This window comes from Ochotona princeps, chromosome 5 (assembly GCF_030435755.1).
Source record: "Ochotona princeps isolate mOchPri1 chromosome 5, mOchPri1.hap1, whole genome shotgun sequence".
In the NCBI taxonomy this organism is placed as follows: Eukaryota; Metazoa; Chordata; class Mammalia; order Lagomorpha; family Ochotonidae; genus Ochotona; species Ochotona princeps.
The window spans coordinates 20,696,152-21,162,881 of record NC_080836.1 but is presented as its reverse complement, the minus strand read 5'-3'; the positions used below and the strand labels follow the sequence as shown (position 1 = coordinate 21,162,881).

The 466,730-nt window shown below is 43.0% G+C and overlaps 2 protein-coding genes, 1 long non-coding RNA gene and 1 other non-coding gene across 5 annotated transcripts; 3 read left to right on the top strand and 1 right to left on the bottom strand.

The window, feature by feature from the left end:
- Window positions 1-886: 886 nt before the first annotated feature.
- LOC131480361 (uncharacterized) lies at window positions 887-353,413 on the bottom strand. Of its 2 annotated transcripts, none has more exons than XR_009245433.1 (3): window positions 353,011-353,413; window positions 219,873-219,942; window positions 887-1,192 (listed from the first exon to the last, which is right to left on the bottom strand). It is a non-coding gene; the product is annotated as an uncharacterized LOC131480361 (long non-coding RNA). The 2 variants fall into 2 exon arrangements; XR_009245432.1 differs by lacking the exon at window positions 887-1,192 and adding an exon at window positions 198,050-198,390.
- Window positions 254,379-258,156, top strand: CXCR4 (C-X-C motif chemokine receptor 4). The gene is made up of 2 exons (XM_004589368.4): window positions 254,379-254,484; window positions 256,556-258,156. Exons 1-2 carry the CDS (start codon window positions 254,470-254,472, stop codon window positions 257,597-257,599), a joined length of 1,059 nt encoding a protein of 352 aa, XP_004589425.1. The 5' UTR covers window positions 254,379-254,469; the 3' UTR covers window positions 257,600-258,156.
- Window positions 353,414-399,783: 46,370 nt separating the features above from the next.
- On the top strand, window positions 399,784-464,369 carry DARS1 (aspartyl-tRNA synthetase 1). Its single transcript, XM_004589366.4, has 16 exons — window positions 399,784-399,973; window positions 402,392-402,449; window positions 406,470-406,562; window positions 421,805-421,907; window positions 439,690-439,792; window positions 440,817-440,897; window positions 441,760-441,819; window positions 447,813-447,924; window positions 448,663-448,797; window positions 453,152-453,299; window positions 454,385-454,531; window positions 455,643-455,685; window positions 456,886-456,966; window positions 459,342-459,453; window positions 459,590-459,661; window positions 463,727-464,369. The coding sequence occupies exons 1-16, from the start codon at window positions 399,908-399,910 to the stop codon at window positions 463,816-463,818; spliced, it is 1,506 nt and encodes a 501-aa protein (XP_004589423.2). The 5' UTR covers window positions 399,784-399,907; the 3' UTR covers window positions 463,819-464,369.
- On the top strand, window positions 403,975-404,108 carry LOC118757956 (small nucleolar RNA SNORA13). The gene has a single exon (XR_004995457.2). It is a non-coding gene; the product is annotated as a small nucleolar RNA SNORA13 (small nucleolar RNA).
- Window positions 464,370-466,730: the final 2,361 nt, after the last annotated feature.

Below are 466,730 nucleotides of genomic sequence, written 5' to 3'. Positions count from 1 at the left end.
GCATATAACCTAGGTGCATCTGTTCATCTCTGCAGTGCTTAAAATACCACAGCAATCTAAATGCTATGTAAATAGTTGTTAGACTGTATTGTTTAGGAAATCATCCCAAGAAAAAAGCCTGTTTATGATCAGTATAGATGCAATTTTTTTCCATTTGTCTCAAATATTTTCTGTCTGAGGTTAGTTGTCTCCACAGAGGCAGTCTGCATAGCAGCAGGGAGACACCTTAATTAATCAGGAGGAAATGGTGAGCTTCCCAAGGGATTACCACAGGGCACTCCGCTTCTCAGACCTCAAAACACTCTCTCCCATGGCCAGGAAGGTCAGTGGAGGAAAACGCAGCACACGTCTGCAGGACATTCCTTGCAGAGAGTGGACAGAAACAGGCTTGCCAGGGGAATCTGAGGAGCCAGGGCATTCAAGTTTGGGCCCATCCTGTGTTTAGCATGTTCTCGCTCTCTCTGGGCCTCATAAACTAATATGTCCCAGACACGGTATATTCCCTGGCATACAAAGGCCAGGAAACCGGTCTTCTCGATTGCTCCTCCAGCCAGCTTGACCCCAATGGAAGACTTGTAATCTATCCCAGAATCCTGGCAAAGCACCGTGGAAAGGAAATGAGTGAAAACAAAGACATATGAGCAAAGGGTCAAGTTGCCAGAAGTCTTTGAACAGGAAAATCAAAGACTCAGGGAGGAGTTAATCGCCTCTGGGAGGGTACCGGGGGCTCTTGAGCAGGGCCCCGGGGGCAGCTGGTGGGGGACTGCAAAGCCACCCTCCACCCACACGCACGCCCACATGGAACATCTGTTCACACCCAGGGAAGTGCAGGGAGCTTTTGTTTTCATTAACTGAAGAAAGAAGAAGGCATTTGGCTGGTGGGAAGGAGGGGGCAGCTAGGGAAATGAGTCGATTGCAAAGCTTGGATTGGCACCTTCCAGTCCAGATTTCCCACTTTGACAGTACAAGTGATGTTCAGACTTTGGTCTGTCAGCTTTCATGAAAGGCCTTTGTCAAGGAGAGTCGTTCCTGGGTCCAGGTGGCACAAAGTTGGGTGGAAGAGTCATTTTTGATAGGGTTCAGAGAAGGGGAGATGCTGTGACAGGAAATAAGAGATGCATTTCAGGAATCAGGACCAAGCAGGACCTGCACCTGTCTCTTCATCACCTCCGATCTCCATGTTCTGGCTGATCTGCAGGAGACACAGCCCCCTTTCAGCACATGTATTTGGCCATGAGTTGTAGAAGCAGATCTGATAGGAGGAACCCCAGTCAGAGATCAGTGAACACATCACAAGTTGCCATGGTGCCCACACTGACCAAAAGAGAGGGGACATGTGGTCCCACCTCCCAAGTATCTTGCAAGATGCATCTTGTTCATAATGCTAACCTGGCCCGAGAATGGGAATTCTGTGAAAGACAACCCGCTCTTACTAACCTGACACAGGCTTAAGACAGACCTACAACCAATTCAGCTTCCTGTTGGCAGCTCCTAAGGCTGATGGCATTGAGCACAGATGGCATTTCACTAGCCTAGGCACCTTGGCATCAATGCTGAACTTCTCCCACTGGAACCTTCAAACAGAAAAATTAAATGTGGCTTATTTGGGTAGCTTCCTGGAGTATATAACAGAAGTCATGAATTGGGAAGGAAACGATGAACTTGGCAGATTGCTTTGTGTGCCTATATACAAACCTCGTCTTGGGGGACTCCCTCAGGTAACTGGGGGGATACTTCGGGCAGGTAGAGAGTTACAGACTGATCCCACTGTAATGTGCATGTAAATGGAGTGGTGATCCCATCTTGTATTTGGAGATGGAGATGTCCGGACAAGCTGCTGATGCAAGTCAGTTAGCATCTAGTAAAAACTTCATGAACTCCCCGCCTCCCTCCTCTCCTGTTCACAAGCACCAGTCACGCCACGCCATTTGTCAGTGTCAGGACAGACTACACCAAGACACGCAGTGGAACCTATGAATTTGTTGGACAGCTCTCCACCTACCCCCAGTTCTCCTCACTCTCTTTCCTTGAATAACAGCAGAATCACATTTCAAGTCTCAGGTGAGCCATCCCTCTTTCTTGAACTCTAGTAGTTTGACTTAAGGGAGCATTCATGTATCCTGTCTATTGGCACCACCCTGTACTTAGCTCTTCCAAGGCCTCTGTATTTAACACCCCCTTCTTTAAGCAGCCTTATTGATCTACAGGAAGCTGCTTCTATTTAAACGGAACAATTTGACACATTCTGATATAGATGTACACCCGTGAAATCATCAACACAATCAAGACAGCAAGTGAATCCATCACACCCGAAAGCTCGTCTTCCCTAGTTATGTCTGTCAGCGGCCATGGATCCCCTTTGCATCATTCTCTACCAGCTTTCCTATTCTAAACTTAAATTAACGAACTAACATAACATTTACTCTTTTTTTGCCTGCTTTCTTTCATTCACAGCACAATTCTTTTGAGATTCACCCTTTTTTTAAATTACTGCTGCTGCTGCTATTTAATGTTTATTTCATAATTAGACCTTCACTCTACAATCTAGCAAAACTTGGAGGAAATGTAAAACCCAAAGGACTTCAGCAAGACAATTAAAGATGACACGATATTGTGAGCAGGTGGGGTGGAAGTAGTGCGCTTCCAGGACACAGAAGGAATAGTCTGGTGAATGAGATAAAGCATAAGCCACATTTCTTAGAGTTGGTCACACCCAGCTATGGTGATCTTGCTGTCTTGCCATCCCCTAACCCAAAGAACTTTAGGACTTCCAGAATTTTCATGCCTTCTTTTATCCTGCCAAAGACCAGGTGCTTGCCATCCAACCATTCAATATTGGCAGTGTGGATAAAATCTGGGTTGGGTACAGAATTTGTTGGGACCTGTAAGCTGTAGGACATTCTGCTTGTCAAGTTTTTCCCCATAGATGACCTTGCCACTAGTGCCATTACGTTGTGGGAATTGGTAACTCTGGTACACAAACCACAGAACAATTGGAATCTTTACAACCTAATCCTTTCTAGCCATTTCTCAATGAAAAAAAGTCCTTAAAATACATAGGTAGGCATATATATTATATATATTTATAAACATATGTTGTATATATTTACAAATATATATATATTTATATATATAAATATAGAATATATTATATATGAATATATGATATATAGTATATATAAATATATAACATATATTTATAAATATATATACAACATATATTTATAAATATGTATTTATAAATATATATATTATGTATATATAATGGGAGAGTAATGTAATGGTTCAATCGGCTAATCCTCTGCATACAAATACCAACATACCATATGGATGCAGGTTCATGTCCTGGCTGCCTCACTTCCCTTTCAGATGCTAACTTACAATGGGAAAGCAGCGGAGGATGTCCCAAAACCTTGGATCCTGCATTCACATGCGAGTTCTGGAAGAGCTCCTGGCTCCTGGTTTTAGATCAGCTGGGTTCCAGCTGTTGCAACCATGTGGGGAGTAAGCTGGAAGATAAAAGACTTTTCAGTTTTTGTCTCTTCTCTCTGTAAATCTTCCTTTCCAATAAAAATAAATAAATTTTAAAAATACATGTGTATATATATGGAACCACCCAGGTGCCAAAAAGGAGCATATAGTCAGAGTGGTACCTTAGGATCTTATAATTATGTGGTAACTAATAACAGTAGCTTTGTAGTTTTTTTTATGTACTCTTTTCATTTTTTTTAAATGTAACAGGTATTTTTGGACTCACACTAAGGTAGAGAGTTGTAATTAAGAACTTTCAAATTGTGGTCTGGTGCAATAGCCTAGCTGATAAAGTCTTCGTCTTGCATGCTCCAGGATCCCATATGGGCACTGGTTCTAATCCAGGCAGCCCAGTTTCCCATCCAGCTCCCTGCTTGTGGCCTGGGAAAGCAGTTGAGGATGGCCCATAGCCTTAGGACCCTGTGCCCACATGGGCAACCTGGAAGAGGCTCCAGGCTCCTGGCTTCAGATCGGCTCAGCTCCGGCCATTGTGGCCACTTGCAGAGTGAATCAATGGACAGAAGATCTTCCTCTGTGTCTCTCCTCCTCTCTGTATATCTGACTTTCCAATTGAAAAAAAAAAAGAGCTCTCAAATTGGACCTAAAAATATATATACTCTGAAGAGGCAGATTAGGACAAAATTAAACAAGTTGCCTAGTCTGTCTTTGAGTTCTAGAAGAGTAAGGACCTCTTCTGTAGAAGTTAGAAAGCTCACTAGATTTCAAGTTCACATTTACTCAATTCCTCAGTTAAGAATTTAGCATAAAAACTGATCCTGGGCCAGTAACCAATGAGGTTCTTAGAAAACGCAAAGTTATTAATGCCACAAGAAATTCATGATAAAAAAAATGTTAGCTAAACTCACAATTCAATTTTTTGAAATCCACAAGGAGACCTCTACTGTAAGACAACAGATAGAACACATTGTACATGCAAGATTAGACTTTGAAGTGCTTGAAGGAATAGAACGACAATTAGAAACAGAATCATAAGAAATGTTATGTACTATTTAAAATCATCCAATATCCGGTAAATAAAGAGAAGCCTATGGCAAGACGTGATAATGAGCAGTCTACAGAGGTTTGTAAGGGCAAGATTAGCAAGCTTGACGTCACAGAGATATGCAAATCTAGCATGTGGTATCTAGGAATGACAGAATCTGCGGGACATTAATAGGCCTTTAGTCACTGTAGCAAATGCCAGAACCCAACATCACATAACCATGCCCTCTGCAGCAACACCAAGGAAGTGGAAACCTATGAGAAAGAGATGATTCCCTCAAATTCTCACGCATTCAGAAGCAATTTGTGAGCCAAGAAAAGAGTCTGAATAAATATCAGACAATAATTTACAGCTATATATTATGAAGACCCCAAATATCAATCTATGGACATCGCAACTTAGGCAGTACTTAGAGAAAATTATTTAGAATGCATGTAGAAAGGGTATTAGTGATTTATGCATCCAACTAGAAAAGCGGCAGGAAACAAGAAAAGAACAAAGCAAATTCTCTCATATCAAAACACAATGACAATGTAATTATTGAGATCAGTAGAGAGATTAGAAAATATAAGAAACAAGATAAAAATGAATAAAACTAAAAGTCATTGTTTCAAAAATAATTGACAAATCTCTGACAGGTAGAGTGAAACAGTGATAGATTTTAAAATGCCAGGCATATGTATGATTACCAATGAGGAAATGTTAAAAAAAAAAAGAATCTATTCAGAAATGTGGTGGAGATTTTCAAAAATCATAATACTATGAATATTGGAACATTTAACGATGCAGTACTATGGAAAGATCAAATATCCTAGAAAAACATAAATTATTAAAGCCATCTGGGAAAATACATACCATTTGAACAGCTCTATCATTAATAAAGAAACTAATACATCAAAACGCATCAGGGGCAGGCTGTTAGCCTAGTGGTTCATTTACTCACTGATGTACTTGGGTTCAACAGCTGGCTCTGGATCCCAAGTCCAGTTTTCTGCTAATGGGGAATCTGGGAGGTGGGGGGATGCCTCAAGTGCTCGGGTTCCTGCTACCCTATGGGGCAGCATTCTCAGCTTTGCGATCCAGCCCCAACCCAACCCCAGCAGAGGTAGACAATTGAGGAGTGAACAAACAGATGGGAATTCACTCGCTGTCCATCTCCTCCCCCATTAAATGCATCTTAAAGTTTTTTTTTAAATGTATTCATGTACAATCACACAGGCACACAAGCACACACCTAAATATTAATCCTGCAAGAAAGTTCTACAAAATTATGGAAGAAGAGATATTCTAGCATTGTTTTGAAGAAGAGAGAGATGTCCCACATTCTCTTTTGAGGATAGTATAAAATCACAACAAATTAAATCAACAGTATAAAATAATTCAGTAAAAGGAAACTTACAGAAGCAGATATCACATAGGATAATAATAAATTTCCCCTCATGGGGAATTTTTTTTTTAAAGATTTATTTTTTATTATTGGAAAGCCAGATATACAGAGAGGAGGAGAGACAGAGAGGAAGATCTTCCGTCCGATGTTTCACTCCCCAAGTGAGCCGCAACGGGCTGGTGCTGCGCCGATCCGATGCCGGGAACCAGGAACCTCTTCCAGGTCTCCCACACAGGTGCAGGGTCCCAAAGCTTTGGGCTGTCCTCGACTGCTTTCCCAGGCCACAAGCAGGGAGCTGGATGGGAAGTGGAGCTGCCGGGATTAGAATCAGCGCCCATATGGGATCCCGGGGCGTTCAAGGCGAGGACTTTAGCCGCTAGGCCACGCCGCCGGGCCCCATGGGGAATTTTTTTCCTGGATTCATTGAAGTGTAATTGAGAACATTCTACATACTGAGGTGCACAAAATGATTCATGAAATAATCAAAACAAGTCAGTTAACGCTCTTATCATCATCATCATCTCCCTTAAATACCCTATTATTTGTGTATGGTGAGGACACTTAAGATCATATTCCAACCAAACTTCAAAGATCTGACCTGATGTGGTCATCCAAGCATACAATAGAGCCTCAGAACTTATCCACTGGATGATGAAAGTCTATACTCTCTGACAACCCCTCTTCCTTTCCCTACAGCCTCCAGCAGCCACCATTCTGTTTCCAGGGCTCACCCTTTTTAGATCTCACATAGAAATGTAAGAAAGTTGTACAGTATTTTTCTTCCTTCCGCTGACTTATTTCAGTTGCCATGATGCCCTCCAGTCCATCCATTCTGTCACAGGTGACAGCTAGGTGCCAAGGGATATAACTAGTTAAGCTGCTGATTCTGACAATGATTTCTCATGTCAGAACCCTGGATTGAGTTCTGGATTTGCATCTGCACCAGCTCCCTGCTATTGTACCTAGAAAAGCAGAAGATGGTATTTCAAATACTTGGGCCTCTACCACTCACATGTGAGGTCCGGATGGGGTTCCTGGCCTCTGGCATCAGCCTGGGCCAGTGCTGACCACCACTGTGGCCATTTGATAAGTGACCCAGCAGACAGAAGATTTCTGTGTGTGTGTATGTGTCTCCTTCCATTCTGTATTTCTGTATTTCTTCCACATCATACACACACACACACACACACACACACACACACACACACACACACATTAAATGGTAGGATGGCCATCTTTTTAAAGGCTCAATAATATTGCATTATACATACACTACATTTTCTTTATCAATTCAGCTGTTGATGGACATTTGGCTTGTTTTCATTTTTTGCCTATAGTGAATGATGAACATACCTGATTTGGGTATTATGGTCACAGAAGTTAAAGCTGCCACCTGCAATGCAAGCATTCCCACTGGGTGCCAATTTTTATCCCAGCTGCACAACTTCCGATCTAGTTCCCATTAATGGCCTGGGAAAAGCAGCAGAAAATGGTCCAAATGCTGGGGCCCCTGTAACCCAGATGGGAGACACAGATGATGTTCCTGGCCAAACACTGGGCACTGTGGTGATTTGGGGAGTGGTCCAGCAGATAGATAGATGATGGTGATGATGATGATGATGTGTGTATCCTTTCTCTTTAACTCTGCCTTTAAAATACACACATAAATATTTTCTAAAAATACCTGATTTTATATATTTGCCCAGATGTGGGATTGCTGAATGATATGGTTTTTCTACTTAACTCAATTTTTATTTATCTATTCAAGAAATAGACCAAAAGAGGGAGAAAGAGAACCAGGACAGGGCTGAATCAAAGTCAGGAATCAGGAATTCAACCAAGGTCTCCCACACGGGTGGCAGGAATCCAACCATCTGAGCCATCAGTGCTGCCTTTAGAGTCAGCAGTAACAGCGAGCTGGAGTTAGGGGTCAGAGCCAGGAATCAAAGCTAAGTACTGTAATTCACGGTATGGGCTTCTTAGCTAGCACCTTAACCAGTGAACCAACCACCTGTTCTACTGTTAATTACAAAGATCCTCCATACTGGTCTCCATTAAAACTGTACCAACTTCCCTTCTCACCATCAGTGCACAAGGCTTGCTTTTTTTCCACATCCTCACCTATATTTCTTAGCTGTCACCTTTTGGATAACAGCCTGCCTAACAAATCTAAGGTGGTATCTGTGGCTTCAATGTTTCAAAACATTGAGCATCTTCTCAAATTCCAACTGGCTAATGGAGTTATGTATGTCTTCTTTGAAAATATGTCTATTCAGCTCACAAACATTGTTTCTAATCTTTCTAAGTGGATTTAAAACCTCAATGTACAAAAACAAAACTGTAAAACTAATGAAATAAAATTAATTTGGGAAAAAAGAAGTGAATTTCAAGCTATGAAGAGACAAAAAAAAAAAAAGGCCACAGAGGGAAAGGAAACATAAAGTTAATTTGAAAACAAAGTCATAGTATTATCATTTATGGATACCTCCACTAGTAACAAAAACAGAGAAACATATGTGAGAATGACAGATCAAGTTCATGTGAGTATTTATCTTTGATGAAGGAGGGAGAAAGAAGGAAAACATGAGACAACAGATGGGCACATAACTTCTCATGCTTTAAGCAAATCTAAAAGAATATGGCAGAAAAATAGGCATTGTTTCAACTTTGTGACAGATACAATGTGTCTGTTACATTAATTCCTCTACTCACCTTTTTTTTTTTTTTTAAGATTTACTAATGTATTTGAAAAGCAGTGCTACAAAAGGAGAAAAAGGTAAAGAAGGAGAGGGAGAAAGAGAGTTTCCATCTGCTGGAAGGTTCACTGCCTAAATACCCACATAGCCAGTCTGGCTAGGATAAAGCCAGGAGCCTGGTGCCCAACCTGGTAACAGGGGTTTGATACTTTGGCCTTCTCCCTCTGCTTTCCCAGGCACGTTGGCAGGAAACCACATCAGAAGCAGAACTGCCAGGAATTGAATCGGCGTCGTGATATGAGAAAATGGCTAAACTTGCTGCATCACAATGCCAGCCTTACTCACCTATATTAAGGAATTAACATGTTTCTGACCTAGGACAGTGAGAAACCTCCTCTCAGATACCCCACCACCCTAGTCTCCCCATCTTCTCAACACAACGTAACTAACATGTGACAGAAACAGAACCAACACAGCTCCATTCCACATCCCTATCTGCTCTTTCTGGAAACTGCCTATGGCTGCCTTTCTGGGCAAGCATTCAAGTGATTTCCACTCTAAAGTGTTCTATGGATTTACTAAACCAACAAGAAGTCAGGGGAGAACCTTAAATCACTGTCTTTGCAAGCTACTATTTTTTGCTAGTACCGAGAGCTTATCCCCACATAAAATCAATGAGGGAAAGGGAAGCCCGGGAGTGAAAATCAAGCACTTCTATTCCTTGGAAGTACACAGCATTACTCCTGCAGGCTGGGGGTCAGCAGGAATAGGGGGAGTTTTTAGGCTGCCTGCTTACCTGGGAAAGCACACTCAGGCAAAGGTGTCCCACCTGCAGCTGCTAAGTCAGGAAGGGGGAAGGCAACAGCTCTGGGCAGAGACTCCAAGAGCAGAGAGATGGAAGAATGGTTCTAGAGGGTACCCCCAACATTCTCTAAGGCAGCAGTTTTCAACCACAATAACGGGGAGCAGTGGAGGATACGAGGAAGGCAATGTGGGATACAGTGGCCTTACCCCTAAGGTTCTAATGCAATTGGTCTGAAGCAGGTTACTGGAATCATTTACAAGCATACCAGGTAATTCTCATTTTCAGTTTCTGCACAAAGGACCAAGAGAAGTAACTTGGGAGGACTATTAAAAGAAGTCGTTTTCTCAAGAGCTAGCCCAAGTGGAATGAAATGAGATAATTCAGGCTCTCCACCCAACTCTGTAACCTTCTATGTGACCTGGAGTCAGTAACTTAATCTGACTCCACTTTTATGTCCTCACTTGGACCATGGGGACAATTCTACCCATTCTACAGCAATGGTAGCAATTGGAAAGATACGTGCAAAAGAATGCCCAGTGCTTGGCTATCATCGTCACCCAGGAATGGCTCATCTGTGGTCAAGTCCATCCTTGTGGTCACATTTTCAGAATCACACATAAGCCACTGCCGTAAGTGACTCATAAACTTCCACCCACACTCAAGAAGAAAAGTGTTCGCTCAGAGCACCTACCTGGTTCTCTGTGGATCAAACATTGGTCTTTGGCTGCAACAGCAAGTCCTAAAGAGCCAAGCCTCAGTTACTCATGGCAATGGAAAAGAATAATGAAAAAGTAACCCAAAGTCTCCCTGTTTGAGACTTGAAATGCACCCCAGGCTCTGGCTTCTCTCACAAACCAGCAGTTTGTGCAGTTGGTGACAGTACAGCAGGTGCTCATTTCAAATATAGACAAGGGAAGGAATGGATGGGAAGAAGCAAAGGAAGAAGGCGAAATGCCAAATTTCAAGTCTCCCTCACCTTTCGTGCTTAGTCCATATGCTCATTTCAGAATCTCTAAGACACAGATCCTCCCATTTTCCTTGGTTAGTGACTACGTCACTGTGGATTTTCTCTCAACCATCCACGAGGTCTGTCTGCAGCTGTCTAGGATCTGGCACAATGAGAAAGAGAAATGAGAATGTCAACACCCTCTCTAGAACTCTTCTACCAACTATGGACTTTACAAGAGACAGACAAGGTTCACGTGCTGTGTCTGTATTTAAACAGGTTAAAGATTAGACACTACTCGCAAACCAGAAGAAAGCCATAGTCACTTTGCTATTGGAAATAGAAGACATTCTTCCACAACTGCTCATAGCCTTTAAGCACCCACCCATCAACCCCAGTTTAAGAGGGGAACATCCAAGATATGGAAAGTTGCCATCTCATCTGTTTTTAGAAGTGTTACTAGACAGTTCTTGAGAAAAAAATGTCATCTCTTCATTAATTGGCAATACAAAAGAAATTAGTTTAAAAAGCTTCACACATATCTCTACTGTCCCATACTCTTACTGTTCAATATAATTACCTACATGCTCCTAGACACAAATTCTAGAGCTAGACAGAATTCTTAGCATGAATATTGGCTGAAATGTGCTTCAACGAATGCTTATTTTAATGAGTCATTGGTGCTTATCATGAAATCTCCTGCGTTTTTGTACAGAAACCCTCAAACCTAACTTGCCAGACCTCCCTACCAGCACAGAGCACTGAAAATATGAATCTTCAGAACAAAGAATACCAGAACAATGCTTTACAAGCAAAACACATTCAACATCACAGTAAGCAGCACCACTGTCTGATACAAACTGTGGGAAGTGGACTGACAGCAGCTTGTCATGGGCCTGAGGAACAAGACACACCTATTTTATAACTGTCGGGTCCCAAATGGGCAGAAACCACACAGCTGGAGGCTGCTGCAAAAAAAAAAAAAAAAGGCAATTTATGCAAACTAAGATGGAAAAGATGAATCAAAGTAGGCTGTTCTTTATTATATGGTTGTTTGGGGCTGTAATATTTTCCTCATAACTAAAAATCTGTAGTCATACTGTGTGTGGGGGAGGCATAATCACCAAAACCAGCCTGGTACGTACCACATTTTCCATTGGGTACAGAACATGGTTTGTGGCTCTGAACACTATTTTCTCACCAAGTCACTGGTTGCCTTTCTCATTTTGCCTGTTACCACTTGGCCACAGTCTCTGGGCTTGGATTATATCCATAGGATTTGCACATGAGTTCAGGTAGCCTGCCCCTGAGAATGGTCATCCAGCTATGCATGACCCTTCCCAAACAGGCTAAGATGGTGCAGCCAGAAGATGCTACTTGACTTTCAAGTTGTTTCTCTCCCACCCAGACAAGACAAGTGACCTGAACACCACCCCTACCCCACCAGCTCCGCCTCTGCAGAGCAGGCCTGACAAGCTGCTTACCATCACCGTAAGACCTTCAACACTTTACTTTTGCTCCCTTTTTTCAGAGTTCAGGGCCCCTTATCTACATTCCCTCTGACCCCTGCACCTGCCTCTGCCATTAAAAATCAAAGGGATGCTATGGAGATAATATGTTTGCATGTTGAGCTTGCATCATTTCTTAAATATCTCTGTATCGCCATGTGTAAAACTTTGAGTGGCAGCTACTAGGGGTGTTAAGCAGACTTATGTCCTTGATGAATCTTTCTGCCATCAAAGAAATGTCCAGAATATAAAATGAGATGTGAGAGGACTTGAGGAAATCCCATCCAGTCCACCATCTGGGAAGGAGACCTCACTCCCAAAGACCACCAGCACTGTTTTCTACCCAGAAGCAGCTCTCTGTTCTGAGTGAGGGAAAACTGGGTCCATTCTAGCACCACTTTGCTGATATGCCTTTGTTCTTCTAGTCACTTTGAAGACTAAGGATGCTTGGTCTGATACACACAACACCGTGATAGTAAAAATGATTTTGCAGCCAAACCTAACTGGGCAACACAGGATGCTGAACAGGTCCCTCTCCTCTCTAGTTGTCACTTCACAACCACCAAAATGGCTGCAACACAAAGGACAACAATAGGAGGCATCCCTGTAGCTCTCCTTTAATGCACCTGGGAAGGCAACAGAACACATCTTCAACTGCTTTGACCCTTGCACTCACTTGGGAAACTCTGATGAAACTCTTGGCTCCTAGCATTGGACTGATCCAGCCTCAGTCATTTCAGTCATTTTGAGAGAGAATCAGCAAATGGAAGATCTCTCTTTCTCTCTCACTCTTATTTTTACATATTTAAATAAATCTTTAAAGAAGGTAAGAGCCAATGTTGTGGCTTGGTGGCTAAGGACTCCACCTGTACACACCAGCATCCCATATGGCACAGGCTTGTGTCCCAGGGCTTTAGTTCTGACCCAGCTCCCTGCTAATGGTCTGGAAAAAGCAGCAGAAGATGATTCAAGTCATTGGGCCCCTGCATTACATGTGAGAGACCCAACAAAGCTCCTGGCTTTGTCCTAGTCCAGCTTTGGCTGCTGTGGCCATCTGGGAAGTGAACCAACAGATGAAAGAGCTCTCTCTCTCTAACTTTCAAATAAATACATCTTTTTTTATTATAATCAACTAAATAAATAAATAACAAGTATTAGCAAGGACGTAGACAAATGGAAAGTCATTGTATACATTGCCAGTGAGAATGTAAAATGATGTGATGGCTTTGGAAAATTGACAGCAGTTTCTCAAAAAAGTTAAATTTAAGTCAACCACATGACTCAGAAATTCCACTCCTAGGAATGTTACCAACTGGATAAAAATCTTTCTCACAGTTCTGGAGATTGACTAGGTAAAGTCAAGGAGCTTCATCCAGTGAGGGTCTTCTTGCTGCATCATAACATGGCAAAAGGCAAGTAACCATGCAGAAGACAGAGAGAAGACAGTCCTTCATAAAACCCCTACTCCTGAGATAACAGCCCTCTTGCATTTACAGGCAGTAACCTCAGAACCTAATCATTTATTAAAAGGCTCACTTCTCAACACTACTGTGATGGCAATGGAATTTCAACATGAGTTTTAGAGCAGCCATATCCATACCCAAGAAAACACACCTATTCAGACAAAATATTATGCACACATTTTCATAGCAGCATGCCTTCTTAAGAGCCAATCAATAAAAGCTACTCAATGTCCACTGAGGGATGAATGATACTGCAGCATACTATTGAGCCCCTAAATGGATCACGTGGGGATACACACTCTATCATGTATGATCCCTAACAATGTTGTGCTCAGGGAAAGAAAGAATGAGGCCTGTGTGTTTCTTGGTTATAAGGTCTCTTTAAGGAGTGATGAAATGTTTTGTAACCAGAAAGAGGTGACAGTTGCTCAAGACTACAAGATGGCATACTTCATAGTGGCTGGTATTAGGTCACAAAACTGAAGCTGAAGAAAAATGTTTCATATTTAATTTAATCCGGATTCTATTTGTCTTTGCACCAACATTCATAAAATATAATTTATATATTATACATTATGTATGTATATAATATACATAGAGACACAGATTATTAATGGAAAAGGAGTCCTTGAAAGTCCTCACAGAGAGTTGCAGGGTGGGTTATGTGTGTATGTATACACACACACACACACACACACACTATACATACAGACATAGATGTTTAATGGGAAAGAAGTCCTTGAACGCCCCTACAGAGAGTTGCAGGGTGGCTTTCCCACAGGGAGGGAGGTGGTCCTTTGCAGCAGTCTTTTGCAGCAGACCCATTTTGTCACCTGGCTCTGACATGGCATGGCAGAGAGAAAGCAGCAGCTGATCCACCTTGTTTGGAAACCATTTTGAGGGATTAGCAGAGTTCTGGGTCCTAAAATAGCAGGTCCAAGTGAGAGCAGTAGAAACATGATTGTGTTCATATGGCTTTATTTTAGCACCAGTCAGGAGTGGTCTTCAGGATTGTAATAGTGACTAAGTTTTTATTCTGCCACATGCTCTACCCATGGAGTTGGCCTCTGCAAGCTGTAAGATTCACAAAGCTGATGACACCATTGGCGAAGGTAAGAACCAAGGAATCACAAACCTCAGTTTATGTGTCTGACTTTTCCCACCAGACTTTGTGGCCTTCTGAGAAGGCAGTGTTCCTTTCTTTTTTTTTTTTTTAAAGATTTATTTATTTTATTACAAAGCCAGATATACAGAGAGGAGGATCTTCCGTCCGATGATTCACTCCCCAAGTGAGCCGCAACGATCCGAAGCCGGGAACCTGGAACCTCTTCCAGGTCTCCCACACGGGTGCAGGGTCCCAAAGCTTTGGGCCGTCCTCCACTGTTTTCCCAGGCCACAAGCAGGGAGCTGGATGGGAAGTGGAGCTGCCGGGATTAGAACCGGCGCCCACATGGGATCCCGGGGCGTTCAAGGCGAGGACTTTAGCCGCTAGGTCACGCCGCTGGGCCCCAGTGTTCCATTCTTAAAAGCATTTCAGCTCTAAGCAGACTCTAAATGTTGTGCCTGCCCCCCAGGCTCAGTCTCTGAAAACACTCTGGGATGCCTCAAGTGAACATGTGGGCAGCACCTGCTACGGAACTCTGTAGATTATCTTGTAGAAACGATGGGCCCTAAACACTTTTGCAGATGATAGAGAGGAACACAAATAAGATAAAAGAAAGCTGTGGGCTGTGGTTGGGGACACTCTCTTTCCTTAGCCTGCAACCATCCCTGATCGATTCTGCTTAAGAACTGAAAGCTAATCGTGGTCTGATCTCATTAGCTGCTGCAGGGTTTAAATGTATTAGCGTGTGTTAGAGAAAGCGGGCTTAGCTTCAAACAGCAAAGGCTGTTTGAATGACCCTCACACATTTGGCTCTTTCTGGAAAGCCTTATGTAGATCAGTGAGCTCAAGATTCACTTGAATCAAGGTTGGGAAGGGGGTGCTGTGAATCTGAGTGCAAGGGTACCCTGTTGGAAAGCAGATCAAGACGGGAGGGGAGCCTATAGACCTGATTATTTAGCCAAGAGCCTCCTTCCAGGCCAGCACCTGCAGCGACTTGGCTGCTGAGATTGACCTTTCACAGCCCATGCCCAATTACCCTGTTAAACAAACAGAGCCCCAGGCTTCTCTCTGGATACTGCATTTTATCATTTTCTGGCTGTCTACACTGTCGCCAAGAAAGCTGTCCTATTGAAAAATTGCTGGGCTGTGAGAGAAATCAGTGGAAGGTGCATATTTGCAAACAGTACCTCTAATATTCATTATTTTTCCCAGAAGGGATAAAGCCAGCTCCGCTGCCACAAGATAAAAATGGCTTCCACCGCCTTCGACTGCTGTGGCTGTCATTTCAATGACAAATGTATTTTTCTTTGCTGCCCCCAGCAAGTCTCTTGACGCACTCTGAAAAGTAAGAGGGCTCTTAATTGCTAAGTCCACCACCTCTCCCAGAAGAGCTAAATGCTAGCAATGCACATATTCAATTTTTTTTTTATTTACTCGCAAGCCAGAGCAAAGGGGGGGAGAGGGGGGAGGTGGGAAGACAGATGAAAGGAGAGACTGCTTGCTGATTCACTCCCCAAATGGCCACAATAGCCAGCATTGAGTGATGCCAAAGCCAGGAGCCCAGAACTCCATCCAGATCTCCCATATGGGTGACAGGGCCAAAGAGCTTGAATCATCATGTATCTTCTACCTTCCTAGACATATTAACAGGAAGATGGATCAGAAGTAGAGCATCTGGAAACAACTGATTGGGGCAGCAAGTTCTTAGGGGAGCTGGCTATTCCGAGAATGGACCAAGTGCAAGCCTTTGCAAGTAGAGGTCTAAGTGGGTTGTGCAAAGACCTTAGCCTCGATCCATCTATACTCTCCTTACACAGATTTCTGCAGTGTCCCCCGTCCACCGCCATTTCCTTCCTGCTGCACGAGAGAGTGTCTCAGATCAGGGAATTTGATTGCTGGGTGAGATCACCAAGCTTATTCAGGAAGAGAAGGCAGACACTGGCTGGCCATACCTCTTCCTGGCTGGGGCAAACATCACTAACCGATCGTGCTGTTTGCTCTTTTTGAGTCTAGATGCAGCTTCAGATGTCCCTCAGTTCAACGTTTCAGACAGCCATGGAAAGAATATATATATATATGTATATATATATATATATATATAAAGATTATATATATAAAGATTATATATATAAAGATTATATATATAAATACATATTATATACACACACACACACACACACACATACACACACACTGGGTCAGTTCCACTTTTTGTCTATCCTCATCTCACATTCAACTGTTGTTGTTTATTTCTTGCCTACATGCTTAAAATTGCATATTATATTGTTCTTTATTTTTATCTTTTTCCCTCTGCTTCTGACTCTTCATCATCAAAGAAAAAAATCAACTTCATTGAGAGATCCATATGCCCTAAAACCAACTCTTTTCTTAAAGAAAAAAAGAGAAATATTTGTTTTATTTATTTAAAAGGCAGAATTACAAAGTAGAGAGGAGAGCGAGCGAGCGAGCGAGAGAGAGAGGTCTTCCATCTAGGCTTCCTCCCCATAGGTCCACAATGACTGGGGATGGGCCAGGCCAAAGCCAGAAGCGTCCTCTGGGGCTCCCCTGTGGGTGCAAGGACCCAAGCACTTGCGCCATCTTCCACCAATTTCCCAGGTGCATAAGCAGGGAGTTGGATCAGAAATGGAGCACCCAAGACTCAAACGGGTACCCTTTTGGAATGCCAGCACTGCAGGCAGCAGCTTAATGTGCTATACCACAAGCACCAGCCCCAAAACTGACCTTTGTAAACATGTAGAATTCAGAGGATTTTAGTTTATTCCCAAGCTTGTGTAACCTTCACCACTAATTTCAGAACATTTTCATGATCCCTACAAGACACTCCAAATACCCTGGTTGTCACTCTGCCTTCCTCTCTTCTCCCCCTCACTCAGCAACCAGTCCTCAATTTTTCTGCCTCTTCGAATTTGCGCATTTTCAACATTTTGTATAAATAGACTCCTAGGAGAGCACTTCAAAGAGTGCGGAAAATGGGATTAAAAGATGTTTATTTTGGTGTAAAAAAACTGAAACCCATGCATAGTTTTCATATAATACATACTTCCCATGAACTTCTCAAAAACCCCTGGTACCACGAGTGGTCTTTTGTGTCTCTACATGGTCCAGGTTGTCTGCCCTCTGATGTGAAAGCAGAGCAAAGCATGACTGCCATGCTGACGCTGTCCTAAGCCCTACGTCTGCTGGCAGAACTTGAGGCTGCCTCCCAGCAACTCCTTGCACCCCACCCCAGCACTTCTGCCTCTGTAGGGGCCCATACCCTGCTACTCCTGCTACTGATATGCTCTCAGCACTGCAGGAGACCCAGAGCACCCAAAGGGCCAGACGGTGAGCGGGTGGTGCTGTCTTCCTTGCGTCATGCCAAGTCTGCACTGGGCCTTTGAGTTCTGGGCATGGCATTCGCCCAGTTGTTAGATCCACCAGCCTCAGTGCAGCCCACCCTCGTGGCTCTGTTGCTTTGATCCGAGGCCAGGCTTGTTGGCCTGGTTTCTGTCTCACTGAGAACTCTTTTCCCCAGAGGGTTTCTTACGCACAAAAGCCAAGCACCACCAGAGCCAATCCCCAGGGCGGGGGCTGCTAAGTGCTACCCAATAGCAAAGATCAACTTTGCTTCCACTATTTCCATGGCTTTAGAGGTAGCTCAGAGCCTAACTTGGGCAGAGAAACTAGACATGTGCCTTTGTCGCTTTGCCTGGCTCCTCCTCCCTGATCTGTTCCCAGAAAACTCCCGCCTGTTCCCTGAGCCTGTCCAGCTGGAGGGGTGAGAAAGACAGACCGTCTGTCACATCCTGCAAAGGGACTTCCAGCAAGCTGGTAGAGAGACAGCCTTTGAGAAAAGGACCACACAACGGGGCCTCAGGGAATTCACATCTTCTGCATGTGATTAAGTGGCCTATGCGGTGAAAGGGAGGGCTGAGAGCTGGAGAAGGCCCAGGATGGGAGGCTACAAGGTACAAGACTGTTCCAAGGCAAGTGAGTCACTAGGATGAGGAGATCCAGGGCTGTTGGGGCTGGATGCCCACCACTGCTTTGGTCTTGACTGACCATTCTCCTTTTTTGGAGACCCTCAGCCCTGACTTGAACTTCTACTATATACGTGAATGAATCTTCCCACATGCAGCTGTTGGACCCTTCTTAGAAACCTAAGACATCAAGCAGGAGCTTAAAGCATTCTGTTGTTCATTCATTCATTCACTCATTCATTCATTCATTCATTCACATATTTTGACCCAAGCCCAAGTTGCACTCAGCCCATCTAGATCCTCCTGCACCTGTAGAAATGAGCCAGGCATGACTCTCAAGGAACATAAGGCCCAGAAAGGACAACAGGAAGACAGTGCAATACATGGGACCTTGTAAGAGCACAAAGGAAGGGGGTGGGGAGTCAGTGCTACCTGGGGTGGTTCTAGGTGTTGGGAAGGCCTGAGAGAGAGAGAGAGAGAGAGAGAGAGAGAGAGAAAGTGTTTTTCTCAGGCTACCACAATAAAATGACAGGTTCAGTGGGTTATACAGCTGAAATGTATTTTCTCACATTTCTGAGAGTCAGAAGCCGAAGACCAACTCACTAACAGGTTGGCAGTTTCTGAGGTCTCTCTCCTTGATTTGCAGGTGGTGCATTTTTCCCTCAGTGTCAGAATCCCTCCAGTGTCTCCATGAGTGCCCAAATCCCCTCTTCTCATTACAAGGATAATGATGAGATGGGGTGCAACACAGCCAAAAGCCTCAGGAAGTTCTGGAAAGCTCTAGGTCAAGCTCTGGACAGCTCTGGCTGTCTGGTAAGACTCTGGTCTCCAGTGCCACAATGGCACCCTGAATGCTGTGCCTCCCAAGGCTGAGGGACATTACATCTGCACAAGGTAGCAGGGTGAAAGGAACAGGAGGACTCCATCAAGCCCCTGTACCAGAGCACCAAGTCACACTCATAAGAGAGAACAGAGCCCTATGATCTAGCCACTTCTTCAAGCCTCCATCTCTTCTAAATGCTATCATGTTGATCATCAGGTCTCAACATCTAAATCTGGGAGGCGACACTGTCACATCATGGCTGATCCTCCTAGTTCCAGATACAGTCATGGTTTGGAGTACTGGGGATTAGGGATTAAGGGGACCAATACATCTTACAGGGTGAGATTATTTTGGTGTTGTACCCTGGTATCAGAACCTGAATAACGAGATAAGTAAACAGGGAATTATTCTTATGTCCAACCTAGCACAGCAAAGACCCCAAGATATTGAATTCCTCTGTCCTTCAAGGAGTAGCAAGAGGTTCCAACAGGTAGAAGCACTGGAAAGAAGTCTAACAGAAACGCATCAAGAAAAGATAATGGTTAAGACCTTGGGTTCTGGAATTGCTCAAGAGGAGCTGACTGTTGGACAGATTAAGTAAAAGAAAAGCTTATTAAACACAAAGTGTTTGTAAGTATTTGTCATGATTACACATGACTACAAGCTCTTTTTGATTTCTCATCTTCCGCACACACCAAACCCTTCAGTGATTATCTACTAGTTCTTATTTTTTTTTAAAATGTATTCGTTTTCCTTATTTACTTGAAAGGCAGACAGAGGGAAAGAGATCTCCATCCACTGCTTTGCTCCCTAACTGGGCTCAGCCAATCAACAGCCTAGAACCCAATCCAATCTCCTATGTTGGTGGTAGAGTCATCACCTGTTGCCCTCCAGAGTGTACATTATCAGGAAGCTGGAATCAAAGCACAACAGCCAGGATTCAAGCCAAGCTTCCCAGTACGAGCATCTCAAGCAGCAACTTCACCTTAATACCACCCATCCCACTCCCACATTCCTTTTTTGTGTAAAATAAGTTTTAAGAAGTCATCATGGAGCAGCAACTTGTGGGCTAGTCAGAGGGTGAGAACCTTAAATCCATTGAGTCATCAAGTTTGAACTGGGTTAGTTCTCTGTTCAGTGTTTTGTGGAGAAAAGAACATTCCAAGCCAGGCTCCTGTTTAGAGCAGAGTTCACAACTCCTTTGGGAACATTCCTTCTTGAAGACAATGAGCCCATCTCACAGGATGCTGGAGGGTGGGTTGCAGTGCAATCGCAGCCCTCTCTGCTCCAAACCCCTGAAGGCACAACACCAACACTCAGAACTGGTAGCTAAATCAAAGCAAGAGGGACAGAAATGACTTAAAAGACCTCCCAGAAAGTAAGTGTCTGAAGGCCCTGGAGGATGTTTTTCACATGATTTCTCTTGAGAAAGGCTCTGCAGCTTGCCTTTAAGTTCCTTAAACCTGTAACCAAAGGCTTGACCATCTGGATGCTCTTCCAGTTTCTGGGAGGAGAGAGGATGGAGTTGTGAACTTCAGGCTAGAAGAATAAAGACTCGGGTCTGACTCTGTCTGCTCTAAGCTGTGCAACTTCAGCAGCATCTGCAGCCACCAAAGCAGTTAGAGCAGTCCTTTCCTTCACCTTGAAAATCAGGGGCAGGAGACTATAGGCCCAGTGGTCCTAGAAATGAGTTTCCATAAGACACAGGAAAGTCACTCAAGTGAATATACCTGGATGCCACAAAGTGCATATCCTGGACACTTCCCAGGAAGATGAGGTCACTGGCTTCCGGGGTGGATGTAAAAGATTGTTTCCATAATTCCCAAGCTGTGTGCAATAAAAACATCTGGCTTTTTGGTGGGCTATAGCCACCCCTAGACTCTCCAGGATGGACCCTGGGTGTATCAGTGATTCCCAGTGCTCCCCAGGTGGTTCCAATACTCATACAGGATTACCAAGCACAGTTTATAAACCCATCTGTCTAAATGGGTTGTTTCATTCCTTCAAGTAAAACACACTCTCCATAAAGCAGGGAGTCAAATCCTCTCACTTAATCAGTAAGAGCCCTAGGTGTCAAAATGATGTGTATACAGGCACATCTGGGTTGCTTATTAAAGAGATAGTGTGTGTGTGTGCACGTGCACACTGTTTTGAAGAGACAAAAAGAGAAACTTAAAAATTACTATTAATTCCCTCACTTGTCCCTATGTGGGTCTAAGACCTTTGAGTCAAAGAATGAGACTAATTATCAACTTACTTTTAGCCATTAATTTTAGCCATTTTTATTAAATGTCCCAATAGTCTTACCAGTAACCAGTAACTATAAGACACATGGCAGAGAACAGGGGCACAGAGAAGCCAAGGGTTAAAGACGGGGAGTTGTGGAAAGACATTCCACATAAATCAGAATAAGGACTGGGATTCACTACCACCTTGGCTACACTTCCACTTAATTTTATTAATTACTGACTGGCCTCTTCAATTCACAGATTCTATATTTTAATATTGAAATCACAAAATAGAAGCTATACTTGTGACTAAAAATGTGACGAGGTTATTACAGCAGTAAATCCTCCAGCTCTTGCTCCTATAATAACTTCCTTCTCCTTTCTAGCACACCCTTGAAATTATCAGGAAAAAAAAAAAACTTCATCTTTGATTCTGTAAGATAATTTTTGTTCTTCTTGTCCCTACAGTACAAAGCCAAGGCCAATCCAAACAATTAACTTAGCAGAACTTACTTTGGAATTTAGTGTTGCCTGAGTTTTGGCTGTCAAAGTGACCTCATCAGAATCCATTGCATCCTCACTGTGTAACCTATAACAAAGACCCCTAAATAATCAACACATAGCCAAGTCCCACACACACTGCTCCTCTTCAATCCTGTGCCAAAACCAAGCAGCATTTTCCTGGCAAACCAGACTCTACTTCAAGGAAGTCAGGCTAAACTAGAATCATCGGTGCACCCAAATACTTAGTCATAAGGCTGTGTGACTTATGTCATTGTTTATAATTGAACAAAATGGAAACAATATAAATTTCTAAAATAAATACATATTGCAAGTGGTCCCTAACCTCTGATTCTTTGCCTTGGGATTTTTCTACTTCACAATGGTGTGAAAGCAGACTCATACACTCTTCTACTTTTCACTTTCAGTGCACTATATAATAATCTCATGAGATATTCCACAGCTTATTATAAAATAACCTCCATTTTGGATGATTCTGTGCAAGTGTAGATCAGTGTTCTATGCATGTTAAAGGTAGACTGGGCCTGTTATACTCAGTAGTTTGGCTGCAGTAGATTAATTGTTTTATTATCAGCCTATGATAAGCTTCTTGGGCCATAACAGCATGAGTAGCACATGTAATTGAATATGTCATAGCACAACCATCTTAGAAATCTTGTCAGACAATAGCTAAATGCCTATGTGAAAAATATTTCTGGAAAATATTCATGAAATATTGGCAGAGTTTTCTTGTTTGCTTCTAAATTTTTTCTTTTTTATTTCTATAAAGGGAACAAATTTCAAGATATCATTAAAACTCATAGAACAGTATCCTGCTGTGATTCCATTTTGTAAGTATACAAGCAGTATATAAGTATAATGTTTACACATATGAGGAGCTTCGAAAAGAACATGCCAGGGCCTGAGGGTATGGTGTAGTAGGCTAACCCTTCACCTGCAGTGCATCCCATATGGGTGGTAGTTCCTGTCCCACTGCTCCACTTCTGATTCATCTTTCTGGTTATGGTCTGGGAAAAGAGCAGAGGATAGCCCAAGTGTTAGGACCCCTGTGCTCACGTGCAGATCCACAAGAAGATGCTGGCTTCAGATCAGCCTAGCTCCTGTCATTGCAGCCATCTGGGGAGTGATCTGTGAATGGAAGATTCTCTCTCCCTCTCTCTCCCCACACCCCACTTTCTCTCCATCCTTCTCTCTGTAACTCTGCCTTTCAAATAAAAGTAAAATACGTAAAACCTTTGTTTACAAAAAATTCCAGACCATCAGAGAATGAAAAGATAATGGGAATGTCCTATGAATTTTTTGAATCCTTCTCGCACATATCTTTTGGGGGAAATACTGATCACATAAGAGGGTATTTCAAAAAGCTGTCGGAAAACAGAATTACAAGTTTTATTTTGGTGCTGAAACTTTTTGAAGTCCATGTATTTTTCATAATAAATGTATTTCATGAATTTTTGAAGCATCTTTAAAATAATATTCTTTACACACACACATCCCAAATAAAAAGATTAGCATATTCACCAAAATGGAAAAGTTATCTTTGACAACCTCAATTATAAATAATTTTTGTTTTCTTACTGACCTGTCTTACTTAAATTTTAAGAACATGGAATTCTTTCAAAAGCAAACTACCACAGAATTGCTAGGTTTGCAAACCAATGGCTCCTTAACTGCACACTATCTGTACAGACCCTTAGAATAACTCCTGATATTGAGAGTGGTGTATAAAGCTGTCAGGGAAGAATTCCAAAAGATCATCCCAGGGGTCACCAAGTAGGAGGAAAGACAAAAATAAACAAATCACCACAGGTGAAAAAGATGTAACAGTCCAAATCCAACAGATGATTTAGGAAACTTTACCAACTTGCTTTTTAAAATAACAGGAGTCACACAGCAGCAGCAAATAAGAGGGCTTCATTGACGAGTCCAGCCTCAAGACAACCTGGAAGGTTACTACCACTTTTGGAGCCTCAAGCAGGCCTAACAGTAACAGGAAAATGCAAAAATTACTTGTTTTCCTCTGGACCCACACCTATTCTCAACTCCACTAACCGGGCAGCCTGCTGGCATTGATTTGAGTAACTTGGTTTGAAGTAGAACAAGTTCTTTGAACACCATCTTCCTTTTGACTCCAGCTCCTGAAGGATCCCATAAACACAGAACCCTGTATCCCTACCTCCCCTCCACTGAGACCTCAAGGATTAAGAGGAACTCCCCAGTCAGACATGGCATTACCCACTTCTGCTAATGCAATTGGCCAGTACTTAAAATCCCCCATGTCTGTTTACTGTAACAGCAGAAGTTTATATGTTAAACCCTTCTCAGGACAAGTATTTCATGCAAGAGCAAGTGAAATATCCACCCTTGGAAGCCACACTCATGATCCTGGGGTTTCAGTGTGCTCTTGGAGGAGGGGATGACACTAGTTCTACCTTCGTTTGTTGCCTCTTAGCAGCCAGACTTCCTCTTTTTCCCCTGCAAGCAAACACTACCTCACATATCAGACTACAAACACCACATGGCTGCTTTACCATCCTGCCCCACAATGGGCTACATAAATCCACTTTGACCAATGAAGCGAAAGGTCTGCTAAAAGACTCTTGGGAAATATTTTCTTTCCTCATAAACAGGATCACATAGGAAAAGTTTCATTTTGCCCCAATTTATTTATTTATTTATTTATTTATTTATTTGAAAAGCAGAGTTTACAAGGGAGAGAAAAAAAGAGATCTTCCTATCTCTGGTCCACTCCCCAAACTGTCACAACTGCTAGAGCTGGGCCACGATGGCCAAGAGCTTCTTCCAGGTCTCCAAAGGATGCACAAATGCAGGGTTCAAGCACGTGGGTCTTCTTTTAAAGCCGTAGTCCCAGTGGATAAGGATCTGTCCCCAACACCCCACACATGGCCTCATTTAGCTGTAATGACTTCCCAAAGATCTCACCTCCAAATACGACAGTTGAGTACAGTCCCTCTTTCTTACCATCACACAACAGATATTGCATATCTATGAGAGTTGTGATGGGATCTGTCCAATCACAGCTGAACACAATGAAGAACTCAGAACACAGCAGAGCCAATAGGCTCCAGTCTTCAGTCTATGGTGGTTTTGCCATCTGGCTACCTTACTCATTCATGTTGTCTGTGTTGGCATCAGAGCTTCCACTCCTGGTTTTGCTCAGTTCCAACTGCCATTTCATAAGATTCTAAGGCTCAGCATCTTGGGTGGTGTTGAGTTCTCTGTGCTGTACTTGGTGCCACACATGGTTTCATCTGACTTGTTTGTTTGTTTGTTTGTTTGTTTGGCAATTCTGTGAGGAAAGCTTGTCCAGTCAATTTCACAGATGTTGGAAATGAGTCTCAGACAGGTTGAGGAAACGGTCATGGGCACACAGAGCTGATAGAATGGAGCTGATACTCAGACCTCATCTGTAATGAATCGAAAACCAAGACTCTGCACTCCTCCATGGGAATCCTTACTGGCCATGATGACTGCTCTTTTGGGTCTCTTATCCTTTGTCACTTATATTTTCCCCAACATCCTTTCTACCTCTGTATTAGCACATGCCCACATGTCCTGCTCGCTCTCTCTCCCTTCCTCCCATATGTTGCAGCCCAGCTGCCTATTAGTCCCTTTGACCCACATTAACACATCACAGTTGTAAAATAACTTACTCTGCAGCAGGAAAGGGTCCAGTCACAGCTCATATAATTGGCAAAAGAGCATCATTCATCACAGTGATCCTGGGATTGGCGCTTGCCAGAGCAGTTACATTTGCTGGACATTTTCCTGTTTGTTTCAGCCCTAGTTCCATCATAGTCCTTAAGGATCCCAGTGGATTCACTAAGACATTTTACAAATCACCAAATACCTGCATTAAGGACGGTTAGTAGCAGTCAAGAAGCATAAACCACTGTGTGAGGCTAAAATAGGTTGCATAAAATGAAATTTTAGCATGACAGAGTAAAAAACAGATGATGTTTCTCCCCTCCAAGTCATCCAATGAGCCCTGTGTTGCATGGAGGAAACATACATCCTACAAACCTGAAAAAATCATTCGCCTAGAGTCTCATTGCCCTGCTCCTTACATCAATAAGGGCACACTGAGTGCCCATTTTCTCTGGCATTAAGGAGGCAGTTGATGGTTTTGAAGAAAAACATTTCCCCCTGTTGGGTTGGTGAGATAAACAAGAAGGGTCAGTTTTTACAACATAAGTTAAATAATTGGGTTTCTGATCGAATCTATATGCTTCCCACCACAGCAGTAAAGGTGGAAATAACTGAATGGTAGCATAGACTCTTGCACTAGATTAGAATGCAAGAGAATTTTAGAGGAAGGATATCTAGTTCCAGAATACATCCCGGTGCGCACCTGTCAGCTCTGATTCACAGATCTGCACAAAGTTTTGGTGACATAAGCTTTTATTATAACATTAAAAAGTAGGTGATTTTTACTTTAAAAATTTCTCATGTTCTAGCTTTTCTTTTGTAAAAAGACAATATTGAGCCAGTTTTACAGGATCAGGAGTTGGCTGGAGCTGAGATAGGCTGCCCCTGTCCCACCCCACATCTACTGCCTCCCTAGAGCTGAAGGGTGCCTACCCATGCCGCTCATGTCTGTTTTATTCACACAGAGCATTGACGGAGTAGGCCCAAAGCCATACATTCCACTCATTCAACAGATATGTATTAAGGCACAGACTCTGTGCCAGGTAAACCAAAATTCTGGCCCTGTGAGATTTACATAAAAGTGAGAGACAGTAAGCAAAAACAGGAAAACAAACCATGATAACTGGTAATTTAACACTATGGAGAAATCTTAAGCAGGCAAAGGGTAAGAAGGTTGGCAGAGTTACAATTTTTAAAAGGATGTGGAGGAAAGACTTCTAAAGAAGCTAAGTGGTAGTGAAGCACAAGCTGGGAAGGGAGAGGGAGAAGGAGAGAAGAGAATGAGAGCAAGCCACATGCTGGATGTAAGGGAGAGTATTCCAGGTGAAAAGACTGGGACACACTCATTCCTGTTAGCACCAGGAGTGCATCTCATATCCTGACCAGACCACCCCTCCTATCAGAGATGATACCACCAACCTTGAACCCCAGGCACAACTCCTGGGACAGGCTTTTCCAGAACACTTATCTGGTTTTGCATAGAAACCCAAATACCCTAAGTGAAAATGTGGATTTATGCCAAAGATTAAAAAGGAAAGGGATTATTATTCACTTTACTCGAGGTTTCACAATAGGAGTCTTTTATGCTGGAAACTCCCCTGGCACATGTAAAACGGTCTTTGATTTAGAATTGTGATTCTCACCATTTTTCAGAAATTCATTTACTGCACAAAGCAAGAATCCCCTCTAGGACTGATACACGGATTCTGGTTGGGTCACACTCCTTCACTGAGCCCCCAGTGCCCCAACTCTTCCTTGACAGCAGACATTTGCAAGCTGTCCAGCTAAAGTTAGAAGCAGAATTCTCTTTCAGGGGCCACCACCGGCCATTCATATGCCCTGTGAGATCCCCCTGCTCCATCCCACCTGACTCAACCTACAGAGTAGGAACTATTTCGTTTTATTAACACTTCTTTATTTCTTGCCTTCAAGAAAAATAGCTTCAATTGCAGGGTTTTAGAAAACACACAGGAGAACAAGGAGCTACTTTTTAAAATCTCCATGACCCTACCACCAGAGAGAAAGACCACTGCAGTCACCGAAGCTGCATCACTGAAGCTGCAAGGGTTTTGCTGGGGGGTCATCTTTTTGTCTCCACAGTATTTCTCCACCATGATGTCATCCCCTTCAAGACCACTAGAAGCCAAGGCTTGGGTGTGGGCAGGTGAAGAAGCTACAAGTGAGTTTAAATCAACAGTTTAATGCAAGTTGCAAATGTCCCCATCTAGGACCAGCTGGCTAGATAGTGAGGGAGTTAGCACAGATCTGTAGGTTCCTCTTTGGAGACCTGGCTTCAGGCAGAGGCCAAGGCCTCCCTCCCATGGGGAGGCTGCAGCAGAGGGTGGCTGCTGCATGGTGCAAGAACGAAGAAAGGCCCATTTCCTTCCCTTCCCAGGGCCTGGGCGTGCCCCTCAGGAGCCAAGCTCTAACTTAGCACCTAAGGCTCTACCTCCTGCTGTGCTGCTGGCAACTCCAGACAGTGAGGAAACAGCAACAGTGCAGATGGTGACTGGGAGAGGCAGAAGGTTTCAATCAGTCATTGCTGTTTCACTGTAGATCCTCACAGAGAGGGGCATGGCTTAAAGCAAACATTGGCTAGTCTTTGTCGTGTATGGGTGGATAGTTATCACCTGCTCATCTGTGTTGGTCTTAGCTGGGCCAGGTTGCAAATTACAGGTTGAGGCCATATCCTGTTTATGACTCTTTACTCCCCCTTGGAGTTATGAGTCAATTATATTATGTTCTTGTGGCAGAGCAGTTCAATTGTGGAAGCACATTTTTAGCTTTTGCTCACATCACATCTATTAATGCCCAAAATGTCAAAGCAAGTAATGTGTCCAAGCCCAATATCCATGGGATGAGGTGCCTCTCTGTCTTCAGGGAGGAGGAAGGGAAAGCGCACATGGAAATGGGTGTAGAAATGGAGAGGGGGGAAGGAGTGAAGAATGAAGGGCAATGATGCAACCCATCCCACAGATGATCCATCGGCAACTCAACCAAGACCACAAGTGAGTAGAGAGTCAGACTTACAGGACAATGGGGTAGCCACTGCAGACTCAGGGGCAGTCAGTGCTGCCAGCACTGCTACGGGTACTGCTATGGGCACCCAGTGCTGCCAGTCCTGATTCTTTGAATGCCTCAGAATCTGTCTGCCATCAGGAAAACCTCTTCTGTCCAAGTCTCTGGCAACTCTGAAAACACTTGGCAGATCTCTTGTCAATCCTTTATCTGTCTTTGGCTAACTTTGACATGCCTCTTCATGAACACTACCTCTCCAGCAAGGTGCTTCTCCAGAGCTTAAGAAACTGCAAGTGGCATCCAAAGAGTAGGGGCAAATGTATCTAGGTAGGTTGGATCTTCTTAGAGAGAGCAATCTAGCCCTAAGCCATGTGGTCCAACACTGAACAGAAACATGGCTGAGTCCCAGCCATCTACACTCCAGCAGTGTAATCATAGTATCTCTTGGCCTCAGTTTCCTTACTTATAAACTATATAGAATCATTTCTACCTTAGTGTGGCTGTGAGAATTACTATGATATAGGTAGATGACTGACAGAAATTCGTCAGCACAACCCTAGATGAGATAAATGTTGTTTCATTATTTTCACATAATTTTCTCCCATCCTGAATATGAACAGTAAAGCATTACTAGGGTTTTGTCCTAGCTTATACCATAATTTACTTTAAAATAGTCCGCTTTCAAATGGTATGAGACAAATCCATTGTAAATTCTATATAAATACCAAATTACACCAAGAAACATAAACGTGAATTCAAGTGTGAGTTTAAGCTGAGCCCCAGACTCTTATCAGTTTCTCTATCATGAAGTCACTTTTTGGGTTGGGGTTTGACCAGGATGTATTAAGAGGCCACTATCCAGAATTTCCCACATATCAGTGGCCCATGTTACCATCAGTTAAGGCACATAACCTAAATAACAGAAAGCAGTTTCATTGTGTAATGGGATTTAATGATGACCCTCAAAACATATGCCCTAATCTAAAACATTAGATTCTTTTTTATGCATGTGAATTTTATCATATTAGGAGAAAGGGCTCTTGGCAGATACAACTGAGACTCTTGCAGTAAGTAGGTTACTAGCAGAGGCAATGAATAGCCTGAAACTAACGGTGCCTGAAACTAACGGCCTTTGCTGGGAATGTGGCCGGGCAGATATTCACATCTGACATTTTTGGCCCTTACAGGTGTGAAGGGATAAATGTAATTGTTTGAAGCTTCTATGTTTATGGCAATTGCTTCCATCAGCTGCAGGAAGTTGATACATTGGGTAGGTAACACTGATGGCCTGTTAGTCTGCCTAAAGATACTAGAAGTGTGGTGTCACGGGGCAACTAGGAAAAACGACTGAATGAGTTGAGACATATTCCCCATTTTTGCATGAACTAAGTATAAGAACCAAGTAAGACCTTAAACCTGGACACACAGAGGTGGCACAGAGACTGATCGGCAATTCCCTACTGAGCTATTGGTCTGGATGCAAACTATAAGGAACTAGAATTCTGCCTCTGGTATAATAGCATGTGTGCACCAAGTGGGTAATGCATCCCAGGTAAGTATCAAAGCACCTAAAAGATGGAGAGCTGGAACTTCAGTGAATGTATAAGAAAGGGGAATCAGAAAATTATTTTTGGCTCACTGAGAGACTATTTCAGTGATTACTGTTGTGGTACCATTTCATCTGAGCTGAGTTCATATTGAACAGGGCACTGGTTCTAATCCTGATGGCCCCATTTCACATCTAGCTCCCTGCTGTGGCCCAGGAAAGCAGTCATGGATGGCGCAAAACCATGGGAACCTGCACCAACATGAGAGACCCAGAAGAGGCTCCTGGCTCCTGGCTTTGGATTGGCTCAGCTCCAGCCATTGAGGCCGCTTGGGGAGTGAATCTTCCTCTGTCTCTCCTCCTCTCTGTATATCTGACTTTCCAATAATAATAAAATAATTCTTTAGAAAAAACAAAGAAAATTGAAGACTAGTATGTGTCATGGTTTGAACTTGTACCCTCCGGAAGTCAGGTATCAATTTAACAAATATGGGAGACAATCCTCAGAGGGGTGCCTGAGTCAGGGGGTGCTGTGAAGCACGAATCGGATCAGATGCCCTAATATAGGAGCTTCATAGAAGCAGCTTGTCCCTTTTTGTTCTTCTGCCTAGTGCCAAATATGGGCACAGCATTCCTTTGCTCTGCAAGATGTAGCCTTTAAGATGCCCATCTGGAAAGCAGAGCCCAGATCCTCACTAGACAGCAAAACTGCCACCAATCAGATCTTGGTCTTCCCAGCCTCTGGAGCTATGAGACATTAATTTCTGTTCTTTGCAAATATTCCAGTTTGAGATAGAAGAACTGAGCATAAGAGCCCAGCATGACTTTTACTGGCCACACAGGGGATCTGCCATCCCCTGCTGAGTACAAAATGGACTAGGACAGTGTGTTATCCAGGTACCTCAGAGCAGCTCTCTAGACTCCCAAGAGTCACTATCACGAGTCATCCCTCCTCCATACCAGTTAGCAAGCAGATTCTCACGGTCAAGACCTCTATTTGCCTTGAGTCAGGTGACTTTGTTTTCTCCCCTAAAGTGGGAATTCACCAAGCTCTGCTGCTGTTGCAGCATGGGCACCTGGAGTCTCCCTCCTTGTCTGCCTCCAGCTTTTCTCTTCCTAGGGCTCCAGGGTGAAGAAGGCAGGCCCTCTCCCAACTGCTCTGAGCCAGATCCATCTGTTGCCTCTCGATTCTGCAGAAGCTGCTGGCTGTCTCACATTCCACCTGCCCCTCTCCCCTTCTCCTCTGGGATCTCAACCACAATCTCCCCCAAGAGACCACGCTGAGGCACTTCCACAAAAGCCACGTCAACATACATCTCTTCCCATTAGGGATATCCAATCAGCAAGGTCCCAACAGCGTGGGCTCACCTCTTCGGAACAGGGAGAAGGGAGAAATTGTGGAAGGATCCACATACATTATAGTAATCAAGCTTTCCTGACACGTACATAAAGTGCTAACTTGGCTACACAGTCAGTAAGTCATCACACCTGTCCACAGTCATCAGCTCACAATGGCTAGGGATGGTGCGGATGTGTAGGTAAGTTGCATCTGTTTGGCTCAGATGCATATCCTTAAAGCCTAGCAGAGTTGAAAGGCTATTACTAAACATGGTTAGTTACATAACATAGTTATGTCACAATTAGCCATTGCAGAATGTTCTAGCAGCTTGTGCAGTTTGATACATGGTTAGATAAAAGACGAGCACTGTTTCTTGTAAATTCCAAATGATCATTAAAGAAACACATAACCATTTCTGCACCGACAGCACAGTAAAATCTTTCCCATTGGTCTTCACAGACAAAATTTAATTCTTTATACTTTTCTGTATTTCCCAGAATGTCTATAATGATATATAGCAATTGCACATGAGGTATATAAATTAAACTCTTAGAAATATGTTTTCTTCTACATCTTTCTTTTGCTGGTTTTTCCTATTAATTTTCATGGCAGAAACGTGTTTATGTACCCCCCATACTATGAGTTCCCATTTAACCCTACTAGGTGAGGGGTTAGAAATCCCATTATAGAAAGTGAAAGTAAATCTAAGACACCGTTGTCAAGTGCGACATTGTGGTGTCGCAAGTTATGTTGCCACCTGCAGCAACTATCTTACATGGGCACTGGTTCATATCCAGGATGTTCCAGTTCTGATCCAGCTTCGTACTAAAGTGCCTTGGAAAAGCAGTGGGGAATGACCCAGGTCCCTGTGTCCCTGCACCTGCCTGGGAGCCCCAGCAGTTCTTGGTACCTGGTGTCCGTCTAGTTATTGTGACCATTCAGGAGTGAACCGTCAGATGGAAGATTGATCAATCTCTCTCATCCTGACTCTCCTTATCACTTTGCCTTTAAAATGGACAATGGCTAAACTCGGACAGTGGCTGAACTCTTCCTCCCAAAATCCATGAGCAGCAAGCAAGGGAAGCTTCAGGGAATACTTCAGCTCCTTTTCTTGTTTGCCCTAAGCTATTAGGTCGGTGGGAGAAATTTTCAGGCTATAAGTTCACGTACATTTCATAAAACAAGTAGAACAAGCACCTTCACTGGGAAGAAGTGGGCAACGTGGACTCCAAAAGAAAACAGGAAAACTGCAAAACATCTTGGGCAGAATCCCTTAAGACTTCCCCGGGGACTCAGTGCCTTGGACATAGGTTCACAAAGCTGCATCTCCAGAAAGACTTCTCTCTGGGAGCGGGGGATCTCAGAGTTGTCATCATTTAAATAGCATCACCTAGGAGAGTGGCAATGAGGATGTCAGGTGAATACTGTGACCCTCAGGAAGACTGCAGAAAGGTAGCCCAAATGGCCCTACCCACCTCAGCACCCACACATCACTGCCCAATATGCCCAGCAGCATTATTCATCTTCATCGCCCTTGAAAGAAAACAAGGAGCAGAAACTGAGTCATCAATTAGAAGCAACATTTAAGTCACTACAGGAGAAGCTTCCTGGTGCTACGAGCAGCTAAGATGCTGGAAGAGACTCAGAGGTATGTGGCATTCAACTCTACTTTCTTAGGAGGAAGAGGTGAGATGAGAGTTTTGATTTGCCCTGGTATGGCACAGCACAGAGGCTCAACTGATTAAATTCTCCCTTTTCAAGCACTGGAATCTCAAATGAGCATCAGTTCATCATCAGCTGCTCCACTTTCCAATCAGCTCCGTGCTTGTAGCCTAGTAAAGCAGTGGAGGATGGCCTAAGTCCTTGGGACCTTGAAACTGCATGGGAGAGCCAGAAGAGGATCCTGGCTTCAGATTGTCTCAGCTCCAGCTGCTGCAGCAACTTGAAGAGTGAATAAGCAGGTGGAAAATCTTTCTCTCTCTCTCTCTCTCTCTCTCTTTCTCTCTCTGCAAATCTGCATTTCCAATAAAAATAAACAAATCTTTTTTAAAAATTAATAACTTGCCTAGTGGTGAGCTACAAGGGGGGTTATGCAAGGTGAGGGACTTCACTGGAGGATATCCTTGCCCTTGAAGGTAATTGGAGACTCCTGAATTCAAAAAGGCAAAGCCGGGGGATGCAGCAAAGGCTAGGCAGAGGACACTGTCAAACACTGGGAGAGAAATCAGGATGCTTCCAACCTCAAAGCACGTTGACATCTAAGTCTGAGGACTGAGTGAATGCTTGGAGCCAGAACCAGAGGTAAGGTGCCGTGAGACAGTGAAGGAGCGCCTCAGGGGATAGGGAGACAGCACCATGTCTTCAGAGCCGTCTCTGGCCAAAGCAGGATGACAGGGTTTGTCCTTGCTTCAAGGTCAAGGACAGGACCAAGGCAGAAGTTGCTCAGGATTGCCTAAAAGAGTGGGTGGAGGGCCCAGTTCATTACTTCAAAATTCCAACTCTCAGGACCCTAGTCCATGAAGGGTCCTTGAAAACTAATTCCCCAAGAAATGAAGGTGACAAGAGCTTGAGTATTGCGACCCCCTCTGGGAACTTGCTCTATAACACCCTGGGTTTACTGAAAGCTCTGGAAAGAGCTGCACTAAAGAAACTGGCTGTATCAAATATTTCCCAATAGGGTGCCAGAAAACATCTCTGATCCATCTGAAAGCAGAATTCTTCCATAAAACACCAGGATCCCTGCTTAGAATACACTTAAGGGAGAGTGGTTTCCAGAAACAGCCCCTTCAGTCATTTAGTGTCAAAGATCAAAGGCAGCACCCAAAAGCATTGTGTTCTCTCCCTCCCTCTTCCCTTCCTTTTCTTCCTCTCTCTCTCTTGTCTTTACCTGAGTGATCCCTCACCCCCTTGAACTGATCTGCCCTGATAACAATCCACCATACTTCCCACCCATTTTCACCTTTCCTTTCCAAGAGCCATATGGAGAACCCAGACCTGAGAAAGAGAATGGCTTCTCATTAGCATCCCCAGCTAGAGCACCCCACCACTACCCACTCCTAGAGCAAACCCAGACGCCGTCTGCAACCTTTCTGCAGCCTCATATCCAACCACAAACTAGTCGAATGTAGTGCATTTTGTTATCCGGTGGCTCCCTATTGCTTTCACTGTTCGGTTTCTGGGTCTTTCAGGGACAAACTTCCTCCCAGTTTCTGAGAAGCTTTAGCTGATGGGTTTTTGTTTATTTTTGTTTTTTCCAAAGCACACTTAGTGTCTCTCCAAGACTTCTCAAATAATGACCACACCACCGGTTCCAGCACGCTGTTTCATCATTTTCAGACACTGCCCGCCGCCGTGGAAATCTATACACTCTCTCATCCTTAAGAGCACATATCCCTTGGGTAATGTCTGCCTGGTTATTCCAGGTGATGTTGATCCTCCTCCACTTCTCCTAGGCCCCTTGCAGAGTGTCAATAATTTGGTAATAGAAACCTTTTATTCATGGACTCCCACAGCTTAATTCTGTTTAGATAAGTTTTTTTTTTAAAAAAAAAAAAAAAAAAAAAAAAGGAGAAAGCAAGTAGCTGTTGACAAACTTCTATTTGCAAAAAAAAAAAAAGTCAGGCCTCCTGTGGAGTAGTTTATAGGAGTTAATAGTCTGTGTGGGCAGCACTGCTCTAAACAAAACGTGAAGCTGCTGCCCAGGAGCTCTGACTCAGCCAGGATGTGCCGCTAAGATAGATTGTTTGATGACACCTGGAGCTGGGTGGCTGAAAGCCCAGCAAGCCACACACCTCTTAGTTGCTGCCACAGTGCTGCTGGCAAGTCCCTACTGAGAAAGCCCAGGAGACAATCAGGAGTGGTTGCTGGGTTGATGCGATGTGGAGTACATTTTTCTCCCAAGATCAGCTCCTGCACCAACAGATGAAAGCGGTCTCCGACAGAGGAACTGATTTTCCCGTGCTGACCCACGTTTGTAAAAGGCTGCTGAAAGTGCTGCAGAATGAAGCCAATCAGAGTGAAAGTGATGACAAGACAGATCTCACCCACTCTCCCGGTGACCTGACCACACGAGAAGCCACCACTGAAACCCTGCAAGGAGGTCAGCAAATAGACTCAGCGCACAGATGTTTCACAGAGGCTACACATCTGCTCCAAAACTGCCCTCTGTACCAGGCTAAACAGCAGGGCCTCTGTGACCACAAAAGCAGGTTTATTTCACATTCTATGAACAGGCACCAGGTAGAAGTGACAATGGACTAAATGCAATCACTTTCAATTTCGTGTTTATCCTAAATATCACTAGTTAGCTCTCTCAGGTTTTTTGTTGTTGTTTTTTAACATTTCTTTGAGAGCCCGGTGCAATGGCCCTGTGGCTAAATACTCAACTTGCATATGTCGGGATCCCATATGGACACTGATTCGTGTCTCAGCTGCCCCACTTTCCATCCAGCTCCTTGTTTGTTGCCTGGGAAAGCAGTTGAGAATGGCCCAAAACCTTGGGACCCTGTATCTGTGTGGGAGACCTAAAGGAAACTCCTGGCTCCTAGCTTCAGCTCAGCTCAACTCTAGCTATTGTAGGCACTTGGGGAGTGAACCAGCAGATGGAAGATCTATCTCTCTGCGTCTCTTTCTCTCTATAAATCTGCCTTTCCAATAAAAATAAATAAACCTTTTTTTTTTTTTTTTTTTAGAAAACAACAGATTTATTTGAAAGGCAGTGTGACAGAGAGAGGGAGAGACAGATTTTCCATCCACTGGTTCACTCCACAAATGTCCACATCAGCCTGGGCTGGGTCAGGCAAAGACCAGGAGCCTGGAGTTCCATTCTAGTCTACCCCGTGGGTAGCAGAGGCTCCAGCACTTGGGCCAGCTTTCTTTGCTTTCCACGGCACATTAGCAGAGAGCTGGACTGTAAGCAGAACAGCTGGGACTTGAGCTGACTCTCATGTGGGCTGCTGGTATAAAAGGCATGGCTTAACTTACCGTGTCACAACACCCTAACTCCTAGCTAGCTCTACGATTATATCAAAGACACAAGATGGCTAAATCTACCAGGTGTTCTTCCCAAATATTTGCTCCTCTACAATGTTGTTAAGTTGGAAAAAGGTAACACTACTTAAACTTAAATTAGCCTGCCCAGAGCTGGGTATTATAGCATTGTGGATTCAGCCTCTGCTTGGGAAACCCATATCTCATATTGCATTGCCCAGTTCTAGTCCTGGCTCTCCACTTCTGATTCAACTTCCTGATAAAGCATCTAAGAGAACTGCAGAGGATGGATCAAATATTTATGTCCCTGTCATCCTCTTGGAGACCTCAGTGGAGTTTCGCGCTCCTGGCTTCAGCCTGGCCAAGGCTGGCTGATGTAGACATTTGGGAATAAACAAGTAAATCCACGGAAGATCTCTCTCTCTCTCTTATCAGTTCACTTCCCTTTGCCTCTTCTCATTCTCTCTCTCCCCAACTCCCTCCTTCCCTCTCTTCATGTCATCCTGCCTTTTAAATACATACATACATCTTTATTAAAAAACTAAAATAAATTAGGCTACCTAAATAGCTGGAATAACAAATGGGAGAATGGAAAGAAAGCAGGCCTGAACTTCAGGAAGTATAGAATAATCTAGTAGAACACATACCATTCACAGTGAGAAGAGAGGAACAGGGAATATGAGATGTTGCCAAAGAAGATAGGTTCTGGAGGAGCAAAGGCAGGGAGGACCATAAATTCAGCAGAGAATGACAACAAGAAGGAAATCCTAGGAGAACTGGGAGAAAAATACAAATATCTTCTTCACAGTTTTTGATCAGATGTCTTTTATAAGCCAGAACCTCAGACACACCTGCGGTCTCCCACCATCCTCTAGTGTCGTCTCATGCAGCCATGCACTCAACCACAACACTCATTCTTTCCCTTCTTCACTTTGTGCAATGTGAAGGATAAAGGCCATGGAGGGAATTTTCCTGCTCAAAGATGTTTGGGAATTGGGTTCCTAAGAGCCTTTTGAATACCTCACTTTCCTTAAGGGTTGCTGTGGGCAGGGTGAAAGCCTTTACTCTCAACAGCAGGGAGACCTATGATTTCAATATAGCCTTCAACTCCCCTGGCATGCGGAGTAGAACAGGAAAAGAAGACTCTTTTCAGAACCCCACCATTTTGCTATTTGCTTACAATGAAAAGTTCAGTCAAAGGGGTAAGGAGTTGAGGATCAAGGGAGAGTATAGTGACCCCTAACCTAGGCATGGAGACAGTCAAGAGAGCGAATACCACCATCAGCAGTCACCTCCTCCAGGAAAACTCTGCCTGTCGCCTGGTTTCCAAAATACGCAGAGGCTGGGCCACAAAATTCAGGGCTTAATTAGTCCCCAATTCTAGCTGTTCCCTGGATATTAAACTGTCTTCCACATCTTCTACGACAATATTCCCACAATGTCTGGAATTTTTATACAACCACAGGCTATTAATAAATGCTGCCAAACTGGCATGTTCATGCAATTTTGGTAGAGCCAAGCTTTGGCATACACACTAAAAAATAATTGGGCTTGAGTCTTCTAGCAGAACACAGCTGGTCTACCAATAATCATGCTCTCTTTGACCATGAGTCCTTGAATTTTAATTAGGTGCAGAGCCAAGCTCGTCTCATTGCAATTTAACACGTGGCCATGGGACTAAATCTTGCCACTGAGATGTGAACAGAAGGATGTTTGCCACTTCTGGATCATGTTCTTCTAAGCAAAGTATGAGTGTTCTCTCCTGCTTCATGTTGGCTACGATGGGATGAGAGCCAGAGCAGCCATCCAGAACAAAGCAAGGACAGTGTAGACAGTGACAGTTGCCTTGGGCCCTGCATCACTAACTTCTGCCCCGTTCTGTGAAAGACATTTTAAATTTCTTCTTTGTTAAGTCAACATGTTGGGGGGTGAAGCCAGGAAGGTGGTATTTCACGGCATTTGGGGGCTTAACTGGCAGAAAGATAATCAGTGCCCTAATCATTGCAAGCAGTAAAGAGTCTTTGGCTAAGTAAATCTACTTCAGGGAACAATGGTAAAAAGGTAAAATAATACCAGTTAACAACTGCAACGACAGTAATCACAAACGAAATTTCTGTTCATTTGAGCTCTGAATTTTCAGATAAAATTTGACCACATCCTGGAACAGGTGTTTGGTGCAATGGATAAGCCACCATGTGGAACATATATCAGAGTGCCTGAGTTCAAGTCTCTGTTCCACTACCAATTCCAGTCTCCTAGAATCTGGGAGGCAGCAATAATGGCTCAAGTACTTGGATCTTTGTCATCATTATGGTAGGCATGGGTAGAGTTCTTGGCTCCTGGCTCCTGGCTCCTGGCTCCTGGCTTTGGCCTGGCCCAGCACATGTCATTTACAGGCAGTAGACAGTGGGTCTCTGTGTCTAGCTATCTCTATGTTTCTAAAATAAAAGTGAATAAATCATTTTTAAGGACTAACTATGACCTAAAATCAAGATGTTAGACAAATTCTTGCAACCAATGCAACCGCTATGCTTTCAGTGCCTATACTTCAGAACCTGAACTTAGCTGCATTTTCTTTGTCCAAGCATTGCAGCTAGAAATATGGGGGAAATCAACACTTTCCTCCAGCCACTCTCAAATGATTCACAGGACTTGGTCTATGTGGAACACCTTGGGAAAGATCATTCCTGCCCCCTTCACTTTAGAGAATACAATACTGAGATGGTAAATGACTTATCCACGGCAAGAACTGAGCCTGAATCTCCAGTCTTCTGACCTTCATTTTTCTTTTGCCACTGCACTACACTGCAATATTGACAGAGGAGTATTGAAGTGATGCTGGAAAAACTCAACAGAGCCACAGAGGTAAGAGTGGGAGGAATAACAAATTAAACACAGAGGTGATCAAAGTAATTATTGATTTGGTCGCAGTTCCCACTAAATACATTTAATTAACAGGTTCAGATCCCAGCCCCACTGTAAGACTTCCCTTAGGTAGATGGACTTTGGATAAAATTCTTGTAGAAAGATATGCCAGTGAGCTTCAGTTTTGACACTCAGAAGTTCATTCTCTGGGGGACAAAGTCAAAGGGACAACGATCATAGCTGGTTTAACATCCTCCCAATAGGTCCCCAAAGGAGGAAAGGAAGGTACGCCTCCCAGACAAACTGCAGGACAGTTTGTCCTTAGACTGGTCTCTGGCATCCATGTGGCAAACACATTGTTTCTACCTTCAGCCCTAACTGTGTCCTTTCTGTTGAGGTTCCGCTTCTTTATCTCATCTCTATGGTAGCAATATGTGGCTAAGTAAGGAAATATGTCAGATGAAGAACAGATATCTTGCACTGCAGTCCAGGGTTCTACAGTTACAAATTCTTAGCCAGTATTTAATTGATGGTCTCAACTTTACGGAATCACATCTTTGGGTTTTTGCCTCCTCCTTCGTAAAGTTGCTTCTTCAGATGTCCCAGTAGACATCTGGGGACTTATAAGATGGCAAGGAGTAGATGGAATGGCTGAATAGCTAGAGACAATGTGCCATCAACATACAGTGAACTCTTAGTCATACAAAGAAAGTTTCGACACATGTGACAACTTGGGTGAACCTCAGAAACACACCAGAAACCAGACACAAAGGTCACTTAATATCTGACTATATTTTATGACACATCCAGAAGGGTTAACACCCACAGAGACAGAAAGCAGAGGCGCACAGTAGAGGGACCGTAGCAGAGAGGAAGAGAGAGCAACAGCAGGATGGGGATGGGATTTCCATTGGATGAGAATACAATGGACCAAGCTAGATATGACCCAATGCCGTGGATGCATCAAAGGTCACCGAATTGTACACTTCAGCTCTGGGTCATGTAAATTTCCCTCACTTTGAGAGGGAAAAACAATGCAAGTGACGTATCAGGCAGCCACTTCTCTCCTTCCGGACAAGCTGATCAGCCCAAGTGCTTTCAAAATAGTTCATGAGGGCTTGGCGGCCTGGCCTGGTGGCTAAGGTCCTCGCCTTGATCCCATATGGCTGCTGGTTCTAGTCCTGGCAGCTCCACTTCCTCTCTGTCTCTCCTCCTCTCAGTATATCTGACTTTGTAATAAATAAATAAATAAATAAATAAATAGTTCATGAAAATTTCCAAATTCGTAGAACACTGTAAGAAACGTGAGCCCTATACAAACTTCTGCAATGCTTGATGAGAAACCTCAGACAGGTTCAGAACAGCCTCGCTGGGAGGGAACTGAGGATCTTGGTCTGGGCTATGTCAACTCATGACCTAGAACTGAAAGTGCCCTGCATGGAGAGCATGGACTGCATGGCTTTCAATCACTCTTTCCTCCCAGGGTTTCTTTGTGAATCACATGCAGGACTGATGCCTGGGCTAACCCCAGTTTACAAGTTCAACTTACAAAAGCTTTTTTTTTTTTTTTTTAATCCTGGAAGGGAGCTTGACCTAAGCAGGAAAGCAGCAAGGAGTGAGAGAGGAAGGTTAGAGAGGAGAACAAGAGTGGAACCTGAAAATGGAGATCTTACTTCAATCGCTCTGATCCTTAGACTAATGTTTCAAGGAGTGCACCAGCACGTTCCTTCTTTCGGAATGTAGCTGGATGAGTTTTAAATGATTAGTTCATATTCCAACTACTCCCTTCCTTTTTCCAGTCTCTCATGGCAGCTCAATGACTCTCCCTGCATGCTGCTGTCTTCTTCCATGAGCTGAGAAGTGATGCTCAAGCCTCTCACTGAGGGCCTCTGACCTCCTCTGTGTCTTCATGTCTCATAGAACCATCATCTTCAAGATCACACAATGTGTTTGGCCAACTCAGGGGCACCCATCTAAAACCGCCCAAAGGTCCAGGCTAGAGATGAGCCTTTCTATCAGCCACCTTTCTAACTTGATCCCTGCATCTCTCCACCTCTTGTTGAGGCCAGAGTCTGGGTCTTGCAAAAGAATATCTCTTTCAGTGTGCCCAGCTCATAGAAGACATCACAGATCAGTGACTAAATGATTCAATTAGTGAAATTCAGGAATTGACTTCATGGGAAACATTGGAAAAAACAGCAAGGGCTACCAAACAGCAGAGCCAAAGAGCTGGTGTGTGATGACATGGCTAGAACAGCTTCAAGAGCACAGATGAGAGAAGCAGTGACCCTGTAGGAGGCCAGGACTTGCAGAGCAGGGAAAGGTGGGAGGAAATGAGTTAAAAGCACAGGAGAGACAAATAGGGGGACCAGAGGAGGAAGAGTTCAAAGAGGCTGGGGTCTCTTTTTGGGGATGCACCAGCCAGCATTCAAGGTTAGATTTTCTTCCCCTTGACAGTTGGCTTTTTTACTTTCTCAACTTTTTTTAAAAATTCACCTTTCCCCTTTTGGAATATACAAATAACTTTTTTCCTTTGAGTATTATAACTCTCTGCAGCTTAAATGGCTAGGAAAAAAGGAAAGGAAAGGGAAGAGAAGGGAAGGGAAGGGAAGGGAAGCGAAGGGAAGGGAAGGGAAGGGAAGGGAAGGGAAGGGTAGGGAAGGGAAGGGAAGGGAAGGGAAGGGGATATTCCCTCTATATGCACTTAAAAAACAGTAACACATGATCCCTAATAGAGGAATTAATGAGGTGCTTTTTATTCTCCTATTCTGGTATCAGCTTAATAGATGAATTCTTGGCGGATCCCCAGGGAAATCTCACATGCCATGCCTCATGTGCTCACGACCAGTTTTGTACTGGGGCCAATGTAGACGCAAAGCCATGTATAGGAATAACTTAACAACACCTTGATTCAGCAACTCCCTGCCCCACACCACCCAGGGATCTCTGGCATCTATCCCTGAGATACCTATACTATCACACCGGTTGTTACGTGTTTCTAAAATGTGCATAAGCTCAGGAGTGTGAGGAATTAATATTCCATGAAGCAATCTCTGACTAAGAGAGAAAGGCATAGTGAGTCTGTTGGATGAATACTCATGCATCTCCCAGAGGAACCCCATTAGGATCAAGCCCAAGGAAGAATCAAGATGGTGGAATAGGGTAAGGACACGTTTAAATGGACAGAAAAACATTTAATCAGGATGAAGCAGAGAGGACATATTCAAGGAAATAGGAGAGGACAGAACCACAGCAGAGGGGTACCTGGAGACTGACAGACACGGGAAAGCAGCGAAAACAATGGTGTGGTGTTGCAGTGAATGATACTCCAGTGGCATTCAGCTAACGGCAATCTCAACTCCACCAGCAGCTGGAACTCCACCAGCAACCAGGTGCGAAGGGACTTTCACCGCAAGCTTGGGAGGTAAAGCCAGCAAAGAACTGTCCGTCCCGCTGGTCTGTTTGATTTGACCAGGAGCAGAGACAGAGCAGCAGAGCCCAGACAGGCAGTGCGAGAACAGGGTGGATTTCACAGCCCAGTCAGCCCCCTAGAGCCGAATTGGCTGCCATTTTGCCTAAGGAGACAAAGGCAAGGGAAAGGACTGAGCATATGCTGAGCTGGGAGTGAACTCATTTCTGACTCAGTGAACTGCAGCAACATGGCATTCTACAGGTTTCACCCAAGACAGGTCTGGGTAGCCCTCAGACCTGATGGCCAACAGATCAAGAACTCTAGTAGTGGTACGTCAGGCGCCATTTTGTACACTGTGGCAACAGCTTTAGGACTGCAGGGGACAACAGTGAACTGCGCATGTGCTGAACTCATGAGAACTCACTGAGTTCAATGGATTGCACTGGTCCAATAGGAAAATAATACCGACTGTGGCATCGTACTGGTCAAAATAGGTCCATGTGGCAACCAGACCTAACATCCAACAGGGTCCGACAAGATCAACACCAACAACAACCTAACTAGATAGGATACCTGGAGTCTCTCTAATCTTGGGACTTGCTCCAACCGGAAGTGGGAGAAAGGTTGCAGAAACAATGACGCAGCCTCAGCACAGTATCACAGGAGGTACAGAATGGTGAGCCAAGAGCTGGGGCCGTGGAGACCACAGTGGAAACCTAACATATGAACCCAGACCAGGAACTTCCTGGAGATTGTAGCACAAGTGGCTGCAAGCAAACAGTTGCGTACCAACTGCAATAAGTAAAATCACATTGTAGACCTGTGGGTGACACAGCTTAGAAACCTGTCCTAAGGAGAAAACTCTGCTAACCAGAAGTGCAATGACCAAGAGCAAAAGAAGACACAAGGCACAATGAATATTACTGAAAATTCCCCTGCAAAGGAGCAAAACCCTATGCCAACCTCAGAGTTAACTGAAGAAGACATCAAGAAAATGGGGGACATAGAATTCAAAAAACTCATTTTAAAGATCCTGATCAAAAATGAGAAGCACATACAAGAATTCAAAGAAGTTAAGAAAATTGTTACACAAGAAATAGCAACAATAAAGCAAATCAAGGCTGATATATCAGAAATTAAGAACACAGTAGAGCAAATGAAAAGTACAATGGAGAGTTTCCAAAATAGAATGAAGCGAGCAGAAGAAAAAATCTCAGAATTGGAAGATATTTCCTGTCACCAGGGGGAAACAAACAAAAAGCTGGAAGCAGAGCTGGATCAGGTCAAAAAGTATTCAAGAATTGAAAGACACTACTAAGAGGCCAAATATAAGAGTTATGGAAGTCCTAGGATGTGCAGAAAGAGAAGCTGAGTTTGCAAATGTATTTAATGAAATAATAAGGGAAAATTTCCTTAATCTAGAGAAAGAATTGGGAAACAACTTCCAGAAGGGGCACAGAACTCCCAACAGGCCTGATCAAAAGCGATCTTCACTAAGACACATTGTCATCAAACTCTCCTAAACCAAAATAAGGAAAAGATCCTTAAATGTGCATGGGAAAAAAATCAATTGACATATAAAGGAATGCCAATTAAACTCACAGGAGATCTCTCACAGGAAACTCTACAGGCCAGAAGAGAATGGAGTGACATATTCCAGATTCTAAAAGAAAAAAATTATTGGCCTAGGATAACATATCCAGGAAAATTTTCTTTTGTCTTTGAAAATGAAATAAAATTCTTCCACAGTAAAGAAAAGTTACAAGGATTTGCCTCTTCCAAACCTACCCTACAAATGATACTTCAAGATGTTCTCTTGACAGAGAAGAGGAATACCACCCACCAAAACCAAAGGAAAATGGGAAGAACATCCCACTAAAATGACAACAGAAGACTAAAGCAGTGAACAACCCATTCCTAAAATGAGAGGGCCAAAGTACCACCCATACATGTTAAACTCTGAATGTAAATGGCTTAAGCTCAATCAAACATCATAGATTAGTAGACTGCATTAAAAAACAAAACAACATCTATTTGTTATCTAGAAGAGACACATATCACCAACAAAAATCAGCAGAAACTATATTGCATGGATTTTGTTGTTTTCTGTTAGTTTCATCTTTTCAAAACACTTCCTTCTGATTAAATCATTCAATGACTCATAGATCATACAGTAGCATCATTTTCTTCAAGAAGGTTCTTGATTTTCATTTCTTCAGCTACACGTTAGTCATTTAGTAGCATGTTATTTAACTTCTTGGCATTGTTAATTTCTTTTTTCTCCCTGATGTTGATTTTGTTTTGTGGCTTTTCATTTATGGGGATGTATAGTAGCTTGTGTAATAGAGACTGTCATATCTAGTAACATGTCATTTAACTTCATGGCATTGTAAATTTCTATTTTTCCTTTTATTGTTGATTTTGTATTATGACTTTTCATTTAAGGAGATGTACAGTAGCTGTGAAATGGAGACTAACATCCAGATGTGAGGATACAATGTAGTATGCATTTCTACTTCCAGACAAAGATGGACTTACAATGAAACTGTTCACTATATCTTGACAATAGGATGCTGGACTCTCTGCCATTGTCCATGCCTGCAATGATGGGCAAATATGACTGTGTATAAAGAACTATATTTTAGTAATGATATAGAGAAACTAGGTGGGAGGATGGAATTGGGGAGGGAATAAGGGAAATGCCAGGAGCCTATGGAACTATATCATAAAATGATAGCAGTAATAATGATAAAATGTTAAAAAAAAAAAAAAAAGGATCATTGCCCAGTCTCTCAAACTGATGATCAATGGATTGACTTAATGACTCCCATTGGACTAATTTTCTCTTGTACCTATTACACCCTTTCCAGATCTTGACACCTGTTCTTTTTTTTAAGATTTATGTATTTTTTATTGGAAAGTCAGATATACAGAGAGGAGGAGAGACCAAGAGGAAGATATTCCATCCATTCATAAACTCCCCATGCAGCCGCAATGGACAGAGCTGAGATGATCCTAAGCCAGGATCCAGCAGCCTCTTCTGCCACAGAATCCCTAGGTTTTAGGCCATCCTCGATTGCTTTCCCAGGCCACAAACAGGGAGCTGGATGTGAGGCAGGGCTTCCAGGATTAAAACCAGTACCTAGATGGGATCCCAGCACGTGCAAGGCAAGGACTTTAGCCGCTAGGCTACCATGCCAGGCCTGATACCTGTTCTTTAGACTCACTTCCCATGTGGCCAGCACCATGGCATAGCACCTGCGGGGCCAACATTCCATATGCATGCCTGTTCGAATCCCAATAGCTCCACTTCCAATCCAGCTCCCTGCTTATGGCCTGGGAAGGAAGCAGAGGATAATGGCCCAATTCTTTGGACTCTTGCTCCCACATGTAAGACCCAGAAGAAGATATTGGCTTCTCACTTCATACAGGCCCAGCACCAGCTTTTGTGGCCAGTTGGGAAATGAACTGGCAGATGGAAGATTCCTGCATCTCCTCTCTCTATATCTTTGCCTTTCAAATGAAAATAAATATATCTTTGAATTTTTTTGAATATATTCACTTCCTAAAAATCAACCAACTAGATGCAAGCCCTTTTCTTGGGCTCACACTTTTGGGGGAAAATCAGCGTTAAGATATCAACTATCAAAATGTGTGCTCTAAAAGCAAATCCTTAAAATAGGATTTCTGAATTGGACCATTAGCAGGTCAGAGAATTCTAAAAAAATCACCCTGCTGGGAGAAAGTAACATCACAACCACTGGGACGCTCACCAGTGCTCCACCTGGGTAGCACACAAGTAGATGGTGAAGCTTTGCTTACACATCAGCAGTGGGCCTTAGACGGCAGGGGCAATGGTAATATTGAGAATTGTGGAGCCTTCCAGATTTTATTCATGGCTTTGGACAACTTGAAAAGAAAAAAAAAGGAGAGGTTCAAGTTAGTCAAGTGTCAACTTCAGGACATCCTAAAGAGCAAAACTGGAATCTGATCAGTGGTTATGTTTCTTACCTACATTCAGAGGGCAGGCTGTGCCAAAAGCCAGACCCAGGATAAGAGTGAGCAATTACAGTAAAACCTAAAGGTTCTGCCTCAATATTTTCTATGACCAAGTCAGAATCCTGACAGAGAAAGGGTTGAATCTAGTGATCCGGGTTTGGTATATTGGAATTTTGAACCTGAGAACTAGAAAAACTCCAAATCCTGTTCACCTTTTAGACGAACAGATTTATTTTCCATTGCTAAGAAAAAGGTAATCTCCCTTTAACCCAAGACAGATACACTATTATATGGTGCATATCTTCCTCAAAGTCACCTTGCCTCCCTTTACTGACTCCAGTCCATAAACTTGAACCAGTTTAAGCACAACATAAGTGAGGCAATGCAGTCTGCTATGAGAGGAAATAACAATAGTCAACCAAAGTATTGTAAGACCTGATTGTAAGGAGCCCTGAGCAGTCACAGAAAAGGAACAGTAAACTTCCTTCGGGACTAGGGAGAGGCGCTTTCTCTGGTCCTTACTTAGTTCCAACACTGGATCCCCACCCTTTCTTAGAATGACCATCAGGGTCGCTCCAGAGGTCCCCCCCCAAAAAAAAAACCAAACAAACAAAAATTAGAATAGATAGACAGAGAACAACAAGGAAAGCTTAGAAAGAACCAGACAGGAAACGGTCAGCCTGGTCTCACATATGCCTTACTAGGTAGGACACAAAGATTAGTTACTCCTCACTAGGGTATTGAAGATTTCTCTGCACACCCCTCCTAAAACTGTTCTGCACCTCTACTGTTGACATATGCCTTTTTATAAGCCTGTTTAGACTATCCTAAAATCTGCCAAGTTCAGCAAAATCATGATTCAGCACTATAAACTGCTAAATACTAAAATGAAAATAGACACGAGACAGCTGAATAGTACCCTATAGCCATTTTAAGGTGTATAGAAGCTGGTTGTATATAAACTAAAATTGAAATGTCAATGAAGTAGTCACAAGATGTGTTAAGAACTTGCATTTTTTAACATATTGGTTATTCAATACCATGTCAATTAATTCCATAATGTTGTAAATTGTTGTTGATGTTATGTTGGGGCTTTTAATTGATCGGGATGATATTCTGCCAGCTCTGCCTTCAGACCAGAGAAGGTCTCCCCAAGAAACTGTTGAATTTATCTGGACAATAAGATGCTGGACTCTATGCTTGGTATATGTTCATAAAGAAAGGATCTTGACTGAATTTGAACTGTAATACTGCAACAAGGTGGAGGAATCCACCATAGGGGGAGAGCACGGGGAGGGGTTGGGGGAATCCCAGAGCCTATGACACTGTGTCACATAATGCAATGTAATTAATAATAATAACAAAAGACCTGGCTGTGCATGCCAGATGGAACTGAAGGAGCACATGACATTGATCTTGAAAGTCGAATATAAGGCTAGAAAAAACATTAATTCTACTGTCATCAGAGCATTGTTCCATCAACATGGCTTTAAAATCTGACATGGTCACCAAGAACCAACCCTAATCCATTGCCAGGATGGGTCTTTGAAGATTGGTCACCACAAGGAGACCCAGAGGGATGCCCTAGACAATCCAGGCACAGTTTTGAGGAGGCTTATGAAAGATACTAAGAAATGAAAGTGTTAATACAGATTTGTTATATACAAGCAGAGATCTCATCACTAGACTTAGGTTTTCTTTTTTTTTAATATTTATTTATTCTTATTGGAAAGGCAGATATACAGAGAGAAGGAGAGACAGAGAGGAAGATCTTCTGTCCGATGTTTCATTCCCCAAGCGGCCACAACGGCCAGAGCTGATCCAATCCGAAGTCAGGAGCCAGGAGCTCTTCCAGGTCTCCCACGTGGGTGCAGGGTCCAAAGGCTTTGGGCTGTCCTTGACTGCTTTCCCAGGCCACAGGCAGACAGCTGGATGGGAAGTGGAGCTATCGGGATTAGAACCGGCGCCCATATGGGATCCTGGCGCGTGCAAGGCGAGGACTTCAACCACTATGCTATCATGCTTCATGCTAGGCCCTAGACTTAGGTTTTCCCAAACAACTGGGGATGGAGAGGGAGCTGGGCAAACCCTCAAGAATTCACTAAGAAATCATTGGCAAAAGGAGAGGAATACCAGCCAAATTCATGGAACCTTAAAGTATGAGGTCTTGGGATAAGCAGTATTATTTGTAGGATGCTCTGGAAGTAGCTTTAAGGCAGAGTCAAGAGGGAATCATCTCATGGTGATTTGTAAGCTGACATTCCTAATGAGTGTCATGGAAATCACATATTAAAAGCTACTCTGAAAGATTTGAAGGAGTGGAGATATACTGTGACTGCTGCTTTCCCCCTGTGGTGTGGACTGACTGACTTTAGAAACAACTAGTGGGCTCTCCGATGAAAAAGAGAGGATAATCATTGTAAAAGGAAGGGGGAAAAATTGTCGGAAGCAACACCACATCAATTTGAAATATGGAGCTAGTCAGTAATTTTACAAAGAACTTAAATCAAGCTGAACCCAATCATTAGCCATCTCTCATAAATGAAGCAGATGTTATGAGATAGTGCATAGATGATCTCTGGAAAACCTCATGCACATCTGCCCCTCACTAGCTCTCTCTGCCTAAAGGAAGCTTGGGATCCCACACGTTCCTCTCTAGCCCAACAATATTTGTGAGCAGGTGGATTCTCCATACCAATCCTAAAATAGACTTGGAACAACCCAATCACGGGCACTAATGATACAGAATTAAATACAGAAACATTAAGAAATTGTGAGTTCTGGATCTAAACTCTGGAAACTATTTTGATAGAATAGGTTGGTGCAGAGCAAGTTCCCATGCCTAGCTATTTGCATGGTCAGGTTAGAATTGAGTTTCTATATTGTTGGAAAATCTCAAAGCTAACCACTATTTCTTAAAATTGTTACTCCCACACACATTAATTTATAAAGAAAAAAATCTAATGGCTTCAGAATCAAGAAGAAATTTGTGTCTCTCATTTTAACAAGCTTATTTTAAAAAAAACAACTTGAAATACAGAATGACCAAAAAATGATGAGGGAGTTAGAGACCTTCCACTTGCTGGTATACTTCTCCATACAGCCACAGTGGTCAGTTCTGGCCCAGGCTAAAGCGAGGAAGCCAAGAACTTCATCTGGGTTTTAACATGAATGGCAGGAGTCCAAGCACGTGGGCCATCTCTGCTGTCCTTCCAGGAGCATTTTTAGGGAGCTGGAATAGAATTAGAACAGCTAGAAATTCAAATCAATGCTTTATTTTGGGCTCTGTTGTCTTTAGTAGCTATACTGCAAACGCAGGCCATCACCAAATTTAGAGTTTGAGACAACAAAAGGTATACAGGTAGTTTTGTTTCAGAAGTGATTCTTGGAAATGTGAGTGAGGTACTAGTATGAATGAAACAGAGAAACAGGGAGAGCGTGGACAAGGATGTATCACTGTGAATACCTAAATACCCACCTCACCAGGGACTCTGGGGATTTGCATAAAATGTATCTTAGGGATGTGCAGTGGAAGGATGGACAATGCGAGCATTCATCACAAGCTTCTGCCACCCTTGATCAAGGTTGCCTGATAGGGCAGTAATACCCTCAAACTTCAGGTTTTTTACTGTATCCCTGAACATGTCTGCCTGTAACATGGAAGCCCCAGGGCAGAAAGAGAGAGGCACAGCTGACATAGGTGCTTCAGGAGACACATGTAGAAGCAGCAGCCAAGACAAACTTGACATCAGCAAGGTGGGCCAAGGTGATAGAAAGCAGGGCACATATGCTGCTTCATTCAGTGCACTCCTTACACTGCTCGGCTCTGTGCAAATGTTGCTTTAAATCAAAACCATCACAGAACCCTTCAGTGTGGTAGTCAGTCAGCTAAAATCTCCGTTCAAGCCTTCAACCACAAGTTTTGTGCTACAAAATCTGGTCCGTGCTGACCCTACAACCAGCCCTGGGGTTTTTCATCTTCCATCTGCATCACAGGTGTTAAGTTCCCCATAACCTCACTCAACACCACAATGGACCCAGATCATCATGCAAAGAATTTAGACCTCAGTTATTTTACTGTTCTTTAGCTAGGGTTCCTGCACTTATCCATTCACACTTAACACTGGCCTTTGGGACCTTCTAGAAATGCCCCAGGAAATCCTTTTGGTTTAAGACAGTCCTTTTCCCTGTTTTGTTGCAAAAACTCTAGTTCTTCAAAATAACTGGAGCCAGTATGGTTATCATTATAAAAGGCCTAAATAGACTGCGTGGTGGCATTAACTTCGGATTCACCAGTATCTTTACCAAGTGCCCTGCAACAAGTTCTTCACCTCTGCTCAAGAAAACGAGGATTTCTAATCTAGCAGAGCATACGTTTTTAAGCACAAGAAACATGAATTCCCAAAAGAGGTCACTAGCAGTGTTAAACCTGTGTAATCTAACAATTGGCAATGACAAACAGAAAGCAACAATAATATAATATTATCGGTTGCTCAAAGTCCTATTAATTTTAATTTGTATTTACTTGTTTAAATGAAAAGCAAAGGGGTGAGCAGACAAAAAATTCTCATCTGTTTGTTCATGCCTCAAATGCCCACACAAGCTAGAGTTGAGCAAAGCTGAAACTGAGAGCAAAGAATTCAATCAGGTTCTCCCACATGAGTAGCAGGGTTCAAATACCTCAGCCATCACCTGCTGGTTCCTAGTCTGTGAATTAGCAGGAAGTGGTAATTGGGAAAAGTCAGGATTCAATCCCAGACACTCTGACACGGAACACAGGCATTCCAAACAGCATCTTAGCCATTATTCCAGACACTCATCCCAAACGTTTAAAACATTTTATAGCTTTAAAGCACCCTATAAACAGGGTTATTAAAAACAGCAGACACTATGAACTCAATTATTTTCGAGAATCTATATAAATGTTAAAGGATCAGGAAATTTCATTGTTTCCACAATGCAAACAAACAAAATCACAAAATCAAAGTAAATGCTAATTCAGTGTCTACAAGTATATGATGATGTGATACTGTTAAATTTAGTATTTATAAAAAAATCACAAATTTAAAACAATCTGTAGAATAGTTTTTTTCTGTCAACAAAAGAATTTCCAATTTATATATGAATCATGGCCATGAAATTACAGCCAATTACAAATAAACATTATAAATAACAAAATAGTTTACAACTTAAAAATCAAGTATCTAAAAAATCCTTAAAATTGTGTGTGGATATAACATATAATGCAAGTGCCTTGTAACATGCTTGATTTAATACGGAGTTCCAAGAACTCCATACATAAAATTCATGAGTAAATCTTGTTTATAAATTTTGCCTTGATCTTACTATGACTTGTCAACATAAAAGCAGCAAATACTTGTGAATATGCATTATCAGAATTTAAAAATTTTAATAGTCTTATGTGAAATATTTGACTAACATACTTCAGTTAATCCTTATGAGTGGAAGAAACTTCTACCAATAACAGAACTGACCCAGAAAATTTTAACACTGGATAATATGGATTAGAAATTCAAGTCCCTGGACTTCAGTTCAACTCTCAACTGTTTAACCCAGGAGGAACAATTGGCCTTGTCTTATATTATCATAAATTATCATCTTTTTGCAGATCATTTCCTAGCTCTCTCAGGAGTCACAGCCAGTTGGGAGGCATATTCATTTACAAAAGGATTATGAAAATTCAATAGTTGAAAATGTAACAGGCCAACCTGTCAAAGATGAATGATGCTTTAAGAGCATAAAATTGTAAAAGACACTGGGTTGACAATGCTGTCGTGAAGATCTGTTTACTGAAGCTTGTGAAGGAGGGTAGTAACCTGTTCTTACAGACACCACTCCCCAGGAGACAAGAGAACAATACTTGGTTTTCTTTAGCTGTGGAAGTCACAATACAGACTGATTTTTCCTTCCTTTTTAAGGTGAACTCCAGTTCACACAGCAAAACTCCCCATTTTCTCCCGTTCTTCGCATTTCACCACAGAATCTCAGTGGCAAAGCTGAGGTGCTGCACTCACTTTACAAACAAACCATGACAAAAAGACACCCACGGATGACAGTGCACATCTTGTGAAGACAGTGTGAAGGGTGGTATTGTTTCAGTGCCCTCTCGGTGGCTTTGACGCCAATCTACTTCCTGTCTCCGAATCTTCTATGCAAAAGCTGACCTTAAATCGGGCTAACCAGCTACAGCTCAAAGCTTTGTGGTTTTTCTTGAGTAATGCACACCACTTTTGAAAGTTGGAAACAAAAGACCAGAGGATTTATGTAGATGAGGTTTATGGGAACTCAAAGCACGTGTCTCCTGAGGTTCCCTGTGGGGATGGAAAGCCTGGTACTCGTAGCTTCTACACTTAACCTTAAACACCAAATCAGATGCCTGGCTTCCCTGCTCTCCATTCATGTCTTCACGGGATGATCTAGCCCCATACCCTCCTGTCTTTATTGTGTGCCCTCACCTCTGCCCCTGCCACCGGGAGAATCCACTTATGAAGCCATCTGGCCCCTCTCCAGAAGTCACACGCCTAGCCTCCTTACCAGCAATTCATTCTGTGCACAAAGGAAAAATGGTTTGGAGGGCTTTTTTTTTCTTTTTCCAGTTAATAAAATCAGCAAGGTCCTTATAGAGTTGATAAATTAAAACGGAAGACAAGATTTCTTCTCCACACTTCTCCCTCATCCAGTTTTCACAGCTACAATCTGTCCTCTTTGATTTTAGCACCGATGGCAGAAATCACTCTGTAAAGGAACTGAGAAAGCACCAAGCTCTTATCTGGGTTTTAGGGACCAACAGAGCCTCCCATGCATCCCTTCCCCACACACATGATTCTATGGAAATTTAGAAACCAGAGCAATACACACGTTTAGAGGAAGCATCAGGTAAATCCTGATGAAGCATGTACATAAAGAAGCATGGTACACTGTCGGCGTCTGCATTTCAGAAAGGCAGGGTTGGGAGACGCTGGAGAAAGGAGGGGGAGCAGAGATGTGAGAGTCTCTTGGGCTCAGATTCGGGCCCTTTGAAAGTGCTGCTGCCAGAACTGTCTCCATGAACCCAGCCGCCTACACAGAAGCAGACCAGATTTGATGAGGGTTCACCACTCCAGCACCTTGGGAAACTTACGTGGCCTGCCAACTGTTGTCTGAAAAACAAAGTGTGCCTGCGGTTTCTCATACCAGGCCAGGGGAGCAGCACTCAGAAGTTTCTGGGAATGTGGAGCGGTGCCACAGACACCAGGGTCTGGGGGTTTCCACGGGTGAGTGATAGATAAATTATGGCGCCTGACAACAGTCGCTAAAGTGGATTGGGCCTCCCAGGAGTTCTGGGGACGGAGTAGCACTGCCTAGTAGCATCTTAGCAGATGCCAGTTCTGAGTTCCAGCACGCACTTCCATCTTTCTGGTGAAACAGTGAGGACAGTGAAACAGAAAGTAGCTCCAGGCAAGAAGGTGAATCTCAACTGCTTCTTGAAAATGGAGGCAGTAATTTCAGCATAACTGATGTTGAATACTAGAAATCAGTAAAAATGTAAAAATTCTTAAAGTAATTGAAAGAATCGCCAGGCTGCATTATGAGACCACCTGATTGTATAACCTAAATGATGAGGGAAATAATTGCCGGAGTCCCTTCTGAAAACTCAACCACCTTGTGAAAACTTGAGCAAAAAGTGAAAATCACCAAAGGCTTTCTGCCTGGCTAACAGAATGCCCACCTGCAGTTCCCTTGCTCCAATGTAAGTGGCGTTCTCCTGTTCCCTCCCCCTTTCCCACTCTGGTAGTCTCAGACACACTTTAGGTTTTTCCCTCAAAACATCCTGGCTGGGAGAGGAAATGCCACTCCTTGGCAGAGCTCCAGGCTGATCTGTCCCTATCCCTTGAGTTTTCATTCCATGACCCAGTGCATGCTGGGAAGTCCGGGGGTAACTGCACTGGGAGCTCAACCAACACAGTGCAGGACCAGCCAGAATCGGCTTCTTAATCAGCAGAGACGGGCACACCTAACCTCTCTGACAGTATTTCCATGGAAGTTGACCATCCCAGTTAAAATTGTGCCCCCAATGTTGACTCTGAAGAGCTGATGTAAGTAGCTTTGTGGGAAAGAGAGTTTCTGGTCTGTAGGAAAGCAAATTTTAAGTGAGCCAAATTCATGCATGCGTAAGCATGCGCATATATGCCTGCACACACACACACATACACACACACAAAAGGAATTATCTGTATGTGTTACCTTTTTTTTATTACTAAAACAAAATACCCGAAACAGTTGACTTATAAAGAGGAAAATGATGTGTTACCATATTACAGTATTGGAGGTTCAAACTGTAGACAGCTTGAAGGAGACTCTGGCAAAGGCCCCACGGCTGATGATTGAGTACTTGTGGAAGGAAGAACCACATGGCCCAGTAAGGAAGTAGGCAGGAGACTGGGCCCAGAATCTGGCTTTTAGAACAACCCTCTCACTAGAATCCTTTTTGAGATCACATCCTCAGTGATTTAAGAAGCCCCTACTAAGCCTCACTTCCTCAAGTTTCTACAAACTTCCAAAGGCACCCCCCCTGTGGAGCAAGACTTCAACAAAGGGACTTTGGGAGACATTCAAACACATGCCCAAACTGCAGGACAAGTGAACCCAAGTGTAGGGAAGGGGTCATGGCACTAGAGAAGGGAAAGGGAACTGAACAGCTCCAGGCCTTGAAGCTCCCAAGTGGACAAGCTTGGAACCATCCCAACACAAACCATCACTCCCAACCAGGCTGACTCTGTACTCTTGAACACTCAAGTGATGCCTATGTCCACACCTTTGCTCTTTTAGATTTCAGAGACACTAAGAGACTCGCATCTAACTGCTGGTTCATTCGCCAAATGCTTGCAACATCCAAGGGCTGAGCCAGGCCAAAGATGAGAGCTGGTGACTCAAGGCACATCTCTCAGATGGATGGCAGAACCCAGGTACTGGAGCCATTGCCTGCCACCTCCCAGGGTGCCCATTAGCAGGAAGCAGGAGCAGAGCCAATACTAGAACCAAGGCATCCTGATTGCGGATGCAAGTGTCTTAATGACTGGGCAAGCCCTGATGCCTATGCTGTGTTTGTAGGCTCCATTCTGTTACTGCCTTTGAGTTTATCTTGAAAGCATTGTATGGTATAGCCCTGTGCTAGGTGTTGTGGATCTAGAAAGATAAGCTTTATTTTAGCAAAGTGTTCAAGGATTTCATGCACTAATAAGTCAAATGGGACATGTCACCAAGGAATTTTGGTAGTTAAAAAAAAAAAAAACTAGTGACAACCTGATGGAATGGCAATCAGAGTATGAAGGAAGGAGAAATGGCAGAACTTCTTATGACTAGAGATTGAAGACTCCCTGGAGGTGGTGACAAAAATGGCAGCCTTGATATAGGATTTCAAACAGACTGGGACTGGCACAAAATGGTAGGGAGACAGATACTGTCTTGACAGGGCCTGCAGGTCTAGAAGGCCTGGTGAAGACTCTGAAGGACAGTGACAAGTAAGGAATCCTACATTCATTGGGCATCAGCTATGTAGCTACATATGCTTTCATAGAAATTTTTGAAAGATAATCTATTTATTTATTTGAAAGTCAGAGTTACAGAGAGAGAAAAGAGAGATATGCACAGATTTTTCATCCACTGGTTCACGCTCCAGATGGCCACAGTGCCCTGAGTTGGGCCAGGTCAAAGTCAAGAGGAGTCAGGAGCTTCTTCCAGTTTTCCCACATGGATAACAGAGGCCCAAGCACCTGAGACACTATGTGCTGCTTTGCTCAGGCCATTAGCAAGCAACTGGATTGGAAGTGGAAGCAGCCAGGACACAAACCAGCTCCCATGCGTGATACCAGCATCGTAAGTGGCACTATACATGTTATACCACAAGGCTAGCCCTTCATGTAATCCTTAGCAATACCCTCAATAGGTTTTCTTATTCTTAGTTTGTATGAAGAAAGACGGAGCTACAGAGAGAGTACATGCTTTGTTTCAGGTTCCAACAGCTGATATGGCAAATCTGGGCTCCAGCCAGCATCCAAGATGTCCACTTTCTCTACATGAAGCTGCCTTCCTACATCTGAAACTGAAAAGAGCATGTTATGGCTCTGGATTAGGATACTGAGGAGTTTGAGTTTTTCCTTACACTTTTCCTGGAGAGAGCTAACCTTCTGAATATTTTGGACTTGAATGGTCACAGATACTGTTACAAGACCTCATTACCGAGCAATATCCTTTGCTGATTCACATGTATCCATTGTGAATCATCAGTTAAAATACTAGTTCCTTAAAAAAAGGTAAGAGCCTTGCTTGCCCTTCTTCCTTATTCCTGAATTAATAGTTTTGGAATCAACAATCTCTTTTTGGAAAACATGAGAATAACAATGTCTGCCTTCCCCTCCAGCAAGCCATGCCTGCGTGAATATCTGCCTCCTCTGAAGGTTATACGTGGAATGACATCACAAGGAGATATGTACCTATTCTGCTAAGAGCCAAGACCTCAGCCAGCCACTGAAATGCAAGTAGCTATGTGTTGTTATGGGCAGTCCCAGAGAGCTGTACCTCCCTGCCTCAGAATGTAAGCAGACGTTCCCAGCCTAGAACTCCAGCTTTCATGAGGAAAGTCCCACAGATGGTACAACACACAGTCTGGGAATTTATCCAGCTACCTCAGAACTTAATGTCTTGATGGATGTGCCAAAGGGAGGAGGCAGCCCTACCTGCCCACTGGTGTGAATTTGATGGCTTTGATCATTTCCAAGACATTTAACACCTCCATTCTTGTAATGGATGATTTTCCAGGTCACAAATTTCATGAACATGCTCACCACTTACAGGGTAACTATTGATTATTTAATTGCAAGGTAAGTACCATAGAGAAGATGAGAAAAGCACACAGTAAGCAAGTATAACCTAAGTGCCTGGCTATTTTTGAGGCACTCTGGATAGCAATCACTTTTTTTCAAAGTTAAATTTAATTCTAACATAAGCCCCACTGATACGCACAGGGATGATCAGAAAGCTCTGGCATTTTACTATAATACTATATCAACAGTATACTAAGTCTATCCTTACTGGATTCTCCCTGGACTTTCACATGGCTGTTTTCTTTAAATGGTATATCCCTTTTTGTAGCCAGAAAGAACACAAAAACTGCTAAAGAATGTTAGTCCATTATTTTCAAGTAGGCAACTCTCTTATCGTTAATTCTTAATCTCCCAGATGCATAAATGTATCTATTCTGTGGGGACATTGTTAGAAATAAACAATAACTTCTATATAACAGGCTAACACACTGTAATAACCGTGAGTCCTCACGTGGTGCTAAATTCATGCCAGGTACTGACATTAGAATGCTAAGGTATGAACCAACTAGGTCTCCATGACTTCCAAGAGGAGCAACTGCCATCACCCTGAGTTTGTAGGTAGGAAATGGAGACAGAGCATTAAAATAACTTGCCCAAGGCCAACAGCCAGCCAGCGACAAAGCTGGGATTCAAACCCAAGAAAGTATACTGCAGAGTCCACGCTCTTAGCCTCTTCTCTAGACTGACCCACAGGGCATACACATATTATCTGCATTTGGAAGGTACTACATGATGATATGGATCCACAGCAAGAATGCTAGGTTGACAGGTGTGGTAGGCAGCCTTTGGTATGATACCCATTGATCCCTGCCTTCTGGCATTCATACCTTTATATAATTCTCATCCCTTGGGGGTTGGCTGGACCTAGTGTCTCTAGTCTAAAAATTAGAATACAGCAAAATTGATAGATGCCACGACCAGGATTAGATGGCCCTAAGATTGTGGTTTCCATCTCGTGAGGCTTTTCTCACTGTCACATGTTGCTCTGAAGGAAACCAGCTTCCACGTTGTGAGCTTCCCTGTGGAATGACCCATATGGCAAAGAACTGAGGTCTCTGGTGGCCGAGAGGGAGGCCAGCTAGAATCTGATGATTGCTGATAGCCATTCCCAGCAAGCTTGGAAGCAGATCTTCCTTAAGTTAAGCCTTGAGAACACAGCAGTCATCTTTACCAACAGTAGCGACCTTAGCTTACTGTTTCTAAACCCAGTAATTATACAAATAAAGGGTTCTTTCTACTCTTTCAGGTCTGTCACCGAAAGCATCACCAAAGATAAATTTAACAAAGCAAAAGAGAAAATGAAGATGTTAGCTTTGTTGTTTCGGTTTCTCATGAATGTCCCTCGCAGCGTAGTAAAGTAGGGAGAGATCTGTGCATTAGAAAGAATAAGGCCGGGCCCGGCGGCGTGGCCTAGCGGATAAAGTCCTCACCTTGAACGCCCCGGGATCCCATATGGGCGCTGGTTCTAATCCCGGCAGCTCCACTTCCCATCCAGCTCCCTGCTTGTGGCCTGGGAAAGCAGTTGAGGACGGCCCAATTCATTGGGACACTGCACCCGCGTGGGAGACCCGGAAGAGGTTCCAGGTTCCCGGCTTCGGATCGGCGCGTATCTGCCGATTGCGGCTCACTTGGGGAGTGAAACATCAGACGGAAGATCTTCCTCTCTGTCTCTCCTCCTCTGTGTATATCTGGCTGTAATAAAATGAATAAATTTTTTTTTTATTTTATTGTATTGTTGTTGACAATCTTTACATAGTTAATTGCGGTTAAAAAAAAAAAGGTTCAGGGGGTATAGGGAAGTGGGTAATACTATTACGTCCACATTGTTTCCATCATGTATCTGAGGTAAAGGGGGATATTGAGGGAGAAGCCCTACCCGGTTTCCCGCCCACCCCAAGCCCCGGATGTGGGGCATGCTCTGAGATAAAATGAATAAATCTTAAAAAAAAAAAAAAAGAAAAGAAAAGAAAGAAAGAATAAGGCCTAGGTTGCAGTCCTGTCTTACACTCATTTCTTGCCCTAAAACTGCATGTAACAGCTGTAGAGCACCGAGGAAATCTTGGAAAAGGGAAAAGGAGAGGAAAGGGGGAGGGAGAGAAAAATCTTTCATCCACTGGCTCACTCCTCAAATGGCTACAATAGCCTGGGATCAGCCAGGCTGGAGTCAGGAGCTATATCCAGGTCTTCCACATGTAGCAGGGACTCAAGTCATCTTCTGTTGCTTTCCCAGGAATAGTAACGTGGAGCTAGATCAAAAGCAGAGCAGCTGGGGCTGAAACCAGTGCTCCAATATAAGTTACTGGTACTGCAGGCAGCAATTTTACTGCCTAAGCCAAAATACCTGGGCCTCAGACTGGGTTTTCATAGTTGCATTACTGTGGTTCTCAAACTTTGTGGTTCTAGGGCCTCTACTGCAGATTTTGAGGAACCAAAACAGCCTTTATTTAAAGTGTATTTGATGTGTATGTGCATGCACGAATCTTTACTGAACTGGAAATTAACATGGAAAAATATAAAAATACCCATTTATACTAGGTTACCTAAAATATGAAGCATATTACATGTAAATATAAAAACATGATTTTATGAAAGGTCACTACATTTTCAAAAGGTGAGAAAATGGCATTGTTTTACACTTTGGCAGAGCTATTTCCTATCTGACCACCATCGATGGCTAATTTCTCATGTCTACTTCTATGTTTATTCTGCGGCAATATTTCAAGCCACATAGACTCCGGAAAGTCCTTACCACACTGGTGAGAGAATGAGAGGGAAAGGGAAACTAATGTCTTAGCATTCATTTTGAATTTTTTACATCCCCCAAAAGGATTTCTGGAATGTCAGCCTCAGCTCTACTAGTTTTTAGGGAAAGTGTAAAAATTTCTTCTGCCTACTCACACTTCACCCTAAAAGATAAAAAGAAACACCTACACACACATACACACAGTGACAATTTCCACACCTCAGCTTCCCAAAGCCACTCTCTAGGAAATCACAAATCAAAATATGAGCCCGGAGCAGCACCTCTACAGAAACATCACCCCTCAAAGTCCCCAGGTCAGCTTCTCATCCTCCCAAATGGTGCCTTCCTGTTTTATCTGCTCTGCACTCTCAGAAAGCAACAAATGGCTTTTGAAGGGTCTGGATCTAGCCTCTCTAACCAGATGACTAGCTGAGGAATTTCAAATGCTGCTTGCCTTTGAAGTTTTGGTTTCAAAAACAAATGCCCGGAGGAAATCAGCAATGAGCAGGACTGTTTCAAAAGCAACAGCTAGTAGCCCACCACCCCAATCTCCCAAAAAAACAACAGGAACCCACCAAAGCTTACCCTGGGGTCAGCCAATGGAGAAGCAGCTCAAACTGGAGGATGGGGAGAGAGGTAGTTGGAGCTGGAGGGGCGGGCCAGGAGGTAGAGTGGGGGAAGGGAAGTAGTGGACACACAAGACCAGACAAAGTCTTTAAGGAAGCAATTGCTAGATCTGGTCACACCGTGTAGGTATAACGGGTCGGTTGCGAAGGCCTTCAGTTAAGGAGTTTTGGTTCTCACGGCACCACCAGCTTGGGGTCATCCAAAACAAGGACTTGCTCTGAAGATAATCAAGGAGCTCTAAGTTTCCTTCCACTTTTTTTCCAAGCTGTATTTCTCATCATAAACCCACATAAATCAATGAAGAGGTTTCAGAACCAGAGATAGTGTGTCTCTTATGCCATAGAGGCTTGAAATACAAAATTCTTTCATTTACCCATTAGTTATCAGGATCACCACTTGGTGCAGACATTGCTTTACCTGTGGAGGACAAGCAATGAATAAAGCATTGGTAGAAACCCTTTGGAATTTCATTTTTAAGGGAGAGATAGACATATAAAAGAGAACATGTATCAGCAGTGGTGTTACAGAGAAGCCTAAAGCAGGGAAGGGAGATACCGGCTGCAAATTTGAGAGTTATTTCCACTTTTAAATAAGTAAATCAGCGGAGGTGAATGCGTAAGTCAGGGAACTGGAGTGAGACTGGAGGTTTATTTTCATCTCAATTGCCTAGTAGGAGCTGGGGAAGATTAGATCACACCACAAGTGATTTCAGTAGACATTGCTTGACTTTGGCCATCACGAAGTCAATCAGCTAAGCAGTCAGCAAACATTTACTTGTGACAGTATGATTTTACAACTTTGGGGGCTTGGGTGGCGATCAGCTTCTGTTCAAGAGAAGTTGTAGCGTAACAGCCCAGATCTGAGCCGAACTGTCTGAGTTAGCATCCTGCCTACTGACTAGAAGGTTCTATGCAAATACCTAAACTTCATTCCTCCATTTCCCCATCTTCAAAATGATGATAATGATGAAAAATCCTTACTTGTTGTATTCATGAGCTTTATTCACAGTCGACAATGGACACAAAGCCATGTATCAGATGGCAGTTAATCAGAAGATAGGACCAAGAGGGCATGGTTGGTGAGCACCTGGGAGACTCCCTGTGGGAAAGCCCAGTAGCAAATGGGATCCAGTGAGAGAGGAGGCTCATTTTCATCTCGTTTACCTAGTAGGAGCCACGGAAGACCAGAATGTGCTCCAGTTTTTCAGTAGATGCTGCTTCCTCTCCTGAAGCAGAGAGGAAAACAGGACCCTGTGGACCTCAGTTGTCCAATAGAACTACAAAGGGGTCCACTTTCAACAGGACAGTCTATTTTACCAGAAAAAAAAAAAAGTCATTTTCTGTGTGATGAAGGACTGGCATGTCTCTGCTTAACTGGAGCCTACCGTTGGCCATCCACACTGTCTCAGTGCTGGAGGTCAATCCCACGTAGGGCAATTGCATCCCCACTCCTGCCCCTCGAATGTTGCCACCAAATTATTTTAGCCTGTCCTCCTTCATTTGCATAAGAATCCTGCTCCATCTGTTAGAACGAGCAATATCTGTTCGTGCTAATCTGATTGCTCCTATCACTTGTATTAAAAAACATGGAGGTTACCACGAGCTTTGCGCTGACCTTTGCTATTCCAATATCGCATCTGGGGTAAGCACTTCCTTTTAATCTCTATGGACAATAGGCAAAATTTCACCAAGGGGACTGGGACAGAGGCAAAGATCATAGAGCATGTGTCCATCACCCCAGGTTAGATAATTACAATAACGCTTTTTTTAGGCTCTTCTAATAAAGAATATGCTGAACAGGCTCCAATGTGCACGTGCAAAAGTCTAATTGCTGTTAACATGTCACTCCCATCACAGGCCGGCAACAATGTACTGACGGCTTGTCAAATCCAGAATTGATTTTGAAATTGCTTTAATGAGGTTGTGAATAAGTTTGCAAGGGCCTCGCCATATGAGAGGCCTCTGCGGCATCAGCCAAGATCACCTGCAGCTGCTTTGTTGACTGTTCATGAATGCGGCCGAGGCACACAGAGGACTGCTGTTTGGTCACTGAAGATTTGCAAGGTTTGAGTTGGGATTTCAGTCACTGCCTCCAGCTCTGAAGTCCTTTGCCTTTTAGGCTTATTTTGGCACATCTGTGTGTGCCTTTCCTTCTAGCTGGGGCTCCATCGATGAACAAGGGCTGGGCTGGTTTTTCTCAAAAGCACAGGGCAAGATTTACAAGTTACTTCTTGTTCCTCACATAGTGTGAGTGAAAGCTGCTCAGAGAGGCATTGTGCCTCCCGGTTTGAAGCTTTGCCCTGCCAATCAAGATTGTTTCATGGATAGAGGAATAGAGGGAGACTTAGCTATGGGACAAAGTTGTTTTATCTGTAACTCCATCCAGAATGAGGGGTGTTGATCAACTGTCACTCCACCACCAAAATTACCGTGTCCCCTTTTTGTTTCCATTGAAGGAAAAGTTGATAAAGGTTCTCCAAATTGTCAAAGGCTGGACCTGTGACTCTTTTGAATAGCTAGCCAACTGGCATTGCATTTAGGGGACCACATCTTTTATCACTACACCCTAACAGGAACTGTCGTCAGATATTTCCACCTTGCAAGGCAAGCAGGGAAATGATCAAAGTAACCTTCCAAATTCCACCAGATCTGAAATTCCCATTCCATTCTAGTTCTCAATGTGGTTTGCGAATTACAGATGAAGAAGTGACATGTGCCCAGTCAGCAGCACTGGCTGAGCTTTCTGGTGTCCTCATCTTATAAGCAGCACCAGCACTTTTGATACTCAAGACAGATTTAAGCCCAGCTCACAGTAAACAAAATAATAATAATAATAATAATAATAAATAAAAATAATTTAAACTACCAGTAACACTCCACAACTGTCGTTTTTATTACTTGCCTCCTCCCATCAGAACGTTAATACATGCGGAGCCAAGGAAGAGAGCCAAATTGCCTGATTTCCAAAGAATATGAGGATATTTCAGAAAAGCATTTGTGTGCACCACAGTCCAAAGGGCACAGTCTCATTTCTGTTGCCCCTGCATTTCTGAGTGCCTGACCAGCATCCTTATCAGGTATAAATGACTTCAAGAAATTGAATGCTATGGGCTCCATACTTCACTGTTATGATGATGTATTTTTCACAAAACCTCTAAATAAGGTCAACACGATAGGAATATTTTGGGTGACAGAATCTTTAATAGGTTTTGAGAAATGGCTTGTGTCCCTATAAAAAGTCAATTTTCTGTTTGTTTTTTCATTTTTGCTCATTAAAAAGTCTGATCTGGATAACCTGGCACAGACAAAGCCCCCCAGCTTGTGGAGGGGAAGGGGTAGTGACTTTTCTATAAATCAGTAAGAAGGGATCTAAGTTGCTAGCATGAAAGGGATGGATAATTGGCACCTTTGGGGTTTTGGATGCTTTTTCTTCTCTTATCACCTGAAACATTATCACCAGCCTAAGGAACAGGCACTTGGTCTTCAAAGACCCTGACAAAAAAGGAAACAGAAAATGCTCAGGGCCGTGAATGAAGGATTTCAAGCACAATAACATCATTTTTACAACCACAGTAAAATTGCAAAGCAACTTCACCTTCTCCCAAGATCTCTGTCCATCCCAGGTATCCATGGCACTTCATGTCAGTTACCACAAGAAGTGTGTGATTGGCTCTTCCGGGCTGCAGTCGCCCAGGCACACAAGGCTGAGACAAGATACTCAACCCTCACTTGCTGTGCTAATGACCATGAGTAGGGCAGGGTCACCAGGAGGGAGAAACAGAAGGACAAAGGGACAGGAAGCAAGCACAGCTCAGAGAACCACAGCCAGCAGGTTAGTTCCCAGACCACATCTGGGCCTTGAGTATCTTCTTTTCACTTTTCTGCCCCCCCTCTTTCTGGAGCTGTGAAATAGGAGTAATGGGACCCCATGTCAAAGAAGGCAATGTTGAAGAAGGGAAATATTAGAGTTGCAAAGGCCTGGTTCTGTAGAAGCACTTAATACTGAACTCACGCTATAGATACCCTAATTTTTTCACTGTTGAGCGCATGTGTTTGTGTGTATGTATGTGTATAGAAATAAACACACACATAGAAGCTACTGTCCAAAAGCTCATAGAATATGAAATTAATGATAAGCATATCTTGGTGCAAAATTTTTTTATAAATCTATGCATAGGTGTTTCATGATGTGTATTTCCACGAAATTTTTGAAGACCCCATATACATATGCACATTTCTATATTATAATATAATATAAATAAATATGTTTCTAAAGGGATAACAACGTTTAAGCAACTAAAAGGAAAATAAAATACACTTCTACCTTAAATACATTGTTCTCTGATTAGCCTGATTATAAACAAAATGATGCAGACTGTCTCTTCCAGGCCAATGAGCACCCCTTCAGGCCTAACACAAGAGCAAGAGTGAATCCTGAGTGACAGGGCCTGGAGTTTCGCTTGCTCCCACCACCTGCTCTTGGAGGTCAACTGTACTTAATGTGTAATTACCAACCCCATGGCCGCCCTCCGCGTCCCCGCTCCCACCATCTAATTGACGGCCCTGACACCCGTGCTGGGTCAGCCCTCTGGAAACATTTGGGGCACAAACCGCTCTTCCACCTCACAGCTGCTGCTCATTCACAGGCACATCAGTGGCAGTGCCAGGAACTCTGGGGCAGCTTGTGCTTGCTCAGGCTCGGGGGAAGAACGATAAGCAATAAGATTACAAATCTAAATAGCAGGGAAGTTTACAATTAGCAGTGAAAAATGATAATTAAAATTAGCAGAACAACTGGAATTCAGTCTTCACTGCAGCATCCAGTCCATTCATCAATGCATCAATGGCCCTCCGCCAGGGGAGGTCTTTCAGGTCTTGTTTTCCTTTGAAATACCTGTCTGCTTCTCTCACTCTCTTGCTCTCTTCCCTCCCCACCACAACTGCTGCCTTGACAGATGCTGGCATCCTGTAAGGAGTCCACAACATAATGGAGTGGTCACGTCTACCACTGGTCACAAAGACAGCGCTAGAATGGATGTAACAATGTCATCTGTCTAAATTGGGAACTCTATATCCACATGCTGACCTCTCCAACTCGAGAATTCACCTTGCACTCAGGGGAATTTCGGGTTGTGGGTCTTTCTTCTTGTTCCTCTCTAGGCTGCCAGAGAAAAAGGTTCCTGCCGCGTGCAACCTTAGAACATGACCCTCTGTCCCCCACAACCCCCAAGCTCCACATGCATCAGGATGTGTCTAGTTTTCATTCCAGCGCCTTCTATATTTAAGATGGCAGTCCAGCTAACCTGAGAAGTTTCACTTTAAGAATGAGAGGATATCTCACCAAAAATTCCACCTACAAAAGCGAAAGAAAACAAACAGAACTGTATCAAACTGGAAAGCTTTTTCAGAGTAAATAACCAAATTGTAGTGGTAGATAACCTATTCTTAAAAATGACCAAAAGACATAAAAATGGTGCTCATTAATCACCAACAATATGTGTGTTGAAACTACCATGAGACATTATCTTCCTATCCCTGTGGATACTATCAGCTGGGCAAGAGATAGGTGTCAGCAAGGGTGTGGAAAAAAGGGAATCCTGTGTACAGTTGGAAGGATGTGAATTGCTGCAGCCATTATTGAAAATAGCATGGGAGTTCCCGAAGAAAGTAAAGAGAGAGCCACCACATGGCTCAGCGTTCCTCTTCGGGATAGATAGCCAAAGGAGATGAAATCACCACAGCTATTCGCATCTCCATATTCACTGAAGCACTGCTCCTAACAGCTGAGATATGCAAATAGCCTTACATGTCCACAGTCAGCCAAATAGATAAGGAAACCATGGTGTTCATGTACAATGGAGTCTTATTCAGCCTTTTTTTAAAGATTTTTTTTTTTAATTGGAAAGTCAGATTTACAGAGAGAAGGAAAAATAGAAAGATCTTCCATCTGCTGGTTCACTCCCCAAGTGACCTCAATGGCTGCAACTGAGCTGATCTGAAGCCAGGAACCTCCCCCAGGTCACCTACATGGGTGCAGGGTCCCAATGACTTGGGTCATCCTCAACTGTTTTCCTAGGCCACAAGTAGGGAGCTGGATGGGAAGTGGAGCAGCCAGGACACAAACTGGCACCCATATGCGATCCAAGACCATGAAAGGCAAGGATTTAGTCACTAGGCTAAGGCATGGGCCCTATTCGGCCTTTTAAAAAGGAGGTCTTGTAACTTGCCACAAGATGAAGAACCTAAAGAACATTACACTAAGTGATATCAGCCAAAGAAAAACACCACATGATCTCATGTGTGTGTGGAATCAGTGTAGGAGTGCGATTCCCAGGTTTTTTTCTTCTAGGCTCTTGTTTTTGCGAGATAAGAATGTAAAGCACAGGCATACCAAAAGTGCAGTCATGAGCACAAAAGAATAAATATATTCTCAGGCATACGTGCAGGCAAATATGCAGGCAAACCCACAAGGACAGATACTTACCACAAGAAGACCGAAATAGAGGGCTGCCTGTGAGGAGGGAGCCAAAGAGAGGCCCAAAAGAACCACTTCCATGATCAGTGATCAGTTTGATGGAAGGGGGGGCGTGAAGTGTGGTAACCAAATTGAACATACAAACAGGGTGAAGTTTTGCTGGGATTTAGCACATGTGAGGAACACTGAGAAAGTTTCGTGGCATCTTCATGTGGAGCTCTGTGTACACATTCTCATCATGGCACATCCTCCTTCACCACAAAGAAGACACAGGTGTATAGCACAAAGCAGGAGTGGTGGATTAGCATGTAAGGAGGTGGGGTTAAGATGCAAGGTTACGAGAAGAAATTGTGGTAGAAAATCTTCAGGTCACTTTGCTCCTACACCACTCCCCCCCTCCCCAAATAAAAACAAACCTCTGAGAAAAAGAATAATTCAGAGGTAACTAGGAGTAAACAGAGGAAATGGAAGATGTAGGTCAGAGGATGCAAAGTAGCAGACACATGGGATAACCAGGTCTGGATATCAGATGCACAACACACGGTCTAGGGTTGTTGGCACTGCCCTGCCTTTGGGAGTGCTGCTGAGTAGTTTTTTCTACTCTTCATACTGAAACCAGAAGAAAACAAAAATGGAAAATTATGCCAGATGATAGATATGCTAATGTGCTTCCCTGTAGTGACCCTTTGCCAATTGGATGAATTACACAATATTAGGTTATATTCCTTAAATAGCCACAAAATGTGTTTGGAGGGTGATGGCACTATGACACACTGCTTTAGAAGCTTGCATCCTATATCACAATGTCAGTTCAAGTCCCAGCTTCTTTGCTCCAATCCAGCTTCCTGTCAATGCTCCTTGGAAGCAGCAGAACATGACCCAATACTTGGATTCTTGTCACCCATGTGGGAGACCTGGATGAATTTCCTGACTCGTGGTTTTGGACTAGTCCAGCCCTTACTCTTCCAAGCATTTGGGAAGTAAATCAACAGGTAGAAAACCAATCTCTCAATTTCTCTATCCCCTCTCCTCACTTTCCCTTTCAAATCTTTAAAGTAGACATTTTTTAAAATATTGGGAAGAGGGGTCCAGCGGCGTGGCCTAGCAGCTAAAGTCTTCACCTTGAACGCACCAGGATCCCATACGGGCACCGGTTCTAATTTCAGCAGCCCCACTTCCCATCCAACTCCCTGCTTGTGGCCTGGGAAAACAGTCGAGGACGGCCCAAAGCCTTGGGACCCTGCACCCGCATGGGAGACCCAGAGGAAGTTCTTGGCTCCTGGCTTCGGATCAGCACAGCACCAGCCGTTGTGGTCACTTGGGGAGTGAATCATCGGATGGAAGATCTTCTCTGCCTCTCCTCCTCTCTGTACATCTGACTTTGCAATAAAAATAAAATAAATCTTTTCAAAAAAAGTATTGGGGAGAGGGTAGATAGATCTGTGGTGAAGCTACTAATTCATCATTTAGGATCCCCATATCAGAGTTCCTCTGCTTCAGAACAATTTTCTTGCTAAGTTATACCCTGGAAAACAGCACATAATGGCTCAAATATTTGGGTCCCTGCCACTGATATGGGAGAACATGGTAGAATCCTGGGTTCCTGGCTTTGCCATGACTCATTTGGGGAGTGAAACAGCAAGTGGAAGATCTCTCTTCTCTCTCTCTTCCTTTCAAATAAAGTGAAATTAAACAGTACTTTTTTTTTAAGTGAGAGGGTAAATGCCATTTAGGGCTTCTGATCATCAAGTATCTCTTACAAGCATTCTCACGCTACCCTCTCACTCACTCTACCTACAAGCTTAAGCTCACAAAATAGAACCAGACACAGATGCCCCATATACATTGAGACAGCTTTAAAATGAGGCTTTTAAATACATTAGGACCGCTAGATAATTTTCATAGCTAACCCATTTGCTTCTATCATCTGCTGTAATTGAGGAGTTCCAAATTAATGGTCCATAGGCTAAATCTGGACTGTTGACTGTTTTTATAAATAAAGCTTTATGGGAATCCAGCCACACTCATTCACTTATGTATTCTGTATAGCTGTGCTGTCAATGTGAAGGCAGAGTTAAGTAGTTATGACAAAGTCAATATGATCTATAAAGCCTAAAATAGTTGCTGTTCTGCTCCTGTACCAGCTTCCCTACTCTCCTAATTGTCTTCACATCACTCAATTATCGTATTAGTGATAGTAGTCATCAAAATCTGCCTATTACTAACTAGTCTGGTATATAATGGAAAAACACACATAATCTTATAAAAAAAAACATACGGGACACTCATGGGCCTAGATCCTGTTTATAAGTAGCTAAGCATTAACAATCACACTCAAGTTGAATGCTCCAGGAATCTATTAAGAGAATCACAAAACAAGAGCTGTAAACTTCAATGATGTTCAAAATGTGGTTTTTCAGCAAGTACCTCCAACACCAAAGAGGAAGTAAAGGCAAAAGAAGCCGGTCCCATGGAATTTAAATGAAAACATTTCATAGATGATTGTTGCCTATCAAACTTCACTACGCAAAGTACACAGCTACAAAAATGAAGGAAAACTCCACAGATATTTGCTCAAAAGAATATAGATTTGATTCATTTGCTCAAAGACCCAATTACTAAGCAATTCTTCACCAAGAAACTTTGTGATAAAGAGTACATTTTTAAAAATGAAAACAAAGAAATATGTGTTTATTTTTCCACGGAATGCATAACATCAAGTTTAGCATACTTCCCAGCTCTGTTCCAGGCTGCCGGCCATGTAGAAGTCACGTTATTACTTTCCCACAGGGTCAGACACAAAAGGATATGAGGATATTACAGTGCCTTCTCCTAGCAAATGTGAATGTCTGAGGCTGTCTTACACCCTGACCCTGTGGACAGAACTTGAACCAAGTTTTCTTGACTTGACCAAGAAGTTGAAAACTGACATGGATTTTGTGCTGCAATTGAGAGATAATTCTTGGACTGACTCAGACTTGTTTAGTTGCTGGCTCACTGAAACAGGAAGTCAAGAGTCCAATAATGCAAAGTTCACTTGTGTGTCTGCACTGTAGTCCAGATGGCCACACAGATACCCCAGCTATCTTGGCCAAGCCCCTCTGACTGATGGACAAATGGTTTTCAGTGTTCCTGCGCTGACGTCAGGCTAGAGTGAGGCAGGCACAAGTCAAACAGCATCACATGCCTCTGCATCCATACTTCTCTCCACCTCAACATACACAGGGAGGCAGAAAGAGACACAGAGAGAGAGAGAGAGAAATCTGTTGGTAGTAATCAAAATACTACACAAGTCACACCCGGAAATCAAGAACAGAAGGACTCTATGAGATGATAGAGATGAATGCTATACAAAGATTGTTCCCCAGTTATCTGAGACTCATTCTTCCGAGGTATGAAGCCCTGCTCTGAATTTTCCAAACATTTTACAATTAAACAACATTATCCATCTATGTACCTGCATTGCTTTGGCATAGTGTTTGGCAAGCACATACTCAATTGTTTTTCTTTTAGTCATTCATATACAATCAATAATTGTCTATTGAATATTTTTTCTTTTTTTTAAAAATATTTATTTACATTTTTATTGGAAAGGCGGATATACATAGAGGAGAAGAGACAGAGAGGAAGATCTTCCATCCGATGATTCACTCCCCAAGTGACCACAACGGCCAGTGCTGCGCCAATCCAAAGTCAGGAACCTGGAACCTCCTCCAGGTCTCCCACACGGGTACAGGAACCCAAGGCTTTGGGCCGTCCTCAACTGCTTTCCCAGGCCACAGCAGGGAGCTGGATGGGAAGTGGAGCTGCCGGGATTAGAACCGGCACCCATATGGAATCCTGGCATATTCAAGGCGAGGACTTTAGCCACTAGGCCACGCCGCCGGGCCCTAGTGAATATTTAATGAATAAAATGCCACTTATTGGGACTGCCATTATGATGTAGCAAGTAAAGGTGTTGCCTACAATGCCGGCATAACCTATCAGTAATTGCACCACATATTGGTCCATGTCCTCCATTACTCCACTTCAAAACTTCTTGCTAATGACCTGGGAAAGGCAGTAGAAGAGGATTCAAATGTTTTGGCCCCTGAGTCCATGTGGAAAACCTGAGTGAAGTTCCTTGTGCCTGGATTCAGCCTGGCTCAGCCCTTGTTGATGCAGCCAATTTAAGGGCATTTCTCTCCCTCTCTCTCTTTCTCTCTCTCTCTCTCTCTCGGCACCTAAACCTTCCCAGAGGTGAGTGGATGTATGCAGACTTTGGGCTGAGACCCCTTCCCTTCCTCTGGAATACAGATGAATATCACATTGATGAGATTGGTAACCTTGGTAAGGCACAGTGACAAAAGTTTACTTCTTGGCTGTTGAACTCATATTTCTTAGAATCATCACACACTGTGAATGTGAGCATGTTCCTCACAAGCAGAGAAACAGAATAAAAGACTGCTTGGATCTACAATCAATGCATAAGATTCCACGAGTCTTGCCTATCTTTGGACACATAGAGTTAAAAGCAATACCACCAGGAAAAACAATCAATTAGTCAATAAGGTAGAATCAGAGGATCACAGAACGTTAAAGTCCATAAAAGGGCATTTAAAATGTTACTGGAGTTTGTGTGAGGGCAGGTGACACGCAACCAGCTTCATTCTTCTGTCAATTGATAAAGTGACTGATAGGTCATTTGGGCTTTGCCGGAAGGGAGAGTTGCACAGACAGACTTGGCATAGGGAAGTCTTTTGATAAATGTGTTCTGAATGAATGAAAGCAACACCTCGGGGTGTGTAGAAAAAAGTAGGCCTCCAAATCCAGAAGCTCAAATAACAAAGCCACATTGACCTTCTCATCAATCATCAATCAATATCCAGTCGTGTTCCGGGAGCAGCAGAGAATACAGGGGAATTCTATATGGTGTTGTATTTTAAAGAGCATTCAAACAAGGATCTAAGCAAGCAGTGTGGGGGCAGAGCAAATCAACAGTATATGGAAAGATGCTCAAACCACTAGCAGAAAAAGTGAAAGTCAAAGTGTTAATGAAAGAATAGACCCTCCCACCTATCAGGAAAAAAACCTTTAATTCTGAATACTTATCGCAAGCTTTGGGGCCCAGATGTAGGATGTAAGAGTCTTTACATGGCTGATAGGAATGAAGATATTTGGTATTCCCTAGTCAAACTAACTATATCTATGACCTGTACATTATCAAGCCCAGTTCGGGGTATGCACGTTTATCTAAAGGCATTGTCACAGAGGTTCGTGTGTAAATGGGCCATTTACACACATGAGATCCATGACAACATTATCTCTCATGGATCTTGAGGAGGCAAACTTGGTCCTCCTCTCTGAGGGATCAGACAGATAAAACACAGGAGGATAGGACACGCTGCATGATGCAACACCCAATTCAAAGCAACAGACTGTCCTAACACCACATATTGATCCTGAAAGTGTAATGATGGTAGAAAAAACATCAGAAAGCAGAACACAAAACAATGCCATTGAGGAAACAGTATACTCTGTAAGAATTCTGCATAAACAAAATTATATTTCTTAAACACACTGTGCCTCTGTGGGTAAGATGATGAAAGATTCGAGTACCTGGAAGTGGATATTGCTGTGACAGATACCAAAACGTGGAACTTTGAAGCCGACAGGGAGCAGAGGCTGAGGGAAACTTTGAGAGCATAAGAGAGAAAGCTTAAATGTTTTTGAGCAGAGTCTCAGTAAAGCACCTGACTCAGGGGACCAGCCAGTGAGGGATTGTGTGGAAATGGGAGTATTCCACCCACTGGAAATTGGAAGAAGAGGGAGTTTTCAGCATGCTGGCAGAAACTTCAACAGCATTGGCACTTGCAGCTATGTGGAAAATAGAAATTATTCCAGGGAACTAGGTCAGGAGTTTTTCCAAAGCGGTAAGGGTGCTACACAGCCTCTATTTGCTACTCATTGTAAAATGAAGGCGGAAACAAAGAAATTAAGAGAAAGGACACAGAGACGAACGAGAAGACAGGGAGGGAAGAAGCGAGGAAAGAAGGAGAGACGAGGAAAGAAGAGGGGAGAGGAGAGGGGAAGAGGGGGAAGGTAGGAGAGGGGAGAGGAGGAGAGGGAAAGAGAGAGGGGAGGTGAAGGTAAGTTTAAAAACTACTATAGGAGAGGGAAAGAAATGCCCAGCTTTGCAAATGTTCAGGTTTTCTAGTGAGTCAGCAATGCTATAACTAATAAATGGTTTCTGGGCCCGGCGCAGTAGCCTAGTGGCTAAAATCCTCACCTTGCATGCACCAGGATCCCATATAGACAGAGGTTCGTGTCTTGGCAATCCAATTCCCATCCATCTCCTTGTCTGTGGCCTAGGAAAGCAGTCGAGGATCGCCCAAAGCCCTGGGCCCCTGCACCCGCATGGGAGACCCAGAAGAAGCTCCAGGCTCCTGGCTTCGGACTAGCTCAGCTCTAGTCGCTGCGGCCACTTGGGGAATGAATCAATGGACAGAAGATCTTTCTCTCTGCCCCTCCTCCTCTCTGTAAATCTGCCTTTCCAATAAAATAAATAAATCTTTTTTAGAAAAGAAAGAAATGATTTCTATTTAAATACCAAATGCAGAACCCTGCCAGGAACATACAACCTAAAGGTGAAGCTGAGAGTATGAACACAGACCTTCTGTGGCAACCTCAGAAAGGCCAGAATCTCTGCCTCAGGAGTCCCATAAAAGGCCACTTAACAAGAATTAGGGAGTGCCTCACAAATCCTCGCCAGCAAATCCTGGGGCCTCCTGGGAAGTTGAGGGGTTGAACCCCCAGCAGCCTGAGCAGCAGTCCAAGATGGAACTGTGCCAGGCATCTTAATGTCACTGCATGAAAGAACTCCAGCATGCATCAGGGTTAGAAGTGAATGGAGCGTACAAGCAGGGGGCACTGCAGGGGAAACAAACGTGGAGAGAGTGCGCAGGCTTCCAGAGGAAAGGGCTTCTGCCTCACGGCTCTAAGGCGGCTTTTCTTCTAGCTTATTAGGAAGTGGAATATTGATGATATTATGGGAGGGGGGAACCCTGGAAGTAAGGCAGGACTTTTCTGGAATAAGGGTGCCACCTATTTTCTTTCTCCAAAGGGACCCCCTCAGATTCATCATGGTGATTTTGCATGTGCATTGTGGTTGCAACTGCGTTGGGCATGTAGTTGGCAGTGCAAACCTTTTCTGGGACAGGTACCAGGACAGCAGGTTTGGAGTTCATATGTGGAAAGTCCTTGGCACCCTCTGGGACATCTGGCCTAGCCGTCTCTACCTGCACTAATGCCAGGAGACTGGGCTCATAGCAACCTGTGGATATGGGCTTTTCCTCCCAGAATAAACCCCAAGGACATTCACAGGAGACCCACAAGTTTTTTTAAAAGACTTGTATTGGCTTAAGCATTGCCACTATGGTCAACCGAGAGGGACAGAATACTACAAACTGTGGAATGGACTGTGGACCCCGTAAATTTTCCTGGCAAAAGGTATGCAGGAGGCCGCTTAGGCAAATACACCCTGACTTCCATGAAAAGAAACACAAGAGAGAAAGAGAAAAAAGAAGGAAGGAAGGAAGGAAGGAAGGAAGGAAGGAAGGAAGGAAGGAAGGAAGGAAGGAAATGACTAAGAGGGCAATGTCAGTCACCCTGAGTGGAGCCTAATACCAGAGAATCCAGGTATCTCCAAAATTTGCTTGACTGAATTTCCAGAATTTCTGTAGACCCAGCGATGGCCAGGTGCCTCTCCCTGCTGAACAGAAGCCTGACATTCTGATTCTGACAGTGTTCAGATTCTTGTTACATGAATCATGTGGCAGAACATACAAAAGTTTTTCTTGGGCCCGGTGGCGTGACCTAGAGGCTAAAGTCCTCGCCTTGAAAGCCCCAGGATCCCATATGGGCGCTGGTTCTAATCCCGGCAGCTCTACTTCCCATCCAGCTTCCTGCTTGTGGCCTGGGAAAGGCCGTCGAGGATGGCCCAAAGCCTTGGGACCCTGTACCTGCATGGGAGACCTGGAAGAATCTCCTGGCTTTGGACTGGCTCAGCTCCAGCCATTGCAGCCACTTGGGGAGTGAGCCAGTGGATGGAAGATCTTCCTCTCTGTCTCTCCTTCTCTCTGTAGATCTGCCTTTCCAACAAAAATAAATAGATCTAAAAAGAAAGAAAGAAAAACTTTTTTTAAAAAAGATTTTATTATTATTGGAAAGCCGGATATACAGAGAGGAGGAGAGACAGAGAGGAAGATCTTCCATCCGATGTTTCACTCCCCAAGTGACCACAACAGGCTGGTGTGCGCCGATCCGAAGCCGGGAACCAGGAACCTCTTCCGGGTCTCCCACGTGGGTGCAGGGTCCCAAGGCTTTGGGCCATACTCTACTGTTTTGCTAGGCCACAAGCAGGGAGCTGGAAAGGAAGTGGAGCAGCCGGGACAGGAACCAGCACCTATACAGGATCCTGACACATGCAAGGTGAGGACTTTAGCCACTAGGCTACTGTGCTAGGCCCCAGATACAAGGTTTTTGACCCCCTAATACCTGAGAAGTAAACATGAAATAATTGAATGATTATTCTTAAAATAGGAAGAAGACTTTATAACCTACTTGTAATAACCTCACTGAATGATTCATGTAATAAATAACCTATTTTAGGGTTTGTTTGGTTGTGTGTGTGTGTGTGTGTGTGTGTGTGTGTGTGTTAAGCTCCCAATGAACAGGATTTTTTATTTGATTCTGTGTGAAGAGATTGTTATGGTCTTAAACACTATTATTTCTCAAAATTCCTCCATTGGATTCTACAACCTCCTGGCAATATTAAAAAGTGGAGGAAGAAGGGACTTTGTAAAGTGATTTGGTCAGAGGTGGAGCACTCAGAAAAGGGCTTAGGATCCTTATAAGAAAGCCTGAATGTGTTTGTCATGATTCCCCACTTGAGGTTACAGTGAAGACATGGCTGTCCATCAGTAGTAAAGTGCACCCCCCATCCCACCATATTCTAAATATGTTGGAGCTTTCATCTTGGGTTTCCCAAACTTCAGAACTGTGAGAAACTGATTTCTGCTGTTGTGTACACTAGTCTATGATCCTGTGTTGGAACAGTCCAAAGGAGGTGCATTTCAAGGGTGGAGATACTCTGAATAGAGAGAAAGAAACAAGTCACATGCTCTGGTTTCCCAAAGAGCCAATGTTCCTTGGGGAGGGAGGTATGTGGAGCAATGGAGGTCCCAATGAAGGAACAGGAAGAGAAGTTCCTCGCACTCCCTGGGGGCATCCCCGAGGATGCACACAGAGAGAGAGAGAGAGAGAGAGAGAGAGAGAGAGAGACAGACAGACAGACAGACAGACAGAGACAGAGACAGAGACAGAGAGAGAGCTCAAGGCACAGGGCCAGGATAAAGCACATCCGGGGCAGCTTAAACTTCTCAACATAAAGGTGCAGGTGCCGCCCTGGTGTCCAGCACAGCAAGACTTAAGGAGTGACTATCGTTAGGGAGTCTCTGTCTACCCTTTGCCTTCAGCCCGGTCTTCTCTGGGTGGCTCCACTCCCAAGCACCCTGTAAGCTAAGACTTCAGGGAGCTGTCAAGTGCTGATGCAGAGGAGAAAACGTCAAGCCAAAAGTAACCATTAAACCATCACTTGCCCCAACAGTCTAAGCCAGCAAGAGGCTAAACGGGAGAAAGCCCAGGCTCCCCAGAGCTTGTTTACCCCTTGGTGCAGCATCTGGGAAGGTCAGATGAATTAATGCAAGTGGGGAAATCTCACCCTACCCCCTATTTTGTGGCTCTGTTGGGAAGGAGTCTGGGAGAAGGGTTCTTGAGACAGAGTGAGGAAAAGTGCCTTCAAGGTGCCACCTGCTTCCCATGAGCAGGTTTCTGCAGAGACACTTGGAGACAGCCTTAGCCACATGCCCTGGAATTAGGGAGATCTCTGAATGGAGGTGTCCAGGCTGGTCTTTCAGGTTACAGGTAGGAGCCTGGCTGGCCAAGGGCCTGAAACCTTGACCGCAACTAGCTCCAGGGACCTGATTGCACTGGCTGGGCCAAAAATGGCACGAGGAGGACATGGTCCCTTCAAGGCCCACCAGGGTAAGCCTTTGTGATCTTCTGTGGCCAGGTGCTAATCTCCGCGCTTCTCATGGTGGTGAGATGGCCGTGAGCAGCCAGCCACTCCAGGTTTTGTTTCTCCTCTCCCCTGACCCTACACCAGAAACACCAGGCAGGAAGCTTCCGTCTAAGTTTTTTTTTTTACAGAGCTCAGATTCCTATTACCTGACTTTGGTCTGCAACCATCCCTGAACCAGCCACCAAAATCAAGTGGATAGAATTCACTGATGCCTAGAGGTCGCTCCACCACTGGATCTGGGATTAAGGGGCAGGACCTTTCCCAATCAGTCACACTGAGAGAAGGAGAGAGGGGTGCTGTTTCTCCTGAAAGCGGTGGAGAGCCCAAGCAGGCAAAACTGAAATCTGCCTATTTTGGTATTTGAGCAAAAGGGTTTGTATATTTCTTTGCCCATTCAATAAATATTTACTGACTGTCAAACATAGGTCACACACTGTTTGAGGCCCTGGAAAGACAGCAGTGAAAACAAACATCAAGATTAAATTCTCCTGGAGTTGACAGTGAATATGATCAGTAGCTAAAACATACAGCTTACAGGAAGAAGAGATAAGAAGAAATATGACTGCATGCCTATGTGTAACTGCATACACCTGGGTACATATGAAACATACTTTAAGGGTAAGCTATAAAGGGAAAAATTAGAGCAAGAAAGGATGGGAAAAGTGAGTATAGAAGAAGAGGTGGGAAGAAAGGACTTGCTGAGGGTAACCAAGAAATGAACATCCAAGATCAAGAGTGGGGGAGCACTTTCTGCCTAAGGCCATTTGGATATTTATAACAGGCCATACAAAATTATTAACCTAAAAACCAGCCTGAAAAAAAATTAACTTAGGGGCCTATATTGTGGTGTTGTGGGCTAACTGCTGCCTGAAATGCCAGCATCCCATGTGGACATTAATTAGAGTCCCAGTTGCTCCATTTCCAATCCAATTCATTGCTAATATACCTGGCAAAACAGTAAAAACTGGCCCAAGCACTTGGGCTCCTGTACCCACTTGGGAGACCTGGAAGAAGCTTCTGGCTTCAGGCTGGCCCAGCCCTGACTTTTGTGGCAATTCAGGGAGTGAACCAATACATGCAAGACCTCTCTCTTCTTCTTTCTCCTCTCTATCTTTCAGTGCCCCATCTCCATCTTTCCTTCTCTCTCTCTATAACTCTTTCACATACATAAAATGAAACTTTTTAAAAATAGCTGACTACAGATTTATTTCATTTCAAGTACCACCTACAATTGTCCCTAGGCAGGGCTAGACCAAATGATTCCAAGGACCTTACACAGCCAACCGGCTAGATGGTCCTCACCCCTGACAGGGAAAGAGCATTTTAAACAGGTAACAAAAGGCCCTAAGGTCAGTGTATGAGTGGTGTGCTCAAGGAACAGCAGGACTAAATGTTGCCAAATAGGTTGCAGGCTTTCCAGTGAAATTTGAATTTCAAATAAACATCAGGCTTTTATACTGCAAATATGCCCCAAATATTGGATGGGAGATTTAAAAAATTGTTTCCATGCAACATCTGTGACATACTTGTTCTATTAAAAATATTCAACGTTTATTTTAAATTAAAATATATCAGGACTGGCATGATGGCTCAGAAGCTAAATCCTCGCCTTGCATGGGCCAAGATTCCATTTGGGTGCCAGTTCATGTCCCAATTGCTCTACTTCCCATCCAGCTCCTTGCTTGTGGCCTGGGAAAGCAGCTGAGGATGGCCCAAAGCCTTGGGAATCTGCACCTGCATGGGAGACCCAGAAGAGGCTCCTGGATCCTGTCTTTGGATTGACTCAGCTCCAGCCATTGCAGCCACTTAAGGAGTGAATCAGTAGATAGAGGGTCTTTTCTCTTTGTCTCTCCTTTTTTCTGTAAGTCTGTCTTTCCAATAAAAATAAATAATTTTTTAAAAAAATCATATATATCTCAGCTCCCTAAATTGTCACTTGCCAAGCCTGGGTCAGTGTGAATGAAGCACACTGAACTGAAATATAGACCTTTCCATCCCTCTACCCCACCTCAACCCGGAAGATATTCTGGTAACTGTATCCCACAGTGGGATGTTACTTGGAAGCAGGGTCACCAGAGATGTGATTCAAGAAAACGAGGTCATCAGGAAATGCCCCTATTCCAATACAGCTGACATCCCGGTAGGAAGATGCCTGTGTGAAGACTCAGAGGAAAGAGGCAAAGTGACAAGACAGGCAGAGGCTAGAATGATGCAATGGCACGCCATAGATAGCCAGCCCTGAATAGAAACTAGGGCAAGGCAAAGGAGATGCTTTCCCTTCAGGCTGTGCAGGAAGAACAGCCCTGATGGCCTCTCACTCCAGATCCCTGGCCCACAGAACTGGGAGGTAGTACGGTGCTTTGTTAGCAAGTCCAGGCAATCAAGGCAGGGAAGTGGCAGCAGAGGTGAGCAGAGGGCTCACAAGAATTATAGGCTGATCCCTGTGACACAGTTGGTGCCAAGTGAACTTGGCTTGGAAGCTGAGTGATGTGAAGAATGGCTGGAGAGTTTGGGGGTAGGGGTGATCTGTGTACACAGATATTATGACCCATTCAGAGGATTTCAGGGACAGGACAGCACAGGACACTCCAGCAGCTGCATGCATGCTAGCCCTGCTGGAGTGGGGGAAAGAAAGCTGGAACAGTGGACCTTGGCCAGATCATCAAATGTCTTTTGGCAACTTAAAAACCTTCCTTCCCCCTTTAGACCAGAGGAAACCAAAGGACAACTTGGAACAGAGACATGAGATCAAATATGCTCATTGCTCATGGTCTTTGTTACTCATCCCTAGAGGTGGGTGTCAGTTTAAGAACTACCAGTGATGAAATTCCATGCATCATGACTGGAATAGAAAGGGGATGACCTTTTCACAGATTGTGAGTCTTAGTCTAAGTCCCTCCACACACATCAATGAGATAATCCCATTCGCACACACCTAACAGTAATTTGGAAAATGCCTAGGGTCTCTTTGGAACATTTGTGATTCAACCCAAGACCTTGGTAGGTTGAGGTGGGGGGTGTGTGGATTCCCATCTCCAATAGGATCTGGCTGCAGCTCCAGGAATAACAGCAACAGATTTGATCCTGCACATTGTGAATCAAGAATCTTGACACTGGGGTAGGAGTTTGGCTTGGTAGTTATGATGCTGCTAAGGGTACCTAAGTCCCACACCCAAGGGTCTGGGTGTGGCTCCTGACTCCAGCTTCCTGCTGATGCAAATTGGAAGTCTGGAAGCTATAAGTGATGACTCAAGCCACCTGCTCAGGAGGCTCAGACCCTACCTACCACCTGCTTTAGCCTCAGCCCAGTCATTGTGGACATTTGAAGAGAAAATTTTTTTAAAATGGGACTTTCTCTCTCTCTCTCTCCTCTCCCTCTTTCCCTTCCTCCCTCCCTCTCTCTCTCTCTCTCTCTCTCTCTCTCTCTCTCTCTCTCCTCTGATGCTTTCTCTTTCAAACACAATCTTTTACATTAGCAAAGGAATCAAGGGACACAGGCCACTGTCTCTCAAGCTTCTGTGTTAAAAAGAAACCTGGGGTACTTCTAAGCATGCAAATTCCTGGATCGCATTCAGGGTATCTAAAGCCAAGATGGTCCTAGATCAGGCTTTGAAGAACTTTGCCGCCATGTGCAACTTAAGGATCCTCATACAGATGGTGATAAAGACTACAAAGAAAGCATAAGGAAGGAAAAGAGATAGGAAACCATGGTGTGGAAGGGTATGATGTTGCAACTTGGAATGGACAGCCAGAAGTTTCTCTTTAAAAAAGGATCATTCTTGGGCTGGTGCAGTGGCATAGCACGCTTACCCACCATTTGCAGTAGCAGCATCCGATATAGATGCTGGTTCTTGTCCAGCTCCCTGCTAATGCCGTGGAAAAGTAGAGGAGGTTGGCCCAAATCCTTGGGCCCCTAAAGTCATATGCAAAACCCAGAAAAAGCTCCTGGCTCCTGGCTCCTGGCTCCTGGCTTCAGACCAGCCCAGCTCTAGCCATTGAGGCCATTTGGGAAATGAATCAGCAGATAGAATATCTGTGTGTGTTTGTGTGCGTGTGTGTGCCCTTCTCTCCGTAACTCTGACCTTCAAGTTAAATAAATAAATCTTCTTTAAAGAAAATTAGAATTCTGTGCAGAAATCGCATGTAAACTTTTTTATGTCCCTTCTCAGAAAATGAAAACACAACTTGCAGGAGATTGGCAAAGAGTTTCTGAGTCAGTTTAGGATTAAACACCCAAGTGGATTAGTCTGCCACAACAGGATGGATGTTCAGAATGCCCTTGAACTCTGACTGCCCATAACCCTTTGATTTCAAACATGGTTCTCAACCTTGGATCACATGGAAACCACTTGGGAAGCTTTAGAAATTGCAGACATTTCATCAGCCAGAAAATCCAATGTAATTCATTCGGGAACTGAGATAGTAAAAACTGCCCAGGAAATCCCAACTGCAGACAAAGCTGAGAAGATTGGCTTTGAGCTTTGGATGAGTCTATGCTGTGGCCTCCTGCAGCAGGACCAGTGGTCCTCTATGAACCCCTCTGGGAGTTCAGCTAACAATACAGGAGGCAGTGAGATGGGCACACTGCCCACCTGGGTGCTCAGAAGGGAAGGCAACTCACAAGAAATCCAGGCAGGAGCTGACACGTGCCTGCCATCCAACAGGCCAGGATGCATTGTGGCCCCCACCAGGCAGATAGAGCACAAAAGAGCCATGACAAATTCTGGGAGATTAACGATAATAGCAGGTTTGTGGCCTCAGAGAACCCAATTGCTTCTTCATTCCTCAATAGCAGTCAACAAGTGCTGATGTGGAGGCGGTAGGTACAATACTGCAGGAAGAAGCTACTCTCCAACAAAAGTCATGCTTCCACCAGCTAGGTAAAAACCTGAAACTCCTTCAACTGGAACAAAACACTCATTGTCACAGTAGTAACTAATAATGACTTCAAAAGCAAATGCCCCTAGGAGACACAAGACCTTGGTTAAAAAGCTCAAGCCCTTGATTATCCATTTCTTTTTTGAATAGAATCTTTTGACAAGAATATCTTTATGTGTGTGTTTATATAGATGTCATATTATTCATCATCTGTTTTATATATATATATATGCGCTTATCTGTATATTGATGTTACATTGTATTATGTATTTGACATGGGGGATATGCACTGTAGTTAAGAGACACCCAATGCACTGGTATAAACCAAATGAAAGTAAACTTGCTCTGGACAAAGACTGGGTGGGGTCTGGAAATATCCTAAGGATGAACAGCAGTGGCAGAACGAACAGCAGGGCCATCTCTTTTTCCCCTGCCCACCTCTCCCTCCTTCTACCAACCTGGATAGCTTGAAACGCATGTAGGCAAACCCTGGGAGTATCCAAGAGCTACAGACAGGAAATCAGTAATTTACTGGACTACGGACTTGGCATCATGCTATATGTTAGGACCACACCTGGAGGTGTGACAATGTTTTTCTTCATGATCTCTCGAGACTCATTTTTGGGAAAGGGAAAATGAAACAAAGTGTGAACAGTACTGGATAGGGGAAGTTTCAATGTGTGATAGAATATGGAGTAGAGGAGGGCTAAAGAAGGTAATTCATTTTGAGAAAGGTGGCAGCCATCAAGGAAGGCTCTCAGCAGGAGGCAACCCCTGAAATGAAGGACAGCTTGGTTCCTGAGAGATTTTTCATAAGATAAATGGGGGGCAGGGAAGCAAATCTTGGACTACTGGGAGATGAGTGAGTGGGGCAGAGTCAGAGGTGAAGGCATCAAGATCAGAACTGGCCCATGTCACAAGCAAGCCCAGGCTTGGAGGCTGGGCTTCCCCAACAGGATATCAGAAAGAGACCCCCACACCATCGGGAAGACCTATAGTACAAAGGGACAAGCCACAGGTCTCTCATCCAACTGGGGCGTGGGTGTGGAAGTGAGAAGATCAAAACGCGAAGCCAGATCCCTGAGCTTGGTCTCAGCCCTGAGAGCTGGCTTTGCTGAAGTCAAGCACAAAAAAGCAGTAAACTTCTGAGAGACAAAAGTGAGCGGAAGGGGCTGGGACAGGCCCAGCAAGAACCTGGGGCAAATACCCTCCTGGCTAACCCCCAGAAGACTCTGGGTAAGGTACTCCCTGGTAAGCGCACAGGTGCTCCTGCGAGAAAGACAGCAACTGGTGCACCTGAGTGACACCTGTACCCCAGCACCCATCTCTTGCAGTGTTCCCTTTGTGACAGCAAGAAAAAAAGTAGGCCATTCACAGGGGGTTGTTTGCTTTTCATACCCTCCTGTGTACTCTCGCCTCGGCTCCTTGACCTTCCCCCTTTCTCCACTGAGAGCTACCCTTCCGTGACACCAGAACGAGGAAAAATGCTTGTGTGAAGCTTGTTTTTTCAATTCAATCAAGGCTCTCGAAGCTTCTGTCTTGTTCTTTTTTTTTCTTTTTTTAAGATTTATTATTATTGGAAAGCCGGATATACAGAGACGAGGAGAGACAGAGAGAAAGATCTTCCGTCCGATGTTTCACTCCCCAAGTGAGCAGCAACGGGCCGGTGCGCACCAATCCAATGCCAGGAACCAGGAACCTCTTCCAGGTCTCCCACGCGGGTGCAGGGTCCCAAAGCTTTGGGCCGTCCTCAACTGCTTTCCCAGGCCACGAGCAGGGAGCTGGATGGGAAGTGGAGCTGCCGTGATTAGAACCAGCGCCCTTATGGGATCCCGGGGCATTCAAGGCGAGGATTTTAGCCACTAGGTCACGCTGCCGGGGGCCCCCGTCTTGTTCTTAACAGCACTTCATAACAATAATGGTGTGTCCCTAGGATCCATGGGGCTCCTTGGTCCCATAGGCAGCAACATCCCAGCATGATTTTCTGGATGGATGAGCCATGGCCAGGGCTGCACATACAGCAAAGCCTGCATCTTTCTGAGGCTGGCTGCCTTGGCTGGCAACTCTGTACTGACTCGTCTCTCAGACACCCACCTCTGTTTTGCCACCACTGCAACTGTAAGGGGATTTTTTAATGAGGGTGCAGACTGGTGGGTCCCACCCAGTTCACAGGAAAGGAAATCGAGGCTAGGGGACTTCCCAGTGGCCCGGCACAATCCTGTGACAGCAGGTGAGAGTTAGCACAGGCTTTCCCTGATGGCTTTCTGGCCCACTCTGTCTTGGCAGGGGAGTTGGGAAGTGGGTTTACAGGAACTCTGAGCACAGGAAACAACATTTGTAAACAGCCTGGAGGAGCCAAAGGATGGGCTAAGGTCCCCAAAGCAGCCGCCAAGCACTGCCTTCCCCCAGCCCCATCCTCTGCAGCTGGCACTCAACAGGAAATCACAGCTTCAACAAAAGCTGGCGCCACGTTTGCCATTCACACTTGAGGGTGAGTATCCAGCACCTAGACATGCCTGTTGCCATCTGGAGTCACAAACCGTGATCTGTGACACTGAAGCGCCAATCTATGCAAGGGAGTGGGATGCCAAGCAACTGAAGGAGTTAGGAAGCTGTGCCTCTGATCATCTTTACTGATACAAAAAGTTCTTTCAAGGGTAATTCAAGTTGGTCACTGTGACTGCTAATTTTGACTGGGTTCTGTGCCTTGACAAGATCTCTTCCACGTAACCTAATGGCAGCCCACAAAGTAGGCACAGGGAGGGCAAGGATCTTGCCCATGGACACCCAGCCAATAGGTGGTTGACCTGGGATTTGAACACAGAGAATCTATCACCAAAGCTAGTTCTAATCCCCCTTTCCCTGGCAAGGTCATTCAGCATTGCTTTAGGCTCCCTGAGCTTCATGGCAGAAGACTAAGACAGAGCCTCATTTCCTTACCCAATCAACAATGTTTTCCAGCAGGGACAAGGGATGAACATCCACTTCTCAGAGAAGATGTTCCAGAAGGAACAGGCAGTGTGTTCCCAGATAATAGGTCCAGATTTGATTCTCCTTGGCATCGTTAGCACCTGCCTGGAGCAAAGCAGATGCTAAGCAAGTGCTTGCTGACTCCTGGCTCAGCCACAGACCAAGCACTGAACAATAGCTACTGGACATCTATGGGTTCCAGCTGTCTAATACATCCCTCCCAATGTATAACTGATTGGAAGCCATATGTATAGCCTGGCACCTAATAGGTGCTGAGAAAACAACTGCTATAGGAGGCAGCATTGTGGCACAGCTGTTTAGATTACCACCTATGACACAGGCATCCCATATTGGGGCACCCGTTGGAGTCCCTGCTGTTCTGCTTCCAATCCATCCCTGCAAATGCACCTGAGCACTTGGGAAGGCAGTGGAAGATGGCCCAAGCACTTGGCTCTATGCCACTCATGGGAAAGCCAGGTGGAGTTTCAGGTTCCTGGCTTCAGCCTGGTCCAGCTTTTGGCTGTTGCAGCCATTTAGGCAGTGAATCAGGGCATGGAATCTCTCTCTCTCTCTCTCTCTCTCTCTCTTTCTCTCTGTGTGTGTGTGTGTGTGTGTGTGTGTGTGTGTAATTCTGACTTTCAAAGCAATGAACTAAATATTTTTTTAAATGGCTGTCAAAACTGTTCATCAAAGCCAAGGATGGGATGAGAACAGGCAGACCCATACTCATAGTGGCTTCATTCTAAAAGCAAAATGGGACCAAAACAAAGTGCCTCCAAATATTGCCCTGGGGTTTCTTAAGGAGCAGCCTTCTGTTTTAGAGCAGTAGGGTACTGAGTCCCTCAATGTCTCAAAGAGAGGAGAATTGGGAATGTGTCATTTGCTTACACTTTGATGGGTGCTTCCCCTCACTTCCCCCATTGTGGCAAGGTGACCGCACTCTTCAGCCCGGCCCCAGTCCTAAAAGATGAAACACAACTGATCTAACCTGTCACGAGACTCATTTAGGCATAGGCATGGGCATGGGACATGACTGATTACAGCTAATGAAAAATGAAGGAATCTCAGTAAGAACTCTCTCAATAAATAAGTCTCTGGAAAGAATTTTCCTTTTGGATCAGAGGAATGCATAAAGACAAAGAGTCTGGTTTCTCTCCTTTGGTATTATCACAGTTGTGTGATACCTGGAACTATGGCAGCCATTTTGCACAAATGAAGACAACTGATGTAAAGATAAAACCCAATATACTGAGAACTGGAAAAGAGGAGACATAACTTGATTTTTAATAACAAGATAGTTAACCAACTCTGTAGCACAATGCTAGTTATTCAATACAGTTGACCCAATGATTTCCATAGCTAGCGTCTGGAAGAGCTCCTTAAGTCCCCTAGAAGAAAACAAAAGATCCTTAGTTTTTTTCATTTTTTTTTTAAAGATTTTATTGTTTATTGGAAAGCCAGATATACAGAGAGGAGGAGAGACAGAGAGGAAGATCTTCCGTCCGATGTTTCACTCCCCAAGTGAGCCACAACGGGCCGGTACGCGCCGATCCGAAGCCGGGACCAGGAATCTCTTCCAGGTCTCCCACACGGGTGCAGGGTCCCAATGCATTGGGCCGTCCTCAACTGCTTTCCCAGGCCACAAGCAGGGAGCTGGATGGGAAGCGGAGCTGCCGGGACCAGAACCGGCGCCCATATGGGATCCCGGGGAGTTCAAGGCGAGGACTTTAGCCGCTAGGCCACGCCGCCGGGCCCGATCCTTAGTTTTTATTTTATTTTATTTTATTTTTTTTTTAAATATTCATTTATTCATTAATTACATTGCATTACATGACACAATTTCATAGGTACTGGGATTCCCCCCCCTTCATCCCAAACCCTTCCCCCATCATGAATTCCTTCACCTTGATGCATAACCACAGCTCAAGTTCCGTTGAGATTCGCTAATTAAAAGTTTACATCATACAGAGTCCAGCATCCCACTTGTCCAGTTCAAGTTCAACCGCCTCTTAGGGAGGCCCTCTCAGGTTTGTAGGCAGAGCCAGCAGAGCGTCACCTCGATCAATTAGAAGCTCCAACATATCATCAGCAACAGTCCAGGTATGATGAGGCTGGTGCAGAGTCCACTGATTGACATAGACCGTCTTAGGGTTTCCCCTTGTCCAGTTTTCCGCTGCAAGCATAAAGCTGAGGTGGTTGATTCATCTACTCCATTTTCCATCTTTTTTTGATTAATGCTTTGATTCCTCCATTTTGTTCAGGGGAATCCCCCTAAAAAAAACTTTGAGGCATTCCCAGTCCAGGCTCCTACATGTACTCCTAGTAAGCACAGTGCCCGCCAACGTCCATCACTCCGATCAGCTGATGGTTTTAACCCCTGGGTTGGTTCTCTTCTGAGCCCCGACCTCTATTGGAACCAATGAGTATCGCATCTCTCCCCGGCTCTGCCCATCACACTCTTGTCCCTCACCTAAACCAGTGGGAGGAGTGCTGGTCGGGTGTTGCATTCCCTGCTAGCACAGGCCATTTCACCTTGGCTTTTTGTGTTTTGTACTGTTTTTTTTTTTTTTTTTTTTTTTTTTTTTTTTTTTTTTTTTCCGCAACCAAACACGGCCAGGCCCCCACACAGTTTCAGCACTTGGGCTTGCCAGTGGATGACGTGAACTGACTCAGCCTGGTCTGCCCCAACCCGAGCCAAGTGTATTCCAGTGGGTCACATTCCAAAGCCTCTTCTGGGTTATTTACCTCCATGCTTCTTGCGTTTATTTGTAGAGTCAGTGTCCTGTCAGAGGATCTGTTCAGGTTCCTCCCTCCGACTCCTTCATGGTGTCGGGTTCACGCATTCCAGCAGGTCCTTCAGCCAGCTCCGCTCTTCAATCCATTCTGGTTCCTGCTGTTGAGAGTTTCAGCCCAGCCACGGCTCATCCATACCCACGCATATCTCATACATGGCTCAGATGGGGTTGAGGCCTAGCCGAGCCCGTCCAACGTCTATCCTGGTCCTCCAGAGCACCAAACTGTGCTGTGGTCTAATCCGGCATGGTGCGTCAAAGCCGAATTGATATTTGTGCCAAGGGATTACAACTGTGACCCGACCAGAACTCAGCCTCCCTCCAGTTCCTGTGCCCCTTAGTGGTAGGCTCCACGCAGCCAAGGCCTCCACCACGCTCTCCAACCAGGCCTGTTGCCAGCCAGTGTTAACTATGCCAGAGGTTGCTCTGGTCAGCCCAGAGCGTCCTATAGACTGTCATGCCTCCTGCATAGACTCCACCGGCCCTTCTAAACCGTCCAATGGGGTCAGAGTGTCAGGGCATTGGTCCACGTATGCCTTACACATTCTAGCCCCGAGTATGGTTCTTGAATGCCAGTCAGTGTCACAGTAATGCCTTCTGTGACCCCTCTGCTGATCCCTCATCCTATCAGGTAATGGGGCATCCTGCTGGAAAAGCCCGGAATTTTGCCTTTTAAGTGAGCTGATGTTGGCGATCGGCACTATAAAGTGACTACAGGTTCTTCAGAGGAAGATTAAATGCCTTTGAAAAGCTTAAGGACTAATACATATTCTCAGAGTACTGTGGGTTCAGCACGGAGCGTCTCATGCAGCATATCAGAGAAACCAAATTCCAGAACTTCCTGGCCGGGCGGCCAGCAGGCGAAGCCTGGCGCCAAATGGCGCACTGGCCGCCCGAGAGCCTCGCACCCCATGTACCTGCGCAGGTGGTGGAAAGCTTGGCTGTGTTAGGCTGGAATCGTGGCAGGGACCCTCGCACCCGGGCCGCATGGCGGCCCGGGGCCAAGCTGGTTGGGCCCCCGCCTGGATCGTGCTAGCTAGCTCCTCCCCACTCCAGCTAGCTAGCACGATCCTTAGTTTTTAAAAACCGTGTGGCTTAGGCTCAAAACAAACACTTCTGCAAGCACAGGATGAAATTAATTACATACACCTGGATCCAAATAGGTGGCTTCGGTAAGGAGCAGTTCAGGCCTCTGATTCCAATACAAACCTTGACTTTTTTCATCAACAATCCCAGAAACCTGAGCAGCCACAGATCTGAGGATCCTGTGCCCAGGCTGGAGCCATAGCTAGCTCAGGGAGGTTCTGGTGTCCTCCCAGCCAAAAGCAACCACATTCCCTTTGCAAGCAAATCACAAAGCTTGTTACAGGGCTCAATCAGAGAAACAAGCAGATTCAAGAGAATGGTCTGAGCAAACTCATGTGGTCATGCTCTGCCGTGGGCTCCACAAAGTATACAATAGCTCATTTTTCTCTGCTGCTTGTTATTCTACAACAGAGAAAAGAAAAAGACAGAAACTCAGAGGGAGTATGAAGCATCCTCTCAATCCAGGCATTGCTTGCTTGCTGCATGTGTCACAGGCTATGTTCCAGCAGAAGATCAAGTGGCATCACTGTTCTCACTTTCAAGGCCCTCTTGGAGCAGGTGGATGGGTAGGTGATGGAGGAGACACAGGACAACAGCCCTGGTATTTATAAGAAGATTCTTACTGTAGTTAGGCAGCAAGGGCTAAGGGCCAAGACATTCTGCAGGCACTATGGGCATTAAGAGATCTAAGCGACAATGGCCATGGAATTGTTTAGAAGTTAGGAGGCATCCTGCAGCTTTCAGTAGCCGTACATTTGTTCAATGGGACTGCTAAGATCTGAGGTTCACTGTGGGTTCCCCACCATTAGAACTGCATAACTGCAGTAAGGAAAGCAAAGAAATCCCATGCCGTTATGGGCTGTGTTACACAGGGTCATGACTTTGGAGCCAAATCTAGCCAGTGACCTGGGGTTTGACTACCCATGAGCTTGGGTGGCTGTTACATCTGTTCAGAACTGCTCAACAACCAAGGCTTATTGACAAAGCTGGGGTCTACAAGGCATAAAAAATTTACTATTTGGTCCCATATAGGAGATGCTCATCCATACTTCAACTAAAGGGGTCCAGGGTGCCCAGAGACATGACCTTGACTTGTCAAGGTTTCCTTGAGGCCCTTCTGGGAAACCATGAATGCCCCCTGGCTGCTAAGAATCCATCAGGTAGCTCCTGTGTTGCTCAGCCCAGGTGTTCTGGGTGTGAGAATAGCCAGTTGGTGGACTGAGGGGTTCAGCTTCCCCTAATACTCCTGTGCCTTAGAACATACCAGTCTGCCCCTGCCTGCTCTGGCTCCATGTCATGGTAATTACCCAGCATGCTGCCTGTTTCCTCCATCCCGCAGGGCTGGGCCTTCAAGACAATGTGTGGATGTAGCACAGCACACAGCCTCTCCGGTGCATGTACCCTGCTCCAGATGGGAGAGGCAGGTGGGGAGAAGGCAGGGAACCAGGGGCCTAAAGGACTCAGGTGCTCTCCAGTTCCTGGGGCCCAGGAGACTGCTGGCTGGGAGCCTGCAGGTCTCCAGCCCTGCCCTGTCCCCAGTGTACCAGCCTTGCCCACACAGACAGGAAATCCTGCCAAATCTTCACATTGGGGCCAAAGTTCTAGTCTGGGAATCCTTATCACCCAGGTACAGAAGCTGCAGAGAGAGCCAGCCCTCTTCCATATTCTGCATGCAACTCATACAATGTGAGTTTTTGCAGTCTTCCAGCTGGCCCATATTCCAAGCAGCAACTGACAGAGGCAGTTATTATATCAGCTCAGAGAAGACATTTTCACAATCAATGAAACTCATTATGCTCGAGTACCAGTCCCTGCCAATGCACAATTTAAATCATAATTTCAAAGCCATTTGTTATATAATTATCACGTCCTACATGATTATGATGCTCCCTAAAGAAGCAGAAGGCATTCAGGCGCTGGGGAGGGGGAGAGGCAAAGGGACATTTGGTAGTCTTACACAGAAGGCCACAGGTGTCTTGTGATGAGAGGAGCAGGGTGATTCTGTTGGAAGAGTTACTTGTTCCTCTGCTGATTTGGCTTGACAGGGAAACTATTAAACTAAGTGCACGCTAAGCCACATAGTAATTTTTGGCAAAATGTTAGCCTTTCAGGAACAATCCTTCCGAATATTCAGTAATGACAATGCATTTCATGGTGGAAGAATAACATGCTTTCTAAAGAGAAATAGATGTGCTGTCCCAGGTATGGGTGGGGTCTGATGTGAGAATGGTTTTTGTTGGGAATGGTCAGTGACAGAGAGTGAAGCAAGCCTGGGCAGTGATGGTAGCCCTGAGTGCTTCATTGGACCTCAGATGGCCATGCAAAGATTCTCACAGCTTTAAACCAAGAAGAATCCAATTCCCAGCAACCCCATATAGAATCAATAAGATACTGAGTCTAAGGAAGAATCTTTCCATCTGTTGAAATTTGTCTTAAAAGTACATGTCTATTTTCATCTCTTTGAATGGCACAGTGACAGAGAATGAGAGATCTTTAATCTATGGGGTTGTTCCACAAATACCACAACAGCTAAAATTGTGCCAGGTTGAAGCTAGGAGCCGGGAACTTTATTTGAGTCTCCATGTGGCTGTTGGGGGCATCTGCTGCCTCCCAGGATGCATTAACAGGAAGCTAAATCAGAAGCTTAGCAGCCAGGACTCTGATAGGGGATGAGGGTATGGCATGTGGCTGCTGAATCCCCTGCCCACAACATCTGTCCCTGAACCATTTGTATTTGTTAGGTCATATGAGTGAGGGAGGTGGATAGGTCCAAGTTAGTAGAAGGTTCTGGCACCTGCAACAAGCTGGAAAGCACTCTCCTCCAAAGGAAAAAGCCACTGTTCAAACATAATCAAATGCCCCTTGTGCAAGAAGGTGTCCAGACCATCTGATTTTTTAAACCAACATTAGAAATGCAGATATTATGTGTGATAACCCATATTTGCACATGGATTCATTTTTTGGCATTGCAAAGACCAAACAAAGCACATCTGCAAAGACCAAACAAAGCACATCAGCCCACCATGTGTCCACAACCTCTCATCTCTGTAAACCCTGACAGTAGGTACAAGAGTTGGTCGTGCCTCAAGCTGGGTTCTCTGGAAGCAGATGCTGAGGCAGCATGCACCTGTGAGAAGTGGGTAGAAGCAGAGCTGGGAGAAGGATAATGAAAAGGTGATGGAGGCCACTCAAAGCTTCTGCCAAATTGGCAGAGAACTATAGATCAAGTAATGTCCATCAGGCTGTCCGAAGTGAGGCCAAAGCAGTTGGACTTTCATGAGCTGCCTTGAACAGTCATCTGATACAGGTTGTCCTGGAAGGGTCTGACCTTGGCAGAGGCAGCTCTTAGCAGCTAAACCTGGCCCTGAAGCCATCAAGTGCTAGAGGCTGTTACTGACCTTTCTAAAATGAAGATCTTGACTTCTGGACAGTGCATCTCACATCCAGCACCTTCACACACAATACACTGACCCAGTATTACAGGACTGGCCAAGCATATTGCAGAAGCATGGGGTCCCATATCTCCTTCTTAAGGCTGCAGAATAAAACTTGAACCGATGACCAGAAGGCCTGGGAATGAATCCCAGCATTCATTTTCTGTCTGACTGCTTTTATTTGGTTTGATTTTCCCTTAAAAGTACATACGGTAAATCTTTCTTTTCCACAGCTCTGTGATGAAGAAAACACTGTGGAAGTTCTTGGGGAAGTTACAAACACTTCACAAGAGTCTGTGAACTGTATTTTTGTTGGAATTTTAGGTTTTAAATCGCCTTTTTTAGGTAGGATTGACACATAAGAACAATGGATATTTAAGACAGACATCTCTGTGAGTTTAGGATGACAAGTGTGCACCTATGAAACCATCAAGGCTGTAAGCATCTCCCAAAGCCCCTTCTCCTTCTGCCAGTCTCTTCATTATGATGATTGGGTGTATGATTGGCATATTTGTTTTCTGGAAAGAACACTTAACACAAGATCTACTGTCATCAAATTCCAAGCAGATGACGCCGTGTCATTCACTGCAGGCACTCTGCTGTACAGCAGGCACCGCATGTGCAGACCATACTGACCTGGCAGAGCTGAAAGGTTGTAACCTTTAACTGTCCCCAGTCCCCAACAACCAACATTTTACTCTACTTCTGTGAGTTATTGCTCTAGATTCCACTTAAAAAGATATCATACAGTATTTGTTCCCCTGTGTCTGGCCTGTTTCTTTGAACGTAACGCCTTCCAAGTCCATCCATGTTATTACAAACAGAATGATTTCATTCGTTCCTAAAGCTGAATAATACTCTATCATTAGTTGGGGTGGATACCACCATTGATAGGGTCTTACCTGTTGGGAATAAGGCTGCAATGGACATGGAGCACAGATAATGCAGCTAGATCCCGCTTTCAATTCCTTTGAGCAAGTATAACTCCATTTATTTATATTTATTTTAGTAATAACCATCTTAAGATGTGCTAACCTATAGCAATCTACTAGAAATAAAGCCAAAATAACATAGCAAACAAACAAAAATCACATATTCTGGAAAAGCCTTTTACTATGAAAACTATTTATGCATCAGATGAACTACTTAGTTTTACTACTTTTAATAAATAAATTTATTTTATAAATAAATAAATACTAATGTAGAAGAATAGGAATGCCCTCAAAGAGATACTGAATTGCTTTAGTGACAGACTCCACAGGAGAAATGATGAGAGGTCTAATAAAGAATCAAGAGTGACTATAAGGGAGCTCAAAGCATCTAGCGAATACAAACAGGTGGATGAAATTGGACAATGTTTGATATGAATAAGAAATTCAGCAAAGACAGAGATATTATAAGAGAAATAAACAGAAATTATGAAAATTAAGATCTCAAGAAGTCAAATTTTAAAATACAGCTGAGGGGAGTATGCCATGGCCCAGCAGTTTAAATCACTGTATGGTTCACCTACAACCTATATCGGCCCAAACAATAAAATTTTTAAGAGGCAAAACAGAGAGGAACATTTCAAGACATTGACATGGGTAATGATTTTTTTCAAATAAGATTTCAACAGCACAAAAAGCAACAAAAGCAGAACTAGACAAATGGGACTACATCGAACTAAGAAGCTTCAGTGCTATGAAAGAAATCATCTACAGAATAAAGAGGCAATTGGTAGAATGAAAGAAAATATTTACAGACAATACATCCCAAAAAAGATTAACATCCAGACTATATATACATATATATGGAACTCAAAAATTCAATAATAATAAAATAAATAATCAGTTTTAAAATGAGCAAAGATACATGATAAACATAAAGGAAACACAAATGGCCAACAAATACATTTTTTAAAAGTACTCCATATCTCTAGCCACCAGGGAAATACAAATGAAAACCACAATGAGATATTTTACAACCTCAGTTAGAACAGCTATTAGCAAAAGACAAAAAACAATAGATATTAGAAAGAATGCAGGGAAAATAAAGCCCTTATATTCAGTTGATATGAATGCAACATTATAGATGTCAAGAAACCAAAAATAGATCTAGCGTATTACTCAACTATTCAGAATTAACCAGAATGGTGTCAAATAGGCCTACAGGGGATCCCTGCACTCCATTAAAGAATTATTTCCAATATTAAACAATGTAAACAACCTAAATACCCATCAATAAATAGATTAATCAAGAAAATGTGGCATATATCCACAATGGAATACCATTCAGCCACAAAAAGAGGGAAATTGTGACACTTGCAGCAAAACGGATGGGACTGGAAATCATTATACTAAGTGAAATTAGCCAAAAACAAAAAAGCACAGATTTTGTACATTCACTCCCATATGTAGAAATCAAAAAGAAAAGGAAAGAATGTCAATCTGAAGTTTGAACAATGACTTGTAGAGGATGGAAGGAGCAGGGATGGGGGTTGGAGAGAGGTTGGAAAACAAGTACCAACAGAGTCAAACAGAAATTACCATTTCCTGCATCTCATAGCACAGTAGGACAACTATAGTTCACAATCACGTATCACATATCGCATAAATAACTGGAAAAGAGAAACTTTCAGGCTCCAGGCACAAAGACAAGCAAATGGAGCTGGCATTATGGCACAACAGGTTAACACTGTGTGCAACACCGGCATCTCATGGGAGGTGCTGCTCAAGTCCCAGTTGTTCCACCTCTGATCCAGTTCCCTGTTAATGTGCCTGTAAAAATAGCTCAAGTATTTAAGCCTCAGCACCCATGTAGGAGACCTGGATGAGACTCTTGACTTCGGTTTGGCCCAACCCCAGTTGTTACCACCATCTGGAGACTGAATCAGCAAATGGAAAGATCTCTCCTTCTGTCTCTACTTTTCTCTTTCCCTACCTCTGCATTTCAAACAAATACATAAATCTTTAAAAACAAAAAAAGAAAAGGAAATCAAAAGGCTAGTTGCTGTATTCACTCGTTTACTCCACATACATGTGTTAAAATATTGCACAGTAAGATATGTTAAGTATTGCACGGTAATCAAAAATTTTTAAGGGGCAGTGCCATGGCAAAGTAAGCTAAGCCTCCACCTGTAGCACTGGTTTGTGTTCTGGTTGCTTCACTTCCAATCTAGTTCCCTCCTCTGGCATAAAAAGCAGTGGAGGATTGCTCAACTCCTTGGAACCCTACATCTATGTGGGAGACCCAAAAGAAGCTCCTGTCTTGGGACTGACACAGCTCCAGGCATTGTGGCCATTTGCTGAGTGGATCAGTGAATAGTAGACCTCTTTCTCTGTCTCCCTTCCTCTCAGTAACTCTGTCTTTTAAATAAAATAAAACAATCTTTGAAATAATGTTTTTAAATAAAACGTTATGAAAACTAAAATGGAGCTGAGTTCTCATCATTTAGTAACAGTACATGTTTAGATACACAAGATTTACTACAGTTTTACAATCCCGTTCATAAGAGAATCAAGATGGCAGAATAGGGTAAGAACACATTTAAACGCATAGAGAAACATTTAATCAGGATGAAGCAGAGAGGACACATTCCAGGAAATAGGAGAGGACAGAACAACAGCAGAAGGGTACCGGGAAAGCAGCAAAAACAATGGTGTGGTGTTACAATGACTGATACTCCAGCGGCATTCAGCTAACGGCAATCTCAACTCCACCAGCAGCCAGAATTCCACCAGCAACCAGGTGCGAAGGGACTTTCAATGCGAGCTTGGGAGGTGAAGCCAGACAAAGAACTGTCCGTCCCGCTGGTCTGTTTGATTTGACCAGGAGCAGAGACAGAGCAGCAGATCCCAGACAGGAAGTGCAAGAACAGCGTGGATTTCACAGCCCAGTCAGCCACCTAGAGCCGAATTGGGTGCCATTTTGCCTAAGCAGGTAAAGACAAGGGAAAGGACTGAGCATACACTGAGCTGGGAGTGAACTCATTTCTGACTCAGTGAACTGCAGCAACGTGGCATTCTACAGGTTCCATCCAAGACAGGTCTGGGTAGCCCTCAGACCTGAAGGCCAGCAGATCAAGAACTCTAGTAGTGGTACTTCAGGAGCCGTTTTGTACACCGTGGCAAAAGCTTTAGTGCTGCAGGGGACAACAGTGAACTGCGCATGTGCTGAACTCGTGAGAACTCACTGAGTTCCGTGGATTGCACTGGTCCCATAGGAAAATAATACCGACTATGGCATCGTATGGGTCAAAATAGGTCCATGTGGCAACCAGATCTAGCGTCCAACAGGTTCTGGCAAGATCAACACCAACAACAACTTAACTATATAGGGCACCAGGTGTCTCCCTAATCCTGGGACCTGCTCCAACCAGAAGTGGGAGAAAGGTTGTACAGATAACAGTGCAACCTTAGCACAATAGCACAGGAGGTGGAGCATGATGAGCCATGAGTTGGGGCTGTGGAGACCAAGATGGAAATCTAACATATGAACCCAGACCTGGAACTTGCTGGAGGAAGTGGCACAAGTGGCTGCAAGCAAAAAGTTGCGTGCCAATGGCAATAAGTAAAAACAAACTGTAGACCGGTGGGTGACACAGCTTAGAAAGCTGCCCCAAGGAGAAGAATCCGATAACTAGAAGTGCAATGATCAAGAGCAAAAGAAGACACAAAGGCACAATGAATATTACTGAAAACTCCCCTGCAAAGCAGCAAAACCCTATGCCAACCTCAGCGTTAACTGAGGAAGACATCAAGAAAATGGGGGACATAGAATTCAAAAAACTCATTTTAAAGCTTCTGATCAACAATGAGAAGCACATATAAGAATTCAAAAAACGTAAGAAAATTGTTACACAAGAAATAGCAACAATAAAGCAAATCAAGGCTGATATATCAGAAATTAAGAACACAGTAGAGCAAATTAAAAGTACAATGGAGAGTTTCCAAAATAGAATGAAGAAAGCAGAAGAAAGAATCTCAGAACTGGAAGATATTTCCTGTCACCAGGGGAAACAAACAAAAAGCTGGAAGCAGAGCTGGATCAGGTCAAAAAGTATTCAAGAATTGAAAGACACTACTAAGAGGCCAAATATAAGAGGTATGGGAGTCCCAGAAGGTGCAGAAAGAGAGACTGGTTTTACAATATATTTAATGAAATAATAAGGGAAAATTTCCTTAATCTAGAGAAAGAATTGGGAAACAATATCCAGGAGGGGCACAGAACTCCCAACAGGCCTGATCAAAAACGATCTTCATCAAGACACATGATCATCAAGCTCTCTTCAATTGAACATAAGGAAAAGATCCTTAAATGTGCATGTGGGGGTGGGGGGATTCCCAGAGCCTATGAAACTGTCACATAATGCAAAATAACTAATAAAAAAAATGTGCATGTGAAAAAAATTAACTGACACATAAAGGAATGCCAATTAAACTCACAGGAAGCCTCTCACAGGAAACTCTATAGGCCAGAAGAGAATGGAGTGACATATTCTAGATTCTAAAAGAAAAAAATTTTCGGCCTGGGATAACATATCCAGCAAAGCTTTCTTTTGTCTTTGAAAATGAAATAAAATTCTTCCACAGTCAAGAAAAGTTACAAGGATTTGCCTCTTCCAAACCTGCCCTACAAATGATACTTCAAGATGTTCTCTTGACGGAGAAGAGGAATACCACCCACCAAAACCAAAGGAAAATGGGAAGAACATCCCACTAAAATGACAACAGAAGACTAAACCAATGAACAACTCATTCCAAAATGACAGGACCAAAGTACCACCCATACATACTAACCCTGAATGTAATTGGCTTAAGCTCAATTGTCTTTGTTAGTAGCATCTCTTCAAAACATTTCCTTCTGATTAAATCATTCAATGACTCATAGATCATACAGTAGCATCATTTTCTTCAAGAAGGTTCTTGATTTTCATTTCTTCAGCTACGCGTTAGGCATTTAGTAGCATGTTACTTAACTTCATGGTGTTGTTAATTTCTTTTTTCTTCCTGATGTTGATTTTGTTTTGTGGCTGTTCATTTAAGGGGATGTATAATACCTGTGTAATGGAGACTGTCATACCTAGTAACATGTTCTTCAACTTCATGACATTGTAAATTTCTATTTTTCTTCCTATTGTTGATCTTATATTATGACTGCATTTAAGGGGATGTACAGTAGCTGTGAAATGGAGACTAACATCCAGATGTGAGGATACAATACAGTATGCATTTCTGCTTCCAGATAAAGATGAACTTACAATGAAACTGTTTACTATATCTTGACAATAGGATGCTGGACTCTCTGCCATTGTCCATGCCTGCAATGATGGACATATGACTGTGTTGCAGGGTGCGGGCAAGATCATACCAGACATGGCTAAGGCTTATTAAGGAGTCTTTATTAACCAAGCTTGGTGATAATAGAGCACAATAGCAAATCACAAGTCCATACGTCAACTCAACCAATCATAATTCCAAAAGAAACAAATGGTCATCATCCTTAAGTCCATCCATTAAGCTGAAGACCTATGTCCCAGCTTCCCCAGCAATATAAGTTATCCTAAGAGACATGCAACAAATAACTGGGACACACTTACAAAGAACCTGGACACACAAAGCTGCAGACATTCACCTTCCCCTGGCTTTTCTGCCCCCATTCTACTACTGCTTGACCTCACCCCTCTTGGAACTCCAGATAGTACACAAAGCAGAAACAACATTATTATAACCATTGCCTCATTTAAGCAGTACGCAGGGACCATGCTCGGGGGATTACCTGTCCTGGGTCAGCCAAGAGTCGAGGTGCTAGCGTAATAAAACACCTGGTCAGAAAGAGAGTGAGAGTCCCTGCTTTATAGGCCTTTTAAAGCGGCTTGTGAGGGGAGTGGTTACACAACAACACAATACCGTCCCCTCTCTGTTGATAGGTGAGTCACAGGTGGGCAGGAGCGAATACCTAGGTGTTGTGGGCTAAGGAATTGATTAGTGCTCGTTGGGATGGCAGGAACAGGAACTGGGCTTGTAGCTAAAACACCTAGACTAATTGGACTTTGAATATCCTGGCTAATTTAGGATGTGGGGAAAGTGGTTGAGGATGGAATTAACATTCCATTGCTGTTAGGACTCACCTTAAGGACACAGGGTACAGAACACAGCCAAATTTCATTTGCCCACTGTCAATGGGTGCTGGCTATCACTGGCTGCACCCCATAACAACTGTGTATGAAGAACTATACTTTAGTAATCATATAGAGAAACTAGGGGGGTGGGGAATTGGGGCTGGGATAAGGGAAATATCACGAGCCTATGGAACTGTATCATAAAATAAAGAAAGAAATCCTGGTTCATAAAAAGAAAAGGCACCTGGAAAGCTACCAATCAGCAGTCACTGTGGTCATTATTCAGACTTAGATTTCCTGATACTGTGCTGTCTCATAAGTATCTTATGTTGCATACAAGAATTGTCATACAGTGCTTTAGATCAATTTAGTCTTTTTGAGGCTATTGCACCTAATTTAGATTACATGATTCGAAAGAATGAGGACAAGGGAGGGCATCTCCCGGAAGAATGTAAACAGAATGTGGTTCAACTATGAGATTTCAGACTCCTGCAGTCCGCACGACTGGTCCGTGATGACCTGCACAACTAACGAACATGGAGGAGCATCAGGTGGTTGAGGCGACTACCCAGCCTGTTCTTCGTCTTCCACATTGCTGTGGGACTCCCCTCTTTTGATCCCCAGTGTTCTCATGCAGGCTATTTATAATCTTCTCAGAGGAGACTTTACCTCTTTCTGCTTCTGGGGGAGCCCAGCAAATATTGGGCCTACGTGCTTGATATCAAAATGCACCTGCCACCTTTTTAGAAGACTGACTAGATAAGGTGGCTTCATTCTTGTCAAATAATATTTGTATTTCAAATATTTATTTGAAATTATTTATTTGTTCAATGGAGTAAATAATGTATCTTTAAAGAAAAAAAACAATTACGGGCCTGGCAGCGTGTCCTAGTGGCTAAAGTCCTCACCTTGAATGCCCCAGGATCCCATATGGGCGCCGGTTCTAATCCCGGCAGCTCCACTTCCCATCCATTTCCTGCTTGTGACCTGGGAAAGCAGTTGAGGACGGACCAAAGCTTTGGGACTCTACACTGGCGTGGGAGACCCGGAAGAGGTTCCTGGCTCCTGGCTTCGGATCGGCACAGCACCAGCTGTTGTGCTCACTTGGAGAGTGAATCATTGGACGGAAGATCTTTCTCTCTGTCTCTCCTCCTCTCTGTATATCTGACTTTGTAATAAAATAAATAAATCTTAAAAAAAAAAATTGCGTTCACTAACGTTATAAGCTACACAGGTTTGCTGCCTATACACCAGGCAGCCTAACTGAAAACTAGGCTATACTATTTCATTTGTGTAAGTACAACCTATAATGTTAACACAATGACAAAAATCCATTTCTCAGAATTCATCCCAGCTGTTAAGCAGCATGGCATGATTTAAAATCTTACCACCCACAAACAGAAAATATTGAACTTCCTTTCCCATTTGAATATCTTTATTCATTCATTAATTCTTTTATCTGGCTGTGTATTAATTTATTTATGCTAAATAGGCTAGCATTCCCATGACTATGTTTTATGGGATGGCCAAGAGTATTCTTGACTTGTTCCTGATCATAGTGGGAAATCTTTCCGCTTTTCCACCTTTGTGTGCGATGTTAGCTCTGGGGTTGTCTTGCATGGCCTTTTAGTGTCAAAGTACAGTCCTTCTACAGCCAATTTATCGAGAGTTTTTACAGTGCAAGGATGGGGGAGTGGGTGTTGAGTTATGTCAAGTTCTTTGTCTGCATTTGTCAAGATAACCGTATGAATTTGCATCTGCTGAACCATTTTTGCATTCCAGGAATAGGTCCCACTTGAGAGTAATGTACAAACCTTTTACTAGGCTCATTGTTCATCCCTCTTTTGATCAGGGAAATTTTGGTGTCACTGTTTCTTTAAGCTTCCAGTGCCTTTCTTTTTCTCTGCACCTTCTGGGACAATCATGACTGTAAGTCTTACATTTTCTTCCCTCATTAACATATTGCTTTTTACTCCCCCTGACTATTTAATTTCAAATCATCCATCTTAAAGTTCACGGACTCTTTCTTCTGTTTGATTTGACTCTGTTTATGAAGCTCTCTACTGAATTTTTAGTTCTACTTCTAGTACTTTTAGTGTTCTACTTCAGATGTCAGATACTTAGGGAGTGAACCAGTAGATAGAAGATCTTTGTCTTTGTCTCTCTTTCTCTCTTTAAACTTGCCTTTTCAATAAAAATGAAAAAAAAAAAAAAAAAAGAATGCTGTATTAGGGACTAGTGTTGTGGTGCAGCATGTAAAGCCTGCCATGTCGCACCCCGTAGCTGCACTGATTCATGCCCCGGCAGCTCCACTTTCCATCCACCGCCCTGCTAACGGGCCTGAAAAAAATAAGCAGATGACCCAAGTATTTGTCCACTTCCACCCACATGGGAGACCCAGATGAAGCTTTTGGCTGCGACCTGAACCAGAATTGGTCATTACAGCCATTCAGAGAGTCAGAGAGTGAATCAACAGAAGATTCTCAATCTTTCTCTCTCCCTCTCCTTCTCTCTCTCTCTTTCTCTCTTTCTCTCACTCCCTCTCCCTCTCACTCTATTACTCTGCCTTTCAAATAAATAAATAGATCTTAAAAAAAATAAGATGGATTTGGCCCAGCGGCATGGCCTAGCGGCTAAAGTCCTCACCTTGAACTCCCCGGGATCCCATATGGGCGCTGGTTCTAATCCCGGCAGCTCCACTTCCCATCCAGCTCCCTGCTTGTGGCCTGGGAAAGCAGTCGAGGACGGCCCAAAGCTTTGGGGCCCTGTACCCGCGTGGGAGACCCGGAAGAGGTTCCAGTTTCCCGGCTTCAGATCGGCGCGCACCGGCCGTTGCGCTCACTTGTGGAGTGAATCATCGGACGGAAGATCTTCCTCTCTGTCTCTCCTCCTCTTTGTATATCTGACTGTAATAAAATGAATAAATCTTTAAAAAAAAAAAAAAGAAAGAAAAATAAGATGGATTAAAGAGAGGACAGCTGGTCTTCATAATTGTCAAATAATCTTAAATATATTTCAGGTCTCAAGGCCAAGTAATTTTCACAATGATTCTAGAACATATTAAGCAAGTCACCTGCATCCCTGTCTGATCACTGCCCATGTTCCTTAGGATTTTATCATTTCACAACCTTCCAAATATTTTCAGGCAGAAATCCAAGCAGTAAGACACTCAGATTTAGTTCAGTTGAAATTTACCACTTCCCCAAAATTTACTCAGGTATCACGTAGGCAACTTCTCTTTCTAGTGTTTGGAATTTATTCATTACATTATTTGAGGAACATTTCCTGTAGGGGTTAAAATGAAAAAAATAGATCTATTTTTAACCAAAGAAGTGAAGCCAGTGAGAGTACTTTCACACAGATTTTCTTTTTTTTTTTTTAAGATTTATTTATTTTTATTGCAAAGTCAGATATACAGAGGAGGAGAGACAGAGAAGAAGATCTTCTGTCTGATGATTTACTCCCCAAGTGACTGCAACTGCCGGTACTTGCCGATCTGAGGCTGGGAGCCAGGAGCTCTTCTGGATCTCCCATGCGGGTACAGAGTCGAAAGGCTTTGGTCCGTCCTCAACTGCTTTCCCAGGCCTCAAGCAGGGAGCTGGATGGGAAGTGGGGCCACTGGGATTAGAACTGGCACCCATATGGGATCCTGGGGCGTTCAAGCTGAGAACTTTAGTCGCTTGGCCACAGCGCCGGGCTCAGATTTTCTTATTAATATTCACAACACCCTGTTGATAAAGGAATTGCTGGCCCCATTGTAAAGATTGGGAAAACTGAGGCTTCAGTTAGTAAGAAATAGAGTCAAGATTCATATTCATGGAGTACAGAAGGAAGAAACAGAATTGGGAGGGAAGATAAAACTCTAGTAAGGCACTTTCCCAGCAGTGAGGGACTTTGTATATCTTGATCACTGGAACAAAGAAGAGGATGAAGCAGAAAGAACAGCTCAACTGCTTGTTAGAAAAACAGAACTAGAATCTGGAGAAGAACTGGAAGTTACCAAAAGAGAAAACGTGAACACAGCCCAAGAATAGGTCCTGCATGATCCTGGCAAAGATGGAAGGCGAAACACAGGTCAGTAGCAGAACATCTTGTACCAGGAGAACAAAGCACATCTGAGCATGCCCGGAGACAAAGGCAGCCAAAGGTGGTGCAGAAGGAGACTCAGCAAGCAAGCTAGTGGCTTTTGGAAAGGGAAAGACTCCTACAAGCCATCAGAAGCTGAGCGTGGATGAGAGACTCTGGAGTTGGGGCGAGCGTGGGTGGAAAGGAAGTGATGACAGCACTGCGGATTCTGCACTGAGAAAGTTTCCCAAGGAAGGAGTGAAACACAATCCAGTGATAGCCGAGGAGATAGTGTGATCAAAAGGAATGGGCTCTGAACCTGCAGGCGGGGGGCGTGAGCATGCAGAGACTGAGTGCCGTTCCCAGCATCACTGTGGGAATGGCTAGAGACTGCTGTCATCACTGCTGCACCCCAGTACAACCCACATCCCTATGTTCTCATTCAACCACGTTGCACAGACTCTTCCTGCCAAGGATATTTTGCGCTCATCATCCATTTTCTGTCCCTTCTCCTGGACCTTTGGGCCATCCTGTCAACTGATTTTCTAAGCCTTCCACCCTGTCCTTCGGCTTAAATCTGAGCCAGATGAACCTGCCACGAAGCAAAGTTTACAAACATAAAAAGCACCCTGTTGATCCGAGGCCCTACATTAAAAAAAGGTATCAGGAGTCTTCATTCTTTTTCTTTTACTTTTTTTTTTTGCATTTGAAAGGCAGAGTTATAGAAAGAGAGTGAGACAGAGGGAGGAGAGATCCTCCATTTGCTGGTTCACTCCCTGAATGGTCACAACCAGCAGGACTATATGAGGCTGAAGGCAGGAGTACAGAATTTCTTCTGTCTCCCATATGGATGCAGGGACCCAATACTTAAGCCGTATTCCACTGCTTTTCCCAGGCACATTAGCAGGCAGCTGGATCAGAAATGGAGCACCAGGGCCAGAACAGGTGCATATATGGATTACCAGAATTATAGGCAGCAACTTTATCCACTATGACACAATGCTGGCCACTAATTGCTTTCTTAAGATTTATTTATTTGAAATAAAGAAAGACACAGAGACAGAGGGAGACACAAAGAAATCTTTCATCCACCGATTTACTTCCTAAATGTCTATGACAGCCAGGGCAAAACCAAGCCAAACCCAGGAGCCAGAAACTCCATTCTGGTTAACTGCATAGGTAGCAGCGTTCCAAGCACTTGAACCATCTTCTACCGCTTTTCCAAGTGCTTTAGCAAAGAGCTGGATTGCAAAGCAAAGCAGCCAGGACTCAAACCCACAATTCTATTAGAGACGCTGGCATTGCAAAAGGTGGTTTAACCACACTGTTCCACAACACTGCCCCCTCTCCTTTCTTTAAAACTGGCCTTTCCTTACCCTTCCTGTATGACTCAACAGTCCCCAAACTGTCTGTCCTCAGGCCTGTCTTCACATGACACTCAACAGGGAGCTTTATGAACACCAAGGCCAGGCATGTCCCAGAAACTCCGATCTGCTATGCAGTGGGGTCCAGGCTCAGGTACATTTCAAAGCTCCCTTGTGACTTCTTTCCTGTGACTTTTCATGTCCTATGGAGTTTTCATAAACCCTGTCCTTAACCTGCCCAGTGTTGCTTCCCATGGCTGAAATGTCCTCTTCCTTCCTTTCTCTGAATTGAGATGCCCCATTTCCCAAAGACCTGACACACTGGACTTTTAAAGGAAAGGTTCCTACAGGTTAATCCAAGCCATGATTTACACTTACAGATGACACTGTGAAATCCAGCTCTTTAGTCCATAAACATGTGATCTTGGGGAGTGTATAATCATAGCAGGATACGGCTTGGGTGTGTTGGTGCTGCACACAGGGCAGGGAGAGCCCCACTTTGGAAGGGCAGACTTGGCATAAAGGCCCCAGCACAGTCTAGAACCATTGCAGGACTGTAGTCTGGGAAAATCAGGAAGGAGCATGTACAGCAGCAGCAGATTAGACTGTGGAGTTCTTAAACTCTTCATAGACATTTGGGTTGAAATTCTACAAAACAGAGGCGAGCCGAGGGCTGCGGGAGAGGACGTCTAGCTCGGATCCCGAACCCAGTCCGCCATGTGCCCATGGCTCATGGCGGGCTGGGCCCGGACATGCCTGGGTGCGGCCTGCTTCCTTCTGGGGTGAGTACGCCGAGGGGGGAGGCCTCCGTGACTGGGCATGTCCGGGACCCACCCAACACCCTCATTGGGTGGTGGGTGAACGGGATTGGGGAGGGGCGCAACCTCGGGCCTGCAGGATTTAACTTCCGGCTGCCAGAGGCGAGCCGAGGGCTGCGGGAGAGGACGTCTAGCTCGGATCCCGAACCCAGTCCGCCATGTGCCCATGGCTCATGGCGGGCTGGGCCCGGACATGCCTGGGTGCGGCCTGCTTCCTTCTGGGGTGAGTACGCCGAGGGGGGAGGCCTCCGTGACTGGGCATGTCCGGGACCCACCCAACACCCTCATTGGGTGGTGGGTGAACGGGATTGGGGAGGGGCGCAACCTCGGGCCTGCAGGATTTAACTTCCGGCTGCCAGAGGCGAGCCGAGGGCTGCGGGAGAGGACGTCTAGCTCGGATCCCGAACCCAGTCCGCCATGTGCCCATGGCTCATGGCGGGCTGGGCCCGGACATGCCTGGGTGCGGCCTGCTTCCTTCTGGGGTGAGTACGCCGAGGGGGGAGGCCTCCGTGACTGGGCATGTCCGGGACCCACCCAACACCCTCATTGGGTGGTGGGTGAACGGGATTGGGGAGGGGCGCAACCTTGTGCCTGCAGGATTTAACTTCCGGCTGCCAGAGGCGAGCCGAGGGCTGCGGGAGAGGACGTCTAGCTCGGATCCCGAACCCAGTCCGCCATGTGCCCATGGCTCATGGCGGGCTGGGCCAGGGTGGCCAGTGCGCCATTTGGCGCCAGGCTGTGCCTACTGGCCGCCCGGCCGGGGAGCTCTGGGGTATTGGACATCTGAATCGCTGCTGAGATAGCTCTAGAGTGACCCCACTGTTTCTGGGATCTGAGTCAATCCTAAAGATTCCCAATGCCAGTAACTCTTCCTTTGAAGAACTTCCAATCCCTTAACAATGCTGAGCTTTGAACACCTATCAAGTAAAAGATAAGCTCCGGCTTGTGTAGCAGGCTGGCACCTAATGGTCCTCGGAGCAACCACGTGCAGGTGTGTGATTTACAGCTAGGAACGGTCCCAATCTGGGAAGCCACAGCTGGGATGAGGTTCCCACCAAGGGGTGTATGTGCTGGAAAGGGGGCTGCGTTCTATCTAGGAAACAGTTGCAGTCACCCGAGGCACTAGTGTGGGCTGGGATTGGATGCACCAGGCCGGTTCAGATCCCAGCACCATCTGGTGTTATGGAGAAACAGGGTAGATGTGGGACTGACTAGGCTGGGTCTCAATCCCCTTCTGAGCCATGTGTGAGCTGTATGTGGGTATGGACGAGCCATGGCTGGGCTGAAACATCCAACAACAAGAGTCAGAATGGGGTGAAAGCCAGCCAGGAAAAGCCACTGTTCCTGCTAGGACAGGAGGTGAACTGAGTAGGGTTGGCTCAAGAACCCCCTGGCAAGCGCAAAATCTGGCATTGGGAGGGGTTCTGATGGAGGAGCCTGGGCAACTCCTCTGGCAGGACACAGTCCCTGCAGGTAAGCGCGAGAAGCATGATTGGAAACAGCCCAGAATAGGCCATGGAAAGTTTCCCACTGGCATGCATTCGGCATGGGTCAGGAGCAGGCCAGGCTGAATCAGTTCATGTCATCCTCTGGCAAATCCGATCACCAGAACAGAGTGTGGAATGGGCCGGGTTTGGTTGCGACAAAACCAGTACACATTCTGGAACGCCAGGGCGTGGTTGCCTGTACTGGATATGAATGCAACACCCATCCAGCACACGTGAGATCCAGGAAGGGAGGGGCAGAGCTGGCGGGGGGGTTAAGGGGCTGGTCCCCTCGCTGGACAACCACTCCCACTGGAGAGTGTTGGCTGGGATAGAGACAGACACGACTAAGCAAGGCTACAACACCTGTGCGCTGCATGTGGACAAGATCAGGGCCACAGCATCAGCTGGCAGAAGCTGGCACTGGGAACTAATTCTGTCGAGTCAAATCACAGGACCACCTAAAGAGTGCATAAACCGGGACAGAGAGACCTGGGAGGGAAAAAGTGGGTTCCCCCTTCTTGGGTCACTATTCCCGTGGGAGGGCATGAAAACTAGGACGGGGGCTGGGATGGCTAGACAGAGGCACTCAACAACATCTGTGAGGGCTGGATGGTTGAGTCGATTAGATAGAACTAAGCTTTAATACCCATTGACAAGTACCAGAGCCAAATGGGATGGGGGACAGACTGGTCTTCTGCTACACAAATTGGCAAACCAGGGTAGGGGGCAGGCTTGGTGGGGGTTATTGTGGGTCGCCCCGACTAGGCTGCAGCTCCCACTGGTTGATGTAAGGGCCGAACCAGACTGGACTGCAACACCCATTGGTTCCAGTGCAACTCGGGACTGAAAACAGAACCAACACAGCAATTGCAACCACCAGCTGATCAGGGTGATGGACTGTGCCGGGCCCTGTGCTTGCTAGAACATACAAGAATCTGGTCTGGGAATACCTCAAAGTATCTTTGGAGATCTCCCCACTTGAACTGCTGGACTCAGAATTCTAACCAAGAAAAGACAGAAGACAGAATAGGACAATCATTCATCTCAGCTACATGTTGGCAGCGAAATATGGGACAAATGGAGACTTCATGATGGACCATATCAATCAGTGGACCACCTCATCGAGCGAAACTGGCAGTGACTCATAACTGGAGAACTATTAACTCCACTTGAGCACATATCTCAGAGCATGCCCCACATATGGGACTTGGGGTGGGCGGGAAACCGGGTGGGGCTTCTCCCTCAATATCCCCTTTTACCTCAGATACATGATGGAAACAATATGGACATAATAGCATTGCCCACCTCCCTATCCCCCTGAACCTTTTTTTTTTTTTTCCTTCTCTTTCTTGATTTTCCTTCAACTATAGTTAACTATGTAAAGATTGTCAACAACAATACAATAAAATGGATTATACATAAAAAAAAAAAAAAAAAAAAAAGAAATTCTACAAAACAGTGGGTGGCACTCTTCCTCATCACAGTCCCCTTTAAGAATTACATTGGCCCAGGCCTGGCACAGTGGCTGAACAGTCTAATCCTCTGCTTACCAGCAATGGCATTCTATATGTGTGCCAGTGCATGTCCTGGCTGCTCCACTTATAATCCAGCTCCCTGGTTATGGCCTGGGAAAGCAGCAGAGAAGGGCTCAAGTCGTTGGGATCCTGCGTCCATGTGGAAGACACAGATGCTCCTAGCTCCTGAGTACAGATTGGCTCGGTTCCAACCATTGCAGCCATTTGGGGGGTGAACCAGCAGATGGAAGATCCTTTTCTCTTCATCTCTCCTTCTTTTAGTAAATATGCTTTTCCAATACAAATAAATAATTTTTTTTAAATCATATGGACCACGGCACCCAACAACTAAGGCTTTTAAACAGCTTAAAAACATGGCTATAGACCACTGAATCCTCAAAGGAAAATGTGTGAGTTGTTCTGTAATTATTTCCTGAGGACAAATCCCAATTCCCCACTCCACTTGCAAACACTGAAAGAAAACAACAGTGCCTGCTCTATCTGTCTTCCCCAGGGTACTGTGCCATTCTGGATCTGGTAAGTATTGAACAGTCAGTTAATGCACTCACTTGAGCAGAGAAGACAACAACCACCAGGATGTGCAGAAGAGTTTTCTAAAGGTTGTTAACATTTCAAGATGGATTTAAGCATCTACACAATCCATAAGGAATAGAAGTGAGGTGACTTCCAAGAACTCAGAAATGTAGTTACCCTGAAAATGTGACCCAGGTGAAACTCATGCACAATGAGTTTACTTATTTTACTAAACGAAAGGGGGAAAAATAACCTGAGTTTCTACAGACATGTATTCAAAGAGTGTGGGAATGCCTACAATTCTTTTCAAGGTCACTGGATTAAAACATAGGGTGGCAGAGTTTAGCAAATCGGGAAGAAATTGCTGTTCCATGTGCTGACCAGAGATGTCCTGCACAAACAGAAAATGGGTGAATTCATACAGAGGAAACTCACAGCCTCCAAGGTTGGTATGTTCACCCACAACTTGCCAAGAACAGTGAGAGACAATTGGACAGATAGGAGCTACATCATTAGTGGGTGTACCCAGTGTGGGGAGGCAAGGAGAGCTCTCTACATCCAATTAGCATGTGTTTCTATTGAGGTTTTTAAACACAGCCAGTGATCCTGGACTGTTTCATGGGGAAAGATTGGAAGTGGAAAGAACGCCATAAAAAGCACAGAGGAGCAACCCAGACCCAGCTGGACAGTCGAGCTTGGAACAGAAGCGAACCCGCAAGTCTTGGTCTCACAAGCTATTGCATAGCCACTCCCAAATGCTCTCCCAGGTAGAAATTAACTCCACTCTGTCCCCACCCAGAGTCCCACGAGAGGGTGTGATGGAGGAAACCAAGGTCACCTGCCTGCCTCTCAGAACACGGTCCCCGTTCATTAGGAGGGGACCTTCATTTTTGTCATAGGAGGACAGTTATAGGACCAACTGGTGTAATGCAGACAAATGTAGAGACAAATGCTTCAAATGGAACCGGGGTGCTATTGGGAAAAGAGAGTAGCAACTGGATTGTCATACCCAAAGCCAGGCTGAGGACATGCCCTCTATAGCTGTTGCTCTGCCTGTGACATCATGTTCACTCAGTCACCTTTCCAGGACAAATCACCTTCCCTGTGCTTTGGTGGAAGACACAAAGTGTACCTTCCAAGGGAAGAAAAGTCCCTCTGTGAGTTTCAAAACACTGTCAATCACTTAGAATGGTGTCATCTCAGGGCAGAGCTCCTGAGTCAGGTCTTGGAATGCCCAAGGCAGAGGGCCAGGTCTAAACAAGCTTAACAATGGAAACAAATGCCATGAGCTCCATTTAGCAGTGTGTCCCTCCAAGGCCATGGCAATGCCAAGTCTCAAATAGCCAGTCTGGACTTGCATGAGGTTGACTTTCTCTGCAGGCATTCTTTGTGTTTCAACTTTACCCCACATGAAATTAAAATCTATATACCATTTTTACATTGCATAATAAACTGTGAATTCTCCATTTGTTTCTGGACTATCTTTTTGCTTCTTAAGTGACTTGTTCATTAATGATGGGTGATTGATCCCCTGTTACATCACTGGTCCCACAAATTTGATACTCAGGTATGAATTAATAGACCAACGGTCACAAACCAGCCTACTAAGACTTCAAGCACACCAAGACTTCCATGATAATTACACTTTAGACCATAATTAGAGACAGAAAGACTCTTAACAAACACTTTGCTTGATTTCCCTATTTTTCAGATGAGGAAACTGAAGCCCAGCAAGGGGAAGTAACTTGTTCAAATATCACTCAGTTCAAAAGTGGAAGAACTAAGACAAACCCTGATCTTATTTGTCCTTCTCATGATATACAACAGTCTTAAAAACAGCAATTTCATCAACTTTCCAAATCTTCTAAAATTAGAGCGTTCTTATCATCTTTCAGTTGAGAGCAATAATGATGGCAATTCTGTGAGCCAGTGTCATGATGTAGCAAGCTAACACTCCACCTGCAAGTACCAGCATCCCAGATAGGTACCAGTTGGTGTCTCAGCTGTTCCACTTCCAATCTAGTTCTCTGCTTACGGCCTGGGAAGGCAATAGAAGATGGCCTAAGTCTTGGGCCCTTTCACTCACACAGAAGGCCCAGAAGAGTCTCCTGGCTCCCAGCTTCGGATCAGCTTAGCTCTAGCCATTGCAGCCATTCAGGGGGTGAACCAGCAAATGAAAGACTGGAAGACTTTCTCTCTCTCTTTTTCTTCTTCTTCTTCTTCTTCTTTTTCTTCTTCTTCTCTCTATAAAAATCTGCCTTTCAAATGTAAACACATAAATCTTTTTAAAAAAGAAAAAATGGACAGCAACTCTAAAATTTTGTATCCAAACACCAGATGCTAATGCTTCACATGCTTCCATATGATACTCAGCTGTAAAGATAATAATCTCTTAGCTCAGGAATTGTGGTGAGAATTCAAATTACTGGATAGCAATTGAAAAGAAATGAAATGAGATGGGAAAGGCCTTTTTAGAAATAATTACTGAAAACATTTCTAAGTGTGTGTGCAAAATTTTCTACCTTGGCAAAGACCTCCAAAGCCAAGTTCAGCTCTGAAATCAGGGCACCCTCAAATCACATTTTTGCTGCATCACCTTGAGCAAGTTCCTTAACTTATTTAAAGGTCAATTTCCTCTTCTATAAAATAAATAACATATCTCAGCAAGTCATTTTGAAATTTTAATTAGAAAATCCACAGAAAACATTTTGCACACTGCCTGGCCAATAGCAAGCCCTCAAGTATTCTTAAGTTTTTATTAATGTAATGAAATCTTGGTATTTATTCTTTTTCCTAACACCTTAAAAACACCTTCCTAATATTTCTAGGCATAGCACTGCTTCTCATACTAGGAATCAACCAGGGAGTTTAAGAAAAGAGTACTGATGCCTGGAATTTTGATTAAGTTGGTGTAGGATACACCTTGAACTTTGATCTAATTTCTTAAAGCTATCAGGTATTCCTATATGTGGCCAAGGTTGAGAATCAATGATCTCTGGACATGAATCTGCAACCAAAGAGCAATAAGACAAGGACCATAGCAGCCAGGCACACAGCTACTGCAAGCTCAACCCATTTTCCTACTTCACTGAAGCCATACCAAGCAAGAATTCTCTGCTCTAGCCCCCTGTACCTGTGACCTCCAGCCTTTTCATTCCAAAACATTAAGAAAGAAAGAGATTAGGCTGAAGTTCAAGGAATTTCAAACCTGATCCAGAAGCTAACCCCACGCCCCAAGATCTTTTACCATTTTCTCCTAAAAGAGAAGGTATTGGGGGAAGATACTGGGGGACAAGGAGAGTGGGAGAAAGAGGGTGGTCCTAGGAGTTAATAAAATAGTTAATTGCTATTTTATTTGCAATATGAAATAATGGGTTCTCATTTGTATCCATAAAATGTTTCTAGCTGTTAGATGGGCTTTGAGTTTTGTTGTATATTATTAATTAAGAAAGTTTTGTTGTATCTTAACTAAGAAGATACAACAAAATCAAAGGAAGCCTTCTGGGTGCTGAACTTTGTTTTCCAAGTTGACTGGAGCAGAAAGGAGCCAGGAAGGGGTACTCCTTGCCAGCTAATTTCACTAAACACCTGCAAGAAAAAGATACACTAGAAGGTCCCCTTGAGTCCGTGGTTTGGATCTGCCCTTCTGCCAGCCTGCCCTTAAAGATCCCAGGGTGCTACTGCCAGGCCACCACATGTGTCCCCGTTTGGGGAAGTAAGGCCTGGGAAAGCTCAAGCCCAAGACATTGTTTGCCCCACATCAACGGAATTTTATTCTGACAGCCCAGCTTCCTCTTCATGGAGCAATGGTCCTGGCAAGTCCAATCACAAACCACCCTATCCAAAGAGGAACACCCAAGGGCTGGCTCCAGTCTCTTAGCTTCCTCTTTCCTCCATCGAGACTGGCCTTAGGGCTACTGATTCCTAGCAGCTTCAAAAACCAGTAGGTTGGGCAAAAAGGGGGTTCTGGTGGCCTGAAGCCAACCCAGCAGACAGGCTTAATTTCATTGCAAAATAAGCAATAGTTTTCCATGAGTTCCATTTAGGATGAGCTTCAGTGCTTGGAGACATACATGCATGCATACATATATACATACGTATGTACATACATACATACATGCATATCAGGGCAGGTGCCATAGAGAAGAACTAGATATACTGGAACCAGAAGGTTGACCATATGTTCTCAGAGGCCCTGTCCCCCATCTGAAAATGTCTAAGATATTTTCAAATTAGCATCATTTATTCAACAAATAGATCTAAGGTATAGTTTTCTTAGTGTTTTGGATATAAGATTGCAAATAGTAAATATTTCTATCATACTAACCAACAGAGAAAATAATATACTAGATATTTATGAGACTATTGCAAAGATTAAGCATTTTTGAAATACTGGCTTTATCTGGGTTTCTTGTTCTCGTCCCTCCTACTTCTCTTTCTATTCCCCATATTTCAAATAAAAAATGGCAAGATACAAAAAACTCCATTTCTTCATCCTTTGTCCCCTCTTCTCCAAGGTAACCATTAACTTGAAGTTGACTTTATCATCTCCATATTTTGTTTTGCTTTATTTTGTTTTGTTTTATCAGCATGAACAGGGCTGGCACTGAAGCTTATGAGGTTAAGCCATTGCCTGAAGGGCTGGCATCCCACATGACCATGGGTTCGAACCCCGTTTGCTCCACTCCCAATCCAGCTGCCTGCTAATGCTCTTGAGAAAAGCAAGAGAAGATAGTACCAATACTTGGGCCCTTGGAACAATGTGGGAGACCCAGAGAAACTCCTGGCTTCTAGCTTCAGCCTGACCCAGCCCACACAGTTGCAGCTATTTGTGGAGTAAACCAGCAGATGGAAAACTTATCTGTGTCTTTCCCTGTCTCTAACTCTGCCTTTCAAATACAAGCATCTCCATAAAATCATATTGCTTACATTTTAACAGAAACTATATGCAGATATGTACATGAGTATATGTAACATACCTCTTTCTTTTAACTTGCTTTCTCACTGGATATTGTTTTTAAATTGATAGGTATTGATTTTAAAAATAAGTATCCCATACATTCAGATGCTGTAATAAATTCCAGTGCCATATTCCACAGACTACAGCTCATAGGCTATGTAACCCACACTTTCCTCAGTGTAATCCACACTCTTCTGTGTGTGCATGTATCCATATGTGTGTACAGGTATGTAAACACATGAATATACATGTGTGTATATGTGTGTATTCACCTATATGTACTCACACACAAATTCGTATATCTATATCATTCATGTAAATATGTAGACATGTGTGCAGATACCTGTGTGTATATCTATACATGCACATGTAAATCACACCTGTAACCTCTATATGTATATACACACATGACATGTGTGTGCCCATATGAATACACACAAAATCTGCAACATGTATCTTATGTGCATCTACACATATACATATATGCATGCATGCATATATTTGCATATGCATTCACAAACACAAATCTGTGCACTTACATCATGTGTCTGTATGTGCACATACATAATACATGTGTATATGCATGTGTATATATCTGCATATGCATATAGAAGCACAAATCTGCACACCTGTATCATGGTTTCTGCAGGGTCTGTACCTAGGCACAAAACTAGTGTTTCAAATCAGGAACACATTTATGACTTCCACAGACAGTACCTGATTTTTCTCTAAGGCAGCTGGACCAACTTGCTCTCCCATCAGAGTTCCCTTACGCCTGCATCTCACCAGCCCTGTTGTCATCAGGCTTAATTAATTTTCACTAATCTGGTAGATGTAAATGTGATTCCATTGTTTCAATTTGCATTTCCCTTATCATGGGTAGCCAGTCACAGTTTTCAGGGCCAAGCGAAGGAGCTAGCCCTTCCCCCCACACTACACACACGCCCCCCATGGAGGCAGCAGGAAGCATGGGGAATGTAGATGAGCTCAGATGGTGATGATCCAGAGAACCAGCTCTGGAAGAGGATTTCATACCACAAAGTCAGACAGAAGAGAGTCAGAGCAGAGGGCTGAATTACAAAAGGACAGGCCAAGGAGCTGCCAACGAGGAGTAACCAAAACCAGGTACAGGAGCAGGGGCAGGGTCAGAATTCTGCAATCAGGGGAAGACAAGAGCAAAACACATTGGAGTGGATGGCAAATGGTCCAGGCTGTTTCCTATAAACAAAGGCAGCTGTTTGCAGCTGGCAGCTGAGATCAGCTCAGATTTGGGGTCCCAGCTGCCAGGCAGAATGGCCAGAAGCAGAACAAGTGCCCTGGTCCCAGAAACTCATCTGCTGGCATCGTTCACCTAGGCACAATCGATCTCCACTGTGACCTCTGAATGCCCTAAGTAACTCTGCGCATGTCATTCCGGATAAAAACCCTCAGCTCCACCAGCCATAAAATATAGGACACACTTGGTTCTAAGGGTTGAGGGTTTTCATTTCTTTTAACAACAACCAAAGCATTGCAATGGATGGGTGACTTATTTTTGGCAAATTGTTTTTCCTTCTGGTGGCTTCTTTTCAAAACATGTTTTGGAAACATTTAACAGTCCTTCCCATAGTACAACTTCTCAGAGAAGTTAAACAAAGCCAGATTGATGGAGTGACTTTAAGGCATGTGTGTAAAAATATGCCTCCCCTATTAAAGACACTGCAGCTCTCTGGGAATCACTCATTTCCTTGGGAATCACAGGAGAGTGTGGGAATCCTGTATCCCTCCCAGCCCTTTCACTGGGCAAAACTCTGAGAAGCAATCATCTATCAGTGTGTGTGTGACAGATACGGTTCTCCTTAATGGGGACAGGAAACCGCTCTAACCTCAATGGGTCCACAGTGTCAAAGTCAACTTTCCCTTCAGCTCACTTTGCTTTAACTGTGGCCAAAAGCTACGGACAGCAGCCAAAGGAGTCTCCCAAGAGACAAGCCTAGAAGTATGTCATGACTGCACGATGGCATTTTGAGGGGCCAGCAAACCAGAAACCAGGATCTCCTTTGTCTTAGCTGATATCATGAAAGTATAATAAAATAAAGCCCTTGGTCCAAAATGAACAGGATTTTCAAAACCAAGCAAAAAGAAAAAGACCCTAAAATATGAACAGAGTATCTGGAATTATTCTCTAAACTGAAGCCTTAATAAGGATCATTTCTTACCATACTGACCTTTTGAGAGTAAAAATGACCAAAATATACTACATTTCTGGTGGGCCCTGTTCAACACCATTGATCAGTTCTAATTCCTCTTGAACTTACAGTAAACCATAGAATATCTTCACCTTTGAGCTGGCATAGTGCCATAGCAGGTTAAATCTGCTGCCTACATAGCAGCATCCCATATGGACACTGGTTCAAGTGCCGACTGCTCCACTTTTGATCCAATTCCTTATTAAGTAAGTTTTAGAGCCCTTTACTCAATTTGCACTACACACAGTGGCATGTTTAAATAAGATATTATCAAATACCACAGAATCATTTCATTCAAAATTTTTGCTTGAGCACCTCCTACCAGTTGATTATAAGTAACTATAAGTAATTATTGCTAACAAAGTATGAAGCACACAATGACTCAAATGAAGACTAATGAATAGGGTCTGACAGAGGTGTGGGCCAGATTGAGGGACTGTATCATGGATGATAAGGCACTCAGGGCCTAGCCACCAATAGGAAGCCATCCTACACCTATGGCTAATGGAATACAGGAAGGAAACAGTACTGCATCCCAGTTTAATCTGGGACCTTGAAGAATGGCCATCCAGTGGGAGTTGTAGGACCAGAGGAACACAGCTGTTGCCCAAGACCTAGGGAACAAAAATACTCCAGCCAATCTCTCTCCTCCACTCTTGGATCTTTCCCAGTGGTTAAACCCAATTAGAAGAAAGCTGTCTTGGATCAACACTGTGGTATAGCAGTCTAGGCTTCCACCTTTGGTACTGACATCCCATATGAGCACAGGTTCAAGTCCCAGCTGTTCCAACTCCATGTTTATGGCCTGAGAAAACAGTAGAAAATAGCTCAAGGCCATAAGCCCCTGCACCCATTTGGGAGACATGGAGGAGGCTTGAGGCTCCTGGTTCCTGGCTTTAGATTGGCTTAGCTCTGGCCATCAGAGCCATTTAGGGGAGTAAACCAGCAGATGGATGATCTCTCTGTCTCTCTCCGTGTGTGTGTGTGTGTGCGCGCACGCGCGCACACATGTCCATCTCCTTTTCTCTATAATTCTGCCTTTAACATCAAAATAAATCTTAAAAAAAGAGAAAGACAAAAAAGTAGTGGCCAGTTGGGTCCAGTAATATACTCCTTGAGAACCAGCTTTCACAGAGTAAGATAGGAAAGAGAGGAGAATGAATGGGGGCTAGAGAACATTGGAGACACCAAATACCAGCTCACTGGCTCTCTTCCTCCAAACCACTGGGCTTTCAGAAAGCACAGGAAACAAACTCAGCACAAATCCTCTCTTAATCTCTTGACGAAACAACTCACAAATCCTCCTGATCCAGGACCAGCAACCACATTTCTTATGGAAAAAAGAGCCCAATTCGTTCAATTCAGGAGTCAGGTACATCAGGTAATGCCACTGCCTGCAATGCCAGCATTTCATATGGGCAATGGTTGTGTCCCAGCTGCCCCACTTCCAACCCAATGCCCTAATAGCCTTAGGAAGCAGCAGAGGATGACTAAGTGTTCGGACCCCTGGACCTATGTGAAAGATCCAGACGCTTCTGCCTCTTGGCTTCAGCCCAATCCCAGCTGTCATGAACATTTGTATGATGAACCAGCAGACAGAAGATGTTTCTCTGTGTTTTTTCCCTTTGTTTGTATCTTTGACTTTAAAATAAATAAATCTTTAAAAAACTGATAGCCAGGAACTGTGCAAAGGTGTAACAGACTAATCCTCTACCTGCAGGCACTGACACCCCATATAGGTGCCTATTCATTCCCCAGTGCTACACTTCCTTATTCAGCTCCCTGCTAATGACCAAGAAAAACAGAGGTAGATAGCCCAAGCACTTGAGCTCCTGCCCCCATATAAGAGACCTGGAAGAAGCTCCTGGCTCCCAGCTTTAGAAACAGCCCAACTCCAGCCATTGAGGCCATTTGGGGAATGAACCAACAGATGGGAGATCTCTCTCTCTCTCTCTCTCTCTCTCTTATTTATATGTACAATATGACTTTCTAAATAAAATGAGTAAATTTTTAAAAATGAATACCCAGTCACAAAAATGGGCACCCACACTATACTCAAGTACCACATTCAATTGCTCTAGATCAACTTGCTACTGGTTGGTAGCAGGGAGGGCAAAACTCATTTTCTGCAGAAACTGACTCACCCAAGGCACCAGCCTTGAGCCACAGGTACCAGTGATGGGATTGAAGGCCAGGTCACCGCTGACTTTTGCAATACCAGGTGCCTTTCCACAGGCTTTGTGTGCATACTGGTGAGTCCCCATTTACAGAGGCCAAGCGTGAAATGAGAAAGTATGGGATGATGACTCCTCTGCTCCCCTACTGTTTTCCAAAGTTGCAAGCTTCTACATATGCCCTCAGCTCCTACCAGTGGAACCCTTCCCACTCTACAGATCTACTTGGATTTGAGAAAATACTTGCTCTGCTTGAGACTGAGGTTTGAGATGAGGCCAGCTGCTAGCCCTTATGAGTTCCCTAACCCTCCCTCTACCTCCTTCAGTATCTCTTGAAGCTCACTATCTGCCTTCCCATGGGTTTCTGGCTGATATATTGTAAGCAAATTTATTTGATGATTCTGCAGTTCCCATGAAGCACCATGGGAACTGATGCTGGGGAAGAGGGGTCAGTCTCCACCAAGGGCACAGCAATGCATCATCAACAAACAGGTCAGCTTCATCTTCACCTGTCTACCAGCTACTATAGGCCAGGTTACCATGGTTGATCTCAATGTCTTAGTCCGGGAAATGGGACTAAAAATATCTGCTCCAACAGGTCATTAAAGAGCAACAAATACTAAATGTATGGTGTGGAATATGTGGGTTTTTTTGTGTTTTGAGCTTGAGAAAATTGTTGATAGCTTAGTAAAGACATTCCTCTCCATCATCTCTCTCCCAACTTGATCCAAGGTCAAATATTTCCATTTGTGTCAAAAAACAAATGTATAGAAGAGAGATGCTATTTTAATAACAGTAAATTATAGACAGACAAAAATGAATAGCTACACTAAAGTAAGTTAAATGTATGTCTCTTGATACAATAAAATCATGTCAGATAGAATAGTTCTGTATATACATTTTCATCATTTTACTCCAGGTTTATTCTGTCTTAAATGTCATGAACAAAATGTTAGGACTACATAGGGTATGCCTTTTTACGAATCTAAATTCTCTCCCCCTGTTAAGGATTCTATTCCTTTCTCTTGGATCATAATGTCTACCTCATTAAGTTTTCAAAATCCGCTTCCTCTCACCCGCCTGAACATGAATTAAGTTCATTTTACCCATCCATCTGGAATGGGTAAGTCTCAAGGGCTTTATTAGACAAAGGTGGAGGATGAGGTCTGAGATTCTACACACAAGCAGATTCCCCTGGAGCAAGAGCTGCATACACATGCATGCAAACACACACACACACACACACACACACACACACACACACGTGCACATACACTCAAATGCATATATGGAAACCTGATCCAGGACAAGCTCATTCCTACTTGTGACTCATACTTCCATTAAAATGGCATTAATTGGTCCCTGGAGGGCACTACAGAGGATAAAATGGCAAGAATAAAAAAATGGGAGATGGAGGTGAAACTTTTTTGTTCAAATAATAGTTGTTAAGGGCCCGGAGAGTTGTGTTGGTGCTCCTTTCTTCATAGTAAATTCAGGAGCATTTCCAGTTGGTTCAGTCATGACCATAGGGTGGAACATGTTATTGTTTTCTATTCTAGCACTTATACCAGAAATGATAAGGCTTACAAAATTCCAACTTGGAGTTCTCCAACAAGTCATTACCAGTATGCAGCCTATAGGCCTAGGTTCCAAGGGGTGGCTCCTGAATGCATATTAGAATAACATGCTCCATTGAGTGGCATTAATATCATATTTGCATTTTGAAGACACTGCCTAGATGACTTAGATGAATATGACTGGTGAGTGAGGACTGAGACTTCAAGAAGGGCTTGTCCCATTCCCTCTGGTGACCTGCCAGATAGATTAGAGAAAACAGATCACCACTCGTAAATACTACACACAAGTTGCTGCTAGCCGATGACAAACAGACGGTAGTGGGTCCAACCCAAGAGACACTTCCAATTGGCTTTCCTAAGGGGCACATCTCTGATTTATTTCTTACAGAAGATTCAGCAGACATACAAAATGCACTCTTCTCACATAAAATTTCCTGTGGGCAACTGATAAAGCATGTGGCTTGGCAAGCATGTGGGTTTCAGTTTGAAAAGCAAGTAAGAGGAGTTCTAGGTGAGGTACAAAACTGAGCACAAGCAAAGTACAGATGTCAGAGTTAGAAGATTCTAGACTGCAGAAATACCCACTCAGCCTTCACAGAGCTGCCATAACTGCATAGCACCTGGATCTATACTTCCAGTTATCTGTAGTCATTGACCCAGTGAACAATGGCTGGGTAGTACTGAGATGTGACACAGATACAAAATACACACCAGCTTTTGAAAACATTACCAAAATATGTACATATTCCTCATTTTTTCTAATGATTACATGTAGAAATAATATTTGGATATCTCAAGTTGAAAAAAAATATTTTGATGAGACTAACCACAAATTTTAAATTACATAATTCTCTTTTTAAAAATAGTTTTCTATTTTTATTTGTAAGGCAGAGAGAGAGAGACTGATTTTCCAGCCACTGGTTCACTCTCCAAATGTTCATAACAGCCAGGGCTGGGTCAGGCCAGGGGTTCAGACTTCAGTCAGGGTATCCCACATGAGAGACAGGGACCCAAACACTTAAGCAATAACCACTGCCCCCCACTCCCAAGGTGCTCATTATCAGAAAGCTGATCAGAAGCAAAGAGCCAAGGCTTGAATCAGGCACTCGGATATGATATGCAAGGGGTCCCAAGCAATGGCAAGTGGCTGTACCTAGACACAATTCTTATTTTCGCACTTCCACTTTTTAAGAAAAATTATTTTTATATTTATTTGAAAAGCAGAGTAAAGAGGGGGTGTGAGGGGTTTAATAAAAAGAGAAGGGTCTTGCATCCATTTGTTTACTTTCCAAATGGCCACAACCTCAGAGATTAAACCAGGTTGAAACCAGGAACCAGGAATTACATCATATCCCCCACATGAGTGGCAAGAACCCAAGTTCTTGGTTCATCATCCATTGCCTCCCAGGAGCATAAGCAGGCAGCTGGATTGAAAGCACAGGGAAGTCTGGTCTTGAACAAGTTCTCTGATAAGTGATGCAGACATCTGAAGCAGTAGCTTAACGCTCCATACCACAATGCCTATCCTCCCTTTATGTTTTGAGTAGGCAGCCCTGTTCTATATTAATATGTATTTGAATAGCTTTCCTTTTGACTCATTTTATTTAAACAAACTTTGCTTTACCCCAGGCAATAACAACTATGACATCACAAGTTTGAGACAGCAGTCACATTTTTCCTAGTAAGCACGAAAATAAATATGCAAAATAGCCTTGCTATGCTCGATCTAAATTCACCGTGTGTTTTGTTAATGCTACCCAAAAACCACAGATCGGGAAACATACAGCTACTCTAAACTCTTCAACGCCCAGAGGAGGGAAAACAAGCCCTCCCGGGTCACTGGTGTGATGTGAGGTACAGACAGCCAGCTGCGATGGCCTGTGGTGCCAGCTGTGAGAACAGCCCCAACCCAAACAAGCTCCTACGTCACTGGCGGGCATGCATGGGAGATTGCGTGACTGTCAGCACCTCAAGAGTGGGAGTGGCATCGGCCACACTCTCTTGGCTTCCACTCTACCCTGATATTTCACAAGGAGGGGAGCCTTTCTTAAAGGGCCAGCAGGAAGTGTAACTTGTGCCTTTGAGTAATCTGACCTTGCCCTCCGATAACCCCAGGCCTCCCTGCTGACTGTCTGGCTACCACCAGCCATGCTTTTGCAGGGGCAGCTGCCCTGGGACCTAAATATATCACAGCAGGGCTCCAGCTACCCCTCCCCTAACTGCTTGTGCCCTCCCGAAGAACTTGGAGCCCGGAGCCCCCACACAAGGTCGGCGGGGCTGACTGGATGCATGTGAAACCACCTGAAACTGAAGACAGACGTCAGCATGTCAGCATCTCGCAGGAGCACTGGCCTCCAACCGCAGCTCAGCCTCTACCGACTCATGTTTCAAAAGGCCCTGGAATGCTGGAGTTAAAAGCTATAACTTTAAATGCTACCAAAGTGATGGAGAGCCAGCCAGGAAGCTAAGCAAGTATGTGTCTCAGTTTTATAAAAATGGGAACAGCATTGACAAATCCCCCAATACCACCACCTCCACCACCAGGGTTAGCATCATATATTCTCAACAATCTGAGGGAACAGATTGACAGAGATGACATAACCAGCCCAGGGTCCCACAGCTTTTGGGTGACAGAGCCAATCTTTGCTACAACACAGTCTCTCCCTCCCATGCCTTGTCACCTTCGCTGTAAGAGACAGGAGACAGGGAGAGGCGATCAAGCTGCTATGGGGGGGGGGGAGAGGAGGGAATGTGGACACATCCCAGGCAGCTGCCCAGATGTCCCGCGGGAGGAGCACAATGGCCTGGCAGCCTGGTGGCTTCCTCCCATTGGTCCCTCTTATCACCACAGCCCCACACTGTGCAAAGCCCCCTTCAAGGTCGCCCGCCACACGCTGGTCCCCTGGGGTCTGTGACAGGCTTTCAGGGTCTGTGCAGTTGACAGCTTGAATCTGACAAGATCGGTGCTGAAAACAGAGCCCCATAACCCACTCACAGAAAAGTGCCCTGGGCCCTCCCCCAGGGACTCCCATGATGGATGGGGCTCTCTGCGTGGGGCTCCATGGGCCAGCTGAGGAGGACTGAGGTCTGCGGAGCCTCCCTTGGGCCACCAAGAGGTCAACCACTGCTTTAATGATGAACCTGTGCCAGCCATCTCTCTCCCTCTCTCTTCTGCCCAAAAGCTCAGCCCAGCCTGGTGTCTCTCTGGCACCAGGTATACTTCCCAGAGGAATAGGCACACCCCTGCTCTAACAGTCACCTTCATTCTAATGTGACATCATTTCTAACCTCCAGAGCGCGTTACAGGTCACTGCCTGCAGGTGGTCTGTTGGACCACAAAGCTGAGAGTGCCTCTTTTTGTTTACGATTTATTTATTTACATGAAAGGCAAAGCTACAGGGCTGGGGGGAGGGGCAGGGAGAAGATGTTTTTATCTTCTGGTTCACTTCCCACTCCCCAGATACCCAGATATTCACAATAGCCAGGCGAAATGTGTGAGCCAGACCCAGGCAAGAAGCAAAGAGCCAGGAGCCACATCAAGGTCTCCCACAGAGGTGGAAGAGAGGCAAGGATCTGGGCCACTATGTGCTGCCTCCCCAGACACACCAGCAAGAAGCTGGATTAGAAACAGAATTGATAGCACTTGAGGCAGCACTCTGTCACAGGATGCAAGAGTCCCAAGCAGAACCATTTCCACAATGCCTATCGCAGTACCTCTCTTCTCAGTGTGGAGATTCCCCCCAGACTTCTGTAGAGCTGCATGCACAGTCTCAGGAAACACCATGCACCTACAGGAACTCTAGGAAGGGATGAGTGAATGAACAAATGAATTGATGAATCCAACAAATACTTACTGGACACCTACTAGATACCTGGTATCACCGGTGTACACACCAGTATGTCACAGCAAGCATAAGAGTGTCCCCGCCCTCGAGGAGCTGTCCAGCTGGTAGCAATTTTGTATATAGGGCTCCTGGGAAGAAGAAAATCCTGCAGGATTTAGAGGTCATTGAGGTCAACTACAAATGATGGGGCAGCATTCCCCCACCAGCATCCTCTGTCTTGGTTTCTGTGCCTTGGAGCATTTGCTGGATGGTGAATTCCCAGACCGGAGGACAGGTTTCCCCAACCAGCTGTCTCTGAGTCTTGGTACATACATTTTTTTTTAATTGGTAAGGGTCCCAAGGCTTTGGGCCATCCTCTACTACTTTCCTAAGTCACAAATAGGGAGCTGAATGGGAAGTGGAGTAGTCAGGATATGAACCAGAACCCATACAGGATCCCGGTTCTCACAAGCTGAGCCTTTGCACCTGTGCAGGAGACCTAGAGGAAGCTCCTGGATTCCTGCTTTGGATGGAATCAGCTCTGGCTATTGCAGCCATTTGGGGAGTGACCCAGCAGATGAAAGACCTTTCTTTCAGTCTCTCCTCCTCTCCATAATTTGATCTGCCTTTCCAATAAAAATAAATACATCTTAAAAATTAAAAATAGATAAAGTTAGAAGAAATGTTTAATCTAGAATGTGAACCTCCGCGTCATTTCAGAGACTTCACTATAACACTAACTTACATACAAATAGTTTTTAAAGGAAAAAGTGTCTAAAATTTTATTATCTGTGATTATCAGAAGTAGTAGAGGGTGGTTTTGTGGTATAGTGCCAGTAGCAGCAACATCTCATTTCAAAGTGTCAATTTGAGTCCCAGTTGCTCTGCTTTCCATCCAAATCCATCCTAATATGCCTGCAAAAGCAGAGGTTACGTCCCAGGTGCTTCGACCCCTGACACCCCCACAGGAGACCAGGACAGAGCTCCTGGCTCCTGATTTCAGACAGATGCAGCCTTGACCATTGTAGTCATTTGGGGAGTGATCCAGCAGATGGAAACCCTCTTCCTGCTGCCACTCTGTCACTCTAACTTTAAACATATAAATCTCAGAGGAGTGGGAGGCAGTGGTGGTAATCACTGGAATTTTCCTAAAACATTAGGAAAATCGGATGTATTTATCAAGCAGGATGCTTATAAGAACCAGGTAGAGTACAAGGCACTCTTGGGAAACCACACAAATCATTCATTCCACAAAGAATCCAAGAAAAGCCTAACCTAAGCTAAACATGGCTGTGTCAAGATCTGAACCCATAGCTCATGTTCCTCACCCCCCTAACCACTCTGTTGTTTTACAGATTCCCATCAGAGTAACCATGAACAGGCCATCCAGAAGCTAAACCTTTGAGAATGCATGTTAGAGGTGTATTTCCCAGGTGGCATCTTCAGTAGTCCCGGACCCAGGCATGGTGGGATGAGGAGGAAGCAGAAGAAAGGGACAGAGGCAGAGACCAGACCTGCTGCCTTTTCAGAAGAAACCTAAAGTCCACGGTTATACCTGCAGAGGTTCAGGCACAGGGTGGATACCTTCCTCAGGAAAGGAGGAATGAGCGGTACTTAAGGAATTTCCTGCATCACCGCAGGGACCTCAGTAACTCAGTGGACTTTGAATGCTACCCTAACCACTCCCACCACATCTTCTGCCTGTCTGGGTGAAAGGCTGGTATTTCTTTGTCGTTTGTTTTGTCTGAGTTCTTACCTTGACTTAAAATGAGACAGAAATGTTTTAATCCCAGCTCAGATCTGGAAGGCGGTGACACTGGATAGGCCCCCTCCCTCTCCTCATCAGAACCTTCAACCTGCCAACCATGATGTGGCTTCAGAGAAGAGGTAGGTCTTTGAAAGGTTTGCAGAGAGGCAAGGTTTTTGGTGTTTTTGTTTGTTTTGTTTTTTGGTTTTTTTTTTTTTTGGCTTTGGGATTTTGTGGGTTTCTTCTTATTTTAAACTGTGACACAGAGTCATAATGGCCTTGCTCTCTGTGTGTAGCATAAGCACTTGGCTTTCTGAGGAATATGAAGGACCAAGCTCAGCATGATGCTGAGTGTGTGCATCTCACACGTGCTTCGCACGATGGACTCAATACATTCCCACATAGCCCCTCCTCTAGCCACCACCCAGATGAAGGGGGAATTCAGAGACCAGGAGGGGATTTTCCTTACTCTGTGCTAATGTTGGCGCAAACACTTGAGGCCAAGATGGTTTCATAGTCTTGGTGGTGCCTTGGCTAGAGGTGAAAGTAGAATGAGAGATTTAGCCCCTGTTTCCCATATGTACTGCTTAGCAGCTAGATTGGAAGCAGAGCTATCAGGACTTGAGCAGGTAGCCCAGTGTGGGATACCAGCACCTCAGGCCATGGTATCTAGGTCCCTGCTTCTCATGTTCCCTTCCTTTAGGAAGACTGGCCCCAGGCTTGGAGCATCCAAGGGACCATGCACCTCCAGCTTACATAAGCATTTTGCTGATCTCCTTTTCAGCACAGGTTTCCTACACAGAAGGCACTAGATGTCAGCTTTCAAGTGCTCATTTTATGTCCTTATAGATACCTTCACCAAAAAAAGTATCATTGCCTTTAGCTTGAACAATCTCCCTGCTTTCTAAAATACCTTTCACCCTTCTTCTACTTGAACCAAAAACAAAATAAGGCAAGTCCAACAGAGACTGGGAGACTGTAACCGAAAGGCCCCACTCCTCAATATAAATACCTTCCCTTGAGGTCAGGCCATTCTGTGGAAAGGTTAAGTGAAGTGAAAATTCAGACACTGTAATGTTCCTCTTTCTCTGGTGAGAACAAGCAAAACTGCATTTAGCAGTTGTTCAGCTGGCCTGACTAAAGGCACGTTGTTGGAGCTGATTCCTTGGAAGTGAACAGAAAAGGGGAGGGCCAGTGAACCCAAGGATGGGGGAAAGGAGGCAAATGACATCGCAGGAAGGTAGCTGAGTCAGCTAGCCAGGGGCCAACTCCCGGCAATCAGCAGCTCTGTGCTGGGGAGAAAGAACCACTACTGTTTATTGCTGTGGTCACGCACCTCCCATCACATCTACAGCAGCAGGAGAAAGTCTCAATATCTGAAAAAACAAAAATGTATCAAGAGGGAAGTGTCTGGGGCCAAGAACATGAGCAGACACCTGCTTTCCTTACGCAAATCTCAATTAGTATACCAAAACAAGTGACTAAAGCCGGCAGCACTGATGAAGAAGTTGACCCCTGGTTTCTACAGTCGGATGACTATAGCCAGAGGCTTAAAAAACAGGAAGCGCCAGATGTAATATCAAATGACCCAGACAGCAAAAAGCAAAGCAGAAAGCTAAATTGGAAGACAGGAAGTCACAATCACACCACAAACAATACAGATATTTGTCTGAGATACGGTTGGCCTGGTGCCCTGTCATAGCCAGAAAGTGGAGATACATAGCCAAGAGGGCGACAATTAGAGATGTAGGGGCACCAGAGATGATCTAACCGGTTCCTTCCCCTCCTCCCCTTCCCTCCAACCCCACCCCCTGGGGGGAAAAAAAAAAAAACTCATCTCAGCAACCCAGTAGAACTCCAGTGGCTATATAGATAAAGTTAGGCCAAGAAAGAATGACTTGCAGGACTACAGTTAAATATTACTAATCCCTGGACTTGGCTCCTAAAATAAAAGCCCTAGCTTCCTCCAGAATTCACCCTTGATCAAGGTAGAAGGACTGGTCGTCTACTATTTCTTCTCAAGGAGCCAGTCCTGCTCCACGTGACAGTCTGTTCACCTGCCCCTCCCTGCTTCCACTCTCAGTCCCCTTTCAACTGACTTGAGGACACCCATGATGCTAACAGTAGTGTCCTGACTGATTTCATAATCACCCTGCAATGAGTCCTGGGATTTTGCTATAGTTATTGAAAAATGTAAGCCATGGGAACCACTCACTTTTTAGGATAATATCCTATCATTGTAAGGATTCATCAGTTGGCAGAGGGTCAGAATTGAGACAACTACACAGCTAGCTTAAGGCCATCCACACCCCACTTTGTGTCAAGGTAACACATCTACCATTCAAGTAACACCTCCAGGACATTCTTGCCCCCACTGAAGCCTCTGAAGATGCAACAAGAAACCATTTCCATCCCCAGGCACTAATATAACCTGGCAACAAAACAGCAGCATGGGACAGTCTCTCTCCCACCCCCAGACACATTTCTCAACCATTCCCACCCCTACCGTCTCCATCTCTACCGAATGATCTACATGGGTCTGCATTCCCCATCCCCTCATCTTTGTATTGAACATTTAAAACCTATCAGAAGCTACCCTGTGGATAGAAGCTATTAGGGACTGAAAATCATCACAAAGGAAAGCAGCATAATTACTACAGAGAAAAAAAGCTATTGTTTTGTTTTATCTTTTTGTTGGAACCACAAAATTCTGGATCTGACCTGAAGCAAGACCTTGATCCTGAGCTTTCCAGCACTGAGACCAACTATGTCCTCTTTAGCTGGTATTGTTTGGGAGTCTGTACCCAAAAGTAAGCAAAAATCCTGTGTGTGGTTCTCATGAGGTGTTCAGAGGGATGGTCTCCTCTCCTCTCGGTTAGTACATCGCAGCCTACAACAACATTAGCTTGGAAACCTTAGCAAAACGTCTTGCTTGTTTGTTTGTTTGCTTTAAGATTTATTTATTTTTATGGGAAACGTAGAATTGCAGAGAGAAGGAGAGACAGAGAAAAAGATTTTCCGTCAGCTGATTCACACCCGAGTGGACACAATGGCTGGAGCTGAGCTGATCCAAACTCAGGTGCATGGTCCCAAGGCTTTGGGCTATCCTCTACTGCTTCTCTAAGGCCACAAGCAGGGAACCGGATGGGAAGTGGAGCAGCTGAGACCTATATGGGATCCTGGCAGGTGTAAGGTGAGGATTTAGCCACTGAGCCATTACTCCAGGCCCAGCAAAACTTCTTTGTACCTGTGAATTTTTCCTCTTCTGAAATGAAGGAGTACAACCTGAATTGCTCGAGGGCTACAACTGTCATTTCACAACTCTGTAATAGCCTCCTGAAACATTTCATGTCCCCAAAGTAGCACTCAGGGAATACTGGACTTCCATCAAAACAGACCATTTCCGTACTTTTCCTATGGAATCCAGAGGGCCATTATTGGCTGAGGGGAATTGTTAAATATTATAAAACACAAATAGGTTTAAAAAACAATGGATGTTATTTGGGAAATCTAGGTTCAGGAAAGCTCAACTAATCATTCCCTCTGACTCTCTTTTCTAAATCTGGGTGGCCAAAAGCCACAACTATTAGAGATGTGAAAGTTCTGCCCTTCTACCACCCAAGGTTTCTGTGGTCCGTGGACAGCAGGCAGCCTGCTAGCATACCATAGACATGCAAAGACACAGTCATCAAAAAAACCTCACAAGCTTAACTGTGTAACTTTTGGGTGATTTTTTTTATCTATAATTCAAAATTATTAAGTTGAAAGTGACAAAACATACTGAATCAAACTAGTCCAAGCAAAAACAAAAAAGATAATTTATTTGACTCATGTAACCGCAATAAAAAAAATTCTGTATCCTACTTCAGGCACAATCAGACTAAGTCAGTCTCAGTCTCTCTCTCTCTCTCTCTCTCTCTCTCTCTCTCTCTCTCTTTCTCTTGCTTGTTCTCACTGTATATTTTGTTTCAAATGACAGACTATTCTTATTTTATTTAGGTGTTTACCACCAGTTGCAAATCTGTATGCCTTTTAGGCATCTGAAGAAAAATAAATCACCTCTTTACCAGCAGTGACATTTAAAATCCCAGTGTGAACACCAGTCTGGCCAGCTTCACTTGCACGTGTCCATCTCTGAAACCAGCACTGTGATAAACTGGCCAGACCTGGTCTACAAGATGGGGACTCCCGGCATGGGGCTTACTCCACTGACCCACCTGCTGACAAGGCTGTTGCTCCTAGAGGAAGGAAAATGGATATGCAGCAGGAAACAAGCAAACAAACAACTGAGTCCAATCCAAAGACCCTAGAGAGCAGCGCACATCTTCTTCTGGAAAGACAGGGAGTCAGTCTCCTCAAAGTGGATGGAAAGCAGCACAGAGGAGTCTGAAGACTCCAGTGCTCAGCTCTGTGGGCTGGGCTTTGAAGGTCAGTAAAAGCACTCAGCATACCTTGAATAGCAACCCTTGCTTTGCAGGGCTGTGGAAAAGATTGGCCACCATCTACAGGAAGGATCTGGTACCTTGGAAGCATCTACAGTGATGAAGGTTGTACCCTGGGCTGTGTGCACTCCAGCTGGAGCACAATAACTACATACTAACTAAGACAAGAGCGGGACCAAGCATCTGTGTGCACCTGACTAACCATGAGTCACATCCCCCAAGGAACCTTTACAGTTCAGCATTGTTATCAATTTAAAAGAGTCACGAACATCCGGCCCATACGAAGGTCAGGTGGAAGCTGAATTTGGGGATGTTATCCTCTGACTCGGAATATAGTTCTCTGCTGAGAAGTTCACTCGTCATGCTGCTGCCCCCCCAAAGGTAGATCCTTTTAGTTGGGGATCATTCTACAAAGTGTGAGGCGCATGACTTTGCCAGTCTCACCTTAGCTACTCCAATGATTTTTAATCTTCAAGGACTCTTAAGTTTGGCTGAATGAAAAAAGAAAATAATCACCCTGCTCCCTTCAAAGTTTCCACCACCTTCTTCATGGTGCAGACTTGCCCAATCTCACTCTCCTCCCCACCATGCAGGAAAGCTATCTGGGGTAAGTACTAACAGGACAGATGTTGTAGTTCAGTGTCAGTGTGATTCTACTGGTGTGTGTCTTCTGCAATAGAAGAAAAACTATCTAATCTTCCTCACCCTGAGCTTAGAGGGATTACAAACACAATGGCTGAGTCACCTGCCAACAAAAGTGTTTCAAAAAAGAGCAAATAGAGCCAAACTGTGAGATGGGAATGGGACTTTCCAACAATAACCTCCCCAAAGTATCTTAAGGTCACTCCATTCATGGAATAATTACCAACTGACTTTAATATTTAGCTTTTCAGGGCCTGGCATGGTGGCCTAGTGGCTAAAGTCCTCACCTATAACACGCCAGGATCCCATATGGGCATCGGTTCTAATCCCGGCAGCTCCACTTCTCATCCAGCTCCCTGCTTGTGGCCCAGGGAAAGCAGTCAAGGACAGCCCAAAGCTTTGGGACCCTGCACCCACGTGGGAGACCCAGAAGAAGCTCCTGGCTTCAGATCGACTCAGTTCTAGTTGTTGTGGTCACTTGGGGAGTGAATCATCGTACAGAAGATTTTCCTCTCTGTCTCTCTTCCTCTCTGTATATTTCCAATAAAAATAATTAAATCTTTTTTAAAATTAGCTTTTCAAAATTACTACCATTTTCACCATACCAATGAAGTAAGTATTAACAGGAATTTGGCTGTACCAGCTGTTTATTTGGCCCATGCAGTGCAATAGAAATCCTAAATATTTTGCATGCACTATCTCCTTCCTCCTCAGAACCATTCTGTAAGAAGAACTTATCATTCTTCCCATTTTGCAAATGGACATATTGAGCCTCAAACAGAGGGCACAACCTGGAGCCAGGAACCCAAACCAGCCAGCATCAGTCACCCCAAGCCCATGTTTTATCTACAATCAAACACTGCATAATGGCATTCCAGTCAATGACAGACCATATATACAATGGTAGTTAGCCATACAACCAGATGTGTAGTAGACTGTGCCATCTAGGTTTTGACAATACCATTCTAACTCATCTTTCAGATCCCATCCTTGTCATTAAGTATTAGATAGCCATATTTTCATACCAGTTCTAATGTGTGGGAAGAATCTGTGGCCCACGGCAGTTAAATTCCAACAGCCCCATCCCTTGAGAACCACTCCCTCACAAACTCCCAAAACAAGGCTCAGCCTTGGTCTTTTTCTCACGGCCTTTCCAAACCTGGATCCTACCCCAGCTCTCCATTCTAACTTTCATCTTTCAAATTATAGTACCTTCCACTGTAGAGTGCACATTTTCTTTTCTGTACCCAACCAATACCACCCTGACATTTCTAAAAGAAACACACAAACCAAGCGCATGTCAGCACCACACCTTTCTATAAACTGTTTACTTTCCTGCAAGGCCTGACTCTTCCACAGTTGTCAAATTTCATCTCAACATACCCCTTTTTTACACAACATATCACTATCCTTCTCTCCTAGAAACTCCACTTGAAGCTTGAACACTGCATTGTGATGCTGGTTAGCTTTGAAGGCACAGAAATTAGAAGCTGGACTAAACTGCATGAATCACACACATCCTGGTTCCTTTGAGTCATTTTCACACTTTAGCCTGCAACCTGGCCATATCAGATTATTCTGAAATGACAGCACAGTAAAGATAAGCAGGTGCCTTCCAGCTGCTACAGTATATGAAACATTCCATGTAATTGTTGATTTGTGGTGGATTATTATAAAACAACTTGAATCAATTCCCAAAAGTGGGTAGCCCCCTGTAGACCCAACCTCAGCTCTGATCCCTCCTGGCCACCTCTCACAGCAGCATGTCCTGGGTTTATAAGACAGCCAAAGAGACACCACCTGTTCCTCCATGCTGAGGTAGCAGTCTTCAGGGTAAACACATATGCAATTTATTTCTACACTTGATCTTAGCCAAAAGGCCGAGAAGTGATGCATTTTTGGGATCCTCTGACTCTGAGAGCTGTGTGTGTGTGTGTGTGTGCGTGCGTGTGTGTTGTGTGTGTGTGTGTATGTGTGTGTTTGCTTTGATTTGATTTTGGTTTGCTTTGCTTTCTGGTTCCCTAGGCAATACTTAGTCATGTAAGATAAAATGGAAGGACCAAGTGTCTGGCACAAAGATTAAGATGCCAACCAAGGGCCCAGCGCAGTAGCCTAGCAGAAGAAGTCCTCACCTTGCACGCACCAGGAGGCCATATGGGCGCCGGTTTGTGTCCTGGCACTGCTGCTTCCCATCAAGCTCTCTGCTTGTGGCCTGGGAAAGCAGTTGAGAATGGCCAAGGCCTTGGGATCCTGTATTCGCGTGGGAGACCCAGAAGAGGCTCCTAGCTCCTGGCCTCAGATAGACTCGGCTCCAGCCGTTGTGGCCACTTGGGGAGTGAATCGGTGGACAGAAGATCTCCCTCTCTGCCCTCCTTCCTTCTGTATATCTCACTTTCCAACAAAAAAATAGATCTTTAAACTAAAAAAGATACCAACTGACACACCTACATCCCATATTGTAGTGCCTGGATTCAAGCTAAGTTTGAAGTCCAGCTCTTCTCCCAGTCACAGATTCCTCCTATTACCCATCCTGGGCTAACAGGTGATAGCTTAAACATCAAGGTCCCTGACACCCATGGGCAAAAAGTTGCAAGATTTTGCTCCAGGTTCCAGGTTTCAGTCTGGTTCAGCCTCAGCTATTGCACGCATTTGGAACGGAAAATATAAAAAAAGCATAAAGAATTCTTCTTATTATCACTATTGTCCAGGTACATTTTGTGCTGTGTATCTACAACAAATATCTGCCCTCAGGTAATCTAAGAAAGCGGAAGTTTATGTAGCTTGTAGTGCTTGAGACAGGGAAGTCTAAGAGCCTGACACAAACAGCTGACGAGTTTTCTTCCTGCGTCATTACTGGCAGACAGGATCACGTGGTGAGACACAGCATGTGTGTTAGCTCAGATCTTTCTCCTTCCCTCTTATAAAAAAAAAAAAAACCACCAATGCCATCATAGGAATCTGACCCTGAGGACCTAACCTAAGTCTAATCACCTCCCAAAGGCTTCACCTCCAAATCCATTAGCAGATGACTGTAGGGATTTTTTTTTTCCAACATATGAACATGTATGGTACACATTTTACCCATTGCACCTGGGGGCCAGAGTCATTCTGTACTGGGATAAATCAAGGCTTTACAAAAATACCAACCCTTAGAAGCATCAATTCATGCCCTGGCTACTCCACTTTCAGTTGAGCCTCTGGCTAATGAACCTGGGAAAAAAGTTAAAGAGGGTGTAAGTACTTGGGCTCCTGTACCCACAAGAAGTTTCTCGCTTCAGCCTGGCCCAGACCTGCTGCTTGTAGCCAATTAGGGAGTGAACCAGTGAACAGAAGATATCTCTCCTTCCCTCTCTCTATAATTAATTCTGCCTTCCAAATAAGCAATCCTTTTTTTTTTTAAAGATTTTTTTTTTTTGAAAGTCAGATGTACAAAGAGAAGGAGAGACAGAAAGATCTTCTGTCTGCTGATTCACTCCCCAAGTGATCACCACAACCAGAGCTGAGCCAATCCAAAGCCAGAAGCCAGAGGCCTCTTTCAGGTCTCCAATGCGGGTACAGGGTCCCAAGGCCTTGGGCTATCCTCGGCTGCTTTTTCAGGCCACAAGCAGGAAGCTGGATGGGAAATGGAACAGCTGGAACACAAACCAGTGCTCATACGGGATCCTGGCACATGCAAAGTCAAAAAATTAGCCACTAAGGCTACCGAGCCAGGCTCAAGCAAACCTTTAAAAAGAAAAAAAAAAAAGATACCCACCATGTTCTCTGGTTATTTTTTATTGCATATCTGCCTAGAAATGTTAAGCAATAGAAATCAACAAAGACATCCTAGCACTTAAACTGTCTTGCCACCTAGGGAAGAAGGCAAACAAGACCACAGTATGAACGCTGAAGCTTTAGAACATGGAACAGAGGGAGAAGTAAGGATAAGAACTAAGAGCTCCACAAGGGCCAGGCACCAGCTCCCTGCAGCATGGTGATGGAGATCCTGGTATGAGCCAGTGTGGTGAAAAGCAGGGAAGACCCAGAGCCAGACAGGGATTCCCTCAAGGTCACCTGGCTGATAGGACCCTCAAGGTTGCAATACTAATTGCGCCTCACATTCTGCATCCACCAGATCACATTGAAGATTTCATACAAACAAACCCACAAATCAAATGAATAAATGGCCGCCCTTCATCTCCATGAGTTCCACATCCCAGATTCAGCCTACTTTGGACCAAAAATATTTGGGAAGGAGTGGGCCATTAGCATTTTAAGCAACTGGTAGGGGAGAGATTATGCCTGAACAGGTGCAGAGGTTTTGTTTTGTTTTGTTGTCAATATTCCCTGAATAACACAGTCTAACATCCATGTTCTTACCATTTCCAGTGTATGAGGTATTATGAGTAATCTAGAGATGGTTCAAAGCAGATGGAGATGTGTGTGGGTTCTATGCAAGTGTTACACCATTTATACAAGTACAAAGGACTTGAGCATCTGCAGATTTTGGTATCTGTGTGCAGTGCTGGAACCAATTCACACTGTGGATATCAAGGGGCTGTTACCTGTGCAAGATTATCTAGGTATTGGGCCCGGCGGCGTGGCCTAGTGGCTAAAGTCCTCGCCTTGAAAGCCCCGGGATCCCATATGGGCACCGGTTCTAATCCCGGCAGCTCTACTTCCCATCCAGCTCCCTGCTTGTGGCCTGGGAAAGCAGTTGAGGACGGCCCAATGCATTGGGACCCTGCACCCGCGTGGGAGACCCGGAAGAGGTTCCAGGTTCCCGGCTTCGGATCGGCGCGCATCGGCCCGTTGCGGCTCACTTGGGGAGTGAAACATCGGACGGAAGATCTTCCTCTCTGTCTCTCCTCCTCTGTGTATATCTGGCTGTAATAAAAATGAATAAATCTTAAAAAAAAAAAAAAAAGATTATCTAGGTATGTATAGTCACACATACACAAGTATATCCTTTACCCAACTATGCTGATATGTGCAAAACGAACTACCTTTAGTGAAACTATAGGAATTTGAGGAACACACTGGAAAATCTAGGACACGTGGTTCAGTTACCACAATTATGCTACATATTTTTTTTCCTCAATCCAGTGAGGATCTCTTAAAATAACCTGTATTCCAGCAGGATATAAAACCCTACCGAGGACTCCCAGATCAAGAATCACAAAGTGGCTAGAAACAGCTCTGGTTAATTTCACCTTCCAACAAAAATAGAATGTCAAACTATACAATGTGATTAGGGAGACAGAACTTTATTATCCCCCCCAACAGTTCTTTTACCTAGAAAGCAAAAAAAAAAAAAAAAAAACCCGTCCACTAGCAAACAGAATAATTTCTTGCTATTTTGCATTTCCTTCCTCAAAGCTATCTTTAATAGCTTCAGCCATGGAAGAAGAAGGGGGCAAATGAAATTAATTTTCAAATCAATAAAATAACAACTCAAAGCACAGGTAGGAAATTCTCAAGCTCCAGAAATCTACGTGCTGTGTATCCTTGGCTCAGTCCATCTCAGTAGAAGGAATGGGGAGAGCCTGGCTCTGTTCTGCCTGATTAATCCAACATTATTCGGTGAAGGTCAGTCCCAATGGTTAAAGCAACAAATACAGAACAATCACAAAGCCCTCCTCCAGCAGTTAAAAATGTATTTGTCTGCCAGACTCAGCCTCCACTAAGCAACATCAAAGGAGTTTTGATTTGGGGGATCAAAAATAAACATTTTCCTGGCTGCTAATTCTAAAAGACCAACTTGTACTCTCAGAGTCCAAGAGAATAAATCACCACAGCAAAAAAATAATAACAGTAATAATGACAAATGGTGTGATTTCCCAAATGCCACCATGTGCCAGTTGCTAACATAGAGCCGATCACTAATCAGAACACTGATCACATCCTTAGCAAAATTGTATGTCACCTTGCAGATCACTGACGAAATTATGGAAGCTAGAATAAAAATCACCCAATGAATTTTATGGAAAGTAACTGAAGAGTCTCCCTTAGCCAGCAATGTGAGTCGGGGAGGAGTGGCAACATTTTAGAACATTATCACTATCTTTTTTTTTTTTAATTTACTTATTTTTTATTGTATTTTTGTTGACAATCTTTACAAAGTTAATTATGGTAAAAAAAAAAAAAAAGGTTCAGGGGCTATAGGGAAGTGGGTAATAGTATTATGTCCATATTGTTTCCATCATGTATCTGAGGTAAAGGGGGATATTGACGGAGAAGCCCCACCCAATTTCCCACCCACCCCAAGTCCAGGATGTGGAGCATGTTCTGAGATCCTTGCTCAAATGGTTTTAATAGTTCTCCAGTTATGAATCACTGCCAGTTTCACTCGATGAGGTCGTCCACTGATTGACACAGTCCATCATAGAGTCTTCATTTGCCCAGTATTTCGCTGCCAACATATAGCTGAGGTGGTTGATTGACTTGTTCTGTCCTCTGTCTTTTCTTGGCTAGGGTTCTGAGTCCAGCAGTTCGATTGGGGTGATCTCCAAAGAAACTTTGAGGTATTCCCAGACCAGATTCCTGTATGTTCCAGCAAGCACAGGCCTGGCACAGTCCATCACCACGATCAGCTGGTGGTTTCAATTGCTGGGCCGGCTCTGCCCCCAGTCCTGATTTCCACTGGAACCAATGGGTGTTGCAGTCCAGCCTGGTTCTGCCCAGCACACATTGGCCCTTGCATCAACCAGTGAGAGCTGCAGCCTAGTCGGGGCGACCCACAATAACCCCCACCAGGCCCGCCCCCTTCCCCGGTTTGCCAGTATGTGTAGCAGACTAGTCCAGTCTGTCCCACATCCTATTTGGCTCCCGTACTTGTCAGTGGGCACTAAAGCCTAGTTCCATCCAACCAACTCAACTCTCCAGCCCTCACGGATGTTGTTGAGTGCCTCTCTGTCTAGCCACCCCAGCCCCCGTCTAAGTTTTCATGCCCTGCCGCGGGAGTAGTGACCCAAGAGAGGGGAACCTACCATTTCCCTCCCAGGTCTCTCTCAGTCCTGGTTTATGCACTCTTCGGGTGGTTCTGTGATTTGACCCGACAGAATCAGTCCCCAGTGCCAGCTTCTGCCAGTTGATGCTGTGGCTAAGCCCAAACATCCCTCACCCACTCTAATTTATGCTTGCACCAGCAGGAATAATCCGCCCAACCTGGCTTTTCCCTGATCTAGTCCATGTGCAACGCACAGGTGTTGCAGCCTTGCTTAGTCTGGTCTGTCCCCATCCCAGCCCAAGCTCTCCAGTGGGAGTAGCTGTCTGGCGAGGGGACCAGCCCCTTAATCCCCTCGCTGGCTCTGCCCCTCCCTTCCTGGATCTCACGTGTGCTGGTTGGGTGCTGCAGTCAAATCCAGTACAGGCAACCTCACCCTAGCATTCCATAGTGTGCACTGGTTTTGTCGCGACCACATTATCACTATCTTTTGAGGAGTTATTCCTTGGGATGAATCCAATTCATTGTCCCTTTCTCCTTTGCAAGAATGAAGTTTTAAGGAATTATCAAGGCACTGTAATGGGCAGCATCCAGAGGATGAGCTTCCAGTAGCAGGAATGCTCTGTCCATTGTCCGGGACAGAGAGGCGGAGTACTTGGCAGGTCCCACAGCTGCACTTGGCTTCTAACTTCCCAAGCTCCCAGTCCCACTTCACCACTTGTGCTATTTTCCACACATTGCTGGCTTCTAACTTTTTTCCCCAGCCTACTTTTATCTCATTTGCCTTCTTTATTACTTTCTGAGTCTATTTACTTTCCTTCCCAGCCACCATTAATTTCAACACATATGTATTAAATGTCTATTCTTGCAAGACTCTCTCTCTCCCTTCTTCTCCTCCTCCCTTCCTCCCTCCTTCTGGATTTGCAATACATTATATACCTACATCTATATATCGATGTATAGGTAGGTAGATACATAGATAGATAGATAGATAGATAGATAGATAGATAGATAGAAGGAGGCTAAGTACGTTCTCACAAAATTTTTCAGGCTTTACACCCCACCCCTTAAAAAATACAAAGAACAACATAGCAAAATACCTGTGCAACTATTGCCCACCTTACAGGATACTGCATTCATAAGAGGGGCCCTCATATCCTCCTGGTAAAAGGTGTGAAAAGTTAGGAATGGATTTTCTGATTTTTTTTTAAAGATTTATTTTTATTACAAAGTCAGATATACAGAGAGGAGGAGAGACAGAGAGGAAGATCTTCCGTCCTATGATTCACTCCCCAAGTGAGCCGCAACGGGCCGATGCGCGCCGATCCGATGCCGGGAACCAGGAGCCTCTTCCAGGTCTCCCACGCGGGTGCAGTGTCCCAAAGCTTTGGGCCGTTCTCAACTGCTTTCCCAGGCCACAAGCAGGGAGCTTGATGGGAAGTGGAGCTGCCGGGATTAGAACCGGCGCCCCATTTGGGATCCCGGGGCGTTCAAGGCGAGGACTTTAGCCACTAGGCCACGCCGCCGGGCCCAGGAATGGATTTCTAAACAGGCTACACCTGAACCAACATATCTTTTAAATTTATTTTCCACAATGTTTTTGAAGAACTCTCATACATTTGACACTCACGTTCACCCCTCTCCCTGGTCACAGCCACTTTCCCATCTCCTCAAATATGATTCACTAAACTGAACTGGATTTTATTGTTCCATACCTTTTAAAACATTTTTGGCAAGTTTGTCTATAACCAATCCCTGCTGGATGTAGAATCTGTTTTACTCTTTCACATTTTCTTATACTTTATATCCACAGGGCTTTGTACCATATATTTTCTTAAGCTTGTATATTTGGCCCACATTGTGTAGGTGGAAATTACTCTTTATAATACTTGTAGATCTAGATTATTCCATCACTTTTATCCAATTGCCTGAATTCACCCAATTTGTTTATCCAGTCTCCTCTTGATGGACATGTAAGTGAATTCCAACGTTTCTGTTATTTGGTGTTGCAGCTGTGAACATTCTTGCATGAGATTCCTTGCACACGTTCTCAGCATCCTCTCTAGTTTCACGCTAGATCCTAGATTCACACTAGCATCCTCTCTAGCTAGCATGCTAAACACTGGAGGAACTGTTATTCCTTATGCTGCCAACAAGACTCCTTCAGATGCAGCTCTGTTTCCCTCTGCTTGAACTCTGGCCCCTCTCCATCTCATCATGACATTAAAGGACACAGCCAAGCTACTTTGATCAGTGAAGCCTAAAAGACAGACTCCAATAGACACTACCCCCAGGTTCCCTGGTCTTCAGTTCTGTCTCTTGTCAACACGCTGTAGACCTAGGGAAGTTGCATCCGCATGCTGTGCAACTCGGGTGCAGAAGCAAGTCTTTGCTGTTGATTTTAACACAGTACTTTGTTCTCAAACACAAAGGAGTCAATGATCTCCTGAGAAAATAATGTGGATTTCCATTACACTTCAAATCATGAAACAAGAATGAACTTCTCAGCCTGGGTGGTCTGTTCCCTAGCTTATTTTTCCAAACCCCCACAGTTGAACTGACAACTCCGTTATCCACTCCTGATCGGAGTCTGGGATGTCATGTCCTAGATTTATTCAGTCCACTTGGGTTTGCTTTATCTGCTTTGTCATCTCTCTTCTCTGTGCTTCCAGATGTTATTAAGTAATCCTCTGGATAGGCTTCTAGGATTTGCTGCAAAGATGCCCAAGAGAATATATCTCAGACACAAACTGGTAAAAATCAATGGGAAATGTTTGGTATCAGAGCTGGGATCTTCACTCCTACATCAGCTATGCCAGGACAAAAGTTTCCAACTAGAGACAGAGTCTTCTTTATTGAGACCTTAAGAACTTCCCTGTACTGCCTAGGAGTCAGGATTCCTTTGTTCTTACTTGTCTCAATGCTGAGAGTTTTTAAAAAAATAATAAGTCTATAAAATGCATGTGGAGAATCTGAATGTGACCATAATAGGAACAGGCTATTTGAGAAACAGGGAAATTAAGAAATAGTCAACCTACTGATCCTTCACAAGGAATGCTATAGATTCACACAACATAAGGAACTCCTAATAGCAGAGACTATAAGAAACATAGAACTGAAATAAATGTACATTCCCAAAGGTCTTATATAGCTTAAAACTGGTGTTATGAAAAGAGGCAATAGCTTTTAGAACACAGATTCTATCACCCAAAAGCATGTAGGGCAAATTTATTTCAATGAATATGTACATATATTCCTTGATTTACGCTTACATGCCCATATACACACAAGAGATCACAAGGCATGGATTTATACAACAGTGTGCCTAAAACTGATGACTACATTGAATTTCTGAAAATTAAGTGGCATTAAAACACTCTGGAGGTATTTTATCTTTATTGCTAGACTGATACAATGCAGTTGCATCCTGGTTAATAATCATCTACTAAACCCACATACTGTACCAGTTTCATTTATGAGAATTTCATACATGCCCAACTAAGGCAACATTCTTCATATATATTACTTCACTTACTTCTCACAAAGGATACTCATTTTTTCAATTTTTATTAAGAGACAGGGAGATACAGAGTGGAATAGCAAGACAGAGTTTCTATCTGCTGGTTCACTAACCAAATGTTTTCAATGGTCTGGGCTGATCCAGAGTCAGAACCAGGAGCTGGTGATATAACCCAGGTCTCCCATATTGCTGGCAGGACCCAATTACCCAAGTCATCACCACTGACCCCAGGGTCTGCAATGGCAGGAAGCTGAAAACAGGAGCAGGAGCTGAGAATCCAACCCAGGCACCATAATGTGAGCATCTCACCGCTAGGCTAAATCCCAACTCTTTCAAAAGGAAATCACTTCCATGTTCAAGATATGGTAACTGGTGCTAAAATACTCAAGCAATCTACTGAAGTTTCCTCCAAAAATAAAGATTAGAACTGCAATCCCAAGACCGCCAGACTCCAAAGTCTGAGAACTTAAAATTGTACTCTGACTCCATCAAAGAGACCTTCGAGTCCTCCCAGCAAAACTTGATCAAAGGAGAGCAGGAGGAAGGGAGGAACGGACAGATGGATCAGCAGATGGGTGAACAGGTAAACAAATGGATATAAGAAAACGAAAGAGTTCCAAATTTCAACAGCAGATCAAGTATTTTTCTTCCCATGATAACAGCATCCTCCAGATAGAGCGAGCCTCTATTATTATCTACAGTAAACAAGTAGCTGCATAACTGACTAGTTAGATAATACATGGATAATGGAAACCCCAATTTGTTCAATAAGATTTCTTTTTCTTTTTTTTTCCCTTCTGAGATCCCTCTAACCTTTGTATCTAAATCCACAGAACAAGAGGAAGTACTTGGAAATGGGGATTTCCTGAATTGTGCCTTTTTACACTGAATTCAGTTGATGAGCATGCTAAAATAGTAAAGCCAGAGCTGGTTATAATAGTTCCTTGTTGAATTTTTTTAAGGTTCATTAGAGAAGTGTGGAGATGGGGATTGCAGATCCATGCGGGCCTCTGGTAGAGATACAGAGGATCAGGGAGGGGAGGAGAAGTTAGAGAGATGTGTCCACAGAGGAGGTGGAGAGAAAGAAGGCACACTGTTCCTTGTCAGAATACATCAGTGGCAGGGAATGAAGATAGTCTCTTGACACCAGCTTGGAGAACTCAGAGGTGGGAAGAATGTCTGGGTGTTCTTTGAGTAGTCATTGCATAAGATGACATAAACCATCTGTCCTCACAGAGACTCTTCCTTGTTCTCCAGAAGGTCTAAAACCTGTAGGTTGTCCAGGTCTGCCTCGGAATGTCCACAAGCCTAGGTGCTTTCTGTAGAACTTGGCCTGAAGTCTTATGTCACTTGCTTTTCTTTTCATGCTCTAAAGAGACATTTGAGGTCTTCTACAAGATAAAAGGAACTAATTGCATTATCTTTCATGTACATTTGGGTCTGCTCTTCATCCTTTCTCTGAAGTCAGCAATGGGGGTGGCTGGGTCCTACAACATGTGTTCCACAGTCAGACCACATGTCAATAGGATGATTCCTGAGATTCAGAATCCTGCTGGTCCCAAGTACTCATATAATCAAGGAGGTCTACTCCCTCTCAGGTCACCCAATCTGGCCTGCCACTAGCTTCCATTCTTGTGCTCCTCAGTGAGTAATGCAGCCAGACTGCTACCTACCGTATGTCATGTCAGTCAGTGTGTTCAGGAGACCCTTCCAGGTTATCCCCCAGCCCAGTTCCCATGAATTATGGCAGCTATAGCAGTCAGGCCAGGCCTACCCCTAACCTTGGCTCTCATGTATACCATCAGGTACAGTGGCCCAGGTGGGGTGACCCCTTGAATGCATACTAGGCCATTCCTCAGACCCAGTTCTTGTGTGCACCAGTGGGTGCTGGTTTCAGCGTGCCCCTAGATCATCCAAATCATGCCCAGTGGGGGAGTTGCTTGAACTGGTCAAAGTAATCCTCCAGACACCCCACCAGGATGCCCTCCAGACCCAGCTAAGGTTCATGATGGTGAGTGTTGAGGCCAGATCCTTCCTTCCCCCAGTTCCAGTTCTTATGCTTACAGGCAGGTATAGCTGCCTAGTTAGATGAACCCCTGCAGATTCCTAGAATGCCAAACCTGACCTGACAAACCTATGCAGTGATGATGGCAGCAGTGAGTTGACAAGTGTAAGGGTTCAGACCTGGGAGAACCTTCAGACCCCACTATCCACTCCATCACCTGTTCCTGCTCTATTGCAGACACATGTGCAGTGGCCTGTTCTGTGTAACCATTTTATACACCTCAATAGCGTTCAGTGGCCTCCCTCTGCCCTATCCTTAATTTGGTGTACAACCACTGTGGCAGCAGGGCTGGGGGCTGGACAACTCCATGCAGCCCTCACCCTGTCTTGTGCACAGCCACGCCTCAGACTGTGATGCTTTTCATCACAGCATCACAGTTAGCCACTTCTCCTGCACAGGAGGGGCCTGTCTGCCAACCGCTCCCCATCCACAAATCCTCTCTGTGTAGGGGAAATGAATATTTTTCAAATGACCAAACCTTGAACATAACACCAGGAAACCCAAGTAAGGAATAACAGACCTGCAAACTAGTTCCAGGAAGTCCATCTGCCAGGACTGACACAAAAACCGGGAGAGCACATGGCTCACAAGTCACAGACTGTCACACCTAGGAACACCTAGAAGGTATTGATTTGCACACATTCGTGAACCATTCGTTGTCTTGCTGGGAGTTCATGTAGTGTAGACTCCACTATGCAGATGAGAAAAACAAGGATTCCAAAGCAAAGTCACATCAGAGATGAAGCCAAGAATCAAGCTCTGGTCTTTTTTATTTCCAAGCTCGTCCTTTATATATTTTTAACACACTAAACTCCCTGCGGTCCCTTCCTGTTCCTATTCTGTCCATCTGTCACCCAGACGCACAGAACCACTCTCCTGGTGCACCGTAATGTGAGATGTAATTAAATCACAGTGCTAAAGGCCCATGTAAAATGTTCACAGTTGTATTCTGTTTTCCTTAGTGCAAAGTGATTAGGTTCTTCCAGCATCTGATGAACATTTGAGCACTCAGCTTTGGAATGCAACCCAAACCAGTCAAAGTACAGGAACATAGTTCACAGGAGAGTGGATACTGTGTCTCAGGCAGGAAAATGATCTGCGTGATCCATCTGGTGTACAAGATGTGGTGGTCCCACATCAGGACCCTGGGTTGATACTGAGACAGTTGGGATACTGAGTGTGGCTTCTCTCCCTGTTTTCCCTCTCCTCTCAAATACAAGAAAAAGAAATGAAAAACTTGGAAACAATGATCACACCCATTTTCCCCTGACCCTCAGTCACTCACACCCTGATCAACTATGTAAACATCATCTAAAATAAATTATTTTTAATGGAATTTACACATACACACACACACACACACAAAATCCTATGTTGTATACTCTTGCAAAGGGCTGTGCCAGTGGTGTTTAAACTTTCATTAAACCTCATCTGCTTCCCAGCAAAAAAAAGAAAGAAAAATGTGGTGGTTCTAGAGACTTGGGCTCAATAGTCCTCCCTGAGATGGAAACCAGTCTCCAGTGCAAATTGCTGAACATATACATGCATGTTCCAGGGAAATCAGCCTTAGATACCACCCATTTCTCAAAGAGGACTATGACTTGTCCCCCAAAAGATGGGACACCATCCAAGCAGCCCTACTGAATAGCCAACTCTTTGGGTGTCAAATGAGGCAGATATGGAGAAGGCTTGATGTCACCACCTGACTGGCTAAACACAAGTTGTTTTCTAGGTCTTCTGTACTTGGCTTTCTAGGAAATGAAATGTTCATCAACAGCCTAAATAAGAGGTCTCTCTCCAGGCTGAACCCAGAATTCTCCTAAATCTCTGTCCCAGCAGTCTGCAATGCTTCACCACAAGCCACAGTGGTGGCAGAGTTAGGGTTCTGGACTCCATTTATTACAAGAAGCATGTTCCACAGCTGATTTCAAATTCCCATGGACAATAACCACAATGGCAGACAGCCAACAGGCCTTAGTTCTTAGCCACAGAGCACTGAATCTCATGCAGGAGAAGCTGCAGAGGAAGTCACAACAAGATTGACTTTCAAAATCTAAGCCATTGAGAAAGTGGAAAGGCCTCCAGCCCTAGTGTCCTGGAAGGCCCTCTTTCATCAAAAAAAAAAAAAAAAAAAGGGAGTAGGATAGCCTTGCTAGGTCAAGCATATGTTTTCAGGACATGGTGGGGGTCCCAGCCACATACTGTGTCAAAGCAGAGACCTGGAAGTTGTGGGCATCTGGCAGAACTGATGGTGTGGCTCAGGGAAGCCAACAGGAAACAATGAGATAATAACTCCCACTGAAGCCTAGAAACCAAGAATAAACACACACATACACACACACTGTCCTTGCAATGATACCTCATGGGCCTCCTGCTGCAGTGCTGAGGAATATAAGGCTTGCCCTCCCCTGGCATCTGTGTGAACTCCCTCCCTGATTTGTAGGCAAAGGTCAGACTTCCCACCAGCAAAGCTTTCAACTCCAGCAGTGAAAGTCAAAACTTTAAAAAGCAGTCTGAACCACAGGAAGATGGACAAGAGTGTGCAAAATGGACAGGCTTCCTCAGAAAACACAGTCCACAGCCAGTCTCATATTGTCCTTATTCTGAGCATATATTCCCCTTATATTTCCTTTAAAATGGACCATTCAAAAATATAAAGACTTTACGGAGAGCATTTGGTCTAGCAGTTAAGATCCTGCTGAGGAGTGTCAACATCCCACATCAGAGTGCCTGCATTTGAGTCTTAGTCCTACCCGCAATTTCAGTTTCCTACTAACATATCATTTAGGAGGCAGCAGGTGACGTTTTACATGGTTGGGCCCATGCCATCCACATGAAAGATTTGGACTGAGTTCCTATTTCCCACCACTAGATTGGCCTCCATCAGCCATTGCAGACATTAAAGGAACAAATCAGTAGACAGAAATTCTGTCTCTCCATATAAATCTCACTGCCTCTCCAAAAATAAGTAAAAACAAATAAATAAAAACTCTATGAGGTGGAAAGCATAGGTACTGCGGTCATCACATTCCACACTTCATTCAAGACTACACAGTTAATCAGTGCAGTACTAGAACCAAGGTCTACTAACAATTATTTCTCTCAACCCACCCCACCAGAGATCTCTGTAATAACTGCCTGAATTCTAACTCTTCACAGTTTATGGCAGTAAATGTGACTGTACAGTCAGTCCCAATGAGGTGGGAGCCTCCCATCCGATGTCAGCCATGATGGCTGCCCTGCAAACCCTAGACATCTCCTCAAGGGTCTGGAACATTAAGAAATGGCCTCCAGCCTCCGAGCCATCAGAGAAAAGGGAAATCTGAGAAGAAAGAGAATTAACCACATGCATGAGATGGATGCTGGTAGGGGTAGGATCCAATGGTAGCATTTAGCCAGGGTTCGTTAAATCCCATGTTAGGCCAGGCTCTGGTCATTCAGGGACAAATAGAAGGAGGTCTTTATCTTTGAGCAGCTCTCTAGCCAGGAGATACAGGTTAACTCGTCATAATATGATCAGCATTTAAGTATGATGGCAGAATTCAGAGTTGCTCAATAACTGGCACTCTCACTGGGTAATTTCTAGCAAAGATTCTTGGTTGGCCATGGCCAAACACACTATCCCCTCTTCTTCTTGCATCATCACCTTCAGGGAAGCAGTCCTTCCCATAGCCTAAGAGGGTCTGGCTTCAGGATAGAAACTATGCTTTACATCCTTCCCTCCAATTGTGATAGAAGTAGTGAAGCTCAGGGGGGTTGCTTTACTTCACAAGAGTTCTCCTCACTTTTATTATTGCTGTTCTTATGGAGTCATCTTTTAGCTCTGTTTGCTTTGTTTTCACTATTTTTTCAGCAGGGCCTCATCAAGGCCTCAGCGGCAAATCCACTCAGGAGTCTTCCTCCTCCCAGAGAGCTCCACCATTGCTAACTTCTTGGGTTAACAGGCTTCACAAGCCCAGAGGAGGGAGGACAGCTGTAGGATCTACACCAGCTGCTCTTTTGAGTCAGCAGGTCAAGCCCTACAAAAAAAAGCTAAGCTCATATTTCTGATCCTGCATGTCTCCATCAACTTCTGAGGCCATTTGAATATTCAGGTAACATTTGAAAAAAGCACTGGAAAATGTGGTGTCTCTACAATGGGGAAGCAAAGTAAATCTCAAAATGGCCGACTAATGACTCTAGGTCAGTCTAGGCAGTGAACTGGAAAATATACCAGAGAAAGGCAAATGCTGCTGAGGGGTTAAAAAGTTGACATACGAGTTCTACATTGATCCAACACAAGGAGGCAGTTTGTGTTTAAAAGCTGTGCACCTATCACAGAGGTCTGGGGCCTGGGTCATCTGAAAGATGGGTAGAAAGAAAGCAACAGAGGAACACTTGTAGGTCTTTCCAAATGTCCTTCACACAACATAAAAGCCATATGAGTAATAAAACCGAGTGAACATTTTCAAGGGTTTGTTTCTTAAACTAAGTCCAGTATTCCGTTAAAAAAAAAATGATTTGGGGGGAAATCCTAGGAAGCAATGCTTGAACAGGTTTTCTAATACAATTCTTTTCACTAGAAATGAGCTCCCATTGCAATGATGTGCCTAATCTGTTTTCATGTTCTTTTGATAAACAGAAAAGTAGGAACAGTGAACTCAGGGGACAGTCCTGTGAGTCTCATGGGAGAACCCCCAAGGGTCTCTGAGGAAGGCCTCAAGCAACAATTCTTCATTTATCCCCCAACCCCATCCACTCCCTCACAACTTCCCCCGCCCGCCCCCCCCACACACACACGTCCCCAAAAGCAGGAAATCTGAAATCACTGAATCAGTGGTAAATGACACCAACCAAAAGCTCAGAATGGAAAAAGCCCATCTGGGGAAACATAACAGCTCTAACAGAAGGGAAGTAATAAGGGGCTCATTTAACACCGGGTCTCTACTGGTCAAAACTGTGCCGATTTGGAAATCAATGTCTAAAACAACCTGGTAAAGCAAATGAAAATGAGGATCAGGAGAGGGAAGAGTTTGCTGGAACTCAAGTCCCTTTGATTAATCATGTCCTACAACGACAAGGTGAGAGAGAACACAGTGACATCATTAGGCATCAATCATCGTATTGTTTGCCTCTCCTCTTCTTTCTGGGCCCTATTTTTTCCAAAATATAGGAACTGGGTATCTAAATCTTCTCAGCAAAAATTTCTCAGCATCAAAATCATACTCTTTCTTTTTTAATGAATACCTGCAGGGATGAAGCTAACCTAAGGTGTATGTTCAATTCTATAGAGAGCAAGCAATCAATAGGTGGTGGTTCGATAATGGAACTAGATGTGGAGTAATCCTTCCCTTCTCTGGGAGCTGTCAGAGTTTGCTATCCATGAGCCAAAGAGAAGACAGTCCAAGACAGCCTGAAGTGTGAACTGCACAGCACAGTGATAATTAATCTCAGAAACAGCACAAAGTGGGAACACTGGGGCACATTTAAAACACTTGCAAACAAGAACAATCTCTTTTTCAGAGAAGTGTGTAGGAGACAGAAGGTATGTAATGGGGTCATTTGATTTAGGGGGTTGGGTACAGAGTGTCCATAGGTAGGCATATTTTACAGGATTGAACATAACTGTTATCAGAATCTCAAAGAGCCCTCTTCCCCCTGATTCACAGAAAGACTTAAGTACTGTGTCAGGAGCATCTGCAGATCATCAGGTCAAGAGTGAAACAATACCCAGTGGAAGAATTCCAACAGCGCACATTCAGGAGGTTGGCCACCTGCCCTCTAGCACACTGTATAGAGATTCTTGACTCCGTGGCCTCCATTTATCCTTTTTATTTCCCCTACTCCCAGTTCAATGTCTCAGAGTCACAAACTCTTTGTTGGTGAATCCTTTGTGGGTCTGGTTTGAAACTGGCATCCAGACTTTCAAAGACCCCCCACCCCAGGATTTCCCTCATCTAAAGGCATGATTTCCCAACCCAACACAAATTTTTGCAATCCCTTGAGGTGGGGAGACTTGAGCATTCCCAAGTCTGCAGCAGCTTATTGCTACAATTGGCAGTTTATTGTGAACTATACAAGTTTAGACTTTTAACATCTAAACAATTTTGACCATAGCCATTCAAATAATGAAATGTTCAGATTCTTTCTCACCATTTATTCACAAGCATTTCCTAATCCAAGCCCCAGGGATGTTCCATGAGAGACATCATTCTTTTCCCCCTCAGGAACTCATTCTGGACAGTCTGCCTTCCCCACCCACAGTGGCAATTTTTATGCTCATTACAGGGTCTAAGAATTCAGCAGATGACTGTCTAAGGCAATTGTATTACTCTGTGAGACTTATAACCCTTATGTGCTCATAAGAGTTCCAAGGAGGCCACCTGAGACTGCTAAGAGCTTCAAGCATGAAGATGTAGCTAATAGATCTTTGCTAGTTCTAAAGCACAGTTATAACAATACCCTTCCCCAAAGGGAACCCTACTCCACTGCTGGTGGGGCTGCAGGCTGGTAAAGCCTCTATGGAAATCAGTATGGAGAACATTCAAACAACTCAAAATCAACATACCGTATGATCCAGCAATAGCACTCCTAGGAATATATCCAGAACACTTTTTTATGAGAAACCAACATGCACTCCTATGCTCATAGCAGCACAATCAGTAATTGCAAAAACATGGAAGCAACCAAAATGCCTATCAGCAGAGGATTGGATAAGAAAGCTATGGTTCATCTACTCCATGGAATACTACTCAGCTATTAAAAAAAAACAAAATGCAGCTCTTTGTGGCCAAATGGGCCAAACTGGAAACCATAATGCTAAGGGAAATGAGCCAATCCCAAAAGGTTAAATACCACATGTTTGCCTTAATTTAAGATGATATGATGTTATGTATAACATGTTATGTTATGTATGTTATATGTTGTGTATAAACTAAAATTGAAATATCAATGAGGTGGTCACAGAAGGTGGTTAAGAACTCGCATTTACTTTTACCATATTGGTTACTCATTACTATGTCAATTAATTCCATAATGATGTAAATTTTTGCTGATGGTATGTTGGAGTTTTTAATTGATCGGGATGATACTCTGCTGGCTCTGCCTTCAGACCAGAGAGGGTATACCTAAGAAGCCGTTGAACTTGACTGGACAATAAGATGCTGGACTCTAAATTTGGTATATGCTTGCAATGGGGGAATCTCAACTGAACTTGAACTGTGGTTATGCAACAAGGTGGAGGAATCCACCATGGTGGGAGGGTTTGGGGAGGGGTGGGGAGAATCCAAGTACCTATGAAACTGTGTTACATAATACAATGTAATTAATGAATAAAAAAAAAACCACAATACCCTTCCCCCAACCATCCTTTGCCACTTACACACTTTTTTCTCATCATGTGTGAACAGAAAAGAAATTATCAGCAAGGCTTTGTACTGTTTAAATTTTAGAGGGCAACTGCTCCTTCCAGGACAGGAGGTGGACTTAAGGACCCACTGGTGTGCACAAGATCAGCCACTGAGATGAGAACCAATAGAGGAGCTTCAGGAATTCCTTTGTCAGGGCACAGTCCCTGCAAGTTAGCTCAAGAACCAAGAAGCAGCCCAGACCAGGCCAGAGTACAGTGTCTGCCAGCATATGTGCTGCTCAGGTATGCGGGCAGGCCAGTTCATAACACCCATTAGCAGATCTGAGAACCAGGATGGAGAGCAGCACAGCCCAGGTTGGGCAGCAGCATCAGCCAGTTCACATTAGGGCTGGGACTGGAAGCTGGCTGTGCACCTGCCAGCGTGAGCTGGAATTGGGACAACCTGGGCCAGGCCAGAATACAGCACCTGCTAGCAAATGCTGAGGTGAGGCAGGCTATGCCAGACTGGGCCACAACACCCACCAGTGCGCTAGAAGTGGGGGGATCAGAACCCTGTAAGAGAGGGGGGAGCCCTGCTGGGCCATTGCTCCTGCTGGTGAGCATGAGAACTAGGACTGGGGGCAGACCAGGCTGGGCAGGTCTACAAGACCCAATGGCCTACATGTGATCTGGGTTAGCAGGAAAGCCAATACTGGGCTAACAGATTGTATCCACTTGTGCATGCATGAGCCAGAGTAAGGGTAGGTGAGTTGCGCTTTGCAGCAGTATCAGTTGACAAGTGCTAGAACTGGGAGGCAGGGGTCAAGTCCTGCCGAGCTAGACTGCAGAAACACCTGCAGGTCTGGAAGTGGGTTCAGTAGGAAAGCTGTAGGCACCTCTCTGATGAGTTGTGTCTCCCACTGGTGAGCATGAGAACCAGGACTGGAGGCCGGTCTGGCTGGTCAGGTGGCAGCACTTGCTGGCATGAGTATGGGCTGGAGGGTAGAATCGACTGGGTTGAATTAGGCTTCAATATCCAATTATGTATACAAGATCTCAATGGAATGTGGAGCAGATCAGAGCAGTCCGCTGCACATGCTGGCAAGCACAGCAACCAGAGCCAGGGGCCAACCCAATGGGGGATATTAAGGGTTGCTCTGATTGGGCTGCAGCTCCACTTGGCTATGTGATAGCTGAGCATGTGTTGAGCAGGGATAGCCACAATACCCATTGGTTTACAGAGGAAAGAGGGCAGAACAAATTGATCAACTATCTCAGTAAAGCCTGACAAAGAATTTCTGGTTGAATGCAGACTCAGAGGTGGACTATGTCAGCCAATTGACCTTGAAAGGATTTCCTCATCCTTGGAGCAGCAACACCAACAGCATCTCAGAACTATTGAAACCACTTGAGCAGAAGCCTCAGAACATGCTCTACCATGGGGACCCTAGGATGACATCAAGTGGCTGCTCCCCATCCCCCAGTACTGAAGTGGTTAGGAAGCTGGGCGTGGTTTCTCCCCTGTATTCCCCCAACCCCCAGATACAGAAAGAAGAAAAAGAAAACATGTCAACAACGATCTTGCCCACTTTCCCTTGATCCCCAACCCTTCCCACCCTGATCGACTATGTAAATCAAAAATTTTTGTTTTAATTTAAAAAAAAGACTCAAGACAATATAGGAAGTATATCAGGGTTTGCCTGGTAATTGGGTGGAAGCAGGGTGGTAAAGGAAAGAGAATGTTCAAGCTATTGGTTAAGTTCAGGATTTGCATTGTGGTGATAGGTTCCTATATGTACATATCAACATTGGTCAAGTAAGGCATAGCAAGTAAGCTTCCATATGCAGCTATGACATCCCATGTCAGACTGCCAGTTCAAGTGCTGGCTGCTCCACTTCCAATCCAGCTTTCCTGCCCAAGTGTCTGGGATGTAGTAATTGATGGCCCAAGCCATATATACTGTGCCTGCAGTTGTATAAAGTATAGCACATGTAACCAAATATAGGATACAATATTTAATAAATGATGACATTACTGGCTCATGTATTTACTGTACTATGCTTATATTCATTATTTTAGCCTATGTTCCTTTTTCTTACAAAAAAAGGGAGAAGTTTACTATAAAAATTAGGCCAGCAGCTGCCTCATGCATCTCATGCTTTCCATGTCTCTTCTTGCATAAACATGTCACACTGAATGCCTGACTATATCATCTAATAAGGGCACGTGCCCTGTAGGCTGTTTGCCTGATGATGGGATCAACTAAATGCATTTCTCAGAACATAGTCCTGTTGTTACCATTACACAGTTGTTCATGAATGCTTGCCATGTACCAGATGCCATGCTAAGAGACATCCTATCTCCCTACTAGCTATGTGGGAAACCTGGATGTGGCCTCAGGCATATAGAGAGTAAACCAATGGATCCAGCAGAGGAAAGATCTTTTTTCTTTTCTGTCTCTTCCTCTCTGGCCACCAAAATAAATAAATAAATAGTTTTTTTAAAAAAAAAAAAAAACCTCCACATTCCTGGAGGAAAGATGCCTAGGTTATATCCCTGCTATAAATCCTCAATCAATTAAATGACTGCTTCAGACACAAATATGAAGACATGGCACTGCAGTTGCACCAATGGCAAAGATGGCTAACTAGCCCAACAACTGCCAGGTTTAGGGATGCACCACAATAGAAGGATGTGCTGGGGAAGTATGGGAGTAAGAAACTACAGATGGGGCCCAGCACAATAGCGTAATGGTTAAGGTCCTCTCCTTGAACACGCTGGGATCCCATATGGGCACAGGTTCTAATCCCGGCAGCTCCACTTCCCATCCAGCTCCCTGCTTGTGGCCTGGGAAAGCAGTCAAGGATGGCCCAAGGACTTGGGACCTGCACCCATGTGGGAGACCAGGAAAGAAGTTCCTGGTTCCTGGCTTTGGATTGGCGCAGCACCGGCCACTGCAGCCACTTGGGGAGTGAATCATCAGACGGAAGATCTTCCTCTCTATCTCTCCTCCTCTCTGTACATCTGCCTCTCGAATAAAATAAATCTTCAAAAGAAGGAAGGAAGGAAGGAAGGAAGGAAGGAAGGAAGGAAGGAAGGAAGGAAGGAAGGAAGGAGAAAGAAAGAGAAAGAAAGAAAGAAAGAAAGAAAGAAAGAAAGAAAGAAAGAGAGAGAGAGAGAGAGAGAGAGAGAGAGAAAGAAAGAAAGAAAGAAAGAAAGAAAGAAAGAAAGAAAGAAAGAAAGAAAGAAAGAAAGAAAGAAAGAAAAAGAAACTACAGATGGAGTAGCATGTCCTTCACAGCATGTCAGCATCAGGGTTCTGAAGCATAACCCAGGCAGGGAGGGGGCCAAAGCCCTCTCAGCCTAATAAGGTCAGGGCTATTATTCTACCAGAAATAGGTTAAGGTTACATTAATGAGAAGAATATGAATTTCTCCTGTTGACCAGATGGGGGTGTTTGAAAAGAAATTGCTCACAAGGGTCAGAAACTGTATGAAGAGGTTTCAAAACACTCATGGAAATTTTGAATTATCTTTTAATTCCATTTTCCCTGAAATCTCTGAAGTTGTCTCATATCTGAGTTTTGGCACTTTGGAAGACAGCTATCTCAGATTGGAGCTAAAGCTCTGCTGTGTGTCCCAAAAATGCTCTGGGCCAGAGCTCACCTTGTGCTAAGAAATGAGGTGCCTCAGGCCCGGCAGCGTGGCCTAGCGGCTAAAGTCCTCACCTTGAACGCTGTGCTCACTTGGGGAGTGAATCATCGGATGGAAGATCTTCCTCTCTGTCTCTCCTCCTCTCTGTATATCTGACATTGTAATAAAAATAAATAAATCTTAAAAAAAAAAAAAAGAAATGAGGTGCCTAGACCAGGGACATGGTGCCCTACCTCCTCTGCCACTGCCACTCCCATCTTTCCAAACCTGCAGAGAGCTTTGGGGAAAAAAAAAAAATCACACTAAGCCCTTCAAGAATTCCTTTAACCCTCAACTAATCTCCTAGGGACATGACTGACTAGCATTAATTGTGCTGTGTTGATTATGTTCAAAATAAGTTATTCAAAAAATTAGCTTTTATTCAAGTTTATTGTTTTTTTGTTTTGTTTTGTAGCTTGAAATTGTCACATGAAAGTTATAGTTTTCGAAGTACGCATGGAAGTTTTTGGCAAGAATTCAAAGAAATTTCTAAAGGAAAAGGGATGATATTCTCAGTTGACACAGATCTTTTTGCCCTTTGATCTTTGTTGATCTTCATTCTGAAAATGCAAACACAGTATCTGGAAGTGTGGCCTCCCTTTTATAACTATGAGGGAAATGCCAAGAAGCTCACAGAGAGCTCTTATCTTTAAAATCCCTTAGGCCCCAAATCAACATCACCAACTGAATATCTAAGGCTTTCTCCTGTGTGACAAATAAATCCTGATTGTGTTTAAGCCATGGTTGTTTAGGTTTTCAGCTATTTACCAATAACCTCAAAAATCAGAACAGATATCTGGAGAGACAGTGAAGGACCAGTAGAAAACAACTTGAAGATCCAAGTCAGCCCAGCTCCCTAGGATTTTAGAAGCTGGGGAACCTGAATCAATCAATTTCCTCTGAAAAGGGTGGAATGACTTAACTGGGGATTCTCCCAAAATCCAAGCTTGAGCAAGAACTTGGGTAGCAGTGAATGGGAGGTGTCCCTAGGATATCAGAGAGTAAGGATGAAATAGAGAAAGAGGCAGAAAGAACCTTCCTACTGAAGGTGTTGTCCAAGACACGCAGTATAGGTATCACCCATGAGTATGTGAGGAAAAAGCAGGCTCCAGCTCCTACTCTAGAGCTTCTGAACCATAATTTGCAACTTTCATGAAATCTGCAGGTGATTCTTGTGCACATGTAAGTTGTAATGTCCTGGCAAGGCCTTGGAAAGACAGGAGTCTCTTGTTCCTACGGGTCTAGGAAGCATTACTCTCTCATATTTCCAGGCTCAACAGCTTCCACAGCTTGGCAGAAAATCCTGAAGAAGAAAAGCTGAGAGACAACAAGCACTAGAGGTGGGAAACCTTGGGAGGGAAAGGAGCTCGCCAGCCTGAGGGAATAGGCGCTGAGCAGCAATGGCACCTGCCACAGCAGGTGGTTAAAATGGTTGATTCATGTTGAATTATCAAAACCACTTGAGCAGGACCCTTGGAGCATGCCCCACATCAGGGACCTGGGATGAGTGGGAGGTTGGGTGAGACTTATCCCTCTATCTCCTCCCTTACCCCAGACACAGAAAAAAAAATAATGATATATGGAAACAACAGCCTTACCCACTTTCCTGTAGCCCAAATCAACTATGTAGAGATTATCAAAATAATTACAAAAAAAAAAAAAAGGTTGGTTCACATGGACATTGGAGACACTGAAGAACCTGCTGTTCATAATCGAGAGAGCTGCCCAATCATCAGTTGCTGTCATTATCACAGCTATGACAATGAAAACCATTTGGAAATCCATATGATAACAAATATGATAAAAATTAAGCCAGTTCCTGTACCTCCAATACCATGAGGTAAGCATAAGGGCAGTCCCTGACTGCACAGAAAGTACAGCCCTGAAAGGGAGATAAGGTATGAGGAACATGATGCAATATGAGACGGGTAGTACATATTATGTAATAGTACCCTCACATGAGTATTAACAAGTGTCCTCATGTGGGATTGTTATGAACTGGACACCCTGCTAAGGACTATAAAATTGGTGGGAAGTGGGTAGGCTAGGCATTTGGTGTAGTAGTTAACAAGCTATTTGGAATGCTTGACTGACTACCCATATCAGCGTACTAATTCCAAGTCCTGCTCTCTTCCCAATGCCAGTTTTCTGCTGATGTATACCTGGGAGGCAGCAGGAACTATCTCAACCCAAGTGGTGGGGTCTCTGTCATTCCTCTGGGAAACCCTGAATGAGGTCCTGAGGACTAGCTTTGGCCTGCCTTTTGCAGCTACGTGAGGAGCAAACAAGCAGGTGGGAGATCTCTGTCTTATCTCTGGCTTTCAAGCAAATAAATATTTTTAAATAAAATAGGTGCATATTTTAATCCATGTGACTTTCACAAGAACTCAGTAAAGCCTTTCTGTTTATGAACTCTTTTATACAGATGAGGAAATTGAGCCACAAAATTTTTTTATAACCTGCCCATAGGCCATACATTTAACCTCTGTGCTACCACTGTATTTAATACAGAAGCACATTGCTTGACACCCTTCCTGAAAAGACTTCACATCTGTGACTTCAGGCATGTTCTCCTTTTTTTCCATGCAGAATTCTCCTTCAGGGTGAGTGAGTTGCCTAATGCTGTCCATGCTGTGAGGCCGGCATGGGAAGAAGGGTTCAATGGGAATGATTTCAGAGCAGAGCAGTGGCAAGGGCTCCAATCTACAGTTTCAGCAAACCAAAGCCAGCTGAGCTCCTGTCCACTAAGAAGTCAGTGTTGTGGCTCGACAGCACCCAGAATAAGGGTGGGAATGCTGACTCCTGAGCTGGGCCTGGCCACTAGTAAAAGTGCCTGCACAAGCTATTTAGCCATTAGAGCTTCACTGTACGCTATTCCACAAAGGGGCTAGGAGGGGCTCAGCTGGCTAAGCTCCTCTTAAAGTCTAAGTTCCTCTGGCTGGATGACTAGCTTAAGCCTGCTAGTCATCTCTGAACTGTATTTCTAGCAAAGCAGCTAGCATGCCAACTCTGAAAGTGAAGTGTTCAAAATCCTAATTGCTATCATATTCTTTCACCAAGACTTGAAAAATCTCATATTCATATGTACAAATGCTCTGTTGATATCACCATCCAGTTCATTTCAGGGTGTTTTATACTCTTTATACTCTTTAAACAAAGCCTTAAAGAAAGCTATGGTTCATCTACTCCATGGAATACTACTCAGCTATTAAAAAAAACAAAATGCAGCTCTTTGTGGCCAAATGAGCCAAACTGGAAACCATAATGCTAAGGGAAATGAGCCAATCCCAAAAGGTTAAATACCACATGTTTGCCTTAATTTAAGATGATATGATGTTATGTATAACATGTTATGTTATGTATGTTATATGTTGTGTATAAACTAAAATTGAAATATCAATGAGGTGGTCACAGAAGGTGGTTAAGAACTCGCATTTACTTTTACCATATTGGTTACTCATTGCTATGTCAATTAATTCCATAATCATGTAAATTTTTGCTGTTGGTATGTTGGAGTTTTTAATTGATCGGGATGATACTCTGCTGGCTCTGCCTTCAGACCAGAGAGGGTATACCTAAGAAGCCGTTGAACTCGACTGGACAATAAGATGCTGGACTCTAAATTTGGTATATGCTTGCAATGGGGGAATCTCAACTGAACTTGAACTGTGGTTATGCAACAAGGTGGAGGAATCCACCATGGTGGGAGGGTTTGGGGAGGGGTGGGGAGAATCCAAGTACCTATGAAACTGTGTTACATAATACAATGTAATTAATGAATTAAAAATAATAAAAATAAAAAGCCTTAGTACGTAGGCTACACCTGCCTTTTACTCTCCCTGCCCCTAACAGGTTGACTCTATGGGACCTGATATGGCCCTCAGGAACATCCTGTTCCTTCCACACCATACCACATCACTCCATCTTTAATGCCAAAATGTGGTCTTAAGTTTCCACCACCACTTTTCATCTTTACACTTTATACTTTCTTTACACTACAGTGTAATCTTTCAATCAATGCCCAGTTTTTTTAAAATGGGTTATAGATCACAGCTTATTTCCTGAAAAGCTCTCCTACAGGCTCCAATTTCTCAGAAGTCCATCCTTAAAAAACAAAAACAAAACGAACAAACAAACCCAGTAGGACAATTAAGAGAAAGATGCCAGCAGGATGTAGGCTCCAGGGCAAACCATTAGGAAACTATCCCCACCTCATCAGCCCTCTCTCTGTTCACAAATAGCCTGCCTCCACTCTGACTCAAGGTCCATAGGCTGATTTCATAATCTTCCCTTCCACTCTGCTTTCTATTTTTACTTCAAAGCAAACAAGTGATGGGCAGGGCTCCCAAACAATTCCTCCACAAAGAGAGAGATGCCTTGGAAACGTCTATCATGAAGAAGGATGCTGTGTCCACTAGAGGCAAAGCACCCAGGAGTCACAAATAACACCCAGTTCCGGTGTCCCCAGCTGCCTGAGATAAGGGGCTGCATGTCCTTGGTCTTAAGTGATGTACAACCTTGTCATCAAGATAAGGCTAGGGGACATAAAGCCCTGCCATACCAGTACACAAGTTATGTAACAAGAGGCTCACATGAGTATTAGCAAGAGTCTGCAAGCGGAATTCCCCCCTGCTTCCTTCCCTTCTTTCGTGCCCTCAGACTTCTTTGGAACCAAAGTTATTTGTGCCCGGATGAAGAAGCTGCTCCTCCCTGAACCTGGTAGCTGAGGATCCTGACTTCTCTGAGCAGCCTGAGAAGTCACACAGAGGAGCAGGTGCAGTGTTCGACACTGATGTAGTAAGACAGCATTTAAAGTCAGGAACTTGATTTCCAGCATTTACTGACTTTAAGAAATAGAGAAAAAGCAAAACAAAAAAACAAAACAAAACAAAACCACCTTCCCTCCACTGGAGATTCTCTGGAACAAGCATCAAACCATTTCTAGGACAAAATTGTATATATATATAAATATATATATATAATATATATTATATATATAATATATAATTATATATATAATTATATAATTATATATAATTTACTATATAATATTATATATAATTTACTATATTATAATTATATATAATATATTATATATATATTAGTTCTTTTTTAATTGGAAAGGCAGATTTGCAGAGAGAAAGAGAGACAAAGATCTTCCATTCACTGCTTTACACCCCAAGTGGCTCTGATGGCCAGAGTCTAACCCACTCGAAGCCAGGAGCTTCTTCTGAGTCTCCCATGCAGGTGTAGGGTCCTAAGGCTTTGGGCCATCCTCTACTGTTTTTCCAGGCCATAAGAAGGGAGCAGAATGGGAAGTGGAACAGTCAGGGCACAAACTGGTGCCCATATGGAATCCCAGTGCTTGCAATGGGAGGATTTAACCACTGAGCCATTGTGCTAGGGTCAAAATGGTGTATTTTTGAAACATGTGTCACTTCTCTTCCTACCCATGCCCATAGCAGACATCAGTAATCAACAGCAGAATCCTTTCCTATTAGCACAGCATCCATAACACCCTTCTCAGCACAACACCCCAGCCACTCCCTGCTGATCAGAGTTGCTGTCCTATTAGTGGATGCATCCCTTGTGAGAGAAAATCTTCTATCCCAATTAGCAAATGGGAGTGGAGACACCTTCTGCTGCATTCTGTGTCCTGTTGGCCTCCCCCACAAATATCACATGCTTGTTTACACCTCCTAGTAACCGCAGGTCGGGACCTGGAACTACAACATCCTCCTCTCCGCTGTCTCACAGACAACTCATCCCTGAGGTCTGGCTCCAATTTCCTTCCTCCCCAGAAGCCTCCGTGATGCCTCAGTTCCCCATGCCCAATCTGCCTCCCCCGGGACCCAGGCTTCAGTGTCACAGCAGCAAACTGTGTCCCTTGCCTTCCAGCTGTTTCCTTGTCACTCTTTCTTCCTCTAGCACATGGGAAGCCTCTAACAGCTTTCCCACTTTTATAAATTGTGCAGAAGAAACCTAACCCAGAAGGACATGACATACAGAGTCCAGTGCCTGGCAAAGAGGAAGTTGGCTCATTTGTTTGCTTGTTTTTTCATTATGGTGAGGGAATGACTTGGGAGGGGTAGGAGGTGAATTTTTGTTTTGGTTTCTAGAAACAGAGGCTGTTGTTTCCTTTACTGGCCCCCCACCCCTTATCCAGGAGAGCTCATGAGTTTTGCAGTTCCATCAGCAGAAGACAAGTCCCTACCCATGGTCCCTGGAGGGAGTCTGTGAGGTCTTCTTCCATTTGCATGTGTGTGCCACAGAAAGGCATGGCAAGTGGTCTTCCCATCCAGGCTGTACAATTTAAAGATTTATTTATTTTTATTGGAAAGTCAGATATACAGAGAGGAGAAGAGACAGAGAGGAAGATCTTCTGTCCACTGATTCACTCCCTAAGCGGCCACAGCGGCCAGAGCTGAGTCAATCCGAAGCCAGGAGCCAGGAGCTTTTTCCGGGTCTTCCACGTGGGTGCAGTGTCCCAAGGCTTTGGACCATCCTCTACTGCTTTCCCATTCTATAAGCAGGGGAGCTTGATGGAAAGAATTGGATTGGGATACAAATTGTCTATTTGGGACATGAACTGATGCCCACATGTGATGCTGGAACTGCAGATGGAGGCTTAGTCTACTACTACACGGCTCCATTCCCTGTTTTCCTTCTATTTCACAGTGTATAGCCTGGGGCACTGCGCAATAGCCTAACGGCTAAAGTTCTTGCTTTATATGCACCAGGATTCCGTATGGGCACCGGTTTGTGTCCAGCTGCTCTACTTCCCATCCAGCTCCCTGCTTGTGGCTTCTGAAGGCAGTTGAGGACGGCCCAAAGCCTTGGGACCTGGAAGAAGCTCCTGGCTCTTGGCTTTGGATCAGCTTAGCTTTGACCATTGTGGGAGATTCTCTTATTCTCTATCTCTACTTTCCGTGTAACTCTGCCTTTCAAATCAAAATTTAAGAAAATTAAAATCTAAAATGGAAGGAAAAGTTTTTCCTAGGGAGAAATGCTTGTGCTATTATGAACTGAATACTGGTCTTTTGGGGGTCTTTAGATCCTCTGAGTGGCACCTTTATGAATGGCATTAGTATCCTTATAAAAGAGACCCCAAGGGGCTCCCTCCCTCTTCCATGGTTTGCATATGGTTTGTTCCCACCAAAGCTCATGTTGCGGTTTAGTTCTCTGTACAACAGTGTTGAGAGATGGTGGGACCACTAAGAGGGAAGTAGGGCATGGGGGTTCCATCATTATGAAAGATTAATGTGATTCCTGCAAAACAGTTCTAGACTACCGTGAAAGTGGGTTGCCTGAAAATGGCCTAATCCCTTCATCTCTCTGTAGCATGCTTGCTCCTCTGCCCTCAACTACTTCCCTTCCACTTCTTTTCCATGAGTCAGGGTAGCAGAAAGTCCTCACCAAAAAAGAAACAGATGTTGCTTCCATGCTGTTAGATCTCCAGGACTATTCGCTAAATAAGCCTCTTTTCATGACAAATCATCCAGACCCAGGGGTCTTGTTGGAGCAGTGTAAAATGGACTAAGACACACCCTTCTGCCATGATAGGATGCAGTAAGTTGGCCACCCTCACCAGGCACCAATTTTGGATTTCCCAGTCTCCAGAATTGTGAAAAAGAAGTGTTTGTTGCTTAAGTCACCCAAACTATTTTTGACATAGCAACCCAAACGGAATAAGATACTATCCCAGTGGGGTTTGAGGAATATAACATAGACTGCTAGTCAAAGCCATGGACCCCTCCATCAGTTAGATTTCAGGAAAGGAGGGAGGAGGACGGTACCTTGACTAGGAGCAATTCAGAAGGGGCTTGTTCTTCTTGGGGATCTAGGGTTAGTGCACCAGAAATGTCAATGAGCAGAGGAGCCATGAGCCATACAGCCATGGGTTTTGGCAGTGACATCGTGACACCATGACAGCAGGGCACCTGGGCACACAGATTTGACTTCATGACCATAGTAATCTGGGTGACATCCTGGGGCAAGGTAATAAAAATCCTGGCAGTCCCAAAAACGTCCACAGGAAAATGGACTTCCCCAAACCCCTCCCATGAAGGGAGTGGTGCTGAGGTCAGGATCATGTGAACCAACTATTTAGAGAAAGAGAGCTGCTGCTGGTCACCTATTGTAAAGAAGCAATATAAGCCTTGGGTCCTACCGATTTGGAGCTTCTCTTGTGTTAATACCCCCACTTTTCCAAAGGGCTCAAGCTGCAAACCGTAAAATCAAATTCAACTCCTTTATTTTACACCTAAAAGGACCATAGCCCAGGGACTGTTGCTGTAGCTCCACAGGTTAATCCTCCACCTTCAAGCACCAGCATTCTATAGGGGTGTTGATTCATATGCCAGCTGCTCCACTTCCCATCAGCTCCCTGCTTATGGCCTGAGAAAGTAGTAGAGAATGTCCCAGATTTTTGGAACCCTGCACATCCACATGGGAGACCCAGAAGAGGCTCCTGGCTCCTGACTTCAGATCTGCTCAGCTCCAGCTATTGCTGCCATTTGGAGAGTAAACAGCAGGTGGAAGATCTTTCTCTCTGTCTATCCTTATCTTTCTGTAAATCTTCCTTTCAAATAAAAATAAATAAATCTTAGAAAAAAAAAAAAAAAAGAACAAGCAGAGCCCAGGGAGGTAAAGCAATCATTCAAAAGCACATCCACATCAAAGACAATGCAGAAAAGCATCCTGCCTCCTGAGTCCCCATCCAGAGTTCCCTCCACTTCAGCAAGGAGTCTGTAGATTCCATTCAGCCAGAAGTCTTCACTGAAAGCCTACCACCTACCTGGCCATGTGCTGTGCTGGATAGAACGTGCATAGCACTTAGTGTCTGCCCACTCTCTTCTACCTAAAAAGCTTAAAATCAGTTTGGGGAACTAAGATGAGGAGGTTGACTTTACCCCTCTTTCCACCACGCCGTGGTTAGCAATGGAAGTCATTCTACTGAGACTTACACAATTGTGATGGTCGAAATCATTGTGTCCACCAGATTCCTCTGCTGAAACCTCATCACCCAAATGATGGTATTAGGAAGTGAGATTATTGGAAGGGGTTTAGACTGAGTGATGGGATGTGTTTCCTTATGAAAGCCCCAGAAGCTGTGAGGGAACTGCAGGGATTTACCATCTACAAACCCTCACCAGATACCACATATGCTGGTTCCTTGATTTTGAACTTTGCAGCAACAAGACCTGTGAGAGTTACATACTACTAGTTATAAGTCACCAGTTTGCAGCCTACAGCATGCTGAATAGACAAAGACATCCCATCTACCCTTATGAGAGGGCTGTTAATGTGTTGCTAGAAACTCAAGAGATTTCTAGTTGCCCTTTCCTGAGTACAGCTGCCTTTTGCACGGTACCCATTTACATTTTTAAAGTTCATTATTTACTCCAAATTCAAATTCAACTGCACATCCTGTATTTTTTCTAACTAACTATGATAATTAACTCTACCCCTAAGTCCTGATTTGGGATGAACTTAAAACCACTGGCCTTAAATTCAACAGCAAAGTCAAAAGATGCAGGAAAGAAAAAAAGAAAAAAGACCATGAGTTTCAGTGAAGACAAACCATATGCAAACCATAACAGAGGGAGGGAGTCACATGCCATCCTCAGGCATCTCGAGTTGTAAAAGGTATTGCAAAATGTAGGCTGCACTCAGTAACCATGTGTCTTCTACAAATGTTTCTGGGGGAAGAATCAGTGAGTGGGAATGTCTTATTAGAATTAAGAATGACACAATTCTTCTATGCCCCAAATCTGAGCAATCTGACAATTTAAATTTCTCTACAGTACATTCTATAAAGAAATGCAAAGATGAGCAGTAAAAAAGGAAAAACTATAAGGACTCCAAGGAGGGAGAATTTACAAGGTTTATACTGGGAATAAAACTTCACCCTTACAAAGCCAATGAACTGCCATTTCATTAAAAAGTGACTTTTAACTAGTCACCAATCCTGCTGGGGACACCCATTCATTGTGACAATTTGTTAGGAAAAAAAATAGAGCCTCATAAAGCTGAAGCACATACTTACGATATTCGTATCTTCAGTGACTTCACCAACAATATATTAACCCTCAGTCCTTTATTTTTCATTTAACAGGCATAAGAAGTTAAGTAACTACATCTTAAGATTAAAATTAAGTTCAATTTCCTCTCATAGCCCTCCACTCCTCCTGAACAAAGTCATTTCCTGACATATTGCAAGACAACCTTAATCATCCCCACCCCATTAAATCTATTTGTTTTCATTATGTGTTCCTAATCTAGTTGAACATGGACAAAACACTGGATTTACCTCTTGTGAATTTTACCTCTTATTTTAATAACTACTTCCTTTGCCTATTTTCCCTGGCTTGCCTTTCATCTTCTCCCTAATCTGTCAGCTTCCTCATGATCTGGGGTTCAGAGAGTGCACAGAAGCTTGACCATGCCCTCCCTGCCTGCTGGCCCACTCCCACCTCCTCCTCCAGCTTAGTGCTGTGCCCCACTGGTTCAGGGTCAAGAGTGTAAGCACTACAGGAAGGTATTTGCAGGCGCAGGCACTGGACCACAGCAAGTTCCCTCATTGTCTTCTTCACCCCCTTGTAACAGTGTTTTGAAGCAGGTGTAAAAAGTCAACCCAAACACTTCTTTTTTTTTTTTTTCTTTTCCTGAAGCACAAGGTCAAAAGAACAAGAATCAAAGGCTGTACAATCCTAGTCATCTTCCTGGTTCACTCTCTCTCGCTGCCAGAGCACCCGAATCCAAGAAAAAATTAGCTCCAGAATTATAGTGTGAGCCCTGTGGCCTTCTCTGAATTGAATGCATGCTGCAGAAATGCCCAGTAGGCAGATCACTAAAGCCTCCTTAAGCATCGTTCCGGGAAGGCCACAGAGAGCCACAAATCTCACTACAGAGATAGAGTATTTATCCAGTCAGCATTTCCATAATAAGCCGATGACTGCCCAAAGATTTAGCAAAGTGGCCCTGACAGGCTTCCCACTTTACAAAGGGCCTGTTGTAGGGTGGACTGACCTTGAGCAGGTCCAACCTCCTCTCTGAACCTCAGTCCCCTCATCTGTGAAATGCGTGAGTTGTAAGGAGATATTTCCAAAGACACTGCCCCTCCATTTACTCCAAGCAGCCAGGATTCCACTCTGGAAAGGAAACTGAGTCTGACTTTGGGAAAACTGGCTCTCTGAAAATTCCAACAAGATAGCTGGTGACAGATAGATCACTTATCCTAAATACTGAGTTGAGAAGTGGAAGCAAACATCTCTTATGGGTCTACCTAGCTCACCACAATTTCTTTTTGGTCTCCCTGGGAGTTTCCTGGAGTAGGCCTCCAGTGACCATCTTGGTGACTATATTTCATCTAGAGATTCAACCAACTAGAGACTCTTTACCCATGAACAGCCAATCAGACTGCCTCCCCACCAGGAATTGGAATTGAGAGACTACCAATCAATTTCCACCTAAGATTAGAATTAAAGTTTATTTGTAGATGCCTTGTGTTAAAACAGGAAAACAGTGCTTACTCTCAATCCACTCTTTCTGGTCTTTGAACTTTAAAATGTGAGGTGTCAAGTCTTACAGAGTGTAAATTTTCTGTCTCTTCCAGCAACACAAGGCAAGAGTGGAAGTGATAAAATACCAACTGTGTAACCACCATTTGGTGTCAGAACAGACTTCCAGCTGACTTTCTTGGCATGGCTCAGGGACTTAGGCACCAGCCTTGACTAGCAACTAAGTGCTAGAAAACCCATACCTAACCATTATCTCTTCTTGTCCTGGCAACGTGGCATCTGAGGGTGATGATCTTGCCATTCAAGATCTAGGAATACTCATTTTTAGAGCATGTATGTGGACCTGGAGGCCAAGGCAGAGCAATGGGGAGTTGCTGAAGGACCTCTAACAGGAATTCTGGGCTCACTGTGGTCAAGGGCAGCCACAAGGGCCAGGTAAAGCAAGTTATTAAGGAGGAAGTATTCTAGGTATGTACAGTAGCTTTAGTTGCTTGCTTTTTACTGGCAATCAAAGATTCCACACAGAGATCTGACCATGAAAACCCGATCCTGGGAGCAGAAGGGCAGAAAAGAGAATGACAAGGTTGGTGATTCACAATTCTGCCCTTGAGAAAGTGCCCAGAAACCTGTACCACAATCTCCCCTGCCTCCCATTTCTGTGCTTCAAACATCCCTCTTCAGATCTTCACTCTATCCCAAGTCTGAGAGAGAGAAAAAAAGAGAGAGTAAGCGGGCTATTGGTAGGAGTGTTCAGTTATGATCTGGAGCTCAAAGCGGTAAAGAGACAGGTTGGAGAGTGGGGTGACTCAAAGGAAACCAGGAATAAGAATCAGAAGGAGCTAGCCCACTGCTGAACTGGGTGCCCTTGGCCTAGTAATATTGCTCGCTTTCACTTAATTCGTATGCGAAAAGAGGGAGGGTCAGATTATCTCCAAGATCCAAAGCCAGATGGAATGAGTTTCCTAGTCCCTTCCTCCCATGATGACTTCTGTGCCCTGACCAGTTCCCATGAGATTTTCCCTCAGGAAAGGTATCTGCCCTTCCAAAGCCTTGCTCAGATGCTGCCTGCCCAAGAGGGAACAAGCAGTGATTGGGATTCACCCCACACCTCTTTTCTCTATCACCAGAAAAGCTCATTTGAATTGATGAGTAGAGAATTGCCAGTCCAGACTGCTCTGGCAATAGACAGTTGAATTTATTGGAAGTGAACACTAGGCTTTCAAATTCACATCCGTCTGGGTCCTTGGATTTGCATGATTGCACATTCAGATTCAGGCACCTGCACTCGGAGCATCCCTGGCCGACCACACGCTCTGCTGAGCCAACCCCAGCTGTTTCAAGCTGCCTGTTTAAACAAGGCCTGCTGGGAGTTGAGCATGGCTGCTGAGGCGAGACTGAATGTTAGTGGTTAGCTTGCTGGAGCAGGAGAGTCCCTGCTGTTGGTCAGGCTCGTGTAGGCTACTACCAAGGACAGCTGAGGAGGGTGTGCACCTCATGGAGCCTCCTCCCCCATGGGTTGGGACTCCTGCTAAGGCCTGGCCTTCACTCTTACATAGCTTCAAGGCTGGACCACCTTCCCTGCTAGAAAGACATCCCTGAGACCCTAGCTTTTCCAAAGGAAGGGAGCCTCAAAGGGAAGCCCCTTTGTGAAGATTTCATAGGAGGAAACCATACACAGCTCACTTCAGGGCCTAGATTCTCTCAGTACTGTTACTGCTATGTAACTCCAGGCCTTTCTGATCCTGTTCCCTCAACTGAAAATGAGAATAGGGACAGTAGGCCTATCTCATTGAATTACTGAGGATTCAGTGAATTAATACATGTTAAGCACTTAGAATAAGACCTGGCATATGGAAAGGGTTCAGTAAATCTTAGTCATTTTTATGGTCATTAATTTGGTCCAGGAAGGTCAAACGCGGAAAGTACCTGGAAAAAGACAATTTAATTTCATTGCTGAAAAGCAATAATCTTATGTAAATACCAAAATGTTCCTTGTAAGCACAAAAGAATTATTTAACTAGAGCACTGGGTGCTATAAAATGCAAAGTAATTGCTCATGAAATTTCAGTTTTAAGACTAAGATGTGCTATTTAGCAGGCAGGATGGGAGAATGGGAGGAAGGAATCCTAGGTTAACTCAATCTAGTAGATGACCTTTAGGCAACTTGATCTCCTTCCCCAAGGGGGCACCTTGCCCTCAGTTCTGAACAAGAAAATTGGAATAAAGCTGTTAAATAATGTGTTGCAAAACCAAGATTTAAAGCCAGATCCAGCTGAATCAAAATGCCTTTTCTGCTGCTTTCTCTCTAGCTAAATGCAATGCTGGCAGTCAGCTCCAGAGGAGACACAGACATGGCCTAAACCCAAAGCAATCCCAACTCGACAGGAGTATCTAATGTTATACAGAAAGGCTGGAGTATAGCTGAGAAAATTTCCCAGTGAGGAAGAGAGGATGAATTAGACGATTGAAACAAGAAGCCTGGTTCTAGCCTTTCACCTAAGAGTTAATGTATCAGGGAAGACAGTTGTGTCCCGTGTCATAGTCTCTGGGTTTGATTCCTACTTGGACTCCCAATTCTACTAGCTGTACAGACCCTGGGAGTTAGAAGGTGACAACTTAAGTAGTTTAGTCCCTGTCATTCACATGGGAGACCCAGACCGAGTTCCTAGTTCCTGGATCTGGCCTGGAATGGCCTTGGCTGCTACAGACATCTAGAGAGTGAACCAATGAAGGAAGATTTCCCTTTCCCTACATGACTCCCTTCACTGGCCTCTCAAATAAAATAAAATAAAACAGAGCCTGACCCAAGTCTCTTTGGCTTCTAGCCTCTATATGTGGTGATACCCACTTACCTGCACTCTTACCATGATACTATCTGCCAGGTCTGATGTAGCCAGAAGATCCTAGTCAGAGCTGAACCAGTGTTGGCACCATACTCCTGAATCTCCAGAATGCTGAGTTAAATAAATCTCTATTCTGCATATATTGCCCAGCCTCAATTATTTTGTTACACAGAAAATGGACTGAGATATTCACTAAGATTTCAATATCAAGACACAGTCAATTGAGTCTCAGGATACAAAGAGTCATCAATCTAGAGGCAGGCCAGACCAGACCAGGCTACAGCACCTGTTGGAATACATGTGGGCTAGGGTTGGGGGTGGATAAGTTTGTGTCTGTCACAGCACACACTGGCCACAAGCAAGAGCCAGGACAGAGTACAGGTCAGGCAGGGTTGAACTGCAATACCTGCCAATTCACATAGGGCTGAGGCTGGGAATAGGCTGCTGCATCTGCTAGTATTTACAAGAGCCAGAATGGGTGTGGTTTAGCAGGGCTAGGGCACAGAACCCATTGGCAAGTGCCAGGATTGGATGCAAGTCATATCAGGCTGGACGGCAGTACCCACCGGCAAACACAAGATCCAGGGCCTGGTAGGGGAACTGTAGGCACCCCCTTGTTAGGCTGCAGCTCCCACTGGTGAACACAAAAGCTGGGGCTTGGAATGGGCTAGGCTGGACAAGGATGCAATACCCAACAGCATACATGTGGGATAGGCCTGAGGGCAGGTGGGGCTGGGCTAGGCCACAGCACCTATGGGTTTGCATAAAAGTCAGTTGGGATGCAGAGCAGGCTGACTTAGGCCACACAATACATGCCAGCATGCACAAAAACTGAGGTTGGCTATTGGTCTGGGAGTTGTTCCAACTAGGCCACAGCACTTGGTGTGCATGAAGCCAGGCCTGTGGCTGGCTGGGCTGAGTTAGTATATAGCACCTATCAATTCACATAAGATATGGGGCTGCAGACAGAACTGACCAAGTAGCTGCATCCACCAGTGTGTGGTATGTGCATTGGTTGGTACATGTTATGGACTGAACATGACCCTATGCTAGATGGTGCACAAAAGGGTCAAATTTGAGGTCACCTCAGACAAGGCTTCCTGGGGGACTCCCCAGCTAGACCACTATACTCAAACCTTAGCCACAGGGAAAATCCTGAGATATGTGGTCCAACCTTAGAATGCATGTATCCGGACTGGGCATCCTCAACTGCTAAAACCTGTGTAGTGGACAGCATACCCAGATTCACAGAAAGGACAAGACAGCAGCTCACCTAAGTCAGCAGTGCCTTGTTGGAGGATGGAAAGCAAAAGAGGTAGGACAGCTCTTCTAGCCAAGCTTGTAGCAAGTGAATGCATCTGTGGATGTACTAAGGTGGACCTAGTAAACCAAAAGACTTTGGAAAGATTTTCTCAATCCTAGTGCAACAAAGCTGACCACATCTCATAACTATTAAAAGCATCCATGTAACATACTCAGAACATTCTTCCCCACATGGGAGGGTCTCTAAAGCATCATCAAATGACAGTTCCCCATCCCCGGGTGCTGATGCAGTTTGACAGCAAGGAGTGACTCCCTTACCTCCCCCCTCAGTGAACACAGAAAAAAAAAAAAAGATGAAGAAATGAACTGAACCATTTGTCCCACTCATCTTCTTGCATACCTCTACCCTCCCTACACTAATTGGAGGCCCAAATGAGTGTGTATCCCTCTCAATTATGTAAATAACACTGGAAATATAATTTAAAATTATTAAAAATTAAAAACCATGGCCCAGTTTGATGGATTAGCACCTAAATCTTTGCTTTGAACATGCCGAGATCCCTATGGTCATTGGGTCGTATCTTGGCTGTTTCACTTCCCTGCTCCCTGCTTGTGGCCTGGAAAAGCAATGGAGGCTGGTTCAAAGTCTTGGGATCCAGAACAAGCTCCTGGCACCTGGCTTCAACTAGGCTCAGCTCCAGTCATTGCAGCTACTTGGGGAACCAACAGATGGAAGATCTTACTCTTCATATCTCTTTCTATCTGTAAATCTCCCTTTCCAATAAAAATAAATAAATAAATCTTGAGAGAAAGAAAGGGAGAGAAGAAGGAAGGAAGGAAGAAGGAAGGAAGGAAGAAGGAAGGAAGGAAGGAAGGAAGGAAGGAAGGAAGGAGGAAGGAGGAAGGAAGGAAGGAAAAAAGAAAAAGAAAGTCATTTCTCCCAGAAAACTAAACCTTACAAAACATGTAATTCTCGTACACCCTTTCTCAGAGAGGTTTTGGAAAAGGTCTTCATCAAAATCATGGAATAATCCAGAGGTGTACTCTATTTGGCTCTCATCAGCTCCCAAGGGCATCTTTTCACAATTCTGAGTTTAGTGACTTCATGCCAATCATTTAGAATAAGTTATGGTGGACATGTCAAAAGCACAGAAGTCAAAACATACTGTAAATCAGTGCTTCCTGTCCTTAACTTTCACTGGGTGGCTGTTAAATGCTGACCCACACATCAGTGAAATCAGCTACAAAGGAGAAAACTGAGGGATCTCCCAGGGTATGGACATTTGTGTTGCTTCAAAATTAGTATGTTGATATCTAACTCTCTTGTGTTGTATAAAGAGACAGGGTCTTTGGGAGATGACTGGACCATGAAGGTGGAGCCCTCATAAATGGGACAAGTAGTCTTGCAAAGAAGCCCTGAGAGAGCCTCTTTTTTGCCCACACTGTGAGAGTACATAGAAGGAATGGATCCCTATAGACACCATATCTACTAGTGCCTTGATCTTGGCCCCCTACCTCTCTGAACTTTGAGCAACAAAATTCTGTTTAATAATTCTGATTAATAAACTAAATAATTTAATAATTCATTTAATATATTATCCACCAGATGTGTTTTGTTACAACAGTCAAAAATGACTAAGAATATTCAAGAAAAAAAGTTTTGTAAATTGCAAAAATGAGACAAATTCTTGGAAGGTTGAGGAAAGAATGGAGAGATAAAGGGTTCTACCAAAAATGTCTCCCAAAAAGGCGCTGAAAAGACTAGTAAGTTAACTGCTGAGAGATACTTCAAAACTATAGTAGAGACTTTAGAAATGTTTTAACAAAGTGAAGAAACAACCAATAGAATGGAATGGGAGAAAATCATTGCATACTTCACAGCTGATAGAGAACTAATATCCAGAATCTGCAAAAAGCTTCAGAAACCCAGGGACAGTAAAAGAAAAAAAACTGTGAAAAATAAGCAAAGGAAATAAGCAAACATTTTTTTAAAAAAAGATTCAAATGACTAACAGACATTTGAAAAGATGCTCAGGCTCCCTAGCCACCAGGGAGATACAAATGAAAACCACACTGAGGTTCCACCTAACTCAGTGAAACTAGCCTACATTCAGAACTCTACTAACAACACCTGCTGGTGTGGATGTGGGAAGAAAGGTACCCTCCTTCATTGCCAGTGGGCGTGTAGGCTAGTATAGGAATTAATACGGAGAGGGTTAGAGAATTGCAAATAAACCTGTTATATAACCCAGCTATCCTGCTCCTAGGAATATATCCGAAGGAAATGAAAACTGCAGATGAGAAAGGGATCTGTAATTCTATATAGCAGTATAATCTACAATAGCAAAGGCATGGAAACAACACAGATGCCCATCCAAAGAGGAGTGGATAAAGAAACTGTGGCACATCTACTCTATGGAATATTACTCAGCCATTAAAAAGAATGAAAATACTCGATTTGCAACCAGATGGTCCCTACTAGAGATCATTATGCTCAGTGATATAAGTCAATCCCAAAAGGTTAAATATCATATGTTCTCTTTGATACAAGGCAATCTTAATGCAAATTATAAGATCAATAAGCCTTTCAATAATATTTTTGCTGCAACACATGGGTTTTGATTTTCATTTCTTCAAAACAGTTTTTTTCTCTTATTAAATTCTTCACTAACTTGTAGATCACATATTAGCATCATTTTACCCAAGAAGCTTTTGTGTATTCTTTTCATTTCTTCATCGATACATTGGGTATTCAGTAGCATGTTACTTAACTCTGTGGTGCTGTAAATCTTTTGTTTTATCTTTATCCCTGTTACTGATTTTGTTTTTATGGCTTCTCATTTAAGGGAATATATTGTAACTGCATAATACAGACTATCATATCAAGTTGTGAAAATACAATGCAGTATGCATCTCTACTTCCAAATCAAAGATAGATTCCCAATGAAGTTGTTAGATCGATCTTGAAAATAGGATGCTGGACTGTCTGATACTGTCTGTACCAGCAATTTTAGGACACACTTAAATAACAGAATGATGGACTTATTACTACTTATGAAGCACTATACTGTTGTAATAATATGGGGGAAATAAGTTGAGGGAAGAAATATGGGAAAGGGGTAGGGAAAATCCCAAAGGCTATGGAATTGTACCATAAAATTAAAAATAAAATAGAAGAGAGAGGAAAAAAGAAATATATTAATAATAGATGAAAATGAAAAAAAAAGAGACAATTATCAGCCACAGGGAAATTCTACATTTCACCGGCAGGGGAGGGGGAAGGGGAAAGGAGCTTAATTGTAGTACACAATTTGGCTCTGGTATGAACAAATTCTAGATAGACATAATGATGCAAATATCATATTGCTGTAATTAAAATGTCAGGAAAAGTATCAAAATAATGTGAGGGAGAGGGAAATTGGGAGACTTGAAATAGTAAACTCAATCGATAGATTTAGAAGCAATCAATAAAATGTCATATAGGACACATATATAGCGGAAATATGTTACATAGAAATAAGGAGGCAGACGCCTGAAGGACAAAGTAAAAAGAAAAAAAAATGTCATAAGTGTTTGCCGCTAGGGAGTACTGGATAATTAGGAAGCAGGGTGGTACAGCAGACAACTGTCATTTCTCGTTCTGGTCCTCACAATCTTGTCTTACTCTCCAACTGCATGCGCTATTACTCTAAACAAACAAGCAGAGCTGTAGATGAAGAGCAAGAACAAGAGAATGAGCTGAGAGGAAGCCTAGACCCTGCTCTTCCTGCTGTTACAGGCCTGGGTGAAAAGCAAGGAAAACAATCAGAAAGGAAAGAAGAAATGGACAGCACAGGCGCAGTGATCATCTGGGAGCCAGGCAGCTGAGGCCTTCTAACCCGAAGTCAGCTTCTCTCTGAACAGCTCCCAGACAAGGCTGTGCGAGACAAAGTTCAAGGGAGAAAGAAGTGTGACCGATGACAACATAAAACACATGATGCCCAAGTGTCCCACAAGAAGGGAGGGATGGCTGAAATTAAAATACTATGTCCATATATAGAATTTTGGGCACACATTTAAAAGGCTGTTTAGAAGGCTATTAAGTATTTACAATCTATTCAGTTTAAGGAGAGTAAAAAGAAAATCAAAATAGGAGAACATACAAAGAAATATATAGTACACATTTTTTTTAAGATTTGTTTATTTATTTGAGAGAGTTACATAAAGAGAAAAAGAGTCAGAGAGAAAGGTTTTTCTAAACCCTGGTTTATTCCCCAACTGGTCACTGCAGCCGAGACTGCTGAAGTTAGTAGTCTGGAGCTTCTTCTGGATCCCCCACAAGGGTGCAGTGGCCCAAACACTCAACGTCATCCTCCAGCACTTCCCCATGCACATTATAAGGGAGCGGGATCAGAAGTGGAGCAGCCAGGTCTCAGTCCAGTGCCAGCATGGGATGCTGTCCTCACAAGCAACAGCTTCACTCACTGCACCATAAGATTGGCCTTAATACCTTCTCATTGGGTACTTTAGTGTTTGTTTGAGAGGCAGTAAAAAAAGAGAGAGAGAAAGAAAGACACAGAACTCCTAACTACTACAGGAGCTGAATCTGGGAATCAAACTTAGGCACTCCAATGTGGGACATGCTATCTTAATCATCAGGCCCATTGGGTCAAATGCCTATGCCTTGTTAGCATTAAATTACATATGCAGGGGTAGGCACCATGACCCAGCAGGATAAGAAGCTACTTGAGATACCCACATCCCATATCTGAGTGCCTGAGATAGAGTCACACCTCAGCTTGGCATCCAGCTTCCTGTTGATTTGTATTCTGGGAAGCAACCGAGATGTTGGCTCACATATTTGAGTTCCTGTCACTCAAGTGGAAAACCAAGATGGGGTTCCTGACTCCTGGTTTGAGCCTGGCCTGGCCCTGGCTGCTGTGCACTTCCAAGGAATAAATCAGCAGATGGAAGATCTCTCACTGCAGCTCTGCCTTTCAAATAAACAAATATGATCTAACCAATAAAAACTGTATACAAACACACTTGCATACAAAAAAGACTTGAAGAATACAATTGATGATGCCTACTTTAATTGCTTATTTTTGTTAACATTTTGGGCCCAGCACGATGGCTCAATTGGCTAGTTCTCCACCACCATGTGCTGGGATCCTGTATGGGAGACAGTTTGTGTCCTGGCCACTTCACTTTTCATTCAGCTCCTTGCTTGTGGCCTGGGAAAGCAGTGAAGAACAGCCCAAAGCCTTGCGATGCTGCACACCCACACAGGAAACCTGAAAGAGGCTTCTGGCTTTGGATAGGCTCAGCCCCAGTCATTGTGGCCATTTGGGGAGTGAAAAAAAGAATAGAAGGTCTTTCTCTGTCTCTCCTTCCTTCCTTCCATAAATCTAACTTTCCAATAAAAATAAATCTTTTTTAAAATTAATTAATTGCTTGCATTTAAAAATTATCTGTATTGTAATTCCTTTTGGAATAAGATACAAACAACAAAAGGCTCTATTCTTTTACATGTTTAATTAATTTTTAAAATGTGCAATGCTAGATGCCATGTTCTCACACTTACTCCTCATTCTATTACCATCTACAAGGAAAGAGAAAAACTAAATATCTCCAATGAAAGATAAATAAGTTATAGTAGTTAATTAGTTCAGCCACCATTGCTGTGGAGTAGACCATGTGCCACTGTTAGCACAGTCTTAGATACACTTTTCAGACTTTACAGTCATGCACTGAAATTACAAGATATTGGCCCATTAAAAAATGTGACTTTTATTTTTACTCAAGCTGGCCAACCTCCCCAGAAACAACTTCAGGGATATCTGCCACCATATCTTTTGGAACTCTTCAAAATGTGGTTGTCTGATTTTTTTTTTTTTTTAATCAAAGTTACAAAGAAAAAGAGGGAGAGGGAGGTGGGAACAGAGAGACAAATTGTCCATCCACTTGTTTGTTCCCCAGATGGCCACAACAGCCAGACCTGAGCCAGGCTGAAGTCAGGAGCCAGGAATATCATGCAGGTCACCCTTGTGGGTAGCAGGAACTCTACTGCCTTTTCCAGACCTTTGGCAGGGAGTTGGATCAGAAGTGGAGCAGCCAAGACACAGCCCAGCACTTGAATGGGATGCTGATATCACAGGCAGCAGCTTTATGTGCAAAGCCACAACACTGGCCCTATCACCTCCTTCTAAAGCCATCAGAAAACAGGCATCCACAGGTAACATGTCAACATGCTGGGTTCTGAGCCTGGTGAGCAGAGACCTCCTGCACTTGCCTCCACTGCAGAGGAGGCCCAGAACAACAAAGGAAGGACTGTGAGATCGAAGGAAAACTTCAGGAAAGAAATAGTAGAACTGTCAACTGCATTGAAACTCCAAAAGCCAGCGGAGAGAAAGAAACAAAGCACAGCCTTGTAGCTCCTACCCTGCTCCCCAGCCCACAGTGTGGGGGTGAGGTTAGCAGGGAGGGGATATCACGCTGGGGAAAAGTGAGAGAATCCTCTGTGACACAGACTGGCAGCAATAACTGTAAGAGAACTCCACAGTTCTCACAGACTTTTAATTCAGTCTCAAAAGCTGACTGGGAAGCAAACAACTGCTTGGCTCCAAGAAAGGTACATACAATGCCTCCCTCTGCCCCAGTGCCACTGGGTAATTCTATTCTGTCTCAGGGAAAAAGAAGCAGCCTGGTGGTCATCATAAACTCTCCAAAGCCAGGACTTTCCACGGCCAAGAGCAGACCCTTCTGCACTTCACAGCTGTGGAATTTCTGGGCACAAGCCCCAGAGCCACCCTTAATCCTTTTGCATGATCCAGGGAAGTTCCCCATTTTGGTTTGGAGGGCTTGGTGCCAGCAGCAGCGGATACACAAAGTCAAAAGGTCACACTTAAGGAAGTCCCCTTGTCTGTCTCAGCACAGGCTGCTCTGGGCAGGTATGGCACAAGCCTCGGCATCACTCTTGCATGCCCTATGGCAACTGGGAGCAGCCTCTTGGTCCCAGTTCCTAGAGTAACACACACTCACCTGTGAGAGCAGGCGGGGGCCTGCCCGCATTACCATGCTTGAAGCTTATAACTGCTGGTTACCAATCCCCAGCATAACTGGAACTCACCCTGTTAGAATTGGGTAAGAATGCCACCTCCTCCTTTAGCCCAAGGCCTGTGACTGTTAGTACTCAAATTCCCAGAGTCACCCACATTCCCCTCAAACACTACCACCAAGGGACCTGGGGAAGGCCCTCTCTGCATTCGTCTTTACCTGGCTAGAGCACCATCCCCAGCACAACCTGCACTCAGTTGAGGGATCCTCTGGATCCTGCTGCTCTGAGACAAGGACTATTAAAACTGTATTCCACTGAATCACCTGAGTTTTCCCTCCATGAGACCAAGAGAGGAGTCTACTTTGCTTTTCAATGCAAAACATGTGTCCACCAGTACACAATCTGCAGAACAACCTGTGTATCAATAGTAAACCCTAGATTTTCTGTTTTTGCATCCTGAAGTTCTGGTACTCGGACCATGGGCTCTGTAAGCCCTGGGCAAGCCTTGCAGGACATAGGAAGCTTCTACCTCCATTCCAATGCTGCAGGCATGCATTTGCCATTGATAATCTCCAGAATAACCAACACTTCCTCTTGAGCCTGAAAAAGATATTCTTCCTGTTCTGTAACTCCCTGATGGTACATTATATTCCTCAGAGTCACTGGAACTTTCCCTGCAGGATCTAGGAACTCCATTGCTTCAGACACACACTTGCCAGGACACGATCTGCAACTTCACAGGACCGTAGCAAGATTCCCCTTTCCATCCCTTAGTGCTAAGACTAGAACTTTAGGTGCTTGTTACCTCAACAACACTTATGCCCGCCTACAGAATATGGAAAGGTCTTATCAGCATCACACATTTCCAGGATCATACTTGTGGGATTCCACAAGCAGCCGCCCATTACTCAGACTGCCTGGCCAAACACAGACCCTTCTGTGTCTGACAACACCAGGAGCATGGCTATAGCCATCACAAGACCTCTGACTGACACCCAGTCTCTAGGCAATAAAGACACACAACTTTGGAAACCCTTATTCACCTCAAAGTCATACTCCTGCTACTAGCAAACTATAAGCCGCTGTCAACTAGAAAACTGTGCTGGCACTGACTACTACTAGAAGAAATCACTCAGATGTTGCCCCTTCTGGGCTTATCTGAAACCAAAGCCAAAGCAACTACTCAACCCCACAAAAAAAAGTCCTTTTTAATAAAAGCTGCTCCACAAAGAAGAAGGAACTGTTACACCAAATCTGTAGATGTCAACACAGGAAACATGAAGAAGCAAGAAGCACTCCAAAACAACACAATGCTTATCCTCCAGAAACAGATTCTGATTTGAAGGTAATTAATAAAAAGTCTTTTAAAAAGAATTCAAAATAATGATCCTAAGGCAATGCACAAGAATACAGAGAAACAATTCAAAGAAATGAGGGACACAATGCATTATATGAATGAAATTCAACAAACAGAAATCATTAAAAGATTGTATCAGAAATGGTACAGCGGAAAACTTCAGTCAATAGAAAAAATAGTTTAGAGCTTCAACAACGGATGAGATCAATTGGAAAAAGACTTTTTTTCTGATTTGAAGACAACACTTTTGAAAGAAGTCAGACAAAAGCAAAAAGAATTAAATGAAGTAAACCTGGGAGCCATATGACAGAACATTATGTAAATAAGCATTTATAGGAGAGGAATGCCTAAAGCAGAGGAAAAACACATTGGAGATATACTGAATGAAATAATACTCGCAAATCTCCCAAGTCTTGCAAGAGAACTGGACATCCAGATTACAAAGGACCCTAACCATTCTCAACCAAATGTGACTTTTCCCAAAGCATATTACAATCAAATAGTCAGACATTAAGCACAAGGAAATAATCCTAAAGACAGTGAGAGAAAAACATAAATGAAATACAAACGAGAACCAATTACACCACAAGTGAAGAAGGAAAAAAAAAAAATATTTCCACAGATAAGCAAAAACTGGGTGACTTCATCACCAGGAGAGCAGACCTACAAGAAATCCCAATGGAATCCTACATTAGAAGTAACAATCATAGTGAATAAAAATGCTATTGTGATAATTTGGGAAAAAATAAGGGTCAAGAGATAGGGTGAGAGGAGGATGAAGGGAGAGGGACTCCTATGGTTCTAAGTATGTAATGTAAAAGATATGAAATCCACTCATTTTATTTTATTTTTTTAAGATTTATTTCTGTTTTTATCACAAAATCAGATATACAGAGAGGAGGAGAGACAGAGAAGAAGATCTTCCATCCGATGATTCATTCACCAAGTGATTGCAATGGCCGGTGCTCGCTGATATGAAGCCAGGAACCAGGAACTTCTTCCAGGTCTCCCACGCGAGTGCAGTGTCCCAAGGCTTTGGGCCATTCTCAACTGCTTTCCCAGGCCACAAGCAGGGAGCTGGATGGGAAGTGAAGCTGCCAGGATTAGAGCCAGCGCCCATATGGGATCCCGGCACGTTCAAGGCAAGGACTTTAGCCACTAGGCCATGCCGCCAGGCCCGGATTCTGTTTTTCTAAACACACAATCAATATATGGGTTTTCAGTTCATGCCTTAATAATTTGCAGACCTCTAAAGGATTTGCTCCTTTTTTAACAGCTTAAATATAGTTAGGAAAGGACCAGTACAGCAGCATATCAACCTAATCCTCCATCTATAGCCAGCACCCCATATGCTCATCGGTTCAACACTTGGCTGTTCCACTTCTAATCCAGCTCCCTATGAATGGCCTGTAAATACAGCATAGAACGATCCAATAACTTGGGTCCCTGTACCTATGTGGGAAATCTGGAAGAAACTCCTAGCTCCCAGCTTCAGATCATCCCAGTTCTAGCGGTTGCAGTCATTTGGGGAGTAAACCAGTAGGTGGAAGATCTTTCTCGATCTTTTCGTGTGTGTGTGTGTGTGTGTGTAACTCTTTCAAGTAAAAAAAAGTATGTGTGTGTATGTGTTTGTACACACAGAGAGAGAGTTGGGAAGTAAAAATTTCCAATAGCCTTCAGTGTAGCAAGAAAGGGAAATGTGAAATCACTGAGCAATTTATATGGTAGAATGAGGTTGAGTCATCTCCAAACACAAGGTTAAATTATCACAATTTTAGGAAACGGCATACCCAGCCTCTGACTCCATGTGTCAAATCCTTTGACCTTTCGGGCTATCTGTGAACTAGGTTGGTTTGGCTCTTGTGTTCCTCTCTGCTCCTTTCCCACTCTCTTCCAAGTCCCTATTCCCACAGGGGTCCTTACTGAAAATGTCTCGCCAGTTTCACTCACTACATGGAAAGGATGACACTTTAAAGTCTTCCACTCTTTTATGCTGTTCTTGGTCTGAGATCTCTTCTGAGAACCGTGTTTTTCAACACTTGTGTGAGACCTAAGGCAACTGTGCCTCTGCCTTCTGAAGCTCTGGTAATTTTTAAAATTTACATCTACTTATTTTTCACTTTATTTGAAAGGGAGAGGAAAAGACAAAGAGACAGAAGAGATTTTCCATCCAATTTCTCTTTCCAAATACCTACAACAGCTAATGAGTGCCTTGGCTGAAGGCAAGAGTATCAGGTATTAATATAGTTGAGCCATCATGTGGTGCCTCCTAGGGTGCATGTAAGCAGAAAGATGGATCAAAACTAGAGCTAGCACTCAAAACAGGCACTCTGATATGGAAATCAAGTGTCACAACCACTCACTGCTACATCAAATATATGCCCCTGAAGGGCTGGGATTTGAATCTGCCAAAATAAACTTACAACATAAAAGTTAATGAGAGAAAACACAACAAATCTATTTGTGCAGGTGCACAGAAGCCACACAGAATCCACACAAAATGGGATTCAAGGAAGGGTCAAGATGGTTCAAATTTAAACAGCATTTTGAACTGCTGAAAAAACGAGGGTCTAAAGTTTCTTGTGGAGCAAGTATACCATAGATTTTCAGAGGAACTGAGTAGGCCCAAAGAATAGACAACAGGCTGGGACAAAGCTTAACTCTCATCTTCTTTCCTTTGAATTAGACTTCCCTGTTTAATGAGATATGCGGATGGGAGTCAAAACAACTACATTTCTTCTGAAGGAACTCTCCTTAGTCAAAAAAGGGACCTTCAGAGAAAGCCCTTTTCTGCACTGGCTGCTCCCTGTGGGCTCTCAGTCTGAAGTCCATAGAAGCATTGCAGAAGTAGCAGGGGTTTCATTTTCTGAACCCAAACATTTGAAATAAAATACCTACGATTGGGATGGAAATTGGTATAAGGACTACATTGCCTATATCCCATATCTGAATGGCTCATTTGAATCCGAGCCCTCTTCCTCTTACTCTTCATAGTGTTTAAAAATGGCAGGTGTGGGATTCCACATACTTATTTTTTTCCATTTCAGACTTGGAGTGGGTTATATTTGTTCAGTAATTATTCCAGGATCCACTATGTGAAACATTAAGCACATTTACATTCATTTCTCAGCCTACATTCTGAATAAGACATCATTGATTTTTTTTTTAAATACATGCATTTTTGGCCCATAATCCCAGCCTTTTCAGAATCAAGAACTCATAGAAATCTTGCCTGTAGGGTACTGTGCCAGATGCGCTCCAAGGCTAACGATACACCATTTTTTGGCTCCTGAGAACACATTTCATTCCATTCCTTAATGGGCCTTAATTAATGTCTTAATTCTCCCCCACGTCCCCCAGAAAAATTATTGCATAAAAAAAACTGCTCTAGAAAAATAAGTCAATAACAAAGATCAGAAAAACAGCACATCATTTGTTCTTTTCCCAGACTTCATAACTGTACACGAACATGCCGAGGTAACTAAGAAGTTATTAATTTCTTCTCTTCAATGGTCTTGAGCATATCTACAGAACATGCAGTGCTGAGGCATTCACTTCTTGTTTTGTTTTTGGTTTTTGTTTTATTTTATTGCATTCCTGAGCTCCTGCCTTTTCAAACATGTATGTAAATGAGGGGGCCCAAAGCTCTATTCATGCAAATTTCTTTTAAATAAGATTCCTGCAAACCAAAAAGGCTATTGGTGGCATCAGAAAATATCTTGCAGGATATGCTGTGTCCATAGTGAACTGTCATCACATGACCCTGGGAAAATTAACTTGTGGGGGGTGGGAAACAAAGAGCTGTGGCCAGAACAAGACACCTCAGTCTCTGAGCACAAAACCCTGCAGCTCGGCTGGTGGGAACAAGGGGATGAAAGGAGGTTAAGAGAAGAGGTGATTCTTGTTCATGGACTTGAGGACTATGGTTTAACAGAAAGATGACTGTAAGCACTTTTCTAGTGTAAACACTTATAATTCAGATACATGTGTGAAAGAGTCTCCATTGGAAGACTGGAACCTGAGGCCACAGTAGTGCCATACAAAGCCAACTCCAAAAGTCCCACTGGCCTCCCCCCATGGAAGCAAAAAGGTAAGAAGCTGAACCCCAGATGTAGTTGTCAGAGCTGCAGGGCATTATAGCAGTTCCTGCTGGGTAAAGGCATGGGGCTTTGTCAAAACTTGGACAAATTCGTGTGAGTGCTCTTCCCTCAAGACACAGGACACTCTGACAGTATTCTTATATCAAGAAAGTATCATCTTCAGCCTGGCACACTGGTTCAATGGCTAAACCTCACCTTGCATGCTCCAGGATCCCATATGGGCACCAGTTCATGTGCCATTCAGCACCCTGCTTGTGGCCTGGTAAAGCAGTCGAGAGTGGTCCAAAGCCTAGGAACCCTGCACCCATGTGGGAGACCTAGAAGAATCTCCTGGCTCCTTGCTTTGGATCAGCTCAGCTCAGCTCCAGCCATTGCAGCCACTTGGGGACTGAACCAGTGAACAGAATTTCTGTCTCTCTGCATGCCTGCTTTTCCAATGAAAAATAAATATTTTTAAAAAAGAAAGAATCATCTGTAACAAAGACCTTGGGAGTCCAAAAGAAGAGAAATTAATGAATCAATGAAGCGTGCAGGTTCCCATGGCTTTGCCTCTCTGTCCTTGATTCTCCTTTGTGAAAGGAAGATAATAGTGCCCTCTTTGTGGGATGCTGTGAGTAACTCAACACACAGGTCAGCTCTGTGAAAGCCAGTAAATTCAGCTGACATTCACGGAATGAATGCATTCTATTTTTTTCAAAGGTTTATTTTTATTTTTATCACAAAGTCAGATATACAGAGAGGAGGAGAGACAGAGAGGAAGATCTTCCATCCGATGATTCATTCCCCAAGTGATGGCCGCAACGACCGGTGCTGAGCCGATCTGAAGCCAGGAGTCAGGAACTTTCCTCCAGGTCTCCCATGCGGGTGCAGGGTCCCAAGACTTTGGGCCATCCTCGACTGCCTTCCCAGGCCACAGGCAGGGAATTGGATGGGAAGTGGAGCTGCCAGAACTGGCTCCCATAAGGGATCCCAGCGCATTCAAGGCAAGGACTCTAGCCACTAGGCCACCACATCGGGCCCAAATGAACGCATTTTAACCAATCCCCCAACACTTAAAAATTAGCTGTAGAGACAAAGGGAAAGCTTCCCTTTCACTCTGCAAAGGTTCGCTGAAAACAACTAACAACAAATAGGAGAAAAAGCACATAAACCCATGTAATGGGCATGGGGGAAATCACAACAGCATGATTATCCCAGAACCCAATGTGGTACAGACATGCCTATGTATTTCTACAAGGGAGAGAGAAAAATGGAGGAATGCCTGGGCTCAGAGACCAGACAGTGACATTCCTAAAATCAGACTAAGGAACCAGGGTGGGTACAGGAGAAGACATCAGCTGTGGACAAGCCATCGAAAGGTGAGAAGTGGAACTAAACTGTGAGCAAAGGTTGTCAAATGTATTATTCCTTCTTCTGTTGCTATAACAAAATACCTAAGGCTGTGTAATAAAGGAAGAAAAGAGGCTGGGTGTTTAAGATCAGATGATCCCATCTTCCAGGCATGGCCTTCTAGCTACATCATGACATGGTTCATGGTATCACAGTGGCAAAATTTACAAGAGGAAGAGATGATGGCAAGACAGGAAGTCAGGGCTTCAGGGGTAAGGTATCCTCTTTTACAACTACCCCCTCTCCCTGGAAGTAAGTAGGATTCTCATGGAAGTACTTTGATTCTCTTTGAAGTTGGCACTCTTGTTGACCTAACTGCCTTCCACTAGGCTTCACTTCTTAGTGGTCCCACCACCTCAGCACTGCCACTCTGGGGAGCAACCTTCCAGCGCATGAATCTCTGGGAGAAATGCTCAAATTGTGTTTGACCGTATTATCTAATTATCCAGATAAAGTGTCTCAGTTAACTTATTGAAGTGGCTCTAACAAAAATAGATGAGCTGGATGTTGATGACAACTTCCAACTTCTTTCTCAAAGGATTAATCTTCAGCTGTTTGTCTTCCCTAACAGTTAATCTTTCCTGAACATTTAATAAGACTACTAGGGAATAAGGTGTTTGACAATCATATCTTCTTTACTTTTATGTTTATTTATGTATTTGAAGGGCAGAGCAACAGTGAGAAAGAGAGATCTCCCATTTGCTGGTTCACTGCCCAAATACCTGCAACAGACAGGGCTGGGCCGGGCCAAAGTCAGAGCCAGGAACTCCATCTCTATGGGTGGCTGAGATCCAAATACTTGAATCATCAGCTGTTGCCTCCCAGACTGCACATTAGCAGGCAGCTGCACTGGAAACAGAAGAGGCAGGACCTGAATGCAAGGTACTCAAATATGGGACGTGGGTACACAAAATGGTGGCTTAACGTGCTGCACCATCCCGATCTCAGAGCATATTTCATTGCAAAGAAAATGCTCTTCTCTATGAACTAACTCAGCTAACACAGAGTGTTAGCCCTTTTCTCTCTTACAAATGCACCCTCTTCCCTTCCACAGTTTCACAAGGAATGGAGCAGCACCAGGCCCTCACCAGAAGCCAAGTACATGCAGCCACTTCAAACAATTTTGAACTTCCAGTGTAGCCTTCAGAACCAGAAGCTCAGGCCCAGCACGGTAGCCTAATGGCTAAAGTCCTTGCCTTGCACACACTGGGATCCCATATGGATGCCAGTTCTAATCTCAGCAGCCCAACTTCCCATCCAGCTCCCTGCCTGTGGCCTGGGAAAGCAGTCGAGGACAGCCCAAAGCTTTGTGACTTTGCACCCATGTTGGAGACTTGGAAGAGCTCCTGGCTCCTGGCTTCGGATCAGCTCAGCTCCAGCAGTTGCAGCTGCTTGCCTTTCCAATAAAAATGAATAAATCTTAAAAAAAAAAAAAAAGAAGAACCAGGAGCTCACAAAGTCTATTGTTTTTAGAAACCAACACATTTTGAGTGTTTTGTGATCGAAGCCGAAAATAGAGTAAGAAAAAGAGGGTTTAAGGGGTTAGGGCTAGGACGTAGACAGACAGACTTTGATTCTAAAACTGCTTGTCAAAGAACCACATTGCAGGATATCACTTCCTCAGCCCAACACTCTTTTATGGAACAGTATATGATTTTATGTATTGACTGGCCTGGAAAATAAAGAACCTTGCTCATTAGGAACAAGTGGTCATTTTTCCAGAGCTACATTTCCAGGCTTTTTGGAATAGTAGAAAAGAAACAGAAACACTATTAGAAATCTTGTGTTTCACCCAGAACTGAAGATAACTGACAGTCCACAATCCCCTCTCTTTTCATGATTGAAGGGGCAGCCCCAATTCCACACTTTGGTTTTACACAAAAGAACTGGAACCAGCAACATTCATCCAGCTGTGGTAAGCCAGCACAGTCCAGTGCAGAATTCAGCATCCCTAACCCCCAGTCCAGGCTCTCAAAAACTAAAGTGACCCTGCTTCTCTTTCTGTCCTACCACGAACATTCATCCAAGTTCCTGAGAACTGAACAGGCAATTTAACCATTGTCGTTTTCTTTGAATTAACAACTTGTTGAAGGTATCAAAACTCCCAATTACTACAGCTAGAAACTAGAACATCAGAGGTTTGAGGGAGAAAATTTTCCCTAAGAACTGTTGAGAGCACATTTATTATTAAAGAGTATTATTCACGTAAGGAATAGTATCTGAAAATAGCATCTAGGAATAAACGATTCTTCCAGAATATATAAAATAATTTAATTTCGTTCCTATTGTCGTGAATCCTCTTAACTATAGATAAAACACAGCTTACCTCTGGCCCTACTTCACTTTCTGGAGGCTTTTTTGTCCTTTAAACCCTTCGCTGAATTCTTGGAGGAGCACCACAGTTACCCCAAATGAATTTCAGAATTTCCATACTACAAACCCTGACTGCTTCCTTTTTATGAAAATTCAATGTTAGTTTAAATTCTAATGTATTCTTGGGTCTCATACCAGGACTTTTAAATCCTTACAACTCTCTGACAATTGGCTCATCCATGGGCCTGCCCTCTATGCAGGTCTACATGTATTGAGGTGCTCTAAACTATCATATGAATAATAAAAATTATACGCACAAAAAAAAGAGTATTATTAAAGAGTGTTTCTCTTTACCTCTTTTAGCAGATTTTATGGCTGTGGTAATTTTAGTGTCTTTGGAAGATCTGAACCAAACCCTTGATATCCTACTCCAAACATCTCTTTGAGAAAAGCAACTCCAGGGCCCAGCGGCATGGCCTAGCGGCTAAAGTCCTCGCCTTTAAAGCCCCGGGATCCCATATGGGCGCAGGTTCTAATCCCAGCAGCTCCACTTCCCATCCAGCTCCCTGCTTGTGGCTTGGGAAAGCAGTCGAGGACGGCCCAAAGCTTTGGGACCCTGCACCCATGCGTGGGAGACCTGGAAGAGGTTCCTGGTCCCGGCATCGGATTGGCAAGCACTGGCCATTGTGACTCACTTGGGGAGTGAAACATCGGATGGAAGATCTTCTTCTCTGTCTCTCCTCCTCTCTGTATATCCGGCTTTCCAATAATAATAAAATCTTTAAAAAAAAAAAAAAAAAAAAAAGCAACTCTGCATGTAGACGAAGGAACCGCTGAGCTAGAGCCAGCACATTGGCCTAGTGGCTAAAGTCCTCGCCTTGAACGTGCTGGGATCCCATATGGGTGCCGGTTCTAATCCTGGCAGCTCCACTTCCCATCCAGCTCCCTGCTTGTGGCCTGGGAAAGCAGTCGAGAACATCCCAATGCATTGGGACACTGCACCCGCGTGGGAGACCTGGAAGAGGTTCCTGGTTCCCGGCTTCGGATCGGCGAGCACTGGCCATTGTGACTCACTTGGAGAGTAAATCATCGGATGGAAGGCCTTCCTCTCTGTCTCTCCTCCTCTCTGTATATCTGGCTTTCCAATAAAAATAAATAAATCTTTAAAAAAAAAAAAAAGAAAATGAAAAGCAACTCTGGGACTCATGTTGCAATACACCAAGTCTGCTCTTGCAATGCCAGCATTGCAACTAGCCCTATCACAGGGCTAGTTCAAGTTCCAATGGCTTGCATTTCAACTCTTTGCTGCCGAGTATAGACCAGCAAAGGATGGCCCAAGAATCTGGGCTCCTGCTAACATGGAAGATCCAAATGGAGTTCCTGGCTCCTGGCTTCAACCTGCCCCAGAGTTGGTTGTTGTGGCCATTAAGGGAGTAAACCAGTGGATAGAAGTTCTCTCTCTCTCTTTCTTTCTTAATCCACCATTTGGTTGATACATTCAACCTTTACTGTATGTGAGGTACAAGTTCACAAGCAGCCCAATCCAACCAACAACTCAAACCTTTTACATGCCTACCAGCCTCTCATTTGGTCCATATAAGTGCTTAGAGGCCCACAACACATAGTACTGTATACACACACAATCCCTATACTAATATATTTGCATCATAATTAACCACAACATATTCATACATGAATATACAGGAATAATGTACACATACATTCATCCCCTATCTTTCCTGTCTTATTGTTAATTCTCTAAGCCTTTGCTCTGTGACCCTAAACTTCAACCCTTAGGCTTACTTCTAACCATGTCCCTTTAGGTTCTCTGGAATTTGAATATGAGCTAACTCCTATATTATCCAACATTATCTGACTTAACTCTCATGTGTGAGATCTACAAACTGGATCTGCAATAACCATGTTCAAACCTTGTAAGAATATAAATTCTGACACCTTCCATTAAATCAGAGATACAGCCGAACCCTTCCCACTCCACCAGCCCCTCACTGAGCATCAAGCCTCCTCTTCTGTCACTACCACCTTGCTCACAAAGGTGGAGGACAGAGGGGCACTGACCAGAGAACAGCTGAGCATAAAATGTGAGCACTTGAGAAGATTGCTCAGTTCAATCTAGAGTGACACAGCTTACAAAGGGTCATTGGGTGATCCCGTCACAGGACTGCATGGTCAGCATTCCTGCCCACAGGGAATTGGCCCATCCTTGCCTAGCTTTAGCTAATTTCAAACACTGCTCTCTCTCTCTTTTTTTTCCGTTGTTTTTAGCTATGTCCTTCTTTTCATTGAATACTGGCAAAGTCTACTGTTTTTCACAAGTATTTGTTTGTTTTTAAGTGGGTAAGACTATTTCCATATTGTTTCCTTCATATATCTAAGGTAAAGGGAATATTGAGGGAGAAGCCCCACCCAGTCTCCCACCCACCCCAGGTCCCGGATGTTGGGGCATGCTCTGAGATGCTTGCTCAAGTGGTTTTGATAGTTCACCAGTTATGAATCGCTGCCAATCTCGCCACTCCAAGCACGATGAGGTCGTTGAAGAATCCACTGATTGAAAAATCTCTTTTTTTTTTTCAAACTCTCCTTTAGCACATTCCAGAGACAGTGGAGCAGCCATCAACAACAGCCAAGAGCTGTCTGGCAGAGTCTCTTCAGCCTCTTCAACTGTAGCTGCCCAGCAGAACTACAGATGGGCCAAGAATGGATCAACTGGACACAGCCCTGAAGACACACACTGCTGGTCCACATGTCCTCATTTCCCATCCCAAGATCTCCGTGGGGACACTATATATGATGAAGGTCTGCAACAACCTGATCAACTGAAGTTCATCCACTTTTCCTTACACTGCTTTCACATGCTTTTGTCCTTCTTCAGGCAAGAAGGGTGAAGCCAAGAGGAGTTATCTTGGATCCCACACAGGGAACATTCATTTCCAGTGATGCCTTTGCTCCTCACCCTCAAACCCACCCCCAGAAGAAAACAGAGACCGAAGCCCATGTTCTACATCATAGCCATCGGCATTTCACATGCGCACGAGTGATTCACCCTCCCTCACGAACTCCACAGTCATTTAATAGCCCATGACCTCATTGTAACTGAAACACATCCACAGTTGTAAGGAGCAAAATGAACTTAAGAAGACAGTCCAATCTCATTCCCCCTTCCTGCCTGAGGAAAAAGGCATTGACACTCCTCATGAGATCAGCTGATGGTGAACACCTACAACAACAACCCTAGACTGCCTGACACTCAAAAGGGGAAGTGTGGGAACTAGCAGAGACTCAGCCTAGGCACATTGATGAGCTAATACTGAGCCGTACTTTATCATTCGAACTTAAAAATGATAAAAAAGTATTTTGTTTGTATTTATTAGTACATAGAACTATGCCTGTAGCTATATATGTAGAAGAGAGAAGTAGACTATTTGAATAAGACCAGAAGTCACACAGACAGAATGATAAGAGAAAAGCATCCAAGTGTTACTAATTCTCCAGGTGCATGGAGGAAAAGACAAAGAAATGACCACTGGCAAGAGGTTTTTATACCTTTTAGACAAAGAACAATAAATTCACAAAGAGTTGAGACAAAGGAACCTGTGGGGAGGAGCAGCAAATCCTAGGAAGTCACTAGAAGATTTATAGAGAGATGTGAAGCTAGTGGGAGATAAGGGGCCTTCAGTGAGTTTATTTATTCAGGTCTGTTATAGCCCCAATTACCAGGATCTGGTGATAGAGACTATTCCTGGTCCCCCTCTGGTGCAGAGAAGGTACCCCACACAAAGGAATCTTTATGGCCCATTCTGTGTAAGAAAGGACAGGTCAGATAGCTCCTTCTATAACTACAGTCTCTCCAGTGTTTGGGGCTAGGAATAACCAATATGTCAATTCAGCATGTTTGGGGCTGGTACATTCTTGCCTCTTTCACATATGTGGTCACATGAATGAATTTTAATTGCCTACCTATGATCTGCCTTGTTACAAAAATAAAGTGGCTAAAAGCTATACACAACATCGAAGTACAGTTTTGAACAATGTGAAAATAATTCAGGTGTTTGTCAGCTAAGGAATGGAATATTATTCAGCTATAAGAAAGTAAAATATCAATGTATGCTACAAAACGAATGAAACTTAAAACTATTACTCCAAATAAGAGAAGCTAGACACAAATACTTAGATAGCTCTGTTTATAAGAAATATCTAGAATAGGCCAAGTTCATAGAAATACACAGTGGGTTAATGATTGCCAGAAACTAGTGGGGAGGGAAAATGGAGAGTTGCTGCTTAATGAGGAAGGGATTTCTTTAGGGGATGACAAAGTGCTCCAAAATCAGACAATGGCAATAGTTGCACAACACTATGAATGTAGCAAAAGTCACACAATTGTGCCTTTCAGCTGGTTCAAGTGGTGAATCCCATGTTATATGAATTTCTGCCCCACATTTTAATTGTGCAGCATTGCAAGAAAACACACAGCCTGGAGGAGTAATGATTATTATGCAACCACAGCACAAGGATATGTGGCATCCTGGCTTCATCATGGTTCCCTAGAGAAGTAAGCAGACCAAGAAACCCCAGGGATGCCCCATTTTCCACAAGATTTCAGCAACCCAGACAGAGAAAAGAAGCACAAGTCTCCCAGAAGTGACAGGCAAAGGTTCCAAGGACCTCTGGAGAGGACTCCCCATGATGTGAAAGCCTGAATTTTCTCCCAACAGCCTTCAGCAAACACAAAAGCAAGCCTCATCAGCGTCTCTAAGAGCAAGTTGAAGGTCAAAGTCAAAGTGTAACTCAACACACACCTGTTATCAAACATCCATTCCTTATGGTGTAAATCCTTTAGACTTTCTTTAGGTTCAGTGGTTTTCAAAGAATCAGCCTACCTGTATGTTAGTATCTTCCTGTGTTGCATATATCTTTTAAGCCACTTTGAATGTCATGTGAGTAACATACAGAGAGCTTATTAAATACAGAATTCAGGATTTTAGGCTCAAACCATTGAGGGTAGGATCCATGAATGCAATTTAACAAACTTTCTAGTTGATTTTTACTCACATTCCAGTTTTCAAGCCTTGTTTTAGGTCTAAGTCAATGTAGAAATCCACATTACACAGACGATTGGAGGTGTTCTCCACATTCCTCTCACCTCTTTCTCCAGTTATTCATGATTTTCTATTCCTGTTTACAGATATGATCATTTCAGAGAAAAGTAGTCACGTGGTGTCTTCCACGATTCCCTCCCAGCCCCTTTAATGACTCAGACTGGTTGTCTGGAGGTGGGAGGCCATCACTGGACTCAAACACTTTTGGCTATTTGGACTCCTGGGGACCCTCAGCAAGCAAGGAGAGACCACTCCTCACTCACATTCTTGGCCCTTCTACCTTAGAGGACCAGATGGTTCTACTCAGAGTCCAGTCTCTCTCTGCTCAGCTCTAAAGTAAGTCTTGGTTCTGTTTTAACACCCTGTGCTGGACAGTTCCAACCAGAGTTCCCCAAGACACCTGAAACCCAACAGACCTAAACTACTTCTATCATTTTTTTTTTCTTTTTTTTTTTAAGATTTATTTATTGTCATTGGAAGGCAGATAGAGAGAGAGAAGACACAGAGAGAGAGAAGACACAGAGAAAGCGATGTTCCATCTGCTGGTTCACTCCCCAAATGACCACGATAGCCAGGAACCAAGAGCTTCTGGGTCACCCATGCAGCGGGAGGGTCCTAAAGTTTTCAGGTCTTCCTCAACTGTTTTCGTAAGCCACAAGCAGGGGCTGGATGGCAAGTGGAACAGCCACAACACAAATCAATGCCCATATGGTATAACTGAGTTTGGAGGGTAAAACAGTAGCTAGTTGAGGCAAATGTACCAGCCACATCAATATCATTTTTTTAAAGATTTATTTATTTTTATTGCAAAGTCAGATATATAGAGAGGATATTATTTTTAAAAGTAGACTGGATTGGTTCCAGCATGATAGCATACTGGCTAAGGACCTTGTCTTGAACACACAAGATTCTCATGTGGGCACCGGTTACACTCCTGGTGGCTCTGCTTCGCATCCAGCTCCCTACTTGTTGTCTGGGAAAACAATGGAGGACAGCCCAAAGCCATGGGATTCTGCAAGGACGCATTCAAATGGACTGAGAAACATTTAATCAGGATGAAGCAGAGAGGACACATTCCAGGAAATAGGTGAGGACAGAACAACAGCAGAGGGGTACCTGGAGACTGTCAGACACGGGAAAGCAGCAAAAACAATGGTGTGGTGTTACAGTGAATGATACTCCAGTGGCATTCAGCTAACGGCAATCTCAACTCCACCAGCAGCTGGAACTCCACCAAGTGGGAAGGGACTTTAACTGCGAGCTTGGGAGGTGAACCCAGACAAAGAACTGTTCGTCCTGCTGGTCTGTTTGATTTGACCAAGAGCAGAGACAGAGCAGCAGATCCCAGACAGGAAGTGCAAGAACAGGGTGGATTTCACAGCCCAGTCAGCCCACTAGAGCTGAATTGGGCGCCATTTTGCCTAAGGAGACAAAGACAAGGGAAAGGACTGAGCAAACACTGAGCTGGGATTGAACTCACTTCTGACTCAGTGAACTGCAGCAACGTGGTATTCTACAGGTTCCATCCAAGACAGGTCTGGGTAGCCCTCAGACCTAAAGGCCAGCAGATAAAGAACTCTAGTAGTGGTACTTCAGGAGCCGTTTTGTACACCGTGGCAAAAGCTTTAGTGCTGCAGGGGACAACAATGAACTGTGCATGTGATGAGCTTGTGAGAACTCACTGAGTTCCGTGGATTGCACTGGTCCCATAGGAAAATAATACCGATTGTGGCATCATATGGGTCAAAATAAGTCCACGTGACACCCAGACCTAGCGTCCAACAGGTTCTGGCAAGATCAACACCACCAACTACCTAGCTATATAGGGCACCTGGTGTCTCCCTAATCCTGAGACCTGCTCCAACTGGAAGTGGGAGAAAGGTTGTACAGATAACAGTACAACCTCAGCACGATAACACAGGAGGTGGAACATGATAAGCCATGAGTTGGGGCTGTGGAGACTAAGATGAAAACCTAACATATGAACCCAGACCTGGAACTTGCTGGAGGAAGTGGCACAAGTGGCTGCAAGCATAGAGCTGTGTACCAATGGCAATAAGTAAAATCACTTTGTAGACCTGTATGTAACAGAGCTTAGAAACCTGCCCCAAGGAGAAGAATCTGTTAACTAGAAGTACAATGATCAAGAGCAAAAGAAGACACAAAGGCACAATGAATATTACCGAAAACTCCCCTGCAAAGGAGCAAAACCTTATGCCAACCTCAGAGTTAACTGAGGAAGACATCAAGAAAATGGGGGACATAGAATTCAAAAACCTCATTTTAAAGCTTCTGATCAACAATGAGAAGCACATACAAGAATTCAAAGAAGTTAAGAAAATTGTTACACAAGAAATAGCAATAATAAAGCAAATCAAGGCTGATATATCAGAAATTAAGAACACAGTAGAGCAAATTAAAAGTACAGTAGAGACTCTCCAAAGTAGAATGAAGAAAGCAGAAGAAAGAATCTCAGAATTGGAAGATATTTCCTGTCACCTGGGGAAACAAACAAAAAGCTGGAAGCAGAGCTGGATCAGGTCAAAAAAAGTATTCAAGAATTGAAAGACACTATTCAGAGGCCAAATATAGGAGTTATGGGAGTCCTAGGAGGTGAAGAAAGAGAAACTGGTTTTACAATATATTTAATGAAATAATAAAGGAAAATTTCCCTAATCTAGAGGAAGAATTGGGAAACAATATCCAGGAGGGGCACAGAACTCCCAACAGGCTCGATCAAAAATGATCTTCTCCACAACACATGATCATCAAGCTCTCTTCAACTGAACATAAGGAAAAGATCCTTAAATGTGCATGTGAAAAAAATTAACTGACACATAAAGGAATGCCAATTAAACTCACAGGAAGCCTCTCACAGGAAACTCTATAGGCCAGAAGAGAATGGAGTGACATATTCCAGATTCTAAAAGCAAAAAACTGTCGGCCTGGGATAACATATCCAGCAAAGCTTTCTTTTGTCTTTGAAAATGAAATAAAATTCTTCCACAGCAAAGAAAATTAAAAGAATTTGCCTCTTCCAAACCTGCCCTACAAATGATACTTCAAGATGTTCTCTTGACGGAGAAGAGGAATACCACCCACCAAAACCAAAGGCAAATGGGAAGAACATCCCACTAAAATGACAACAGAAGACTAAACCAATGAACAACTCATTCCTAATATGACAGGACCAAAGTACAACCCATGTATATTAACCCTGAATGTAAATGGCTTAAGCTCAATCAAACGTCATAGATTAGTAGACTGCATTAAAAAAACAAAACCCATCTATTTGTTGTCTAGAAGAGACACATTTCACAAACAAAAATCAGCAGAGGCTATCTCATGTGTTTTGATATTTTTGTCTTTGTTAGTAGCATCTCTTCAAAAACACTTTCTTCTGATTAAATTTTTCAGTGACTCATAGATCATACAATAACATCATTTTCTTCAAGAAGTTTCTTGATTTTCTTTTCCATTTCTTCAGCAACATATTAGTCATATCTAGTAGCATGTTATTTAACTTCATGGTGTTGTTAATTTCTTTTTTCTTCCTGTTGATTTTGTTTTGTGGCTTTTCATTTAAGGGGATGTATAATAGCTGTGTAATGGATACTATCATATCTAGTAACATGTTCTCCAACTTCATGGCATTATAAATTTCTATTTTTCTTCCTATTGTTGATTTTGTATTATGACTTTTCATTTGAGGGGATGTATAGTAACTGTTAAATGGAGACTAACATATCCAGATGTGAGGTTATAATGTATATGTACCTCTACTTCCAGACAAAGATGAACTTACAATGAAACTGTTTACTATGTCTTGACAATAGGATGCTGGACTCTCTGTCATTGTCCATGCCTGCAATGATGGACATATGACTGCGTAGGAAGAACTATACTAATGATATAGAGGAAATAGGTAGTGGGGGGGAATTGGCAAGGGGATTAAGGGAAATCCCAGGAGTCTATGGAACTGTATCACAAAATGATAATAATAATAATAATAAAATAATCACTAATAAAAAAACTATTTAATGTGCACTTTTAGCTTCCTAATGATACACAGCTCCCCCAAGGGTAGGGATCAGACCTCACTTAATGTTGTACCTGGCCCACATTGAGAATTTGCTACATATTCTTTCAATTAAAACAATGTTGACACTCTTCATTATAAATTATTCATCAAAGATGAGAATCATGTCTTTCTAAATTAAAACTAAAATAAAATGTTAAATAAAAAAGATGTTCTCCTGACAGAGAAAAGGAATAGCGCCCACCGAAACCAAAGGAAAATGCGAAGACCATCCCAGTAAAATAACAACAGAAGACTAAATGAACAACCCATTCCTAAAATGACAGAATCAAATTGTCACCTACTTTTATTAACCCTGAATGTAAATGGCTTAAACTCATCAATCAAACGTCATAGATTAGTAGACTGGATTAAAAAATAAAACACGTCTATTTGTTCACTACAGGAGACATATCTCACCAACAAAGATCAGTGGGAAACTATATCTCACGGATGTTGATTATTTTTGTTAGTTTCATCTCTTCAAAACACTTTCTTCTATTAAATTCTTCAGTGTTTCATAGATCATACAGTAGCACCATTTTCTTCAAGAAGGGTCCTGATACTCTTTTCCATTTCTTTAGCAACACATTAGTCATTCAATAGCATGTTATTTAACTTCATGGTGTTATTAATTTCTTTTTTTTTTCTTCCTGTTGTTAATTATGTTTTGTAGCTTTTCATTTAAGTGGATGTATAGTAGCTATGTAATGTACTGTCATATCTAGTAACATGTTATTTAACTTCATGGCATTGTAAACTTCTATTTTTCTTCCTGTTGTTGATTTTGTGTTGTGACTTTTCATTTAAGGGGCTATATAGTAACTGTGTAATGGAGACTATCATATCCAGATTTGAAGATACAATGTAGTATGCATCTCTACTTCGGGACAAAGATGGACTCCCAATGAAACTGTTTGCTATATCTTGACAATAGGATGCTGGACTCTGTCATTGTCCATGCCCACAATGATGAACATATGATTGTGTATGAAGAACTGTACTACAGTAATGATATAGGGGAACTCAGTGAAGGGGAGGCAGTTAGGAAGGGATAAGGGAAATCCCATGATCTATGAAACTGTATCATAAACTGATAACAATAAAAAAAAAAGAATTAGGAATTTAAAAAAAAAGAATTCACATCTGTACCATGCATAGTGGCACCTGAATCCTAGACATACAGGCCATAATTGTGTTCTCTTACCTCATTTAAATAGTCTTGTCACTAGAAGTGGATTGAATATAACAGCAGGAAATAAAACCCACCACCCCTGCACACCCACAACATGCTTTGTTTCCAGGAACTGCTCTAAGAGATTAGAGCTGGGAATAGGAACTTCTGAGTCTCAAGGTCAACACTCCCAAACCCTGACTCTGCTGTTCCAAGTGATCTGAGTCGGACATGTCTGCATCTTTATCTACAAAACCCTATAGAATAGAATTGTTGAGAAAAGTAACTGGGAAAATGTATATGCAGTGTTTGACATTTGTGGCAAAGAAATGCCCAAGATATTCAGATATTCTGAATACACACATGGATCTGTCAACTAAAGTTCTGCATTCTAAGGAGAAATATGAATGACAGTGGAACACAACTTATACCCCACAAGGCTAATTCATCCAGCATCCTTATTTGAAGAGGCCTGGGTACTATTTTCCACAGTTAATTTCAACCAAACTAGAAAAAATTATTAATCCTGTGAAACTCTAACTTGGGTCAGAACCATGGCCATCTGGGATTGGAGGGCAGGAGCACTGGCTCTGTCCACAGATGCTCTGTGTTCAAGGCAACTCATCAGGCTAATTGCAGTCAAATCCAAGAATATACAGGTGTAGCCCACTCCAGGCCTGGATACAAGTTCTTTCAGTCCCTCCCCCCCAGCCCCCCACCAGCTCCCTGCCCCCAGGCTGTGGGCAGAGAAGACTCCAGGCCAGATTTTTACCATCTCCTTTTCTTCCCCAGGATCAAAGACAGTTTTCTCTCTTTTGGTTTTGTCCATTTTTCACTTAAAAGTTGATGTTCAACTTCACCCAGTGAAACCTCACTCCCAGAGGAGTAGAAACATAAGTCACCCAATCCTATTCAATAGAGTAAATATTGGAATAAGATAAACATCTGAGCTGCCTGAAAAAGACCATTGTATTCCAGCAAACTGCCATTTCCTTACCTTAGGAAGAGCTCTGGAGTTAAAAGGCCGGAAGCTCTGAGGAAGGGACACAGCTGTGGCTGCAGTAGAAGCACCAGTTCTCAAGCCCTAGCAATGTCAGATTCCAATCAAGGACTTTGCTTGTCATGGGGCAACCCTGAAGAGCTGGTGTCTCTGTGCCCATTTGTTGAAGGTCTCAACTCTTGCTTTCTTTTCACCAGGACTGCTCAGGCCACCTCACACACCACAAGTTGTTGGGAAGGGCTGGGTCTCAGTAGCCTGCAGTGCCTTGATTCAGTCCTCTTTGATTCATGAGGTGGCTGTAACATGATGCTTCTTTCCCTGGCTAGAGTTGATCCAGGTTGTTGCCTCCCTACAGAAGAAAGTCCAGATCTAGATAAAGGTGACCAAGAAAACCAAAACTCATGTCAAGGCAATGGGAAAATGCACACTAGCAAGAGACTGTAGGCAACCTCCCTGGACACTGGTACAATTTGTAAAGTTCAGTATTGTCCCTTTTGAAAAATTAGGAATGGTGTCTGGTGCTATGCTTAGATGAATGTTCAAATAGGAAATGGAAATTCCCTTAACCCCCCAATGCCACCCCCTGCAAATGGCTGTAACAGTCAGAGCTTGGCCAGACCAAAGCCAGGGTCTCTATCCGCATCTCCCACGTGGATGCAGGGGCCCAAGCACTTGGGCCATCTTCTACTTTCCCAGGTGCATTATCAGGATGTTGGCTCAGAAGTGGAGCAGCCAGGGCTTGAACTGACACATATGGGATGCTGACATTATAGGCAGCAACCCCAATTAGCCATATTTTCACAGAAGCATGTGCAGTTCAGTAACTTGCCCAACATACTGATTTCAAAATCTACGTTCTTAACCAGTATCAAAGACAGACAACAAAACAGTGGAAAAGCAGCCTTAATTTCTCCAAACTCAAGCTACATCTTTGAAGCTTCAGGTTGACAGTTCCCCAAAGGCCATGCTGTAGGTGTTGATCAGGACTTTCCTCCAGCCTGAAGAAGTCCCTGAAAGGCTTGGACATTCAAAGAGCCACTAGTAGGAGGCATCTGGTACAACTGTCAAGAAGGCATGTGAGGGCTCGGCAGCGTGGCCTAGTGGCTAAGGTCCTTACCTTGATCCCATATGGCTGCTGGTTCTAATCCCGGCAACTCCACTTCCTCTCTAACTCTCCTGCTCTCAGTATATCTGACTTTGTAATAAAAATAAAATAAATCTTAAAAAAAAAAAAAGGCATTTGAGATGCTCACATCCCTCAGCTTGGGTACAAGTTCCAACTCCACTCTCCATTCCTTCTTCCTACCACTGCTAAGCCCAGGAGGGGAACCAATGATAGCTCAAGTACTTGTGTCCCTGTCACTCATGGGGAAGATACCAATTAAATTGCCAATTCCTGGCTTCTGCCTCACCCGGTACTGACTGATGTAGGCATTTGGAAAATGAACCAGCAGATGGAAACTCTGTTTTCCTACCTTTCAAGAAAAAAATAGTCTTTGATCTTGGAAATTTAGTAAGAATTCCAGAAGTTTCCCTGGGATGCAAAAAGCAAGGGGGAGCCAGCCATCTATTAAGGGGGTGGGGTAAAGAGACTTGTTTTCAATGATTTCAGATAACACAAAAGTGCTTCATGAGGTCCAAAGCCCCAGCATATCCCACAGGGGGCACTGAGAGCTGAGGGCTTCCTTGGGAATGGAAGTACAAAGATGGTGGAGTGGGATGTCACCGGCTGGTGTGTTTTTGTTTGGGGATTTAGGTAGTGGGTGTTGTTTATTTCTCATTGCTTGTCTTTTAGGTCTCCCCTGGAGTTTGTGTTTCTAGATGACTATCTCCTGGGCAGTGGAGCAAATGGACAAACACATTAGGAAGAAAACAAACATTTACACAGGCAGCAAAGTCATTTCTCCCAAGTCCCCTAATTCACAGCACTGCACCTACTTCGGGATTAAAACAAGCTGGCTTTTGTGCCTGAGGAGAGTGGATTCTTTCCAGAATCCCCATCCTCTGGGGAGCAGGAGCAAACTGGGATGACAGAATTCTTTCTTCTCTTGCCACAAATGAAAATGCAACTCCAATGAGCAATGCACATTTTTACTGTCCGTTGCCTCATCATGCTCCAGCCAGAGAATCACAACAATTAGCCTCCTCGTTTCCATTAAACCATGTCCTTGGATTCCAGAAAGCCGGAGTGGGAGCCAAGCATAAATATATATAACTCTAAAAAAAATCTAGCTGGGCTCTAGCCAGTCCTTACCAGAGGAGAGCAATTATCCCTCCTCCCTTCAAATGTATACGGCCCCTGTAGTTCTACAGGCACAAATGTCCAGGCTGAAAGGCCCCTTAGGGAGCCTTTGGTGCAGTGGTTTTTTTTTTTTTTTTCAACTGAACCATTAGGGGTCAGGAAGTCAATATAATGGGCAGTATCTGGGACTTAAAAGGAAGCAGACAACACAATTTCACATAGTAAGGGTAAGCATTGTTGCAATGAAACTTCTGTTTCAATTATGTCTGTGCTGCTGAGAATCACAATGTAAAAGTCCAAATACTTCCTACAATTTGTAGGTCCTAGTCTAAAGGTTTGGAAACTTCTAACCACTCCCTAGCTTCACAGCTGGGTGTAGTGGAATCCCAAGAGAGGCAGGGACCTATCTGAGGTTCTGTTGCACATCCAAAAGGGGAACCCAGTCCTTCTCCATCTCCTTCCCTACAGGCTAGCTCCTCCAGCCCTCTCCTACCAGTTACCACATGAATCAGGCATGCTGGGCATTTAGCTCCCTTCAGAAACAGATCCTAGATGCAGCCCAAAGCCACCAATCTCTTTGTCACCCTAAACACTGAGCACTGTGAAAAGCACCTGGCATATCTACCAGTGATACACTGGAGTGAGCAGAGTGGGTTCAGAAAGGCAGATGAGTGCCACAGGAAGCACTACCATGTTTATGAGCTCCCAAACACCAACAGCAATGACGGTGATGACAATGATTCTAACAATGACCAGCTTGTGATGTGCTTCCACGCCCTGGGCTGACCTACTGCCACCTTCAGTCCTCACAAGAGGCTGGTGGACCACAAGGAGTCCAGGGTCTACAGAGGTTTTGTTTGAAAAAAAAGAGGAAAAAAAGTCACACTCTTTTTCTCTCTGTGTAACTCTGCCTTTCCAATAATAAATAAATAAATCACAAACCAACCAGAATTCAACCCCAAACAATTATATCTACTCTAAACCAATCTACCTTACCCTTCCTTGTCAGAAAGCTCACACAGAATAGTAACTGTTGCAACAATGATGAGGCTTTTCATGCATTTATTGAGAGACTGAATGAGTGGACAGTGGAAGAATGGACCCACTCTGGCCCACAGAGGGGCTGACAGCCGAAACAGACAGCAGGCAGAACAGGGCAGGCTCAGTCCAGAAGAACAAGCTGGCCCAAGATAGACATTCTTCAAAAGGATAGCAGATACTCCCAGAATACTAGTACCCAGAGACATCCTCACCCTTGCTCCCAGCCTCCAACAGGGCACCCATGGTGCCTGCCATGGCTGACTGTCACAGGAAACAGCCCCGTCCTCAATCTATGTAGCCTGCAGAATGGGTGTGCAATCCAAGAAGTCACCTGAGGGCTATTCCATATATCGATGCCTTTCCCAAAGTCCTGTTTAAAAGAAGAAGAAGAAGAAGAAGAAGAAGAAGAAGAAGAAGAAGAAGAAGAAGAAAGAAAAGACAACCGGAAGCTGAGCCACAGAAGAGAAAAATTAACTCAGCTTTTCATCAGCTTGGCCTCCTGGGGCTTGCCAAAGGCAGAATGTCAAGTTAAGACATACAGCAAAAATCAAGAAGGGAAAGGAAAGCCAGTCTCCGGCAGAGAGCTTTTTATTTCCTTTTCTTTGCTGTCGAGGAGGCAAAGCTGGTTGGGTTATTCTGTTTTACTCCCCTGGGAGAAATTCTCAACATGATTGGCAAGAAATCAGGAATAACAAGATAAAGCAGTGATGTAAATGCCAGCGGAGACAGTGAGTCCTTTGTGCAGATCTTGTCTAAGAAATCTCAAAGTGGGAAGCAGAGCTGGGCCCAGGGCTTTGATGCGGAGCCCTTGTGCGGAAGATTTAGTGTCCTTCCTATCGGAAATGCTCGCAGGCTTTCCCTACAGGTATTTACAATGGGTCTCCACTTTGGGCTGGCTCCTGGCAGCTCTCTGCTTTTATTCACAGTCACTAGTGAAAGGACAAGTCCAGGATAGCTCTTTGGGTCTCACAATGAATGAAAAACAAAGGATAAATCACCAAAGAAACATTGCAGGGTCTGGAATGCAATCATCCTCCCTCGAAGGGAAGAAAAAAAAATCATTACCCTCCACAAATACAAAACAATAGCCAAGACACTGACAAGGACCTAGAAAGCTAAGAAAACCAATTCAGGCAAAACCGCCTCTGAAACCACAATACCTCTGTTGAAAATCTCCAAGGGTTGACAATCCCCTGTCCTGTCATGTTTCCAGGGTAGAATCCCTTTAAAAACCACAATAGATACAATCCTTCCTTGTGTGGGGCTTAATCTCTCCAACTGCAGTTTAACTCCAGCTATCTTGTGTCTGAGAACAGGAAGAAAAAGAAGCACTATTGACTCCTATCCTGTAATCTCCCAAGGTTCCCGCATCCATGCCTGGAAGCAATTGCCTGATTCCTGTTTTGTCTTGTGAATGTTATTCTCTACATATTAATACCCGTAGCCTGCATTCACATGGAAGTACTGTTTCAGTTATCACTGAGGTCAGTGGACATACTAGGAACATTCACCATGTCAATGCAATCCCTAGAAGCACCCCCAGCGTGCTGGGTAGTACTCTCCCTGAAGAGGCCTGCCCCTGGATGAGGTCTCTCCACTTTCAGGTGCAAGTAACAGGGAGAACAAGGCAAAGGCGAGGAGAATGTATTACTGCGCATAAAGAGGCAAGTGGTTCAATGTCATTCCAGTGCCTCGAAAAACAACATGGAGGCCCTGGCTCTTGGTAGCTTGCCATTTGGCCAAGTTCAATGCGCTGGCTGATCTGAGACTTATCCTCATATAAGCACAAGATGAGTGCCCTGGCTTCAGCAATGAACTTAAACACAATAATCATCATAAATACAATAGTACCTGATTAAAGAAAGCTGATGCTTCCTTTCCTCATCCTACTTTTTTAGGGAAGAAACCAGAACCCTGATTTCCTCAAAGAAACATTTCCTCAAGCCCTATTTGCCAAAATTGAACCCCATGCCTAAATTTTGCAAAAGAGGCTAGAAAGCATAAATCTCCTATTTTCAGTTTCTCTTATGGGAGGTGTACTCTGCCAAAATTAAGTGGTGAGGTGGGGGGGCTCATGGCATCCTGCTTCACAAAGCACCTAGTCCTTTGGTTCAGTCCTTTATGACAGAGGGGCACTAGACAGATCCATGTTGAATGAGCAATATTCTCCAGGGATCTCAGCAAAGACCTCTAGAAACACTGGCTTCTTTATATTTGTAAAATCCCTTTTCCTTTCACTTCCTTCTTTTCTTTTATAGAAATTAATTCCATTATGTATTTTTGAGGCTTGCAGCATGATTTATGGGATTCCTACAGACAATAAAATTATTACTATAGTGAAGCAAATTGATATATCTATCCTCTGGTATAGTTATTATTATTTTTTTTTTTTACAAGAGCAGTTCAATTCCATTTAGCAAAAATCCCTAATCAGATAAAACTTGCTGGTCTCTCACACAGGTGGCACAATCCAAGTACTGGCTTTCCCGGGTGCATTGACAGAGAGCAGGATCATGTGCAAACTATAAGCTAGGACTTGAACTATCACGAATATGGAATGCTGGTATCACAAGTGGTAGCTTATCCCTCTATACCACAACACCAGCACCTCTTCTCAGTCCTTTCTCTTTTTTAAAGATTTATTTGTTTTTATTGGAAAGGCAGATATACAGAGAGGAGGAGAGACAGAAAGATCTTCCATCCATTGATTCATTCCCCAAGCAGCCGCAACAATTGGAGCTGCACCAATCCAAAGCCAGGAGCCTCTTCTGGGTCTCATGCAAGCGCAGGGTTCCAAGGCTTTGGGCCATCTTCAACTGCTTTCCTGAGCCACAAGCGGAGCTGGATGGGAAGCGGGGTCCATAGGATACCAGTGTGTGTAATGCAAAGATTTTAGCCGCTAGGCTACCACACCGGGTTCTCTCAGTCCTTTCTGACACACCTCTGCTTCCCTTTGTTCCTTCTATACTTGACTAAGGCCACAAGATGCTCCTAGAGCAACTAGGTTCCTCTGTTCTGTTATTCCACTAGGGCCCAGTTTTACTTGCTCCAAATCAAGACCACAGCCTCAAATCCCTCCAGGTCCCAATCTTGGATCTTCTCACCTGATTGTTTCTTATCTGAGTCTGATGCAGGGCTGGGGAAGGTGTTGGGCACCACTGGACACAGTACACTTAATACACCATGGTTCCATATCATCTCATTTTCCATGAGTAGCCTTTTGCCTCTACCATCCCATGGTTGCCTCTCCAAATGTTGCTCCCTCTCTGAGTCTCCCAAGGGTCAGCAACAATGATGAAGAGGAGAATATGTGGATATATGAAGGGACATCTATGGAGGGACTGCATGTGCTAGGCACTTGGTGGCATCTCATTTAATCAGCTCTTCAAATTAAATACTGTCATTCCCCCCTTACAGATGTGGAAACTAAAAGTCATGGGATATACTTAAATTGCTGAAGATCAATTGGCAAACATCTGAGACAAGGAACACATTGATTGGCTCATGGCCTCCACAACCTCACCTTTCAATCTCTAACCAGCCGAACTGGCCCAGCCAGTCTCCTCTTCTCCCGGACTCTGTCTCCCCATTCTTGCTCTTTCACCTATATCTCAAATTAAAGTGGTTCCTCCTGCCTGGGACTAAGAACCATAACTATTGCCCATCATTGCCCTGCTGGGTTCTCCTCCCATCTTCTCATGGCTCTTGTATCTTAAAATTTTCCCACCCTACCCAACACTTCCCTGAGTCCCTTTCCTTTAATTGCTTCTACTTTATCCACACTAAAGAATGAGGATCTCTGTGCCAGAAAACCCATCACAAATCTCTCTGCTACCCATTAATGCTTATCCTTCTTTTTTATCTTCAAACTAGGTAGGCCCTAAAGTAATCCAAGTTAAGGTATACATGGATAATATGTCGTTTTAAAAAAAGCTATACTATTCTTGTCTTATTAATGGTAGTCGTTGGAGCTATCCCACAAAAAAAAAATTCCAGTTTAGGAGTAGGAAAGTTCAAGTGTGTGAATTTGACTTGAGATGAGGACAGACTGACTGGATGGGATCTTAGCATCTCATAGAATACAGAGGATTAGTTGGTAAAAACCTCCCATCCCCGTTACATTATGCACAAAAGACTGACAACAGGTTCATCCCGGATATGCTGTTCATTTTGATCCTCACAACAACTTATTTGAGGTAGGTGTTATGGACCCTGTATCTCAGCATAAGAAACTAAGTTTCAGAAAAATTTAAAAACTTGTCCACAACTAGGTAATAAACTGAGATTTAAACCCAGGTGGCCTGACTCTGCAGTCCCTGATAAGTTCACAGTGTGAAGCAACTTCATGAGGATGGCCAAGTTGTTAAGATTCCAAGCGCTAACCCAGGCCCACAAAACAGCACTGAAACCCACATAAACCCTCACATCTTGTGGAGGGTGGTCTTGGGAACTTAGTGGAGTTCCCTAAGCTAATAGTCCGTACCATCACCCCAGCTCTACCCAGAAATATAAATCACCTACCTGGGAACTTCTTGGACCATAGAAAACTCACCCTGAGAAAATACTACAAGTGCAAGGATATTTATTGGACTGTTGCCCCCATTGCTGTGGACAGCCTCTGGCTGGCCTGGCCACCACTCCCTTGCCACCATGTGGCAATAGTTACCCTGACTAAGAAAAAACTGCCACTCCTCTACAATTCTCAGATTATGACCCACAGTAAAGTAACCAGCCTCTGCCTGACCCAGTGCTGGCCAGTTCCTACAGTCTTCCAGGTAATTCCTAGGGCCCTCTCTCCCCAAATTCCCGTCAAGGACAAGTGGCCACCATTAAAGACATGGCTGGATCCTGTATTCTCCTTTGACTAATCTTCCTTGTTTTGGAATACAACTGCTTCCACGTGACACTTGGCTTTTTAATGACCTGCAACTGGAAAGCAGGTCCCCAAGAACACATGAATAGTATGATCCAATTGGAGCAAAGACGAAGACCTTATAGGTTTTGTCCATGAAGTCTATGTTCTGAGGTATCATTTGGAAGCATTTTTCAGATTTTTGAGAGGCAGACAGAAAGTGACATGAAACAATCTCCAAAACTGATTGAAGCAGTTGCTATCAAAGCCCTCAAACTGGATCCATTCCCTAGATCATGGAGAAAACCAAATGCTGACACTAGAATCATGGGGGAAAGGAGGTACTGATTGAAGAAAGCAGAACAGGGAGCCAGGCAGTTGTTCCTTAATTCTTTTACTCCAAGAAGGCATGCAGTGAAGGCTCTTACAGATTGAAGCTACATCTGATGGGTGTGTGTTCAGCTCCTGTCTAAGTTCCTGGTGGGTCTGTGGCATTCATGACCCTCCCTGACTGGCCAGTGATACTATCTAAAGGAATTGTGGGTCTCAGTCATTCTGATGCCTACACACAGGTGGTGGTTACTTTCTTCACCTAGACCTGAAGTTTTTAGAAAAAAACACCTCTCCAGACAAATCCGCACTCTTGGAGAAACAAATGACCTCATGAGTCCAGTGATAGCCATATCAAATCCTCAACTTATTGAGTTAATTTTTTTTAAGATTTATTTATTTTTATTACAAAGTCAGATATACAGACAGGAGGAGGGACAGAGAGGAAGAGCTTCCCTCTGATGATTCACTCCCCAAGTGAGCCACAATGGCCGGTGCTGCGCCATCCAAAGCCGGGAACCTGGAACCTCTTCCAGGTCTCCCACCTGGGTGCAGGGTCACAAAGCTTTGGGCCGTCCTCGACTGCTTTTCCAGGCCACAAGCAGGGAGCTGGATGGGAAGTGGAGCTGCCGGGATTAGAACCAGCGCCCATATGGGATCCCGGCACGTTCAAGGTGAGGACTTTGGCCGCTAGGCCATGCCGCCAGGCCCTATTGAGTTAATTTTAACAAGAGGTTGATTTATAATAATAATAATAACACAACCGGGCTGGCACAAGCAGGATAATCCTCCAATTGAAAAAGCCAACATCTCATATAGGGATCAGTTTGTGTCTTGGTTGCTCCACTTTCAATACAGTTCCTTGCTTATAGACTGGAAAAACAGCTGAAGATGCCTCAAGGCCTTGGGCCCCTGCACCAAACCTGAAAGAAGCTCCTGGTTTTGGATCAGCTCAACTCCAGCTGTTGCAGCCATTTAGGATGTGAACCAGCAAGTGGAAGATTCTCTCTCTCTCTCTGCAAATCTGCCTTTCAAATAAAAATAAAGTTAAAAAAAAAAAGCAATAATAGCAGATCAAAGGCACAGCATAAACTAAGGGATGGCAGCTGCAAGGCTGGGACCTCATAGTATCCAATGTTTACATTAAAGGCACAGAATAGAAGCTTAGATTCAAGGTTGTCTATCTGCTGATTCACTACCCAAGTCTCCACAACAGCCAGAGCTAAACTACCAGGCCGGGGCTGGTATGGCAGGGATTTAAGTACTTGAGCCATCCTGTGCTGTCTCCAAGTGTGCATCAGCAGAAGTAGGGACTTGGTGCAGGACGCAGACATTTGCATTGCTGTACCAAATAGCTGGCCCTATCCAGACACATTTTAACTTAGGTCTCACTGCTCAAAATCTGACCTATCCAGTGGTGACAAGTGACCTCCAAGCTCTCAGCCTGGGATGTGCATAGTATAAGCAGGGCTTGATTTTGAGGGACCTTTCCAAATATGTGCAGAGCAGTGCAAAAGAATCTACTTTCGCACATCCAGAACAACACAGAAAAGCAAGAATATTCCCAGTGTCAGGACAAGTGTTTTTATGCTAAAAGCAGAAGCAGATCTGACAAGGTGTCGGAGCAGTGTTCCTATTGCCAGTCCTTGCAGATAACATCTTGAGATAACATTTAGCTAAGAACTGGCAGGACTGCAATCACTGAAATAATTATTATTGAGCGTAGGAGGACGTTGTGAGCCTAAAAGGTCAGTGAGCACAGGATTACAGTTGGTTGAATATTTGGAGGAGAATAATCAAATGGCTACCTTTTGTATACCTTATTGGATATCATTTGCATATGTATATGAGAACATCTGGTGGAATATACAAGACAAAAGGAGTTCCAAACAAAACGATTAATGGTTTTGTTGATAAGCTCAGTACTTCCTCCCTTATCCTATATGGCCCTCAGAGTATAAAGTCTGATGCCACTAATAAACCTCGGCTTTGACCATCAGTCAGGGTCCACGCGTGTTATTATCGGCTCCATGCACCAAGTTCATCGCTGCGGGACAGCGACAATTGGGGTGCCCGTGGCTATGTAAAAGGAGAAGAAAGTACAAGGAGTCTGAACTGTACCAGCAAACTTCTCTGGGCTATTTGCAGCAAGGCCATCCAGCTGAGGATTCAGCCTTGGAAAACAGCTCACTGTGAAGCACAGCAGGCTCTCCCGTAAAGGCATCCTTGCCAGCAGGAATTCCAGATTCCATAGAAAGGGTTATCAGCAGCCATTGTTTTGATGTTTCCCAATTTGCGGTGCTTAAGGGTGGGAACTGTCCTCTCTTTTACGGCTCCAATTCATTAAAACTTGTTGACTTCTTTCCCCAGGCACCAGAATAATTTGCCATTTATGAGACGTGCCCACTTCCAACTGCCTGCCCCAATTCCAAGTTCTGTATTGGAAGTTCATGACCCTTTTTCCTCCTGACGTTCTCGACTCACCCCTCCCACAATTTGCTAAGCTGTAGGGCAGGAAAACCCCCCTCCAGTGAACCACCACCACGAGACCGTGCAGGCTGCCCTCTCTTCCTCCACCCAAACAAGTGGGATCTAACTGTTAGAATAAATAACCCGAAGTCCTTCCTTTGGCTCCCATGGCCAGGCTCCTCTTCATTCCCTTATTAAGGAAACAATGAAGCAAACACGCCAGGATATTCTGGTGTGGACAGTGATCCGCAGCAATAAATTACTTCCTCGGCTTAGTGACTTTTATGGGTCAGGAAAACCACATGGCCCATGCAGCCGACTGCAAGGCAAATCCAGCAAATAGGTACATCTCACCCTGATCCTATTCAAAGCCGGAGGGGCACCCAGCGCCCCCCTCCTTATCCCCCAGACGCATACAATCCTCTGCTTAAAGCCTAAGCCCACTTCCTTCTTTGCTATATTGCCACTTTTTTCAGTTTTTTGGCTCTCAGGCTGCCCTATCTGGGTGTCTGGGGTACAGGCTGCGGCAGGGCTGGTGGTTGTTGCTTTGAGCAAGTTGCCCAGACTGACGAACTTCACATCTTTATCAGCCATTGCTTCACCTTGGTGACAGGCGTTAGGTAACAGATGTTGCCTCTTGCACAAATCTCTGAGTTAGGCAAGGAGAGTCTAACCCGGGCTCGCTTGCTCCCTGTTGCCACCACTATATTACAGGGGTCTCAGGCCGCTGTTTGATGTCCCAACATTGATTGGGACACTGCTTCTTCTTAGCAGGTTGCCCCTCTGAAGCTGTACTTCTCAAACTTGGGCCCCAGATCCCACTGGGCAGCCACCAGAGGCAAGCAAGACTGCAACAAGGTGAGCCAGTTGCTTTCTGCTAGAGTACCAGGACTAAAGGAGAGAGCAGAAAATAACTTAACTGCTGGGGGTTTAAAACATCTTCACGTTAAAAAAGGCCTGCAAGCTCTGTAAGTTAACACAAATCACCGTCCCATTTACAAGAAGTCACTTGGGGTCATTACCTTCCCCTACAAGGCAGGTTTTTTTCTTCTCTGGTTCCTGAAGCTCTTTGGTGAAAAGTATTTGAACTGGGTTACATGGTAATTCTGCATATTGTTCATGAAAAATAATAATAGTTATTACTATTTCCTCTTAGATTGTTCTTCTCAAGCAATGGTATCATCACCCCCTTTGGGGATGAAATAATAAGAATAATAATCGCTTTGCCATTTTACAGGTGAATGAAACTTGAGACACAGAGAAGTTAAGTAAACTGCCAACAAAGGAACTTTGTTGGCAAGAGCTAACCTTTTAAAAAGGCCTTTGTATATCCAAAAAGTTCAGTATTAAAAGCTACTGTAGTGACGTAGGCAGCTAGTTCAGGGTATTCCCTCCTGCCCACCTGTGATGCTCACCTATCATCACCTGAAACCTCAGAGAGGGCAGTATTGCATTGCTGTGTAACCACTCCCCTCACAAGTCCCTATAAAGGCTCATGATAAGGAGGGGTTTATTCTCTTAGTCCTGTGCTTCTGTTGCTCCAACAGTTGGACTCTTGGCCTCCCCAGCACCTGCTTGCTCTCTGGCTTCCCGCAGACAGAGTCTGAGGACAGGTATCCCCTGAGCATGGTGCCTGTATGTCTGTATTCTTCACCCTCTGTTCACTGCTTTGGCAGGACAGTGAAGATAGGAATGCTAAGATACTTTGTATTTCTAATATGTGTACTGTCAGGAATTCTAGGAGAGATGAGGCCTAGCAGTAAGGAACGTGGGCAGAGAAGCCAGGGAAAGGTGAATGTCTGCAGCTTTATACATGTGTCCAGATTATTTGCTGCATGTCTCTTAGGATAACTTATATTGCTGGGGAAGCTGGGACATAGGTCTTCAGCTTAAGCAATGGACTTCAGGGTAATGACCATTTGCTCCTCTTGGGGTTTCGATTCACTGGATTGCTATATGGATTTGTGACTTGCTATTTATAGTGGGCCCTGTTATCACCAAGCTTGGTTAATAAAAACTCCTTAATAAACCTTAGACATGTCTAGCATGATCTCGCTCACTCCCCACAACACTACCATTTTTGCTGATATTGTGGAATAGCAGGTTAAGTTCCTAAATGGGACACGAGCTCCAAATTTAGTATGGGTTCAAGTCCCAGCTGGCTAGTTACTCAGCTTCAGCACAAATTCCTTCTAAAGCACCTAGCAAAGCAGTGGAGAAGGGTGCAAATACGTGGGCCCCTTCCACCCATGTGAGAGACCAGGAGGAAGTCCCTAGTCTGATCCAGCCCTAACGTCCACAACAAGTTCAAGAGTAAACTAGCAGGCAGAAGCATTCTCTCTCAATCAATCTCTCTCTCTCTCTCTCCACTCTTATCTCTTACCCATTTCCCCCCCTCACACTATCACTCTGCCCTACAACACTTCCAGCCTGAAACCACATCCATCCATCCCTGGACTCATCTCTGTCCCACTTTCAGTTGCATCCCAAACCCCCTATTCCCTCCATGGATGGATGTGGATTCCTACTTGGACATCATTTTTCAGCCCTTCCTAATGAGCCTGTCCCTGTTACATCCTTAGCGTCAATCTAAGCATGGGAGAGCATCAATCATGACCCTGTAAATGGGGATGAGAGATGGCTCCAATTCTCACTCATCATCACAAAGCCAGTAATGCATGCAGAGAAGTCAGGGCCATTTGTGAGAGGCTATGATCTGTAACGAGCTAAATGGCACATTTTCAAGAACTGTGGCAAGGTAGTCAGAGATGGGTCAGAGTCACCGGATCAGCACAGGGTCCTTTTGCCCACTGTGGATTCTGACAACCATAATACCACTTGATGCCTCAACTGTACAATTTCCAACAGAATAGGACACAATGCCGTGTTCCACGATGCAGAAACCTTCAAAATGACTGTTATGCAATTTATGATAAAGAAGCTGATAAACTGCTTTTCAGAGTTTATATTTATGGCCCCAAAGGTTCAACCCCCTACCCAGGCCTCACCTCTGAATATGATATGCGTATTCAATATGATAAGCATGTTCTGCTGCTGCATTCCAGCTACACATGCAAATGAGAAATTCTACTTTTAAAGAACTCCAGGGGCAGGCATCAGTACAGCAATTAAGACGCTGAGTGGAACACTCCCAACCTGTGTCAAGTGCCTGGGTTCAAGTTCCTGCTCTGCTTCTGATTCAGTTTCCTATGAATGTGCATCTTAGAAGCTGTGATGATGGATCAAGTATTTGGGTCCCTGTCACCTGTGTGGGAGACTCCCATGGAACTCTAGGTTCCTGGCTTTACCCTGGCTATGGTGGGCATTTGGAAAATGAACCCCAGTATGAAAAATATCTCACTCTCCTCTCTTTAGTTTTTTAAATTTTATTTTTAAATATTTATTTATTTTTATTGGAAAGCCAGATCAGATTTACAGAGAGAAGGAGAAACAGAAAGATCTTCACTGGTTCACTTCTCAAATGGCTGAAACGACCAGAGCTAAGCTGATTCGAAGCCAGGAGCCTCTTCCAGGTCTCCTATGTTGTCATAGGGTCCCAAGGCTTTGGTCCATCCTCTACTGCAGTTCCACGCCATAGGCAGGGAGCTGGAAGGTAAGTGGAGCAGCCAAGACATGAACTGTTACTCAGATGGGATCCCAGCACTTACAAAGTGAGGATTTAGCTGTTGAGCCATCACGCTGGGCCCCCACCTTTTAAATAAATAAAAATAAATAAATAACAGTAATAAATAAAAGCTGCAGAATTCTCACTTATCTGGAGATGCTGAAGTGCAGACAAATGAGCCCCATGTTCAGAGTCCAGCCTGGAAGTCTGGTAGCCATTAGCCATGCTCCCTGGCATCTTCTCTTTATATCACCCCAAGCCACTCCTTAGTCATTTGCATTACAACGCCTGTCTTTTTACCCCCAGAGGAGTCAAAGGAGGCCCGCAAAAAGAAAATTATTTCAGTCTGAAAATCTACCAATTGACTGTTTGGGTGGGATTTTTATGTTTGTCTATTTTGTTTTTAAATAATATACTGATTTTTATTCCCTTTTAAAAAAACTATCATACAGTGAAAGTGAAATTTTTGCAAGGTGCATATAACCCTCTGTACCTTAATATAGGTGCACAGGAATTACATAATACAAAAAAGCTATGCAAGGGTTTCACTTGGGGGAGGCACCCAAAATTAATCCCATTTCCACAAACTTTCTGAATCTTCTCATATAGATTCAAGTAGTCAACAGGACATGAGAAAATTCCATAATCTGAAACCTCTCTTGACACTGACCTTGACCTTGATGGTTACTTCCTCCCACCATCTGTAACCTCGACAACCACTGATTTGTTCCCCATCACCACCACTCTGTCTCAAGCTCGTCACCAAAACAGAACCATACATCACTGTCACCTTTCACCCAGCATAATGCCTTGAGATTCAGCATTTGCAGGTGCTGAGTGGACCAGTTGATTCCTGTTTAGTCAGAAGACTTATCCATAAGGCACCACAGCATGTTGATATGCTGCAATTCTTGAGGTTTGGAGGGAGACATTTGCTTTGCTTTCCTTTTCTTTCTTTCTTTCTTTCTTTCTTTCTTTCTTTCTTTCTTTCTTTCTTTCTTTCTTTCTTTCTTTCTTTCAATTTAAAAAGCTCACTTATGTACTTAAAAGGCCAAGAGAGACCTCCCTTTCTTTGATTCACTCCCCAAATGCCCACAACAACACTGGCTGACCAGGAACCAACCACTTGGGTGGGCCATCAGCTGCAGCCTCCCAGGGTGCACATTAACAAGAAGCTGAATCAGAAACAAAGCCAGGGGGCCAGCACTGTGGTGCAGCACATTAAGCTGTCACCTGTGATGCTGGCATCCCATATCAGAATGCCAGATCAAGGCGTGGATTCTCTGCTTCTGATCCAGCTCCTTTACAATGTGCATGGGAAGGCAGTGGGAATGGCCCACTAATGGAAGACACAGCCCTAACGGGCCCACCTACCAACCCTGCTGTATTGGAAATTACATTTCCCACACACAACTCTGAAGGACACTTTTGAACCACTCTAGAGGGAAACCAACACAATAAAAGCCTAGCACACTACAGTCAGACTGAAAACTGCCAGAGGAGAGCAACCGGGATGAGGACCAGAGCCTATGTGAGGTGCTGGAACCAGATGCATCACAGCACAGCTTCCTATTCAGCTCACTGCTAATGTGCCTAGGAAAGTAGCAGAGGATGGTGCAAATGCCTGAGGAAACCTGTAACCACATGGGAGATCTGGAAGAAGCTCCTGACAACTGTATTCAGCCTGGCCCATCCCTGGATAGTATAGCCACTGGGACAGTAGATGAAAGATTTCTTGTCTTTCTCTCTGTACCTTGTAAATAAATGGCAGGAAGCACCCTGAGCTGGAAGGCAGGGGTATAGCTCTGATGTTTCCCCAAGAGGTCTCTCCACACAAGGTCATACATAATGGTGCTTCTTTCCTACTCTTCCACCTTTCTTCATAGCATGAACCCCACCTGGGAAGTCTTCTCACCCAAAACCTACCCCTCCTGCAGTCCCCATTTGCTCTAAACCTTCTCAGTTAAAAGAAAGGAGAAGGGCAGAATCAGTTCCCATGTGGTGGCCAACAGAACCCAGGTTCCCAGGCATAATCTGGAGATCGCCTGGTAGAGGCAGCAGGGATGACAGGCCAGGGAAGGGACTCAAGGACCCCCACCCCAGACCTCCTACTTGAGCCAAAGCCACTTCATTTTTACGTTTCACTTTAATGTCTTATATATGAGAAAGTAAGATTTCCCTTAGGGGGAAAAATGGACTTCAAAGGTGAAAACTTCAGTGATTAGGCCTGAAGCATCCTTCATTTGGATAGAGCAAATCTTCTAGCTTCTGTGCCTATCTCCCTTCTCACCCCCATTTCCTTGGCTCCCTGCTTCCAGCCCCAGCAGCCAATGAGAAAATGCAGACAAGATTATGTCGCTTTTCTCCCCAGAGCTCTCCAACAGCTTCCTGGAAGAATATAATCTGAAGTCTTTACCAGGTGCCACTCTCCAGGGTCCAACCCACAGTCTCTTTCTGATCTCATCTTCTCACACTCTGCACACCTGTTAGACACCGGACTGCTCTGCTATTCTTCAGGGACTCAAACACATGGCCATCCCAGGAATTTTCATGTTATTTCTGCCATGTTTTTTCTCTGAGGGTCCACATGATTTGCTCCTTCAAAGAACTGACCAAATTGTCACCATCTGATAAGCCTCTCAAATCTTCATGTAAATCCGTACCTTTTGCAGCCAGCATAGAGGCATGACAGGCTAATCCCATGGGGTGCATATTCATATCCAAGCTGCTCCACTTCTCACCCAGCTCCCTGCTTATGGTCTGGGAAAGCAGCAAAGGATGACTCAAGTCCTTGGGTCCCTGTGCCCATGTGGAAACCCCAGAAGAAGCTCCTAGTTACAGCCATTTGGGGGTAAAACAGGAGATGGAGGACCTCTCGTCCCTCCTTTTCTCTGTAACTCTGCCTTTCAAACAAAAAATAAATCTTATTATTGGTACCTTTCAAGAAGGGTGCTGGGCACAGTGGAATGCTGGAGTTCTGCTTCAGACAGCTGGGTTTGAGTCCTGATTCCAACATTGATTCCAACTTCCTCCTAATGCTTGCCTAATGCTTGCCTGAAGAGGAAGCAAATGCTGGCTCAGATCATCACCACCCACATGGGAGACCCAAGCTGAGTTCCGCCTCCTGGCTTTGGCCTTGCCTAGGTCCAGGTGTGCAGGTATTGGTAGAATGAACCAGCAGATGGAAGATCTCTCTGTGCATGCCTCAGTCCCTGTCCTTCAAATCTAACAGGAAAAAAAGGTGGGATATCTTTCCCATCTTTTACCTCACTGTCTGCCTTTATGCTAATACAGGTTTGTTTAATGATTTTAAAAATAAGCCATGTTTATCTTAGGAAATACAGAAAAATTTTTAAGAAAATTAAAGTGACTACATGAAAATAATTCATGATCCCAAACCCAGGAATAAATGACTAACACCTTCTATATTTCTTTCTACTATTTTCCTGTTCCTCCCTCTTAGTCTAACTCTTTTTCACGGTTAATGATACCCAAAATTCAAACAATCAGCTGGATCTGCAAAGTTTATTATGAGAAGCAATGATCAAGGTCAATCGTATCTAATTTTACTGACTTTCATTTTTCCTTCCTCTTCTTGTTATTACCTCCAAATCCCAAAGGGAGGAAGAAAGGCCAGGATGGATGAAAGGAGAATGTGTAGGCATCACCTGCTGACTTCCTCCTATGGGAGATGACCGTTTTGACTCTTTTCCTTCTGCCCTACCACATTTGAACATACTATATCTCCATGCTGTTAATGTATGAAGTATTTGTCTACAAACCAATGTTCAATGTTGCCTAAATAGGAGCTATACAAACACACTGAGCTGTGTAACATTCTATTGTTACTTTTTCTTTCCAATTATTTCTACTTTGCATCAAATTACTAATTCTGTTGTTTCCTATTTGCTTGGACTTCTGTTTTCTTATCAGTAATGAAACCCAAATCTTATCTACAAATATTCAGACCTGCTCCATGTCTGATCATTATAATTTCTTGCAGCTCTCATCCACCAATACCTTATGAAACGGTCCAAACTGGAACGATACCCCTGCATATATCTACACATTGCCCATAGCCTGGACTCCCTTTTTGCCATCATTCTAAAGATCTTATCTTTCTTGGCTCCAACATCTTCATTTTTGCTAGCTTACTCTAAGCTTGTGCTTCTAAAGCTTCCTAACAAAGTCGCATGAACTTTCTTAGCTGCCCTACTGCAGCCTCCTATTATCATGCCTGGGAGGCAGCAGATGACCCAAGTACTCAGGCCTCTTCAGCCTACATGAGATAGAGTTCTAATATCCTGGCTTCAGCCTGGCCCAGCCCTGGTGTTGTAGGCATTTGGGGAGTGAAGTAGGTGACGGAAAGTCTGCCCTCACGCCCTCAACCCACTCCACCTCATCACTTTGCCTTTCAAATAAACAGATAATTAAAAAAAAAAAAATAAGAAAAGCACATGGAAGATATTTGGAAACATTTAATGTCTCAAAATGCTTTTCTTTTCATGCTCACAGTTCATTAATAATTAGTCTAGAAACATACTATGTCTTCAGAATTCTGAAGGCCTTGCTCCAATTGTCTTCTAGCTCCCAAAGTTTCTATGGAGAACTGAAACCATCCTAATTAATGATCCTTTGTGAGTGGCATAGCTTAGCTCTTTGCAAGGCTTGAAGCTCTTTCTTTGGCTCAGAGCTGAAAGCTCATGATGCTGCTGTGATCGTGGGACTGTTTTCAGCCATTGTGTAATTTGGCCGGCCATGGTAACCTCTGGAAACACATATTTTTCAATTCTGGGAATTTTTCCTGAGTTCTTTCTTTGACAATGCCTTTCTCTCTCGTCTCTTCTCTCTTCTTTCTGAAATCCCTGTTAGTTAAGCCTTCTGGGATGCTCCTCTAATTTTTTCTCTATCTGTCTCTGGATGTTTTTAATCCTGCTCTGAGGGAGATTTGTTCAGCTTTTGGATTCTTCCATGAATTTTTCAAGTTTACTGTCATATTTTAATTTCCCAAAGCTCATTTGGTTCTTTGAATATTACTTGTTTAAACATCCCATTCTTTATTTCCTAGTTGTAATGCATGTTGGTATCTCAGGGTAGTCAATCATCATGTTTTTCTCTCCCTATCACTCATGAACTGGCTCCTCCTTACATAATCTCTTGCTTCCTATTTGTCCTTTTTCTGTTTAGTTGGTTTTTGTTTGGTCTTTCCTGTTAGAAGCTCTCCACAGATGTCTAGTAAGTGCTCAACCACCTGTTCCTCTAAGGAATGAGGAAGTAGAATACTGGCTGGTAGTCCCTAAAGCACAGGTGGGTCTGATGGACTGAGGTTTCACTCTGCGGTATAATCACACTACATGCTTTGGTTGGAAAACCCAATACCAATATCTTCGAGTCTCTGTCTCTCAAAATAAATTTCTCCAGGTTCCTAGAGGAGGGGCTAGGCTTGGCTGCCATCTTTCTCAAGGAAAATGTACATAGGCTTTGGGCCTGATGCTATCTCCAGAGAAGAAAGCTTTGGGTCTGCAGCAACGCACAAGAAGGAGGAAAGGAGCCCACACGGTAGCCTAGTGGCTGAAGTCCTAACCTCACTTGCACTGGGATTCCATATAGTCGCTGGTTCTAATCCGGGCGGCCCCACTTCCCTTTCAGCTCTCTGCTCGTGGCCTGGGAAAGCAATAGAGGATGACTCAAAGCCTTGGGATCCTGCACCTACATGGGAGACTCAGAAGAAGCTCATGGCTCCTGGTTCAGATCAGCTCAGGCCGTTGCAGCTACTTGGGGAGTGATCCAGTGGATGAAGATCTTTCTCTCTGTAAGTCTACCTTTCCAATAAAAAAAAAAAAAATACATCTTTTAAAAAATGGTTTAAAAAAAAGGAGGAAAAGTCTGGCCCACCCACTCCTTTACAAATTCCCAACTAAGCCTCTTTATTCTGTCCTCTGTTCCCTGTACAAATTCCATTTCTACTTCACTTGATACCACTGATTTCCACACTTTTTAGAAGGTGATTGGTGTAAACCCCAGTGGTTTTCAGCTTTCTCCTCCACCTACTGTGGATGCAGTTACTGCAAATTTTTCTCCCAGCTCCCACATGGGTTACCATCCTCTCCCCTCTTTTCCTTAACCAGTAGTCATGCTTTTCACACACACCTTAACCAGCATTCAAGAAAGTTTCAGTTTTCAGAAGAAACAAGATAGATAAGTGTTTTCCACCTGACACCTGAACCCAGCTGTCCACATCCTACTTACTTGCTCATTGTCCTTCTTACTTCATCACAACATGAGCTCCTTGAGAGCTCCTTGTGTGAATATGAATCATCTTTATAATCTTGGCTCCAAAAAGGGTGTTCCTGGCACATAGCAAGTGCTCAGTAATTGTTGACAAATAAATGGTTACTTTTAGGAAGCAAGAACATCTTCTCTAGCTCTATTTCTATTATGTAAATACTTTCCTCTACCAAATTCTTTCATTCTTTTTTTTTTAAAGATTTTTATTAATTTTATTGCTAAGTCAGATATACAGAGAGGAGGAGAGACAGAGAGGAAGATCTTCCGTCCGATGATTCACTCCCCAAGTGAGCACAACGGCAGGTGCTGTGCCGATCCGAAGCCGGGAACCTGGAACCTCTTCCAGGTCTCCCACGCGGGTGCAGGGTCCCAAGGCCTTGGGCCGTCCTCGACTGCTTTCCCAGGCCACAAGCAGGGAGCTGGATGGGAAGTGGAGCTGCCGGGATTAGAACCGGTGCCCATATGGGATCCCGGGTCATTCAAGGCGAGGACTTTAGCCACTAGGTCACCGAGTCAGGCCCAAATTCTTTCATTCTTCGAGCCACAATTCTTTCACCCCAAACACCACCCATTTAATCGCTTTCATTTTATCCCAGCAGCTTTTTCATTTCCCTGTCCTGCTGCTACCTTTCCCCACTCTCCCTACTGTGTGGCATGGACTTCAGTCTTATGTTCCATGACAAATTCATTTTTGCTTCAGCAATCACACCTGCTACATTTGTAGGAGATAGGGGAACATTGAGAAAAATGACCAGGTTCCTAGATTCTCTGGAATAAGTAAAACTTAAATATCTTTCAAAAATCAAAATTCCTGTTAAGACTAATTCAAGTTAAGTACGGTGCAGGGAGTAGATGTTGACATTGAATTACTGGAATCCAAGAACCGAGCAGGACAATAAAGAAGAGATTGGGGAAAAGGAATTGGAGGGCTTATGTGTGGGAAAGAGCACCAAGTATCTAGACAAAGAAAAGCCAAATACTCACAGTGCTCACACTCATCCTTATCCTTCCAACTCCTTCTCTTCAGTGTCCATTAGTAGAAATAAGAACTAAACTGGAAAAGAAGAAAATACTCCAATTTTTACTGTCATTGGAAAATATTGAAGTTTCTAGTATGTTCTAGTACTGACTGAACAAGTCATATTTTCTCATGGCTTTGGACTGTAAACTCATAAACAAACAAAACAAATAATTGAAAATGGTTCACTATGAAAGAAATGAAGACAATTCAAATACAAAGACAGCAAGAGAGACCCTCTTGGATGGAAGGCCCTCAGAGAAAGTCTGACAGTTTTTTTGCAGGTGGGGGGGAGGTGAGGAATCATAACCCACATGTTCATTTCTCCTGCCCAAGGTATGCTTCATCCTCTGGGAATTAAACCCTCTTTCACAGGCAACCATGTTATTTGGTGGTGTACCATCCCTTCCTTAGCTGGGGGCCTGTATGTGACTGGCTTAAGCAAATCTGATCCTTCCATCTTCCACCTGTTCTACTCCCAAGCTGATTGACTTAAATACAGTCATGTGATACAGCACAGGCCGGAGAGGGAGAGTGTGAGTTCCTGGACTTCAGCGGGAGCTACCGGGAGAATGCCCTTTCCTCCCTGATTATGATTAGGGGATGCTATCCTGAAAGGGTGACCAAGGTTTTATTACCACGAGAACAGAGCTAATGAAGTTCAGAAAATGGAAGACATGGGAGTCCTTGGAGACATAAGTCAAACGTATCATGAAGCCAGCATAATTTCTGGTCTTGTTAGGTACACAAGCCAGTTCTTTCCCTTTATTACGGTATTTCTCATGGGAGTTTCTCATTTGTAAGCAAACCAAAACAATCAGAGGTTGGCACTGTAGCACAATGAGCTAGGCCACTGCTTGAAATATCACCTCCCAAGCTGAAATGCCAATTCAAGCCCTGGATGCTCTGCCTCCAAACTAGCTTCCTAATGCACATGGGAAGGCAGAGAATGGTCGAAATTCTTAGGCCCCTGCTATGGTTGTGGGAAACTAACATGGAGTTCCTGGTACCTGACTTCAGCCTGGTCAGACCTGGCTACTTCAGCATTTGAGGAGATCCCTCTCTCTCTTGCTCTATCTCTCTTTGTAGCTCTTTCAAATAAATATATAAATTATATAACTCTTCTTTTAAAAACTAAAAAATCGCAACTGCTATAGAAATAACATCTAAGCTAAAAAACTGAAAAAGTTCATGCAAAGAGAAGAGGAAGAAGAAATGTTCTAGGCCCAGAAACCAGCCCTGAGAAAACTGCATGGAGAGAAAGAGTGTGCCAAGAAACAAAGAGGCAGCCCCAGTATGGGAGTCACAGAATGAGATGAGCATGCAGGGAACAGATCATACCTGCGAGTCTTTGGAAGAAGTGTAAATGCGTGGATTTTGTTCTCAGAAAGTTAAAAGTTCCACTCAGGTTCCTGCTTTATAAAATTGTGATTGCTGAGTGAAGAAGAGATTGATTAGAGGCCTGAACCAAAAAAAAGCCTTGGAAATGGGACTCGTAGATGCCTAGCCAAGAGGAGATAGTTGCTTGAGCTGTGATCATGGTCATCAGCATGGAATGTGACCAGAAACTAGATAGTTTTATATCATTCTTTCATTCATGCTATATGACCACAATGGAAGTGGCTGGAAAAGACAGAAGCCAGGAGCCTATAATGCCATCTGGATCTCCCACATGCTCACCAAGTGTTCAAACATGCATGCTATTTTCTGCTACCTTCCCAGGTGCACTAGCAGGGAGCCGGATCAGAGGTGGAGTAGCTGGGATTCAAACCAACACATATAGGGGATGCTGGCATTGCAGGTGGCAGTTTAACTGGCTGTATCACAACAGGTTTCATGTATTTGTTCATTCATTTAATTCAGCCACAGAAACAAAGAGTCCGCCTGTATCAGCGTTAATCACAGGAGGTTTTCATTATCTTTTTCCAGAGTCTATAGTCTCCAAAGTCCACTACCCTTAAAGTTACCATTTATTTCCACCATGTTTCCCCAAAGCCTAACAATTGCATGAGCTGCTTTATTCCTTCCAGGTGGGTACTATTTTAGTCACCATTGGGAAAAGTTTAATAACCGCATGGCCACCGCAAGCCAGGGGCTATATTTTCCCTCCTAACTTCTGATGGCATCCTCAGACACAGGACTGATTATGATTGACATCCACAATCTCACTGCAGGGAGGATCACTTCCCATTTTTTTTTTTTTTTTTTTTGGTACCAGCTGTCATAGATGGAGTTCCTCAGGAAGCATATTTGAGGCTGATAGGAAGATGTGGGAGGTTCTTTAGGTATTAATTTTGAATCAACAGCTATAGAAGGTAATGAAAGGGAGCAGGATCAATCACAGGGAGAACGTGATCTGTGATCCAGTCCTCACACAAGCAGTGTTCTGGAGCTGCGGTCACCCTTCAGAGTAGTGCAAGTTGAAAGGAGGGGCTGGGCCTCCCTGCCTACAACAATCGGGTCAGCCCCTAGAAGAAAAGGGACTTTGGCGAGGCGCTTCATCTTTAGTCAGCGTGTCGCTAGAGAGGGCTGACGGCTGAGCGGCATCTCCCAGAAGAACCCATCCAGAAGCCTGTTGGCATGGTGGGTCTTTCTCATTTTCACAAGGGGATCTAGCTGAGGTAGGGGACATACCTGCAGCCACATTCTCAAAGCAAATGGGGAAACCTGGGAACATGATGAAACTGCTGTGAGTGATAGTGACATATTTCAGTTTCTCACAAGGAAGGAGATTCTGTAGCTAGCGGTAAGATTTTAAAAAAAAATTTTTGTGACCAGGTCTAGGATTTCAAGTGGCTTTTTATAAGGTCTTACCTCATTGGTGTACATATATTTTTAAATATTTATTTGTTTTACTGGAAGGTAGATTTACAGACAGAGGGAGATCCTCCATCCATTGTTCACTCCCCAAATGATTGCAAAGGCCAGAGCTCAACTGATCTAAGGCTGAGAGTCAGGAGATTCTTCCAAGTCTCCCAAATGGATGCAGGGACCCAATGACTTGGGCCATCCCAGGCAATTACCCAGGAGATAGATCAAAAGTGGAGCAGCTGAGACTTAAACAGCTGCTCCTATGGGATTCCAGCATTGCAGGCAAAGGGTTATCCTGATACACCACTGCCAACCCCTCATCGGTATATTTAATATCTCAAATAAGCTAAACCTGCATGGCCACATGATGGACAAGATGAAAAACAGTTATTATTACTATTATTTTTGTTGTTAGAGAGACATCGCCTATCCACTGACTCACCCCAAATGTCTAACATAGCTGGGACTGGTAAAGTATGGTGTCAGAAATAGTAGAGCTTCATCTAAGTCTCCCGTGTGGGTGGCAGGGACTCAAATACCTGAACCATCACCTGCTGCCTACCAGGGTATGCATTAACAGGAAGCTGTAATTGGAGTACAGCACTTGTATATGTAACAGAGGTATCCCAAATCCTGCCCTAACCACTGGGACAAATGCCCCATCATGGGTTTCTTTTTAAGGCTCAACTGCAGGGCACGGCGTAATAGCCTAGTGGTTAAAGTCCTCGCCTTACAAGCCCGGGATCCCATATGGGCACCGGTTCTAATCCCGGCGGCCCCACTTCCCATCCAGCTCCCTGCTTGTGGCCTGGGAAGACATTTGAGGACGGCCCTAGGCTTTGGGACCCTGTACCCGCGTGGGAGACCCTGGAGACTCTCCAGCTCCTGGCTCCGGGCTTCAGATTGGCTCAGCTCCAGCCGTTGCAGCCGCTTGGGGAGTGAATCATCAGATGAAGATCTTCTCTGTCTCTCCTCCTCTCTATATATCTGACTTTCCAATAAAAACAAAATAAATCTTTTTTAGAAAAGACTCAACTGCAGTGTAAACAGCTCAAAAGATGCCAAAACAAAAGTCATTTTCCGTAGTTGATGTTTTTTTCCACTTGTTGCAAAATAAACTATATACTATTTCATATATGTCAAGATACTTAAATGTGGCTATAAAACACATAAATACTTACAGAGGCAAATAGAATCCAAGAAGAGACTAGGAATCCAATTTCTGTAATCTTCTGATGTGCAGCATCCAACTGTCTCCCCTGTGGGTGTGATAAGCTCTTTCACTGGGCATCGGACAAAGTGGTGGATGTTGTCTTTGGGATCACTGTCACCGTCATCTCGGTTTCTGTGTGTGACTGAGTCATCCAGAGCCAAACCTAGTGAGACATTATGTTCTAATGAATATAAATGGGACAAGGAATAAACAAATTTGGAAGATGAGAAGAAATGAAAAATAGGCTAAGAAATTGACCTAGTGCACACCTGACCCATGATTCAAGTAGGTGACAATGATGGACATCTTAGTGAAGAACTGCTAGCAACATCAAACATGTCATTACAATAAGACAAATATGACTTACTTGTGGACACTTACAGTTTATTTTTTAACTTGTGATGCATGCAACTTTGTAACCAATTTGTTGTAAACTACCTACATTGATGAAGAGGGTTCTTATATTAAACACACACCCCACATACAAATGCATGCATACCTCCCTACACATCAACACTATCGAATATGATTTTACCTCTCTTTCATGTATGAATGTGTATGAGCAGAGCCTTTAGCTATCCATTCAGTCATCCATGCACTTATGTGTCCATCATATGAGAAAGCCAAGCACACTGGTTAATTTTGTGATTAAATATGTTTGAATTCCATGCATAGTTTTCCTAATAATACGCATTTTCCATGAACATTTTGAAAAACCCTCATATCATACAAGATGTTGTTCTGGGAAAGCAGTCCTAAGGTGAAAGTCCAAAGGCTCAACACAGTTATCACAGGAGGGAGTCACTGTCCTTTTCTACACCCCTGCCCATGGCAATTTTTCCAGATGGTAATGATAGAAGAACAGCCAGCAGAAGAGAAAAGAGGCCCTGGAGCTAGTCACTGGGAATTTCGTTGGCCAATCCTATTATGCTTTGTCCTTTCTTCATATTTTAATAACCTCATTCCAAATACCTTGCTAACTGAACCTAAATCACCTCTTTTTGTACAATACAGTACCTCCCTGATGCTCAATAATAACTTCTTTGTTCTGCTTTCCCCCTTGCCCAGTATAGTTCCATTCATTATCTAACCTTCCATTTCCCATCACCTTTTCATGTTCTTCCACACACATTTTTCTAAAAAGCCAGCTGTGCAATTCAGGCCATCCCTGGAGATTATTGACCAGATTGGGTTTGCCTTTATGAGCGCATAACTGAAGCTGACATGGCCCTTACCAGAATTAATAGCTCTTGGAACAATTTGCCTTCACAGCATTTCACAAACACCTTCGTAACACATCTGAGAGCAAGGCAGATTTTAATTAGTGTCCCTAATAGCTAAGCAATCAGAGATGAAATAAGTGAAGAGGTGGACCAATAGAACCAAGATACAGAAGGTGAACTTGGAGTTGTGCAGGTTTTAATCAGCAGGAGTTTCATTTCTGTCAGTCTTTGAGGCTGATGGTAAGGAATCGCAGCAACCAGCGATTACTGACTGTTGGAGAACTGGTTTTGTGTGCATGCAATATCGTTTTGAAACACTCAGGGCTTCCTTCCTCCTACCCACGCTTCAGTTTCTCCTCTTGTTTCATTTTGGTTGTTTGAGCTTATATAAGCAGGCAGCTGCCTGAGTGGGGAAGAGCTGTGCCATTCAGACTCCTGATGTATAGTTGGCTGAGTGTAAGCTTGCCTAATCCTTTCATATCATTGGATTACCATCTCCAAGCAAATTTTCCCAGCTTTCATCACGAGAATGGCTCCCTGCCAAGAAAGCACTCATCCCAGCTCAGGTCCACCTGGCTCTTCCCCATTGTCAACTCCACATCCCAGGACATGAAAAGGGTTTTCAGGCTGAATATTTGCACAAGCATTTCTCCAAGTCAAATACGAAGTCTTTGTTCCATAGGCTCCCCGACCTCTTATGAGATTCTTTTCTGAGTTATTATCAGAAAGAGGGAAAGACAGCCTTTGATGACCATTTCATCTCTTTTCCCTTAATCTCATCTCAGTCTATAAAATAAGTTGATATTTAATACTAAAATTTAACTAATGCCCAAGGACAGATCTGAGGATTTAAAGAAAACCGTACACTTTTGTGGGGTAATGCCACTCTACAGGTGGCTGAATTAGGAAGGCTGGTTTTAAAAATCCATCCCAGAATTCCTAAACGCCTCATAAACTCTACATCAATTAAAGTTTTACCCGATTAAGGAAATGTTCATGGTTATTTGCTGCCTAATTCCTTCCACAAGCCTACAGAAGGGGACCTTCTTGTATTTCAAAGGGAAAGGGTTCTTTGTGACTGAAAAACAGAACAAGGTGTTTGATTCACACACACCTCTGTCAGTCACGTCTAATATTCTGAGCAAGTATAAGCTCTCTCGCGGGGCCAGGACAATGGCACCTTGCCATTCAAATTGCTGATCGCAATTCCACCTCTGCTAAATCTTAATAATGCTAAGGCAGCAATTGTGGCTGGGCCCTTGCTGAAAGGACCCCTTTCAGGCTCAGGCACCCAGGCTCCGGAGACTTACGGGCCTAAGGTATGCACGCACTGCACAGGCAGACATCCAGAATCCCACTTTGAGCCCTGAATCTGTGAGAGTAGCCTGGAAACCAAGGATTCTTCAGCATATGTTCCACTTTTACCTAGAGATCTCAGGAATCTCAGGGAATGAAACTGGAGATATTGAATGTGCACTTAAGAGCAAAAAAAAAAAAAAAAAAAAAAAGAAAAGAAAAGAAAAAAATGGCTATGGCCACCTGAGTCATTTTTTATCCAGGAAGAAGACAATCCAAGGTTACCAGTGTATGCCCAAACCAGATACTGAACTCTGTATGTACTATATTTTTTTCTATTTATACATACCTATGATAACATTTAATTTATACATCGGGCATAGTAAGTGGTTAGCAACAACAGCAATAAAATAGGAAAATTATAATATAAATTAATAAAAGGCACGAGTATATGCGGTTTTTCCTCTTGCAAAATACAATTTCTGTTTTTGTTGTTATGTGTGTGGTTTCTTCACCCTGTTCATTACACCTGCAGTATTGTTACATAATACCAGAGTTAATCTTAAGTCCTTCCAGATTTTATGCCTCCCTGCTTCCTTCATACTTTCCTTTTAATTATATTATTTGAAAGGCAGTGTGACAGAAAGACTCACTTTCCAAATGCCCACAACGGTCAAGACTAAGCCAGAAGAAATCGAGGAGCCAAGTGCTGTTGTCACATCACAGTGGGTTAAGATTCCACTTGCAAAGCCAGCATCCCACATCATTGTCAGTTTCTATCTATTCTGCTTCTGATCCAGCTTCTTGCTAGTGCACCTGGGAAGTCACAAAAGATAATCCAAATACTTAGGCCCATACCACCTATATGGGAGACCCACAAGGAGTTCCTAGCTCCTGTCTGGCTTTTGCAATCATTTGGGGAGTGAACCAGCAGGTGGGAGTTCATCATTGCTTTCTCTTAATCCTTATGTCTCCTTCTCTGTCTGACACTAAGTCTTTCTGCCTTTTCATTTTGCTCTTTACAAAAAGGAACCAAGAACTACACCTGGGTCTCCCTCACCAATGGTAGGAATCCCAGCACTTGGGCTTCCATCAGAAACAGATGCAGGATACAATCCTAGTCACTATGATATGGGAAGCAGGTGTGCCATAATGCCCGCCCCTCCTTTGCACTTTCATGAATGTAGGTTCAATGGGGCATCTTTGTCCAGAAGAATCTGGTTTTATCACAGCTAAAGGCTCATCTGCAAGAGTGTCCTTTCTCCTTAAATCTCTTCCAATTATCCCCAAATGTGGCAACAGCTTCTCCATCAATAGATGCAGCCTCTGCAGTAGTTCTTACATTTTTCAGTCCATACTTCTGCCTGTATCTGGGGAACCATCCTCTTATTTAGAGTCAGTGGCTCAGGGTCTTTCACTTTAGAGAGTTCCTTTAAGTACTCAATGTCTTTTTGCATATCACACATCGCCTTTAATGAGAACCTGTATTCTGTTCGTGTCTTTCACTAATCAAGTTAAAGCCTTATCTATCTTAATGAAACACTCATCACACATTGTGTCCATAATTCTTGCAGTTTTAGGTATAATAAAACTAGCACAGATTTGTGTTTCTTCTTCACTATCTCACAGATAATAATAAATTTGCCCTGACTGTAGCTGTTAGTGACTTCATCTTATGTTTTTTTTTTCTAATAAGTGAAGACAAGGATGTTTACTTTTTTATTTAAAGGAAGTATTTTATGACTTTTCTCTGGCTTATCCAAATGTCTGCCATCACTATTCTTGTACTTTGGACCCACTATTGAATAAAATAAGGGTTACTAGGACATAAGCACTTTGATAACTCTGCAGGTTATCTGTGACTATGTACAAACAGGTGGATGGTGTAGACAGCATGGACACACTGTGCAAAGAGATGATTCCCATCCCAAATGGGACAGAGATGCACAGCACTATACCACCCAAAACTGTTCACCATTTAAAACAAATAAGTTATATATTTCTAGAATTTTCCATTTAATATTTTTTGGTCACAGTTGATCTTGAATAACTAAAAACATGGAAAGCAAAACCACAGATAAGGACGAACTACTGTATTTTATTGATTGACTCAAACTCAGCATTATCAAAAGTGATAAAACAGAAGAACACAGTCTGGTGGCCCACAGCTTCCTTGGTTCACACTCTCTAGCTTTTCCATGGTTTTCTAGAAATTCCACCACCAATGGAGGCACAGGGCACCCCTAGCAAGAGTTTTCATGGAGACAGAGAAGTTCAGAGGGAAATGTTCTGCCAGCCTTACCATTCGCTCTTCCTCCTCAGGACCTCACCTCCCCTTCCTCCAGTCTTCCAGAAGACAGGAGGCAGGAAACTCCTGCAACTCACTCTCAAAAGATAATGCTTCCAAAGAAAGAGAGAAGAAGAAGCAAAAATGACAGTGCCTCTGGTTAGAATAAGTAGCCCAGACGAACACAAAAGTTTGAGGAGAAATGGAAAAGCCATGTTCTTTGGAGGTTGACAACATAGGTTCTTCTTAATGTAAGTTACTAAAAGACAGAGGACCACACTTCTTACGTTGAGGGAGACTCCTAACAAATGCTCTATGCTGATAAGAAGCTCAACTGGAACTCAGCTTCCATTCATAGAAATCTGTTGGGCTTGACATGAGTTCACACTCCCAAGTTTCACTTTGCATTTCTGGGCTCATCACAACCTCAGATGATTCAATGTTGAAAGTCAAAGTGAAACCCCCTGTGAAGAAAACCACACTGACTTTACCTGCTTTAATGTCAATATTTTGAGAAACCCTGACAATAAATCAGACAAGTTCACTCCACATTTGCCCTTTGGGAGTTATAAAAGACCCCACCAAAGTATCAGGAAACGTAACTTGATTCAAAAATGTTCACCAAGGCAAGGACTTTAAGTGAAGCGAAAAGCCTTCAGACTGATCTAAGAATGCTTTTAAAGAACCCTGCCTGAATACCTTCTTTCCCTCTTATTATTAACAAGTTAATTTTTAAAAATAAGATACAATAATCTGCAACATTTTTCCATATTCACTTCCAATATAGATATTTTATACAGACACGTACATGCTATTATTTCTTTTTTTTTAAAGATGTTATTATTATTGGAAAGCCGGATATACAGAGAGGAGGAGAGACAGTGAGGAAGATCTTCCATCCGATGTTTCACTCCCCAAGTGAGCCGCAACTGTGCCGTGCGCGCCGATCTGAAGCCGGGAACCAGGAACCTCTTCCAGGTCTCCCACGCGGGTGCAGGGTCCCAAAGCATTGGGCCGTCCTCAACTGCTTTCCCAGGCCACAAGCAGGGAGCTGGTCGGGAAGTGGAGCAGCCGGGATTAGAACTGGCGCCAATATGGGATCCCGGGGCTTTCAATGCAGGGACTTTAGCCGCTAGGCCATGCCGCCGGGCCCTATTATTTCTTGAAAACAGAGATATTAAAATCAAAATGTGGGGGCCTGGCACAGTAGCCTAGCGGTTAAAGTCTTGAATGCACCAGGGGTCCCATATGGACGCCGGTTTTAATCCCAGTGGTCCCACTTCCCATCCACTCCCTGCTTGTGGCCTGAGGGAACAGTTGAGGACTGCCCAAAGCCTTGGGACCTTATACTTGCGTGGAAGACCCAGAAGATGCTCCAGGCTCCGGGCTTTGAATCGGCTCAGCTCCAACCGCTGCGACTGCTTGGGAAGTGAAATCAACAGATGAAAGATCTTCCTTTCTGTCTCTCCTCCTCTCTGTATATCTGACTTTGCAATAAAAATAAATAAATGCTTTTAAAAAGTCAAAACGTGGGATTGATGACAGTGATCATAATGTTATAACATGACTTTGCATGCCATCCTTGCACAGGCATTATGCTCATCTTTTCTGTATACTCTTTTTAGTATACTTGTTGCTGAAATGAATAATGTTTTAATTCAGCCAAGAATCCAATGGTTCAGAGAGAAAAAACAAGGCACTTGGAAATTCATATTTAGTATAGGTGCTTTGTGAAAAGTTCAATGCCCTGAGTTCTTGAGAACAAACCCCAAAAGTGATTATGCAAATATGTCTATTAATATGCCTATAATAACACTGCCAACAGAAGAGAGAAGTAGAGAAACAATCCAAAGAACAAGAATTGATCAAGAAAGAAGAAAGTTAGAGGGGGTAAAAAAGATACAAAGATGGAGGAGCAGCAGCCCATTGGCCTAGCAGCTAAAGTCCTTGCCTTGCACACGCCGGGATCCCATATGGGCACTGGTTCTAATCCCAGCTGTAGGAGGACATTGTGACCCTAATAGGTCAGTGAGCACAGGATTACAGTTGGTTGGATAAAATTTGGAGGAGAATAACCAAATGGCTACCTTTTGTATACCTTATTGGATATCATCTGCATATGTATATGAGAACACCTGGTGGAATATACAAGACAAAAGGAGTTCCAAACAAGCATTAATGGTTTTGTTGATAAGCTCAACACTTCCTCCCTTATCCTATATGACCCTCAGAATATAAAGTCTGATGCTACTAATAAACCTCGGCTTTTGACCATCAGTCAGGGTCCACGCGTGTTATTATCGGCTCCATGCTGTGGGACAGCGACACCCAGCAGTCCGTCCCACTTCCCATCCAGCTCCCTGCTTGAGGCCTGGGAAAGCAGTCGAGGATGGCCCAAAGCCTTAGAACTTGGCACCCGCGTGGGAGACTCAGAGGAAGTTCCTGGCTCCTGGCTTCATATCAGCTCAGCTCTAGCTGTTGTAGTCACTTGGGGAGTGAATCAGTGGACGAAAGATCTTTCTCTCTGTCTCTCCTCCTCTCTGTATATCTGACTTTCCAATAAAAATACATAAATCTTTAAAAAATACAAAGATGGATTTCTTTTTTTAACCCATTTCTGGGATCCTTATCTGTTACTTCATTGGATCAAATTTCAAATTATCATTTGATTTGCATTTCAAATCACACTTGGGACTGATCTTTCCAGTTTCCCTGGTGCCATGTTCACCACAGCTAGATCACACCCTTTGGTGCTTTTCTATCACCCTGAAAGAATGGCACAGGGCCAGTCCAGGTTACAAGAAAGAGAGAGAGAGACGAACAATAACAAAGCCTAGCTGTTGGGCAGGCATATGTAGCGGAGCCCTAGTGACCAAGTAAAAGACCAGGTAAGCTCACAGAGCTGAGTCAGATGTGAACAGGGTGGCCAGCGAAGCTAAGGACAATAACCATGGAGTTGTAAGGGATGTGGGGACAGTTCCTAGAAGATGGTCTAAGCTGTTCATTATGGTCTTCAGGAAGGGAACAGAGTAGTCTATTCATGCTGGTGAGAGGTTCAGCTACTAACTACCTAAGATAACAACTCAACACCTGACAAGCTTAAGTCTCATTGTGGAAGACGGAGCTTTTGAACACTTACCAAATCTCTCTCTCTTCTCTTCTTAAGTTTTCAAACAATGTAACCAATTATTTGAAGGGCAGATAATAGAGATCATCATTCATGTACTGATTCCCTCCTCACCAAATACTCATAAGAGCTGTAACTGGACCAGGCTGAAGCCAGGAGCCTAGAACTTCGTCTGAGTATCCAATATGCATTGAACTTGGGCCTTCATTATCCACTGCCTTCCCAAGCATAGTAGCAGGAAGCTAGATCCAAACCACCATCAAATATGGCATGTGGGCATCCGAAGTAGTGGCTTCACATGCCATGCCACAATGTCCACTCTCATCCTCTTTTTAAACAGATAACCCTGGGCTTTAGTTTATTCTCACCGATAAAATTCAAAAGGCACCAATTGGGAATTCCATAGGATGAGGGTGAAAAGAAACAGATACTCATTTCTCCCATTATACTGTGTTGCCAAATTGCTAATCTAGCCCTGACAGGTAATGATTTCCTGAGGGACAGTGACTTCTATCTGTCCTCCAGAAGTAGCCCAGTGGCTGGCACTTGAGAAACAGTGGAGTATCAGTTCAGTGAAAACATGGAAGAACACTCCAACCATTGGATACTTTTAGTCTGAAGGGCCTCCAGAGGCTTGAAGCATTTGTCCCCATGATCAATTAAACATCATCAGTCTCCAGGAAGCTAGGCTAAGGGTCAATTTTCTTTCCCTAGAAGGAAAGGGGTTGGTTCTTTCCTGCAAATGTGGTGGGGAGGGGAGGAAGGGTCTGACAGGCCGCAGCTCTTCCCACCTTTTGGCCTACATAACAGTCATCTCTTTTTTTCCCAAAGAAAATATAGTATATCTGTTTCCAAGCTGCAAAGAAACCGTTGAAAATTAAACCACAGAACAGCATTTTAATGAGAACATGATTACCTAACACCCCACTGTGGTTTCAGATGGCCTTGTGCCAACCTTCCAAACTGCTACCAGAGCTCATTTAAGAAAAAGACCAAAAAAAAAAAAAAAAAAAAAAGGAGAAAGGGGGGGGGGAGATTAGCAACCCCTTAGTGAAGGTAGCTTTCTTGGATGACTTCCAAAACGATCTCTCTAGAAGGACCTAGGTTATTATTGGTGCCCACAGTTGAAGAAAAAAATTTCTTCCTGTTTTCAAATTTTGAGAGAGGAAAAAAAAAGCGCGGGGTTTGAGGGTGGGGTGGGGAAGAGACACCCTTGAACTAGTACATGATGTCCTGAGTTAGGTGTTGTGAGCTCCAGAGTGTTGTGCTATCAGCGACATTCGCAGCACCCTGGATCTCAAAGGCCCTCCTGCTGCGCACACACTTGCTATTTCTGTAGATTGAGTTACAAAACTGCAGGTGGCAAGACTGCAAGGTGGAAAGCTCTGTGGGCGCTTGGAGAACAACCCCAGAAACCGCAGTTCCTTCTCTGGCTGGCAGCTTGAACAGACCAGCGCATGGTCCCGGACAAAGAGAGAAAGGAACAGAAGCTCTGAGTTTATGCGGGTCCCTTCCCAGGAACATTGTTTCTCAGGTCTCCAACCAGCCCAGCACTTACGCACTTGGGGCTGTGGTTTCGTTTCCACTTTGGGTTTCCTGGCTTAACCCCATTGAACCACCTTCTGCAGTTGCCTTTGTCAGCAACAACCAGGTGGCCCTAAAAGGCAGCAGGAAAAAGCAGCCAGAGCTGAAAGATGCAGGAATGGAGTCCCTTGGGTCCACACAGAAAGAACCTGAGGCCTAAAGAAAGTTGAGGTCCTTCAAAAGCACACCAGAGTAGAGAGAGAATCATAATTGCCATACAGACTCTCAGACTGTGAGGATTGCCCTAGTCACCCCATTTCCAAATCCTTTCATAACACCGCATCTTAACTGACATGAATTCTTACATGTGAAGCAATGGGCACAAAGCAAAGCCCTGCCTAGGTGTTGCTTTCCCCCTTGCAAACAACTGGTCACTGTGCTAACCCCTGAGAAGAAGTGCAGAAATCCCTGCAACTCTTGCCCTGGAGGACACACATCCAGAAAGTTACAAACAGAGGATATAGAAACAGTATGCCATGGATTCAGAAAGTTCATGGGATTCTTTATGTGTGAATTCTTTATGTGAGAAACAAAGAGAAATAAACCCACAAGTGGACAGAAGACAGAGAAGGTATCAACCCACTGATTCACTCCCCAACTTCCTACAGTGGCCGGGATTGAGCCAGACAGAAGCTGGGAGCAGGAAACTCAATCTGGTTCTCCCTCGTGGGTGGTAGGGACCCAATCACCTGATCCATCATCACCTGTTGCCTTCCAGGATACACATTAATAGGAAGCTGGAATCAAGAGCACAGCCGAGACTCAACATGGAATGCAAACATCTGAAGAGGCATCTTTAACTACTAAGCCAAACTTCCATTCCTGTGTAATTTTTTAATCCTATTTTCCATGAACTTCTTGAACCCCACCCTCTGCCGCCAATGTAAGCTGGTTACAAGAAGATAATGAATAGCATAAGTGCAATGGGAAGCAAAATGTTCTGTCTCCTTACTCTTTTCCCTTGGTTGACTTCCATTGACTAATTTTGTCTTGCTCTTGAGGTTGCCTCTTGGGAAGTCTCCCATGTTGGATGATGTTGGAGTATGGGTACCTCTGCAATGGGCTGGGTTCCCATGAGCTCCATGAGCTAGGTTCCCAGTCAACCTTGTACACATCTGTTTCCCCTTGCCCAGCACCTGGGGCATGACTATTGCTCAGTAAATGTTTATGGAAGAAAGGAGCTGAACATCAACTGGGGAGATTCAGCTGGGGTATGGGGTAGTACATGGGCTCTACAATGGAAAGGATTTATGGAGATATGGAAAGCAGCCCAGAAACAGGTGGATAATATCCTCTCACAGGAAATCATTGCAGTCTGTGTTGACAAGGGGTCAGTGAGAGGTCAGTGACCCTCAGGAATGTCACAGTGACCTTTAATGAGGAGGAGCAGGAAGGTCCCATAGGGCCAGTCAACTGAAGCCAGACTCTGAGAAGTCAGTTATGCTCAAAAGATCACAACCAGAAGGAAGACACAGTAAAAAGAATCAGATGAGAATATCCAGGCCACTAGAAACCACTCAACAAGTACCTCAGATCAATTGTAAGGCCTGATTTGGGAAGCATTTTGCAACACTCAAAAAGCCAGCTGTCCTTCTTCCCTCCATACCCCACCCCCCACTTTGAAATGTTGACTCAACACCTGAAAAGACAGGCTGAGTTTCATTTTGGGAAAATGCAAAATAGTCAGCTGCCACGCAGAAAAGTCATTCGCAAATAGGGATTTCTCTGAAACATGGTTGTAGCAAAGGGGATTAGAAAATGACTGCTGACTCATTTCAGCCAAGCTTGCAGGGCAAACAATCAATGTGGCGGCAAGTGGGTGACCAATAGCTTTTCTTTGGGGAGTTTTTTCCTTCTGACTCTTTACATAAATCCTTTCACCAATATTTTTTTTAAATCATCTTTTACTCACAGGCACCTATACACATATATTGAAAGAACTGTATTTCTGAGAAGAACTATAGTTGTCAACAGCATGGATGACTTGGTTTTTGGTTGGCTAGTGGCTCATCCACAGTGCTTTCATAAGTGAGGGGCAAAGTGATCTGTCTTTGCAGGGATGAAGGAGGAACAGAGTTAGTGAAGAACAATGGGACTGGGGATATAAAGTATGCTGACAACCCCATACCCACGCTAGGAAGTGCAAGCTTGCGGGCAGCCAACTGTTGCATAAAATGTAATAGACATTGAACAACTCAAACCATGTTAGTAAGATGTTGGTTTAAAAGAAAATGCCAACTAGCATCGTGGCACAGAGCTTAAACCACTACCTGTGATGCTGGCATCCCATATGTGTGCCAGTTTGAGTCCTGGTTGCTCCACTACTGATTCAACTTACTATAAATGAGCTTGGGAAGCAGCAAAAGATGGCCAAGTACTTGGGACCCTGCCAACCATGTGGGAGACCTGAATAGAGCACCAGGCTCTTGGTTTCAGCTAGGTCTATCCTTGGTTGTTGTGGCTATTTGGGAAAATGAGCCAGCAGATGTAAAAATCTTTCTCTCTCTCCTCTTTCATGTATGCTGTGTTGTGTGTGTGTGTGTGTGTGTGTGTGTGTGTGTGTGTGTGTTTGTGTTTCCCTCTCTCCCTGTAACCGTGCCTTTCAAATAAATAATAAATCTTTAAAAATAAAGAGAAGGAAAATAAACAAACAAAAAAAAAATGCCAGGAGAAAGAGGGGTTGGCAGAGAAAGGAGATACATTCTAATGGATATCTCACCACCAGGCAGTCCTGAACAGTTGCTGGAGCCCTGTGCTCCAATCCAAGACAGACTCAAAATAGGACTCCTGCACAAGATTCTAATAATTCCCAGGGAAGACCACCTCAAGATGGCAAGCATAAGAGACCTCACCAGACAGGCCTGTGGGCCCAGATAGCATTGCACAGGCTATCAAGGACCCACATGATATCCCCATAGCTCTGCCCCGAGGAAGAGTCATCCATTAATGAGAATCTACCTAGAAGTAGATTGGAAGTTCCAGGTAGCACCTCAAGCAGTGCAAATCCCAGTGATTTCCAAGATCCCCCGCGATGAGCACTCCTCAGAGACCAGGAGGGAGACATGGGAGTTGATGCTGTCACATGATGTGTAGTCCCTTGTCACTCCCCCTCCCAGTAGAGCAGCTGTGAGAAATGGGTGGCTGCCATCTTGCTCACCAGCAGCCTCTGGGGGTGTTTCCAATGAGGAGCACACTTGCTGTGGAATATTTGCTCATTCTCCTAGGATGGATGAAGCTCTTCAAAGGCAATGCCCTACCTTGCTCCCAGCAGTGACTATCTGCTGCCACTGGGTTCCCGCCTATTTTCTGTTTGCAATCTCAGTTGTGGGTTCAAGGTCATAACTGTCCCTCCTCAAGAGGGACACACCCACTGTTCCCTGGTTTCATTTGTGCATTGGGTTCCAACTGTCACTCTTCAGTCAGAACATTGGTTTCACTTCCCTGGGTCCTTAATTCACTGCTGTAGAAATTCAGATCTGTCTACCCCAGAGGGTGTAAGAAATAAGAAAGGGACGTAAACATAAAGCCCACAGAAGCCTCACCATGAAGCTGTTCATGCATTAGTGAGCACTTCACAAACAATACCTTTGTGATGAAGTATTTTTGTCCTTTCATAACAGTCTTCCGTCTCAATTCTAGTTGTCATCAGAGTCACCCAGTGCATTTTTAAAAAAATGTAAATGCTCAAGGCTCTATCCCAGTCTTGCCAAAGCAGAATTGCCAAGACTGCATCCTAAAGATTTGAATTTTACCTGGTAATATGCCACCTGTTATATGGAGACCAAAATCAAGCTTAATGCTCATCCTTCCAGAAGTTCCCATGAAGAATTCCTATGGCAATTGGAAGGCATGTTAAGAGAAATTGAATCTCTCTTCCCAAATAACAGCCTCTTCTTTGGTTGGTCCTTGGTTGGTAGCTCCCTGCTGCAAGGTGAGTAGTGGTCAGTGTATACAGACATATTTTTTCCACCAACCCACTCCACACTGGTTCTCTTTCAAGGTTTATCTCTCCAGTAAACATAGAGATATGTCTGGGCACCAAACAAAAACTATACTCTCTCCAGGGCTGTCTTTCTTCAGCCAAAATGAAGATCACTTTTAACAACCACAAAGTTTCATGAATCACCTGATGGGAGCTGGTCAAATGGGTAGCATCTACTGGCACTCTCAAACCACATGCACACACACACCAAACAAAACTCATGAATTCAAGACATTTCCAAATAAATTCAGCATTTTATTTGTCCTAGTAGCAGCCAGATGTGCATTAATAAGATTTGGCACTTTGGCATCTGTGCCATTTGCAGTAACTTCCCTGGGATTCCTCTGCCCATAAATTGGGAAGGCCCCTTTAGGAACTTTCAGCCTGCAACACCCTGTCAGTCAAAAATAAGCAGATTGGGCCGCTGTTGTAGCCTGCTGGCCACAGTGCCAGCAACTCATGTGGGTACAGTTCAACTCCCAGCTTCTCTGCTTCTGAGTCAGCTCCCTGCTAATATGCCTGGTAAAACAGCAAAAGATGGCCCAAGATCTTGGGCCCCTTAATCAACACAGGAAACATAGAAGAGGCTCCTGGCTCCTGACTTCAGAGCAACCCAGCTCCAGCCAATATGGTCATCTGGATTTGTGAACCAGAAAATGGAAGATCTTTCTTGAAGAAAAAAAAAGTGAGATTTATTTTTATTTGGAAGGTAGATTTACAAAGACAAGGGGGGGGGGTGGAGAGACTCAAATGGCTGCAATAGTCAGAACTGAGCCAATTTGGATCCTCTTCCAGGTCTCCCACGTGAACATAGGATCCCAAGGACCTAGGCCATCCTCCATTGCTTTTCCATGCCATAAGCAGTGAGCTGGATCAGAAATGGAGCAGCTGAGACTAGAACCAATACCCATATGAGATGCTAGAGCTGGCAGGTGGAGCCACAATACCAGCCCTTAGAAGATCTTTCTGCCTCTCCCTCTCCCTCTCTCTAACTGTGCCTTTCAAGTAAATAAATAAATCTTTAAAAAAAATTTAAAAAAGGAGAGAGGTCAATGAATCACTCAGTTGCCCTGATTTTCCCCTGCATAGTAAATATCACTCCCAAAATATAAAATGTGCAATAGGAGTGTTTGAGAAGACCCAGAGGTAAGATATAATACACAGGTTAAAAATGTGATCTGAGACCAAGAAGTGAAGAGAAAATAGATCTGAAAACAAACTTTTCCCATGACAAGTTATGTCTAAGGTCATCCTGGAGTACCTCGTGTGTTGAGAACCTAAATTGGGTAGGCAAAAGTAGATCAGAACTCAGCAAGGCAACTTTTACAACAGAGAAAACATCTAGAGGAAATAGGTGCCTGTTTTCTTTAAGACAACTGTGACACAACTTAAAAATGAAGCCATGATGTACAGCAAATTATTTTCAATATTCTGCTAAAAATTATTCTTCCAGGTAAGGACCTCTGAAATTAGTTCAGGTGCCTACGATATGACATTTCAACAACGTGCTCAACCAGGAGAGGAGTGTAGCACCATTATAGAGTTCCATCTCTTCTATGAATCCCCCACCTCCTTCACTCCGAGTACATACTGATTTGACATGACTCCCTCTCTGAATTCAGTCCTTGTCATTGGGAGTCTGGGGGTCTAAGAATAGTGGATGTTATCAGCATTCCATAAGTAAGTTGATGGTTGCATTTGGATTATTGTTAACATCATAGATGCTGACTTGATTTCTTAAATTCCTTAGGACATTTGCTTCTTTCCTTCTACCTTTTCTGCAAAGCTCTTAGCCTGGTCTCCAGCACCAATTGATATTGAATAACCAGATACTAATTTACCTTGATCTAACAAATGCCCTACCCCACATAACCAATGTCAGATATGATCTTGTGAGAGACCTCAAGAATTTCAGGAAAACGTCTTGTAATCTATAATTTTTGTCTATAATGTTTGCCATCTATGGTGATTATCATTTAGATATGCAAGGAGATGAAGTCACCTCAATGAATCAGTCACAGGATGTCATTGTGCTGCACGCAAGGCCCACAAGTTGTTGGCTGAGAAACAAACATTAAAAACTAAAAGGTTAAGTCTTCTGATTTTTCTCTAAGCTGCATTTATTTCCTTGCTTCTAAAACAGGCTCTCCCCTTGACCTCCGTTCATCATATCCTAACTAAAATTTGCCCACCCTGACCTCCTCCTTTCTGAACCTCAAGCCAATAAATTGCTAGATGTTGGTTCTCCAGGGTCTCTTCTATCCCTCAGCCATCTTTCAATTCCCACTTCTATCTGGCTAGCCCAGATCTTTGCAAGTGCTTCCCTGAGCTACCAAGGTTTCTATCTGATCCTTTTACCTTACCTTTCTCCTCCAACTCATGCAACAGTCCACTCACAGATTATTTAAAATCTGAACTCTGACCATAAATATTCAAAATCTTTAGCTTTCCTATTACTTGACAGAGTAAAACCCACATTTTACTTTACTATAAGACCATCTAGGCTCTGATCTCTATGTACGCCCCCTCAAACAGAATTCCATTCTGTTCTCCAAATTGGCTGATCCCTGTTGGTGGCTCCCAACCTTCTCTTAGTGTTTTCTCTCTTCAGTTAGAATGTGTTCCTTTCTGCCTCTGTATACATCAAACCCCGCTGATTCTTCACATACATCTCCTATGTGAAAGGCTTCTTCTTGAGCCTGGTGTGATGGCTCAATTGGCTAAATCCTCCCCTTGGAAATGTCAGGATCCCATACAGGCACTGGTCCGGGCTGATCTACTTCTTACCCAGTTCTCTGCTTGTGTCCTGGGAAAGCAGTGGAGGACGGTCCAAAGCCTTGGAACCTTCTACCTGCCTGTGAGACCCAGAAGAAACTTCTGGCTCCTGGCTTCAGGTTGGATCAGCTCCAGCCACCATAGCTATTTGGGGAATGAATCAGCAGATGGAAGATCTTTCTCTGTCTTTCCCTCTCACCATAAATCTGATCTGATTTTTCAATAAAAATAAATAAATCTTTTTTTTCAATTTAGCTTTGTTTTAAATTTATTTATTAATTACATTGTATTATGTGACACAGTTTTATAGGTACTGGGATTCGCCCCCCCCCCCTCCCCTGGCCCTCCCCCCATGGTGGATTCCTCTATCTTGTTGCATAACCATAGTTCAAGCTCAGTTGAGATTCCTTAATTACAAGCATATACCAAGCGTAGAGTCCAGCATCTTATTGTCCAATTAAGTTCAACGGCTTCTTAGGGAGACCTTCTCTGGTCTGAAGGTAGAGCCAGCAGAGTATCATCCCGATCAATTAAAAGCTCCAACATAACTTAAAAATAAAAGAAGAAAGCCTCCTTCTTCTCAGGAAGGCATATATCACATCACTTATGCTCCCATCTGACCTCCCAAACTGGACAGGCGGTATGGCCCAACAGCTAAAGTCCTCGCCTTGAACGCCCCGGGATCCCATATGGGCGCCGGTTCTAATCCCGGCAGCTCCACTTCCCATCCAGCTCCCTGCTTGTGGCCTGGGAAAGCAGCTAAGGATGGCCCAAAGCTTTGGGACTCTGCACCCGTGTGGGAGACCTGGAAGAAGTTTCTGGCTCCTGGCTTCGGATCGGCATAGCACTGGCCGTTATGCTCACTTGGGGAATTGATCATCGGAGGGAAAATCTTTCTCTCTGCCTCTCCTTATCTCTGTATATGTGACTTTCCAATAAAAATAAAATAAATCTTTAAAAAAATTTTTAAAATAAAAAAAGAAATAAAAGATAAGGAATTCAAAAGAGGCTAAAGAGAGCAAGAAGAGAAGGTACTGAAAGAGAAAGCAGACTGTAAAAATAAATGAAAACAAAATGCTATGGGATAGATCCAAGGCACTGTGAGAATATGTAAAGAATCAAGGTAATTCCCTCACAGCACAAGAGAGCCTAAATCACACCATCAATGGTAATTTTTATCAATGGTAAAATACCACCTATTGTCTCCGCCCACCTTTCAGTCACACTGAGGTCTGTAATCCAAAAATTGGTCCCTATTATTTATGAAACCATAATGAACAGAAGCTCACTTTCATCTAGAGTTTATTAAAACATCTTTATAATGATTAACTTTTAATTAATGCCATTCTAGATCACCAAGAAGCCTTACAGTTATTCTGCATGGTTACCTAGGTCAATTGTACAATAGAATTCCCTGATAGTTGCCTCACACTTCAGAAGCTAGTAAGCTCATCTTCACACTGTTATCTCATTTAGAGCTTGTTCATGTTTCAATAAGGCCAGGTCACACTCAAGGGGATCCACGGTCTCCAGTTTCCGGAGCTGCTTTACACTCCAAGTCTTTGACTTTATGTCTCTCTGAGCAACAATACTCATTGGTCCTCCAACATCTTTGCCTCCACCTCCAGGTTTTCTGAGGTATGCTGTAGGGGCCTCCACTAGAGTCTGAAAATGCCCATCACCAGATAGGCATGCCTAGTTTACTGTGATTGCTTTGGTTTTGGTGAGTTTCTAGAAGATGACCCAAGACCAGGCAGATTACAGGACCTATACCACTGCCTCTGGCTAGCAGAGCAACTAAGACACATGCATGTATACATCTGCTCCCAGCAACACAGAGCAGGGAGGGCTTGCATAGTAAAACCCACTTCCCTCGCTCTCAAGAAGTGTTTACATTTAAAACAAAGTAGGGCAACAGAAGGGGGAAAGAAACACAGACGTTGTGTTGTCTTATTTTTGCCAATTTTGGATTCTTCTAGATGCTCTACGCTCCCCCACTTGCAGCTCATTCTTACCCAAAGTTCATTTAAGATATCTTGTTTTGTTGAGGGTGGCGGGCATCCCAGAGGCATGGAGTGGGACACTCAGACAACAGATCTGAAGATCAGAACATTCTAAGCTGTTCTCTCTGACTCAAGGTAGGGGAGAAAAACAGATTTCAAAGAAGGAAATGAAGCATACAATTTGAAAAAAAATAGATATAAACCTAATTAAGTAAGTTTTGTGTTTGGGAAACAGTCTGTTGTTTGCAAAATATAAGCTATAGAAAGTAAGTAAAGTTCTACAGAATTCTTTAGAATGTTTAAGAATGAACCTAAGAGGGCCCGGCGGCATGGCCTAGTGGCTAAAGTCCTCGCCTTGAAAGCCCCGGGATCCCATATGGGCGCCGGTTCTGGTCCCGGCAGCTCCACTTCCCATCCAGCTCCCTGCTTGTGGCCTGGGAAAGCAGTCGAGAACGGCCCAAAGCTTTGGGACACTGCACCCGCGTGGGAGACCTGGAAGAGGCTCCTGGTTCCCGGCATCGGATCGGCGCGCACCAGCCGTTGCGGCTCACTTGGGGAGTGAATCATCGGATGGAAGATCTTCCTATCTGTCTCTCCTCCTTTCTGTATATCTGACTTTGTAATAAAATAAATAAATCTTAATTAAAAAAAAAAAAAAAAGAATGAACCTAAGAAATGTCTATGCATATGTTGGCTTTCAAGGGAAACAACTGAAGTTGGGATGTGGCCTGACAGTGAAGATGGCCACATCTCTAAGTCTCTGCTATTGACTCCAGCTTCCTGCTGATGCAGACCCTGGGAGGTGCCAGTGATTGATTTAATACTTGGTTCCTTGCCACTCATATGGGAGTCCTAAAATGAGTCCCCAGCTCCCAGATTTTATGCTGGATACTATGGGTGCTAGGAGTGAACCAGCAAATGAGAGCTATTTCCCTTTGTCTTTCTCCACCTCTGTCTACCTTGCAAATAAATAAATAAACAAATAAATAAATACTACACAGGAGAGTCAAGGGTGAAGACAGTCTTTGCCTACCAGTGACCAGGGTTCCCTTTCAGTTTCTGGACCAATCTGGTGACAGTCAGCACCTGGCCTCCTAGATAGAAAACCACATAGAAATACACCATAGTGTCTAATTAGGCTTTCCTCTTTTCTAGAACAGGGACTGAGGCTGAGGGGCTAGCAAATACCAAAGAAAAGAGAGTTGCTGGGACTTCAACAAAAGCTCAGAAACCTTTCAGAGGGTGAGTTACAATGTCACGTATTTTGTGTGTGTGTGTGTGTGTGTGCACGCACACATGAGCAAAAACACATGCTGTCATGTGTACACATGTGTGAGAGAAGTGGGGAAGGGCTTTGGCTGAAAGAGAGTGGGTAGTTCTTTTTTTAGGTTGGCAAATGGCCAAACTTGAGGAACCCTTCACACATATACCACGTGTCTAAAAGGCAAAAGGAAGGGGGAAAAAAAAAAAACTCTACCTCAGAAAAGCCACCAGAAGCCAGAGCAAAACCTTGATGTGAAAATGTTTCTAGTTAAGAACAAGAGTCTCAGTCTCAAGGCACCTAGCCTAAATCAGTTTATGAAGACACGGGGCACTGGGTGACGGAGCTGGAATGCCCTCCCAACTTCTCGTGGGAGATGAAGCTCTCCACAATCTGGATGTCCAAATGGAGACCTGCTTGCAGAAAGGACTAATCCAAGTCAACCATTCGTGGTGTCTCTGTAGAGGTCATTCATTGCCACTGTCCCCAAACAAGCAATAAAACCACCCTAAGAGTGAGCCAGTTTCCAAGCCACAAGAGGATTACGGGACAGACTCAGAACCCTCCAGGCCCTCTTTCTCTGTGTGCTGATCTATCTCAGTTCTCAAAGCCAAGTGTGGCTATGGAGGGTGAAACATAGCAGGCTAGTCTGCGGCAAACACAGCTCAGGTGATCATATCCCAATAGGTTAACCACATAAAAGTGAATGGGAAAGGGGGAGTGAAGAGAGGGAGAAGGAAGAAAACCTGAAACACCTAGGGAAGTGTTGTGGAGCTATGAATTAAGCCACCACCTGTGATGCCAGCATTCCATACTGGAGCATCAGTTGGAGTTCTTGGGTCCCTGCCACCCATGCAGGAGAACCAGATAGAGGTCCTGGCTTTGATCTGGTTCAGCCCTAGCCTTTGCAGCCATTTGGGGAGTGAAGAGCAGGTGGAAGATCTCTTTCATTCTCTCTCTGCCTCTCTCTGTCACTTGGCCTTTGAAATAAATGTATAGGAGAGAAAAAGAAAACCTGAAGCCTGTATCTTTGGTGGTTTTAAGTGATACTGACAATTTTATGGTTCTGTTTTCTATATAGAAAAAGAAATGCTCCGGGCCCAGCACAATAGCATAGTGGCTAAAGTCCTTGCCTTGCACGCCCCGGGATCCCGTATGGGCGCCGGTTCTAATCCCAGCAGCTCCACTTCCCATCCAGCTCCCTGCTTGTGGCCTGGGAAAGCAGTTGAGGACGGCCCAAAGCCTTGGGATCCTGCACCCACATGGGAGACCCAGAAGAGCTCCGGGCTTCTGGCTTCAGATTGGCTCAGCTCCAGCCATTGCAGCCGCTTGGGGAGTGAATCATCAGACAGAAGATCTTCCTCTCTGTCTCTCCTCCTCTGTATGTCCACCTTTCCAATAAAAATTAAAAAAAAAAAAAAAAAAAAAAAAAAAGACATGCTCCAATCCAGCACATCAACTTACAGAGATGTCAGGAAAAACCTACAGACTTTTGGTAAGCAAGGGAGGGAGGGGAGGGCCGCTGGAAGATGACAGTTTCTCAAAGCCTCCATTATCAGAGGCTACAGATAAATCCATTTAGACACATGTCTTCAGACAATGTTTTAAGTATTCATTTTAATGTGGTTTCACCTAATGCAAGCCGAGGCAAAGATGGATTAATCACATTCTTTATCATCTCTTTCCGAAGCTACTGTTTTCCTATACTTTGCCTCCAACCCAAGTACATCCGAAAATCTCAGGAGGCCCTACAAAGTCTGGCAGTAAATCTTTTGAGTCACTTAATCCTAGATCTTCCATGTTTGGAGATAATTTCCTTTATGAAAAGAAATTCTAACCTGGCATTATTCCTCTCCCCAACTTGCTCATGAAACAAAGAGGCCTCTCATTAGACTCACTCCTACAGCTGCAGAAGTAAGTGGCTTGGAAAGAGCAAGTTTTGTTTTAACCTCAAAATGGTTGACAGCCTTCTTTCTGGGATCCCTTTCCTGGGGTCTCATCCAGTCAATCTCTGGCTCAATTAGATCCAATGACTAGAACAGGAGAGACAGGTGCCTAGGAGAAAGGAAGGGCTCGTGGTATTGAACGTTGCCCAGCGGTGGAGTGAGCTTCCTTTCTGAGGAATGGACTGCCCATTCCTGAGAGAGTTTAGAGACGGGATCACCTACATGGTGATACACAAGGAGATCCTTCCAGAGGCTGGAAAACTGGACAAAATGTCTTGAAAGACCCCTTCCCATCCCAAACCCGAGATTCGGTGCCTACAGGAGGGACTTTGAAGACATGCATGAGAAGCTCTTTATTACTTCTTCTTCCTTCCCTCATCCCACACACATTTCTTCTGGTCCATAATTAGAATTAGGAACATTTCACACTTTATTTAAGGCTCTATTTCCCTTTAGCTCACTGCTGTGGGTAATGGTGGAGAAAGACACTTGCCCAGTTAATCAAAACTTTCCACTGGAAAAAAAAAAAAAAAGAGCAAGACATTTCAGCCACTGTGATCAAAACCTATACTAATAATAGATTGTTTGTTGAGCAGTGACTATGTGCCCCATGTGACAATAAAGATTGTACATGCATATCATATTTAATCTTCCCAATAGTCCACAAAGTGAAATATTACAATTGACTAGGTAACAATAAAACACAAATAAATTTAAGAGATAGGCTTACCCAGGATTCAGACCGGTATACCATGTATTTATTGCCAGAAAATAAGTTTTGGATCTGGCATTATGGCATTACAAATTAACCTTCTACCTGCAGTAGCAGCATCCCATATGGGCACTGGTTCAAGTCCTGCCTTTCCACTTCTGATCCAGGTTCCTTCAATTGGCTTCAGTAAGCAGCAGATGACTCAACTACTCTATGCCCAGCATTCATGTGGGAGACCCGAGAAAAGCACCTGGATCCTGGCTTTGGACCAACCCAGCTATGGCCATTGCAGCCATTTGAGGAGTGAACTAGCAGATAAAAGACATGTCTCTCTGTACTTCGTGTCTCTCTGTCACTCTGCCTTTTAAATAAAAAAATAAATAAATAAAATAAATCCCTTTTAAAAAGGAGACGCCTTGATTTGTCCTGTTTTGTTGATTTCCATGATATAAATATTCATCCTTTTGGTTATAGAGTTTCATATGCATGTGGTGTGTTGAGCCAACAGGATTTAGTTAGAAGACTTCATATTTAAAAATCAGGACTTCCAGCTTACCTTAAGAAAGTGGAAAGGTATAACCCAAATTCCTACATAGGGCAGTGAAAGATAATGGCCAATTTGTTGATTTTGTTTTGTTTTATTTTAAGACAGGGTGATAGAGCCTAGCACAAAGAGATCTTTCATCTGCTGGTTTATTTCCCCGAAATGGCCCCAATGGCCAATCTCCCACATGGATGGCAGGAACCCAAGTACTTGGGTCATCTGCCACCTTCCCAAGTGCATTATCAGGGAGCTGGATCAGAAGCAGAGCCACCAAAGCTTCAAAGTGGCATTACAGTGTGAGATGCCTACCTCTCAGGCAGCCAGCTTAATCTACTGTGCCCCAACACAGGTCCCATGGTTGCTGACTTGGGGGCAAGGCACACACTCTGCTGTTCTGTACAATCCCTACGCAACTCCCAATTGCCTCATTCTATTACAATATGTAAAGGTTTTTACACTTGTATGTTAGACCTGCAGGTAGCCCCAACGGCATAATCAAGCCTTACGATTGAGAAGCCTCCTTAAGCAAAACACCACAGGAATCATCTTATACAAATAATTCCAGCCCTGTCTTCTAATACAGAATAAATAAGTAGGAAGTTCATTTCAGATCGCTGAGCTGGAATTCACAGCCCCGTGTGTAAGCCTATACTCCTACCCTTCTATCAAAATGCCTCCTTTGGGCCCGGCGGCGTGGCCTAGCGGCTAAAAGTCCTCACTTTGAAAGCCCCGGGATCCCATATGGGCACCGGTTCTAATCCCGGCAGCTCCACTTCCCATCCAGCTCCCTGCTTGTGGCCTGGGAAAGCAGTTGAGGATGGCCCAAAGCCTTGGGACCCTGCACCCGGTGGGAGACCTGGAAGAGGTTCCAGGTTCCCGGCATCGGATCGGCACAGCACCTGCCGTTGTGCTCACTTGGGGAGTGAATCATCGGACGGAAGATCTTCCTCTCTGTCTCTCCTCCTCTCTGTATATCCGGCTTTCCAATAATAATAATAACATCTTTAAAAAAAAAATTAAAACATTGTTAAAAAAAAAAAAAACATGCCTCCTTTGCCAAGATACATCTTCTTCATCTGGGAGCTAAGAAGACGATGCCATGAATATACAAGTATTGAGTGCCCAGTAGAATTTGTGGAGGTGCTGTAAGGCGTCACCCTGGGGAGGCACCGCCTGACCTCATTAAGGAGACTAACAATAGGGGGATGGGGAGTCTGTCTCCTCCTTCTCCACCTTTTTTCCTTTCAGGCAAATCTTCTGGCCCATTTCCCACTCATGGCCATATTTCTCTGTGTGGGGTGCTCCAGATTCACACATCTTAGTTTGTATGTGTTCCTTTCTCATCTGTTAAATGTACTTCAGCACCTTGTGCACCTTATTTGTGTTCAGTACTCAAAAAACCTATGTTTGTGCATGGAGGAAACATACGAATACTCCTTTACCCACATCACTTCTGCTAACAGTATGCCCAAGGCCATGTGGATGGATGATCAGATTGCCACATTTCTCAGAACAGTGTGACTCTGCCAAGGGATGCACAGTTCTCTCCAAATATCGACTGCCAAGAGAGCTCTAGGCATTACGTCTTGTTCTATAGCTGCTTGAGGTCACCACCGATAAATTACTGGTTTGAGAAAAGCAATGAAAAATCTTTCCATGGAGAACAGGACTTGCTCAGTTAGTTATTTCCTTGAAATAAGTCATGCCCTTCTTCCAGTTTAACACCACAATTTTTGAGGCAACAGCATTGAGTCTGTTTGTGGCTCTTCCTGCAAAGCCACACAGCACCTGCCTTGGGAGCACAGCAAACTTTAACCATCCATCGTCCTTGCAGTGGGATTAGTCAAGCAATGATCACTTCACCGTCAATGAAGTGGTCCCTTTGTTACAATGACTTACCAGAGTGATTCCAATTTGCCTGTATTTGTTTACCAGTGTAGTTTTTTTCTCTTCGCAGGGCAAATTTTGTTGTCTTGTCCTGCTCGCTATAAAGCTTTGTGGAAAATCGCTAACATTCTCATCTTGGTGAAGGCAAGCCTTTTGGCAATTGAAGATCTGAATGACTTTAGAGTTAAAATGGTTCCCAGAGAACCAGTAATAATTTTCCTAATTTGATATGGAACTGCAAGATTAGAAGGCTTGGGTTGACTCTCCAAAATCATATTTCACAGAAGGACCTTGGGAAGGAGGAATGGGCTGGGTGTGGTGAGGCAGGGTCCCACTTCTTCCACCTGACATAAGCTTGGGAGGACATTTATAGCCTTATGTCTTGGAGATTTGCAACCCTGGGCTAGAATTACACTGGTCTTTGGAAAATAGTCTCCTTTTCTTTGTAATCGCTTGGGAAAACGTTAACTTTGTCTCTTTGAGTACCTTCTAGCACTCAAACAAGCTTGTGCTCTTTCCACTTTCTTTAAAAAAACAAAAGTCTTGGGCCTGGCGGCGTGGCCTAGCGGCTAAAGTCCTCGCCTTGAAAGCCCTGGGATCCCATATGGGCGCGGGTTCTGGTCCCGGCAGCTCCACTTCCCATCCAGCTCCCTGCTTGTGGCCTGGGAAAGCAATCGAGGACGGCCCAAAGCTTTGGGACACTGCACCCGCGTGGGAGACCCGGAAGAGGTTCCTGGTTCCCGGTTTCGGATTGGTGCGCACCGGCCCGTTGCGGCTCACTTGGGGAGTGAATCATCGGATGGAAGATCTTCCTCTCTGTCTCTCCTCCTCTCTGTATATCCGGCTTTCCAATAATAATAATAAAATCTTAAAAAAAAAAAAAAAGAAAGAAAGAAAAACAAAAGTCTTCAATTTTTTAAGGGAGGGGAAAAGGGTAAGCAATGAGGGTCCCATGCATTCTGAAGGTCACTATTGCCCTGCCTCCTGTCCCCACAAGAGGTCTAGTGCCCTGACTGACTTATAGCCTATTTGGGGACACAGTACAGCTTTCAGTTGTGCACACAGGCACACGAGCTCACATACAAATCCTTCAGCTGTACAGCAAGCAATAGGATATGGCAGGATGCTTGCCACTGTGTCCCTGGATTCGTATGTCTTCCCTCCAAACTGCAGCCAATGTTAGTGATTCCCTGGGTGAGCAGCCAATCTGGAAACTTGCAGACCCTGTCAAAGTCTTGACAACTCCTAAGCCTGGCTCAGTTGCTACAGCCACACAAGGAAGTCGTTAATTCTTTAAAGGTTCAATGAAGGTTTTGGGTGGGGGGCTGTCATTTGCTCAACCATGGTCTAGCTGCATAGAGCATTCACTTTAAAGCACCTAGAATATTTAGGGAAGAGAGGTAAAGACATACATGCATGTGAAAGTATAATGGTATCACAAGAGATACCATTCAAAGCAGCCTGTAAGTAAATGCCACATGACCTTCCATTAGAAGAGAGCTTCTAGAGGGTGACAGAGAAAGGCAGACATTGGGATGTAGTGGGATGAGCCCAGGCTTTGGAGCCAGACAGACTGAGCATAGATCCTCCAAGTGATCCCAGGCAGTTGCTCATTCTCTCCAGACTTGGCTCTCTTACCTGGGGAAAGGGGTGAAGGCACCTGCAACTGCCTTCTAGAGGAGATTATCAAAAACCAGCAGCACATATAACACACACACTCAAGAAATGAGGTTTTTTTTTTGGGGGGGGGGGGCCCGGCGGCGTGGCCTAGCGGCTAAAGTCCTTGCCTTGAAAGCCCCGGGATCCCATATGGGCGCTGGTTCTAATCCCGGCAGCTCCACTTCCCATCCAGCTCCCTGCTTGTGGCCTGGGAAAGCAGTTGAGGACGGCCCAATGCATTGGGACACTGCACCCGTGTGGGAGACCTGGAGGAGGTTCCAGGTTCCCGGCATCGGATTGGCGCGCACCGGCCCGTTGCGGCTCACTTGGGAGTGAATCAGTGGATGGAAGATCTTCCTCTCTGTCTCTCCTCCTCTCTGTATATCTGGCTGTAATAAAATGAATAAATCTTAAAAAAAAAAAAAAAAAAGAAATGAGTTTCTATATTTTTCTCATTGTTTTATATGTTTTCAAGACAGATGGTCAGTAACTTCCCATATGTCTAGGAGTCAGGAATTGAAAGGAAGTCTTTTGCCTGGGTGGCAGGGCCCCACCTACTTGAGCTGTCCCAGCAGTCTCCAGAGGGCTGCTTCTCAGGACACACACACAGCAGCAGGAAGCTGGAGGCAAAGACTGGGACCTGAACGCAGGCCCTCCAGATATGGGATGTGGTGTCCAAACAGCATCTTAATAGCTGCACCAAACGCCCACCCCTATTCCTTTTGTAAAATATGCCATTAAAAAAAAAGAAGAAGAAGTAGAACAAAGAAGTTAGGTAGGATTACCTCAGGAGAAAATAAAAAGAACTCATCCTCTGGAAAGAAGAGAAAAAAAAAGACTTAGGGCAAAAGTCATCACATCCAATGGCAATATCTGAGTGGATACTTCAGGAAGTGAAAAAATATGAGAAGAAACACATTCTGGCTCCTTATTTTGTCATAAAACTTATTGCTGTTTTTCCTGAACATGAAAAATGTTTCATGTCTTTTATGAACTATTTGGAAAGCACAGGGAAATGCAAGGAAGAAAATTACAGATACAATCCCACCTCCCTGTGAAAATCCCTATAAAAGTCTTGGTTTTCCTCCCCATCTTTGTCTTAGTGTATATTTCAACCTGCGATACACACAGTTTTGAATGCCACTTCTTGCAGTTTGTTCCCTAAATATTTTCCTGCATCATTCAATGTTTTTTTCAAAAACACTACTTGCAATGTCCAAATATGGATGCACAAAAACATTTTCAACTATTCCACTAACCAGACATTTAGGGCTATGCAGATTCACTGTCACAAATAATGGTTCCACAAGTATCTTTGCAGCACTAAGTCCTGCTTCCTTAGGATAAGTTTCTTAAAGGTGAAATTACTGTTTTAATGGCCCTAACTGTATACCAAAAAAAAGTGTGCCAGCTAGGCTGTCTCAACTCACTTTCCCATCAGTGACAAGTGAGACAGCTGGTCTTTACAAATCCGGAAACCAAATATTATCTTTGGGGAAAAATGGTTTTAGCTAATTTGATAGACGACAAATAGCATTTCATTGTTCTTTTAATTACTGCCTTCCTTCTAGCAGATACACCTAAAAGGACCTAAAAGGAGTCTTCAGATAAACAAAGGGGCTTTCTTTTGTCTGCCAACAATCAACAAATACTTATTATGCAAATAATTTTATTCCAACTTTATCTCTTGCGGAGCAGCTTTAAGAGATTCCACCCCTCAGACGCCAGCCATGATGAACGCGGAGGAGTTCTGAGGTAGGAACGCAGCTGGCATTTAGGATAAAACCGACTTCTGCCAGTTGGTCAGGCGTCTGATAGGCAAGTCAAGCAACCGGTCTGAAATTCGAGCCCTCACCTAGTTTATGCTAGTTAAGGATTGGATGAAATAACAGCATTTCTCACAAGTCTCCGGAAAATTCTGCGTAATATAAAACGTTATGATCAACTTTCTCTAGTCCTCGTCATTGCGTCTCCTAATCCGGTTGCTTCGGAGAGGGCCCCCTCCCATACCCCTACTCCAGACGGTCGTATCAGCTTTCCTGTAACGGGCGAAAGTGCAGAGTTCCCCCAGGACCGTCAGGGACATACTGAGAAGCCGCCCCTACGAAACAAGAAAACCGCGCTGTTCACAGGTTCCCAAGCCTGCGCGCGGCCTCTGGAACACCTCCAAAGCTGCAAGTTTTTATCTGTGGATCAATAAGGGGGCAGTGTTTATGGTTCCGTCTGGACAATCTCCCTCCCTGGGACCCACCCGGGTGGAGGGCGTCTGGAGTCTGAGCACGCTCCCACCTCGGTCTCAGCCACCGCTTTTGTGGCCACCCGCCTGCGGTCGCACACTTTCTCGGTCCCGCCTCTCCCTGGATCCCCGCCCCACCCAGGCTCGCCGCCGGCGCGAAGTGGCGCGGGGCAGGGACGCACGGTCTGGGCGCCTGCTGCACACCCCATCCCATCTGGAGAGACTTTATCCATCCAGTCCTCCTCCCCGCCCAGTCCAACTCTTCTTGCTTCAGTTCTCACGCTAGTGCTCCACACAGAAGGGTGGAAGACGCGGGAGCTGAGGATCCGGGACAGGGGTGGGTCTGGGGGTTCAAGTCCCGACTCGGCGTGCACGGCCATGCCCTGACTTTCTGTCTCCCCGCGACCACCATGTGCGGCTCACAGGAAGATCTCGGGAGGTGACGGTGAACTTAAAGACCCTCGAGGGTTGTGAGAATAACGAGTGACTACGTTATCAAAAAGTGATTCTGTATCGAAAAAGTCCATAGACTCCCCGTTTTTCTTACCACTGTGAGAGGAGTTAGAGTGGGTAGTAGGCAGTTAGGGTATTCTGGGTCCCCGAGTCATTTTTTCTTCCCAAATATAAAAGGGAATTTCCCCACCATGTCTTGGATTCACCAGAACTCGTCTCTCCCCCAAAAAAGTGTATATCTTAACTTATCAGGAATGCTTCCCAGGAGACAAAGGTAACATTAACATATCTATTCCCCACCTGAAGCGTCCACCCAATTCTGTCTCCAGCCATTGCCAAGGGGGTGGGCTTCAGACTGGCCTCTTTATCATTAGAAAGGGACCAAGGAAGTTGGCCAGTGACACCTTTCTGGCCTTTTGTCCCAAGGCCAGGTACCATGGAAGCCAGGAATTTTCTTTGTTTATGAAGAAACATCGTTGAGGGGAACCTTTGAAGGATGCTTTCCCCACCATTAATACGAGTTTTTCTCTCTTAGCTTTTCCTCCTGCCACTATGGCAGGGGACTAGGGTTTTTCTCTCCTGCTTTCCTCCTGCCACTATAGCAGAGGATCTCGAGGCCCCCTCCCATCACTAGGATGGGAGTCTACTTTCTCAACTTCTAATAAATCTTACTTTAAAACTAAACTGTGTCCGCATGATAATTCTTCTTTCCTGCGAGACAAGAATTGAGGTTGCTGCAGTATTCGGGGGTCAAAAACCCTACAACACCACGACACATACTTTTGTCATTTTAAAGTATTATTCAAGGAATCTGTGGCCACATTTTGGACTTTCTCCATCACAGCCTCGGTAAATGATGCCAAAGCCCAGCTTCTCTGCTGTTCGAACCGCAAGCGTGCAAGTCCTGCAACACAGAGCTAAGCTCGGACGGCAGGCTCTTGCTCTACCTACTGCTCCAAAAGCGGGAAACTGGCTCAGGAGCTCGGGCCCCATTTCCAACATTGCCGCCTGCTGGCGGGGTCACTCCAGGAACACCCACTGTCCGTCCTGCTCAGGGTCTGAGGGTGGGCGGGGGTCTCCAGGTGTAAGCCTTTCCGGGTCTGAAAATCAACCCACACGGGCGACGACGTATGCTTCACGCGGGACACGATCCCAACCGTGCCTCCCGCCTTGCCCCAGGTGCATCACGCTTTCCCCCAAGTTCGCCGAACGTCCCCGCGATGTCCCCATTCGGCCCGGGGCCCCAGGACGCGATCGTCCGAGAAGAGTAGTGGGTCAGGGGATTCTCAGATGCATCCCCTCCCCGCCCCAGCCCCATGTGACCCTCCAAGTCTTTTTTCTTCCCTCCGCCACCCTCCGCCTTTCCCGTCCCCTCCCCTCCCCTCCCGGCCCCGCCCGCCCGCCCACCCTCCCTGCGCATGCGCTGCTCTGGGAGCGTGTTTTTATAAAAGTCCAGCTTCAACCACAATCTTCAGTGTGTTGGCTGTGGCAGCAGGTAGCAAAGTGGTCTCGAGGACTCGAGGGGGCTCCAGTAGCCACCGCGGCTGGACAGCGAGCAGTCACCATGGAAGGGATCAGTGTAAGTTCATTTTCAACCTGCTTTGTCCTAAACGTGCACACGCGTGAACTTTGAGGGCACTTTCTTAGTGGGTACAAGAGACTAGCACATTGAGGGTGCTGGTGCCTTCGAACGAGGGAAACAGAAAGTTCTCGTGATCTTAGCTGTGTGAGAGTAAGACTTGGCATATTTCTTCTGTGTAAGGAAAAACTGGAAACGAGCTTTGGGATGGCTGCGTGTGTGGTACTCTCCCTGAGTCCTGGGGCGCGCTCCGGCTTGCGGAGCTGTTTGCAAACACAGGAGCATTCCGTGCACAAGTGCAGCGTAGGGGCGTGCGTCACTACATTGGTCTCCCCTTTGAGCAGCCAGGGTTTCTCCGGGCCAGTTAATGTTATCCGAATTTAGGGGGTGATAAAGGGGCGTGCCTGAACCGAGTTCCCAGATGAGGTTGCCCTCGTGGTTAACTTCAGGAAAAGGATCCGGGAAGCTGTTCTTGTCAATGGGCATTTGTTTGCTAAACTCTAGGCGGAGCTGTGCCAGTGCCCGGGCACTGGGGGGAGAAGGGCGGGAAAGGAAGACGGACCCTCTGCACCAATTTTCCGGGCAGTCTGAGTGGTGGCAGCAGCTGGGAGGCGGCCCGGAGCTGCCGGAGCGCTTCAGGGATCCAGGGGGAGACCCGGCGGGTGTCGTAAGAGAATCGCTTCCCCCACGTCCGCGAGTCGATCCTGAGGTTAGGGATGGTGCAGAGACCCACGGGCTATCTATAAGCAGGCACCACTCAGCCACTGACAGAGAAGTGTGCCCGGCTTGGACTTGGCGCGTGAGGGTGTCGGGTCCCGCACCTGGGCTGCTCGGTCGCCCTGGCGGAGACAAGCAGGTGCAAGCGGGGAGACGGTTTAGCTTTCGCCAAGCTCAACTGCGGCGTTTAACTGTCGGTGGTTTCCTGAAGCCTTTTGAAACCCCCTCGCTACGGAGGCTTTTCGTTTCCTCCCGCGGCGCGCAATTCAAAGCCCTCGCGGCGGAGCCGCCCAGTCTCGCTTGCACGTCGTGGAGTTCCAGCGGAGCTGCTGGAACCGTTGTACACTAGTGGTGGGCGTGGTGAGCAAGGGCGGCCGTGGTCTCCCAGAGATGGGCGACCCAGGTCCTTGGCGCACCCACTGCCCAGAGCCTTCCGGCTGCCCACCTCGAACTCTATTAGATGGATCCCTAGCAGGGTTAGGAAGCCTGCAGGGAGTGCGAGGAAATGAAACTTGGGGGAGGACCACGGGTGCAGGACCCGTGACTTTCCCCACCCAGGAAAATGCCCGCGCTACCTAACCTCCTGAACCGCCAAATGATAAACACGAAGCTGGCCAAAGATCCACGCCCCCGTGAGTGACCACTTGGGTTAGGAGAGTGTCCTGTGCTTGTCGGACGCGCGTTCCCAATACCCAAGGCTCCAAGGGGTCGTCGCTCTAAGGGGCTTTGCACTTTGCACGACACGAGACGAGTTGCTGAAAGCATTGGTTTGGGTTTAGACAGGCGTGGGAAAAACGTTGTGTGTCTTTGGGGCACCCCAGCGCCTCTCCCTGCCATCTAGCTTCTCCTGGGGAAATCTTAACAAAAGTTAACCCCAGCTCTTCCCCCCGCCCCCTCCCCCAAAGTTGGATTCTAACCCGCTCCACATGCACACACCCACATCGCCTGGGAGTGGCCTCTTTGTGTTTGTAGGCTTTTTTTTTTTTAACACTCCTCAAGGTCTTTTTTTCCTCCCTCTAGTGGGCGGGGTGGAAGAGTTAGCCAAGATCTGACTTTGAAAGTCTCAGAATCTCAGCGCCCTTTTGTTCTCCACAAAGAATATTGTAATTGGTTCCACTAAAGAGAGATATAATGAAGTGAGGGGAATGGGGGATGGGAAACAGGGATGCAAGAACCTGCAATAATTCTCTTGTACCCTAACCGCCCCCACCCACCCACCCAGTCCTTTAGAATTTCATGAAGAAAGTTAGCCTGATTTGGATTTTATAAACTCCTTGTTAAAACAGTCTTCAGAACTTTGGTCATACTTGCTGAACTTGTAAATCAATGTGACCTCCTTTGCCTCTTTTTGCAGATTTATACTTCAGATAACTACACGGAGGAATTGGGCTCAGGGGACTATGACTCCATGAAGGAGCCCTGCTTCCGGGAGGAAAATGCCCATTTCAACCGCATCTTCCTGCCCACCATCTACTCCATCATCTTCTTGACTGGCATAGTGGGCAACGGGCTGGTCATCCTGGTCATGGGTTACCAGAAGAAACTGAGAAGCATGACGGACAAGTACAGGCTGCACCTGTCCGTGGCTGACCTCCTCTTCGTCATCACGCTTCCCTTCTGGGCCGTAGACGCTGTGGCAAGCTGGTACTTTGGGAAGTTCCTGTGCCAAGCCGTCCACGTCATCTACACCGTCAACCTCTACAGCAGCGTCCTCATCCTGGCCTTCATCAGTCTGGATCGGTACCTGGCCATCGTCCATGCCACCAACAGTCAGAGGCCAAGGAAGCTGCTGGCTGAGAAGGTGGTATACGTTGGTGTCTGGATCCCAGCTCTCCTGCTGACTATCCCCGATTTCATTTTTGCCAACATCAAGGAGGTAGAAGGGAAATACATCTGTGACCGCTTCTACCCAAGTGACCTGTGGTTGGTTGTATTCCAGTTTCAACACATCATGGTCGGCCTTATCCTCCCAGGGATTGTCATTCTGTCCTGTTATTGCATAATCATCTCCAAGCTGTCACACTCCAAGGGACACCAGAAGCGCAAGGCCCTCAAGACCACGGTCATCCTCATCCTGGCCTTCTTTGCCTGCTGGCTGCCCTACTACATCGGGATCAGCATCGACTCCTTCATTCTCCTTGAAATCATCAAGCAGGGATGTGAGTTTGAGAACACTGTGCACAAATGGATTTCCATCACCGAGGCCCTGGCCTTTTTCCACTGTTGTCTCAATCCCATCTTGTACGCCTTTCTGGGAGCCAAATTTAAAACTTCTGCTCAGCATGCACTCACCTCAGTGAGCAGAGGATCCAGCCTCAAGATCCTCTCCAAAGGAAAGCGGGGTGGACATTCTTCTGTTTCAACCGAATCAGAATCTTCAAGTTTTCACTCTAGCTAACACTGATGTGAAAGACCTTTATATACATATATATATAGAACTCTTTTTTAAGTTACACATTTTTTTCAAATGTAAAAGACTGACCGACACTGTACAGTTTTTATTGCCTGTTGGACTTTTGTCTTATGTTTCTTTAGTTTCTTTTTGTAAGGTTTAATTGACTTATTTATATAAATATTTTGTTTCATGTTGATGAGCGTCTAGACAGGACCTGTGGCCAAGTTGTTAGTTGCTGTGTATCTGATTGTAGGACTGTAGAAAGGGAACTGAACATTCCAGACTGTAGTGAATCACGTAAAGCTAGAAATGACCCTCAGCTGTTTGTGCATAAATAATCTCTCCATTCCTGTGGAACATCTCTCTTGGTTTTGTTTTTTCTATTCTTAAGTTGTTTGGTTACACTCTGATTTTTTTTTTCTGTAGAAGATGGCACTTACAACCAAAGCCTGCAGTGGTATAGAGATGCTGGTTTTTCAGTTTTCAGGAATGGGTTGATTTCAACACCTACAATGTACAGTCTTGTATTAAGTTGTTAATAAAAAGACATGATAAAATTACTTTGTCTTACATTCTGATTTCTGTTGACATTCCTTTGGTTGGCAGTGGATACAAGTAATAATAGAGAGTGCTTTTGGCATGCCAGGTACGGTCCTAGGTATTTTCTGTTTTCTTTTTTTTTTAAAGATTTATTTTATTTTCATTACAAAGTCAGATATACTGAGAGGAGGAGAGATAGAGAGGAAGTGGAGCTGCTGGGAGTAGAACCAGCGGCCATATGGAATCAAGGCAAGGACCTTAGCCACTAGGCCACGCCGCTGAGCCCTGTCCTAGGTATTTTCTTTGAAGTATTGTACTTAACCCAAATCCGTGACAGATCTGTTTCTGTCATCCCCTTACACTATAGAGGAAGTAAATGAGACACAGAAAGCTTAAGTGACTTAGTCAAAGGCATTGGGTAGGTAGAAGAGCTGATATTTCAAACCATGCAACATGACAAAAGCTATAACCATTTCAACTTGGGTGGAAGGTTAGAAATGGCCATCCAGCACGGCTTTTTATGAAAAGGAGAAAGGTCATGGGCTAGTGTATCTCCTGTGTAATCCACATGAGTGTCATGCCTGCCATTGTTTGCGTTTTCTCATCTAAATCTTCTGAAGATACTATCACTTTCCTTTGCACAAAAAGCAAACTGTATGAGGTTCAGAGGAGTTACATAACTTGCACTTTTACACAGGCAGATACCAAAGTGGATTACATTTGTCAATCCACCTTTTGCTCTTAATACTCAACCCACTGTTGTCCCCCACAACACCTGGTTGTAAGTCAACTGAAATGTTTAAAAAAAAAAAAATACATCAATGTTTTCTTCATAAAATTAACCATGCCCAAAATATCGTTCTGGTGATATCTTTTATGCAAATCTCAATACTTTTGTTCTTAATGTATTGCAAAAACTACCACCTCCTCAGGGGTTCTGCTAAGTAACCAGCAACCTTGGTGCTTAAAGATTTTGGAAGAAAAGGCCACTGAAGCAAGCTCTCCATTGCGCCTTTTTTGCACAAGACTCTGAAGTCTTAGGTAACCACCAGAGCTATTGACACTACCATTGTGCAAGCAGTGGACTCTTGGGTAAATTTCAGCTCTAGTCTCCATTTCAAGATAATTTCTTTACTGAAGTGAACCATACCTGCCTCACTTGGGGAACACAAGGCACTCAAAGCATGCAAGCAAATAATAAGTAGGGTGTCATTAAGGCAATATTTGACCTTCTTTTAGTGATTGTTTTTGGCACAGAAAATCTGTTTTGGAGGAAAAATTGCAATGCCTTATCTTTTCCAACACAAATCACATTTGCTCAAGGCAAATTATAGATCCTATGAAGGGAAATAACTTAATTACATAAACTAGAATCCAATTTGGCTGTCCACTTTTGCTGCAGTCTATGGAGCTGGGGTAACTCGGAGCAGTGTTCCTATGGCACTTGAGAACACAATTAGATTTCAGATAGGAAATTATCTTGAGGTTTCTTGGTTTTCCCTGGGAAGGTTGATGGGATCACCCTTGGTGTAAGTATAGTTTTACACAGACTCTTTCAAAGGCTTAGTCTTAGAGCCGTGACTATTGTGACAGGCTTCACTTGAACCTTCTTTATAAATATTTATTCTTAGGGAGACAATAGAAGAAATCCTTGGAAGGAATTCTTTTTCCTTCTCTTGGCTTCAAACCTCCCTACCCCAGATTCCTCTCCTTTGCCTTGGAGTCACAACAAAAGCGACTGAGCCGAAACAAAATTCCCGGTGTCACAAGTCTTAATGGATATTTCATTCTCCCACAGAACAAAGGTGGAATAGCTCTTTTTCAAAAAGAAGAAAGCTTTGGCACTCTCCCCACCCCAAAAGGGTGCCCCCCGCCCATCACTCTCTGTCCCCAGTCTGCCATGTTCACAGTGGCTCCAAAGGCTTGCCTGTGTGGTAGTTTGTTTGACAATGCAGGAAAGCCCAGACTGATGGCCAGCCCTTGCATGAAACAGTTGATTGTTCCCTTCTCCTCATCTTTATGAACGGGACCCTAGAAGGTCAGTAATGTGGATCCAGTTATACAATAGCAGCTAAAATATTTAAATTGTATGCAGGCTGCACAAAATGGCATAAAAATGACATCTGACTTATTAATAACCTTAAGCCTCCAACTGGGAAAGAATATGGGTGGGTTTTTTTTAGTCTTGCAAAGCTTTTGTTTTTCTGAAATGACACTTAACAGTTTGTCTCCCTCTACAGTGGACTTCCCAGCCCCCTTTTGTGATTATGTTTATATTAAATTAATGATTCTTGGTAGCCTTGTGGGATGTTAGCTTATCAGCTTCAATAATCAAACTAAATATAGCCTTCTCCCAGCTTATTGTCAGATATTAAATAAGGGTTTTCTGGGGCCAACACCCTGGCACAGTAGGATAAGCTTCCACCTGCAGCACCAACATTCCATATTTGCATGATTTCAGTCTCAGTTACTCCACTTCCTACCCAGCTCCCTGCCTAATGGCCTGGGAAAGCAGTAGAGAATGTCACAAAGCTTTGGGACCCTGAGCCCATGGTGGAAACTTGAAAGAAACTCCTGGATCCTGGCTTTAGATTAGCTCAGCTCCAGCCATTATGACCATCTGGAAAGTGTACTGGTGGATAGAAGATCTCTCTCTGTCTCGCTCTCCCTCTCTCTCCCTCTCTCTCCCTCTCTCTCCTTCTCTCTGTAACTCTGCTTTTCAAAAAAAATAAAATAAAGTAAATCTTTCAAAAAAGGCTTCATGGACAATAAAGTTGGCATTGTTTCCATGTAACAATCATTTAAGAGGGACAGGAGCCCCTGGGGACAAAGCAATCTCGGCATTCCTTGACATCTTTGCTAAGGCGGCTCAGGCGATCAGCAATGGGGTGTTCTGCAAGGAGCCAAATGAAATGCCTTGCCAAGAGCATACCCTCAGAGGGATGTTGGAACCTCAGGGGGTAATTTGCTGTGTAACAGAAATAAAATTTTTAAGGCAATGTTCTTCACTCTTGCCCCTCAAAGAACCCTTGGAAAGGTCTGGTCACCTTGGCAAGGGTGAACATACTGGGTAGAGGGTGAGGGAAGACAAAGAGCTAGCTGTAGGTGAGATGTTGCTGCTGGCCATCTGGGAGATAGGAGTCAGGGACATTGCTAAACATCATCCAAAGCACAGGACACCAATAGCACTACCAAGAATTAGCAGAACCAAACTGTCCATAGTGTTCAAAGTCAAGAACTTCTTTCTTAATGTGAGGGCAATTATCTAAATGAGGATATATCCAACAGGTGTAATTTAACAATACAGCATGAGTCCATGAAGAGCTGCATCTGGATATGTGCCATGATCAAGATGTTTGTGTGCTCCAAAAATACTGATATGATGAGATTAGGATGTGGAGGGGGCATCCCTGGGGGGCGGTGATTATGTCCCATGGTCAGAGATCTCATGATTGGAATAAATGCCCTTGTAAAACACACTCCAGAAATATAGCTTGCTCCTTGCATCATGTGAGGACATAGCTACAAGGCACCATCTGAGAACCAGAGCCCAAATCTGCCACTCTCAGGATCCACCTAGCCTCCAGAACAAGCAGTGACTATCAACTACTATACCAGGCAGCTTGTTACAGCATCCCCAAACAACTCAGCCAGCATCACTGGCCAGCATTCCAAGCTCTCCCTTCAGCTTTCCTGACTTGGTCTCAGTCCAACGAATTCTACTCACCTCCCTTGCTTCTCTCAAATAATTGTATACCACCCTTAGTTCAGTGTTACTTCATCACTGTGAACATGTCTGTCTTCTCTCACTAGATTATCAGCTTCTCAAGAGCAAGAATGCTGACATTTTTACTCTGGACTGCTGTAGGTCATGCTAGGAAAATAAATGGCTAAGAGTGATAGCAGAGGCTTCTCTAATTCCCATCAAGTGCCTCCAAAACCCATAGTGTTTACTCACTTAATCCTTCCTGCTGCCCATGACTCAGTTTGGAACACTTCCCAATTTTCTCCTTTTATTAAAAGATAAATAAGTGATGAGGTACCAGCCTATTGTTCCATTGTCTGCAACTGACTCAGATTAATTTAAGTCAATCCAATTAAGTTCAGCAATTAAAGTCTTCAAAAAAAACCTTCTGAAAATCCTTTCAACCAAAAAAAAATGCGGACTGGTTGCAGGCTGAATTGAGGGATTGACAATGTTAAAGAAGCCTCAGGAGGGGAAGCAATTTTTCAAAATCAAACAAACAAACCAAACTATACCAGGTGCTAGGTGTTGATCTGGCAGAGCCGGTCCACAATTAAGTTGATTTACATATTCCAGTTCAACTAACCAGAACCCAACTCATCAACACTTTTAATTAAAGGGAATTACTTCCTCATATTCAACACCATTAGAAAGAAAATAGTATTGAGAGCTCATTAGATATCCAGCATTCCAAAACACAGGATAAAAGAACTCCAATTAAATGTTGCTCTCTCTGGAGCCAAGATTTAACCTAGCAGTTAAGAAGTCAACATCCCATCTCCTAGCACCTGAGCTTGATGATCTTGAGAGGCAGTAGCAATGGGCCAATTCGTGGAGTCACTGAACCCATATCAAAGACCCAGACTGTGCTCCCAGTGCCCAGTTCCAGTCTCAACCCCAGCCCAACCCTAGGGGCCATGAGCATTTGCGGAATGAGCAAGCAGATGGGAGCTCTCTTTCAGAGATCTATATCTTCAGGCAAGGACACAGTCGAAGATGTGAAACAACAAATAAACGAATTAGGTTCTTTCCACTATGCATTTTATAAATGGCATTAAACAAAACACATACAAAATTAGTAACTTAAAAATCAGTCTGCAATGAGACCTGCCTGTGGTTGCCTTGGCAAGGCCAGACCAAATGATTTCACTAGCATTGTATAGCCACAGGCCAGATGTTCCCCCAACCCTCTTTTTGAGCAACAAAGCAGACACTACAATTTTAGAAATAATTTCACTATCAGTGGTTGAAATTCTCAGAAATCAAATTTCCAGTCAACCTGGTACACTGTGCCTGGCACAGTAATGCTTTGTTGAATGAACAAATGAGTGATCGCCCATAAATGTCCATTTCTAAGGACGTACCACTGTCTAAGCATGCTAATGAATGTTGTGTGTCTGACTTGACTTCCTGCCTCCTGCCATAATCCTTCATTCCCTCACAGTCACTCATGTATTGAACCATTTGTTGAATAGCACTCAGATCCTGGCAAATACAAAAGCTGCTCACAATAGAGTAGAAGACATAATGCTTTGGTGCTCTAGGCAGACTAGAAAGGTAGCTAAAGGACTCACGCTTCCCAATTTCCAGCATTTGAAGAAATCAAAATTTCCACTCACTCACCCACAGATCATGCACCCAAGGATTCAACAAACAGTTGCTTAAAAACACTGGAAATTTTTTCATCGGTACCTGAATATGTATGAACTTTTTCCTTATCATTATTCCGTAAACTCTATGAATAGAGTATGACAATTTATATAGCATTTACACTGTGTTTGGTATTACAAGTTTTCTAGCGATGATTGAAAGTCTACAGGGGAATTCAGCAGGTTATATACAAATACCATGCCATTTTTTGCAAGAGACATGCTCTGATCTTGGTGTTCTGGGAGGAGTAAACCGGATCCAGTGCCTTCAGTTCTGCTTCTCCTTATTCCCCATTTAAGGGAGAGCAGAATCCAGCCCACTGCCTAAAGGAGCTGAAAGCTTCCCCAGTTCCATGTACCTTCTTTCATCATCCAAGAGAAGCTGTTTTTATTGTAAGGATTAGAGCAGAAAATCTGCCAAACCATGGGATATGGGAGAGAGCCCTGAAGGCAGTTTTTCAGCCTTCCATCCACATGAGACAATTTTTCAGGCTCCTGGGACTGAAGAAGGAAATCAAGACCATCATGTTGGGCCACAGCCCACTTCCTTTGGCTAATCTATTCAGTCTTTATCAGTCTGAGTGAGCATTTCCATCCTAAGTTCCCAGCACGGTCTGCAGCTTTTTAAAAGGTAAGAGCAGCTATTTGTCTACACCGTCATGAGTCTCTTAAAATTTTGAAATAAATTTTGCTTCTCAACAAGTTTAGTGCCGTAAGCGCTGAAACCTTTGAAGTCTAACATGGTTCACTGATATTTGATTTGATGAAAACATAATCAAATTCTGTAATGTTAAGCTAATGCCATCAAAAATTATGTGACATTAGCTCAGTTGTCCAGAATGTGATGCTTCCAAAGCCAGCATTAAGGGTGAGCTTCAGGAGGGCCATGTGAGCAGGGTGCTAAAGAGGAATATAAGTTCTGTAAGGAAAAAGATTGTGTCTGCTTTGCTCATAGTTTACAAGGGGGTCTTTAAAATCATACTACAAAAAAAATCAAACTATTAAGACTATACAAATATTACAAAATCCTTTTCACCAAAATAAACCAGTCTTGGGCCCGGCGGCGTGGCCTAGCAGCTAAAGTCCTCGCCTTGAAAGCCCCGGGATCCCATATGGGCGCCGGTTCTAATCCCGGCAGCTCCACTTCCCATCCAGCTCCCTGCTTGTGACCCAGGAAAGCAGTCGAGGACGGCCCAATGCATTGGGACCCTGCACCCATGTGGGAGACCCGGAAGAGGTTCCAGGTTCCCGGCTTCGGATCCGCGCAGCACCCGTCGTTGCGGCTCACTTGGGGAGTAAATCATCGGACGGAAGATCTTCCTCTCTGTCTCTCCTCCTCTCTGTATATCTGACTTAACAATAAAATGAATAAATCTTTAAAAAAAATTAAAATTAAATTAACCAGTCTTTCAACTATATTTTTCCAGTTTTTGTTTTGAAGTACCTTCCTGTTCCCAGTGTCTAAAACAGGGACCCCAAGCTTTCTTTGCAACAGAATAGGTAGCAAATATTTTAAACTTTGTGGACCATGTGCTTTTTAAAAAGATTTATTTAGTTTTATTGGAAAGGCAGATATACAGAGAAAGATCTGTCTGCTGGTTCACTCCTCAAGTGGCTGCAACTGTTGGAACTGAGCTGATCTCCATTGTTGCAAAGTGAGGACTTTAGCCACTAGGTTACAATGATGGATCAGGCCATGTGCTTTCTAACCCAGCTACTGAGCTCTGCCAATGTAGCAAGAGAGTGTCTATAGACACTAACAAAGAGTAGCTGTGTTCCAATAAAATACAAGTTTCATAGAATTTTCATGATTTACAAAGTAGAATTCTTTACATAATTTTTTCCAACCACATGGAAAAATTTTAAAGAAATATTTATTTTTATTTGAAATACAGATTTATATAGAGAAAGAGATTCAGAAAGATCAAGTCCACTGGTTCACTCCCCACAACAGCTACAGCTAAGCCAATCTGAAGCCAAGAGCTTCTTCTTGGTCTCCCATACAGGTACAGGGTCCCAAGGCTTTGGGTCATTCTTGACTGCTTTTCCAGGCCACAAGCAGGGAGCTGGATGTGAAGTGGAGCAGCCAGGACATGATCCAGTGCTCATATGGGATCCTGGCATCTGCAAGTCAAGAAATTAACCACCAAGGCCATTTAGCTGGACCTAACCATACGAAAAAAATTTTTAATTCCATTCTTCACTCCCATTCTTATCCAGGGGACTAAATCTGATGGTATGCCAAGCCTTGATCTAGATAATGATTAAAGTAAAATCGAAATTCTGGGACCAGCTCTGTGGTAGTTGCCTAGGATGCCAACATCCTACATGGAGCTTGATTGAGTCCTTGCAAATCCATTTTCAGTGCCACTCCATGCTTATGCTCCTGGGAAAGCAGTGCAGCATAGCCCAAGTGCTTGGGCCCCTGCACTCAAAAGAGAGACACAAGAGAAAGTCCAGATGTCTGGCTTCAGCCTGGTTCAGCCCCAGTCATTGCAACCATTTGGAAAATAATCCAGCAGATAGGAGATTTCTCTTTGCCTCTCCCTCTCTCTGTAACTGTGCATTTCAAGTCAATTAATTAATTTTAAAAAAAGTAAAAGTGAGTAAAATTCTAAAGATAGAGATGTTTATTGCTTAACCTTAGTACTTATGACTTCTATCTATTCACATTAATATAGGGATGTTTAAAAAAGTTCATGGAAGATGGAATTAAGACAGAAGTTTAGAAGAAAAATATGAAATCCATACATTTGAGGAATATTAAAGAGTCTTTAAAATGGAAAAACTATGCATGTATTTAAAATTTTTAAATTTTTATTTTATTTGTTTATTTATTTATTTATTTATATTATAAAGTCAGATATACAGAGAGAAGGAGAGACAGGAAGATTTTCCATCCGACGATTCACTTCCCAATTTCTGGAGCTGAGCCAATCCGAAGCCAGGAGCCAGGAGCCTCCTGAGGCCTCCCAGATGGGTACAGGGTCCCAAGGCTTTGGGTCGTCCTCAACTGCTTTCCCAAGCCACAAGCAGGGAGCTGGATGGAAAGTGGGGTTACCAGAATTAGAACCGGCACTCATATGGGATCCCGGCACACTCAAGGCGAGAACTTTAACCACTAGCCCACGGTGCCAGGCCCTAATTTTAAATTTTTACCTCAAAATAAACTTTATCTTTTTAGCTCCATTCTTCCACAAACCTTTTTGTGTACAATACCACTTACAAAGCACAGCAACAATTACAAGACACTTTCACAGGCAGGATATTAACATGTATCCATGGTTCCTGTTTGCCATGTTGGCTACCAAGATCTTCCTGGATTCTTCCTTTTTGAATTTTTGCTTACTTCTTTTCATTACTTAAAGGAGAGACAGAGTCTGCCCAAATGCCTATCACAGCCAGGGCTGGGCCAGATCAAGGCAGCAAGCCAGAGTTTCCACAAGAACGGCAGGGACCCCAAGTTCTTGAGCCTATCACCTGCTATCTGTGAAATGTGCATTAGCAGGAAGCTGGGATTGAGAGTGCAGCCAAAACTCAAATCCCACTCAAATGCAGGTGTCCCAAGCGGCATCTTACATGCTGCACCAAACACCTGCCGTGATCCTGATGTTTTATTTAGTTCATTATTTCAGGAGGAAAGTTGTGAATAAGTTGCCTCTGCAGTTCCATCACTCTAATCCCCCAGAGCGCCGGCAGAAGTGGCATCTCATTCTCTCCTAAGTCCCATAGCTAGATCAGCAACATCTCACTAGTTGAAGTGGGTGGGCACCAACTAACCCCTCTCAGGTGCAGGCATTACCCATTTTGCTCTTTTAAAGTAATAATCACCAGTCACAACTTTTGGCAGCGACTCCCCAATCTATAAAGAGGACAAAAGGATAAGCTGTAGAGCAGGCAGTGAATGATGTTTCACAACCGCCAGGCAAGCCGCAACAGCCCGGTGGGGGGGGGGGGGGAATCAACAGTGCAGAAAGCATTTTTTGGACCTGACCCCAGCTTTTGGGGGAAGGAGGATTATTTCGCTTTTTCCTTTCAGCCTTCAGGTGCCTCATGGGGACGTCAAAGTTAATCTCCAAAGGGTCCACAATTATGTCTCTTACTAATAAAGTCTCCTAGCAAATTTCATTACTTTATAGAACATTCTTCTCCAGGTGAGAGGCCCAGTTTCTGTCTCAGATGAGAAAACATGTGAAGAAACTGAAGTGCCTTCTGGCACAAACCAGATTTCCTGTTACACCTGCCAGACAACGCAAAAGTGGGTGCTCAGTCACCATAGCCTGAGCAAAGGAAGGCAAGCTGTCTGAACCGTCAGTATGGCGTGGAAAAGAAAACAGCTGGGGACTGGCATTGCAGTACAGCAAGTTAAGACACTAGCATCCCAATGGGAGTGCAGATGAGTCCTGGCTACTCCACTTTAGATTCAGCATCCTGCTAATTCATCTGGGAAGACAACAGATAATGGCCCAAGTACTCAGGTCCCTGCCATCTCTTTTGGGAGACCAGAGTGAAGTTTCTGGCTCCTGCTATTCCAGACTAACCCAGACCTGGCTATTGTAACCATTTAGGGAATGAACCTGAAGATGAAAGATCACTCTCTCTGTCTCTCCTTCTCTCTTTCTCTCTCTCTGTCACTCAGGGTTTCAAATAAGTAAATAAAATCTTCAAACAAATAAATGAAACCACAAATTTAAAAAACCTGTTTCAAAATAGTTTTAAAATAAGAACTATGTGGAAATCAATAAAATGGGACTTCATGTGCCAGTTTATAAAAGAGGAAATAAAACTGACAAACAAAAATATGAGGAAATGTTCAACCTCACTGGCAACCAAATAAACAAAAATCAAAACAACAGCAGCCTGCTGCTCACCCATCAGACTAGCAAACACCTGCATGCTAGTAGAGCCCCAAGCACCAGGGGGCAGGGAGCCACGCACCTCTGAGCACAGCTGCTAAGACCCAGGCTGGCCAGACCCTTGCAAACCCAACAGCAAATGCCTCAGCAGTCTCTGGGCTCAGCCCCATTGCCTCCAAGAGACCATTTCTACACATCAAATTTTAGGAAAAAGAAATCCTAAATATCACAACTGCTTTGTAAACAAAGTTGAGCTTTGCATTTGTGATCATGAAAAACTGACATTGGCCCACTCTACTAGCAAAATGATGAGGATTAAAGAAATGATAGTGAATCTGTGCCATAGAATATTTTCAAGAAAATGCTTACAATGAGTGAACTGAGAGAAGTAAAGTTACAAGGGCCTGGTGCGATGGTTCAGTAAGCTAAATTCTCGCCTTGCACATGGCGGAATCCCATATAGGTACCAGTTCGTGTCCTACCTACTCTACTTCCCATCCAACTCCTTGCTTGTGGCCTTGGAAAGCAGTAGAAGATAACCCAAAGCCTTGGGACCCTGCACCCGTGTGAGGGACCCAGAAGAAACTTATGGCTCCTGGCTTCAGATTAGCTCAGCTCTGGCCACTGGGGCAACTTGGGCAGGGAACCAGCAGACGAAAGATTTTTTTTTTCTCTGTCTCTCCTTCTCTCAATAAGTCTGCCTTTTCAATAAAAATAAGTAAATCTTTAAAAAAACTAAAAAATAAAAAAAAGAAGGTTACAAAAGTGCATCTATTATCTGGTTATAACTATTTTCTAAATCTTCACATACAACAAAAGTAGAATTTAACTTAAAATGCCATTAGCAGTTGTTTGAATCATATAGGCTCTTGAGTGATTCAAAGATTTTCTTATATCAAACTCCCAAACTTGTTAGGATGAAGAATGAAATGATGATCAGCATATTTTAAAAATAATAAGACAGAGAAAAAAGAAGTGTGCAAGTCTCAAATTCCTTTCTAAATTATACATACTCCCGGATTGTAACCTGGTCTCTCTGTCTGTTGTTTGTATATTTGGCTTAGGAAGCAAGTAGATGCTAGATGAATTATTGTTGATCTGAATTGCAATAGGTATTTATAGCATACTTAAAGAAAAAAGATCAAACATGCACATTATCTCCAAGGTATTATAATCTAGTAGTCTTCACTAGTAGCAGAAATCTAAACATTATGGTCCCAGTAATGTCATTGATTGTCTAGTGTTTCTCAATAGAAAGTCAGAATCTCAAGAAAGCATTCTAGAAAACTCCAAAAGTGCAGGAGAATGAAATTCAGGACTGTGTGGCAGTAGCTAGACAGGACTGAGCTGGTGACAAACGAATCTTCTTCAATCAATACGTACATTTCGCACCATCTTTACAAGATTAAGTCTCCAGCAGAAGTACTGGCGGTTTGGGTCCTCTCAGAGAACTCTCTCCGAGAGGTCAAGTCTTTCAAAATCCACAGAAAAGCAAACACACTTTAAAACCCTAAAGGAAATTTCTGGAAGGGTTGGGCACTCACACATGACAGCAATAGTGTATAGCCTGAAATGAGAACAATGTAGAAGTGGTCAACCCTAAATGTTCCATTTTGCATTGAATGCAAAGGAAATGTCTTGTTGGGGAAGAACTTCCTTCATTCTAATAAGTCCCCAGAATACAGCAGCACACAACAATGGTGATTTATAACATGTCACATCATACAAGAGTTCTGAGTTGCGGAATGTCAGCAGAAAGAGACCAGTGTTCTGTTCTGGGGAGAAGATATTGCCCATTCTCTAATTTTATTACTTTGACTGCAAGAAGGGGCCAAAAAGAACACACAAACTAAAAAGGAAAAATTAACATCTTCCCCTAGGAGTAAAATAAAACTAATATTAGCAATTATTACTATTATTCGAAGAAACAAACTCTCCTCAAAAAGTAGATGTTTCTGTGATAAAAGATACTGTCCAGCTTGATTTAGATTTGAAATTTATTTGGTAAAGAAGTCGCTGGTCCTGGTTTCAGGTGTACACGGTCACTTGTGACTTGAAATTCATGGTTTTGTTTTGATAGGTGATTTACCTGGTTGAGCATTACCAATCCCCTGGGTATTGCCAAGGAATTTTAGTTTCACATTTAACTATGTGTCTTCCTTCCTATGTTTATATCCCTCTTTGACTCTAAAGTAGACACTTAATGGAGGATATTGACTTTTTGCCTTATTTCTAATATTTCTCTTTCTCATTTTATTGTATTTCATTTCTATTAGTATCCAGTACAAGTTAAAACACTTTAACCAAAGAACTGCTTATTGGCTGTTTTATTAGCCTTCATTATGGGCTGAATCATGTTCTTCAAAAATTCATGTTGAGGCCCACTACCTCAGGACGTGACTGCCTTAATACAGAGGATTGTTAAGCACTCCTTAAGTTAAAATGAGGTCACCAGCACGAGCTCTCATCAAGGATGACCGATATCCTTTTAAGAGGGAAGGGTTTTCACACAGAGTAAAGACCTAATGCTCTCCGCAAGTCTGAGTTATAAAAGCTTACTCTGACTGGAATGTAGAGAAGACAGACGGTTGAGCAGGTCTGGAAAGGCTGCTAAGCAACAAAGTTATGGGCAAGAGATAACTGGGTGAAAGACAGTGATAGGGAAAGTCATGGACTCCTGTTTCCCTCACTTCCTCTGGAGAGGACACAACGGACTATGGGACCATCTCTTGTCCTTGACATTAACAAGTCACATAAACAGATACATAAAATGGTTTGATTCTTCCAGGCTTACTTGCCAAAATTTTCCTTTTCTACTGTCATCATAAACCTAACGTTTCCAAAACAGAAGGGGTTCCCATACATCAAATCTGTGTCCAAATCACCCTCTCCCATCAGCCCATCAACTTGTTTCCTCATCTGGTACTTGTGAAGCCTGGAAACCACCCTGTGGCAATTCCCGTTCCAACATCCCTGTGTCCAGATCCCTGGTTCCCTCTACCTCATCCCACGGCCCAGTTCCAAAGACTGGACCATATGCAGATACCTGTCTGGAAGAACTGGAGCTTATAGGAACAAACACACACTTTGTTTTCTCAGTGTTATTTCATAAGTGCAGTCATTTCATTAGGTACCAATTCCTTTTCCTTTATGCAACTTGCTTATTTTGCATTGGCTGTCTTCTTGCTTAACTTTTTTTTTTTTTTAAAGATTTATTCATTTTATTACAGCCAGATATACACAGAGGAGGAAAGGCAGAGAGGAAGCTCTTCCGTCCGATGATTCACTCCCCAAGTGAGCCGCAACGGGCCGGTGCGCGCCGATCCGAAGCCAGGAACCTGGAACCTCTTCTGGGTCTCCCATGCGGGTGCAGGGTCCCAAATTTTGGGCCATCCTCGACTGCTTTCCCAGGCCACAAGCAGGGAGCTGGATGGGAAGTGGAACTGCCGGGATTAGAAGCGGCGCCCATATGGGATCCCGGGGCTTTCAAAGCGAGGACTTTAGCCGCTAGGCCACGCCGCCGGGCCCTTGCTTAACTCTTAAATCCAGCACTCTTCACTATGACATTTAATGAAGAATTGCTGTTATGTTCATCCAGGGATAAAGGACAATCATTTCATGATGCCTTAGAGACACCCATGTAAGAAAGAATGTCCGTCCTAAGGCTGTTACTTGTGTGCTTTTGATAGCACTTAGATGTCATTGACTTCACTATACCAGAGTTGAAAAAATCTTACCAAGGTCTACTGGACAACCAAGTCCACCTTAGTGCATTCACAGAACCAGACGCTTGCTGCAAAGCTTGGCTAGGAGAGTTGTCCAACCCATTCTTTCCATTCTCTGATGAGACATTCCACCTCCTCTGCTGGACTAGATAAGCTGGTTGTTAAGTCCCCAAAGTGCATCTGGATATGCTGTCCACCACACGATCGTGTCCCAATAGGTCCACTCCAAGTTAAGACCATACATCTTGTGATTTTTCCCTGAGACTGGGGTTTGAGTCTAGTGGTCTAGTTGGGCAGTCCCTCAGGAAACCTTGCCTGGGATGACCGAGACTTGACTCATGTGTACCAGCCAGCACAGGGTCAGGTTCAGTCCAATGCTTCACCCTAGCCCAGTCCAGTCTACCACAGGACCAGCCCTCACACACACACCAGCAGGTACTGTGGACTAGTTGGGACAATCCTCAGCAACCCCACAAGATCTACCTCTAGACCTGGTTTTTGCACGTGCTTGCATGTGCTGCAACCTAACCCACTACTTTCCTCATCTTATCTGGCTCTTGTGCTTTTCAAATAAAAATAAATACATCTTAAACAAAAAAAGAAGAAGAAGTGGACAGATGGGTCTTGTGCTGGTGCTCATATGAGAAACTAGCATTACATGTGTTACAACACCAGCCTGGTATCCTGTTCTTTAATTGGTTACAATTTCTTAATCAGAGAAATGAGTGATTCACGCAAGATTTCTAGCACAACTGATCTTCAAACAGTACAGCGAATGCCCAGCACATACACACATAAACACAAAGCAGAACATTAGATATAATTGCTTGGATTAAACAAGGGGTGATCCACCCAGAAAACTTCCCTTGTGTCCCCCATTTCCTGGTTACCCTTAAGGCACCCCATTCAAAAAGGACCCAAGAAATCCAATATGAGAATCATTAGATCCAAATGTTTCTAAGGTCTTTTCCAGCTCTAACATTTTTATAATCTGCCATCTTTTGGTCTCATATTTTCCTTTTAATCTCACTGCCATATAGCTCAGGTTTTTCCTACCTCTTGCCAACGTGATTGCAGATTGATTTTCTTTTTATTAAATTGTTTTGTTTATATAAGGTAAACAAATTCCATATATTTTACCAAACAGATTTAGGAACGTAGGGATACTTCCCATCCTATCCACTCTCCTGCCCACATTCCTCACCCACCCTTCTCTCCTCCTCCTACAATTTCTTTTTTTTTTTTTTCTTATTTGTTTTTCTTTTTACAATGACAGGCTTTCAGTTAGCTTTATAATCAGAGGCCTAACACTTCATTAGGTAAGAAATTTAACACATAGTAAGTAGGGGAAAAAATAACTGTTCCTCAGGAATATAGTCAAAGGCTATTTGGTTATTATAAAATTTCAAATATCAATTTCACACATAGAAAATACATTTTTTTTCTCTACCATGGATTTTTTTTTGGTAGGTACCTTAGATTAGGGAAAAGATATGGTATTCGTGTATTTGTCTTCTTGGAACTGGCTTATTTCAATAAGCGTAATAATTTCTAGTTGCATCCACTTTGTAACAAAAGACAGGATTTCATTCTTTTATGGCTGTGTAGTATTCTATAGGACATATGGTATATTTTCTTTATCCAGTCATTAGTTGGTAGACACATGGATTTCTCTATACCTCCAAAATGATGGATTAAATGTTGCTACCCCCAAAATTCATGTCCCCATACGGAACCTCTGACTATGACTTTATTTAGAAAAAGTGTCTTGAATAAATGTAATTGATCATGACCAGTATCCTTTCAAGAAGAGAAGTGGAGACAGAGAGAAGAGGTACACAGTGAGAAGGATATGTGACAATAGAGGCAGAGAAAGGAGTGAATCTACCACAATCCAGGGAGACTCTGGGCTTGCTGACCGCCAAAACCCTGAAGAGGCCAAGAAAGGTCCTCTTCTAGAGGCTCAGAGATAGCACGGCCCTGTTCACAATTTTATCTGGGATTTCTAAGCCCAGTAACTTGGAAAGAATACATTTCCATTGTTGCAAGGTCTCTATAGTAATTTGCATAACAGTCCCAGGTCACTAAAACGTGTAGCTAAAATCCTTTTTACTTATTTCTTGTAGACATATTTTCTCAACCTCTGTTCTGGTTTTGCTTATCTCCTACTATTTCATTTTAGGATGTATCCAATTTATTGGGCAACTACTAAGTGATATTCATTGCAATTATACTGAGAATATGGACATAAACAACAACAGCATGGCTATTACCTCCATGGAACTTCCAGTCTAGTGAGAAAGAGAAACATTAAGCAACTGGAGCCTCTCTCTAATTGTTATAAATCATTATGTACTATTTATGAAAGGAAGAGGTTATTATGATATATAATCACAGATCACAGGAGGTTAAGTTTAGACCTGAAGAATAAACAGGAGTCAACATGACTCCAGAAGGAAAAGACATGGGATAAGGAAAGACAAAATGTGAACAGGTGTCCAAAATGAGAAAGAGCTTAAAATCTTTAAGAACTAAAGTGGAAAGAAGACCTTTGTGACTGGAGACCACTGAGCAAAAGGAAAATGACATAGGGTAAAACTGAGGAAGAAAATAGAGTGTATCACAGAAGTTCAAGTTCAAGACACATGGGTACTTGGAACTCTATCTTGGCTAAAAATAGAAGGCACTGAGGGGTACCAAATAGGAATATAGTGTGATGCAATTAAGTTTTTAAAGCTGTCTCTGGCTGAAGTCAGACGAAGTGGCATGTGGGGACAAAAGCAAAATGAAGTCACCAGTTAGGAGGTAAGGCACTAGGCATGTATGAATTTGGATTACGGATGGATTTGATATTTACTTTTTTTTTTTTTTTAAAGATTTATTCATTTTATTACAGCCAGATATACACAGAGAGGAGGAGAGACAGAGAGGAAGATCTTCCGTCCAATGATTCACTCCCCAAGTGAGCTGCAACGGGCCGATGCTGCGCCAATCCGAAGCCGGGAACCTGGAACCTCTTCCGGGTCTCCCACGTGGGTGCAGGGTCCCAATGCATTGGGCCATCCTCGACTGCTTTCCCAGGCCACAAGCAGGGAGCTGGATGGAAAGTGGAGCTGCCGGGATTAGAACCGGCGCCCATATGGGATCCTGAGGCTTTCAAGGCGAGGACTTTAGCCGCTAGGCCACGCCGCCGGGCCCAATATTTACTTTTTAAAAAAAAGATTTATTTGTTTTTATTGAAAAGTAAGATTTACAGAGAGGAGAAATAGAGAAAGATCTTCCGTCCGATGATTCACTTGCCACGTAGCCGCAATGGCCGAAGCTAAGCCAATCTAAAGCCAGGAGCCAGGAGCCAGGAGCTTCTTCCCACACGGGTGCAGGGTCCCAAGGCTTTGGGTTATCTTCTATTGCTTTCCCAGGTCACAAGCAGGGAGCTGGATGGGAAGTGGTGCAGCTGAGATTAGAACCAGAGCCCATATGGGATCCCAGAGCATGCAAGGCAAAGACTTTAGCCCCTAGGCTACCGTGCTGGGGAGGTTTACTTTTTAGGTACAATCAACGAGACTTGCTAATAAACTGGATCCAAAGATAGGCTGTTATTAGGCTTCTGAATTAAGAAACTAGGTAGATGAAGATACCTTTTACCAAGATGCAGATGATTGCCTGTATTAGGTGTCCCATGTAAACTCCTATCCAAAATGGTCCCAAAGGACAGGAGTGCGAAGATGAAACTCTGTCTCACTTCCACGTACCAATACCATGGCAAGTAAGACACCTTTGTTACCACACGTGTCAAGTTTATGACCTAAAATCTAAGTTATCAGGATTAAAATTCAGTCTTCACAATGACATCCTGGTCAGCACAATTCCAAGGCTACTACCACTTGAAGATGACCTGAATTGCTTTTGCTGCCATCTCGTTGAGCAATCTTAGTTACATGATTACACGTCACTAAATTGGAGGCATGAAGTTAAGCTTTTGGCTGGGCAGCTAAATGTCAAGCTGAAATTGGAAAGTCATTTTTGCCAAAGAAAAAGGGGAAGAAAGGGAGTTGATAGACAAGCAACAGCCTCACCCACAGGGGAATGATGAGCAGTTTAGTGAGATGAGGAATCTGTAAGTAGAAGATTCTCGTGGAATAGCCAAGTGAAGAGGTGAAATAGGCAGATGGAAGTGAGAATCCAGGGAGCTCACTGACTAGGATAGGGCCAGACAAGTGGATTTGATGCATTAGGGAATCATCTCCATGATGACAATATTTAAAGTCAGGGGTTTAAGGGAAATAAAGAGCAGACAGAGAAGAAAACCAACAACCAAACCCTGAGGCCCTCTGCTGTGGTTTTGAGGCAGTTTGTCCCCCGAGGCATCACATGTTTCAGGTTTGGTCCTCAGTTTAGTGGTGCAGACCTTTAAAAGATAGGGTCTAGTCAGAGGTCCTAGGGTCAATTAGGGGTGTGTTCTCACAGAGGATTGTGGGACAACAGTCATCCTGTGGCTTCCTGTGTGGTAATGTTATCTCTGCTGTCCCACGTTCTCGCTGTGATCCCATTCACCAACAGACGCCAAAACAATGAGCTTGCCTGAGTTTGAACTTTCAGCTTCCAAGACTGTGATCTAAATAGGCATCTTTTCTTAAAAAGTAACTTTCTTGTGATATTTTGTAACAGTCATTAAAAAAAAAAAAAGACCACTGAACCTCCTATATTTAGAAACTGAGTAGTAGGGTCAGCATTTTGGTGCAGTGGGTTAAGCCATCAGCTGAAATTCTAACATCACATATGATCAATGAAATGGCTTGAATCACTTCTGCTCTACTTCCGATCTAAGGCCGTGGTAATGCACCTGGGAACACTAAAGGAAAGTACCCATGAACTTGGGCCACTGATACTCATGTGGGAGAGCTAGATGAAGCTCAGGATCCCAGCTTTAGCTGGCTCAGCCCCAGCCAGTGTGGCCATCTGGGGAATGAACTAGCAGATGGGATATGGCGCTCTCTCTCTCTCTCTCTCTCTCTCTCTCTCTCTCTCTATTGCTCTTGCTTTCTCTACAATTCTGCCTTTCAAATTAACAGACACTTAAAAAAAAAAGCTGAATACAGGAGGATAAGCTTGCAAAGAAAACTAAAAAGACCAGTGAATTACATATAGAAAGACCTCTGAGATAGCTTGATTTAAGTCGTCAATTTGGTGTGTGTTTAGCAACATGTGTACTAAAATTAGAATGACAGAGTATCAACATGGTCTCTGTTTAAGTGACAAGCAAATTTATGAAGTGTCGCATGTTTTTCAGAATGAGGAAAACTCCATAAACTGTCTAAGGATTAATATCCAAAATACATAAGAAAAAGTAGAAAAAATTCAGACCAAAAAATAGAAAATGACTGGGTGGGTGTTGTGGTACAACATGTTAAGCCACTGCTTGAGATGCCAGCATTTCATACAGAAGTTCCCAGGTTTGAGTCTGCCTCCAGATCTGATCCAGCTTCATATTAATACACCTAGAAAACAGAAGATGATAGCCCAAGTGTGGGAGACTTGGAAAGAGTTTCAAGGTCATGGCTTTCAGCCTGTCCCAGTCCTAGAATTTGTGGGTGTTTGGGGAGTGGACTAGCAGAAGGAAGATATCTCTCTCTGCCCACCCCTTCCCCTGCTACCATACCAAACTCCCTCTATTGATCGCTGTTCCTTTTAAATAAACAAAACATTTTCTTAACAATGAGCAAATACATTAATAAATATTTCTCAAAAGAAGAAATTCAAATGGTCAACAAATTAATAAAACAAATGTTCACATGTTTAGCCACCAGGCAAACTAATCAAAAACTACAGTGAGATAACATCTCACCCAAATCAGAATGAGTAGTAACCAAACATTAAAAAATAACAAACACTTACAAGGATGAGGATAAAAGTCTTACACAGTATGTGGGAACATAAATTAGTACAGCCATTATGGAGAACAGTATGGCGATTCCCCCCAAATTAGAAATATATCTAGCATAAAATCACACTATCCTACTTTTGGGTGCATATCTGGAGGAAATTAAATCATTATATCAAAGAGTTGTCTGCACTCCTATGTTAATTGGTATATTATTCACAGTAACTCAGACATGGAATCAAACTAGATTCCTATCAAAGAATGAATGGAGAAAGAGATTCGGACAGAGAAAACTGAGGTTTACTATTCAGCTATAAAAAAAGCATGATATCCTATCATTTGCAGTGGATGGAATCGCAGGATATCATCCTAGGTGAAATAAGGCAGACACAGAAAGCCATGAAGACATATCACAGGTACTCTCTCATTTGTGGAAGCTAAGAATGTACTGATTTGAAGGTAGAGTGTTGATTACTAGACACTGGAAAGGGTGAGTGGAGGGAGGATGGGGGCGGTTAGATAAAGGGTATCAAAATACAGATTGAGAGAAGGAATAAGTTCTGGTGTTCCATAACACCTTGGGGTGACTACTGTACAATAACCTACTGTTCATTCTATGAATAACTGGAAGAAATCAAGGGTTACAAACATAAAGCAGACAAAAAGTTTAAAGCATGAATTACCTATGGCTGGCACAGTTGCATAGGAAGCTAAGCCTCCACTTGCAGCACAAGTAACCCTTTATGGGAACCAGTTCATTTCTGGCTGCTGCGTTTCTAATCTAGCTCCCTGCTTTTGGTGTGGGAAAGCGGTGAAGGATGGGCAAGCCCTTGGGACTGTGCACTCACGCTAGAGCTCCAGGATCCTGGCTTCAGACCAGCCCAACCCCAGCCATTAAGGGCGTTTGTGGAGTGAACCAATGGATGCAAGATCTTCCTCTCTGTCTTCTCACTGTAACTTTGCCTTTCCAACAAAAATTTTAAAATCTTTTTTAAAAATGAATTAACTGGGCCCGGCGGCGTGGCCTAGCATCTAAAGTCCTCGCCTTGAACGCACCTCGGGATCCCATATGGGCGCCGGTTCTAATCCCAGCAGCTCCACTTCCCATCCAGCTCCCTGCTTGTGGCCTGGGAAAGCAATCGAGGACGGCCCAAAATTTGGGACCCTGCACCTACGTGGGAGACCCAGAAGAGGTTCCAGGTTCCCGGCTTCGGATCGGCGCGCACCGGCCATTGCGGCTCACTTGGGGAGTGAATCATCGGATGGAAGATCTTCCTCTCTGTCTCTCCTCCTCTCTGTATATCTGACTTTGTAATAAACTGAATAAATCTTTAAAAAAATGAATTAACTGGCTTTTGTCATATACAATCCATGCATTTATTGAAATATCATTGTACCTCACAAATCTGTTGAGTGATTGTTAACCAACTGTTACAGGAGATGGAAATGTTAACTGTTTGATTTGATCATTAAATATTTTGCCCCATAAACATGTAAAAGAAAAGTAATAATGTTTGGATTGCTTTCAAAAGATAATTAGTTTACCAACCCTCTCCTTATTCCCCTAGATCTCTAATTTACACATTAGAAGTCTAAAGTCCTGCATTTATTTAATAAATATAGGTTAACATTCAAATACCATCCTCACCAATGAGTACAATGAAACCTTGTGTTCCACTAATGGTGCTAATTGCAGTAATCATTTTTTTTTTCTGTTTTTTAATAGCCCCTGATATGGCTTGGTTATGACTTGAATGTTCTCTAAGGCTAAAAATTCTAATCCCCATGGTTATGTGGTAAGACATTAGAAATGTAGAGGTAGGACCCTTGGAAAGTGATTAGGATTAGATAAACTTATGAGTGTACCGCCCCAGGGATTGAATATGGTGTCCAATTTACAAGGAGGAGAAAGTGAAAACACTCTCACACATAGACATTCATGCTCCTCATTTCTTGCTACGTGATACCACGTGCCACCTCAGGACTCTGTAACAAGGAAGCTGACATCAGCTGTGAGTCTTTGAACCTTCAGAACTGAGAGCTAAATCATTTTTCTTTTTGAAGTTAACCTACCATGAGTGTTTTGTTATAGTGAAAACTCAATAACACTCAGATATCTCTCAACAGCACGTAGAGGCACCTGGTAGATGTCAGGCTTGGTTATTATAAACAAAACAAAGCCCTACGCTTTGGAACTCTGTAGATATAGAATCTGGAGTTGGCATTGATATCTTCCTTCCAGCATCCCTCTATGTGCAATTTCCAGGAAACCTTCAAGTGTCTGTATGAAATAAAATGAGGCCCCATGTTGACGGATTTAGAGAGTTTCACCTGCATGGACTGACTTTGACCTATTTTACTATAATTCCTCCACTCTTCTGCTAAAAATTATGCCATGCTTGGTGTAAATCACATCAAATAACTAAGTACACTTATAATTTTATGAAGTTTTTCTTCTCTAATTCAGTTAGTCCTCTGTGAATCTTACCAAGCTCTATCAGCCTCATTATAAGCCAGCTGATGGTTTGCGCATAATAACAGATACTCTTAGCCAGCTTTTATTCCTTTCAGTCTTTGTTTTCACTCCTGAGCAAGGATCATTGTTGTGGATAAAGCTTTTAATTGAGAGAAAACTTACAAAACCCTTGAAGACACGAAGGAAGAGTAAAGGATTCTGCATTTATGGTACCCCCTATGAAAAAATGTCAAAGCTGTTCTCAAACCATGTGGTGCCGCACTATGGCAACCTAGCTATGCCATTCATAGACAATAGACAGGAGGCAGAGTGGCAGCTCTGAACCCAATATGGTTCTTGCACCTGTACTTCTGGGAATCCCTGCTGTGTAGAAAGTCTCACTAGTGAGTCCCTGAGATCACAGAGAATGCCCACATGGAATGTGGATCTCAGGTGCTTTAGACCACACCCAGCACCCTAAGTTTACACTGTGAAGCCTTGCACTCACTGTATGAGCCTTGGGAGCCCCTTTCCTGAGCCATCCCTTGAGGGTAGAACACGTCATCAGTATGCATAGTTCTAAGCTTGATCACAGCTATTTGGGGTGAGGAGAGAAAGAAAACTTGGGTGTAGCAGCTGGGATCTTCCTAACTGTAAGGAAGAGGAAGGTAGCTCTTGAGTGTGGCATTGGGCTACAAGTGGAAAGAAAAATGGAGACCTACAGCCTCCTGTGTAGATTGCCCAAAGATTAAGGGTAGGCTGTCTAAAACCCTTGTAAAAGGAGCTGCAGCTGCAGGATGCACTCTTCTCATCCCATGGCTCTGGGATTATGCACAACTAATTCCTCCCAGGGTGGCTCCAGCAGGAGAACACCGTGACCAGGAGTCTATAAAGCAGGGGCATCCGGAGATTTACGCTCTCCAATGCCTTATAATCATTGAGGATGAAGAGAAATCTCTCCTGGAAGTACGGAGAAGTTTAAACTTTCCCTCCAAAAATTTGGTAATGGGATCTGCTAAAACGGATTGACAATAGGTTGACAAGGAAAAAGACACAAACTTATTAGTATGCACATGTGCATAGAAATCATGCAAAATGTGAAATTCAAAGAAAGGCCAAATGATTGATGCTCAAAAACCTTCTTCGTAGGTGAGAGAGGAGGAGTGAATGAAAGTAATTTTAAAACGTGACTACATGGTTTTTCAGGAGAGGTGAATGGGCCCAGGGCAGAGACAACATCCTGGGATGAAGTCAGTGTGGACTCTAGGTATAGCGTCATCATCTCTAGTCTTTCCACCTAGAATATGTATATGTTAACCTCTGATGGTAGGGCAGACATCTTCTAGAAGGTCTAGCCTTGAGGTGAGTAGAGGAACTTCACAGAAAGCCCGTCCAGGTACTTCTGAAGATAAAGACTACCCAGAGACAGGAAGACAGGTGACAAAGAGCTCTTGAGGCTACTTCTTTTAAAATAACATGGCAAAATGCCACATTTCAGAATTATTTTTTTTTCTGAATTCCAACATAAGTATTTGAGATAATGGTCTTATTTAGGGTTCAAGGTTGCGTATTGGCCTTCATGTCCCCTTATAGCCTTGTCCATGCAGCACAACTCCAAATACTAGAGTGGGTTTCTGTGTGGCAGGATGTTGTTTTTACATTTCTTTTTTTCAGTTTTTAAACATCCAAGGTCTAGAATGAAACTAGGTGTTGAAGAACCTAGGTGTTTTCTGCTTTTGTGATTCTGCCTTAATTGCTTGGCTGGGGGCTGTGTGAACTTCAGGCCTGGCAGTCTACATGACACCCAGCAGGACACCTGGCAGGTCACATAGGCAGACCACTCCTCAGGAAGGAGGTACCAGGTGTTAGATAAGACCCACCACCCTATAACCCATCAGTTTTTACCTTTTGAAAGTTGCTTGCTTCAAACCCACCAATAGAAGCCTACCAACTTGCTCTTTTTGAAAGTTAACAGTTAAGCTGACCAGTCATGATTGTATAATTGTATGGAATTGTCCTGAAATGTATAAGAACCCTGTGCTGCTCAACCTCGGTCTTTTCTTCCCTTCTCTTCCCCCGCCCCCCCGTACTGCTGACCCTGCTGCAGCCTCGGCTGCAGCTGTCCTTCCCCTGCCCAGCATTGCTGGGCTGGAGGAGGTGGCTGGGAGTCCTAAGCTAATCTGAATAAACCACCTTTATGCATTAGCACCAACTTCAGACTTGATGATTTTCTGGGGATATCAAAATCCGGCACAACAATGTCTAAGAGTTGGGGACTGTGCACAACAGTTAAGCCACAACTTACAGACATCCCATATAAGACTGCATGTGTTCAAGTCCTCATGTGTTCAAGTCCTGGATCCACTTGGGCCAGCCTGCAGCTAGCGTGAGCCATGGGAAGCAATACTGATGGCTAATGTACTGCCACCCACCCATCTAGGAGACCCAGAACTGGTTCCTGTCTTCCACCAGGCCAGGAGCAGCTGTTGTAGGTATTTAGGGAATGAACTAGCAAATAGGACATCTCTCTTTCTCTCTCTCTCTTACTGTGTATCTCAACCTTTTTAAACAATAAATAGATGAGTTAAAAATTGTAAAAGCAGGTCTCTAAACTCTTTCAATACAAGTTTAAATTTTGTCCGTGGTGCTTATTTCTGTCAGACTCAAAGTAACGTGTGATCTCTAAACTTTAAATTGCTCCAGCAATAAAACACTTTCATAGTCATAAATAATTGTAAACACTAGTATTATCTAAAAATTTCCATCTATTTTTCTTTGTTCTCCCCCATCCTTGGTCCTTTCTTCTCTCACTGAGGACATACAAGTGGCCAGTGTGCACACCTTAATGAGTTGCCCAGGCACTTAAGGATCTTAATCCCAAATCATAAAGACCTCTAAGAAGGACCTCAGCTGCCACCCATAAATTTTTATTTAAAGGCAAGATAAAAGTAGAATTAATTCAGCACAGAGTCAATGCAGTAGGGAAGAAAAAAATTAAGTGTCAGTTCAAAATACTTAGTCCCTGCCCTTCCTGAACTCGTAACTTCTGCAAATGCTTAATAGGTCATGTCATAGTTAATGCTTCTTCCTCCTAGGAGCAGCTTCATAAAGCCTCCTGAAATTCAGTTATCACAGATGATTTGGAAAAGGAAACTCGGAGGCGACTCCCGACTTTGCGTAATTGGAATAGCTAATTTGGCCATAACCACAGCTCTGTCCAGATGCTCAGACTTGGTTCCGAGTATAGAAATCTGTAGAGAGGGGATTGATTCAGGATGCTGAACAAAGAAAGCCATCATTATCTGTGATCAGGAGAAACTATTATAATTAGTGTTAATATCCTCCTGCTGGGCTTCCTGTCATCCACATTTTGATCTCTGTCTTTTGGTTTTTCAGAATCTTATGCCTGGGCTTTAAGCAAGCAAGGGTCAGGGTACTGATAAGCAAAAACCTAGAGCTGAGGCTGGGTGTGCTGTCCAGAAATAATTCACTCCGAACGTCATCTACGCTGACTTTATTGAATCAGATCTTTGTCAAAAACCGGCCTATCAAATATAAGTCTAATGCACTCAATTTGTAAATCCATAATAACAGGTAGTAATTGAATAAAAGCATGAGGAGAATATGTGGAGCATTATCTTCAAATGTGAATTTCCATTAAGGCTCATCTGCAAATGAATCTGAAACACATGGATACCCATTAAGGGCTGAGATCTCTCAACAATAAATTTAGACTCTAGGGGGGCTCAGGCACAAGTCAGTGCTTAATAAATCCCTTTTGACAATGTCAATGACAGGAAGAGGTGCAGGTGGGCCTTCCCCTGGATTCCTTTCTTTTCACTCACCCCCTGAAGTCAGTGCCCTGATGGGTTGATTTGAATGCCAAGAAAGAAAAGAAACTTGATGTGCAAGTCCCATTCAGGAAGGAGGAGGGAAAGAAAGATCCTACCAAGTGATACATTTCTAACAGAACTGACACAACACTGTCTTTTAAAAATGGAGAGCGCTAACTCCAGTGGAAGCCTCTATTCAAAGTTGTCTGGGTGTGGGCTCTCTGCCAGCCCCATATTTTATGTGACGTATGACATGTGTGGCTCATGGTCAGAGCCAAACTTGAGGAGGCGCCAGGTCGGCAGTTATCCTGGAGGAGTGATCTGATCGGTGAGAAGGAAAGCCTGCCCCAAATCCTACCCTCCCTCCTAAAGCAAAGCTGGCCATATTAATTCATGACAGCGTTGAAACTTTCTGAAAGGTATACACTAGGAAGTCCTCTATTATTTTTGACTCTTCAAAAAAATTTTTTTCCAGTTTATTGGTGAAGGGAGACAGATGTGAACAGTGCAAAAGCTTCCAGGTAAAACCAGTTTATCCCTCAATTCCAACTGATGTGCCTGGACAAAAAAGCAAAAGAAATCTACCACATGTTCAGCCATTTTATAAGACGCAAAACTGAGTTCAAAGTCATTCAACGCAATAAAATATTAATTATGTATTTTGGTTTCTTACAAAGCCTAGAGGTAGCTTCACAAATAATACTGGTGAGAAAGGTTTTATTTGATGTATATCACATTAGATAAGAATACTTTCCAGTTTAGTTATTGATTACCAATCTGATTTTAAAGTACAAATCTTGCCTGCATTATTTTCTGTGTAATTTCTCTGTCCATTGAGATCTAAGAAGACGCATATGAACAAATTTTCTAAAAAATGATGAGGGTAAATTCCCTACTTTGGGAAATCAGATCTCCCTGCAGGAATGGGGAACATTTTTCCTGTCAAAAAGTCAGAAGGTAAGAGCTGTGACAGAGAGAAATGTGTTCTTAGAAACAAAGATTTTGGTTACTATTCTTATTGAAGATTGCTACAGATATTGATTTTTCAATAGAAATTAAATCCAACCAAATCAAAGGCTTTTCTTATAAAAAAATCAGATAATGAAAAATTACTGGAGAGGTGGTAAGTTCAACCCAACAGTGAAGTCATTACTTGGGATGCCTGCATCCCATGCCTGGATTCAAGTGCTAGCTTTGCTTGGCATTCCATTTTTCTCCTGATGCACACTGATGGCAGCAGGTGATGGCTCAAATACTCAGGTCCCTGACACCCACGTGAGACACCCAGATAGAGTCCTGGCTCTTGGCTTTTCCCTAGCCCAGCCCAGGCTGTTGTTGAGCACTGTGGAGTAAACTAACAGGTGGAAACATTGTTTCTGTGTCTCTGTTCCTCTCCCTTTTTCCTTCAAACCAAACTAATTAAAAATCAAATAGGGCCCAGCACCATAGCCTAATGGCCAAGTCCTCACCTTGTATTGGCCGAGACCCCTTTTGGTCAGTTCATATCCTGGCTGCTCCACTTTCCATCCAGCTTCCTGCTTATGGCCTGGGAAAACAGTCAGACAGCCCAAAGCCTTGGGACCCTGAACCTGCAAGGGAGACCAGGAAGAGGCTCCTGGCTTCTGACTTCAGATTGGTTCAGTTGGGCCGTCAAGGCCACTTGGGGTAAACAGAGGGTTAATAATTAAGCTAGAAGAAAGGAAATACGTTATTAGAAGAATATTTCAGAAGGTTTATGGGGAAATAGAATTAAAAGGTAAGTTTATTTTGGTACAAAATATTTTGAAATCCATGAATTTTTTTTTCATTATTTACATTCTCATGAACTTTTTGATGATTCCCTCAATGCATGCATTTCAATTGTTTTGCATGAAAATAAGTTTATCTTTTAATTCCATTTTTCATGGTCTTTTTGAAGTTCCCATGTATCTCCACAAACCAAATGTAGGGTCTTTTATTTCCACCTGTCATGTTTCAGCAAGGGCTGATTTATGAACAAAAGAATTACAGAAGCTACACAAAGAGCAAAGGGCATCTTAGCCAATAAGTGTGATATCTGCTTCCCAAGATCTTTGTTCACTACCAATAATACGACTGAAATTCCTCATCCTGTCATTCAGCAAGTATTTACTGAGCATTCGCATGCCAAGAACTGTTGTCAGTGATACGGATTTAAGGTGAAGATGACAATATTTTTTTGTGTGAGACAGCTTATATACGAGAAGACAAGATAGTAAATAAATAGGCAAACCAATAAGTAAATAAGATAATTTCAGCTTGTGATGTGAAAAATAATATAAAAGAGAGTGAACAGGCGAGCTATTTACAATTGGATGACATGTAATCAATAACCCATCCATCTCTCAGAAAATCTATATTGCACACTTAATCAGTTAACTTTTGTGGCATAAAAAAAAGGCCCCAAACCTAATGACTTAAGACAATCACCAATTTTTTTTTTAGTTGCTAATTCTTTGGGTGACCTTTTAGGATGCACCCAGCTGGATAATTCTTCAGGTCCCAGCTCAACTCTTCCATGATTCTGTGGTACATATAGACAGCTGTATGTCTAGCTATCACTTGGAGCTATAGAATTGACTGCGCCTTGTGGCTCTCACCCTGGAACAGATCAGCTAATGCTTGTTCACAGGGAGGGTCCAAGAAGGAGAGCAGCAGCATGCAAGGCCTCTGGATACAAAGACTCAACCCGGAAGCACAGAGCCTCTGCCTTGTGGCCACCGCAAATCTCAAGGCCAGGGATTGCAAAGTCACACTGCAGAAGCTGAACATAGACAGATTGGAAGAATCACTAGGATTTATTTTTTCCCATCAGTTTGACACAGGTATCTGCGAGTGAGTCAGAAACTGAAAAGATGGTGATAAACAAAAGTGACTCCTGTCTTGTTGGAATTTCCAGTCCCTTATCCGTGCTCACAATAGTACTGGGGGGGAAATGAATGACTACGACACTTCGAGAATGGCTGCAGAACTGTTGTTTACCTGTGGGACATAAATGTTGATTTCATTAATTGGCGCTTGGCACCTGAGACAGGAGAATCTGCCTGCTCAACATGGGACCTATTAACATGCCTTATTGTGAATAGAACTAATTACGGAAATTGGATTCCGACCAAGCCACCCTCAGTCACTTCTCTACAGAGTGCCAATCCTATTGAGCAAAGGACAACCGCAGTTCTGTTGAAATCCCATTTGCTTTTAAGACAAAGTCATTTGTTCATTTGTGCAGTGCCTCAGACACCCAATTGCATCTGGTGCCCCTGGACCGGAATTATTTGTCCAGAAGGTGACCTTTACCGCTGTGGCTTTCTCCTGAAAAGTTGCTTCCAACAAACAGGAGGCAAGTCAAAGGGCCAGGAGGCCCGGCCAAGGCCTGTTGGTTGTCCACCTCCCAGATGTCAGAGCCCAGAGACAGAAGGGGATTGTCTCCAAATGGCCTCATCCTTCGGCACTGCAGGGGAGCGGCCATGTGGTAGACACGACAGGTCCAGCTCTGCCAAGGCCATGCGGAGCTCACCATGAGACCAAAAGTTGGAAAAGAAACTTGCCAAGTTCTGGCAGAAAGGCTTAGCAAAGCTTTTCATGTGCTTTGTCTCAATTTGTCTCCATGGGAAATGGAGCTTCTATCATTTTCTTCTTACTCTTATCTTATGCAGAACATGCATCTCTTATGGATATGCGGATATCAGCAAATTATGGGTCAATGAGCTTCAATGATGCACACAGCAGTTATGGGAATAAATAAAACCCAAGTCCTGTCCATAGGGCACTTGTTGGCTTGTAGAAGCACAATGAAGCTTCTTAAAATCTGGGACTGCATTTATCAAATAGGCACGTTTAGTGTCACACAGTTGCTAATGATGATGTAAATGTTTTCTGTGATTTAGAAGGGAAGACCCTCTTGGAACTGAAAGCATCAGTCTTGCCTTTGTCATCCTTTTATGCCAATACTTTTCAAGCCTTGAGTTAAGAGCTTGAAAAGAGTCCAGTAGTACAGACTCTTTTAAAGCCAGAAGAAGGAGAAGGTTTATGTCAGGCAACGGAATTCTTCCATCACTCAGTAAAGGCAGGTGGGCTTCGCTTCCTGTCTGTTCTGGTCCCTCCCACTTGGCACACACTGTCATGGGGCCCACTTCCATGCCCTTGTTTGTGGTCTTCTCTCCACCTGGGTGTGCTTTTTTTGTGCATATTCAGACTCTTAACTCTACTCTAAAAGTGAGCTGAAAAGCATTTTTTTCACGAAGCCCCATCTCAAAGAGCTCCATGAAGTCTTACTTAGTCACTCTGCCTGGTAATCACAGCTTTCCAGCAACACCACAGGATTTATCAAAAGCTTTTGTTGGCATTTCTGCATTGTTTTCCCCAAAGCGCCTTACAAGAAACAACATACACAACTGGTTCTAAAAAAAAAAAATAGTCATTGAAAATAAATGAAAAGAGGGAGAAGGGAGGAAAGAGGAAGTAAAAGGGAGAAAGAACATAAGAAAGGAAGAAAGAAGGAATCAACAATCCAGGGAAGGAGACAGCAACACCCAAAAGAGGGCCAGAAGAAGCACACAGTTTATTTCAGGGAACTTCCAGATTGCATCTCTGATAGTAATGCCTTCAGAGTACAGAGCTCTTTCTGATCAGTTTTGAGATCCAATCATACAAGGAGGATCAGCAGCCTCTCTCCTCTTTGTTCTGAAACGTGAGTTGGTCCAGGGACTGCAGCCAGTGGAGGATGCCACTGACACAAAAGAATCTAGCAGGAAACCCTTCAGACTGACATCCACGCTACCAAGTGAACAAGTCCCCCATTCTAACCTCAGACAGCAGCCGCACTGTTTCATCTCAAAATAATAGGGATGTGGGTCCTCCACTGCAGCACAATTTCCTGTGGGTGACCAAGCGTGATAATCTCACAGTGTCACCCCCAGAAACAGGAAGAGAGGAAGGAGGGACACTACACTGTGGAAGCTGAGATGCTCTTGTGAAGTCCCATTTTGCCCCCAATCTGCTTTGTACACTTCCCTTTGAGCAGTAACACAGCACACCAGATGAAAGGAATGAGCATCAGCAACCTCACTCAGGACACAGGATGATCATCAACCACCTGGCCCCAAGGCCTTTGCCCCTTTGTTAATCATTAAATACAGGCTTCTCAACTCTTCTCTATTTTCTGTAGGTTAAGCCCACCAAGCCCCACAGAACACATCTCAGGAACCAATAATAATTCTTTTTTTTTTTTTTTTTAATGGGAAGGCAGGTTTATAGAGAGAAGAGGAGACAGAGAAAGATCTTCCTTCCACTGGTTCACTCCCTGGATGGCCACAAAGACCAGAGTTGAACCGATCTGAAGCCAGGGTCCTGGAACCTCATCCAGGTCCCCCAAAGGGCTGCAGAGTTCCAGGTCTTTGGTTCTTCTATTGCTTTCCCAGGTAACAAACAGGAAGCTGAATGGGAAGTGGAGCAGCCAAAACACAAACCAGAGCCCATATGGGATTCAGGCACTTGGAGGTGCAGGATTAGCCTATTGAGTCATTGAGTAAACTGGGGGCTAATTCTGTCAATTTAAACTGCAGAACCACCTAGAGAGTGCATAATCAGGGAGTGGAAATGGCCTAGGAGGGAACTAGTGGGTGCCTTCCTCTTGGGTTACCACTCCCACTGGAGAGCATAAAAACCAGGATTGGGGCAGGGATGGCTAGACAGAACAGCACCCGCCAGTATTTGTGTGGGTAGGACAATAGGGCAGGTTGGGTTGCACTAGGCTTCAATGCCCACTGACATGTACGAGAGCTAAATGGGATGTGGAACAGACTGAACAAGTCTGCAGTACATACTGGCATGCATGGGAACCAGGGAAGGGGCAGGCTTGGTGGGAGTTATGGGGAGTTGCCCCGACTAGGCTGCAGCTCCTTCTGGTTTGCGTGAGGGCCAAGTATTAAGTGGGCAGGATCTGGCTGGACTACAAAACCCATCAGCTCGCATGGAAGACAGGGCTGGAAACAGAACTGACCCAGCAATTGCAGCCACCAGCATAGGCATAAGCTGATTGGGGCAACGGACTGTGCTGGACCCTATACTGGCAAGCACACACAAGAATCAGGTCTGGGATCACCTCAGATGAAGTTTCTCTGGGGATCCTTCCAACTGAACTCAGAACTCCAACCATGAAGAGACTGTCAGCCAGTGGATTCTGAATAGATTTCATCACACTTGGAGCGCCAAGATTGGCAGCAATTCAGAACTGTTGAACTATCAAAACTGCATGAGCAGGACCCTGGGAGCATGCCTCACATCGGGGACCTGGGATGGGTGGGAGGCTGGGTGGAGCTTTTCCCTTTATCTCTTCCCTTACCCTAGATACAGAAAAAAAAAAAAAAAAAAATATATATATATATATATATATATGTATATATAAATGTGGAAACAATGGTATTACCCACTTTACTGAAACCCTTGACCCTTTGTACCCTAATCAACTATGTAAAGATTACCAAAATAAAAGAATTAACTATATATATATATATACACATATGTATAAATTTGAAAGGCAGAGTGATGGGGAGAAACAGTGCTCATGTATTCACTGGTTCACCCCCACCCTCAAATGGCTGCAGTGAGTGCAATCAAGCCGTGCTAAATCCCAGAAAAAAAAAAAAGATTTAAAGTGTTTATTACTTAATCAACTTGACTAGTAAACAGCACAGAAATAAACAGAAAAATCATATCTCCAATTAATAACATCCAAGGTTCCAGACAATGATAACATTTCCAGCACAATGTGGTAAGATGATAATGACCTTACTATGCGAGCCATCTCATGTGAATTCCTCAACTTGGTTCTTCCCCAATGTCACTCATTAAAGTGGGGCCTGATTTCATCACCAGTCGCTGGAACCCACACTGGGGAAGGGGAGACTCTGCTATATTTCGGTCAGAAATCTCTTGGTGCTGACAGGCTTGTGAGAAGGTATGATGAGGGGGGAAAAAAGAAGTCAGGCACATGCACCACACCTTGGAGAAAAGATGCTCAAAATCCACAGGGTTAGCAGAGAAGCACTGGTGGTGTTACCTCTGAGAAACTAAGAGGTTAGCTGGTTGATTGGAGGTCACAAAAAATGGACCCCAAGATACATTCAAGACACTGTTTCTGAATTTCTATGTCATAGCATTCCCCTTTCTAACTATTGCCTTCCTCTTCCAGGTCCCCCTACAGCACCTATGATTAACTCCAAGGCAGAGGTTCAACTTTTGGTCTGTCTCTGAACTCAGATCCTTCCAGCCTGTGAGTAGTATACGTATGACTCATGCATATATAAGGTGCTCAATAAATATTTGTTAAACTAATCTATAGGAAACCTGAGACTTCAAACTCATAGCGTTAGAATCATTCCTATCTAAAAGTGCAATTCACTAGCTGCCAACAGTATTACATGATCACTAAGGATTACTTGGAAGATAACGACAAATATAAAAGAAATACAAATGGTATAATCTCATACTCATAGATAATTACAAGTTACTTTTTAATGTATTTTCTACAGCTTTTCTTCCTATAAGTATACATGGTTTATATTTGGAGATTATAAACAATTTAACATATTCAACATTAATTATAAGAATGTTTCCTAGTCCTTGTGTTTTTTCCTCAATTCTAATGGTCCTTGGAATTTATAGTTAAAAATTCAGATATAGTTCAATATTATAATATGCAAACATATGTAAGGCACTTAATTTACTAAGCCTTCCTTACTATTGGTGATTCAAGTTATTTCTGACTTTTTTCATTATATTAATAAATCTAAAAATGGAAATTGTTGTAAGTCTGTCCAAATTTGTTATTGTCTCTTTAAGATAAAATTCTAGAAATCACACAACCTATCCAAAAAACAAATAAAAGAAGCAGAAGGGGGAGAGGGAGAGAGAGAGAGAGAGAAAGAGAATGGAAAGGAAAGGGTGAGGGTGGGGCAGAGGCTAATCTTGGAAGGCCCTGAAGGCTGTGATTAGTAAGTTGGATTTTATCCTGTTTGTAGTGGCAAGCCCTGAAGGGCTTAAAGCTCGGTGCTTAAATTTGTGTGCTTAAATTTGGTCCTTGCTGCTGTTGAATCACCTGTGTAGACAGCATAGCCACCTGAAGAAGACAATCTAAGATGCACATCCCATAGAACCCATGGTTAAGAGGTGTTGTAGGGAGAAGAAGACTAAATAGACTGTCAGGAGTCTTGCTTAGCTGGAAGGGGAACCCAGTGTGGTCTTCCAGAAACTCAGAGGTATCTTTTAGCTAACAGGAATCATTGCATCAATTAACTCAAATTGGTGCCTAAGTGAGTCTGAAATAGAGATGTACCTGCCACTGCTATTTCAAATCCGCTGGTATTTGACCCCCAACTTATATTTTGGAATAAATCAACATCGGGAGGGACACTTCCTGGGATCAATTCTGTGAACCACTACAGTTCCAAGACAGTCATTTTAACCTTATTTATTCCATCTGGGCTAGAAGTTTCGAATGAGAATACCTCAATCTTACATCCTGGAGAAAGAAGAAATGGTGTGTTTGTTAGACCAATACTGGCAGTATGATGACAGATTCAGAACAAGTATAGCAAGCCATGATGGTTCAAGTCCCAGGTGTGACACAAATTAGATAGGAAACCGTAAGTGAATGGTCTGGATTTCTCAGAAGCTCAGTTTTCATTTCTGTAAAATGGGAACAGTAAGATTCTAGGGTATTACAAAGACCAAGTAAGATTATTTGCATACAGGGCTTGGCATGGTAGCCTAGTGGCTAAAGTCCTTGCCTTGCATTTTCCAGGATCCCACATCGGTGCCAGTTCTAATCCTGGAGGTTCCGCTTCCCATCCAGCTCCCTGCTTGTGGCCTGGGAAAGCAGTCAAGGACGGCCCAGAGCCTTGGGACCCTGCACAGGCATGGGAAACCCAGAAGAAGCTCCGGGCTCCTGGCTTCGGATCAGTACTGCTACAGCCATTGTGGCCGCTTGAGGAGTGAATCAATGGACAGAAGATCTTCCTCTCTGTCATTTCTCCTCTCTGTCCAATAAAAATAAAATAAATCTTAAAAAAATATATTTTTTTGCATACAGTGTCTGGTCCAGTGAAGAACACATAACTCCTAAATGACTAAAAATAATTCTGTGGAATCAAGGTAAGTTGGCATTTCATAAATGTCATGTATTATCATTAATAATAGAGGTGCCACCCATGGGGAGACCAGGAAAGTTCCTGGCTCCTGGCTTCGGATCAGCACAACACTGGCCGTTGCACTCACTTGGGGAGTGAATCATCAGACGGAAGATCTTCCTCTCTGTATCTCCTCCTCTGTGTATATCTGACGTTGTAATAAAAATAAATAAATCTTTAAAAAAAAATAATAGAGTGATGGTATGTTGGAGCTTTCAATTGACTGGGATGATACTCTGCTGGCTCTGTCTTCAGACCAGAGAGGGTATACCTAAGAAGCCGTTGAACTTGACGGGACAATAAGATGCTGGACTCTATGTTTGGTATACGCTTGCAATGGGGGAATCTCAACTGAACTTGAGCTGTGGTTATGCAACAAGGTGGAGGAATCCACCATGGTGGGAGGGTTTGGGGAGGGGTGGGAGAACGCAAGTATCTATGTAACTGTGTCACATAATACAATGTAATTAATGAAGTTAAATAATAAATAATTAAAAAAAAATAATAGAGGTGCCAACAGTAGAAGCACCATCAGGCCTTCAGTCCAGCATTGGTTCACTAATACAATTGGTCTGGAGCATTTGTTTAGGCTTTGGAAAGGAACTCTTCCTCTGTGTGTGTGTGTGTGTGTGTGTGTGTGTGTGTGTATGATTTATTTACCTTTATTGGGAAGTCAGCTTTACAGAGAGAGGGAGAGACAGAAAGATCTTACAACCAATGGCTGGAGCTGAGCCAATTTGAAGCCAGAAGCAAGGAGCTTCTTCTGAGTCTCCCTTGTGGGTGCAGGGTCCCAAGGCTTTGGCCATCCTGGACTGCTTTCCCAGGCCACAAGCAGGAAACTAGCTAGGAAGTGGAGCAGCCAGAACACAAACCGGTGCCCATATGGGATCCTGGCGCATGCAAGGCAAGAACTTCAACTGCTAGGCTACCGCACCTGGCCATGGAGCTGTATATTTTACAAAACACCAGGATAACTGTTTCCTAAACCTGGAATCCAGGATTAGAAAAGAGTTTCTCTCTCTTGGAGCATGTGACTCCTTCCTAGAAGTGGGTGTAGACAGGATGGGTTGGAGAGGTTCTCCTACAAACATAACCTACTATTGGAACTACTGGATGATTTGTTATTTTTCCCAGGCTCTTATCTGCCAACATTGCCAACTTAACCCTAGAGACTTACTGATAATCCTGGGCCCAGCTGCCAGGCCAGCCATCCTTTAGAACTTCAAATGAATGCTCCCAGACCCACCTACTTTCTCCATAAAATGCTTCAAGATAAGTCTCCTTTGCTCCTGATAAAGGTCTGGAAGGAAAACTTGCCTGTTAACAAACAGCTTTTGATTGTGCCGGGCTTTGATCTTTACTTTGTCCTTATTCATCAAACCCCTTTAAATGGCTTCTTTCACACTCCTCAGATTTGCCTAAAGGAAACCCCATGAAACAATGGACCCAATTCTCCTTAGATGCTGGGAGGGAGCTGTCAAAAAAAGTCTCCTGCTGGGCTGTGAGCCTGTGCTTGCACCAGCTGGGGAGAAGCAATGGTGAGGCTCACAGTGATAGTGAAGAGGGAACCCAGCTAGCTTCAAAACCAGTGACCCTGTGGGGAAACGGTTAGAGCACACAGGCCTCTGGTCCAAGAGGACAATCTTCATGGGCTTTCAGAGGAAGCACATTTCCTTCAGACACAAAGCAGCTTCTTCCCAGAAAAGTTCAAGGTCATCATTGGCATCCAAATTGCCAAAGTCCTCCTCCCCAGCAGAACAGGGAAACCAGCCCTCAAGATGTATGTGTTGGGGGCGGAGGTGGAAAGAAGTGTAGAATACACTGCTTCCAAAAGCTAAGTTTTTTGTTAAGACATGGTTTTCTTCCCTCACCCACTCCCCTCCCCTGCCGAACCCCACTTTGGGAAATTGGCTCTCTTTGCATGGGTGGGAACATTTTTCTTGCCAAAGGCTATTTGAATATTTATAATGTCATTTGCAGGCCATCCAAGATCATCAACATAAAAATAATCAGGCTATAGATTTGCTGAATTTCAGGTTCCACCTGTAGTTGCCTTGGCAGGGACAGACCAAATGATTTCACAGGCCTTGTGCAGCTCGGGGCCTTATGTGGCCTGGGGGTTTGCAGGTCTGCAGACCTGTAAACCAAATGCATGTCTAGAGGGCATCACAACTCTTTCCTTACCACTTAAAACCCACTCCTCTAGACAATGAACCCTATTCCTTCAGCAAAGAACACCTGATCAATCAGAGTTTTCAGACTGGGGAGAGGAAGAGATGGAGAAAGAGCGAGGGCGAGAGCGAGAGCAAGAGAGAGAGACAGACAGACAGACAGACAACTCTCCCTCGCTTTCTCCTTCAAAGTTCACAGTTCACCCAAATACCTCATAGAGGATGTTGGGAGGTGAAGACACCTGAATGCCTAAAATTTGATCTATCCCCTTGGACTTCATAGCTACATAAGCCAATAAATGACATTTTTGCTTATGCTGCTTTTGCTTGATGTTCTGAATTGACATTTGCAACTCAGAGATACATAAAGCTGAAATAATAAGACCAGTGTTACCTAGTAATTTCTTTCTTTTTTTTTTTTTTAAAGATTTTTATTATTATTGGAAAGCCGGATATACAGAGAGGAGGAGAGACAGAGGGGAAGATCTTCCATCCGATGTTTCACTCCCCAAGTGAGCCACAACGGGCTGGTGCGCGCCAATCCGATGCCGGGAACCTGGAACCTCTTCCGGGTCTCCCATGTGGGCGCAGGGTCCCAAGGCTTTGGGCCATCCTCGACTGCTTTCCCAGGCCACAAGCAGGGAGCTGGATGGGAAGTGGAGCATCTGGGATTAGAACCGGCGCCCATATGGGATCCCAGGGCTTTCAAGGCGAGGACTTTAGCTGCTAGGCCATGCCGCCGGGGCCCAATTTCTTGATAAAAATGGATGACATGATAAGAGCATTGTTTAGAAATCTGTATTCGAAATGGTTTTTAAGATAAATTATAGTCTTCTAAGTGCCACATTATATAATGTGGCCCCCGTTGCCATAATCAAAACATCATTTCAAACTGTCAAAATTGTCTCTGTGATCAGAGAGAAACGGAGTTATTGAAATAATAACAACTTATCAAATCATTTTTGCTGTATTTTTAATTATTTCACTTATTTGACAAACAGAGGGGAGGGGAAAAAAAGAGAGATCACCACCCTCTGATTCACTTCTTCAATGCCCACATTAAACAGAAGAGGGTCACGCTAAAGCCAGAAACTTAATCCAGATCTCCCACAAGGATGGTGAGGACCCTAACCAATTGAGCCATCACCTGCTACCTACTGCCTTCTAAGATGAAGAGGAAACTGGAGTCAAAAGCAAAGCCAGGAATTGATCCCAAGTACTGCAATATGGTTTGCAGGAGACCCAACGGGCATCTTAACCATTGTATGAAATATCTGACCCTGAAGTAATTTTAAATATCTAGATATCTTCTTGTTCTTGAAAGTGCAAGTGTCTGAATCACTGTCATTTCAACAGGTACAGAAAACATTTAAACAATGCACTTCCTATAGTCATATTCCTGAGGCAACAATCACAATGAATAACATGAGCCACCTCATTTCACTCATGTACGATATACATTCTGTATACAAGGCATACAGAATTGTTGAGAAGACTACAGAAAACAAACTTACAGCTAAAGTTCAAAAATAACACTCCCTTCATTGGCTGAACTAGTCTATGGAGGGAATCATTATTCCACCAGCAATCACCAGGCATTTCCATTGACACTGTCATTTTTGTATCACTTCTGAGCACTTTTTGAACTTAACACTCAAATTTCCACCAATATCTACCCTGCCAGGTACATTGCGATTTTTGAACTAGGAGCCACAGGATCTCTGCTTCTGCCACTATTGCTGGCATGGTATACTTCCCTCACTAATTCCTGGGTCAAAGATTCACCCAGGGTAGCTGACTGGTGGTTGTTACAGAATGAATTGTCTACCCAAAATCCCTATGCTGAAGTGATTATATTTGGAGTCTTTGAAAAGCTAATTACGGCTGGATACAGTCATGAGGATAGGGCCCCAATCCAATGTAACTGGTGTCATCGCAAGTAGAGGAAAAGTTACCAGGAGTGAATATGCACAGAGAAAGGGCCATAAGAAGATCCAGATGGAAGGAGGTGACCTGCAAACCAAGGAGAAAAGCCTCAGAATAAACCCCGCTCTACCAACTTCCACCTCTAGGTCATGAGACAATAAACTTCTTTCGTGTAGACCACCCAGTCTGTAGTATTGTGTTATGGTAACCTAGGAAACAAACATAGTGCACTACTTTATACACCTCTCCCCTGGCTGTAAGGACTCTGGTAGATGGTAACAGTAAAGATGGACTTAAGATTCTCAGATTTGGAAGAGACCTCAGAAATGACTTTTCTACATTTGATCTTAGCCAAAAGGTTGAGAAGCAATAGAAATGAAGAGTAAAAAGAACTTGATGACTAAGTGGAAGTGGGGGTGTAGGAAAAGAATGAATCAAAGAGGTTTCTCCAGTGTAGGACTCTAGCTTGAAAACTGGCAGTGCAGACAGATAGAAAGCAGTAGAAGGAGTGACAGATAGAAAGCAGTAGAAGGGAAAAGACTTTGAAAATATAGAGCTATAGAAGTTGGAAATGGGAAGTGGGAGTCTGAGGCAGGTTGTTTGATAGAGGGAGTGAACGCAGCTTCACTCTAGTGAGTGGAGGTAAGATGTGGATTAGAAAAAGAGTGTGAGGTTTGTGAGACAGAGAAGCAGATTCAGGACCTTGAAAGCTGTAGGTAGTGGAAGGGATATATAAGCTACATCAGTTAAAAATATCTGATTCATATTTCACTAACAAAAAACCTAAAGTCTTAATGGCCATAAAGATTTAGTTCTTGCTCTGAACCATAAATTCTGGCTGGTGACTTCATCACACATCATCCTTTCCCCCATAATCCTCAGCAACATAGAGGTTTTGATCTCAAAGATTGCTCCAGTGATCACCAACAATGTCAAGGAGGAGTGAAAGTGGAAAGTCAGGCAAGATCCTTAAAGCGTCTCCATAGAGAAGTCACTTCCATCTGCTTCTTGTTGGCCAAAATAAAATGCAAGTCAACACTCAACCTGAAGGGATGAGGGAATGTAATCTAGTCACAGACTATAAAGGGAAAGAAATGAAAGTATTTGTTCAACCATATTAAGAGCAACCACAGGAGACATGTGGAATAACAGGAACCAGTACATGAAACAGGGACAGTTAAATCGGACTGAAATTTTTAGAGGAAGGTGGTGAAATAAGGCACCAGGGCATCCAAGAGGCCATCTCTGAGTTCAGGTAGGATCACTCACTGCCTTGTTTGCTAGAATACTTCTGAGCCTTCATATGTATGTATGTGCCTTACATCATTCTGTTTTGGTTTGGCTTTTATTTCACAGCATTGGGCTTCCCTTCCTGTTGCTCCCTTGCATGTAGTCTTGGAAAAGGTTGGGTTTAAAGCCAGTATTTCTCCCCGCCACTGTTGGGAATCAGGGCAGAGACAAGTAATCTGGAAAAGCTCATGTTCCTAAACCTGGACTAAGAGGAGTTGATTTCAAGGGCCAGCACAGTGACATATCATGCTAATCCTCTGCCTGCAGTGCTGGGATCCCATACAGACTCTGTTTCACGTCCTGGCTGCTCCACGTTATATCCAACTTCTTGCTTATGGCCTGGAAAAACAGTATAAGATGGCCCAAGTCCTTGGGTGACTGTACCCACATGGGAGGTCTGAAAGAAGCTCATAGCTCCTAGTTTCAGACTGGCTCAGCTCCAGCAGTTGCAGCCATTTGGAAAGTGAACTTTTTCCCTGTAACTCTGACCTTCCAATGAAAATAAATAAATCTAAAAAAAAAAAAAAAAAAAAAAAAAAAAAAAAGAAAGAAAGAAAAGAAAAGAGAGAGAGAGGTAGTTTGAATTTTCTCGTGGGAGTGGAATCCATGCTGGAGCCCAGTATTCCCAGAGGTGATGTCCAGGCCCAGCCATTCCTCCTGAAAGGTCAGCTTCTCAGCTGTCAGGGTCATTTAGTTGACATTTTTGGTTGGTTCTGTAAATGCTAGTATATTCTCAGTAACTTGATTAAGGTGGGTAGAGTTGGTCTCATATTCTTGAAGTTAAGCACATCCTCTTCACTTCCACACACGGTCTTTCGGTGTGGTCAAATTTAGGCATCTTTCTCTAGTGTTTGCCAGACCCCATAATGGACAGTTCCATAGTTATCTGGACTAAAAAGCATGCTATAACTATTGTTATCATCGTAATTTCTAAAGCAACAAGATGCAGGATAGAAATGGAGGTAGAAGGGAAATGATTTAGAGTAACTTTTTGAAACTTCAAGCCTGCCTCCCAAAATTTATACTTTGTTGGATCACCAATGAAAATGCACGTAATGGACCTTTATCATTTATTTGGCTTGTCAATTCACAAGTCCCTCCACCTGCTTGGGAAATTTGTTTCTGTATGTCTTGATAGAAAATAGGACACATTTCCCTTCTTAATATAATAATATAACATCAACTACCCGCCATTATATTCCCTGGTAGTTACCATGCATAAACTAGACTTAACCAGCAAGACATTCTTACTTAGCACTTTGTACTTGAAAGAAGTGACACAGAGAGGATTTAGAACTCATTAGCATGAGTACCAAATGTAATATGCTAGGCACTGCCTGGTGTTCAGGAACAGCAGCAGTTGTAGCTTTACCCCATTGGAGGAGAGTTGGAGGTGCCAACTCCCCAGACAAGATTGCTGTCCACTTTCTAACTTGGTTCCTAAGTCATCCCAAGGATCAGAGGATGTCCATTACACACTTTCAGCAAATTCTTTTGCTAGTTAAGCTAATGTTAATTTTGCCTGTTAACCTGGCTGAGCCTCAGTGCCCACAACATTTGATCAAATATTATTCTGGATGTCCCTTCAAGGATGTTTTTGGATGATAGTTGTACAAATGGGCTTTGAGTAAAGCACAGCACTCTCTGCAATGTGGGTGGGCCTCATAAAATCAATTGAAGATCTCAATATAACAAAAGGCTGATCCTACCTCAAGCAAGGGGAAATTCTGCAGCATAAAACCTTTGGATTGAACTGAAATGTTGGCAGTTGCCTGTTCCTCAGTCCAATTAATGGCTTTGGAGTTGAACTGTAGTGTTAACTCTTCTTTGAATCTTCAATATGCTGGCCCACTTTACAGATTTTGGACTTATCAGCCTCCCTAATCACATGAGTCAGTTCCCCAAAATCTCTCTACATCCTGTTGGTTCTGTTCTTCTGGTAATTTTGCCCAATTCAACTAACCAGAGTGACTTCTCTTATTTGCAGTCAGGAATTCTGATCTGGGCATTAAAAAAATTCTTAGGGTACTCTAGTATGTTTCCTACTTTCTAGACTGACTACTTCCTTGGCTTATTCTTTTATGTTATTCTCTACAGAAGTGTTCTAGACGAAACCATGGGCAGTACAACTACTAGTATAAACTGCCCAACTTGAGAAACATTCAGGTGCTCCTGTTGGTCTTTCTACGTCTGAGCTAGAACTGACAACGTCTGCTGTTTCCATAATGATTTTTTCATTGTCAAATAAAATCTATACCAACATATTATTATAAATATATAAATACATGCAAAATTTAGCACTTTAAGTGTATTGTGCAATAGCATCAAGCACATAAAAAATGCCCATGGAAAATGGAGTTACAAATTAAACTTATTTAGGTGCAAAAAACTTTGAAATCCATATAAATGTTTTTATCATATAGATTTCCATAAATGTGTTGAAGACTTCAGCATATAGTCACATTATTGTGAAACACACCACTATTAAACAATAGCTTTTCTTTTTCCATCTACATTTCTACTTCCATTTCCTATAAATTTGACTCCTCTAGCTATCTCATAGAAGTGGGATCAAACAGAATGTGTCTTTTTTGTGAATTTCACTTAGCCTGATATTCTCAAGGTGTATCCATGCTATAGTGTGTGAAAGGATTTTCCTCCTTTCCTAAGCTCAGTAACAATTGACCATATGTGTCCACCACATTTTTTAATCTATTCATACATCAACAATTACTTGGGTTGGTTATACCTCTTTTACCATCTTATGGATTTGGATATGTAATTATCTTTTTGAGACTTTGTTTTCAATTCTTCAGTTATATACCCTGAAGCAGGATCATGTCACATAATAGTACTATTTTTATTTTACTTCATTACATTTCTATTTTCCACTCTGAGGCACAGAAAGAGAGGACAGAGGAGAGTTTTCATGCACTGATTCACTTCCCAAATGCCTGAAATAGCCAGGGGAGGTGGAGCCAAGAGCCATGAACTCAATCGAGGTGTCTCAAGTGGGAACTGGGAACCCAGCTACTTGAGACATCAATGCTGCTTCTTCATTCAGGCAGATTATCAAATCCAAGTACTCTATTGTCTTAATCTAGACTAAATGCCAACCTCTATTTTTAATATTTTGAGAAGACTTCCTACTGCTTGTCATGATGGTCGCACCCCTTACCTATCACGCTTTTAACTTTGCAAAGCACTTTTACATGTTTGGTTTGTTCAACCTTGCAATGAAGGTAGAACATAGATTATCTTATAAATAAGGCACTTAAAGTATAAGAGGCTTGTATAATATAATACAACAGCTACTTCATGAAAAACTGGTTTTGTAATCCAGCACACTCTCTGATGAGCAGCAACACTCAATCAGAGGGAAGGAGCAGGTATATCCCCTTTCAGGTACTCTAAGGACAGAATTCTTCAAACTGCACCAGCACCCTGTCACAAATACATTTTAAAAAGTCCTTTTTAATGGCTATCATGAACAATGTGGCTATGAATATTGGTAGGCAAAGATCTCTTTGAGGCATTTAAAAGCATGGACTGTGCATGTGAATGATTAGAAATCAGGGAGAGAAAATGGAGCTTAGCACCAGGAAAGATGTCACCCTAGGGACTCTGCCTGGTTTATGTACTTATCTGTTCAGCCTCCACCCAATCATGCTCTGAAAGAGTAACTGAGTTCTTGAGGTGGACCTCATCAGCAAGAGCATTGGTAAGCATGTGGTGTCTCTGCTTTACTTTGTCACAATGGCTGTCCCTATTTGTCAGTATCTAGTAAGCAGCACAGGACAACCCCACATAAAGCAGAATGGCCAAACCCAAATGTCTGCCCACATCAGGAAACACAGGTTCAAGCTGGCTACATTATCCAGCACAAGGCAGATTCCAATAGATTTCCACCCTTGAGCCTGCTCACAAGGATTTTCTCCAAGCTGTCATCGAGCATATTCAGAGCCAACTACCCAGAAAGTCTGGACCATCATTTTGATTGTCAAGTTCAGGTATTTTCCTTTAAACACCCACAACAACAATAAATAAATATTTGTAAATAGTTAAAACCAAGATGCGCTTAAACCCATTTGTTTTTTCAGTGGGGGAACACAAGAGTCAAAGGTTCAAGTCATCTTTGTTAAACACTATTTTTAATTAGCATTTTTCTAATGAGATATGATGCAGAATGCCTTTTGTTAACAGATCAGGATATTATTTATTTATTTAGTTAAGAGGTGGAGACAGAATGTGACAGAAAAAGAGAGCTTTCCCATCAGCTGGACCATTCCTCAGATGCCCACAAGGGCCAGACCAAGCTGATGCTAAGAGCCAGGGAGACAATTCCAGTCTCCTCCAGGTGGCAGTTACTAAAGCCATCATCTGCGGCTTCCCAGGGTGCACATTAACAGGGAGTTGAAATCAGGAGCTGAGCTGGGACTCCAACCCACTTTCATGTTGGACACAGGAGTCTGAACTAATGACCAAATGCCCATGCTTCTGTCACCTTTTAGATTAGAGGAATCCTATGGCCTAACAATGCTTCCTGTTGACAGACACTTTGAAAGGAAAAAGTCCTATCTTCTTACAAGATGTGTTTCACAAACAGCAAACAGTAATAGAGTCCGTTTTTGGCCTGGAATTGGTGTGCCTCCTATACTTTCTGCAATAGCCACTCTGCAGAAACCAAAGTGGATATAACCTGAATCTTCCTAGCTGTCCATATCTCAAACTGCCTTGAATCTCAAACTAATCTAGCTCAGGAGAGGAAAGGAAAGAGGGACAAAGTGCTTGCATGCTCATTAGCATTTCCAATTTCCTCTCTGCCCACTCCTCCTCCTTCTTCAAATTTCATCACAATGAACTAATTCTTTGTGATTGATTGTGACCTGTAGATAACTGGGTGTACTTCTTGCTTTCAATATTCCTTTGCCTGTCACGCTAAGCATTCTGAGATGCTGCCTTGAAAGGAAGCTGGCAGCAGCATGCAGAACTCAAGATCCATGCAAGGCTATGTTCCTCAGGCTCAACTTCAAGTTGCTTGTCTCCCCTCCTCCTATTTTCATAAGGGATGGGGAGAGGAATAATGAATAAGTTTGACCTAACTCTTTCAGAATCAAGTCAGAAAAGATTGTGAATCATTTGCAAAAGGCCACACAGCCTATCCTTTAACACCCTGAAAGCTATGAACATTTTCATTGCACGTACATGGCTGATCAATTTCTAAGCACTTCTTTGTTTTTCCTAAATAGCTGCATTATTTGTCTGATGTTGAAAATGGCATCTGCGCTGTATGCAATTTCCATACTCGCTTGGCACCATCAACCGCCTTTGATGACACTCAGGGCTGCTGCTTTTTTGTCTCCCCTACCCCATTCCCTCCAGCTGCAGCACCCAGATGTCAGGTTCAGGAACGAATTTTCTCTAGCAGGAATATCTGGCTTCTCTCAGTGTTTCCTAAGTTGGTGGCTATTGTGAAAGTGCCAGCAAAATAGCACAAGATCACACCAAAGACAGGACTCAGATGTTTTTGTGAAAAGTAAAGACGAAGTCTGAATATGGGAGGAAAAACAAATTTCTTATGCCTCTAATTATAAACCAAGCAAGTGGCAAGCTGGGCCTGAGCAAATTGCAGAGCCCTCCATTTAGATGCTACTCATCCATTTTCCCCCCTTGACAGGTTTTTTTTTTTTTTTTCAATCTCCCTGCTCTTCATTACATATCAGCAGCTGGGAAGTGATGAAGGCTTTGCCTAAGCTAATCAAACCTGGGGTAGTGACAGGATCAGGTCTGATGTAAAATCAGTGGAAAAGGATCAAGGAGATAGAATGGCGGGGAGGGAAGCAACAAGAGAGGAAGACAGCCATAGTGGAGTGAAGCCACAGGAAAGAACAAAGGACCCAGTTCCTGTGTGCCCAAGGAGGCCATGTGTAGTAGCACCCATGTCACCTCGTGCTGGAATTAGCTTTTCCTCCTGAAGCAGCCTTTGCAAAAACAAATGGAGCTCAAGTGCCAACCTGCCCACCGCCCCAGCCTGTCTGATAATGAGTCTAGCTTCAAAGGCATCTTGGATGCAGCAGAAACTCACAGAATCATGCCCCAAAGCATCACATACCAATGAGGACTGTGTCAGACCTGGAGGTAAAGGGATTCTCCAGCCATATGGGGGGCTTTATAGTGGCTCATTTCTTTTTTCTTTTCCAAGCAGCTGCATTGGGAAAGGGCAGGGTTTGGAAGTTTCCCATGTCTAAAGCAGTCAATGTTGTGCCTCCCGGATACCCGTTGCTCCCTTTCTCAGACACTGCCAGCAACTCATAGGACTTTGCTGTGGCCTAGTGAGAGTCCATATTCTGGAGGAAAGTTCAAGGAATTTTGGAAGTATGAAGTGATTCATTGCAATGGAAGTTGGTTTCTGGATATTCCATCCATTCAAATAATGCACCACCCTGTGCTCTACTCTGTCATTCCATCGTGTAGCCCATGTGTCTGCAAAATGCAGACACATAGACCAGGTGGCTCATAAACAACATAAACCTATCTCTCACAACTCCAGAAGTAGAAAGTCCAGAGTCAGCCTTTGTGCCAGTGCCCAGGTACCCACCACCTTTGTGCCAGCATGCACATGGTGAGCTTCTGGGGGCCTGTGGATACGGGTTTACAGGGGACCTGGAGGATGGCACCTTTGGTAGCATGTGGGGCTTTGGGGGCTCACGTCCAGGCAGGCAGAACAGGCCTGGGGATTTCCCCACATGCTTGGTCACAGGTGGGGTGCAGGGAGGGGAGGGGAAAGCCTTAGGTTAGCTTGTTGGCATGGTGTGCTGGTGGACAGGGCTTGGAGAACTCTGAATGGGCTTGGGTCTTGGGTGGGCAGAGGGATAAGGTCCCAGGCCAGCACATGTGCCAGAAGCTTGAGACCCTAGCAGATGGGAAGAGCTCCAGGATAGCACACCACCCTACTGGAAGCCTGGGCTTCAGAAGACTGGGCTGGGAAATCCATGATTTTCCAGGGGTGGAGGTTCTGGATGGTTCAGAGAAGGGAGTAAGGGGATGTGTAGGAGAGAGGACCACTGAGGGAGTATGTTGCAGGTAAGGAATGACATCTGAGGGACTTCCATTGTACTTGCAGGTAAGCAAGGAGGCTGAGACTGAGAAGTTTGGATGGGGTAAGCTGGAGGACTTTTCTGCCCACATGGAGACCACAGCTGGGCTACTCAGCACGGACCACTGCTAAGGGGCTGAGGGCCGGCCTGGCAGGGCTAGATCAGAGTACTTACTCATCAATGAGTATTGTAGCAGTGGATGGGTAATATTAGGCTGGTCCATGATGAAGGAGCTGAGAGTGTCCTGGACTAGAGGCTTATCGCAAGTCCGGAACACCTGATATCTTGGAGCATCCAAGTCCCAATGCTAACTTTGCTATCTCTCCTTCAAGTCTCCCTCCAATTGTAAATGGATTGTAAATTAAGGAAGACCCCCCAACCCCAGGGCTGTCTCCTCCTTTCTCCCTTTGTTCATAGGAAAACTAACCCTAGAGACTTTTAGTTCCTCCCAATAGTGATTAACAAAAGCTTGTATATCCTGGCCTTTGTAACAAGAGCTTTGTCACCCTGGCTTTTGGGATATAAAAGTCTGTATGTTCTTAGACAAGGTGCATCATTCTAAAAGCATGGATGATGGCCACAGTGTAGTTTAATAAAACCATTTCTCCATTAAGCATCTTTTTGATCTCTGCTCAATCAATCCTGACACCATGACACTAGACAGCAAGCAAGAGAACCAGATCTGGGAGTAGAATCTGGGAGTGGTTACGTGGGCTTACCCCTATGGAACTGCAATGTCTGCTGGTTTCCTTTAGAGCTAGAAGTAGTGAAGGGCTGAACTAGGCATGACCACGGAACTCTCTGACACTCATGGGTATTCGGGTTGGGAACAGGTCAGGCTTGTCCAGACTGCACATCCACAGGTAATGGGGTATAGGGCAGGCTGGGTCACAATATTCATCAGCTCATATAAAGGCTGAGACAGAGAAGGCAGACTATGCTGGGTAAGGGGGTAAGTGCCTAATAACCGCTGGCATATGTGAAATCTGGGTGTGGGAGTGGGCCTGGTGAAGGAACTTGGGAAACTACCCTGGTAGGCCATAGCTTCCTCTTGGTGAGCATGTGATCTAGGCCTGGGTGCTAGTCAGGTTAGGCAAGGCAGCTCTACCTGTTAGCAAGTGTGTAGGTTGGTTCTGGAGAGGAGTGGACCAGGCAGAGCTGAGCCAAACCTTAGCCCACTGGCATGAGCAGGAGCCAGGACGGACTGTGGGTCATGCTGAGCTAGGCTATCATACCTACAAGCTTGCATGAGTCAGGGATAGGGGTAGACTGGGCAGGGCTAGGTCACAGAATTCACCGGTGAGATTTGGGACAAGGGGCAGGCCGGGACAGGCCAGGCTGCAACAGCAGTGGCAAAGGCCAAGATGGGGGATGGGCTATACAGAGGTAGGTCAGAGCAACTACTGGCATGTGCAAAGCCTGGGGCTGGGGACAGGCCTGGAGAGGGAGCTAAGGGGATGTCCCTGCTGGGTTGTGCTTCCCACTGGTGCAAGAGGTGGAATGGGGTGGCGATCTGGGCTGGACATGACTTCAGGGTCCCTTGGCACGGGTGTGGACTGGGTCTAGGGTGTGCCAGACTGGGCTAGACTCCAACATCTGCTGCTTGTGAGAGCCAGGGTGAGTACATGATAGGTTGGGCTAGGTCTCAGGACCCACTGAATAATGCAAGAGCTGGGTCTGGATGTGGATCTAGTGTGGCTTGGCTGTAGCACCCAACAGTAAGAACCAGAATGGGTGTGAGCTGGCTGGGCAAGGCCACTGTTCTTGACAGGACAGGAGGTAGACTAAGTCAGCCTGGACCAATGACCCACTAGCGTGTGTGAAATCTGCCACTGGGAAGAGACCTGACTGAGGAGCTTGGGGAACTCCTCTGTCAGGATGCAGTCCCTGCAGGTGAACACAAGAACCAAGGTGGAGAGCAGCCCAGATCAAGCCAGGTTATAGTATCTGCTGACATACATGTGGGTTAGGTTGGGCGCAGGCCAGGCTGGCTAATTTATAACACCCACTGGTAGATTTGAGAACCAGAACTGGGTACAGAACAAGCCAGCTGGCTGGGCTGGACTAGGTAGCAGCTCTGCCAGCATGAGCTGGAACTGGGGGCAGATCATGCCAGGAAAGGCTTCAGCAGTTGTTGGTAAATGCTGAGGTTAGGGAGGCTATGCCAGCAGCACGTGAGACCAGGGGCGACGGGGTAGGGGTGGGAGAAGAGGGGCAGGGCAGGCTCCCCTGCTGGGCCAGTGCTCCCACTGGTGAGAGTGAGCACTGGGACCAGGGGCAGACCAGGTCGGACGAGCTACAACATCTGGTGGCCTGCATGTGAACTGGTTTTGGGGAGAGCCAGGCCAGGCTAACTAACTGTATCCACTGGTACATGAATGAGCCAGAGTAAGTGCAGGCTGTTTGGGCTTGGCCGCAGCATCAGCTGGCAAGTGATGATACTTGGGGCAAGCCCTGTCAAGCTACACTGCAGAACCACATGGAAAGTACAAGATATGAGCCAGGGAGTTGGCCTGGTAGGGAAACTGTGGACACCTCTCTGATGGGCTGCAAGTCCCACTGATGAGCATGAGAACCAGGGCTGGGGGCTGGCCTGGTTAGACAGGCAGTGGCACCCACTGGCATGAGTGTGGACTGGATAGTGTGGTCAGTTCAGTTGAACAAGGTTCTAACTCCCATTGATGTGAATGAGAATTGAATGGGATGTGGGACAAACTGGATCATTCCACTGCACATACTGGCATGAACAGGAACCAGGCCTGGGGGAGGGCCTAGTAAGGGTTATTGAGGTCACTCCAACTGGGCTGCAGCTCTTGTTGATGTATGTGAGGGCCGAGTGTGCGGTGGGAGGGTTTTGCTGGGCCATAGATTTCATTGGTTTATGTAAGAAATGTGGCTGGAGGGCCCGGTGCAATAGCATAGTGGTTAAGGTCCTTGCCTTGCACGTGCCAGGAACCCATATGGGCGCCGGTTCTAATCTTGATGGCCCAGCTTCCCATCCAGCTCTCTGCTTGTGGCCTGGGAAAGCAGTCGAGGATGGCCCAAAGCCTTGGGACCCTGCACCCATGCGAGAGACCCGGAAGAGCTCCTGGCTCCTGGCTCCGAGTCGGCACAGCACCAACCGTTGTGCTCACTTGGGGAGTGAATCATCGGATGGAAGATCTTCCTCTCTGTTTCTCCTCCTCTCTGTTTATCTGCCTTTCCGATAAAAATAAATAAATTAAAAAAAAGAAAGAAAGAAAGAAATGCGGCTGGAAACAGGACTGAACCAGCAGCTGCAACTACCAGTGTGTGCATATGTTGACATGGGTGATAGACTGAGCTGGACCCCATACTGGCAAGCACACACAAGAGCCTGGTCTGGGATCACCTCAGATGAGGTTTCTTTGGGGATCCCCCCAACTGAACCTCTGGACTCAGAATTCCAACCATGGGGAGAATCAAAGGATCTGTGGTCTGACTGTGGAGTGCATGAGTCAGAATTGGGCCTCCTTGATTGCTGAGGATGGTGCAATGCACAGCATGCCCAGATGCACATGGAGGAGATGGCAGTCCATTGGAGCCTTCAGAGGACATATGGTACCATAGCAGAGGATGAAGGGCAGAACAAATTGGACAAGTCTCCAGGCAAGCACTGACAGCAAATATCTGGGCAAATGGAGACTCTAAGGTGGACTATATCAGCCAACGAACCTTGGAAAGATTTCCTCATCCTTGGATCGGCAAGATCAACAGCATTTCAGAACTATCGAAACCATTTGAGCACACTCCTTGGAGCATGCTCCACATTAGGGACCCTGTGATGACATCGGGTAGCTGTTCTCTATTTCCAGGTACTGCTGTGGTTGGGATGCTAGGTGTGTCTTCTCACATTCTCTCCCTTCTTCCCCCAAATACAGGAAGAAGAAAAAGAAAATTTGGAGGATTGCTTCCAATTTTCTTCTGATCCTTGGCCTTTCTGCCCTAATAAGTGGTCCATATGGTCATGCCTTCTTCTCAACTATGTAAACATCATCAAAAGTAATTTTAAAAAAAGAAAGTTCAAAGTCAAGAAGATGCTGGCAGGTTTGGTGTCTGATGAGGACACTTTCTGGTCCATAATCTTCTCACTGTGACCCTGCAATGGCAATAAGGGGTGAAGGGTCTTCCTCAGACTTTTTATACAAAGGCTTTAATCCATTTGTGAGGGCTGACTCTTCAGCATCTCCCAAAGGCCCTCATCTACTAATGCCATCACCTTGGAGATAAAGACTTCAGAATGTGCATTTGGTGGGTAGAGTGGGAGACATGAAGTGTCACCTCAGCTGTCTCTGTGTAAGGGAGAGTCACTGGATTGTAGATCGACTCCTCTGCTGCCCTCCACAGGCTAACTCCTGGTTCATGCCAGCCCCTGGAGTTCACATAGCCTAGGTTCAGGACAGATGTGAGCCTCCATACTCCATCCTTGCAGCCACAAGAGGGGTCAGTGTGTGACAAAGTCAGCAAACTGGATGAAAGCAACACCTTCAGGCTTCTATTAGACTTTACACCCAGTCTCACCAGCTCCATCCTCCTCACCTTCACTGATCCAACTCCAGGATTATTTTAATGTAATGTGGACCTAAAAGGCAAGCCAGACATAGGGCTGTAGAAAGCAGGCCACACACTCTAGAACACAGAAAATGTAGCACATCTATCAACTGTGGGAAAACTGACCACTGTAAACTCATTGAAAGAAGGTGCATACACCTTGTAGGGCACAAATTAAAGCACGGATTCTATGAGAAAGTATTTTCTTAAAAGATTGTAAAACTTGGGCCCGGCGGCGTGGCCTAGTGGCTGAGGTCCTCGCCTTGAACGCGCCAGGATCCCATATGGGCGCCGGTTCTAGTCCCAGCAGCTCCACTTCCCATCCAGCTCCCTGCTTGTGGCCTGGGAAGGCAGTCAAGGACAGCCCAAAGCTTTGGGACGCTGCACCCATGCGTGGGAAACCTGGAGGAGGTTCCTGGTTCCTGGCATCGGATCGGCGCGCACCAGCCCGTTGTGGCTCACTTAGGGAGTGAAACATCGGATGGAAGATCTTCTTCTCTGTCTCTCCTCCTCTATGTATATCCGGCTTTCCAATAATAATAAATAAATCTTTAAAAAAAAAAAAGATTGTAAAACTTGAGAATGACTGGAACTTCAGGTAATTGCCAGAGGAAGTATGACTTTACCTAAAGTCGTATTAATGTTGACCTTCATGATCACGGCTCATGGATCAAATGAGACAATGATGTCAAAGCCACAAGGGGTATGGTATGACTATGTGTGACCTTCTTTCCATTTCTTATTTAATTAAAAAGCAGAAAGACACTGAAAAAGAGAGCACTCCCATCTGCTGGTTCACTCTTCCAGGCCAAAGTAAGGGGCCTACAACTCCAACTTGACTATACCATGTGGGTGGCAGGAATCCAAGAACATGAATCAGTACCTGTTACCTCCTGAAGTACACACAGGAAGAAGCTGAAATAGGAAGTCAAAACTTGAACCCAGGCAAGTTTGCGAGGTGGGCCTCCCAGGTGGGATCTCAGCCAATGTAAGAAGGCCCACTTGATACCTTTCTTTCTAAGCAGTGTGCCTTTCTAGCCTCCTCACCATCTGCCTTCTCCTCCAGCTGGCCTCGAACTTGGCTTGCCCAAGTCACCTCCTTAGCTGGATCTGCTCATTACTCACTAATACTGAGCTATCTCAAAGATATCACTTCCTTCTGTTCAGAGGACACAGCAAACTCTTCAGCAACTCAGGGACTTTACATGTCTCCCTAGTAGGCTAAATGCATCTTCACCTGGTACCACGGCCTTTCATGGAAACTGCATCTTGTACTCCAAAGTACCCAAAAGCTCCAGGTTTCCAGGCTGATTCTTTTATACATGTGCTGTCTCCATTTGCCAGCCATTACCTGTCTTGTTACCATGCATTTTTACAGTGAATTTTAGGATTGAACGCTGGTATTGGAGAGAGGTGAAAAGCTCCTAAACAGCAGAGCTTCTTACTCTCTTTTTTCCCTCCTGGCTGGCTCCAGTGTAATACAGCTGAGTGCCTCCACTGCATCCAGCATCTGAAGAACATGCAATTCAGCATCCTCAAACATTTACATGAGCTCTGGGTGGTGAGTTGAGTCCAACCTGTTTGGGATGTTTGGTTGACAGTAACTGAGGGGTGTATTTTAACTTGCAATTTAAAAAGTAATAAAAGGAATGGGATGAGAAACCCTATAAGAAGAGAACAAATGACTTTGCAAAAGTAAAAATTGACTATACTAGATAATTTTGTCCTATATATGTCATGATTTGGAGAAAATGCCATTGATGGTCCTCATGTCACAGGGACTTTGTGGGTTCATGGAAGAAATATTTCATTTGCTCCTTGGAGTTTTGAAGTAGGACTCCTAGCGGGCTTTCTCCAGCTGTAATAGATGTTCCTGGGTATAGCATTATGAATCATCAGGTTAACTCACCACCTAAAACACTAGAACCCCTGAACGCTGATTTTAGCCTTGGCTGCTCTCCACTTCCAATCCATGGCCCTGCTAATGTGCCTAGGAAAACAGTGGAAGATAGCCCGAAGAGTTGGACACCTGCACCCACATGGGAAACCCAGATGGAGTTGTGGGTTCCTGACTTCAGTCTGGTTCATTTACAGCTGTACACACTGAAGACTGAACCAGAAGATGAAAAATATCTCTCTCTGCAACTATGCCTTTCAAATAAATAAATCCTTTTCAAGAATATAGATGTTCCATCAGCTCCAAAAAAGGCTCTCTAATTTTTGTAGCATGAACCAATACATTAAGAGAGAGCTGTGTTGTCAGGTGGAAAGGTAGAAAAAGCAGAGCGGGAGAAAAGGATTTGGACAAATTTGTCTGTAGACCATATTTGCAGTCATTTGCCAGGTAGTATGCAATATAAATTACTTCCTCTGTTTTCCCAGTGAACTTTCCCAGAAAATCTTATTAAAAATCACAAAGCATGGACACAATTAGAGTTTGTGGTATAAACATGGCAAAGGTCTGTCCATCAGCTGCTACATGCCAAGCACTGGAAACTAGGAGGCTCTGTATATCCCAATCATTGGATATGCCACAAACAGGATCCAGTATATCTGTTTCTTGCTTTTTATGGTAATACCCCTGGATGGCATCAGGGCTCTGAAGGGCTCTCTGTGTTTTTCTGATTTCTAGTCATTATAATGCAAGAACTTTCTCCTTTTGCTAGCAAAATTTCCCTGCTTATAACTGCTGTTGCCACTGCAGCTGGAGGCTTCTGTCAGCCTCAGCACATTTGTGTGTCCTACAAAATGCTGTGCTTGGCTCTTTTCTTTGTGATGCTACTCTGAGCCCTGCTTTGTGTCCATTCTTCAACTTCTTATCCTTTAAGATAGCACCTCACCCTTAGTCTTTAGAGTCCTTACATAGCAGCTCTCATCTTCTCACTAAATATTCAATGTGTCACACATTTCATTTTTTTTTTTAAGATTTTACTTATTTTATTACAAAGTCAGATATACAGAGAGGAGGAGAGACAGACAGGAAGATCTTCCATCTGATGATTCACTTTCCAAGTGAGCCGCAACGGCCGGTGCTGTGCCGATCCGAAGCCAGGAACCAGGAACCTCCTCCAGGTCTCCCACACGGGTGCAGGGTCCCAAAGCTTTGGGCCGTTCTCGACCGCTTTCCCAGGCCACAAGCAGGGAGCTGGATGGGAAGTGGAGCTGCCGGGATTAGAACCGGCGCCTATATGGGATCCCAGAGCATTCAAGGCGAGGACTTTAGCTGCTAGGCCACGCTGACACATTTCATTTTAAAGTGTTTGTGGAGGAGCCAGAGCAATGGCTCAACAGACTAATCCTCCACCTGCTAACACCAGCATCTCACATGGGTACCAATTTGATTCCTGGATGCTCCATCACTGATCCAGAGCCCTACTTATGGCCTGGGAAATCAGTGAAGGATGGCCCAAGTCCCTGGGACCCTGTATGCATGTGAGAGATTTGCAGGAGACTCGTGGCTCGTGGTTTCAGATCAGTTCACCTCAGGTCATTGCAGCCATGTGAAGAGTGAACCAACAGACGGAAGATCTTTCTGTGCCTCTCATTCTCTCTGTAACTGTGCCTTTCAAATAATATGATAGATTTTAAAACTGATATCTTTCAAGAAGGGTGCTTGGCACAGTGGAATGCTGGAGTTCCATTTCAGAATACTGGGTTTAAGTCCTTACTCCAACATTGATTCCACCTTCCTCTTAATGTACCCAGAGAGGCAGCAAATACTGGATCATGTACTTAGATCATCATCCCCTACATGGGAGACCAGACTGAGTTCCAGGTTCCTTCCTGATAGCCTGGGAAAGCAGCGGAGATTGGGCCAAGGTCTTGGAAAACTGCACCTGCATGGGAGACTGGCAAGAATCTCCTGGTCCTGGCTTCCAATTGGTTCATCTCTGGCCATTACAGCGACTTGAGGAGTGAATCAGCATATGAAAGATGTTTGTCTCTGTCTCACCTCCTCTCTGTATATCTGACTTTCCAATAAAAATTTTAATGTTTTAAAATATTTGTGGAGCAACTTCTTTGTGCTTGCCACTGTGTTAGCTTTTGCTTCTTTGGTGCTTATAACCTAGTGAGGGCAAAAGACCAACAATAAATAAATAGATAGATTATGTATTCAGGACAGTCCCTTTTTGCTGCCCTACTCCAGAACCAGTCACCCCTCTCCACACTGTCCTGTGTTCCCAGAGGCCAGTCTCCATCTATTGCACCCTTTGGCCTTCCAGCTTGGGTTTGGCCAATGGTGTGGGGGTACTGACATGAGCTAGGTGAGAACAAGGAAGTTGTAAGAGCATTCACTCCCCTGATGCTTCCAGTACCAGATGGTCATCTGACAGTGGCCCTATACCTCTGCCTAAGGTTGCATGTCCTGACAAAAATGCTCTCCACCAAGGCTCTAGCTCTCTCTGGGTCCTGGTAGCAATCTTCTTCTCTATCCTTTCTGAGCCACTTAGTTTTTTAAAAAAAAAAAAACCATAAAGATTTGTTTATTTACTATTTATTTATTTGCAAGAGAGGACAGAGAGAGGGGAAAAAAGAAAAACAGAGTGATCTTCCATCCACTGATTTACTCCCCAAAAGGCCACAATGGCCAGGGCTAAGCAGGCTGAAACTAGGAGCCTGACGCTCCAACTAGGTCTCCCACATGGGTGGTAGATCTGAAGCATTTGGGTCATCTTCCATTTCCTTTCCAGTTGCATTAGCATGGAGCTAATGGATTCACAGGTAGCAGTCTAATCCACTGCAACACAACACTGGCTCCCCACCTAGCTTTCTTTAAAATAGTTTGTCACTATTGCCAAACCCTGGATATTTCACCACCCTTGTTTAGTTCTCTTAATTCTGTGCACACCCTTAAAATTAGTTCCTTTATTGAATTGTCCCAATGGGTGTGCCATATATTTCCTGCCATCATCTTGTTGCCTAAAAATGTCCAATGAGAAAATAAGAATACTGATTAGAGTGTTTGGTTAGGATGATAATCAAGTGGATTACCAAGAAAGATACCTCTTTAAAAATGACATTGGAACAGAGACACAGAGGAAGCAGGAAGATGCCAGAAAAGAACACATCTGGAGGAGGGAGCAGCATATGCACAAGTGTTGAGGTGAGAGTTTTCTTAGAACGTTTAAACAACTAACAGAAGGACGGAATGTCTGGAGAACAGAAATCAGAATGGTGGCCAATAGCCACAGCAGATGGGACAGTGTAGCAGGAGCTTTGGAATTTATCCTGAAAGAAACGGGAAGCAGGAAGAGTTTGAACAGAGAGATAGCATGATATGACTTTGTTTTTTAAAGTACTGCTCTGGTTGCTATGTGCAGAATATACTGTATACAGGTAAAAACAGCAGAAGCAGGGGGGTCATTTATGGGCAAATCCAGTCACCAGGGAAAGAGAAGACAGCAACTTAGATGAAAGTACAAAGTCAATGTGATGTCAGAGGCCCGGCAGTGTGGCCTAGCAGCTAAAGTCCTTGCCTTGAACGCCCCGGGATCCCATATGGGCACCAGTTCTAATCCCAGCAGCTCCACTTCCCATCCAGCTCCCTGCCTGTGGCCTGGGAAAGCAGTCAAGGACAGCCCAAAGCTTTGGGACCCTGCACCCATGCGGGAGACCTGGAAAGAAGTTCCTGGTTCCTGGCTTCGGATCGGCACAGCACCGGCCGTTGCGGTCACTTGGAGATTGAATTATCAGTGGAAGATCTTCCTCTCTGTCTCTCCTCCTCTCTGTATGTCTGACTTTGTAATAAAAATAAATAAATCTTTTAAAAAAAGTCAATGTGATGTCAGGAGTTTGTTTCCATAAACTTAATTTGAAATGCTTAATCTTATGTCCAAATGGACAAAGACAATGGGTTTCAGCTTTGGGATGTGGAAAAGAGGGCAAGATGCAAACCACAAATTTGGAAATTTTCCATCTATAAACGGCATTTAAAGTCATGGAGCTGAATGAAATCATCTCATAGGGTATTTGCAGATGAACAGATCCAAGTATTGGCCATGGGGGCCTACTATCACTTAGGGTTCAGATGGTTTAGTGAAAAGGACCGAGGTAGGAGAGATTTGGAATAGTCCTGATGCCTAACTGAAGAAGGTGTTTCCAAAAACTGGGGCACATCAGGTAGCGCTGAGAGGCAGTAACTGCATTTGGCAATGTGGCACCGACTGACAACCTTGAAGGGCGCTGTTGTGATAGGTGGTATGCATGAAGCCTAGTTTACATGGCCTTAAAAAAGAATTAGAGGAAAGGAACTGGAGTTAAGGATGAAATACAACTCTCTTGAATGTTCTGCTATAAAAAGGAAAGAACGGCTCCAAAGCTGGAAGGAGATATTGGGTCAAGAAATGTTGTTGCTTTTTGATTTGTAAATTGATGGATATGATTCAGTGGAAAAATTCAGAAGGAAAAAATGCATGGGAAGGAAAAAGAGGCCACTTGTGCACGTGAGAGAGGTTGGCCTTTAGTAGGAACAGTTTATTATAAAAGCAAAGACAGGAAAGATGAACACAGGTAGCGAATGGTGAGTAGATAGGGTAGAAAGGGCTTATGAAGGTTCTCCTCATATTGCATCTATTTTCTAAGTGAAAAGTGAGAAGCAAGGTCATCACAGTTGTCAGCACCTCTGACCATAAACAAAGGGTGAAGTGCTGGTGGGTGAAGATAGAAAGGCAAAAGGATGTCTAAGGGATTGGAAAGTGAGTTGATGGAAATGCAGTAAATTCACTAAGCAGTACAAAGAGTCCTCTAGAAGTTTGCAGTGAATTGTCACTGACCATGCATCTTTCTTGTTCTACTAACCACACAGATATAGCTTCCATGTCCCATCTTCAATATATCCTGAGCCTAGAGAAGCATTCATTCCTGCACAATCATCTCTTGGCAATTTTAAGCCATTTTTCCAGCACCATGTCTTTCAGGCATGGGACGACTGGGAAGACTCATGAAAACCACAGTCTTGTCTTTTCTTCCTATGTCTCTCACCAAGATGCCTGATGTGAGAGATAGGGATTAATGCTGCAATTTTGCTTTTACATGGCCCTTTTCCAATCCCTCACCCCTTTGGCCCAGGAATTTTGTTGGATGCTTCATATACACAGATTAATAGAGATCCTACTTGTGCTCAATGAATTTGCAATCTGCTGGGGAGCAGGGATTTACAGATGGGCACCTATATACATATAGTGGCTAAGCCCACTTGACCATGAGCACTTCCAGGTTATTTACTTCTATGAATAACCAACACAGAGGCACATAACACAGATCAGATACTAGGAAGTATCACATGTGGGAGAGATCAGAAAGGGTTTGGAGGCATTAAGGGATACTCTATTTTGCTGGGGCAGTGGTAATTGAGCACAGTCATGAGGCATACAAATTGTCTTGTGGACTTTCCAGTGTGTGTGCTGGAACACGCTGATGAACTCCCAGGGCTGAAGTTTTGCTCTATGTCTTTAAACTAACACACCCTGTCAAAATATGTGGAAACTGAGTGCAGACCTCCCATGCAGCCTTTGAAGAGTAGAAAGAACCATATACTTGTTGGCTGCTGCCACCTCACTCCCTCCCAGGCAGCTGGATCCAGGAACCTATGCCTATACATCTCAGCTCATTTCCTTTTTGAGACTTCGTTTCCCTCAATATTTGTTTTAACCAGAGTTTGTCCATATTTGGGGATAGAGGAGACATCAATAGATAGATATAGTCCCATATCCTGGGATAGCCTCTTTCTAGTTCCTAGAATCTAGGAAACATACATTATCTCTGTTATGGATGGCTACAACCGGGGACAGGGGTTAGCTCACTTCACCCATTCAAAGTAATAATCAGGAAGAATGCCATTTGTTTCCTAGCCATCGGGTGGCTGAGAGACAGATCCATACCTGTGTCTGACGTGGTGGTTATAGAGGAAAACACCATGTATTCTTCCTGAACTTTGATGGAAGAACAAGTGCCACGCCAATTTAATTTTTAGATTGTACCTGTCACTCACTTTACCTTTTCAATGCTTCACTGGGACAAGAAGCTTCCCAACATCTGTCATTCCAAAAGATCTGAAAGATCTTTTATTACTTTAAGGAGGTGGCAGAAACTACATTACAGCGAGCAATAAAAATACTGGAACATGGTGCCCTAGGGTAAGTGTTAGAGATGGCTGGGAACATGTTTAGAAATACCATATGGAATAAAACGACAAGCTAAGCAAAGAAAATAACAGTACATAAAACTGATGTTTGTTTGGATGTAAAGGGCAAACTGCAGGTATATCTCAAATTAGCAACTTCAAAGTCAAGAGAAAAGACTAAAATAGGTTTGTAGAGGGGTGTACTTCCTGACTAAGTTCAAAAGCCATCTGCTCTTTGCCATGAGTGGGACAGTAACACCTAATTTACACTTTACTCCTCTTTTAAACAAACTTAGGCAGATTTTATTGACAAAAATATTTGCACAATTTCCTTTTCACCAGTGTGACACAATTCTAATGATGTCCTGGACCAGTGGCAGCCAGTATGCATGCATGCTGGGTAGTTTTTTCTGCATACTGTGCCTGATTCAATATTCTTGACACTGTCATGATGGACACCAGTTTCAGGCAGCAAGGCACAGGATTCTCCTACCGTTTCCTCAAGGTTGGGCTGTTGGTGAAGATGCCCGTTTTTGCTTTGCCTCATCTGACCATCTTTAGCATCTGCTTGCACACAGTACATGCTTTCCATAATGAGCTGGAGCCTAGAATTGAGCAACTCCTTTGACTTTTTATCTTTTTGTGGCCACTGTCTTCCCACTTTCAATACAAGCAGGACCCCAAATCAGAGTAGTCCCCCCAAAAAGATCACTCTCATGGGTGTTCTCAGTGTGGCATTTGTTCATGCCTGGAGTTAATTATGTATTTTTAGTGAAGAAAAAGCAAGAATTTTTCCTCTGGCAACCCAGGGAGAGACTTTCTTATTAGACTAGCCTTACATCAGAAAGAGAAGGAGAGTGCATTTTTCTTAGAAAAGAGATAGAGGATGGTTGAGTGGAAGAAAGGACCCCACCAACTTGAAGCTCAGGGTTTGGGTAGGAATGCTGCTTTGCTTTAGGAAGAAGTGGGAGCAGATGGATGGTCTTTGGATGAGTTGGGAGTTCAGCCAGTGGAAGCTCTGGTTGGTCTGATAATACAACAAGGACAGAATTGGATGTTGAGTTATCACTTCTGAATTAGAGACAATGGTTTGGGTTAGGGAAGGGCTGATGTGCCAGGGCATTTGTTATCCACACACTCACCCCACAACCCAACTATCTACTATTTTTTTAAAGGTTTATTTGTTTTTATTGCAAAGTCAGATATACACAGAGGAGAGACAGAAAGGACGTACTTCCATCCATCGATTCACTCCCCAAGTAACCACCACGGCCGGTACTGTGTCAATCCGAAGCCAGGAGCCAGGAACTTCCTCCAGGTCTCCCATGTGGATGCAGGGTCCCAAGGCTTTGGGCTGTCCTCAACTGCTTTCCCAGGCTATAAGCAGGGTGCTGAATGGGAAGTGGGACTGCTGGGATTAGAACTGGTGCCCATATGGAATCCTGGCATGTTCAAGGCAAGGACTTTAGCCCCTACGCTATTGCGTGCCCCCAACTATTTACTATTAAAGATCTAGTTATAGTTGGTATTTCCCCAACTAGACAGACATATTATTGAATAAAAGCTTTTTATTAAAATAAAGATTTATTTATCTTTCATTGGAAAGGCAGATATACAGAGAGGAGGAGAGACAGAGAGGAAGATCTTCCGTCGATGATTCAATCTCCAAGCAATCTTAATGGCCTGTGCTGTGCTGATCTGAAGCCAGAAGCCAGGAGCCAGGAACCACCTCCAGGTCTCCCACGTGGGTGCAGGATCCCAAGGCTTTGGGCTGACCTCGACTGCTTTCCCAGGCCACAAACAGGGAGCTGGATGGGAAGTAGGGCTGCCAGGATTACAATCAAAGCTTATATGGGATCCCGGGGCGTTCAAGGCAAGGACTTCAGCTGCTAGGCCACTGCACTGGGTCCAAAGAAAAGCTTTTTGTGTTCAGCACTTAATCTCTATGACAATCTATGTGACAAATGCTATTACTGGCTCTGTTTTGCATAGAAGGAAACTGAGGAAGAAAGAAAGAGAAATGAGTGAGCAGCTGATCCAGGATCAGCTAAGGAGGTGTGCTTCATATTTTTATAGAAGAATGAGCCCATCAATGAATAACAACTTATACATTTTTCAGAATTGTTCTTTTCAACCTTCTTTCTCAAGCAAGTTTAAGATGCCATGTGGATTCATAATTAAGTGTTGGAAGCAAACTATCTGAAGGGAACAACTCAAATTGAGTGCATCAGGATGGCAAAACAGTCAAAGGGTGATCCTTAATTAGTTTATTTTATTGTAAAATGGAAAGTAATGAAGACTGTTATCTAAAGAAAAAGATAAAAGGCAGCAGCACAGTCAAAGATAACGAATTTCAGCAGTCACAGATTTCTCCTTCTGGAAGTCACAGCTGTTTTTTTTTTTTTGAATCTACCAACCAACTGGAACTTGTCAGATGACTCTGTTGAAAATCCACAGATCCTGGCAGAGTGTACAAGAGCTGCAGAACACATGGGCCCCCTCTTTTAGGACCTTATATTTTAAAAAGTATTCATCTTGAGAACTTAAGGAGTAAAGTGGAGCTAGGAAGAGCAGATCAGACAAGATTCGGGGCAGGTTTTCACGCACCTAACGTTTCAGCCAGGGCACAAAGCCCCTGGCCACCTTGTGCAACAAGGGAAGACAGGAACAGCAATAAGTCTATAGGAACTGAAAGGCTGATACCAAGTTAACTATTTATGTGTGGCATCAATGATTACCTTGATCATTGCGAAAACTGGAATATTTGTCCTCTTCCAAACTCACAGTGAGGTTTAATTAACATTGTAGTAGTATTAAGAGGTAAGAACTTTAAGTGCTTAGGCCACAAGAACTCCCACCTCATGAATGAACTAATTCCAGAATTCCATTACTACAAGAGTAGGCTCCCATAAAGATTAATTTTCCCCCCTTTCTCTCTCTCACCCCTCAGAAACACACACACACACACACACACACACACACACAATGCCCATTCTGTCTCATTCACCTTCCCCCATGGGATGCTGTGGCAAGAAGGCCTTTGCCAGAGGCCATCCGCTTGAACTTATACTTTCCAGCTTACAAAACTGTAAGCCAACAAACTTATATTTATTATAAATGACCCAGCCCATGGTACCCTGTTACAGCAGCATAAAACCAACTCACGTCTCCAGTCAACAAGCATCTGGTGGGACCTATCAAGTACTAAGCTCAGTGCTAGTTACAGATTTGCTAGCACAGTAGAGCTGTCTCTGTAGTCTGCACAACTCAAGGGACCTTGCTCCTCTACAGAAACCCATGAGCTCAAGTTGCATGTTGACTCAAATCAGCATCAGGTGAAAGGCCAGCTGGGTTAACAAGTCATCTGAAGAGCTCTCGCTAAATCAATACATCACACCTTGCTTGCTTTCCTGTCTCCAAGGTAACAGCAGCTGGCCTGGAACTGGCAGCCAAGAACCCCCAATTGCCAGCTCTGAACTTCTGTGACATTCCCCTCATCTCCCCTCTTAGTTTGCCTTTCTTCTCCCACAACATTTCTACCCACTATTGTCCCTAAGTATTGACACTCATACTGATCATGGCCACGCTGGAAATTTCGTTTTTACTTGGTTCTGTGTATCTACACCATCAGTGGGGGTGAATGGAGACATCTTACCCTCAGAACGAAGCCCTGTAAATAGTTGCTACCAAGTGGGCTGGCTGAGATGAAAGGAAAAATGGGGTTAGCACTTACTGAAACTGGTCAGGCTAGCATGGAAATCCCCCTGACGAGAAAGATGTAAAACACTTTACTGTTTCAAGTAGGGATAGAGAAGTTTGTGGAGTCAACATGAGGGTGAAGCAGGAATATAATGCAAAACCGATTACTTGGTGATAGGAAAAATGAGTTGGAGGCTATGCCTCTTTAGACAAAACGTGAAAAAGTCAAGCAAGCAGAACAGTAAAGAAAGTAATCCAATAGTCCTCTGATGAACCAAATGTTAGCATTAAGCCTTTTTGTTCCAATCCCTTTAGTTTCAAGAAATAAGATGTCATCGTTCTAATGGATGCTTCCTTCGTAATCCATCTGGAGTCACCTCTCCTCCCCAAACAAGCAGATCATTTTCAAAAAGAATGAGCTACTGAGTCATCATATTAGGGTCATTTTGTATAGACTTTCATTGGTTTTTACTTTGTGTTAAAAATAATAAAGCTTTGTTAAACAACCACCCGATGGTAAAATACATGTAAAATAAAGCCAGTTCTATTTCTTGTTCTCACTGTTGCTTGAATGAACCCAACCCATTGTTATAACACGTAGAGAAAGTTGTTTACTTGTAGCCACTGAACCCAATTTCAGAAGTCCACCTCTTCAACATAGGTTTTTCACATATGACCTGCCTGCCTCACTTGTGTTTTTTATTATTGTTTTTTATATCTGGTATGCAGACAGACAAAGAATCAAATACATCTGCTGATTCTCTCCCCCAAAAGCCTATAGCATTCAGGGTTGCTGGCCTGCTTTGTGTCCAACAGGCTTGCTTTGTTGTGTCTTTGGATGATTTTCTTTTTTGCAAAAATCAGCAGACATGGCTTCTAGTTTAGCACACGGAATGAGTTCAAGTGACAAGGCCATCCCATAACATTTCTTAGTCTGCTTTTTCTTTTGTGTAATAGAGTGAATAATAGTTTCATATCATTGTTGCAAAAATTAAAAATAATTCTAGACATAAACATTTATTGGCACACAATGAGCAATCCACAAAGGCAGTTTTTGCCATCCTTCACATCATTATTACATAGCTTTCACTCATTTTCCATAAAGAACTTAACACATTGATGAAACTCTTTATAAAAAAATAGTTCTACTTATATTTCTGAGGTTTTTAAGGCCTTTAATAAAGTAATTCACTAGCCCTTTTACACAAACTGTCGTAAACTTTGCCAAAAGGTTCTAATATAATTCTAGTGCTTCCTACCCATTAACAGTGATGAGCTAGAAAAATCTAGAAACAATTTTTCCTTTGTATTTATATTTTTAAAAAATTCCTAGCTTTCATTGTAACAAATGTATTAAATGCACTTAAAGCTATCTTCAACAAAGAAAGGCTTGGCCCCTGTAGAATCCCAGAAATTGTTACACAGTGCAGGTGGTGGCATGCATCCCTACTTTAAAAGAGAAACCAAGTACCAGAGGGCTTGTTCAAGATATACATTGCCTAAAGAAAACATTGTGATGTAAAAGCAATTACTCCAAATCCTTTTGAAGTTGTAAGAGATTCATTTCTTTGAAAACATTTTCAGAGTTTAAAAAAAGGTTTTAGAAAAAAAAAAGTAATGAATAGCTCTAGCCATATTCAGAAGAGCTGCAATAGATCATGGCACATTACAACCATATGGAATCCCCCTGAAGCTCATTCTAGAATAGGTGCCCCACTCTACAGGTTAGGTACTCAGGCCCAGAGAAGGGCAAACACAACTTGGGGGTCAATCTTTCATGGCTTTTTGTGCATACTATTTGCCTCTCTGGGCCTGAGTTTCATTAACATTTGCACTAAACTCAAAAGCTATGGCATTTCTCCTCTGACTTTAAATTTAAATAAATGTGAGAATTGTTTATGCACACACCTAGAGGGAGAGAATTGACACCTCTGTGCATATGTGAAATTAGCAAAAAACATGGAAGAGCTAACCAGATGAAAAATACTCTTCCTAAATAACTTTGTTTTTTTAATGTCTTTGGTTATTCCAAACAACTTTTTAAAAGATTTATTCATTTTTATTGGAAAGGCAGATTTTATAGAGATAAGAAAAGACAGAGAGAAGGATCTTCTATACATTGGTTCACTCCCCAAGTGGCTAAAATGACCACAGCTGAGCTGATCCAAAGCCTGGAGCCTCTTCCGGATCTCCCACCTGGGTTCAGGGTCCCAAGGCTTTGGGCCATTCTCCAGTGGATTTCCCAGAGTACAAGCAGGGAGCTGGATGAGGAGTGGAGCTACTGGGACATGAATCAGTGCCTATATGGGATCATAGTACTTCAAAGGGGAGGATTAGCCAATGAAGAAATTGTGCTGAACCTTTTTCCATCATTTTTTTTCCCAAGTGTTATGTAAGGGGCCAGTGCATTGCTTCAACCTAGCCTTCCCTTCCAAGCACTGAGATCCATATGGGCACAGGTTCATGGCCTGGCTGCTCCTCTTCCTATCCAGCTCCCTACATATGTCCTGGGAAAGTAGCAGAGCATGGCCCAAGGCCTTGGGATCCTATACCCACATGGGAGGCCATGAAGCAGCCCCTGGCTTCAGATTGGCTCAGCTCCAGCTTGGCTCAGCTCCAGCTATTGCAGCCAGATCTTTCTGTCTGTCTTTCCTTCTCTCTATAAATCTGCCTTTTGAGGAAAAATAAATCTTTTTTTAAAGCATTATGTAAAATCTATTAAGTAAAAAACAGTTTTTTTGAAAACTAAGAGGCTTTAAGTACTTGAACATATACACTTACCCAAAGACATGCACACTGGGTATTCATATCAGGTGAATTACAGGAAGGACTCCCAGGGCAGTGAGTCAGATTAGTCAACTTGATACCTATGGTCATAATGTATATTTACGGAAAGCCCCATTATTCACAGAGACTCAAATAGAACAAAGCCTTCACAGATGCTGGAGCACAAGTTCTGTTCTCAAGCACTCCATGCTGTCCCTTTTGATGTTACTGTGGCTGTCTGCCACCCAGATAAAACCAACTCAGACCAAGGTGGTAGCTCACAAATGACGTTGAATGGGTGCTTTCATGGTGATTTTTCAATTCAATTTTCCTAGTCTAAAGGACTCTGGGATACCATGTGGAGGCAAAGCCAAATGTTTTCTCCACTTTATCCTGATGTGATTCTTTCTCCTGGCTATTCTATTCTGTATGCTAGCAAGATACCCTTCTTGTATTATGTGAAATATATTTGGGATGGAAGGTTACTTAAGCCAAAGTTCTTTTCTAGGGTGAAGAATGTGGCTTGCTGAAATATTAAATTCCTGCTTACATCAAGACTCCTAAATCTTCTAGGAATAACAAAGGGAAATGGAGATGGCTTCTCCAAGCCACCCTAGCTCTCTCAGTGTATTCTTCCCCATGATTATTTTCTGAGTATCTAAACATAAGCAATTTTGGAATCTCGTTTTCTTACTTTTCTTCCTTCTACTAATTAACTTTATTGTTAATTCACTACTCATTAACACCTCTACTGGAAAACACAGGAGGAAAAAACTCACTTGTAATTATTCAACACCAAGAAAATACTTAATTCACGCAATATTATAAAATGAAGAGTCTTAAAGTAAAGTGACTTCAGAGACTTGTTGGGTGTTAAGATGACTTAAGATGTGACATAGGTTGGAAAGAGAAACCTTGACTTCAAGTGCCAAAGACAGAAACCTCATATAAGAAGTTCTCAGGTAACAATTCCAAGACTGATGCAGTGATTCACAATTATGGTCAAGACACAGATGTGTGCAGTCTCAAGGCTCTGCCATCTTCAGAGTGATGGCTTTCTACCTTCTTGCTCTCTCACAACATTAGGAAATTACTCTTCCAGGGCTTTCCCAGTAGGAAGCAGAAGGCAGGGTACAGGCTACCTTCTCATTTCTTCATCATCTCACTTGGAAACAAACCCAGCAATCCCAACGACCAGCATGAGCATAAGCTGATTGGTATGACGGACGGTGTCGGACTCTGTACTAGCAAACTCACACAAGAATCAGGCCTGGGATCATCTCAGATGAAGTTTCTTTGGAGATTCCTCCAACTGAACTGCTGATCTTAGAACTCCAACCATGAAGAGACTGTCAGCCAGTGGATTCTGAATAGGGTTCATTGAGATTGGAACTGAGAGACTGGCAGCAATCCAGAACTGATGAACTATCAAAACTGTATGAGCAGGACCCTCAGAGCGCGCCTCCCGTTGGGGATCTGGGATGGGTGGGAGGTTGGGTGGGGCTTTTCCCTTTGTTTTTTCTTCCCTGACCCCAGATACAGAGTAAAATGATATTGGTGTGGAAACAATGGTATTACCCACTTTCACCCTGTAGCCCTTGACACTTTGTTCCCTAATCAACTAAGTAAGATTACTAAAAATAATTAAAAAAAAAAAAAAGAAAATTTCTTCCAAGAATCTTCACAGATGGCCCCTTATGTCACATCAACCAGGCCTGGCATCAAGGAGGCTGAGTGAAGCAATATGTCATTTTCTGGCTAATATTTCATACTAAGAAATAGGAAAACAGTTTTGAGATGGCTTCAGGGTTCACCAACCAACAGTATCTATACATGGAGGAAATCTGTGACAAAGACCGCGCGGGAGGGGGGCGGTTTAGAGAGAAGAAAAAAAAAAAGATCCAGAAAGGTACAATTTAAAATTTGTTGGGTACCTATGTGTGCTATACCCATTCTAGCAGGTGACAAAGCTAAAAGTAGAGTCCTCCTGATGCCCAGCTGTCTACATGTGCATTTAACCATTCTGGTCTGTCTGCTCAAGAAGACGAGATAGCAGGGCACACACTAGTTTTTTTTGTATCAGGTAACTAAAAAAAGGGAAAAGGATACATTTGATTTTTCTTGAATGACATAGACACAAGCATCACTCTACTATATATTGTCATTAGTTAAAAATAAAGAAAGATGCATCAAGGAATTAATTTTAAATTAATTTTATAACTATTGGCTGAGATTTTGGAGAATTAGCTATGGATCTCTTCCATAGCAACCATCTACAAGAGGGTGAAATTATCATTCAAAGGCAAAGCTGAAGAAGTTGAAGCTATATTCAATGACTCAATTTAAGTTTCAAGGAGACTCAATGATACCACAGATATGTAATTAATGAAATTTTTGTATGATCTCAAGTAGAAGGCTTAAGCCACATATTTAAGTAGCGTATATATTCTATTTTTCCAAAGCATGCCAGCTCAAATTCCCTAGATAATATGGTAATGATAGTGATATTAACCTGAATCACCTTTGGAATTCATTCCAAGGTTGAAACTGTTTCCTGGGCCCGGCGGCGTGGCCTAGCGGCTAAAGTCCTTGCCTTGAACGCTCCGGATCCTATATGGGCGCCGGTTCTAATCCCAGCAGCTCCACTTCCCATCCAGCTCCCTGCTTGTGGCCTGGGAAAGCAGTCGAGGACGGCCCAAAGCTTTGGGACCCTGCACCCAGGTGGGAGACCTGGAAGAGGTTCCAGGTTCCCGGCTTTGTATGGCGCAGCACCGGCCATTGTGGCTCACTTGGGGAGTGAATCATCAGAGGGAAGCTCTTCCTCTCTGTCCCTCCTCCTCTCTGTATATCTGACTTTGTAATAAAAATAAATAAATATTTTTTTTTAAAAAAAAGAAACAGTTTCCTGAATGACCTAGATAAATAGAGCTATAGGTCATCCACTAAGCCCTACAAATTACTTTATATGAAAATTACTTTATATGTCATTTCCATTGACAACAGACCATTACTTAATTTGTACATTATATGCAGAAATATAATTTCAAAAATTAACTTCTAGTATGAACATGAACAACTCTAACTTAGCAATTAAGATGCCATTTAAGATACAGCTGCATCCCATATCAAGTGGCTGTGTTCCTACCACCATGCGGGAGGCCTAGACTGAGTTCTAAGAACCTGGCTTTGGCCTGTCTCAGCCCTAATCATTGTGGACATTTAGTGAAGCAGCACATAGCAGATAGCTGTGTCTTTCTTTCATCTCTCTCTCTCCAAAGAGCAAATTTTAAAAGCAATAATAATTCTTTACATGGTCACAAAAAAACTGATGCATGAGGGCACAGCTGCAAGTCCCATGGCCTTAAATATTCTGATATACCCCAAGGGAGGAGTGGAAACGGTGGCTGGGATCAGAAAAAGGCCAAGTCCAGATCAGTTCAGGTTAGGGCAGAAACAGACAACAAAATCTCCATTTCCTCTCAGACCTCCAGAGAGTTGCCAAGATCTCTTTTGAGACTAGAAGCAACAGCTTTTCCTTTGTCACTGAGAATGGCTTTCACCTATGTACAACGCTCGGGTCAAATTTAGAATTTACTTTCACTGTCTTCACCCTGCTGATCCACAATGTTCTGATCCATCTAACCAAGCCCAGTCCTTTGCTAGGAAAAGCAAGGAAAGCCACATTAGGCTCAGCACATAAAGGCTCATTTTACTGATTTTGTCATTGTATCGGGCCCATGAAAATGTCCCAGAAAAACATATGTTTGAAACCATATTCTTATGCTATAAAATGCAAGTGTTTTCTATTCTCTAATTCAGGTTATTTCTCTGATGACTTTGGAGAGATTCTGAATGCTTTGGCATGATCTGCTAAGACAGATTTTAGGCCCGGCGGCATGGCCTAGCGGCTACAGTCCTCACCTTGAAAGCCCCGGGATCCCATATGGGCGCCGCTTCTAATCCCAGCAGCTCCACTTCCCATCCAGCTCCCTGCCTGTGGCCTGGGAAGGCAGTGGAGAACGGCCCAAAGCTTTGTGACCCTGCACCCGTGTGGGAGACCCGGAAGAGGTTCCTGGCTCCCGGCATCGGATCAGTGCAGCACTGGCCGTTGCGCTCACTTGGAAAGTGAATCATCAGACGGAAGATCTTCCTTTCTGTCTCTCCTCCTCTCTGTATATCTGACTTTGTAATAAAATAAATAAATCTTAAAAAAAAAAGAAGACCTTATATTTTGACAGAACAAGGACATCCTTATGGATATTTAGAAGGCAGCCAAGCCAGAACTCCATAATCTATTACTCCTAGCATTTGATTCTGATGTGTAACAAAGACAGGAAAAGCTGCCTTCTCTGATGTGGTTCTATCTGAAACCACCTACAATGGGAGATGTATTTCTCCCTAAAATCCAGAATGTACCTATTTGTGACAAAACAGTTCTATAAACAGCAATTGGAAAAGTTGAAATCATCCTATACTTCAAATACATTGTGGCCTTTTATGGACTTGCCAGGAAACCTGTTACTTACTATTTCTACAGAAAAAAAAAAAAAAAAAAAAAAAAAAAAAAAAACCTTTGGCTTTTAAATAACTGATTTGCACAAGCAATATTGGAATAAAGGCAACTCATAAATAGCCCAAGATTCTGACCCCCGTAGTTTTGTTCTTGGAAATTATTGCATCATCTCCATAGACAGACACCTCGTGACTCTGAGTTGGCTGCAATGGCTGATAGGGAGTTCCCCAAGCATCGTCACTGGGGTCTGTCCTGCCTATGCCCTTCCAAGCATCTGAATGGCTACAAATGAGCTGAGGCAACCAATCTTTGAGATTTGGAACAAAGTTCAAGAGAGTCACTGAAGTAGACATGTTGTTGGACAGACATAGCCATGTACCACCCAGATGCCCTGTCAAGGTGGGACTTGCTGTCCAGCCATAAACAGTGTGTAGGCAACAGACAACCTCCCACCAGCTTTCAGCTTCTTCAGAATTAGCCTCAGCTAGAAAGAGCCAAGTTGCCCACAACTGTGATTTTCTGGCCTAGTCTGCACTGGTGACTGAGTGAGACAGCAGGAATAGGGGTTGCACTGTGGTGCTCAACAGAAAATACGAATGGATAATAATCTCTCCAGAGCTTCTCAGTGGGTTTGCCAAGGTTTGATGGGACTGGATGGTGATGCAACTTTTTACTTAGCCCAGTGTTATCACCTCCTCCTTCCATTGACAATTTTTTAAAAAGATTTATTTATTTTCATTGTAAAAGCAGATTTACAGAGAAGAGACAAAGATCTTTCATTTGCTGGTTCACTCCCCATATGGTTGAAACAGCCAAAGCTGAACTGATCCGAAGCCAGGAGCCTCTTTTGGATCTCCCATCTGGGTTCGGGGTCTCAAGGCTTTGGGCTGTCCTTGACTGCTTTCCCAGGGCACAAGCAGGGAGCTGGATGAGCAGTATCGCAGCTGGGACACAACCAGAGTCCATATGGTATCCCAGAGCATCAAGGTGAGGATTTAGCCACTGAGCTACCACATTGGTCCCCATTGACAGGTTTTTATTTGTGTATTACAGACTTAGCTTTTTAGAACAATTTCTGATGTCCAGAAAAATTGAGAAGAGGGTACTGTATGGAGTTCCCACACACCCTGCATCTAGTTTCCTGTTACTAATACACACTGTGAAGTTGTTAAAATTAACAAATTAATGATGATATAGTACTGTTAACCAAAGTTCTGGTCCTATTTGGATGGCCTTAGTATTTTTGAATGTCCTTTTCCATTTCCAGGAACCATCTAGGATACCACATTTTTTTTAAAGGTTTATTTTATTACAAAGTCAGATATACAGAGAGGAGGACAGACAGAGGGGAAGATCCTCCGTCCGATGATTCACTCCCCAAGTGAGCTGCAACGGCCGGTGCGTGCCGATCCGAAGCCGGGAGCCTGGAACCTCCTCCAGCTCTCCCACGCGGGTGCAGGGTCCCAAGGCTTTGGGCCATCCTCGACTGCCTTCCCAGGCCACAAGCAGGGAGCTGGATGGGAAGTGGAGCCGCCGGGATTAGAACCGGCACCCATATGGGATCCCGGCATGTTCAATCGAGGACTTTAGCTGCTAGGCCACGCCGCCGGGCCCTCTAGGATACCACATTACATCAATTCATTATGTCACTTAGACTCTTCTTTAACTCATTTGATCCTAATAAATACCTTATATTCCACCTTACATCTTAGAATCTGCTTCCACAAAACCTAATGAAGGTTTGTTGCCTAATCAAAAGCCATTCTCCCTTCTCCCTGCTGACAGCATCCCAATGTCTTATGGGCAGCCATGGGTCCAGCCCCAGGACATCTATCATGATAAGTTCAATAACTCATCCTTAATTTTGTTTGCTGGTGATTGACCCAAGTCCTATCTGAGACACAAGGAATTTCTAGGAAAATTTTCTAAATTAAAAAAAAAAAAAAGCGGTCATAGGAGTTCAAGGAAGATGTCTGTTTTGTTCTGGCTCACTCTGTTCTCTTAAACATTGCATGAAATGCCTGGAGCAACCTCACACAACAGAAGGGGCAAAGTCTCCTGGATCTTTCAAGATAATATTGACCGTAGAACCAACACTGTAACTGGAAGTCTTGTGAAAGAAACAAATGTCTAGGTGCCAACATAGTGGTTTAGTTGGCTAGTTTTCTGTCTGCGGAGCTGACATTCCACATGGGCACCAGTTTGAGTCTCGGCTGCATCACTTCTCATTCAGTTCCCTGCCTGTGGCCTGGGAAAGCAGTGTAGTATGGCTTGAGTTGTTGGGTACCTGCACCCATGTGGGAGATACACAGGAGGCTCTTGGATCCTGGCTTAGGATCAGCAAAGTTCTGGCTATTGCAGCCATTTGGAGAGTGAACCAATGAATGGAGAATCTCTCTATGTCTCTCCTTTCTCAGTGGATCTGCCTCTCAAATTAAAAAATAAATAAATAAATCTTTTAAAATAATAATAAAAAATAAATGTCACTATGTTTAAGATTATCAACAGTTGAATTTTCTTTTACTTTCAGTTGAAAGAATCTCTAATAGGCACTCATTGAAGCTAGCACAAGAAAAATGATTCATTGTAAGGGTTCACATAACTAAAGGGAGTGACAACCTTATAAAATGCTAGGAACAGGGCCAGGACTCATGGAGTTTCAACTGAACACTAGCATGAGGTGTTTCTTCAAAGCTGTAGAGGTTCATGCCTGGCATGAATACTCAGTTAGCTAATTCTTCCCCTGTAAGTGCTGAGATCCCACCACCCAGCTGTTCCACTTTCCATCCAACAATGGGCAACCAGCAGAGGATGGTCCAAAAGTCTTGGGACCCTGAACCCTCATGGGAAACCCAGAAGCTCCTGATTCCTGGCTTTGTATTGGCTCAGCTCTGGGCATTGTGACCATTTGGAGAGTGAACCAGCAGATGGAATATCTTTCTTTCTGTCTCTCCTTCTCTCTGTAAATTGGCCTTTACAACAAAAAGAAACAAATCTTTCAAAAATACATATTAGAGGCTCTCACTCCAGTGCTCAATTCTATTTATCTCATCTTTGCCTAATAGCCTCTGCTTCTTCATATATGTGACTCACTTAAGTCAACTTCAGTCAACGTAAGTCTCTCTTAATCCAATGATCTTCCAGCTTCAGCTCCCATTGGAAATGTTCAATTAGCCCCTGTTGAAATCTGTCAAGGGGGTCTGGCGGCGTGGCCCAGCGGCTAAAGTCCTCGCCTTGAAAGCCCCAGGATCTCATATGGGTGCCGGTTCTAATCCCGGCAGCCCCACTTCCCATCCAGCTCCCTGCTTGTGGCCTGGGAAAGCAGTCGAGGATGGCCCAAAGCTTTGGGACCCTGCACCCGCGTGGGAGAGCTGGAGGAGGTTCCAGGCTTCCCGGCTTCGAATAATCAGATGGAAGATCTTCCTCTCTGTATATCTGACTTTGTAATAAAATAAGTCAATCTTAAAAAAAAAATATCAAGGAATGCATATAATTAATCCAGCTCATCTTCTTCTGCCAGACTATACCACAGATACTGGCCAACTGACACCTATCTTCAACATAGGCATCCAGTCTTAGTTCTGTGAACTATGCTTTCTGCTAAGTATAAACCTAGCTATTATAGAACTTCTCACAGACAGATGGAGATACTGGCACCCTGTTCTTTCTCTTCATTTCTGTCCCTCCTTCACCAAATTATCATGGTTCCAATACTATTTATCCATTTTTAATTATTCTTGCTTGGATATTTCTGTCACACACAAGAAAAAAGAAAAGAAGTCTCCAGACATGCCTTTGATTGTGGTAGGATGAGAGAGAGAGAGAGAATAAAGAAAGACAGGGAAGGAAGGAGGCAGGGAGGAAGGACAGAGCAAGAGGGTATTATATTTGACAGGCACAACAGGTGTGGATGACGAAGACTTGGCACTTTAGCAAGAGGGTGAGATGGAAAGCAAAGCCAAGGAGAAGTGAGGTCCAAGCCAGCTCCTAACTCACCCCAGAACCAATGGGAAACAAAGAAGGTTTCATGGAAGACAGAGGTCTTAATGGGTGACATAAGTTAGACTAATCCAACAGGCTCCTGTCATTCAACTCTGCACCATGGACAGAATTGCCTGGACTCAAGCACATTGTGGGCCATAACTATTTTTTCATAGGAGTGTCATCTCTTCCCTGCTGACATCTATACATCTCCTCAATCAGGCCTAAATTAATTCCATCTCCAAAAGAACAACAGGATTCAGCATACTCCTGGGAATAAGACAAGCAAAGGGGAAACCCAGCCTAATGTATCTAAAGGCACAGAGTGAAGCTATGGAAATGAGATTTTACTCCATGACTACCAGAAGTTTCTTGCAAGCATTTGCTTTGCAGAAACTCTGGCTTTCATTCCTGTCTTGATTTTTTAAGCTGGTCTTTGAACACTACTCAGTAGGTAGTTAGCTCTTTTGATGTTCGGCACTTACATAAAAAGGATGAGTTATTTAATTTTCTGCATAGGCAACCAAGCCTGTTCTGTATGTAAAAAGGCAAGCCATTCAGGCATACGTGGCCATGCAGAGTGAAAAATTTTCTTCTGTGAAGTTTCAAAGTTAACACGTCAATTAGATTCCGAGGAATTGCTTGTCATACCCTGAAATGTGGAAACTAGGGCAACTAGAAGTGTAGGGTTAAAGCAATTATTAGGAAAATTAAGTAGAACCAAAGGAGTATTCATGGTAGAAACCTTTTTTTCTCCCTTTCTTATTTCCAGTTTTCTCATTTGTTTATCTTCCTATTAAACAGAATCCTAGCAATCCAAAGGAAAATCCATAAGGAACTTGGCTACATTCACCAAAGACAGATTTGAAGTATGATTTGATAGTACAGTTAGGTTAGAACACAGGACAGTAGGAATTGTAGTTAGCTGATTGCATAGAACTGAGTTGATATGCAATGGTAGACCTCTGTAAGTCACAAATAAACAAGGTCGGAGGGGAAGTGGACATTCAACTAATTTATTGCCTCGAGCTGCTAGACTGTTTGCTAAGGGCCAGAAATACAGCAGCCAGGAAAAAAAAAGAGAGAGAGAGAAAGAGAAACATCCACCATCGTAAGAACCTCAAAATCTAAGGATAAACTGAAAATAAAGTCCACAGGAATTATGAGAAGAATGAAGTGTTTTGAGTTTCATGAACTTTTAAAAGTTACATGAATCTAATCCAGTCACTTTAACACCATAGTCAAGATTTTCTACAATTTGATATCAAATATTTTTCTGCTTTTATCCCAACCAAACATCTCAATTCCTACACCATACATTCTAGTTAACCTGTTTCACAGGCACTGTCACTTGGAGTGGTCATTTGGTACCTCAGGCAAGGTGCCCCTTGAGATGCCCATATCCCATATCTGAGTACCTGACTTTGAGTCTCAGCTCTGCTTCCTGCTCTAGCTTCCTGGTAATAGACCTGGAAAAGAAGGAAGGAGATAATGGCTCAAGTACTTGGATCCCTGCCACTCATTTGGTTGAATTCTGGGCTCCCAGCTCTGACCTGGACCAGTCCTGATTATTGTTAGTACGGCAGGGGGAATTAACTAGTAGGTGGAAGATCTCTGCTAGCCCCTGTCTGTTATTCAAATAAAGTGAAAATAAACAAACAAGCCAAAAACAAAACAAAACAAAAAAACAAAAAACACCTCTGCAATGCCATATAGTATTACTCTATGGCTTCAGTAAAGCCTTTCTCTCTGCCTAGAATGTTCTCCCTCCTGCATTCCTCACAGAGTTTCCCTGCACTACCAGATCTATCTGTTGAAGCTAACCTTTCAAAGCCTCCTTAAGTGCAAAAGCCTCCTTGAGGAACATCACCATTACCAAGCAGTCCTCCAAGCTTCTGTTACATCTTGTTTATACATGTGGTTTGGAGCACACTGTTTTCAGTTGGCACCATAGTCCTATGCATATCTATGTCTTTTGTTCAATTGCTGTTTTCCTGAAAAGAACCATGTTCTTACTCATTATCACAGCCACAGAAGATTGAAATGACTTTGCTCTGCTTAAATAAGCACAGCCAACAAGTAAAGTCTGATTGGCCTGTAAAAGCTAGTTTGGACTTTAAGAAAAAAAGCGGGGGGGGGAGGTATATTGCTTTTCTGTATCCGCGTGCTGCTTTTCCCATGGGTTTCCCCTGTAGACTTCTGTAATTCTTGATATTTCTCATTTTTAAAATTTATTTCTGTTCTGAGGAACTCTTACTTCGTCTATCTATTTGCCCCAGGAAGTTGGGCCACATCGGGAGAGAGGGACCAGTTTATGCCGGCAGAACTTCCTTATCTTCAGAACATGCCACTGCTCAGACATCTCAAGGAAATATATATTTTTGCAGCAATGTTCACAAGGCTGTCAGCTGGAGGAGGCTTCCTTAATCAGACCATGTCAGTCAGTAACATGAGGAGAGACAAACTCCAAGTAAAAAAGTCTCCTATTTGCAACCAAAACTAATTAGATCCCTGAACTAAATTCAGTTAATGTTTCCAAAGACTAAGAAAGGAACACAGTCTACAGAGAGAATTATTTTATCTCAAGAACTGCAAAAATTCAGGAAAGAGAGAAGTGCTGGGAACAAGGCAAGCACAACAGGGAGAGAATCTGTCCCAGGAAGTCAGTTGCTTCTGATGCAACAGATTTGGGGATTTCCAGGAAGATGGTCTGCATGATTAATGCCAGCCCAGAGGAAGAGACAGTCATCCAACCAGTCAATGAATATTCGTTGGCGACTTAATGTGTGGCAAGATCTGTTCACAAGGCAGGGCAAGACAGACCTGGTCTGCCTTGGGGGAGCTTTCAGTCTAGTGAGGAGGTCAGACCTTATACAAACAACACAGTTAGCTGTGGAGACTATTGTGAAAAAACAAGTGGGTAGTGCTATGAAAATGCGTGAGGGAATACATAAAATATTTTCCTCTTTTTAAAAAGATTTATTTATTTTTATTGGAAAGGCAGATTTACAGAGAGGAGGACAGACAGAGACAAAGATCTTCCATCAGCTGGCTCACTCCACAAGTAACTGCAACAGGTGGAGCTGAACCAATCTGAAGCCAGGAGCCAGAAGCCAGGAGCCTCTTCCAGGTCTCCCATGCGGGTGCAGGTCCTAAGGCTTTGGCCGTCCTTGACTGCTTTCCCAGGTCATAAGCAGGGAGCTGGATGGAGGCAGGGCTGCTGGGATATGAACTGGTACCTATATTGAATCCTGAGGGATGCAAGGCAAGGACTTTAGCCACTAGGCTACTGCGCTGGGCCCTAATTTTTTTCCTCTTTAAAAAAAGATCTATGTATTTATTTATTTGAAATGCAGAAATGGATACCGAGGGACAAAGAAGGAGAAAGAATGTATGCAAACTTCTACCCACTGATTCATCTCACCATTGTCTGCAACAGTTATGGCCAGGCCAGGCCAAAGCCAGGATCTTGGAAAGCCATCTGGATCTTTGGCATGGGCCTACGTACTTGGGCCATTTCCTGCTGCTGTCTTTCTGCCTTGTGGCATATCATCAGGAAGCTAGATATGAAGCAGAGTAGCCAGGACTCAAACCAGGCACTGCGACACGGGATGCGGCATTCCAAGTGGGGTTGAACTCCCTGTGCCCCAATGCCTGCTCCTGGGTATGTAAATTAATGAAATTAGTTAATTTAGATAATCTAGAGATTATTGAAAGCCTTTCTGGGAAAATAACATTTAAAGTAACCTCAGTAGAACAAGTAGATACTCATCACATTTTTGAAAATGAAGACAATTTTTCTCATAAAGTTAATGTAAACATTGACATAATCACAATCAGCCTCCATGGTCATAAATGGTAAGTAAAACTGGAAGACAAGAAACCAAATGCGATTCAATTTATGTATAGGTGGGCACTCACCCCTGAATGCTGTCACTAGCCAAACCTCAGTATTGTGCATTTGTTTATTTTTTTTTTAATATTTATTTTTATTGGAAAGGCAGATTTACAGAGAGAAGGCGATAGACAGAGGGATCTTCCATCCACTGGTTCGCTCCCCAAGTGGCTGCAACAGCCAGAGCTGAGTTGGTCTGAAGCCAGGAGCCCCTTCCAGGTTTCCCATACAAGTGCAGGATCCCAAGGCTTTGGGTCACCCTACACTGCCTTTCCAGGGCAAAAGCAGGAAGGTGGATGGGAAAATTGAGCAACCAGCACCAGAACTGGTGCCTGTATGGAATGCCAGCACTGTAACCAGAGGATTAACCATGTGAGCCATCACACTGCCCCTCCCATTGTGTATTCTTACAGTTCCTTAATACCCCAGGATTCAAAATTGTGTGACCACAAGAAAGAAATTTCTATCAGTCTCCATCACAAAAGAATGAAGCATTTTCTACATGATTCATTATTATAGATCCAGCAGCTATCTACTACACAGAACCTAAAACATTGAATGTACTTAAAAATGTGAAATGAATGAGTGAGTGGTACAGGATTTAAAAAAAAAAAAATTCTGCAAGGAGTTGATTTCCAATTCTGGTTCCAGCCTTAACTCCTTATTGATCTTAGTTATTTCATTCAACCTCTTTGGGAACCATTTTCCTCCAGAACTAAAATTTTAAAATATCTGTTGGAGCTCAGCTATGTCCTGTTCCTATAGATTATACTTCCTGTTCACATTTTCCATTGAATAGCATATTTTTTCCCATCACTTATAATTTTCCTGTTTCCAGGTGCTGCTGGATAGTTAGAACTAGTAAGTTTATCAGATTCTGGTTGAAGGGAGAAAATACTGATGAGTGGTCCTTCCATGCATAATATTGTGGGTTATCAAAAGGTTAACATTAGAACCAATTACTTTTACTATTTACAATTTAAGATGAAGCTACCAAAAAAAAAGCACATTTTAAAAGTTTGTTTTACTTATCTTTTTAGTTCTTCCAGTAAGAGCCTAAGATTATCTAAAACTAATTGACTGGGCCCAGCAGAGTAGTCTAGCGGCTAAAGTCCTTGCCTTGCACGTACCCAGTGGCCGCTGGTTCTAATCCCGGCAACCTTGCTTCCCATCCAGATATTAGATGGCGCCCATATTAGATGGCTTCCCAATAGATATTACAACCGGCGCCCATATGGGATCCTGGCACATGCAAGACGAGGAGTTTAACGACTATGCTATCGTGCCGGGCCCTAAACATAACTACTTAACTTTTTAGTGAATATAAAGATTTTTCAGTAAGTGAACATGCAATTTTGAAAAATGATTTAGAATCCTCTAAAACATGGTTCATGTTTCTCCAGTGTTTTCACCCATGAACACACAAGTGTACCAGTTTGCATAAAGGACATCCAGCACATAATTGTGTACCTGAAGATTTATAGCCATATTCAGAAAGACCCAGCTACAAAACAGAAAACTGTCAGATTTGACCATCAAGTCTGCTGTTTAATCAGCCTGCCTCAGGCGTTTGTTCTTACAGTGAGACTCTGCCTTGTTAAAGCACAAAGCAATGGTTCTCTTGGCCTTTCTCAAGGACTGAAGGCCAAGTCTTAGACACACAGTAAAGAATTACTGTCACAAAGAACTTTAATCAATTTCTGGGAAGTGTTAATCAGCTTTCTAACAATGGACCAAAGATGTTATTTGAACAAAAATAATGGCATCCATCCTAGTGTAAATCATCTGTTTATGTCAGAGGAAGGTTCACAAAAGTTTGACCAACTTTTTTCTTGCCAAGAAAATAGACTTTGTTACTTAATTGCTTATATATTCATGTATGTACTTAAAAGACACACTCACAAAAACAGACAAAAAGAAAAAAAAAAAAAAAGAAAACAGGGCTGTACCAGGGCCAATAGTAGAAGCTGGAAACACAATAAAAATCTGCAATACGTATAGCAGGAACCCAGTTTCTTGGGCCATCACCATTACCTCCCTGGATCCACATTAGTAGAAACCTGAAACAAGGAGGTAGAGCTGAGTAACAAGTTCAAGTGTATGGGCATCTTAACCATTAAGGCAGCCACTAGGCTAAATGCCCACCCAAGGTCCAATTATTGTCTCACAGAAAGGAAGTTTTGTTTTTATCAACATTGCTTGCCTACACTAATATTTCATATATTACATACTTCAAACACTTTATATTTCTTTTGAATATGAATTAGAAGTGTTCATAAAATAGCTTTCTTGAGGTATAATTTACATACCACATAACTTAGCTAAAGTCTGCAATTCATTAGCCTTTAGTGTAACACAGATGTGTACATCTACCACCACAGTCAGTTTCAGAGCACTCACTATGCGAACAGCCTTCCCAGACTTAAATGATGTGCAACTACTAACCTGTTCTCAGTCTCCATAAGTTTGCCTTCTCTAGACATTTTCTAACAATGAAATCCTATAATCTGGCCAGCACAGTGGTGCACGAAGCTAATGCTCTACTCTGTGGCAGCAGCCTCCCACATGGGCACTGGATCAAGACCTGGTAGCTCCACGTCCAATCTAGTTCTCTGCTTATGACCTGAGAAAGAAGTGGAGGATAGCCCAAGCCCTAAGGCCCCTGCACCCAGATGGGAGACCCAGAAGAAGTTCCTGGCTCCTAGCTTTGAATCAGCTTAGTTCTAGTCATTGCAGCCATTTGAGGCATGAATCCGTGGATGAAAGATCTCACTCTATGTCTATCCTCTCTCTGTAAAATCTGCCTCTCAAATAAAAATAAATATTAAAAAAATTAAGAAAAGAAATTCCCTAATCTGTGGTTCTTTGGGGTTGGTGCTCCTAGCGTGATGTTTTCAAGGCTGTTCCACATTGTAAAAGATACCAGTACTTCATTTCTTTTTACCAATATTACACCATAGTGCAGCTATAGCACATTATATCTAGTACCCAACTGATAAACAAGTGACTTACTTTTACTCTTTAGATGCCATGAATAATGCTGCTAATTTAGCTTTGATACCGTGGACATACATTTTATTTCTCTTAGGTCTGTCTACTAAGAGTGGAATCGCTAAATTGTATAGTAACTCTGTGCTCAAGCATTTGAGAAACTGCTAGACTATCAAAGCACTTACATTCTTAACAGTCGTGCAGGGGAGTTTCAGTTTCCCTACATCCTTGCTGAAAACTTGCTGTTCCAGGGCCTGGCGCTGTGGCCTAGCAGCTAAAGTCCTCACCTTGAAAGCCCCGGGATCCCATATGGGCGCCGGTTCTAATCCCGGCGGCCCCACTTCCCATCCAGCTCCCTGCTTGTGGCCTGGGAAAGCAGTTGAGGATGGCCCAAGGCCTTGGGACCCTGTACCCGTGTAGGAAGTTCCTGGTTCCCGGCTTCAGATCAGCACAGCACCAGCCTCTCTGTCTCTCTTACTCTCTGTGTATCTGGCTTTGTAACAAAAATAATAAATCTTTAAAAAAAAAAAACTCGCTGTTCTATTTGTTATAGCTCTGTAAGTGAGTATGCGATGGTAGCTCATGACGGTTTTGACTTAAATTTCCGTAATAACTATATTAACACCTTTTTGAGTGTTTTATATATATATATATATTTGAGTGTTATATATATTTGAGTGTTATATGTATATATATATATAACACAAGATTTTATATATATATATTTAAAACACATGTGTTCATAGGGAATATTTTCTAGTATAGATAATGTGGAAGTCATAAAACAAATCTAAAATAGTAGAAATCATACAAAGTGTACATCTTTAAACAATAACAGTAAAAAATAAAATTCACTTGAAAGAGTGACACAGAAGAGACAAAGGGAGAAATCTTTCTTTTTCCTAAGGTTTATTGAATTATTTTTTCTGTCTTACTTCATGGCAGCATTCTATTTAAAAAAAAAAAAAAAGATTTACTTATTTTTATTGCAAAATCAGATATACAGAAAGGTGGAAAGACAGAGAGAAAAAACCTCCATACAATGATTCACTCCCCAAGTGACTCCTATGGCCGGAGCTGGGCCAATCCGAAGCCACGAGCCAGGAGCCTCTTTGGGGTCTTCCATGCAGATGCAGGATCCCATCTTCGACTGCTTTCTCAGGCCACAAGCAGGGAGCTGGATGGGAATTGAGGCTGCTGGGATTAGAACTCGTGCCCATATGTGATCTTCGGGCATTCAAGGGGAGGACTTTCACCAGTAGGTTACTGCGCCAGACCCAGAAGAAATCTTTCAACCACTGGTACACTCCCCACATACATGCATTAATGAAAGTTGTACTGGGCTACAGCCAGGAGCCAGGAACTCCACCCAAGTTTTCCCCATGGGTGGCAGGTACTCATTTACTAGTGCCATCATCTGCTGCTTCCCAGGGTGTGCATTTGCCAGAAGCTGGATTGGAAGTGAAAGTGGAACTTGATCCCAGGCACTCTGAGAGGGGATGTTGGTGTTCTAGACCAAAAATCTGACTTCGCCTGTCACTACAGATGTGGAGTTAACATAGTGCCTGAGTCTCTCAAATGGATTTTGGCAGAATGTACTCAACATTGCTACTCACAATTTTGCACGTTTAGAACCCTTCATCCCAACAAAGTTGCAAGTTTTTGAAAGACAGATGATACTTGCCCCCTTTGAATGTTGATATTAAACATATCTACTTCTCAATAATGTTACTTGTCCAAAACAAATTCTTCAGAGGCTAAAACTATTAGAGATTGTCTTTCATCAATATTTACAAAGTACTATCATATACAGCGCCTCATACTACGCTAGACCTACAGGAAACATACAAATATGTTCAGTCATCCCAGGAATTCAATGAGGTGAGATTGAAGAAGCTCTGGAGGCCATGGGGTTGGGACAAGAGAGGAATCTCTAAAGCTTTCACATTAGGAAAGGACAGAGCAGAGGTCAGCGCTTAGGAAGATCCTTCAGATGAAACTGTATAGGATGGACAAGCTTAGTACAAACAGGGCAAAAGACTAAGGAAGCAAAGTTAGAGTTTCAGATTGTTCAATTGTGAGATTAAGACAAAAAACTAGTGAAAAGCAGACATTCAGGGAGAAAGTAAGCCATAGTGCTAGAACCACAAGAGTGATTAGAAAAATTGTGTTTTTCTCTATTTTTTTAAAAGATTTATTTATCTTTATTGGAAAGGCAGATAAACAGAGAGGAGGAGAGACAGATAGTGAGATGTTCCATCCAATGGTTCACTCCCTAAGTGACTGTAACTGCTGGAGCTGAGCTGATCCAAAGCCAGAAGCCAGGAGCTCTTTTGGGTCTCCCACGCAGGTGCAGGGTCCCATCCTCGACTGCTTTCCCAGGCCTTAAGCAGGGAGCTGGATAGGAAGGAGAGCCGCTGGGATTAGAACCAGCGATCATTTGGGATCCCATGCATGCAAGGTGAGGACCTTAACCACTACACTATCGTGCCAGGCCCTCTCTATTATTTTTATTCTTCACATATTTATGCAAATTCATTTTGGAAGAATGGGAATAGATAAATAGATATACATATATGAGACAGAGAACCAGATAGATATATAAAAGAGTGACAGTAGACAGCTAAATATTCCTTCTTCAGAAGTGAATTTCAGAGTACTCAAAAATTCACACAAAATTGGCCAAAGAAATAACTGGTTAGAAAACAGTATGAAGTAGAAAGTGATATCATTATATGAAATCATACTATGAGGAGAATACAATGTGATACATGAATCATTGCATAAATAAATAAACAAGCAAAGTACGCATTCACTCGACACATAGACTAAGCACCTCCTATTCTGCATCAGGTACGATGATGGCAGAAAATGTCAGATTGCCTTGAACCACCCACATCACTTGAGCAAATGACATATTGCGTTTGACCCAAAAGCTAACAGAAATGGTTAACTGGATATTAGTGTGGTTTTCCTTCGTAACCATGTTTTCTTTTTATTTTCCTTCCTCTTATTTATTTTTATTTTATCTTGTTTTTTTGAGAGAAACAGAAAGATAAATTTCTCTTCTCTTGGCTCACTCCCAGTGTCTAGCCCAGGCAAAACCAGGAACTGGGAATTCAATACAGGTCTACCACAAGGGTGGCAGAGATCCAGCTACTCAAGCCGTCGTCACTGCCCCCCAGGGTCTGCATTAGCTAGGTCTCAATCCCACTGGGTACATCAATGCAGACAAGGCAGTCTGAACTGCTAGACTAAGTGCCTGCTGCCCTCTTCTTTCTTCTTGGATAATAATAGCTGCAGTGAAAGAACAGGAAAGTTCAGAGCAAGCAGAATAGCAGACAGCTGTGCTGCTTTTCTCATAGCTTTACATTTCAATGATGCTCTTGGGTGGATGGGACCTTAAAATATACTTAATCAAATTAAAATACTTATCAGTAATATATCTAAATACATTCCAAGCATTATCTATCTTTAAAAAAAAAAGACAGTCTGTTGAATGCTTAATAAACTTTTTCATTTCTTTCAATTTGATCAACCTGAGATACTTGAATGACTACATCACAGTCTTATATTTCTCTAGAAACATCCTAAACAAAACGCTAAAAATGACTGGCTCCTTTCTTTGTGAAACAGGTTTTAACAGTGGAAATGTCATATTTATGCATTTGCAAGCAATGAAATAAAATGAAACTATCTTCATGTGATACACACACAGAGAGAGATAGATATACACATGTATACATGTATATGCTGAAGTTCCATGATGAAGTAGCTTGAAACAGCCAGGAAGGTGGGTACATTAACCTCACACAACAAAGCTTTTGAAATACATGACAATATTTATTAGTTACTGAAAGATTTTAAAATATTGAGAGGCACCAAAAAAATCTAATCATCTGTGATCCTACCAACTATATAGGTTAGCACTTGACATTCCTCCCTCAGAGTGTGACTTCCGAAGTCTTTGGCATATCAAATACTTATGTGAAATTCTTTGAATTTACTAGCCCTGAGGATAGGACTTTTCCATCCAGACTTTGGCACAGTGCTAGAATCAGAGAAAAAAAATGTGAAACAGGCAATTTGCTCAGGGAAAATTCATTATGCACTTTTCTTAATGCATCCATTAAAATAGGGGAGAAAAACTGCTAACAATAGGTAACTTTATCACCAGGACAAGATATGCTATTATTGCCCTAATAACCAAATTACTCTGCAATATTACTTTCACTCAAGAATTTTACATGCTTAATAAAAAGTGCCAGGGTGGGGTGTGCTTGGTATTTTCACAGTCATTTACAGTCGCACCTCAGAGCATTATCGAGTGTTCAGTTGAAATGTAATTTCCCAGCTAAGTTACAGCTCTACAAAGGGCTTTGGCAGCACAAACCCTCAATTTTGCCCTAGAGATTTTGAAGTTTAATGTTATTATGACTGCTTTACATGCCAAGGTAAATCTAACAGTGTTAGGTTACATTCAAGAGAGCAGAGTAAAATGACAATCACTGACTTACAACAATACCTCCAGACTTAAGCTGCTACTTTAAAATATAACTAATGTCAGTAGTGGAAAGATGAAAGCAGTTTGACCCCTACATGTGAAGTCAACACACTAATTCATATTCAAATATGTCAGTGATATAAAAATAACAAGAAGTCAGGATACCTACACAAGGCTTCAAAGATGAGGCCAAATTAAACTTGATTGAAAAACCAAGGTATTGTGACTACCACCAATCTTAACTAAATTCTTTTTTTAAGTTTAATTACAAGTTTACCCTAGACACCCTGGCTAGGATTTTAGACCTTAAAAATTTTTTTTACCTATCAGTTAGTTCAAGGATTGAGATAGTTTAAGAATCTTTACGGCAGATTTGTGGATAATTATATGATATGTGATGTATATAACAGGACTCCCTGGTGTTTAGATAATGCTAAGACCTTTTGAATGAAAGCCTGAGTGAAAGCAGTAGCTCCAAATTTCCTTCCTTTGTGACTTTTCGGTCTAAATCTCCCTATTAAATTTTCATTGTTTAGGTGTTATTGTATTAGCAGGCAGGGCAAGCCTGATAAGAGCAAAAGAAAGGCTTTACACAGCCTGGAGGAGGCAGAATGAATTTCCTCCAAAATCAGTCAGGCACCCACCCTAGGGGCCTAGAACTATGGGAATTTCCCTCAGAAGGCTGTACTAGCCTGTAACTTAATTTTCAACCTAAGATCACTGGGGCCTGGAGTGTGGAACATTCTCCAACTCCAAGTGAAATCAAATACAAATTAGAAGTTCAGGTGAATTTCTCTTTTGTATGGATACCAGCCTATTGTCACAGACCACAGGAAGGGAAAGAAGAGGTTTCTACTGCAACCTCTTGAACTGTGAAGAATTGAAACACTAAGTTTGAGGATAGCAACAGCACCAAGACTCAGAAGAAAAAAAAAAAACAAAAACTTTAAAGCCACTTCTGAAATGCATGAATGTCACATATTATGCTCATAGGATATCCTATCCAAAAGGATTTGCTTCTTTGCTTTGTCAGCTCACAGCTGTGACTGTCACATTCTTGGGGTGAAACTATGCTCCATGTCCACTTAAGCCTGAGCTGAAAGCTACCAACCACAAATATGCAGCCCTTAGAGCACCCTGGCCTCCCGTCATTACCAAAAACACTTTAGATACTGCTTGATTTATTAACATGGTGAGTGATTCTACTGGAACAACAATTCCCACCATGGGGTGATCTTGTCCCCTGCCTCAGGAGACATTTGGCAACGTCTGGAAACACATTTAATGGTTACAACTAGGGATGGGAAGGGAATTGCTACTGATATCTGATGGATAGAGGCCAAAGCTGTTGTTAAATATCCTACAAGGCATAGATAGACTAGCTCCCCTCAGCAAAGAATTACCTTGCTGAGATTAAGATGCTCTGAACCAAGGTTCTATTTTTTTCTACAACTGCTCTATGGAAATGGGTATATATATATATATATATATATATATATATATATATATATATTTATATATATATATATATATAAAAGGGGATAGGTGCTGGGGTCCGTACAGTAGGTCGAGCTCCGAACTTGGCTGGAGCTGGCCTCCAGCAGACAGGAATGTATTTACTTATACTTGTTCCTATCTCTCCACCCCTCGGCATCCTCTCTCTACCTTTTTGTAACTGGTCACCATTCTGTTTTCACCAAATCTGTAACTTCCTAGTGAAAGACGACACATAGGGGTCACTTTTAACACAAAGCAAATGTTGTCGTCTCCCAGAAGCCAAATGGTACACACTAACTTTTCAAGTGACGGCAACTATTTTTGATGAATTGAGCTTCTTCTCTAAAGAACAGCTTAGATAATGCTCTCTGTCACTGTAAAGAGGTTTTTGTGTTGTGTGGTTTTCTGGCTTACATTGGCTGCCCAGGCTCTGCCAATGCACACTCTTGACCAAGTGAGATTTCTTCTTCCTAAAACAGGTTAGTCAAAGGAACAAGATCAATCTGGAGGGAAATATGAAACCATGGGAAAGAAGATAAGCCTGACAACCTGATCATCTTGTTCTCAGAAGAATCAAAGTTTTGCAATGCCAAGAACACCTGTTGAAGTCAGGAAAAGAAAAACCAGAAGGGAACAAAAATGTCTGGAAAGCAGCAATTAAAACTAAACCAGGGGCCCGGCGCTGTGGCCTAGCGGCTGAAGTCCTCGCCTTGAACGCCCCAGGATCTCATATGGGTGCCGGTTCTAATCCCGGCAGCTCCACTTCCCATCCAGCTCCCTGCTTGTGGCCTGGGAAAGCAGTCGAGGACGGCCCAAGGCTTTGGGACCCTGTACCCGCGTAGGAGACCTGGAAAGAAGTTCCTGGTTCCCGGCTTCGGATCGGCGCGCACTAGCCCATTGCAGCTCACTTGGGGAGTGAATCATCGGACGGAGGATCTTCCTCTCTGTCTCTCCTCCTCTCTGTATATCTGACTTTGTAATAAAAATAAATCTTAAAAAAAAAAATAAAAAATAAAACTAAACCAGAAGTCAAGGTGATACAGGGGCAGAGGATGCCATTGAGTTATTTTCTCATAACTATCGCACATCTATCCCCCACCACACACAGAAGTACAAATACACCTACTTTTGGAGGAACTAAAGGATAACACACATCCTTCATCCATTACGCATCACAGAACTTACAACCCTAATATTATCAAAAGGTAGGAAGCTCTATTCCCCAAGATCCTGGAAAGTAAAAGCAGTGTCCCAAGGAGCCCTTATCTGATACCATCTTTTGACCTGGAGCATGGTTTTCTTTTTCTTTTTTTTTTTTTTTAAAGATTTATTTTTTATTACAAAGTCAGATATACAGAGAGGAGGAGAGACAGAGAGGAAGATCTTCCGTCCGATGATTCACTCCCCAAGTGAGCCGCAACGGGCCGATGCGCGCCATCCGAAGCCGGGAACCTGGAACCTCTTCCGGGTCTCCCACGCGGGTGCAGGGGCCCAAAGCCTTGGGCTGTCCTCGACTGCTTTCCCAGGCCACAAGCAGGGAGCTGGATGGAAAGTGGAGCTGCCGGGATTAGAACCGGCGCCCATATGGGATCCCGGGGCATTCAAGGCGAGGACTTTAGCCGCTGGGCCACGCCGCCGGGCCGGAAAATGGTTTTCATTTCCTGTGCCTGGGCTACAGAGTATAACATTTAAGAGAAAAAAGATTGAGCCCTTACCAAAAAATCATACACCCTTAACTTGAAAACAGGTAGAGTGGCTAAATGAGAAGTCCCTTGCTCAAAATAAGCTCTCCACTGTCTATCACAGCGCCTGCAGCCTACCACACAGAATTTATTTCTTTACACTCCTGCCAGAAAAAGAAGTGTGCTTTTTCACACTCGCCTGCCCACATTCCCTTTGTTCTGCTGATCCCTCTGTGAAAAACAGTCTGAACCTCATGCTCATCCTCATACTGGTCTTCTCTTTCATGAAGATTAGGCCCAAATGTTATTTGGAAGGAATTTCCCTTTCGGCCCTTCCCGCCTCTGCTATGCTTCTATAATAACCAGTTCTCAACATCGTCACCATACCCAAGACATTTTCACAACCAGTCAGTGGACCTCAGATGTTTAGTAAGTAAGACAGTCATTTAAGTAATCTGCTTAAAAATACAGTTCTTGTCCTGTGCAGATTTTGCTTCAGCAATTGCAGGGAGGGCTCAGGAAACTGCATTTACAAATAAACCTTGCCTAGTGATTTTTTTAAATGACCATTTCATTGACAGAATTTTTAATTGTGTATATTTAAGGCATCCCATGGGGGCATTTTGACAATGATTCCACAATCAAGCTAATTAACATATGTATTACCTCACATGGTTATGTTTTTGTTGGCAGAGTGAGAACACTTGAATGCTATCCCATTAAGAAATACATGACTTTATTGTCACCATGCTATACATTAGGTCTCTATAACTTACTCACCTTACAACTGAACTTTCTTGCCAACAACACTTTGACTAACTTCTCCCCATTTCCTCATCTCCCCAATGATTGATAACCACAATTCAACTCCTTCTTCAAACCCATCTTTTTTATATTGCACACACAAAGATACAAAGATACCATGGAATATTTGTCATTTTATGATCCCTAGTGATTCTGATGCTAGTGTCTACACTCTAGGCACGCAGGAGAACTTAGCCGTTGACCTGGAGGATACACACCATCTTTATTTCATCTTTATAACACCAGCCTTGGTCCAGAACATGGCCTAGGGAAAGTCCATGTTTGATAAAAGTGGTTGAATGAGTGATCCCTGAAATATCTCCAAAAGAAAAAGCCTGAATGTATAGTAGGAGAGAGTGTTAGACCAGGAAAAGAAACTACAAGACAGAGAGGACAGAAAACTGAAGCCACCGCCCCCCCCAAAAAAAACTGAAGCCCCATTTCCAGCTATTTTCTAATTGCTGAGGAACACTATGAAAGTCCCATCCTTAGCACTGACACCTGGTACTGAGCTTCTCTCACCCACACGTCCAGGCTTACACCAATCAGCTCCCTGTGGGCTGGATGTTTCCAAAACTACAGCCAGGAATATGTGCTTACTGTTAAATGCCCTTCTACACTTCCTCATTACCCATTTTTTTAAAGCTTTGTTGAGATATCACTGAGATACAAAAAAAATTACATATGTTGAATGCGTAGTATACAACTTAATGAATTGGAACATACATATATACCAATAACACCATCGCCAAAACAAGGTATTGTGTGTGTGTGTGTGTGTGTGTAAATAGAAGATTTGTGTTCTATATAAAGTTTAAGGTACACAGTCTGGTATTGTCAACTACAGGCACTATATTGCATGAACCAACCCAAAAATGTAATTACCATCCTTTCTTTTGAAGATTTATTTATTTTCATTGGAAAGGCAGGCTTATAGAGAAGAGACAGACAGAACTGTCTTCCATCTGCTGATTTACTACCCAAGCAGCCATAATGGCTGTAGCTGAGCCCATCCAGCGCCAGAAGCCAGGAGCTTCTTTCTGGTGTCCTTCATGGGTGCGGGAACATCCTCCATTGTCTTCTCATGCTATAAGCAAGGAGACAGATCGGAAGCATAGCAGCTGGGACACAAACCAGGACCTATATTGGATGTCAGTGCTCAAAGGTGGAAGGTTAGCCAATTGAGCCACTGCACCAGCCCCAGTTATCATCCATTTTCAAAAGTCAGTAGTACCCAACTTGAGATAGAATGTTTTAGAGTTCCATTTGAAAGAAGGCAATGAGAAAGTCTCATAAGATACTACTTCTAGACGATTATACAAATCTATTCACATACTAATATATCCATTCACATGCTAATAATATCAGGAAAGAACGCAAAGCAAAGTCTCAAAATTACTATACTTGGTGTAGATGACAAGCTTAGTAAGTTAAGAAAAAAAAGGAGTGTATGTATATGATTTAAAATGAACTGAACAAAAATTTTCAAGTTTCCTACTAGATAAAATGGGTTTGGTTCTTTTCCTAATGATTCCTATCCTAATTCAGTGGAAGCTGAAAATATTCTTCATCCATCCAACCCTCAGGGCCAGAGTTCTGTGTTATCAGAATGTTGTTTTGTTTCCAGACAGTTTGATGTTAATGGCTTGGTCACCAATAAGTAATGCAGCAACGAGTTTCATTTGGGGAAGTCTTAGTACCATATGTCAACAAATACTAGGAAAATACTAAGAAAACCTTCCTTCATGTGTCCAACACACACACATACCCAACTCCAATGTATTCCTTCCCCACAATAAACCCCTTTCCAAAAATTGTATTGAAAAGCTTTGCACTTAAATATTCTTTCAGAATAAACTTTTTTTGAGTAATCTTATATTTACAGGGAAGTTAAAAAGAGAACACAGAGAATTTTCATATAACTTTCATCAATTTCTCCTAACATTAACATCTGATAGCCTTGGTGCATTTGTCTATACCAGGTTATGACACCTTGCTGGTCAGATCCAAATGTCTGTTTCTGTAGGACCTCCAAGCAAATGGTACCATAGTCTCCTATCCATAATTTGGCTTTCCAGGATTTCATTTATTCACAGTCAACAATGGCCCCAAAATACTAAATAGCCTATGGGTTTTTTTTCCAAAGATTTTATTTGTGTATTTATTTTAATTGGAAAGACAGATATACAGAAAGGAGGAGAGACAGAGAGGAAGAACTTCAATTCTTTCTTTGATTCACTCCCCAAGCGGTCACAACAGCCGCGGCTTCTCTGGTCCGAAACCAGGAACCAAGAGCTTCTTCCAGGTCTCCCACGTGAATGCAGGGTCCCAAGGCTTTCCCAGGCCACAAGCAGGAGTCTTGAAGGGAAGTGGGGCCACCTGGATTAGAATCAACGCCCATATGGGATCCCGGAGCATGCAAGGCAAGGAGTTTAGTCGCTAGGCTACCTGCGCCAGGCTCATGGTTCATTTTTATTGTATCTGCTTTATAAATTACATTTTTTCATGGGGAGGTATGTATAGGAAAAAGACAGTATATGTAGAATTCCATATTACCTACGGCTTCAGATGCTACTGGATCTTGGAACATATCCTTTGTGGATAAGGGAGGAGTGCTGTATACTTTTAAAAGGATGGAAGCTTCAAAAGAAGTTGAATATTTCATGACACCCAAAAGTTTTTTGATATTCAGATTCCACCAACCGAGCCCATTGCTTTACATACTGTCGGGTTGCTTTATCACTGCTATGGCAGAACTGAGTAAATTTTATCCTGTGATGCTGTATAGAAAAGATTTTAAACTGAGAAGGTAACACTGGAACGTTTCTGTTAACTAAAGCACTAGTTTTGCCCACTTGCCTTTCACTAGACAGTGCAGGAGCCACGCTGTGCTTAGCAAACACGTTCCTGTGTCAAGCTCGGCTCACACCCACCCAGGTGCACCGTAGCTCCGGCTTCGGAAAATATTTTTGTCGTACAAATGAATGTCAGCTGGCCACTTGAACAAGGTTTGTTTTTGTTGTTTGTTTGCGGTTGTATACGTGTTTTTACACAATAGGCAGACAATTGAATGCAACATCTGGGCAAAGAACGCACTTGAAGACAGAGGAAGAGCTATATTTGTCCAACCAAGCAGTCCCTGAGCTTTGCCAAGGGAAGGTCCTAACTCAGGTCCTTGAGAAGGCAGGGAGGGGCGGCGGGAGTAGTGTCCCCCACTCGATCAGCGTGAGGGCCTGCCCGGGTCCCACGCAGTCGCCGCCCCACCCCGGGCCCTTTGTTCCCTCTTTCCCAGCCCAGCCTGTGAACGCCGGCTCCGGCTGTCAGTGGGCTCTGCAGGCGCGGGGCTGGCGGGCGGCGTCCGGTTGCCGAGCAACGGGCCGCGAGGCCGCTCGGTGCCGCCAGCGCAGAACCACATCCGCACCAGCCAGTCTGCGCCTCGAGTCTGTGGCCTGGTCCCCCCCTCCACTCCACCCCACCCCCTCCATTGTTGTAGCTGACACAAAAGGACACAACTCCTGTGTGGGCACCCGGCCTGCGTTGCCTGACACGCCAAGCCATTTTTCGGGCCGGGGCTTTTGTGGAGTGGTCCGCTTCACCTTCCAGGGCCACCACTGTGGGCCTGTCACCAGCACTCTTTTCTTCCCTCTCTCCTCGCCACATCCACCCACCTACAGCCTTTGTTGCTTTCGGCGGGGGCTGCGGTGAGGTCACCCGGCGGCGGCGGCTGGGGCGCGCCTCCCACCCGCTTCTTCCCCTTCCCAGCGCCCCACATAAAATCCCAGGCCTATTCAGTCATCTTTTCTTATCTCTTTCCCATCCTCCCCATCCCCCTGACTCTCAAGTTTCTAAGGCTGCCGTTGCCATAGAACTCGAAACAACTTGAGGGCTGAAGGGAGGCTTTCTATGGTGTGCGCCAAACCCCCCAAATCAAGGAATACACCCTGGCCAAGTTCTTGGGATTCCCTACGCGCCCCTCCAGGCTCAAAAGTCGCGTTTCGTTCATCAAAGTCGCGTTACCTTGTGACCACGGTATACAGCAACGTGTGTTTGGGTTCTGCGAAATTCTGTGGTGACTTGAGAAATTTTGTTTCCTCAGGAACAAATCGCTTGTAAGAGTCGGAAAGGGTCTCCTTCCAATGGGAAACCCCTGCCAAAGGATGAGTTTGTTTTTTGTTTTGTTTTTTTCCTTCAGCCGTGTAACGACGAAGAAACAGTGCTGCGCCATCAGGATTTTTACTACCAAACCTTACTTGAGGAGGTACAAGCACACTGAGGCAACTCTAAGTGACTTGTGGGCCTTCTCTGTACTACAGAGCTATATGAAATGCCTGTTGCTCAGCCTAGAGTTCCCACTGAAGAGGGCTCCAGCCACAGCGCCATCCACAGGCCAGGGCCGGGGCTGCAGGTACCCACTGCACATCTTAACCCCCAGGCTCCCTTCATTGCGCACCTGAAACAGTCTACCTTGCACCTGAAGCCTCATGCCATCTCTCTCTCTCTCTCTCTCTCTCTCTCTCTCTCTCTCTCTCTCTCTCTCTCTCTCTCTCTCTCTCTCTCTCTCCCTCCCTCCCTCCCTCCCTCCCTCCCTCCCTCCCTCCCTCTCCTCTCAGTCTCTCAAAATATTTATTATTTATTTTGAAAGAGTTACAAAGAGAGAAAGAGATTTACATCTGCTGGTTAACTCCCCAGATGGCTCCAAGGGTCAGTGTTGACCCAGGTAGAACCCAGGAGCCAGGAGCCTCTTCTGGGTCTCCCATACACATGCATGAACCCCCAAGACCATCCTTTGCTGCTTTTCCCAGGCCATTAGCAAGGAGTGGGATAAAAGTGTAGCAGCTAGGACACAAACTGGCACAGGTGGTGACTTCCCTGTGTGCCAAAATGCCAGCCCTCTACTGCCATGCCTTTGTGTTGTTTCTCTGTATCCCCACTGCCTTCTGTATTCTGTTAAAATACAGACACAGTGAAGTAAGTCAGGCTAGGAGAAAGATCCAACCTCCATAGTCCTAAGTTGTTTTGAATTTAGAGTGAATATTACAGGGATGGCAGGGAGAGAACAAAAGCCTACATGACTCTCATCTACTTTTTTTAAATATTTATTTTTATTTTATTTGAAAGGTAGATTTTAAAAGAGAGAAAAGGAGAGACAGAGATAGAGGTCTTCACTCCCCAAATGGCTGCAGTGGCTGGAGCTGAGCCAGTCTGAAGTCAGGAGCCAGGAGCTTCTTTCAGGTCTCCCACATGTGTCCATCCTCCACTACTTTCACAACTCATAAGCAGAGCTGGATCAGAAGTGGAACAGCTGAGACTTGAATGGCATTCACACGGGATACCAGTGCTGCAGGCAGATGATTACCCTGTTATGCCACCACTCAGGCCCTTCCTTTTATCTATTTTTAAATGTTTAGTTGGTCTTTTCAAACCCCTTTTGCCATAAATCAGTCAATCATGGCTGATATGCAAATATTTGTTAGTGAATGTGGCACAAGTTCTGATTCATCAGAAAAGATGCCCTACCAGTGCACATTGACCCTGGTCAGAAACCTGCATGAGGGTGAGCTAACTGAACACTGCTGACATTCTTCGGGATGGAAACATTTTGTTGGGCAACCTGATGAGAAATTAGGGGAATCCCAAAAAGAAAAATATGTGTTTGCCCCCAGATATTTACCATTTGATTAAAAAGAAACAAGCAAAACTAACATTCATTAACAATATCAAGTGTTACAAAACAACAAATTTATTCATAGCTTGGACTTCTTCACATTAAAATAATAGCTTAACTTGCACAACAATCCCAGAACATTACTGGTATTATTATAATCATCCCCATTTTATCTATATAGAAACCGAATTGTTGAAGACTTCTTTTTCCAGATTTTGTCTATTTAGGTTATACAGAAAAAAAGACAACAGAGCCACTTTGTTTCTTTTTTTTTTTTAATTATTTATTATTTAACTTCATTAATTACATTGTATTATGTGACACAGTTACATAGATACTTGGGTTCTCCCACCCCTCCCCAAACCCTCCCACCATGGTGGATTCCTCCACCTTGTTGCATAACCACAGTTCAAGTTCAGTTGAGATTCCCCCATTGCAAGCGTATACCAAACATAGAGTCCAGCATCTTATTGTCCAGTCAAGTTCAACGGCTTCTTAGGTATACCCTCTCTGGTCTGAAGACAGAGCCAGCAGAGTATCATCCCGATCAATTCAAAGCTCCAACATACCATCAGCAAAAATTTACATCATTATGGAATTAATTGACATAGTAATGAGTAACCAATATGTTAAAAGTAAATGCGAGTTCCCAGCCACCTTCTGTGACCACCTCACCTACACTTCAATTTTAGTTTATACACAACATATAACATTCAAAACATAACATGTTATACATAACATCATATCATCTTAAATTAAGGCAAACATGTGGTATTAGCCTTTTGGGATTGGCTCATTTCCCTTAGCATTATGGTTTCCAGTTTGGCCCATTTGGCCACAAAGAACTGCATTTTTTTTTTTTTAATAGCTGAGTAGTATTCCATGGAGTAGATGAACCATAGCTGTCTTATCCAATCCTCTGTTGATGGGCATTTTGGTTGCTTCCATGTTTTTGCAATTACTGATTGTGCTGCTATGAGCATAGGAGTGCATGTTGGTTTCTCATAAAACAAGTGTTCTGGATATATTCCTAGGAGTGCTATTGCTGGATCATACGGTATGTTGAATTTGAGTTGTTTGAATATTCTCCATACTGATTTCCATAGAGGCTGTACCAGCCTGCAGCCCCACCAGCAGTGGAGTAGGGTTCCCTTTTCCCCGCAACCTCGCCAACAAGTGTTGTTGGTGCTTTTATGCATGTGGGCCAGCCACTTTGTTTCTTGCCTGTAATGTCTCAGGTGCAGTTGCAGGCTTGCTAACTCCTGCATATAAATCAGCACACTTCAGAAATGGGGGTTTCATAGTCATGCATAGGACAAGTAGAAGGAAGCAAAGCTCTAACCAAGGGCATTGATAAGAGGTTGAATCCTGAGTCTAGAGCAGAGATTACAGCAAAGGGAGTGGTAGTCATTTAGCCTCAGTTACCCAGCATGGTTGGGGGAGAAAAAACAGAGTAACCATGCTTTGAATAGAAACAAAATGTGAGGGTATGGGGCTCTCTAGGAGGAGGGGCCCCAAGTCTCAACCACAGACCAGAGGTGGCAGTTGGGTAATGAGGCCTTCAAGACAAGCAGATGAAGAAAGGAAAGAAGTGATGTAAGAGGCCCTTGGGAAAGCATCTCAGCCACTGACACATGTGGGGGATGTGAGACACAAAGAGTTGTGGAACTTTTAACTGCCCAAGCTTTTTATGATAAATACCTCCCCAGTGGGCTATAAGAGACAACTCAGCAGCCACAACTGCCTAACTCACCCCTTAGTAGTTCACTGACAGAAAATTGGAACCCATAAACAAATATTAAATTACTTCACATTATGTAAAACAGTGGTAGGTCCACAGTAGAAACTAATTTCATATTTATTGACTGACAGCTTAAATAAATAAAGATAAATTAATAAATTAAATAGAGATAAATGTAAATCCTAAACTTTTGTCCGTGTGTGGTCAGCTTCGGTTGTGGTGATAATCTGAAGGCCTCCAAGACATGGAAGGGCAATGGGAAGGTATGGAAGACAGTCATGTTCTGGTGCTGCCTGTAACTTGAGTCTAACACCTTGAGAATATCATTTAGTTCTAGCGGCCTTGGCCATCCTGTTTGTTGATTGCTTAGGGTGGATTCAAAACATCTGAACTACGAAAGTTCAAATTTAACAAATGTATACCTACCCCCAAAGACTTAAAGAACAATACAGAGTGTATTTTTGCGCTGGGCAGAACTTGGCAATTCTTTCCATAAGTAACCATCAGTATTCCTTAGATTCTTTTCCTATAAGAATGCTACTGATTGTTCTCATGTTGGGAGAGCTATTCCCATCAACTTCAATTCCCATGATTTCACACTCATGGAAATTTTCTCAGAGTAGTTTCTTTGGCAACCTCATGCTCATGATCAACTTCATATCAATAGGAGTTATGCAGACCTATCAGCAGGAGACTGTGCCTCTTCAGGGCAGTAGGGAAAAGGAGCTGTCTTCTTTTATTATCAAAAAATAAAGGCAGAAAACACAAGAGATTTTTATCACGTATGGTAGAATAAGTTGAAGATGAAACTGAACATCTCCTTCATAAAATGAAAGGCTTTGTATGTGTTTCAAAGATATATACATAATAAAGAATTCGCTTCAGCACTTTAAGCCTTACATACACACACACACAGACACCCCTAGATAGATAAGAATGAAAACATATTGAATTCTCTCTATACTTTCCTCCCAGGAAATTAGAATACCATTCTTAAATGGGGGGAGGGGTGCAGAAAGGAAACACTGTTTATAGAGAGCTTATCTATAAACAATGAAGCTCTTTAAATGGAAAAACAGTTCCAGCAAATAGTACCAGTGGTCAAATCCACCATGCTTCAGCCTTGTAATCTGTCTTAATTCTAAAATCTGGATTTGGCTTTGTTTCACTATTGTCTGTTCAGACCCATGATCTTTCAAGCTTTGTCCATAGGTCAGCAGCAATAGCATTATCTGCAGCTTCACCCACACCTATTGTACCAAACCTGCATTTTGTCAAGATTTCCTTAGTAGCTTTTATGTCACCTTCAGAGAAGGACTGCTCGAATCAACAGCATCCATGCATTGGAGCTGATATTCAATAGTGGTTTGCTTATTTTGAAACAGTAATTTTCCTTTCCAAAGAAAAAAAATATAGGAATCATTGGCTACATCAGTCAGAAATAGGACTAGACCTTTTCTACCAACAGAGAACTCTAAAACACAGCATCCTGTCATTAGGAAATGCCAGCCAAGGCCTATGATCAGTGAGGCTTGTGCTTGGAGTGAACATCAAACTCTTCTGTCCACATTCTCTTGCTCCAACCTTTCTGAGACCAAACACTCACTTTTACAAGATGGCTGAGGTTAAGAGTGCAATCTGGCCTCAGAAAAAGAGAAAAGCTCACTGACCCATGCTGACCTCTAACCCTGACCTCATTAGCTAACCAAATGAGCTAACCAGCCATGGACATTGGAGAACATTATGGATGGATTAAGCCAAAGCATCAGAACCAGCAAAAGATCAATTACATAAATGGTTCTGCCTTGATTGCCCATATTTAAGCATAGTATGCAGAGTACATACTCAAATTCTCTTCCAACTTCACTACTTTCTCCCTGCGATATGACAGATTGAGGACTCAATAACAAAGCTTCTTCTCTTCCACAGCACTCTAATCTTTCCCTTCGCAGTACTTAAGGCAAAGTGCAAGCATAAACATACTTGATGTTTATTCTTTTATGATCCTCTCCACCACTACCCCCCTTAAACCATGAAATTCTCCCCCTGGTTTTATATCCATCCCAAGCATTTAGAAGATTCCCACTACCTAGTAAGAATTCAGGAAACATTTGTTAACTAAAATAACTAACTGAATAAGTACCTGACCAGTGTGCTGCAGCTCTGAATCCAAACCTACCTAAACTATCTTGTAACATTCAACTAACATTGACTATTCTATTATGCCAGGGATCCAATGTATAAAGTTTCTCCTGCCTTTTACATTTTCACATTTTCTAATGGAAAAGACAGATCTCATTGCTAACATTTGAGTCACTGTTCTGGGCACATTACACATACTAACTCATTGATTCCAACAGCAACTAAAGGGAGTTGAGCATCTCCATTCTGCAGGTTTGGAAACTGAGGCAAACTTGCATATGAATGCAGGCAGTGACTGCCAGCCATACTGTCAGTAAACCACCAAGGCACAGATACCATGAGAGGTGATAAGAGAACCATGCAAGGATCTAAGGAAGCAGAGTAGGGGCAACTGGTTCCAAACTCAGCCCATGATTTTCACGCAAATAACCAAAAACAAGCACATGATGGTGATGAAGAATTCGCTAGTGGCAGGAGTACAACAATGTCCCCTGAGAAGCTGGAGCCAGCATACGTTGGAGTCAGTCTCACTTTCCCAACACTGTGCTGTACAGCTTGTGCTTTTCAGTTTAGGAGGCAACCGGCAGCCCAGTACAATGAAAACATATAAACCTGCATGGTGAACTTGGTGCAGGAACCAAGCTCTGACTTCAACACTTTAATGGGATTCAGAGGAAGCTGGAACAGGATATCAATGACATCCAGACTTGGAATTTAGGACCCAACAGGATAATCACTTACCCAGGCACAATGTACATAGCTGCTTTCTCGTCTGGTCATCTCTCTACTTTTATTCTTCCTTTCTCCACCCTCCAGGGAGAGAACTGTCCTCTCCAGTCTGGACATACATTAGGGCCTTTCAAGTAGAATCACTTCCTTTAATTCCTGCTAGGTTATGACTGTGACCTCTGGTTCCGCTGCATATGTTTCAAGCTGAGATACCATCACAATTCACATTTCCCTTCCAGGACTCCACAAATTACTCTGGTGTGAAGATTACATAAAAGTATACTCTCAGTTCCTAGAAATAATTTAGCAGAGCTTGGGATTTGGGGAAAACTACACACTCTGGCGCAATATGTAAATAATTTGATTAGACCAGCTAGATTTGAAAAGGGGAAGATGCCATTAATTCAGGTCTTCTTGGAAGCAGTTTTCTCATGAGTTTCTTAATCACTGACTTGAAGACCCTTGGACCTTCTTCCAAGGGATAAATTACAAGAGGTAAAACTGAAGAAACTTTCCCCTGAATGAAAAGTTACTCCCTCATAATCTGTCAACTTTTTTCTCGTTCTACCTTCTGCTTTCTTTGCTTTTATGTCAGAAGATACCTCTGTTTTTTCACTCAAACATTTCTTCTTATTCCAACTTTTCTTTTGGGGTTTCATTCCACTTACGCTTCTGTTTTCTCCCTCGTTTTCTACCAGCCTCTTCAAAATTCTTTTTCTTCCCATCTTTTCCCTATTTGTTTGCTTCTCCTGCCACAATTTATCTTGTTTTTTTTTTCCCTGTTGTACAAGCAGAGTTCAAAAATTTCATGGAAAATGTAATTAAAAATAGATTTAGCTGTGTACAAAATCTTTTCTTTTAAATTGCGTTTATGACAGTTTCATAGGCTTTGGGATCAAAATCTTTCTAAAACCCATTTTGAAGAGGGTTCTTCAGAAAGTTCAGAGTAAATGTATATCATGAAAAAGCAAAATACAGGGGCTGGCACTATAGTTCAACAGGCTAATCCTCCCCTTTCAAGTGTCAGCATCCCATATGGGCTCAGGTTCATGTACTGGGTACCCCATTTCCAATTTAGCTTCCTGCTTATGGTCTGGGAAAGCAGCAGAGAATTGCTCAGGTCCTTGGGCACCTGCACCCACTTGGGAGACCCAGAAGAAGCTCCTGGTGTCTGGCTTCGAATCAGCTCATCTCTGGTCACTATAGCTAACTGGGGAGTGAAGCATCAGATGGATTTTTCTCTCTTTCTGTAACTCTGCCTTTCCAATAAAAATAATAAATCTTTTTTAAAAAGAGAAAAAGCAATGTATAGATTTCAAAATTTCTTCTTCTAAAATAGTGTTTTAATTTCATTCCCCCTGCATGTTTTTAACTACCTCCTATTTTCGGATGTTACAATTTGAACAGTGCAAGGTAAGATAAAGGCATTGTGTTATGGGCCCCTATACTTCTATGCTCTTCTATAGCTATGTTACCACAGAAATGGGTCATTCCTTGGAAGAAAGCACAACCACTGGCTTACAAATCAATATGAACAATCTCTGCAATTCCCATTATTTCTGAAACACAGCAACCAGTCTGTAACACTGTCAGATGGAACTGATGGACTGTGGAGGCCAGACAATAGCGAGCATAACCTCCCACCTGTTGAACACCCATCCCTGCAGTGGCCTGCATGAAGAGAGCTGCTTTAGGAAGAGCACAGCGAGGGGGAAAGAGGAAGAGGTACAATGATGATAAGTGCTCTTATTAGAAACCATTCTGCTGCCTTCATCTGCTCTGCATGGCCTGACAACAGAACCTGAGAGCTTTAAACTTGACATAAATAACTAGCCGCTTTCCTGTGATTTCCCAGCCATGTCCAGTATCTATGTAACTGAAATATTTTTCTGTTTCTAATTTCTAAGGAGAGCGCTAACCTCACGTGGCACTGCCTGAGGCATAAAACAAAGCACACCAACTCAATACAATTGGATATAAATACAAACGCAGTCACAATATTCTGTGATTAAACACAGTCACCATGGAATAGTTCAGCTACTTTTAACTACTTCTTCAATCTAACATTTAACTGATGCTTGCTAATAAGAAGAATCCCAAGCTAAATAAAGTTTTCATATGCTTTCTAATTAACAATGTTGTCACCATGATTTAACTTTTTATTCCACTGAAGGCATAAACAAGAATATCAGGCAGCTCTAGTTTCCGTTTGAAGTATCTGTTTCATTGACATCCAAAGAAAGTAGGGGTGAAATAAATACAGTTGAATGATTGCATTGGAATGGTAAATAACATTACTTAACACATCAATTTTCTGGTAATACTGTTTCTACTACCTTACTAATCTACTACCTTACTAATACAAAATATAATGTGATAATTTCCTCTGCATGCTTTTACAATAGAAAATTGGAAGTTCATTTCTTCCATAGGTCTTCTGCACTGTCACTGTTCAAAACAAACTCTCTTTCAACAAAATGCCCACATCCGACAAGTGATGTTGAAATGCTAAGTGATTTGTAATTCCTAATAATAACTTTTGTTTGGTTAAGTCCCTTTCTGCCCATTAGCATCCTTCAAAGCTCTAATGATCCTTGTAATTAAATTACAACTCAGACTGAGAAATTTCTGGAAATGTGTAATGCTAGGAATATAGACTTTATTTAAAATCAAAGCCATGTAATTTACAGACACAAGGCTTGATGTGATTGAAATTGGGGTGGAAGGCCTGGCTCGAAACAAGAAGTGGTTCTGATAAAGCAATGAGTTGCGGACGTGTGAGAGGGCACAGAACCACACCCCAGGGGCCAAGGTCAAGATTAATTCACTTTCTAACTAAGACAGATGAGAGTCATTGCACAGGAGCCCATGGAGATGAGGGTCATGCATCAAGCCTGATGCCTATGGATCTCGAACACTACAAATGACCGCTGGAAACTCATCAATTCCGCTTCGTAGGGGCAACCTTAATGAACAGAGAGCAAGTCTCTCTGTTCAGACTCATGGGGGATTCTGCCCAAAGAATCAGTGGTGCTGGATTCCTACTAGAAACAGAGCTTAAGCAGACAAAAATCGAAAAAAAAAAAAAAAAACAGGTTTCATCATAGGAAAGCAAGTTGCTGTTTTGTCACCCAGGGAAAAGGTAAGAGCACAGACGCACAGCTGACACCTTTGGAAGAGTTCCCACTGTCCTCACTGTCTGAAAAAGCATAGCAAGTTTCTCGATCTGGAGTCACTGTTTTCACATTAAAAAAAAAGAGTGGAAAACACCTACCTCACTGTATGAAGCGATTATGAATGTATGCATACAGTGCATGCATGCACTAAACCTCGCTGCTTAATACATTGTGAGATTTTTTTACTGTTAGACAAAGCAATTAACCATACTGCTCTAAGGGGTCAGGAGACAAAGAAAAGAGCTCCTCCCCCCTCTTCACTCCCACCCCACCCCTCAGCTCTCAGCTGGTCTGGGAGAAAATATCTCCTTGCTATTGTAGCGCAGGAGGCACTTTGGAGGATGATTAGCCTGGGCAGGTCCATTCTACCATGGCATTTCAGGAAAGCACATCTGTTAGAATTTTTAGACTGATGCCTCAATGTCTGCTCCCCAGACACTGAATCTGACACACTTATGGGAGAGATCAGAACCTCCTGATACTCTGTAATATTCGCAAATCAAAATGATTAGCCACACAATGACTCCAGCTCCACCTACCTAGCACTTTCCACAAGTGCTCACTCTGACCCATTATCTGCAAAGCCAAGAACTTGTGTCCTTTCAGTACTGGAAACAAGCAGCCAAAAATTCAGATTTGACAGACACTGCCCTTTTAGGATTTGCTTTCTGTCCCCTAGAGATTTCATTTGTATCTTTCTTACATCCTTTTGTCTCACTCTTTGAAACCTCCGCAGTTTATAGCACTTTCTAATCACTAGAGAGGGGTCTCTCCTAATCACCTTTGCTGGAAGTGAAGGCTCCAGAAGGAGGCACAAGTAGCACTGTATAAATGACACCTTTGACTATCTGTATTAGAATCACGTGTGGTCATCTCTATTTGACCCAAAGGCAGTCCAGTTCACTCCCCTAAATGGCTACAAGAGCTGGGGCAGGACTAGGCTAGGAGCCAGAAACTCCATCCAGGTCTCACACATGAGTGGATAGATCTCAAATACTTGGGAAATCCTCCACTGCCTTTCCAGGCACAGTAGTAGCTAACCAAATTGGAAGCAGGACAACCAGGACTTGAACCAGCACTCCCATGTGAACTGTCAGTGCCATAAGCAGCTGTTTAATGTGCTGTGCCACAACACGGGCCCCAGGATGTCCAGCAAAGAATCTCTAAAAAGCCAGACATTGAAATACCAGACTGGGAGGCTGCTCAACCCTGCGTTATTCAAACCTTGCTTAGCCTTTTCCACACCTTTTCCATCCTCCCGATGGGAGACATTTAGGAAGAAGGGCTGGGAAACCACAGGAAAAAAAAAAAATGAAGAGGGAAGCACAACTGAACATTCCTGCAGGAGAATGGAAATGAAGAAAAATCTCAGTGAATCAGAAAGTCAATTAGAAGCTTGCACTGTGTTTGGAACACATTGTCCTATGGAGAAGCATTTTTATGATAACATTTTTCTACTTGTGTAACCACCATGGGACACTAGAGTAAAGAAAAGTCAAGTGACAGACCAACATCGCGAACACTCCAGTTGAATATTCCCATGTTACTTGTTTGTCCTATATTTTACACACAGGAATTTAGGACAATATAATTCCTTCCTTTCAAAACAAGCAGTTTTCCCTTCTGGCCAAGACACCATAACACAATTGTCACCCTAACAAGGGGCCTTTACAAGCATGCTGCCTCCCCTTCCTCACAGCTCTGGCAAGCTCCCCCTGCACTCTTCTGTGAGCTCCAAGAGTTTGCATGGGCTTTGCCTGTTTATAGCACCGGGGGAGGAAGAAACAAAGCAATTGTAAAGCTTGTTGAGAGGCAGTTCATGAGATATTAAAGGTGACCTTGTCACTTCCAGTTCTATTTATTCCACTTCCTTCCAAACCGGGGCAAATCCTTCCTTTCAGAGCAGGAGCACTGCTCTGTGGATACAGTCTGTGGGAACACAGACAAGTTCAAGCCCTCAGAGGTTATTCATCACCCAAGTCTGAAAATATAGCATTTGCCATTCACTCTCACGCTGGGTCTATAAATCACTGCTGCTTGCAGAAGAAAAGAAACGTTGAGAAAAGTGGTCTCTTGTTATTTACTATGGAAAAACATTCACTTCAGTAAAGTTTGATTTTACCACACTAGGGAACTTTAGAAAAGAAGAAAGAAAAGAATCATCACCCCTACCCGCAAACCCCAGACTCATATATACTCACACAGTAAAATGTACACTACCTAGATGCTCTATATATCTATATGATGTTCTTTGCTGAACTTGGCCATAGTACAAACTCTAAACATTAATCGCCTAAGTGGCTCATTCTATCAGAATGGAACGGTACACATTTTCGTGTCAGCTGGCTGTGCTGGTGTTTGTGTTGCAGTTGACTGCATTCTTCAGGAAATAAAGGCATTTCCTGAGGACCTGTAAAAGCCAGCAGGTGTATTGCTAAGTATAATAGGACACGTAGGTATAACTTGAGCCAGATGGTTTTTTAGAAAATGCCCTAGCAAGACTCATGTTGATTACTTTGAAAGTTGCTCAGCTTCATAACTTCATCACTGACAATGTGGAGGCATAGTGCACCATCAATGTAAATGGAATTGTCACTGTATATGGAATCTGGCAATGCATAAATCAATGTGCATCCTTAAAACCCTTTCAAACACTTCATTTTTATTTTGCCCCTCAAACTAACAGAATAATCCTTATCTCTTCTTCTCGTAGACAAATGTGCTGTCTTTTAGATCTGCTGACTACAGCAGATTCTCCTGAGCTAGGCAAAGGAATGATAACTATATAAGTACTGACCTGGGCCCAGCATGATAGTGTAGTGCTTAAAGTCCTCGCCTTGCACACACCAGGATCCCATACGGGTACCGGTTCTAATCCCAGTGGCTCCACTTCCCATCCAGCTCCCTGCTTGTGGCCTGGGAAAGCATTCAAAGACAGCCCAAAACCTTGGGACCCTGCACCCGCGTGGGAGACCTGGAGGAGCTCCTGGCTCCAGGCTTTGGATTGGCTCAGCTCCAGCCATTGCGGCCACTTGGGGAGTGAGCCATTGGATGGAAGATCTTCTTCTCTGTCTCTCCTGCTCTCTGTATATCTGCCTTTCCAATAAAAATAAATAAACCTTTTAAAAAAAAAAGTACTTACCTCTTTGTCAAGGTCTTCATCAGTTTCTTCCTTGGTAGAACTCTAATTTACTTCTCTGTCATTAAATGTCGGGTCTTGGAGTTTGAAAGTAGGGAAGAATGAGATCAGGGACCTTAGGATGGTTGGGAGACTGGGTGTGGCATCTCCCCTTATCGCTCCCGTCCACCCAGATACAGGAAGGGAGAAAGAGAATGTGAAAACAATGGACTCTCCCACTTTCCTCTAGCCCATGACTCTTTGAACCCTAATTAAATATGTAAAAATTATCAAAAATAAATTTTATACAAGTAAAAAAAAAAAAAGATGGTCAGTGCAGTGGTGTAACTTGCTAATCCTTTGCCTGCAAGTGTTAGCATCCCACATAGGCACAACTTCTCCCTGCTGTTCCACTTCCTGACCTAGCTGTCTGCTAACAGCCTAAGCAGCAGAGGATGGCCCAAATCTTCGGGATCCTATGCCCACGTGGAAAAATCTCCCTCTCAGACACATTCTTTTCTCAGTTTTGATCTCCCTTATTCTCATTTCCACGCCCAGCTCAGATGAAAGGTTTCAGACCCACAAAAGCCAATGTTATCTTCAGCCCTTCTCAAGTTCCTTCTCTATGAGCAAAGAAACAGCATTTGTCTCCAAATGTACTTCTACATTTGCTGACACCCATTTGTCCAGCAGGCTCCATATTAATGAAGAACACAAATCTGAATAAGATTGGGTTCTGCCCCTGAGTTCTTCAAACTCCAGTAGGCAAAATAACATACATACATATTCAGATACCTGTAAAACAAGACAAAGAGTAAGAAGGGACATAGAAGATAAGTTGCTCTGAGGGTATAGAGAAGGGGGTAAACCCTTTTGGCTAGGTAGGCAAGGGGAATGTCACCAAAACATGTCGTATAGTGGTTTACAGAATTGAGTCTTGAGTCACTAGAGATGGAGGAAGGACACCAAGACAGTGGGATAGGCATGAGCAAAAATGCAAGAAAGTATACAGGGTCAACTCAGGGCACAACCAGAAATGGTCCTATTTGGCAGGAGCACAGGTTATCAGAAGTGGAGGAAATGGAGGGGAGGAGGCCTGGGGATGTACCTTGAGAGGAAGGAACTAACTTTCTTAAAACACTCCAGGAGATTTTTTTCAGGCCTACTTGGCACAAGTAGACCAACACTATTCCCTTCCTTATAGAATATCTCTATATTTATTAACTTATTTTTGAGCATTTGTTTCTTTATTCCTCTCCAGTAACAAGCAAAGGTCTGAAGGATATTTTTATTTATGCAAATTTGGCATATACTCCTACTATTCTCTTGAAATATACAAAGGTACTTCAAAAAGTTCATTGAAAATGGCTTTAAGGACCTGGCGTGCGGTGGCCTAGCACTCAAGTCCTCACCTCGAACGCACCAGGATCCCATGTGGGGCACCGGTTCTAATCCCAGCAGCCCTGCTTTCCCATCCAGCTTCCTGCTTGTGGCCTGGGAAAGCAGTTGCGGACAGCCCAAAGTCTTGGGAACCTGCACCTGCTTGGGAGACCCGGAAGAAGCTCCAGGCTCCTGGCTTTGGATTGGCTCAGCTCCAGCTGTTGCGGTCACTTGAGAAGTGAATCATTGGATGGAAGATCTTCCTCTGTCTCCCCTCCACTCTGTATATCTGACCTTGCAATAAAAATAAATAAATCTTTTTTTTAAAGGAAAATGGATTTAAAAGATAAGTTTGTAGTGATTTAAAAAAATAAATGAAAGTCAATGGTTCATGAAGGGGCCAGGGCAGTTGCATATCAGGTTAAGCTTCTGCCTGTGACACACTTTCTGTGTGCCAGTTCAAATTCTAGCTGCTCCACTTCTTCTTTCTTTTTCTTTTTAAGATTTATTTATTTTTATTGCAAAGTCAGATATACAGAGAGGAGGAGAGATAGAGAGGAAGTACTTCCATCCAATGATTCACTCCACAAGTCAGCACAATGGTCGGATCTGCGCCAATCCGAAGCCAGGAGCCAGGAGCTCTTTAGAGTCTCCCACATGGGTACAGCGTCTCAAAGGTTTGGGTTGTCCTAGATTGCTCTCCCAGGCCACAAGTAGGGAGCTGGATGGGAAGCAGGGCTGCCGGGATTAGAACCAGTGCCCATATGGGATCCTGGCATGTTCAAGCCAAGGACTTTGGCTGCTAGGCCACTGCGCTGGGTCTGCTGCTCCACTTCTGATTCAGCTCCTTGCTTATGGTCCAGGAAAACAGTGAAAGGAAACAAGTGCTATATGGGAGACCTGAAAAAAATTGCTGGCTCCTGGCTCTAGCCTGGGGCACCCCCTTTCGTTGTGGCCCTTTGGGTAGTGAACTAGCAGTTGGAAGATCTGTCTTTCCTTCTCTCTCTGTAACTCAGCCTCAAATAAAAGCAAATACATCTTTTTTTCTAAACACATGGAAATGTATACTTCAGGGAAAAGCTACAAACAGACTTAAAATCTTTATACCAAAAATAAACTTATCTATTAATTCCATTTTCCCATGAATTTCTGGGTGCTCCCTCATTTTCCTAGAAGGAGTATTGGCAGCACAGGCCATGAATTGTCCTCCACCCTTGGAAAACCAAAGAATTCTCCCTGGGGAGAATCAGAATTCTTAAATCTCCCAATACATGCTGATTGTTTCAAATCTTCACCAATTACATAGACCAAAAGCAACTGAATTGTTATCCTAGTTTTCATTGATTTGTTTACTAATGCTAAATATTTTCACCAAAAATCAGTGGCTAAAAATGCAAGATATAAAATCCTGTAGATTGCATTTTATTAGTAAGAAGTGAACTTAAAGAATGCATCAGATCCGTTTTCATTTTACTTACTGAAATGAGATTACAGAACTATTGATCTTGAAACTGCATCTCCGGGCAAAGCTGGGAGGGCAGCCTGATTTTCCCATTGAGTGCACCTACTCTCATCTTCGGTCTTCATTTGACTGGGAACAGCTGGCCCTTGGAAATTGTCCGAGCGGTAATGCTTTGTACCAGAACCTCAGTACTGTGTCTTTTCTTAGGCTCTTTGAACCTTGACCTCCTGTCCTTGCAGCTCTTTGAAGCCTCATTAAAATTTATTCCTCTCTCAAGGCATGTATCACATTTTACTTCAAATAAGTACTTTTCTGTTCTGTCCACTAAGTTGTAAGCTTCTCTGATTGCAACATTGTCTTGTTCACATCATATCCTGCAGTGGCTAATACAATACCTCTAGGAGCTTGAGATGGAAAGAAATTAACAGTTTGAAAGGTCTCTTTCTCAAATACAATGGTCTTTTGTTGTCATTGGGTTTTCTTGGAAAAACTCTCCAACATGAAACAAAACCTCAAAGATATAACTAAATCAAACAACAAGTTACAGAAGGCTCTTAATACACAAATAACACCTGGCAAGGATATTTCTTCCTCTCTACAACTTCCCTCTTCGTGAGCAGCTGTCATCGAGCCATTAAATTATTTTGTATTCTGGTGAATACAAATAAGGGTTTTTTTTTTTTCATAAATCATGATTTTATTTTGGGGGACAGAATTTTTTTTCCCAAATAAACTTGAATTTTCTTTGCTAGTTAAGGAATATTTAAGACCCCCAGATTGATGTGTTTTCCAAACATAATTCATATTGGATTTCTGCACTGAAAATGTTCACCTCCATTGAACATAGGACTTCAGAAACAGAACCTTAATAGCATACTTAGCACAGGAATAGTCGCCAGCTGACTAGCTATTGATTTAATGTTCCATCATTTCCATGGTTCAATCACACCTACCATGGTGAATCAGTTGGAGCATCCTCAATGAACCAATAAATGAGCAATTTCACCCACCAAGGAGATACATCTCATGTGTGGCAGATGCATACATAACCTATCACAAACAATGCGAGAGCCAGGGGCTGCACTGGTGCACCTTGAATCATCTAGTGCTGTCTTGGTACTCTAATTGGCACTTACCACACACCAGCATTTCATTTAAACATTTTGACATGTGATCTATCTTTGCTCGAGGTCAGGGACCATTTCTTGGGCACTTTATCATGTTCTGGGGCATACAGTAGGCGGTCAATATAGATTTGTCAAATGAGAATCATACGTTAAACACAAAACAGTGCTCAAGTTTGCTGTATATCCATTAGGAACATCCAGGCTTAAAAAAAAAAAATACTGGGCCCTCCCCAGAGCTGTGAATTTACCGAGCCAAGGTAGGTTCTGACCATTCCACACAGGTCCTGTATTTTAAAAACCTCCTGCTGTACTGTGACAGAGGGAGACACGCAGGCAAACTACTATGTTTTGCCTTCTGTTAGGATAGTGTTAATGTGTGAGCCCTCCAGCTGCCAACACGGGTATCAAAAAAACCTCTTGCTAGAAATGCAAAGTTTTGGGGCCAGCACTATGGTGCAGCAGATTCAGCTGCCAAGGGTTAAACCCGTGCGCAGCGTTTCATATCATAGCACCAGTCCTGGTCCCAGCTGCTCAGCTTTCCACTAATGTGACTGGGAGGCAGCAGAAAGTGACAGTTACTTGAGCCCCATGTGGGAGACAAGGATGGAGTTTAGAGTTCCTGGCTCTTGCAGACATTTGGGGAGTAAATCACAGATGGACCATCCCTGTCTCTCTGTCTCTCTGTGTCTCTGTCTCTGACTTCCAAGAACATCTTTTTCATAAAATAATGCAAATTCTCAGATCTCTTCCCAGACCTGGAAAATTAGAAACTCTATGGGGAGGGGAAGTCCCAAACCCTATTTTAGCAAATGATTCTGGTACCTTTGATAAAGTTTGTGAATAGTTGATATAGAGATATCTATGCGGAACTTAAAATGCAGCTTTGAGACCAGCACCATAGTACAGTAGGCTAAGCTTTTGTCTGTGGTGCTGGCATTCCATATGGGTGCCAGTTTGTGTCCCAGCTGTTCCACTTCCCATCCAACCCCCGCTTATTATGACCTGGGAAGACAGCAAAGGACAGACCAAAGTCTTGGGTCCCTGTACCCGTGTGAGGAAACCAGAGGAAGCTCCTGGTTCCTGGCTTCAAATCAGCTCATCTCCAGGGGTTGCAGCTGTTCATGGAGTGAAGTAGAGGATGAAGACCCACTCTCTTTCTCTCCTTTCCCTCCCTCTCTCTGTGTAACTCTGCCAGTCAAATTAAAATAAACTACATTTTTCAAAAAAAGAAACTTTGTTTTGGGGGACTTGGTTTCAGGAATATTAACTCAAAACACGAAGCAGGTAGGCTTCATAAAACAATTTTTTGGACCATAATTTTTTTTAAGATTTATTTTTTATTTGTATTACAAAGTCAGATATACAGAGAGGAGGAGAAACAGAGAGGAAGATCTTCCGTCCGATGATTCACTCTCCAAGTGACCGCAATGGCAGGTGCTGCGCCAATCTGAAGCCGGGTACCAGGAACTCTTCCGGGTCTCCCACACGGGTGCAGGGTCCCAAAGCTTTGGGCCGTCCTCCACTGCTTTCCCAGGCCACAAGCAGGGAACTGGATGGGAAGTGGAGCCACTGGGATTATAACCGGCGCCCATATGGGATCCCGGGGCGTTCAAGGTGAGGATTTTAGGCGCTAGGCCACGCCACCAGGCCCTGAACCATAACTTTTTAAAGATTTATTTAGCTTTATTGGAAAGGCAGATTTACAGAGAGAAGCAGAAAGGTCTTCCAACCATTGTTTTACTCCTCAAGTTGCAGCAAAGCTGAAGCTGAGACAAGCTGAAACCAGGAGCTTCTTCCAGGTCTCCCACACAGGTGCAGGGTCTCAAGCTCTTGGGACTTTCTCTTTTCCCAGGCCACACACAGGGAACTGGATGGCAAGTGGAGCAGCCAGCACACAAACCAGCACCCATATGGGATCCCAGCACTTGGAGGTGGAGGATAAGCTGATAAACCAATTGAGTCATTGTGCCAGTCCCCATAATTTTTCTTAGATTTACAGTCTGGGCACCTGAAACAAGTACATTTTGTCATGCACTTTTTCAAAAATATTTATTTTATTGGAAGGAGGGGAGACAGAAAATATTCCCCCTGGTTTATTCCTCAAAGGTCCACAATGACCACAGCTGAGCTGATCTGAATCAAGAGCCAGCAGCTCCCTCCAGGTCACCCATGTGGGTGCAGAGGCCCACAGATTTGAGTCATCCTCTCCTGCTTTCCTGCCCAAGCAGAGAGCTAGATTAGAAGTGGAGTAGCCATGACAGAAACAGGCACCCACATGGGAGGTCAGTGCTTGCAGACTGAGGATTAGCCAACTGAGCCATCACACAGGTTTCCGGCACATTCTTTTTTTTTTTTTTTTTTTAATACTCTGTTAAGACCAGACAGTGAAGATGACTGTGGTCAACCTACCCAGCCAGAGATATTCAGTCCAGAGGAGAGAACCAGCCATTTGTTATCTGCTCCTGTGTCCACTGCTCAAAGCTTTGTGGTGACCTGTGAAGCTTAGGCAAGAGCTGTTACTCAACTCTGCTTTCCACTCATTGTAAAATCAAAGGCGGGACAAACTTCAAACCACAGGCCCAAGTCTCTGCTCAGGTGTGCAGAGAGTGCCTTCAGAAGCAAGGGCAGAAGTAGGCATTGCTTCACTTCCAGACACAGGATTGTCCATGAGGAATAGGATTATGTGCATCTGGCTTTCCACAGTGGCTTCCCTTTTTAGGGCTCAACACTGAACTGGAAGCAGCCTGGGACAGTGAGGAGCCAGAGGACTGTTGGCAGTTGGTGGTGCCAAGGGGAAGTGACCAAGGGAAGTTTGAGGTTGGTGGCAACAGCAGAAGTGGTGACTGGTGGCATATCATGTGGTGAGGGATGACACCAGGACTGTCATATTCCACCATGACAGGTGCCTTGCTTGCCATACCTTTACCTGGGACCCAGTGAAGAAGGGTCAGGTAAATTCGGGTTGCTGGTATAAGAGTGATGAAAAGCATAACCTAAAGAAAGGCAATCTGGACCTGTCGTAAACAGTTTTCTCCAGGTCCAGCTCCTGTGCTACCTGCCTTGAATTCAACTAGGGCAGTTCTATGGCTACAGCCACCTGGACCCCCATCCCAAACCTCCTGAGTGAGCCTCTCTCAGTGTGGCAAGTTCAGAAATCTGTACACCCAACAAGTGCCTCAGGATTCAGGTACAAGTGGTTCTTAGGATCTCATTTTCACAATACCTTACAAATATAATTTGTTGTTGATTTGAAGTTCCTTAACGTTCCATTTGGATTCTGCAAAGAAGTTGTAGGGCAACAGAAATTTTAAAATACAGTCCCTTGCAGAAAGGAATTAACCATAAGTAATAGCTATAGTAGTAATAAACACACGTTTTAACTGTAAAAGGTACAAAAAACAACTACCAGTTGCAACAAGCAACAATCAAGTGAACAAGTAGTAGTAAGAAATAAACAGATACCCATGAAACTGTAGCAAGAATGCAGTGAAAATGTTGCATTGAAAGCTGTGGACAAGATGTGTGCTATAAGGAAAAGCCTTTCCTACAGAGTTGGAGAGTCCTGTCTTTTGTTGGCAATGCCCGAGTTGGAGGTAGGCTATCTGATCTGTATGCTGTACCAGTAGTGGCATCAGTCCTTTGACCTTTTATTGTTTCTGTTAAACTTGAGTTGAGAAAAAAAAAAAGAAGAAGAGAAAGCAAGCTGTGGACATTCAAATTTTAAAATATTAAAACTCAAGAAAAGCATTGGAAAGAACATTTCAGAACTTTGTTTTTAAAATTCAGAATGCATGTAAAACTAGAGTTGGTTGCTTGCATCTGAAAGTGGAGCAAGAAGGCGTGTGACAGGATTCCAAATGGAAGGACAGCACAAGCCACAATATGTGCTAACGAGTATTTCTGGCATCTCCGGAATTCGCTTTTAGTAAGAACCCTCAAGTGCCTTGGAATTAGAGCCTTATACAGCAATGTTTTCTTTAAGGTTCACTGATATCAATTAACATATTTGGGGTCTGATGATTTTTTAAAATTTTTTTTCAGATTCTATAATGTGAATAAAACAGAAATATCAAATATTTAGACACATGACAAAACATTACGCTTCTTTAAAGATACAGACAGCTGCATTTTACTTTAAAGCAATTTTTTTTTAAAAGGAAGAAAAAGAAGGTAGCACAAATATTTGAGCTTGTGCCCCCCACATGTGGGAGACCCAAATGCAGTTCTGGCTGCTTGCTTTACTTGCTTTAGCCTGGGCTATTATGGAAGATTGAGTTTTTTCTCCCCCTCCCTGTGTCTGTCACTCTACTTTTCAAATAAATGATATATCTTTAAGAAGTCTTACAGCATGGCTATGTTTGGGATTGTTTATTTTAAAAAAAAAAATAATGGGGAAAAATAATTTGCTTCCATAGGTCCTATGACCTCAAGCTAGTCTCTGCTTATCTTGTCTGGACTTCACTCTGCTCAGCTGTTAGAGGGGGGCGTCAAATTATTTCATCACCAAAGCCTCTTCCAGTTCCAAAATTTTCATTCGTCTCTGCTAGGACCCACAAGGGTTTCCACCAGAGAGTGGTGTCTTGTGACCTACCATGCCTTAGTCTGCTAATGAAGGCAGTTAATCTTCCTTAGAGCATGGTGGGGATAACCTAACTCAGACAGGGTTACCCAGACAGGGTTACGGTGCTGTCTGCAGCCCTACAGCAGGTGCCACGAGTCAGACCTTGAAATTTGTTTTGAAACTGACCACCTGTTACTGTGATTGTGTGGCCGTTTTCCTGGCTTATGGGATTTTGCTTCAGCTGTTGTTCTCAGGCGAGAGTTTATTTCCTTTCCGAATCACTCAGCTCTCTGGCCCTAAACTTAGCATTTGTGTGTAGGGACCTTCCGGAGGCTGATTACGCAAAAGTCTGTTGAAGATCCTGACATTACCCCAGCCTTCAGCAACAGCTTTTATAATCCTCTTTCAAGGTTTTTGTTTGTTTGTTTACTTAACTACAGGCGACCATGTCTTCGAATTTTGCTCGTGGAGTAGAAATTAAAGAGTGGATTTAAAGTTGCTCCTGACTTTTTTTCCCCTTCTTGCTTCCAGACAGCTTTGTGCTGAGTAAGGGCTGAGTATTGTGCTGAGTCATTGTTTCCATGACATTCACGGCTTCCCTTCCAATTCCTGCACCCATAAAATTTTACTGCAAGTGACACTTATCAAAGATTCAGTTTTTCCATAGCAGTTTGAGAGGAATGGTCTGATTTTAGAACTAGAATGAACCTTAACTAGTCCAATGCTCTCTTTTAAAATTAAAGCAAGCAGAGCTTAGTGGCACTGTTCTAAAGAGATTTGATGAAGGCCAAAATTTCATTAAAGCCTGAGATAGAAATTTCCTGATATTGCAGAGTGTGTTTGTATAAAGGGAAAAATAATAAAAGAAACTCTAAAAGTTGTGCTTATGAATAATAGGTTAGTTCCTTTTTTAATAATAATAATAAAAAAAAAACCAGTAAGCATTTGGCTGAGCAGTACGGATGTCCCTTGGAATACTATGGTGTGCTATGGCTCAACTCCCAGCCTCATTTCTGGTTCAAGCTATCTGCTAGCATGCCACCAGGAACGAAGCAAGTGACCGACACCTGAACAGAGTTCCTAGCTCCTGGCTTTGGCTTGGCTCAGCCCTGGCTGTTGTAGGCATTTATAAAGTGAACCAATGGATGGAAAATACTTTGTGTTCTTTTTTCTCTCTTTCTCATTGCCTTTCAAATTAATAAATACAACTTTAAAAAGCAAGAAGCAAGCAGGAGTTTGCCATGCATGGGAGATAGGAGGGAAAATCAACAGCAGAAGTTGGATGTGCAAAGGCACAAAGGCAAAAAAAAAAAAAAAGCATCTAAGAAGCTTTTTGCCTCTAAGAAGCAAAAGTGGAAGTGGGAGCTGGCATTATGGCATAACCACTGCCTGCAATAACACCATCTCACATGGGCACTGTTTTGAGCCCTGGATGATCCACTTCTGATCCAGCTCCCAGTTTCTGTGCCTGCTAAGGCAGCAGAGGGTGGTACAAGTGTTTGGGCCCCTGTACCCATGTGGGATCCTGGTTTTGGCCTGGCCCAGCCATAACTGTTGTGCCATTTGAGGACTGAACCAGTGGCTGGAAAATATTTCTCTCTCTCTCTCAATCTCCTGGTCCCTATAACTCTGCTTTTCAAATAAATAAAATAATTTCCTTAAGTGAAATGGTTTTAGGCTAAGAGTAAGAGCACAGCGTCTCCTTCCTCAAAAGGAGACCCACTAGGCCTGGCACAATGGCTTAATTGGTTAACCTTCCCTGTACAAGCACCAGGATGCCATGTGCACACTGGTTTGTGTCCTGGCTGCTCTACTTCCCATACAGCTCCCTGCTTGTAGCCTAGGAAAGTAGCAGAGGATGACCCAAAGCCTTGGGACCCTGCACCTATGTGGGAAGGTACAGGAGGATACTCCTAGCTCCTGGCTTCAGCTCAGCTTTGGCTGTTGCAACCATCTGGAAAGTGACACAGCAGATGGAAGATCTTTCTGTCTCCCCTTCTCTGTATAAATATGTCTTTCCAATAAAAATAAGTAAATGTTAAAAAATAAAAAGACAGACCCAAATTGAATTAATCCTGACAAGAAGAAGAAAGCACCAAATATATGAAGGAAAAGTACCAAAGCAATTATTCTTATGAAACGAAGTTTCCATTCACTATTTGTAACCTAACAGTTTTGAAAAACTTTATTCCATGATTCAGGATATGTCTGACCCTAGATTTTAACCATCATGAGATGGTTAAATCAGACACACTGTAGTATGTGTGTTTCTTATTGTGGAAAATATGTATATGTGGCAGAGTGGGAATTTAACAAAAAGCTGATTTTTTAAAAGATTTATTTATTTTTATTGCAAGGCAGATATACAGAGAGGAGGAGAGACAGAGAGGAAGATCTTCCGTCCGATGATTCACTCTCCAAGTGAGCGCAACGGCTGGTGCTGCCGATCCGAAGCCAGGAACCTGGAACCTCCTCCAGGTCTCCCACAAGGGTACAGGAACCCAAGGCTTTGGGCCATCCTCAACTGCTTTGCCAGGCCACAGGCAGGGAGCTGGATGGGAAGCAGGGCTGCCGGAATTAGAACCGGCGTCCATGTGGGATCCCAGTGCATTCAAAGTGAGGATTTTAACAACTACGCTTTCACGCCAGGCCCACAAAAAGCTGATTTAAGCTCTCCACAAACTACCACTTGGAAATACATACTTTCTTTTTCTTTTTTTTTTAAAGATTTATTATTTTTATTGGAAAGGTGGATATATATAGAGGAGGAGAGACGGAGAGGAAGATCTTCCATCCGATGATTCACTCCCCAAGTGAGCCGCAACGGGGCCGATGAGCGCCGACCCGAAGCCAGGAACCTGGAACCTCCTCCAGGTCTCCCACAAGGGTGCAGGAACCCAAGGCTTTGGGCCGTCCTCAACTGCTTTCCCAGGCCACAAGCAGGGAGCTGGATGGGAAGTGGAGCTGCCGGGATTATAACCGGCGCACATATGGGATCCCGGCGCGTTCAGGGCGAGGACTTTAGCTGCTAGGCCACAGCGCCGGGCCCAAGAAATACATACCTTCTATTGTATTCCAGGGCCTCAATAATGGTCAGTCTGGGCCCGAGTTAAGGAATGACACTGGAGGACTGGTTGAGCTTTGTGGAGAGAGAGGATGGAAGCAATTGAGAGGCAATGGCTTGATTTTTGGCCAAAATGATGCAGTAGATGGTTGGCTTATGGAGACCAACCAGAGGGAAAAATGGATGAGGTATGGGAAGCAGACAGTGCATTTGGGCTTGAACACACAGAGATCAAAATGCCTGGTGGCCATCTGAAAGAGAATTGTTCTTACACAGTTAAATGAGTAGGTCTGACATTCATGACATTCATGGGAGTTGGTTGATCAAGACACAAACGTGGGAGTCACTTGTCACTTTGGAGATATCTTTTTTTTTTTGTTTTTGGAGATATCTTTTTAAAAGTGAGTGCTCTCCAGGATAAATCACTTATTTGTACAACCTAAACAGTCATAGCTGTTGAAGACTCTTCTCAGCTTCATGACTTGCAGGTGTAAGCAGAAGAAAGTACACAACAAAGTTGGGAAAGGTCTGCAGAAGTGGGACAAACAGGAAGAACACCTTGTGACAATCTCCACAGGAGAAAAAACAAACACAAATCCCTGATTCACAAACACATGCAGCCTGCCAACCTCAGCTGATGTGCTTTGATTCCGTAAGAATTACAAGTAAGTAATATACAAAATCCAGCAGCTTGTTCACAGGAAATTTGACTCACTCTAGTTTGCAAGGGTAACAAATAGGAATAGGAAAAAATGAAGGTGGTGAATTACTGAGAGGTTTTTTTAAATTAAAGATCAATTTCATTTGTACTTATCCTTACGAACCTCCATGCACATATTTTGGGAGTGAGTGGCTATGAGCTCTAATTCCCATTTCTCTGCTTTCCATCATAATTGATTCTCAAATTTTGGAAGCTTCAGAATTTCCCAGGGAGTTTTCCTTTCTTTTTTAAATCTAGAATTTTAGAGCCCCTGCCCCAGGTAGAACTTGTGATTTTCACAAGAATATAAGATGATTCTAATTAAAAACATTATGACCACTGACACATAGAATTGTTGTGGTCTTGGTTTGGGCCTAATATTTATTTTCTACATTCTTGCCTCTTACTTAAAAAGCATTTGAAGCACAGGCACCGTCATGTCTTAAATAAGTGCTAAAGTTTACTCAGAGGATGAGAAATACAGATATATGTGGGTCATGGTCAGAGAGAGTAAGCAGGGAAGGGAAAAGGTAAGGGAGATTGCTACTTTTTACCCTTGGGAGAGGGAAGCGAGAGAGCAAGCAGGTATGCAAGACGCCAAGAGTCAGAGTGCGCAAAAGAAAGAGAACTGAAGTGCAAGCAACAAAGTATGCTAGGAGGAACACGACCAAGAGAGTGAGCTTCTCCCCAGTATGGGCTTTTAAGGGGCCTTGAGATTGGAGAGGGTACACAACAACACAACACGACCATCCTCTTCCCCTGGCCCCAGATAACAATGGATACAAATCCTTTGACGCTCAAGTGGACAAAAAGAATTACACAGGTGGGGGAGGTGTGGCTTCCAAACTCATAACCCTGAAGTAGCTGCCTAGGACTACCTACATCAGAATCATGTCTCAGGGCTCAATTGCTTCATCTGTAAAAACAGGAATAATGACACCTGCCATGCTGATTTCTCACAATTGTTCTGAATTTCAGAATAACAATGATACACATAAAAGGGCTGAGAGCCAAGATGTTGAGATGGTCCAGGCAATGCATCAGAATTGCCCCCCTAAAAATGCCATAAAATGTTGCTGGAACTCAGCGTCAAGGTTTCTGATTTGGCAGATCTGAGACGGGCCCTGGGACTTTGTATTTCTGTGAAGTTTCCAGAACATCACGCTTGGAGAACCATTGAACTGAACATTTAAAAGATCAGTTAAGTCAGTTAACTGAAAACTATTGGGTGGCTTCAGAAGATGACATACTTTCATCTTAGCATTGTCTTGACTTATGTTCTCATAGTTTATGAGCCTCAAAACTTTATTCATTCATTATATTGTTACTGAGCACCCTGAACATATAGGGCACTACTTTTGGCACTGAAAATACAACCTGAGTAAAACAAACCTAAACATTAATTAATAAAATTATTTCAGATGGTAAAATGTGACATTAACAATGTAAAAAAGAGCAATGGAATAGAGGGTGTCTGGGTTGGGAGGTAGTTTTCCATACACAGTGTCAGGGAAGCCTCCTCTACGAAGATCAAGTTTAAACTGAAACTGCAGTGAAGTCAAGGAGTTGGCCACCTGAAGGAGGACAGGGGACAGTGAAGACCAAGGCTTGGAGATCAGAACACTCAGCAAGAGTGAAGCTGGAACTGATGAGAAGGTCCAGGGAAACAGGATGAGCCTAGAGAAGGGAGCAGGACCAGAGGCTGTAGGATCTTGCAGGCCTTGAAAAGTGTGGATTATAAGTCAGTCCACAGATCAGGTCTGGATAGATTGGCTAATCTCCCAAACTTTAATGCGCATGCAAATCACCATAGATCCGGCTAAAACATTGATTCTGACTCAGTAGGCATAGAGTGGAGCCTAAGAGTCTGCATTTTTCTCCAGAAAAAAAAAAAAAAAAAAAAATCTGGGATCCAGGCCACACTTCCAGCAGCAAGCGCCATAGAAGAAAATGCTAGGAAGTGTACAGGATCTGTCTGTCTTCAACTGCAAAAAAAAATGTGAATAAAAGTTGTGGGGATTGAGAAAAGAGAGGGAATGAGAAAAAAAAACTCATGATGTTGGAGAATTGTGGACACTTTAAAATGTATTGTTCAGGAGAACTTATGGAAGGATTAAAAGATTGCTACCAAAATGAGGAATCTAAATAAAAATCATAGTTCTCTGGGAAGTTAATGTAGAAGCAGCTAGGATGAATTTGCAAAGTAAGTTTACTCACAGATTAATTCTGCTGCTTTATCGTTGTATCACATCAGCCTTACTTGCAGAAGGAATTGTTTCCAAAACCCTTTAACCTTCTCTGGCTCCCTATGGCTACTGCAGGTCACTGCCCCCTTTTCACTTTCTCTTCAGCTTTTTAAATCAACGTCTCTGATCCTTCTCCCTCACACTTCCCAAGTAAAGGGGTAGGACCTAGATGGGAGGAAAGGGGAAGCAGAGACTTCGGGACAGCATTTCAGAAATCTGCCGTTTGCCTCTACAAGACTGCCTGGAATGTAGCCATGTTAGAACCTATCTGCCCCACATGCTCCTCTGGGGGTGGGGTGGGAACTAAATAATGGTTGCAAGCCATATGGCTCTTTCTTCTAAGGAATAATCTTCCTAGAGTGCATCCAGCAGTCTAGCACAATGGGAAAAAAAAACTTAACATCAGATGCCTCTTTGTGTTGACTTCTCTATCACAGAATTGATCCCTTGTTTGTTATCATAAGCACGTGTTTCCCCCAAATTTCCTGTTTTTTAGGCGATTTGTGAATTGAAAATTTTGTCTGTGGAAGGAAAAGCACATTATTGAAGCCATAAACAATAGAGTGACTATGGCTTTAATCCTTTGAATAAGGCTTTGTTTCCCATTGACTGAAAACTTCCTCAAGGAAGGAAAGCTAGGAACATTCAGGAAGGATTTGTATTTTATGTAACTACAGCTTTGTGAAGGGAGAACATCATTGAGACGCCCGAGACTCCCTTCTTGGTTGATGGGCATCAGAATACACAGTGGAGCTGAGTGCCGGCTGCACACGATGGACGGAAGTCTTCCCTGTGCACTGCCAACCTCGGTTTGTTATTGTTATACTGACACCAACAGACGTTCATCCTGTGCCACAGCTCTGCATACTCCCAGGATATGACTAGGAACAGGTGCAACCTCAGTTTCTTTCCATTTCTTTGCGTGAGTCAAACATTTCCCTAATATATTCCACGAGGCATTTAGTGGATTCATGGATTACCCATTAACAAAACAGATGTAATTACAATTGCAAAAATAGTCATCATCGGTTGAGCTCCTAAATTACTTTTCATTACACTTCCATCCTTCACCCCAACCGCATGTTCATTTCTTTTCTTTTGTATACCAACAAAATTTTTCTTTCCCTGAGTTGAATCTTCCTCACAATGGGAGCTGGTGGGGGAGGGAGAGGGGAAGGTCTGTGGATTAAAGAAGCTGGCTTTAAATCCCAAAATGCTGATGTGGTCATTGCTGCTTTGTGCAGATTCTGTGCCGCAGGCATAAATTATGGCGTTGAGCGTGCAGGCTGTCAGGTCCCGTCGCAGAAGTCAAAAGGGTCTTATGGACACCTGCCCCTTCCAACACTCTGAGTGATATCATCCTCATTTATTAATTCCCACTGAGTGAAGAATACTGCACACGCCTCTTGATGGCCATCAGCCCCTAGGATTTTGCCTCAGGTGTGTGTCTGGGGACATCATTTAGATATTCAGCATTCTGAGAATTACATTTCAGGTAGCAAATCCTAATTGCAGGCCTCCTCCATCAGTGACTTTCCAGAGACAGAAGGCGCACCTGAGGTTAGGTGTTCATCTTTTTTAGCCCTAATTAGGGGTGACAATGCCTCTTCATTATGTGTTTCAGTCCATAGCTGTACCTGTGCCAACCGGACTGTTCAGCCTCACTGTACCCTGTAGAACACGCTGGGGGGGAACAGACCAGTTCTTGGCTTAGGAAAGACAGGATCTGTTTCCAGCACTTTGCAAAGCTGTGCCTGCTTTGTCTTAAGTCAGGGAAGACCTCCAAGTTACTTTCAGTAGAGCAAGATTTAAAAGGATGTTTCCATAATAAGGTTTTCTAGTCTTTTGTCCAAGCACGGACCCCCTTGAGGGTCTGTTGATAATTATGAGTCATCTCCCCTCAAAAATGCATGTGCATGTGGACATGAACAATGCTACACATGATTTTCCAAGGGTTCATTTTCAAGCAGTTCTCAGAAACCTGAAAACCTCCAGTGTTAGATGGAGACTTTGTAAATTTACAGATGTCAGTTTCACACTACCTATCTCTAAAGCACTTAGAGGATGAAACTAACATGAGAAACTCTAAAATAGAGGATGGTGGTTGTCTTTCTCCTGAGTAAGCATAGGTTGCTTCAAAAAGTTTGTAGAAATGTGGAATGAAAATATGACTTTATTCTGGTGCAAAAAAATGTTTGAAATCCTTTTTTTGTTAAGAGCTGATTTTTTTTTAAGAGCTCTACCCTTTTCAGCTTACATTCTGAGCCCACATGGTGAGTTAATGGCCTAATAGATAATAACACATACTGTGTGTTCACAAATAATAGCTACCCCAGGCAGGTGCTTTTGGTGCAGGCCACTGCTTGGGATGCCTGCGTCTCATATCAGAGTACCTACAGTACCAGTCCTGCCTATCTTGAGCTTCCAATACAACCTCTTGCTAATGCATTTGGAGGAGGGGGCAACAGATGATGCCCCAAGTACGTGTGTGGGTTCATGGTTCCTCAAGTGGGAGGGAGAACGAAATGTTCCCAGGGAGCCCTAAAACTCAGCTTTAGAAATAAGTGAGTGGGGGCCCGGCGGCATGGCCTAGCGGCTAAAGTCCTCGCCTTGAAAGCCCCGGGATCCCATATGGGCGCCGGTTCTAATCCCGGCAGCTCCGCTTCCCATCCAGCTCCCTGCTTGTGGCCTGGGAAAGCAGTTGAGGACGGCCCAATGCATTGGGACCCTGCACCCACGTGGGAGACCTGGAAGAGGTTCCTGGTTCCCGGCATCGGATTGGCGTGCACCGGCCCGTTGCAGCTCACTTGGGCAGTGAGTCATCGGACGGAAGATCTTCCTCTCTGTCTCTCCTCCTCTGTGTATATCTGACTGTAATAAAATGAATAAATCTTTAAAAAAAAAAAAAAAGAAAGAAAGAAGTGAGTGAATGTTAAAAAAAAAAAAGCAACCATGATATTTGCTTGCTATATCTGAGGCTAGTGGGGCTTACTCATTCCTCACAAAGCAGCACATATAACTAGCCCATTCTATAGCTAAAGACACCATGCATCAGAGAAGAATATAGCCTTCTCGAAGTCACACAGCAATTAAGTTGTAGTGACGGGGTTTCTGTCCCACAGCCCACACCGTGAAAATATGGGCACACTGAAGTTTATAATTAGCTTTTAACAATTTCCTCAGGTCTTGGGTATATTATCAGGCAGCCAGGAAGCAGTCGGATGTCAAGGACGTCTTGAAGTAAAATCACACACACACACACACCGCTTGCTGTGACAGCTCCCAATATCTGCCCAAGAAGCCCTCCCCGCCCCCCCCAAACACACACACACTGCTGTGACAGTTCCCAATATCTGCCCAAGAAGCCCTGCAGGCAGCAGCGCAGTTGGAAAGTAGGCTGAGGCTCATGAACTCTGCTGCGCTTCCAGCTACCCCGGCCCGCGTGGCTGCCTAGACCACGGTGGCCGCAGACAGCCGCTGTCGTTGTCTAGACGTTGTCTAGCGTCTCCCGTGCTGCTAAGGACCAATGCCGGATGCTTAAGGGCCTTCTCTTGCCCCCACCTAAATAACCTGGGGCTGATTCGCTCGGTGTCTCCTCCTCCTGCCCCTCTCGTTGCCTGCCTGTTGCTCTGTTGCCCTGCTAGGAGCTGTGACGGCGCAGGAGCCCAACGTTGAGGCTCTTCTTAACATCTGGCTTTTCTAAGGGTAGTGGTGGCCTGGAATGCAGCTCACAATCTACAGTAAACGAACTCAAGCATCCAAGGGATTTCTTAATTAATGTCAGATCAGCAAACATTAAGATGGAACTCTTTAGGGTCCAGTTAAAAGAACTTGAGGTACTGTTTAGAAGAGACAGGCATCACAGTGGCAAAGCCTGGAGCTCTGGGACTTGATGCTTTGATTCTGATGGTGATTCCATCACTTCCAAGTTCTTTGGCCTCTCTGAGCCTTTGCTTTCCCATCTGTAAAATGAGATGATAATGATATGGGGCTCAACAGGCTGTTCTAATAAATAAAACATATGAAGGAATGTCTGACACTTCGAACAGTGCCTGACCCATCATGAATGTTCAAAAAGTGTTCAGTGGTCTTGGGATTATTATGTGAACATTTTCGTCGCCACTAAAGTTTGAGTCCTTTTGTCCAGAGAGCTCAAAAGTAACGACAGACCCAGTAATTCTGTACCAGAACGCATGGCAGGTATCATCACTCCTTTGGGAAGACTGTAAAAACAGTCAGTACTCACAAGCCATCTTAGAAACAAGCTTGCCCACAGCTAAGGGAATAGCAAGGAATTCGGTTTTTCCTAGTGACATTTGGAATGAGTGGCTCAGGAAGCTAACAGAGGGTCCCACCATAGCGAAGTTAGCACAGCTTAGGTGTGCGTGACTTAGACAGGGATATTCACTACTTAAAATAAGGGAAGACAGTTCTTTCATTACTAAAATTGTTTTTAGAACTGTTAACAAAGATAAAGACTGGGACTTGTGTGGTGGCTTAGTGGGCTATCCGCCACCAGCAATGCACCAGTTTGAGTTCTGGCAGCTCTACTTCCAACCAAATTCCTTAATGGCCTAGGAAAGCAGTGAAGGATGATGTAAGATTTAGGCCCTGCACTCACATGGGAGATCTGCTGGAAGCTCTTGGCTCCCAGCTTTGGGTAGGTCCAGCTCTGCCCATTGTGGCCATTTGGAGAGTGAACCGGGAGGTGAAAGCTCTCTCTCTTCTCTCTCTGTCTCTCTCTGTCTCACTCTTTCAAGTAAAATAAATCTTTTTTAAAAAATAGGTAAAGAGGGCACAGTATTGTGATACATCAGGTTAAGCAGCCAGCTGTGATACCATCATCTCATATGAGTGACTGGTTTGAGTCCAAGCCACTTCATTTGCAGTCCAGCTCTGTGTTAATGCACCTGGGAAAGTAGTGGAAGACGGCTCAAGCACTTAGGCTCCTGCCACCTATTTAGGAGATCCAGATTAATATCCTGGTATCCTGGATGTTGCAGGCATTTGGGGAGTGAACCAGTAGATGGACAATGCTCTGTCTTGTTTTCTTATTTTATGTCAGTCCGCTTTTCAAATAAATAAGTAAATTTTAAAAAAATTTTTAAAGGATACTAAGTTAGAGAAAAATAAATATCCATGCAGTACATTTTTAAAAAATTTATAAAAAATAAAGGTAAACATCAAACCCTTCTATTCCTTAAATATTGACAATGGTAAACATATCATGAAAAACTAAACAACACTAAGTTAAATTGAACAAAGCAAAAAATAACAAAAGAAAACCTGGATAACAACTTGAGAGAGTCAGACAAGAGCCCATGAGAGTCTTGTAATTGCAGCTGCTAAGGTTATGATTTTTTCTCATGTACAAGTCTTTTCATATGTATTTACCTTTGCTTTGTATTTTACATTTGAATTCCCTGGGGAGAAGCTTTCTGAAGCCTTTACAGAGTTTCTGGATATAACTGCTGTGATAGATGGAATTACAAAATAAGACTGGAGATAATCTAGCCAAATGAATTACTGTGTACCTTGAACTCTCCAGTTCCCCACAGTTGTAGAAAATCTGGTCTTTGAGATAAGTTAGAGATGGATAATGTTAAAAAGGGAAAAGCAACAAAGATTTTGGTTGATTTTTGAATGTTAGGGAGAAAAGAGAGTCTTAGAAAAACGAGACAAAGATTAGGACCTAGCTGAAAAATGAATGGTTATGCTTCCAAGAGTGATTAGGGAGGTGAGTGGGAGGGAAAGTGAACTGTATTGCAAGAGAGCATTACAAAAACAAGTTTGGATCTGATAGACCATATTAAGGGAAACTAGAAGCCATCCAGCATTTTCTAAACATCCTGATAACCCTGGCCTACTTGTATCTAAGAGAGAATCCCCCTCATTCTCACTTTATGAAACTATAACTTTTTATTATTCATTTTACTGTTTGTCATTTATTGAGTTGTTTCTACCCAGTGTGTTTACAGCTCACATAAAATACTGAAGACAATCAAATATACAGAAACAAGTCCAGAAAATGCAACTTCCCCAGTGAAAATGTCATTGGCAGCTGCATTCTGTAAAACAATTGGAATTGCCTCAGATAGGAGGCAAATGAAAAACAAGGGAAATGAATATCTAGATCCCTTGATGGAAAGCTTTCTTTCTTTTTTTTTTTAACAGAAGTTGGTTTTAAATGGGCCATCAGGGAAGGAGGATAAGTTGTCCAAGTGAGAAACAAGACAATCCATCAAGAGCAGAATCCCAAGGAGACAAAAAAGTAAAGTTCTCATGGGAACAGGATATACAATTGATGACAATAGGCCTCCATAAAGGATGAAGAGCAACCTAACAATGTGTGCAATGTAGCATTTGCATAAACACCAAAGAACTTGGCACCATTTATATTTTCCACATCACAACCATAAACCAGGAAGTAAGAAAAAGGGGAGTTCAAGCAGCCAAAACAGGGGTTGGAATATCCTACTTTACTCAAGGGAGTTCTCAAGTTCTCACTTTAGAAGTAATTCCAACATGTTTGGCTATCTGCTTTTCTGTATTGAACCGTGTAAGAGATTCAAAGTCAATATTTACAAGTTACCTGCCACAGTGTTGTTGGGTGGTAGCTATACATGAAGCATTGTTCTAAATTCCATCTAGAAGGACTGATTTACTGCCGTATCAACCTAAGATGTAGGAACTTGATTTTTCACATTTTACGGATGAGCAAATTAAAACATCCCAAAGTATTCAGCTGATTAAATGGAAAAGTTGGGATATGAACCTAGGCTACTCAGACTCTTAAGTCGTTAACAAATTAGGCCAGCCTTCTGCAAGCTGAGCGTGTGTAGAAATTACTTGAAGTGCATTTAAAATGCAAATTTCTGGGCTTTACTCTCAGAATCTCTAATTTGGAAGATCTAGGCTGGGCAATCCCCCAGCTGTATTGGTTTGCTACAGCTTTTCTCACATACACAGTGTGGCTTAAACAGCAGAAGGTTGTTTTCTCAGTTATGTAAGCTATAAGTCCAAAATCAAGATGTTGGCAGGATTGGTTTTTCTCCAGCACCTCTCTTGGGCCTCTCAATAGCTGCCTTCTTCCTGTATGTTCAGGCACTATTCCCTCTGTAATAAAAGTCTAATTTCCTCTTCTTATAAAGACACTAGTAGCTTGAATTGAAGCCCACTCCAATGACTTCATTTTACCTTACCACCATTACAAGATCCTGTCTTTAGGTATTGGGTCTTGAACACAAGTTTTGGCAATGTAGAGATGGCAGATTAGGGGAAACACCACAATTCAACCCATCAACTGTCAGTGTTGACACTGTGAGTTCAGGGATCACAGTTAAGACCTACTGAACCAAGCAATAGCACATGCCATGGACTGTCTTGGGTGTTTTGTATGTGTGTGTTTTCATTTCAGTGATTATGTCACTCAATCCTTATATAAGTAAAATACTGTTATTCTCATTCTCTTGAAAGAACTGAGGATTCAAGACATTTAGTGACTTCCCTTACCCCATACAGCTAATATAGTGGACATTGCTAGCTGTCTATTCATGTGCAGTCTCTCTTTCTTCCTCCTTCCTACCAGAATCTGATTTTATTTTTTCATTTTTAAAAGATTTATTTATTTATTTATTGGAAAAGCAGATATACAGAGAGAAGGAGAGACAGAGAGGAAGATATTCCATCCAATGGTTCACTCCCCAAACGGCTATAATGGCTGGAGCTGAGCAGATTTGAAACCAGGAGCTAGGAACCTCTCTGCATCTTCCACACAGGTACAGGGTCCCAAGGTTTTGGGCTGTCCTCGACTGCTTCTCCAGACCACAAGCAGGACGGGAAGCAGGGCCACCGGGATTAGAACCGGAGAACATATGGGATCCTGGTATGTTCAAGGCGAAGACTTTAGCAGCCAGGCTACCGCCCTGGGCCCAGAATCTGATTTTATTTATGTGCACCCTCCCATGTATTCATGTGATTCAGAGGAGATGATGCTCCCAACTAACCCCCCAAATTCTGGGAAAGGCCTCATTGGTCTGTTGATCCCATATCCTTTTCAGATAAATGGTTCAGACCTAGGCACATGATCCTATTCTGGTCAAGATGTGAAGGCAGGCTTCAAGGATGGGAGGAAAGGCTTCTATGTTTCAGAGAAAGGCCGTAGACAGTAGGGAATCTCACCCCTCCTCCGATGTTGCCTAGACTAGATGTGATGCCTGGATGAGTAGCAGTTAATTTTCTATCAACTAACAAGGAAACCTACAGAACTACAGGGAGAAGGGGAAAGCTGCTTTGGTCCACATTGTCCTTCCTGAATTGGCCAAACCCTGATTCTTCCTTTTTCTAAATTTCCTATTATGTCAACAGCATGTTACTTTACCATTTGAAGCATCTGAGTCAAGTCTTTTTTTTTTTTTTTTCCTCACAGCCCAAAGTATCCTACTTGGTTCAGCTGGTAAATAGAGAGCTAAGATTTGAATTAACACAGGCAAGAAAGAAGTAACAGCTAAAGTCAGCATGACATTAAGGCTGGAGCCAAAACAGATCTGCAAAGCAAAGAATTCAAAGAACTTGGCAACTTACAAAACGGCAAAAATCATTCCTCTTATGTGAGTTATCCAGAGTAGTCAAAGTCATAGAAATAGAAAAGAGAATGATGTGTGGTAAAGATTGCGAAAGGAGAATGAGTTATTGTTAAATAGTATTTTAGTCTGTATTGTGAAGCAATGACAAAATACCTGCGGTTTGCTGTTTTATAACAACAAAAAAAAAAAGAGGTCTGTTTGGTTCATGATGTTGGTAGCTGGGAAGTCCAAACAAGATGGTGTCTGGCATCTGGCTATGCCCCAACGTAGCAACGAGAACATTCCAAAGGGGCATGTTTGTGAGTAAAACATGAGAGTGGGGAGGAATCGGGCTGACACTTATATGATAACTACTCACATGTGAATTATCCTGGTCCTGTGAAAACTGCGTTAATCCCCTGTTGAGTGTGGTATTCCATGACTGATTACTCCTCATTGAACCCTCACTACCTTATCACCACCATATTGGAGCTTTGAATACATGAACTTTTGGGGGTATAAACTACATCTAAACTATAGCACATGGGTATGGAGCTTCAGTTTTTAGAAACTTAAAAAATTTCATGCACAAAAAAGTGACTTCTGTATTAAAATAGCAAATCTAATTTTGCTGTCAAGACTAATCCCATTAAAACTATTATGAAGGCAAGGGGAAAACAGGAGACAGAATTCCCTAAACGTGGGATGCTAAAAAGCAGCAGGTCAGGGCCCGGCGGTGTGGCCTAGCAGCTAAAGTCCTCGCCTTGAAAGCCCCGGGATCCCATATGGGCACCAGTTCTAATCCCAGCAGCTCCACTTCCCATCCAGCTCCCTGCTTGTGGCCTGGGAAAGCAGTCGAGGACGGCCCAATGCATTGGGACACTGCACCCGCGTGGGAGACCTGGAGGAGGTTCCTGGTTCCCGGCTTTGGATCGGCGCGCATCGGCCCGTTGCGGCTCACTTGGGGAATGAATCATCGGACGGAAGAGCTTCCTCTCTGTCTCTCCTCCTCTGTGTATATCTGGCTGTAATAAAATGAATAAATCTTTAACAAAAAAAAAAGCAGCAGGTCAGTGGTAACCTACCTGAGAGGTATGAATGCTGAGAAACAATCTTATTTGTACCACAGAAACCTCAAAAGACTCAGGACAAGCAGCACCTGGCATCTCTGCATGTTACACTGAGGAGCAGGTGTTTAAAGATTTTATTTATTTTTATTACAAAGTCAGATATACAGAGAGGAGGAGAGACAGAGAGAAAGATCCTCCGTCCGATGATTCACTCCCCAAGTGAACGCAACGGCCGGTGCAACGCCGATCCGAAGCCAGGAACCAGGAACCTCTTCCGGGTCTCCCACACGGGTGCAGGGTCCCAAGGCTTTGGGCCGTCCTCGACTGCTTTCCCAGGCCACAAGCAGGGAGCTGGATGGGAAGTGGAGCTGCCGGAATTAGAACCAGCTCCACGTGGGATCCCGGGGCGTTCAAGGCGAGGACTTTAGCTGTTAGGCCACGCCGCCGGACCCAAGCAGGTGTTTAAAGAAGACATATTTGGGAAATGTACATGAGAAGACTGATCCCTGTTCCTTCCCTATTCTACTGTTTTGGAAGGGTTGTCTCCCACCCTGACAAGACACAACTCTCTGGAAAGGTTATAAGCATGGATATCTGACTTCAGGGAATACTCACTGTACCAAAACTAGGGAAATTCATTGATCACATACAGATTGAATGCTGGCTATTCCCAGGACACAGGGAGGCAGGCCTTCATCCTTCAGATAAGAAATTAAAAAAAAAAAAAAAAGATTTACTTATTTATTTTGGAATTTTATTTTTGATGGTTTTTACGTAGTTGATTAGGGTAAAAAGGATCAACAGCTGGAGGAAAGTGGATGAGACCATTGCTTCCACATTCTGTTTTTTCCTTCATGAATATAGGGACAAGAGGGAGACAAGGGGATAAAAAGCCACATCCAACCTCCAACTGCCTCTGCACACTGGGATGTGGGACAACCATTGATGCTATACCGGGGTTCCCAATGTGGCACATGTTCCGAGGGTCTGACTCAAGTGGTTTTGATAGTTCAACAGTTCTGAATTGCTGCCAATCTCGCCACTCAAAGTACGGTGGAATCTCTCCAGAATCCACTGGCTGACACAGTTCACCTTAGAGTCTCCATTTGCCTAGATGCTCACTACCAATGCTTGGCTGGGGTAGTTGATCAATTTGATCTGTCCTCCATCTTCTGTTGTGGTACCAGGTGTCCTCTGCAGGCCCCAATGGACTGCCATATCTTCCATGTGCATCTGGCTATGCTGTCCACTGCTCCATCCAAGCCACTGAGAAGGCTCAGCTCTGACATATGCACTCCACAGTCAGTCCATGGAACCTGCAATTCTTTCTGTGGTTGAAGTTTTGACTCCAATGGTTCAGTTGTGGGGAATCCCCCCCAAAAAAACCTCATCTGAGGTGATCCCAGATCTGACTCCCATATGTGTGCTTGCTAATACAGGGTACAGCACAGTCCGTTGCCCCAATCAGCCTACACACAAACTGGTGGTTGCTTGCTGGATCTGTTCTGTCTCCAGCCCTGTCTTCTATGCAAAGCAATGGATGTTGCAGCCTAGCCCAGTCCTGCCCACCACACACTCAGCCTTCACGTAAACCAGCAGGAGTGGAGCCTAGTTGGATCCACCCTGCCCCCAGTCTTGGTTTCTGTGCCTGCCAGTATGAACAACAGACAGGTACAGTCTGTCCCACATCCCATTCAGCTTTCATACTTGTCAATGGGCATTGAAGCCTAGTTCAACACAACCAGCCCCACTATTTAGTACACACTGGTGACAGTGAGTGTCACGCTCTGTCTTGCCATGCCTGTTCCTAGTCCTGGTTTTCAAGCTCACCAGTAGGAGTGGCAACCCAAGAGGGAGGTGGCTACTATTTCCCTAATGAGTCCACTCCCACTCCCGGATCTTGCACTGTCCAGGTGGTTCTGCAGTTTAGTTTGACAGAATTTGTCCCCAGTGCCAGCATCTGTCAGCTGATGCTGCAGCAGAGCCCAACCAGCCCACACTCACTCTGGCTTATGCATGTACCAGTAGGAACAGTCAACCCAGCTTGGCTTTCCCCATGTTCCAGCTCAATTGCAGACCACAGGTGTTGTAGCCCTGCCCGGTCTAATCTGCCCCCAATCCCAACAATAACACAAGTGGGAATAGTGGCTCAGCCGTGGAGCCCCTCAAGGCCCTTCTACTGAGCTTGCCCTCCTGTCCCCGGCTCTCATGTGTGCTGGTTGGGTACTGTGGACCAGACTGGCATGGCCCGCCTCATCTCAGCATTTGTCAGTGGGTGCTGTAGCCTGGTCCGGCCTGCCCACCCCAGCTTCAGTTCATGCTGGTGGGGGCTATAGCCCAGCCCAGCCCAGTCAACCTCTAGTCCCAGCCCTAACGTGAACTGGCTGGTATTGCGGTCTAACCCAGCATGTCCCACACATCACCCTGGTTCTCAGATCTGTCAGCAGGTGACATGAACTGGCCCAGTCTGGCTTGTCCCAATCCTGAAACAAATGTATGCCAGTGGGTACCGTAACCTGGCCTGGTCTGGTCTGCTCCCTGTCTTGGTTCTTGCACTCTTCTGCAGGGATTGCATCCGAACAGAGGAGTTCCCCAAAATCCTCCAGCAGAACCCCTCCAAATGCCAGATCTTCCACACACTGGTGGGTTCATGTTCCAGCCCTACCTAGTCTACCTCCTGTCCTAGCAAGAACAGTGGCCTTTTCTGACCAGCCCTCACACATTCCAATTTTTACTGTTGAATGCTACAGCCCAGCCAAATCTGGTCCACAACACCCAGACACAGTTTATGCATGGCTCAGCAGAGGCAGAGACTGAGCTCAGCTTGTCTTACATCCACCCTGATTCTCATGAGCACCACTGGGTGCTGGAGTATAGCCCAGTCTTGCACACCGCAGACCCAGTCCACACCCATGCTGAGGGACACTGCAGTCATTTCCAGATCAGATCACAGTCCCCCACTCAGTCCCTCGCAATCACCAGTGGGAACCACAACCCAGCCAGGAGATCCCCTTAGCTCCCCAACCAGAGCTGTTTCCAACCACAGCTCTCACATGTGCTAATGGTTGCTCTGACCCAGCTTGGCATAGCCCCTCACCTGTCTTGGCCTTTACCTTCAGATGCTGCAGTTTGGTCTCACCTGGCTGGCCCCTAGTCCCAACTCTCGTTGGCGGGTGCTGCAACCGGACCCTGCTCAGTCCACTCTCATCCCTGGCTTGTGCAAACCAGTGTGACAGCCTAGCTTGGTATGACCTGCACTCCAGCATGGCTTCTTCACTTTCTAACTGAACTAAGATTTGCTCAGCCCTTCCCGGTTCATGCCCTTCCAAGACCAACCCACACACTTGCCAACGAGTGGATCTACCTTGCCCAGCCTGCCCAATGGCCTGAATCATATGGAGCTATGACCCATGAAGGGAGTTTCCTAACTTCTCCTGCTTGGGCCCATTCCCAGACCCATATCTCACACTTGCCAGCTGGTACTTGGCCCTTACCCAGCATTGCCTGCCCACTCTATCCTGGCCTTTGTATGAGCCAGTGGATTTTGCAGCCTGGCCCGCCCCATACCCTGTTTTGGGGTGCACGTGTGGGTGCTGCAGCTTGGACCTGCTCAGCCTGTTCCCAGCCCCTGTACCTGTGAGTTTTGTCGGGTTCCATGATCATGCCTAGCTTAGCCCATCACCACCCCAGCTCTTAAGCTAGTCAGTGGGTTAGGCCCACATATCCCAGACAGAATATACTCCCAGACCTGGTTCTCTTGCATGACCCAGCCTAATGTGACCTGTCCCCTGTCCCGACACTGTCAGGTAGTGGCATCTAGCCCTGCCATACAGGCCTCATGTGGGCTTTCATGTGGGCTGGCATGTGTTGGTCAGCAGTGTGCCATGCTAACAAGCCCAGCTCAGGTCTCCCATGTGGGCTGGTGCATCTGTCTGACCCATAAAGGACTTCCGGTCTCACCCCTCCAAACCACCAGGTCTCAGTCCCCTTGATTACCAGCAAGTACAGTGGCCTTGTCATTGGGAGTTCCTCAGGAGTCATTCCTCATCTGCAACATACTCCCCTGGCGGTGCTTCCTACCCTGTATCCTTTTGCTCCTTTCTCTAATCAATCTACAATTTTTTTTAATAAGATTTATTTATTTATTTAGTTAGTTAGTTATTTCAAAGTCAAATATATCGAGAGAAGGAGAGACAGAGAGGAAGATCTTCCATCCGATAATTCACTCCCCAAGTGACCACAATGGCTGGTGCTGCGCCAATCTGAAGCCAGGAACCAGGAACCTCTTCTGGGTCTCCCACACGGGTACAGGGTCCCAAGGCTCCAGACTGTCCTCAACTGCCCTCCCAGGCCACAAGCAGGGAGCTGGATGGGAAGTGGAGCAGCCGGAACAAGAATTGGCATGCACATGGGATCCCAGCGTGCTCAAGGCGAGGATCTTAGCCACCAGGCCATTACACCAGGCCCCAATTTACCATTCTTGTGCCCAAGAGCACATGGGTTCTCCAGCCCAGCCCTCAGAAACCCAGTGGGTGGTGTGCTGTTCCAGAGCTCTGCCCACCCACAAGAATCCCAAGCTCCTGGCACATGTGCCGGCCTGGAGCCTTACCCTTCCACACACCCAAGATCCAGACCCACTGAAGATCTCCAGGCCTGGTATACCAGCACACCAGGGCAGCGAGCTGACCTGAGGCTCTCTCCTCCCCTCCCCTCCCCTTGCTCTGGGCCAAGCGCATGGGGAATTCCCAGGTTTGCTCCACCTGCCTAGAGGTGAGCTCCCAGGTCCTCAGATGTCCCACCAGCTCTATGCCCCTAGTCCTCCCCAGACCCAAGCCCACATCCCCCAGGGGCCACTACTGGCACCAAGCAGGAGCTTCTTCCAGTTCTCCCACATGGGTGCAGGGTTCCAAGGCTTTGGGTTGTCCTTGACTGCTTTTCCAGGCCACAAGCAGGGAGCTGGATGGGAAGTGGAGTAGCCGGGATACAAAACAGGGCCCACATGGGAGGCCGGTGCATGCAAGGCAAGGACTCCAGCCACTAGGCTACCATGCCAGGTACTCAAAGTGGTTTTTGCTGAACAATCTGACCAGCCAAAGCAAAAGATCCAAAGACCGTGACACATGGGGTTGCTATTAATATTGTCCAAGCAGATCACGATACAGTAAAACTCAAACTTTACAAGCCCCATGCAAGGGTGCAGAGCTTCTAATCAGTTCTTCAGTTCTCTTTTCAATGTTAGCAGACTAACATTGCTTCACAATGTACATCTCTAACTCAGATCATAGATAATGAAAACAAGACTGAACAATTAAAAGCACCATGTGAGAAATTGATTATATATGGGTCCGGCACAGTAGCCTAGTAGCTAAAATCGTCTTGCATGCACCAGGATCCCATGTAGGCACTGGTTACTGTCCCAGCTGCTCTACTTCCCTTCCTGCTCCTTTTGTGGCCTGGGAAAGCAGTAGAGGATGACCTAAGCCCTTGGGATCCTGTATCTGCATGGCTTCATGTCAGTTCAGCTCCAGCTGTTGTGGCCACTTGGGGCATGAATCAGCAGATGGATGATCTTTTTCTCTGTTTCTCCTTCTCTCTGTAAATATGACTTTCCAATAAAAATAAATAAATCTTTTTAAAAAGAAATTGGCTTTTTTAGAGAGCACTTTTTGTAGATCTAATGATTATTTATTGGAAAAAGTAGAGTTACAGCAAAAAGAGTAAAGATGGAGAGGGACAGAGAGAGATCTTTCATCCACTGGTTCACTTCCCAAATGGCCACCACAGCCAGGGCTGGGCCAGGCCAAACCTTAGAGCCTGGGACTCTGATCTGGTCTCCTAACCAGGGTCCAAGTACTTGGGCTATCTTCTGCCATTTTATCAGGTGCATTAGCAGAAAGCTGGATCAGAATCGAAGCAGCCAAGACTCAAATCAGCACCCATATGACCACCACTGGCTCCATGAGTTTCTTTTTTTCTAGGAGAAAAAGAATCATTCAAAGGATCACAAACCACAATGATGTTTTAAATGTGTCAGTATGCTTCACCCAAATGCAGTCAGCAAGCAAGCCACCTATTTGGTCTACTTGGATGGTTTAAAATGGACATATTGGTAGTTGACTGAATATCACATCGATTCCTGTTAAGATAGGAACACAAGCTAAGCAAGGCCAAGTTCAAGGGTGATTAATTTAATTGATAAAACTATAAAAAGTCAGTTTTAGATTTAGACAGTTTATTACTTACACATACGGAAAAAAGAAGGATAAGCCATAGGGGCAAGCTTTGTCCCACATGCCAAAATGGAGTACACTAAAATAAAATGGTCCAGATTAGTACAACGTGAGTTGCAGAGCACACCGTTGCTGAAGGGCCATGACTAGGCTCCAGCTAAGCAATTTGTACTCTGCAGTTCCACTGGGATGAGAGACAAGGAATTCTGTACCTTATCAGAACCCTGGAGGTGATGAGGGAGCATCCCAAGCCTGTCTCCCAGGGAGACAGGGAAGGGAAGCGAAGTCGATCTCCCATTCTCCTGTGTTCCAGAAAGATCACAAGAGGAGCCCTCAGATTCAGATCAGCTGTGGTTCAAGCTCTTGCTTTGCCCATTCTGCAGCAATGGGAGTGCAACTATTCCCCTGGAGTTGCTTGATCTTCGAGATAAAACTATCTTGCTGCAGAAATCTAAAAGGAGACTTCTATAATCACGTCCCCAGTCCTGCCTACCCCGTTAGAATGGTAAATCACAAGGAAAAGCCTCAGGAGTATAACAGATTAGTGTAAACCTTAAATAGCTGATATTTGATAGAGTCTATCATCTTCCTCTTTCTACCAGTATGACTCTTACAGAAACCAGACAGACACAGGAAATTGATAGTAGACCACTGCACATTCAACCTAAGTTATGAGAGTGGTGGATTCATAAATGCTCAGGCACACTGTTGTGAACCTTTATGGCAAATACTACTTTCCATGACTACAGGAGAGAGTGCCAAGAAGCAAGAGTACATATTTAGCCCTACTCTGGAATAAGAATAATCTATCAGGAGAGTCAAAAATAGATGAAAAGTGGTTGGAGAAGTCACAGACACAGATGGAAAGATGAGGTTTGTCTAGCAGATAAGGTTTATATTCAGAGATAGCAGAGAAGGTTTATATTCAGATGTCTGACCATCAGTTTGTGAGAGGAGTTAGCCTGGGTAGTAGGCAGTTAGGGTATTCTGGGTCCCCAAGTCATTTTTCCTCAAATATAAAAGAGTATTTTCCCCACCATGTCTTGGATTCACCTGAGCACGTCTCTTCCAAGGGACAAGGGTGATATTGGCATATCAATTCCCCACCTGAAGCATCAGCCATTATCTTTGGCCATTGTATAGCAGGGCCTCAGGCTGATCTCCTTATCATTGAAAAGAGGACTGCAGGAAGTGTAGTACTCCTGTTCCCAAGGCCAGGAAGGTCTAATGTCTGACGCCTGTCTGGTCTGTTGCCCCAAAGCCAGATACCAGGGGGACCAGAAATTTATTTTTGTCCTTGGAGAGCCCCTTTGAAGTCAACCTTTAAAAGGTGCGTTCCCCTCCATTAATACATGTCTTCTTTCTAATCCTCCTGCCACTATCGCAGAGGACTAGGGTCTCTTTTTTTTTTTCTCTACTTCTCCTGCCACTATGGCAGGGGGTAAGGATCCTTTCTATCTCAGAGCCCCCTCCCGTCACTAGGACGGGAGTCTCCTTTCTCAACTTTTCTAATAAATGTTGCTTTTTTTTTTTTTTTAAGATTTTATTATTATTGGAAAGCCGGATATACAGAGAGGAGGAGAGACAGAGAGGAAGATCTTCCACCGATGATTCACTCCCCAAGTGAGCCGCAACGGGCCGGTGCGTGCCGATCCGAAGCCAGGAACCAGGAACCTCTTCCGGGTCTCCCACGCGGGTGCAGGGTCCCAAAGCTTTGGGCCGTCCTCGACTGCTTTCCCAGGCCACAAGCAGCGAGCTGGATGGGAAGTGGAGCTGCTGGGATTAGAACCGGTGCCCATATGGGATCCTGGCGCGTTCAAGGCGAGGACTTTAGCTGCTAGGCCACGCCGCTGGGCCCAATAAATGTTGCTTTAAAACTAAACTGTGTCTGCACGAAAATTCTTCTTTCCTGTGAGACAAGAATTGAGGTTGCTGCTGTATTCAGGGTCAAAAACCCTACAAGTTCATATGTTAGGAGTATTTCTATTAGAAAGAATAGAAGTTTAAAAAAAAAAAAGAATTTGAAGATGAAGCAGCTTCACAGCCTCCTTCTATGTTCGTATCCCATATATAATAAATTAAACATTTATTAATGGAATGCATTAGTGATCATAAGCATTCATTATTGCTCCCTCAGGAATGATTCAATGTCTAAACCCTATAAACTCGGGAATGGCACTTGAGCAGGACCCTCAGAGCATGCCCCACATCGGGGACCTGGGATGGGTGGGAGGCTGGGTGGGGCTTCTCCCTTTATCTCCCTCTTTACCCCAGATACAAAAAAAATGTGGAAATAATAGTCTTACCCACTTTCCTGTAGCCCTTGAACCTTTGTGCCCTAATTTAAAGATTGTAAAAAAAAAGAAAAAAAAGAAAATGGCATGAAGATAAAGAAATATTTTAGTAAAAAAAAAAAAAAAAAAAACCTCAGGAATGGCTATGTGACTTTTTTTGGCTAATAAAATAGGAGAAGATTGTATGATGTGTCACTTCCAGAAAGCCAGTTTCAGAGCTAGGATCTCTTCCTGTCTCTGTGATCACAAAAACATTTGTCAAGATGTAGTATGAAGAATAGAAATATAGTAGTAAGAACAGAAACAGAGGCCAGTGTGGTGCTACAGTGGGTAAACCTGCCATCTGCCACCCAACATCCCATGTGGATACCATTCGGAGTTCTGGCTGCTCTCATTTGTTGATGCGCCTGGGAAAACAGCCGACGATGGCCCATGTGTTTTGGTCCCACACCCACGCTGGAGAACTGGGAGAAGTTCCTGGCTCCTGAGTTTGGATGGGACCAGCTCTGGCTGTCACCACTGTGTGGAGGAATGAAGCAGTGAATGGAAGATATCTCATTCTCTTCTATGTAAATCTGGCTCTCAAATAAAATTAAATCTCAAAAGAAAAAAAGGTAAAAAGGAACTTTCAAAAACTACATGCTTGTAATTACTGATCAATTAAATGTGGCCAAAATTTTATCCCACCTGCAGAGAATAAGCTATGTGAGAGTAGCTTCTTGCTACTGTATCCCAAGACCCAAAATGAGGGAGCTTGTAGACTTTTCATGTTTTTTTGTTTCAGATCTTTTATTTGTTTGGGGTCTATCTGAACCCTTTGACAAGCATTAGCTAAGCCACTTGGTGTCAATCCAAGGCAATAGTACAAGCAGCTATAATTTGATGGAGTTCAAAGGCTGGCAAAGCAAAGAATATTAAATCAATTCCCCTACATCACTACTCATTTTGATAAAACACTCATTAATCACAGTGTTTTTTAGAAAAAGTCTAACTTGGGGAAGATTCATTCATTGAACAACCCAAGCCAGTCTCTGGCAACCAAGTACGCTTGCGTGCGTCTTGGTTGTTGCTTGCTTGTTGCCACCCCACGGGGCCCCAGGAGCCACCCCATCGGACTCCTGGGTCCAACACGCAGAGCAGCGGGCGTTCTAAGAGTACTCTGACTCCAGGCAGAGTGAAAGCAGGGAGGTCCGACAAAGGACAAACCTAGCCCGGACCTTGGGTGGATGTTTTATTGACTAGTCTTCATTACGGGAGCAATTAGAAGGAATGGGAAAAGGACAAAGCAGAAATGACAGCTGGGATGAGGACAGATGCCATTTAACCCCCGGAACCAACAGCACCAACATACTCCGTGACCCCGCGGCACAGGGCAAATCCCGCGATATTGCCTCGAATTCCCGAGGACTGCGCCCGCCTGCGCCGGGCGCGCCCGTAGGGGCGGGGCTGGCGGCGGTTCTCGCGGACCTTCACCGAGCCGTGCTCTGAGATCTCGCGACAGCCTAGGCTCTCGCGATCTCTCTGCAGCCCACGCCGCACGCGGAGGTTGCCGGGCCGGGAGGGCGGAGACGGGGCCGGAGGGAGAAGCTTGCGCTACGGAAGCCTGCAGGGGAGAGCAGTGTCTGCTCCCCGGTTTGGGGTCGCGATGCCCAGTGCCAACGCCAGCCGCAAGAGTCAGGAGAAGCCGCGGGAGATCCTGGACGCGGCCGAAGTGGGTTTCCTCCTTCCGTCCGCGCTGAGGGAGGGCGGGAGTGGCGTGCGCGGGGCCTGCCCGGTGTGTTCCTGCCCGTTCCTGGCTGACTGGCCGTGGGTCTGGGGCTGCCCCCATGCCTAGGGCTACTGCGCAGGCTGGGGGTCGAGGGGGCGTGCAGCACCAGCTGCCCCGGAAGGAGCAGAGGCCACACTTAAGTCTCTCGGGGTCAGGCACGTCCTGCACGTAGTGCTCCCTTGGCCCAGGAGCATGTCCATGTTATCTAGGAGTAATCTACACGGGTCTACGCAAGCCTTCCTTTTCCTAAAGCTTGGGCTGGGGATGACGACTCTTCTACCCCCCCAAACCAAACCGTCTGCCAGATTGCTGAGTGACCCACTTTGCATGTGAGAGCATTAAAGAGCACCTGTCGTTTATTTCCTTTTGCCCTCACAAGTAAGGGAGCTTGAAGTTTGCGAGACAACGCACGTGAGATGCCGTGCCCCCGAACCCCCATGGGTAAAATAACATCCAGAGATTTTTTTTTTTACTGCTTTTCAAAAATGGAAGTTTAAAACCAAGGAGATTGTGTGTGTTGTCATGCCATTGACATCCGCTTATCCTTGCATGGCTTCTGGTTTTCTGTTGAACAATTGTGAACTTGCCTTAAACTATGCAAGAAGTAGCTTCTCTGGGAATGCTGAAGGAAGTGTCTGAATAGCACCAAATAGAAGGGGGCGGGCTCTTCTCTGCATATTTTTGACCTATTAGTACTGCTTTCAGGCCTCATTGTGCCACTGTATGTCTCTTGTGCCCAGGTTAGCCTGGTATTTAAAGTGTACTTTATATTTGGGGAAAAAAATCAAGTAGGCACCTGAATGTTTTTTGGTTTGTTTAGCAATAGGTACAAAATTCAGTATCCTCCTGATGCAAAGGAGAGGTTGTCACAGTTAGCTTTGAAGTAAAATAAACTGATTTTGCCATACCCATCTTGGGTTACCTTTTAAGAATCTAAGGAAACTGGGCCCGGCGGCGTGGCCTAGCAGCTAAAGTCTTCGCCTTGAACGCCCTGGGATCTGCACCCGCGTGGGAGACCTGGAAGAGGTTCCAGGTTCCCGGCATCGGATCGGTGCGCATTGGCCCGTTGCGGCTCACTTGGGGAGTGAATCATCGGTGGAAGATCTTCCTCTCTGTCTCTCCTCCTCTCTGTATATCTGACTTTGTAATAAAATAAATAAATCTTAAAAAAAAAAACCACAAAAAAATTGTTAAAATAAAGAATCTAAAGAAATTATTATAATTATTTTTAAAAGATTTAGTTTTATTGGAAAGTCAGATTTACAAAGAGAAGGAGAGGAAGAAAGCTCTTCCATCTGCTGGTTCACTCTCCAAATGGCTGCAGTGACTGGAACCGAACCGATCCAAAGCCAGGAGCCAGGATGCAGGGTCCCAAGGCTTTGGGCTGGCCTGGACTGCTTTCCCAGGCCACAAGCAGGGAGCTGGATGGGAAGTGGAGCAGTTGGGACACAAACCGGCATTCATATGAGATTCTGGCCCTTTCAAGGGGAGGATTAGCCAACTGAGCTATCACCCTGGGCCCTCTGTTTATTCTTGATTTTATGAATTACATAAACCAGCAGTGTATCCTTCCACATGCATAGGTCTAATGATATTAAAAAAATACTATGGCAAAGCTGTGTGTTTTTTTTTTTATAGCTAGAAGGATCTTGAGGTAATTTTATTAGTAAAGTTAGATTAGAGGCCATGTACCTATTTTAATAGATAGTTTATTAATAGTTTAGAATCCAAGTCTCCTGTTGCCTGTTCCTTATTTTAAATCTGTAACAAGAGATATTATTGGGTTGCCACTTTTGAGTGCTTATAACCTGATACCCTGAAAGCCAGTTTTTAGATACTGGAGTTGGTGATTTTTTTTGGATGATATTTTACAGAAGGAAAGTTGCAGTTGATATCCAACATTCCCAGTTTCTAAAAACTGAATGTCTGATGCTCAACAACTTACCAGAAACATTGATTGTCTTTAAACATCTTTTTCTGCAATAGAGAGTTAATAAAAGGGTGATAATTCATCCTACTTCCTTCACAAGAGGAACTTATATCCCTGTCTTGAAATCTTTTGATCTCTTTTTTAAAGAAGGTAGTTAAGATGTGTTGTACATGTGTGTAGATTTTATGAGAATGTTATTATGTATGGTACATCCAGGAGTGGTGAGCTCCAAAAGCAACTAGAAACTGGATGATTTTTTTTCTTTATTGAATATTTATGTAAATGGATGGCAGATGTCACATTTTGAAGCTACTAATTTTGAAATATTGCTGAAGGTTAAAGCTGGCTCATTTTTATATTTTGTCACTATGTTTGCTTGCATTTACTTTGCTACTAATGTTTAAATAAAATCATAAAAACTTCTTTTGTAGGATTATGCTAAGGAGAGATATGGAATATCTGCAATGATACAGTCACAAGAAAAACCAGGTCAGTAGCTAACTGATAAGAAATAAATCCTTTTTTTCTCATTCCAAGAAAGCTTTTAATGAGGTTTTAAGTAAGAGGGCTGGTGTTGTGGAGCAGTGTGTCAAGCTGTTACCTACAGTAGTGGCATCCTGTGTGAACACTGGTTCATGTCCAGCTGCTCCACCAGTACATCTGTGAAAAGCAGCAGAATATGGCCCAGGTACTTGGGTCCCTGCCACCTCCATGGGAGACCTGGCTGGACTTTCAGGGGCCTAGCTTCAGCCTGTCCCTACCCAGCTCTTACCGCCATTTGAGGAGCAAACTCAAGAATGAAGATTGCTCTCTCTCTCTGTATCTATCTTTGTAACTCTGACTTTGAAATAAATAAATTAGTCTTTAAAAAGAGAAATTTTGGGAGCCAGCATGATGGCTAAACTGGCTAATCCTCAATCTACAAGTACCAGCATCTTATGTGGGCACTTGTTTGTGTCCCTGCTGCTCCACTTCTGATCCAGCTCCTTGCTTACTTATGGCCTGCAAGGCAGTAGACAGTGGTCCAAAGCCTTGGGACCAGGGACCCTACACCTTCATGGAGACTGGAAGAGGCTCCAGATTCTCGGCTCCTGGGCTTTAGTCAGCTCAGCTTCTGCCATTGCGGCCATTTCAGGAGTGAACCAGAGGAAAGAGAATCGTTCTCTCTGGCCCTGCTTCTCTCTAAATCTGTCTTTCCAATAAAAATAAAATCTTTTAAAATGAAATTTTAAATAAGATTGAGATAATTAAAGGTATAATGCTGAAAAAACTGAAATGACATTAATAACCCAAGTAGATGCCATACCCCTTGTAAGAGGTCTCTGTTTAAATAATTGAGAAATAAAGAAATGGGTGAAGTGATATTGTAGATTCAGTGACGCATTTCAAAGGGTAGGTGCTTTTTAAAATATTCCTAAATAATTAGATAAAAGATGTAACTCTTGGGATAAAGAAAAGTTGTTAATAGTAATAAGTGCCTTCATCACTTGCTTTTTTGGGGGGGCATGGTATATTGACACCATCATCATTTCTATACTTTTCTTAACATCTGACTAGTTTGGGTTATTACTTATCAGCCTTCTGTTCTGCTTGTCTCTTTTCCAAAAATCTTGTTTTTCCATCCAATCTTTAAAACATCCTTGAAAACTCTAAGCCAAGTTGAAAGACAAGAAACTGAATCTCACAAGGCAGGAAAGCATATGCTAGACCTGGAATAAAAGAACCAGGTTTATCTGATCCTGGAGTCCGTTTGTTTTTACACGCCTTTGACTCCTAAGGTTGAGCAGTAACCTGAAACTCAGATCCCTGTCCCCCACATTTTGCCTATTTTTACCTGAGTATCTTAAAAATGAAACTATTCTTCGACTCCAGTCTATCTTTTCTTATTACAACTCTCTTTAAAAAAAAAGTTTCATCTTCATGCTTCTTTGAAATTGTTTTATTCATGTTAATTGGCTCTGACCTGTATTCTTTAGAGGAAAGTTGTTAAGATTTATTTTAAACGGGCAGTGTTGGCCTTCGTGTTGCCCATTCGCCTTTGGAAACTGGCGAACGTGGTGTCAAGGAGGGCGTACATTGACTGCTTGGCAGGCTTTTCCAGCCCTGAGATTCCATATCTCTGGTGCAGGATCTGCACAAGTGACAGTTGAAGCTCAAAAAAAAAAAAAGAAATCATTGCTATAAATCAAGCATTATTTTGTCATAATTGTTGATATTTCAGACCATTTGATGGTATACTAAATGATGATGACCTAAAATCCATGCTGTGCCTGTCAATTTTGATGTCATAAAACCATCGTGATGTCATAAACCATTATGTTGCTATAATTGTAATATCATAAACCACCATTCACATGTTTTAATCAATTATGATATATGCCGACCATTTTGATGTTTTAAATTCTTATGTGAAGGCCCGGCGCTATAGCATAGTGGTTGAAGTCCTCGTCTTGCACGCACCGGGATCCCATATGGGCGCCGGTTCTAATCGTGGCTGCTCCACTTCCTATCCAGCTCCCTGCTTGAGGTCTGGGAAAGCAGTCGAGGACGGCCCAAAGCTTTGGGACCCTGCACCCGCATGGGAGACCTGGAAGAGGCTCCTGGCTTCGGATTGGCTCAGCTCCAGCCATTGCGGCCGCTTGAGGAGTGAACCATTGGACGGATTTATGTGATACCATAGTCAGTTGTAATGTCACAAAAATGATAGTTATAAGCCAGTATTGTGCTGTAAACCATTGTGATTTAATAATCAAACATAATTCATGACAACCATTATGACTTAACCTACTGGTATAATTTCTTACTCAGTTGTGATGTCATTTGTTTTGTCAAGAGCCAACTATTGTGATGTCATATTCAACTGTAATGGCATAAACCTGCCATTGTGAGATGATAATCAATCTTGATGTCATAAAATATGTTTGTGTGATGTAGTTTTTATATAAAAAGTATTACTTGTGTCAAAACAACATGTTGGTGCCATAAACCTACCAGTGTGAAATCATAAATCAACCATTGTGTTGCCATGATGAATTTTGAAGTCATAAAATCTATTGTGACATCATAAACCCAGAATGGTTATGTCATACTCCTTTATTGTGATGTCATTTCAACATTGCAGTGCTATAAAAGTAACATGATATAACTATGATGTCATAAACAGTTGTTGATTAGAAATCTATTGTGATCACATAAAATATTTGTGGTGTTATAAGCTGCCATTGTGATGGCATTCAAATCCTTGTGGTGTAATAATGAATGGGGGGTGGAAGCACAGTTAGGGAAAGAGAGGGGCAAAGAGATCTTCCGTCACTGTCTCACTCTGCACATTTTGGCTGGGCCAGGCCAAAGCCATGAGTCAGGAACTACATCCTGGTCTGCCATGTGGGAGAAGGGACAAAGTATGTGTGGTCTTCCATTATCTTCCCAGATAACTTTGCAGGGATCTGATTCAGAAGTGAAGTAGCTGAGACTTGAACCAGCTCCAATTAGGGATGTTGACATCATAGGCTGCGACTTAACTTGCAAAGGTTTTGTTTTTTTTGGTAGACACCCATGAATATATTTTATTTTAAGACCTACCTCTAAGAAGACTGGTTTTTATGTTTTGGAATTAAAACATATTCACATCGATTTTATTGCCATTTTAGATTTGGTTTTACTACATGATTACAAAATTACTTCTACTTTTTTTCCTACTTTGTTGGAAAAATATATGAAATTTAAAAAAAAATCAAACTAGTTTTCTAAGACTTCAAGTAAAGTATTTCTGTCAACATTTGCCATCCCTAGGTTGAATCTAGGGGGTTCAGGCAGCATCCTAAGCGGTTCCTCTAAGATATCAACCATTGGCCTCATTTTCTTGTCTTGACAGTCATGCTGAATGAGACAGAAGGTAGCTGCAAATCCTGAGCTTATATCATCTTACCCAAAAGAAGAGAGCCTGGGCGCGTCATTCGCAGACCCGGGGAGACATCCTAGAGAGGGACTTTGTGCATCTCCCAATGTAAGGATGTACTCTTATTGTGTCGTGAGGAATGTGGCACTAGGACAGCATTCCAGGCTAGCTAATTTATATGCTATGTCAGGCAAGCAAAACTACTGTGTCCACTTAGGGATAGGCAGGTAAGGGCAGGCTGTGTTTGGCCTTGAAAGTCGTGCAGGTGTTCAGCAGATTTACGTTTTGAAGCTGTCCCTGCCTGCATTACAGACTGTTGCAGAAGGGGTCCAAGAGATTGTTAGATCTCTTACGCTGTTGCTACAGTTTAAGAGATAATAGTTTGTGTCAAGGTAGTAACAGTGAAGAGAAAGAATTGCATGGATTCTACAGATAAATTTGGAAAGTTTAATTTACAAAACTTGAGAATTACATATGGAAAAGATAAAGGAAAAAGTGTCAAGGATTGAGAGTTACTCAGAATGCTACCAAGTGTTTATGCTAGCTGCCAGGCAGAAACAAGTATATCATTGTAAATTCTGAATTTAAAATTGTTTTACCATTTTTCACAGATCGAATTTTAGTTTCGGTTAAAGACTTGACCGTACAAAAAGCTGATGAAGTTGTTTGGGTGCGTGGGAGAATTCACACGAGCAGAGCTAAAGGTAAGTTTAATGTAGTAATTACAGCCCTTTTGATAAAGACCTGAGTATTTTTGTCTTGTAAATTTCTAACAGATTAAAGTATATCTTTAAAAATGGAACAACATAAGCATAATTATCTTTGTTAAGTTACTATGCCATGGTTAATCAGTTTTGAATTCTTGTAAAATATTGTTAAGGACAGCTTGACCACAAAGACTAATGAAATGTAAGACTTATTGGTGCCTTTCTAGCATCTCTTAAAAATTCAATTATTTGGGCTTGTTGCAGTGGCTCAGTGGTTAAATCTCACCTTTTAGGCACCAGGATCCCATAGGGACATGGATTCATGTCCCAGCTGTTCCACTTTCCATCCAGCTTCCCTTTTGTGGCCTGATAAAGCTGTAGTGGATGACCCAAAGCCTTGGGATGCTGCACCTCTATGGGAGACCTAGAAGAAGCTCCTGGCTCCTGGCTTCAGATTGGCCTTGCTCTGACAGTTGCGGCTACTTGGAGAGTGAGCCAGGGGATAGAAGATATTTTTCTTTGTCTTTCCTGCTTTGTAAATCTGCTTTTCCATTAAATGTAAATAAATCTTTTTTTTTTCTTTTTTTAAGAAGTTTAATGATGTGAGAGGGTTTTGAAAATTTTCTCATTTTGGGATGATTTAAATGAGCAGAGAGATAAAGCTAAGACATTGGGCTGTTGAATATGTAAGCCACTGATCATACATATGTGTTTAAGTTTTGATTAAAATACAACAGTTTTGTCACACTAGCTGTTATTTGGAATGCTAAAGTCACCTGTGGCTAGTGGCTTCCATTTTGGATGGAGAGCAAAAGTATAGAATTAGGTCATTTTGAACAGTGCAAGGATTTAGTGTGAGCTACAGAGAAGAAACATTAGGATAATTTAGACAAACCTTGGATTCTTGTGGAAAGTTGGTCTAACCTAGTCTTCAAAGTTATCTGAAGATATTAGTGATATTTGTATTATTTTATATGTTCATATTTTTCACACACAGTTTCACATTTGATCATCCCTACAGACATAAATTAGGGAAAATAGGTATTGGTGTTCTACTTGAAAAAAACGAAAAGACTGAAGTTCAGAATGATGATGTTATACCAATGTCTCAAAATCATTGTTACATTATGTACAGAATTCAGGGCTTTCTGATATGTGTCTCTGTTTCAGACATCTTTGTTTCTATAGTAATTAATATTTACCAAGTCAGAAAGTTTTGTAATTGTTTTAAAATAAATTTTATTGTAAAATTAGTATAAAGCTATTTCAGTTTGTAGGGAAAATGGAATTAATGGTTGATTTAAATATCTAAAAACATTGAAATCTATTCCTAAGTTTTTTTCAGAATATACATTTTTAAAGAAACTTTTGAAGATTCTTTGTATACATGAATTTAAAATTTTTATTGCACCAAAGTAAAGTTTTTGATTCTAGAAACTTCTGGAACCATTCCCATATGTGTTCATTGTTTTAAAATTCTAGAATTTTTTACATCTATCTCAGTCTCATCTCCTGCCTGCACATACATGAATGTGTTGGACTTTGAGAACAGTACTAGTAGTGTATAATAGTAATTTCCCTTGTGTACACTTGACAAGAGATAATCACATTGTATTATAATCCTTTATTTACTTTCCTTTATCCCATCAGACTGGGAACCTTTGCTCTTTCCAAATTGAGCACTTTGTTTCCTAATCAGTTACTTAGCAAATTTAAAAGTAGAACGCATACTACTTGTAAACCTGCACTAAAAACTTATCTTCATACCCACTGCTCCATTTCATTCTTTACATTTGTTTATCTTTCTTTTCAACATTTAAAACACAAAACTGAGTGATTTCTCCGACAGGTTTATGTTATGGGCATATATATGTATCTCAATTTTTATTCCAAGTTCTTGCCCCCACAGAGATAATAATTTGAAGCCGAGGCACAAACAGTGAAGTAAGAGTAGGACTTATTTAAAAGCAAGAGAGTGAATATACCTTCCTTGGATGGGGGGCTGGGAGGGGCTCCTGTATATCGTCATGAGTTTGCTGGAGAGTTGCCTATTTGGAGAGAGTGACAGGAGGTCAGAGGAGGGCCCAGAAGCATGTGTAGAAGCCAAAAGGATGTGTATTAGTTCCTTGTATGAAGTAGAGGGTGGTGCCCCAACTGAATAACAAACACAATGAAGTTTAGAATATAGTAGGCTCTCTGGCAATCAGTAGCTCCAACTTGTGGGAAAGTGGGCATACTAGATTGACAGATGAGGGGGTGGGACTGTAGCCCACGGCAATGCAGAAATTATGAGAAAATATTCCAGCACAACTGTTCCTACCCAATTTTCTTGCCTAGTTCCACCACATCAGTTATGATCATGGACTTTGGCATTAGATTGAGCTATGTTAGAATACTGGGTTTGTATTTACTTGCATTTCTTGGTAGATTTTGTGTATTTTTTTCCTTTTGTAGGCTCATACAAGGTAATATTGCTGCTTATTTTATTTCTTTTTTGATGCACAACACCCAGTAAAACCCCTAGCACATAATTGATGACTAAATTAAATACTAAATGAGCGTTGTTTTATACAAATATAATAGAGCATTGTTGTCTGGGTCTTGTAATTGACCTACATTAGCTTGAGATGATCAAATGTAGTTTAAGAAAGTGGAGACCATTATAAATCATCACACAAATGAAAAAAGTGTCATCTGCTCGTGGTTTTTTCAAGTTGTGACAAATTTTTGCCTTCCAAGTGATAGTGCTTGAATAAAAATATGCAACAAATCGTAAGGAATTTAAAATGATGATGCAAGCTGATAATTTAGCTTGGGCATGTCTCCTGTCTGTGTGTGTATAATTCTGTTTCATTATTTAATGACTACGTAGTATTTTGTAGCATGGCCATACTTAAATTTTTCTACCTGTGGAAGGTTTAGTTTTAATTTACATTTCAATCATTGGTTAGATTAAACTTTTTTTATACTACGCTAGCTATTTTAAACTTCTTTTATGCATGTTTGTTCTTGTCATAACAGGTAGCAAAGAAGGTAGGAAAGACTATGGTTCCATGAAAAGGAATTTCGGAACAGCTTAAAGAGACTACCACAGATTGAAAAAGAATCGTTTGAGGATTAATAAAAATAACAGTGGTTAGTTGAAGCACATCAGGCATGTTTAAATCTGGAACCTTGTAAGAATGCTAAGACAGGAGCCCGTTGCAGTGGCCCAATTGGCTTATCCTCCTCTCACAAGCAGCAGGATCCCGTATGGACACCAGTCGTGTCCCATGTCCTGGCTGCTCCACTTTCTGATCGAGCTGTCTTCCGATGACTTGGGAAAGCAGAGGAGGATGGCATATTGGAGACTTGGAAGAAGCTCCTGACTCCTGGCTTCAGATCAGCTTATCTCTGGTCATTATGGCCATTTGGGGAGTGAACCAGCAGATGGAAGATCTTTCTATCTTTCCTTCTCTGTATATCTTCCTTTCTGATAAAATAACTGAATCTTAAAAAAAAAATGCATGGCCCGGTGCAGTAACCTAGTGGCTAAAGTCTTCGCCTTGCACACGCCAGGATCCCATATGGGAACCGGTTCTAGTTCCAGCGGCCCTTCCAGCTCCCTGTTTGTGGCCTGGGAACGCAGTCAAGGTTGGCCCAAAGCCTTGGGACCCTGCATCTGCATGGGAGACCGGAGGAAGTTCCTGGCTCCTTGCTTTGGATCAGCTCAGCTCCGCCTGTTGCGGCCATTTGGGAAGTGAATAACAGACAAAGGATCTTTCTCTCTGTCTCTCCTCCTCTCTGTATATCTGACTTTGCAATAAAAATAAATAAATCTTTTTTAAAAAAAATACTAGGACAAATTAACGAATATCTTGGGATCAAAGTAATTATGGAAAACTGGTAAAGGGTTTTCTGTATAGATTATGTATCACTTGTCAACAAAATGATAGATAAGATATGAGGAAGGTTCTGTTTAGAGAACTATTCCAGCCTATAAAATGAACAAAAAAATGTTGAAGTGTTGCCATTTGCCCCTAATGAATTATGCATGCATGGATCATCAGCGAATGCTAACCTAGCAAGAGAGAGCCAACCAGAAATAGTCTGCTCTTCAAAGAACACAACTAAAGCTGTGGACTAGTCTTGCTCAAGCCATGCCTGAATTTGATGTTAGATATATTTACAAACATTGGACAAAGGAACATGTGAAATGAAAAGGAATAGATTTATTGTAATCCAGTAGGGAACTACCAAGTAAAAACATTCTAGTTCCTTTAATAAATTTGAAAGGAGGACCCAGCGTGGTAGCCTAGTAGCTGGGGTCCTCACTTTGCACATGCTGGGATCCCATATCGGCACAGGTTCTAATCCTGACAGCCCTGCTTCCCATCCAGCTCCCTGCCTCTAGCCTGGGAAAGCAGTGGAGGACGGCACAAAGCCTTGGGACCCTGCACCTGTGTGGGAGACCTGGAAGAGGCTCCTGGCTTCGGATCAGTTCGGCTCTGGCCGTTGCAACTCTTTGGAGAGTGAATCATTGGACGAAAGATCTTCCTCTCTGTTTATCTGACTTTCCAGAAAAATAAGTAAAATACATCTTTAAAAAAATTTTGAGAGTTGAAACATGCGAATTAAACCTTAAAATTTAAGATATCTTATTTATTTGGATATTAATTTAATTGTGTAGGTTTTTTTTTTTTTTAGGTATAACATTTGGATTGTCGGATGTTTGAACATTAGCCGGATATTTGAAAATTTTTTAATATTCTTCAGAGATTCATACTAAAATGTGTATAGATGAAATAATATGGTTACAGTTTGCGTTGGAACAGTACCAGAATTGAGGGACAATGGGATGGGCTGAAGCTAAAATGAGAATGCCATAAGCTGATATTTATTGAAGTGCAGTGGGATTATAGTTAGTGATATTGTTGATGTGCAATGGCCATTCTGGTCTTTTTATGTATTTGTATCTCAATACTTGTTTCTTTTGGCAATGAATACATTCTTCCACAATGAAGAATTTTTCTAGCAGTGGAGATTTAAGCTCCCAATGACTTTTTCAAGCTTTAGCAATTCTACATAAAATATCATTAGAAAATAATGACACAGTTTAAAAAGCACATTAAGAGTAGTTTCCATCTAGTCCAAGTTTTCTGGCTATTAAGAACAGGTGCTGAATTTTGTCTGATGTTTTCAAAATACAGTGGTGTTGAGTGATGCATGTACAATGAAAAATTTAGAGATACAGTTGATTCTCATTCATGTATTATGTATTTGTAAATTCATATGCTCATTGAAGTATATTTGCAGCTCTCAAAAAAATGCTCATAGCATGTGCAGATCCATAACGTTTTAATTACCTAGTGTTTATATTTCCCACTAAAAAGCAGGATGATATGTTTCCTCCTTATTTCAGCTCTCATAAAATGGTGGCTTTACCCTCTTGCTACAACACCACCGCTCTATATTTTTTTTCTGTTTATTTGAAAGGCATGGTAGTAACAGGGAGGCAAAGAAGGAACGATCTCATCCCTCCCTAAATGGCTTCAACATCCTGGGCTGAGCCAGGCCACAGTCAGGAGCCTGGAGCTCTATCTGGGTCTCCCATGTGGGTGACAGGGACTCAGATTCTTGGGGTATCTCCTGCTGTTTTTCCTGGTGCATTTGCAGGGAGCCAAATCAGAAATGGAGTAGCCAGGACTTGAACTAGGACCCATATTGGATACCAGTGTTGCAGGTGGCCCCTTATTTTTGTATTTAAAATGGCTACCTAATATAGTACTTAGTGTTCTAGCATTCATCAGCACGTGAAGGCTATGCTGTCCCTTGTGAAAATACCTGGGCTCAATACCATCTTTGTTTCAGCATGAGGTACGGTGCTCTTGGCTCTGAGTTACATGTTAATGAATCAACATCTGCCAAATAAGCTATCCTTAAAAGGAAATACACAAAACAAGACCATGTGTTTATTCATCAGTTAATGAAAATGGGGATTATAGGCTTGAAAGAGGAAACCCTATATTTCCCCTAGGAACAGTATTTTTTTTTTGAAGATTTATTTGTTTTTGAAAGGCAGATTTACAGAGGGAAGAGGGAGAGTGTTTTCCATTTACTGGTTTACTTTGCAGATGACCAAAATGGTCAGTACTGAGCCAATCCAAAGCCAGGAGCCAGGAGCTTCTTCCAGGTTAGCCCGTGTGTGATCAGAGGCCCAGGGACTTGAGCCGTCTTCTGTTGCTTTCCCGTTCCATAAGCAGGTAACTGGATTGGAAGTGGAGCAGCTAATATTAGAACCAGCACCCACATGGGATACCAGAGCTGCAGAGAATTAACTTGTTGAGCCGTTTCACCTGGCCCTGGTGGCAGTTCAGTAATTGAGTGTCATGGCAACTTTATGGCACATAAAGTGAGCTTGTGTAATTATGGTAGTTTATAAGAATGGATTTCTTTTTAAAAATATTTTCTTGGAAAAGCAGAGTTAAACAGTGAGAGACAGAAAAACAAAAAGACCCTTCCAGCTACTGGTTCACTCCTCAAATGGCCACAGGGCCAGAATTGGGCCTGTCTGAAACCAGGATCCAGGAACTCCCTCTAAGTCTCCTTTTTGGTTGCAGGGTCCCAAGGATTTGAGCCATTCTCTCTGCTTTCCTAGGAGGCCAGAGGAGGGAACTGGATCAGTAGTGGAGCAGCCACGACTCAGATCAGTGTCCTGCATATTCCACTTCTAAACCAGCTTTTTATTGCCCCTAAGCATGTACTAAGTACTGGACCCTGCCACCCATGTGGAGATACGGATGGTATTCCTGACTCCTGATGTAGCCTGGCTGTTATGAGCATTTAGGGAGTGAGGCAGATCGAGGGGCTCTCTTTATTTCCCTCTGTATTGCTCTGCCTTTCACATAAGTAAGTGAATCTTGAAAAGTGAGATGGAGAATCTTCTCCACAAAACACGGGCTGGGCCAGGCCCAAACTAGAAACCCAGAACTCAATCCATGCCTTCCACACCTAGGTAGAAGGGACCTGAATGTCTGTTCTGTCTTCCGCTGCCTCCTGGGATGTGCATTAGCAGAGAAATGAAGTGGAAGCAGAACTGGAACTTGAGCCAGATGCTTCAACCTGGGATGCAAGTATCCCATTTGGCATCTTTTTTATTCCTAAACAGTTATCTGTTTATAAATTGGTTCATTTATACCTCGATGGCTACCCCTTTTCTGGGTGAGTCCCGGGGGTCTGTGTAGCGAGTCTGGGCCTCCCCTACTGCTCGCCATGTGGCTTGAGCTGGGGGGAGGAGCCAGGAAGGGTGGGACTGGGGCCCAAGGACTTGAACCTCCGGCAGGCAGCTACCTCACTGCCTGCCGGGGGGCCTTGGGATGGCCACGCCTCAAGCCTGGGAACACACAGTAGCTACCACGTACACGTGGGGAGCTGCTCCAGGGCGGCCAGTGCGCCATTTGGCACCAGGCTCCTCCTGCTGGCCGCCCGGCCAGAGAGTTTTTGATTTTTGGTTCATTGACCTGCTGCCTGGGAGGCTCCCTCCTGAACCCACAGTGCTGGGGGCGTGAAGCACTGTGCTTGCTAGTAACCTGATCTCTGAACACCTCAAAGTCTCTTTGGGGATCCCTTCAATCAAAATGGAGGAAACAGAATGCTGGCAATGAGGGAATCCCAAATGAACTTGAGGCTTGCACCTAATGGTCCTCAGAGCAACCACGGGCAGGTCGTGATTTACGGCTAGGAACAGGCCCAAACTGGGAGGTAAGGGGACACCACAACTGGGATGAGGCTCCCACCAAGGAGTGTATGTGCTGGAATGGGGGCTGTGTTCTATCTAGGAAACAGTTGCAGTCACCCGAGGCACTAGTGTGGGCTGGGATTGGATGCACCAGGCCGGTTCAGATCCCAATACCATTTGGTGTTATGGAGAACCAGGGTAGATGTGGGACTGACTAGGCTGGGTCTCACTCCTCTTCTGAGCCATGTGTGAGCTGTATGTGGGTATGGACAAGCCATGGCCTGGCTGAAACATCCAACAACAAGAACCAGAATGGGGTGAAAGCCAGCCAGGAAAAACCACTGTTCCTGCTAGGACAGGAGGTGAACTGAGTAGGGCTGGCTCAAGAACCCCCTGGCAAGCGCAAAATCTGGCATTGGGAGGGGTTCTGATGGAGGAGCCTGGGCAACTCCTCTGGCAGGACACAGTCCCTGCAGGTAAGCGCAAGAAGCATGATAGGAAACAGCCCAGAATAGGCCATGGAAAGTTTCCCACTGGCATACATTCAGCATGGGTCAGGAGCAGATCAGGCTGAATCAGTTCATGTCAACCACTGGCAAATCCGATCGCCAGACCAGAGTGTGGGATGGGCTGGGTTTGGTTGCGACAAAACCAGTACACATTATGGAATGCCAGGGCGTGGTTGCCTGTACTGGATATGAATGCAGCACCCATCCAGCACACGTGAGATCCAGGAAGGAAGGGGCAGAGCTGGCGGGGGGATTAAGGGGCTGGTCCCCTCGCTGGTCAGCTACTCCCACTGGAGAGTGTTGGCTGGGATAGAGACAGACCCGACAAAGCAAGGCTACAACACCTGTGCGCTGCATGTGGACTAGATCAGGACCGCAGCATCAGCTGGCAGAAGCTGGCACTGGAGACTAATTCTGTCGAGTCAAATCACAGGACCACCTAAAGAGTGCATAAACCAGGACAGAGAGACCTGGGAGGGAAAAGTGGGTTCCCCCTTCCTGGATCACTATTCCCGTGGGAGGGCATGAAGACTGGGACGGGGGCTGGGATGGCTAGATAGAGAGGCACTCAACAACACCCGTGAGGGCTGGATGGTTGAGTTGGTTAGATAGAACTAAGCTTTAATACCCATTGACAAGTACGGGAGCCAAATGGGATGGGGGACAGACTGGTCTTCTGCTACACATACTGGCAAACCAGGGTAGGGAGTGGGCTTGATGGGGGTTATTGTGGGTCGCCCCAACTAGGCTGCAGCTCCCACTGGTTTATGCGAGGGCCGAGTATGTGCTGGGCCGAACCAGACTGGACTGCAACACCCATTGGTTCCAGTGCAACTCAGGACTGAAAACAGAACCAACACAGCAGTTGCAACCACCAGCTGATCGGGGTGATGGACTGTGCCGGGCCCTGTGCTTGCTAGAACATACAAAAAACTAATCTGGGAATACCTCAAAGTTTCTTTGGAGATCTCCCCAATCGAACTGCTGGACTCAGAACTCTAACCAAGAAAAGACAGAAGACAGAACGGGACAGTCATTCATCTCAGCTATATGTTGGCAGCAAATTATGGGGCAAACGGAGACTTTATGATGGACCATGTCAATCAGTGGACGACCTCATCGAGCAAAACTGGCAGCGATTCATAACTGGAGAACTATTAACACCACTTGGGCACATATCTCGGAGCATGCCCCACATCCGGGACTTGGGGTGGGCGGGAAACCGGGTGGGGCTTCTCCCTCAATGTCCCCCTTTACCTCAGATGCATGATGGAAACAATATGGACATAATGGCATTGCCCACTTTCCTATCCCCCTGAACCTTTTTTTTCTTTTTTTCTTTTTTTTTCTTCTTTTTCCTTTAACTGTAATTAACTATGTAAAGATTGTCAACAACAATACAATAAAAAGAAAAAAATTAAAAAAAAAATTGGTTCATTTATTTGAAATAGTTACAGAGGTGGGGGAAGATGACAGAGAAAGATCTATCCAGTGGTTCCCTCTTCTAGTGGCTGCAAGATGTGGAGCTGGACCCGTCTGAAGCCAAAAGCTAGGATCTTCATCTGGGTCTCTCAAGTGGGTTGCAGGAAGCCAAAGACTTAGGCCATCATTCTTGCTTTTTTTTTAGCACATTAGTAGAGCCAGTTTGGAATTGGGGCAGCTAGAACTTGAACTGGGGCCCTTTTGGGATGCTGGTGTCGCAGGTAGAAGCTTCACCAACTGCAGATGGCAGGTTAACCCACTAAACCAGAATGCTCCTCACAGGTCTCACAGTTTATCTCCTCTGTTCTGCCAAAATCTTTCTTTCCCAAAATAACCGCTATTGTGTCTTGTGTTTCCTACCAGGAAAAAATGTATTAACAAGTATGATCAAATACTTTGTTTTTAGAATTTACATAAAATAAGAAGTATAAAAACACTGCTCTTAGTTATTTCTTAGTGAATATTAGGTAGTTCTTTGCAAAAACACTGAAGTAAGCAAATCATGCCATGAGTGTAGTATGTCACCAAATATAACCAAAAATACACTTTTTTTTTAAAGATTTATTTTTATCGCGAAGTCAGTTATACAGAGAGGAAGATCTGTCCAATGAATAACTCCCCAAAGTGACTGCAACGGCCGGTGCTGTGCCGATCCGAAGCCAGGAGCCAGGAGCTTGGAGCTCTTCCCGGTCCCCCACATGGGTACAGGGTCCCAAGGCTTTGGGCCATTCTCCACTGCCTTCCCAGGCCACAAGCAGGGAGCTGGATGTTGGAACCCGCACCCGTATGGGATTCCAGTGCGTTGAAGGCGAGGACTTTAGGCGCTAGACCACCATGCTGAGCCCAAGTTTTTTTAATACTACAAGAATGAACTTCAGTCTCAAAAGTACTTGAAAGTGCTTGAGACACTTAGCTTTGGTGCCATAATATTGATCACATGTTCCACTAACAGACTGCATACATATGAAATGAGTGATAATAGAAATTTAGTTTTATACAGGTAACATTTTTTAGAATATTTATTTAGAACATTTTCAACTTTTACTTAACCTTTTTTTTTAACTTTTACTTAACCTTTTAATGCCCACTCTCCAGTTCTTCAGAAACATGGTGTAAGCTAACCCTACGAATAACAGTTTATGAAGTGTTTTTATTCAATTTATTCAAACATCAGATTCTTAAAAATCTTTGCTGATTTTAGGAGTGAGTGATGTGTTGTTATTGCTTCAACTTGTTTTGTTTTCATTAACTTTTTCTTTGTGTGAGTTTGTGCTTTTCTTTTTCCTTCAAATTAGCTGTTTTGATGTATTTTCTATTTATTGGGATCTCAGTATTTTCTCAAATCTTTGAGATCTGCATGTATTAAAGAAATTCTTATATTTCCTCTTTTAAACTTGGAATGTGCCGCTGCTTAAAAGTATAGTTTAATATGCAGTTGCATTTTTTACTCCGTTTTATTCTTTGTTGCTTTTTAATTTCCTAAATTCTGTCTAAAAGTGTAATATACTTTCTCTAATAGGATCTAGTCTTTATTCTTTCTTATGCTTGTGTGTATTGGTATATTTTTATGTACCATATTGGTTTATAATATAACATGCTTACAGTACTGGTCACTACTTTGCTCCTTTCTGCCCCATCAATTGCCTACTTTTAAAATGAGAAAAGATTTCATTTTTATAGGATAATATCTAATATACACACTAAGCACTTAAAGGGAACAGTGATCATCCTTCAGTTCACTTGTAAGCATTGATTTTGTGATTCCTTTTCGTTTTAGGCATGTCATCCTAAGGGTGCATTTCCCCGCATGTTAAACCTCCTAGAGCTTTGCAAGTTCTACTTCTTGTGGTGAATCTTGAATGTGGCCAAGATTTCCTTTCAACACTTACATTTCCTCTATACCTACAAGTACTTCTCGTTTTAAAGCTTTTTTCTCAATAAAAAAAAAATTATTATAGAGAGTATGGAAAAATATAAAGAACAGAATAATTCCTTGGTAACTTCACTATCTTTTTGTAACCACAGCTTGATATTTTTGCCCGATGCAAACATAATATAAATGTAACACAAAATTGGAATTATACCTCATACATGGTTTCGTCATTTCCTTTCATGTACTGCTGTATCATGGGTGTCTACTACTTAATTTGTGTTTCCAGTACTCGGCATGAGTTTTGTACAGAGTCATCCCGTTTTGAAATAGGAATAATAGCCAGTCCTCAAATAAGTAGCCATTGGTGATGACACTATTAATAATAATCAATCTTAATTGATTTGGATCTGTTGACTTTAAATGCATCATATGCTCTTTAGAATTACAGAAGAAAACCTCATGAGTAGTATACTGGCATTATCTACATTTTATAGATGAAACACCAAGATACATGAAGTGGCTTAATAATTTTACAGTAGGCCCCTTAATTGGAAGTGAGAGGATAAATTCACAGGCCTTTTTGATTTCAAAGTTTTTACTCTTTACTTAACCCATCCACTAAATGTTATTCCTTGGTGCTGACTTACAGTCCATTTTCTGTACTTACCCTTTGTAAGTACATAAGTGCTTTAGTGCTTCCAATTCTGTCAAGGTCTTTGTGTTGGATTAAATATTGTTTGACTGGCTGCCTCTCTCTCCACTATCGGAGTAAAATATCCTGCTTAAATCATGACTTGGGCTGGTGCTGTTGTGTGCACATGACCCTCCTTTTCTCACTAAGTTGGGGAATGTCAGACATACTTTGAGTTGTAGTTCCTAGGATAATATCATTTTGATCCATCTGCAAGTTTCCCTGGGCTACCAACCTTTGCTCATCTAGTATCCTAAAATCCCTTAAAGTTTGTTTAACACATTTCTTCTTTTTTAAGGTTTTGCTTTCTGAGTCATTCACACTTCAGAGGAAAGGGGAAAATTACTGTCTCTTTAGTGGCAAAACGTGTCAGTCACATGACTGCAAGTCAGTAGATGGAGTTGGCACTTTGCAGCATTTTTAACAAATCATGATTGTTATCTGATTTGCATTTCAAAATAACATGTATTTGAACAAGTAACTGTCATTTGCGTGCTTTTTTAGTAAGGATAATTGTCAGCATAAAAGCTAGTTCTCAGTTTAAAAATTAACATCTTTTGATATTTTCTGAAGCAGTCTAGAGAAAAAAGTGATATTGAAGAAATTTAGCTAGTTTTTGTGAGGAAGTAATTTCTCAGAACTTGATCAGAGACTTTAAAATGGTCTGTTTTGGTGGCCAGCTCAACAACTCAGTTGGCTAATCCTCTGTCTGCAGGCGCTGGCAGACTGTATTCTGGCTGCTCCACTTTCCATTCAGCTCCTTGCTTGTGGCCTGGGAGGAGTGGAAGATTTCCCAAGTCTTTGGGATCCTGCATCCATGTGAGAGACCCAGAGGAGACTCTTGGCTCCTGGCTTCAGATGGACTCAGCTCCAGCCTTTGTGGCCATTTGGGACTGAACGAGTAGATGAGAGATGTGTATGTGTGTCTCCTTTTCTCTTTATAAATTTGATTTCCAGTAAAAAAAAAAAAATTTTAATCTGCTTTTGAAGAAAAGGGATTGACAAAAGGATATATAATGACTGAAATCTATTATGAATACTATTTTTTAGAAGGTTTTAAGAAATGGCAGTTCAGGCCCAGCACGATAGCCTAGTAGCTAAATCCTCACTTTCTGCCAGGATTCCATATGGGCAATGATTCATGTCCCAGATGCTCCACTTCCCATTCAACTCTGCTTGTGGTCTGGGAATGGCCCAAAGCCTTGGAACCCTGCACACGTATGTGAGACCTAGAAGAAGCTACTGGCTGTTGGGTTTGGGTCAGCTCAGCTCCGGATGTTGTAGCCACTTGGGGAATGAACCGGCAAATGGAAGATCTTTCTCTCTGTCTCTCCTGCTCTCTGTAAATCTGCCTTTTCAATAAAATAAAATAAATAATAAAGGAAGGAATGGAGAAAGGAGGAAGAAACGGCAGTTTTTTGTGAAAGGAGGGGGCTTCAAAGCTTAAGGAAAGTTTTTTTGCTTTGTTTTGTTTTAATACATAGGCAAAGTAGGTGTTTGGAGTCCAAGAAACAATAAGTGAGAAGGAGACATTTAGCTTAGTTATTAAGCCACGTACGTACCATAATACAGTACCTGGTTTCAAATTCCACTTCTGGATCCTGATTCCAGCTTATTACCTGTGAAGCCTCTGGGAGGTGGCATTGATAGCTAATTAATTGAGTTCTTGGTACGCACATAGGAGACCTGGACTGAATGCCTGGCATGCAGCTCTGGGCCCTTGTAGGGGTCATTGCAGGACACTTGGCACTCATTATAAGAATTTTATAAAACTGAAGAATTAGGAATATGATAAAGGAAAAAATAGAATACCATAGAAACCATCCTGTTAATAACTCAAGAAAAATGCTCTGCAAAGTACATGCGGGTAGACCACCCCCTATAATGTTTATGTTCTTGTTTTTGAGCATCTTGTTAGCACTTTTGTAGTTGTGTCAATGAAGCTTCCATAGAAGTCCGGTTGTTTTGCCGGTAGACTATCCTACATAGTTTTGGGGCTGACACCATGGTGTAGTAGACTAAGCCTTACTTGTGGCACCAATGTTCCATATGGGTGCCAATTTGAATCTTAGCTGCTCCACTTCTGATTTTGTTCCCTGATGATGTACCTGAGAAAACAGCAGAGGGTAGTTCAAGTGCTTGGATCCCTGCACCCATGTAGAACACCCAGAAGAAGCTCCTAGCTTCAACCTGGCCCATCCCCAGCCAATTATGGCCATTTGGGGAGTGGGCAAGTGGATGAAAGGTCTCTTTCTCATGTCTCTCTCCTTCTCTCTGTAACTCTACCTTTCAAATAACATCTAAAAAAAAAGGACTATTTTAGATTATACTAGAGTGCTTAAGTTACTTGAAATTTGTTTAATAAATCAGCTCAGTGATGGGGCCTGCATGATGATGTTCTAGTAAAGCCACGGCCTGCAATGCCAGCATCCCATTTGAGTACTGGTTCAAGTCCTGGCTTGCTCTGCTTACAATCCAGCTCACTACTAATGGCCCTAGGAAAGCAGCAAAATATGGCCCAAGTCCTTGGCTCCTGCCACCAAAGACCCATATGAAACTTAAACCTGGCCTGGCCTGGCCTGGCACTGTTGTGACCACCTGGGGAGTAAGCCAGTAGAAGATCTCTCTCTTCTCTCCCTCTATGTAGCTCTGTAATAAGCACATTTGTAAAATGAGTAAGTAAATAAAAATAAATAGTGCAATGGCAAAATAATTTTTTAACTTTACTATTTGTTTTTGAAATTAGTAATTGGTCTGTGTTTTCATAAGAGAAGTGCTACTTACAGACTTAAGTTGGGTTTCTTTAAACCTTGTAGGTTGAGTGTGAATGTTTTGGCTGTGGAAGCTGGATGAATACTCATCTGATTATGGTAGATTCTGGCCCAATTAAAGTTGAGAAGCACTTTCTTCTGTAAAATTTGAAGAGCCAGGTCCTTAATACACACACTTGTGTTCTTTCTTCTTCAGGGAAGCAGTGCTTCTTAGTCCTTCGTCAGCAGCAGTTTAATGTCCAGGCTCTTGTGGCAGTGGGAGACCATGCAAGCAAGCAGATGGTTAAATTTGCTGCCAAGTAAGTAAGCAATTATATCCTGTTGTCAGAGTCAACAATGGTGGGAACTAAGACTCCCTGGGGTTTGGACCATTTTCATACATTAACATCAATGCTTCGTTTGTTTAAAAATGTAGTTATTTAAATTGTCAGTTCAGTATTGCTGAATACATTAAGCTTACAAAAGACAAAATATGGAGCACAGGCTTGAAATTCATTTGGAATTGCTGAAGCAGCACTCTCCACAGACAAGTCAAATTTACTTTCAAGTAGGGTAACGAAAGCCTGGCTGTCTCAACACAACAGAGCAACTTTATTTTGTTGTTCGTTGAGCTTCATTTCCTCCCTCCATCCCCTTCACCCCTCTTCCCTCCCCCTGCCAGTTTTAGATTTGCATATTGAGCAACAAGTTCCCTGAGTAATAAAAGTATATAAAATTAAAGAATCCAGTTTGCAAAGTGTTTCTTCTGGAAAGAAATAAAACACGTGTTCTAATGTGTTAGAGCTTTTAGCTTTGACACCAAACGGTTTAGGGAAAAGATAAAACTTGCTTTTCTCTTCAGCCTTGCCATCTAGCTCTGAGTTCCTATAGAAGTACTTTGTTTTGTTCAGCGTTCAAGAAGCAGGATGTTGAAACAGAAAAAAAGGGTGGTTGTGAGTGCTGGGGCTGAAAGGCATAAGAGTATTTTACTTAGTAGTTGCTTTTGTGGCTCATTTAGTTGGCTTGTGTGAGAATACTTCAGAATACCTTGGAAACATGGAATTTTTCTAAAAGAAAAGCTTATTTTGGTGCAAAATTTTTTGAAATCCTTTCATAGTCTTTTCATGAAACACATTTTCCATGAATATTTTGAAAGAACACTTGTATGTTTTTCTTTGTTTTTTATTTTCATAATAATGGACAAAGAAGACTTGAAACTACTTTTTAAAGTAATACTTCATCAGTGTAAATTTTTTAAAATTCAGTTGAGTTAATGGTGTATTTTTTCTAAGAGTTATTAAAAGTCTATTTTATTTATATCTGTTTTCAATGATGGAGTGACACAGAGAGAAACATGAATTTTAGAATTAGAAAAAAATGAATTGATCCAATTTGACATCCTGATTTATGTTTGGCCTTCTTTTTACCTCTGTTATAGCGTTCCCATATAGTGTTTTCAAAGTAACTGGCTTTGGTTTAGAAATTTATCAAATTGAATGTTACTGTATCATTGTAAGACTTGTACTCATGTCTCAAAGCTATAGTGTCATGAAATAACATCAATTTGTTGATGAGTTCAGTAGTATTAGTACTACTATTACCATAGCCCTGTTCTCTGACACATAGTCCTACACCCATATAGTGCCACCTTCGTGTCTTCTACCGTCTCTGCTGGTAAATAGATTTGCTTGTTTTCATCTTTCAGTCATTGAGGGTGTCCGCTTGGACGGTGCTTTTGTCACCAAGCCTTTTAAGGTCAGTGCATATCCTGTGAAGTGGGGGACACGCATGAGCTTGATTGCTGGAAGTAAACTTTATCTAAAAAGATTACCTTCTGTAAAGAAAAAAAAATGCCTCTGGAAACTGCAGACATCTATGCTAAATTCTATAGTAAATCTCCTAGAAAAAGCCAGTCTCAAATCAACAAAGAAATCTTTGTTTTTTATTTTTTATATATTAAATTGATTCTGAAAACTAATATATAAAACTGACAGTTTTATAGAGCATATATTTCTTCCATTACTGCATTAGAACTTTAGTGTTACATTAAAAAAGGGATTGTAATGTAAAATTCTTGTGAAAATCCTATTTACCCATAATATTCACTGAGACAGTTCTGTTCATGGTGAGCAGTCAATCTACTTGAAGTAGTCGACAAGTAAGTTATTCTTTATTTCTGGTCTTCTCAGAAACTGAAATTTGAGTAACAAAAATGGACTTTATGAAATTAAACCAAAGCTTACTAGCTGGAAGTTACTTACACACAATCTCAAACAGAACTTAGATCACTGTGGCCTCATGATACTTAAAAAAAGGCATACATTCAGTTGTGATGATAAAGAGATAATCTTCCAAACAAGGAATTGGTGATTTGGCCTTGATGTGGAACTCAATGGAAATGGAACTCAATCAAGGTCAAGGTGTAATTCAAATTTAACAATTTGTGACTTGGAGCTTTTTGTTTTAGCAAAGAGCAGAGAGCTATTTTTAGTGCCTTAGAAAAGCAGACTTAGTGTAGTTAGCGATGTGTGGGAAAAGATTGAACTGTAACGAATTATAAAGTCTTGGACTGGTTATATACAAGCAAATGGAGCCAATTTTATACAATAGATTTGACATGTGGTACTCAGATTATAATTATTTAACTTTTGGCTCTAGTATATTAAGGAATCAAGCTTGAGTAATTAAAAGTAGGTGCATAATGGTTTTTACTAGCTTGTGAAAAAGAAAAATTCTCATGACTGAGCTTGTGATGATGGTAAATGATGACTTTTTTTCTGGTAGATTAAATAATGTGATTTCCTAGGAATATGATTTCATACTCCAGAAAAGTCAATAAATTTGTCTTTTGAATGTAATTGTAGTCTAGTTTTTGGTTCTGAAATCTTGACCTTGATAGTTATGGAAATCTAAGTCACAACTCCTTTCTGGCAGTCAGCAGTGTGACAGTTCAAAGTCCCATTTTTTAAATATCTTTTAAAGTGTTATTAGTTTATTTACTCAGATAAGTACCAGTATTTAATATCCTCTGAACTGTTATTTGTTTATTTACTCGGAGAGATAAACACAGTTCCCAGCTGCTGACTCACTCCCTAGATGCCTGCAGTACCTGGTTGATAGAGAACTCCCATATGGGTTTCAGGAACTTAGTTGAGCCATCCTGCTGCTTCATAGGGTCTACCTTAGTGTGAAGTGAGAGTCTGGAGCAGAGGCAGGTGTGGAATCCAGGAACCTTAATATGGGACACAGGTCAAGTGTCTGTTCACAAAGGACTATTTTTTTTTTTATTAATTTATTTGAGAGACAGTTACAGAGACAAGAAGAGACAGACAGAGAGAGATCTTCCATTTGCTATTTTACTCTCTAGATGGCCGCAATGGCTGGTGCTGGGCCAGTCTGAAGCCAGGAACCAGTAGCTTCTTCCTGGACTCCCATGTGCATGCAGGAACCAAAGTACTTGAACCATCTTCCGCTACCCTCCCAGGCACGTTAACAGGGAGCTGGATCAGAAGTCGAGCAGCCAAGACACAAACCAGTGCCCATATAGAATGCTGGTGAAAGCTTAGCTCACTATGCCATGGTGCTGGCCCTGTGCATATATATTTTTAGGAGCCTGGATATTTTCAAGCTATGTTTATATTAATTTTAGTGTAACTTTATTTTTTGGTTTATTCTGTGGTGCCTTGAGGACCAGTTTGGAACTGAAAACAGTTGTGTGAATGTTGTGCTTTCTTTAGCATTTGCTGTCAGGTTTATAGTTGCATTTCCATCATCTGAAGCCAAACAATACCCATATTCTGTAGAAGTGGTTTCATAGTAACTCGAATAGAAACATGCTGACTGACCTGTGTTACCTGCTGGTGAAGAGACATTCTGAACTCATAAACATGTGTACCATTCTAGAAGTTGTACTGAGCCCTGTTTTTGTATAGGGGCAGCATGTCAGTAATAGTATAGCAGTGCTCATGCAAGGAAATATGTGTCTAACTCCAATTTCAGTAACTGGATTAGGTGTTTGATAATGCATCTTATGAGTATTTCAAATAGAACTACATTTTGAATTTTGACATAAACAAGGAGTTTTATGAAATATCATTGGATTGGGCCTGGTGCAGTAGCCTCTTGGCTAAAGTCCTCTCCTTGAAAGTGCCAGGATCCCATATGGGGCACCAGTTCTAATCCTGGCAGCCTTGCTTCCCATCCAGCTTGTGGCCTGGGAAAGCAGCTGAGCACAGCCCAAAGTCTTGGGACCCGGCACCTGTGTGGGAGACCTGGAAGAAGCTCCGGGCTCCTGGCTTCAGATAGATGCAACTCCGGCCATTGCAGCCACTTGAGGAGTGAATCATTGGATGAAAGATCTTCCTTTCTGTCTCTCTCTGTATATCTGACTTTGCGATAAAAATAAATGTCATTAAAAATAATAATAAAATATCAGTGGATACTTTTTAGATTATTATTCTTGAGTTGTTCTCTGGAAAATTTTGGTTGATTTTGAGGTCCAGTATCCTGAACCAAGCTCAGCATTAATGTTTTATATAATTCTAACAAGCTTTCTTCCACATTACTAGCCTTGAAGGCAAATGCAGAAACAGATTAAATACGGAATTAGAGCTGAGTCTACAGCTTTTTCAGTAAATCAAATGTCAGCAATTTTGTCTTAGCAAATTGATATTTTTTATGATTTTGTTACTTTCTTTAAAAATTGATTTTGATTATAATGTTGAAGATTGTAAGCATGAGCATTTATATTAATTTCATACTTGTAAGTATTAAAGCAACATGATAAAGCTAATTTCATTGATTACTGAGAGTACCTTTTTGTTCCACTAAAGAAAACATGCCTGTTGTAGTTTGTGAACCTTCTTATGCCATGTTAAGTTTTACATACTTCTCACCTAGATTATTTAAGACTTGGAATTCCCAGAGTTTTGCTGCAAAGGCATGAATTCATAATTAAGTCATCCTAGAACTGCTTGATTCTTTGTCAACTGATGAGAAAGAGTACCTCATTGACTAAACTCCTTCTGAAGTTTCTAGTCAACTAAGCCGAGTTTTGGACTTCGGAATTTTTATTGCATGTAAAAGTATTTTAGTATTTAAATATACTTTTTAAATTAAAATTCAGTATAGTGACTGTTCTAACTTTATCTTGCCAAGGTGACTTGCATGAATTTTTATACTTTTGTGGCTCTTATTGGTCATTGTCATGCCTAAAAAGTACATTGCAGTGGTGTGGTCATCAGAATATTTGCCCATCCTGGCATACAGGGAAAATAAGTTAGCTTATAAGAATAGCAAAGACAGGAGCAAGCTTTCCGTACCACAGATAGGGAATAGAGTGCTTATGGGGCCAGCACAATGACTCTGATAGCGAATTCCCCACCTGCAGGCACCAGCATCCCATATGGGCACTGGTTCACATCTCAGCTGCTCCGCTTCCCATCCAGCTCCCTGCTTATGGCCTAGGAAAGCAGCAGAGTGTGGCTTAAAGCCTTGGGACCCTGCACCCATGTGGAGGACCCAGAGGAGTATCCTGACATTGGATTGGCTCAACTCTGGCTATTAAGGTCATCTAGGGAGTCAACCAGCAGACAGAAGATCTTTGTCTCCTTGTCTCTATTAATCTGCCTTTCCAATAAAAACAAATAAAGCTTTTCATTTTATTTTTTTAAAAAGATTTATTTATTTTTATTGCAAAGGCGAATATACAGAGAGAAGAGACAGAGAGGAAGATCTTCCGTCCGATGGTTCACTCCCCAAGTGAGCACAATGGCTGGAGCTGAGCTGATCCGAAGCCAGGAGCCAGGAACTCTTCCGGGTCTCCCACATGGGTGCAGGATCCCAAGGATTTGGGCCGTCCTCAACTGCTGTCCCAGGCCACAAGCAGGGAGCTGGATGGAAAGCAGGGCTGCCAGGGTCAGAACCGGCATCCATAGGCGATTTGGTTTGAAATCATTCTGTGGTTCTGGTTTCAGTCTGGCCCACTACCATAGGCATTTGGGGAATGAACTAGTTTATGGAACTCTCTAACTCTCTCTGTCTCTGAGCTTTTGAAACAAAAAAAATCCATATATACATACTTTTTCAAAATAAAAGCGGTAATAGTTGACTGTACTAAGTGTGGAGATGTGAAGTGCCGTATTTGGGTTTTCTTGATCTTCGTGATACCCCTAATAGGGGCATTCTTTTGTTTGGTTTTCTTCAATTTTTCTTTTTTTTTTACGAGTGAGGATTGAAATTTGAAATGTTAGGTTTTTCAAAATATTTATTTTTATTCAAAAGGCAGATTTATAGAAAGAGCAAAGATAGAAGGATCTTCCACCCACTACTCCCTAGTGGCCTCAATGGCTAGAGCTGAGCCAAATCTGAAGTGAGGAGCTTCCTCTAGGTCTTCCACGTGGGTGCAGAGTCTCAAGGAGTTGAGCCAGCCTCTTCCACTTTCCCAGGCCTTAAGCGGGGAGCTGGATCAGAAATGGAGCAGCTGGGATACAAACTGACAGTTTTATGGGATGTGGGCGCTGCAGGTAGAGTCTTAACTTGCTCTGCCGCCACACCAGCCTTATATTAAATATTTTGACTAAGATATTGACTGTGTGGGTCAAACTGTAGTCCCTTTATAATCTTGCTGTTCTGAGATAAATTCAAAGCCCTTCACAATCTAAGTATACTTAGTCTGTAGTCTTTTAGACACTTCCTGCAAGTTATTGAGAATGAGAACTAGCAGCGAATGTAACTTAGGGGCTTGTGTTTGGCCTAAAGACACCACTTGATCCCTGCATTTTGTATCCTAGCACCTGATTTAAGTGCTGGATTAATTGCCATTTTACTTTTCTGCTCATGTGACCCTGGTTGCAGTAATAACAGGCTGAAATGCTTCGGTCTCTTCTACCCACATGAGAGATTTGAACCAATTTTCTTGCTTCTACCTGCTACCCAGCTCCAACTGTGACAGACATTTGGGGAGTGAATCAATTGGTGGAAGAGATTTCTGCTTTTCAAATAATTAATTCAAAAGCTTTTGAAATGTGATTACAGAGTAATAAAAAGCTTTTTATTTGGGCCATAAGTTGATGCTAAAATCAGAAAAGGGGTCCCAGCATGGTGGCATAGTGGCCAAAGTCCTCAACTTGAATGCGCTAGGATCCCATATGGATGCTGGTTCTAGGATCCCATATGGATGCTGGTTCTAATCCCGGCTGCTCCACTTCCCAACCAGCTCCCTGCCTGTGGCCTGGGAAAGCAGTTGAGGATGGCCCAAAGCCTTGGGACCCTGCACCTGCGTGGGCGACCTGGAGAATGTTGCTAGTTCCTGGCTTCGGGTCGACACAGCTCTGGTCGTTGCATTCACTTGGGGAGTGAATTATTGCACAGATCTTCCTCTCTGTCTCTCCCCCTCTCTGTATATCTGACTTAGGAATTTAAAAAAAAAATCTAATCTTAAAAAAAAAAAGGAATGTGGGCGTTTCCTAATCTTGAGTTGTGCTGATGACTTTTTCTCTGCTATAAAGCAGTAGTTGCTTTCCTAAGGAGTCACTTCATTGTTAAAAAGTATGCTATAAAACAACGGAAAGAGAATGAAAGCTAGAGTTTTGTGGTTGCATTTAGTTATTTTCCTGAATAATTTAATGATAAAAAAATTGATATTTTTGTTACTACAAACACAAAACTCAACATTCCTAGGCAGATGTAACAATTAACTGCATCTACTTTTTTTTAAGCTTTTACCTTTGTTTTATCTTACAAGTACTGCACATTAACACAGTCTTATCTTACACATTCTTATCATTCCCACTGTGAGATATGGAGCACAGAGTCACTCAGCAGGGCAGCTCTGCAGTGTGTGCCACTGATGTGCAAAATAGGGCCACACCATGTTCTGTTCCAAGAAATATTCTCACTGCAACTTTATCATCTGTTTTTTTTTTTCTTCTATTTTATTGTGTTGTTGACAATCTTTACATAGTTAATTACAGTTAAAGAAAGAAAAAAGAAAAAAAAAAGGTTCAGGGGGATAGGGAAGTGGGTAATACTATTATGTCCACATTGTTTCCATCATGCATCTGAGGTAAAGGGGGACATTGAGGGAGAAGCCCCACCCGGTTTCCCGCCCACCCCAAGTCCCGGATGTGGGACATGCTCCGAGATATGTGCCCAAGTGGTGTTAATAGTTCTCCAGTTATGAATCGCTGCCAGTTTCTCTCGATTAGGTCGTCCACTGATTGATATGGTCCATCATAAAGTCTCCGTTTGCCCCATAATTTGCTGCCAACATATAGCTGAGATGAATGATTGATCTGCTCTGTCTTCTGTCTTTTCTTGATTAGAGTTCTGAGTCCAGCAGTTCGATTAGGGAGATCTCCAAAGAAACTTTGAGGTATTCCCAGACTAGTTTCTTGTATGTTCTAGCAAGCACAGGGCCCGGCACAGTCCATCACCACGATCAGCTAGTGGTTGCAACTGCTGGGTTGGTTCTGTTTTCAGTCCTGAGTTGCACTGGAACCAATGGGTGTTGCAGTCCAGTCTGGTTCTGCCCAGCACGTACTCGGCCCTCACACAAACCAGTGGGAGCTGCAGCCTAGTCGGGGCGACCCACAATACCCCCCACCAGGCCCGCCCCCTACCCTGGTTTGCCAGTATGTGTAGCAGAAGACCAGTCTGTCCCTCATCCCATTTGGCTCTTGTATGTGTCAATGGGTATTAAAGCTTAGTTCTATCTAACCAACTCAACCATCCAGCCCTCACGGGTGTTGTTGAGTGCCTCTCTATCTAGCCATCCCAGCCCCCGTCCCAGTCTTCATGCCCTCCCACGGGAATAGTGACCCAAGAAGGGGGAACCCACTTTTTCCCTCCCAGGTCTCTCTGTCCCGGTTTATGCACTCTTTAGGTGGTTCTGTGATTTGACTTGACAGAATTAGTCCCCAGTGCCAGCTTCTGCGGCTATGCCCAAACATCCCTCACCCACTCTAATTTATGCTTGCACCAGCAGGAATAATCAGCCCAGCCTGGTTTTTCCCTGATCTAGTCCACATGCAGCGCACAGGTGTTGTAGCCTTGCATAGTCTAGTCTGTCTCTATCCCAGCCCACGCTCTCCATTGGGAGTAGCTGTCCGGCGAGGGAACCAGCCCCTTAATCCCCCCGCCAGTTCTGCCCCTCCCTTCCTTCCTGGTATCATCTGTTTTCTAGCTCTGTTTTTCTTACCTTCAAACTCCCCCATCCCGCACATACTTGATTCCATTATGTGGTATGGAAATTGGAATGGATCATGTGTTGTATGTTGGTATAATGATTAGTTCTAAGCTGGGTTCTTGTTTTATATATCCTGCTTTTTAATGAAAATTGAGATTTTTAGGTCACCTGTATTTTCATTATTGTCATAAACTCTTTAGAATCTCATTGCTCTTTATTCCTTAATTTTTGTAATTACAAAGGAACTATTTGGGAAACACTGTGAGACCCATTCCGTAATATTCTATCGACGTTCAGTCTTATTTTAAAAGCATGTAACAAGCAAAATGTGAATCAGTCCTGGTGGATTCTGTTGGTTAAATAAAGCAAAAATCCTTAAGTATAAATAGTCTCAGCTAAGGTTGGAAATTTGAGAAACAATGAAGTAAGAGGTAACCCAGCAGTATGTTCAATAACACATTCTTTAGTTAGTGGGCCAACTAACCATTCTGCCAAAATCTGATTTAGAAAATAGTATGCATAGAAATATATCCGTGAGAGAAAGACCATTCTAAACTCCGTTTCCTTTTTTTCTGCCTTATATCAGTTTTTGTGTATGAAATGCTTGTAATTATTCTTAGTACTCTGAGAGTGCCTGAAGACTGTTGACTTAATTCTCAGGAAGTTTCCATTTTACATGTTGCTACCCAGAGAGACCAGACATTAAAACCTATGAACTCACACAGCAAAATGGGAGAAATAATGTTATTTATATGTTAATTCTACCAGGCCTTACATTTACTCTATTCCCTCTGGCCATACCAGGTGGAAAAAAGCAAGGACTCCACTATTAAAAATATCACATCAGATAGTTCCAGCTGGGGTTTTGTAATCATTTAAAAGGCAAAAAAATATGAGGTCACTTTTAATATCTTAAGTAGATAACCATCTTAGCATTTACTTTAGATATTAAATCTGAGGTACTTATTTTTGACTTATTGACTAGATTAAACCTGCTAGAAATTTCTAGCTTTTTAGCATTTTCTTTAAAAGAAACATTGGAGTTCAGTGTGTGGATATCTATTTTCACCAAAATTTGTCCTAGGAATATTCAATTTATCAATATACTAATTTAGAAAGTTGACTCACTAATTGGATTTAAGTGCCAATGGAGTCTTTACCACATTGCTTTAATCAGTTGGAAAGATCAATTTTCTCATGGCTGAATGCATATATATATAAAAAATGAGAGAACTGAATAAAATACCAGAGAGGTTTACAGATACAATTCCCTAGAGATTTTAAGAGCAGATTCTTAATTGTGTATCTTAAATGGTTTGAGATCTTTAAATGAAATTTGTCTGCAAGCAGGAAGATGTACTCCCAATCAAGGGCCCCTGTGTCTGGATCCTCATCTTCTGTGCATATTAATTACCTAATATTTAGTAGCTAATACTGGAGGAGTTAAGGCAAAAATATTTTCCTTTTATCTTTTTAAATTTTTTATCAAATGCCTTTTAATTTTTTAAGAAGTGATTAACTGAGAGCAGATTCGGTAGAGTCTTGTGAAGTTCGAGCTTTTAGAGGCAGCCCTGATGGGTTTGTGTTTTGATTGCTATAGAAGTCAACACTAAATGGAAAGCGATAGTGAATACTATCAGGGTTACAGTTACTGGTAACAGTTTTTTAGAAGTGAAAAGTTCTACTTATATAACACATACCCAATGAAGAGATGTTTTGAAAAGAAGATTTATATACAGTACCATTGTTTGTGTATGTATGGATTTTATTTTTCTTTGTGTTAGTCATCGTGGTTAAATGATTTATTGGTAGCTGGTGAGTCATAGCAGTGTTTTTCAGTCTCTAATGCGTCACCTAGCTGCACACAAGTTTGTTTATTTACTTATTTTTTTCCCTTTCTAGATCTTTCACTTAAAAACAGGTATTTTACTGGTTGGTAGGTTAGGATTTCAAGTTGCCACCTAAACTGTTAGATTTAGAAAATACCATAATAGCATTAAGGATAAGTGTCCTTGATTTAGAAAACTTTTATTTGTGGTCATGGCACTCTTGAGGGTTTGAGAATATGAAGATGTATATATGATACATGTGTTGTCAAAGAAGCTCTATTTGAGGAGAGAAAAAAAGATTAAAAACTGCTTGCTGGAGTTACAGGCACGGTTGTAGGAATATTTACAGTATATAGTGGAGGCAAGTTTGTCACAAACGGTAAAGGAGAATGGCAGCTCATGAACTTCTAAAAATAAGAATGTATTATTTGTTTTTCTAAGATTTATTTTTATTTGAAAAGCAGAGTTTCACAGAGAGGAGATAGATTTTCTACCCACTGGATCACTCCCCCAAATGTCTGATCTGCTGCTTTCCCAGGCCATAAAGTAGGACAGTGGATTAGAAGCAGAGTAGTGGGGACACAAACGGATGGTCGTATGAAATGCCAGCACCACATGGGAGGCCCAGCCTGTGATGCTTTGGCTCCAACCCTGATAATGCATTACTTAAAAGTGAGTTGATGGGCCCAGCACAGTGGCCTAGAAGCTAAAATCCTCAATTTGAATGTGCTGGGATCCCATATGGGTGCCAATTCTAATCTTGGCTGCTCCACTTACCATCCAGCTCCCTGCTTGTGGCCTGGGAAAGCAGTAGAGGATGGCCCAAAGCCTTAGTACCTTGTATCCATGTGGGAGACCTGGAAGAAGTTCCTGGTTCCTGGCTTTGGATCGGCGCAGCACCAGCCATTGCAGTGAATCATTGGACGGAAGATCTTCCTCTCTGTCTCTCCTCCTCTCTGTATATCTGACTTTGCGATAAAAATAAAAAAATAAATTAAAAAAAAAAGTGAATTGATGAGGTCAGTGTGGTGGCACAGCTGGCTATTCCTCCACTGCTTTACTTCCGATCCAGCTCCAGCTTTAGATCACCTCAGTTTTGGCCATAGTGGCCATCTGGGGATGGGGAGTAAACATGCAAATAGAAGACCTTCTCCATCTCCCTTCCTCTCTCTGTAAAATCTGCCTTTCAAATAAAAACATAATACATCTTTAGAAAAAAAAGGTGAGCTGATGATACATTCTGAAATATTTAAATTTGGTGCTGATTTCTGAGTATCTAATAAGTAGGACAGTTTTTAAAAAAGATTTATTTATTTTTATTGGAAAATCTGATATACAGAGAAGAAGAGACAGAGATAAGGATTTTCAGTCCTCTGCTTCACTCCCCAAGGTGCCCCAACGGCCAGAGCTGAGCCAATCTGAAGCCAGGAGCCCAGAGCTTCTTCCAGGTCTCCCACACAGGTGCCGGTTCCCCAGGCTTTGGGCCGTCCTCAACTGCTTTCCCAGGCCACAAGCAGGGAGCTGGATGGGAAGCGGGGCTGCCAGGACATGAACTGGCACCCGTATGGGATCTCTGTGTATGCAAGGTGAGGACTTTAACCACTAAGCTACCACACTTGGCCATTGGGCAATAATCTTAATAGTGTTGTGCTGGTAGGCTTAATATTTTGAGTCTCAGTTTTCTCATCTGTAAAAGGTTGTTAAAACCCACCTTTAGACTTTTGTGAATCATAAATGGTCTGTGTAAAGCATCCCACACAGCAACTGTAGCATAAAAGGAAACTATTAAATGATAATGTAACAGCACTATGGGGATTTATATGTATTAAGATCGCTTTTAGCACAAACAATGCTGTTTTCCATTGCTCACTCAGAAGGGGCAGTCTGGATTGGAGTTCTTTGCTGTTCTCCAAGAAGACTGCCCAGGTCAGCCGTTTATGGTGGGACCCAGCAGCAAGAGATATATGAACTGCTTTTCCCCCTAGCTTTTGTCTACCATTTTTATACAAGGTGGTAATCTTTTTGATGAAAGTTGTATGCTGTCAGAGATGTTTTCGCTTGAATCCTCCACTAGGAAACTCCAAATTGCCTACTTTAAAAACAGCCTTTTCTCAGTGTTTGTCATTCTTGTTCTCTATCCCAGTCTCTACCAGTGGCTTTCAAACTGTGATTTGCTTTAAGGGGAAGAAAATAATGAACCAGGGCCAGCACTGTGGTGTAGTGAGTAAATCTACTAACTGTAGTCCTGGTATCCCATATGGACGCCACTTAGAGTCCTGGCTGCTCCATTTTCAATCCCCTTCCCTGCTAAAACAGCAGAAGGTGGCCCAAGTACTTCTTCCCCTGCATATCCATATGGGAAACCTGGATGTGGTTCTTGGTTCCTGGCTTCTGTCTGTTTCTATTTCTCCCTCTTTCTCTCTAACTCTGCCTTTCAAATAAATAAGTTTTTGGAAAATCAAAACAAAACTCATTTTTTTTCTGACTGCTCATGTACTCTTCTCAGTCTTTGTCGCTTCTCTCTAATCCAGAGTTATATTATGATCTTCAGTATTTCTGAAGGATAGTTAAGCAAGCTGCAAAAATAGATAAACCTGCCCAGAAGAAAGCAAATTTATGACAGGTTACTGCAGATGTATTTCAAAGCCTTTATGGCCACACTATAGCTTTGAACTTTGTATAAAGTTAATTATAACTTTATCACTTTCTTAAGATTGTGGATTCAAAAAAATGTGTAGCAGATCATCTCAGAACTCAGCATGGGGCTGACGCAATGGCTCAACTTGTTGATCCTCCACTTCCAAGTGCCTGCATCCCATTTGGGCACCAGTTCATGTCCTGGGTGCTCTACCTCCCATTCAACTGCCTTCTTAAGACCTAGGGAACCAGTGGAGGATGGGACCCCACACCTGCTTCTGGCTCCTGGATTCTGATGGGTTCAGCTCTGGTCGTTGTGGCCACTTGGGGAGTGAACCAGCAGACAGAAGATCTGTCTGTCTCTCCTCTCTATAAATCTGTCTTTTCAATGAAAATGAATAAACCTTACAAAAATAACCAAAAAACTAAGTTGCATGACAGTTACCCAAACTAGTCTACAAATTCAATGTAATCCGTTCACAGTGCCAAAGACATTTTTACAGAGATTTTTATATATTTATTTGTTTTTCTTGGAAAAGCAGATTTACAGAGAAGGAGATAAAGCTGAGCCAATCCAGTGCCAGGGGCCAGGAGTTTCTTCCAGGCCTCTGACACAGCTTTTGGCCATCCTTGACTGCATTCCCAAGCAAGGAGCTGGATGGGAAATGGAACAGCAGAATACGAACCAATTCCCATATGGGATCCTATCGCATGCAAGGCAAGGATTGAGCCATTGGGCTATTACACCAGGCCCAGCAGAAATTTTTTTTTTTAAAGATTTATTCATTTTATTACAGCCAGATATACACAGAGGAGGAGAGACAGAGAGGAAGATCTTCCATCCGATGTTTCACTCCCCAAGTGAGCCGCAACGGGCCGATGCGCGCGGATCCAAAGCCGGGAACCTGGAACCTCTTCCGGGTCTCCCACGCGGGTGCAGTGTCCCAATGCATTGGGCCGTCCTCAACTGCTTTCCCAGGCCACAAGCAGGGAGCTGGGTGGGAAGTGGAGCTGCCGGGATTAGAACCGGCGCCCATATGGGATCCCGGGGCTTTCAAGGCGAGGACTTTAGCCGCTAGGCCACGCCGCCGGGCCCCCAGCAGAAATTTTTAAATACTGTTAAAAAATTCATACTTAATTCTTAAAGGACCTCATACAGCCACATGATCTTTACTTTTTAAAATTTATTTTATTTTGTTTAAGATTTGTTTGGAAGACAAACATAAAGAGAGATAAGGAAAGAGAGCTGTCTTTGACCTGTTGGTTCACTCCCCATATGGCTTTAAGCTTTGGAGCTAGGCCAGTCTGAAGCCAGGAACCAGGAGCTTTTTTCAGGTCTCCCATGTGGGTGCAGGGGTCCAAGAAATTGGGTCATCTTGCACTGCTTTCCCAGGCCATTAAGCATTGATACCAAGTGGAGCAGGACTCAAAGCAGCACTCATGAAATGCTGGCACCACACGGGTAGAGATTTAACTTACTAAACATGGTGCCAGATCCCCTCCTCCCTCAAGCGATCTTTAAAAGAACAAAGTTGGAGGACTCCTACTTCTTGACTTTAAAATTTACTAAAGATTGACAGCAGCATCCCTAATCTGAAAATCCAAAATCTAAGACTTTTTGAATCAATGTGATTTCACTGTTGGAAAGGTCTGTACATGCCCTAAAGAACAGGTGTGCATCATGCTGTTGGAACTACAGATAGTGGAAGTGACCCTGAAGTGAGGTGTGAGGCCACAAGTAGTTAAGTGTATTTCACTAAATTCTTTCCTTTGAGATTACCGGGTACTGCTTAGTTTTCAAAGTTACATAGTTTGTAACTGTGAATTTGTCATGCTTCATGTAATTTTTTGGTAAGAAGCTTTAGGAGGGAGTGAAGTAGTATATGGCCTAATTGTTAAGATATTTGACTGTCTGTTATGAGAATACCTGGATTCAGTTCCCAGCTCTGGCTCCTGACTCAAGAAGTGAGACCCTAGGGTGCAAGTGGTGATGACTGAACTAACTGGGTCCATGCCACTCATGTGGGAGATTTGGTTTAAGTTCCCACATTCTCAACTTTAACCATGGCTGTTATGAATATTTGAGGAGTGGGCAAGCACATGGAGTTCTGTCTCTGTAACTCTGTTGTTCAGATAGTAAATTAAAATTAAAGCCAAAAAACGCTTGATAGTTACCTCTATTTTTATAGACTACTTTTCATAAAGATTTATGCTTATTTTCTTTTATAAAGACAGCTTTAGTTACAACTAAACTATATAAATTGATGGTTGACAGTTCCTAATGGATTACATGAAATCTGCTCTTCCTGTTAGCTAGAGCACTTTAATATTAAGATCATAGTAATGTATCTTATTTGATGAGTGATTAATTACACAGAGAGTCAAAAGGGTAGTTAGAAAATGAAAGAGGTATAAAATGCAATACAGTGATAGTATGTGAGGGGGGAGATAGTAATAATAAAAATAGCTGACTTAGCTCTTGAGAAGATGTGTTTAATTTACTTGATCCATTTCCCCTGCAATAAAATAGTTATTCTTTCCACCATGGTTACTCCCATCCCCCTCCCCACTCTATCTGCTATAAAAATCCAAGGCTTTTAGTTGTTGTTAGATACAAGCCTTTAAAAAAAAAATAGAGACATAGTAGTAAGTTTTAAAATGTAAACCTAAAACCTTAATAGGGTCATTTATGGTAGCAGTCAAAACTGTAATATATATACTACGTAGTGTACCGTCTTTATGGATGATGTCAGTTAAAGTATCAATTATACTGTATGTCTGCAGTCCCGGGAATTTTGTTTTCTTCCATAGGCAACAGCATACTGAGCATTCTTATTCCTCTTGACTTGTAATGTTGTACACATATGAACCCCTCTTAAGCCTTTTACTAATTCTAACTAGCAAATTTTATCTGACCCTTTTTCACAAACCTTTGAATTTGCTATTATAAAAAATAGGAGCAAGTTTGGATATAGAGATATTTGAGATAAAGTATCCAAAGTTTAAAAGATTAGAATGATTTTAATGGTACCTTAATAGGCTTATTTGTTTATTTTCATTTACTTGAAAGAATTGACAGGGAGATCTGTCTTCAGTACCTTCCCCAAATGCCTACACAGCCATGATTTTGCCAGGCAAAAGCTGGGACCCTGGCCCAACCCTTCAGGGACCGTTCAGGTCTCAGAAGAGTCTTATCTTAGTTCTTCAACTGCTTCTTGTACAATAATAGATTCTGAGTTTCTTTAGTGCACAAGATTATTAACTAGTTTATAGGTGATAGTTTTAATTCATACAAAAGTCTGGTTAATACAAGAGATATGGATTGCTGTTTTTAAGTGATAGTTTATAACAAGTGATACAGAATTCTAGGCAGTGTAACAAAATGAAAAATGTTCTTACTTCACCACTGTTCAGCTCTTAGCCTTGTTTTGATCTTTTGAAACTTGGAGCAAATGTTCGTTCATTGAATTGGATTGTGGTATTCTTGTGTAAAATAAGTTCAGTTTCTGGAGTACCTAGCAATACCACAATTAGTAAAAATCCCAGTTCCTCATCAGAATGAATTAAATTTTCCCACAAAAACTCCTTTTCACTGAATATTGTGACATTCTATCAGTACAACACTGGACACAAAACTGGTGAGTTGTATATCAGAATCACCATTTTGGCTTATAACTTTTCTCCTTTGGTTATGTGCTAGAGATAAATAATTGTGTTTAATAAGCTACTTCGTGGGGTTTGGGTATTCAGATTTTTAAGTTTGTTATAGAGTAAGCTGCCCTAGAGATCCATTTGTTTTATGCTTATCATATATTAACATTATTATGGGCATTCTTTTAAGTGGGAATTTATAGTCCAGTAGGCTATTAATAAATTGATGACAAAATATTGTCAGAATCTATAGGTGATGCAAATGTAATTGCAAAACAGCACCCTAATGTCCTGTTACTACCCTGAGATCTTTTTAGTTGACCTTCTTTGTTTAATTCCATTTCATATCAGTAATTGCGTTTATTGAAACCATTGCTTCTCATTATAGGAAATGCTGATCTTAGTGAATCTCAACTCTAAGGAGAGAAATGCTCTTTAATAAATAATTGGAAGAGGTTTTTTTAGGGGATTTTTGTTGTTTGTTCGTTTTATTTTGATTTGTTTTTGTTTTGTTTTTTTTTACGACTTTTCACAATCCAGTGCTGCTCCTGTTAACTTGTACATTCAGAGTATTTTATAAATGGAAACCAGATTATGTCATCTAAAAACACAATCTCTTCAAGGAGTCTCACAAAGTATGATACATAATAGCTCATTGTGAGTAGTTAAATAGACTGTTTTGTCTCCATTGGTTTACTGTGTTAAGGAAGAGCATAGTATATTCAGCTTTTTTGCTGAAATGCTAAATAAATTCTGACATCAGATAAGATGATTAAAATTGTAAACTCCTTTTGACAGCATTAACAAAGAAAGCATCGTTGATGTAGAAGGCGTTGTGAGAAAAGTGAATCAGAAAATTGGAAGCTGTACACAACAGGATGTTGAGTTACATGTTCAGAAGGTAATTCTCATCAAAATACAAAAATGTGTAGAAATGGATTTGAATAGTTGTTAGAACTTTTCATGTCAAATCTATGTGTTGGTAATAATTACAGTTGATGTGTAAGTTGATTGCTGAATTAGTTGGCTTTTGTCAGATCTTCCCAATATTTGGTAACCTAAAACAGCAAACACTTATTTACTTACACTTCTGTGAATTGGGGTTTGGATGAGCCCATCCTGAACGGTTTGGCTGCTCCCTGTGGCATTGACTGTGTGGTACCAGCAGGGCTCCCAGAAGAACGGTGGCAGCACTACTGCACACTTTTTAAGCATCAGCTTATTTTATGTGTATTGAATATTCCATTGGTCAGAGAAACGTGCAAAAAACAGACTTATGGGATAGAAAAATATGTTCCAACTCTGGAAGGGAGGACAAGCAATATCATGGCGAAGGAATGTCATTACAAAGGAACAAAAGCAGGAGGAATTATTGCAGCTCTTTTTACACAGCCCACCACAGTCATTTTGGGAAAAGTTTAGACCACTTCTAAAAAGCTTTATTTACTATCATGAACCTATTTTGGAAAATTTCTTCTGAAGGTGTACTTTTGAGGATTCAGTAACCTGATTCATAGTCATTATATTTAATTGTAGTTATTTTATGGAATAGAAAAATCTTTATATTTCAACAGTAATTTCTGTCCTCATTTTAATTGAAGCTGTGAAATAGTTTCCGGGCAGGTTCTTCATGACAAAATTAGGCCTGAAGTTGAGTTCCATCATCCCAGTTTACTTACCACGGTCATATGACCCCAGGTTTTGCAAGTATTTGTTGGTCTAGCAGCAGAGCTAGACAAAAAAAAAAAATCATCATTATCCTTATTTTATAGCTTAGGAATTTTTTTTTCTTTTAGCAAACAGTTTCAGTTAAAGATGCATGCTAATGCTGCCTCATGTTTTAAGTCAGTGGTAGATTTTTTTTTAGCCAAAAGATACCAGTTTTGTTATGCTTCCAGCTATTTTTAGCAGTGTCTCACTTTCAGATTTATGTGATCAGTTTGGCTGAGCCCCGCCTGCCCCTGCAGCTGGATGATGCCATTCGACCCGAAGTGGAAGGAGAAGAGGTAAAAACTACCTTTAAACAATACTGTGCTGATTTATCTGTAAAACCCTGAAAGTCTGACGCCCTGTTTGATACTTGTAGACTGCTTTGAACTCTGTTTTTATTTGTATTTGCTCTTAAGTCAGTGAGCCTCAAATTTCTTGGTCTCAGAATTCTTTTTATAATTTAGGACTCTACAAACTTTTGTTTTTGTTGTTGTCTATCACAATTTATAGTTTTAGAAATTGAAATAGATTTTTAAAGATTCATATAAATATATTGTATGTGTTATATAAATAAGTAAAATTTTAATTACATTTTAGCAATGACATTGTATTATGTATGTGTCTACTAATTTTCAGAGTATTTCACATACCTTTGTATTTATTCTGTTGTGATGATAAACACATCATGTAACCTTTGGAAAACTCACTACTTTACTAAAGTGAGTGCAAAAGCGTTTTTATGGGAGAAAAAAATAGGTTTAACTTCATGGACTCCCCGTTATGTCAGCCTTTATCTGTTCCTCCAATTTAAGATTAGCAGAGTAAATCCAGGAATCAGTGAAGGAAAGGCAATTACTTCTTCTGTTGTACTAATGACGAGATAATTTTTTTGGAGGTACAGAGAGAAAGAAAACTTTAACATCTTTCTGTTCATTCTCATTTATCTGCTTACCATTTCTCTCTTTCCGCACTAACTTTTCTCTAGCCCCACTTGTTTTTGTCATTATTTTGAATCTCATTTTCACATGAATAATTATCATACCCATATCCATCCTCACTTAAAAGTAAATAAGATTTCTAGAAGTTTTTTCTGTATTCTTAAAAAACTTAATAAACCTGTTTTTTTTGTTTGTTTTTGTCTCTTCTTTTTTTCCATAGGAGGGAAGAGCTACAGTTAACCAAGATACAAGATTAGACAACAGAGTCATTGATCTTAGGGTATGGCTCATTTGTTAAATGATATGATTATGCCAACATTGAGATGGACAGGAATATCGCACCTTTCAAGCATATGAAACTATTTGTATTTGCGTATATGTAAGGATGATATATAAGAAACCATTTGCCTATCTAATTGTTCTCATTGACCCTTCTAAAAAGAACTGTAGACAAAGCCAGCAAATAAATCTGTTTACCAAGACTGGTGTCCCCTATCAGAGGACCAGTTCAAGTCCAGGTCCTGGCCCTCACACTTTGATCCAGTTTCCTGTCAGTGTACCTAAGATGGCAGCAAATGTTGGCCCAAGTGCTTAGGCCACTGCCACCCTAATGGGAAATCCAGGTGGAATTAATGCATCCTGGCTTAGGCTTGGCCTGGCCTTACAGTTTTGCAGCCATTTGGGAAGTCACTCAGCAGATGAAAGATCTTTGTTTTTTTTATTTCTTACAAGGCAGAGGAATAATCAAATACTGTTGTTCTATTGTATATTGATTCGATTTATTTCATAAGTCACAGATGAGCATAAAGCCAATAAGTGGGCTTGCTCCCAGGTAATACCTGTTTGGGTTAAGTTAGGTTGCAAGGTAAAACATTACAATTGAAACCACTGTGAAACTGTGAAAGAATCATGTTCACACTTTAAAAAGACCAACTGGAAATGAATAATTAATGCCTTAATCCTTTGAATTTGAACTATGTATAGAATTTATAAAGAAGTAATTGATCCTGCTGACTTTTACTGTAACCTTATGAGTTTTCCGTTTCTGTTACTCTTTCTGGTTTGGTTGCAAGCGAAAGAGTTCAGTGGTTTCATTGTCATAATAAAATGATTATCTTTCTTGATGTTTTGACCACATCTTCCTCTTGAAATAAATATTCAAGCTAAAGCTCAAACTCTTTGTCACCTTCCAAGTTCTGTCAAATTCTTCTAGAGTCACATGAGCCTGCCCTTATTTTTCACTCATGTGTGATTACTACGTATTGGCTTTTTGTCAGTTCTTACTGTCTTCATTCTAATTTGCATAGAAAAAGTGAGTAGGAATCAAAAGTCCTCTAGATTCAACCTAGAAACCTTAGGGTTTTTTGTGTATTTCGGCCACAGGAGTTAGGGAGGTATTATACAGTATGTGCCCATGCTGTGTATTCAAAAGAGTTGTTACTGGTTTGTGCTATGGCCCTGGGTTTTTGGTGTTTTGTTAATTTAAATTTATTGCCACCACTGAAAAAATATAAGAATTCACAGTAAAATCTGGATACCTTTTTAGGAAGTTGGAAAAGAGTGGACCAATGCTTTGATATAGGTGCTAGAACTGCTGCTGCCTATTGTGCTGGCATCCCATCTGAGTGCCAATATGAGTCTTGTCTGCTCCACTTCTAGTCCAGCTCCTTGCTAATGTACCTGGGAAAAAAGTAGAGGGTGGCCCAACTCTTTAGGCTCCTACACCCATATGAGAGACCTGGAGGAAGCCCAGACCTTATGACTTTGGCCTCGCCCAGCCCCAGCTGTTAGAGGCATTTGGGCAGTGAACCAGCAAATGGAAGACCTTTTGTAAATCTTAAAAAAAAAAAAAAAAGGTTGGAACAAGAGCAAATTTCTTTTGAAGGTATATTTTTTTTATTGGAAAGGCAGGATGTACAGAAAGGAGAAGAAACAAAAATCTTGCATCCACTGGTTCACCCGCCAAATGACTGCAACAGCCAGAGTTAAGCTGATCTAAGCTTCTTCCTGGTCTCCCATGTAGGTGCAGGGTCCCAAGACTTTGGGCCATCTTCTGCTGCTCTCCCAGTCCACAAACAGGGAGTTAGATGGGAAGTTGGAGCAGCCAGGCCACAAACTGGCACCCATATGGGATTCTGGCAGCATTGTGCCAGAGGAGGATTAGCCAAATGAGCCATCATACTGGGCCCAGGAGCAGCCTCTTTTTTTCATATAATAAGTTACTTTCTCCGTCAACTTTTTCTTTTTTTTAAAAAAGATTTATTTATTTATTATTGCAAAGTCAGATATACAGAGAGAAGGAGAGATAGAGAGGAAGATCTTCTGTCCGATGATTCACTCCCCAAGTGACCACAACGGCCGGTGCTGTGCCGATCCAAAGCCAGGAGCCAAGAATCTCCTCCAGGTCTCCCACGCGGGTGCAGGGTCCCAAAGCTTTGTGCCGTCCTCAACTGCTTTCCCAGGCCGCAAGCAGGGAGCTGGTTGGGAAGCAGAGCTGCCAGGAGTAAAACTGGCCACCCACATGGGATCCCGGCATGTTCAAGGCGAGGACTTTAGCAGCTAGGCCACTGCGCCAGGCCCTTTCCATCAACTTTTTAAAAGGTGTCCTGATTGAAAAATACTGTCTTCTGGTTTCCAAGATTTTTAAAATGCTAAAGAAATTTTCATTGCTGGCAAAAATCTAGAAATGTTTTTGTTTAAGCTCTTTTTTTTGTGCACAGCAAATTTTAGGTGCTTTATTTATTTAATAAATAAGTAAATGCATTTATTTCTTTGAAAGAGAGAGACAGAAATAAATCTTAAAGCTACTATTTCACTACTCCAAATGTCCCCACAACATGGAGTTGGTGCAGTCACAGCACATATTACATACTGTTTAATGAGTTTAGAATAGCTGTACAACATTCAGTACAGCCTCTGCTAACTAGTTGTGAAAAAATCTATTTCCCATTTTTTCCTGAAACTGCCCATTAATAACATAAAGCCCTGAAAAAAAATTAGATAATTTATAATTAACTGCTTGTGTTCCCATTGCCTAGTTCATGTTTTAAGAAAATGAATTTTTCAGAGTTGAAAATCAGATTACAGTTCTAAAGAATTTTGATATTCTTAGAGTAAGACATTACCTTAACAGTATAGTTTTTTTTTAGGATCTGTTTATTTGTTGTTGTTGGTGGTGGTTTTTTTGTTGTTGTTTTGTTTTTTGTTTTTTGTGGGTTTTTTGGAAAACCAGAGTTACAGAGAAAAGGAGAGAAAGACAGGGAAAGGATTTTCCATCCCCCGGTTCTCTTCGCAAATGGCTGCAATAGCTGGAGCTGGTCTGAAGCTAGAAGCCAAGAACTTCTAGGTCCCTGCTAATGCACCTGAGGAAGTAATAGAGGATAGCCCAATTCTTTGGATCCCTGTCTCTTTGTAGGAGACCCAGATAGAATTCCTGGCTCCTGATTTTGGGCATTGTCATTGCTGCCATTTAGGGAATGAGCCAGTGGATGGAAGATCTCTTGTTTTTTTCTCTGTAACTGTGCCTTTAAAATAAATAAATAAACCTTAAAAAAGTGTAATGAGGAAAAAGTACTCTTTCTTATACATATCATAGATGTTTTTCTGAAAAATATGCATTAGTGGGCCCGATGGCATGGCCTAGCGGCCAAAGTCTTCGCCTTGAATGCGCCGGGATCCCATATGGGTGCTGGTTCTAATCTCGGCAGCTCCACTTCCCATCCAGCTCCCTGCTTGTGGCCTGAGAAAGCTGTCGAGGATGGCCCAAGTCTTTGGGACCCTGCATCCACGTGGGAGACCCAGAAGAGGTTCCTGGTTCCCGGCTTCGGATTAGCACAGCACTGGCCGTTGTGGTCACTTGGGGAGTGAATCATCGGATGGAAGATCTTCCTCTCTATCTCTCCTTCTCTCTGTATATCTGACTTGGTAATAAAAATAAATAAATCTTCAAAAAATATATATATTCATTAGCATATTTGTTTATGCAATCAGAAAATTGAGAATAGGAGCAGAGAACTATACAGAGTTCAATGACCATTTTGTTGACATGAAACACACTTCTGGTAGAGTGTAAGTAATAGTGAAACAGTGGGCCCGGCATGATGGCCTAGCAGCTGAAGTCCTCGCCTTGAACACACCAGGATTCCATATGGGTGCTGGTTCTAATCGCAGCAGCCACACTTCCCATCCAGCTTCCTGCTTGTGGCCTGGGAAAGCAGTTGAGGTGCCCCAAAGCCTTGGCACCCACATGGGAGACGTGGAGAAAGTTCCTGGCTCCTGGCTTTGGATCGGCGGAGCACCGGCCATTGTGGTCACTTGGGGAGTGAATCATTGGATGGAAGATCTTCTCTGTCTCTCTTCTGTGTATATCTGAGTTTGCAATAAAAATAAAATCTTTTTAAAAAATTAGAGAAGCAGCATTTGATTTTAAGCAGGTAGATAGGTTTTTTGGAAGCAGAAAGTTATGCAATTTGTTTTAATTGGATCTACCAAATATCTCCCTAAATCATATATAAAACAGAGGTCACAAATCTTCCTGACATAAATGTAGACATCTTGAAAATAAACAAGTAAATGGTCTAATAAATCAAAGATCTTTACAACGGTCTCCATTGTTTTGTGAAAAACTTTTTATTTGATTTAGAAAATAATGTTATTTAAATATGACCTGGCTTCAGTCCTGCTTTTTATAAATTCAAGGTTATTAAATGCTGTTCTTTATAGTGAAAGAAATGCAGAGCAGCTGTTCTGTCATATTCGGTGTTTCCAAAAAGCTATCACTCTCTAAATGAGGAATGTTATGTATGTTGAGTCCTTTGATAAGGACATGGGGTCTAAAAGTGAAATTTCTGAAGCAAGATAATTTCTTCAAACTTTGTAGACAGTTAAATCAGTGGTTGAGGTCAGGTATTTTACTGAACATGTAGTCACAGAATAATAATTTTAATAGGCAAGACCTGAAGATAAAAGCTACTCCTTTTGATTAGAGAAACAGGAAAAAAAAATTCTGACCACCAGCAAGACTGATTTTTTTTTTTTAAGATTTATTTATTTTTATTGGAAAGGTGGATATACAGAGAGGACGAGAGACAGAGAGTAAGATCTTCCATCCGATGATTCACTCCCCAAGTGATCTCAACTGCTGGGCCAATCCGAAGCCAGGAACGTGGAGCTCTTCCGGTTCTTGCATGCAGGTGCAGGTCCCAAAGCTTTGGGCCGTCCTTGACTTCTTTCTCAGGCCACAAGCAGGGAGCTGAATGGAAAGCAGGTCTGCCGGGGTTAGAACCTGCGACCATATGGGATCCAGGACTTTAACCACTGTGCTATCACGCCGGGCCCTGATTTTTTTTTTTAAGATTTATTTATTTTTATTGGAAAGTCAGACTTACAGAGCAAAGGAAACACAGAAAGATCTGCTATCCATTGGTTCACTATCGAAGTGGTCACAATGGCCAAAGCTGAGCTGATCCGAAGCCCAGGGCTTCTTCTAGTTATCCCATGTGGGTACAAGATCCCAAGGCTTTGGGATATCTTCTGCCTCTCTCCCAGGACACAAGCAGGGAGCTGGATGGAAAGTAGAGAGGCTGGGATATGAACTGGCTCCCACATGGGATCCCGGCAAATGCAAGGCAAGGATTTTAGCTACTAGGCTATTGTGCTGGGCCAAGGCAGGACTGATTTCAACCACAGGTAAAATTAGGGAGAACAGAGAAAGAAAGGAGAGGGAAGAAGAAAACAAAAAGTAGAAACGGTGGTTGTGATTGACACAGTGTTGTCACTGACTGTTTTGTGTCATTTAAAAAATCAACATGGTTAGGAGACCTACCCTGTTTTGTTTACTTGTAACAGACACAGGAGTATCTGCAGTTACTATATTGTTGAGTAATAGTTGAAATAAAAATGAACATGGGAACGTTGTTTGTCCATTTTCAATTTTTATATTTAACTTCCCTAAAGAAAGCATTCATATACTCCAACCTTTAGTACATTTCATTTAATGGGTTGCCTTTAAAAACACACTAAGAGCATTTGCAAGTACCACGTTTTACTAATTGGTTTAGTGGAATTCTTAGACATTGTGGCATCTGCTTCACCAGCCTTTGTAGGGATGTAGTTGTTAGAGCCATCATACCATATCACTTCTGTCTCCTGCTTTGTGTGCTTTTGCCTTCTCCCCCTAATACTAGGCTTTTAGGTTTTCTTCAGTGCTTGGCATACACAGAGTGCTCAATAAATGTGACAAATGGATTTAATTAGTTTATTGCTATCTTGCAGACGTCAACTAGTCAGGCAGTCTTCCGTCTCCAATCTGGAATCTGCCATCTCTTCCGAGAAACTTTAATTAACAAAGGTTTTGTGGAAATCCAAACTCCTAAGATTATTTCAGGTATGTTTCATACTATTTCTCTTAATTTTTAAAAGTAAATATTCTTTCCCCAAATTTATTTATATTAAACCTTTGGTAACTTGAGAATTCCAAGCATCTTTCAAGGTTTATTGCTACATGCCAAGTCACAGGTCAGCACAGTCAGTAGCACGTATCCTGAAGCTGTAAGACACAAAGCAAGAGTCTTGTTTTGTTCTCTTCAGGCCAATAACGATTTACATTCGGTAGGTTTTATTTAAAACTGGTAGTCTAATTTTGTTTTCCACAAAATGTGTTCTAAAAGCTATTAAATACTACAAGTTCAAAAATAACATTGATTCTCATCCTTACATGACTATCTTCTGATCATTTTGTCTGTTTTAAGAGTTACTTAAGAAACCCTTTAAAGGAATATACACAACGGACAGTTATTAAACACAAAATTGTACGTTGTCGGTTTGTTTTTTTGTTTTTTTTTTTATACCTTTAAAGTAGCTTTAATAGATTTCAGATTAAATAAAAAAGACACTGTGTGTATCCAAAGAGATCAATCTAGCTAGTCTAAAATGTGTAGACTTGAATAAAATAGTTTATATACACACATATGTAGGCTATAATTTATCTGAAATTATTGATTTTCTATATTTTTGTTTTTAAAATGAACTACTTGAATCAAAAATATAAACTAAATTTTGAAGTGTTTTTCTTTTTATTAAGTGTTTGCTTTTCGAATTAATTTTAATAATGTAAATGTTTCAGCTGCCAGTGAAGGAGGAGCCAATGTATTTACTGTGTCATACTTTAAGAATAATGCATACCTGGCTCAGTCCCCACAGCTGTACAAGCAGATGTGCATCTGTGCTGATTTTGAGAAGGTTTTCTGTATTGGACCAGGTAAGATCTTAGCAGTTACAGTTTTTTCCAGGTTTATTAATTATATTGTCGTTATGGGTTCAGAAAACATTTTACATCTGTAATTAATAGACATTGGGAAAGCTTATATTCTTGTGTCCACTGACTGCCTGAGAACTAGACTCTGAGGCAGAAATAACATTGTATTTGGTTACACGCTTGAAAAAGAAACTGTGTGCCTCAACGATTGTAAACATTTGAGCATAATTCAAGTGGGTAGGATCCTAAGTATTTTCTTTCTTTCTTTCTTTCTTTCTTTCTTTCTTTCTTTCTTTCTTTCTTTCTTTCTTTCTTTCTTTCTTTCTTTCTTTCTTTCTATTATTATTTTTAATTCATTAATTACATTGTATTATGTGACACAGTTTCATAGGTACTTGGGTTCTCCCCACCCCTCCCCAAACCCTCCCACCATGGTGGATTCCTCCACCTTGTTGCATAACCACAGTTCAAGTTCAGTTGTGAATCCCCAGTATTATATTTCTATAGAAGATAATAGAAGAAAAATTTCATCTTGGGAATGTCTTATTTTAAAAATGAGTGCTTTGTGGGCTGACATGGTGGTTTATCAGGTTAATCCTCCACCTATGGTGCCGGTGCCCAGTAGGGGCACCAGTTCACGTTTCAGTTGATCTGCTTCATGTCCCAACTGCTCTATTTCTGATCCAGCTCTCTGCTTATCACCTGGAAAAGGAGCAGAGAATAACCCAACTTCTTTTTTTTTTTTTTTTTAAAGATTTATCTATCTTTATTTTTGTTTGAAAGGCAGATTTACAGAGAGAAGGAGAAAGATTTTATTTATGCTGGTTCACTACCACGATGGCTACCATGGCTGGAGTTGAGCAGATTCAAAGCCAGGATTTCTTCCAGGTCTGCCATGTGGATGCAGGGCGCCAAGGACTTGAGCTATACTCCACTTCCTAAGATAAAAGCAAAGAGCTGGTTCGGAAGTGAGGCAGCCAGGACACAAACCAGTGCTTATAGGCACAGGATTAGCCTACTGAGCTGCTATGCCAGGCCCAAAATAAAGGAATCTTTTGTATTAAAAAAAAATAATAATAATGCTTTGAAAATATACACCATCAGAAATGTATTTATTTTTAAGAGCAATTAGGATAGTATGAGCTTCTATTTGGCATTTGCTTTTGGCTGTTAGTACTATAGAACAGGAAGAACTATATGTATTTTTAAAAGATTTATTTATTTTTATTGCAAACTCAGATGTACAGAGAGGAGGAGAGACAGAGAGGAAGATCTTCCATCCGATGATTCACTCCCCAAGTAACCGCAATGGCAGGAGCTGCAATGATCTGAAGCCAGGAGCCAGGAACTTCTTCCAGGTCTCCCATGCGGGTACAGAGTCGCAAGGCTTTGGGTCATGCTCGATTGCTTTCCAAGGAACCAAGCAGGGAGCTGAATGGGAAGTGTGGCTGCAGGTATTAGAACCAGCGTCCATATGGAATCCCGGGACGTTCAAGGTGAGGACTTTAGCTGCTAGGCCACGCCGCTGGGCCCAGGAAGAACTATATCATAACTCTCTTGTACTGTTGAAAGTTTGCAGTGTGCCTCTGCTTCCTGCTTACAAATTTTCTCCAAGGGCTAGTTTATTTTTACTACTATTATTTGTACTGTCTGTAGTATTAGTAATAGGCTAAAATTCATTAGGACCCGGAAGAAGTTCTTGGCTCCTGGCTTTGGACCGTCTCAGCTCCGGACACTGTGCAGAACCCTATTAACTTGGCTTTAAAAATAAATTTGCTGGTGCCTGGTGCAATAGCCTAATGGTTAAAGTCATTGCCTTGCACATGCTGGGATCCCATGGGGGTGACAGTTCTTGTCCCAACGGCCCTGCTTCCCATCCAACTTTCTGCTTGTGGACTGGGAAAGCAGTCGAGGATGGTCCAAACCCTAGGGCACCTGACACCCATGTAGGAGACTCAGAGGATGCTTTGGATCAGCTCAGCTCTGACCATTGCAGCCGCTTGGGGAGTGAATCAGTAGATGCAAGATCTTCCTCTCTATTTCTTCTCCTCTCTGTATTTCTGACTTTCCTATACAAATGAATTTGCTGGGCCTAGCACAATAGCCTAGTGGCTAAAATTCTCGCCTTGTATTTGCTGGGATCACATATAGGTGCCAGTTTGTGTCCTTACTGCTCCACTTCCTATCCAGCTCCCTGCTTGTGCCCTAGGAAAGCAGTAAAGGATGACCCAAAACCTTGGCTTGGGATCCTGCATCTACATGGGAGTCACAGAAGAGGCTCCTGGCTTCAGATTAACTCAGCTCCGGCCACTTGGGAAGTGAATGAATGTCTTTCTGTCTCTCCTTCTTTCTGTAAATCTGGCTTTCCAATAAAAATAAGTCTTTTATAAGTAAATAAATTTGCTAAAACTCAACTGCAGAACATAATCATTTGGCACTTTTTAATAAAGCTGATTACACAGAAAAATGAACTTCATTCTATTGTTTGAAACTTACCAAGTTTCATTTGATAGCACAATAAAATTTGAATAGTTTATTTGATTGCATGATAAAAATTAAATACTTGACAGTAGAGAAAGTGGTAAGTTCATGAAGTGTCTTCGTTCTCCTAATTTATTAACCAGTTATTTATTGAGTACCTTGTGCCTATGTAGCATTGTACTGGATAATATGTTCATAAAGGAACAATCCATTAGCACTTCTCAAGTGCTAGTTCACAGGAATCATCTGTGAATCTTGTTAAAACGTAGATTCTGACCAGTGCCATGACTTGTAGCTCTTAAAACTTTCTGGGTTACCGTTGGTGTTGTTGACTTGTAGACCATGCTTTTGACAAGGGAACAAACATTGTTCCAGCTCCGAAAAAACTGTTTGGCAACATGTAACAGTCACAGGGAATAATCAAATGATTTTCAATACAAGTAATAAGATTATGCTGTATTAATCAGTAGATGAGTATTAATTAGCAAATTTTAAAAAGGGCGAAGGTAAAGTTTGTCAGTCACCATAATGAAAATTCAAATTTAAATGAGCTTTAACAGCATTTGTAGACAACAGAGATGCCATTCTAAGCAGAATAAATAAACAGCATAGATTATAAGGAAAAACAATAGTAAGGCTAGTTATTGTTAAGGACTGAGAAATGGGCTGGTATTGTAGTATAGTAGACTTGTGGTGCTGGCATCCCGTGTGAGTGTTGTTTTGAGTCCCAGCTGTCCCACTTCCAATTTAGATCCATGCTTATGGCAGCCAAGGATGGCCAAAGTTCTTGGGCCTCTGCTCCCACATGGGAGATTTGGAGGATGCTCCTCCCTCTTGGTTTCGGATTGGCTCAGCTCTACCATTATGGACATTTAGGTAATGAATCAGCAGATGGGAGATTAGTCTCTCGCTTTCTTTCTCTGTAAATCTAGGTTTTTGTTTGTTTGTTTTTAAAGATTTATTATTATTGGAAAGCCGGATATACAGAGAGGAGGAAAGACAGAGAGGAAGATCTTCCGTCCGATGTTTCACTTCCCAAGTGAGCCGCAACGGGCTGATGAGTGCCGATCTGATGCCGGGAACCTGGAACTTCTTCCAGGTCTCCCATGCGGGTGCAGGGTCCCAAAGCTTTGGACCGTCCTCGACTGCTTTCCCAGGCCACAAGCAGGGAGCTGGATGGGAAGTGGAGCTGCCGGGATTAGAACCAGTGCCCATATGGGATCCCGGTGCGTTCAAGGTGAGGACTGTAGCCACTAGGCCATGTCGCCGGGCCCTAAATCTAGTTTTTAAGTAAAAATAAACTAATCTTTAAAAAAAGAGAGAGAGAAGTTTAGGTTAGAGTGAAATTGTGAAAGCACAAAGATTTTTGACATTTTATGATCATAAGTTGCTAAGCAAGGATGTGTTACAGGAATATGAATTTGGTAGTAATGTAAAAGATGAACTGAGCTAGAGTCAGGAATTCTGGAAAGGCTATTGCAGTGAGGATATAATAAGAGCTAGACTAAGATTATGGCTGTAATATCTATATGTTGCTTTGTTAGTATACTTTCAATTAGCTTGAGTCTAGTTTTGGTAAAATTGAGGACTATTATTCAAAATGAAATTTTTTTATTTATTGAGAAAATATCTCAGGAGCTTACATTCCCTTGCAGTTCTCATGAAGCTACACTGTTCCTTTACATTTGATCCAGCTGTTAATGCATCACTGTAGGAGTTTGTAATGTACTTGCTGTACAGAAGAATGCTGAAATGATAGTTTGTTAAACCATTAAGTCACTATAGTGATAACAGTTGGATACTACTAAATTGAAGTTCATGTTTACATTGCCATTTACCAAAAATTTAAATTAACATTTACTATTTAACTTCATAGTATTCAGAGCTGAAGACTCTAACACTCATAGACATCTAACTGAATTTGTTGGTTTGGACATTGAAATGGCTTTCAATTACCATTATCATGAAGTTATGGAAGAAATTGCTGACACTTTGGTACAAATATTCAAAGGACTTCAAGAAAGGTAAAAGATTTTATATCTGTAAAGTAATTTGTTGTCGGTTTGGGTTCTTTCTTTAAAGATGTGTTTATTTGTTTGAAGGGCAGTTTAAGGAGGTGGGGTGGTGCATAGAGAAATCTTCCATCTTCTGGTTCACTCTCCAAATGGTTGCATCCGCCAGAGCTGGGCCAGTACAAATCCAACAGCTCAAGTACTTGGGCCGTCTTTCATTGCTTTCCTAGGTGCATTAGCAGGGAACTGGGTCAAAAGTGGAGTAAACAGGACTTTGAACCATGCCCATATGGGATACTTGTGCTGCAGGTGGTGGATTTGTGTGCTATGCCACACCATGCCATAGTGCTGGCCCCTAGGTTCTTTTTAAACAAAAATCATAAGTTGGAGATATATTTCTGTTGGAGATGTGCGCATGCGCATTGGTTACAGTAATATGGTACAGAAGAACATTTTGGGGATCAGACCTCAAATTTAAGGTCTCCATAGGGCTCAGCACTGGCCATTGTGGGCTCTTGGGAATGAGCCAGTGAATGGAGAAAGTTCTTTCTCTCTGTATCTCCTTCTCACTATAGATCTGCCTTTACAATAAAAATAAATGATTTTTTATTTAAAAAAAAGATTATGGAGAACAGAAATAGAAATTTTAGAAATCTGCAAATTGTAAACAACAACACGTGACTATGGAAACTAGCCTAATGATTTCTCAGGTACTCATCACCTATTGTCAACCCATGACAAATTTGGGATTTTCCTTGCTTTTGCTTCTTTTTTAGTTTATTTGAGGCACCTAGAGACAGAACTATGTGTGTCCTGTCTGCCTGTCTTTCCGCAAATGCCCACAACAGCCAGAACTAGTCCAGGCCAAAGCCTGGAACTCAGTCTGGGTCTCCCATGTGAGTGGCTGAGAAGTGGTATTAAATATTTTAGATATTTAAATTTCAGTTTTAAATTTAAATATTTAAATTTCATTTCTTGACAACTTGGTAGCACTTTTCCTAGTGCATATGCGGATTCAAATAATTTAACATAGTGCTCGAGTGACCTCTTGTGGCAGAAACATTAATCTCACATTAACTCTATTATTGTATGACTAGGTTTCAGACCGAAATTCAAATGGTGAATAAACAGTTTCCTTGTGAGCCATTCAAGTTTTTGGAACCAACTTTAAGACTGGAATATTGTGAGGCATTGGCTATGCTTAGAGAAGCTGGAGTTGAAATGGGAGATGAAGATGATCTGAGGTTTGTCCTTTCTCTTTTTAATTGTTTTTGGAACATTGGTAATTAGGTATAGGGATTGAAATAGCAAAGTTATTAATGCATTATTATTTATGTGGCTAATAAGTTTATATTGCAGTAATTTGGTATGTATTATGCTGCTTTGTGTAATATATGTTCTGAAACAAATGTATTTCATGTGGTTTACCTAAGTTTCAATAATTTTGTTTTCAAGCATCATTTTTTATTTCTTCCCCCTCACATTTATAAACCTTCAGAGAAAACGGGAGTTTTCCTGTGATTTTATCACTTAGCATAGTACTTCAGTTTTCAGAATTGATGATATTATTTAGAGTTGGTGGCAAATTAAATCCATCTCCTCCAGGATTTTAGCATAAAAGTGTTGGTATCTCTAGAAACCACAAAAATTACTATTAATTACATGTAATTACTATTAATTACATTAATTAGTACTGTCTAAATTCAGATCATAAAGCTTATAATTTTGAAACATTGTATAATTTGGTAAATATGAAAGTTGCCATCAACTCCATTTTTTATTCAGGGCTTCCTAGTGAAAATATTTAAGCCCTCATTGCAATTACATACATATTTATATAGTAAAAAAGATGATTCTCAGTTTTCAGATTTCAGTTTTCAGATTTCTTTAAAGAAATGTTTCATTTAAAACCCTTAAATTTAATATTAAGTATTTTGGAAATTATTCCTAAATACAACAGAAGTATCAGCTTCCTTTTAGCTGCAGAAATTTAATTTGTTTGTATAAATACACTTACATTTTAAAGACTTAGAAATACAGATTTTTACTTTATAAACCTTTGATAAATAGAGGTAAAGGCAGCAACTAGACCATGTTATTTTGAGTCAGTGAATTGCTAAATTATGTTTTTAAATATTTGAGTACAATATACTCAGCACTAAGTCACTATACCAAGCACATTCATTGTAATGGTTTTCAGTAGTATTTGCCTAGTAAAAGGGAGCAAGATAGACACCTATGTGTTTTGGCCAGATTTTTTTTTTTTCGACTTTTGCAAACTTCATATGGAAGGGATGCTCTGTTAACTTCAAAGTCCTTGCTCTCTGAGCGTGTGATTTTATGTTTCTTTTTCAGTACACCAAATGAAAAGCTGTTGGGTCGTTTGGTAAAGGAAAAGGTAAGATGTTTTGTACATGTTGGGTTTCTTTTTCTATATATGAAATGTAACCTGATATTATGGAGCAGTCACAGAAGAGACTAATCTTCCAAGAATGGTATGGTTACAGAATAAATAAAAAACGAAGGGACAATATTTAAGAAGTTCTCAGCAAAATATTGAAAAACAGGCTTTGTGTCAGTTTGAGTCAGTATTTTTTACTGGTATTAAGTTATGTCAAAAGTGTCTCAAAGTGATACTAGCTGTGTCATGTTAGAAAAGACCTCAAAAATGTTTAAAATTATTTAGATATAGATTTGCCTGAGCATTCTTGCTGTCTTTAAGATGAAATTTCCTTTCACTCTCATGTGAAAGCTACTTTCCTGTACCATTCTATTTTCTAATAATATATATAACTCTATAGAATATAAAAACTAAATTTGATGCGATCTCCAAAGAAAAGTAAGAATAGAAAAAATGAAGTGCTTGGGCTCCTCCTGCTGGTTGTACTTGAAATGGCTAACGTAGGAAACCAAACATAGGAAACGAACAGTAATGATTTTATTAGATGTTTAAATGTTGTTTTGGCACAGCCAATTCCAGTTTGTCAGCTTTGTTGACAGTCTCTAATCTCTGATTTTAGAAAAAAAAAAGAAGACTTGAAATATATTGAATTCTTTTTAATTAAATCTGGTCTCTTAATGGGCAGTTCATTAAAAATGTTGTGATTTCATGTTAATATTATTTATTATTATAGTGTTCACTTAAGCTACCCAATTTCATTTAAATATATGCAAAAATTGAAATTGTTGCCAAAAATAGTTCAGGTTTTTCAAATATTCATGCTATGAAAGGTGTGATATTTTATAAAGGATTTTATAGATTTAGTGCAGTTTATATAAAGCCCAAAAGAATTTCAGGTAACATAATGTTATTAAATGTACCTGTAAGTCTGGATGAGGTAGACAAGCAAAAAATAATTAGTTTTTAATCACGGCGTAATTGACAATGGGAGAGAAGCTAGAAAGAGTGCATATGCTTAGAAATGTAAAAAAATAAACATTTGAAGTGTGATTGAGTAGCAGATAGCTCTTAATTAGATATTAGAAGAACTTCTGACTTGATAGAATACTATAGTATCCGATGTTATTTGACAAAAGCAGGAAATGTTAGCCTTTTTATTGAAGGAATATATTCTAATTGCCTCTGTTCTTTTTGCAGTATGATACAGATTTTTACATTCTTGATAAGTACCCATTGGCTGTAAGACCTTTTTATACCATGCCTGACCCAAGAAATCCTGTAAGTGTTTTAATTTAAAAGAACCTTTTTTTCGGGGAAGGAGAAAAATTTCATTCACTGCATGAAAGTATATAATTGCATAATAGGAATAATGGTTTTCATGAATAATTTGTTTTATTACTCACATTGATATAAATACTATCACTGCCATCTGTCAGTACAGATCAAGTGAAATGTAGGGTTTGAATATTCCAGCAAATGAGTCCTGAAAATGTAAATTAAAAATCATTTTCTTGGGTCACTGTTTTGAAGATTTATCAGGTAGTAAGATTGTATAAAAGAAATAGCACTACAAATTTATACACTTTACTTAAACATCTTTTCATTGATTTCCACTAGAAATTCATGTTACATCTTATGAGTTTATATGAATAAAATTCTTTTGGCTTTTTACTGTCAGCATTTTGCAGTGGTTCCCACTCTTTAGTGTGCATTAGAATCATTTTGAGGGCTTTTGTAAGATTTTAAGTCTGTATTTCTTCATGTATTTCTTTTACTTGAGAGGCAGAGAGAAAAATCTCTCTCCTATCCACTGTTTACTCATCAGATGCCAACAGTGGCACAAGCTGGGTCAGGCCAAAGCTGGAACAGGAACTCTTCCAAATCTCCCATGTGGTTGACAGGGATTCACCTGGTTGAGTTATCCAAGGGCACACATTAGCAGGAAACTCAAATCCAGACCAAATACAGTGCTTGAACCCAAGGCCCTCTTGTTTGGAATGCAGGTATCTACACCAGTTTCTTAGCTGCTAAGCAAAATACCTATTCCATGTGGAAGACATTTTTTTTAGCAAATTATTTGTTTTATATGAAAGAGTTACAGAGAGACAGGGCCAGGAGGGATTGTAATGACAGAGCTTCCATGTGCAGATTCACTCCCCGTTAGGCCATAAAGGCCAGAGTTGGGCCAGTCTGAATCTTCTTCCAGGTTTCCCACATAGGTATAGTGGCTTGAGAACTTGAGCCATCCTCCACTGCTTTTGAATGCCATAGCAAGGGGCTGGATCAGGGAGTAAAGCGGCCAGGGCATGGAACCAGTACCCACATGGGATGTTGGAACTACAGGCAAAGAATTAGATGGTTATGTCACCACACCAGCCCTCAAGCATTTATTTACTTATTAGATTTTTTAAAATTTATTTTTATTGGAAAGGCAGATTTTCAGAGAAGGAGAGACAAAGAGAAAATCCTCCATCGTTTGGTTTACTCCCCAAATGGCCACAATAGCCAGAGCTGCGCCTAACCAAAGCCAGGAGCCAGGAACTTCTAAGTCTCCTACCAGGGTGCTGTGTTCTAATGCATTGGGATATCCTCCACTGCTTTCCCAGGCCACATGCAGAGGGCAGGATGGGAAGTGAAGTAGCTGGGAAACAAACCTACACCCATATGAGATCCTAATGCATGTAAGGTGAGGATTTAGCCTCTGAACCATTGCACTGGGCCCATGGCTGCTCTACTTTCAGTCCAGCTTCCTGTTTGTGGCCTGGGAAAGCAGTAGAGGCTGGCCCAAATCCTTGGGACCTTACACCTTCATGGCAGACCCGGAAGGAAGAAGCTCCTGACTCCTGGCTTTGGATCAACTTAGCTTTGGCCATTACTGCCATTTGGGGAGTAAATCAGAGGATTGAAGATTTATCTTTCTGTCTCTCCTTCTCTCTGTAAATCTGCCTTTCCAGTAGAAATAAATAAATATTTTTTAAAAAGTTAGTAAAATGATAATTTGGTAGATGGAATCATGGTATAGTGAGTTGGGCCTCCATGTGTGATAAGTGAACCACATGGGTGCCAGTTGAACTCTCAACTGCTCCACTTTCAATTCAGCTTCCTACTAGTGTGACTGGGATAGCAGTGGAGGATGGCCCAATCTTTGGGGCCCCTGCCACTCACATAGTAGACTACCCAGTTTGAACTCCAGGCTCCTGGATTTGGCCTGGCCCAGCCTCATTCACTGGGGAGTGAACTAGCAGATGAAAGATTCTGTATTTCTGTTTCCATAACTCTGCTTTTCAAGTAAGTAAAGTTTTAAAATGAGAATTTGAAGTTCCAAGAATGAGCTATATATCATGACATATTTCAAAATATTTCAGATGATAAAATAAGGTTGAGACTACTTCAGCCAGATGTGCTACCTTTTTTAGTTATGGAAGGATATGAGAAAAAGAGAGCACAGAATCCTTTATAGTCAAGAGAGCCGTCTTAGTAGTTTCATTCTGCTTTGTAGAAATAAATTGTATTCATTGAAACTGGTTGCTTCATTAATTCTTCAAAAATAGACTTGCTCTTCATGTAAGGTAGTGTTTTTCCTATGTATGGGTAATGGAAATAGGATAATCATTTCTTGAAAAGTAGTGTTCTTTTACTTGTTTTTCCTGTAGAAACAGTCCAACTCTTACGATATGTTCATGAGAGGAGAAGAAATATTATCAGGAGCTCAAAGAATACATGATCCTCAGCTACTGACAGAAAGAGCCTTACATCATGGGATTGGTAACTACTTAAAATATTTTTAGGAGTGTGTGTATTCTAAAAATTATTCATTATAAACTTTTTAAAGATCTCAGAAAATATTTTAACCTTCATTGAAGCTTTAAATAATTTTTGTTTTGCTTTGTATTTTTTGTAGATTTGGAGAAAATTAAAGCTTACATTGATTCCTTTCGCTTTGGAGCTCCTCCTCATGCTGGTGGAGGCATTGGTAAAATGTTGCTCTTACTTACAAATAAATCTTTAAATGCTGAGTATAGTTCACATTTGAAGTTTAAGAATCTGATAAAATAAGTTCCGAGTAAGGGAATGTTTGATTTTGCAGGGAAATAATGAACAGCCAACATTTTTAAAATATTACTTTAATAAAATTCTAACCATTCTATCAAGAACTTCAAGAGAATTCAGAATATGAAGTTTTCTTATAGTTTTTGTTTATGATTTGTTTAGATTTTTTTTTTTGGTTGATTAGGTAGTATGTGTTAGAATAGTAAAGTCTGCAGGCTCTGAGAATGTGGATACCATATACAGAAGAGTGAAATTGGATACTTACCTAACACATTATTCCAAAATTAACTGAAAATGGACCATGCACCTAAATATAAGATGTACAATTAAACAAACAAACAAAAAAAACAGCACCAAAAAAAAAAGCTCTTAGAAGAAAACAGGGCAAAACTTCATGATATTTGATCTAGTAATGATTTACTGGGTATTACACCAGAAGCACAGACAACAAAAGCAAAAAGCAAATTAGATACAATTTTTTTTTTTTTTAATTTTATGTACCAGGGGACAGTGATGATTATCAGCACAGAGGCAACATAATCAATGGGAGGAAACACTTACAGATTATATGTCTGAAAAAGGATTCACATGCTGGAAATAAAAATTCTAAAAACAAAACAGTTCAACTTTAAAATGAGTGAAAAATCTGTATAGACGTTTCCTGCACCAGTAGCCCATAAGCACATGGAAAGATTTAACATCACAAGTCATGGAAGTACAAATTAAAATTACAGTAAGATGCCACCTCAGATCCAGTAAGATAGCTACTGTTCAACATACACACAGAGAGAAATTTATTGCTGGCAGGAATACAGAAAAATTGGAACCTTCTTATACTTTTGGTAGGGAGTGTTACCTCCCCTCCAAAAAGTCAGAACAAGTATAGACATTTCTGAAAGAATTAAAAATGTAATTACTAAATGATCCAGCAGTTTCACTTCTGGGTATATTCACAAAAGGAATGAAAACAGGATGTCAAAATATTTGCACAACTGTGTTCATGGCAGCATTCATCACAATAGCTAAAATACGGAAAAAGCAGCCCAATAGTGTAGAAATTTAGTATTACTTATCTGAAAATTTTATACCAACAATGTTTTAGATTTTGGAGTTTTTTGGATTTTGGAACACCTACATAGACTTTACTAGTATAACATCATTATTCCAAAACCACAAATCCAAAACTTTTGAGCACCAGTTTAATGCCCAGAAAGTTTCAGGTTTTGGAGCATTGTAGATTTTTGGATTAGGAGTGTTCAGTCTGTGTGTGTAGGGCAATATTTTTTTGTCTTTAAAAAGCAAGGAGATTTTGACATGCTGCAATAGGGTTGTTAAGAGAAATAATTCAAATATGTAAAAGCAAGTTAATATAATTCTGTTTCTGCAGTCTGCGGCCATACCACCCTGAACACGCCAGATCTCGTCTGATCTTGGAAGCTAAGCAGGGCTGGGCCTGGTTAGTACTTCGATGGGAGATGATAATTCTGCCTATACAAAGTACTATCATACAGGCAGAGTATACTCATAGAAGAGAGAATGGTGGTTGCCAGGGCCTGAGGGAAGAGTAAACGGAGAGTTATTGTTGAGTGAATATTGAATTTTTACAGATAAAGAAATTGTTTTCCACCAAAGAAAAAAAAACTGTTAGGAAAAATGAATTCAGTAAAATTAGAGGATACAAAATCAGCATACAATATTCAGTAGCATTTCTATACATTAACATAAACTATTCAGAAAGCAAATTAAGAAAAGCCCCATGCGCAGTACCATAAGTAAAATGAATACTCAGCAATAAATTCAACTAAGGAAGTAAAAGATCTATACCCTAAAAACTAAAAATGTTGATGAAAGAAATTAAAGCATAAATGGAAAGATATCCAGTTTTTGTGTATTTGAGAAAATTAGCATTGTGAGAATGGTCACAGGGCCCAAAGCATTCCCTAGGTTGAGTACAATCCCCATCAAAATTTCAATGAGATTTTTCATAGAAACAGGAAATCCTAAAATTCATATGGAACCACAGTAGCTAAAGCAATCTTGAGTGAAAATAAATAACAAAGCTGGAGGCATCACTGATTTCACAATATGTCACAGTTCTGTAATAATTATATCAGCATGGTACTGGTATAATAGCAGAGACACAGACCAGTGATATGGAACAGAGATTTTATAGTCAGTTGATCTTCAATAAAAGTATCAATATCACACATGGGAAAATGGAAGTCTGTGCAAATAAATGTAGTTGAAAAACTAGCAGTATACATATAAATGGGTTAAATTGAATCCCTAAATCACAATATACACAAAAATGAACTCAAAGCAAATTGTAAAACCTGGAACTATACAGGTAACAGAAAAGTAAAAAAAAAAAAAAAAATCAAGACATCTGACATTTCTGAAATAGAGTTTTTGGTCTTCTTTTGACAGAATTTTTGATTGGCTTATTTTTTCTGGGAAGTCAAATTTACAGAGGAGAGACAGAAGAGCTGTTGGCTGGTTCACCTCCTAAATGGCCCCAACAAACAAAGCTGAGCTGACCTGAAACCAGGAACCAAGAGCTTCTTCCGGTTCTCCCACATGGGTGCAGGGTGCCAAGGCATTGGACCATCTTGTGCTGCTTTCCCAGACCACAAGCAGGAGCTGGATGGGAAGTGGAGCTGCTGAGACACAAACTAATGTCCATATGGGATGCCAGTGCTTAGAGGTGGATTACCCAGATAAGCTATCATGCCAGTCCCTTTGTGAGAGATATTTAATGAAGTCCTTTCTCCATTTTTAAATTTGTTGATTTGTTTTCTTGTTACTGGCATATAAAAGTTCTTGTATAGCGCTGGCTAGTGGCTGAATCCCCACCTTGCATGCCACAGGATCGTATGAGTACCAGTGGTGTCCCGGCTGCTCCACTTCCCATCTAGCCATCCTGCTCCCTGCTTGTGGCCTGGGAAAGCAGTAGAGGGTGGTCCAAAGCCTTGGGACCCTGCACTGGGATGCTGGAAGGAGACACCAGGCTCCTGGCTTTAGATCAACTCAGCTCTCTCCATTTTAACCACCTGGAACCAACAGGTGAAAGATTTTTCTCTCTCCCCCTGTCTGTACATCTGCCTTTCCAATAAAAATAAATAAATCCTTTACATAAATAAATATGGTTTGCAAATAATCTCTCCTATTCTCCAAGGTATCTCTTTACTCTGTTTGATGTATAGAAACTTTTTAGTTTAACGGAATCCCATTTATCTATTTTGCTTTTGTTGCCTGGGCATCAAATCTTTTACAGAAAACTGGTTTTCTTCTAACTTTTGCAAAAATGACCTTTGCATATATAAAAAGATGCATACGTACACTTTTTGAAATATTACAGCACAAGCTGTAATATGCTACATAAACCATTCATTACTTTTAACTTAATTCCTAATTTGTTACTTATCTGTTCTGCCTCTTGAGTGGTCCTCAGACTTAGTTCTTAGTAATACTGTATTTATCCACATGGCAAAAGCCAGCCTCTTTAGACTTGGAACACTTAGTATGATCATCACTCTAGAGCTCTTCGTGCCAGGGAATCACAGTAAATATTTTGGTACTTCTAGTTAATAGCCTTCCTCAGGCAAGTTTGTGATTCTCTGCTGCATTACCTGAACTGCATAATCAGAGGCTGGTATCATTTGAAATATGTATTCCTTTCAAGTACCTTGATTTAGGTTTTTATTGTTTCAAGCATAGATTTTGTTCTTTTATACAAATATTTTTAGTTCACTTTCCAGACTCCATGCCACTGAAGGATATCTCATTTAGTTTAACTAATATAGAACAGCATCCCTCTTTTTTAAATCGGTTTCAAAAATAGACAGTTTTAAAATAAACTCAAATTACAGAAATCATTCCCCTCGTAAAAAAGAAGTATATTTTATCAAATAATTATTTGCTAGTTCTAAATAAGCAATTTCCTAAGAGATTTTCAGAAATGGAATTAATAAGCATTTTGTTTCCTCAGGATTGGAACGAGTGACCATGCTCTTCTTGGGTTTGCATAATGTTCGCCAGACCTCAATGTTCCCTCGTGACCCAAAACGACTCACTCCTTAAAGAAAACTAGACTTTTTATTCTTTCCAGTATCCTGCTACCGATCAGGCTACACTTTAGGTACTTAAAATACACCTTGTAATAAATGTCTTATCAGAAGTGCCACAATTATTTTTGAATTAGTATAGCTCAGTTTAAAAGAGAAGAATTTTTAAATAACTTTTGACCGTCTTCAGTAGGAAATACTGAAACATTTTTAACAAATTCATATGGTTACGTTGAAAATTCATATTCTGTTAATGTAATAAACACTTAAGAATTTTAAGCAGTCAGGATTTCTGCAGTTTTTTAATTTTTTTGTATTATGTTGGAACAGTATTAATGTTTTAAAATTTTAAACATTTGAACTTATTTCTTAAAACTCTGACATTGAGATAATAGTCAGTGAAGTATCTGAGATTTTAATTAATGTATTGTCAGTCTCATGAATCCTTAAGCAGAAAGCTAAGTTCAGAAATTATGTAAAGCAGGTGAAAATAATTTGTTAGAAAATATTCAGTATATTATTAAATTGTTATTCCACAACTTAATTTCAATAAAATTTTAAAGCTAATTGTAGTTTGTCATTGTATGATTTTATTTCAATCTGATTTTATCATTCCTGGGATTAATAATTTGGGAAAAGAAAAATTACATTAAGTTTTAAATTGCCATAAGAGTAAAGAACACTATTAGGGACTGGTGTTGTATAGATATAGAAACTAATGCCTGCTTCCTAGGTGCTAGGTTGCTCCACGTCCAGTCTAACTCTCTGCCGATGACCTGGGAAAACCAGTAAAAAAAGACTCAAGTGCTTGGCCCCCCTGCTACCCTTGGGTTCCTGGCTTCAGCCTGACGCAGCCCTGGCTGTTGCGGCCATCTGAGGAATGGGCCAGCAGATGGCAGATGATCTGGTGTTTTTTTTTTTTTTTTTTTTTTTTAATATTTATTATGGGTTGTTCATCTTTATTTAGATATATGGTAAAATTCACTCAAAGGATGCAGTTTTATATGTTTTGATATTTGTCATTTTGTACAGTTAGGTAACCTCCACTATAATCAAATTAGATGTTTTCATTGTTCCAGAAGGCACCACAAAGCTTTTTTTTTAGAGTCAGTCCCCACTGCTGGCAACCAAAGGGCTGCTGTTGCCTTCTCTAGAGTTTCGTAAATATGAAACAATTTAGTATGTAGTCTTTTTATTTTACTTCTCAATGAGCCTGCTTTTTTTTTTTTTTTTTGAGTTTCATGTGTTTTTTTTTGTTAATGAATTGTATTCTATAGAATGGATATGCTATGCTTTGTTTATACACGCACCAGTTAATATCTATAAATAAATAGGTTTGGGGGCCTGGCAGAGTGGCCTAGCAGCTAAGGTCCTCACCTTGAACCCGCTGGGATCCCATATGGACTCTAGTTCTAATCCCGGCAGCTCCACTTCCCATCCAGCTCCCTACTTATGGCCTGGGAAGGCATTCGAAGATGTCCAAAAGCCTTGGGATCCTGCACCAATGTGGGAGACCTGGAAGAGGCTCCTGGCTACTGGCTTCAGATCGGCTTAGCTCTGGCTGTTGAGGCCGCTTGGGGAGTGAATCAACGCATGGAAGATCTTCCTCTCTGTCTCTCCTGCTCTCTGTATATCTGACTTTGCAATTAAAATAAATAAATCTTTTAAATAAATAAACAATAGAAAAAACAAATAGGTTTTAATTTATTATGGATGATGAGGCTAAGTGAAATTTATGGATGTATATATTAGGTGTACTGTCTGCTTATGCTGCTGTAACACAATATTTTGTACTGGGTAGTTTCTAAAGAAAAATTCATCAGTTTGAGGTCTGGAAAGTCCAAGTAAGGTGCTGGCACGTTGAATACCTAGTAAGGCCCTGGGCCTGGTTACTCCTTCTAAGATGGTCTTGTTGAGGTATTTTCCAAAAGGGATGAACATCAGCAGTGGATGAGAATTGAAGCTGCTCACCACCATCACCAACACTTGGGAGAAGTCCAAATATTTAGCTTCTCTAGTCGTTTATTAGAATAATGTTAAGACTTTGATTTCCCTCCAATGATATTGAGCATCTTTCAGTGTGATTTTTGCCCCTCCTTTGGTGTCTTCATATTTATTATTATTAGAAAGGCATATTTACAAAGAGAAGGAGAAACAGAAAGATCTTCCATCTGCTGAGTCACTCCCCAAATGTCCACAACAGCAGGAACTGAGCCAATTCAAAGCCAGGAACCTTTTCCAGGTCTCTCACACAGGTGCAGGGTTCCAAGGTTATGGGCCATCTGCTATTGCCTCCCAGTACATAAGCAGGAAGCTGCATAGGAAGAGGAGTAGCCAGGACATGAACTGGCGCACATATGAAATGCTGGCACTTGGAGGGGGAGAATTAGCCAGTTGAGCCGTCACACTGGTCTGTGCATTTCTTAAATTGTTTAGATCTCTTTTTTTTTTAAGATTTTTTTTTTAATTGGAAATTCAGATATACAGAAGGAAGGAGAGACAGAGAGGAAGATCTTCCATCCGTTGATTCACTCCCCGAGCAGCCACAACTGCCAGAGCTGAGCCTATCAGGAGCCTCTTCCAGGTCTTCCACATTGGTGCGAAGTCTTGGGCTGTCCTCGAATGTCTTCCCAAGCCACAAGCAGGGAGCTGGATGGAAAGCGGGGCCGCCAGGATTAGAACCGGTGCCCATATGGGATTGCAGCACGTGCAAGGCAAGGACTAGCTGCTAGGCTACTGCACCAGGCGCTTTAAGTTAATGATCCATTGTAAGCTAATTTTTTGAATGAAATTTACAAAGGTTAAGGTTTCTGCCTTTTTGCTACTTACGTACATACTTGGTCTGCTGATGCTGGAAAGGCCATCTTTTCCTCTCTTAAATTATCTTTGTGCCTTTGTGAAGATTTAATTCTAGATTGTTCTATTCTA

What these genes read in the sequence shown, in the direction of transcription:
- DARS1 (XM_004589366.4), top strand. Translation starts at nt 399,908, where the DNA reads ATGCCCAGTGCCAACGCCAGCCGCAAGAGTCAGGAGAAGCCGCGGGAG. An exon ending in AGCCTTACATCATGGGATTG is followed by an intron (nt 459,454 to 459,589) that starts GTAACTACTTAA and finishes TATTTTTTGTAG; the next exon opens with ATTTGGAGAAAATTAAAGCT. An exon ending in TCATGCTGGTGGAGGCATTG is followed by an intron (nt 459,662 to 463,726) that starts GTAAAATGTTGC and finishes TTGTTTCCTCAG; the next exon opens with GATTGGAACGAGTGACCATG.